The sequence below is a fragment of the Antechinus flavipes genome, chromosome 6 (genome assembly GCF_016432865.1).
Source record: "Antechinus flavipes isolate AdamAnt ecotype Samford, QLD, Australia chromosome 6, AdamAnt_v2, whole genome shotgun sequence".
NCBI lineage: Eukaryota > Metazoa > Chordata > Mammalia > Dasyuromorphia > Dasyuridae > Antechinus > Antechinus flavipes.
Window position 1 is genome coordinate 101,324,391 of NC_067403.1, and position 525,532 is coordinate 101,849,922.

The following is a 525,532-nucleotide window of genomic DNA, read 5'->3' on the forward strand; positions in this document are numbered from 1 at the left end:
TTGTAATTAAAAAGGGGGCTGGTGGTACATGTCAATTCATACTTCTCATCAATAGAAATTATTCCTTCCTCCAATTAACCTGTTAGTGACCATTTTGCACAGTTGAATTGGTCTCAAAGCTAGGAAAACCTGGGTTTGTCATGTCTCTCATACAAACTTGGCTACACGACAGTTTTAGTAATTTTAGAAGTCTAAGACTGTCAATTGCACAGGAGGGATTTGTAACAATTTATTCACCTGAAAATTCCTATATCAAATAAATATTTCTAATCTTTATCCCCAGTAAGATTTCATTACTTTTTGAAAGGAGAATTTTCATTATAACCATACTACTATGTAACACTTTTATTAAATTCAGCAAAAAGTGTTAAGTTTATTAATACCAACAACATGTTATTGTTCAGTCTTGTTTAGTTCTTTGTGACTGTGAATCTCTCTGGATCTATTCCTTTGCTAGAAAAAGATGAAATTACTAGAAAAAATATCTAGCCCTAATGCTAACATCACTTTAAAGTTGAGGAAACTTGAAGTAGATGGTAATTAAGTGACTTGCCCAGGGTCACACTGCTAGTTGTTGGAGATGGGAGTTGAACTTGGGTCTTGTGATTGCAGAACCCAATACTTCATCCACTGAGCCACTTAGCTACTTGAAATCACAACATAATCACAGCTTTTAGGATTCTCAAGACTTGAAATATAGAGTGCAAGTTCTCATTTAACTCATTTGCCAAAAAATCTAATTATCTGATAGCAAAAAGATTACTTATAAGTATGTATAAAAAGAGAATGTATTATCACTTCAGTAAAATTATAGATGAGGCATAGAAAGTGTTTATAGCTCTTTAGAAAAAACATATTGTGAATAGTATCAATAAAGACAAGACAAACAGTACCAGGCATCCTTCAGGTAGGTAAGAAAAAATTTAATAGTAACTTCACAAAAGTAAACAAATATACAAAAATCAAGTATTTATTTTTGAATGTTAAAAATAACATACATAATAACTTCAACACAGTGCTGCTGTCAAGACTGTATTTTTAAACTCAGACTTTTTTTTTTTTTTTTTTGCCAATCAGGCTGCCTTTGCTCAAAGATTAAACATCATCTATCTGGATGTCAGATATTTGCTATCTAATTCTTAGCCCTATTGCAGGTAGAGATTGTGCTGTGTGGCCATCATCTCAAAGAAAAAAACAACTTGACTTTGTGAAACCTGAATCCTCTTGTAATGAAAAGCAAGAGAGGAAACTATCAAATGATCTTTTTTTCCCACTGAGATGCTGATTGCAAGAAATGATTATATAGAAGTAAAAATGGGGATTGGAGACATTGTTTCTTCTTATTAATCGTCCTTCCAGCAACTGTGTATGAGAGATGAAAAGGAGAGGGATGCTGCTTTTAAGGTATATGTTGGGTCATTGTTACAAAAACAGGCAAATTTCCAAGTACTTCTGTGGATTCTATAAAAAATAACTGGAAGAAACTGTTGTATTTTTTGAACATCAAGGAATAAAATTTTCCATCTATCCTTTGAAATCAAACCTTTCAATGATCTCTAAAACAGCGCCTCAATTTATATCTATTAAGTTGGCTTGGGTGAAACTGTTGAGAAAAGATATATTTTTTGGTTACAATATAGATTAAGCGACAAACTGCATTCTCAAAAATGTTACGTATTCAAAAAGGGATCCTAACAAGATTATTTAATTTAGTTTATTTAGCTCATTAAAAACCCAACAAACACCAAAAACCGCCTTTTAGCATTTGTTGAGGAAAAAAAAATGTATAAGTACTTGAATGTAATGTGACAGGCAAGTTTTTTACAATATGGATCATTCTTTTTCAGCCATACCACAGGAGTTAATGCCATCTATTTCATGATAAATATTCTTCAAAAAATTTTAAGTCCACTCCTGGCCCAGGCTCCCTGTTAAGCTTTGAATGGTTTGACATGAAATGTGTATGTGTCTCTGTACACGCACAGATACACACACACACACACACACACTGAACAAAAACTAAGTTTAAACTAAAGGAACAAAGAAAATACACAAAGCACAAATATTTTAATTTTAAAATGGCATGTTTTCTTGGCTCCTTCATGCAATTAGCATGCCCATCTTAGTAGTGATGTTCTTATTCTATAGAGTCTTTGATTGAATCTTGTTACTCTGCTGGGCAGAATCCCAATGATTTCCCATATCAATAGGCAAAAGAAAATCCTGAGTCAGGTTTATTCATCATTATCTGTAGGAATAAGAGAAAAAAGAAATTAAGCATTGGAAATATGGGTATTCAGCTAAATGACTGATTGTTTAACTTTACACAACACTAGTTTGTCCAAATCCAGAATTCAGTTAAGATGTGACATGTAGTATCAAGACAATATTCTCTTCAAAACTATAAAGCAAGCACAAACCAAGTCAGTTTTGTGGTACACGATCTGCATCTTACATTACTTCTTTAACACTTTAAATTGACCTCTCTTTAACCTAATTTTAAATAACAACCTTGTCACCATATTTAAATTATTTTTTCAGTAATAAGATTTTTCTTATCTAACTTTCATAAATTTCTAAAATGAGAAACTAAAAAACATTATTTGCCCTGAAACATCATTTTGATGTTTTTCTTAAGTTAAAATGGTTTAATATTTTAAGAGCTCATTTTCTAAAATAATTCAGAAGAGGAGGAACATTTTAATGACTCTTTTATACATCAAATACAAAACATTTGTAAAAGAATTCTAATAGAAAAGAACATAACAAGCATGTCCAATCTGTATTCTCTAGCTATGCTTAAGCCTATGTCTGCTTATCTATACAAAGACAAGTGTGGATGGATTTGAGATCAGGCTTCTAACTTCTTAGTAATTCTCCATTTTAATCAGCCTGACACTCAACTGCTCTGCTATTTGTGAGAAAACCTTGCCATTATCCTTGATTACTCAGAAAGCTTGAATCACACTGTTGTTATTTAACGTTCTTGGAGCTTGGTTATATCCTAAAATGACCCCTTGCTGTGGCTAACAATATTAAAAATGCTGCAGCACCTTTCTCATTGCTGCAAATTTGACAGCATTAAGAGCTGACCTTTTAATCTTTTGATTTCTGCCTTCTTTGGTACCTCTATAATAGCTCATCATAGCTGCTCCCTATTGCCACTTTGTCCCCATACTGGCTCTTGGTCTCTGTCAAGATCCTGGCAAGGAAAAACTGTCTTAGTTGCAAATTTAAGTAACTTGATATTTTCCTAGAAAGTGTTAGGCAGTGGAGGAGAGATGGACCACTCAAGTGAGTGTGATATGTAGCTGTCATAATTTTAATTGTCTTAAAACTTTACTATGTATGTGGTACTATAAGTGCTTCCAAGACTACAAAAAAAAAGTCGACAGGACCTCTTTTCTTTAAAGAATTTACCGTTTGACCAAGGAGATAAAAGAGATATACAAAATAAATAAAAAAAATCTTCAGTATTTATATTTTAACAGATTAATGAGTTCAGGAATGTAGGTATTTCTTCTGTGGGGAGGGACTGAAGCACATTGATGTCTCCTCATCTTGTGTGGCAGAGGGACTAGATTTGCTGTTTTTCTAGTAGACAAGAGCTCCTGGTCAAGGATACTCCCTCTATGAAAGAAGATTGGTACCTTTTTTTCTTTTTTAACCATTAAAGATAATTGCTTTAGAGCACCAAGGGGTGAAATGACCTATCACCTAGCCAATGTCTGCCACAAGAAGCACTTGAAAATAAGGCTTCCTGGCTCTGAGGTCAGTTCTCTATTCATTACCCCAAATTGTTATTTTTGTCAATTTTCCCTCATCAGTCAAAGGATCTACCCAGGACTAGTTTTTGTTTTGTTTTTTTTCTTTAGGTCTTCTTGCATTTCATAGGTAAAACTGCCATTCATTCATTCAATAAATGTTTACTGAGCACCAATTCTAAGCAAAGCACTGTGCTAAATACAGAGGCAGAAATTAAACAGTCTGTGCACTCAAAGCTTATATCTTATTAAGGAAAACAACATGACTACAAAGAGGACAAAAAATATTCAAACTAATTTCTGAGAGAAGGACTCTAGCAGTTAAGGGTAGAAGAGGGCGGCACCAGACAGTGAGCTGAAAAGCAGCCATTGCTTTCTACACACAATCCACACACAAAAAGAATCACTGCTGTATCAAACCTATGAAGTGCTTATGCAGCTTCTGCCTGAAGAACTTTAGGGCAGGAGGGCTCCATTACACTTCTAGACTACTCTAATTATTTGGAAGGTTTTCTTGACATCAAACCTCATTTTGCTTCTCTGAATCTTCCAACCATTTACTTCTTGTTCTATATTCTGAGACCTAATCCCTTGTCCACATGGCATTCTTTCAACTACTTGAAAACAAGCTGTTCTTTTGAGTCTTCAGGCTAAACAATTTGGAGGCTACAGTTTAAGAAAGATGTTGACAAACTAGAAGATGTTCGAAGGAGAATTACCAGGATGATGGAAAGCCTTGTATTCATATCATATAAAGATTATTTGAAGAAACTGGTCACATTTACCCTTCCCTAGAAGAAGGGTAAAAACAAGGCCACAAAACAAAAATGGATATAAGAGCATGGGATGGTGTGTTTCATTTCAAAACTATTTTTTAAAAATTTTGCTAAATATTTCCCAATAACATGTAAAAAAATGTTAACTATCATTTTAAAAAATTTTGGCTTCCAAATTCTCTTCCTCCAGCCTCTTTTCCCCTTGAGAAGGCAAGCAATTTATTTTGATTATACATGTGAGATCATGCATAATATATTTCCTTATGAGCATATTGGGAAAAAAAGCAAAATAAAACAATAAAAATAAAGAAAAATTTAAAAAGATTCTTCAATCTGCATCCAGAATTTATCAGTTCTCTCTTCGTAGAAAGACAACATTTTTCATCATGGGTTCTTTGAAATTGTCTTGGATCACTTTATCAGAGTAGCTAAGCCTTTACATTTGACTATACTTATAACATTGCTGATACTGTGTACAGTGTTCTCCTGGTTCTGCTCACTTAACTTTGTAAAGATTCATTAAAGTCTTTCCAGGTTTTTCCGAAACCGTTCTGTATTTATCACAATTCTATTTCAGCTATTCCCCAAATTGATTTTCAATTCTTTGCATGGCATAATATTAAAAAAAGTTGCAGGAATGCTAACTTTCACAATGAATTGAAACAGTTGAGGGAAGCTAAGGAAAGCATAAAAGAATTTTTTTAAAGCTATGTTGGAAGAAAAGAGTAGAGGATTGGCCCTATGATTTCATTAATGTAGTGAGCTTTTAGAAGAGGAAACACTTTTTAACCAATGTAGAATGATATCTTTCTGTACTTCCTCCTCCCCCAAAGTTGGTTAGTGAGTTTTTATGCATGTACATTAGTTTCTTTAAACAAATCTCATTTTTCTTCTCTGGGATCAATTCCCTTTGTCTCTCCAGAATGTTGTTTCTGAGACTCTCCCATTCATTCTAGGATGATTTCCTCCATAGCATTTTAATCTTTGAGATCCTACCTATCAAAAGATAGGTATTGAATCTTGAATTTTTTGAAATTTGCTTTCTCAAAACCAATGGGATACATCAGATTACCTCTAAGAGAGCGAAACTGAGGCTAAGGTAATAGAGCACACCTGCATGGGGCTAGTTCTTGCAACAGGTGTTGCCTGCTCGCTGCCACTATGCATCTCTGACCTTCTGATTCTCATTCCGAGGCTCTCCGTCCTCTGGGAAAGACCCTCTCCCCACACTTACTAAGAACCCTGACCACAGACAGCCTTTATGGAGAAAGAAAAGAACAGACCTCAAACCCTGAGGATCCTAAAGGCAAATCATCTCCAGATGAAGCCCCAAAGGGTGATAAGGGTTGGTCTCCATCTCACAAGGCTTTCTTGGAAGAATTCAAAAAGGATCTTAAAAGAGAGTTGGAAGAAAAATGGGGAACTTAGCAAGAGAGTTTGGAAAAGGAAACAGAAATTAGCTGAAGAAAACTGTTTAAAAAACAAGAGATTTATTGAAATAGAAAAATCATATCATTCCTTACAAAATAAATTTAACAAAATGGAAAAAACATACAACTCCTAAAATAGATTTGAAAAAGAAATCAATTCATTGAAAAACAAAATCTGTGAAATGGAAAAAAAAATCCAATGAACAAAACACCTCATTTAAAAGTTCAATTGGCCAAATGCAAAAGAATATAAAACAGCTAAATGAAGAAAATAATTCACTAAAAATTAGAATTGAACAAATGGAAGTGAATGACTCAATGAGACTTCAAGAATCAAACAACCCCTCCCCCCCCCCAAAAAAAAAAAATAGAAGAAAATATAAAATACCGCATTGCAAAAACAAACAACATGGAAAACAGATCCAGGAGAAACAATCAAAGAATTATTGGACTTCTTGAAAACTACAATGAAAAAAAGAGTTTAGACATTATCTTCCAAGAAATCATCAAGGAAAACTGCCCTGATGACCAGAAATTCACTCATCACCTCCTGAGAGAGACCCCAAAATGAAAATTTCAAGAATCATCAGATCAAGGAGAAAATGTTGCAACTACTCAGAAAGAAATAATTCAAATATTGAGGAGTCACAATCAGAATTACCCAGGATCTAGTAGCTTTCAGGCCTGGAATCTGATATTCCAAAAAGTAAAGGAATGGATTGCAGCCAAGAATCAACAATCCAGCAAAATTAAGCATTACCTATCAGGGAAAAAAAAAGATGGACATACAATGAAACAAGTGAATTTCATTTATTTCTGATGAAAAAAACAGAGCTGAATAGAAAATCTGATCTCCAAATACAGAACTCAAGAGAAGCATAAAAAGGTAAAAAGGAAAGAAAAAAATTAACTTTCTTTTAAAAGTGAACACATTCCTATAATGGAAGATGATTTATTTAACTCTGGCGATATGTGTGTAGGTATAATCTGGTTTTATTGTGATGATATAAAAAAAGAAACTAGAGGAGGAAAGGGAATTCTACTGGAAGAAGAGGAAAATGAAGTTAAAATGGTGTAAATTGCATCTCATGAAGAGGCAAAAAAGACATTATTATTGAGGGAAAGAAGAGAGGGGGAATGAGCATTGTGTGAATTTTACTCTCATCAGATTTGGCTCAAAGAGAGAATATCAGACAATTTAGCTTCATAGAGAAGCTTGTCTCATCTTATAGGGAAGTAGGAAGGGAAAGGAAAAGGGCAGGCTAACAGAAGGGAGAACAGAAATAGGAGGAGAAAGGTACAAGAAAGGGGGAAAGGCTGCAAAAGGAGAGGGTTGTTTGAGGGAGACGGTAGGCAGAAGCAAAATATTGGGGAGGAGGGAAAGGAAAGAGAAAATTTGGGGAAAACAAGATGGCAGGAAATACAGAATTAGTAATTTTAACTGGAAATGTGAATGGGATGAACTCTCCCATTAGGAAAATGGAAAACAGAAGCAGATAGCAGACTGGATTCCTACAATATATTGTTTACAAGAAACACATTTAAAGCAATGATATATTCAGAATAAAATGCTGGAGCAGAATCTATTATGCTTCTGCTGAAATAAAAAAAAGGTGTAGCAATTCTGATCTCAGATCAAGCAAAAGCAAAAATAAATCTAATTAAAAGAGATAAGGAAATTACATCTTACTAAAGGGTACCTTAGATAATGAAGTAATACAGCAAAATAACTGTTTGGACATGTATACATATATTGTATTTAACTTATACTTTAACATATTTAACATGTATTAGTCAATCTGCCATCTGGGGGAAGGGGTGGGGGAAAAAGTTGGAACAAAAAGATTTGCAACTGTCATTGCTGAAAAATTATCTATGCATATATTTGTAAATAAAAAGCTATTTAAAAAAGAGATAATGAAGTAATAGCAATACTATATATATATATAATAGTACAGCATCCAAATTGCTAGAGAAGTTAAGAGAGCTGCTCTCTCAGAACTAGATAAATCAAACCACAAAATAAGAAAGAAATTAAGGAAGTAAATAGAATTCCATATTATCATTTTCAGTTATACACACTAAATTATAGGAAGAGTACTGATAAGATGAAGAACATATCCTGAACATATCCACCATAAGGTGGAGAATGTATCCTGAATAGTTGGCAGGCCTTGAGATTAAGTTATATAAGGATCATGAGAAAGAATCCAACAAGGTCAGAATAAAGATTCAGAATGCATCTTGATAACTGTCTTTAGATAGTAGAAAGCTGATAAAAGAAGGAATAAACTTGTTTTGCCCAGCCCCAGAAGGTAAAACTAGAAAAAAGACACAGAAGCTGCAAGTTTATGAGGAGAAAACTTCTTCGCAAATGGACAATTTCAAGTGAAATGGATTGGTAGGGAGTTCCTCCTTCCTGAGGTCTAGAAGCAAAAACTGGATAACTACTTTTCAGTTTTGTTGTGGCAAGTATTCACTTAAAAATGTTTGCCTGTACTTCAGATGAAGTTCTAGACAAAGTCAATAAAAATAATATTCTCTAGATGTGGCTGGTTTGTAGATAAAATTACACACTGAAAATAATAGGGTTTTCTCAGTAAGAATACTACAGTGATCTAGAAAAAAGCCAAACAAAACAAAACAGATGGATGAAAAAAGAACGTGTTGAGATTATCAAGGATCATGAAGTCTTGGCTGAGAAACTCAAGACTTTAGAAGCAGAAATTAAACAATATCTTTTGAGGTCTTTTGGAATGTGGAAGATTCTGTGATTATCTGAACCAAGCCCACATAATGTTTGAAAGGTTTTGACTTCAATGCAAAGATGGGCATGGAAGAGGAGAGAAAATAATATAATTCAAATTTAAGGAACAAAAGATGCCTGAAACTCAGTAGAACTATCTCAGTGGATTCATGATTTTGTCACGAATACATTCTTTGCAAGTCAGAAGGTATTAGACACAGAAAATCTGGAACAATAAATTAAGAATATAGTAAATTTCATTTTTAGTAGACAAGAAATATTTTGGTTACACACATGTGGGAGTCATTTAAGAAAAAAAAGATTTACAGTTAGACTGGCTAAAATTAAAGTAAAAATTAAAGAGCAAATTAAAAGAACAAATAAAGACAAGAAGATGACATTACATATATGATTACAATAGCATCAAATTGGCTATCTCTTAAAAAAACACAAAAAGCAAAATAATGTATCAAAGCAAAGAACTAATCTAATACAATTCTTTTCAGGTAGTCAAGAGACAGTTGTGGGAGATGAGGATATGAGACTGAAGGAGAATAGATGGAATAAGGTTTTATTTTCATTAATGAAAACTGCAGAATCTAAAGAGTGATAATGGGCATATGAACAGACCTTGAAAGTGAGCTCTTGTTTTATGGAATGTTCCTCCATGGAGGATTTATGGATATGCACAGACGAGAATCATTGTGGATAGGCTGGGGTCAGCCTTGCTATTTTAAAGATAGTAAAGTAAGTATAGTTATCACTTATAATTATCACCCCAACACTGATAAATAAATGTGACTGAAAAAAAATTAAAATATATCTTATAGTTGAAGTTATATATGTGTGTGTAAATATGCATATTTATATAAAATTTTACATATATGCATATATTTGTGTATGTGTCTTATTTGGTCTGTCTCCCTCATTCATTCAATTCAATAACATTAATCACTTACAAGGTATATTATCACATACAGATATAGATCATTGTTCTGAGCACTGGGTGAAATATGTACTTTACATATGAAACGTCAAGATCTTGAGTAAGATCCTAAAAAGATTAAGATCTACCTCTTCTCTGCCTAAAAACACTGGTCATCTTCCCACTATATTTTCAATGTAATGATTTGATAATTTGGAACTATAAGATTATAGATTTAAAGCTGGAAAGGATTTTGGAAGCTATAAACACTTGCATCTTACAGATAAGGAACTGAGGCCTAAGAAAGTTCCGATAATTTTTCAAGGTATACGTGGAGAGCAGTAATTGTAATCACTCTTTAGACAACTTCCCTAAGTTTTTCCACTGCCTTCCCCACTTCCACCTTGAGTTTTGCTCTTTGAGAAGACTGAGGTGACCCTAATAGTGGAAGATCACCATAACCTGAAGGACTCCAGCTGTGTTAATTTTATCCCTACTCACTCTATGTTTCAGACTTTTCTACCTCCTGAGTGCTCTACCTGCCCCCACCCCCACCCCACCTTGTTTTCCAGCTTCTCCTATTAGAATATAAGCTCCTTAAAAGTAAGGACCTTCTTGATTTCTTGTATTTATATCTTCTAGCATTTGATACAGTACTTGGAACATAGTAAGCCACAGTAAGTGTGCTTTGTCTCTTTCTATCTATTAAATAGCAGAGCCAAGATCTGAATATAGATCCTCCTAAATCTAGCACTTTTTCTTTTATACACCTTTGCCTCTGTAAAAAAATAAAAATAAAAATAAGGGCAGCTAGGTGGCACAGTAGTTAAGAGCTGAAGTCAGGAGGACCTGAGTTCAAATGTGATTTCAGACACTTAATACTTCTTGGCTGTGTGACCCTGGGCAAGTCATTTAACCCCAATTGCCCCAGCAAAACAACCAAATAAATAAATAATAATGGGAAAAACATATTCTTGTATTGCTATTTAAATATACTTTCCCCTTCACATCAACTTCTGAGTCACTTTATTTTCTTCACTTTGTAGTGAAGCTTAAGAATTAAGCAATAAAATCATATGGTAATTCATATTTCTAATATTAACTTCTTTAATTTGGACTGCTGCATTCAAATAAAAATGCAAAAATCCTGAAGACAAGAAAGCAGTACCTGCTTTTATTTCTTTTTAAGACCTAATCCCTAAACGGACTCTTAAAGATGTGAAAATATTTATGAATATGTGTCTGAGACAGAATCAAAGTAAACTGGTACTTAAAAATCACATTTATAATTAATAGGGAAGGCAGTGGTTTTTTTTTTTTTAATGGATTTAAGAACTTCATTTGAAGAGATTTGAATTCTTATGTAAATAGCTTATCATTAATATGGATGACAGCAAAAAGGCAGCATACAATGTCAAAAGCAAAATATAATTACAAAACTAGTAATAGAAAATCAGAGAAGTGGATTATAATGTGGATATAACAAAAGAACAGTCTAAAATTAGGGCAGTATAGAAAACGGCTATTTTGAAACTGGCATACCACTGTTCTGAGGGTTCTGAGCCATTAAAAAAAGTCTCCAACCTACTATTATTCAGGAGCTGATTAGTCAGTATTTGAATTATACATGCCATTTTTTTTCTTGCTCTGATTATTAGTTGTTCTCTATCACCAAATCTTTCACTATGGTTATTAATAAAAGGTGATAATATTCATTTTACCTCATTTGTTGCTTGTGAGTAATTCTTGTAGTGAGAAAGGAAAAATGTTTAAAATGTAATACTGGGAGAGAGTAGATGGATTATTTTTGTTATCCCATAGACAATTCTAATTTTTACCACAGGCTTTACTGGATAATAATGCTTCAATAAACATAAATATATTGTGCAGTAAGAGCAAATACATTTTGTTACCTAATTACACCAACACAACAGAGACTTGTCAACCATTAGATATTTATTAAGTGCTCATTGTTATGTTAGGCACTAGAGATAGAAAGACAAATGAAATGGTCCCTGTCTTTAAGAAAATTCTGCACTACTGGGACAAAACAACATACAGTAAATACAAGATCAATACAAAATGAAGTGTCTCCTCTGGATCTACTTTCTCACCAAACTCGCCCTTGCGGGTTGAATCCCCAAAGAGTCATTTACTCCAGGGTCAAGGGAATCTTTTCATCTGAACGTTTTAAATTATGAGCATACTTTGGAGATACAATAACTAGAATTGAAGAAATTCAAAAACTCCAACTAAATACTAAAATAGAAATCCTAAAAATAAAAAAGATGAACAAAATTGAAAACAAAACCCCACGAAATAAATTAGAAATGTTTAAATAAATGGAGCTTTTTCTTTTTCTTTTCTTTCTTTCTTTTTTTTTTTTTTAATAATTTTTTATTGATAGAACGCATGCCAGGGTAATTTTTTACAGCATTATCCCTTGCATTCATTTCTGTTCCGATTTTTCCCCTCCCTCCCTCCACCCCTTCCCCCAGATGGCAAGAGTCCTTTACATGTTGAATGGGTTGCAGTATATCCTAGATACAATATATGTGTGCAGAACTGAACAGTTTTCTTGTTGCACAGGGAGAACTGAATTCAGAAGGTATAAATAACCCGGGAGGAAAAACATAAATGCAAGCAGTTTATATTTAAATGGAGCTTTTTCAAAAAAAAAAAAAAAACATATCAAATCATGGATTGTAAAACCAAGGCACGGCATTTTATGCAATGAAGATAAACCATTCTTTCCAATAATATAAGGATGAAGAAATGCTATCCATTGACAACAAGACATACAAGAATAAACAAAAAAGAAACCAAGAACATGACACAAAATTACTGCTTTCTGCAGATATGAAATTAATTGAAACAATAATTCATTAAATTGTATAGTAAATATAAAAATTATAATACACCTAAATTTATTTACCTATTCAGTGTCATTTTAGCCAATCTGATTGTTATAAAGTTAAAAAAATAACAATACTTATCTGGAGAAACAAAAGGTCAAAAATCTCAAGAGCAATAATGGAAAAATGGGGAATGAAGAGAATCTGAGAGTAGCATATCTCAAACAATACTTCAAAACCATAATCATCAAAACAATTTGGTACTGCTTAAAAAAGAATAGTTGATCTATGTCCCATCTTCTTAAACTCTGGTTCACGACCCCAAAGGGGGTCTCATAACTGAATGTGGGGATAGTGAAAATGTGATTTATTATTGGTAAATGTTTGATTTGTGTACTTATTTTGTATTCTTATATACCCAGGGTCACATAAAATTTTCTTAGGTGAAAGGGATCATGAATAGAAAAAATTTAAGAAGCCCTGATCTATGATACAAATGAGGTATACAACAAAGCAAAGGAATCTAATAATTAAGTATTCATTAAATCTAAGGACACCCTAGCTATCAATGTAAGAACTCACTATTTGACAAAAACTATTCATTTGCAACATAGGGAAGATTCATATTTATGAGAGCCATTCCCCAAATGATAAATGGTCAAAAAATAAGAACAAAAAATTCTTAAGGAAAGAAACTCAAGCTAATCATAGCCACATCACCTACATAATCACTAATAGAGAATGCAAATTAAGCACCTCCAAGTCTCTACTTCACACTTAGCAGATAGGCTAAGTTGACAAAAAAAAGAAAATAACAAATATTGGAGGAATTGTGGGGAAATAGGTAAAATGATGTACTTTGGGTGGAGCTGTGAATTGTCCCAGGCATGATTTAAAGTTATTTAGAATTATGCTCAAAAAGTTATTAAACTTATAAATATCTTTTGATACTAATATAACTAATTAAAGAGGGAAAGATATTTTCTGTACAAACATCTACATATGTTCTCTTTGTAGTGGTAATGAACTGTTGCCCATCATTGGGGAAATGGCTAAACAAATCACTGCATATGAATATAAATGGAATACTGTGTTATAAAAAATGAAGATAAAGATGGTTTCAGGGAATCTGAAAAGACTTGCATAAACTGATGCAAAATGAAATGAGCAGAACAAGAATAAAAATTTGTACCAGCGCTGAAACAGCAAAGAAAAACAACTTCAAAAGACTTAAACTCTGATCAATGCAATGACCAACTATCTACATCTCCAAAAGACTAATGATGAAGCATAAAACCCACATCTTGACAGAGATAATAGATTAAGGTGCAAAACGAGACACATTTTTGGATATGACCACTGGGTGAATTCAATTCACTTTTGGATGCTTATCGGTTTACAAGTTATTTTTTTCACTGTAGAAGGAAGTTGAAAATATTATCCCTCCCCCCCAAAAAAAAAACCAAATCCTTGAAAATTTTTTATAAATACATAGAAGAAAACAGATGGAAGTTCAGAAAAACATACAGACTAGAAAAAATTTCAAAGTAACATATGAAATTTATTATGTATTTTAAAATAAAAGCAAGTAGTATATGAAACATTCAGTTTCATATGGAATCTTCTATTTTAGTTGTACTGTTTTCGTTCAGTTCAAGAAGTACAATAAATAGTTGGTGAAGTGAGATTAGAAGTCAAGAAACTAGAGCTAGATAAACAGAACTAAGAATCAACTGTAAAGAGATGATAATTAGGTTCACGAGAATGATAAGATTTAAATAAGATAGTGATGAACAGAGACACTAAACGAGAAAGTTGTGTCATAAATTTACAGAGGGGAGTATCCACAAGAAAAGGGTAAATGATGGTTGAAGGATGCAAATGATCTAATAAATCTACTAAGCAAAAAAGGTTTTAAAAGTAAAGTCCTAGTAACAGGCTGTTGTCTAAGAACAAGCTCAGTGAAATTTATAGACACTTCTCCAAGTTGTCCAAAGAGTGATATTTTTTTCAGCCACAGAAACTCATGAATATTATTTTCTAAAGTACAGAAAACTTGTGATGTGAATCAGTAAAAGAAATACTCACACTGAGGAATTCACAGATCCTGGGAAATATACATTTTACTAAAAGAGATAAAATGAATTTAAATAGTTTTCTAGTTGGCTAAAGATATTCAAATTTTGTATTTAGTTTTGGAATCTTAAGTACCTTTCCAATTAAATACATTAAAAGCAGACATTTGATACTTAAGAAAAAGTTTTGAAACAATTATTACCTTCCTGATAGGCTCCATCTGCCATGACTAGATGAAGGATCTTAGGATAGAGGTGCTTATGTTCATTTCCCAGAATATTCTGAACTATTGTTGAACATATTTCAATATTCTCATCTTCATCTTCATGTATTGCCTATATGAAATGACAATTCTAAAATTTTAACCAACACTTAAATATTACCTTTTAGTAATATGATTAATTTAATTAATGTTAGGAATATTTTCAGTAGTCATTAACATAATAATGTTTCAATTGTACATCTAAAGAATACATTTCAGAGGCAAATGTAAATTTTTTATTTTTAATAATTTAATTCCCCCAATTATATGTAAAAAATACTTAACATTTGTTGTTGTTCATATTACTTAGTTTTGAGCTCCAAATTCTAACCCTTCCTCCCATTCTTTCCCCTTCCTGAGATTAGAAATCTGTTATAAGTTATACCTCTGCAATCATGTAAAATATTTTCAGATTAGTCATTTCATGAAAGAATACTTGAATAAAACAAGGAAAAAAAAAAAAGAAAGAGAAAGAAAAAAAGAAAGTGAAAAACACAATGTTCCAGTCTATATTCTGACATCATCAGTTCTTTCTTTAAAGGCAGATAGCATTTTTCGTCATGAGTCCTTTGGGACTGTCAGAAAATGTAAATTTAATCACCATTCTACCAACCTTTATTTTATCGTAAACTTCAATGAATTTATCAAAGCCTATTTCCTGCTCCAGATCAAGTCTCAGTTCCTCTAAATGGTTAAAGACACTATCACATTCCCCACATTCACTGGCAATATCTCCATCACTGTAATCTAGCAAAGGGGAAAAAAAAGGCAATTACTTAATGACCAAAACAATAAAAGTCAGGCATAAAATGATTTGTATCCTAACAGTCAAATAAGTTTACTTCTTCCAGAAAAAATGGTACAAATAATGGTACAAGACTATTTTCACTACTAAAAAATTATAGTCATTAATAATTTAATACCATTAGCAATAATGTGACATAATCACTGGCAAGTGCACTGAATTTGGAATAAGTCGATCTGGATTCAAATCCCACCTTTGCTGTTCATTACCTTGGCAAATCTATCAAATGAGGGCTTTAACTTTCTGAGCTAACAAGTACTTTCTAGTGTTCTTTCTAGTTCTAAATCTACTTTAGGAAGAGTCTTTAAAAAACAAACAATCAGAATAAAATGCTAATATATATATAAAGATGTTAACTAAATCAATAAAAAAAGAAAACAATATCATGCCTTGTTCAATTTAGCAACTCTAAATATCTGCTATGAAATTTAATTATTGGCATCATTTTTAGACTAGGCAGAAAAAAATGAGCCCTTATGTGAAAAAGTAACATGGAAGAGAAGCCAAATATAAAAAAATTTCCCATTATTAAAATTTTAGGAAAGCAGTAAGGAAAATATGATATTGGGTTCAATATTTTTCTTTTACTCAAATCACATATTGAAGAAAGCTTGAAAACATTAGCAAAAGACAAAAATGCTATTTAAAAAGGCAAAACTAAAAACTTATTAATGCATATAGTCAGTTAACTGAACAGTTAACTAGAAAATAGACTAATACAGTCTTAAAGTAAATTGAGAAAGAAAAGTTTCTAAGAAAACATTCTCCAGAGAGGGAAATCAAGCAACAACTGGGAGCCAGCTTGATTAGTTACAGATAACTGTCCAAAAAAAGATATTCCTAAATTTTAGGAGAAAAAAAACTTTCCCAGTGCCCCAACAAATTTTTAGATTTAGAAATCTAAATCCAAATTTTGCTTTTCTCCCAAAATGAACTTAACTTTTCTTTCTTTCTGTTTTTGTGTGAGGCAATAGGGATTAAGCGATCTGACAAAGCTAGGAAGTGTTAAGTGTCTGAGGCCTAATTTGAACTCAGGTTCTCCTAATCACAGTGCCCTAACCAATGTACTATCTAGGTGCCCCAAAATATGCTTCTCTTAAAAATCATTTGTTTTAAGCTGATACTTCAAAAGAGACTAACAATCATATTGTTTTATTTCTTACCTGAATGCCACTCTTCATTAAGAGCACTTTCGCTGCTTATGTTATCATCCTCATCAGCAAGTTCTGTGCCATTTGTTATTTGTCCTTCGGTGATGGACTTTACGACGGTTTCTTCTTCTTCACTAGATTCTTCGTTAGGTGGTTCACCAGGTTCACTAAAGTCTTCATTAGGTTCTTGAAGTAAGCGTTCCATAGAGGCCTGAAGCTCCTGTAAATCTGGGTCTGCCTCCCCAAATATCCTGAAATTTAAAAACCAAAACATCAAAATGAACATTATGATCACATTTCTTTGAGTTCCACAATTTAAAGTCATATTCACTTGTAGGCAGAAAGCTTAGATGACGATACAAAATAATAGTGAATTTGATAAGGTTTACATAATATGTAGCATTCTATCAAATTTTTAAAAAGGATTTGAAATTTAAAACTGCAAAACATAATTCTATGTATTGTTATATTTCAAATTGATCCCTTTAAAATGAATTTTAGTTGCTTAATGAAATTACATTACAATAAATATCAGTTTAATAATTACCTAAGTTTTAAAATACTTACAATATTTTAGCAGATTAAATATAAAGGGAGCTTTGCCTTGTCATTTGACATCCTAAAGAACATGTCTAATTTGTAACATGGTAATATTTTAGGTGATTTTGCAAATTTAGTAAGGAATGATCACATGGACTATTGAGTGAATGAAAGTGAATTAAAAGCAATACTAAAGAGAATTTTTTTCATATGGAGACAGTAAATATTCAAAATACATCATTATTGTTACAAATTATTTTTCGAAAACAAAGATAACTTGAAGTTTTGTTATCAACTAATAAGTATAAAAGAATAAAAGTTGTTTGTTTGTTTTTTTAAATCTTGCCTATTGTTCACTCAATAGAATATTTTCCATAAAGGTTTTAAAAACTATAAACTTAACTAGTCTTTATTTAGATTTTGACATAAACCCTAAGAATTTTTTTATGATATTGCAATATCAATAATACTACCACTATTTTATAAAAGAGAAGAAACAACAAACAAAAGCATCCCTAAAACTTCCCACAGGTCAAAAGCAGAAAGCACTTCAAGGATTCAATGAAAAGGAGAGGTATTTTAAAAATAAGAGGAAAAGTTTTGAAAAGCAGTGAAGCAAATGAAATGAAATTAGAACCACAAAATCATAGATTCTGAAAGGATATCTGGGTCCTCTAGTTCAATTTGCACCTCCTCTAGCATCTCCTCCAGACAACATAGTGAAGTGGCCATCCATTTCTTGCTAATCTATTGCACTTAAGGATATTTTTAATTATTAGAATTTTTTTTCCCTTATGTCAAGCCTGAACATACTCTGTAGAATTTTACCCCATGGTTACTTAGTTTTGCTCTTCAGGGCAAACAATCTAATCTAGTTCCATCAGCATCGCCCCTCCCCTCTCCCCCCCCGCCCTCTTTTCTTTCTTTATTTAATATTTTCCCACAGTTACATTCAAAACTTTTTTTTTTACATTTGTTTTTAAGATTTATAAGTTCTAGGTTGTCTCCCTTATTCTCAACCACAATTAAGAAACCACATGTATGCAAAATTGTGCAGAACATTTCCATAAATGCCAACTTGTGAAAGAAAACACAGATCGCCCACCCTAATGAAAATACAAACCCTCAAGAAAAATTAAGTTAAAAATAAAGAGAGAACAGAGAAAGTAACAGAGAATGTTTCAATCTATATACAGACTCCATTAATTCCTTCTCTGGGCATGGATAGGATTTTTATCATTAAGTCCTTCAGAGTAGGTATGGATGACTGTAATATTGAGAATAACAGTCACAGCTCACCATCCCAAAAAATTGCTATTACTTTGTATACAGTATATTTCACTTTGTTCATGAAGAACTTTCCAGGTTTTTTTCCCTGGGAGCACCCTGCTTATCATTTTCCAGAGAACATTCAGTGAAATAGAGGGTTTTCAAGCGTTCGTGATGAAAAGACTCAAGGTGAATGGAAAATCTGATTTTCAAATACAAATACAAAAAAATAGAGTATAGCGGATAGTTGGCTGATGATAATGAAGGGTTGTTCTACGGGCTGTCCCCCAATTCATGTGAGTGTGATTAAGTTGGCAGCGAGAATTCAGAATAAGGTTTGAGAGACTGGTCGGAATATCATGCTTCGTTGGTTGGCTGTGTGAAGTAGTGGGATGATTAGGAGGATTAGGACTTTGGAGAAACTTAAGGAGGTAATCAGGAAAGTGGTATCATAAGGGACTTAAGAAGTTTATCTACTTACAGACCTACATGGGAGGATGATACTTGCAATTCATTAGAATTTTCTCATTATTATGGCAATTAAAAGGGGTAACATATAGACAAAAGGCAAGGGTGTGAGTTGAATATGAAGGATAATATCCTTTTTAAAAAAATAGTAAAATGAAAGGGGTGAGAGAAGAATGTATTGGGAGAAAGGGAAAGGGAGAAGTAGAATAGTGCAAATTATCTGCCATTTAAAAAAAGAGGTAAGAAAAAGCTTTTACACTGGAGGGGAAGAGGTGAAGGAGAAGGTGAGTGAATGAAACTTATTCTCATCAGAATTGGCTCAAATATGAAATAACATACATAGTCAAGAGAGGTACATACTCAAGAGAGGTATAGAAACCTACCTTACCTTATAGGAAAATAAGAGGGGAATGGGATCTGGAAAGCAGAGGAAAATGATAAAAGAGAGGGCATATTGGGAGAGGGAGTAGTCAGTAACCAAACACTTTTGAGGAGGGACAAGGTGAAAGGGGAGAGAGAATAAATGTGGGGAAAACATAATTGGCAATAGTAATTGTAAAAAAAATTTTCAAAACAAGTTTTTCTAATAGAACATTATTGTTCCCTGGAAGCATTTATTTTCAAGTGATTTTTAAGTGCAAGAAGGCCCAAGAGATACCAAAACAAAACAAAAGACAGCATCTGTCATCATGAAGCTTCTAATCTACTGGATCAAAAATGTAATTTCTTTTCTCTGTGAAAGTCCTTAATTATTTATGCTCTATGTTCCTCTAGCCCTTTTTTCTCCAGGCTAATCACCTCTTGTTGCTTCAATAACTTCTTATGGCAGGAACTTGAGGAAATTCCCTATCAATCACCTGCTTCCAGAAGGGTTCCACTAGAATGGCCATGGGTGCACACTGATGCAAATATTTTTCTGTAATTTGTTATCTCTATTTTCTTTGTTTTATGGATAAGAGAAAAACTGTTTGGTCCTTTGAGGCTTTCCTAAATTCCAGTCCTTTTAGTGTTAACAAAACATGGCATCCTAACTCATTATTGCATTACACGTGTAGTCTGACGACTCCTCTAGTCTTGGACACTTTTACTATTTGACTTCAGTCTGAGACTGCATAGTTTTCCTGCCTGTCATATGACAATAATGGTTTATACTTTGCTTATAGTCCACTAAAGACTAAAATAAAATAGTGAAAATATGAATCTGAAGTTGACTTCAGAACATTGATCAGAATAAATCTATAGACTGAAGTCCTTTTCCCCTCAGATCAATGAAGTTATTATTACATAATTTATGATATTCATTAACAGCTCTGTGCTTACATCTCTTCACAATCAGAAGCTGCTTCTTTAATGGGTTCATCTTCAGTATCCTCTATTTCAAGACTGTCTTGACACACATCTACCACAGTGGGAACATCAATCAGTGTTCTGAACAACTTAGAGAGATCTGGAAGGGAGCATGTTCTCAACATCTAAAAAATAAAAGAGATTTTTCCCCCTTTAATTAGCAAGAAAAAAAAGACTGTGTGTGTGTGTGTGTGTGTATATATATACACACACACAAAATATATAATACATATATATGCATATATATGAAAAAAAGCTTTATTTTTAGTGGTTCAACTTCAAATTCCAACAGTTTCATGAAAATAATGTACCTATATCCATATCTATCATCTATTACCATTTTCCCAAGAATCTGGAGACCATCCCAAATATTAAATGAATAGCAAAAAACTTTGGGTTTTTACTGGCTTATTATTTCACATGTTCTAAATAATTAGTCCCTTTTTCCCAGTTCCACCCTACTTCCCATGTTTTTTTTTTTTTTAAACCTAAAAAATTCAGGATGGGCCAGGGGCTACTTATATTAAGAGGTCCAGGGTCTAAGTATGATATATCTTTACAGTTAAACAATAAGCAAAATATAAGTGGAGAGTATCATGGAAACAAGAGACTTTTTACCAAGTATCTGCAAAAAAACAGAGAAGAAAGACAACCAGACACAAGGTTCACTAAATGTTATTTCTTCATTTACAGTTTGGCCTTTTCATTTGTCCAAAGAACTTCAACAATACAAAGCCCTTAGTCAAAAAAGTTTGTTCTTATGTAAGGTCCTAAAACTAAATTTAAAATTTTTATGTCTTTGCTAAATTGTTTTTTTTGCAATGTTGATCAATTTATTCTAGTTTTGTGGTCTAAACTTAAAATTTTTATGTCTTTGCTAAATTTTTTTTTTGCAATTTTGATCAATTTATTCTAGTTTTGTGGTTTGTAAATGATCCCTATATATATAAATTCCAGGAGAAAAAAATGCAAGCTTTTGAATATACCAAGATAAAGAACTGTGTACAGTAAGAAATAGAATCTCCAGCATAAAAAGGAAATAGACTGGGGAAAATGTTTTATTAAATATATCTAATAAAAAGCTTACATTCAGAATCTTTAAGGAATTCATACAATTGTTTAAGAAAATACTTCACTAGGGGGCAGCTAGCTGGCACAGTTGGATAGAGCACCAGCCCTGAAGTCAGGATGACCTGAGTTCAAATCTGATCTCAGACACTTTCTAGATGTGTGACCCGAAAGTCACTTAACCCCAATTGCCTCAGGAAAAAAAAAAAAAAACAAAACCCAAAAAACTCCAGTATAAAAAATGTGCTCCTATGGATATTAAGAGACAATTTTTAAAAGAAAAAGTATAAACTAATAATAACTACTTAAGAACATGCTCAAAATCTGTAATAAACAGAAAAATGCAAAGTAAAACAATTTTGCTTTACTTTCTTATTCTCATCATTGACAAAACAGCTAATAATGCTAAAATTTAATATTGGTGGAACTAGTGATTAGTATAAACTTTTTGGAGAGTGCTCAAGAAATGTACAATAAAATCATAAAAATCCTAACTTTTGGCACAGGTATTCTAATATTTCTGGGACAATATTCTAAATATATTAAGGAAAAGCATTATAGATACAAAAATCTTCATTGCTATTTTATCTGGAATAACAAAAATACTAGAAATAACTATTTCCCATTCTTTGAGGGATAGATGGAAAAATTGTGATATAATGCAGGATATTCGTATTCTGTATAAAACGGCAATTACAAAAACTACAAAAAAACATGTAATTTTTAAAACCAAAACTATGCAAACCAAGATGATTGAAGAGTAAAATCACACATACTCACTACAATCATATTTGAAAAAACAAGCCAATAATTGCAACATCCATAAAGATACAAATAAGTTGAAAGCAATACAGAACAAATAAACAATTATTTTAATATGTATTTATTACTCTAAAAGGTAGATAGTGTAAATTTTAAGATTTTATTTAAATATTCTCTCAATAAATTGTTTTTTAATTATTCATATTTTAAGTTTAATAAATATTTTGAGAAACTCCCTCCAAAAAAGTCCAGGTACTTTAAAGTTTCATTCTACTTATGTTTTGTCTATATTAAATCATCTTAACTTTAAAAATCTTTATTCTTCCTATTTTCATCTTTCTTTATTCTGTACATTTTCCTCTATAGGCATTTTAAATTTACATATCTAAAAATATAAAAGTTAAAACTGGAACTCTCAAAAAAGGCTTAATATATACTGAGAAAACTCTGCAGACTCCAAATTAAGAACATTCTTTTTAAAATCAATAACATCTACATACTAACAGATAATAGGTAAAATTTGAAGACCCTACCTTAGTTTATTATTGTGTGTAGATTGCCTTTTCCTCCAAATTGAAACACCTAAGGATTAAAAGATTCTTATGCAGAATTCCCTTATTCTGATGAAGAGTGGAAATATCTTCCCAGCAATTTGTATTGCTGACTGGACCCCTGCCCCACTAATCATTATCATTACTCTCATTATAACCAATAACTGACTTTTTTTTTAACATTGACAAGACTTTACCTCCATTATTTTATTTGAGCCTCACAACTCTGGGAGGTAAATATGACAAGTATCCTGATCCCTATTTTACAGATCAGATTGTGTTAAATACTAGTCTACTATTCTATTCACTACTGCATATGTAATCCCATTATTTCATAGCTTTCAGTCATCTAGATAATAAAGTCATGAATCTGGTTCTCCACAATTCTTTTCCAATTTATTTCAATACCCACACTTTTCTATACTGTCCAGCAAATCTAGAATATTCTTCATTTTAAACATGCTAGATTTTTTCAACTCTGTTCATATTGCCTTTTTCCAATGGAAAGGGCCTGACTCCGTCCCTATCTGCCTTAATACTATCCATTTTTGAAGGCACAACCAGGTCTACTCTGAATGGTTCCTTCAATCTACCTTTAAATCCCCTTATCTCCAAAGTAGTCATTCCTTTCTCCAAACTTCCAAAGCATTTTGTATAAATGCTTTCTATAAAGTAATTGATTTGAATAATAAAAGTATTGCTCTACCTATAACAGAGTTCCTCAAACTTTTAAAATAGGGGGCCAGTTCACTGTCCCTCAAGACAGTTGGAGGCCGGACTATAGTAAAAACAAAAACTTTGTTTTGTGGGCCTTTAAATAAAGAAACTTCATAGCCCTGGGTGAGGGGAATAATCGTCCTCAGCTGCTGCATCTGGCCCGCAGGCATAGTCTGAGGACCCCTGATCTATAGATTAGGGAGGGAGGCAGGGGAGTATGGTATGGCAACAGCAAGCTTATTAAAGTCCCAAAAGAAAGACTCAATACTAAATTCACTGAGAAAGTAGACAGATTACTTTTAAGACCAGCACATAATGATTACAAGTACAGGAGAGAATGCTATGTATTATATGAACTTTGAAAGAGGCAAGGTCATCTAGAGAGATAGAAGAATGGTCTGGAAGTGACAGAGGAAAGCAAAGAATATGTCAACTTTGCCAACTAGCCCTTTGAGTTAAAAATGGAAGAAGGAATACTTCCTAAGGAGAACATGGCAGGGAATGTGACATACTCAGGAGATTCCCATGGTAAGTTAAAGTGGGGACTTTACTGAGATTGTATTGGGATTGCAAAAGGAATAGTGAAAAGGTCTGTGAGAAGTATAAACTAGTATGGAGAGGGGCTAGAAAGAGGCAGGGCTGAGACTTTAGGAGAAAGTTAAGTAGGTTTTTCTACTGAATGTTTCTTGTCTTCTCAGTTAACTGTTAACATTTTGTACCTGTCAGTGAATATCTCCCATTATTAATGTAAATTTATGGTGAGTTATAAAATAGTTAGAGATGGCTAAAGGAAACGGTAACTAGGGTTGTTAAATAAATGATCTTTTATACCTAAAAGTCAGAGAAAATGGTCTGGCATGGAGGTAATTTATATTCTTCTAAAAAATAAAATGCAAGGATTGTCTTTTTATGCTGCTTAAAGACTTTTGCCTACTAAAGTTTTCTAGGTTTAAGCTTGTGTCCTAGTAATTAAGGGTGCTGAAAGTCTGGTTACTGAATAAATGAGGAAGTATTGTTTGACAATTTCTGTAAAAATGTACAAACACAAGTAATGTACTATATATGTATACTAAAATATAATCTACCTAATATAGGCAAGGAAAATCAAAATAATAATTCTTTAGTGACAATCAATCAACAGGCATTTATTAAGCATTATCTCTGTGCTGAGAATTATCAAGGATACATAGCTTTAAGTTTGGAAAATATTAAAAGAAAGCTGCTAGACATTATTATTAGTAGCAGTAGAATTTATATAGTGTTTGGAAGTTTGCAAAGTGCTACAGATAGTTTATCCTCATAACAACTGTATAAGGTAAGTATAATTATCAAAACTATTTAATTAGATGAATAAACTGGGGCAGGCAGAGATTAAGTGATTTGCCCAGAATCATACAGTAAATGCATCAATGTCTGAGGTCAGATTTGAATTTCTTACTGGCTCTAAATCACTTTGACACTTCAGATTAGTTTGTTGTGAATCCTTTGCATTATATTGCAATGTATATTATATATACATATAAGCTTACTCTTAAAAAGATAGAACATGGTAAGTGACAATGAATAAAAAGGAGACATAAGGGAAAGACCCTAATATGTGTGAGTCTTTAAAGAAATGTGAACTCAATAGAATGAATTCTAACAAAAGGAAGCCAATAGGAAAATGATCTTGTTTCAGATTCCCAATGATGGTTGTATATAATAAAAAGGTAATCCTTTTCAATATTTTGGGTGGAAGAGGGCATTCATGTATTTTATTTATGGGATTTTTTTAAAAAAAGGGTTTTCAAGGAAACTTCTATTAATAGAAATGCAACAATAATAATATCACAGTATTTTATAATTTAGCTAGCATACTTGCCTTTGGATTATTTGCATCAAACAGACCAGTAGAAAGTCCAATTAGCAATGAATTCTGGTTTTGACTTTTTGCAGGTGAATCAGAACGGGAGCGAAAAGACTGTTGGTGTGTAAGATGACTTGATGAAATAAAGAAAGCTTTTTTCAAGGTTTCAAAAGGAGCAACTTTGTGAAAAAATGGTTCAGGCTGTAGAGACTTCTTCAGAGTAGACTCAGGTTGCACAGAATCATCTATAGCAGGTTCTGTAGCATAAAAGAAAAAAGTCAGGTGATGTACTATCTTGAGATCTTTATGTTGGAAGGAATTTCTGAAGTAATCGAGTTCAGCACCTATCCATATCATCTATCTTACTATTAACCTCCCTTATGCTCAATAAAGAGATAAGTTCAGACAACTTTTAAAAATGATATTAAATATGAACATTAATATTAACATAATCATTCATTAAGTAAAAATCTAGCAAGAAAACAAATTTTTTTAAATTAGGTACTCTAAAAGCAACTTTACATTTGAAAACAATTATAAGAAAACTATTAAAAAGAGAGAGTTAAATTCAATCAAGTAAATAATAAACACTGATTATGTGCCAGGCGTTGTGCTAAGTGCTAGGGATAGAAAAAGAGGCAAAAGACAATTCCTGTCCTCAAGAAGTTACCATGACATACAAACAAAAATGTACAAAGCAAGCTATATAGAGAATAAATAAAAAATAATTAACAGAATGAAGGCACTGGAATTAAAAGAGAGGTTGGAAAAAGCTTCCTACAGATGAGATTTCTATGGGACTTAAAGAAAATCAGGGAGGAGTGGTAGAGAGCTCTATTTCCAGACATGGCAGATAGTTAGAGAAAATGCCCAGAGACTAGAGACGGAGTGTTTTGTTTGTGGAACAGTCAGGAGGCTGGTGTCAATGGACCAAAGGGGATGTACGGTTGTTATAAGGTAAAGAGTACTGGAAAGTAGGAGGGAGTTCTGAGTGTCAACCAGAGGATTCTGTGTTTGTTTCTGAGTAGGAAGGGCAACATGAATGGACCTAAGTTTTAGGAAAATCACTCTAGTGGCTGAAAGGAGGATGGATTGGAATGGGGAGACCCACCGTCTGCCACATCTAGGTGGGAGGTAATACCTGGAAGGTAAGGGCCCACACCAGAAGGGCGGGAGCATCAGGAGAGATTGCAAAGGGAAATCTATAGACCTTGGCAGCAGACTGGATATGGGAGTAAGGGAAGGAAAGAGGGAACAGCTGAGGATAACACCTAGGCTACAAGCCTCAGGGATGGGGAGAATGGTGTGAGTGATAGTAAGGGTGCAAGAAAAGAGCTGGGGAGGAAAGATGAGTCCATTTTAGAAATATGGAGTTTTAAGATGTATTCTGGACATCCAGCTTGAGATGTCTGAGAAGTAGCTGGAAATTCAAGATTGGAGGCCAGCAGAGTATTTGGGGGAATAAAAGTACATCTGAGAACCATCATTATAGAGATAGTAATTACATGCAGAGAAAGAGTGCTAAGATAGAAAGGCAGAAAATCATGAGTCTGTGGTATTCCAAAAATCTAGAGAGAAGAGAGTATCAAGGAGGAGAGAGTGATCAAGTATCAAAGGCTGCATAGAGGTCAAGTAGGAGGAGGATTGAGAAAAATGGTTATTGTAATTAAGAATCATTAGTAATCTTGAAAAGAGCCATTTCTGTAAAATGATTCATTAAGAAGACAGTGAGAGGAGAGATAATGGAGGCACCTATTGCACATAGCCTTTGGAGAAGTTTAGCTACAAAGGGAGGAGATATAGGACAATAATTACTGGGAATGGGAAGATCAAATGAAAGCTTTTTTTAGGATGAGATGACAAGGGCATGATTATAAGCGATAGGAAATGAGCCAATAGACAATGAAAATAAATGAAAGAGGATGACAGTGAGTAACGTTGGATTCTAAAATGCAAATGCAATTCTCAAATGTATATGCAGATCACAACTAAATCTGTGTAGGCAATGGTTTGAATCCATAAATATTTAATGAATTTATTTTTATCTGTATAGGGGAAGGAATCAATGTTTTCTTAAAATACTAACAAAATGGCACATATTGACTGTTTAATTTCCTTGCATATTTGCTGAATGTTATAAAATACCATGATGTTTCTTAGATACATTTTTGATAAACGAAACTTTTATATTGCTATTAAAATTCTCTCAATTTGAGGTCATATAATAAGGTACTTAAAATCTTGCAGTATAACCCAGTTTACTGATTTCTATTCTAGGGCTCTATACCTATCACATATGGGAAAAATTAAATACTTTATTTAGATTTCTTCTTTGAGCTTTATCTCATTATTAGAAAAGTGTCTGGTATACAACAGATATTTAACAATAAATATGTTTAATAATTCTCAACTCTGTCTCTCTTTTCTACTCTAATGTGTATCTACCTCGGTAGAACATAAGCTCCTTAAGGCCAAAGACTGATCATTTAAAAATTTTTGTCTCCCGAGAACTTTGCAGTACAATGTATCCCCTAGTAGTTATTTAACAGGTACTGGTTTCAGTGTGATTGATAATAGCAACACTAATCTTATACAATACCCAAAGTAAAATGTTTAGGTTCAACAATTCTTTAAAAAGTCCTTTTTAAAACAGAAGCTGACCTATCTGAACTTTATTAGGCGATTCCATTTCACTCAGATTTCTTTTTTCATAAGTTGCTTCAAGATCATTTTGTATCATTGTTTCATTCTTCAAGCTGTCAACACAGAAAATATTATGAAGCATAAGCATGAATTCATTACTTATATTGTAAAACATATAGTGATTCTACAAAGCAATATAGTTCCATAGCATGAAATGAATTTTGGTCTGTTTTAGTATTATGGAAACTACTGTCCTGGAAAATCTAATGTTTTTCCTTTAGGGGAACAGAATAATATACTAAAAAGGGTAGTAGTTGGGTCATGTATATTCAGAGATCCAGTGAGATGTGCTTTTTGGTTTCCACAAGAATAAACAATTATTGAGATCCAGACACCTAAAAAAAAAAAAAAAACCTACTACAAAATATTTATCACTATAGCAAAAAATGAGACAGTTCAAATAATATGGACCTCTGCTCTCACCATTATTAGGAGTAATGAATTCCAATGAAATAAAAAATGGATTCCAGTGAAACTATCATGTGTTAACTTTTCTGATGACCAGGCTATATCCCACAGAGTAGGGTGAGAGGAAAGCCCATGTCCTCTCTCACCTTTCTCTCCTACTATGCATCATTTATGTCCATATGTCCCATTATTCACAGAAAATTGTCCCACATATCTTGTAGGCTTCAAGGATATGGGTAAGTTAGAAAAAAGCTCAGTGACCAGCTTTTTGCCTTTAATTAGAGAGAGCTGTGGTATAGAGGAAGTAACAGAAATGATTTCAATGATCTGTTTAGTGGAAATACTAAAAAGTATGAAAGACTGTAAAGAAACAATATACTTAGGGAATCCATATGAACAGAGTCTATTAAATCATAAGTTACATTAAAGTTCTAAGTATTAGCATATAAGTATCTACAGCTCTAATGAAGGCCCTTTAAAATAAAAATGCAAAAACTACTAGGGGCCAGGGTAACATACTCTGTTTCCTTTGAGTCTCTAAGCCACACCTCATTAATAGAGCAAGGCAAGTCAACATTTTTGTCAGCTTTACTCGATCCTTCTAAGATTTCTGCTTCCAAATCATCAGGTTCTGTAAAGAATAAAAATGTTATGAGAAATGTGTACGAACAAGTCCCAGAATGAAACACCAGTAAGGAGAGAGAAAACATGAATTTTGTTGAAATCAATAAGTACTTTTGTCTAAATTAGTATGTCAATTTACTAGGGAGGGGAAAAAGACAATATAAATAAAAAGTGTCAGTCTTCCATAACACAATTAGTTGATTTTGGAAAAAAAAAAATTACTGTTGCAAATTATTATTGCATAAAACTGAAACATAATTTTTCACTTATGTTTCTTGCTTTTTATTCAACATAATTAATATAGAAATATATTTTACATGATTTATGATAGAAAAGCTAGATGACTCAGTGTTTTAAAAAGTGCTGAACCTGGAGTCAGGGAGACCTAAGTTCAAATCTGGCCTCAAACATTTACTACCTATATAGTAAGGCCCATTTGCCTTAGTTTCCTCATTTGTAAAATGAGCTGAAGAAGGAAATGGAAAACCATTCCAGTATCTTCTTTAAGAAAACCCTCAAAGGAATCTTGAAAAATTGGATCCAACTGAAAACAAATTTTAAAAATTGTATTTCTTGCTTTCTGAATGGGTGGATGAGAGACTGGAGGAAAAGAATATGGAACTAAAAAAACAAAATTCAAAATAGAAAAACAACAAAAAATATTTTCCAGAAGTAAAAACAACAACAAAAGAAATCATAACTGTATAAAGAAAAAAATATTTTAAAGAGATTAATAATGTATTTCTTCCTTTCATCATTTTATTACATTATCTTTTTCCCTTCAGGAAAAATAAGTCCTGGGAAAATGAAACTGGTTTTGAGAAAGTATACAAAACTTTCCATAGAAAGTTATTAATGTTGATATACATCTCTTTTATTGAACTGAATTTAGGTAATTTGGATTGCTACTAATTAGATTTTCAAAAAGGCTCAATAGTTCTAGTGCTTGCATCTACAAAGCATTTTAAGAAACAAAGGGGAAAATCTCATCCATTTTGGATTGTAGAGGAAATTGTGCAGTGATTTACACTAAGTTTAACATGTTTGTTTTTGCTACTTATTTTTCAAATATAGGCTAATTGTCTTCCTAGAACATGAAAGGATTAAAAGGAAGTCTCCAGGTTGTTGGGGAAGATGAACAGTTCCTAAAGGAAAGAAGCAGGGCTTAAGTAGAATATACTTTATTTACTGACTGATCAAATAACAAAAGCAAAATCTGCTTTATTTCTTGGACATTTAACCAAAACATAACAGAGAACCTCTTAAGACTTATCAAAACAAATGGCAAAGTTATGTTGATTCACCTGGGTACAAATGACACCTCTAAAAGACCTACAAAATACTGTCAAAGATTATAAAATCTTGGGTAAAAAATGGAAGACCACTAGAGCATAGGATTTATTTCTAACCATTAAAAACTAGATATAACAAAGAGAAAAATAAATTTCTAAGTGAACAGCTGACTAAACAAGTGGTAAATATACCACTGGTTACATGTATTGAACTGGGACTTGGATGTCTAGATCAATTTACTATGGAAGTATTCTGAAAGATTCTTGGCCATAGAGGCAGTATGGGAGACCAAAGATGGTAAAATTGCATTTGTCAGTTGTTTCAAAAATTTAATTAAAAAAAAAAAAAAGCTTTGAATTAAAAAGAATGGAGGAAGAAAAAGATTGTTTATATTCATTTCCCAATTTACATACTACAGAGATTAGGTACGAAGAAATAATAGCAATAAAAATCAAAATTAAAAAAAAAAAACTTGTAAATTCATAGGGAACAAAATCCAAGAAAGGAGCCAGTAATAAAATCTATATCCTCAAATGCTTAAATTTAGGTGACAAACAAGAAAAATTAGTGGGCCTAATGAAAAGAATCAAATTTGACCACAAATATATGATTGAAACTTGATGGGATGAAACATATGACTGAATAATGGTGTTAAATGGGTATACTTTATTCAAAACAAACAGGAACAGAAAAAGGGAAGAAGGTGGTACCTTTGTATATCAAGAAGATATATCGATGAGAGAAAGTCCAAAAACCAGAGGGGAACAATGATAAAAAGTATGTAAGAGATCAAAGGAGGAAGAAATAGAAATGATTTTGTCATAGTATATACAATCTGAACAAAAAGGGGAAATAGAAAAAGAGTTTGTGAAACATTTACATTGGACACAAAAGCACAACGTGGCAATGAAAGTAGATTTAGGAATTTAAATTATCCAAATATCTACTCGAGATCTCTCTCTGACAAAAGGAGAGCAGTTATTTAACTTCTTTATTTTTAGTAATAACTTTACATACTTCAAAAGGCATAAAAAAAGAGAAAATCTTTACGAGAAAATCTCTCTCTCTTATTATTAACAGAAAGGAACTTGTGAAGAAACAATGGGAATTTTGGAGGGAAGTGATAATTCTCCATCCTGAAGTGTGACAAAAAAAGACCAGAAGAAAGCTTGGCAAAGTCTGACATGCAACTGAGATTTGATGAAATCAGATTTTAAAAATTCAGAGGAAAGATAGGTAAGATCACGGAATAAAATGTTACATGCAAAGTCTACCCAAGAAAGATGTAAAACACTTCAAGAATAAAATTCCTAAGACAAAAAGAGAATCAATTCCAATAAAAGAAAAATGAACTTTTTAATGAAGAGATGAATGTGGATCCATGTGGAGTTTACTAATTTAGATTTTTAAAAAATATATACAGAGAAGTTAGAACCAAGGACAAGTAATAGGACAAATACAAAAGCATGGCATTCATTAGAAAAGAGTAAAGAATGCTAAAAGCTCAGAATAATGTGGAACTAGCAAGAGAAGCTGAGGGTAACAGTGTGTTTTTTATTTGTTTGAACTATATTGGGAGAAAAGATTAAAAAGAAAGATAAAATTTTTTTCAAGTAGTAAATGGGATAATTATAGGTGATAACAGAGAAAAGACAGAAATATTTGATTCTAATATCATTTTCTTTGCAAAGGAGAATGATCTTTGCACTATAACTGACAACAAAAAATGCCTACTAGGAAGTCGGCAGCTAAGAAAAATGAGATAGGAATTCATGTCACCTGATTCAAATGACTTATAAAAAAACTTGATATAATTTCTGAGTCACTGCCAGTATTATATGATCACAGAAACCAGAAAGGTACGATGTGATTGGAGAAGGGCATACATATGTCTTGGATTTCCAAAAAGGAATACATCTGCAAACTTCTGGCCAGAGAACTTGACTGGTATTATCAAGAACAGGTCATGTCATACTAATTTCACTTCCTCTTTGGACAGGATTACTAACCTGGTGGATGAGAGAAACTGGCTGTTATTATTGTTTTGGAAAAGACACATATTAAATACAATGGAATTAGCTGATGTCCCTGTGGCCTCTCCTAACTGGATGCCTCCTCCCAGAACTTCTATTTAAAGAGGAGGCTCAGGACAATCATGTTTCATTCCTCTCAAGAATGCAAGTAGTACTTCCTCCATTACATTCCCCTACTCCCACTTTGCAGTTTCCTTTTATGTATTGTCTCTCCTTTTTAGAATATAAGATTCTTAACATGGTTTTCCTTTTATTTGTGTTACTTATTTTACTGTGTCAAGTGCTTGACACAAAATTAATGCTCAATAAATGACAGCTGACTGATAAGGAGATAATAATAAAATCAGATTCAGAACTAGTTGGATGGCTGGATTCAAAGAACAGTTGTTAATGATTCAATATGGTGGCAAGAGATCTCCAGTACAGTATCCCAGAGATCTGTTCTTGATCCTGTGATGTTCCACATTTTTCTCAATGACTAAGATAAAGGAAGAGATGATATTCTCATAAAATTTTCAGATGACAAGGCTGTGAAGGGTAGTTAATAATTAAACAAATAATAAGTCAATATTCAGACAGATCTTGATAATCTAATTCTGATAAGATGAAATTCAGTAAGGTTAAATACTTAGTCATACATCTGTACTAAAAATAAAATCAATTCTGCAATTCAGGAGGCCCAGAGAAACAGAAACTGTTCTTATCTCAATATACGGTGACAGAGTAGCCAGAAATGTTAATACAATCTTGGGTTGCCTTAAGGAACACACTTCTAAAAACAGGAAAATGATAGACTTACTGTACTCTCTTCCCTTGTTAGACCTCATTTGGAGTACTGTGTCCAATTTTGGGTATCATGGTTTAAGAAGGAAAGGAAGCTAATAAGCTGAAAAGTGTCTAGAAAAGCAAAACTAGGATTATGAAAAATCTTGAGTTCATGTCATATACGGATTGAAGAAATTGGATGTGTTTAGTCAGGATGGTGATGGTGGGGGGAAGGGGAGAGAAATGATAAATATCTTCAAATATTTAAAGGACTATGACATGGTGGAGGGACCAGACTTGTTCCATTTGGCTCCTTATTAAGGTATAAATTATGGCTTGAAATCCAGAAAAATATCCTAAAATTAGAATGGTCCATAATTGGAATGTGCTACTAAAAGAGATGGCAGGTCTTCTCTCCTCCTATTGTCCCCTAAAAGTCTTCAAATTGAAAGATGACCATCTGTGGGACACATTAATACAGGAATTTCTTTAGTGTATGAATTAGATTAGGCAGCTAATAATGTTCCAACTCTCAAATTTTGGAATTCTGCGAAGTAAATAGATTCCAAAGAATTAACAGGTTTTCCTTAAAGAAACGAGTTACACTAATTTTTTACTTCTTTGTTGATTTAATTGCTATATTTGGACATTATATATCCTTTTAAAAATGATCAAACTTCACTACTTCCTTTACTCCCCACAGTTGGGATATTAAAACTTATAAAGTTGCTTAGAACTATTCTCTTTTAATCTCCAGCCCATCCAAGTGCTATTAGTAATTGCTTCTTGTCAATAAGGTATTTCCTTTCTTAAAACTGTGCCCAGGCATTAACTATCCCCCCATTTTTCTGAAGATTTTAAGTTCCAAAATTTTCCTTTCTTCCTACTTTTCCTCCCTTTCCCCCAAGACAGCAAGCAATCTATGTTATACATGTACAATCATTTTAAACATATTTCCATACGAGTCATGCTATGAAAGAAAAGTCAGAAAAGGAAAACCAACAAAAAAGAAAAAACAAAGGTGAAAATAGTATGCTTTGATCTATATTCAGTATGCACAGTTTTTCCTCTGGATGCAGATGGCATTTTTCCTCACAAGTCTACTGGAATTGTCTTGGACGACTGTATTGCTAAGAAGAGCTAAGTCTATCATAGTTGATCATCACATAATCTTGCATAGCACACAATCTTGATGTTTCTGTGTGCAATATTCTTGTTCTGCTCATTTTCCTCAGCATCAGTTCACATATTTTTGTGAAATTCAGCGACTTATCATTTCTTATAGAACAATAATATTCTATTACATTCACATACTATAGCTTATTCAGTCATTCCCCAACTGATGGGCATCCCTTCATATTCCATATTCCACAAAAAGAGCTATTATAAATATTTTTTGCACATATGAGTCCTTTCCTCTTTTTTATGATCTCTTTGAGATACAGACTCAATAATGGCACTGCTGGATTAAAGGATATGCAGTTTTGTAGTCCTTTGGCAGAATTTCAAATTGCTTCTCAGATTGGTTGGATCAGTTTACAACTCCATCAACAGTCATTGCACAGCAAGGAAATGTTAAGTGTTTAGTGCTGGATTTGAATTCATGTCCTCCTGACTCCAGGGCCAGTGCTCTATCTACTCTGCCATCTAGCTGGTCCCAGGCATTATGTTTGAAGCTACAGATATAAATGTCCTTGATACTTGCAATATTTATTTCTTTACTTTCTCTTTTACTTGTTTAAGGTAAAACAATAAATTACATATTTTATTTTGGAAAGTCCTACACTTCGAATGTCCTCCTTTGATATATTAAAGTATTATTTTTTGGGGGAGGCAATTGGAGTTAAGTGACTTGCCTAAGGTCACACAGCTAGGAAGTGTTAAATGTCTGAGGTCACATTTGAACTCACGTCCCCCTGACTTCAGGGCTGGTGCTCTATCTACTGCGCCACCTAGCTGCCCCTGATATATTAAATTCTTACCCATCCTGTAAAGCTAAACCCAAATGTCACCAAAAAAATCTTCTTTGACAAGCTGGTCAGAAATGATTTACCTCACAACGCATGTGATTTGGAATTCTCTCAAATATTTACTAAGTGTCTTTTTGTAATATAGTTATTTTTATATGCAGTCATGGGAATCTAACAAAAGTATAGAAATGCAAAATAATGAAGAAACTTAAAAATCTGAAATTATAGGTACTTCTGGAATGAAGTTTGAAAAGAAAAAAGATAGCCATAAAAAAGTAAAGAGAGAGCTTTAAAGAACTTTAGGTCAAAATAATAACATGCACATGCCAGGGACTGATCAATGTTCACAGAATAAACAAATGAATGATGGAGAACAAAGTAAACCACGTTGCTGGTTGGGTTGTTTCTAAACACCAGGAAAGATAGACTTCTTTTAATATGACCAAAGATATTATCAGCAAATGGAAAGTTTGCCCACTATGAATATAAAATTCCATTCTTGAATCAAAATAGCATTTATGTAAAAAAAAAAACCTGACCTATTTTATTATAGTAAAAGAAGCAAATTTCTATGGTTTAATCCATGAAGTCTTGTTTAAGGAATTAAAGTGCTATAGCTTGATGTATTCAATATTTCTTTATATATATTTATCCAGCAAGTATCTTTGCAGAGATGCACATTTCAGAAAAGTAAAAAATATCTAAATTTGAAAGACTTGTCTTTATTTTATAATCATCTTATTCAAACAAATCAAAAGCCAATAAAAGAAGATCATAAAATATTGTGGTTGGAAATTCTGCAAATGCTAGAATTCAGCAATTGAAGGTTATAGTTTCAACTGCATGTTGAAACATAAGTGTTGGTCATAAATGCAACCACAAGTTCATACAGATTGTAAAGGAAAAAATTCTAGTTCTATTCAAATCCAAAACACCATAGAACAGAACAAGTTATTTTGGGAACCAAAACTTAAAATTTCTTTACTTGTGTAGAATTTCAACTATTTTTTTCCTGAATATGGAACTTTTTCTTTAAATTAAATCTTAATTCAGTTAGGATTTTTAGCACCTAGAAGAGGGAGTAGTGATATAGAAGCTAGAACATCAGGAAGACCTAAGTTCAAGTCCCAGCTCTGATAGGCACTGATTGGGTGACCCTGGATAAAGGCTCTTAAACTCTAAGGGCACCAGATAACTTTCTAAGATTATATCTCACTCTAATCTGCATTGTAGAGGGAGTTTCCTTACTGGAAAGACCCTCTCCCCCTCTGACCTCTCGCTCCGAATGCTTGGTTCCTCCTAAAAATCCATTTAAGAAGGGAATCTAGACCAAACATGTTTCATCACTCTCTGGTGATATTCTGGATCTTTCTTAGGACAAGTCGAGTATCTTCCTCCTTCCTATACTCCTTTTATGAGCTATCTTCCCTTATTAGAATTTAAGCTCCTTGAGGGAAGGGACTGTTTTTATTTACATTTGTATTTCTAAGGCTTAGGAAAGTGCTTAACAAATGCTGGTTCATTAATTGACAGATACAGATCAAAAACAAAAAACAATAGGAACCATACCATCCAATTTTTCTTCCATCACAACTGGTTCTAATGCCACCTGTGAAAATTCATCTGCTTCCTTAAGTTTTGGCTCTTCAGAACCTTTATTATCATCTTTATCAATTACAGGTGAAGGATCTACATCAACAGGAACAAATTGTGCTTCTTTTTCATCCGTAACTAAGGTTTTGTAATTTTTTTCTTCAGAAGATTCTGTGAAAACAAATACCCGCCCCCGCAAAAAAAAGAAAAAAAATGATAAAAAGTTTTCCAAAAGCCTAGAATTTTATTTCTAATGATATGTGAAAAACAATTTGAAAAAGGTGCTGCTAATAATAAGCAATCCTGACTACACTTGAGGGTAATACTTCATAAATTCCAGGTTGCAGAATTCTTAGTGAAGTAGTTGTTTTGTAGAAATATCATCAACTGCACTTGAATTGCACAGAATAGTTAAGGCAGATGTTAGAATGTGGAGGAGAAAAGCATGCTTTTCCCCCTCATCTAAAATATTCTGAAAAACAATATCCAGTAATATCTTAGTTAGCTTCTTATAACAAATTATGGAATATATTCAGATTTGTGTTCAGAATTTGCCTGTCTGAGGTTTGAACATCATAAAAGAAATGCTTCACTAACATTAAGGAAAACTTTGTATACCTTCAGTTATAGGGTAGGCTAAAAGCAAGGGAAGAAAATCTAATTGATAGAGAACTCAAAATTTTAAAAAATGAATGTTAAAAATCTTTTAAAATATAATTGGGAAATAATGAAATACACACATACACGCGTGAGAAATTATTTTGCTATGCTTTCATTTCAAATAATGGATAATGTAGAGTTCTTTTTCTAAAAATTTACATGGGTTTTAGCTTTTCTAATATATTCTATATTTTTAGGATAAATAAATCAATTTTTCCTAATAAAATGAGTACATGGAAATTATTCAAGCATGGCAAAGAGGATCCTGGTTTTAACAAAGACTCTTTTGGGCGAACAGCCTGTTAGCAGGCTTAGAGAGGTAAAGTGAGTTGCCCATGGTCATGCACTGTGTTGAGCAAAATGTCAGAGGCAGAATCAGAATCCTGAATCCTGACTACAAACCAGAATTACTGTACTTTTACAAATGCATCATGAAAAACTCAATAAACAATGTTTCTTAGATATTATCTGTTATACTCCCACCAACTTAGTAATAAATTACGATCCAAATCACTAGCAGAGAACACTATCTTATTTAATTAAAACAAAACAAAACAAAAACCAACCATCTTGTTTTGCCAACAAATTCTACCCCATGACATGACTTTTCAGACTTGCTTTTGTTTTTCATTTCCTCTTATTGGATCACAGATATTCTCAAAGCAAATGTATTTAACCCCCTAGGTTAAGACGAAATCACAATCAGGTTACATTTATCACCTGAAGAGACAACTGTCTTATTAAAAGCCTTTTTAGATAAATGATACAATGTCTTATTCATATTTGTATTCTTACCAATATTAAAACATTTACTTAAAAATATTTAATTCCATTTTACCATTTTTAAGCATTATCTCATCCAAACATTGTGTCTGAAGTTGGAGTTCAGCTTCTCCAAGAATCTTAAGCACAGAATCTGTTGAGCTTTTCCCCCAGGTTCTTCTTGGAGACCCTTCAATATCTAATTTAATAACATGTCCCAGTGTAAGTTCTACAAGAACAAAAGAAGTAGGGGAATTGAGTGGGTATTACAACATGAGATTATAGCATACCATTTGCGTGGTTGACTATAAGCCAGCAACTTAATTTTAAAAAATCTACTCTTAGTGTTCATATAACATTGTGCATTTAGAGCTGTTTTTAAAAAGTGATTAGCAAAGTTGGGAGATGGAAAACAAAGAAAAATCTTCAACTAAAGAAAAAAAAGTTTTGTTTTCCTAGTACTTAGCACATCTAGCATAGAGTAGCTACTTAATAAATGTTTGATGATATGACTAAAGTATGCTCTCAATGACAGATATGTAATGTTGCATGCAAACTAAGCTAAGAAAAGTTAGAAACGTCAACTATTAGATTGGTCACAAAATGATGAATTTTTAAGCAAAAATTTAACAAAAACAAACAAACAAAAAAAACCAGAGACCATCTCAGAAATGAAGGAATGCCAGTCTGCTTTCATGGAAGTCTGATCATGGAGTCAGGAATTCTTGGATGCAAATCTCACAGATGATTGTAATCTGAAACAAGTCACTGAATTTTTCAGTGCAAATTTCTAAGGCTTTTAATTACTTCTCTTCTACCACTCCCTCATCTGAAAGCAATGTATGAAACTTTACCAAAAAAAAAAAAAAAAAAAAAAAAAAAAAAAAGAGGATGTTCATCATGAGCTGCTGCTTCTCTCCTCTTCCTCATTCTTATCGCTCAGGAATCTTCTGCCACTACTTCTTCCTTCACCTCTGTCTCACATGATTTAAGTAGCTTTACTCCTTACAAAGCTAACACTCCTACTGTTCAAGTGATAACTATCCCATCCTATCTCCTCCAACAGGTCATCACCTTTCTCAGTTGCAGAGCTGGGAACCATCTGCTTTGAGAGAAGGAATTTTCTGCCAGGACCTCCCTACACTTATGAACCTAGTCTCCACTTTTTGTCATATCAAAGTAGTAGATCCAAGGATACATTCTTGTATTGTACAACTGTATTTGTACATTATACAAAATTTGAATATTTGTTGCCAAATAGTTTTTCTTTCTGTATTGACATTAGTAAATATTTCTTAATTTCTACTTTGAAAATTTTCTGATTCCAGAAATATTTGCTTTTATATCTTTTTGTACTACTTTTTCTGGATTTCCTTAAAAATTCTAGTGGCTTGGGTTTCTGTGAGTAGGATAATCAAAAGAAAGACTACAATTTACATATTCAATTTTTAAAAGTTTAATTTTAGTAAATAATTAATTTAATTTCCCCTCCCCCTTAAGAATTTTCTCAAGGCATGTCCAGGAGGCAGCAGCTCCCCTGAGCTCTCCCCCAAATCCTTCCAAACATCTTTAAGTAATACTCCAAAATAAATTCTGGAATAGCAAAGTCCACAAAAGGATAGGGTAAAACAATTTTCCAGCCCAAGACAACTTAGAAGGTTTACAGGAAAGGTCTGTCATGCTGGAGCTCAGTTCTATCCAAGTCATGCCCCAGAAAAAGCAGTAGTGACCATGGGGGCAATGAGATCAGTGATGGCAGTGGCAGTTTCTGGATCCCTCAGCCCAGAAATAAAAAAAGGGTCAGACGACTGGTAAGAAGGAGATTACAGAGGTCTCTCTGCTAGCAACCGGGGAAAGACTGTTGCCTTATCTACAAGAAGAGAGTGCTTGCAGATGCTCACAGACCAGCAGAGTGGCTTGTTCTTAGATCATACCACTTCAGAAGAACCAAAATCTTATAAGTGCCCAGACTTAGCTATGAAACAGCTGTACAAAAACCTTGAAATTTGGGAAAGTGCTCCCTCCACTTTGGAAGCAAGAGTCCCAGTTTAACATAAGTTGGGAAATGAGCAAACAGCAGAAAACAATCCTGACTACAGAAGATACTTTGGTGACATGGAAGATCAAAATACATTCAGAAGAAGAAAACAAAGTCAAAATTTCTGCATCTAAAGTCTCAAAGGAGAAATATGAATTAGTCTCAGACCCTGGAAGATCTTGAAAAAGATTTTAAAAATCAAGAGAGGAAGAGGAAAAATTGGGAAGAAAAATGAATGATATAAGAAATCATGAAAAAAGCCAACAGTTTGGTAAAGAAGGTACAAGAAAATACTGAAGAAAACAACATGTTAGGTTAAGTAAGAGAATAGACCAAACTATAACAGAGGTAAAAAAAAAAATCACTGAAGAGAATGCTTGAAAGGCAGAATTGGCCAAATGGAAAAAGATATATAAAAATTCATTGAAGAGAAGACCTCCTTCAAAAGTAGAACTGACCAAACTGGGGGAAAAAACAAAGGTATAAAAGTTGACTAAAGAAAATAATTCCTTACAAATAAAAATCAGACAAGTGTAAGCTAATGACTTTATGAGACATCAAGAAACAATAAATGAAACAACAACAACAAAAAAGAAAAAATAGAAGACAATATGAAATATCTAAATGGAAAAACAACTGACTTGGAACAGATCCAGGAGAGAATTTAAGAATTACTAGAAGTAATTTTTGATCATGACCTGAAAGTCATGATCAAAAAAAAGAGCCTAGACATCATCTTTCAAGAAATTATCAAGGAAAACTTCCCTGATATTCTAGAACCAGAGAGTAAAATAAAAATTGAAAGAATCCACCAAATACAACTTAAAAGAAGTCCCAAAATCAAAACTCTCAGAAATACTGTAGCCAAATTCCAGAGCTCTCAGATCAAGGAGACAATAATATTTCAAGCAGCCAAAAAGAAACCATTAAAATACTGGGGAGCTACAGTCAGGATAACACAAAATCTAGCAGTTTCTACATTAAAGAACTGGAGGGCTTAGAATATGATATTCTGAAGGGAAAAAGAACTAGGATTATAACCAAGAAAAACTGAATACAAGCTGTCAGGTGAAATAAAAAATAGACATTCAATGAAATGGAAGACTTGCAAGTATTCTTGATAAAAAGACCAGAACTGAATAGAAAACCTGACTTTCAAATACAAGACTCTAGAGAAGCATAAACAGATATACAAAAAAGAAAAATCATTAAGGATTCAATAAAATTAAGCTGTTTACATTTCTACTTGGGAAAATGAAATGTACAGGAGTACAAGAGTTCTGTTTCTCATTATTAAGGCAATTAGAAAGTATGTGTGTGTGTGTGTGTGTGTGTGTGTGTGTGTGTATATGTATATATATATATATATATATAAAAAGAGAGAGAAAGAGAGAGAGAGAGAATGCAAGGGTGTGAGCTGAATATGTTGGGATAATTGTTTAAAAAAATTAAGACATGAAGAAAGAAGAATGCATTGGGAGAACAAGGAAGAGGCAGAATGGGGTAAATTAATGGACATAAGAAGTACAAAAGGGATTTTACAATGGAAAGGAAAATAGGGCAGGTGGAGGAGGATAGAGCATGAACCTGATTCACATTGAATTTGTGGGAATAATATACACACTCATTGAGATATAGAAATTGATCTTACCATACAGAAAAGCAGAAGGGAAAGGAAATGAGAAGAAGATGGATGCTGACAGAAGGGAGGGTGGATTGGGGGGAGGCTGAAATCAGAAAAAAAAAAAAAATTGAAAGTGCACAGGGTGAAAAGAGACAGCAGAATAAATAGGGGGAAAATAGGAGGAAAATACATAGTAATCATAAACTGAAAAAAAATTTCACAGGAAGTTTTTCTTACAAATACTTCACTTCTTAAATAAATAGAGAACCAAGTCAAATTTATAAAAATAAGAGCCATTCTTCAATTGATAAATGGTCAGAAATTCTGAAAAGGCAATTTTCAGACAAAGTAATTAAAGCTATCTAAAGTCATAGGAAAAAACACTCAATCACTATTGATTAGAAAATGCAAATTAAAACAATTTTGAGATGCCATCCCACTCTATCAGACTGGCTAATATGACAGAGTAGGAAAATGGGAGACGTTGGAGGGGCTATTGAAAAACTGAGACACCAATGTACTGTTGGTGAAGTGGAGAGCAATATGGAACAAAGGGATACAAAAACCATCTATACCCTTTGATTAAGCAATACCATTATTTGGTCTGTCTAAAGATATATATATATATGTATGGATGGAAAGAAGGAAGGAAAAAAGGGAAGGAGGGAGGGAAGGAGGAAGGAAAGAAGGAAAGAAAAATGATCTATATATACAAAAATATTTATAGCAGCTTTTTTAATCTGGAAAGACTTACATGAATTGATGTAAAGGGAGCAGAACTAAGAGAACAGTGTACACAATAACAGCAATGCTGTATGATGATAAACTGTGAATGATTTATTCTTGGCTTTATGATAAAGGCAATTCTGAAGGGAAAAATGTTCTCTCCAGAGAAAGAACTGAATGTAGGTTGAAGCACACGTTTTCTTTATTTTTCTTTTGTGTGTGTGTGTTTTGGGGGGAGGTCTATGTTTTCTTTTGCAATATGAATAACATGGAAATAGGGTTTTGTATCACTGTACATACATAACCTTTACCAAACTGTTGGTTCAAATTACTTGAATTCTTAATTTGAGGTGGGAGGGAAAAGAAGAAGGGAGAGACTGATACTCAAGAATTTTTAAAATGATTATTAAAAATTGTTTTTACATGCAATTGGGGAAAAATATTAAAAATAAAAAAAGATAATTTCATTTCCTTGATTTGGTTCTTTATGACACATTAATCAAGACTACCATTTGCTTTTTATTCCAATAAATGCATATTTCCTTTTGGATCATTTAACATAAATAATATAAAGTAACTGCTTTGCTTTGAAAATGAGAGAGATTTTCAACATTTTTGTAATTATTCTCACCTGTAGGAAAGGTCTCTTCCATGTTTAACTTGGCTAGAGGAATTTCCAGTTGACTTCCTGTCTCCCATTTCTTACGCTCTGATGATACAGATTTTTCTTCCTGATGATCCTTAATATCTTCATTCATAGTTATTTTACAAATTTCAGGGGTTTGTATCTTTTCTTCTTCCTCTTTGTGAGCCTTGAGATTTTGATTTAGTCTACGCAGTATCTCTCGTTTATTCTGCAATAGTAATAGTCTTATATTTTGAAATATTTATATAATCTAAAAGAAAGGGTCAAGAAAAAGCTAAAAAATTTTACTTACTGAAAGAGCATTATCAGTTGCTTTAATTTCTTCAGAAGTTTCGTGAATGTCAATTAAACTTCCAACCTTTAAAATCAGAAAGATTCAAGATGAGATATCAGAAAAAATTCTTTCTTAAAGAGTGTTAATTCTTTTTATTTGATTCCCTTCATCAGTATCACTCTATATTCCCTCATTTCAGCAAAATTTGAATTCTTTTAAATACATTTTTAAAAAATCTCAAAGTCAATCAAATAATAAGCTTAACATCAGCCCACATGCCAATTCTCACATTTGATCAAATATGTGTATTATTTAAATTTTTGGTAATGAGTATCTCTTTTAGGGAGGAAGAGGGAAAGAGTTATTTCAACTCCACAGAGAAAGGACAACAAAATGAAATGAACATAGTTCAAGTTTTTCTATTAAAACAAGTATCACTAAAGATTTAGTAGATGAAGTGACTAAATGTAAGTCAAAAATGAGTTTTGAATTTATTGATATTTTCTCTGTCCAATATTATCATATAGTTGTGAATTGGGGGTATTGTTTTCTATTTCAAAAACAAAAGCAAACATGGAAAGTGAGAACTGAGTTATTTGGAAGATAGCAAATAGGCAATCTTTCTTTTGATTAGCCTACTCAGAAATCTGAGCCTTTAGAGTTTATAAGGAAATGCAGAAAAAGTAGTTAGTTAGTGCAAAAAGATATGAAACAAAAGCTTCTAGAAGCAGAAAGTTTTCAAAGAAATATTTGCTAATGTCAATACAAAAAGAAAAATTATTTGGCAGCAAGTATTATTTCAAAATTTGTACCACTTGGGGAAATAAAAGAACTAAGATTAGTCAGTTTAACAGGATTAGAAGTAATTGAAACAAAGAACATTTTATCTAGTAAGAGTAGCCAGCAATTAGCAGTCTCGAAGAAGCAGAAATGACCAGCTAGATGAGAATATATATGTTTGAGGGACACTGATACATTGTTAGTGGAATTGTGAACACATCCAGCCATTCTGGAGAGCAATTTGGAACTATGCTCAAAAGGTTATCAAACTATGCATACCCCAAAGAGATACTAAAGAAGGGAAAGGGACCTGTATGTGCCAAAATGTCTGTAGTGGCTAAAAGCTGGAAAATGAATGGATGCCCATCAATTGGAGAATGGTTGAGTAAACTGTGGTATATGAACGTTATGGAATACTATTGTTCTGTAAGGAATGACCAGCAGAATGAATACAGAGAGGCTTGGAGAGACCTACATGGACTGATGCTAAGTGAAATGAGCAGAACCAGGAGATCATTATATACCTCAACAATGATACTGTATGATGGAAGTGGATCTCTTCAATAAAGAGATCTAATTCAGTTTCAATTGATCAAGGATGGACAGAAGCAGCTACACCCAAGAAAGAACACTGAGAAATGAATATAAACTGCTTGCATTTTTGTTTTTCTTCCTGGGTTATTTATACCTTCTAAATCCAATTCTCCCTGTGCAACAAAAGAACTGTTCGGTTCTGCACGCATATATTGTATCTAGGCTATACTGTAACCTATTTAACATGTATAGGACTGCTTGCCATCTAGGGGAGGGGATGGAGGGAGGGGAAAAATTGGAACAGAAGTGAGTGCAAGGGATAATGTTGTAAAAAATTACCCTGGCATGAGTTCTGTCAATAAAAAGTTATTTGGAAAAAAAAAAAAAAAAAGAGAATATATATGTCTGAGCACTATCTAAAGTTTGGAATAAACAGTGTGGTAGATGCAAAAGAAATTTATTATAGAAGAAAAAATTAAAGTATTGGAAGAGAATAAAGTTTCTAGAGAAGCAATTGCTTCTTATATGAAATTCTCACTAAATGACTAAAAACTTTACATTTGCATAGTCAACCATGTTATCGACAATATATCAACAGGCAACATAAAGAGAGAGAATATACAAATTACTGAAATACCTGAGAAAAACATTGATATGTCCTATCACTTATCAACTATCATAGACTGTTTAATCAATCAACAAACATGTATTATATATCAGGAAATGTGCTAAGCACTAGAGATAAATTTAAAAAATTAAATAATCCTTACTATCAAATCCACCAGAGAACAGACAATGAAATGAAATATAATTTAATTTACTCTTCACATTAAAGATTAGTAGGTAAAATGACTCAACGGTAAGTTGGAAATGAAGTTTTATTAAACAGTATTTTAATTTATTGATATTTTCTCTATCCTATATTATCATACAGTCATGAGTAGGAAGACTGCTTTCTGTTTCAAAAACAAAAGCAATCATGGAAAACGAGAATTTACAGTCTGACGAATAAAAGACCCAAATGACGCTGATGCTGGCAAGGGGGAAAGTAAATTTAATTTGGTAAAAATAGTTTCAGGAGAATAGGCTATAAATTATATCACATTGATTTTCAAGATTTAAACTCTTTTGATAGTACATACTTTTTTCTTTATTAAAATTAGGATTTTTTTTTTCAACTATCATCCTATACTGCTGTACTAGTATCAACATAAAGTTTTGGCTCAATACACATTTATTTGTCAGTCTCATTTTTGGCTTATAAGAAGTTAATGACAGAAGAATAAAATAACAGAGGATTAGAAGAATTCTATAATGACAAAGCAATACAAATGAAAGAATCATTGGAAAAAAAAAAAAAAGGTAAGCTCATTGTAACTGTAATAATCAACCTTGATCCCTGGGAACTGATAATGATACTTCTCTTCTTGGTTTATAATGTAGAGAATTAAAGGGGCTGAAAATTGCACATTATTAGATATGGTCACAGTATTGGCTGTTTTTGCTTAATTTTAACAATGGAAGGTTCAGTTCTGAGAGGTGATAAGTTTGGAAATATGCAGAAAGGGTATATCCAAAAATGACAGGAAAAACCATTTAAAACAAAAGATTTTAAATATTAAAAACAAACAATAATATCATACAAATGTAGACAGATGTAGAATGGGACAAAACCCAAAATTTCTAAGTTTAGCTTTTATCTTATTTCTAATTTATATGATTATATTCTTGTATTTACATTGAAATACTGATATGAACAATTAAAAAATCAGACCAATCAGAATATTAATAAAGCAGATTAAAAAGAAATGAGTTTAATTACATTGGAATTTCATTATGAAAGGGAAAAGGAATAAGCATTTATTAAGTACCTAATATATGCCAGTTACTGTACTAAATGTTTTGCAAATTTTATCACTCTCAATTCTCACACCACCACTGTGAGGTAGATGTTGTTATTACAGTTGAGGAAACTGAGGGATTACTATAAGGTCACAGGTTTTATTAGCTTGAGTCCATATTTGAACTCAAGTCTTCTTGACTGCACTGCCTATCTACCTATCATTACAGCATCATTAGCTATATAAAAGAATTTGGTATATAGATAGTTTATCTTAGATTCTAAAAATGATAATTACTGAAATCAATTAATCAAAAAGTTTTTATTAAGCATTGTTATGTTGGGAACTGGGGATATAGAAATGCAAATATGATTCCTGCTCCACCCTTCAGGTAGCTTAGGTTAACAACAGCATAACTAAAGGGTATAACAACTGATAAGTTTTATTAAATTCCTACTTGTGCCAGTCACTGAATCAGATGCTGGGAATACAAACAAAAATATGAAACAATCCCTTATTCTAAGGAGCTAATATTCTAAAACCAGAGACAATACAGACAGATGCAGGGCCCCCTCATCCAGTACCTGGACCACTGAGGTAACTTGAGGGACGGTATTCCTGCTTCAAGTTTCTTCCAGCTGCAGGACCTGCTCTGCTGCGACATCAGGGGTCTTCCTAAAGTGTAGGTCTGACTAGGTCAACCCTCCTGTGGTCTGACTAGGTCAACCCTCCTGTGGCTCTCTATCATCTCTAGGATCTATTTTAAAATCCTATTTGGCTTTTAAAGGATTTTGCAATGATTCCTCCCCTGGACATTTCTCCCCTTCACACACTCTATGAGCCAATGACACTGGCTTTCTTGCTTGTTCCTCAAACATGACAAGCTGTTTTCTGACAACATACCTTTTCTGGCTGTCTCCCTTACTTATCTCTCCCTTCTCACCTCTGTCTTCTGGCTCTCCTCAAGACTTAACTAAAGTCCCACCTTCTGTAAAAAAGATCTTTTCTGTATCTACATCCCCCTACTTCCAACTTGCCTCTTTTCGCGCCTTCCCTCTGTGATTACCTCCATTTTACATTATTTTTATGTTGTGTGTAGATAGTTGTTTGCATGTTCTCTTCTGTTAGAATATAAACTCATTTAAGGCAGGGACCATGTGTTTGTCTTTTTCTGTATTTTGAACACTTAGCATGGTGCCTGAAGCTTAGTGCGCATTTAATACAAAATGAGTAGATATATATAAACACAAGGTAGTAATTGAGGAAAAACACAGGCAATTGAGGAGGATAAAGAGAGGTATTATGAAGGAGCCAGTCCTATGGTTTTGAAGTGTGAGAATCTATGAGACAAAGGTGAGGAGCTAACCAGAGTTCAGATAAAATAGAGCACTCTTTCCCCTCTCTGCCCCCGTCCTCCAAAGCCCTAGGGTATTATCCCATGAAAGGGAGAAAAGAGAAAAAATTCACTAAAAATAAAGGACATTTATGAAAAGTCTCACTTAAAAGAGCTCAGGGGGGCTCTGGCGTACAAATTCTCAATCACAAAAAAACTTTAACATTCTTAAGAAGAAATAATTTGTTTTTCTTAAAGAACTTTCCATGTGTGGATGTATCTTCCCTTTCATGAGATATTTACATCATTTATATCAGAAATTGACAATTGGCTTACTTAAAAATTTGTTTCTGAAATATCATTTTCATCCAACCTATTTTTTTCCTTAGTTAAACATTTCAAAGAACTTACCACACCCACTTCTTTCAAAGCTGATGTAATAGAGATAACTGGCATATTATTCTTCACCTGTAACTGGGAAGAAGGGCTACTTGATTCATGCTGTTCCTGGGAATGACCAGGTGCTGCTCTCTCACTGGAAGGCACATTAATCATTTTTATGCCTTTAGCTTCTAACTGTAAAAAAACCCAACCAAACAAACAAACAAAAAAGGTTTATAGATGAAAATTCAAATGTGTAGATGAAAAAAAGCATATGAAAAAACACATTTGTCAACTTGGTAGACTAAATTTAGATTAAGGGTTCATGGATAACAACATACCTTGGATAATTTTTATCAAATTGTATAATACCTTATTTTTTATTACAAAAAAAAAGCAATGAAAAGATCATTGACTTCCAATTAATCTAATATTAATTTTTCTTTTATTTCAAATCAGTGTTTACAGACTATAAAAATCATTCTATCAATCATACTCTTTAAAATGAATTTATTTGCAGTTTCCAGCATATTTTCCAATAGACATCAAATAGCATTTAAAAATGGAAATATCAATTGTCACAGAGAAAGAAAAAGAATGACACTTTCAGGGGCTGGGCTACAAATTCAAGTTCCGTAACCAATTTGGTGCCTTTAGGTAGATACCCTACTTTTACCCTAAAATTCAAGTCTATAAACAGCACAACTAATAATAACAACAATTATACCTAACACACAGCATTTTATATGTCAAATGCTGTGCACAATTATTATCTCATTTTAGCCTCTGAGAGGCAGATGCTATTATTATCCCCATTTTTCAGATAAGGAAATTGAGGCAAACAAAGATTAAGTGATTTGCTGTGGACCAAAGAGCTGCGTGTCCAATGTGTGGGCATATCTTGCCTTTCATCACAGATATCTTATAAAATGATCTATCATTTTCAAGATTATGTAGTTTCTACTACAGATTTTCTTGTTTTCATTCAAATGCCCTTACAAAAAAATCATCAGAGATGAAACTATCAGAAGGACAAGATAGAAATAAAAGTAGAACAGATTTGTCAATATTTTTGTAACTGACCATCTTCATCACTGATAACAATGGAATCACCATATTTGACCAAAGAGTTCACAAGGGAGTAGCAATCCTAAATCCTAAAAAAATCCGTGTTAACAAAATTTTATCAGCACATTTCTAATGCTAGCCAGTTATAAAAATACATAACACATAATTCTTAATTCACTATCACCACATTTGCTCAAGATTCCAACTTTGAAAAAGTTTCCTTTGGACATTACAGGTTTTCTTACTAACTTCCAGTCAAGACAGCCACTTAAAAGGTAGGCTGATCATTTCCCATTTACCTACTCTAACAAAAATCTAAAATTTGTATAGGATTGCATAATGATCAAGAAATCTAATGAAAAATCAATTACTTCTTGTATTCCAGAACTACACAAAATGGCAGCTAAAGCCCATAGTCAATAGAAAAGGAGACTGCCAGCAAAGCCAGAACTAGCCTAGGCCAACAAGCAGCAGCTTTCCACAGCATGACTCAAGTCATTCAGTGACATGACATTAGCTATGGGACTCATACTGTATCAGCAACTGGCTACCCTCTGGTCCCTCTGGCTGGAGGGCTAAGTAACAACTGCTCCCAAAGCATCCTTCCATACATAGAGGTCTTTTGTGCATACACTCTAAAGGAGAGAAAGGGGATGGTTAAGATACTAGAAAAACATATGTCCTGATCTCATCAGCTCCTATTATTAGTTCTGCTTCTCTAGTCCTAATCTTTCCGCTGATCTAGACATTATTTCTAACTGCCTACTGGACATCCTGAATGGGATGTCCTGTTGATTTTAAAGTCAACATGTCCAAAACTGAATTCCTCATTACCTCTAAAACTTCCTTTTCCTTACTACTACCTTTCCCATTACTGTTGAAAGCATCACTATTCGACTGGTTCTCAACCTAGATATCTATCCTCAATACTCTGTTCTCTTACACATTTAGTCAGTCACCCAGCATTTACTTGATATCTACCATTTGCCGTATACTGTCTGAAATATTCTGGAGATACAAAGTAAGGCAGAAGAAAGTCCCTCCCAGCTCAAATTTAGTTGGGGAGATAATAAACAAACAACTATGTACAAATAAGTTAAATAAAAGTCAAACAGGACAAGACTAATAAAGAGAAGGCACAAGAATTAACAAATTGCAGAAAGCTTCCTTTATAAATGGTGAAATTTTAGCAGGGATTTGAAGGAAACAAGAAAACCAAGAGGAAGATAGAATGGAGAACATTCCATGCATAAGGAAAAGCCAAAGAACAATAAAGGAATCTACTACAAATTTGGATTAAGTATATGTTAAGTATAAGACAGTAAAAATAAGACATAAAAGTGGCAACTAATTCCTTTAATCCTATAAATGCATTTATATGTAAGTATAATTCTTAAGTTCTCTCAATTTAAAAAAAGAAAAAAAGATAGACCAGACCCAAAGTCTGAAAATTTCATTATAGAATTAGGGCAAAGAAGTATATGTGAAACTAGAACCACCAGAACTTTATCAACTACTAGTTCCTGAAGTTCATAAATTTATAAGATATCCACAAAATATGCAACTTGGAAAAAATGTTAATCAGCAATGCCACCAAAATTTGGCTTGTTTCATAATGCCAACTAGAAAACTAATATTATTGAGAGTTTAATTACTTCTGAAGCAAAATGCAATGGAAATTATATCTTAAGCACATTTAATTATTAAAAAACAATCTAGGGGCACTCCGGCCATGGAGTCAGATGGACCTGAGTTCAGATCAGACCTCAGACACTTAATATGTGCTAGACTGGCAAATCACTTAACCCCAAATGCCTCTCAAAAAAAAAAGGTTTAACAGGGACACTGATACATTGTTGGTGGAATTGTGAACACATCCAGCCATTCTAGAGAGCAGTTTGGAACTATGCTCAAAAAATTATCAAACTGTGCATACCCTTTGATCCAGCAGTGTTTCTACTGGGTTTACACCCCAAAGAGATACTAAAGAAGGGAAAGGGACCTGTATGTGCCAAAATGTTTGTGGCAGCCCTGTTTGTAGTGGCTAGAAGCTGGAAAATGAATGGATGCCCATCAATTGGAGAATGGCTGGGTAAATTGTAGTATATGAACATTATGGAATGTTATTGTTCTGTAAGGAATGACCAGCAGGATGAATACAGAGAGGACTGGCGAGACTTACATGAACTGATGCTAAGTGAAATGAGCAGAACCAGGAGATCATTATATACCTCAACAACAATACTGTATGAGGATATATTCTGATGGAAGTGGATTTCTTCGATAAAGAGAGCTAATTCAGTTTCAATTGATCAAGGATGGACAGAAGCAGCTACACCCAAAGAAAGAACACTGGGAAATGAATATAAACTGCTTGCATTTTTATTTTTCTTCCCGGGTTATTTATACCTTCTGAATCCAATTCTCCCTGTGCAACAAGAGAACTGTTCGGTTCTGCACACATATGTTGTATCTAGGATATACTGTAACCTATTTAACATGTAAAGAACTGCTTGCCATCTAGGGGAGGGAGTGGAGGGAGGGAGGGGAAAAATCGGAACAGAAGTGAGTGCAAGGGATAATGTTGTAAAAAATTACCCTGGCATGGGTTCTGTCAATAAAAAGTTGTTAAAAAAAAAAAAAAAAGTTTAAACTGAGATAAATATTAACAAATAGCATGCTCTCACCATATTAAATGGATCAAAAGGAATTTCACAAAAGATTTCATAAACCCTAAAGAAGGTGGAATTTTAAATGTTATTCAATTCACATTAAGTTTTTTAAAAATTTGAGTTGCTTTTTGTCTAAGTGAGAAATAGCATGGGAAAGCTGGATTCAGAGAGAGCAAGATTTGTGTTCAAGTCCCAGTGCTGAGATAGACTGATCACAAGCAATTAATCTATAGTAATCAAACAATAATCACAATTTACTAGATGTTGATTTGCCTTGGCACAAGAAATTTCCTCACCAAGAGCCAATGAAAAAATAGGTTTGATTAAAAAAAAAAGTTATCCAAAAAACAACACTTACCAAATATTTTTTTTTACTATGCCTATAAAAATCTGAAATATAGTAAGTCCATTTTATGGTAGAAAACTTATAAAAAATATATGAAACACTATTAAACTAGGTAAACACTGATAGTCAAATTGTATTAGGACAGAACTTGAGCTATATTCATTTTAAGAATGATAAACATATTTGAATATAAAGATCTAAAATATATTTTGCCCATTTGGATATTCCTCTAACATGGCATTTTCCAAAAAAGCTGAGGCTTTGTAAAACAATTTGAAGTCATTTACTAGATTATATTGACACAATAAATAGCTGAGAATTATTTTCTAATTCAAATTGGATACTCATAGAATTTTGGAAGTAAGAGAAACTAGCATTTACCTGATCAGATCCTATTAACTTTGTAGATGAAGAATCTGAATTTCACAAAATTAAATGGCTTGGCCAAATCACATACACAATGACAGAGACATGATTATAACTGATCTCTCACCATTTCTCTATTTTTTTCATTATGGGCACCAACTACATGGCCAGCACTGAAGTACTAAAATACTAGTGTTCTCAAATAATCTAGTTATCCACATTACAAAGAGAGTACACAGTGGTAGAGGAATAGTCTTCATTAGTTTCAAATTTGAAGCATACACATTCATGTTTTGATTAATCTAAAAAAGTGTGAAGACATCATCAATTAGCATGGATCATATGATAATGAAAGAGATTATTACATGTTCTTCCCAAGCTCGCTTTTCTCTCTCATATGCTTCCTTTCTCTTTCGCTCTAGTTGTTCTTTCAATACAGCAGCTCGAGCATTTACCTGAGCCTGAAAATGAATAGAAGTGATTAAGTGCCACAGAAAGAAAACCTAAAGCACACAACTAAAGATTTATGAAAATGGTTATACCTTTTGATCTAGGGATCCTATGGCTATGCATATATCTAAAGGAGGTCAAGCACTAAACTACATGAAAGTATTTATAGAAGTACTTTTTGTGGTAGCAAATGACAAAAATTAAGTAATGACCATTGAGAGGGGAAATGACAACAAACTGTAGTACCTGCAGATTATGGTATATTTCTCTGCTATAAGAAATAATGAGTAAGAAAAGTATGGAAAGACTTATATGAACTGATGCAAAGGGAAGTAAAAAGAAGGAAGAGACAAAATATTTATATGGTACCTATTATATGTCAAGCACTGTACTAAGTGCTTTTAAAAATATTATCTCACAACAACCCTGTGAAGTAGATGCTATTTACTGACTCCACATTACAGTTAAGGAAATTGAAGCAAATAAGAGGATAAGTGACAAGCCCAAGGTTACATGGCCAGTGTCTGAAAAGTCACATTTGAACTCGTCTTCCTGATTTAAGATCCTGTGATTTACCCACTATGCCATGAGATTTTAGAACTGTTTTCCTAACTAAGAAAACAACATACAGGGCTACAAGAGTGAAAATAGAAACAGGAACAACAAAATCTTCAAAGTTGAATGTTCCAAAATTATACTCATTAACATGAGCTACAAAAAGATATGTCAAAACACCTTTTATGCAGCATCTGGAATATCATGAATATTGGAACACTGCATGTGAAACATAAGATTTATTAATGTCTTAATTAGTTCTTTGGGACTCAACCCTTCCCCTTTTTCCTCATTCTTCCTCTCAGGTAGAAGGTTAATACAGAGAGATAGGTAGATGATGTCAAAACAAAAGATAGCAATAAAAATTAATGAAAGGCAGGCAGGCAAGCAGGGAGGGAAAGAAGGAGGGAGGAAGGAAAGAAGGGAGAAAGGGAGGTGTAATGTTCGGGCAAGCTTTCTGTCATAGTCTGACCCAGTCTTCTCCAGCAGTCTGCCAGTATGCCAGTCTCAACCAGTCTCCCCCTGAGTCTGACTTTGTCCCCAGGTTAATTACAATTACATCATTACAGTATACTGAGTATAAGCCAGTCTAGAGTGATTACATCATTATATCATTAGATATATGTGAACTAGAGAACTATTATCTCATCAATTCCTTGTTTCAAGTATACTTCTCCAGAGTTCTTGCTCTCTACATCTCTGGCTTTTTTTTGTTTTAGAACATAGGTGGTCATGTCCTCCCTGACTTCTCAGGAAGGTGAGAACACCAAACCAGCTATTGTTAGCAAGTTTCCTCTAGGCTGAAGGGTCTTACTTGAAACAGGTATACATAAATCCATCAGCATGCAAAGTATTACACAAACACACAATAATATGACACAGGCTAGTAGTGATATAACAAATAACATGAATCAACATAAAAAATTATACATGTCCATAAGTCTTAGAAGGAGGGTATAGAAATAATAATCACACATACATCCTCAGCAGCTGATAGTCCAAAACCACTCTATTGTACATTACGTTATGTGTCAGGGAATCTAATGATTCCTGAAGATTTTGAAGTCCTACAACAGTCTCATCATGTCTCAGGGAATGATTCCTGCAGGTTTTAAAGTCCTGCAACAGTCTTATCAATAATTTTTTGATGTTCACGAGTCAATTGCCATAACTGCCATACTCTTTCAGTGGTAGGCACAATCAGTGATAGAACCACCTGATGTTTCTTGGGTCTTCTTCGTTTCAAGTGTCTTTTCCATCTCTCTCCAAGGAACAAGGCAGATACGGCCCTTTGGCATCCATCTAATTCCTTTTCCATCTATAGAGATACAAGCAAACCCTCTCCCCAGGCAGTTAACTGTTATGGGCCAGAACTTGAAACAAGGTACTAAGTCAGTGGAATTGATAGAATAAATGGTTGTTTAGCATGGTGCTTAACAGTTCTCTAGTTCAGTATATGTGTTTAGTACTTACCATAGTTCTACAAGATTCACACCTTTGATAAGAGAGCATATAAACTCAGACAAACTTAGCAGAATCAGAAGTAGGGAAGACAGAGAAGTAGTGGCAGGCTCTCCTCCTTCCCTTCTCCACTGAAACCAAGATCCAGAAGGCCTCCAGAAAACTAGCCAAGCCCCAGGTGAAGGAGATAAGACTTTGAAGGAGACAATAAAGGATTTAGACTTTAACCCCTGTTAAAAAGTCCTGTGGTGATTACTGAACTGAAAGAAGGCTGCCTCCAGAGACCCCAAGAAAACCTCAACAGAGAACATTACATTTTAAAGAAAATACTACATTTTGATGCCAGAACATGGGACTGAGTACCTTCATCTGTGACCCAGAAATTAGGGTCAGTACAAAAATAGACAAGGAAATTTTGTTAAGGGCTTACAGTAGTATTTCAGCTAAATGGGACATATGTTTAGAAAAGAGATTTCTCTCCTGAAAGGAAAATGTGACGAAAGCTTAGTCAGACTGATAAAAAATCATAAGGCTTAATTAATTGTAATTTGGGAATAGATCATTGAACTTTTAGAAACAGTACAGTTACACATCTCCTTGGTTCTCTAAGGAAAAAGAATTGAATCCAGACGAGTAGAAATTAGGAGAGCAATTATGTCAATACTACAGTGATAATGGACCTGACTCAATTTCCAAAGAAACACTTTATACATATAATTTAATACAACTGGCTTTAAGAAATTATTTAAGTATTAGAATAAGAAAAAAGAAGAAAGAACAGGACGGGGAGGAGCCAGATAAACTGGGTGAAAAGGATGAAGAATCAGATAAGAATGGAGTTAAGTATAATTTTGAATGTGGCACTTCACAGCAGGAGCATTTCCCATCCCCTGACCTACTTCCCTCAATTAATCATTCATGGGTGGAGGGAAGAGAAGGGCCGTAATACAATCAGTATCACCTATGAAGCAAGCTGACAAGATTACAAAAGGCATTAATTAAAGCTAAAAATGAAGGATAGGATATATCTGATTTAATAAATGCATACCCTATGATTGAAGAGCTTGACTCTTTAGGTCAACAAAGGAGAAGATACTCCTTTCAATCTGGAAAAAATTAAGGATTTGAAAAAGGGTTGTATTTTTTATGGGGCAGCATCATCTTATGTTAAGATGTTACTAGAGAATTTGGCTTATGCTATTTTAACCCTGAGTAACTGGAAATCCATAGCAAGGACATGTTTAGAACCTGGACAAAACTTGTGGCTTTAGAAATATCATAAATTATGTAGAATTCAAGCCCAATGCAATAAGCAAACCGGGGTTAATATACAAGTCACTTTTCACCAATTAGCAAGTGAGGGTCAGTACACAGACAATTCAACACAAATTAATTACCTCAAAACAGTGTATGAGCAAATTGCTGCTGCTGCAATCAAAGCTTGGTGCTCCCTGTCAGGAAAAGATGGAGGGGAAGCCTTCACAAAAATACAGCAAGGTCCCAATGAACTTTTTGCTGATTTTGTGGGATGTTTGTAAACAGCTGTCACAAGAACCATTGGAGAAAATGCAATTACAAGAATAATAAGACAACTGGCTAAGGAAAATGCTAATGAGGCTTCTAGAAGAATTATATGGGGATCACACAAAGATGCTTCTTTAAAGGAGATCATAATACGCTGTGCCACAGTGGGCACAAATGATTATTATACCTAGACTATGATGAACATGGGAAAACAGGGTCCCTCTTGGCAAGGGACTTCTAGAGAGACTTGACGATGCTTTCAGTGCGGAAAAATTGGACATCTGAGAGCCCAATGTAGGTATAGAGATAGAAGACAGGGTGAGAGAAGACCTAAAACCCTATGTCCAAAATGCCATAAGGGCTTCCACTGGGCCTCAGAATGTAGATTGACGCAGGGAAATGACAGGTGGGGCCAGCTCCAAGATATACAAAAGAGAGGTGGGGCATGATGGCAGCCGAAGTTACATCCAGAGAATCTTTAGAAGTTGAACACTCTGATGTGATTAATCAGCAGAAAAGCACTCAGATGGCAAAAAGGGATTACAATTAGAGAGAATACAGGCTTTTTTAACTCAACAGAAGGGCAGTGTCTAGTGCAAGCAGCTCCAATATAATCTCCAGGCAATGTGGAGAAATTTAGAAAGTGGTAAATAGAAGGGACTAGATAGGTTAACTGCTTGGGAGAAAGGGTTTGCTTGTATTTCTACAATTGGAGAAGTAATCAGATGGATACCAACGAGCACCTGGAGAGAGACAGAAAAAGCCAAAAAAAACCCTCAAAACAAAGAAGACCTAAGAAACATCTGACACTGAAATACCATGGCAATAATGAGACTGTTAAAGAACTTTAAAACCAGCAGGAATCGCTGGATTCCCTGATTAGAAAAATTGTTGATAAAGATTGTTGCAAGACTTGAAACCAGCAGGAATCATTGGGATTCCCTAACATAAGATGAGACTATTGCAGGACTTCAAAACTTGCAGGAATTATTGGATTCCTGGCACATGAAGTAATGGACAATAGATTCCTTTTAGACTATTTCTAGGACTTATGGACATGTATAATTCTGTTGATTCATGTTATTTGTTATATCACTACTAGCCTGTGTTATGTAACTATGTTCTTATGTAATTTATGTAATTATGTGTAATACCTCCCATATTGATGGATTTATGTATACTTGTTTTAAGAGTGAGACCCTTCAGAAAACTGCTTGTTTGATTTGATTTCCCATTTCCTTTGGTGTTTTCATCTCCCTTCCTGAGAAGTCAGGGAGGGCGTGATCACCTCCTTTTATGGTGTTTTTATTCCTTTTTTGAGCAGTCAGGGAAGGCGTGATCACCTCCTTGAAAAGTCAGGGAGGTCATGACCACCTATATTCTAAAAACAAAAGAAAGCGGGAGATATTGTGGGCCAGAACTTGAAATAAGGTGCTAAGTAAGTGGAATTGATAGAGACAATGGTTATTTAGCATGGTGCTTAAACAGTTCTCTAGTTCAGTACATGTGTTTAGTACTTACTATAATTCTGCAAGATTCACACTTTTGATAAGAGACCACATAAGCTCAGACAAACTCAGCCAGAATCAGAAGTAGGGAAGACAGAGAAGTAGTGGCAGGCTCTCCTCCTTCCCTTCTCCACTGAAACCAAGATCCAGAAGGCCTCCAGAAAACTAGCCAAGCCCCAGGTGAAGGAGATAAGACTTTGAAGGAGACAATAAAGGATTTGGACTTTAACCCCTGTTAAAAAGTCCTGTGGTGATTACTGAACTGAAAGAAGGCTGCCTCCAGAGACCTCAAGAAAACTGAAAAAAGAGAACATTACATTTTAAAGAGAATATTACAGTTAACCTATCTGGTCCCTCCCGTTCACCACTTTCTGGATCTTTTCACATCACTTGCTACTTGCACTGGACACTGCCCTTCCGGTGGGTTATAAAACCTGTCTGTGGAGCCAGTGAATCTTTATCAAAAACTTAATAGTATAAAGAACTAAATTCAGAAGTTCTCTAGGGTTACCTGTTCTTCCCCCTTTCTTTTGTTTTTAGAGGAGCACCTTGATATCTGTTTCTCCTCTCTATTATAGCCTGTCCTTGAGGATTAAAAGATATGTCATTATGATACAATGCACAAAAGTGTGCAAAATGTTTAGAAGTATATGCAGGTCCATTACCTGTTTTTATTGCTTGTGGCACACCCATAATTGCAAAAGCTTATGTAAGGAATTCAGTGACCACTTCGGCTGACTCTTTTGCTTCAGGTATTGCAAAAATAAATGTTGAAAAGGTGTCTACTACAACGTGGATAAAAGACAGGCGATCAAAAGATTTATAATGGGTCACATCCATTTGCCAAATTTCATTGAGTCTCAAACCCTGGAGGGACCGTGGAAAGGAAGGCAAGCTGTACAGTAGAGTCCTAAAAAACTATAGTAAAAACAAAAACTTTGTTTTGTGAGCCTTTAAATAAACTTCATAACCCTGAGTGAGGGGGATAATTGTCCTCAGCTGCCGCATCTGGCCGTGAGCTGTAGTTTGAGGACCCCCTGCTGTATAGGCTTTTACTATGCTCCTAGCTTCCTCTCTGTTATCCCAAATTGCAAACGTAAAGTTCAAGCAGCCTGATGGTATTTATAATGAGATACTTGGGCTGCCTAAAATAAAGGAGTATTGGCCAAAATGGTTAGAAGGCTATCTGCTTTTTGAATTTGCATAAAAAATAGGACCTGGAAGTCACTATGAGAATGGACATGCAAGATATAAATCTAACCTGGATGCTTTCTCACTTGCTCTTGAAGTTCCTTAAAGAGCTGATATATATTAGAAGCTACAAATTTTATTTGGTTGTGGCAATTCTTTATACCACTACTAAACAGGCCGAATCAGATATTACCTCCTGGATAATAAGAGATAGAATGATTGCGTACAATTCATTTTGCTGAGTAGACTGAAAAGGAGTTCTGATTACTCTCTTTATAGTTAAGTCATGAGAGCATACAGCACAAATGTTATGTTTGGATGCATCTATAAAAGTAGTTGGATTTTTTAAGAGAAACCTTAGAAATCTTTTCTTCAAAAATCCATTACCAATTATGTAAAAGCCGGGTTATCTTTAATGGAGACCCCGTGTGTAAAATATGGACCCATGGCCAATAAAATCTGCCACTCTGGGATGGTTTCACAGCATACATGAATTTGTCCATTGGTATAAAAGGAGTATTATCTTGTCAGGTCTTACCCCAGGTAATTATACTGCTCGCTTAACAGCCTTTAATAAAATTCTAGCTACAAGCACTGGGTAAGGCCTAAGGCTTTGTTCTAGTCATGCTGGGAGGTTCACCCACTCTATCACACTGTCTCCTTAATGAAGGACTTCTGTGGGTGCTTCTTTTATACAAAAACTGATATTTCCAAGGGTTTTTGAGTGACTCTTTCAACCATATTAGATAAAGCCAGTTCAATTTCTCTCAAAGCCTCTTGAGCTTTTTTTGTAAGCTAGCATGGTGAGTTTAAACCATTGTCTCACCTTAAAATGTCATATAATTGTTGTAACTGATAGGTAGTTAAGCCTAACACTGGCCGCATCCATTGGATATCTCCTATCAATTTCTGAAAGTCATTTAAAGCTTTTAACTTCTCTGTTCTTAAAAAAAACTTTTATACTATAAGCACCTTAGGATAAACTTCATATCCTAAATATTGAAAAGGAATGTGCCTTTGAATTTTTTCTGGAGCTATATGCAATTTGTAGTTCCTTAGTGTTTTGTAGACATGCTTCTAACATTTGCTCCTCAGGTGCACACCCCAAGATAGCACCCATGTAACATAACAACATAACTTTTGGAAATGCTTTTCTTACTGGAGCAAGAGCAGCAGCCACATACATTTGACACATAGTAAGGCAATTTTTCATTTCCTATGGCAAAACCGTCCATTCATATCTTTTATAAGGCTCAGCTAAACTAACATTAAGTACTGAAAAGGCAAATCTTATCATATCTTCCTTACCCAGAGGGATAGAATAGAAACAAACCTTAATGTCTATAACCCAAAGAGGCCATTCTCTAGGCTGAAGTCCAGAATGAAGCGTTCTCATAGTTTCCATCTATTCATTTACTTTTCTTAAATCAGTCAACATCCTCCAATTTCCAGATTCCTTTTTTTTTTTTTTTTTACAACAAATACAGGGGAATTCCAAGGACTTAACTTATCGGCTGACTAGTCATGTCTGAATATGAACTGAAAAAGACTCAACTATAAAAGGAATAAAAGCTCCTGATTCCCCTTCAAATGTCCATCTCAAAGGGGTAGCACTAATTTCAGCTGCTAATTGATCCTCTTATGCCAGACATGGCTGCCTTAATCTTTGGTCAAAGACTGAGCTAACTGGCACTTCTAATGATTATACGATCTGCACCTGTGTTACCAATCTAATGGTATGCCATTTATATAGATAGTAGTATAAGTCAGTCAGCTATAACTGCTGCAGTCAAGAATATTCCTGGATTCTGTTGTTGGGAGTCAAAATCTGGGTAAATATCACCAGTTTGCCTATCAGGAGTCTGTTAACAATCTGCACCTGTGTTACCAATCCTTCTAATGGTATGCCATTTATATAGATAGTAGCGTAGGTCAGTCAGCTATAACTGCTGCAATCAAGAATATCAGGAGTCTGTTATCAGTAACCTGATGCTACTACTTCTCGTGAGTTGTAAGTCACACATTGTCTACCTGTAGTAATGACTAGGATGTTAGTTTACCCCCTAAAACCCCTAAAGAGTGCAAGCCTTTTTCAGATCTTTGATAATTTCCAGATTAAACAGAGTGTATTTTCTTTTTTCTTGACCTGAAGAGTCAAACTCTTCAATAACAGGGTACATTTCTATTTGTAAATCAGATATATCCTGTCCTTCACTTTTAGCTTTAATTAGTGCCCTTTGTAATTGTGTCATAGGGAGTGGACAAATCTGCTTCATGGGGGATGCTGATGATGTCACTGTCCTTCTCTCTTCCCCTTCCTTCCTCCACCCATGAAGGAAAATTGAGGGGGGAAGGTCATGAGATGGGGAATGCCCTAATGGCGCCTGCTCGAGTATAACTGAGATGAGAAAGTGAGAAGGAACACACCCCTTAAGTTCATCAGCACAGAATTAGTCCAATTCTCCATGTTTTTCAGCTGCTTTGTTAGAACTTGTGGGATTCTTTAAAGCCAATTGTATTATGTTGTACATAAGAAATGTTTCCTCAGGAATTGAATCAGGACCCATAGCTTCGTAATATTCAATTAGTTGCTCTCCCATTATTTCCCACATATCTGGCTCTAATTTTTCTTCCTTAGATAGCCAAGGAAACGTGCACTCTAATATATTTAAGAGTCCAGTGATCTGCTTCCAAGTTACTGACAAATCTTGCTTCTTTATTAACCTAACTATGCATTCTACATACTTCCCTTAGGGTGGGGGAGACACTTTTCTTAGTATTTGCCCCATTTCAGTTAAAAAAATAAAAATGACTAGTTTAGCCCGTACCGAAATTTTCCTGCTTGTCTATTTTTATACTCGCCCTATTTCTGGGTCACAGGGGACTTCTCCACTGAACTCATGATTGTCAGTCGATTGATGAGTATAGATCCTTACATCCATGTTCCAGCACCAAAATGTAATGTTCAGGCTAGCTTTCTGTCATAGTCTGATCCAGTCTCAGTCTGACCCAGTCTCCTCCAGCAGTCTGTCAGTCTCAACCAGTCTCCTCCTGAGTCTGACTTTGTCCCCAGTTTAACTACCCTATTACAATGGTATCATTGTAGAATACCGAGTATAAGCCAATCTAGAGTGAGTTTATCATTGTATCAAACTAGAATGACTATATCACTATACCAAACTAAAGTGATTATGTCATTATATCATACTAGATATATGTGAATTACAGAACCATTATGTCATCAATTCTACTGAGTTAACACCTTGTTTCATGCATACTTTTCCACAGTTCTGGCCCTCTACAAGGAGAGGAAAAAGGAAGGGAGGGAGAAAAGAAGGGAAAAAAGGAAGGAAGGGGAGGAAGAAGGGAAGGGGAAAGGGGAGAATTAGAGAAGGGAGGGAGGGAGAGTAAAGGGGGAGAAAGAACAGATAGGCAACTCTTGATTTGGTGGAAGGCATAGAATCAGAAAACTGTATTTCCCATCTCAATTCCTAAAATTCACTTGGTTTCTTTGGCAAGTGTTAATCACTTCAAGCTTAATTACCTTTAGTGTTTCTATTTTTTTGCGTCTAATTTCTATTTCTTCATCCTCTTCTTGCCCTTTGAATTCATCAGGATCATTCTATAAAATAAATTAGCATATGAACAAGAAAGCCAGAAAGGTTACATTGTTCTGAATTAGAACACGAATTCTGAGAAGTGCTATGTGTGATAGATGGCCAATAGTATAAAATTGGAAGGCATTTAAATGCTGTTTTTTTTTCTCTTAACTGACTCTTCTCCAAAATGATATTTCTTATGTTGGCCACCTTCTTATACATTTGATCAAAAAATCCCCAATAAAATGTGAAAGAAAGAAAAAAACCGTTTTAACTCCTTATTCAATAATCTAATCTAATTTTCTCTCAAAATTCCTGGGGGAGAAAAACAAACATGCATTTCAATCTTCATTTCTATTTACATAATTGATCATTTCTTAAATCCTTTGCAAAGGAATCTGTTCTACCTGTTTCATTCTGTTTTATGTCAGGTCTTATTTTTGACACAAAACAAAAGTTTTCCTTTCCCCTATTTACAATATCCTCTCAATTACTGAAAGAAAAGGAAAATAATAGTTTTCAACCTACTTTTTCACCACGAAGTTTGGCTTTAATTTGTTGACGTTCATTGAAGTTTTGAAGTCTTATTTGCCTTAATCTTGCCAAGTACTCCTATCAGAACAAAAAAATAATTTTCACTTAGGGAAAAAACAATATATGAGAATTATGATTTTTAAAAACTGAGCAAATGTATGAATTTGAACAACAGAAGAATAGAGAGAAAGCACAAGATTATTTGGAAAGGGTTAATGGGAGTGCAAAATTAGCAGTCAATTTAAAAACTCATTTCAGCAGACTTCCTCTGAAAGTAATTTTATTAGATATTGCCTGGGTGAAGAAAAAAAAAAAAAAACAGCTTCAGGAGTTCTTCCTTTTGTTGAAAGCAAATTAAAAAAATCATATGAGTGATAAAGTTCTTATAAAGAATAATTATGAGATATATCAGCCTGACTATATTAATATTCCCTAAAGACTTAAAAAGCCTCCAATATTTGTTAAACCATGCAGGAAAAGAAGTCAATAAACTCAAAGTGTGGCTAGATGATGGAGGTAGCGAACATGCAGGAAGCATACCTCTTCCTCCTTGTTTCTTGGTTTCCCTCCTCTTGAAGAACTGGGCCTCCCTCCAGACATAGCTGTCAGGTTTTGCAGGGTACCCTGTTTATCATTTAATGTACTAAGTTCAAAAATGAATGGGGCCATGTCACCCATCTTATATAGGAATAGCTAGTTGTTTATTACTTTTTTAATCTAAGTAAGGATCATTTCTAGTTCTAACAATGCCCCTTGACAAATATCTTTTACTTATATTGAAAAATTTTAATTGAAAACATGTAATGGCAATTAATCTCAAAGCATAAATCTTCAAAATATATTTCACACATATTCTTACTTGTCATTTTAATTGTATGTAAACAGTACAAAGGCATTCAAGTCTTATTCCCTGAAATACAAGTGAAATAGTTTTAGTGATGCATTCCCTTTTTTTCAATATTTACTTTCCAACATTACCTGCCTCTATCCTAGGCAGGAATACATTTCCCTTACCAAAATCAAGTTAGGCAAAATTGTCCAGTTACAGCAGATAAGGCTGACAGAATATTTATGAATGAGCAAGAATCAAAAACCCATTTTAAACAGAACCTTTCCTTTAATGGATGCCTAGCCTTGGTGAATTAAACAAATTATAATGCATAAGGATAAAGTAAGATGAATGAAAAAGCAGTTTTTTAACAGATACAGGTTGATCCCAACAACTGCCTTTTTCATGTTTCTTTGCTTCTGTTGTTCCATTTATCTTGTGCCCCAGAAAAAAACAATATACTATGATCATTTTATAGGAGTAACAGCAGAAATAGGAAAATATACTGGATGCCCTGAATGACTGTAATAGACAACTGGTGGACATAAATGAATAGCTGAGAAAAAGTTGGGAGACAATACTATGCAGTGTTTAAAATGGCATCAAAAAGTTAGGCTGAAGGTACTTAGCTTCAAAAGACTCTTTTTCTTATGGAATTGGGGAGGGGGCAGCAAATGGGATATTAAGAATATTGGGAGCAAGGTGGCTGCTTTTGAAAAGATAAATGCTTCTCAAAATGAACTGAAAAAGACAAAAGGAAATGCCAGAAACTCTTATTGATGGATCCAGGGAAAACAAAGTAACATCAACAAAAATTTTTTCCCCATTCCTAACAGCTATAGTATGAAAAATAAGAATTAGTATAGTTCAAGATTAAGATATGGGAATAGTTTCTTCTGTTAAGTCACAAAGGATAAACTAACAAATTATCTTCTTTAATAAAAGTATAAACAAAACCTGTTGTTTTACATTACTTCTAACATTAATTAGTATTTTTTAGTTTCAAGAGATGTGACTATATATTCCCAAACAGTAGATCTGAACACTCCAGCATCCTAAAAGTACATCTTTAAGATTATTGCTGCTATCATGCCATTCTCTTTGTTTTTTCAGTATTTTTTTTAGCAGATAATACAGTCAATTGAAATATTCTCTCTGGCTCCACTGAATTGGCATATTATTGCTTAATGACTTCAACTGCCATTACCACCTTGCCTTTAATCCCTTTCAGGAAAATAAATATAGCTCTTTGCTGCTAAAAGATTGTGACTCCTGACTTAAGAATACTTTAATTTTTAAACAACCATAGCATAATTCATACATTTTAATCAGTGTTTCCTCTTCTCAAAATTGTTATGCTAGGAGGCTAAAACATTATTGAATAAAAGTATAACTTTAAAGTAGTCATAAACACTTGCTGACCATAAAGTGGTTCTAAATACAATACCAGGAGTTCAAAAACCATTTGACTTAAAAACCTGTTCAACAATCCATACTGACATTTTTAGTACAAAAGTCACAGTATCTAAAAAAGCTGGAAGAGAGTTTTGGAGGCCATTGAGTCCAATCTCTCACTTTATCAATAGGCTCTCTGTAGCCCTTAAGTTATATGAGGCTGTCCACAGTTATACAGATAGTATTAAAGACAAGATTTAAACCCAGATCTTCTGATTTCAGAGTCAGTTACCTTTTATATAGTTTTATCTGCAGAAATTGGTCCATATAGAAACAAAACACTGATTTTTAAAAACAGCATGCTAAAGAGTAAGTCAATAAAAATGCATCTCAATTAACAGAAAAACAATGATAATGACAATAAAGTAAGTTCCAAGTCCTAAATAATGCACTTTATTTCGGGAGATGTTATTTAATCTATTTTTAGTAATTATGAATTCTGAAAGATGCTATGCCAGTGAAATTCAAGCTCTAGAGGATTCTATTCTTTTGGAAAAGCACAGCAACAGCAAAAGATTATTTCTAATTTTTGAGGACTTGCTAAATCTAGTTCAGTGCCATAAACTTGCCATTTTCTCTAAATAATATAAGATCACCCTATGCTTATTTTTAAAAAGCACTGGATTCACAAGAGAAACTTCCTTAAAGGCTTTCTTCTACTCATGTGTCTCCAATGAATTTGTCAAAATTATATGAGATGCTTGAAAGACGTTAATAGATAGCTGTTTAATAACTCTAAGAGAAGTACAAAGGGATGCATGTTTATCCAAGGAGTTCACAGTTGTCATGGAGAATAGTTAAAAGAGATTCAAAAAGGAAGAGGGATTTGCTATAGAAATCTTCCAGATGTTCTTGTTTGTAGATATTGTGGTTATTAAATCAGACTCAAGACCACTGCAGAGCCTCCTAAAATGAGGTGCATCATCACTCAAAAGAAAAATCAATGAATGAAGATGCTAAAGTTTGGACTACAATATCTGAGTGGACAACTATCTAGGGCTAATTTTAAAAAGCATGAATTTTGTGCAGACAATGTAACCAAAAAAGATGATCCTGAAGCTGAATGAGAGTGAGCTATATTGCCTTTGGAAAATACATAGTGCTTGTAATGATCCCAAGCTTCTCCAGGAAACCAAAGTCAACCTTCTTAATAATCTTTTGTATGGTTGACAGTATGTGGGATAAAAATATTCAAAGAATTAAAGTTGGAGGTCATTTAGACAATAATGACAGATGCTAAGTATGAGCAGGCTATAATACCTTATTAATAAAGATATAAAGGCTATAAAGAGATGTTGACAAAGAAAGGATAGGGAGAGGAAGATAAGGCAGTTACTTTATGAGGACAAGGGATAATGTGAGAGATTGTCTGCATATTCCAGATATATACAAAATATATGAAATCTAAAGATAGGTTTTCTTTTGGAAGGGATATAGGTAGAGATAAGTTTAATTTTGGATGTGCTAATTTTGAATATCAATGGGACATCTAAATGGAAATATTTACTAATATGTGTACATGCTGCACCCTCTAGAAAGCTTCATGATGAGGGATTTTTTCTTTTTTATCATCAATACCTAGTATTGGTACCTTATAGGGACTTAATTTTGTTTTTAAAAAGAAATTTATATTATGCTGAAAGAAACTTAAGACAACAAATCAATATCAGTATTGAACTTATATGCTCCAAATTGCAGAGCATCTGAAGTCATAAAGAAAATAAATAACTGAATTGTAGGAGAACATAAATATTAATACAAAAGTGGATCCTAGAATTTTTGCTAGTCGCTAAAGTCAAAAGACTCATTGAAATGAATGAAATTCACAACTTTCTCAGTCACTTCAGTTATATTATTTCAAATGACCTACTTAGCCAACATATAGCTATGTGGTTCTGCCAAACTATATCAGAATATATTGAAGAAATCTTTAGGACTTAATTAATACTTTTTAAATTGAACTGCTGAGAATTAACAAGTGGTTGGAAATACCTCAAGTTCTGGGAGGAACGCAGGGGTAGAGACAGGGAACTGGATGTCATTTACTTAGGATCAAGAAATCACAAGAGTGGATGTGATGATGAAAAATTCAATAACCCAAGAGAAAGGAAAAAAAGCCAAGGAAATAATTTTGAAGTCCATCCATACTTTTTAAGAGACAGGAATAACAAAAGTGAGTTGAGCCCACAAAAGAGAAAGAAAGATCACAGAGTAAGAGAACAGACTGAAATGTCACAGAATCCAAAGGGCTTCAGAGTTATCTAAAATTCTTTCTTTTTTTTCATATGTCTTCATAGTGTCTTTCAGAGCATCATATACATAGCTGGAGCTCAACAAGTATTGGCTAAATGAAAAAAATGAATAAAGAAGGTAAAAGGACAAACAAGAATCTAAAATAACCTTAATTTGATAAGTATTAAAAGTAATCTTTCTTATTTGGAAAACATATAGTGTTAACCTCCTATTACCAAAGCTATAAAGGTCCTACATGTTAGCAATTTATTGTGCTAAAGAAAGTGATTTTTTTTTTTGTTTGTAGCAGCCCTTTTTGTAGTGGCAAGGAGCTGGAAACTGAGTGGATGTCCATAAGTTAGGGAATGGCTGAATAAGTTATGATATATGAATGTAATGTAATATTATTGTTCTATAAGAAATGATGAACAGGCTGATTGCAGAAAAGCCTGGAAAGACTTAAATGAACTGATGATGCTGAGTGAAGTGAGCAGAACCAGGAGAACAGTGCACACAGTAAGAAGATTACATGATGATCAACTGTAATAAACTTGGCTCTTTTTAAAAAAAAAATTCAATGATTTAAGGCAATTGTGATAGTCTTGGGATAGAAAATAGCATCCACATCCAGAAAGTGAACTATGCAGACTGAATATGGAACAAAGCATAGTTTTTTCACCTTTTTTGTTGTTTGCTTTTTTTCTTGTGATTCCCCCCTTTTGATTGATTTTTCTTGCACAGCATGATGAATATGGAAGTATATTCAGAAGAACTGCACATGTTTAACCCATATCAAATTGTTTGCTGTATTGGGGAGGGGGAAGGTGAGGGAGGAAAGGAGAAAATTTTGGAATACAAGGTTGCAAAGGTGAATGCTGAAAATTAGCTTTTCATGTTTTTGAGAAAAATAAAATACTATTAAGAAAGTGTTTTGTTTTTTTTAAAGCATTATTTACTGAAAATGGAGTGGATATTCATCAATTAGGGAATAATTGAATAAGTTATGGTATATGAATGTAATGGAATATTACTGTCCTATAAAAAATGACAAGGCGGCTGATTTCAGAAAAGCCTGGGAAGACATATGAATTGATGCTAAATGAAATGTATAGAACCAAGGAAACTGTACACAGCAATAACAAGATTATGGGATGATCGGTTAGTGATGGACTTGGTGCTTCTCAACAATGAGGTGATTCAAGACAATTCCAATAGACTTGTAATAAAACCACCCACACCCAGAGAGAGAACTATGGAGACTGAATGTGGATCAAAGCATAATAATTTCACCACTTCTTAGCAGTGCTATTGTTTGTTTGCTTGTTTGTTTTTTGTTTATTTTGATTTGATTTTTCTTGTGCAGCATGACAAATATGAAATATGTTTAGAAGTACTGCACATGTTTGATCTATAGTGGATTGCTTGCTATCTGGGGAGGAAGGTGGGAGAGAAAAATATACATCACAAGATTTTGCTAAGGTGAATGTTGAAGACTATCTTTGCATATATTTGGAAAAATAAAAAGCTATTATTAAAAATAAATAAAACATTATTTTCTAATTTTTGGTCATTAATCAATAAAGTATTTGGAGGGGAAATATTGTACAGTAATTAAAACTATCCTAGGCATTAAAAAAGGTATGTGTATGTACTCACACTTGTAATACTCATATTTGTATTATATATATTCATATTGTAATACACACACAGACACACACAAACACATACAACATAAGAGAGAAATATATGCTGAAACATGACCTCTCTGAAATATCTTGCTTTTTACAATTAAACATAATATTTTCTGTTAACAAGTGCAAATGGCTTGGCAATTACCACATTCATCTTAGCTGACACACAAAGAAGTTAACTTGTCCAAAGCCATGCAGCAGCAGAGATACCAAGTTCTCTAACACACATTAGGGCTTTTCATTAACTTGATCTCTGTAGAATAAAAAAGAATGTGATTCTCAGAGTTTATATATCTTCTCATAATTATGAAATAAAATATTGAAAATGATGTAGTGACCACAACAATGTAAACAGAAAGAATTATTTGTCTTTCCTTCTGGAAGAATAAGGAAATGAGGTCATGACAATCAAGTGAGTTGGATTTAAATAAGGGAGGGATGTGCAAGATGACCTGTCTTCCAGAGCCATCTGGGTCCAGGGGTCAGGTATGGCTCAGGACGACTTAAAACAGAATGTTAAATAATTATAATGACCAAGTCTGGCCCCAGAGAACAGATATTTTGCCTCTTATTATTGCCAAAACAGAAGGGGAGGATCATGAATATAAAATACTGCATAAATTGTCAGACACATTTGATGTAGAGATTAGTTTTGTTGGACTTCCCCTCCTCCCTTTTTAATCTTTATTAGAAGGAAAACTTCTCTAGGTATGGGGGAGGGAAGAAGGAAAACTTCAGAAGTTAATGTGATTAAAAATAAAAGCATCAATAAAATCAAGGTAAAATTACATTTTAAAAAAATACGTAAACTTGATTTAGTTATGAAATTAAGCTAGAAAATTTTGAACAGTCACATCAATTAAACTTGGAAAGATACTGGTAGAAAACTGTCTAAACATAGATGTCAAAATTAAAATTAAGAGTTAGTTAAAAAGTAGTCAGGGTAGTTAGGTAGTACTGTAGATAAGAGTACCAGATGTGGAGTCAGAAAAACCATCTTCTTGAGTTCAAATCTGTTGATTTTACTAGTACATAGACATATACTAGCTATGTGGATCTGAGCAAATCACTTAACTTGTTTGCTCAGTGTCTTCATCTGTCAAAGGAATAGGAGAAGGAATGGAAAACCACTCCAAGTACTTTTACTAAGAAAACCCCAAACGAAATCATGATAGGTCAAACAACTGGAATAACTGAAAAACAACAAAAAGTGAGATCCTTCTTTATATGCTCTACCAATACTAAAACTGGTAGGAAAAGCAGAAAAAAGAAGGTACATTTCCTTCTTGAGCATTCATTTCCTCTTTCTCTAGTCCATTACTTTATTATGAGAAAAACTGAACTACTTTAACATTCCTGAACTTATAAGGAGAGGACTCATCCCTCACCTAGAAAGGCAACTCTAGAATACCTTCATAGTTAAAGTATTTTATAGATTTAAGATATAGCAGGAAGAGTATTATTCATATTACTTGGGAAAATTGGTGACATCAAGATGACTTAGATTTCCTTATTTTTGCATCATTTCTTAATCATACTACTTCCATTTGAGCTTAAGCATTTACATAAGACATTAAAACACTTATATACTTCAAAATTAAGTGAATACCATACCAGGTGTCCTTCAGCTCGAGCTTTATTTTGCATAGCTTCATGTTTCCGCTGCAGGAATTCCTCTACTTGTTTTGCTCTTTCTGAAGAAAGCTGTCCTCTTTGCCTAAGAAATTAAGACCAGGATGTTAACTATTGTGAACATTAAAAAAATTGCCTACAAAGTTAGAAATGATGTTCTAAATAATAACATAAAAAGAATAAGAGAAAAAGAAACTAGGAGACAATACCACTTTCCTTTATGATGTGGTTAACATATATATTAGCTTCAACCAGATAAATCATATTCAAGAAATTAGAAATTTTGCAAAAGAGAGCAAGGGAACTCATGTGGAGATGTCTCTTACTTTTAAAATGGAGTTAAATCTATAATATTTAAATTCCTTTAAATTATGGTTCTTTCAACATTTGTACGAGCTATTTTTCTTTTAAATGACATGCTTATTTTATAAGTTGATCATTTAGGGCCTTCCATATTTCATAACTATTTCACTGCAAAGAAGAAAAAATAATAGAATAAAAAGGGAAAAGAAAAAGAGAAAAACTGAATAAGTGATAAATTCTAAATCACCATTTAAAATTTACAAAATAAAAGTTTCATAAATGCCAAATACTTCTACAGCAGAAGCCCACCAATAATGGGTGAAATGAATCACAGAAATGAATCAAATGTATGGCAATTTTTTTCAAGAATCTTTCCAAATTGTTTTCTATATTATCCTCAAACAACAGTGAAAGAATTTAATTGTGTTAAATAGTTTGTTCAACTGCTACAAACCAAAATACAGGAGTTTGATTGTTGTAGAAAACTGAAAAAAAAGAGAACATTCCCTTCCATCACAGTAAGATTTCAGATGTTCCTGGAATATTATGTTTACAGAATGATTTAACTATACCAAGACAAATAAGCAATGACTCAGAAAAAAGCAGACATCTAAACAACAATATACATCACGACTGCAACTATGTACATAAGTACAGCACACCACCTGAAAGAGATCCTATAAGGAAAATATATAGGAAGATCATTGTTAAATTTTAAAACCTCCAGATCAAAAAGAAAATTTTACAAGAGCAACAGCAGCAACAATATTAACAACAAAACCCCAATTAAAATATGCTAGAGCTAAAATTAGAATCACACAAAACCTGTCAGTGGCTACAATAAAAGAATAATTTATCAACAATCAAAATAACTAGGGTTGTGTTATATCCAGCAAAATTAAGTATAACATTGAATGAGAAAAAAATGGACCTTCAACGAACTGTCAGATTTTCAGGACTTTGTTGCAAATAAACATGAATCTAATAGAAAACTGGACATATAAGAGCCAATATCAAAGACTAATTTCAAGGGACTCAATAAAGACAAGTTATTTATGTTTTATGTGTGGAAAAATAAAGCATATCTCTAAGAGTCTTATTAGTTATTGAGTAGAGATGATATGTGTGGTTTTTGTATATATACATATATACATATACATATACATACAAACAGAGAGAGTTATCTATATATGGGGGAGAGTGACAAAGAGAGAGCGATACACGCTTAACTGTAGTCTTCTTAGAGGAAGTGGAAGAAAGAAAAGAAAGGGAAAAATCTATATATATATAAAGTAAAAAGTATATAGCAGAGAACAAAATAAAACCTACAACAAAGCAAAGATGGATAGTTTTGAATACAATGTGTTTTATTACTATATGTACATTCTTGAAATGGAAATTTATTATCACATATTTTGACTCCTTTCCTAGTTCTGCTATACACCTGACAATGTGTTTTTCTTTATTTTTTCTGTTTTTATTTTTATATTTCAAGTTTTAAATTTAAAAAAATTTATTAATTACAGCAGCGATAGTTTGGAAAAACACACTGAAGTAAAAACAAATTTAAAAAGGAGAAATTGAAAGATTTGGTTACTACCTAAAGTTAATATGCACATATTTTAAAACTTTTATTAAAAAACTATAACAGACAGTTCCTATTTTATTTTTATATCATTTGTCTATTTGAATATTTGCTTATGACAAAATAATTTTAAAGCATAAAATGGCAAGTCTTAATTTTATGACTACAATGGGGTACTAAACCAAAAAAATCTGTTTGCTTAATGTATAAAACTGAGCTTCAAGAAGCTAAACCTGCTCCACCTCAAAAAACATGTCAGGATCCCAAGGCTCCTATCTCATATAGTAATTTAAAAATTCTATTTTGAAACTAAATACATTGCAGTTTATCACAATTATTTTAATAATTCTAATATTCTAATTCTAACAATTGTTCTTCACTTAATGTTTTGTTTTTGAGAAGCAACTGGGATTAACTGCCGCGATCACACAGCTAACAATACAGAGCACTGACCAGAAACTTGGCTAAAATGCTTTAAAATTTTGGAGGGGTAAGGATGGAAAGCAGCATGATTGTAGTAGAAAGAAGCTGAGTTTTGGGAAAAGGCATCTAGCTCCAAATCTAGGTTCTATTACTATCTACGTGTCTAGTGACTGAACACCTTTAGGCCTTCATTTTGTAAAATGAAGAGGGTGGACAAACTGATCATTGTTAAATGCATGTTTGATCTTCCCTGTATAGATCATTCTCAGATTTATAGATCCCGTTCTAGTTTTTCTTCTAAATTCCACTCCAACATAACCAACAAGCTATACGTAGGCATCATAAACTCAACACATCCAAAATGAAATTCATTCTATTTCTCCAAGAATTGGCTCCTCCAAACTTCCTTATTTCTGTCAAGGGCAGCAATTTCCTTCCAGTTATGCAGATTTCACAACCTAGAAGTTGATCTCAACTTTTCACTCCTCATATGCCATCAGTTGCTGTCTTGTTCATTCTACTTCCATAACATTTCACATATATCTGTTCCTTCTTTCTACTCATTCTAGTTCAGGCCTTCATTGCAATGGTCTGCTAATCTATCTTCCATTTACACTCTACACATTTTATACATATAATATTTTTAGTTTTTCTTATTAAATTTTCTTATTAAAATGCAAGTTTTTTGAAGCAAGGATGTTTTTGCCTTCCTTTGTAGCACCAGCATTTAGAATAGTGTCTGACATACTAAATACTTAATAAAATTCTATATACCTCCTGATTCCAGTCATACATTCCTAATTATTTCTTTCTCAACTGAATTTCCAGACATTTGATCATCTTGACTATCTTTTTTTGGATACAGTTCAGCTAAGCATCAGAACAAAAATAATATTTCTTATGTGGTCTGATTAGTGTGTGTCCTTTAGTTATAAAGGAAGTCATTAGTTATTTTAGTGGTTTCTTTGGAGTAAAAGGGATAAAAAATAAACCATATCAAGAGAATGACAATTTAAAGTGCAGGAAAAAACCTGCATGTTATTCAGGTCACCTCAAAATAAACAGTTGGTTAATACAACTTAAAGGGTGCAATAATATTGATATGCTAGATGGTGATCAGAGAAAGTCAATTTAGTTAAAGCTATAAATAAAAAAGAGAAAAAGAGGTATGGTTGGATAAGTCAAAAAATTTGTTTTCAGATGGGGAAATCTTAAGTAGGTTGAATGTAGGAAGGAGGGGTGTGTGGAAGGGATATGCCTAAATTAATTAACATCATCATCTGTACAACTTATCGTAGTAGAGAGGTTAAGTGATTTGCGTGGATCATTCTAGTAGATGGCAGAGGGAGTATTTGAATCTTTATCTTCTCAATTACAGCTCTATCAATTATGCCATCCTATTTAAAGAATTTTATTAATGAGCATTTCTATTAAAAGTATCAGGGAAAACAAAGGAACTCAAATTGGTGAAAATGAGTCAGCTTTTCTGGCAACTATAATTAGATTTAATAATACAATTAGATAAGAGAAAATATCATTGAATCACATAAGACAAAGATAAATACAACACTGTTCTCCTTAAGAGTTCTTTACTAAGGAAATTAGAAGTTATTTTTTAAAATATCTGAGGCTAATTAATTGAACAGTTATTTTCTTTGGCTTATAGAAGTAGAGCTGGAATGGGCCTTAATTACCATTTAATCTAATCTACCCCTTTTAGAGTTGAAGAAACAAGGGCAGAATGTAGCCAAGTGAATTGTCCAAGAATACATATTTATTAAGTATCAAAGTCAGGATGAGAACTCATGACTTCTAACTGCAAATCCAGTGCTGTTTCTATTGAGACAGGTATGGGGCCCAATGGATAGGTAGAGTACTAGACCTAGAAACAATAACCATCATCTCAGACATATACTATTATTATGAAGATGATAATGATAATGATGGCAACTACTATAACTACCACTAACACCATTTTAACAGTATTTTAAGGTTTGCAAAATACTTCGCAAATACTATCTCATCTGATCCTGACAATAATGTTGGAGGAAAGGCTCTATTATCCTCATTTTATAGTTGAGGAAACTGAGTTTAACAAAGTTAAACTTGCCCAGTCATACAGTGAATGTGTGATGCTGGATTTGAACTCAAGTCTTCCCAACTTTAAGTCTAGTATTCCATCATCTAGTTGCTTCACACAGAGAAGGAGAAAGCAGACAGGTGGGAAGAGAGGGCAGTGTCAAAAAATCCAGAAAAGAAGAATATCAAGGAGGAAAAAGAGAATAATCATTATCAAATGTGGAAAACACAATTAAGAATGACAATTTAGAATACATGAAAAATAATACATTCAAATCATGTCAAAATACAGAGTTAATTGAAAAAAAATCTACAAACAAATTGAAATGTAACAATTTAGTTTTTATAATAAGATAACAAATGAGATCATACTAATACCAATGGCATAAAAGAAATGGAGATACTGAATTTGACATTTAAAGAATACATATGCATGAACTGATGCAGAACAAAGCAAATAGAACCAGGAATACATTGTACACAAACAGCAAGATTGTGCGATGATCAATTATGAAAGACCTGGTTCTTGTCAACAGTTCAATGATCCAAGGCAATTCCAATAAATTATGGATAGAAAACACCATATGCATTCAGAAAGAGAACTAGGGAAACTGACTATAAATCAATACACATGCCCTGTTCATTTTCTTTTTCTTGTTCTTTTTTTCTCTCATGGCTTTTCCCTTTTGTTCTGATTTTTCTCTCCCAACAAGATTCATAAAGAAATGTTAATTTAAAAAAGTTAATGTACATATATAACCAGAAAAAAAGAAAAGAAAAAAAGAAAAAAGGAATATATATGGATTTTATTAACAATAAAAATAATTGATACGTAACACTAAGGTCTAAAAAGCACTTCGTAAAGATAACTGCATTCTATTTAATTAGTATAAGCACTATTATTTATATTCTATTGGCAGGAAAACTGAGGTAGAGAAAGATTAAGAGAGATTGTTACCCAGCTAATAAATGGTGGAGATGTCCGGTTTCTCTTAGTTCTAAGTCTAATTTTCTTTCTATTATACTATGCTGCTTTCAATGTGTTACTATAAACTGGGTCAAAAAATAAAAAGATTTTACATATTTTTATAAAAAGATTTGGCCCAGTCCATAGTTGAATAAGAATCCTCTCTACCAAATAATTAATAAATGACTATCCTGCCTTTGCTTAAAAACCTGAGATAAAATGTTACTTTGGTACAGACATATTGATTCAAAAAGTAATTATCAAAATGTGTAACGCTTTTAAGATGGTAATAAAATTAAGAGAAACAACCTAATATAATCAAACATCTGGCACTTGATGTTATTTCAGCCAGAAAATGTTCTGGAAGACCAGCAAATCTAAAGAAGCTCTTACTTCAAATTTTATACTCTAGACCTTAGAGGCATTTCAAAAATTACTGCATAGACTAAAACGAACACCAGTTCTAATAAAGTTACCAACATCCAATGAGTTGCCAGGAATTGTTAAGTCATAAAAAATATGTGTAGCATGTACTGTGCCTTAAAAAAGTTAATGGTTAAGTATTTTAAATATTGTTACCTAAACTATATGCCATACTAAGTTTAACACATTTTTAAAAATAATAAATTCATCATGTGTTAATTACAATAACACTTAAATAAAAAAAAACTTAGGGAGGAGAATGGTTGTTTAACACTTTATTTCTTCCCAATGATACATAAAAATAATTTTTAACATTCATTTATTAAAACATTCCAAATATTCTCACTCCCCCTCTCCCTGCATTGAAAAAGCAAGAAACCTGGCATGTCATATGAGTATTTCCATGTTAATCATAACATGGAAAAAAAATACAGAAAAACAAACCCCAAGAAAAATAAAAGTAAAAAAGAAAAAGTATGCTTTGATCTACATTCAAACTCATTGTTTGTTGATCATAAGTCCTTCAGAATTGTCTTGGATTCTTGTATTATAAGAAAAAATAAGTCATTTAAAAATAATCATTGCACAATATTGTTGTTATTATGTACACTGTTCTTTTGGTTCTGCTCACTTCACTTTCCATCAGTTCAATTAAGTCTTTCCAGGTTTTTCTGAGAGCATCCTGTTTATCATTTCTTATAGCACAATAATATTCCATCACAATCAATTTACCACAATGTGATGAACTCTTCCCCAAATGATGGACCTCTCCTCAATTTCTAATTTTTTGCCATCACTAAAAGAATTGCCATAAATATTTCTGTACTTATATGCCTTTTTCTTTTTGTGCTTCCTTTATGTGAAATAATTTATCCCATTTTACCTCTTCCTTCTTCCTCCCATTTTTTCACCCATTAACTTTTTTTTTTTTTTAAATATCATGTCATCATATTCAATTCAGACTCTTATACTCTAGGTATATTTCTTCTAATTGCCCAAATAATGATAAAGTTCTTAGAAGTTACAAACATAACTTCCCATGTGGGAATGTAAACAGCTCAATCTTATTGAATTCCTTATGATTTCTCTTTCTACCTTTTTACACTTCTCTTGAGTCTTGTATTTGAAAGTCAAATTTTCTATTCAGTTCTGGTCTTTTCATTAGGAATGCTTGAATTTCATTCAATGTCTCCTTTCCTTCCTCAAGATTTATACTCAGCTTTGCTGGCTGGAAGTTCTTGGTTATAATCTTAACTCCTCTATTCTTCAGAATATCATATTTAATAGCTTAATGTAGAAGCTACTAATTATCACCTTATCCTGATTGTGGCTCCACGATATTCAAATTGTTTCTTTTTTGGCTGCTTACAATATTTTCTCCTTGACTTGAGGACTCTGGAATTTGGCTGTATTATTCCTGGGAGTTTTCATGTGGGGATCTCTTTTAAGAGGTGATCACTGTTCTTTTCCCCATTTCTATTTTACCCATTGGTTCTAGAATATCTGAGCAATTTTCCTTAATTTCTTGAAAGATGATGAGTAGGCTCTTTTTTTAATAATAGCTTTCAGAAGGTCCAATAATTCTTAAATTATCTCTTCTTGATCTATTTTCCAATTCAGTTGTTTTTGTCAATGAGAAATTTCACATTTTCTACTATTTTATCTTTTTGATTTTGCTTTATTGTTATTTGATGTCTCATTGCATCATTAGCTTCCACTTGGCTAATTCTAATTTTTAAAGAATTATTTTCTTCGTTGAGCTTTAGTACCTTCTTTTCCATTTGGTCAATCCTACTTTTAAAGGTATTCTTTTCTTCAAGGAATTTTTGTACAACTTTTCCAACATGGCCATTTGTTTCTTAAGGCATTCTTCTCTTCACTGCACTTCTGTTGTCTCTTTTACCATTTGCCCTATTTTTCTCTTTTTTTAAGGTGTATTTGCTTCAGTATTTTTTTTGTGTGTGCCTTTACCTTTGTTGTCTTTACCAAGCTGTTGACTCTTTTTGCATAGTTTTCTTGTAGAACTGTCATTTCTTTCCCCCATTTTTTCTCTTGATTCTTCTGTTTTATTCTTAAAACTGCTTCTGAACTTTCCTAGGACTTGACTAATTCACATTCCACATTCTGTTGAATAAGCTTTAGTTGAGCTGGTGTTGCTTTTTTTCCTGGAACTGCAATCTAGGACTCTGACTTGGATCTGTGTAGGGGTAACACTATAATAGAATCCTGTATCCAATATCAGCAAAGGGATTCCCAAAACCTCTCACCAGTTGTCTTTATGGTCTGTTGGTTGAGAGCTCTGAAAGCAGCTCGTGCCCACAAATGATTCAGTTGCCCCCAAGGCTTGCTGCTGGTTTTCTGTAAGATGGACTGTAGTAGGTACTTGAACTGTGCTCCATCTGATATTGGTGAGAGAGAGCTTTCTCGTTGACTTAGATTCTAAGTCATCTTGAGTTAGAAAACTGTTTCACTCTTATCATTTTTTGGGTTCTGCCTCTTCAGAATATCTTTTGAGGAATCATTTAAAGTTGTTTGGAGAATTTTAAAAAGCTCAAGTGACTCCTTGCCCTTTCTCTGCCACCTTGGCTCTAGCCCTCAGTTTCACATTTCTTACAAATAAATAGCTAATGTATGTGCTGATTTTATTGAGATGTTTTATGTTTTCATTTTGTCCAATTCTTTGCTTGAATATATTAAAATACAGTATAGCTAGGCTCCACTGGACTGCCCTAACTGTACATAGTCTTCCTAGTACCTTGCACAGACTATCAGGCACCAAGCATTAATTTAAATATAACTCAATCATTTGGAACTGCTTAAATGTATTCTAATGAGCAGTCATGTAGGTTTCTGCTTCTCTAGTCCACTTGTAGGAATGTTCTTCTCAATCAATTTTAATTCAAAAGCACCTTTTTATTTTGAGCCCCCACAAAAGTCTCCAGAAGAAAAGATGATTATGTCTAAATTTTCTCATTAGTGACTCCTTCACTCAATCTCACAACTACTGTAAGGATGAAAAGTGAGTTTTTATAAACAGAGCTTTGTACTCTAAGGAGCAAAGGAGATCCAAGATCAATCTGCTATTGTTTCTGTTATTAAACTGATTCACAACAAAAAAAGGGGAAATGAAAGATTACCAGGCTTACAGAAAGCAAAAATTAGTAATGGCTGAAAAGAGAAAGAGATTCAAGTACTCTAAGGAGAAAAGGAAAAAACTAGGGGTTTCAATGTTGTTTTTTTAATCTAATTGAAGCAAAACCTAAACTAACCATGACGGTATCTTAGATGCACAATAACAGATTATTAAGATTTTGATAAAGACATATAGACATATCTTCACCTATTTCCCTGAATATAATCAGTTTGTTCTCAATTATAAGCCAAAAAATCAAGTCACTGAATTAAATAGTTATTAATTATAATTATTAAAATTTGTGGTTCCTTGACAGAACATAATTAAATGCCAAATGCATTTACAACTTAGAAAATTAAGGCAAATGTTAGTTTCCAAATGGCAAACAATTCTGATGGATGAAGAAATCTTCAAACAAGTACAATAATCAAACTATCTATGACAATAGACAAATGACACACAAGGATGGATTCACAGATTATCACAGTCCAACCTGTTTGAGTTGGCTTGTTTAGACCCGGCCTTCAATCTTTTCCTAACTGTGTCAGCATCAGAAGAATGGTGATGACCTGCAGGCCCATTAGGAAATCCTGGACGTATTCCAGGGGGAACACCTCTGTAGATAAACATGCACAGTGACTCTCATTACTTTTATCTGAAGCACAGCAGACTCAGCTTCATTAGAACACAGCCGTACCTTTCAGGAAGGCAATGGCGATTCATTTCTCCTCTCCACCTGGACTCTCTGTCTTCGGCTCTTTGCTGCTGCATTTGATCAAAAATAGCATGGTAATGATGTTCGTGTGGTCCTCGGGAAGGAAAAGGACCTGGTGCCAGGGCCCTTCTACCACCAATATAGGAAGCCTGGAAATTAAAGAAAGTGTTCTCATAGCCTTTTGTCTCTTTTTATTTTATATATATTATGTCCCAAAAGAATAAAACATTAAACAGCTGCCCTTTTCAAAATGAATTTATTAACTTAAAAGATAATACTATATAATTCTGTAGTTTTTCTTTTACATTATAAAGTACTCAAGGGCACAGCAGTTTCCTCAGTGACAATGACTGAATTTGTGTGCTAATAAAAACAGCTTAGCCAAATAAATAAACAATAATGTAATAAATATATGCATAGAACAACAGGTAAATTCTAATAAAATGTTCCCCAAAATTCAAGGGCATGGCACTTTTCCAATGACAATGGCATTTTTAGTTTATTTTATGAACTGATAAAAATGAAGAATAATGTAACAAATACATGCATAGTAATTAAAGGATAATTTAAAAAAAAAGCTTCCAAATGCAAGTCAAAACAATGAAAATAACATTCACTGGCAATTATCAATACTGGATACATATAAAAAGCAATGAAAACAAAGTTATTGTCTTCAAGAAACTTGCAACATACTTGGAAAGATTAGGAGGATTTTTTTTTGAATGTCTAATTAGCATGCAAGTGAACAACAATATGGCATAGAATGTAAAATAGGTAATGAGGAAATACTCAATACTAGTAAGATCATCATAACAGATTAGGTTAATAACTAAATGCAAAAAAAAAGTTAATCTTGAACTGAGTTTGAATGGTACAGAAAAAGAAAAGAGCACCTTTTAGGTAACAGAAACAAAATGAAATAAGGTATTGAAATGAAAAATAGCAAGGATGAAAGGTAAGGACACTGGACTGGCCATAGAATATCACAAAGCAGTGAGAAATGTAGTTGAATTTGATTTGAGTATCAGGTTAAGAGGCTTGGATTTAAATTTGGCATAATGTAAAGGACACTGGTCTGAGAGTCACAAGAGATCAGGGGGTCAAATTCCACATTTGAAAGTTTCTAGCTTTCTGCTCATAGATGGCATTTAATTTCTCTTCTACCAATTTTTCGTCTGTAAAATGAGAATAATATCTGGAATATCTATCTTATAAGTTTCATTATATATAATGTATATAAAGTACTTTATAAATCCAAAAACACCATATAAATGTCAATTTGTATAATTCCTGAGAAGCAATAGGAAGCCAAAAAAGACTTTAAACTGAAATCAACTTTTCCTGCTGTTCAAAATCCACCACTAATCAGACACTATGCTCTAGGCAAGGGATTACACTGGGAAGATCTAAAGTTGGTTGGGGAGAACAAAGAACTATTGAAGAGTGATGCAGAATTGGCAGGACTGGGGCACTGATCAGGAATATATAAGAAGTGTTTTGATTCTTAGTGTTTGGGAAAATTACAATGCTACTACCTAAAATATGGCCAATTAGGAAGGACTATCAACTAGGGGGAGAAGGAAGTAAGATATCAATTCCTGACACATTGTCTGAGGCATCAGAAAGCCATTCATTTAATTGGAGCAGATAACTAAATCTGTTTGGAGATCCTCGAGATAAAGGTTATATAAACTCTCAGGGTGCTGGAAATGTACATTTAGAAGTCAATATGAAGAAGTGAAACTTGAAGCTGGAAGAAGTTGATCAGTTCTTTATAATACTGAAGAATCCAAAGCATGAAAAGATAAAGCATGGGAAGATGAAAGATTTGTCAAAGAGGTATCATGCAAGCTAAGAGAACACTGTCACAAAATAAAGGAAAAAGAGAGCTTCACCAAGGAAGTGGTCTAAAAAGCATCAAAGAGAGCAGAGATCAAGAAAGAGGACAAATGAGAAAAGGAGATAGAATTTAGGTAGGAAGTCACAAATGGAATTCCAAGGAGAGGAAGCAGTGAAGGAGTTATGGGGGTAGCAGCCACATTGTGAAGCACCACCTTAAAACTTCAGCTATGTAATTTAAGCAAAGAGGAAAGTAGTTTCAAGATATGGTAAACTTTAATTAACTAATATCCTGCCAAATTTTAACACTTTTATGGCCATTTATATAATAGTACTTTCTGTCACAAAGCACTTTCCTCATAACAAACTTTTATGTAGAAGTATGTAGAACAAGTATTATTCCCAACTTACAGACAAACAGAATCTGAGAATTAAATTATTTGTCCAGTTGTGTCAAGTGAGGATTCAAATTTGGGGGCACATATTACTACTCTTTTCATTTTACCCTGCTTGTTTCACTAAATTTTTAAAAATAACTTTTATTACAAGCCTAATCATATACTCAACAAATGACTATACAAATAAGTGAAATATGAACTATTTTTAATAAAATATAGATAAATACTACCTATCTTTAAAAAAATAATTTATATAAACTTTCCAGGATCCTTTTTGACTTCTTATTTTGATGCAATTAAATTTTGATGCATTTTTATTATAAATCTATATAGTCAATGTATATGTCATTACTCTAATTCTGATTTGTTTACTAAAAAAACTGCCTTTCCATGTTTCTTTATGTTTTACTCTGTGGTGTTTTGTGGTTCCATAATATTTCAACAATATATCACAATTCACCCATTCTAATTGGTCATGAAAGTTCTTCCTAGTTTTTCACAGTACCAAACAAAAAATTTTAAAGCTTCTTGTATATATTTTTCCAATTATAGGTTTAATAACATTCTTTTTCACTTATTTTAACTATGATAGATATCAATGCAATCATTCTATATTCAATGAACAGAAAAAGAAATTGAGATGAAACAGAATCTCTATGTACAGCTTGCTTTAAACAAAGAAGCAAAAAAGTCCCCCAAAGTATATATATGTTTGACAAGGTCATTGTCCTGCTGATATCTTTTTTTCTGAAATTTGTGCTCTCTACTGTGTTATTTACAAATGTTTCATTAACTTTTTTTTTTTTTTTTTTGGGGTATCATTCTCCTTAGTCTCACTCCTCAACCTAAACAAAGACATTCATTCTCCAATAACAAACTAGTATCAAGTCAAGCAACAGGAGTTTTCACACTGGCTGTGTCCTAAAACTTGTTCAAAGCTTTGCTGTCAAGATTAGAGGGATTAAGAATTTTTATCTTCTGGATAAAAACTCCTTGTGACACTTATCAGAGTTCTTAAGTCTTTCAAAATTAACCATGCTAGAGGTATTGTATTGTTTTCCTAAAATTCTGTTTATTTCACTTTCCGTCTACTTGTACCTTTGTTGTGAATTCCTTTTCATACTTTGTAATACTTGTATTTTTTGATACTTTTAATCTGACACTGAAAACCCCCCAATTCTTATTTTTATTAATTCATTTTTTTTGCTTTCAAATTTATTTTCAGAATCTCTATTTTGGTGTTTAATTGGGGTTTAAAATATGTTGCTTTTATTTTTTTGCCTAGTTTCATGTTAAGTTCATCTATCTGTTCTTTTTCTCTTTTGTTAATTAAAGTGTTGAGAGAAACAAATTCTCCCACTGCATTGGCTACAGCATCAAGATTCTGTATGTTGTCTCACTGCTGTCATTTTTCCTCTTGCTATGATTTGTTCTTTCATGCACCAATTCTTTGGAATCAAGTTAGGATTAGGAGCTCTAACTTTTAATATGATTTTCAAGGAGTCATCATTAACATCAATTTTTACGTATAAAATAAAGTATATGCTTAATATTGTTCCTTTTCCTTATTGGGCTGTGAGATCTTACTACTGCCAATTAGCAATTGCCAGTCGTATTTAATTTTTATAAAATCTTATTTAGGTCCTTAATTTTCTTATTTCCTTTTTAAGTTTCTCTAACTGTAAAAGAGGTTCTTTGAGGCCAGGAAGCAAAAGGTGGGGGAGGAAGACAAAGGAAGGAGCGGGGGTGGGGTGGGTTTAAGTAATTGTAAAGCAAGTTAAAAGAGGAGGATGAAAGCAAAAAGTCAACAGGTATAGGAAAGAGATGGGGAGACAGGTGTGTGTGTGTATATATCTATATATGCATACATAAATACATTCTTACTTAACTATAATCTGCTTGGGGGAAGAGGGGAGATCAAAGGAAGGGAAAAAAAAGTAAAAAAAAGTTTACAGCAGAGAACAAAAGAACAATTTACAAGGAAGTAAAGAAAAGAGGGATAAGCATGAATATAATATAATCATGACTATTATATATCTTTTCTTAAACTGGTCATTTATTATTATATATTTTGGAATCTTCCCTGATGATCTGCTGGGCACATGACATTTTATTTTATATTCCTTTTATGTTTTTTGAAATAAAATAAATAAAAGTTAAAAACAAACAATTTATGGCAGATTGCTGATGTAATAATCTCCTTTAGTCCTGGAGTATGAGGGGGATGGTACCTCTGACCTCAATTCCTTCTTCAATTTTCCCCTGAGACCTAGAACCCCAAACCAAAACTCCACCCCTTTTCTTTGTGTCTGAAGCTATCAGCATCAGCCCCACTACTACTCTCACCAGGAATGTGCTGGTTTCTCCTCCTCAGGCCTCCTCTCAGCAACACAGCTGAGTCTGGCATTCCTCATCAGCAGAGGCCTGTGCTCCACACTGTCTGGGAAGTAAAAATTCCTGTGGCTATGGTTGAAGCTACCTCCCAACTCAGCTAATCCCAGGGCTTTCTCCTTGCCGTTTCAGCAGAACTAACCTGAGATATTTACAGACAAATCTCCATCCAACCATCTTTCTTCAGGACCCGTTTTGCCCCAATTCTTATTTGTTTTTTTTACCATTCTCCATTTGCTCTGGGGCACAATTTTGTCTCATTTGTGTAAGAAATCGGGAGCTTACAATTTTCTGACCTATTCTGATATCTTCCCAAAATCCTCTCCCTTTTCTGTTTTTTAAGATATTTTTCCCAGCATTTTTCTATGCCTCCTTTACCAAAGTGATGACTTTTTTCATGATTTTCTTGTTTTACTGTTATTTCTTTCCCCAATTTTTTCTCTACCTCTCTTACTTGATTCTTAAAATTGATCTCTTTCAGGAATTCTTTTTAGGCCTAAGATTAATTCACTTTTTCTTTTTTTTGAGGCTCTTCCAGGAATTCTTTTTAGGCCTAAAACCAATTCACATTTTTCTTTGAAGATTTGTATGTTGTGGTTTTGACTTTGTCATCTTGAGATCTTCCCTGTCACCAAAGTAACTTTCTATAAAGGTTCTTTTTTATAGAACCTTATAAAAGGTTCTATAAAATGAGCAAATATTTTTTGCTCATTTTCCAGCTCAGTTCTTAACTTTTACTTTTATATGTTAAAATTAGGCTCTGATCCCAAGGTGAAGGAGTCACTGTCCCAAGCATATTTTTTGTGCAGCTGTTTTCAGAGCTAGCTTGAGTAAGGAGAGAAGAGGAAGGGAAAGAAGTGTTAATTTTTCAGATCTCTCAAAGTGGTATGATCTAAGGAAAAGTGTGTTTAATATTCTCTCGGCCTGGGCTCTGGTTCATATGCAATCACAAACACTTTTCTGCCCTGCAACTGTGAAAAAGGACTTCACTCTACTGCACATGCAATTTCTTTATCTTTTAGTGAATTATATGATGACAAAGGCATGATATAACATGGAATATTATTTGTGAGAGCCTGTTTTTCCCCCTACTGATATCCTTATGGAGGATATCTTCATTGAATTTTATATAATTTTCATTACAATTTTAATTAAATAGCAAAGCAAATAGGTTAGCAATATTGCAGTTTACTCAGTTGTGGGGCCAAGATTTTTTTCTATGCCTTTGATATCTTTTTTTCCTTCAGATAACTCATAAAGTAATCCCTCAAGGCTCTATTAATCATGCTACATAAACTCAACTGAATCTTTACCCTAGTAAGGTAATACTTTTAGAACTTCTTTACCCAAGACCCCATTCCCCACATTACCTTCTCCAAATCTTTTCATCTTTCCTTAAACTTCTTACAGCTCCTTCTCCCTTATCCTCTCTCATATGTCACTGAAGAGAAATGAGACTATGTCATCTCTCCGGTCCATAAACATCAGTGGCTTTGATGCGGGGAAAGATTCCTTTCTAGATTCCCACCCTCTCCTAGTTAATAATGTAAATTGCCCTTTAACTCACAAATCCTGGTCCCTTTGAATTCCAATAGAAGATCTGACCTGTTCCCAGCCCCACCCGGATATGAGCCAACTTTGGGGCTGCACCCGAAAGCCCCTCGAGCTAAGTCTCCTATTATAAAAAGGCCACATTGGGAACCCCTCTTTGCAAAGATTCCAAACATGTCTTACCATGTGAGGACCCTCTGTCCACTGGACCCTCTGTCCAGTGCTCTCCTTATCTCTACCTTCGCCTATACTTTAACTTTGCTTATCTAATAATAAACCTCTTTTATTAATCTAGCTCTCAGGGCCAATAAATGCTTTTATTGGGAACTCGCGCCGCTACTAGACCCCCTTGCGCCGAATCTGTACCCCAAACCTGCCATTAGACCTTAACCCTAATTTCATTTAGGTACCCCAAAGCTAGACCTCAACAGCTTCCTATCATTTCCAAGATAAAATATAAACTGCTTTCTTTGGCTTTTAAAGCCTTCCATAGCCTAGCCCTCTCTTACCTTTCCAATGTCCCTTACGTTACTCTCTCCAGGTACTCTATAATCCCCTGGCCTCTTGATTGTTCCTTAAATATGAGAATCCATCTCCAAACTCTGGCCATTTTCACAGGCTGCCCTCATGCCTGAAACAATCTCACTCCTTTTCTCTACCTTCTGATTTCCCCAAATTCCAGAAAATAGTTTGACTTCCTAAAAAAAAATCCCCATTAACGATTTTTCCAATGAATGTGGTACATCTCTTATTTGCACATTATTGTTTGCATGTTGTCCTCCCATTAAACTGTGAAACTTCTTGAAAACAGTCTGCCTTTTGCTGCTTTCTGTATCCTCAGCATTTAGGATAATGTCTGGCACATAGTAAGAGCTTCATAAATTCATAAAATAGTTAACTGACTGAACATTTAGTTTCCTATTCATTTGATTACAAGGATTCAGGATACTGATGAATGTCTTGTATGAATCCTACTTGGCAGACATGAATATTTTTATTGCATTTTAATATTTTAATCACCAATGTTTTATTTAATCATTTTTTCATCCACATTCATTAATGTCATTGCTTTTGGTCCTTCTTCAGCATAAACATTTTCAGTTCTGTTGACCAGAATCATAGTTCTTTTTTAGAATATCACATGTTTGACTTTATATTGGCAGCACATAGCACATTACCCAGAACATAATAAATACTTATTGATCAATTAAAATGAATTAGCATACAGTTTCTCTATATAACCAAACAAAACAACATATGTAAAGCACTATATACTGTTATCTTTACATTTAGAAAAAGTCCAGGTAATACATATTACAGTCTATGAAGGTTTGGATGAATTCACTTAGCAATCTAGAAGATTGCTAAGAGAATAGTTTATTAATGATTTATCTCATGAAAATGGTCTGTTTTATAATTTTTGATATTTGATAGACCTTTTAATTACTATACTTTATTAAGTATAATAAACATTGTTTATTAAATACATCTATTATTTATTATAATCTATAATAAATAATAGGTGTATTTAATAAACAATGTTTAATAATTAATATTAATAATGATAGACATTTCTAGGTGAAGTATGTTATTATTCCAATAGATTTGCCAAATTTTTAAAAAAGATTTTCTTAGTTTTTAATTGGAAGAATAGAAGTTGGAGAAAGGGAAAGAGGAGGCATTATCAATCAATAGTGATGTTAAAAAAAAAAAGAGGTTAAAAAAAATTTTTTTAATGTACAGAATATAACAGAAGGAAGGAAATGTTAAGAAGTCAAGATACCTAACAAGCGGCTAAGAGATTTAACACCGTACTAAACAACTGAGTCATCATATAATCCAAGTTTAAAAAATTCATGAGTAATACAAGATATCAATTTGCTACAGATCTCCAGAGTGCAATTGCTAGAAACATCACCATTTTCACATAACTACCAATAAGAATCAAACAATATTATAAATAAATATATCTAGCCAAGACAAAAAAAAAAGAGGTCTTATGATAACTGCAGTAATATTTCACAGGATTAATTGTGAATCAATCATGAATACATTTTTATTTAATAAATGGTAGTAATCAAGAGACATATTTCAGGACTAAATTTTAACTGTAATTCAACAATTATCCAATTAAATATTAACATCTACTGCCTACCTTAACTTCACCACTTCCACCACAACTTATCCATCCTTGTTCCCTGGCCCTATTTATTCGGTCCATCTTAAGAAAAAAAGAAAGAGCAGTTTCAAATATTTTGTTTAAGAAACAAATGTCATATGTGAAGTAAAAATGTATTCCTGAAGAAATTAGAAAAACGTATTACAGAAAAGTAAAGGGAATTTTATCCTTACCCTTTCCTTATCTTGTTTTTTCATACGTTCTTGTTTCAAAAAACTACTCTGTAACAATTAAAAGATAATTTCTTTAGACCATCAGAAATATGGTACATTGGATATATCAGTAAATCAAGGAAAAGAAAAAGAAACCTAAGTCTACCTGTTCCTTTTGTGGGTTTTTTTTTCTTTTTCCTGATATTCTAACTTTCTCCTCCATGCTAACTCCTTAAAGGAAAATAAAGTATTATTGTAGTCACTATATTCATTCCTTCTTTATATTTTCATCAGGAAAGTTAAGTACTCCATTAATAGAAGCAAGCCCAAAGAGGTTTAAAAAAAAAAAGTTAAAAGATTTTTGGTGAAAAGAAATAAGGAGGAAAGGTTTGGAGGTTTAATTTTGTACTGCAAAGATTTTTAGTTATTTAAAAATCACTTGAGTGGCTTAAAAATAAGCAATAGTTGACATTATACCTCAAACATTTTCCTCCTTTCTTCTCCAGGATTCATTTTCTTCCTTGGAGTTTGTTGGGCCTAGATAAAAAGTGAAGCTAAAAATTAGATAAAGAGTATGAACCACACATCTTAGCAAACTCCAAATTATAAGGAAAATCAAAAGAAAATGCCAAAGCCAATTTTGATAAAACTGTTTCACAATATAACTTTCTTCAATTGAATTTAATATACTTTCTGTGGACAAGAAAAAGATTAGATGCCAAAAGTTTTGAAACTGCTATTTTCTAATAGTCAACAGATGGCACAATAATTAGAAGCAACTCAGCTGAACTCTTAACACTCCTCTTCAAAATAACTTTAAAATAATGCCTTAAAACAAATTTTGGAGCATCAGAGCCAACAAAAAGACAGGATGAGGCATTTTCTATCCTAAGAAAACTTATGAAATTGGCAAGAGAAATATATGACCCAAGGTGAAAGTCTTGGCAGAAACAGCACCTGCTTTGGGAGCTTTCAGTTCAGAGATGGTGAGAGATTCTGACAACTAGACAGGAAAAAAATTACAAGAGACCTCTTTCTGGCTCCGAGTATAACTAGTACTAACTGGCAATTTTATTGCACATACACAGTTCTGGGTTGTAGTCCCAGGCTGGAGAGGTTTGATCACAAGTGGGTATGAGCCCTAGTCACAATTGCAAGTGAAAAGGAACACTAGTCCTTGCGGCTGCAGGAGACCAGTTTCTCTTTTTGGATTAACAGCAGACTGCAGATCAGGACAGCAGTGACCACACCTCTTTCTACATTGCACCCACCGAGTAAGCACCCAAACTTTATGGACCCACAGAACTAGCTTTGAAAATAGCAGTATGAAAAAGGGTGAAACTTGAGATAATGCTTTTTCATCTTCGGTGAGCAGAAACCAACTTTGACATAAAATTTCAAATCAAGAAATAGACTGGAAAATATAAGCAAACAACAAAAAAAGAATTTGACCATTAAAAAAAACTAGTACACCAGGAAGACCAAGATAGAAATGCAGACAATGATGTGAAAACTGTTACAAAGCCTCAAAGAAAAAGGCTAATTGGATCCAAACCCAGTAAGAATTCCTGAAGGAAATGTAGGAAGGAAAATGTAAGAATAGGAAAAATTGGATATAGGAATAAGAGATTAAGCAAGAGTTTGGTAAGAATTTTATAGTCAAAGGGCTATAAAAGTATGTATACCCTTTGACGTATTACTAAGTCTATAACCCAAAAAAGATTTTTAAAAAATTTATTAAATATTATTTCCAATTATACATAAAGATGATTTTCAATATTCATTTTTGTAAGATGAGTTCATTTTTTTTTCTCCCTTCTCTTATTAGTTCTTCTCTCCCTCCCTTAGCAAGCAATTTGATATAGATTGTACATATACATTCATTTCTAACATTCCCACATGAGATGTTGGGAAAATAAAATCAGAACAAAGGGAAAAACCATGAGAGAAAAAAACAAAAGAAAAAAAAAGTGAAAATAGTATGCTTTGATCTGTATTGAGTTTCCATAGTCTCTCTTGATGCAACTGATACTTTCATCCTAAGTTTCTTGGAACTGTCTTGGATCACAGAATTGCCGAGAAGAGCTAAGTCTATCACAGCTGATCATCACACAATCTTGCTATTGGTGTATATTTTCCTGGTTCTGTTCACTTTACTATCAGTTCATGTAAATCTTTCCGAGCTTTTCTGCAATCAACTTGCTCACCATTTCTTATAGAACAATAATTTGTTCATATACATTCATATGCCATAACGTATTCAATCATTCTCCAAATGATGGGCATCCCCCTCAATTTCCAATTCCTTGCCACCACAAGCTACATGTACATGTGGGTCCTTTTCCCTTTGTTATGATCTCTGGGATACAGACCCAGTAGTGGTATTTGCAGGATCAAAGGGTATGTATAGTTTGATAGCCTTTTGGGCATAGTTCCAAACTGCTCTCCAGAATGGCTGGATCAATTTACAACTCTACCAACCATGTATTAATGTCTTGTTTTTCTACATCCCCTCCAACATTTATCATTATCTTTTCCTGTCATCTTAGCTAATCTGATAGGTGTAAGGTAGTACCTCAGAATTGTTTTAATTTGCAATTCTTTGCCCAAAAAGGTTAAAAAAAGAAAAGGACTTATATGCACAAAAATATTTATAGTAGCTTTTTTGTGGTGGCAAATCAAAGGGACGCTCATCAATTTGGAATAACTGAATAAGATGTGGCATCTGATTGTGATGGAATACTATTGTGCTGTAGGAAATAAGCATGGGGGAAGAGTGTTTCAGAAAGTGATACAAACTGAAGTGAGAAGAACTGAGGGATCACTGTGCACCACAACAGTAACGTAATAATGATCAAGTTTCAAAAAATTGGCTACTCTGAACAATACAATGATCCTAGACAATTCCAAATGGTAATAGTGGAACCTGAGAAAAGAGATGGACTGAGGCAGATAGGAATTAAGAATATGGGAAGATATACTTCAAAAAGACCTCTGATCTCACTAATGCGAGTATTCCTTCCAAATGTGAAGACCAAAAAAGCATTCATTCCTCATTGTGCATAGTTCTAGTCCATATTCTCCTGCAAATATCCCATGGAAAATATACACATTATGGAAGCCTTCTACCAGATCTATTGACATTACATAACACAAAATGTACTCTATATATGTCTGTTTTTTGCTTCTTGATATAATTAATGGCTCCTCTCCTTTTCCATATTCCTACTTCTTTGATATTTTTATTATTCTTATTTAAAATTGAAATAGAAATTTAAAAAAAATTGTCTTGCACATATCAGAATATAGGAAAAGATACAAACTATGTAACAATAAATTTCCATTTCTATAAAATATATAGAATAATAAAACATACTGTAATTGAAACTATCTACCTTTTCTTTGCCTCCTTCTAGGTTTTCTTTTGTTTTCTGATGTTCCCCTTTTTACTTTATTCTTTCCCCCCCTTTTCTCACCTCCCCCAAAGCTACAAATGTAGCACAGAAATTTTTAAAGTTTGTTTGTCTCTTCCTCATTCCACAGATACACACATATACATATACATATTTACAAACACACATATGCATATATGCATTATTTCATTTATTACCCTTGCTAATAACTTCCACTTTACTTCTACCTGCTAACTTGCCTTGCTATTAACCTTCCACCCCTCCCCATTCAAAAATCCTCCCTGTATCCTATCCTTGTACTCTCTCCCTCTATATCCCTTTCTCATTAACCTATACACCCTTTTATACTCCACCTTATCCTATTCTTTCCCCCTCCATTTCTTTATAGACTTTGGAGTGTCTTATACTTTTCTTGGTATATGTGCATGTATTGCTCTCTCTTTAACCCATTCTCAATGTGAATAAGATTTCAGAACTACCACTCCTCCTCCTCCTTTTAATTCCTGTGTCAATTCTTGCTTTCATGCCTTATTCATATAACAATTATTTTTTTTTTTTTACCTTTTCCTATGTGGATTTTCTTTTTCTTTTTAGTTATTTTTCCCTCTGAAGCAATTGGGATTAAGTGACTTGCCAGGGTCACACAGTTAGAAAATGTTAAGTGTCTGAAACTAGATTTGAATTCAAGTCTCCTCCCGACTTCAGGGCTGGTTCTCTATCCACTGTGCCACCTAGCCGTCCCATGGCTTTACTTTTTAGAATCACATCATACTCAGCTCTATTCCAATTTTCTTTTGGACTACCAATTAGTAATGATGATCTTAGTGCTATGGTTTACATTTCCATAAATAAAACAAACAGTTTGTATTGAGTCCCTTAAAATTGTCTTTGATGTTGGTTGTTATGTCAAATTTTCTACTGAGTTTGTTTGCAACAAAATCCTGAAAACATGGCAGTTTATTGAATGTCCATCTCCCCGCCCCCCCAATATTATACTTAATTTTGCTTGATATATTTTTTGGTCACAAACCTAGTTCTTTTAATTGTTGATATATAATATTCCAATATCTGAAGTCTTCTATCATAGCCTCTGGTAAGTCTTGCATAACTTAAACTAGCTCCAGCACATCTGAATTGATGCGTTTGCTTTTGTTGTTCTCATAAAATTTTCTCTTTGATCTGGGGATTATGAAATTCAACAATAATATTCCTCTATGTTTTTCTTGTAGGACCTATGAATTTTTTTTCTCTTTCAGCTTTCTCTTCTTGTTTTATCATTTCAGGACAATTTTCTTTGTTTATTTCTTGTATTATTTTATCAAAGTTCTTTTTTTGGTGATAAGTTTTTAGGTAGTCCAATTATTCTTATGTTTTCTTGTCTATTCTCCAGATCTGTTCCTCGTCTATTTTTTCATTCTCTCTCTCTCTCTATATATATATTTTTTTAATTATTTATTGATCTATTATAACTTCTCCTTGCTCAATTCTAATTTTCAAAGAGTCATTTTCTTCCTTAAGATTCTGGATCTCCTTTTTCTAGTTGGTTGACTTGCTTTTCATAATATTCTTTTTCTTGGATTATTATTTTTTAGTTTTTCTTCAATCTCTCTCATTCAATTTTTAAAGTCTTTTTTTGAAGTCTATGAATTCTTTTTAGACAGGTAACCATTTAATGTCACTCTGTTGGGTAGAAAAGGTTTTTTTTTTTTTTTTTTAATTTCACTCTTCTCCTCTGAAAATGAACCCCAGTCTTTCCTATTCCTATAGTAACCTTCTATAGTTGGGTTCTTTCTCCTTTGACTGGTTTTTTTCCTTTTTAGTAAGAGCTTGTTAGTATAATGACTTCTAATCCTGGGGTGGGGATGTGCCTCTGGAACTTCCTTCAATTCTCCCCTCTACCTTGAAGATTCTACTCTAAATGCCTACCATCAGCAGCTTCCCTATCTTACTGCTTCTGCACTCATAGGGAGTGCTATAAATAAAACTCTCCTCAAAGCAGTGCAGGTAGATCTAAAATTCCTTATTATCAGAGATTTCCTCAGTCTTCCTTTTCCCTCAGATCCCTGCCTCCCTACACTGTCTGAGAGGTAAAAATTCCTCAGGTTGGGGTGAGGCTACCTGTACACCTCATCAGCCCCAGGCTTCTCCACTTGCTGTTTCAGCAGATCTATTCAAAGATATTTATATTTCACACTAGCCAAACCTTCATCCTGGGATCTTTTTTCCAACCTTCTCCTAATTGTCCCAGGAGGATTTTGTTCTGCCCCAAGTCTTATTTGTTTTTTACTAGTCTATGTTCACCCTGAAGTGAAATTTTGTTTTGTTTGTGAGGAAAATCTAGAGAGCTTAGAATTTTCTCATCTACCACTCCAGCATCTTCCCAGAATCCTTTCTTTGATACCTTTTAGACTACAACTGTGTCTACCAGAGGATACTAGGGAGAATAAGAATCTTAAAGGTTTCCCAGTCCAATACCTTTCTTTTATAGATGGGGAGCTGGATACCAGATATTAGGGAACTTGCTCAAAATGATATGTCATATATGGGAGAGATGGATTTGAATCCAGGTCCTCTGTGTCTAAATTCAGCAATCATTCAAGGGCAAGCACTGGTTCACCATCTCCCACTGAAACCTCTTGAAACTTCAAATTGCAAACTATTAACAACCACATGAAATATCACAATTTTGAGACAAAAAAACTGAAGTGGTATAAATAGGAACCAATAATATTACTTAGGGGACATACTATGAGCAGTGGAATTCTGGGTATTTTTGATGAAATAAGCAATGGGTAAGACTGGGCAAGGACCTGGGAAACTTAACTCTTAATTCTATCACAGCAAGCAAAAACTTTACTAAGATTGTTTAATTTCCAAATTCCTACAAATTCTCGTACTACAATTGGGCTACAGTGAGCTGGTCAAACAGTGAGCTGGTTAAACACAGTTTGATTGATGCAGTTCTGGCCTCCAGGATACATTTATACTAATATTTATCTGACTCAGACACTGAGCACCATCTCCTTCTAGGCCTTTTGCTTGCTTTGACAGAGTAAAAATTAAGTTTCCAAGGTATCTGAGACAGCTAGGTGAACAGCAGATAAAACTCTGTGCTATAGTCAGAAAGATCCAAGTTCAAATTCACCATGAGACATTAACTGTGTGACCCTGGGTAGATCACTTCATCCTGTTTTCCTCAGTTTCCTCACCTGTAAAATTGCAAATCACTTCTATCTTTGCCAAGAAAACCCCAAATAGGGTCATGAAGAGTTAAGACATGACTAAATAACAACAACAAATTTCTAGGTCCCTGCCCTGCCTTCTTCATACATACCTAAGGAGGTTTCCCCACTGCTGTAGCACCCATGGAACCACCACCATCAGGGCTTTATCATCTACAAGTATCAAGCATTAAAAAGTATGCATATGTTAATAATTCTCTTAAATCCTCCAAAACCCTATCTAGAAATGGAAAATGGGGAAGGAACAAAGAAAACAATTCCCAATTCAGAATTTCACAATTTCAAGCTCTTTGGACTCAGCCAAAACTGTGGTAAGAATTAGAGGCTACAATTCCAATACACTTGTGATGGAGAGAGCCATCTGCATCTAGCAAGAGGACTGTGGGGAATGATTGTGAATCATAACAGTATTTTCACTTTTTTTGTTGTTGATGTTTGCTTGCTTTTTATTCCTTTCTCATTTTTTCCCTTTTTGATCTGATTTTTCTTGTGTAACACGATAATTGTAGAAATATGTATAGAAGAACTGCATGTTTAACATATATTGGATCATTTGCTGACTAGGGGAGGGAGTGGGAGAAGGGAGGGAGAAAAATTTGGAAGACAAGGTTTTGAGGGGTGAATGCTAAAAACCATCTGCATATGTGTTTTGAAAATAAAAAGTTATTATTTAAAAAAAAGAAAAGAAAAGAAAAGAATTAGGACCTCATGAATCCTTCCTATTCAGGGCTGGGGCAGAATGGAGTTTTGTCCTGGAATCGTAGGAAGGAGAGTGTTTGCAGGACAACACAAAGTTTGACTCCAGTACAGAGTCCCTGGAAACAAAGATTTCTAGGATACCAGTTCAGCTGTTTACTATAAAATTGAGGGGGGAAAAGTTTCAGGTACTCTACCAGCTAAGTCTAATAAGTCTCATAGACCAATACAACTGAAAAAGACAATGTCAGAAAGCTATTATCAAGCCACAACTTTTTGCTGCCCAACTCCAAGCTAAGATTTGAGAGATTAGCTGTGGCTGCTTTTAGTGCTCTATTTGCACCGTAGATCCTGCAATGAAGGACCAGAGTGACAATATTCTTGCTACTGAAGAGTCAAAAAAATCTCCAAAACTTTAAAGAGCAAAATGGGGGACCTCGACCAGTCATTTTTAGAGGAAAGGGTTGAAGAAATGAGTGAAAAGAAGAGAATATCTAATATAATAAGATAAAATTCAAAAAGAGCATAAACCCGCAATGATTCCAAGTAGAAAGCTAGAAAAAGTAAAAAAAAAAAAAAGGCTTGGCAACAAGAATAATTGAAAGGGGAAAAAGGGGGGAAAGAGGAAAATATCAAAATAAGGGAAGGCATTACCATTAATAGTTTGAAAGACTTCCTAGAAAGGGAAGCAACAAACTGGGAAAACATTTTCACAGTTAAAGGTTCTGATAAAGGCCTCATTTCCAAAATATATAGAGAACTGACTCAAATTTATAAGAAATCAAGCCATTCTCCAATTGATAAATGGTCAAAGGATATGAACAGACAATTTTCAGAGGATGAGATTGAAACTATTACCACTCATATGAAAGAGTGTTCCAAATCATTATTGATCAGAGAAATGCAAATTAAGACAACTCTGAGATACCACTACACACCTGTCAGATTGGCTAAGATGACAGGAAAAAATAATGATGAATGTTGGAGGGGATGCGGGAAAACTGGGACACTAATGCATTGTTGGTGGAGTTGTGAACGAATCCAACCATTCTGGAGAGCAATCTGGAATTATGCCCAAAAAATTATCAAAATGTGCATATCCTTTGATCCAGCAGTGTTTCTATTGGGCTTATATCCCAAAGAAATACTAAAGAAGGGAAAGGGACCTGTATGTGCCAAAATGTTTGTAGCAGCCCTGTTTGTAGTGGCTAGAAACTGGAAAATGAATGGATGCCCATCAATTGGAGAATGGCTGGGTAAATTGTGGTATATGAATGTTATGGAATATTATTGTTCTGTAAGAAATGACCAGCAGGATGAATACAGAGAGGCTTGGAGAGACCTACATGAACTGATGCTAAGTGAAATGAGCAGAACCAGGAGATCATTATACACTTCGACAACGATATTGTATGAGGACATATTTTGATGGAAGTGGATTTCTTTGACAAAGAGACCTGAGTTTCAATTGATAAATGACGGACAAAAGCAGCTACACCCAAAGAAAGAACACTGGGAAACGAATGTGAACTATCTGCATTTTTGTTTCTCTTCCCGGATTATTTATACCTTCTGAATCCAATTCTCCCTACGCAACAAGAGAACTGTTCGGTTCTGCAAACATATATTGTATCTAGGATATACTGCAACATATCCAACATATAAAGGACTGCTTGCCATCTAGGGGAGGGGGTGGAGGGAGGGAGGGGAAAAAAAAAATCGGAACAGAAATGAGTGTAAATATAATGTAATTATTAAATAAAAAAATTTAAAATTAAAAAAAAAAAAAAAAAAAAAAAAAAAAGAAAGACTTCCTAGAGAAGGTTGGACTTTAGCTTATATGACTAAGAAAGCCAGGGGGAAGTGGGAGGGGAGAACTTGACAAGAGTTTTTTATGTGGGGCAGAAGAAAGTAGCAAGTTCAGAATGACACCTATGATGGTAACTTGAGTCATCTTCTATCAAAACCAATTAACTTGGAAAACAAGACAAGGAAAGATAAATTTTTTAAAAAACTATTCACTCCCTGAAAAAAAAGTGATTTTAAAAAATTGCCACATATTTCATAAATAAAAAAAGAAAACCAGCAAGAACTAATAGAACCAAAGGGAAAATAAAATTCAGAAGACACCACCAGAAACACTAAATTTTATACTCCCAGAAAAATGACAGCCAAGCTCCAAAACTTTGAGAAAAAATAGTCCCCCAAAGAAAAAGATCAAGTACCAACGAACCAGAATACTAATCACCCAAGATTATGCAGCAAACAGATTTTAAAAAGAGAAAGCTTAGAATGATTTTTTTCCAAATAGTAAAAGACAACAAAAACTTATTCTGACAAAGCAGAACATAATTTTATCGTATGGTGTGGAATGGAAGGAGGAGAGAGATGGCCTTTTTTCTCCCTCAGTAAGAAGAAATGATTTATTATCTTTTTTTTTTACAACTGAAATATTTTACTAGCAAAGAAGGCCTAAATACTTAGAGTGATATTTAATGTTAATTGGTTTCACTAAAAGAATAATGATAAAGCCATGTGAATAATTCTTTATGATTAGAGCTGTAGCAAATTACTAAACAAATGTTATAAGAACCACTTAAAATAACAACAAAATTTTAGGAAAAAATTAAGAATACAAATGATATAATAAACATAGCAAGAAATATCTGAGTATTTTTTCTCTAAGTGTTATCTGGTTCATCACGCCCTCTCCCCAACCCCTCCCCCCAATTATTTATTAGTAATTTATTTTTCCCAGGTTATATGTAAAACAAATTTTAACATTTATTTTTAAAACTTTGATTTCCAGATTTTCTCCTTGTTGAGAAGGTATATGTGAAATGAAGAACATTTCCATGAAAGTCATTTTGTAAAAGAAAACATAGGACTCCTGTACTGATCAAGAAAAATAAAGTTTAAAAAGTATACCTCAGGACAGCTAGGTGGTGCAGTAGATAGACCATCAGCCTTGAAGTCAGGAAGACCTGAGTTCAATGGACCTCGGACACTTAACACTTTTTAGCTGTATGACCCTGGGCACGTGACTTAACCCCAATTGCCTCAACAAAACAAAAAATAAACCAACCAAACAAAAAAGTATATTTCAATCTGTATTCAGACATATCAATTCCTTCTCTGGAGATGTTTAGTTATTTTCATCATAAGTCATACAGAGCTGTCTTAGATCACTACACTGCTGAGAACTAAGTCATTCACAATTGATCATCTCACAATATTGCTGTTACTTTGTACTTAGTACATTTTACTTTGCATGAGTTCATGGATGTCTTTTCAAGTTTTTCCTGAGAGCATCCTGCTCATCATCATTTTTTACAGCATAATAGTATTTATCATAATCACATACCACAATGTGTTCAACCATTCCCCAACTGATGAGCATCCCCTCAATTTCCAGTTTTTTTGTCCTGAGAAAAAAGCAGATATAAATATTTTTGTACGTATGGATCCTTTTCCTTTTTTTATTTTTAATATATCTCTCTTTTGGGAGAATTCAAGTAGTGATACTGTTAAGTCAAAATTGCTAAATATGTGTGGTTTTATAGCCCTATGGGCATAGTTTCATATTGCTCTATAAAATGACTGAATCAGTTCACAATTTCACCATCAGTGCATTAATGCGTCATTTTTGCTACACTGCCTCCAACATTTGCCATTTTCCTTTTCTGTCCTATTAACCAATCTAATGGGTATAGTAGTACCTCAGAATTGTTTTAATTTTCATTTGTCTAATCAGTGATGAATTAAAAGTATTTTTTCATATGAATATTGATCTGAAAATTTCATATCTTTTGATGATGTATCAATTGGGGAATGAGTTTTATTTGTATAAATTTGACTTACTTCCCTCTATGTCTGAGAAATGAGTCTTTGCAAGAAACTGGAAACTGAGTGGATGCCCATCAGTTGGAGAATGGCTGAATAAGTTAAGGTCTATGAATGTTATGGAATATTATTGTTCTATAAGAAATGACTAGGCAAGATGATCTCAGAGAGGTCTGGAGAGACTTACAAGAACTAATGCTATTTGATAAAATCCAACATCCATTCCTATTAAAAACTCTTGAGAGTATAGGAATAAATGGACTTTTCCTTAAAATAATCAGTAGCATCTATTTAAAACCAGCAGTAAGCATCATATGTAACGGGGACAAACTGCAACCATTCCCAATAAGATCAGGAGTGAAACAAGGTTGCCCCCTATCACTGTTACTATTTAATATTGTATTGCAAATGCTAGCTTTGGCAATAAGAATTGAGAAAGAGATTAAAGGAATAAGAATAGGCGATGAGGAAACCAAATTATCACTCTTTGCTGATGATATGATGGTATACTTAGAGAACCCCAGAGACTCTACCAAAAAGTTATTAGAAACAATCCACACTTTCAGCAAAGTTGCAAATAAAACCCACATAAGTCATCAGCATTCTTATACATCACTAACAAAACCCAACAGTTAGAGTTACAAAAAGAAATTCCATTTAAAGTAACTACTGATTGTATAAAATATTTAGGAATCTATCTGCCAAGGGAAAATCAGAAACTTTATGAGCAAAACTACAAAACACTTTACACACAAATTAAGTCTGATCTAACCAACTGGAAAAATATTAAATGCTCTTAGATTGGGCGAACAAATATAATAAAGATGACAATACTTTCTAAATTAATCTATTTATTTAGCGCTATACCAATCAGACTCTCAAAAAACTACTTTGATGAACTAGAAAAAATAACAACTAAGTTCATATGGAAAAACAAAAGGTCAAGAATTTCAAGTGAATTAATGAAAAAAAAAATCAAATGAAGGTGGCCTAGCTGTACCAGATCTAAAATTATATTATAAAGCAGCAGTTACTAAAACCATCTGGTATTGGCTAAGAAATAGACTAGTTGATCAATGGAATAAGTTAGGTTCAAAGGACAAAACAGCCAATAACTTTAATAATATAGTGTTTGACAAACCCAAAGACCCCAGTTTCTGGGATAAGAATGCATTATTTGACAAAAATTGCTGGGAAAAATGGAAATTAGTATGGCAGAAACTAGGCACTGACCCACACTTTACACCATACACCAAGATAAGGTCAAAATGGGTTCATGACCGAGGCATAAAGAATGAGATTATAAATAAATTGGAAGAGCATAGGATAGTTTACCTCTCAGACCTGTGGAAGAGGGAGGAATTTATGACCAAAGAAGAACTAGAGATTACTATTGACCACAAAATAGAAAATTTTGATTATATCAAATTGAAAAGTTTTTGTACATACAAAACAAATGCAGACAAGATTAGAAGGGAAACAATAAAACTGGGAAAACATTTTTACAATCAAAGGTTCTGATAAAGGCCTCATTTCCAAAATATATAGAGAATTGACTCTAATTTATAAGAAATCAAACCATTCTCCAATTGATAAATGGTCAAAGGATATGAACAGATAATTCTCAGACAAATAAATTGAAACTATTTATATACATATGAAAATATGCTCCAAATCATTATTAATCAGAGAAATGCAAATTAAGACAACTCTGAGATACCACTACACACCTGTCAGATTGGCCAGAGTGACAGGGAAAGATAATGCGGAATGTTGGAGGGTATGTGGGAAAACAGGGACACTGATAACATTGTTGGTGGAATTGTGAACACATCCAGCCATTCTGGAGAGCAATTTGGAATTATGCTCAAAAAGTTATCAAACTGTGCATACCCTTTGATCCAGTAGTGTTTCTACTGGGCTTATAGCCCAAAGAGATACTAAAGAACAGAAAGGGACCTGTATGTGCCAAAATGTTTGTGGCAGCCCTGTTTGTAGTGGCTAGAAGCTGGAAAATGAATGGATGCCCATCAATTGGAGAATGGTTGGGTAAATTGTGGTATATGAATGTTATGGAATATTATTGTTCTGTAAGGAATGACCAGCAGGATGAATACAGAGAGGACTGGCAAGACTTACATGAACTGATACTAAGTGAAATGAGCAGAACCAGGAGATCATTATATACCTCAACAATGATACTGTTGTATTCTGATGTATTCTGAAGGAAGTGGATCTCTTCAATGAAGAGAGCTAATTCAGTTTCAAATGATCAAAGATGGACAGAAGCAGCTACACCCAAAGAAAGAACACTGGGAAATGAATATAAACTGCTTGCATTTTTGTTTTTCTTCCCAGGTTATTTATACCTTCTGAATTCAATTCTCCCTGTGCAACAAGAAAACTGTTCAGTTCTGCACACATATTTAGGACATACTGTAACCTATTCAACATGTAAAGGACTGCTTGCCATCTAGGGGAGGGGGTGGAGGGAAAAAATCGGAACAGAAGTGAATGCAAGGGATAATGCTGTAAAAAATTACCCTGGCATGGGTTCTATCAGTAAAAAGTTATTATAAAAAAAAAAAAAGAACTAATGCTAAGTGAAATGAGCAGAACCAGAAGATCACTATATACAGCAACAAGATTATACAATGATCAATTCTGATGGAAATGGCTCTTTCCAACGATGAGATGATTCAGATGAGTTCCAATAATCTTGTAATAAAGAGTGCCATCTACACCCGGAGAAAGGATTATGAGAACTGAGTATGGATCAAAACATAGCATTTTCACTCTTTTTGTTGTTGTTTGGTTGCATTTTATTTTCTTTCTCTTTTTTTCTGATCTGATTTGATTTTTCTTGTGCAGTAAAATAATTATATAAATATGTATGCATATATTGGATTCTACCATGTTTAACATATATTGGACTACTTACCATCTAGGGAAGGGGGGAAAAATTGGGACACAAGGTTTTGCAAGGGTTAATGTCAAAAAATTATACATACACATGTTTTGAAAAATAAAAAGATTTAACTTAAAAAACAAAGAAAAAAGAAATGAGGCTTTGTTATCAGAGAAAACTGCTTCAAAATTTTTTTGGCTAATTATATTTCCTCCTACTTATTCTATTCTCTCTCTCTTCTTACCCTGACCCTCCTCAAAAGCATTTTGTTTCTGATTATTGTCTTCCTCAATTTGCCCTTCTCACTATCACCCTTTCCCTTTGAGGAAACGGCCTTTTAAAAAAACAATATAACTTGTACTTGGTTCTTCTCAGGGGTTCAGTGATCCAAGGCAATCCTATACATTTGGGATAGAAGATGACATCTGCATCCAGGAAAAAAAAAACCTATAGAGCTTGAATGTAAATCAATACATGCTATGTTCACTTCTTTTTTCTTTTTTTGTTTTTCCTGTCCCATAGTTTTTCCTTTTTGTTCTGGTTTTTTTCTCCCAACATGATTCATAAAGCAATGTGCATTAAAATTTTTAAAAATATTCTTATTTTAAAAAATAAGGATAATAAAAAAATTTTTTTTCTTTTTTTTTTGCTGAGGCAATTGGGTTAAGTGACTTGCCCAGGGTCAAACAGCTGGGAAGTGTTAAGTATCTGAGACTAGATTTGAACTCAAGTCTTTCTGACTTCAGGGCTGGTGCTCTATCTATTGTGCCACCTACTTGCCCCCAAAGAAGTATTTTCAAAAAAAAATAGATGACTTTTAAGAATTCTTTTTTGTCTGTGCATAACCTTTGACCCAGCAGTGTTACTTCTGGGCTTATATCCCAAAGAAATATTAAAGGAGGGAAAGGGACCTGTATGTGCAAGAATGTTTGTGGCAGCCCTCTTTGTAGTGGCCAGAAATTGGAAACTGAGTGGATGCCCATCAATTGGAGAATGGCTGAATAAATTAGGGTATATGAATATTATGGAATATTGTTCTGTAAGAAATGACCAGCAGGAAGATTTCAGAAAGACGTGCATAGACTTACATGAACTGATGCTGAGAGAAATGAGCAGGACCAGGAGATCATTATATACTTCAACAACAATACTATATGATGATCAATTCTGATGGATGTGGCCCTCTTCAACAATGAGATGAACCAAATCAGTTCCAATAGAGCAGTAATAAACTGAACTCTGGGAGATGATTATGAACCACTACATAGAATTCCCAATCCCTCTATTTTTGTCTACCTGCATTTTTGATTTCCTTCACAGGCTAATTTGTACACTATTTCAAAGTCTGACTCTTTTTGTACAGCAAAATAACTGTTTGGACATATATACATGTCCAATATAATACACATATATTATATTTAACTTATGCTTTAACATATTTAACATGTATTGGTCAACCTGCCATCTGGGGGAAGGGGTAGGGGGGAAGGAAGGAAAAAGTTGGAACAAAAGGATTTGCAACCATCAATGCTGAAAAATTACCTATGCATATATCTTGTAAATAAAAAGCTATAATTAAAAATATATATATATATATATATATATACACACACACATTAAAAAAAAGAATTCTTTTTTGTGACAACCTGCTTTAGTGGATTTGCAAGTAAAATAAAACAAACTTTTAAAAAAGTTAATTTTGTTGGAGGGAATGTGGTAAAAGTGGGATACTAATGATTGTTGGTGAAGTTGTGAACTGATTCAACCTTCTACAGAAACAACACGACACTATGCCCAAAGGGCTATCAAACTATATATACCCTTAGAGCCAGTATCTCTACTGTCCCAAAGACTTCATTAAAAACAAAAAGAGAGAGAAAAGGACTCACTTATGCAAAAATATTTGTAATAGCCCTTTTTTGTGGTGGTAGCAGCAAGGAACTGGAAACTCAGTGGATACCCATCTACTGAATAAGTTATGATATAGGAATGTTATGAATTGTTCTATAAGAAATGATCAGCAGGATGATTTTAAAGAGGCTTGGCGAGTGCTAAGTGAAATGAGCAGAACCAGGAGATCATTGTATACAGCAATAGCAAGATTATCCTATGATCAATTCAGATGGATATGGCTCTTTTCAACAAAGAGATGATTTAGGCCAGTTTCATTGGTCTTGTGATGAAGAGAACCATGTAAACCCAGAGAGAAGACTGCGGGAACTGAATGTGGATCACAACATAGCATATTTGCTTTTTTTTGTTTGCTTGCATTTTGTTTTCTTTCTCATTTTTTTCCCTTTTTGATCTAACTTTTCTTGTACAACATGATAAATATGGAATTATGTATAGAAAAATTGTACATGTTAAATATATATTGACTACTTGCTGTCTAGGGAAGGAGATTTGGGAGGGAGGAAAAAAATTTTGGAATACAAGGTTTTGCAAGGGTGAATGCTGAAAATTATATGCATATGTTTTGAAAATAAAAAGCTTTAAGATGAAAAAAGAAATAAATTAATTCCTATACTAAATTTATTTTCAAAAATTGAGGTTAAAATCATTAAACTCATTTTATGAGAAAACATCATCCTAATATGTAAACAATGGAAGGATAAAACAAATAGAAACACATATAGATAAATATCACTGATAGCAATTTTTAAAGCAAAATCCTGGTTATGTTTTGTATAACTTCACATATACATTCTCAATGTCAGATAAGGGTGGATGTGGATGATGGGAAGGAGAGAATCTGGAACTCAAAAGTTTTAAAAACAAATGTAAAAAAAACTGCATAACTGGGAAAAACATTAAAAAAAATAAAATCTTGATTAAAAGACTATAGCAATATGTTCAAAAAGTTATTCTCTATACTCAAACTGGATTTATACCAAGGATATAAGGACAATTAAAAATTAGGAAAAAAATCACAAAAACCAAAAGTATCCATATCACATTATTTTATCAATAAAAGAAAAGTTTCTGACAAAATACCACATCAGTTTATGCAAAAACTCAACCAAATAACAAAGGAAAACAAGAGAAAAACAAAAAAACCCTATCAAATTGAAACCTATGAAGACAAAGTCACAGAATGACTATTTTTGCCTCAAACTACATACTTAAAAACAAATACTAGTATTATCTATGATGTGAAGACAATAGAATCTTTCTCTATAAAATACAGAGATAAATCAAAGGTTCCCTTTCTTCCCAACATTGATTTAATTCTAGGAACGCTACAATAGGACAATAATGCACAAACAGGCAAAAACAGAACAGACCATTCTTATTTGTTGAAAACATGAGGACTAACCTAGAAAGATCTAGATAATTCAGAAAAAAAAACCCAACCCTACTCAAGACAATTTTAGTAAAGTAAAAGGACATGAAATAAATTTATAAAAATAAAAAAAACATTTTTCTATAGTAATAAGAAATATTCAACAGGAAATCGAAAGGAAAAATCTCATTCAAAAGAATGGATTTTTTAAGTATCTGGGAAATATTCTATTAAGGTATGGTCAAAAACTGCTTAGATACAATTACAGAATGTTCTTTAAAGAATCACTCAAATGAATGTAAACTGTTTGCATTTTGTTTTTTCTTCCTGGGTTATTTTTACCTTCTGAATCCAATTCTTCCTGTGCAACAAGAGAACTGTTTGGTTCTGCAAACATATATTGTATCTAGGATATATTGCAACATATTTAACATGTAAAGGACTGCTTGCCATCTGGGGGAGGGGATGAAAGGAGGGAGGGAAAAAGTCGGAACAGAAGTGAGTGCAAGAGATAATGTTGTAAAAAATTACCCAGGCATGGGTTCTGTCAATAAAAAGTTATAATTATTAAAAAAAAAGAAAAAAGAAAAAAGAATTATTCATATAATTGACAGAAAATTTAGTGCTTATGGCAAAGTCATGACAACATAATAAAAATGTGATACTACCTAAAATCACTTATAGATTTAAGACTATAATGAATAATTAAGAAAAAAAAAAAAAAGAAGATACTTTATACAGTCTGACAATACTATAACAATTCATTTGTAGAAACAAAAGGTTTAGGATCTGATAAATAGGGAATGGCATTTCAAAGTCTCAGATTATACTGTAAAACACTCATCATAAAAAATATCTGATACTGATTAAAAATTTTAAATAAGTAAATAAATATTTATAGAGCATTTACTCTATGACAGGTACACTGTGTTGAGCAGTTTACAAATACAAGAAGAATCAAAAGCAGTCACTGTAATAACCCAATTTTGACAAATCATTTGGGGAATAGCTTCCTATGTGATAAGATTTATTAGGAAAATTGGAAAACAGTTTAGCAGGAATTGAATCTAAACCAACATCAACCATCATATCCCAATAAGCTTAGAATTGAAACCATTCAAGTAACAGAACCAAATAAAGTACCTTTCACAATTCAAGAATTGTTAACAAAATAAGGTTTATAAGCAATTATAAAAGAGGAAAAAGATTTCTTGATGACATGAAATTAAAACTTTTACATAAAACATATCTGATAAGAGTTTAATATCCAATATATATAGAAAATGTGAACATATATGTGAGCAGTATTCAAAGGTTCTAAAAATAGTTCTCAAAAGAAAAATTATAAACTATTATAACAATGTGAAACATGATCCTAAGAATAAGAGAAGTTCAAAACAAAACAATCCTAAGATTTAACTTTTTGCCCAGTAAACTAGAAAAGATGACAAAAAAATAGGAATAATAAATGTTGGGAAAACAGCAGAAATCAAGAGGTAGAGCTGCAAATTAGTCTAATGATTATAAAGTAAGCTGAATTATACCAAGAAAGTAAATGAAGTATCCACATTTTTTGACCCAAAGATTTCATTGGCAAGCATACATTTCAAGGAAGTAGATCTCATAAATACCAAAATATAGATAGAAGCACTGTTTCGTAAAAACAGAAAACTGGAAACTCAGTGGATACCCATCTACTGAATAAGTTATGATATAGGAATGTTATGAATTGTTCTATAAGAAATGATCAGCAGGATGATTTTAACGAGGCTTGGCGAGTGCTAAGTGAAATGAGCAGAACCAGGAGATCACTGTATACAGCAATAGCAAGATTATCCTATGATCAATTCAGATGGATATGGCTCTTTTCAACAAAGAGATGATTTAGGCCAGTTTCATTGGTCTTGTGATGAAGAGAACCATGTAAACCCAGAGAGAAGACTGCGGGAACTGAATGTGGATCACAACATAGCATATTTGCTTTTTTTTTGTTTGCTTGCATTTTGTTTTCTTTCTCATTTTTTCCCTTTTTCATCTAACTTTTCTTGTACAACATGATAAATATGGAATTATGTATAGAAAAATTGTACATGTTAAATATATATTGACTACTTGCTGTCTAGGGAAGGAGATTTGGGAGGGAGGAAAAAAATTTTGGAATACAAGGTTTTGCAAGGGTGAATGCTGAAAATTATATGCATATGTTTTGAAAATAAAAAGCTTTAAGATGAAAAAAGAAATAAATTAATTCCTATACTAAATTTATTTTCAAAAATTGAGGTTAAAATCATTAAACTCATTTTATGAGAAAACATCATCCTAATATGTAAACAATGGAAGGATAAAACAAATAGAAACACATATAGATAAATATCACTGATAGCAATTTTTAAAGCAAAATCCTGGTTATGTTTTGTATAACTTCACATATACATTCTCAATGTCAGATAAGGGTGGATGTGGATGATAGAAAGGAGAGAATCTGGAACTCAAAAGTTTTAAAAACAAATGTAAAAAAAACTGCATAACTGGGAAAAACATTAAAAAAAATAAAATCTTGATTAAAAGACTATAGCAATATGTTCAAAAAGTTATTCTCTATATTCAAACTGGATTTATACCAAGGATATAAGGACAATTAAAAATTAGGAAAAAAATCACAAAAACCAAAAGTATCCATATCACATTATTTTATCAATAAAAGAAAAGTTTCTGACAAAATACCACATCAGTTTATGCAAAAACTCAACCAAATAACAAAGGAAAACAAGAGAAAAACGAAAAAACCCTATCAAATTGAAACCTATGAAGACAAAGTCACAGAATGACTATTTTTGCCTCAAACTACATACTTAAAAACAAATACTAGTATTATCTATGATGTGAAGACAATAGAATTTTTCTCTATAAAATACAGAGATAAATCAAAGGTTCCCTTTCTTCCCAACATTGATTTAATTCTAGGAACGCTACAATAGGACAATAATGCACAAACAGGCAAAAACAGAACAGACCATTCTTATTTGTTGAAAACATGAGGACTAACCTAGAAAGATCTAGATAATTCAGAAAAAAAAACCCAACCCTACTCAAGACAATTTTAGTAAAGTAAAAGGACATGAAATAAATTTATAAAAATAAAAAAAACATTTTTCTATAGTAATAAGAAATATTCAACAGGAAATCGAAAGGAAAAATCCCATTCAAAAGAATGGATTTTTTAAGTATCTGGGAAATATTCTATTAAGGTATGGTCAAAAACTGCTTAGATACAATTACAGAATGTTCTTTAAAGAATCACTCAAATGAATGTAAACTGTTTGCATTTTGTTTTTTCTTCCTGGGTTATTTTTACCTTCTGAATGCAATTCTTCCTGTGCAACAAGAGAACTGTTTGGTTCTGCAAACATATATTGTATCTAGGATATATTGCAACATATTTAACATGTAAAGGACTGCTTGCCATCTGGGGGAGGGGGTGAAAGGAGGGAGGGAAAAAGTCGGAACAGAAGTGAGTGCAAGAGATAATGTTGTAAAAAATTACCCAGGCATGGGTTCTGTCAATAAAAAGTTATAATTATTAAAAAAAAAAAGAAAAAAGAATTATTCATATAATTGACAGAAAATTTAGTGCTTATGGCAAAGTCATGACAACATAATAAAAGTGTGATACTACCTAAAATCACTTATAGATTTAAGACTATAATGAATAATTAAGAAAAAAAAAAAAGAAGATACTTTATACAGTCTGACAATACTATAACAATTCATTTGTAGAAACAAAAGGTTTAGGATCTGATAAATAGGGAATGGCATTTCAAAGTCTCAGATTATACTGTAAAACACTCATCATAAAAAATATCTGATACTGATTAAAAATTTTAAATAAGTAAATAAATATTTATAGAGCATTTACTCTATGACAGGTACACTGTGTTGAGCAGTTTACAAATACAAGAAGAATCAAAAGCAGTCACTGTAATAACCCAATTTTGACAAATCATTTGGGGAATAGCTTCCTATGTGATAAGATTTATTAGGAAAATTGGAAAACAGTTTAGCAGGAATTGAATCTAAACCAACATCAACCATCATATCCCAATAAGCTTAGAATTGAAACCATTCAAGTAACAGAACCAAATAAAGTACCTTTCACAATTCAAGAATTGTTAACAAAATAAGGTTTATAAGCAATTATAAAAGAGGAAAAAGATTTCTTGATGACATAAAATTAAAACTTTTACATAAAACATATCTGATAAGAGTTTAATATCCAAGATATATAGAAAATGTGAACATATATGCGAGCAGTATTCAAAGGTTCTAAAAATAGTTCTCAAAAGAAAAATTATAAACTATTATAACAATGTGAAACATGATCCTAAGAATAAGAGAAGTTCAAAACAAAACAATCCTAAGATTTAACTTTTTGCCCAGTAAACTAGAAAAGATGACAAAAAAAATAGGAATAATAAATGTTGGGAAAACAGCAGAAATCAAGAGGTAGAGCTGCAAATTAGTCTAATGATTATAAAGTAAGCTGAATTATACCAAGAAAGTAAATGAAGTATCCACATTTTTTGACCCAAAGATTTCATTGGCAAGCATACATTTCAAGGAAGTAGATCTCATAAATACTAAAATATAGATAGAAGCACTGTTTCGTAAAAACAGAAAACTGGAAACAAAGTAGAATCCCACCAACTAGAAAACAATTGTGGCATATGAATACACTGCAATATTACTGCATTATAAAAAAGTGTATTTGTGAAAAATACAAAGGGGAATAGTATAAACTTACACAAAGTAAATGGAAACAAGAAAATAACATATATACTGACAATAATGTAAATGTAAAGAACATTATGACAACTAAAGAGTGGCTTCAGACAAAAGATATGAAAATGCAAGTACTTTCCTTACTTGCAAAGAAAGGGAACTCTGGGTAGGGAATACCACATTTAACATCAAATTTAATTGATGAGCTTGTTAGTTTTACTAGACTTTTTTTTAACTCTTTGAATCTTTGTTTCAAGGGTTGGCTGATTGAGAAAAGAAAAAAGGGACATGATAGAGAAAAATAAAAAAGAAATAAAAATTAAAAAACCTAAATGTGTTAACAATGCTGTTTATTATGATAGTTGTACCTGTTTGCATCTTGAAGGTGGCTTCTTATCATGGAATTTTTTAGGCATTTCAATTGCTTTCTTATACGTTAAAGGCACTCCATATTTAGCAGCAGGCTTTGTAATTTTCTGTGCAGGAATAGGAGATGCAACGATCTGTCCCTGAGCAGCTCTTTTGGCTACACAAAAAAAAGGACAAAGACACAAATTATATAAAAAAGAAATCTCTTTTTAAGGGACTCTTCATATCACAATTTTAATTAAAATTCTTTCAGGCTGTAACTCTTGGATTTTAATCACTTAATTTCTAACTTATAGACCCCTTTACTTAAAAACAAAACAAAACATACTTGCTTCCAGTTCATATAAATCAATCTAAAGTCATAAACACAAAAATTCAATAACTAATGACGAGTATATAAGCTACAACACAATTAATACTGAATAATAATTGTTGATGATGATGATGATGATGGCTGTTTTCTTCTAACAACAAAGCCATATACCTCACAAGAGAAATATATTCAGGTAACTAAATACCAAATTTCAATAGAAAGGACAATTTACAAACCACAATAATTAGCTATTAATGTAAAAACTATCAATTTGTTATGTTCTTAAATATTAACTGAATCATTAGTAATAACTATGACATAACTTTAAAAAGATGAATTAGTACAGAAGATTTGTGAGTAAGGAATAAAGATTCTCAATTAATCCCTACTTCAGCACTTAACTGAAGGAAAACCAAGTGAATGGATTGGCAATTTCACTAATTCAGGAATTCCCTCCCATAAGGCGGCTTCCGCGTATTCAAACCTGTCCATAAGGTATTACTATACATATGCTACCAGAAGTTTGGCAGAAGACAGTAACTCAGGGTGTTAGAAACCTTTTTTACTTTCTTCAAAACCACAGGAATGTTAGGGAAGTACTCTAGTAACTTGACATCCCCTAATTATGCCTCATGAGCATTCCATATTTTTTTTCCTTTTAAAATTTCTTGGAATCTCATTTTCCTACTCTTTAGGGCTCCTTGACAAAGGTATCACACCCCTTTTTACTGATTTCTGATACTCACGTTTAATTCTTGAAAGGAAAATGCACAAGTAAAATAAGTGTTGTAATATCTAAGTATTAAAAAGATAGGCCCCAGTTTTCATGGAGAGCCTGGCATCCATTAAAGAGCTCTGCCATTACTAAAAGCAATTCTGGTAACCTATTCCTTTTTTTTTTTTTGCTGAGGCAGTTGGGATTAAGTGACTTGGTAACCTATTCTTTTGCTCAACTTTGGACTCAGTTCACTTTTCATCTGTACAGTCAGTACAAGATATACATGTTGTAGAGCTCAGCAGAATGATTGGCCCATACTAGATTCTTGACCAATGTGAGCTAACTGCCTCTGAAGGGTATCCATTGAAATCTTGGCAGCACTCATTTTTCATCCACTTAGCTTTTCCTTGCAGATGAACAAACCAAGTATCATTGTGTGATGAGAGATTTCTTTTAGAAGACTCTACAGTGTTCTGATGCTACTTACTATCAACATAACAAATATTTGTAAACAGGAGCATCTGCAGCACCTATTCTTTCACCAAGAATCCCTCCTTAAGCTTGGAGCTGAATCTCCTCCATCACAGGTAAATACCTTTCGCAAACAAAACTTTCTGTTGTATGCCTCATATGTTGTCTGAACAAACTAATTTCTGTTACTACATCTTCCAAAGGATCTTGATGTAAGGATGAAAAACTACTTTGCTATAAAATAGTCTGTAAGACATGGTTTTATTGTGAGGATCTATCTATTGCTAGACTCTAGATGACAGAAATAACTCCGTATTTTACTACTGACTGACCTGTCTAAAAGACAAAAACAAGTCTAAAATAATTTAATTTAACTATAGTATAATTTGAATTAGTATCTCTGCATCCTCAACAATAACAAAAATATTTTGATTTCAACAATAAATAATTCATGTATTCCTGATCAGGTGACCACTGAATGGCATAAATGTTTAAATTCTGATCTGTTCTGCATTGTGGCAGTATATTAAGATTGAACTTCCAATGTATTTGTTGAAATTCCTTCAAATAGGCTAATTTCCTACTTCAGCAATTTACACATCTTCCATGACTTGTTCCTCTATTCCACATGAATTACATACTCTTGCTCTTGCTATCACTATAGTTGTTCCAAATCAATGTTTTAAAACTCCAAAATACCTTTATCTGATCATATTCTTTTATAATTCAATTTTTCTCTATGCATTACAACTCTTATCACTATTTTTATCCTCTGTTACCTTTAATTCCTCAACCTCTCAGTATTTTCTTATATCCTATTCTTAACATTTGACCATTTATCATTTGAGGAATGATTCAATTTAACAAATTTAAATCAGTTCCCTATAATATATTGGAAAGGGGATCTATAACAGTAACATTTGCTACAGAATCCACTAGTTCAAATTGTACTATAGTTTTAGATATTTTTTAAAAATGAAAAGAATCTGAAGACATGTTGTTTACCTGGTAGATGATGAGCTCCAAATTTGTGAAATGCTCTGGAACTAAATTCTTCAGCAATAAGCTTAGATGAAAATGAGAAAAAAGTATATAAAAACGTTATTCTTAAAAAAAAAAAAGAATTTCTTTCTAAAGCACAAGTGGGGGATTACATAGGCAGAATATCATGTACACTGTCATATAAGATCACTAAATCTTATATTCTGAATCATGTATTTTGTTGGGTTTCTATTCTAGATTAAGAGTAAAGGAGAAACATATAAAGGACTGCTTGCCATCTAGGGAAGGGTATGGAGGGAGGGGAAAAAAATCATAACAGAAACGAGTGCAAGGGATAATGTTGTAAAAAAAATTACCCTGGCATGGATTCTGTCAATATAAAGTAATTATTAAATAAAAATTAAAAAAAAAAAGAGTAAAGGAGAAAGGAAGAATGATTTAACCAGAAATGATTATGATACAAAAACATAAGATCATCAACAAAACATTTTACTTATAGACATACACACACAGAGCAATAAAAATTTTTCCTTGTAACGACAAAAACAATCTAATGCTGTGACCCCCATATGATAGCATATGCAATATTGACATCTATAGTCCACATGTCTTCTCTACCAATAGAAGGAAAAAGTGCCTTTTGGAATCAACATTGGCTATTGTAATTAATCTCAATTTTGATATATTGTTTAATTTATATTACTTCAATCACCATATATACTGCTTCTTGTATCTATTTTTAAATTTTTTTTCACTCTACAGATCTTCCTATTTTTTCCCTCTATTCTCAAATTCATTTCTTATTGCTGAATAATATTTTACTACATTCATATGCCACAAGCTGTTCAAATATTCTCAAATATTTGTTTCTAGTCTTTTGGTACCGTAGAAACAAGTACTGTGAATATCTCAGTGCATGTGGGAACTGCTTGACTTTCTTATTAGACTTATGGCTGAAAGGGTACAAGCAATTCAATCACTCCACTAAGATAGCTCCAAATTGTTAACCAGAATGAAGTACCAACTTATAACTTCAAAGCTATATTATTATACTCCTTTCTTAGTGCCCTGTGAATAATTATTATTTCCATTTTTGTAGTCAATTTTAAATTGTAGCAAGAGATAAACAGTTGTCTTAATTTATATTACCTTATTAGTGATAATTTTAAAATAATAATATTTTCATATAATTGTTCAACAACTATATTTCTTCTTTTAAAAACTTTTGATAATTTTGAGCCATTTGTCTATTACAGAATGGCTCTTATATATTTCCATCAATTCTCTATGTAACTTAAATATAAGATTTTTAGTGGAGATATCCAATGAAAAGATTTCCCAACTCTTCTTACCTGCTATAACCTTGATGGCTTATCTTTTTATTCTAACTCTGTTTAAAATTTTTAAATAAAAATGGAAATTGTCAATTTTGTCTTTTGTGATCTACTCAATTTCTTGTAAGTTGTGGTTTCTCCTTCTAGCCACATTGAATTGAAAAGCATCACCCTGTTCTCATTTTGTAAAAGAAGTGATTTTTAAAAAATATTCAGGCTAGCTGTACCAGATCTAAAATTATATTATAAAGCAGCAGTTACCAAACCATTTGGTATTGGCTAAGAAATAGACTAGTTGATCAATGGAATAGATTAGATTCAAAGGACAAAATAGCCAATAACTAATAATCTAGTCTTTGTCAAACCCAAAGACCCCAGTTTTGGGGATAAGAATTCACTATTTGACAAAAACTGCTGGGAAAATTGGAAATTAGTATGGCAGAAACTAGGCATTGACCCACATTTAACACCGTACACCAAGATAAGGTCAAAATGGGTTCATGACCGAGGCATAAAGAATGAGATTATAAATAAATTAGAGGAACACAGGATAGTTTACCTCTCAGACTTGTGGAAGAGGAAGGAATTTATGACCAAAGAAGAACTAGAGATCATTACTGATCACAAAATAGAAAATTTGGAGTACATCAAATTGAAAAGTTTTTGTACAAACAAAACTAATGCAGATAAGATTAGAAGGGAAGCAATAAACTGGGAAAATATTTTTACAGTCAAAAATTCTGATAAAGGCCTCATTTCCAAAATATATAGAGAATTGACTCTAATTTATAAGAAATCAAGCCAGTCTTCAATTGATAAATGGTCAAAGGATATGAAAAGACAATTCTCAGATGAAGAAATTGAAACTATTTATAGACATATGAAAAGATGTTCCAAGTCATTACTGAGCAGAAAAATGCAAATTAAGACAACTCTGAGATAACACTACACACCTGTCAGATTGGCTGGAATGACAGGGAAAGATAATGCGGAATGATGGAGGGGATGTGGGAAAACAGGGACACTGATACATTGTTGGTGGAATTGTGAACACATCCAGCCATTCTGGAGAGTAATTTGGAACTATGCTCAAAAAGCTATCAAACTGTGCATACCCTTTGATCCAGCAGTGTTATTACTGGGCTTATATCCCAAAGAAATCTTAAAGAAGGGAAAGGGACCTGTATGTGCACGAATGTTTGTGGCAGGTCTCTTTGCAGTGGTCAGAAACTGGAAACTGAGTGGATGCCCATCAATTGGAGAATGGCTGAATAAATTGTGGTATATGAATGTTATGGAATATTATTGTTCGTTAAGAAATGACCAGCAGGAGGAGTTCAGAAAGGCCTGGAGAGACTTACATGAATTGATGCTGACTGAAATGAGCAGGACCAGAAGATCATTATATACTTCAACAACAATACTATATAAAAAAATGATCAATTCCGATGGACCTAGCCATTTTCAGTAATGAGATGAACCAAATCAGTTCCAATAGAGCAGAGCAGTAATGAACTGAACCAGCTACACCTAATGAAAGAACTCTGGGAGATGACTATGAACCATTACATAGAATTCCCAATCCCTCTATTTTTGCCCGCCTGCATTTTTTATTTCCTTTACAGGCTAATAGTACACTATTTCAAACTCTAATTCTTTTTGTACAGCAAAATAACTGTTAGGACATATATGCTTTAACTTACTTCACATGTATTGGTCAACCTTACATCAGGGGGAGGGAATGGGGGGAAGGAGGGGAAAAATTGGAACAAAAGGTTTGGCAATTGTCAATGCTGTACAATTACCTATGCATATAACATAAATAAAAAGCTATAACAAAAAAATTAAAAATAAAAAAAAAAGAATTTAGATGCTAAAAGAAAAAAATATTCAGGCTACATACTAAATGGAACCCCTACAGCATCCTACTCTTATTCCTTATCAGGGTGTATAAGTGAGCACAAAAAGCACAAGTTTGGTAAGTTCAGGGTATTTACAGGAATAGAATACGTCTATTTTTTGAGGTCTAATTTAGTTAGAGTGGAAGAGGCTATCACCAGAGAGCTGGTCACCACTTGGTTATGAATTCTTAGGCCATGGCATTTCATGAAATAAAGAAAACTTCAAAATGATCCTCCATCCTCTGTCATGTAATCTACAGATGAGGGGGATCCAAAGGGTAGAGTGTGCTAAAAATAACATAATTTTTGAATCTCCTAAGAACATCATTTTAGCTGGTAATACACACCATTTGAGATCATTATCCTGTGACCAAGAAGTGGATAAATTATTGCAGGGACTAAACTGTTAATCTTGAAAAGTTATGGGGCAGCTGGATGGCGTAGTGGATAGAGCACCGGCCTTGAAGTCAGGAGGACCTGAGTTCAAATCCGGCCTCAGACACTTTACACTTCCTAGCTGTGTGACCCTGGGCAAGTCACTGAACCCCAATTGCCTCAGCAAAAAAAAAAAAAAAAAAAGAAAGAAAGAAAAGTTATTATAAATATAACCAAGAGATAAAAGGAAGTTGCAGCTAAATAGAAGGATGAAACAGCAAATAACAGAAATTGTTAGAGCTGGTAAACCCTAAGATCAGCAATAAATACAGCATGATATATTGGCCATTCTATACTGCAATTTTCACAATAAGCATTTTTAAAAATCTTTCACCAATTTATGCATAAAAACTAGTGGCAAAAGATAAAAGGATAGAGAAATTCTACAAAGACCTTGATAAAACCCTCCAAATTAAACCACCATATATTTTGCCTGTGGTAATACTTCAATGCAAATATAGTTATAGTGAAGGATGATAAAAAATATGTCAGAAAATATGCTTCAGGAATAAAAAAATGAGAGAGACCAAAGAGTTACAAACTACACAGAAAACTCATGTCTATATAAAATGAATATATTTCTTAAAAGCTGGAAAGCACTGGATGTGATTAGCACCAAATAATAAAAAAAACTGATTGTATTCTAACAGACATGAAACTACTTGTTACTGATGGAGGGATTCATTCTCCAAACTGCTATTTATTTAGAGTCACACCACTGATTTGTTAAAGCAAATATCTAAATTAATTACAGCCTATAACAGAATTCAGAAAATGATATACAATTAAAACTATAAGCAGATCTTTTTAAGCAATCTATCAACAGCAGAAATGGGAAACTGAAAGAAAAATGGAGTCACTCAGATTTTATTTCCTAAAATTTAACAAATACAAATCAAGTGACATACACACAAGAAAATCAAAAGAAAGATTTTTATAAGACTTTATACTGGCATGGCAATCATTTAAATTCTTACACCACAACTTAATAAATCTAAACCACTCTCTGTTTTATTATACTAAAATTCTTGTGGTGATGTTATTTGGCTTCAACTCATAAAATATCTAAGTTCTAAATTTGAAGGACACTCAAAAGCGGAATGGAGAAGTACAGAATGGGCCTAAGCAAGCAGCAGGATATAATAAATGGGGCAGAGGAAAGGCAACATTAAGAATATATTATAAAAATGTAAAATTGAAGGGAGGGAAAAAGATGGAACAGTAACACAATGAAAGATGTAACGGATGGAAACCATGCCATATTGAATGATATTCATGAGATGTTTCAAGATATTTAAAGGAAGACCATTTAGCATGCTGTGCAGATTCCCCATGGCAGATTTAAGGAAACACATACACAAGAGTCATAAAGAATGGGACTAAAAAAATTTATGAATTGCTATACTAATGCAATAGTTGTAACTTTTTGTTTCAATTTTAGAAAATATCAGTTTAATTCACTTCAGAGAATGTAAAGAAACATTGCATAGTTTGTAACCTATAAAGAACCAGCAATTTATTAAATGTTATATCTAATTTGATTAAATCAAAAACATACCTCAGGTGTAAGAAACTTTTCGATACGTTTGGCTATAAAACTTCTCTCCAATATGGAGTTAACCGATGGTCTCTCCTTAGGATTCCTTTTAAATAAATGAGAAAGTAAACTACGGAGATCATAGGAATAATGCAAGGAAACAGGAGGAAAAGATCCAGAGATGATCTTCAGTACCAGGTTTTTCATATTGCCAGCTTCAAACTGGAATTATAGGAAAAAAATGTAAATAAACAGGCCAAATAGGTTCATTTACTAACAATTATTTTCTGTTCCCCTATATTCAATTAAATTTAATTTTTTTTTAATTCTGAGTTTTAAACTTCCATCCTTCTAGTCCTTCTTCCACTCACTGAGAAAGCAAGCAATATCTCACCATACATGTGAAATCATGTAAAATCTACATTTGTATTAGCCGTATACTATAACTATTTTCCTATGTTCCCATAAACTTAAGACTATTAATAGAATTTCCTTTCAAATATTCAATTCCTCATGAGTTCTTTAATGAAAAACATACTTGCTTCACTGTTTCTGGATTTCATATAGAATATGATGCAATTTCTAATGAAAGCAAATGGTAATATTCAGCTGTGTTTTTTTTTTTAATTCAGTAAGTGACAGGATAAGACTAAATATTTAATCAATGTGAAAAACTTATGTTGACAAAATCTGATTTTATAACTCAGAAAAAGTGATAAAGTATTATCCAAAGGTAGCAAAATCATTAGCATGTTTTTTTCTAGTACAAAAGGTAATGTATGAATCTTGCCTTTCCAGCTAGAAGTAGGCAATTCTTACGTGGGCACCTGCAGCATATAGCCAGAAAGATTTTTGGCAAAGGCTGATTCTCTAAAATTCTCCAAATTTCTTTCCCCCAATAAAATTGAAATCAAGATGTTATTTTAGAGCCCTGATTTCATTTAAACTGATTGTTTTGTGTTAATATTACTAACATTAGGCTTAAATTGTAGCACTATAAATGTAGAAAAGACAGGAATGAACTGAGATCTCTATCAATGATAAAAAAAATATTCTAAAGACAAAATATAGTCTCCAGTTCATGGAGATCAAAGGAAAATTGGAAAATTAAGCTTCATTTTTCAAGATAATAAAAACCAAATTTGTCCTGCATTAAGAAAGCTCAATGAAATATAAATTGGGGCAGGAGTGATTATTTGGGTATACTTTAACAAAGGTACTTAGTAAAGGATTTATTTAGTCAGTGCAACTGAATTTTTAAATAATTTGATTTATACATTTTGAAGCTTTCAAGAATATCCTAGAAAAGTCTAAAAGCAGAGAAATATACTTTTTTTCCCCTATTATTCTCTAATGCAACTTGTTTCTTTTCTTTTTGTTTAGGTTAACTCCTACCAATAAAAGGAAACAGCAAAAACCAAAACAAAACCTTACAAAAACAAAAACTCCACTAAATTATAAAACTCAATCCTAATTAGAGATAACCAATTTACCAAGAAGAAATTTATGATACTACAACTGGTTTTCCATGTGTCCCATATTGGAAGTCTTCAGCTTAATGGGAGAGCATTGAAGGATTTGAATGGACTAAACAAATCTGCAAATGGCTGGTAGATTAGAAAGGAACAGGACATTTCCACTTACTCAATCCCTGCCAGATTAGAAAATGAATCAAGGGAAATAGGTATTGAATTTTCTTTTTTCTTTTAGCAGAGAATGACATAGCTAATGGGATGAAAAAGAAAAAAAAAAACCCCACCCATTCCAATTTTATCCAAAATGTGACTAAGAAAGGCAAAGGCCATCTGATTCTACCATACTTTGTTAATAATGGCTGCTCTTTATCACTTGGCTATAATTACCTTTTTATAAAAAGTCTCTGAAAAAGAAATATGAGTATACCTTTGCCCAGTGTCATTCACTGGTTACATAAAAGGTCAGTTTTAGATGAAAAAATGATGTGGAGAGAGGAATGGATTTGAGAGCACCATTCTATAGAAATAACAGTATGAATGGAAGATATAATCCTGAGATTAAAATTTGAACAAAGAAAAAAAAAAAGCTTAGAAGATATTTACACATAGCTGAGAGACTATAATTTTTACAATGATAATAGTAACATTTTCATCCTTCTAGTATCCCTGGGAATTAGGATTTTCTTACTTAGTCAGCAGTCACTCTTAACTTTAATAACTTTAAATTCAGTTCCAGAGTTAAATGAAAGGTAGCATGGCAGAGGAGACAAAGAGATTGCCTTAGAATTCAAGAATCCTAGGTTCCATTTAAGTCCCACCTCAGACACTACCTCTGCAACTCACTTAATTGCTCAGTGCTCTGGAACCTGCATTGGTAGAACAAGTTCCCTAGACCAATGAAGTCACATAGGCCCTATACTTCTCTCTATCTATTGGTAAAAAATTTGTTAAAAGAATAAAAATATAGTTTAAACTTAGAAAAAAGACTAGTTATCTCTTCCACATCATAGGGGTTATAGAAGCAAGGTACCCCCACAAACTGAAAAATCTGCACAAAATTTTTTGGCCCTTCATTTATACCAGAGAAGATATCTGAATTTTTTCTTTTTCTTTTATGAGATGCTTACAGTACCTTATTCTAAAATCTGGGTCGATATGTATTATGCATTTCTGACTCATCTGCTGGCCTTCATGTGTCACCACATGTGGCTTCTATAAACTTCCTTAAAGTTCCTATATAATTCCTTATGCTGATCTGCAATATAGCAAAACCATGATGGGGAAAGTTTCAATACAGAAGGGATAACTATATATCTAATACTAATGACTAATAAAAAATAAATTTATGCCAAAAATGTGATCAACAAAAAAATTTATCACCAGCGCTCTGCCAACATTTAAAAGATGCCAAAGGACAAAAGTCCTGAAAATTAAATTGAATTTGATATAAACTTAGAAGTATTAAAAAAAAAAAAAACCATACTTACTGCATGTTTAAGTGTACACATCTCATATAAGACACAACCTAAAGCCCAAATGTCACTAGAAAACAAAAAGCAAGAGACAGTATTTCTATTAGATTTTAAAAACTTCAAGTTTCCAATTTTGAGATAACAAATATATCCCTATCTTCCAACAAAAGCACAACTAAAGCAGGCATGGACCCATCTAGGATAAAAGGTAACGGATCTGGCACTGAAAGGCACTCACAGTCATTTATCCTAATTTTCTTATTTAATAGATGAGAAAACTGTTGCCCAGAGACATGAAATGAATTTGCTAAGGACATACGGCAGCAGTTACTGAGTGGCAAAGTCAAAATTTGAAATCTGGTCTTCTGAATCTCCAAAATCAGTACCCTTTCCAGCATACTATACTGCAAAAAAAAAAAAAAAAAAAGTGTACTGATGACCTCTAAGATGCTTTCCAGTTCTAGATCCAGTTCTCTGAAGTAAACCTAAAAATATGTAGGTGGTAAAATTTTATTTTTAAAAAATTATGGTTAAAAACAAAACAGCATTCCAGAAGAATAGGAAACTCCTTGAAGGGAGGGGACTATTTGCTTTTTGTCTCTATCTATAATATCTAGCACAGCCTTCTGTCACTTAAATTGAGTTCACTTCACCTTCCTGATGTCATGGTCCTCTTCAAGAATCAAAGACAAACAATAATAACATACATTTAATAATGTTTGTTGAATTGAATGCAAGAACCTTAAATTTCAAGTATTGTAGGTTTTATGAAGAAAAATGAAGAAAATCCAAAACTGCCACATAGATTTAAAATTTTTTAAAATGGTAATTTTATTTAAAATTCCAAATGCCATGTGAAATATTACAGCATAATGATATTAAGAACTTCTGAACCAAATATAAGGAGCAGTTTTATTCAGGGCCAGATTTAAATAGAATAGAATAAAATCTATCCTCGGATTATTATGTCTCAATGATTTTCTTTCCCATTGTAAGGAAAGCACATTATAAATTCCTAATCCAAATGGCAATTAATTTTAAAGCTACTTTATCAAACCATAAAATTGAAATTTAATAATATATTTTTAAATTTTAGCTATGATATAGTATTTATTTATAAAAGCATTTATCACAAATTAAGAAACAATTAGTATTCTAGATTTTTCCAAAACGTTAATTCACTCAAGATTCCTATCTTAAAAATGAAATTCAATGAAAAAAGTTTTGACTCATACTATGTCATAGTGGCAGAAATCACATTAAAATTCAGAGGTGTCTGCTGTGTATATCTTTGCTTAAAAGCAAAGAAAAAACTGCCATCTCTTAATTTAACAAACATTAGGCATCTACTGTATTCAAGTAATTGTGATACAAAGGAAATAAAAAGTAGCTCAGACAAAGAAATGACATTCTACTGAGCAACAGAAAAGGGCACACAATGAAATAAATGCAGAGAATATGTAAAAGCAATATAGAACAATTTCATAAGGAGAAGAGTACCAGTGCTTAGAAGAAAGGGGAGAAATTAGTAAAGTCTCCTGAGTCGTGTTATTTTAAGCAAGCTAGGAATTCTTACAAGACAGTAAAGAAGAAATAGATTCCACCTTTGGGGCTGGCCACCTGTGCAAAAGCAGGAGATGGACTGTGTATGGGGACAGCTAGTAGACTAGATTAGTATCCAGAATAATAAAGAACAACAATACGTAATAAAGCTGGAAAGAAACTATGTTTTGGAGGTAAGGCTGAGAATGTTGACTTTTTTTATTAAAGACTACAATATTGAGTCACAAAAGTTTTTTGGACAGGAGAATGACAGATATGTGTTTTAAAAATACCAAATTGACAGTTTTGTGCAGAATGCATCAGGAAAAAAGAAAACTGGAAAAGGGATACCAACTAAAAGGCTATTGACTCAAGAATTACAAATCAAATCCCTTCACAATGATTCCATTTTGATAATTTCTTTACAGCACTTGTTTTGACCAAATTAAAGAGCTAGAAGCCATATTCTCAGTTATAGAACTGAGGAATGAAATCAAACTGGGATTGTCTTGATTATCTCTCTCCTCACAAAAAAGTAAACAGCTGCCATATACATATATTATCACTCTTTTCCTTTTCCCAGGTCCTAAAATCTTTTGTTTTGGTGACCGTTTGAGAGTGAAAGGAGATTTTGCTCAAGTGGTTTGACATAGAAAGGATAAGAAGTGTTGAATGATAATTGACAATTAAAGAAAAACCTTCTCTGTACCTATAAGACAATTATGACACAAAATTTCCTGCCATAGCTCCATGTTGGCTCCTCAAATAGAAGTTCTTTGCTTTAGGGAAGTGATGGTTTCCTTGGTCAAGGAAAGAACAGAAGTACTTGTTTGTCCAGTTACGCAAACTAAAACCAGCGATGTTTTCATGAATCACTGATCAGACTATTTAAGTGGCTTTGTGTAAGAAGCCTTCTTTACAATGGTGCTCATGGTGTTGGAATTTTTCTCATTCCCACTTTCTATGCAATACCCTCAAGTAGATAAAATACCATGACAGAGTTACTCAGGTAGGCATTTTGCAGGATCTTGTATGCTAATGCAATAATAAATGGTATAAGATAGTTCAATTAAAATCCACATCACGTTTAGTTACCTTTTATTATTATAAGGTTTGTTTTCACAGATTTCAGGTGACAAATAGTATGGTGTTCCTATGCAAGTCCGAGCTAGTTCAAGGGTACTAGAATAAAAAGAGAACATTATCAGTGTGATAAGATATTTAAGACACTTAAAATGATTACATGAACTATTACCTTTCATTCATGTTTAAGTATCATCAAATTTCTGAAGAATAAAAATTAAAGGTGACCCAAAAGCCCATGGAGAGACACACACAGGAGCATGCCCAGGCTGAAGCCTATTATTATGAACCACAATCAAGTCCCAAAAAGGTAGCATCCAGGATATGAAGAATCAGGAGAAAGGCAGGCCTAGAAGTGTGGTGAAGAATTGGCCCTGACACTCTCATCATGATAGCAGCTTCCAAATCTGTGGAAGGTCTACGAATCAGCATTAACAGGAATCTTATAGAACAAGAAGGGGTAGAAAGTTTTCAATCTATCCACAATGGGATCACATATCCACTGAAGCACTCAATTAATTTCAAAGCAAATATATTACCTATTAAGAACTCTAGCAATTCCAAAGTCCCCCAGTTGTACCGTACCATCTTTGGTTAAAAAAATGTTCTAAAAGAGAAGGGAAAAAAGTACTATTAGATATCAATTTTAAAAATCTTTAGATAAATCTATAGTCTACAGAATTAAAGGGCTATTTAATCATTAAGATTAAACAACTTTTCTTTGTAAGACTTTTATTTTAAAAAAATGAACTTGGGGCAGCTAGATGGTATAGTGAATAGAGTGCTGGACCCCAGTTCAAATCCGACCTCAGACACTTAACATTTCCTGGATGCATGACCCTGGGCAAGTCACTTAATCCCGATTGCTTTAGCCAAAAAAAAAAAAAAAAAAAAAAAAAAAAAAAAAGGAACTCAATCTTATGACTCAAGTATAGAATTGTACTTGTCAGGGAAATATATCTCAAAGACTATTTTCAGTTTTCTAGTATATTTAACATAATGGTTTTACCCTGTTTCCCAGGCTGTATCAACCACAGAACTGGATTAATCTCCATTAACCTGATAAATATCCAGGTATAGAGCTAAACCAGAGAAAACCTTTCTTTTGACAAACATTTTTAATTTTCAGTAAGCAAAAACATTTACAAAGATATGCAAAGTAAATCATCTGCTTCATTAATTAAGCAGAGTTAAAAAGTGACCCTAAAGTTTCCAGATCTGATTTGTGTTCTTCTTCATTATGAAATGTTATTCTCATAATATATACATTTGAACGCTGAAGCCTTATTTTGAAAATAGTTCAAATGCAAATGAAAAGTGAAAAGGTAATACAATTTCTTCACACATTCTTATATTAGAATTACAACTCAACTCAAGAAATGGGAAATTCCATAACCTTCAAAAAAAGGGAAAAAACTCTAAAGCTGAGTTCAGTAACCAACTTACACTATACAGCAAAATACTACTGGTTCATTTTAATGAAGCAGAAAGCTATTTATTTGCTCTATTTTATTTAAACTTTTTTCCATTCATGACTTCTTTTTGCCCAAGAAATTTTAACATTGCCCCAGATATAAAGAAATACAAATCAAATAATTACTGATATAAATCTTAACTTCTTGACCTCCATATTCAGATAGGAGACTCCAAATGGGGTTACAAACCACATTTTAGGAAGCTGGGGGATATATGACCTAAATCATGTCCTGTTAGCAACATAAAGTACCATTTCCTAGAGAGGAAGAAACTTCTAACTGGAAGCAGTTGTTTTCTTAGAGCACAAATAAATTTCTTTCTTTTAGATGGATATTAACTTTATTTAATCTCCAATATGTAAGATTTGCTCCTGAGCTGAGAAATTCCTCAGCCTTATTTAGGTATAGATATTCTATGATTTTCTATAAAGAAAGGAAAATATTTCCCATTTTACTTTCACAACATTTTTGGTCTAAACAACACAATATGCCAATGAATTCACAGAAGAATGAAGTAAAATTATTTAAAACCTTTTTTCCCTAAGCCATATTGACAAACAGGGCTTATGAGCTTTTAATTCAAGTACGCCTTCATTCCTTTATATTTGCCCAGTAAAACTCATGAACAGCTAACAGTGAAGTAGCTAGAGGGCTGAATCTGGAGTCAGGAAAACTCATCTTGTGAATTCAAATCTGGCCTCAGTCACTAATCAGTTGTTGGACCCGAGGGAAATCACCTAACCCCATCAGGTTCAGTTTCTGCATCTGTAAAATGAATTGAGGAAAGAAATGGCACACTATCTTTGCCAAGGAAAACCCAAATGGGGTCATGAAAGGCTTGGACATGACTGAGACAACTGAACAAGTAAAACAGATCTGTCATATTTTTTGCCCATTCATGCATTCTAATAAGACTATATTCTGAGATCTTTTCAATCTTGATCAAGAACTAACCATTTCAACTGACCGCACTGACCTTTATTTTTAAATCCTTGCTGCTCTATCTTTTTCCCACTCATTCCTTAAACAAGTCTAACCTTGCATTATTTCCATCACTGGTAACTTCCACAATATCTGATGTATCAAACAACAAGCACACATCTATTAGCACTTCTTACTATGTGACACATATTAAGCGGGAAATTGAACTTCAAATAATGAAACTATTCCTATTAGCAGGAGATCCAAGTTCTAATAGGGACAGTACATATATAAGAACATACAACATAAATGTAAACAGAGTAATATAGAAAATGGTTAAAAACAAAGAATTTAAAGAGGAAGGTGGCCTTTTCTTCACTTCAACAAAGTTAACCTTTTTTACTTATGCCCCAATTCCATTCTATGCCTTGGTCTTCTCCAGCAGATCGATCCCATAATTACTTCATTATTTTCCCCCACCAATCTTCAATCTCTCCCTATTTAATGGTTCATTTCTTAATGTTCTACAAAAATGTCTAGCTCACTAAGAATTATATGAGCTGTAAGGGAGCAAAACCAAAGAAAATTTATACAACAATATATTAAAGTTGAACAACTCTGAAATACTTTAGAGCAGAATAGAAGGAATTATAAATAAGCAAAGTAACTTTTGACATCAATATGATGAATTTATTATATATTTAAAAATAAAAGCAAACTGTATATGGGTTTGTAGTTTTATGAACAACCTTTTTCTCCTGTTCTACTGTGCACATGAAAATGCTTGTTTTATCTGAAGTTTGTTAAGTTCAGAATTAAAAGAAATGCATCAGTTCTATAAAACATTAAAATTAACAAAGACCTCTTTGACTCTACCAACTTGGAAGTATATTCACATTAGGGACCTGCTATGGATAATTATTCCACCAAGATATAATAAAAAACAAGAGAGAATATTATCATCAAAAGTTTGCAAGGAAAGGGTAGCTAACTACCAAGTGATGTAAAGCAATCAAGGATGAGGACTGAGAGAGGCCATTGGATTTGGCAATTAAAAGACCATGGTAATTTTGGAAAGGACATTTTGTTTCAAGGGAGACTGGAAGACAGAATGTAAGAGATTGAGAAGTGAGTAAAAGGCAGGAAAGTAGAAGTTTTAATAAGCAGGTTTAAATAAAAGTTGATAGTTTAAGAAACTGGTGGAGTCAAACAGATCTGTCATATTTTTTGCCCATTCATGCATTCTAATAAGACTATATTCTGAGATCTTTTCAATCTTGATCAAGAACTAACCATTTCAACTGACCGCACTGACCTTTATTTTTAAATCCCTTGCTGCTCTATCTTTTTCCCACTCATTCCTTAAACAAGTCTAACCTTGCATTATTTCCATCACTGGTAACTTCCACAGTATCTGATGTATCAAACAACAAGCACACATCTATTAGCACTTCTTACTATGTGACACATATTAAGCGGGAAATTGAACTTCAAATAATGAAACTATTCCTATTAGCAGGAGATCCAAGTTCTAATAGGGACAGTACATATATAAGAACATACAACATAAATGTAAACAGAATAATATAGAAAATGGTTAAAAACAAAGAATTTAAAGAGGAAGGTGGCCTTTTCTTCACTTCAACAAAGTTAACCTTTTTTACTTATGCCCCAATTCCATTCTATGCCTTGGTCTTCTCCAGCAGATCGATCCCATAATTACTTCATTATTTTCCCCCACCAATCTTCAATCTCTCCCTATTTAATGGTTCATTTCTTAATGTTCTACAAAAATGTCTAGCTCACTAAGAATTATATGAGCTGTAAGGGAGCAAAACCAGAAGAAAATTTATACAACAATATATTAAAGTTGAACAACTCTGAAATACTTTAGAGCAGAATAGAAGGAATTATAAATAAGCAAAGTAACTTTTGACATCAATATGATGAATTTATTATATATTTAAAAATAAAAGCAAACTGTATATGGGTTTGTAGTTTTATGAACAACCTTTTTCTCCTGTTCTACTGTGCACATGAAAATGCTTGTTTTATCTGAAGTTTGTTAAGTTCAGAATTAAAAGAAATGCATCAGTTCTATAAAACATTAAAATTAACAAAGACCTCTTTGACTCTACCAACTTGGAAGTATATTCATATTAGGGACCTGCTATGGATAATTATTCCACCAAGATATAATAAAAAACAAGAGAGAATATTATCATCAAAAGTTTGCAAGGAAAGGGTAGCTAACTACCAAGTGATGTAAAGCAATCAAGGATGAGGACTGAGAGAGGCCATTGGATTTGGCAATTAAAAGACCATGGTAATTTTGGAAAGGACATTTTGTTTCAAGGGAGACTGGAAGACAGAATGTAAGAGATTGAGAAGTGAGTAAAAGGCAGGAAAGTAGAAGTTTTAATAAGCAGGTTTAAATAAAAGTTGATAGTTTAAGAAACTGGTGGAGTCAAAGGGATTTTTGTTTATTTTAATTTTTTATAGAATTGATACATTAGACTGGATTGGGGGAAAAATTCAGAAATATAAAATGGGAAAGTATTTTTAGACGGCAGTTTGTCTGAATGAGATCTTTTGAGTTTTAGTGAACTGACATCTCTCAATATGCTACTTCAGTATAATAATGGCAGCCAAACTAATTTGGTTTTAAGTTTCATTGAGAGACACAAGACTAAACAGATGATAATCTTGAAGTACTCCATCCTGGAATATTATGTAGAATTTAGTGCATCAGTTTTAAGATATTTCTTGGTTATAGAGCATCCAGACCTAAGCAACCAATTAAGTGAAGAACCTTTGAGTTTGAAGTAGGGACATGAAGGCTATCTTTAAGTTTGGAGGAGTGGAATACAAACGAGAAAATGGGTTGTTTTATTTGGCCCAGAAAAAAGAACTATGAGGCAAATGTAGTTTTATCATAAAGGATTTCCTTACAATTCAAGTTATCTCAAAATAGAACAGATTTCTTTGGCAGACAGCAGATTTCTCTTCCCTGAAGATCTTCAAGCAAAAATGGGTGGCTATTATATGAAACATGCTTTGGGGCATTCTTGTCCAAATGCAGATTAAATTAAATGATTTCTGATATCCCTTCCAACTCTGAGATTCTATTATATATCTAGAATGTTCATTTTCTAGTTATGGAATTTTAAAAACTTAAATGACTCCAGAAGATTAAAGCCATTAAAGCAAATCATATAAGATAATTCCAGAGGACTTATTTAGATCCTAATAATCTCCTGAGATATTATTGGATGTAGTTAACAAGGTAACATTTTGTTGGACAATACATATTTATTAGGAGTTTTTTCTTTTTTGTTATTGTTCAATTGAAGGAGGAAGAAACAAAACAGATAAATGCTTGTAAAGAAATTGTAAAAGAGAGGGAAAATATTAAAAAAAAAAGAAAAAGAAAAAGAAAGAAAACATTATAGAAGTATGGGCCCTGCTGTTAGGAAGCACACTAAGTGGCTCAAGCCTGTCCCTTTTATGCTAAGAAAGCATTTTACAGTATTCTAGGCTTAACCTTTGGACTAAGCTAAAAGAGAAATCCTTATTAGTCTTCCTTTGACTATCAATTCTGAAATAATGTTCCATTCTTCTCTTTCTGATCAGCTTAGGAAGAACTCCCTGGAAGTAATAGAGTGGTGTCCAAAGAAGATTGAACTTGAATGTCTTAGGATAATGATCAACCTATGAAAAGAAAGAGGAAAATCCTTGAAGGGAGTTGTCAAAAATAGTGATTCTCCCAAGAGTGGATTTCAAGTTACAAAGATTGTTCTATTCAATGAAGCAGTTAATTGAACTGTTCCCTAAATTCTAGGGTCTTGATTAATCCTGAATGTGAAATATTCCTTGTTCAAGAAGCCTATAATTTGAGACTTCAAAAAAGATTTGGATGAAGAAATATCTAAACCAACATCTACTATAAGAATACTTAACGATAAATTAATAAAAACAGTTTTTGGAAGGCTTATGTTTACAACACAGAAAACAGTAATAATATTTCCCCCCACTGTCGCACTGTTTAGACAAGAGAAGAGAATTTTTAAGGTGAATATTTCTAAATATCCAGAGACTTAACCTGTTTAGAACAAGAGAAGTAGGACCACTAGATAAAAGCTTGATGGCAACAAATTTTAGAATATTAAGAATTAAAGCTGTTGGAAAAAACCTTGTAATTAAGCCCATAAGAAATGGGTTTCCCCTCACTAAATGTACACAAGCAGATGCCAATGGACTACACATGAGTGATGCAACATGTAGGAAATTCACAAATAAGAAAGTAGACTAGACTAGATAGCTTCCGAAAGGGCTCCAAACATAGGTATTTCATGCTCCTATCTTTCAATTTAGCTTTACCACCTTGTTGGCATTTGTTTGAAAAGGCTTAATATCATTTACAGAGAATTTATATGCACAACTACAGAAACTTAGAACTCAAGAGAACTATGATTAGAAATTACCTTGTATAAACCTCTCATTTTACAAGACAATGGAGATATCAGAGAAATTGAGTCACTAAGTTACAGAGATGCTAAGTAGTAAAGCCAGGGCTGTGGAACCCAGTCCTTCTCATTCCAAATTGAGCACTCTTTCTATAGTATGGCATCATACTCCTATCTGTGCATTTTGTTATCTAGATCATATGTAAAAATGTTAAATAAAGTAGTACTTATATAAATTCCTAGGGAATCCTACTAAAGTTTTCACTCAGAGAAATATCAATTTTTCTACAGGTCTTTGTTTCCTAGGTAGAAAATATTTTTAAGTAGTTGCAATGTAGAAGAATAAGCCAAGCATAAAAGTACATAGCTCTTAAACTGATTATTTATTCATTGCCCTAGTGCTTTAGGTATGTTAAAAAGTTTTGCTTTCTTTCTGTTCTCTGTAGCTCACACAAGGATGTCATTTAAAGGATATTATAGTGGTTCCCCTCAGGGAAGATATTTTTATATTACTGGGGTCAAAAACAAAAGTCTCATTTTAAATATTTACCTAAATGCAATCAGATGAGAAAAATCAAAGAATCTGAATTTTTAGAATAATACAAATAATTCAATAATTGAACTCAATAATCAATTATTAAATATCTATGATATATGTCAGACACTGTGCTAAGCACTAGGGATTCAAAGATTAAAATGAAGCATTTCCTGCCCTCAAGAACTTCACATTTTATTAGAAAACATAGCATGAGTAATGAATTAAACCAGCTACACTGGGAGATGATTATGAACCATTACACAGAATTCCCAATCCCTCTATTTTTGTCCATCTGTATTTTTGATTTCCTTTACAGGCTAATAGAACACTATTTCAAAGTCTGATTCTTTTTGTACAGAAAATAACTGTTAGGACATGTATACTTATATTGTATTTAATTTGTACTTTAACATATTTAACATATATTAGTCAACCTGCCATTGGGGGAAGAGGATGGGGGGAAGGAGGGGAAAAATTGGAACAAAAGGTTTGGTAATCGTCAATGCTGTAAAATTACCCATGCATATAACTTGTAAATAAAAAGCTATAATAAAAAATAAAAATACATTTTTAAAAAAAAGGAAATTAAAAAAAAAAAACAGCATGTACACAGATAATAAAATGCTTTCCTTCCATATATGTGAATACATACATATACATGTGTATATATGTATACATACACACAAAATACACATCCATTACATAAACATCTATGCATATATATACAAATACAATGTTTTGATGGAGGAGAGAAACTAACAATTGGGGAATCAGGAAAGGGCTCTTCCATAAGATGGTAACTGAGCTAGGTTTTATAAATGAGCTAGGTGGAGATGGATATGAAGGGAAGACAGTCCAAATCTGGAAGACAGCTTGTATAAAGTTAGAGATATAGCGATTAGGCCACTTGGGCTAGAGCAAATTATGGAGAAGGGAAATACATGTAATAAACTTAGTAAAAGTAGGAGTCAAGATATTGAGGGACTTTAAAATCCAAAGAGAGAATGTATATTTTAGCTTTAGAGGCAACAGGAGGCAATGAAGCTACTTGGAAAAGAAACGACATGGTCAGATCATGTTTAAGGAACATTTTGGCAACTGTGTGGAGGGTGAATTGGCAAGGAAATTAGATTCAGAAAAACAATCAAATGACTGAGAGCCTAAATCATGATGGTTGTAGTGAAACTAAAGATCAAAGCATGAAAAGGAGAGATGTAATAGAGGCAGGATGAATAAGACTTGGAAATGGACTGAATATGAGGAATGAGTCAAAATGAAATTGAAGATGACTTCTAGGTCTCAAACTCAATGACTTGGAAAATGGAAAAATTTTCAATAGAATTCAATAGAAAAAGGAAAAGTCAAGAAAGTGGGTTTGTTCCAAGACTCTTTTTAACCTGGGATCTGTGGAAATATTTCTGGGGATCTATAAACTTGGAGGGGGGGGGGGAATCATCTATTTTCACTAGCTTCTAACTGAAATTTTGCATTTCCTTTAATTATGAATTTTTAAAACATTCTGAGAAGGGGGCCACAAGATTCACCAGAATGCCAAAAATCTATGACACACAAAAAAATTAAGAATTAATGATTTAATAGAATATAAGTAACTTCACCTGAAAACATATAAAAATCGTAACAAAAAAAATTTGTTACTCTTTTAGAGTAACAAATGTTAATATGCAAGTGAATGAAGGTTGGGTTCAGAATGATCAGCTCTGGTCTAGATCTAGTCCACATAAACCTCAATTTATGGCTGCCATGTGTGAAGAGAAAGCAAATATTCTAGAATAAACAAAGAGCTAGAGTGGTTACTCAATAATCCTTTTCACAAGTGCCATCAACTATGAGGAGGAAAACCACATAAAGTTTACTAAACACAAACCAAAATGAACTTCATGTAAATAAAAAGAGTAATGTAATGAAGAAAAGAAGATTTTTTTAAAAACAGAAAATATTTGTTAAAATATGAGTCTTTTGCCCTGCTAATTGAAGGAGGAAAATGTAAAAGAAAATTGACAAAGAGAGGTAGCCTCAAAAGTAAATTTAGACAGAAAACAGTAAAGATGAGGATGGCAAAAAGAAGAGGAGATGGAAATGCTGAAAAGGTTTTCTAATGAGTATCAACCAGAAATCATCATCTTGCCAATCCTACTGTTTTCTAGAGGTATGGTCAATGGTAATAAGCACTTGTTAACAGTTGCATGTGAATTACCTTTATCATCTGAAATTGTGATTAGCAATCCATCTTAAAAGCAGAAATTTCTTTATGGAAACAAGTTTCTATGGAAACTTTTCAAAGTCATAGTTTATTTTTCAAATGTTTATTTTCTTAGGGAATTCTACAGGCTTTACATATGTGCAAAGCCTGAGAATCTATGCTAGTCTACAGACATAGTCTCTAATACTCTGTAAATTAAAATTTAGCATAATTTTGTTTAAAAATTACTTTTCTCAGAGGCAGAATATATCAACATACCTGTGACTTTATATCTCGATGAAGAATTTTTCTATCATGCACATGTTTCAGCGCTAAACAAATCTGCACAAACCAGTCCATGATCTAAACCAAAAAATAATCAAATGGATTCACTTTGAAAAACTGTTCACATTTTACCATAAAGCATTAGCTTTGATTAAGTATTTTTTGGTTTCATTTCATCCAACATTTCTAGATTAGGATTACTTTTCAACTGTAAAAATGGATACCAATGAGTAACCAGACAACAGGCAATCAACAAGTGGCACACTGCTCTTGTAAAGTAACAATTTTTAAAAGTTGGCGTAGCCTCCTCTCCAAGCAAAATGAGTAACAATGATTTACAATTAGCACATTAATTGCTTATGTTTCTTTTAAGGACTCTGGATTTTCTTTTTAAATTGAAAATTCTATAGTCATGAGCCCTCAACTTTTCTTCAGCATCTAGTCAACAAGGTAAGATCCTCTGGAAGATCTAATCAATCTCTTCTATAAGGAGCTTACTCTGTCTACCTCTGGGACTGTCCTTTTCCTTAGCTATAAACCTACTGTCTCAAGAAAATTACCATCCACACACACAATTAGGTTAATAGTTTCATACAGGATATTATATAATTGTGATACCAGATTGTCCAAGAAATATTATCTTAAGTAGTGGTAATGGAAAATTTAGAATGTTCTTGACAATTCATCTACATAAAGTTACCTGATCTTCTGGAAACAACACACCTTTCTGGGCATTTATTCGTTTATATAGATCGCCTCCTTCACAATAATCCATTACTATATAGAGAGAGCCACTTTCTACAAAATATAAACAACAAATATTCCCTTGTTGAGATTTAAGGGGAAAAAAGAATACCAAGCAGACATATCTTTACTCAAAGAAATTTATGCAAAAATTAAATGCTAGATTTAATAAGACAACAGAATTGAGGTACAGTATGAAGCTCTGGAGATATAGCTGTATTCATACTGTCTATGGTATGTTCAAATACTTATCTTGACAAAAAAGATTCTATTATTGATAACTGAACAATGATAAATGATTAAATGTGCTTTGGAAGACTATCTCATTAAGTTTTATCATAAGTATATATATAAATTTCTATATATACACAGATATACTGAAAAATACTAAAGGACAACAGAATTTTGTTTAATTTTGTTTCAGGTTATCAGTTGACAGGTAAGAGACTAAAGGTATGGAAATGTTGCATATTGTCAAACATGGTTGATATATCAAATTTTATCTTATATATATTAATTTTAATATTTACATATATTTGTTTCTAAGAGATCATAAATAGGATTATAACTTTTCTCTAACATTTTGAAGAGTGTATAATGTAGGCAATTTAATCTTTTTTTGGTGACTTAATAGCATTACAAAGATTAGTTTTCATACTTTGCTGTGATGTAGTGATACCTTTGGATGCTACTGAGGTGAACAGGACTAGTTTCAATACAAAGTTGCCCCAGGCTTTAAGGGCTTAAGAAAAAAAATTTTCTGCCCTCCTACTTCCTGAAACTATTAATCCTAATTAATAGTCATTTAGTACTTCATTTTCTCACTCCCAATTCCTTCTAGCTTCCTGGGACTTGGCACAGAAGTTAACTAATCTCAAATCAATCATGCACAATGAAAGAGTAAATAAGCTCATCATTTTAAGTAAATAAACACTTATTTAACCTGTGTTAAAACATATCATGTCACCTATGGCTTTTGTGATAATATGCTGGTTGCTCTAAGATTCTTTTTGATTTGTGGTTACACAATCTGTTCCAGATAATTAAGATTACTGGATGAGAGATCAGAAAAAAAATCTGAATTTTAAAAAATTAATCTGTCATTTACTAAATGTGGCAAAGAAATATATACAATTTTTTTTTGTCCTCTGCTTAAACTGTGACATTCATTAAGCAGTATTTTATTTGAAGTAATAAAATTTCTGTTAAGACTTGGATTGGTCTACTGGATGAGCTACAGACCTGAGAGTCAGAACAGTTTAGGTTCAGTCCTGTGAATGCCTATCATGTAACCCCAGCAAAGGCAATGATGCTCTCACAACCCCTAGGTAGTTCTCAAAGAGTACTTTGGCAAAGTCCTTATTGGCAGCTTTCTATTAAAACTGTGATTTTTTGGAAAGAAGGGATTGTTGTCTGCATTTCTTTGTGGTATGAGACAGTGCCTAGCATGTAGCACTTAATACTTTTGGACTTTACTATAGAGCTGAAATCACAGTTAAAAGAAAATCTCCACTTATTACTGATATGAGGGAAAAAATAAATATTTAAAGAAAAATACAGAAAACAAAAGCAAGATCTTAAGCTAGAGTAGTAATTGATTGTATCACAAGATGATACAGGCCAGTTCCAATGATCATGTGGTAAAGAAAGCCATCTACACCCAGAGAGAGGACTATGGGAACTGAGTGTGGATCACAACATAGTACTTTCACTCTTTTTGTTATTGTTTGCTTGCACTTTATTTTCTTTCTCATTTTTTTCTTTTTGATCTGATTTTTTCTGATGCAGCAAGATGATTGTATAAACATGTATGCATATATTGGATTTAACATATTTGTATCATATTTAACATATACTGGATCATTTGCCATCTAGGAGAGAGAATAGGGGAAAAATTGGAACATAAGGTTTTGCAAGGTTCAATGTTGAAAAATTATCCATGCATATGTTTTGAAAATAAAAAGCTTTAATTAAAAAAAAAAACAATAATAATTGATTGTATCTCATTAAGAAAAAATTCCATTTCACAAAATATTAAGAGTTGGGGATAATTTCAAAAGCTAGGTAGTTTAAGGTCTGTATTCCAAAGAAATTAAAAAAAAAAAAAGAGTAAAAGTAGTCCTATAAAAGTACACAACACAAATATTTATATCGACTTTTTTATTGTAGTGGCAAAGAATCAGAAATTGAGGGGTTGCCCATCAACTGAGGAATGGCTGAATAAGTTGTGGTATATGATTGTAATGGAAGACTACTTTGTCATAGAAAATGATGAGTAGGATATGCTTTCAAAAAAACCTGGAAAGATTTACATGACCTAATGCAAAGTAAGCAAAATCAGGAGAACACTGTATATAGTAATAGAATGTTGTACAATAATCAATTATGAATGACATAGCTATTTTCAACAATAAAGAGATCCAAGACAATTCTGAAGGACCTATGATGAAAAATGCTCTTCACTTCTAAAGAATTGATGAAATTTGAATGCAGATCAAAGTATATTGTCATTTTACTTTATTTTTCTCGTTTTCTTTTTGGTCTGTATTTTCTTTCACAACATGACTAATATGGAAATATTTTACATGATTACAAATGTATAACTTTTATAAAACTGCCTTCTCAATGATGGAAGAAGGGAAATGGGGAGAAAAGAATATGGAATTCGAAATAATAAAAAACAATGATTTAAAATTGTTTTTAGAGACAATGACAATTGAAAGGGATATGGGAAAACTGGAACACTAATAGATTGTTGGCAAAGTTGTGAAATAATCCAACCATTCTGGAGAGCAATTTGGTACACAAAATATGGAACTATGCCTAAAGGGCTATAAAACTGTGCATACCCTTTGATCCAGCAGCCTCACTACTGGGTCTGTATTCCAAAGAGATAACAAAAAAAGGGGAAAAGACCCATTTGTGCAAAAATGTCTAAGCAGCTCTTTTTGTAGTGGCAAGGAACTGGAAATTGAGTGTTTGTCCATCAATTGGAGAATGGTTGAATAGATTAATGGTATAAGAAATGATGAGCAGGCTGATTTCAAAAAAGACCTATGTGAACTGATGCTGAGTGAAATGAGCAGAATATTATACACAGTAACAAGAAGATTATGTAATAATGGAATGTAATGGACTTGGCCCTTCTGGACAATATGGCGATTCAAAGCAATTCCAAGAGATTTGGAATGGAAAATATTAATCACATCCAAAGAGAGAGAGCTATCGGTGAATGAATGTAGAGTGAAGCATAGTATTTTCACCTTGTTTTTTTAATACTGATTTTTTTCCCTTCTGGTCTGATTTTTCTTGTACAACATGACAAATATGAAAATGGATTTAAAAGAATAGCACATATTTAACCTACATCCAATTACCTGTTGTCTTGGGGAAAAGTGGTGAGAGTAAGAGGGAGAATAATTTGGAACACAAAATGAATACTGAAGACTAACTTTACATTTGAAAAATATTTGACAATATACTTGAAAAAATAAAATACTATTGAGAAAAAAATTGTTTTTACATGTAATTGGAAAAAAATACTAAAATTTTTTTGATAATTTGTGTAATACAGCAATAAAAGTTGGATGAAGGAAAAAAGAAACTATGGCTTAATTCGAATATGAATGTATTCCACAGCATTGTAAGATATGCACAGCCACATGAAAAATGCTCTAAATTACTAATAAAAGAAATGCATATGAACAAATTGCTAATAAGAAAAAAGCAAATCAAAACAACCTTGAAATTTCATCTCACACCTAAAAAATGCCAACAATCATTATTGGAGGGATTGTGGAAAAGAGACACACTAATATATTATTGGTGGGGCTGTGAAATGATACAACCATTATGGAAGGGAATATGGAATTATACAAATAAAGTGACTAAAATGTCTATGTTCTTTGATTCCATTATTGGACTTATTCACCAAGAAAGTCATCAATAAGAAAAAAAAATTCCCATATAATTCAAAATGTTTATAGCAGCACTTTTTGTCATAGCTAAGAATTAGAAACTAAGTGGATGATCCTCAATTGACTAAATAAATTGTGGTACATGAATGTAATAGAATACTACTATGCTATAAGAAATGATGTGTGTAATGACTACAGAGAAGCTTGAAAGATTCTATATGAACAGATATATAATGAAGCAAGTAGAGCAAAGAAAATAATATATCCAATAAGTACAACAATTACCTTCTTTCCATTTATGGAGCTAGGAGGCACACAAATGTTACTTATATACTACACGTTTTCTAACTTTTCCAGTCTATCAAACAGTTGTGCTATCTTTTTTGCTTCTCTAAAAATATACTATTTGTCACAGAGGATGACTCTCTGAGAGGGGTAGTGGGATAGATACACTGGATAGTATGGTTATGTAAGAAACAGAAAATAAAAACTTTTTAAATCATCTTCTACAACATACTTGATACTGAACTTGAAGACCATTAATGATAGGCAACACACTAGCTCCAAAGGCAAGATTGCAAGAAAATTATTTCTGACAATCCACTCATTTGCTACTTTCATCAAGTTCTACCTATCTATACTCCTTGTTCTGACCAATTAATAACCAATGATTTGGGGAGATGCAAAGTTCCTCCTTTTTCAATAGATTTTATTTCAAAGTTCATTTTTTAAAAAAGATATTACTAATAATGACACTAGATTAATTCTCAATCTTGGTCACATCCACCCAACCTTCTACTCAGGTTTGGGTGGGAATAAATTCTTTGGATAAATTGCCCAGGGCTGGATAACTTACAAATAAAGGATATAACCTAAGTTCACTGGAATAGATCTAGGTCCATTAAGTATTCATGCTCCTTACCTACTATCTTATACATGTAAAGTTGATTTTTGAACCCAAATATGTGACATTTACAACTACTATATTTCATCTGATTTAATTCAGCCCAATGTTCAAGACCATTCAGATTTTTTCCCTCCCAAATTGATCATATGTGACTTTGATAAACATAAATTTATCCAGGTATTGGTATCTATAGCTTGTGACATTGACTTTTAATGAACCATGTTTTCATACAAACAGAAGGCTGTCCTCTAGCAAACAGCATTCATGTAGATATAAAGAATTTTAAACTCCAATTCAGACTTTACTGCCATTCTGCTGTGTAACTTTTAAAAGTATAATTCAATTTCTGCCATAATTACCACAATACAAATCTCCTCTTGTTTCATAAGAGATATTCTGATTATCCTATATATGACACAGGACAGCATTTCAAAAAGTCATTAAATAAAGTTCTGGGACAAGATGGTTGCCAAATGGAAGCAGGCAACTTGGTTCAGCTTAGCTCAGCTCTCATATACCTCTTCCAGCAAAAAACTAAAAATTGTATGAGATCCAACAATAATTAAGAAATCCAGTGATTCATAACATGACTTCATACACACAAAAAAAGCCTGCATCGGTATAAACAAATAAATTTTCTGTCATGGTCAAAACAGAACTAATGACATTAAAACGATAGGATTCTATATCCAAAAGCAACAAAAGCTTCCCTGAGAAAGCCCTAGGGTGGTCAGAAACCTACAGAATGGTCCTCAAAAACAAAATAGGAGTAATAGCACTCAGTATGGATGCAATAGTACTTAGACTGAGATAACCCAGTACTAGGGGCTTGAACTCTGTCCTAAGACACAAAAGGGCCCTTTAGGCCCTTAGAGTCAGAGCTCTGCACCTCAAAGATCCAAGGGAATCTACCACTGTAGATGTATATATATTAGAGGTGGAGGTAAGTGTAAGAACCCAAGTGACCAAGGACAAACCAGTGGGGCCTATCACACCTCCCAAAATATAGCAGGACCACAGCCTGGCCTTGGCACATAGCCCCAATCCAGAAAATAAGAGGTGAATAAATGAAAGAAGACATGAACAATATAAAAAAATAATCTTTCAAAGACCTTTAAAACCTAGGGGAGATTAACCACTTAACAAATGAAAGAGACTCAAAGGAAAAAAAAGTAATTTCCCATGAAGACCCAATTGGAAACAGAAAAGATAGAAGGGGTGGGGGCTAAAGTTAAGAAGCAGCATTAATACAAGTGTGAGGAGATACTCAGTTGCAAGCAAAACAAATTTCCTGATTAAGGATGGGAAGGAGAGGAGAATAACAGGGGTTGTAGTAGAGATAGAACGAAAGGCTAGGAATTGGAAACTGAAATGATGCCAATGAATTGGGAACATATGAATGAAAAGAATTATTATTAGGAAATGAGAAATAATGTGAGACATTCAGAGAACCCAGAGAAAACTGTACAGAGTTAAAATAAAGTTGAGACCAGGACAATTTATATATGTTGTTATTTGTCCTTCGTTCTTGAAAAGGACCATGACATCAGGAAGGTAATGCCATGATTTGCAAGTGAACTAGATTTAAATGAAAGAGGGTGTGCAGAGTCACCTGCCTTATTTTCTCCTCTGGAGCCATCTAGGTCCAGTGGCAAAATATAAATCAGGACAATAGAGATGGCCTCAGAAGCAATGGGAGACACCTTGATTTTTTTAAGTTAAGGTCTTTTCCAAGGTTTCAGTTTGATTGAAGCAACACCTATTCGGTGATAAGGCTAAGTAGGAAATGAGGCACAAAATGTCCTTTTTTACTAAGTCAAAAAAATTTTTTTAATCTGGGACAAAAAGATCTTCAGGTTTTCTGGCCAAAAAAGGAACAAATGCTATTTTATATTCACTTTATATAATGCCAACAACATTTTAAAAATAAACTTACAGAATTCTGATCAAAGCAATGATCGACCCTAATGTTGGAACAGATTATCTACCTCTTGACATAGAAGAGATAGACTAGTTACAGAAGAGATATACATTTTTGGACAGAGCCATTCTTTGGATTTGTTTTGCTTGATTAGGGGAGCTAGGTGGTGCAATGTGTAGAGTGCTGGGCCTGGGATCAGGAAGACTCCTCTTCCTGTTCATATCTGGCCTCAGACACTTACTGTGTTATCTTGGAAAAGTCACTTAATCTTGTCTGCCTCAGTTTTCCTCATCTGTAAAATGAGCTGGAGAAGGAAATGGCAAACCACTCCGGGAAATCTGCAAAGAAAACCCCAAATGGGGTCATGTAGAGTTGGGCATAATTTTTAAAAAAGATTGAATAACAGCTTTGCTTATGATTGGTATTGTTTGTTGGGTGGGGAACAGTTGTAGGTATCAACAGTAGTACAAAAAAAAAGCAAGAGAAAAGTAGAAAGAGAGGCATGGAAACCAATTTTTAAATGCAAAGAAATCAATAGAAAGAAATTCAGAAGGAATCATAAAAAAAGCAGTTATAATTTTGAAAGTTAACATATAAAATGGAAATTAGTGGTTTCATAAGCAATCTTCCTTTTCTGTTTTGTGTACGTAATAATTCATAGTCTGTCTTTGTGCGCAGATCAGAGAGTGAAATTTTTTTTTAATTGTGATTTTGAGTCTGATTATCCATACTGTGGAATCATTCTCTTCTTCTGAGTTTGTTAGTTGGGCATTCCTAATTCTTTAATATTCTTTTGACATCGATTGCTTTTTCTGCTTACTCATTTTTCCCGTACAATGTATAGTCTTTCTTCAAGTTTTAAAAAAATCTACTATTAATACAAGGTTAGCTAGAGTCTTTATTAAAGATAGGCAGAGAAGAAATTCCACAATCTCTGGCTAAATTTTTCTAATACTATCTCTACAACATTTTAAACCCTGTCAAGAAGATGCTCCATGTACTTAAATCCTGTCATTTCAGATATAAGAATACCAATGAATGTAGATAGGCTGGTCTATTTTCATAGGCTTAGAGCTTTCAGAGATGATCCTTAACAGGACTTTAAGGGGAATAATTTAAGTAAATATTTTATTTTCACCAGCATGATAGGTTCCTTCCACAAATTACCAACATAGAACTCAGTCAGTATGGAATTAAGTAGAGATAAGGATAATATCAAAGAAACAATTTGGCTACCAGGCTTCTTGTAATCTTGACATTATAATGGCATACTTTATTCCTATGGAGTAATGAAACTATAGTCACAACTAAATTATATAGAGATTATCATTTAGTTGATGAGTTTTTATAAACTCTTACAAATTTTAATCTGACCTTCAAATGATTCCCTATATAGGACAATATTTGGATGCTTCATATTTGCCAACACTTCAACTTCTTTCCTTGATTCTTTTCTTTCTTTATTGGACATCTGAAAAAGAAAATTAGATTTAAAAAATAAACTATTAAGAAAATGAAAAAGTAGTACCAAAAAGAGAACGAAAATTGGCTCACCCTTGAGATGTTAATTTCCTTGATAACATATTGTTTACAATCTTCCTTAGATTTAACAAGAATGGCTTTTCCAAAGGATCCTTCCCCAATCTTTTGAAGTTTACAGTATTTATCCATCGTTCTTTTTCTAAGGCATCCTTATACATGTGCTAAACAGAAAAAGAGATCATTAACTTAAATAAAAAATCTATTCAAATGTTATAAAATTTAAAAGAAACAGTAAATCTTTGCTTATACTCAAGTAACCTCCTCTCTGTTCCTCACATACAGCATGCCATTTTCTACCTCTAGACCTTATTTCATCAAGTCTTACCTCAAGCTTCACCTATATAAAAGGCCTTCTGATCTCAAATGCTACTGCTCTATCTCCTTAACTTGTATTTATTCTATACATATTCATGTATGTGTATGTGGTCTCGTCCAAATGACAATAATAATTTTAAAAATAATAATGGCAGCTATCACTTATATAGTGCTTTAAGATTTGCAAAGCATTTTATAAACATCTTATTTTAAGCTTGCACTAACTACAAGGTCAATACTATCATTATCATTCTTATTATATAATCCTCATTACAGATGAGAAAAATAAGGAAGACAGAAACTAAATTAAATTATTTACTTACATACAGCTAGCAAGTATGACCCACAAGCCAAAGATTCTTGGTGCTGAAGAAACGATAATGATTAAGTATTTTTTAAGTTTTTCTCTTTGAATACTAACTAGTTCATACGAGGCCCAATTTTCTTCTTGCTCTAGTAGGAATAGTTCAGAGAAACTTGAGAAATTAAACTGACGCAGAAAAAAATTAGCAGAATGAAGAGAGTAGCTTCCAAGAGGACCACAATAATTAAAGGAAACAACAGTGAGAGATTTTACAGCACTGATCAACATAGGGACCAACTATGACTTCAGAGGAGTAATAATGAGGAATGTTTCTTGGTAGAGATATGGTAGATGAGAGGTATGAAATAAAGCATACATTTGATGACACAGGCAAAGTGGTGACATATTTTGCTTCAATAAATTCAAATATTATGGCGATAGCTCATTTCCTGTTCCCACCTTTATTCTACCTTTTTGATTTTTGTTTTTGTATTACTGTCTCTTCCCATTGGTTTTTCCTCCTTTCAATAGCAATTGATGGAAAAGGATTCCTAGAATACTTTATTTAGCTTTCTTTATTTGTCCCCATCATAGCCTACTCTCTATTACACTTGTGAATAGGAATAGGTTTCACATTCCTTTCACTCCTCTCTACCTAAGTAAGCAGTCTTCCTGACAAGATTCAGATAATATGTCCTAGGCCTTTGGAAAGTTAATCCACAGTTTTAGAACTCCCACCCCAGGGCCAAACTATCCTTAGTGGCTAAGGATACTCAACTAATCCATTAAATCTAGCTAGTCCCACTGCACTGTGTTGGTATGAACAGTTTGGCATAATTGGGGTCTTCTGTCTTGGATAGATTTTGACTTAGGCTATATCCCCAAACGTGACATCTCTGATGAAGGACAATTTATTGATATTTCTGGTTTACTTTCAAGAACTTTGGTTTATTTTATAGTCTAACAAAAATATATTAATATTTTTAATTTTCTAGGAAAAAATATCTTCTGGAAAAGGCACTGTTAATCAAATGCCCTCTGGTAAGACAGGAAGATTATTATATTGCTGTTGGAGCTATATATTGGTCCAACAACTCTGGCAAAGAATTCAGAATTTATTACTGAAAAAGTGGGTATTTACTTTATCTCCTTTGACCAGAGACTCTGCTACTGAAGAATGGTCTAGAGAGGTCAAAAACAGAAACATTCCAAATATACCAAAATATTCATAATATTCCCAGTGATGAGAAAAAAAAAAAAAGCAAACATCTACTGGAAATAGAAATATTTAAACAAAGGAAGGCATATTATACTGTAATAGAATATTGTTGTACTATAAGAAATGTTAACTATGAGGAATTTAGGGAAACGTGGGAAGACTTGAATAAAATGCAGCATGTGAAATAAATAGAACCAAGAGAACAATATGCACAACTACAGTAAAATAGACAAAGAATAACTAAAATGAAGAAGCCAAGTGCTGAGTAATTGTAACAGTCAATTTTGGCCTTAGAGAAGAGTTAAGGAAGCATCTCTCTGCTTAGGGGGAGTGACAAAGTGGTAAGGGGGAGAGAGGAAATGCAGATATAAAATGCTGTATACTGTCAGAAAAGATGACTTTGTTCACTGGTAATTGCCTAAGTGTTTTGGTCATAACGGACAATTTATGGAGATGAGGATGGGGAGTTGGATATAGTTAGAAATGTTAAATTTAAAGCTAAAATTAAAACTTTTTGTAAAGATTGATGTTTAAGAGAAAATGCTAATAAGCTTATTTCATATTCTTTTAATGCTAAGAGCTAACACTTATATAGTACTTACTATATGCCAGGCACTGTGCTAAGTACTTTATAATTATCATTTCATTTGATCCTCACCACAGCTTTAAATAATATCTCCATTTCCAGATGAGAAAACTGAAGTAAATAAGAGATTCAGCGACTTGCCCAGAGTCACATAGCTAAATGTCTGAGTCTTAATTTGAATTCAGATTTTCCTGCCTCCAGGCCTTACTATCTAATGTACCATTTAGCTGCCCACATAGTGCAGCTATATATACTGCATTAATATTGCTATCAAGCATTTTACAAATAAGATGACAGCAACATTAAAGATTATTAATGGCATTTATTTAACCCTCAGTGAATTTACTATTAAGATTTCTTATTTTTCACTCACCACTGTGACCTACCCTTTTTCCTCCCTGAAGCACACACAAATTTTTTTGGAGAACATTCTTCAATCAGTTATTTCTTTATGTGTTAAAAGCAAAGTCTGCTCTCCTCTTCCCACAAGCTCACCATGAGCCCCTAAAAGTACTCATTTGTAATTCATGAGAGACTGGACCAACTCCGGAGCTCCACTAGTATCTGCACAATATTAAGAGCATGCAAGGAAGGGCTCCAGTAGGTTGGGGCTCTATTTGGATACACTCATGGACAAGAGTCAAAGAGAATGAACTGTGGAGTGTGTCTTCAGAGGAAACATGCTCGTCAATGAGTCTGATCAGAGGGAGAGATGAGAATTTCAGGACTGGTCAGTAGGACTGGTTCAGGAGGACACTAAGGGTCACCCTCTTCCCCCTCTAGTTTTCCAGACACCATCCTCCCCTGCTTTTCCTCTGCCTTTTTTGTTGGACCACCCTTTACATCAAACCCTTCACCACAGGTGTCCCTCAGGGCTCTCTCCTCAGCCTTCTTCCCGTCTTCTTCTACACTATTTTACTTGGTGATCCAATTGGCTTGGGTAGACTTAATTATGATCTTGACACAGATGATTCTTGAATCTATCTATCCTGCCCCAATACCCTGGCTGATCTCGAGTCAGATATCTCCAACTGGATGTTTGGGGGGGTGAGGGGGGGGCATCTTGAACTCCACCTTCCAGAACTGAGATCAATATTTTCCCCTCCCCACCTTCCCTGTTTCTGCAGAGGTCAACACTCTCTTTTAGGTTCCTTGATGTCATCCTCCATTACTCACTAGCATCTATTCCCCACATATAATCTGTTGCCAAGACCTTTGCAACATCTCTCAAACGTGTCTCCTCCTTTCCACTGACACTGCCCCCCCTACCTGGTGTGGACTCCTATTACCTCATGTCTGGACTACCGCTGCTGGGCCTGCCTCCAGCTTCTCCCCACTTCAATCCATCTGTCATTAAAATTACTTTTTTAAAGTTCAGGCCTGACCATGTCACCCCTCTATCCCTCACACAATAAATCCAGGATGCTGTAACTGCTTGGAAATGCCATTCTAAATTTTGAAAGGGAGGGTCAAGGATGGAGAGAGATTTGAGTCTTCTGCATGAAGATAGTAAAGGTCAAAAGTCTAAATATTGATTGTCAAGGGATAAAATATAGAGAATGAAGAAGAAAAAGGATCCTAGGATATTCACATTAAGGTTTTAAAAGAACATGAAGACCAAAACCTTGGGTTTGGCCTGCAAATCCCTTCATAACCTAACCTCTATCTTTTCTATCTTCTTATGCCTTACTTTCCACCATGTTTCGAGGACAAGATACTTATCTCTAAAACCTGGGCCTTTTCTGTCTTTCCCCCATTTCTGGAACATTCACCCTCTTCAGTTCCATCTACTGACTTCCCTGAAGTTCCAAGTAAAATCTTTTCCTATAAGTTTTTTCCAACCTTCTAAGTCCAAGGCTGTCCTTCTCTTAATTGCTTCCTATCTATCTTGTATTGTAATTGTCTGCATGTTGTCTCTTAAGCTTGTGGGTGCAGACTATCCTTTGCATCCTTAGTACTCAGCACAGTGTCTAGGATGTGGTTGTTGTTTTATACATATTTATTGATTGATTTGAACAAGTCAGTCATCTACACCTAGAATGTAGAATGCCTCTTAAGAATTACCTTCCTTCAAAGTTCAGCTCAAGTAATACCTCCTGCTCCAAGTTTTCTCTGATTACTGTTACTACTTTCTCACTCTTCAAATTACATTATATTTATTTGTATGCACGTGGCATTCCCTACCCCCAGTAGAATCTAATAAGTTTCTTGAGAGTAGTGACTGTTCCATTTTTGTCTTTGTATGCCCATCACAATTACTTTCATGTCAAATGGAATTTAGAACAATGCCAATGTGAGAGGTTAGGAGCAGAAAAGTTTAAGTTACTGGAAATCCATGCACATGGAAGACATCAAAATGGGTAAGTAAAAGAAAAGCAGCACTGCCAAAAGTCGGACTGTGTTGCTCTACTGGGAATAGGCTTAGATCCTTTGCACTCTCTTCTCAAGATCAGAACTGTAGCTTCAGACAAAAATTAAGCAAATAAACATAGAAGCAGAATTATTGTTCATTTGAGTTTGTTTTTTACATATAACCTTAAGAGATGGTACAGTAGAAACAACACTGGGTCCAAAGTCAGAAGACTTGTATTCAAATCTGACCCCAGATATTTGTTATATGTGAGACCCAAGGCAAGGCACATACCTTCTGTTTGCCTCATTTCCTCAATTGTAAAACAAGGATAATAACAGAATCTACCCTTCACAATTAATGTGAAAAGCATTTACAATACTGAGTGATTAATAAATCCTTCCTTCCTTCTAGTCTCTTACTATCGAAAAAAGAATATGCTCTTAGGAGTCAGAAGACCTGGATTCAAGTCACCATTTATTATGTTACTCTTGGGTAAATTCCTTAACCTTGATGACCCTAAGTTTTGTCATCTGTAAGATGCAAATAATAATTTCCTCTACTACTGTCTCTAGCAGCAACTTCTTTATCCCTCTTGCTGGTCTTCATGTCCTCTCAAACTCTTAATGTGAATATTCTAAGATCTTTCCTCATTCTCTATATTTTATCCCTTAACAAATCAAGATTTAGACCTTATCTTCCATGCAGAAGCCTCAAATCTCTCCATTCTTGACTCTCCCTTTTGAGTTCTAGAACATCTCCAAAATAACATCAATTTTTTTCTAAGTTGCATACAGAACATCTCTTACTTGCACCTCCCACTAATACCTCAAAATGAGTATTTCGAAAACCCAATCGTATTATCTTTCATATTAATCCTGCACTTCCTTCTAAAATCATAATTGATATTGCAATGAATAGAATCCATCTAGTTTCAAAATGTTTGAATCTAGACTTATTTTACAGGTGATTAAACTGAGACCCAGAAAGGGATCAAAATATAGAGAAAGATAAATCAGAACAGACATGCTCAACATCTCATACTTAAGTGGTAGAGTCGAGCACAGGTCTTTGACAACCAAGACGAGGCAATTTTTACTGTACCATATTGATTACTTATCTCCTATATTTAAAACACTGCATTATTTTTTCACTTTTTCTTATTACTCATCTCTGGTTACCAAGGCCTATCTATTATATTTCTGCAATACAGCTCACATCCATCCCTTCCTCTCGATCGCTATTGCTGACCTTAATACTGTTCCTCCTTACTTATTTGACTTTACAATTGTAGTAAGATCCTTATAAGTTTTTCTGCCTCTATTGTTTCTACAATCTACACCTACTGAAGTTATCTGCTATATATATAAGATGTAGTCATATTACCCAATAATTTTCAAGTTTTTAAGCTTCCTATTTCCTGTTGAGGAAAAGTTCAAATTCCTCTATCTAGAATTTGAGGCCTTAATTCCAATATACTAGTAATAAAAAGAGCCATCTACATCCAGGGAGAGAAATATGGAGACTGAACGTAGATAAAAGCATACTATTTTCACCTTTTTTTCCTTCTCTCATTTTTTCTCCCTTTCATCTTTCTTGCACAACACGACAAATGGGGAAATATATATAGAAAAATTACATATGTTTATCCTACATTGGATTACTTGCTATCTAGGGGAGAGGAATGAGAGGAAAAGAGGGAGAAAAAATTTGGAACAAGATTTTGCAGGAGTGAATGCTGAAAACTATCTTTGCATGTATTTTGAAAAATAAAAATCTATTATTTTTTAAAACAGAATTTAAGACCTTTCATCATCTAGTGCTACCCTACTTTTCCAGCCTTATTTCATATTATTTCCCTCTACATCCAGCTAAACTGTACTATTTTCTATCAAACACTCTTTTCTCTATGCCTTTGCTGGTGCCTTTATCAAGGCTTCATTGGATGGTCAAGACCTATTATGTCTTGTACCTCGAACAGCGCTGTTTTGAAAACTTTCTAATGTATTTCTCTATGAATTGTACCCCACCTACACATAAACTCCATAAAAGCAGAAACTATGCTATCTACATTGTCTTGCAGGATAGTGGAATTTAATCAATATTTATATGAGTGAAATCTGCAAAACTAGACATCACATACATGTGAGCTATTTTATTAATTTTTTTTAAGTGACTTTTTTATGTTATTCTTTCAAGCTATTCTTTAGTATATTTAATAGAAATTTGTGCCACATAAAAGTGAAGGTTTAGGGCAATTTTCTTATAATTACTCTCTGAGTTAAGTGTCAAAAGTAGTATGATCTGAGTCTTACAGGGAAGGGAACTGAATATAACTGGAACTCTGAGAAACGGTGACCTACCCTTGATCACATGCTCTAAGTCCAGAAGTCAGGTAAAAAAGCTGACTCAAGGCAACTTAATATCAATGCAAACCTTATGAAGCAGAAAATTTAAAAAAATAAATTGTCTTGTCATAAATAAGGAATCTTTAACTTTCCCCCTCACAAATCTAAGACTTACTTCCTATAAGGAAAATCTCAGTAGTGATGAGGAGGAAAAGAGTCAATCAATAAACCCTTGTTAAAGTTTTTGCTATATTAACATTTTTATGTTAATATTTAATGTCAATGTCATTGTATTAATGTTTATATATAATATTTATTACTATATGCCAACTAGGTGGTGAGACCTCAGGCACTTACTAGATGTGCGATCCTAAGTCACTTCACCTTGTTTGCCTGTTTCCTCATCTGTAAAATGAGCTGGAGAAGGAAATGGCAAACCAGTGTCTTTGCCAAGAAACCCAAATTGGGTCAAAAAGTAACTTAACAATAAGCCATGGAATCGAGTGCAGGGCACACAAAGGAAGGCAAAAGACAGTCCCCTGTTGTGGAGGAGCTAAAAAGCTACTGGGAGAAGACAACATGCAAATAACTATATACATACAATTTATATACAGGTTAAATTGGAAATGACTAACAGAAAAAAATTTCTAGTTAGTAAAGACTTCTTGTAGAAGTTGAGATTTTAGGTGAGTTTTGAAGGAAGCCAGGAGGCAGAAATGAGAAGGGGAGAGAATTCTAGACATCAGGGACAGGGAATGAAAATACCCAGTCAGGAGATGGAGTGTCTTGTTTTAGGAAAAGTAAAGAGGTCAGTGTCACTGGATCCTAAGAATGAGTAGGGGAGTGAGATACAAGAAGACTAAAAAAATGGGGGGAAGAAAAAGGAGCATACAAAGCACTTTGATCTCTCTGATCCTGAAAGTGATAGGGAATCACTGGAGTTTACTAATGGGGGGGATTATTTTGATGACTGAGTAGAAGATGGAGCGAAGTGAGAAGAGACTTGATGCAGACAAACCAATCCAAAGGCCACTGCAGTTATCTAGACAGAAGGTCATAGGTATTACATCATGTTTAGAATCAAAAGAGGGAAAAGGGTGCACACTAGTGTTATTTATTACAAAGGTAAAACCTACAAACCTTGGCAAGAGATAAGAATGAAGAGCTGAAAATGACACTTTAGTTGTGAGCATAGAAGATTATGATAAAAATGATACCTTAGACAGTAAGAGTGAAGTTAAGAAGAGAAGGGGAGTTGGAGGGAAAAATCATTCGTTCAGTTTTGATCATGTTGCGTTTAAAGCATGGGAAAGACTGCTTGATTTAGAAACTGATGGTAATCAGGAAAGACCTACAGCAGGTAGCAATTGAAATAAATGGGAGAAGGAAGCTACCACTGGTATTAATCAAAGCAATGTACCCTCTTTATACCTTGCATAAGAGCATAATCCCTCTTAGAGAAGCCAATATTTCCTAGAAATAGCCCATTCCCCCAAAAGAAAAGCTCTGTGAGTTAACTTCATAACGCTGATTAAACATTCACCTATGATATACAGTTTATATATAATATAAATTTAAATATGAACTGAAGCAATTTTTAAGCGGAAATGATTTATAGGCAACACTATAATTTAAAATAGTCCTTTATAGAAGCAGCTAGGTGACTCAGTGGATACAACACTGCACCTGGAATTAGGAAAACCTGAATTCAAATCCAGCCTTAGACACTTACCAGCTGTGTGACTCGGGGCATATCACTTAATCTGTTTGTCTAAATTCACTGGAGAAATGGCAAACTTCTCCAGCACCTTTGCCAAGAAAACACCCTAGATAGCCCTGAGGAGCTATAGTCACAGGGTCACAGTCAGACATAACAGAATAACATCATAGTACTTTATATCTCATTACCATCTTTTCATCTACTTTATTTTATCTCCCCTTTAGTCATCTCCATAACATTATTAAATCTTAAGAAGAATGCACAGGGAACTCATTTTGGATAAAATTCAAACTATCACACAAGCATTTATTATGAGACACTTACCAAGGCAATAAAGGAATTCTGCTTCTTGGGCCAGGTTTCACTAACATCAGATAATGTGAAGCAGGCCTATAAAGAGATACACGTGGCAAGAAAACAAAGAGAAAATTATCCTAAATCTGACCATAGGAAAACAAAGTTAATCTTTGTTTTAAAGCAATTTGATAAATGCCATTTTCCTTTTCCTAGTTATTTTATGGAATGCCTTCAAGGCAGGATCATTATCATTTTTGTCTTCCAATCCCCTATAGTACTTTGCATGTAAGTGCTTAACAAATGTTTACTGAGCAAATATATGGTCTAGTAAATATAAATTTTTTAGCTATGGATTAAATCAATATGCACATTATCCAGTACTATACATGTATGTCAATTTTTGAACTTGGTTTTTAAAAGCTTTCACAACTTGGCAGGGACCTGTCTTTCCCACCTCTTTACTCTCCTCTCCATACATACTCTGCAGTCCAGACAACCTGACCTTCTCTTGGTTTCTCATAAAGGACACACTCAATGCTGTCCTTCAGTGTCTGCACTGACTTCCTGAACTCTTACCTAGAATGAATTCCCTCCTCACTCTGCTTCAAGACACAGACCAAACATCACCTTCTAAATGAAGCTTTTCTTAATCTCCCTAACTGCTAGCTCCTGCCTAGTGTTGTATTTATTCATATTTATTCAGAATATACTTCTATGTACATGTCTCCATGGACAGAAAGTAAGCTACTTAGCATAGTGTCTGGAATATAGTAGGAGCTTACAGCTGAATATCATAAAGCCTCTCAGTTTAGGTGAAGAAACTTTCAATTCAGTTTCCATGTACCACATGCCCTACAAAGTCCTGAGAAATGAAAACAAAACAAACACAAATGCTTATGAAAATATGAGTCAGGAAGTCCCCCCCTCCTCCTCAGGTGATACCAATGCAATCTGGCATTTTCTCTGTAACTTACACATTGCAAACTGAACTTGGACTAAGAAAATTACTCAGGATAATTCAGCTAGGATATGTCTGGTGTGAGACTTGGACCTAGATTTTCCTGGCCCTAAAGCTGGCTGCCTATTTACTAACATCTCTAGCAACCTGCAAAATAAACATTAGCTACAAGCTTCCAAGGTTATAGGTACTTCAGTCCTTCAAGAAGCTGTAATTTCATCAGTCAGTTCCTTTCCCCACTGGTCCTGACCACACCCTTGGAAGGCAAGGAAAGATTGTTTGATGTGGAAACAGAGCCGTTTCCAATTCACAGCTACCAACTTCCAAAAAGTGAACTTGTATACAACATAGAAAGTTAATAGAGAGTTGAAATATATAATCAACATCAATTTGTATTTGTACATACTTATGTAAAGTTCACACAGAGTAATCTGGACCATAATCCCTAAGAATGGAGGCTAGAGGTAGATTAATAAAGACCTTCAACTGAAATAAATAGCTTAAAGGAAGTTTCAGTCAGTTCTCATCAAAGCAATTTACTTCAAATATCTAGTATCTTTTTTGTCATTTGCTTTTTGTTTTCCCATTAGGATGTGAGCTTCCAGAAGGGATCAACTTCTTTATATTGCATTTTCTTTGTATTCCTAGCACTTAGCCCAAGTCTGATTCAGAGTATTTTACAGTATATTTTATATAGCATTTAATAGATGCTTATTGAGGGACATACCAGAAGCCTTCCAGACTCAGCTCAAATGTAACTTGCTGTATGAGGCTTTTCCCAGGCCTGTTTCCCTCTGAAATTACCTGCCTTGTATATATATCTATGTACAGTATGTATTAATATGTACATGATTGTTTGCATGTTATTTCTCCCTCTCCTTGAGGAAAGGAACCATTGTTACTTTTCTTTCTATTCTTGGCCTGTCTTAAGCTTGGCACATAGTAACCATTTAATGTTTGTGGATGGAGAAGCCCACCACGGTGCTTCAAAACTCAACTCAAATCCCACCTTTTGCAGGAAGCCTTTCCTCTCTCCCCTTTCCATTGCTTACAATTACCTCTCTGAATTTATTATCTCTGAAATTACCACCCATTTAAACTGTACTAATTCTGTTTCCTGGAATCATTCAAATCCCAGGTGGAATCCCACCTTCTATAGGAACCCTTTCCTAATCCTTCTTAATTCTCAATGATTTCTCTGTTATTTCCAATTTTTAAATCCTGAATATAACACGCAAATAGCTATGTGCAAACAAGCTATCTCCCCTATTAAACTGTGCGCTTAGTAATTACTAAGCATTTATTAAGCGCCTATTCTGTGTCAAGCACTAATTGCAAAGGATAGTTCCTGCCCTCTTGGGGCTCCCATTCAAACCGGGAGACAACAGGTATACACAATCACGTATTGTCAATTAAGCAGTAAGTACACAGGACAGTTCCTGCTCTCAGGGACTCCCTTTCAAACAGGAGAGGAAGCAGGCAAACAATCCCGTCTATAGTCATCAAGCACTGATTAAGCTCCTGCTGTGTGCCAGGCACTGGGTGCAAGGGGCAGTCCCTGCTCTCACGCCGAGGAGACAACAAATAGTGCTGTATCCCTTGGAGCGCGGGCTCTGCGCCGGACCATACTGCCAAAGACGGACAGAGGCCCCCGGTTCCGACACGGCGCGGGCGTTGGCGCGGTCTCCAGGTCGGTTACTTCGAAGCCGGCTCCATCCCCGTGACTGCGCGGGGATGGGCGGCGGCCCCGGAACCGCAGCCGGCGCAAAGCGGACTCTTAACGGCCCCGCCAACACCTGCAGCCCCCAACCCCACGAACCAGCTTTCCGGCGGCCGCAGCGTCAGTCTCCGTCTGTCTCCGAGTCACGGCTTCTCCAGCTTCCCGGGGGCCAGGGTGAGCGCCGGGCCTGCCGCCTCGCTACCCCGGCCCCGCAAAGTCTGGGCGGCCGCCGCAAAACGCGTGGCCGGCCTGGGCCACCCCACCGGGACCCACCCACACTCACAGCTACTGGGCTCCCGAGCCGCGAGCTGGAGCAGAGGGAGGGGCGGGGGGTTGGAGGGAAAGAGGGAGGGCAAGCCCCTCGTCGACTTGATGACGCCACGCGTCGCTGGGGTCCCGCCCACTCCTACTTCCGCCGGAAAGCCCGGAAAGAAGGAAGCTAGTAGGGATGGGGCGGGGCTGGGGACTCCCCACGTGGGCAGGTGCGGAGGACACTCGAGGCCAGGGGGCCGAGGCTGGGGAAAGGATGGAGGAAACCCGGTCTGGATGAAGGGTATTTCAAGGCGTTTTCTTTCCAGCGAAGTTCTACTCGGTGAAAGCATCTGACTAAAGACCCAAGAGCCCTGGGACGAAGCCAGGCCCACGAGGGGTCGGGCTGGATGCGCGGGCAGGTGATAGGGGGCGGGGACGAGCCGGGGAGAAGGCGCCCAGGGAAGAGTGGAAGAGGAAGGGTTCTCGGGGGAGGAAAGCACGGAAGATTTCAGGAGGAGGAGGCCTCACAAAAGAGGTCTGGAAGAAGAGGCGACTAAATCTGGAATCACAAAGACCTGAGTTCGAGTTCTGCCTCAGGCCCTTTCTAGGTTCCCTCTGTGACCCTCAGTTTCTTAATTCATAAAGTGGGTATAAGGGTACCCCATAGGTAAGTAGCTGGTGAGATCGCACTTGTCAAATACTTTGAACTTAATAAATTCTAGCTCTTTATTTAGGTATAGAGGAAGACTTATACAGGAAAGGAAGGCAGCAGGTCCTAGAGAAGATCTAGAATTTAGCTCAGTCACAGAGCAGTTTTTAATCTGAGGTCAATGGAGACTTGGGTTAGGGCAAATATTTTTCATCTTTATTTTTACTAATCTTTATTTGAAATGGCCTTCCTATTATGAATGTAGGCAGCATACATTCCAAGACTAATACTAGTGCTATCCTTGTGTGATTATCCACAATTGTTTTTGTATCCCAAAATTTTTATTTTATTTTGTGTGTGTGTCCCAAAATTCTTAGGGCAATTTCAAGCATTAGCAGCTTCGGCTTTTGGATTTTGGGGACCATTTGCACGTCTTTCCTGTGGATACATAGTCGTTGGCATGTTTTCAAACCTCTCTTAGATCTTGAGGTTTTGGAGAACAAGAACTGTTTTTGCTTTTTTGTTCTTATCCTCAAAATAAGCGCTTAATAAATGCCTCTTGACTTGAGAAGGGCTTTCTTTATAGGATCCTGAAGATCATGAAGAACAGGCAAGAAGTGATAATGGCTTGAAATAAGTGATAGCCACCCAAGAGAAAGGGACAAAAGTTCTGTTGTTGAGGTAGAAGTATAAAACAATTGGCAATTGATTTCTATTCGAGGTAGAGAAGAATAGAGTCATGGATGACTCCAGGGTTGTGAACTTGATTGGTAGTGCTGAAGTATCTGCATTCTAGCACCTAGAAAGTCTGAATACATGGAACTCAGAAGCACTGTTTACCTCATTTAGCATTGTCTTCACTTGTTCGTTGTAGCCTCATGATGTTACAATGATCACAGCACTGGGCATATTAACCTTTAGAAGGGAAGCCCCATGAGGGCAAAGATTATCTTAATTTCTTTTTGGATTTGGGCACTTCTAGCCTTGGTAAGTTAAGGCAACCCATTCTCCTTTTCTCCTCTCCTCAAACCACTCCCCCCCCCCAAAAAAAAAAAAAAAAAAAAAAAGGGAAGGAAGGAAATGTATGTAAACAGCAGATTCACATTAAGGGGCAGTTCTAAAATAGGAAGAAACATTAAGATTCTTAAAGTTCTCTCTGGAAGCAAGGGAGGAGAAAATGCCCAATAGGAATGGATAGAGGGGGTGACCAACAACTTCTAAAGGTAAAGGAAATTGTGGATGAAAAGAAAGCCATTGTATTTGATAATTTGGAGCTTTTTGGTGACCTTTGAGGGAGCAGCTTTGATTAAGAAATGTGGTTGAAAGCTGGATTGCAAAGATTTAGGAGGCAGTGGGTAGTCCTCTCCCCCCACTTTTTGTTTCAGATTTGAAATTTGTTTCTTCTTTGTGTGTGTCCTTTTTTTAAAAAAAATTTTTTTTGAAGTATATTCATTCTCAAACTTAGAAAATTTACATGCAGTTAGGGAGAATTCAGTTTTTTAAGTTTCTAAAAATAATGACGAGATTAAAACTCTTAAGCAAAATTGAAATTAATATATGAAAACAGACCTCGAGTTAACAATACACAGTAGTATATGATTCAGTCCTTTCATGGGTCTGTGTATTGTTTCCTCAACTAGATTATAAGCTTGACAGGGACCTCTTTGTATTGCCAAGTGCATTAGTCCAGAGCTCAGTTTATCATAAATACTCAGAAAAGCTTTGAGTTGAATTAAATGAGACCTTATTAAATATGCTAGAAAACAGTTAAATATTTAGTATCTTTACCTACTTATATCTTTAGATATCACAAACTGTTTAAAATACTAATACAAGCAACGAAAAGTTATGGACCATTAGATTTCTTACCATAGTGAGCCTTGTATTTATGTATAAAATGAAAGGATAGGTTTAACAATTTAGAAATAACTGTAAAGAAACACATTCAAAGGAAACAAATAGTCAAATTATTACAAGTTTCTTGTTTGAAAAACAGATTTCTTATGATGACAAAATGATTGCAGAATTTTTTTTTTTTTTGCTTCGGATTGTTCATGGAAATATTTTTATTTCTTAACATTTGGGAAATTACAGAAACAAATCACAACAGATCTAGTTAACTGTTTATTTTCCCCTCCCAAATTTTCTGAAGGTTGATCTTAATAAGGTGCATTAAGTTATTTAAACTGAAATTGCTTTCAGAGACCCCTTGACACAAACAGCCAGATATGGTTTGGGAGAGGTTTTTACAGCTTCAGTCCAGAAAATATGGTAACATGTATATATAGTCTTCATAATAAGACCAGTTGACCTACTGACAAATATGAAGTTCTCCAGAATTTGCAACAAGTCCAAAATTCAGTTCAGCTCCAAGTGAATGACCTTATGACCACACCCACTCCCTGCTTGAACAAGGCCCTGGGAAACCTGGCCTTAGCAAGCCAGGAGCAGTATGTTACCATGTTCATGGAAGAACCTGAGAAGACCTATCAGCTATTGTGAGCCAGCCTGGCCTTCCAGTAACCTAGAGATTAGGAGCCAAGCACTTGCTTTGGATGCTGAGGCCTCTATTGTGCAGGGCTAATTATTAGACTTTCATGAAAATAGACTAGCACTAGTGGGACTGTGGTGATTGGTTTTGTAGCAGTGGCTTAAGATTAGTGGATGGTTAACAGTATTGTTATTGACTAGTCTATGGAGACAACCTAAATCCTAGAGCTGAGAAGGGAAATGGAGCAGAAAGAAAGAAGATCTTTAGTTCCAAGAGTAGCAGCTATTAAGAATCCTTTCTGCTGATGGAGGGGGAAGACTGATGCTTTCCACCACTGTAATCCTTCTTTCCTGACTATTTCTTCTACTTCTTTTCTAACAGCTATGGTACATGGGACTTGTAAAATACATATTTATATATAGAGATAGAAATATTTTTAGTTCTCCTTCACTTGGTATCAATTTATATAAGTCTAACCAGATTTCTCTGATTATATTTTTCATTATTTCTTATGGCATAGTACTATTCCATTACATTAATGTATTGTAATTTAGTCATTTCCCACTTAATGGGGATCCATTTTGTTTCTAACTCCTTGATCCAACAAAAAGAGCTGCTATAAATTTTTTTTTTATGTTTGGGTTCTGTTCCTCTTTCTTTGTTCTCTTTGGGATCTATATCTAGTGGTGGTATTACTGACTCCAAGCATATATAGAATTTAGGAATGATTGTTTCAAGCTGCTTTGAAGAATGGCTGGACTAATTCACAGCTCAATGAACAGTGCATTAGTATACTTGTCCTCCCACTCCCTTTCCCTCACCCCCTTCACACATCTGGGATGGGAACACTATCCTGACCATTTGAACTGTGCAAGAAACCCAAGGAGCTTGATTAGCTCTGGGGGTAAAGCTAAGCAGTTTCCTGGTAGCCTCCATATTGAGGTGTTGTCTAGATTTTCTTTGGACTTACAAAACCTATCCACTTGGGCCCTCTTGACTTTGTAAAAGTCCAAATACTTTTGGAGTCACCACACCTTGCCTTTAGAACCAAACTTGTTTCCATATGGAAATGAGTTATTTCTAAGCTAAGTGATGGAGTATCATTGCTAAATATGACTAAAAGCTACTGTTAAAGTTGGGAAAGGGGATCCCAGAAGTTGGGGGTCATAGACTGGTGGAGGGAGGAGTCTTAAAAGAATTTGCAGGCTTGAACCCATTTCCTTAGCCAAGAGGCAAAGATTATTGTAATTGTAAGACTACTACAAGTGGACTGAATTCTAAGAGAACTCAGCAGTGAAACAGAAGCAAGGAGACACATTCATCCAGCTTTCTATCATTGACATGCTAATTCTGTGGCCCATAGGTAGGACTGAAGAGTAGTCTCCAGAATTTGGTTATCACAGACCAACAGATTATCTGTGTGATTGCAGTGAATTGAGGAGTGGTCTCCAGAATTTGATTATCATTGACCAACAGATAATCCATCTGACAGCAATTAATTGAATATCAGATAGATTGCCAGAACAGAAGCCCCTCAAGGTCAGAGGATCCCAAAACCACTGCTGTATTTCCTTAGAAGCTATACCTTATCACTACAGCTTTTAATTTACATCATTTTGTTAACTGTTGTTTGATCATAAGTCTTTTTTGGATTGTCCTGAGTTTGGCATGCCCCTGATACTCTCCAATAATTGCCCTTCTTGCCCTCACTGCCAATCTAAGGATTATGAGGTAGAACTTTAAAGGAATTTGAATTTACATTTCTCTTACCAGTAGGGATTTTTGGAACATTTCTATATTAATGTTGATAACTTAAGTTTTATCTTTTGCAAACTCCCTCTTCACATACTTTAATCATTTATCCCTTGGAGAATGGTTCATATTCTTATATATTTAAATCAGTTCCTTTCTATATTTTGGATAGCAGATCTTTATCAAAAAAAGATGTTGCAAAAAAAAATTTAGTTAAATATTCCCTTATAATTTTAGATGGTTTAAGCTTGTTTGTGTAAAGACTTTTCACTTAATCAAAATTGACCATTTACTTTTAGGCTTTTCAATTTTTGTTTAGTCATGATTTTTTCCCATCTTTAGTGTGAAAGATACCACTTTCCTTGATGATTTGATTTATTTATTTGACCTTTTGCATTTAGGTCATGTATCCATTTGGAACTTAAAGTAGTATATGGTGTGATATACTTAAGTTTCTTCCATCTATAAAATGAGTTGAAGAAGAAAATAACAAATCACTCCAGTTATCTCTGCCAAGGAAACCCCAAATGAGGTCATGAAGAGTCAGACTGAACAACAATCCTTCAGTAGTTTGGAATCCATGGAATTTCTCTGATTATCACTCAGTTTTGTAAGTCGTGTGCAAAAAAAAAAGTTGCTAATATACCAATGTTTCTAGAAAGTTTTTTTTTAACAGAGCCAATATGAATATTGAATTCACCAAGAATTTTTTCAGAGATTGGAGAGAAGACTATTGACTAAAGTTCAAATTGTAGAGGAATGTAGAAATGTCTTGGGGGAAAGGGGAGAGTGCAGATGTGAGTCAATGGCATATATATGATTAAAAAACAAAACAAAACAGATTTGTCATTGACTGACAGTAATTGGCATCTACCAGAGTCATATGATGCAGTTATATTGAAGCACTGCTGCAAACTATAGATACATTTGGTTCTGAAACAATACTTTAAAAATGAGAATTTGTTCCAGTGTAATTGATAAATTAGGGAATAGTTTGAACATAACATGGAATGGTTTGCTTATGCTGTTTTGTTCAGGAAAAACAGAATGAAGAAAACTATTCTCATCTGCAAAAAAGACAAAAAACCCCAGTGAGCTCTATCTGTCCATATCTGATTTTATAACTTTCCACCTGATGTCAAATAACTTGCTTCTGCCACTTCACAATAGTTCGTAAGCTGCATCCTTTTCAACACTTCCAACCTTTTGACACTTCAGCTCTTCTTGAAGATAAAGTGCCTTATTTGACTTATCTTCTCATGTGGTGGGAATTGTGGATTTGTGGAAGGCTGGTTCTAACCCATTGGTTCAACCTTCTACACATATGACCTTCACCAATGTCTCTGAGCCCTCTCCCTGCAGTTGTGCCCCTGAGGTTGCCCTCAGGCTTGTAAGCCTTCTCTTGATTTTGCCAGCTCTGTTCCTGGAAACTGAGGTACAGGCTAACAGCCTCCTGAGACCACTGCTGTTTATTGTAGTATTCTTTCACCACTTAAGGTGTATAAAATTATGCTACCATCTTTACTGATGAGGTTTAGATTTGAGGAACCCAAACGAAATTAGGGATTCTAGTGGTCAGGGAGTTAAATGAGATCTAGTGGCAGATTCGGGGTTTAGGGTAGATTTTGGCACAAGAGTAGGGAGTTTTGGGGACCTTCTGGCTGCTCAGAGGCTCCTGTAAAGGAATTTACACACTGAAAATCTAGGTTGATAAAAGAAGTTTATTATGGGGATTGGAAGTAAGGTTAAAGTCTGCTTAGGGAAATAGGTGAGGGTAAAGAGAAGATGGCACTGGAAAGAGTATTCCAGTGGGCAGAAAGACCTGCCAAGGTCCATCTGCAAAGACTTTAGTTGATGGAAGCTCATTATATGGCTTGTTTTGGTGGGGGCTGGGAGAGCCCAAGTTGGCTCAGATCTGATGGGGGCTAGGATAAGCCCGGATCTCTTATTGGAATTCAAAGGGGTGCTTTTGACCAGGATTTGACCAGGCTCTGGCATCCTGGATTGATAATGCATCAGCCAGGAGGGGTTGGGAATCAGAAAAGAATCACAAATCAATAGGAAATATAGTTTCCTAAAGGGACCACAACCCCCTTCATTACTAGTTTTTTGTTTTTTTTTAATGTTATTAATGAGGTTTTTGAAGATTGTGACCCTAGCCATATTTTTCTCATAAGATCTGTGGTTTTTATTTTCAGATTCTGCATGGCTCCATGATTTTAGAAACTCATATGTTGTGTCATGACAGAACTTAACTCTACTGTTAGCCATTTCTTTAAGAGTTAAATCGAATGGTGAAAAAAAGCAAGTTTGGAATTATAGTTATAATTGTTTTTCTATAAAGTACTTTTCCCAGTGGAGTCAGGGAAAGTGTATTTTTGCTTTTGTTCTATGAGGTTCTTAATATATAGATAATATATTGCTATTGAAAGGAACAGAAAAGGTATGTAATAAATTCTTGCTGATTTATTTGTAAAGAATGCTTTTTTAACTGTAAAGGCCAGATATGTGTGATGCTGACTCTTCTCTTCTTTGTTTCTAGGAGTACATTTCAGCTATGGACAGCTTCTGGTCAATACAGGTGTTTCTGATATAAGAAATACCTCTTCCCTCCCTCCCTCCCAAGGGTTTATCTCACCTTCTATTTTCTCTTATGGGACCCTGTGTGGACCTTGTATTGTTCAGACACTTCAGGAACAATTTGAGTGTAACGTCATGCCTTTTGAACTGATTTTTGCCCCTCCAATATTTTAGTGATTACTGAATGCAGTCATGACTTTGGAATAAGAGGGAGTCTCTTATACATAAAATAAGTCTTGTGGAAAGAGTATGCAAATAGATCCATAAAAAATGGATGTTGTACAACCTTGGTACCAAGAATCATTGTGGCCATTCAGCAATACCCGTTATTTGCTACAATCACTTCATCCTTACCCTTTGATCCCGCAGTGCTACTACTGGGCTTATATCCCAAAGAAATACTAAAGAAGGGAAAGGGACCTGAATGTGCCAAAATGTTTGTGGCAGCCCTGTTTGTAGTGGCTAGAAACTGGAAATTGAGTGGATGCCCATCAATTGGAGAATGTTGGGTAAATTGTGGTATATGAATGTTATGGAATATTATTGTTCTGTAAGAAATGACCAGCAGGATGAATACAGAGAGGCTTGGAGAGACTTACATGAACTGATGCCAAGTGAAATGAGCAGAACCAGGAGATCATTATATACTTCAACAACAATACTGTATGAAAATGTATTCTGATGGAAGTGGAGTTCTTTGACAAAGAGACCTAATTCAGTTTCAATTGATCAATGATGGACAGAAGCCGCTACACCCAAAGAAAGAACACTGGGAAATGAATGTAAACTATTTACATTTTTGTTTTTCTTCTCGGGTTATTTATAACCTTCTGAATCCAATTCTCCCTGTACAACAAAAGAACAGTTCAGTTCTGCATACATACATTGTATCTAGGATATACTGCAACGTATTTAACATCTATAGGACTGCTTGCCATCTAGGGGAGGGGGTGGAGGGAGAGAGGGGAAAAATCGGAACAGAAGTGAGTGCAAGGGATAATGTTATAAAAAATTACCCTGGCATGGGTTCTGTCAATAAAAAGTTATTATAAAACAAATACATTTTTTAAAAATAATAATTTATAAGTGAATAATACTGAAATTGGGGAAAGTACCAATGACGAAGTAATCACAACAAAAACATTGCATGATTTATACAGTATACTCTTTATGAAGCAAATATGCTGTGGCCCAGAAGTATCAGAAATGGGGGGGGGGGCACTAAACTACATAAGAGTCCTCCAGCTGGCTATGGATTGAATTAAAAAATTAGAATTTCTTATTTTATTAATAAGTCAACACATTAAGATCAGATAGGTACTACATGTTAATTTCATACAGGCTGAACAGGGTTATTTATCAAATGCCTTATGCTTTTGACGTCTGCTCTTTGACAGATTATTTCTATGACAAAGCTAACAACATCTCATTGTAAAGATATAACTGAAGAGTTGGGGTGTCTTATTTCTTTAATGTTAGTAACTCACTCCTGATGTAGTTCTTCCACTTTTAGACTACTTGTGACTAGGGTTCAAGTTCCATTTACCTATTAACAATAATAATCTTTTACAAAGGTGTATTTACTATGAGAATAAAAATAACAAAAGTGCTTATATTTTCTTCTAGTACCATAGGGGACCACTCTTATACCACCTTTGTCTCTGAAGAAGGTGCTAATATTTGGTCACAGTTTCTGCATAGCATCAATCCTCCCAACTTTATGTCCAAATGTGTTATTGTTGTCAGATGATCCCTTGTCTCAGTTACTGGTAACTTGAATCATAAAAATCACTCTTTTTATGTCAGCGAGAGAAAAAGGCTCAGAGTCTTTCTTGTTGAAGCATCTTTGATCAGATGCCATTAGTGAAGAAATCAAAAACAGAGGTCTTAGGAATATTCCTCCCAATCTTATTTCCTTATCTGAAGTTAATCAAATAGACTGTTTCCATTACCCACATGGGACCAATTAAAAGATTTATATTCATGCTTGGAGTTCCCTCCAAGGTATATTTCTCATCAGAATTCTCCTGGAAGCATTCTCCTCAGTTGAGTAAACTACTATCATCTGCATAGGCTCATAGGGATGACTTGTCAGCTTGTCTATCCCCTTTAATTTAACAAATTAAAGATAGTAGAGAGGCATTAAGATGTTGATAAAAAGTTGATCTTGGAGTTAGACCTGATTTCAAGTCATGTTTTTGGTACATGGAGTTCCCTCCAAGGTATTTATATTCCTCCTCATCAGAATTCTCCTGGAAGCAGTCTCCCCAGTTGAGTAAACTACTATCAACTGCACAGGCTCATAGAGATGACTTGAGAGGCATTATGATGTTGATAAAAAATTGACCTTGGAGTTAGACCTGATTTCAAGTCTTGTTTCTGGTACATGATAGCTGGATGACATGACTTAATGAAGAGTCTTCCACAATTGCTCAGGCATCTTTAGATTAAGATGTAGAGAGGTCCACCTACATTCCTTTGGAAGTTCCCTATACCAATGAAGTCATAAAGGCAGTCCATATATATTCCTAGAGGTTTTGAAAACTACTAACCTTAAAAATAGAGATTATCCAAATTCACAGAACAGGAAGCTAGTCATTCATATAGAAAAGCTTTAAAGAACAGATAATTCCTGTTTACATAAATTATTCCAAAATATAAAAGATTTGGTAGAATGGATCCAGAACCAGATTTGAAGTCTATATGAGCTAAATTCAAGTCCTGATTGATACACAGCAACTGTGTGAATGGAAAAGTCATTCAACTTAGTTCCTCAAGCAACACCTCCTAAGTAAAAAGATAGGGTATAATGTTCTTCTCTAAAATATATTGTTCTTATCCAACATATAAAGGACTGCTTGCCATCTAGGGGAGGGGGTGGAGGGAGGGAGGGGAAAAAAATTGGAACAGAAACGAGTGCAAAGGATAATGTTGTAAAAAAAAAAAAAAATTACCCTGGCATGGATTCTGTCAATATAAAGTAATTATTAAATAAAAATTAAAAAAAAAATAAAATAAAATATATTGTTCTCTGGGAGCAGGTTTCTTGGAGGGCTTCTGGAGGCAGCGTTCTTTTCAGTTCAGTGTAATCTCCCCAAATACAGCCAGGAGTCCAAATCCTTTATTGCCTCCTTCAAAGTCTTATATCTTCTCCTGGGGCTCGGCTAGTTTTCTTAGAGGCCTATCTCTCTTCTTGGTTCCTAGAGCTCCTGCCGCTAGTCCTTTGCCTCTGCCAGCTTCAGCCTCCAGCCAGCACAAAGGTGGAAGATGGAATGAATCTATCTCAGCCTCAGAAAGCTTCTAGTGTTCTTGTCCTTCCTGGCCCTGAGATCTCCTCCTTTATGCCCCACACTGAGTATACACCAATCATTATATCACTAGGAAACCATTATTTGTTATAGGATTAAATCAATGCTAAACTAGATTTAACCATTGTCTCCTCAATTCCACTTAGTACCTTGTTTCAAGTTCTGGCCTATAACATCTCCTTGTAGGATCAAATCAATCATACTGAACCGTGATAATTAGATAATTATTGTCTCTATCAATTCCACTGTCTTAGTACCTTGTAATTCTCCTAACAATAGGGACTGATTTGCATTGATGAGGAACATTTTCTTCACATAGGTGAAGTCACAGATCTAGACTCCCTCATTCTTTTTTTTTTTTTAATAGTACTATATAAATATGTACACATATATTATATTTAACATATACTTTAACATGTTTAATATGTATGGGACTGCCTGCCATCTAGGGGGGGAGGTGGAGGGAAGGAGGGGAAAACTTGGAACAAGAGTTTTTGCAAGGGTCAATGTTGAAAAATTACCCATGCATATATTTTGTCAATAAAAAGCTATAATAATAATTTTTAAAAAGGGGGGGGGTGAGATAACCACCAGGGAAACTGAGGCAGAATAATTCAGGGAAGCTTAGGTGTACACACACACAATCTCTTGATTGAATCTTTAAGTTTAACTTTGTCTAAGATCAATGATTACTAGCTCTACTTTTTTTCCTAATAAATTCTATTCCTGTTCCTTGTTGTAATGTTTGTACATATATCTTCTTTTTTATCCCTGCTAACTCTTCTACTTTAATTAACTTGCCCTGCTACTACTAAACCTTCTCCCACCTGTGAATTCCTCTCTTGTCTTCTCACCCTCCCATAACTGTCAAAAGATAGCCTGTTATAGTAGGCCAGTGGGTCCATATCCATATTGGCTCACCATCTCTTGAGATGTAGAGGGCCAGTAAGTCTATGTCTGTCCATGCTGGCTTACCATCTCCCTAATAATTGTAAAGATATATTTGGTAAAAATCAGAACAATCTTGATAAAGAATGCCTTTAACAGGAATAAGATATTTTAACTTTACTATTTACCTCTTAACAATGAATTAAGGACATATTTGAGGTAAACACATTAGTATGATAATTTCTACTATTTACTACTCTGTTTCAACAAGTACTTTGATATTGATAAAGCATCACAACTATTTACAATTATTAGGGAGATGGTAAACCAGCATGGGCATGGACTTACCACTCTCTACATCCCAGGAAATGGTGAGCCAATATGGGCATGGACCCACTGGCCTTCTACAGCCTCTCTCTGCAAAGAACTCGGAATCTAATGGGAGAGACTAAAAGCAAACAAATAAATAGGAATTAAAAGAGGAAGAATGCTAGAAGAGAGAGAATTTGGGAAAGGCTTTCTGTAGTAGATTTGATTTAAGCTGGCTCTAAAGGAAGCCAGGGAAGCCATTACTCTTAGGAGGAGAGAGAGAGATCATTCTTGGCATAAGAGACAATTAGGAGACCTAGAGTTTATTGAGTAGAGGGGGTGACATGGTTGGGCATAAGCATCAGGAAAACTATTTTAGTAGCTAAATAGAGAATGGGTTGGAATTGGAAGAGAATTGAGAAAATGCTCAGAGGCTAGAGATGGAGTATTTTGTTCATGGAACAGAAAGGAAACTAGTGTCACTTGATATGGTAAGGTATAAGAAAACTGGAGAGGTAGGAGGGGGCCAGGTTATGAAGATCTTTGCTAAACAGCATTTTGTATTTGCTCTGGAGCCAACAGAGCGTTTTTATTTACTGAGTAGGAGTAATGACATGGTCAGACCTGAGCTTTAGGAAAATTACTTGGCAGAAGATTAGGGGATGGATTTGAGTGGGGAAGGACTTGAGGCAGTTATTTCACACCAGCAGGCTATTACAATAGTCCAAGTGTGAAGTTATAAGAGTCAGCACTAAATTGGTGGCAGTGTCCAAGAGAAGAAGCATATTCAAGAGATATTGCAAAGGTGAAAACAGCAGGTCTCGGCAACAGATTGGCTATGAGGAATGAGAAATAGGAGTTGAGGTTAACAACTAGATTGCAAGCCTGAGGGACTGGGAATAAGGTGTTGCCCTCTACAGAAAAAGGGAATATTGGAGGGGGAAAGATAATACGTTTGATTTTGTACCTGTTGAGTTTTCAGATGTCCAGTTTGAAATATCTGAAAGACACTTGGAGGTGTGAGAGTAGAGGTCAGTAAAGAGTTTGGATCATGATTGGTATACTTGGGATCATCAGAATAGAGATGGTTATTAAGTAAAGAAGTGTGGAGAGAGAAGAAGGCCCAGAATAGGATAGAACCCTGGAAGACACCAAATAGTGTGAAGGCATGATCTGGATGAGGTTCCAGCAAAGGAAACTGAGAAGGAACAGTCAGATTGCAGGAAGAGTACCAGGAGAAATTAGTTTCTTAAAAACTTAAAACAGAATATCAAGGAGGAAATAGTGACCAATAGTGTCACATTTCAGAGGTCAAAGGATAAGGATTAAAAAAAGCCATTGATTTGTCAAGAAAGAGATTATTAGTAATTTTGAAAAAAGAAGTTTTGGTGTAATATTAATATTGGAAACTGGAATGGAAAGGGTAAGAAGAAAGTGAGAGAAGAGAGGAGAAATGCGATGCAAATGCCTTTTTTTTAATGCCAGTCATAGAACAGAAGAGATGATGAATGGATCAGGTGAGTAAATTCTAGCTAGAAAGTATTTTCCCCTATCAGATCAGTAGAGGGAGCCCATTCATTAGGAAACATTCTCAATACCATTGCTCAATTTTTAGAGGAGGTAGAAATAATCTCACTATTATTAGATCACTATTCAAAACTAATTACACTAAAATTTTTCTTCTTTTTTTAAACTTGGAAAATAAGAAATTGCATTACAATATAATGGCTATAATCTATTCTAAAACAGCAAAATATGGAGCCTTAATTATCTTAAATTAAAAATAAAACAAACAACCCAAAAGAGGTTTTTAATAGGAAAATGAGACCTGCACAACAACTTCAAAGCTAATAAATGACATTACAAGTATTATCAAAATTTTTTATAGATGAGGAAATCTCTCAGAGAGATTAGGAGACTTGTCTATAGTCACCTAGCTAGTGAGTATCAAAGGTGAAATTTAAATGTAAATGTAAATTTAAATCTTAATGGTCCCAAGAGTAGTGTTCTTTCTATGGATTGCAATCATGAAACTGTTCATTATATCAGATTTTACAGTTTCTTCTAATGTGGACATATTATTTTTTTACTCTTTTAGTGAGGGAACTGGCCAAAGAAGGCTCAGTCCTTAGAGCATTTTCAAAGGTGCTTTTTCTGGTAGGTTATATCAAGTTTGTTTAGATACTTTCCATCTTGCTTCCAATTCAACCATGTGTAGGCATACCTTGGACATATTGCAAGTTCAGTTCCAGAACATCACAATAAAGCAAATTTTGCAAAAAAAGTGAGTCTCAGGAATTTTTAGTTTCCCAGCACATATAAAAGTTATGTTTACACTATACTGTGCTCTATTAATAGTGTACAATAGTATTATGTCTAAGAAACCAATGGACATACATCATTTAGAAAATAATTTATTGCTAAAAAATGTAATCTACCGGGGCAGCTACGTAGTAGATATAGTGGGAGGAGCATCAGCCCTGAAGTCAGGAGCTCCTGAGTTCAAATCTGATCTCAGACAGGTAACACTTCCTGGCTATATGACCCTAATTGCCTCAGCAAAAACAAAAAACAAAAAAACTGTAAACCATCATCTGAACCTTCAGAAACTCATGATCTTTTTGTTGGTGGAGAGTCTTGCCTCGATGTTAATACTGCTAACTAATCAGGGTAGGGACTGCTAAAGGTTGAGATGACTGTGGCAATTGCTTAAAATAAAGCAACAATGAAGTTTGCCACATTGACTGACTTTCTTTCATTTAAACACTTAGATGTAATTGTAAAGTTATTAAGTGGCCTAATTTCAATATTTCTGTGTCTCAGGGAGTAGGAAGGTCCAAGGAGAAGGAGAGAGACAGTAATGGCTGATTGATGGAGCAGTCAGAACACACACATTTATTTAACAAGTTCACTGTCTTATATGAGTATAGTTATAATAGCACTACTGTATTTTAGTATTACTATTATATTACTATAGTATTACAGTATTATAGTATTATTACTGTAATTCTTAATATCAAAAATCAAAGAGCATAGACTGCTGTAAAATATATAATGATGAAAAAGCCTGAATTTTATGACTATTACGAAAATGTGACACAGAGACATGACATGAGCACATGCTATTGGAAAAATGGTGCTAATAGATTTTTCAACACAGGGTTGCCACAGATCTTCAGACTGTAAAAATAACAAAAAATAACAAAACCAAAACCTCAACATTTGCAAATCACAATAAAATAAGGTATGCCTATGGAAGCTTAGGAGCCTACTTTTAGTCCATAGTAAATGATGAGCTGGTATTCTGTCTGTGCAGAATTGAATTCATATACAAAATATGTGACATATTCCTCTCTCGCTGGGGGTATATGTGTGTGTGAGAGAGAGAGAGAGAGAGAGAGAGAGAGAGAGAGAGAGAGAGAGAGAAAGTGTGTGTGTGTGTATGTGTGCGCACATGCGCGCTTTACAGTAATCAAAAGAAGAATTTCTGGGAACTGGTAGAGAGAGGGAGAGTAACCGGTCTATTTTCTACCCAGACACCATGTAACCAAATATATATGTTCCTTCTGGGTCTTTTTTATTTATTCTTTCCTGACGTTAGGTGAATACATATCTAGAGAGGGAAGTGACCAGGTTACAAATTTGCAAACTTCAGTAAGTTGGAAGATCCATCAGAGATTTCCCCAACCATTGGATACAGTAACAGAGTTCCACTAGACATGGTAGCAGCAGTAGTCGAAGGTGGTGGAGGCAGTCACCTAGTCTGGATATACTTTGTCTCATCATTGACTATATCTAGGTCAAGAAGGCTGCCAAATAAACTGGCATTTTTAGAGGCTGAATCATCCCTTACATGAGTTTCTATTTCCTTAGAGTTTTTTCCTCAAGGACAATGGTCAAATGGAAAAGAGTATTATTGGCTATAGACTCTACAAAGACATCAACCTGCAGTTTATCTATCTTTGTACTTCAAGTTTGAATGCAAAACTGCTATTTGTATGTATGAAGAGGGTTTGTGTCTTGCTTTGGAGGAACTTTTTTTTTTAACTATATACCGACATGTTGTAGGCAATTAATAAATGTTAGTCTACTGACTATACTCTCAAAAAATACCTTTTGTTTTCTAATAAAAGATTACTGATGTCATTTTGTTGATTCCTATTAAGAAACATTGTACCTAGAATTCTGAGAGAAGAAAGGTATTTTCTCCTCTGGGAACTTATCCCATCAATGTAGTACAAGTTGAGTTTAAAGTGCTGCATTTTCACATTTAAAAAATTTCTTGTAAACCACCCCATTCTCTTTTAAGATTTTTTTTCTCAAAATTAGGCCATTGTTCCTATACAGTAGTATAGTTCAAAAACTTGTGTATGAGAATTGCCAAATTTCTATCAGCCCAGATTATTCTTTATCTATTATATATGAATGGATATCTGGAAATTTCCAGTATAACTCTTTGTCCTCTAATCTAGGTACTCCTTTCTTTTTTGTTTTTTTTTCTTTTTTTCTTTCCATCTGTGTCTGGTCCATCTAGTCAAGACTGAGGTCTGTCAGTACCAACTCAATAATGGAAAGTAAATCATATTCTTCTTATGAGCTGTCCCAGGTAAATCATTAAAAAATATATTTGATCTGAAAACCTCCTCAAAATCATTCAAGTCCAAAGATATCACCCAGATATCATGTATCCAAGTACATTTGTTGCTCCTGGGTCTTTTTTATTTATTCTTTCCAGAAAAGGGAAGCAACCATATTATAAGTTTGCAAATTTCAAAAAGTTAGAAGGTCTATTAGAGATTCCCCCACCCATTGTATATATTGTAACAGAGTCTGATAGAGATTTACATTTCTAAATTCACTCCAAGATAATCTGTGAAGTTGCTCACTCTATCACAACATGAATATCTCAAAGTTAACAAGTTTTAAATATGCTTTACCTCCTCCTCTTCTTTGTACTCCTCCTCTTCTTCATTTTCTTCCTATTCCTTTTCCTTCTTTTCTTCCTCCTCCTCCTTTTTTTTTCTTCCTTTTCCTCCTTTTCTTCTTCCTCCTCTTCCTCCTCTTCTCTTCCTCTTCCTCCTCCTCCTCTTCTTCCTTCTTCTCCTTACTTCTCCTTATCTTCTTTCTCCTCTTCCTCCTCCTCGTCTTCCTTCTCTTCCTCCTCCTCCTCCTTTTCCTTTTTTTAAATTTTATATTATGTAGGATTAGAATTAGTATTAGATACAATGTGTTCCTTTCCATTGAATTAAAGGTAGAATTGACTGCTGGTGCATAGGACCATTATTTCATAAAGAATGATGTTTTTGCTGCACAGGACCAAAAATTCAAAGAGAAATGTATAACTTTGGATTTAGATATGGAATCTATAATCATTGAATATATCCTGGACATCAAAGCTCCCAAAATACAGAGGCATATTTATAGAGCTCATGGCCAAATCAATCCATATATGAGTTACCCTTTTCATAATCATATTGAAAAGAAACTGTGTTCCTCAGCCAGAAGAGGTTACTCAAAAGAAAAAATATCCAAAAAAAAAATTGAAAAAACAAAAATTTATGGTAGAGGAGTAAACATGATATTGGTATAGAAATAAAAGTGAAATTAAAACTTTACAAAGTAAATGTTCATAGCTTTTTCTTTCTTCACTCAAATATTGCTGGCTTTCTAGGCACCTGATAGCTTAAGTTTTGATGTTATTCTGTCATGTCCAACTTTGGTGACTTCAGCTGGAATTTTCTTGCCAAAGGTACTGGAGTGGTTCGCTATTTCCTTCTCCTGCTCATTTACCAGTAAGGAAATGAAGACAAAGAGGGTTAAGTGAATTGTCCAATGTCATGCAGCTATTAAGTTTCTGAGGTTACATTTTAACTCTGATATTCCTGACTCCAGGCCCTGAACTTTATCCACTATACTACCAGCTGTCCCAGCCTAAGCCTACTTCAAATCTGTTCATACCTCAATTCTAAGACTTCTCCTTTTTCTGCTTACTTTTTATCCAAAAGCATTTATTCTATTGCTAAAAGATCTAACCTGTTTTCTCACAGAAATTATAAATGATTCTTTAGTTCTTTATCTAGGAAAACCCAACCTAAGACATCCATAAGTGATTACTTTTTGGTATAGCAGAAAAAAGGAAAGAATGAATTTGAGAAGTGTGTATCTTTTAGCTCCCTACATCCTGTAATGGGCTGAGGCTTGAGTTGATGCACTGAGGTCCCAAGCACATGAGGCTAAATAGTAATTGGACCATACTCTATTAATATATAATCTTGGAGAAAGAATGGCCCCCACCCACTCTTTGTGCAAGTCCTGATGTGTTGTATAGGAAATGACGATTTTGGAGGGTGGAGGCAGGGGAATGGAAAAGGAAGGGGAAGGAGAGATTTTTGGGATTGCCATTGCCATGGTTGGCTCAGCTCACATCTCTCTCTGTTAGCTGATTTCCTGTTGCAGCTGCCCATATTGCTATCGCAATCTTTCTTGCCTATATTTGCTATCGCAATCTTTATTCACCTCCTCACTTGAATAAAGACTGAAGATTTTTCCCTTAACCTGAGTTCCTAACTCCGGCTGATTTTAAATACGCGATCATTACAATTGGCACAGGAGGGGGAGGAGATGGCTCAGTGGATAGAGCACCAGCTTTGAAGTCAAGAGGACCTGAGTTCAAACCCAGCCTCAGACACTTAACAATTCCTGGTTGTATGACCACGGGCAAGTCACTTAACCCCAACTGCCTCAGCAAAAAGAAGAGAAACAAACAGAAAAGAGAGAGAGAAGTCTGAGCTGAGCAAACCGTGGCAATAGCAATCCCAAAAGTCTCTCCTTCCCCTTCCTTTTCCACTCCCCTGCCTCCACCCACCAAAATCGTCATTTCCTATACAACACATCAGGACTTGCACAAAGAGTGGGCGGGGGCCATTTTTTCTCCAAGATTATATATTAATAGAGTATGGTCCAATTACTATTTAGCCTCATGTGCTTGGGACTTCAGTGCATCAACTCAAGCCTCAGCCCATTACAACATCCTGGGCTAGGGAAAGAGAGAAACTGGTCAAAAAGCAGTAAATGGCCCTATGGGTAGAAACAAGTAGAAAAGAAAACTGGGTGTTGGGTGAATGTGGGGAGGATTAACTTTTTAAGCCCGACTCTCTCAGCTTCTGATTAATAATCCAATCCTGCCTTTCAGTTCTTTACTAGCCTTCCCTGTCATTCCTCCCTTCTATTCTTTCCATGTTTGAACTTCTACCACTAACTAGACCACAGGATCTGCCAATTGCAAGTTACAAAAGTAAAGAGAAATAAGAGAAGGGTAAATCTCTTTCCTAGATATATCCCTGAACACATTTTTTTTTCCACCATAGAAATAATTATACCTGGTTAGGTTTTAAAAGCTTAATAGTTGAATATTAGAGTTGAGATAAATTCCAAGTTAAAAACCAAGACAAATTTTAGTCCGAGTTTTATTTAAACTTGTGTCTATGGAATAAATTTAATAGTTTTTATCTGATTTGTAAACAAATAAAAAAGTTGAATTAAAGCTGGGAATTACTTATATTAAGACATAAAGCAGATTTTAAGTTTCTTCTTGCTCAAATGTAGTTGTTCAATCTATTAGTGACATTGCATATAGGCTGTTTTTGTTGGTTGGGGGTTTGTTGTTGTTGTTGTTTTAGGCAATTGGGATTGTGACTTGCCCAGGGTCACACAGGTAGTAAGCATTAAGCAACTGAGGCTGGATTTGAACTCTGGTTCTCCTTACTCCAGGAGTAAGTGATCCAGTGATCTATACACTATACCATCTAGCTGCCCCCATAGGCCATTGCTGATAAGTCATTTCGGTCATATATGTTTGATTATTTGTATTTTCTTTTTCTTGGGATTTTCTTGGCACATACTTGGCACGTTTTCTTCTCCAGCTTATTTTACAGATGAGGAAATTGAGTCAAATAACTTGTTCAAGATTACACAGCTAATAAATATCTGAGGGCAGATTTGAATTTAGGAGCAGGAGTCTTTCAACTAAATAGGTGCCCTGTTTATAGACTTTTGTTGTTGTTGATTTAGATATTTTCAGTCATTTCCAATATTTTGTGACCCCTTCTGGAAGTTTTCTTGGCAAAGATACTGGAATGGTTGCTCATAAACTACATCTTTTAGAAATAAATTTGTTTGTCTTAATTCAATAGTATTTTATTTTTCCAATTACATGTAAAGATAGTTTTTAGCATTCATTTTTGTAAGATTTTGAATTCCAGTTTTTTTCTCCTTCCTTCCCTTACCAACCCCTTCCCTAATACAGCAAACAATCTGATATAGGTTGTACATGTACAATCATTTTTAATATATTTCCATGTATGTAAATAAATTTGCGGAGGAAGCTGCAATAAAAAAGGCTTGTCTGGGTGTCGCCCAAAGTTCTGTCCTGGAACCTCTTCTCTTTTAGTTCTTTATTATCCCATTTAATGATCTCATTAGCTCCCAAGACTTCAATTATTATTTCTGCATCAAGTAATTCCTAGTTCTTTATAACCATCTTTACTCTCCTTGGGCTATAGTCACCAACTACCTTTCAGATACCACAAAAGAGATGTTCTATAAGCATTGTCAAGATATTAGGAGACACCCTTTTTTTCTAGAGTTAAGACCCAGCAAGCAGGTTGTGTCCGGAATGTGGCATAACAACAATCTTTTGCACTCACCCTCTGGATGATCTTGAAAATCCCATAATTATTATATTGCTTTGACTAGCACCAGGTGTTCTCTGATCTTGGACAAGCTTGAACAAATTCTAGTCATGAATCAAACTTGTCACATTATTGTTTTATCCCTCATTGTGCAAACACTGGTTTAAGTAAGTACTGAAATCTCCCCATACTACCTAGAATCCCTTTACTGGAGGAGGGAGGGCAAGAGGAGTCTCAGGACATGTCCTTGCTTGTTAATTTCCCTCACTTTGAAATTTAACCTGTTTGATTACTTACTCTCCTGTCCCTAACCTGCTCTGTTCAGTTCTAGCCATCCACAGGTTTGAGGCTGGTCCAATCTGGTTGACATTTTAAACTATAAAATAGAACTCATTTTTTATTTATTGTTGTCATTCCATTATCATCAAATGTGCAAAAGTGAACTTATCATCTTTCCCTCCAAATCTTTCTTCCATTCTTTCCCTTATGATTAAGGGAATCATCATCCTTCCAGTTACCAAGGCTTGAAAATTTAGGTGTTATCTTTAACATCTCACTCATACTAACTTTACAAAGCCAATATATTTGGTCTAACTTTACTCTTATCTATTTCTTCTATTTTCCCCTGATACAGTCACAGTCTTAGTATGCTCATCACCTCATGTCAAGGCTGTTGTAATAGGCTTGTAACTGATTTGTCTGTCTTTAGTCTCTCTTCACTGAGTATACTATGTCAACCGTCCCTCTTCCCTCCACTAAATGAGTTCCAGTGCTCCCTATTATCTACAAGCCTTTCCCTCTCACATTGTTTTCCTTTTTGTTTTTTTTCCATATGTATTTTCTGTATACCTGGTTATATATACTTCAAGGGACTAGTTTTACTATACTTTAGGGACTAGTTTTGCCTTCATATCCCTAGGCTTGGCCCAGTCACTATGACACATAAGCAAATGCTAGTTGAGTGACTGACTTATTCATTATATTTTATATTTAAAGAGATAGGAATCCTTGATTTTCATTTTCTTCTTTTTCTAAAGTATATAGAAAAGTAAGTAGTGGGGCAGCTAGGTGGTGCAGTGATTAGAGTACCAGCCCTGAAGTCAGGAGGACCTGAGTTCAAATCTGACCTCAGACAACTTGACACTTCCTAGTTATGTGACCCTGGGCAAAGTCACTTAACCCAAATTGCCTCAGAGAAGAAGAAGAAGAAGAAGAAGAAGAAGAAGAAGAAGAAGAAGAAGAAGAAGAAAGTAAGTAGGTAGCAAGTGATTAGGTAGGAATATAGAAGGAACATTCAAAAACCCATCTCACAGGTGACTGGCATATAATAGATGCTTAATAAATGCTTGTTGACTGCTTGCCATTAGGAGTTTTCCAGACTGCCAAGGTGAAGTTAAAATTGAAGAATAGATCAATGAGTTCAGTGCACAGGGACTTGGTATATATTTTCCAAATTAGAAAGGAAGAGAATAGGAACACATTTTCAAGCATTGACTATGAAGGACCCATGCTAAGTTTACAAATATAATTTTATTTGACTTGAAAGGAATGTTTTGGTATTGGAAAAAGTCTTCTCTTCGTCAACCACAAGATAAAATGATGGGTCAAGTTGGTCCAAAAGAATTGGAACCAGAGAGATCATCAAATAAATAAAATACTATCCAATCTGATTTTCTTCTATATATCGCTTCTTTCATATCCTACCTGAGGTGATTATGGCAAGTAGTAGTGCCAATGAAAGTAATGGATAACCCAGTGTTTATGTAAAAAAACAAGTCATGAATTGAGATCTAAGTACAAGTAAAATTAAAAGTCCAATAAAATAAAATTTCACCTGGCTAGGTCAATTTTAAGTGGGGAGATAATATAAAAGAGTGTTAGGGAGCTGACTGATTCAACTTGCCTCCCTAGAGCTTCTTATTGTAGTTATATTTCTTACTTTCTCTCTATAATAATATGTTGGCATGGTGATAGGCTCATTATTCTAGCTTTTCCCTGATTCTATCATGCTATTATTCGTGGCCCAGAAAAGAATTGTTTAACCTTGGTATACTATTTCTGAAATAGTATAGACTCTTTTTGTGAATTTTTACAAACATATTCTTCAATTAAATTCAATAAGCCTTGTACTTACTATGTAAGTACTTAGAAGTACTTACCATCTGCTTTATACTTTCATACTTTAAATTTAAATCTAAATCTACAAATCTACAAATCAAGAAAATTCCAAATCCACTTGGGGCAGAGGTTTAAGAAATTGTAAGTGCTATGAAGTTTGTTGTAATATAGAATATTTCTGTTTTTGATTTTTGTATATATAAATAAAAGTATATATTGAATATACATTATTGTTCAGTTGTCTCAGACTCTTGATGATCCCATTTGGATTTTCTTGAAAAGCTACTAGTGTAGTTTGTCATTTTCATCTACAGTTTTTTACAGATGTGGAGATTGGGGCAAACAGGGTTAAATGACTTGCCTGGGGTCACACAGGCCTCAAGACTGAGAATAGATATGAACTGAGGTGTTCCTGATTCCAGAACTGGCTCTATATCTCTTGCAACACCTAGCTTATGTATATGTATATATGTTTGCATGTACATACATGTGTGTGTATGTATGTGTGTGTATGTATATATATATATATATATATATATATATATATATATATATATAATGTGTGTGCATATGTAGGTGTATACACACTCTTCAAAGTAGCACTTTTTGGTGATAGCAGACTGCTACTGAATCTATGATCTTATTATGAACTTATAAACTAGTATGAAAATGTAGTGAAATATACACAGGAAATAAATGTGAGGAAATCAAAGAAACAGGGGGAAGATTTTTTTTAATGACTTGATATGGAGTGAAATGAAGAGAAAAATATTCAAATAGAGGAGAGGGACTACAAGGCCGTAATGCTGCATACATTGTCAGATGAGATCTTCATAGTTCTCTTGGCTTAACTAAGCCAAGAGCGGCCCTCTGCCTGGTAATGTCTTCTCCTTACCCCTCCCTCATGAAACGTGGTATCTCCTAACCCCTCCCCCCAAGGACTGGCGGTTTCTCTCCTGACCCCACTTCTCTCTATAGCTAATTTTAGGGATGCTAATTCCCTTTTTAAACATGCCCCAACCTCATGGGGTGTTTCCTTTCTACTGGTAAATGGCAAGTTCCACTAGGAAACCTGCCCTTTCCATCATTAATTATTAAAGCCCCTTTCCATGCTCTCCCAACTCTATTTCATATTCACCATTCCCTACGTCTATTGTATCCCTTCATTTTGTCTGTAATCTGTCCCCCTAAATAAATCTACCTTTTGCCAAAGAGAACGGCCTTTGTGAATTCTTCACAGGACTGAAGCCCAACTTTTGGTGCTTTTCCTAAAGCATATCATATGGTGCCTGTCATCATTTGGTGCTACATCAGCCAGATCTGTTGGTATTACTTAATTCTTGTTACCCGACAGTAGCGGGTAATATTTGTACTACGCGTCCACGCCTGCAAAGCGCTGAGCACATCCAAAACCATTCTGTCAAGGATGTCAGAACCTAAGCCCGGAGTCCGCTCTCTAGCAACTCCACCGAGCACCTGCCGCTGGCGACGAGAGACGTGACGGACATTCCTTTCACGTCCTCGTCCTGCGCGATGACGTCACTACGCCGCCGACGCCCCGCCCGGCCTTTTCCGGCTCCTTCTCCTCTAGCTTCTCTGGGTCAGTCAGGGCTGGCGCGAGTCGGGGTCCTTATCCTGCTGTTGTCGCTTAGGTCCGCGGCCTGGCCTCGGGGGCTGGGGTGACTAGGCAGGGCCGGAGGGCGTGGCGTTGGGCCGGGCCTTGTCGGGTTGCGCAGGGCCGGTCCTCCCTTGCCCCTCCCCCCCCGGGAGGTCCAGCATGGGTCCCGCTGGCATCCGCTGACGGCTCCTGCGAGAGATTCATTTTATTGTGTGGGAAGTGGGTGAACCGAATACGAGAAGCAGCTGACTTCATGCCGCTCCCGTGCTTGGAGGAGGACCAAAAAAAAAAAAAGTCTCACCTGGCAAACATTCCGTGTCCTCTTTCTCAGTAGAAACCCTCAGGTATCTCCTCATCCGCAAGAGTGTTTGGGTTTTGCTTTTGCTTTTTTAAAAGTCCGTGGACGCCCCCCGAGTAGCTAGGTCTCCAGGGTGATCAGATGCAGGATACCGAGGCCGCTCCAATTCCAGCCACTGGTTTTGCTATGCCTCTGAGCTGTGAGGTGAGTTAAAACGTCTAGCAATAAAGAGCACCTGGTAGTTGTCACGTTCAGGCTTGGGGCCGGGTTGGTGGGGGGAGCCGCCTGGAATCGGAGGCGCTGTCTGACCAGCTGCCGCACGCTGGCTTCTCGGGTGACAGATGAGCCCACGTGATAGTTAACTCTGACGGATTCTATTTACACCCTTGCCTGTTCACTCTTGGAGACATCGTCGAATCCTCTTTTACATGGCATTGGAAGAAAGTCATATATTTAACGAAGTTTGTGCTCAGACTGGGTTGGTTTTTTAATCGTGTGTTAAGCATTCCCAGGTTTTCGAATGAATCCTTTTTGATGTTGGGCCCAAATAAAAATAGCTATCATTTATAGAGCACTTTATGATTTGTAGAGTGCTTAACACTTGTAATTTCATTCGATCTCTATTTGAATTGACTACTATTCATATATATATGTATGTATATTTTTATATTAGTATGTGTACACACATGTATACACATACATATAAGTTTGTGTATATAGGTGTGTATGTGTATGAGTGTGTGTGTATACATACATATATGACAATCCTGATATTTTGCAGTAAACATACATGTACAATACCTCCCCCCCCCTTTTTTTTTTCTTTAAAGTTGAGGGCATTAAAGATAATTATAGACTTTTTACTGGATAAAATGGAACAAAACATTCCAGTTCTTCATTACAAATTGCATATTTAAGGATTGATACAACTCTTTGTTTGAAAACAGATTTGAAAGTTTTTCAGCTTTTAAATATAGTGTAATCATTGTGATTTATATGATTGGCTTATTTGGTTGAGATCCTTTCAGAAATAGTTTTTCATCTCTGCAAATGATGTAGAATTGTTCTTCTAGGTCATTTTAATCCTCTAGTCCAGAGTGGGGATATTTTAACTGAAGTAAACTAACCTCTTTTTGCAAGTCACTAGAAAATAAATTGAGGTTCACAAGTAAGTACTATATAAAAAATGTTGTTGTGATTTGTGTTTTAAGATATCTGACATCTGGTTACAGGATTCCCTCTACTCCCTAAATTGAGAATAATTGAATGTCTGCCTTTTTGGCTAGTAGCCAATTCGATTTTGGGGGCAATTTTTGTGGGAAGAAGAGGGGAAGAGATTTGAAATGAACAGATTGTTTTTTTCCAGTGGATGGTGGAGGTTTATAATTTTCTAATCTATTTACTTTAGATCAGTGGAAGTCTGCATTGGAGTAATGAGTTGATATATGGCTTGGCAGAATATGGGTGGGCTTGAAATTGATTATAGAAACAAGAATTTAGGAGGTCATATAGGTAATCTAGTGCAATCCTCTCCCTTTAGATATAGAGATATAGAGAAATTGATGCCCAGAAAGATTATGAGTCTGAAAGAAGTTGCAGAGGTGCCTCGTTCTTTTTCCATTAGGCCTACTCATGACATTCAGTGACATGGATATTGCCAGTTCTGTTAGTGTACTCAGTGCTAAAAAGCCATTTGTTGCTGTTTTAGAGCAAACTACATGATTAGGATACCAAAGAAGTATTTCCAAAATGAATAATTTTTTGGTTAGACAAGCAGATACTGCCTTTGCTTATGTGCATTTTTTCATCATTTTTATTCTTGTGTTTCTCCTTCCCTCAGCCTTATATACTACCAAATCTGTTTTCTTCTTTTTTCCTTTTTTTTCTTTTTTAATTTATCCTGGCCTTTATTCATTATACCTATCTCAATAATTTATTAGTATTTGAAAATGTTGTTTGCTGTTAAATCAATGTATATGAAACTTCTCTAATCCAATGACATTATTAACACAGCAGTTACAGTGAACAATTTAAGTGTAATAAAATGATTCAAGGTCTTACTTTAGTGTATGTATGCTTGTATCTGTATATGTACATATAAGACTCTAATTCCAGGTTTCTTTTAACATGTAAACATATATACACATAAATAAGATTGACTTTATATTTCATTAAATTGGACAAGGTGAGGAAAGAGTCCCTCAAGACTGTCCTTCCTCAGATCTTCTCCCTACTATCTGTCAGGGCAAATGTACAAAGATTTTGAGCCATACTACTTTCTCTTAAGGGTTTATTTCTGATCCATAAATGGATATCAGAAAGATCTATTGGGTCCATCTCTGAACTTTCTTTGATTCATTCACATCTACAAAAAAATCTCCAAATTCATACCCTTTGACTAACATGGTAAAACTGTTGCTTTTTATAACCTTTATACTGTTTAACTTCATTTAAAAAATGAGATATGATCACCTGAACTTTCAGGAAATGATACTGATCTTTTCCAGGCAAGGAAATTTATAGTAATTTTTGACTTCATACTACTCATGTATTGACAATTTTAATCACCTTTCCTTAATATTTCCTGAATCATCTCTTTCTATGCTATTATAATGCAGCCTTATTTTCATGAATAGATTAGAAAACTATGGAGAGAGTATCAAAGAAGACACATGGATTGATCCTGGATGTAATAGAGAACCTTTTGAATATATTGACGTGAGCAGAGGGGAAAATTATTAGGTCCCAGCTTTAGGTAGATCACTTTGGCTGCTTAGAAGTTGGATTGGTGTGGGAATAAACTGAGTTAAGGAGAGCAACCAGCTGTACTGCAGTAATAGGCAATGCCCTGCACTAGGGTGGCAGCTATAAAAGTGGAAAGAAGACATGAGAGAGATTAGTGAAAGTAGAAATGACAGGACTTGGCAATAAATTTAGATATTCTTTGTGACTGTTAGTGATGTCAGAAATGAGAGTGACACAAGAAAATCAAGAAAAAATTCAACAGCTTGATAAAAGATACACAAAAAATACTGAAGAAAATGATACTTTAAAAAACATAATATGGTAAAACAGAAATGGTAAAAGAAGTATAAAAAGCTAATTAGAAGAATGCTTTGAAGAACAGACCTGTTTAAATGCAAAAAAAGGCACAGAAATTCACTGAAGAATAAAAACTCTTTTAAAGGTTGAATTGGAGAAATGGAAAAGGAGGTACAAAGCTCAATGAAGAAAGTAATTTCTTAAAAATTGAAATTGAGCAAATGGAAGCTAATGGCTTTATGAGAAACCAAGAAATAACAGAACAAAATCAAAAGAATGAAAAAATAGAAGGCAATGTGAAATATCTCATTGTAAAAACAATTGATCTGGAAAATAAAGCCAAGGAGGTATCATCTTCCAAGAAATTATCAAGAAAAACTGCCCTGATATTCTAGAACCAAAGGGTGAAATAGAAATTGAAAGGATCCACTGAAAAAGATCCCAAAATGAAAACTCTTAGGAATATTATAGCCAAATTCTAGACCTTCCAAGTCAAAGAGAGAACATTGCAAGCAGCCAGAAAGAAACAATTCAATGTTGTGGAAGCACAATAATAATAGCACAAGATTTTGTAGCTTCTACATTAAAGCATTGGAGGACTTAGAATATGATATACCAGAGGACAAAGGAGTTAGGATTATACTCAAGAATCACCTCAAAAATCTGAGTGTAATCTCAGGGGGGCAAATGAACATTCAATGAAACAGTAATTTCAAGCATTCTCAATGAAAAGACCAGAGCTGAATAGAAAATTTGTCTTCCAAATACAAGATTCAATAGAAGCATAAAAACGTAAACAAAAAAGAGAAATCACAAGAGATATGATTAGGTTAAACTGTTTACATCCTACATGGGGAAATGATACTCATAACTCCTAAGAACTTCCTCATTTATTGGGGCAATTTGAAGGCATATGTATGTAGACAGAAGATACAAGTGTGAAGGGAATGTGAAGGGATGATATTCAAAAAATAAAATTAAGGGGTGAAATCAGAATGCACTGGAAGAAAGGGAAAGGTAGAATGGGGTAAATTATCATATATAAGAGAAAAGGAAAAGTTGTTACTGTGGAAGGGAAGATGGAAGATGTGGGGTAGGAGTGAGTGAACCTTACTCTCTTCAGAATTGATTCAAAGAGGGGATAACATACATACTCAATTGGGTATAGAAATCTGTCTCACACTATAGGAGGTAGGAGGAGAAGGAAGGATGATAGTAAAGAGGATAAGTTTCGGGAGGCAGACAGAAGCAAAACTCTTTTGAGAAGAGAGAGAATAGAGTAAATGGGATGGGAAGGATAGGATTGAAGGAAATACATTTAGTAATTGTAGCTATGAAAAAAATTTTGAAGCAAGTTTCTCTAGTAAAAGCCTCATTTTTTTTTTTTTTTTTTTTTTTTTTTTTTGAGGTTAGGATCTTTTTTTCCCCCCCAATATATGCGTACATATTTATACAATTATTTTGCTGCACAAGAAAAATCAAATCAAACTGGGAAAAATGAGAAAATAAAATGCAAGCAAACAACAACAAAAAGCATAAAACTGCTTTGTTGTGAACTACACTCAATTTCCACAGTCCTCTCTCTGTGTGCAAATGGTTTTCTTCATCACAAGATCACTGGAAGTGTTCTGAATCTTTTCATTGTTGGTGGGTGCTGCATCCATCAGAATTGATAATCGTTGCCAGGTCACCTACTTAGCATCAGTTCATGTAAATCTCTCCAGCTTCTCTGAAATCATTCTGCTGACCATTTCTTAGAGAACAATAATATTCCATAACATTCATATACCATAACTTATTCAGCCATTTTCCAATTGATGGGCATCCACTCAGTTTCCAGTTTCTTGCCACTACAAAAAGGGCTGCCACAAACATTTTGCACAACATTTTGTGGGTCCCTTTCCCTCATAAAGGTCTCATTTCTCAAATACATGGAATACTATGTCAAATTTATAGAAAATAGGAGCCATTTCCTAACTTATAAATGATCAAGAGACACAGTTTTCAGATGAAGTAATCTGTTATGGGCTAGAACTTGAAACAAGATACTAAGTGGAATTGAGGAGACTCTTGGGCCAGAACTCTGAACTTGAAAGAAAGGATGCTTACAAGGTACTAAGTGGAATTGAGGAGACAATGGTTAAATCTACTTTAGCATTGATTTAATCCTACAGCAAATAAAGGTTTCCTAGTGATATAATGATTGGTGTATACTCAGTATGGAGCATATAAACTAGGAGCCTTAGCCAGGATGGACATTCGGAGAGAAGGCAAAGGACTGGTGGCAGGAGCTTAAGCTCTTGGAACCAAGGAGAGATAGGCCTCTTAAGAAAGCTAACTGGGCCCTAGAAAAGGAGACAAGACTTTGAAGGAGATGATAAAGGATTTGGACTTTAACACCTGGCTGCACTTGTGGTGATTACTGAACTGAAACGAAGGCTGCCTCTAGAGACCCCAAGAAAACCTCAACAGAGAACATTATATTTTAAAGAGAACATTACAGCAATCAAAGCTATTTATAGCCATATGAGAAGACTGTTGATTGGAAGAATACAAATTGAAACCAATTCTGAGGTACTACCTTATGACTGGCTAATAGGGCAGAAAAATAGAATGACAGTTGTTGAGGGAATGTGGGGAAAATGAGACATCAATGCACTATTGCTAGAGTTATAAATTGATTCAACAATTCTTTAGAGCAATTCAGAACTATGTCTACAGGGTTATAAAACTGTGCATACTTACCCTTTGACCTATCAGTGTTGCTACTAGGTCTATATCCAGAAAGATAAAAAATAAAAAGGAAAAGGACCTATTATGTATGAAAATATTTGTTGCAGCTCTTTTTTGGTAGCAGGGAATTGGAAACTGGGAGGATGCCCATCAATCGGGGAATAGCAGAACAAATTGTTCTGTGTAATTGTGATGGAATACTATTATGCTATAAGAAATGCTGAGTAGGATGTTCTCAGAAAAATCTGGAAAAACTTACGTGAGCTGATGCAAAGTGACATGTACCGTGTACAAGGTAACAACAGAATTGTAAGATCATATTCACAGCAATACAATGATGTAAGACAATTCTGAAGGACTTACGATGAAAAATACTATCTATCCCCAGACCAAGAACTGATGGTGTCTGAATGATTGAAACATATTCTTTAAAAAAATGCTTTAATTTTCTTGAGGATTTTTTTTTAAAAATTATCTTTCACATGACTAATATGGAAATATTATGAACCTTTTGGAATTTTGATTGGTTATCACATTGATTGCTGTTAAGCCTTTCCAAGTTATTTATAATAGTATTGTTATAAATATATTTTTACAAATTTTATAAATTAGAAAACTGTGTGTTAATTGTTCAGGGACCTATAGGTGCCTCATATCATTCTGGTATTTAATGCTTTCCTCACAGCTCCATAGAGGTCAAATAAAATGCAATCCAAATAAAAAATGAACAAATATTCATGTTTCTTTAATGCTTTTTATTATAATTTTGGTATCTTATAAGAAATTAGAAAATATAGATAATTATATGTTGGAGATGATTAACTTAGGTACTATTTGCAATTGGTGACATTTCTGCTTTTGATAAATTCTGTTTTCTCCATGAAATTTGTATTTCTGCAAATAAACATAACTATTTTTATTATTATTTGATTATGTTTTTAATAAATAGAATCAGAAAAGTGTTAGTCATTATTTTAGGATTTTACCAAAAGCATATTTTTTTTTGTACTTCTATTTTGTAATGTTTGTTTAGAAAATTTTAAGTAGCAGTAGATATTTACAGCTCTAGAATAATAGTTTCTTTCTACTCCTTTCCTTTAGTATGTCTTTGGTACAATGTTTCTCCTATCTTTACTCTTCCTCCTCCATTGAAAAAAGCAAGAAAGACAAAATCTCTGTTACAAACATATATGGTCTAGCAAAACAGATTCCTTCATTGGCTAAGTCCAAAAAAAAAGTCTCAATCTGTACTCTTGAGTCCCTCAGTTCTTTCAGGAAGTAACATGTTTTAGATTCAGTTCTTTAAAATTGTGCTTGGTCATTTAATGTCTCTTACAAAGCTATGGTCTCTCTGCCTGCTTGCATAAGACTGTCTTTTAGTCTATTATTCTTAGAACTTTTAAGACTTTTGAGTAGGACACTTGTTAGATGCAAATTTTTACAGTCATATAATTTTAGCTCTCGGAAGGGCAATAGAAATCATCTAGTCCAGTCCTCATTTTACAGACAAGGAAGATGAGATCCTTTGAGTTTCATTAATACCTAATACCTTTGAGATCACCTTAAAATGACAAAAACATTATATCCCAAGGATATGCCAATCCATATGGAACTCTTGCTTTACATTTATTTTCTAACTTATGCTTTATAAAATCCCTTTTTATAATCATACTTGTCTCCTAGAGTTTTGCTTCTTGGTAGAAAGTAAGGGGCTAGAAATGTATTAAAAAAATAGTAAATTATGAATATTAATTCTCTATATAATTAAAATGAGAGTATTGAAAATAAGAATGTTATTATTAGGCTTGAAAAATGTAATGTGACTTAATCTTTCATTAAATAGTAACCATTTATCTAACCCATGAATATAATAATAACCTAGAATATAAATACTGAATTAAAGAACAATGAAGGGATGTTATAGAATAAAAAAAAAAACCCAATAGTTCACCAGGAGATTTTTATCTTATAAAAACTGAATTTTTAATAGGTAAACAGAATAATAATAATAATAGAATGTAATTTTACCTTTAAGCTCTGAAATCTCATTTAGGTTTTGTCTTTTGGTATTGTTATATATTGCATAGTGTAGTATTAACTAATAAGAAAATATTAAAATAAAGTTCTTTCTAAAATTTTCTTTAGTTCATCAAATAACTAAATGGAGTCTGAGCAACTGTTCCATAGAGGTTACTATCGAAACAGCTACAACAGTATAACAAGTGCAAGTAGTGACGAGGAACTTTTAGATGGAGCAGGTGTTATTATGGACTTCCAGACCTCTGAAGATGACAATTTGTTAGATGGTGATGCCTCAGTTGGTAAGTTGAATTTGTAACTTCTATTTTGGATGATGTATATTGTTTGAAGTACTTATGTGGAAGATTTAATTAATGCTAGATTTTCCAAGAATAAATGTTTTATTATTTTGTAGTAATTCCCTATTTTCAAAACTGGTAATAATTTTAACTTTCATTTTAACTTAATTTCATTTTACTTGTTTTATGATATATTTGGAACTTGTGTAATTGGCAAATCTGAGAAAATAATAGTTGTTTCTAAACTTTTTTCAGTTCCTAAACTCTTACTTTCTGAAACTATGTGATTTATTATAGGAGAGAAGTGTCACTGATATGTTATGAGGTAAAGAGAAATTGATAATTTTGGATCAGCAAAGAGGTACCAAGAATTCCTGTAATTAGCAGCAAGAGTCTATCTAAAGCATCTCACCTTTTTCTGTTGACTAAGATGCTGGAGTGGCTATGGGAAGCATATCATAATGGCAGCTGCTCACAGCCTTCTATCATTATCTGTAAGACCCACTAGTTGGATATGATTAATCTTTTGTGCAACTCTTGCAATACCATTATGGCTTTGGAAACTATCAGTAGGAAAAAGAAGACCTTTAACCTTGTGTCTTTGCCTTAAGTAGAAGCTGGTAGTGTTGATAGAAAGAGTACATTATTGGCAGAGTAATACTCTAAGTCTATAAAGATCACAATAACAAAAGGAAAGTGTTTCCTTTTGTCTATGGACAATTTTTTTGAGTTGGGAAATGTTTTAAAAATATTTTGCATTTTTGAAATTTGTGATATTGAGAATAACAAAATCAAAAGTCATATTAAATACTTTGAACACAAACATTTTATACATGGGCTAAAGAAATATTGGAAAATTATTCTAAAATGTATGAAAACATTTCTCAAAGATCACAATAAAGATAACCAATCAGCATTTACAAAGTCTCAGCTTTGTGTCCTGAACTTTATGGAGTGCTGGGAACATAAGGACTAAAAAAGAAATTGTAACTTTACTTGGGGAAGCTCTACTTCTACTTACATTCTTCAGAGTGGTGAGGTTAGGCAATATGCATCTAGACAAATAAACAAAAACACCTTTGAGAGAGGAAGGCCTAGGGAACAGTACCTGAGTTATTCTTTGGCAGAACTTTGGAATTCATTGAGGCTGACATAAGGAAAAAGTGAATTTCAGACATAAGGAGTCTCTTGTGAAAAATTATAGAGGCAGGAAATGGAATGTACTTGCGAACAGTTAGCAGATTAGTTTGAATGAATTAGGGAATGTATGAAGGGTAATAATATAAAATAAGACTAGTAAAAATAAGTGGTATAACTAGATTTGTAAAGGCCAAACCAATGAGTTTATATTCTATTCCAGAGTTAAATTTTGGAATAGGATAATGATATGGTCATATCTCTATTTTAGGAATACGAAGTTGATATCATGGAGACAAGAGAGACTAGAAATAGGAAAATGGATTAGGAGGCTATTATAATATAGTTGGGAGAGGTTATAAAGTCCTCAACTAGCATAATAGTGGAATGAGTGGAAAGAAGGAAATGGATATAAGTGATGCTGTGCAAAAATGAGCAACTAGATTTGTAGCTATTCATATATAGTAGGTGGGAAAGAGGGAAGAAATATGACCTCAGAGTTCTAAATTCTTCTCAGTATGTTTGTTATCTATTTGACTATATCTCTCTATTTTATTTTTGATGCTATTTTGTGTACATTTCCTTTGATGCATTTTCATTTACTTCTCTTCATAGTAATTTCTGTATTGGGGATTTTCTTTGTTGACTCATCATTTTTGTAAGTTGAAATTTCTCATAGAAACTAATGGTAATTTTGTTCCTTTTTCAGTATTTCTCTATTTTTGAGGAGGATCTCAAAGGGTTTAATTCCTTTTAGATCTTTCTGCATCTTTCTGGAAATTGCCCCTTTTTTTTTGGACCATAACTCAAAAGACTCAACTTTTAATTTAAATCTTGGTATTAGCTAGACATAATGGTAAAATTCACTTAATTTCTTTGTGTCTTGATTTCTTTATCTTAATTAGAGCAGATAATCTTTAAAGACCCAATTAGTGTGGAAGGGGAGACCCAATTTTGTGCAGCTTCAGAGTGTAAGATTAGAATCGATTCTATACAACAACAATTTATTAAGTTTAGAGCATTATATTAATTTGAGGAAAGAGAAAGATACAAATGAAACAGTGTGGGATCACAGATTTAAGCTCTTGAACATTAGTTGCTTGAAGTGGACTTGCAGCTAGAGGTGATCTCTATATCTCACTATGTAGATAATCAGACAAGCCATTTAACTTCTCTTTACCATTCTCATCTGTAAGGCATAATACTTGCACTTCACAACTACTTTATATAGTATTATGAAGAAAGCATTTATAAACTATAAAATTCTATGTGAATTTGTTCATAGGCTTATCATTTTTTATCTGGAAAATACCTAAGACATTATACACTCCATTTTCCTCATTTTATGGGTTAGGGAATGGAATTTTTAAAAGTTAATTGATTTGCATGATTCACAGGTAGTAAGCTCAGGGAAGATTCTAACTGAGATCTGGCTCTGAATTCCCTTTTTTTTGATGAGACTTTATCTCTTCAGAGAATATGTTATTGTCATCAAGACTTTTTTATTGATGACATTTTGTTTTTAAACCATTGTACTTTGTTTTAAAAATAACTAAGTTGTTTGGTTCCAATAATCTCTTTTTTAAAAAAAAGTTGAAGATATATCTGATGCAGTGTCAGTCTTGAATTCTCAGAATATTATAGGACTAATTTAATAAACTAAAGTTTGTCCTTATGGCGAAAGCCAAATTAAGGAGATTTTCTTAAGATTCATGTTGGCTCAAACCTTTAAATACTATATTTTGAATTAAAGAGTATTTAAGTCTTAAGGTGATTTAGATTGCCAGCCCAGTTAAGCCAATCATTACAAAGGTCATAAACTATATTACAGGTGTTAAGATTTATTTTTTTTAGCAATTGTCATTAAAGAATCACCATATATTTCTTATCTTATTGATAATGAAGTCTGTATTGTCATATAATTACAGTAATACACTCAGAGAGGTTTATTTTACTCTTAGAAAAGTTAAAAAAATTTACTGGAGGTAGCTTGTATGTATACATTGGCAAATGGTATCCATAATCTCTTTTCATTTTAGGTCATGTTACATTTTATATGCAAATATAATACTCATAATTTTGCTGAATGATTTGAGGAGAATGCAGCATGGGAGTGTTGATGTCACCTTACCACCTTCCTTCCTTCTTATCGAGGAGCATAGGATAGTATAGAGAGTCCTTTAGATTTGGAGTCAGAAGATGTCAGTTAGACTCCTGGCCCTGCTACTTTTTGTTTTTGAGATATTGGACAAGTCTCTTTATTTGCCTTTTCTGGATTTGTTTCCTCATCTCTCTGAAAGTGTTAGACTACACATGGACTCTCCCAGCTATAGAATTTTATGATCCTGTAATGTAGTACAGAAAATATTGCATTAGGAAATTATACATTCTTGAATTTTCAGGGATAGGTTTGCTTTATGGATATATGAGTAGCTTTTATTGATACCTTTTGTCTTTCCTTCTGTCATTCATTTCCTATTATCCCCCAGTCTCCATCTTAGTCTCTTCAATATTAATTTCCCATATTTTGTTATCTTTGTCATCTTTGCCAGGGTTTTGGGTATGGGTCAATGTTCATTTCTTTTACCATTAATGATTTGCTGGTGAATGTTTTCATGTAAAAATATGTACATATTTTCATAGTTTTCACTTCTATTGAAAAACAGTTTTTTCATACCTTTGACCACGTATCTGTTTAAACCAAGTTCTTTATCCCTCAACTTTGGAAAAAGTAATATACTTATTTCAAATGCAGTTTATTTTCCTATTCATTATTTCAATAAACAAATATTAAATATCTACCATGTATAGACTACAGTATACCAGAAAGAATAATCTATATATTAAATAAATGGTAAAAGTATCAAAAAGGAGCTAACCTAAGCTATATGGAAATAAGTTGTGAATTCATAAAACATCACAGAAAGCATCCTGTAAAGAATGGTGTAAACGTATAGACAAACTCTAATAGGATTTCATCTTGCTTATAGTTCTTTTTATGAAGTGGATTGGGGATAGCAATGGAAAGGTGATAGAGGAAATTTTTTATTTTCTTTTTTTTTCCTGAGGACTTAATCTTACCCAAAAAGAAAAAAAATCATAATTGTTTTTAAATGACAAATAAAATACCTCTCAGAATGGACTCATCCAAAATGATTTCTAAAAATAAAATGATTGGGAGAATTTATGTAAAAGAATATCACCTCAGATATTTTACAGAGCTCAAACTTGGAATAAAATTAAAGGACTGTTAGTCTTGCCTCTAGGGGGCATTGTAATATCAATTGTAAAATTATGTATTGCTATTACTGGGAGATTTAAGATTATCAGGTCATAGGTTTAGAGCTAGAAGAGACATTAGAGCTTACATCTAGTCTAACTTCCTCATTGAATACATGAAGAAATAGAATCTGAGCCCAGGTTCTTTGACTGCAAAGCTGCTGCTTTTTCTATGATACCATGCTACTACCCTTTTATTTGTTTTATAAGAAACCTGAAATTTCCATAATTGATCATAATGGGAAAATATTTACATTGCATTTATATTAGTGGGTATATATCCCATGTTATAAACTTGATTCTTAATAATATTGGGAAATTGGCAAAATGTGAAAACTAATATTTGGAAAAACAGTTGAAATAGATTTGAGCCATTTTTATTGTAGCTACTGGCTTCAGGAGTCTGGGGGAAAAAATGGCAAGCGTGATGTTTAAAAGGTTTGAGAGACATGGCTTCTGGGTAATTAATCATTTTGGCAGATAACTGATAAAAAAGATAAAAAAGAGCAGTGACTCAACCTTTACATATCCTTAGAAAGTAAATATTCCTAGGAATGGCAATGAATATTATATGAGAGGTAAACTTATTCTAATGAGGGTCTGAGAGATGAGTGCTAATCTAAACAAAGGATCTATCCTTCTTCATAAAGGAAACTGTAGTATAGAATTGGAACACAATTTGCTGGAATATACTTCGGATTAAATTCTTTGTAAGATTTTTTAATTGGCTTTAATTTCTTCACTGAAAATTATTCATCTTTTGAAATGAAGAAATAAAACCATTTCTAGTCATATGAAAATAATTCAATCACTATTGATCAGAGTAATGCAAATTAAGTTAACTCTGAGATACCACTAGACACCTCTCAGATTGGCTATAAGACAGGAAAAGATAGAGATAAATATTGGAGGGATGTGGGAAAACTGGGGCACTGATTTGTTGTTGGTAGAGTTGTGAACTGATCCAACCATTCTGGAGAGCAATTTGGAACTATGTCCAAAGGGATACCATACTGTGCATACCCTTTGATCCAACAGTGTCTTTATAGGTCTGTATCCCAAAGATTTCATAAAAAAGGGAAAATGACCTACACGTGCAAAAATGTTTATAGCAAGGAGCTGGAAATTGAATGGATGCCCATTAGTTGGGGAATGGCTGAATAAATTATGGTATATGAATGTAATGAAATATTAATCTATAAAAAGTGATGAACAGGCTGATTTCAGAAAAGCCTGGACTTATATGAACTGATGCTGAGTGAAGTGTGCAGAAACAGGAGAACATTGTAAACAGTAACAACAAGATTGTGTAATGATCAAGGCAATTCGAGTTGATTAGAGATGGAAAATGTCATCCACATCTAAAGAGAGAGCGAACCATAAAGACTGAGTGTGGATTGAAGCACGGTATTTTCACCTTTTTTTTTTTTCTTTCTCAGTGTTTCCCCCCTTCCCCTTTTTTGATCTGATTTTTCTTGCACAATATGACAAATATGGAAATATTTTAAAAGAATAGCACATATTTAACCTATATCAGATTAGTTGTTGTCTTGGGGAGGAGGAAGGTAAGGAAAAAATTTTGGAACACAAAAGTCTTACAAAAATGAATGTTGAAAACTATCTTTACATGTTTTTGAAAAAATAAGATACAAAAAGATTTTCTAATTGGGTAGCAAAACAACTCTATTTAGATAAGACGGTTTAGGTGGGATAAATTTTTAGGAAAGGTCAGGTACCTCCGAAATAATTTGTTACTTAATAATCATTTCTCTCAAAAGAACCAGAGTTGTTAAAACCTTGATGGGTTAGTGGAGTAATAATATACTTTATAGCAAAAACTGATAATTCACTTTTATACCGTGCTTTAAAACTTACTAAACACCTTTCTCACCACAACTTAATGTTTACTAAAAAGAACAATAAAAAATATTTTATTTACAATATGATTTTCCAATGACATTTTCCTGTATTCTTCAAAAAAGGAATTTCTTGCAACAAACTGAGTAGAATAAATGAATAAAATTGATTGTATCTGAAAAAATCTGCTTTATTCAACAGCTATAAGGAAGGATAGAAGCATACTTTAGTGTCAAGTCCTCTCACATCACAGTTGATCACTGCACTGACCACTTCTTGAGTCAGTATTGTTTTCAGCTAAGAATTCAGCAAGTAGAATCAAAAAGGAGTAAAAAAGATCTGACCTCAAAAATTCTTTTTTTGCTTGTTTTCCTTTTTCCCTTGCTGAGGCAATTGGGGTCAAGTGACTTGCCTAGGATCACACAGCTATGAAGTGTTTAGTGTCAGAGTCTAGATTTGAACTCAGGTCCTTTTGACTTCAGGGCTGGTACTCTATCCACCACAAAAGGATTTGATAATCCTTTTATTCTTTCTTTGGAACAATTTCATTTAAAAAAATACCCAACAACTTATAAATGATATTATTAATCTTTTCATTATAATTATATTTATTTACCATTCTTATGTTTGGGATATTTGCAAGTTAAATAATGTTTAACTTTTTCTTTTGGTAGGGTTGCCACTGTTTTGTTAAATAAGTTTAGCTTCCATGGTTTTATTTTTTATTTTAAAAATATTTTTGTTGATATCTTTTGCTTTTACATTACCTAGATTTCCCCCACAAACTTCCCCTTTCCCCTTCCAGAGAATCATCTTTTATAACAAAAATTGTTTTAAAAAGAAAAAAGAGAAAGAAGAGAAAGTTAGAACTAATCAACATATTAAAATAATCTCACATTAACATTTAATGTTGTAGATCACCTTCCTCATCTCTCCCATCTCTTCAAAGGAGTCAGAGGAGTTGTCTTCTTAAAGGTCAAGCTTGTTCTTTCTAATTTTGCAAGATTTGCTTTTGATTGTTTTGTGGTTGGTTTTTCCATTTACCTTATGGCAATTGTATATTTTACTATATAGGCTCTGTTTATTTTGCATCAGTTCATATACATTTTTCATGTTTCCCCCATTTATCATATTTGTTGTTTCCTATATATAGCTCATTAAACTTTCATTATATTTGCCTACCATTGTATTTTTTCCTCAGTTGATGGACATCAGCTTTGCTTCCAGAGAAGTGCTAACACAAAGAAGTGTTGCTGTAAATATCTTGGTGATTATGGAGTTTTTTATTTTTGTTACTGACCTCTTGGGAAGTATTTGCCAGAATAAAATATCTAGGTCAAATTATTTAAATATTTTAGTCATTTATTTTGCATAATTCCACTTTGCTTTCCAGAATGGTTCTACCACTTCATAGCTCTTTCAACAGTGCATTAATGTGCCTGTTTTTCTATTGTCCTTCCAACATTGACTGTGTCCATTTTTTGTCATTTTTCCAATTTGTTGGGGGTGAAGTAAAACCCCCAGTATTGTTTTGATGTATTTATCCATTACTTGTAATTTAGCTTCTTTAGTGATTTATACTTATCCTTTCTATGCATATAACTCTTAAATCTATGTGTCTAGTCCTAATTCTTCTATCTCCAAGCCTGTACTACCATTTGCATTTTGGATATATTGAACTATATGTGCCATAAATATCACAAACCTAACAATCTCAAACTAAATTCATTCTGAAAATCCATTCCTTATCCAATTTTCCTTATTGATAATAAAGTAAACCACTGTCTTTCCATTTGTCCAAGTTTGCAAGTGTCAACTTTGATTCCCAGTTCAATTGATTGCCAAATTTTTCCATTGATATTTCCTCAATATATTAGTTATCTTCAAATTGGTCTCCTTGCCTCAAGTTTCTCCCCTTTCCATTCCATCACACAGCTTTGAGTGATTTTTTTTGTTGTTGTTGAAACCAAAGGCTTTAATTTACACACACACACACACACACACACACACACACACACACACAGACATACACAGATACACACACACACACATATACACACAGATGTACTATTATATATGTATAGTGCATATAACTACCCATACCCACACAAAGATTCCTTTGTTTTTTTTATTAGTTTTACTTTTTAAATATATAGTATTTTATTAGACTGAAGACAATTTTTAACATTCAATTTAAACATTTGAGTTTCAAATTCTCTTTGTTACCTCCTTCCTAAATGATAATAATTTGATAAAGGTTATATATTTACAATCATATAAAACATTTTCATATTATTCATGTTATAAAAGAAGGCATAGATTAAAGGTAAAAAACCATGAAAAAGAAAGTGAAAAACAGGATGTTTTTATCTGTATTCAGACTCTACCAGTATGTTTCTATTTGTATTCAGACATCTTTGAGTGTGCAGAAGCATTTTGAAGCATGAGTTCTTTGGATTTATCTTGGATCATTTAGGGCTGAGAATAGCTAAATCATTCATAGTTGACAATTGTATAATATTATTGTTGTTGTGCACAGTGTTTTTCTGGTTCTGCTCACTTCATTTTACATCAATTCATCTAAGTCCATGTTTTTCTGAGAGCATCCTGTTTGTTGTTTTTTATAGTACTGTAATATACCTTTACAATTATATACTACAACTTGTTCAGCATTCACCACTTGATTCACCACCATCCTCTCAATTTCTAATTCCTTGCCATTACAAAAAGATCTATTAGTATAAAAATATTCGTAGCAGCTTTTTTGGAGGGAGTGATTCTCTGGAAGCTCAATGTCTAACAATGTTTTTCTACTCAAGAAAATTCATTGGTTTCCTCTGTCAAATCAGACTTTTTGTTTGGCATTTAAAGCTCTTGTCTACCATAACTTTTTATTATTTTTTATGTGTAAGCACATTATCTCTTGCCTCTGTGCTTTGTATTTACAATTGCCCATGCCTAGAATTCACTCACTCTTTGCCAGTTTTCACCAGCACTAAATTCAAGTGCTTTCTTGTACAATAAGCATTCCTCATCCCTCTAGCTGCTAGTGCCTTCCACTCCAAAATTACTTTTATCTATTTTTATGAATACCTAAATGTGTACTTGTTGTCTCCTCTGATAAAATGGTAAACTTCTTGAGGTGTCAGGGACCATGTATTTGTGCTGTTAGAATTATATTTGATATATATTGATTACCTCTTGATATAAAATAAAAGCATGTTTAGTTGTGGTTACAGTGCCATATTTCTGTTTTAATGACTTTAGAGTAATTGGCTACATCATAAAAATTAATGTGTTTATTTGGAATCATACAAGTAAGGTGACTTAAATGTGTATTTGATCAACTACTAATTGGCTTATATTCCCAAGGAGGTCACTAATGAGAAAATCTTACACACACACACACACACACACACGCACACGCACATGCACACGCACAAGCACACAAGCACACACATTATGTGTGTGTGAGACAAAGAATTGGAAGCAAAGTTGATTTGGAAAGGACAAAACAAAGTATGGTGCATAAATATAATGGAATATTACTATGCTATAAGAAATTACAAATATTGTTAATACAGAGAAAAATGATTTACACAGTATGATGCAGAATGAAATAAGCAGAGCTATGAAAACAGTATACACAATGGCTACGACAATGTAAATGGAAAGAACAACCACAAAGTAATTTGTAAATTACAAAGAACAAGTAGGGACCCAAAGAAGAGAAATATGAAACTGCCCCCATCTAGATCCTTTGCAGAGATGAGGGGGTGGAGGGAAGATGTATAGATAATATTCATGTATTTTTCAGACTTTTTTGTTGTATTGATAGGTTTTGTGAATTTTTTTCTCTTCCAGTTAATATTTTATTTTCTGTTAAAATATTTAAAATGTATTTAGGGTCATATGAAATGGTTCTTTGGGAGGGGAAAGAAGAGGGATATTGGGAGAAATTCTGATTATGTCAGAAAACAAAAGATATCAGTATCCTGGGCAAATCATTTAACTTTTTAGCCTCAATTTTCTTATTTATAAAATGGGATAATAAATTTACCCCCATGAGATTGTTATATGGATGAAATAAAATAATATATAATCGGTTTTGCAAAACTTTTAATGCTATATAAATAATAACTATTATTAATAAATGTTTAAATTCATTCATAATGATCTTAAATAATTTAAATTATTTTAATTTTTTTTCTGAAGCTACTTTTCACTCAGTAATACATTGATTGAAACAAATTAAAATTTATAAGAATATTTGCATCACTTCATTTGTATTAGGCAACATTACATAAGGGGAAGAATATTTTAGTCAAGCCAGTTTTCCTTCATTGTGCACTAGTGAAGTTGTAATACTCTCCTTAGAAGATAAACCTTTTTTTTTTTTAACATATGTAACTTGACTTATTATAATATCTATATCTACAGTGGAAAGTAGAATTTTTCTTTTATTGAAAGTGTACATTTATTAGAAGTAATGTTAAAAATAAAAAGTTATGTTTTACTCATATAAATAAAACTATGAGTAAATTTCACTACTTTATCTTTCAGATATATTTTGTGTTTACTTAAATTGCTATATCCTAATGCTTTAAATGCTTTTTTTCTCCTCTTGATTCATAAAATTTAATCCATCTTTTAAAGTTCAACTTTGATACTTTGTTTTAACAATCATTTCTTGCTCCATCTCAGAAACAGTTTTCTTCCTTCAGACCTTTCAAAGTCCTTTATTTTTTTCTTTTCAAAACATTGTCGGGTGTTAAAGTTGTCTGCATTGGTGTTATATTCTTTTACTAGGTTCTAAGCTCTTTAAGGACAGAGACCTTGGAATTATCCAAACTTAATATTTCTCTAGTAGCTGTATTTTAGTTCCAATATTCTACCTATATTAGATACTTGATAAATATTTTTGAACTACATTAAATATTTGTTGTTGTTGAGTCATGTCTAGACTCTTTGGATCTTGTGAGACCATACTGTCCATAGGGTTTTCTTGGCAAAGATACTGGAATAGTTTGCCATTTCCTTCTCTAGTTCATTTTACAGATGTAGAAATTTTATCAGGCAGAGCTGAAGTTATGTTCTCATGTCATACAGATAAGTTTCTGAAGCTAGATTTGAACTCAGGTCTTTTTGACTTTAGTCCCAGGGTTCTATTTACTGATCCATCTAGTTGCTCTCATTTAAATACAGCTTTTCTTTGCCCTTTAAGAAAAAAATGTGCTTTTTTAGTTCCAAAGAGACTTTTAATATTCATAGTAAAAGTAATATATGAAGTGGTTAATTTAAGACTGATAACACTTTCTGTAAAGCTATTATGGATGAACATTATAAAAAATTTCTATTTTTGTTCACTCATAGGGACTGTTTTATTATATAAGTTCTTAGTAAAATAACTTAACATATCCTGTCTAAATGTTAAACAAATGTGGCAGGAAAGTCATGACAAAACTATAATAGGGCTTATTAGCTAATAGTCTAGAAATCTAATAATATCTCATAATGTTTGAAGAAGAAAAAAAGATGTTTTCTAGCTAACTGAACTTATAGAGGTAATAATAATAATTTTTTAAACTCAGTATTTTTAAGTTCAAACATTTTGTGCATAATATTTGAGAGTGAAAATCTTAAATTTGAATCCCTCATTACTTTGTGTATTACTATTTTTCTATTTTGTTTTGCTTCTTCTTTCTTAAAGATTGCTTCTTAACTTATTTCCTAAGAGTATGCATAAGATTCTTGAGTTTGTGGCTGAGACTCTCTTCCCCCACTACTTAAGGCATCATTTAATTCTACTTAATTAATGTCAGTTATATCTAGTCTGAGTCAAAGTCCTCATTTACACCACCACTTTTTAATCTGTTGTCCTCTTCTAACCCTGCAAATGGAAAGTACTTTCACTTAGAATCAACAAGTTTAGAAGATTCATTCTGGCTTTTTACAACTTTTGATTTTTATTTTTAAAAGAATCTAAGTGGAGATAAAACTGTTTCTTATGCATACTTGGTTAGTATATTCTGTATTAAGGACATTATTGATATGTAAAAAATTACTTTGTTAATTAGTACTCAAAAATATTTCTTTTAATTTTCCTATATGCCCGAACTGTGGATCAAGTAGCCACTTGTAAAACTTTCTAATAATTACAGTAAAACACATTTTAATTTGTAGGAGAGATTTGGAAGCATGAGAATCACGATGTAAAAAATACTCTCGTCATAACAGGACTGCACATAGTAGGCATAAATTAATATTTCTTCTTAGTAATGATAACACTCTATTGATATAAAGATCTGTGACTATAACTGTACTAGTTTTGAGGAAAACATTTACAGATGAGGATAATTTATAATACCAGACAAAAATAGCCTTATTAATATTGCTTCTTAGTAAAGAATAGATTCCACATGTAGTTGGAATGGAAAGAAGAACAGTCTTTATATTGGCTTCTTTATGTTTGGCTGGATCATTCATGATCATTCTTAATAGATCCTTTTGTTTAATGGAACTATAGTAATAACCAGTATAGTTTTTTGGAAAATGGGTATATATTTCTTAGTAAAGTTTCAGTGTTTGGTCTTAGATTTTAAAACATCACCAACAGTATTTTTTTTTTGGGGGGGTCATCATAAGGACAGTTTTGCTTTATTTCTTAAATCTACAAAACTGCCCAATAAATGTGCACTTGTACTCTAGAAACAATTGGAATCATAGAATTTAGGGTTTGGAGGGACAATGCTTTCTCTATATTTTATAAAGAAACTAAAACCTCAGGGGGCAGTTAGTAGCACAATAAATAGAGCACAAGCCCCGAAGTCAGGAGGGGACCTGAGTTCAAATCAGTTTTAGACACTTAACACTTCCCATCTGTGTGATACGGGGCAAATCACTTAATCCCAATTACCTCAGCAGAAAAAAAGAAAGAAAGAAAGAAACTAAAGCCCCCAAAGCTACATGACTTGCACCAGTCATTGAGAAACAGGGTTTGGGCTTAGGTCTTCAAGATATCAAATCTAGTTGCATTTTCCTACTATATTACTACATTTCCTCTAATTTCAATGTGTATGTTTGAGAGAAACAATTCAATGTGTGCTTCAAATATGTATACATATCTGTAAACATATAGTGAACATATGCTTTCTGAATTCCCTTTCTGAGTCTCAGTTTCTTTCTCTGCAAAATGTAGATAAACAGTACTTCACAGGATTGTTATGTTTGGTAAATCTTAAAGCATGATTCGAAATACTAACTTTTATTATTACATATTACAATATACAACACAACATATATACACATATGTAGTATATACATTTATACTACATATAAGTTAAATGTTCTGTAAAATATGAATTTTTATAAATGGAGAAGCAGCATGGTATAATGGAATCAGGAGTTCTAGATCTGAAGCTTAGTTTAGATACTAAATAGCTATGTGACATGTGAAGATTATTTTCACCTCTCTCTGAGCCTCAATTCCCAAATTTGTAAAAATGAGGACAATATTACTTTGTCTATGTGTTTTGTTTTTTGTTTTTTGCTAAGGAATATGTGTGTATGTATGCTTTATATGCATATATAATTTGTAATCTTACATAATATTTTCACCTGAAATTAAATTATTGGATTCTCTTCTTTATATTTTCATTTTCTCTTCACTATTATTAAATTTTAGTAGCTAGTCCATTGGAAAAAATGGCCAGAGAATGGAAATACTGTATTCAATTGCATGAACTTGGACCTTTCTTTATGGAAGGTTGCTGTACATTGAGCTTTTTATTAGTATGACTGTAATAAAATTACCATAGTTAGCAAAGGTGTTGGAACCTCTTGTATATTAGAGCCTGAAATTGGCAAGAATCCGAATTTTTTTTCATTCTTCAACTGAGGTCATATTGTTATAGGCAAAATGCATATCTATAATTAAGCAAATTGCACATACATTGCAACATGTCAAATCCACAGTATGTATCAAATGAAAATGGTTATTGTCCATTTCCAAAACCACTTTTTTAATGGATATTAAGAGTATAATTATTTTTTAATGTTAAGGAAAACCGCAAGAGTAAACACTGCATGCATTTTCTTCCTGTAGCTAGTTCTGAAGCTAAAGGTGGCTTTATTTTTTTCCCCCTAAACCAGTTTCGGCTGTTATTACTTGGAGCTTAGTCATCTTTTACGTAGCTGAGCTCCATTAAGAAGGCTGTACCGCCCCTAAACTCTGCTAGATTGTAGCCACTAGCAACCAGGCTGCAATAATTTCCCTTTGATGACATCATTGGCAGTGGAAGGGCCGGCGGTGGCTGTAGCCGCGGAGCTGCCGCCGTTCTAAGCCGGATCAAATATGGCCCCTTCGCAGCCCGCTGCCGCCGTGGAGCTGGGGCTCTCGGGCTTTTAAGCAAGCAAGTCCGCCTTCTTTCTATTTTTTTCTACTCCTCCTCTTTCTTTTTTCTGCCTTTTTTTTTTTTTTCCCCAATTTTAATTCTACTCATGGATATTTCTTCCGATCCTTATTTGCCTTACGATGGGGGAGGAGACAACATTCCCCTCCGAGAATTACATAAAAGAGGTAACACCGGGGTCGGGGGCCGCGCGTGCGGGCGACTGTGCGGGGCGGGCGGCCTGAACTAGCCTTCACGGCTCTCCTGCAGCCCCCGTTTCCATCCTCCTCCTCCTCTTTCTCTCCTCTCCCTTCCTTTCTTCCCTCGTTCCTTTCCCTCCCTCCTCCCTCTCTCCTCGTCCTTCTCTCTGTCTCTTCCCCCCTCACCCTCCCCTCGCCCTCTTCTTCCTCCTCCTGACCGAGGCTTTTGGTGCTCTTGTGGCTGTGTTGGTGGGAGGTGGGAAGGGCTCGGGATTCCAGTCTTTTCAGATCTTTGTGCAGTCTCTGATTTTTTTTTTCCCTGTGGCAATTTAATGTTGCTTCTGATCACATCTGGAAATTCCTCCATCTTCCTCCTATAGGACGCGTATTTATTACTTGTTTTACTGGTTTACCAAGACTGTATTGGTTAATATTGGGGAAAAAAACCTCATCATTGTCTTTGTGGTAGATGAGGAACATCCAATTACCATGAAGCTTTTAAATTGCCCTTTACATTTAATGTAAAATTTCGATTCTTTTAAATTACATGATAATAGAGAACATATCTTTGTTATTTTTCTTTATATTTTAAAAAATTTGGTACCAATTTTAAATTTTCTGAATTTTACCCCCTACGTTATAACGAGGTGAAGCTTAAAAAAAAAAAAAAAAAAAAAAAACTTGCCAGGAATTTCATTATAAAAACATTATGGAAATATTTTTGTTGTTAGCTCTGCACATTGGATAAATAAGTTTGGTTTATGTAAAAAGGAAAATCACATTGCATTTCTTGGCATAAGTTTTTTGGTCAGCAGTTCATCATCTGTTAATAATGGTGGATTTTATTGCCCTTATTTTCATTAAATTGATTAGTGCAAAAAGTCTTGCCACCTTTTAATGTTTTAGAAAGGTTTTGACATTCACTGACATTCTTTGCATCTTTTAGGAACAGGACATGGCTTTTAAATTGAAATTCACTTTGAGTTTATTTGGACTTTTACATGGAAAAATAATTAGGTCTTTTTGTGTGTGTGTGTGTGTGTGTGTGTGTGTGTGTGCTCTTGTATCTCTTTTATTTATTTTGATAGCAATTTATGTGAGAATTAACTCTTTATTGTCCTATAATGTTTTGGATGATTTCTCCATTTTAAAATAATGAGCTTATTTTCCATAAACATGACTTAATTTTAAAAAATTAATCTTAAATGACTTTTTTTGTTCACAAAAAACTCATGTTTCTCCACAGCAGTTTTACAAACAGCCCTTTCTTTAAACAGAAAAAAAGGTGAAAGCTAAAAAGAAGGTGAACTTGTTCACCAGTTGTAATGTTATTCACTGCATGATAATCAAGCAATAAAACAAGACAGCCTGTGTTTTTTCAGGGCTATTACAACATGCTTTCACTATGAATGATAAGGCGCAGGGATCAAGACATTTGAATCCCTTAATGTAAAACCTGTCAGCCCCTATGGTACTTTTTTTATAGTATCTTTTTTATGATCAGTTAATGTAAATAACACAATGATTCTATTGTGGAAATTAACATAATCTTTACTAGCAGTCCACTCTGAGGTACTTAATTTGTAATGTTTTCAACCAGTATTTAATAATCATGCTAATTTTAATATTAAGCCTGTTGAGTTCTTGAGATTATTTTATCAGTGCCTATGATGGGAGAGCTTAACTTGAAGTCCCTAACCAACCAAACAAAAAATTGATAGCTATTTCAATTTACTTGGGTTTTGTTTTAATGCTATATTTTTTACTTTATGCATTTGAAATATTCTGAGAAGGGTTTTTACAGACTTCGCCCAACTGAATTCATTATACAAAAATGATTGTCTCATTGGTCTGTAAGATCCCTAAAGATTAGGAGTAAGATGATCATGAATTTATTTACTAGTTTCAGCAATATTAGAGTGGCTGTAGAGGAGGATTTATTTCTGAAACTTGAAAAAGAATTTTTATGACAAAAAAGATAATATGAGGCAGGTTTAAGCCATTAAAGCTTTAAGTTCCAGTAAGATTTCTGTAATATTGTACTTTTACAAGGAGGTTACTATAAGTATTTTTTTTAAAGCCTCTAACTAGGTTATTTGAAAAAGATATAAATGGATGACACATATTGTATTATTTTATGGAAGTGAGGTTATTTGTAATGCCCTCTTTCTCTCTCTCTTTTTTTTTTTTTTTAAAGAATAGGTTTGAAAAGTATTTACCGTGATTACCCACATGATGTCTTATTTATGTTAACGGAGCCAGAATCTGGACAAAGGGATAATAGAGTCACAGTTTAATTTTTTCTATGCTTTCATGTGTGGATTTGAGAGAGAATATTGAAAGATTGATTTTATTTTTTCTTCCTTAAAACAAACTAACCAGAATAAAAATCCTTTACTTAAAAATTCTGTAACTCATGTTCCATTGATCATTCAGCTTTATTTTAACCTATTAAAGATATAACCATATAATGATTCAACATTAATTTTTTAAAAAATATATTTGAGTGACATCTAAATATATAATTGACAGCTTCCTTAGACACTTATCAGAAATGCAAATCCTTCCTTTCCAGGAGAACACTTTAGTAGTATATATAACATATATACAAATTATTACAAAATTGGGACAATAAAGTGGTATGATGAGTGTATGGATACAAAGTTCTGTTGTAATGCCGAGGTTGATTTAGGAGAAGAATCCTTCTCAGATGAAGAGACTAGTTTGATTGAGCCAAAGTGAAGAAACGGTAAAGGAAAATGCAGGTTTAATTGCTTAAGAGCCAAATGTTTTTACAAATGTATTGGAAATAAGGCTGCAGAAGCAGACAAGGATGTGATTGGAGAAATCTTAGACATTTTAGGTACTTGATAAGTTTTTGTTGACAAGATGTATAACCCTAAAATGGAGAAAAAGGCTTTGGAGCCTTCATTTTCTTAGATAAAGCTTCCCGAATTTCTTATCATTCAGAATCTGTGTGACAGATAGGAATACAGTTTATTGGTTCACTTGTTGATGGTTGAGTTTCTTCACCCCATTACATATACATTGCATTTCATCAGTTAGGATTCTTGATACCTGATTAGAATTCCAGGTAGATCTATGCTCATAACTCCAAAGGGAGATCTTGTAGCTCATTTAGTATACTGCCATGGGACTATTGTGGAAACAATTTTAATAAACTAACTTCATCTAATAGAAAATTAAATTCCTAGTGATTTTTCATTCCATAATATACCTGGCACATAATCTATTAAAGTTAATCATTTTAATTATGTACAATCAGAAGAAATAATATTTATTTACTATCAGGAATTTTATTTTTGTACTTAAATAAGAATAAGACGACATAGCTACAGTATGTGAGGCCAATCTTAATTCCTTGTGCTCTGCTGTCTAAAATTAACTGGTATTCGAATGTAGTTAATTTTATGCTAAATCATGATATGCCACAAATTCAGAAGACTTGAGTATTCATGACCTTCCAACTTGTTAGGGGCCCCCTGCCATATCTTTCCTTGTAGGTCTTGTTTTTTGGGGAGTTGTCTTTTTTTCATAGGCATAGGGTTTTTTTTTTTTAATTTAAATTATGTTACTTTTCCAACTATTGAGATTTCTTTGTTTCTTTCATATCATGAATTCTTAAGCTTAGTTATGTCTCGGACATTATGCCTTTTGCTATAATTTTAATGTTGAAAAAAATGTTGATATATTAAATGACTTTATTTTATATAAAATTATACCTTATATAATTAATAATTATTCATGGAGAATTGGTAGTTTATTTTACTGAGTAGATTTTTATTTCCTAAATTCTGGAGTTGTATTTATCAACCAACATTATCTTTCTAACCTTTGATGGCTATCTCTTAATATAAGGCCAAATGGGCATACTAGATGAACCTGAGGTTTACACCCTTGCCTTTCATTTGCTAATTTAACGTGCCTGTCAAGAAGTGCTTCTTATTTTACTTGCAGAATGTTTGAACACTGATTTTTTTTTCCTAAATATTTTTAAAATGTGTGTGATAAAATGTAGTTTTATATGTTATTATATAGAAGCTAAACTTTAATGACACAGGTTATTTCATTCTTGTAAGGCAATAAGAGTGGTCTTTATTCTGTTTGATATGAACCAATAAATTGGTTATTTTTTACAAAAAGGTATAATCATGATGAAGGTGTGGTGACTGATATTTTTTATGAGCAAATTTGGAGTATAATAGTAGTGCCCCCCCTGCCTTTTCACTTTATTTAGCATTAAAAAAAATTAACAAGTATTTATTTTTTTCTTTAAGAAAAATTTTTCATCTTAATTATGTTATATTTCTAATCATATATAAAGATAGTTTTCAACATTCACTTTTGTAAGATTTAGAATTCCAATTTTTTTTTCTTTTCTTCCTCCCCTATCTACCTCCTCCCCAAAGTATGAGGCAATCTGATACAGATTATTCATGTACATTCATTTTTAACCTATTTCCATATAAGTCATGTTGGGAAAGAAAAATCAGAACAAAAGGGGAAAACCAGGAGAAAGGAAAAAAAAAAAAACAGTAAAAAAAGGTGAAAATAGTATGCTTCTAGCCACACTCAGTCTCCATAGTTTCTTCTTTGTCTGTGGATGACAATTTCCATCCAAAGTTTATTTGGAATTGCCTTGTATCACTGTATTAATGAGCATTTATTTTCTCTTTCTCTTCCCCCTCTTTACCTCCCCTCTCCCCCTTTATCTGTATCCCTTAAGTTTTGATACGTTTTTAAATTGTTGTCACTTTCTTTAATGAAATTTGTTATTTTTCCCCTGTAATTCGTTCTTTACTCACCTTTTTTTTAGAATTATTCTTAGTTTCTAATTACTTTTCAATTTTTCTTCAAGGGCCCTTTGTTGAATAATATTTTTATTATATTGTGATTAATCAGTGATGGATATTTAGTATTTTATGCTTTTCTATATTTTCGGTGAGGTCTTTTGATCCCAATACCTGGTCAGTTTTTAGAGGACATAATCTGTGAATGAAGTAAAATTAAAATTGTTTTTGTTTCCATTCATTAGTTGCTAGAGAACCATCATATCTACTTTTTCTAAAGTTCTGTTCAGATCCTTAAATTCTTTTGCTTAGATTTGTCTGAGTCTAAAAGGGATTCATTGAAGTCCCTACTATTATACTATCCTTCATTTTAATTAACTTTTCCTTTAAGAATTTGTACATTGTACATTTTGGTGTATAATGTATTAAAACTGATGCTGATTTATTGTCTCTAGTGATTTTAAGCAGAATGAAATTTCCTTGCTTATCTCTATTTTGTCTTGTTCTCTGAAATGTCCTTGTTATTTTGGAGTTCAGCTGAAGCATAAAGTATTTTGTTATATTTTTCTATGTGAATCTTTATTTTTCAAATGTTTTTTGTAAATAATATATTGTTAGATTCTATTTGCTAATCCATATTGCTATCCTTGCATTATAGGTGACTTCATTGAATTGTTCATGTTTATGATTGTCAATTGTATATTTTCCTCTATCCTGACATCTTTTACTTTTTTCTTCTCTTTGCTCCTGTCTCCCTTTTCACAAATTAGAAAATGGTAAAAGAAATTTTATATGACACTTTGGATGTATAAATGAAACATCCTATTTCTATTGTTATATCTCTTTTCTTTCTCTTACCTTACTCCTGATCCCAGGTTTTTACTTTCTCTCTTAACTTTTTTAATCCTCACAGTTAATTTCTCTGTCAAGATCTTTATGTATGTGGGAGAAGGGCCAGGATAGAATCCTAAAAGAGATCTATGATTAGAGGACATCATCTGGAGGAGGATCCAACAAAGGAGATGGAAGAACATTTCAGAAAAGGCCAAAGAATATATAAACTAAGACAGGGATTCTTAAACTTTTTTTATTTGTGACCCCTTTTTGCCGGAAAAATTTTTATATGACCCTGGATATATAGGTATATAAAAATAGCTATACAAGTCAAACACTTAACTGATAATAAATCCCTGTATGGGTTGAAAACCAAGTTTAAGAAGCAGGGAAACAGTTTTAATGGAATGGTAAATTCAAAAGTCAGATGATTAGGGATTAAGAAGGGAATGAGAGGAGAGAACGTAGAAATCACTTTTTGTAGATGATCTTTTCAGGGAGTTTAGCTATAAGGAGCACAAGAATTAGGGAATAATTGGAATGGAAAGATGAGGTGAGGGATTTTTTCAGGTCATAGTCATGTTTATAGGTAGTAGGACTGCTAAACATTTCCTAAAATTACTAGTATTAACTTCATGAAAGCCATTAGAAACTGTTGTAAAATTGTCTATATCTCATGTTTAAAAAATAGAGAGTAAAGAAAAAAATACACTGGTTTAGCTGTAAAATTTTAAGAATTAACTTGTAGTAATAAAATATTGAAGACAAAACTAGAAAAGAAATAGTGTGCACATTTTAGTCTATTATGTATATATGTGTCTGTCTCTCTGTACCACATGTTACCAAGATTTACAACCAAAACGTAGAAAATTGAAGTAGATATATAATATTATGAGCCAAACCTCAGAAAATAAGTAGTTAAAAATTATGGGCAGAAAGTTTTCAAAAGAATTGTAGACTGTGTGTGACCAAACGTAGACATACTTCAAATCACTAATATTAAGAAATTCAAATTATTTTACCTATGAGACTTCATATCAGGTCCAGAAGATTGATAATAAGAACTTAGTGTTAGAGACTATAGTATGACAGGCATAGTGATTTAGTTTTGATATGGTGCACACATTACAGATTTTAGGAAATAAGTAATATAAATGACTAAATTGTCAAATACAGCCCATGAGAAATCTTGGAATACTGAGTAGCTTAGTTCAAATCTATAATATTCTACTTACCTACTTGTACATGGTGTTTTATTTTCACTGTGAATGAAAAGTTCAATACAAAGAGTAACAGCCTATTTCAAAAGTTCATTCAGATTTATTTGTGTATTTGACTGACTCAGTTTGTTTTCCTTAATATTATCATTGACATATACTTTGATATTAATTTCATTTCCTTTTTATATACTTCTCCTGCTGTCTTTTTATAATTTCATCAGCCTTAAATTAAAAATACTCATCGAGTGAGTCAAAAGAAATTTTCTCCTTAATACAGAAAGAACTAATAAAAGCATAGAATCCTGAAGTTGAAAAGGACCTTAAAATTCATATAAGAAAATGGGACTATCGATATAGAATCAGTGTCAAAATCAAGGTGATCTCAGTCTAAGCTCTGCTTTTGATTCATTGTCCTAGAAGGCAACTCTTAAGAATATAAAACTTCATTGGCAGAGAGTTTCCCCATCAAAAGGTTTTTATACTGATGAAATCACAATCAAAAACAAATTATATAACCCACCTCCCTAATGCATCTTTCTCCTCTAAAATGTTTTTTTCAAGTAAATATGCAGGCTGTTGGAATCAACATCAGGTGATAAGAAAATCACTGCCTTATGAGAGACAATTTTATTTAAGAAAACATTATTCTGTTATCATTTCTTTTTATTGAAATCACATGGAAAAAATATGGTTATGATAACCTTTCAAACATTTGAATACTATAATATTTTACTTTCTCTACTCAGTTTTCTCTTATTTTCAACCTTTTTTTTTTTTTTTTTTTTTTTTTTGGGAAGATAGTCTTCAATTGAAAGAGTTCAAGTCCTTTTTACCTTGAGGTCATCCTTTTCAGTATACACTGACAAAAGCCAATACTTTCTAAAATGTGGTAATCAGAACTGAATACAATAATTGAGATGGGTATGACTGGACACACTACCTTAAGTGAGGTAGTATTCCATTCAACTTTTGGACAGCTACTTTAGGAGATGGTGCTCTTTTTTAACTTTTGGACTGCTCTGAATATTAGCAGTTTAATAGAAAATGTATTTTATGTGAAAGATATTTAGTCATTTGTAATTTGAATTTGGAACTGAAGGAAAAAGATTGAGTTTTATGTAGCTTTTTTTTTTTTTTCCTTTAAGATTATAGCAACATTCAGAGTATATGGGAACAGAAAGGAAGCTTTTTTTTTTTTTTTTTTTTTTTTTTTTTTTTTTTTTGTGAGCTCTTTAGTGAGAATAGGAAAATAGACAGGCACAGAAATCTCTGACCATGTGGTTATAGTATTTTTAAAACTACCATGTCCTGAGAGGAGGAGTTTATTTTTAAAAGTTAAGTATTAAGATTAAATTTTCTTGCATGTTTGATAACTTGTTTTTAATCTATGCTAGAATGGACTCGAAGTTAGGAGTTTAAGTGAAAAATCGGGAATTTAGAAGTCTGGGTTTTTAATTTGTTTTTTTGAGGTAAAATGACAACTTCTGGGCCTCAGTTTCCTGTCTATAAAGTAAGGGTATAAGATCAGATTATCTCTAGGGGCCAGTTTTTATCTAACATAGGACTTTTTACGGAGATATTTTCAAAGTACTTTTCATAGAATTAATGTGAGATGAGGCATATTTTAGGATCATGAAAGGAAAGGTTAATTTTAAGTTTAGACCTGCAATTTGATTTATGTAGACAGGTCCCAGTGATGAAACTCCTTCCCAAATCAACAGTTCTAAAATATTGGTTTTAGAGAATTGACACTCATGATACTGAGAAATTAAGTGATCTGTCATAATCACACAGTATATATTAAGGGCAAGGGAGAGACCTAAACCCAAGTTTTCCTAATTGAATCAATCTTTTGTCATGCTGCTTTTCATTTATTAAATATGGAATGTCACATTGCCAGAAAACAAAATATTTGATCTTATTATGCATTTGCATTTTTTATTTTAAAAATTTACATTATATTGAAAACCAGTTTCCTACTGTAGCTTTGACTGTGTACTTGGTTTGAAAGAAGCAAATAGTCTTTGTTTACTTGCTTTCTATACATCTTCTGGACTTAATTATTTAAGATTATGTGTTATCATAACTAGGTGTTTCACTACCTGCTTTTAAAAAAAACAAAAACAAAAAAACTACAGGTAGCAGACTTGCTAGTTACTTTTCTACTTACTATCACTATTGCCAGCACTACCAGCATTGATGATTTTTTTCCCCTGAGAATTTAATTGCTGAATCATGCTATTGTACTTTATTATTGTTGCTTTAATAATGCTCCTATTTTATAAATGTTTTTTCTGTCCATCATACTTTAAACAAACTTTAAACAAAGCACTTTTTCTTTTAAGAAATTCTTTCAGTGTTACTTATACAGTTATAGATATCTTTCCCAACTGAATATATGTCAAATGAGTTAGTATGGAGTAATGAAAAAATATTATTTTTCTAATAAGAATTTGTTAGAAAAAATTTATCAGACATATATGTGGCAGAAATGGGCAGTAAAAAAGAGAGACCATTCTAGACATGTTTCCTATTGGTACCTGGTTTCTGTTTAATTTGCTTTTGCTGAGGTAAAAGGAAAATAAAATAGCCTTTCAGAGAAAGTTCAGTGTCTTTTCTTGCTTTGTTCTTTTCTGGCATTGATTCTCCCTCATCCTTTCTCTTTTAGCTCAATACTTAGTTTAAATGCACAACTAACCTTTATTTCAGTGTGATCTAAGTACAGTGTGTACTGTTTTGCAAATTACAAGACATATATTTACATTACCAAACAGGCTCTTGAGGAAAATAGTTCTGGCTCCTAGGAATCAAGGACCTGTTCTGCCAGTTACTGTGCTGGACAAAAGTGAAGGTAGTTCTCTCAAATGTCTGAGTGTAACTCAGAATGGTAAGTGATCATTATATAATAATAATAATATAATAATAATAAAAGGCTGGAGATATTTCTAGGAACAATGAAGGCGGCTTATGTGTTCTCAAGAAGCGAGGGTCTGTCCAGTGGAGAAAGCAATGGAAAGGAAGTATAATGGAAAGCTTTGGGTACAGGCTTAACAGTTTAAATAATCCCTAATGCAAATACCCCTCCCACTACCGACCCTCATCCTTATTGGCTGAGGGTCTTACATTCTAAATGCAGAAACTACCCAGGAAATTGAACTTTGGCCAATAAGTACAAAGTTGTCCATATTTAATTGCGGTAGGAAGAAAATGATATCTTGGAAGAATAGTAGGAAGAGGAAGTAGGTATGCCTTTGGGTCAATGACCAAGGACTACTTTCAGGCCTATCCAACTCTGGGGTGGATGAAGCCTTCTCAATTTTCATAACTGTCTTGTAGAGATCTTGAATTGGGTTGTGGTCCCTTTAAGAAACTATTTCCTATTGATTTGTGATTCCTTTCAGATTCCCAGCCCCTCCTGGCTGAGGCATATCAGTCCAGGAAGCCAGAGCCTTTGATTCACAAATTCTGGTCAAAAGCATCCCTTTGAATTCCAATAGGAGATCCTGGCTTGTCCCAGCCCCCATCAGATCTGAGCCAACTTGGGCTCTCCGAAGCCCCCACTAGTTCTGATCTGCTTGGGTTGCCCAACCCCCATCAAGACAACCAATACAGTGAGCTTCCATCAACTAGGGCCTTTGCAGATGGACCTCGGTGGCTTACTCAGCTATCAGGACTTTCTGCCCACTGAGAACTGCATTCTCAGTGCAAAACTCCATTTTCCATAGATCTGCCCACTGGAATAATATTCTTTTCCAGTGCCATCCTCTCTTTATCCTCACCTATTTCCCTAACCAGACTTTATGCTTCCAATCCCCATAATAAACCTCTTTTATCAATCTAGGTTTTGGGGTCTGTAAATTCCTTTACAGAGAACCTCTGCGCCACCAGAAGGGAGTCCCCAAAACTCCCTACCGTTGCACTGAATCCCAAAGTATTGCAGGGGAGTCAGACCTCTCCATTTGGTTCCCTGAACCCCGAACCTGTCACTAGACCTTATCATTTAACTCCCTGACCACAAAAAACCCTAATTTAATTTTGGTTCCCTAAATCCAAACCTCATCAATCTCGATCTGTCTCGTTCAGTTGCAACAGCGCCTTCTAGGTGGAAAGATGCAACATATACTTAGATAATTTAACACAAAATATATACAAATTAAATATGAAGTGATGGAATGAATACACTAAATCTGGGGGAATTAGGAGATACTGAAAGGAAGTAGTACTTAAACTGAATTTTAAAAGGAGATAAGGTCCCAAAGAGTTATTCCAGGAATGAGGGATATCCTGTGCAAAATTGTGGAGTGGAAATGAACTTTTTGATATGATAGGCCAATTTAGTTAAAGCATAGTATATATGAATGTAATGTGTGATAAGTCTGGTAAATTAGGCTTACAGCCTGATTGTTAAATATTTTAAATACCAAACCAGACATAATTGTATTTATTTTAGAGGGACTAAAAATCATCATGGATTAGAAAGCGAAATGGTCAGATACAATAGGTTCTTGTAATTCTCAATAATTGTGGTTTATATATTTATTTTGAACACTGAATTTTTGGAACCATTGCTTGTGGTGGTGTGTTAGACAGGTCGGGTGCAAGCTCCCCTTCCAAATCCAGTTAGCGAGAAAGCATTTATTTAATCCCTGCAGGGAGAGGACCAAGCACAGCTGGGAGCTATCCCAACTTCACCATGTGCTCCTGGAACCTGACCTGGTTCTGGCTTGTTCAGGGTTTAAAAGCAAAAGACTTGAGCCTTCTCATTGGATAGACTAAAAGGACATAACCAATGCTGGCTGCCTCTCACAAGTCACATCACTTCCTGTATCTCAGGTTCAAAGTTCATTCCTCCAGAGAGTAAATGACCTCCCCCAAGGTCCAAAGTTCTGGGAACAGGGATCATGTGACAATACTGAGAAATACTTCATCTAATCAGTCCCATTCATGGAAACACAGAGATAGATCCCTGTGAACCTCTAATTACCACCTTTACTTTAGCAACTTGCAGAGCAGCCTCACCTACCAATTGGTGAATTTCATCTTCCCTTTTCTGGATGTATGTCATGTTGTTGATTCATTAACATTGAACTCATGGGCACAGCACACAACTCATGACTGAACGAAACTTATCTAATACATTTTTTTTCCATAATCATAACCTTATTGTACTTAGAACTAGACAGCACTTTAGCATTATGTTTGGGGTCCATTTTTAAACAGCAAAATTAGCAATAAAAAGCATAAAAATGTGAAAAACATGGTACTAAAAAGACCATGAAAAGGATACATGTTGACATTATAAAAGCTGAAACAAGAAGGGCAGAGTATTGCCTTTTTTGATTAAAGCTGGGGATGTATACATACTGAGCAGCCCATATCTTTTGGTGCACTGAAAGTATTGAAGCTGAGTTTCACATGAAGTCTCTACTGACTCCAGTTGCTAACTACTTGATATCTGACTACTATGTATTTTCTTTATATTTATTATTCATATGTTTATGTATGAACCTGTTGTCTCCTCTTTTAGAATGTAAATTTCTTCAGAGTAGGGATTCTTTCATTATTTGTATTTGTATTCCCAGCATCTAGCACAATGTTACATAGTATTTAATAAATGTTTGAGTTAGTTGAGTGACTGGTTGGTGATGACTTTACTTTTTCTTTGGGTTATGAGAGGCTTTTTTTTCTCCTCTGAAGATGAACCCTGGTCATCTCTATTTCTGTAATGTCTTTGGCAGGGTTATTTCTCTTTGCCTGCTTCTTTTTTTTTTTTTTTTTTTTTAAATTTATAGCAACTTGTTATTATAATCAGCTTTAGTTTTGGGGAGTCGGGATGTTGTTTTTGGGCTCAGGTCTTTCTTACTATTTTTTTTTTTTGAGCTTTGTACTGGGCACAAGTTCTACACTCTTTTTCATCTTATAAGACTTAGCTTTAGTCCCCCTGACATAATATACTGGAAATGATTTTGCTCTTCGAGGACCCTGCAGTGGTCTACAGATTCCCACAGTCTCCAGACTCCAGACCTCAACACTGCCCCAGAGGTAAAAATTCCTATGTGTGGCTCAGAATGGTAAAGGGTCACCATTTAATAAAAAGCTGGAGCGATCTCTAGGAGCAGAGCAAAAGGTTATTTTATGTTCTTGGGAGCTGGTGTCCCTCTCACCGAGCAAGCCAAAGGGAGGAGGCACCTTTTAGGACAGGTTTGATACTTTAAATAGTCCCTAATGCAAACACCCCTCCCACTACTGACCATCATCCTCTTTGGCTGAGGGTCTTACATTCTAAACTCGGGAACTACCCAAGAAATTGAACTTGACTAATAAGTACATAGTTGACCGTATTTGAGCCAAATGGGAAGAAAATGATGTCATGGGAATATCGCAGGGAGGGGACTTTATGCCTTTGAGTCAATGCTCAAAGACCTTCAGGCCTACTCCAACTCTGAAATAGATGAAGCTTTATTCCATTTTCACAACTGTCTTGAGACATCTCACCTAATCTCCTTCACTGAGTAAAGATATCTCCCAATCCTACTATCCCCAGCTGCTGCAGAGTTAGCCTTGAGGTATTTATACTTTACTCTGGGCAAACTTCAGCTCTGGGATCTTTCTTCAGATTGGTTTGTCTCAGGAGAATAATCACTGCTCTGCTTCAACTCTGGTTAGTTTGTTTTTTGCTTCTCTACATTCATCCTGAGCCACTATTTTGTCTCCACTGTGGAGGAAATCTAAGAGCTTGCAATTTAGAACCTACTCTGCTAAGTCTCTTCCTCCTTCTCTCCTACTTTAGCTTCCCATTGTGTTAAAACAAATATGAAATGTTCTATTTATCATTTAAAAAGGTTTTTCTTAAACTAGCCCCTTCCTCATCTTTTTGGTGATCTTACACTTTATTTCCAAACATGTATTCTTTAATCCCATGACACTGACCTACATGCAGTCTCCCTTTTCTCTTTTTTCTACTATTTCTCTGTCAAATAAAATATATTTCTGAACAGCACCTTGTATGGATATATTCTTTCCTCCTTTGACCAGGTTAGCCAAGTAAGGTTCAAGTGTTAGCAGTTCTCCCTATCACTTTCTTTCTACTTCTTTGTTTAGACTTTTATTTGTAGCCCGCAGTTATGTAAGATAATTTCCCTTAACTTTCCTTTCCCAAACTTCCATTTTACATTATATTGCTCTTCTAACTTTCCAATTTTTATAAAGAATATCTAGAAGTAGCAGAATCATTCCCATTTTTTTCTATCTAATTAAACTCCCTCTATGACTGCTGAGATGGGATATTTCAGAGGGGCTACCTACCATTGTCCCACATTAGAATGTAAGTAGTTGATCCTTGATTAGCCTTTGCATTTTTTGTTTGTGTTTGCCTTTTTACCTTTCTCTTAATACCTGCTTTTCATATTTTAAGTTCTGTTATTTTCATTAGAAATGCTTGTGAGTCTTAGATAGGTTATTCTTTGTTGTAAGCCTATACATATTCTTTGCTTTCTTGAATACTGTATTCTAAACTCTCTGTTCCTTTATAGTGGTGGCTACTAGAGTGCATATGTTCCTGACTTCTTGGTAATTAGATTCTCTTCTTTCTCACTGCTTGTAGTATTTTTATTTTTTTCCCAGTCTTTTGACTTTGTTTTAGTATTTTTTTAAGTGTCTCATTGAGTTATTGGTATATAATGGTTAATATCTTTTTAACATTTAGGGAGTTTTATTGCTTAGACAAGATTTTGTACTTCTTTTGCTAAGCTATTAATTATTGTCTTTACATTTTTTCTCATATAGTTCTTATTTCTTTTCCCACCCTTTCCCTTCCAGCATTCTTATTTAATTGATAAAAACATTTGTAAATATAAAATAGAAAAGTACTTGCTTCATCTTTCCCAGGAATTTTAGTTGAAATTGTCTCCAAGTTGCATTTTTCTTTGAGGTTTTTGTCTTAAGCATCTTTATTGTCACAATACTTTCTCTGTGTGTGTGTGTTTTTCTCATTCTTCCAGCCTATTTCCTGACTTCAGACTTGATGTCTGATGACCTCACCAGAGGCCCCAGAAGATTTGGGCTGGTCCTGCTGCTGCTTTCTTGGAGTATTGACTGTTGTGTTACTTCATGATCTCAGGGACAGCTCAAGTTAAGGATCTGCAGTTCATTATGCTCAAAGTGGTCTGATCCAGGAAAAAGGCTGATAGTTCCTCTAGTCTGAGTTCCATAAGTTCTGGACCTAGATTGAAGTTGAACAACAGTAGGTTGTTGATGGATTTAGCCACTTGTCAGATAATTGGCAAACTGTCTTGAATTAAAGTAATGGAATTGAAGACTTCCCTTTATAGTCTGGGATTCCTGCCTTAGTTATTCTTACATGTTTCATATCAGCCTAGAACCTGGAACTGAGATTCCACTCAACTTTTGGGGTTTGAGCTACACTGCTACTGCTTAATTTCTTTTTTATGTAAACGGACCTGGTACCTATGATATTTCCTTAAGCCCTGTATTCAGGTTCCGTCCTCAAACTTTACTGGATCTGTGACCTAGAATAGAGTAGTGAGCTATGAAGCTGTTAGTTGACACATAGTCACAGATCCTGCAAGAAGTTGTATCCTAGTGAATGGGACTGATTGGATGAAGTATTTCTCAGTGTTGAGTCACATATTCCCAGAATGAGACCTTGGGGAGGGCATTTACTCTCTGGAGGAATGAACTTTGAACCTGAGATATAGGAAGTGATGTGACTTGTGGGAGGCAGCCAGCATTGGTTATGTCCTTTTAGTATATCCAGTGAGAAGGCTCAAGTCTTTTGCTTTTAAACCCTGGACAAGCCAGAACCAGGTCAGGTTCCAGGAGCAGATGGTGGAGTTGGGATGGCTCCCAAGTGTGTGTGTCTGGGCCTCTCCTTACAGGGATTAAATAAATGTTTTCTCTTTGTACCTGATGTCTCTGATTAATTAATTGGATGGGGAAGGGGGTCTTATACCCGACCAGTCCCACACAGTTTATGAGGGCTCGTCCTGGATCTGGCTTCCCAGAGAGACCGCTGGTGGGCCCCTGATTCAAGGTAGGTGCCAGTTTTGGTTCTCCAGCCGAGTTTGAGATCAGACTCTCAGCCTCCCTCTCTGTGAAGTATAGGCCTAGGAGAGGCTCAGATACAAACAGAAGGCACAGGATTTCAAAGATGAAACCGCTGAATGTGAGATAAAGCCAGGTAACTTATGCATGAGTAATCCTAGAGGCACTGCATGCGTAATCCTAAAGGCACTCTCTCTTAATGTGCCTTTGAACTATCCTTGTGGTCCCTGGGATCATCAAGCCTTGGGTGATCCAGATTAAGGGGTGAGGACCAGATTAGGGGTTCTGTGGCAACTCCTGACCTTGGTCTGCCAAATTACCTGGGGGAGTGTGGGGAGGTGTCAGCTGTGCATTTGCTGGAGACCAGGGGTGAGATTGGATGCTCTGAGAGAGAGCAGTCCCAACTCAAATCTTCGGAGCAAAAAGGAAAAAAAAAAAAGGGCACTGGATATTTTTTTGGTTGGATATGGGAAAGTGGAGAAGAGCTGATATCTTCCATGTGATTTTTGTCTATGTGTCTTTGTGCAGAATGTCTTGTCATGTTTGCTCTGTGAGCTGGAATTTGTTAAGGAAAAAAAAAAGATTTTCCTTTAGGCTTCAACTCTGGCCAAAGTTGGAACTTTAGGAAAGTCCATTGGGAATAATGGTTAGGGAATTTGGCTATTGGTCATTTCAAAATTCTAAAGTAATTCAGTTAAGCTGGGGAGGATCGTGAAGAGAGAGTGAAGATGGTAATTTCTTTTCCTTCCCATGTGTCCTGATTGCAGCAGAGCCACGTGGGGCCAGGGAGAAAGAAACTGCTATTTAGTGAAATTCATTATTTTAAATATGATGGCAAAAGCAGTTTTATATTATTGGGAATTTAAAGCTGTATTTGATTGGATTTTAAGTCAAACTATAGGTTATTAAAACCATATGCTGGTAACTTACCTTAGAGGAGATCGTGTTTGTATCTCCCTACTTAAATGATACATTGCTTTCTAGAAGTATTGGGTAATTTGTAAACTCTGCTCTGTTAGGTATATGTATTAAGTTTTATGAAATTTGTTTTTTAAAGTTTAAAAAAAAGTGATTTAAAGACAAGGGACAAGAAAGATTGATTTGCAAAAGCAATTAATACTTTAAATGGAGCATCTAGTATTGGTTTGGAAGTGTTTAAAGCATGTCGGAGAAGGTTTGAGCAAGTAAGCATTGGGAGGAGAGAGGAAAAGAGGGTGTGAAAGAAGGAAGAAGAGAGGAAATTAGCTTTCCAGAAATGGGGAACAAAGAGGCACAAATCCCTAGTGAATTTGCCATTTGCCATGGGAACGTAGATACCCCATGAGGTTGAGACCTGTCTTTAGCTGGCAGATTGGATTCTGGGGGAAACGGCACCCTAAAAAGGTTAGCTGTGAGAATTTGGGGATGGGAAGCATGGTGGGAAGAGGGAAGGGCCACGATGTGGAAAAGAAACAATCTAATCCCTCTCCCCACATTAAGCTAGTGGGTTTTTTTTTTTTTTTAAACAACTGCAGCTCCTTGCTGGTTCAAACATTAATTGCTTCTACTGTTTAAAGGAACAAGGAACAGCCTACATTTACATGATGTTAATAAAAATGTTTTATTTTCTTTTTAAGTCTATAGCTGCTCTAATAAGTTTGTTGGAACTGTAAGTTTTCTGAAAACAGCTAATTTCTACTAAGATATCCCATCTAACGCAAATTATTTAATGTTTATTTACATGCATAATAATCTCCTTGTTTAAGGAATATGATAAAAAGAAAAACCTAGAGCAGAATTTTAATCTGATCTGATAATTTGATAGGGTTATTTCCAAAAATTTAATTCTTTTTTAGAATGAAGAGAGTATTAATGTTAAATCTGAAAGTTTCTTTTATGTGGAAATAGGATGGACAATAAGGATAAGCTGTATAAACTGTGAACTTTCTAGGATGAATCTTTTACTCTGGTCCTTGAGAACTAGATTCATCTGAAGCTTTGATTAATGATAATTGCTGTAGAAGATAAAGTTTTTTGAGACTGCAGTTGATATTTATTTGGAGTTTTGAATTCAGGTATTGGATAGATCATCAAACTCCACCATTTGAAAGGAATATGCCACAACCTACTCAGAAGAAGCTGTTACAGGTGGAAGGTGAAATTTGGGGATGAATTGAAAGGACTATCTTGGTCTCAACTGAGATAGGATCCTTCTGACTCGATTTCCCAGTGGTCTTCTTTTGAATGAGAACCCACTTGATTATTCCTGAGTCTGGTTTAAAGTGGCATGGTTAAAAAAAAATTAGGAAATTACCTGAAATCAAACTGCCTTAAATAAATCATGTCCCTGATTTTTTTCCTCTTACAGCAAATGTCTCTATTCAGAGCAAGTGGTCTGTGAGATATACAAGTATGTAGATATTTTAATTTGCAGTCCAGCCCTGGAGGACTTGCTGCTAGTATATCTTTTAACCCTTTTACTTCCTGGGGCTAGAGTTTCTTTATATAAAGGCTTACTTCTCCCAAGTACTTGGGGCCACTCCCACTTTGCCTTTTGTTCTTTGAGAGAAAGCTGGGAAGAATCTCATCATGCTCTGATTAGGCTAAGTTTTTTTTTTTTTTTTTTAAAGTTAAACTAATCTGCCTTTTACACTGTATGTTGATGGAAGGCGGGGCTAGATCTTTGGGGTCTCTGGAACCCCAATCCTAGACCCCTGACTTATTTATCAAAGATCTATATCTTCAAGTATCTTTTTCATATTTTGCATGATCATGGGGGGCTATATGGAAAGAGAACTTTTGACGCCCAAACAATTTTCCATTAAATATGCAGAGAAAATGATTACTGCCAGCTATCCATGGATCCAGAGAGATTTCTGTTATTTCTTAAATGAAGGGGAATTCACTCCAGGTGAAGGGAAGCAGGCTTATAGATCACCTACCCACGTTGCTGATCATTTGCCCCTGACCATGGCAACTTTAATTCCCTGACTCCTGTGTTCCCTCATATAGCCCCCAAGCAAGAAAATTCTGAAAAGGGCCTGCACATGTGCCCCTTACAGAGACTTCAAACTGCTTTGTTTTGTTAACAACTATAAAAAACCTTAGGTATAAACTTGCCCTTGTAAGGCTCTAGCGTTTTTGTGGGAGAGATCAGGAAGGGCATATGTTCTATCTTACTCCTTTGAGGAAACAAAAGCAAGAATTTGGGAAAAGCATTCCTTGGTATCTATCCTAGGAAAGCTGTTAGGATGAGAAGCATTTTTGATAGCCTCATTTCCCCCTCCTCACCCCCACCTTCCCCCTCCCCCACCCTTCCCCTTTCCCACCCTCCCCACACCTCTTCTGGGTGGGTTTCCTGATTACTGTCCTTAGTAACCTCTTTATTAACTCTACTGTAAGTACTATTAACTATATTACTCTATAAACTCTGTTTATTGTCTCTCTTTTACTCATATTTAGTCCTTGCATTTTAATATATGTGTGAGAGTTGCTTCTTCTAGACTCTGAGCCATGAAATTCCAACTACTTGGTCATCCTGAAAATCACTGATACCTGATTCTGATATTCAGGACCAGATGCTGCTGCTGGTTCGAGAGCCCCCGTCTACAACTTATTCCTCTTTTCTTTTCAGTACAGAGCCACTGGGTAGTTGTTTCAGATCAGTAATCATCACACTAGTAGCCAGAGGTTAAAGTCCAAATCCTTTATTGTCTCCTTCACTTGGGGCTCCTCTAGTTTTTCTGGAGGCCTATCTCTCTCTCTCTCCTTGGGTTCTGAAAGCTTCAACTCCTGCCTGCCTTTTCTGGCTTCTGAATCTTCCCCCACTCCAAGCATTTGTGTTTCAGCCTCCGGCCACAACAAAGGTGGACAATGTAATGAATCGGTCTCTACCTCCAGGAGCTTTTGTCTCTTTTGATCCTGAGACCTTCTAGCTTTTATCCTCTACACTGAGGATATGACAGTCAATCATTATATCACTAGGAAACCATTATTTCTTGTAGGATTAAATCAATGCTAAACTAGATTTAACCATTGTTTCCTCAATTCCACTTAGTATCTTGTTTCAAGTTCTGGTCCATAACATCTCCTTATAGGATCAGATCAATCATACTAAACCAGGCTAAATTAGATAACTATTGTCTCTATCAATTCCACTGTCTTAGTACCTTGTAAGAATCCTTTGTTTCAAGTTCAGAGTTCTGGCCCATAACACTTTGTACCTGATGATGTCTCCGATTAGTTAATTGGATTGGGAAGGTGGGGGGGGGGGGATTCTTAGACCTGACCTGGCCCACTCACCAGTATCGATCTGGGACCTACTCTTGTTATGCCACAGTTCTCTTTAACTGTCCTGACTCAGTTTCCCTGTCTCAGTTACCTTAACTGTTCTGTCTCTGACCCAGTAAAACTAAGGATTATTCGCTCTCGGGTTATAAATTAGCAAAATAAAAGAGTAGATCTCCTGACTCTTTTAGGGATTTACAATATTCCTTTAGAATATTCCAAGATTAACCCATGATATCTTTACTTCTTTGTCTCTGGATTTTTTAGAGTTTTATGGCTTCCCCTCCCTGATAAAAAACTTTCCCTCCCTTTCTCTTCTTTGTCTCCAAAAAGGTATTTAAGAAGTTGGGGTTCCTCCATTCATGGCTGGAGAATGGCGTCTGGCAGCTGTATGCTGGACGCTGGATTCTTTGGGTCCTCCAGCCCTGGGACCAATATGGATTCCTTGGTCCCAGTATACTTATCTCTGTCTGACTGGATAATCTGAGACGAGAGTCCTGTCCAGTCAATCTTACTCTCCCATTAATAAAATATTAAAACCTCTCTAATCTCTCTCCTGCCTCAGTTTCTCTGGCATTACACTCTTATCCTTGGCCCAGTTCCTGCAGTAGAATGCTCTTTGCTGTAATACTCCTGGCCAGATCCTCTGCATAATATCCACAGACTTCTCCATTTACTTACATTGAACTGGGCTAGACAATAGTATTTTTTCTTGAATCTGGTTTAGTACATTTTCTTATTTTATTTTTTTCCCAATTACATATAGAAACAGTTTTAACATTCTTTTTCAAATTGAGTTCCAAATTTTCTTCCTCTTTCTCTATAACCTCATTGTGGTGTACAAAAGTATAATATGATGGTTCTCTGGGAGCAAGTTTCTTGGGGAGTTTCTCTGGAGCCAGCCTTAGTTTCAGTTCCGTGTAATAATCACCTCACATGCAGCCAGCTGATAAAATCCAAATGTTTACTTTTTTCCTTCCAAGTCTTGTCTCTTTCCTTGGGCCCGATTACTTTCTTAAAGGCCTATTTCCCTCCTTGGTTCTAAGAGCTCTTGCAGTTTATCTTTTAGCTCTTCCAGCTTCTGCCCCTAGCTCAACTCTGACTTGTGGCTTCTCAATCTCCAACTGACGCTCCCTTCTCAATCTTTTCAACTGAATTGTCCTGACTGAGCTCAACTGTTTTAGAGGTGTAAACTCAAAGGTTGACTCCTCCTCTGAGAGTGGGATTATGGGAGTTGTGAATTTGGATATCTCATACTGAACCCTGAAATCTCCCAAATGTATGAACTAAAGTGTGAACTCTTGAAGGTGTTAACTTAAGCATTGTTTCTATCAGTACTAGTGACTTAACACCTTGTAAGGATTTGCTCTAATGTGTGAACCAATAAGCATTGTATCAATTCCATTGAGTTAACACTAGGATTCTAACACCTCATTAAGAAGGCAAGCAATTTAATGTAGGTTATATATGTATAGACACCTCCTCCCCCAAAAAACAAGAAAAAGAAAAATAAAGAATGTAAAGAAGTGTCTTTGATCTACATTCAGGCGGCTACTATTTCTTTCTCTGGAGATGGCCAGCACTTTTCATAAACCCTACAGAATTATCTTGGATCATTTTATTGCTGAGAATAGCTAAGTTATTCATAGTAGATCATCATAACAGTATTGCTGTTATTGTGTACAATGTTCTCCTGATTCTGCTCATTTCACTTTGCACCAGTTCATATTAAGTCTTTCCATATTTTTCCAAGTGTTTCCTGCTGATTTCTTGAAGTACAATATTATTCCATTACAATCATATACAATAACTTATTCAGTCATTTCCCAATTGATGGACATCCCCTCAATTTCCAATTGTTTGCTACCACTAAAAAAGCTTCTATAAATATTATATATATATACATATATATATATAGATAGATAGATAGATATAGATCCTTTTCTTTTTTATGTTTTCTTTTTTAATTTTAATTTTTTTTTATTTAAAATATTTGATCTCTTTGGAATCAACAACACCTAGTAGTGGTGTTGCTTGATTAAAAGGGCATGCAAGATTTTATAGCTCTTTGGGCATAGTTCCAAATTGCTTTCCATAATGGTGGAATCATTATACTCTAACTTTCTCAGTCCCCTCTAACATTTGTCATTTTCCTTTCCTAGCACTCTGACAGGCATGAGGTATAGTAGCTTAGAATTGTTTTATTTTTAATTTCTCTCATCAGTAGTGATTTAGAGCATTTTTTTTCCCATACCCATAGATCATTTTGATTACTTTGTCTGAAAATAGCGTTTTTCATAGCCTTTGACCACTTTTCAATTGAAGAATGGTTCTTATTTTTATACATTTGATTCAGTTTTCTTTATGTTTGAGGGATTAAATCTTTCTCAGAGAAATTCACTGTAAAAATTTTCTTCACAATAATGATTTGCCAACCATTTATTTCCCTTCATCTATTTTCCCCTATTTTCTCTCCTTTTACCCTCCCCATTCTCAAAAGTGTTTTGCTTCTGACTTTTATCTCACTTAAACTGCTTTCCTTCTATTAGCTGTCTCCTCCCTTCTCTTATGTCCTGTCTCCTCCCTTCTCTTATGTCCTTCCCTTGTGACTTTCATTTATGGTAAGATAAAATGAATACACCCAACTGAATATGTAAGATTATTTCCTCTCTGAGCCAATTTCCATGAAATTAAGTTCGATGTGCTCCCTTCCTTATTTCCCCTATTTTCTCCTTTACTGTAAAATTTATCAGATAATTTTTTGTCAGATAATTTATCCCATTCCACCTCTCCCTTTTCCCTTTTCCCTTTGCATTCTTTCTTATCCATTAAATTGATGTTTTAGAATATCTATGCCATAATATTTAATTCACATTCTGCTTTTTATGTATATATCTTCTACCTTCCCTAATGATGAGAAAGTTTTTAAGAATTATAAGTATCATTTTCCCATATAGGAAAATACTTTAACCATATCAAATCCCTTATGATTTCTCTTTCCTAGTTACCTTTTTATTTTATATTTGAAAGTCAGATTTTCTATTGTGTTCCTGTCTTTTCATCATGAAAGCTTAAAAAAAAAACCGTGTATTTCATTGAATATTCATTTTTTTCCCTGTGATGGATTATATTTAGTCCTGCTGGGTAAGTGATTCTTGGTTGTAATCTTTGCATTTTTTTGCCCTCTCGAATATCATATTCTAAGCCCTCCAATTCTTTACTATAGAAGCAGTTAAATCTCAGGTTACCCTAACTGTGGCTCTATATTTGAATGATTTTTTTTTTTTTTTTTTTGGCTGCTTGAAGTATTTTCTCCTTAATTTGACAGGTCTGAAATTTGGCTACAATATTCCTAGAAGTTTTCATTTGGGGATAGATCAGTGGATTCTTTCAATTTCTGTTTTATTCTCTGAATCTAGAATATCAGAGCAGTTTTCCTTAATAATTTCTTAAAAGATGATATTTAAGTTCTCTTTTTGATAATGACTTTCATGTAGAACAATAATTATTAAATTATCCTTTGTGGATTTATTTTTCAGGTCACTTGTTTTTCCAGTGAGGTAGTTCATGTTTTCTACTATTTTTGCATTCTTTTGACTTAGTTTTAATGTTTCTTGATATCTCATAAAATCATTAGGTTCTATTTACCCAATTCTGACTTTGGGCTGTTTTCTTTAGAACAATTCATATTTTTCTTTGAGGCTTCAGAGCTAGGAATTTTGACTTTGTTGTCTTCTGAGTGCATGTTTCAATTTTCCTTGTCACTATAATAATTTTCTATGGTCAGAATTTTTTTTTGTTGTTTGCTATTTTTGTCTTTTCACTCTATCGTATAATGGGGATCTGTTTCCCAAGTGCAGGAGTTTTCCCAAGCTTCAAGTTTTTTGTGCAGCTGTTTTTAGAGGCAATTCTGGGGATCTCTAAACTTTTGCCTTTTCGAAGGTGGTGTGATTTAGGGAGAGGTGTGTTTACCATTCTTCTATACTGTGAACAAAACACAAGCAACCCTTTCTCATATTGGGACTGTGACCACTGTCACTACTCCACTGGAGCCACAATGTAAGACCAAAGACTGAGATCCAGAGCCAAGTATAGGCAATTTCCAACAGAGTCCTGCCTCTGCTACCTGCTTAGCAAAGGGAGTCCTGTACCCCTGACTGTTGACCAGTTAATTAAATTAGATTAATTTAAATAAAATAAAATTAATTAATTAAAAAAAGGTTAAATAAATGCTTTCTCTCTGTCCCTGATGATGTCTCTGATTAGTTAATTGGGAAGGTGGTCTTGCACCCGAACTTTTCCCACATAGACCTTTTCTTGCTGTCCTTCTAAGTTGCCTTGACTTGAATAATAGTTTTACTCCATCTTTTCGTGCGCTTTGCTACTTTAGAATTTGTTTAGAGTCCTTATTTTAAAGTATTTGGGAGAGAGGGGTTGTTGATTGTCCTTCCTTCTGGAAGAAGACTTTACTGTCAGGGAGGCAAATGCCATGACATGCAAGTAAATTGGATTTCAGTAGGGAGGGTTGGGCAAAGTCACTAACCTTACTTTCTCCTATGGAACCACTGAATGAAATGAAAACTATGAAAGCTGTCTCACAAGATGAAGACTGTGTTCTAAAGATTGAGTGAAGGTTGGCTGTGCCCCAGGGCTGGGTTTCTTTTTCCAGAGATCATATGGTTTACAAGGAGTGGGACCACACAGCCCTTATCTTTGTGAGACTAAGTTGGGGCCATCTTGGCACTGAATTTCCTAAAGATGTGTTTTGGGGTAGAAGTTTTTCTCCTGGCTAATCAGGACAAAGATCCAACTTCTAGGGAATATTACCCCAGGCATTTACATAATTCTTGTCTGTTAACTGGGCCTCACTCTCCTTGTCTGACTGCTTATTGGAAGGGAGATGACTTTCTCTGAAGATCTTAATAAAATTCCTTTCTGCTTTTACCTTGAGAAATCTCCTTAATTTATTTGAGTCAGTAGCCTTTGTCCCACACACCATTTAACTCCAGTCACCAAAAATACACTTGATGATTAGAGATGGCCCTGGATGTGGTGGGAGACCTGACCTTTTTAAGCCAAGGAGTTCAATAGTTCTCTGTTTGACTGATTCTGTGGCCCATTTAGTGATTTGAGGGTAGGTAAGAAATAAGATAGTGATCTTTTTAAACCTAGTCCAAAAGAAAGAAAGAAATCCTATCTGGGAGAGGAAAATCCCTCAGGGTTTCTCTGGCTAAAATCCGAAAAATTGATTTATATTCACTCTGAGGCCATCTGGGTTGAGACAAAGACCTAGTGGACTTGGCTTGGGGCCTTTTGTTGGTTAATCAGTGGAGCCTTGGGTGAGTCCATGCCTTCACTCATTTTGGTCCCACCCTCTGGTCTAGTGCATTTTCTTGCTCTGTTTGAAGGAATTTTGATAAGGGAACTCATTGTACTTTACCATGATGATCTTGCCTGTGAGTGATAAGTTTACCAAAGGTAACGTAGATGAAACTGGTAACATGAACCAATCTGATTTCCTCTACTTTGAAAATGAAGTGGACTAGAAATATACCTAAAAAATTTATTAGAAGCGGGAAATTGTGCTAATAGGTTGGTTTTTCTGATATTAGTTGTGTGTAGCATTAAAAATTTGGGGAACAGTGGCTTTTACCTATTAATCTCTTATCTCTTTTCCTACCTCTCATATTCTTTCATTTGATCACATAGCACGTTGTGCATCTCTTAGGGACTTTTTATTCTAATCTTTATTAGATTTATTTGTGTATTCTCAGTGCAAGATAAGGCCAGCATGAATTTAAGAAAGGAGGGGTTAAGTATGAGAGAATAAGTGAATCAATAAATCATTAAATATTTATTAAATACCTATGATGAGCCAGCCAGTTTAAGAGCTAGAGATATAAAAGTAGGCCAAAGAGAGTGGCACTTTTATCAACAATAAAGACATTAAAAGAACACTTAAGTTGGTCTTGGACATATTTATGTTACTAGGAAATTCTGATGATCACAGAAGCACTCGGTTATGTATGTTTAACACACAAAGGATCTGTAATCAATATGGATACTTCTGTTGATTCAGACTTTAGTGCTTCTATGATTCAGTATGATAGTCTTCATGAACGAAATGTTGTTTTAGCCAGCCTAATAATGAACTTTTATCAACAAAAAAGACATTAAGAAAACACTTAAGTTGGTCTTGGACATATTTATGTTACTAGGAAATTCTGATCACAGAAGAACTCTGTTATGTATGTTTAACACACAAAGGATCTGTAATCAATATAGATACTTCTATTGATTCAGACTTTAATGCTTCTATGATTCAGTATGATAGTCTTCATGAACGAAATGTTGTTTTAGCCAGCCTAATAATGAACTTTTTTGCATTTTGCAAAGCTGGTTCTCAAGATAGTAGACATATTAAATCTACTCTTGGAACCTCTCCTTCCTGATAGAATCTGTCAAGGAGTGGTTCCATTGACATAATCACTACAACTTTGGAGTCCCCTCTACACAATGATTAGGCATTGGAATAAGACTTTAGTAGAAAGCTCCTCTAGTTGGTATAAAAAGGAACGCTTATAAAAATCTAAAATGAATTTTGAATTTTATTGGGAAGAAAAGTTTCTAGAGGCTACAAGAAATCTAACACTGGTTTATGTCCTAAAAGCTGATAACTTATCTCCCCAAACTGTTGTCTATGATTTCATTTAATTATTTACAGGCAGACAGGCCTGAAGGAAAATAGAAAGTCAAAGACATAGGGACAGCCTTTTAATTGGTCCCTGCTGTATAATCCACATAGCTTCCCAATTGATATTTTTAAAGAACAGCTTTGATTCTATATCCCTGATTCAAGATTTGAAATCCTTCACAATCTAGCTCCAGCCTACTTTTCTTAATTGTCGGCACTTTTCCCCCATTAGACATTCTATGTTTCAAGCAAACTGGACACTTTGTTTCTCAGACTATTTCACAATTTTTGAACATCCCTTCTACTTAGGAAATCCCTAACTTCTTTCAAGGCTGTGCTTAAATATTACCTACTTCTCTTAAAAGAATCTCTTCTCCCTTTCCTTCTAATATTTCTTGTGTCCTGAAAAGATTCTTTATATCTATTATGTATTTACTAGCTATGTTTATGGATTCTTTCCAAGAAAATGTTAGCTTCTTAGGGGCAAGTGATTGTTTTGTTTTTGTGTTTTCAGCGTCTTTTAGTGAGTCTGGCACGTGGTAGAGAACAAAAGAAGGAATTAGGCTTGGTACTTAAGCCTGTCCTTGAAGAAATGAACATGTTATCTAGCCATTGGAGAAAAAAGGCATAGCTTGTTCATTGTGTAGAGTGGAAGTTGGATGTTTGGGAAATAGAGTATCTAGTAGTCTAGTTAGACTGGGATTCAGTGTGTTCAGGGGAGTATTATGAAATAAAGGTGGGTTGGAGTTGGATTATAGAAGAATTTTAAGTGCTTGAAAAGCATTTAAGGCATAGGAAACCATCAAAATAAGGTTTTGATAATTTGTTTTAAATCTTTGTATAGAGTAGATTTGTAACACACCTGAAACAAGTGAACAACAACACTAATGAAATTGAGGGGAAAGACACTAAAGGCAGGAAAAAACATTTGGAAGATTATTAAAATTCAATTTTATTCAGTAGTCTTGAAGTATATTTGTACATGTAGATGGGAAGGAAGAAATTGTAGCTACCAGAAGGATGAGAAGTATGAAAGTAATATTGACAGATTTTTATCCATTCTTAAAAAAAAAGTTCTGTTTACAAATAACAAAATTAAGTATCAAAAAGCCTGATATAAATTAAACATACCTCAAAATAGTGTAAAGGGGGATTGTATTAAGATCTCCCCCTTTGGATCTCCATATTTATTTGTCTCTTTCTCCCCTCTCCCATTACCCCTCTCCCCTTCTTTATTAACATAATATTCTTCCAAGTCTATTGTATTGATGAAATCTAGGTATTTTGTCTTCTGAAGAGAGAAAGTTTCTCTCCAGCAACAGTAAGATAGGATTTCTTTTTTTTTTTCTTTTAACGTAATCACTTTTCTATGATTGATAGAATAGTGATGGTAAATGGAATTATATTACTTTAATAAACATTTTTAGAAATAACATGTCATCAAGACAAAACTGAATTGACATAATTTTGCTGAAAAGGTGCTAAAGCAATTTCTTTTCTCCTTTATTATCTTAAGATGGAAATTACTTATTAGACAGTATGTACAGTTCCCTAGCTCCCTAAAGAAAGAGAAGGAAAATAAGTAGCATAAGAGATTTTTTTATTTTGTTAAGTTGATTTTCATAACCTTTCTGTATTTCAATGACTCAGTAAAATAAATCCTAAGCTAATCATAAATTATTAATTTTTAATGTAATTAAGAGATAAGCCTTGTACAGTAGATAATCTAGAACCCTAGATTGGGAGTCAGGAATATCTTCAGTTTATATGTGGCTCCTGGGCAAATCTTTTCTTCTCAGAGTAGAGAATAAAATTTAGCTATTAGCTAAATAATTAGTGATGCATAAATACTTTAGTAGATTTATGAATTCTTTACGTGGTTTTATGGCAGTACTAACATGCAGACCCTAATTCATCCATCTCTTCTTATTTTCTGTGATTCTTATCTATATATATGATCTTTCTTGTTCTCTTATAGTGCATCAACTCCATGAGTAGATGCTGATTTCATTTTATATTTGCTACATATTATTCCCCCTCTTGTTTTTCTCCTTATCTGACCAAATTTTGTTTTCATTTTTTTGTTTGTTTATTTGTTTTCATTTTGTAACCATATTTCTTTGATGATACCCCTTTTATTTGTCTTGTATCTAGGTCATCATCACAAATGTATTGAAAGCTACTCATTTCTAATTATCTGTTGATATAGCATAATACAATTATTATTAAATTGTTTTTAAAAATTAATAACTTAATTATTAGTTTTTTTTTTTTTTTTTTTTTTTTTTTGTTTTTGTTTTTGTTTTTACTGAGGCAAAGTGTCTGAGACCAGATTTAAATTCAGGTGCTCCTGACTTCAGGGCTAGTGCTCTATTGCTCTATCCCCTGTGCCACCTAGCTGCCTGGTATTTTCAATAAAAGCTTATTTTGTCAGTAGAAGATGCTATCTATAGATAGCAAAATAGATGGTCAGATGATAGACTATAATACTGAGAGTACATCTGATTTGCTTCCTTCAATTTGAGTCATAGGAAAATGAATCTTAATATCTTGGCAAACATTACTGGTAAGACTATCCTGCAATCTCTTGCTATTTTTATATCAAGTTTTGGGAAGAAGCATTTTCAGTTGCTGTGCATTATTTCATCACTTATAAATTTTCAAATTTAATCATTTTAACATTTCATTTATCATTTAATCTTAAAATAAGTTCTTATTCTAACAGTAGAACTAGGATGTTAATAGGAGTGTAGACTAGATTATAATCTTTGAAGAATTATATAGTACTTTTATTGACCTTGAATATTTTCTGTTAAAATGAGGCTTATCTTTTTAACAATAATAAGTTGCCTTGGGATGCCACAGAATTAAAGTTGAATATCACACAAAGAACAATAGAGCCATGTATAGTAAGCATGAATAAGCTATAAAATATTCTCAACAAAGAATTGTGCAAATGATCGTATTAGAAGGATAGATGATCATTAAAGAAGGTAGCTCAAACAAATTCATGGAAAACCTATGTTTCACTGGAATTTGTTCTATGTCAAGAAATGTAGGAAATTCTCCAAATATTCCCCATATATTTTGGTGGTTACCCTGTCAAAGATTTAAGGGAGATTATAGACAAGAATCATACTTGGAAAGAGTGCATTGATGTTCCTTCATTTATGATAGAGGTGCATGTGAGTATGTTTGGGTAGATCTTTAATATAATCTCTTACATTTCTGGAGATGTTGGAAATTACACTTAGGCTCCCAACTGAAAGATTATCTGGTATAAGCCTACTTAGAGAACTACTTGCAAAATATCTGGGAGTTTTGGTGGAAATCAAGGTTATTATGTTTGAGCAATGTAATATGACAAAGAAAAACCTTGTCTGCATTGAGAAGTTATTTTCCAAGAACAAGGAGGTCCTGCTTATTTATTTAAATTTAGGTGGTTTTTTTTTTTTTTTACTAAGTGAAAGAGGAAATTCTTTGCCTCACTTGCTGTCTACCCTTAATTACTGATTGGATGAAGCTTAAGTCAAACTGAGACTTGTTAAGGACCTTAGCTTAAAAAGGCCAAGGTCTCCCACTACATCCAGGCCCATCTCCAGTTCTCCTGATCTCTATCTGGCCATTGGGCCTAGATGCTTCTGTCCAGGAAAGTGAGTTAGGTGACCTTGCCCAACCCTCCCTTACTTAAATCCAATTCACTTGCATGTCATGGTATCACCTCCCTGATGTCATGGTCCTCTTCGAGAAAGGACAATCAACAATCCAAGTCAGAATATCTAAGGAGTAGTGTTCAATTCTGGAACCACATTTTAAGAATAAAGAGACACCAGAGAAAGTCCATAAAAGAGGGATGAGGATCTTGAAGGGCCTCATCTTGGGATATGGAGGTAGGTTGAAGAAAGTAAATATATTTAGTCTAAGGAATAGGCAACATGATAGCAAGAATAAATGTCCTAGCATTTTAAGCTGTCCAGCAGTGAAATTGGCTATTGAGTTTAGAGTGTCATGGCTCTTAAAAGATCTTCAAGGAAGTGTGGATGATCAATGACCAATCTCTCCTGTAGAAGTTGTTCTACTTAGGACTGAGGCCTTTCTGAACTTCTGTGATTCTATAAAGATTAATGTAGGAGATTACAATGGGAAAAAGTAAATACTTATTCTAACTCTCAAAGGCCACGGTTACACCAGAAAGATAACATATAGATTGTATTTGTATATTTTTTTTAGTAAATAACTTTAGGGAATAGTTATTCATTTGCTGTAACTGCTATTTAACATATTTGCTTATCGCCTGTTTGAACTCAAGGCATCAACAGAATTAGAGAAAGAAACCAAGAGCATTGGGGAAGATGTGCTATAGGTGGATTTATGAGTCAAATGGGATGGGCAGGTGTTTTTTTGGAGGAAGAGGCTGCTAATATTAAGCTAGGAATAGTAAGTAACTAAGTTCAAATTTCACATCTAATACTTTGTGGTCTTAAAGAAATTACTTAACTTTCCTGGTTTTCTGTTTCCTTACTATAGCATGAGGAAATTGGATTAGTTGGCGTGTTAGTTTTCTTCTAACTCTAGAGCTATAGACCTTTTTTTTTTTTTTAACGCATGATTTTGATTTCTTGGGCTAAATCTTTTACAGTTTGAGAGTTTTTTAAATTCTATATAGTTTGGAGGTTATGAAATTTGGTGTGAGTCATTTTTATTTGGGCATTTGTGGGCAGCAATTTTGTCTGTAATGATCCTTTGAGGTCCATTAATGTTTATTTGTTGAGAGGCTATCATAGAATTTGCATTTATACTTGTATTTTATTTATAGTTATATTATAATTATAGTTCTTTTACTGGAAATCTCCCCCAGTTCCTCTTAAGTCTATTGGCTTCCCTCTGTTACTTGCTTCCTATATATTTTATATGTAACTTGCTTTATATGTATATTTATTTGCATGTTTATTCCCTCATTTGATTTTAAGCTCCTCCAGGGCAGGGACTCTCTTCTGCTTTTTTAATTTAAAAAGAAATTTTTTTGGTATCTCCAGAACTTAGACCAGAACCTGGCATATAGTAGGGATTTAATAATATTTGATGATTAATTTTTTGTATTTGTTTATGATGAAGTATGGTGTTTAGGTACTAAAGTTTTGCAACTTGCTTCATTATGTTGAACACTTTCTACCATTTACTTGCAAAATCAACAGTGATTAAGTTTGAGGTCTTCAAGAATGATATTTCTATTATTAGATAATTTGAGAAGATTTGGATCTTTAGAAAAAAATTCACAAAATATTCAAATGATATAAACATTTTCTAAAACAACAGAGTGCTATCTAATTGTGTGTGTGTGTGTGTGAGTGTGTGAGCATGTGTGTGCACAGATATTACTACTTCTAGTAAAATCAGAAAGTAATGTAGTGGAAAATAGATTTAGAATATCATCTTATACCATGTCACATTAAATTCCATTTGGCTATATGGTTTAAACATATAAAACCAATATGGCTTAAGTATGTAAAACCAAAAAATAATTAGAGGAGTATGGAAGGAGATATTTTTGTCTTTTACAGTTAGGGGTAGGGTTTGTAACCAAATAAAGAATAAAGGGTATTGTAGCAAATTTTTTCTTTGCCTACAGTGCAGATATAAATTTAAAACTGTTGAACAGACAAAATTGATGTTAAGAGTAAGAAGAGAAACTTGATGAAAGGGAAAGGAAAATCTTTGTGTTAAAAATCTTTTCTAAAAATCTGATCAAGATATAGTGGGAATTTGACACATATAGTGCCAAAAGCTATTCCTCATTGTATAAGTGGTCAAAAATACCAGCTGCTTGTTTTAAAAGAGGAATTACAATCTATCCACAACTCTATGAAAAATGCTTCAAATAACTAATAATAATCAGAATGTAAAATAAAATAATCCCTGGGCTTTTTCTTGACACTCATCAATGGCAAAAATGATTAAAACACACACACACACACACACACACACACACACACACACACACACACACAAAACCAAACAAACGGCAGGAATAGCTGTGGAAAGATGATCTACTAATACTTATTGGGGAATCTGTGAATTATTTCAGTTTTTCTGGAAAAGTTTGAAATTGTTATTGAGAAAATGATTAAATCCTTCTTTTACCTCATGATCCCAATATTGGACTTAAGGAGATAAAAGGTAAGCAGGTGCTTTAAATAGTAAAATTTTCATCATAACTTTGTATGTGATAGCTTAAGCTTGGAAACAAATTGGGTACTCACTGATTGGGGAATAGCTGAATAAAATGTAATTTATTAATAGAATGGAATATTATTGTACTCTAGACTATAGTAAACAATAACTGATGAACTCAGAGAACAGACCAATTAAATATAGGAATTAGGAAGTTAGATCAAGAGCACAGCATGCACAGTAATCAAAGAAATAATAAAATTGGCACTAAAAGTTAATCACAAATCAGATTAAATGCAATAACCAATCCAGAGGACCGATGGTGATATTCCCTCCTATCAGAAGAAGAGGAGAGATTTTAAAATACTAGTACAAAATGTTAAATGCATCATCAGATCCTACAACTGTTAATTTGTTTTGTTTTGGATTTTTCTTTGTTACAAGGTAGAATTATGTGGTGTTTGGGTTTCCTTAGAAAGTGAAAGTGATGTAAAACCAAGAGAATCAGTACAACAGTTTAAAAAATAAATAGTAATGATACTCTGTAATGATATATGATGCATATGAATCTGATATGAAAGGTGTTCTGATATGAATCTGGTATGAAAGAGTGCAGAAATTCAGTTGTATATCTATTACACATATATTTTGTCTCAATAGTGGAAAAAAGCCAAAAAATCATTTAGATGAATTGCAGTTTGACATTCCATGTATATAAAAGTCATATGATAATTTTATTATTAATAATTAATTTGTACTAGCCTGAGCTAGTTTTTCTTTTAAATTAAAATCGATTTATTTATTTATTTTGGTGAGGCAGTGTGGAGTTAAGTGACTTGCCCAAATGTTAAGTATCTGAGGTTGAATTTGAACTCTGGTACCTCTGACTTTGGGGCCAGGACTCTATTCACTGTGCCATCTAGTTGACTCTCATAGCTAGTTTTTCTTTCTTTCTTTCTTTCTTTCTTTCTTTCTTTTTTTGTCATTTATTTTATTTTATTTTATTTTTTTAAATAACTTTTTATTGACAGAACCCATGCCAGGGTAATTTTTTACAACATTATCCCTTGCATTTACTTCTGTTCCGATTTTTCCCCTCCCCAGATGGCAAGCAGTCCTATACATGTTAAATATGCCACAGTATATCCTAGATACAGAAGGTAGAAATAACCCAGGAAGAAAAACAAAAAAGCAAACTGTTTACATTCATTTCCCAGTATTCTTTCTTTGAGTGTAGCTGCTTCTGTCCATCATTGATCAGTGGAAACTGAGTTAGATCTCTTTGTCAAAGAAATCCACTTCCATCAGAATACATCCTCATACAATATCGTTGAAGTACATAGTGATCTCCTTGGTTCTGCTCATTTCACTCAGCATCAGTTCATGTAAATCTCTCCAAGCTTCTCTGTATTCATCCTGCTGGTCATTTCTTACAGAACAATAATATTCCATAACATTCATATACCACAATTTACTCCCATTCTCCAATTGATGAGCATCCATTCAGTTTCCAGTTTCTAGCCACTACAAACAGGGCTGCCACAAACATTTTGACACATACAGGTCCCTTCTCCTTCTTTATTATCTCTTTGGGGTATAAGTCCAGTAGTAGCACTGCTAGATTAAAGGGTATACACAGTTTGATAACTTTTAGTGCATAATTCCAGATTGCTCTTCAGAATGATTGGATTCGTTCACACACAACTCCACCAACAATGCATCAGTGTCCCAGTTTTCCCGCATCCCCTCCAACATTCATCATTATTTTTTCCTGTCATCTTAGCCAGTCTGACAGGTGTGTAGTGATATCTCAGAGTTGTCTTAATTTGCATTTCTCTGATCAATAGTGATTTGGAACACTCTTTCATGTGAGTAGTAATAGTTTCAATTTCATCATCTGAAAATTGTCTGTTCATATCCTTTGACCATTTATCAATTGGAGAATGGCTTGATTTCTTATAAATTAGAGTCAATTCTCTATATATTTTGGAAATGAGGCCTGTATCAGAACCTTTAACTGTGAAGATGTTTTCCCAGTTTGTTGCTTCCCTTCTAATCTTGTTTGCATTAGTTTTGTTTGTACAAAGGCTTTTTAATTTGATGTAATCAAAATTTTCTATTTTGTGATCAGTAATGGTCTCTAGTTCATCTTTGGTCACAGATTTCTTCCTCCTTCACAAGTCTGAGAGATAAACTATCCTATGTTCCTCTAATTTATTTATAATCTCGTTCTTTATGCCTAAATCACAGACCCATTTTGATCTTATCTTGGTATATGGTGTTAAGTGTGGGTCCATGCTTAATTTCTGCCATACTAATTTCCATTTATCCCAGCAGTTTTTGTCAAATAATGAATTCTTATCCCAAAAGTTAGGATCTTTGGGTTTGTCAAAGACTAGATTGCTATAGTTGACTATTCTGTCTTGTGACCCTAACCTATTCCACTGATCAACTAGTCTATTTCTTAGCCAATACCAAATCGTTTTGGTGACTGCTGCTTTATAATATAGTTTTAGATTAGATACAGCTAAGCCACCTTCATTTGATTTTTTTTTCATTAATTCCCTTGAGATTCTCGATCTTTTATTCTTCCATGTGAATTTTGTTGTTATTTTTTTCTAGATCATTAAAATATTTTTTTGGAAGTCTGATTGGTATAGCACTAAATAAATAGATTAGTTTAGGGAATATTGCCATCTTTATTATATTCAGAGCTAGTTTTTCTAATCCTATTTAAAAGCATAAAAGTGAGAAAGATATGTATTATAAATGCTCAGAAGAGGGCAAAATTACATATTCATACATATACTGCCATACCACTTTCCTGCTGCATAGCATAGATAAAAGAATCTGCAGTGTAGAAAAGAAGGGAGTTTTGTCACTAGTTGGCCAGCAAGAAGGAGCTCATTTAGCTAGCTGGATTTAGTATTTTACCAAACATTTTTTGCATATTCCTGTCTCCATAATTTTGTTCATGCTGTTTCTATTTTGATAGAAACATTTTCCCTCTCTTCTCCCTTCAAAAAAATATTCTTTGTCCTATAAGGCTCAGTACAAACCCTCCTTTTTTCTTAGTTTTCCTTGATGTCCACATACAGTGCCCTAAGCTCTTGTCCTCCTTTGACAGGCAATTTATTATTTGTATTCCTTTTGGAACACTTACTATTTATTGCTTTGTGATATTGGATACCCTTAAAATTAATTTTTCTCACCTTCCCAACTGGATTACAAGTGCCTTTAGAACTTGAATTTTCTCATACATCTTTAAATCCTTTACACTTCTTGTTAATAAATCCTAAATTACTTAGTACTTCGAAGGGAAAAATTTCTGTGTGGTTTTCAAATGTAAAACATACACAAAAACATTTTTACATAAGGAAGATTATGCTGTCAACTCTTAATATAGAAGATGATTGTTTTCCTTGTGGGTTTTAATCTATTTGGTCTGAACAGTGTTTTTAAGTACCAAAAGGAAAAAAAGTTGAAATGATAAAAACTAACCTGAGAGGCAGTGTGCTTTAGATGAGAGGAAACTGGTGGTTCATCTCTGTGACACTCATTAATTCTGGACAAGTCCCTTAGCTACTCTGTGCTCCAGGTAACTAAGTTGCAAAGGAGTTGACTCCATTAGTTAGGAAGTTCTCTTGAGTGAATGAAATAATAAATATGGTCCAACCCCACCCTCTCAAAAAATAAACAAATCCTCAAAATTTTTTAACATTTGTTTATGAATAAGCTTATAAGCAGATTTCATGAGTAGTCATTATCATCTTTAACAAAACAATTATTTTTCATTCTTTTTTTCTCCCTAGGAACACATTATACAATGACAAATGGGGGCAGCATTAACAGTTCAACACACTTATTGGATCTTCTGGATGAACCTATTCCGGGTGTTGGTACCTATGATGACTTCCACACCATTGATTGGGTTAGAGAAAAATGTAAAGATAGAGAAAGGCACAGGCGGGTATGTAATGTTAATTATAATAATGTAAAGTTTTTATTAAAATATGCTTAATTTGAATGACCTTGGACAGCTATATTTCAAGAGGTTGTAACTTTCCCTTTTCTTTTCAAATTTTGCTTATATCCTTCTGTTATGACATCATTTTAGCATTTTTCCAACAAAATGAAATTTATATCTCCTTTCTAATATAATTTTGCATAGAACAAAATTCTATAAGCTACTAATAATGCTATAAAGATTAAAATCAATTTAGGAATAAAGGAAAACAGTATTTTTGAGAATATAATATGGCTATTATTTGTCATGTTTTTATAGATTTGTGACTTCATCTCTATAGATGACTCTGCCATGAGTTTGCAGGTCAAAATTCTCTATTCCTTGTCATTCTCTGATTCTGTAGGCTGTGGGGCAGAGTGGAGTTTTCTATCTACTTGTTACTTCTTATTTTTTATTACTTCATATAATGATATCTATGTTGCTCATTTGGGCTTTTTGGTAATTTGCCCTAGCTTACTTGTGCCTGCTAGATCTCTATCCATTGCCCTTTAGATTAATTGTAAGCCACTTGTCTTATATGTGTAAAATAGTTTGATTTGGAATTGGAGTGTTTTTACAGAGCTGATTTGCCATGTTAGTATCTATTTTTCTTTGAAACATCAGGAAATGGGCATTCTCAAAAAAAGTTTCCACCTAACAGAGTTCTAAATCAAATGCAAGAAGAAAAAAGCATATAAATGTTATTGGTTATTTTGAAGGCCTTAGGTAACACTATAGTATCGATAAATTGCATGCTCACAGATTCAGCCTGAAGTAAACGGTTACAAGGGAATGGGGTTGTGGAAAGGAAGACTACCCTTTGCAACTTTAGGGGGAAAATAATTTCTGATTTCAAAAGCTAATCAAATATAGATTAGATAATGAATTGTTTGCGTCACTACGATAGGTGCTGCATAAAGACAGAAATTTAGTCCATAAGTAATATAATATCTAATTAATATAGTCAGTGTTAATGGAACAGTGATCAAAATGACCAATTTTGAATTCGCAATTGTATTTGGTGTAATGATTAGCCAAAATGAAAATAAATTAATAATAGCACTTATGTAGTGCTGTAAGATTAACAGAGTGCTTTACAAGCATCTCATTTTATCCTCATGATTCTGGGAGGTAAGTATTGTTATCACCATTTTACAGAAGAGGAAACTGAGGCAGGTAGATTAAGTGATTTGCCCAGAGTTACACAGTCTGTCTTTGAATTTAGGTCTTCCTGACTCCAGGTCTAGTACCTTATAAAGAGTACCCTTTAGGTGCTTCTTATTAGCAGTAGAAAGAGCAATAATTCCATTCAACTTTCACAGTCCTCTGTCGTCTTATTGCATTTAGCTTAAAATAAAATTAGAAAAGAATTAAAGCAGCCTGGTGAAGCTTTTACCACAGTAAAAATCATTTGAAGCTAAATTTTACTGATAAATGTCTGGCTTTGCAGTAGCTTAATTTTCAAGTCACCTACTTCTAGTACAACAAAAGAAGACTGAATTAATTTCTGGGTATGGCAGCACAAATAACCAGTCATGTTGATAGTCCTTTATGAAGAAAAAAATGTGCTGCTTCTTGTTAAAGTAGCATGGAACAGCCTGAAATTTCAGCATGTAGTTCATTATGATGTAAACTTCCTTCACCCTACTCCCAAAGGAGTTGCCTTTCTCCCAATCATGGAAAACTCATCATTCTGTTGAAATATAAAGAGAAGGGTTGCTTGATTCTTTTCAAGTGTTGTAACTGTCCGCAAGTTCCTACTGTATAGCTTAACAGTTCAGTTTTAATTTTTATTAGATAGTCGGAGTTGGATGATTTTATGCTTTTATGACTGGCTACATGCAACTTTAAACTATATTATTTGTTATATTTGTGGTACTTCCAGGACTAGTTAATGTAGTACTCACTTCTTAAATTAGTAAAGCCATACATAAGTACACATATATATACAAGACAGTCTCTGATTGTTTTCAGCTCTAAAAATTTTACTCTAATTAGCTGCAGAAATAAGAAGTAATGTGTAATTTATCATTATGTGATATATATAATTTGTGCTTTTAACAAATTAATAGCCAATGAAAACCATAGAACAGAGCTTCATGTACTTCTGTTTTAAAAGTAGGTGCCAGTTTTGTGCAGGGTACTTTGGTAGGAAGTAGGGGTAACTGAGACCAACTAAGAAGTTCTTGCCATTTAAGAATTTGTATTGTTCTGAAACATAGATGTCTTTCTTAGTCTTCATACTTGAAGATAATGTAATTGGTGAATATTTTGCATATGCACAATATGCTTGGAAACGTGTGTATGACCAGTTTTCATGTGTGTTTATTCTACAAGCTAGTTTTGTTTGACACTCTACAAGCTAGATTTCTATTTTTTGTATTTGCTTTGTTCAGAGAGAGCTATTCCATTCTTATGGTTGAAAAATGAATTATCTGTTATTGATTTTTATTTTTGCTCACAGTTTAAAAAATGAAGTGTAAACATTTTTTAATTTCAGATCAACAGCAAAAAGAAAGAATCAGCATGGGAAATGACAAAAAGTTTGTATGATGCTTGGTCAGGATGGCTAGTAGTAACACTAACAGGATTGGCATCAGGTAAAAATATTTTTAAAAGGTCTTTTCTCCACTTTGGAAATAGAAGTTATTCTTTCCTGACATTTTCATGAACTAGTACATTTTAAAAATATGTTCTCTCCTTTATAGCCTCTTATTTTCACTGCAACTATAAGGAATCAGTTGCTGATCATTTAAGTAAAAACTGCCATAATATTCATATTCTGAAAAAGACATTTAATAGATGTGTTAAAATTATATAAGAATATTCAATGATACTAATCAAAAGTTAACATTTAAATCACTGGACTATTTTCCTTAGAATTTTTATTTTAAAAATCATGATGTCACTATTCTTTAGTGTACAAAAGTCAGTTGTCAGCTAAGTTAAGACTTCAGAATAATCATGACTATATTTCCTTAAAATTCAAGCTTATATATTTATGCTTTAATCTTTAATGGATTTATTATTTCCTTGATGTGTGGAAGATTGTTTTAGTAGTACAGATTACAGTCCATATATTCCATTTTTGAGAGACTTAGAAATACTATGCAGGGAGTTCACTCAACATATTGGGGACTTATTTTGTTTCTTGATATTACATATTTTCCAATGCCCTTAGTCCTCTCTCATTCACAATGATAGTATCTGAGTGACAGAAAAAGCATTAGAATGTGTTAAGAACAAAATAATTTTTGGGTAGGCTAAGACATTGGCTAAGTTGTTATTATTCTAAATGTGAAATCCCTGTCTAGTGACCAGAGAGACAACATTTCAGACAGAACTGAATCATGTCAATATTGACAATCTCACTAGAAACCAGAGGATATAAGGAAATTACATCTAAATGGAAGGATATTCACATGTTTTCTCCTGAAGGCCAAATAAAGGAATTGGCACAGTTGATGCTATTTTGTGTCTAAAGGCAACAAGAAGCGTTATTTCCTTAAAGTCTTAGTATATTTGGCTATTTTGCATTGATCATGATGAACAGAAGGAAATCAGTCACTATTAAGATAATTGTAGCTTATGTGCCAGTATCTTTTGTAAGGAATTTTGTAAGGAATGAGTTCCTACAAAAGTGAAAAGTTTTAGAAATATATGTCAAAAAGAGAACAGAGGCTTATAGCTAATAGACTACTAAGAAGTCTGATATTATAATATGATGAGCATTTTCTTTACCAAGAATGAGAAAGCAATATGGCATACAATTGCAACAACTTGAATCTATTAAATACATTATTAATATAGAAACTCAGAATTAGAGAAAGAAGATTTCTAGATGGATTGTTAGCATTAACTGCTGTGAAGCAGTTGCCACAGCAAGGCAGCCAAACATGTTATTAACAAAGACTAGACATAATCTTTTACGCATTTGAAAGTTATATGGAAGATTGAAAATTCATATCTCATAATGCTAAAAAGTTAGTGGTATTGTGCATTCAAAGCCAAAGAGTAAGTTTTTTTTTCTTTGTTTTTGGAAAGTAAAACTTTCTCTCTCTGTCTGTCTCTGTCTCTGTCTCTCTCTCATTCTAAAGAGTGGATGATGTGAAAAGGTATTTATATCTGTAAAAAGGAGTAGATAATTTCAGTCAAGAAATAGAATTTATCATGAAGTTATAAATATATGACAATAGTATCTCTGTGTTAGAAATTTGAGTAGGAGGTTCCTATGCAATTGAGAATTGAAAGATGATTGATTGAATTTTGGAACTCATAAGATGCTCCCTTTTCCCTAGCAAAATTCTGTCACATAAAGTTAAAATCATAGTTGTCAGAGCAATTTTTTAAAAAAGTACATGTGGAAATTGGAATATACTCCTTTTAAAGCTTTCAGATCTATTTAGTAACTGAGCATAAAGATGCTTATATATGAAAGACAACTAAACATTTCAAATGTAAACTATTAAGTGTTCATTCTTTTAATCCAATCAGAAATAAGTAATGAACAAAACTGGATATAATCCTCTACAAAAAGGTGTTGATGAAATGATACTCTTTTGACTAATAGGGGCCTTGGCAGGATTAATAGATATTGCTGCTGACTGGATGACTGATCTAAAAGAGGGAATTTGCCTCAGTGCATTGTGGTACAATCATGAACAGTGTTGTTGGGGATCAAATGAAACAACCTTTGAAGAGAGAGACAAATGTCCACAATGGAAAACATGGGCAGAATTAATCATCGGTCAAGCAGAAGTAAGTCTTATTCTGTTTCAGTAAGAAATAACAGTTGAAGAAAGCACACTTCATAATATTTGCAAGATAATTTGTGAAGTTGCAATTCTAATTACTTCTTGTATAGCTTCATTAAAATTTGTAAAGCAGTTTAAGGAGAGACTGAATCAACTAGAATGCTAGAATAAACTTCCTCTAAGAGATACTCTGGAGATAAGTTTTTTTTTTTTAAATTTTGAAGGGAGAGTGAAGGGTCAATCATTACTATGATTAAAAGATTATACTTTTAATATATATATTACACTATGTGTGTGTGTGTGTATATATATATATGTCTATTATATAATGATATAATAATATAGACATATGTCTTATATAATGAAGAACAAAAGTAAGTTAAAACACTATGTATATAAACATAGATATGTGTGTATGTGTGTATGTATACATACACATATATATATGTATCTTTATGTATTTAAAACAGACTTTTGTTATGCACATGTGTTGAAACTAAAAACAATAGTATGTCCATCAACACTATTATTGCTGTAGAACAGTAGGTCCTCACTTGGCCTAACAATACTATAATCTATATACAATGAACTATATAGCAGTATAATAAGTAGTTACTCTTTTTCTACTGTTTCTATTGAAGTGTGTGTGTGCACATGCATGTGCATGTATGTGTGTGTTTGCGTATTTGGGTTAGGCAAAGTGAGCACCTTTCTTTGTAGTGGTAGAACTGAAGAAGAAAGAAAACCTAAGAAAAATTGATTCAGGTGTTTTGGCATATGGATACATACTCCTTTTGAAAACTGTTGTCATACAAAACTTCATATAGAATTTCCAGTATGGTAAAGTATAATTGGGTCGTTTTCCAAACCAGATATATGTTTCTTGTGCTGCAAGCATTTGTTATTGTGTTAGTAGGTATAATGTATTTTAGAATTCACTAAATACAGAATGGTGTTTTTTTGTTTGTTTCTTTATTTTTAGGGTCCAGGCTCTTACATAATGAACTACATAATGTATATTTTCTGGGCTCTGAGTTTTGCTTTCTTAGCTGTTTCGCTGGTGAAGGTATTTGCTCCATATGCCTGTGGCTCTGGAATTCCAGAGGTAAGATATGAAAAATTTAACAGCATTAAAAATGTAGTAATAAAAATTAATAAAATATAGTAGTAAAAAATGTCTTTACTATTTAGAGAAAGATATCTTCTTTTTTGTTAGAAAGTAAAAAGGATGATTTACTAAATATAAAATAAGCTTATATATAGTATTTTTAAAAATTAAGAGTACTGTTAGATAGTATTGAAGGAATTTTTAAAGTAGTCCTTCACTATTTACTGTTTAGACTTCTGGTAGTGTTTGGTGTTGAATTGTGATGGCTAAGAATTTTTTTTTTAAAATATCAGTTTAACAGTGATAGAGATAATTTCGTCATAATCCACAATTATTTGAAGCAGTGAGCAATTTTTCTTTTCACGCAAGAAATTTGATTTTGTGCAGTAAATGTAAAGTAACATGGATTTCATCTTTTAATTTAATTTTTGGATCAGAGTTATCTTGTCCATACATGTTTGCATCTACTTTTTTATACATTTTCACATTAAAACTAGAATTTAATAAAAGTGTATCAATAGCAAACACTACTATGCTACTTTTCATCAGTATTGTTATAAGGGTATTATATTTCTGCATGTATTTGCAACTAAACTTTCTATAAATGTTTTAATTTCCTAAAGGGATGAGAAATCCCAGACTTGATAACTCTGGACAAAATTTCAGAATAATTTATTGGTATGAGAGATATTTGAATTGGCATTTTTCTAGTGTTACACAATGTAATATACAATGTCATTTTACTATAGATATTTCTATTCATTCTTTGTAAAATTATTTCACAATGATTGCCATCTTGGTAAGAAATTACAATATGGTATAATTTATATAATATAATAATAAAAAGGTACTAGAATATCAAATAATAGTCTGAAAAACATTTAATGTAGTTTGTTATAAGCAAAGCAAAAGGTTATTCAAATAAAATTAAATTTGTTTTTTTTTCCCTTATAGATTAAAACCATTTTGAGTGGCTTTATCATTAGAGGATACTTAGGAAAATGGACTTTAATGATTAAAACCATTACTTTAGTGCTGGCAGTGGCATCAGGTTTGAGTTTAGGAAAAGAAGGTCCTCTGGTTCATGTTGCCTGTTGCTGTGGAAATATTTTTTCCTACCTCTTTCCAAAGTACAGCACAAATGAAGCTAAAAAAAGGGAGGTAAGTTCTTTATTTATTTGATAGAAAAATCTTTTTCTTTTATTCCAAGGTCAGATTTCAGTTAAAGATTTTTCTGAGGAACAAAGATCAAAGATTACTTTTTACAGTAAATAGTCCATTATGACAGGTTTGTAGATTATGTGGAGGGGCATAAATTGTAAGAAAAATAAGAAGCTAAAAAAGAGCCAGATTGTGAAGACCTTTCAGTGCCCAATAAAAGTCTTATGTTTTATATTGGAGATAGGGAATTTGATCCTTGATAGGGGTAATGATAACGTCAAGTCTTATGCTTTAGGAAACTCAACTTGACAATCTGTGTGGAGGAGGAACGAATTAGAAGACCATTGATTTAGTACATAGGCAGTATGTGATGAGATGAGGGTCTGACCTAGGATGGTGGCTGTATGAGTGAAGAAAAGGAAATGTATAGGAGAAGTGTTGTAGAGAGAGAATCAGAGTTGGTGACTGCTGAGATATTTGTGTTAAATGTGCACGCGAAGGTGAATAAAGACACTGACGTTATGAATTTGGGTCACTGGAAGGATGACCCTTGACAATAATACAAGAAGACAGGATAGAGGGAGAAAGATAATGAGTTCTGGTTTGGTCATGCTGAGATTAAAATGTTCTGATAAGCAGTTGGTGATGTAGGACTATAAATGGGATGGATATATAGGTTTGGGAATCATATGCATAGAGATAATAATTGAGCTTTTGGGAACTGATGAGATCCCCAAATGAGACAGTATAGAGAAAAAAGAGAAGAGGGAATTTAGGAATTTGTATATAGTGTGTGTGACATGGATGAGATTGAGCAAAGGAGCCTGAGAAGGAGCAATCAGAAAGTAGGAGGTAGGGACCAAGAGTGTCACAAAAGCCTTGTAAGAGGAGAAAATCAGTAGTGTCAGATGATGCCAAGAGGTCACCAAGAATGGAGAGGAAATGGAGAGTAAAAAGTGAGATTACTGATAACTTTGGAGAGTGTAGTTTCAGTGGAATGTTGATTATTTCAAATTTGTCTTGTATCTTGTTTGTAAATAATTGTCTGTGTTACTATCCCTAATACATTGCAAGCTGCTGGAGGAAAAGGAAATTCCCTTCTCCCTCCTTTTTTGTGTTTCTGGAACTTTGCACAGTGCCCGGTACTTAATAAATGTGTCTGGTGCTTAATAAATGACTGTTGACTTGCATGGTGAGATCAGAAAACAGACTCTACAGCAGGGTTGGAGAACTTCCAGTCCTAGAAATCATTTGCATGATAACTTCAGGCAATGATGGGCTGAAAGCTAGGTAGAACAACCTACTCGAGTTATATAAGTTAATAATTTTGTATGGCCCATGAATGATGTTATAAATATCCATATGGCCCTTGGTAGGAAAAAAAATTCCCCACCTCTATTTTAGAGGGGTGATAACTCCTGAGGCTTTTCTCACATTTTAGCTCCAAAATGGTCTGTTCCAGAGATGATCTAGTAGACCCAAATCTGGATCTCTGACATCTTTGGAAGAGCTCCTCGGACTAAGAAATCCCTTTGCAGTTTAACCTTAAAGCCTGAGAATGTTTGCTACAGAGATTCGTCTTGGTTTTTATGGTGTGCTTATAAGGATCCATGTTGACTACTAGAACCACACACCCTTGACAAAAATCAATAATCTATTTTCATCTGTTGTCACTAATTACTATAAGGAATCTAGAATTCTTTTGTAAAGTACTGGAACATCTAGAAATAATTTTTTCTTTTTTTTTTTTTTTTCAATCGGCAGTTCATTATTTTGATTAGAATACTATTCAAACTATATCAGTTCTTTTCCTGGAGACAGATATTAGGCTTTATTATTAGTCCTTTAAGATTATCTTGGATCATTGTATTGTTGCACATAGCTAAGTTATTTCACAGTTCTTCACCAAATGATGTTGCTGTTTCTGTACAGTGTTCTTCTGGTTGTTCACTTCACTACGTCATGCATATTATTATACATTACGTTCATGTAAATTTAAGTTTTTCCGAAATCATCCTGCTTTTCTTTTAGCATAATAATTTATTGCAATCATATATCAGTTTGTTTAGCCATTCTCCCCAATTGATGGACATCCTTTTGATTTCTAATTCTTTTTAAAAATATTATTTAAAGCTAAATACAAAAGAAAAAATGTATATAGCATAATATGAGAGAATTCAAAATATGAAACAATAAATTTCCATTTCAAAAAAGCCTAGATTATAAATATTATAAGTTGTGTCCAAACTGCCCATTTTTTCTTTGCTTGCTTGTAGGTTTTCTTTTTCTTCTCTGCTGTGCCCTTTTTACTTTAATTCCCTCTTCTCCCCTTCTTCTTTATCCCATTTCTGTTACTTTATACACTCTTTGGTATTCTTCCCCAGCATATTCCTTCACTCTTATTTGTAGCCATTCATGACATTCATGAAGATTCTTCTTAAAGTTTCTTAGTCAGAAATAGAAAAAAGTTAGAACCCAACAAGAATTGAATAAACCATTACTCTCTTTTGGTACTTAAGAAGAGATGGGATGGTATTCACTTCATAAAGAAATCTTAATGTGTTTCAGAATAAATACAGACTTCTGTATGTTTGAATTTATAACAGTACAGTTTTTTTGTTTTTTTGTTTTTTTTTTTTAGGTGCTATCAGCTGCCTCAGCAGCAGGAGTATCTGTAGCTTTTGGTGCCCCAATTGGTGGAGTTCTTTTTAGTCTGGAGGAGGTAGGTAAAATTGTAATGGTAGATTATCAAAAATTATGATTATAAGTACATTTTTTGATAGATTTTAAATAAATTTTCTTTAGCTTTTGGGTCCTGAAAAACAAAATGTTGGTAAAAAAAAATGTATATTTTTACTCTTCATAATTAACATTTAAAGAAAAGTTTCATGTTACTGCTTTTGAATTATTTAAATTGTACCTTATGATGTATTATTTTGGTTTTGAAAATTTTAGCTTTCTTTGTGTTAAAAACTGTGTAACTTTGAATTTTTCTTGTGATTTTAAAAAATGTTATCACTAATTTTTTTTAAAAAAAGTTTTGTTAGTAAAACCATTTTAGTCAATTCAGAGTAGTGTTACCTTTCTGTTTTCCAGACAGGTTTAACCTCTGGGTATAAAAAGTAGTTTCTAACTCACTTTTGCTATAGTGGCTTGTCCTAAAAATATTATGCTCTATGAAATGTTGATATTTTCCAAGCATAAGGATTCCATGAGAAAATTCAAAGGCTAGTAATATATATTTTCTTTTGAAAGAATAAGCTTGAGTTTATAGCTGTTAAAATTCTTAATTATGTTTATTGTATTTTATCCTAGGAATATTCTTTCCCCAGTCTCCTGGGTCAATATTTAAACTCTCCCTTCTTGATATGTTTCAAGTCCAAAAAGATTTCTTTACTAAATTGGTTTGGGAAAAACTGATTTTAGAAGATAGAATTAACTTTAAAATTCCTCTTAAAATATTTTTTTATTTCTTACATACGTAATATATTATATTTTGATACTTTCTTAGCTGTGTGAGCCTGGGCAAGTCACTTAACCCCAATTGCCTTAGCAAAAAAAAAATATATATATATATATATATATATATTTTTTTTTTTTCTTCTTTTGTAGTTCAAAGAATAAGAGTGAATGTATTTTTACTCTAGAATATTTTAAACAACTTCTCAGGAAAATAATTCTAGACAAATATTTTAAATAAAAATTACTAAGTATTTAGAGTCATTTTAAATGTGTTTTATTGTTCTATCTTGTAGATCAGAGAGCAGTAATTTTAAAGGCATTGTATCAATATTAACCTTAGTGGAATAGATGTCTATGCAGTATAAGCTTTATTAGCCAAATGTAGAAAAAAGTTACCAACTATTTCATAATAAAAGAAACATTTGATTAAATGAATAACTAGAAAATTTTCATTTGTTTCTTTGCAGGTCAGTTATTATTTTCCCCTGAAAACTTTATGGAGATCTTTTTTTGCTGCTTTAGTGGCTGCTTTTGTTTTGAGATCCATCAATCCTTTTGGAAATAGCCGCCTGGTCCTTTTTTATGTGGAATATCACACTCCATGGTACCTTTTTGAACTATTTCCTTTCATTCTCTTAGGGGTTTTTGGAGGCCTCTGGGGAGCATTTTTCATTCGGGCAAATATTGCCTGGTGCCGTCGGCGTAAATCTACAAAATTTGGGAAATATCCTGTTTTAGAAGTCATCATAGTTGCAGCTATTACAGCTGTGATAGCTTTTCCAAACCCATATACAAGACTCAATACTAGTGAACTGATTAAAGAGCTTTTTACAGACTGTGGACCTCTGGAATCCTCTTCCCTTTGTGACTACAGAAATGATATGAATGTCAGTAAAATTGTGGATGATATTCCTGACCGTCCAGCAGGCATTGGAGTATATTCAGCCATATGGCAACTGTGCTTAGCACTCATATTTAAAATTATAATGACTGTCTTCACCTTTGGTATCAAGGTAAGCATTAACATTATTTATTATTTAATGAAGTTTGCTACATTGAAGTATTTTCCAGGATGTAAATTAAAATAACAGATTTGTTTTCAGAAAGTATAAACATTAACACTTTGAATACTTTATTTTTGTAAGTTTGCATCTGGGATTTGTGTTATTAATGTGATTTGACAACTCACTTATACTATAGACACTTCTGAGACATTAAAGCTTCTCAAAGTTCTTTAGTTTTACTTTGAATCATTATACAACTTGTACATCAGCTGCCTGATGTATGACTTGGGATGTTATTATCATGCTTAATGCAATGTTTATGGAAGTAAATATCAAATATATTTTCTGTCTAAAAAAGTAGTCCTCAAATACAACTGTTTGAAATCTGTATAGATAACAAATTTAAAGCTTCAGATTTTTGGTCTTGAGGGTTCATTTTTTGTTTTTTGAGAAGTTTGTGACAAGTCACATATTTTGCTTTGAAATTTCACTATTTGGAGGTGGCTAGTTGATACAGTGCATAGAACACTAGAAGTCAGGAGGATCTGAGTTCAAATGTGACCTCAGTCACCACTTCCTAACTGTGTGATCCTGGGCAAGTCACTTAACCCTAATTGCCCTTAGCAAAAAAAAAAGAAAAGAAGAAAAGAAATTTCACTATTTGTTCATTGAGGAAATCTGATCATCATTGCCATTGAAGTTATAATTTGTCTTCTTTGTTTCACATCTTAACCATCTTCTGTTGAACCTTAGGAACAGATTTAGCTTCCACTTCTTCCATTTGGCTTTATCTGAAAATTAATGAAAAGATCCTGTTTTGAGATTTTATAGTCCTATCCTTATACTTAGCATAGGAATAAAGGAGAGAAGAGAAAAAATGATGTTGAGTCTTCTTCCTTTGTAGATAACAAATGACCTATAAATCCCAACCTAGTGAAACTGAAGAAGTTGTCATTAGGGGACCTGTTGAAGTCTTACTGTGAAGGAATAGTGAAAGATGGACACAAAAATAGGATTATGAAATCACCATGCATGTAATTTTTTCAATTATAAAATATTAAATTGTAAGCGTATTCTTAAGTAAAATTTGTTCTGGTTGGCATTATTAGTGGATTCCAGTGGTTTTCTTGTGTTAAGGAAGAGATTCACTGAAAGTTTGTGACTTGAAAGATTTTAGCTAAAGATTTAAAGCTTGGCTTTATTTTCTATCCATTATTTAAGAAGGATATTTGGCATTTGATCACTATTTAGATATTCATTTAATAACTGGTATGTAAATTAATCCTGTAAGATCATCTTGTTCTTTGTTTTGTGGTTTCCTTATTCATAGCAAGAACAGTTTAAAGTCATTACTTTTTGATAGCTTTGAATTTTAAATAATTCTTTTCCCTATTGTCTGCTACTGTTGTGTTTTTCTTCATTCAATTTAGCTAATGTTAAACACTATTTTAAGTATTTAAAAAAATTAATGTTTGAGTAACTAGAATAGAGTAATAGTAACACATAAGTTTTTGTTCTTTGTCATTAAGCATATTTATTATGTATTAAATTTGCATTCATATTGTACAAATCTGTGCTTAAAAAACTGTTGTATAATTTATCTAGCTTTTACCCTAATGAATTAAAAATTGTTCTCTCCAAAATTATTGATAATATCTTATTTAAGTGACTGCCTTCTTTTTAGACCTCTCTACAACATATGACAGTGACCATCTTCTCCTAAATACTCTCATTCTCAGTTTTTGTGACACTGTTCTCTATTGGTTCTGCTCACAGGATTATAAATCTATTGCTCAAAGAAATATCAGAGGCTGGCATCCTCATTTTATATAAGAGTAAATTGCCAAGGTCACATAGGTAATAAGCGTGTGACCTTGGACAGTTCTCTTCTTCCTTGGGATTAGAGAATTAGATATAAACTTAGTGGCTGTAATTAATATTGTCATTCATTCACTGTCATGAAATTTGTCAGATATAAACTTTTAACATTAAAAATTCATGTATGATATGAACAGATTTTATCACGTAAGTCATAAAAGTGAATATCTATAAATTTATTCCATTTAATTAAAATAAAAATGTTTAATTCCATTTTTGTTATAGAATTTGTGAAGTATGAAAAAGGAAGCAGTTATTTTCTTGATAATCTTATTACACTTTAATCAATTCATGAAATGATTAAAATTACCATTGCTGCATCATTGTTACCAGCTACTTAACAGTGCCTATTTCTTCACTATTTAGATTGATCACAGAATACTAACCATTTTAGTCAGTTATGCTGATGGTGTTGATGGTGATTTTAAGTAGAAATATTGTTAATGGAATTTTAAACTGAATAAAAAAGACTTTGTAGACTGTTATCACAGAATTTTTTGAAGTATTATTCAATTTTCCTGGTGAATAGGAAAAAAGAGTAGCTCAATTTCTAGAATAGTGTTTGGTCTTTTTAGCGATTCCTTTCATGTTTGTCCCCAAATGTTTGAAATTACTTTTTTGAGGATCTTTCAGTTAGACTATTTAAGAAACATTTATTAAATTCTTATTGATTGCAATGCACTATAATAGGTGATGAATGAGAAATGAATATAAGCCATGGTTTCTGCTGCCAAGGACCATAAAATCTAGTTGGGGAGATAGAACTTATACAGAAATAAGTAACATAAAATAAAATATAAGTAGAAAAGCAAGGCAAAATGATAATAAGTCAATGAAGAAAGAATATTTTAATTAAGTTCTTTTTTCTCTGTGGATTATGTGGGCCACTTTGTCTTCTAGTGATGCATTATTGGGAAGCTGGATTTTGAAATTTTCCTTGGATATGTCTCTTAAAGAAGGATAAGAACTGTTATAATTTTTTTTTAGCTATATAAATATTAGAAATAAATTATCCTGACAAATTTTTACAACTTGTCATCATTGGTGCAGATTTCTGTGTTAACCAGCAGCCCCATCTCTTTTTTGATCAGTTTTAACTTCCAGGAAGTTTTCTTTAAGACAAGCATAAATCTTCTTGGTAATTGATTGTAGTTCTAGACCAAGCAGATGATAAAACTTAATATTGAAGACAGTATTGTTTCCTCAAAGTCTGCTCTTTTCCAGGCTAAATAGTCTCAGTTCCTACAATAAATCTTCATGAAAAGTTCTTAATATTGATATAATTGGAATTGGAAGAGACTTCAGAGGCCATTTTATGCATGAGAAAACTGAGAGCTAGCTGACTTATTTAAGGTCACAGAGGTGGGATTTGAACCTAAAACTTCTGACTCTAAAGCCGGTGGTCTTTCTTTTGTACCATATTTAAGATAACGAGGCTCACGTGTTCCTATTCTACTTGATAGCTTCTGGACATTCTCTTGCTTATCAGTGTTCTTAAAATATACACCTCTGTTCCCCAATAGATAAGTGGTTAAAGTCTGGGGCAGTTTTAAAAATGAAGAAATGCAAAGTATAAACAACTACATCAGAATTAAAGAAATGCAGATTAAAACCTTTTAGGAAAAATGACAGAAAATAGAAATAATTCATGTTGGAAGGATTGTGTGAATATGGGTACACTAAAACATTTTGGTGGAGCTGTGAATTGGTACAAGCATTCTAGAAAGCTATTTGGAATTATGCAAAAAAAGTAATCAACATTTTCACACTCTTTGACTCAAAGATCCTACTTCTAGATATATATCCCCATTGACAAAAAACCAAAATTCCATATATATCAAAATATTTATAGCAGCACTTTTTGTAGTATCAAAGAATAGAAATAAATGAGGTACCCAACAGTTGAGGACAAATTAGGGTACTTGAATGTAATGGAATGTCACTATGCCATAAGAAAAGATGAATTTGATGAAAACAGAAGAACAAGGAAAGGCATGAATAGATGCAAAGTGAAGTAAGCAGAGCTAGAAAGATTAATAAACACTGAAAACAATGTAATTGGTTTATGTTTTTTTTTTTCCTGAGGCAATTGGGGTTAAGTGACATGCCTAGGGTCACATAGGTAGGAAGCCTGAGGCCAAATTTGACCTCAGGTCCTCCTCACTTTAGGGCTGGTGTTGTATCCACTGCTCCACCTAGCAATGTAATTGTAAAGAAAAATGATCACAGAATAAATGAAATTGAAGTATGTGAAATTATAAAGAAAGATGAGAAGATGTCTACCTTTGCTCCTTGGCAGAAGTAGAGATGCACAGGTGTGGAACACTGTGTGTAATGTCAAGTTTTTTTGTATGTGTTTTCATTGGTTTTACTGGAAAATTCCCCCTGCCCCAATTAGAGGGAAGAATACAGGAAGAAATATAAGCAATAGAAAATAAAAAAAAATAATAAAAATCTAATTTAAAAATGTAGTATTTAGAACCAAACATCATCTGATCAAAGCCTCAGTCACAGTAGGAATGTTTTATCTTCTCCCCCAACACAGTGCTTTTCCCACTACATAGCCATAGTATCATCATAATCAAAACTAACATTGCTTTATGCTTTAAACAGTGCTTTGAGTACATTATTTCACTTGATTCTCAAAATAACCTTGTGAAGTAGACAGTGTAGCTATTCTCCTTCCTTCCTATTTTCCATCTAAAAGAAACTTGAGACAGAGAGAGGTAAAATATCTTGCCCAAGGTCACATAGGTGTTAAGTGACAGAGGGGTATTCAGATGTGATCTTATGATACCAAGTTGGAGGTTTTCTTCATTAATATAGCCAGGTCTGATGTTTTCTACATTATAGCTCAGCCTTGTCAAACCATACTTGGTGTAAATTAATAGCTATTCCAACAATTCATAATTCTTTAGATTTGATTTGATTTTTAGGTGATGTGGGTAGATTTGTTTCTTCCATAGCCATATAATAGGAGAGATCTATTATTCTGTATCAGGAAAAGTAGAGTTTTGAATCAACACTGAAGTATTTCACTAAATGAAATTAAAAAGAAACTTTTGAGATGATGAACTGAATAAAGGATAACATGTGTTGTAGTCCTGTGTAATAGGAGAAGGGATATACTATGTTTTTTCTAATCCATAAAATGTTGGATTAGGTGTTCTTTAAGACCCTTTCATCTTTAAATCCCATCATAGGATGTAGTGCTATTTGATATAGTGTAGTGAATAGAGTGTCAGAATAGAAGTAGAATTTCAGAAAGAATGGGTTTAAGAGCTGCTTCTGACACATAACTGGCTGCATAGCTGTGGGCAGATCACCTCCTCTCTCAGGGACTTGAACTTAATTGACAAGGCAGACAACATCCTGTTTGGCCATGAAAGAAGGAAGTTCCTCAACCAGGAGCTCCCCATATATATCTGTTCAAAACAGAAAAAACAAACATAAGATGATAACCCCGCAGAATTTTGTTATATGTGTTTGTGAGGGAAACCAGTCATGTTGGTAGACACAGGCTCATAGAAAGTGGTTTCAGGACTGTCACTGGAATAATGAATCAAAGGATTGTAACTAAAGCAAAGCTGGAGAAGATTATCAACTCGCTAAAGGAAGGGATGTTTTCACATTGTTTTTGTAATTCCCAGTGCAACCTAGGGTCTTGCACATAGAAGTGCTTAGTCTTTGCTTGTTTGACTTTTTAATTGATATTTTTGATTTTGAATGATATGAATTGATATTTTAAATTTGTATACTTAAGACATAAATTTTTAAATGTGAACTTCACCAGTAGTTCTCTTGCTATAATTTATAGGTTCCATCTGGTTTGTTCATTCCCAGTATGGCAATTGGAGCCATAGCAGGAAGGATTGTGGGAATTGCTGTGGAGCAGCTAGCTTATTATCATCATGACTGGTTTGTTTTTAAAGAGTGGTGTGGAGTCGGAGCTGATTGTATTACCCCAGGCCTTTATGCCATGGTTGGCGCTGCTGCATGCTTAGGTAACTATGTTTGAAAGAAAACCAAATATATTGCCTTTTATCTTAAAGGTATTAATTGAAATGAAGTAATGGTACTACTAATTGGCACTAGACAGATAGCACCATTTATGTTTACCTGCAGTTACATTACATTTTATTTTTAAAATTTACTTGTTCACAGAAGTGTCAGTATCCAAAAACCTGTTTCATAGGTGTGCGATGGAATATCTTATGCATTCCTATATGTCCTTTGATAACATTTAATTTTAATACAAGAGTCTGTTTTTGCATTGTGTTCAAGAGGATTGTGTTAGCACAAGTTTCACCAATGACAGACAGACAGACACACACATACACACATATACACACATACACTAAGATCAGTATTTATAATGGGGCCATAAATGTTTCTCTTTTGGGGGGTTCTTTTACTATGAAAGTAAAACTTTCTTTAGAAGTGAATTAACAGTATATGTAAAATATCATGTAGCTTTGTATAATCATTTATAAGCATAAGCAAAGAATCAGTCCCTTTCATTCAGTAGGAATTTATTTGCTATATAATTGTCATTGATAGGAGTTGTGAGTTATATATCCAAGTGTCAGCAATTAATATTAATATAGAAACAAAACAGTAGGTACTAAAATGTGTGATTAAGACACAGTATTTAATGCTTAACATGTTAGTATTCAAAACTTTGTTTTTATAGTGATGTAGAGACATCCCTAGAAGATATACATATCAAATTGTAGGTAACATGAATGGATGGGTAGCTCACAGGCTGAATTGAGAGTCAGCATCCCAAAAAGATTTAGAGAGGCTAGAACAGCCGGTCTAATCAACTAAGATAAAAATTAATGAAGATAAATGTAAAATTTGGGTTCAGATTTGGATTCCAGACATCACTTTATAAGCACAATTTGGGGAGATGTGACTACATAGCAGTTTATCTAGCTAAAGACCTAAGAGTTTTCCTTTAGTCTAACATGAGTGAATACTATGTAATGTTGACCCCAGAATTTAATGCTGCATTAATTAAGAAACACATGATGTTCAGAACAAGGAAATTGATAGCCTTATTGTATACTTCTCTGGTCATACTACATTTGGAGTATGTGTATCAGATTTTAGGCAAAGTAGAATATGAGAGCAACTAGAAGAGTGACTGTCTTTAAGGATAGGTTAAAATATCTGGAGATGATTAGCTTAGAGAATAGAAGATTGAAGAAGTATATGAGTTATAAGTATTTGAACTGTCATGAGAAAGAGTGATGAAACTGCTTTTTTTTCCTGATGGCCAGAACTTGAAATAAAGGTTGAAGTTGTAGAAAGGCATATTAAATTTGTTAATTCCTTAATAATTGTCTATAAGAACTATTACTTCAGAAGGTATGAGTTCTTCCTTGCTACACATTTGTAGTCTTAAAGCAGGGGCTGAGTGACCACTTGTGATAAGAAGGTAGAAGGAATTTTTATGGATTTTATTAGAATGCCTTGAGAGTCCTTTATAATTCTCTAATGATTCTCTGTGTTCCTGTATTGTAACAATTCAGGGCAGAGGGAAATGAATGAGAGATTCCATAGTCAGGGAAGGTTTTTTGAAAAAGGTGATATTTTTGAGATAGCATAAAGTATGAGTGAGGGTTGGTTAAGAAAAGAAGATAATTCCAAGTGAAAAAAATAATTGGAGCAAAGTTACAGGAATGGAAAGGACGATTGTAAGGAAATCAGCTTCACAAGAATGGATAGTATGCATTGGGGATATTGGGAAGTTAGGATGGGTTTGATTGTGGAGAACTTTGAAGTTGGAGAGAGGAGTTTAGACTTGATATAGTAGGCATTAGAGAGCTACTTTAGGCTTTTGAGCAGGGAAATGAGAGAGACATGAATGTTTGTTGTTGTTTTTTCTGATTGGTTGTTGGTTAGGGAGGATGAAGGAAAAGTTGAGGCAAAGATAAGGCCAAGCTTTCTAGCCTGGGAATGATGGGGTTATTTATAGATATTGGAAAGTTTGAGTTAGGAATTGACTTGTACAGAAACATCGAAGGTAGTTGATGGTTTAGTGGAAAGAATGCCATAGATTTGGAATGAGGCAAATTGGGTAACTTTGCATATGGGTCCTTGGGAAAAGGTGGTTTACCTCTCAACCATTTTCCTTCTGTAATGAGGAGTTTGGATTGGATGATTTCAAGGTCTAATTTTAGGGCCTAAATTCTATGATGTTTTGACGAGTTTAAATTAAATTTACTGATATTAATAGTGGGTTAAGTCTTACATGACCAATAGGTAATTAGATGTAACATTAGAATTCCAAATAGAGCAGAAGACTAAAGACTATAGATTTGGCAACAGTATAGTAGAATAAATAGTTGAAGTCATTGGAATGGATAAATTCTGTAAGACAAATAAAAGGCAGGAAAATTCTCTTTTAGATCAACCCTTCATAATAGGTTTGATTAGGATGTCACTGGCAATGGAAGAGTTGTGGTGGTTTCCCAATCCTGACAAAAACAAAAGTAGGTTTTCGTAAGAGCACAAATGTGATATGGTTCATATCATATTGGAATCTTTGAATCTTCAAAGATGAAATCACTTCAAGTGGGGCATGAAATAATTTTGATAATACCTGTTATGATTCTATAATAATATGCTTTTAATTCCTTGTCTTCCTGTTTTACTGAAGTATAATTTTATGCTACTTATTTTTAGTGACTTGGTCCTATTATAAATAGGTGATTTGAGTCTTAACTGCCTACTTTTAAGAAAAAAAAAAGTTAAAAAAATAAGAAAAAATAATAAGCATACTAATGGATCTTATTCTTATCTGATTATTATTGATCTTAACAGGTGGTGTGACAAGAATGACTGTGTCTCTGGTGGTTATTGTTTTTGAGCTTACTGGTGGCCTGGAATATATTGTGCCCCTTATGGCTGCAGTAATGACCAGTAAATGGGTAGGTGACGCCTTTGGTAGAGAAGGCATTTATGAAGCACACATCCGGTTGAATGGGTATCCTTTCTTGGATGCAAAAGAAGAATTCACGCACACAACATTAGCTGCTGATGTTATGAGACCTCGAAGGAGTGATCCACCCCTAGCAGTCTTGACACAAGATAATATGACTGTGGATGACATAGAAAATATGATCAACGAGACCAGCTATAATGGTTTTCCTGTCATCATGTCAAAAGAATCTCAGAGACTAGTGGGATTTGCCCTCAGAAGAGACTTGACTATTGCAATAGGTAAGAGTTTTCACTGTTTTTCGATTATTTTCTTGTTCATATTTAAGGGAAAAATAGATTGTGTGTGTTGAATCAATGGCATATCAATAAACTTTTTATTCTTAGGGAAAAGTTTATACTCATAGGTTTTATTTCTGCCAAATATAGTTTCTCATTTTCTTCAGTATTAGTTGTCATTAGAATAGAAAGCAAACTTCCTTTAATAAAAGGAAATATAGTAAAACTGAGTAAGATGATATTATTTAGAGTACTCTTTAAGTTAAAATCAGTTGCTCTTCAGATAGCTAGGTGATCCTTTACTCTTTAATAACGTTGTTAGATAACCTAAACTTAAATGTTCTTTGATCTCTTCCATTGAATTTCAAATTTAATGGGCTTTACCATCAGTTTTGTGATTTAGGTTTAATATATTGACTTAGATACATAGGCCAAAAAGAGGAATATATGATTGTTTTGGTCAGATGCTGGTTTGAAATCATTATACTCTATTTGTGCTAAATTCTTAAAAAAAACTTGTCATAGAGTGAGTGGTTACATAATAAAGGGGAAAAAAATTATCTTCCCATGAGATTGGTGGCACTGCTGTCCTCTTAAGGTACTAGCTATTTGCCAAAGAGTTCCCTCAAACTTAATCCATATTTGTCTTTTGTTTTTTAAAGGTCAGGGCTGCTACCAATAATCTTTGTTGCTAAGGAATTGGAAACTATAATATTCTAAGGGTTTTGGCTTCTTCCCTAAAAAGATCCTCTTTACAGATCAATCTTCCTTCTATTTTTTTCTCTGTTGCCATTAGTTCAGGATCTGTTTTAATGGCCTAACATCAGAAAGGATGAAAAAGGTAGAGACTAGACATAAGATCCTTTGGTTTGCAAAAATTGTTAGAGATAGACTCTCTCTATCTCTATCTCTACTATCTCTACTAGTTTCAGGTTTTCCTGAAACCAGCTTTTGTGACTTAGAGCAATGGAAGATTCAGGTTGCAGCCCTGGTTTATTTATCCTCAGATAATCTTAGAGAAGATAAGTCTACTATTCCATAGTATGTTTAAGAAATGGAACTTACTGATTGGATCTAATAATGGGCTATGTACTTATACTTAGAGAGAGGTTGTTCTTTCTATGCATAATGAAAATTTACTTTGGTTTTTGGGATAAAGATGGTCTGTATCTTCTAATTTTATTTATAAAATTAATATAATTTCTAAATAACAGTAGAAGCTATTGATTGGGTAGAGGGGATAAACTCTAGATGTCTCTAAGGTCAAAGAACATGAGCAGCTGTTTTTTAGAAAATGAAATACAGGTAGTCAACAATCACATTAAAATGTTCTAAGTTATCAGTGATAAGAGAAAATAAAAAAAAAAGCTCTCAGGTTTGGGCTCAGCCCTAACAAATTGTCAAAGATAATAAAAGTTTTTGTCCTTCATTCTTCAAGATAACCATGACATCAAGGAGGTGATACTGTGACATGCAAGTAAATGAGATTTAAGTGAGAGGACTGTGCAAAGTTACCAGCTTCACTTTTTCCTCTGGAGCCATCCGGCCAGATATAGATAGATCAGGACAATTGGAGATGGCTCTGGATGTAGTAAACTGATTTTTTTAAAGCTAAATTCTTTGATACTTTCAGTTTGACTGTGGCAACAGCTCATTCAGTGCTTAAAGCTAAGTAAGAAAGGTGGGGTGTAGAGGGCTAGAACTCTGAAAAGGTATACTTAAAATTCAATGTAGTTGATGAGATAATAGTTCTCTAGCTATTGATGTATTCACTCTAGTCAGGTACATATATTTAAGGTAATATGGTGAGGTGATGGTTCTACAGACAATTTGGTGCATGCTCAAGTGTGGTTGGACATGCTCTGTGTGAAGTAGTGATATGATTGTACTGGAGTATTTAAAGGCGTCACAGAAGATCCTTGCTTTCTGGGTCACAGTGATTTCATCCACAGGGAAGACTTCAGGCTTCAGACTCCAGAGGCCAGACTCCATCTTTGACCATCCATGTGTCTGCTCTCCTGCCTCCTTCACTTCACTTCCCCACCATGCCCAAAGCCTCGCTCGGGCTGATCCTGAGGCCCACCAGAGAGCTAGCCCGGACATTACGAGGGGGGGGGGAGGGGGAGGTTAAGACAACTGATATTACATGATTGTGGAAAAACTAGTAAGCTTTTGGTGGAGCTATAAAATGATCTAGCCATTCTAGAAAATGATTTTAACCTATAGTAAAAAAAAAAAAAAAAAAAAAAAAAAAAAAAAAAAAAAAGCTAAATTCTTAATACCCCTTTGAACCATAGAGTATGAATTGCTGGGCATTCACCTCAAATGTCAAAGACTTAGGAAAAAGAAATTTTTATATATATATACACACATATATACATATATATATATATATATATATATATGTGCCAAAATATTGAAAGCAGCACTTTTATGATAAGAAACTGGAAATGAAGTAATTGCCTACCTGGGGTTTCTGAAAAAAGGGTGTTTAATAAATGTAAATGGACTTGTAAGAATCAGGAATTGAGAGAAAAATACCAATTATTGTAGAGCAAAGCAAATGGAATAAAGAGAACAGTATACATAATGACCATAGTTAATTTAAAGGAAAACGTCATAAAAAGACTTCAGAATTCAAATCAGTTCGTTAACTAGTTTTGACTACTATTTGACTACAGATAGCTGGTGATGAGGTAGAAAAGTTGTAGACTATAGATATGGAAAGACTTATATGGTAAGACATCATTACGTGTTTGTTTTCTTTAGATTACCTTTTTCATTATGAGAGGCATCTATGGAGGAAAGGAGAACTGGGAGATAGATGTTTTTTAAAAATTAAAAAAAGGCGGGGGAACTAAGATTCTTTTAAGAGTTAGTATGATATAATAAATGAGAGGGCCAGTTTACTTAAAAGATGTTGAAGTTTTCCCTTTGAATAACTCTGTGATCCTTGACAAATCACTTAACTTCTCAATACCCTGGCAGTTCTCTTAATTTGGGGTTCATGAACTTGTATCTTTAAAAAAATTTTTTTTATAACATAATTACTGTATTGGTAAACATTATATTATTTCTCATCTACTTTTTATGAAGAATATGACTGTCACAATGACTGTCACTTTCTCCCTTTGTGTATAACCCCCCCAAAATATCTGCTTCATGTTTGTATTTTTCCCTGAAATCATAGCTAAATGTGATGAATAAGATATTACAAAGAGAATTTGTCTTAAAGCCAGGAAAACCTGGTTACCTCTTGACACATACTGGCTTTGTTGTTAAGCAACTCTTAAAACTCTACTGCAGAGATGATACCAGCCTACCCTGAGAGGGAATCTTCACTTAGGAGTTCCCTATACCATTAAGAACACATTTCCTTTTGAGGTATTTATCTTGCATGTCAAACTTTAAAAATTCACCAAAAATACTTCTCTCCTCCATCTTTTATTATTTTCCTTTTTTTTCCTGGTTATACGTGTACATCAGTTTTTAAAAATACATCTTTCTTTATGAATCTTACTAGGAGAGAAAAATAAGAACTAAAGGGAAAAACCATGAGAGGAAAAAAAGAAGAAAAAAGGAAAAAAAATGAACATAGCACGTGTTGATTTACATTCACTTTCCACCAAAATACTTTGCTTTGGAGCATGAAACTTGATTTAAAAAATTAGTAAGCAGGTAGGCTTTCCAACAATCAAAATTTAGCCAGCTTCTGAACTTAGTTTCTCTTTTAGTCAGGAAAACTTAAAAAAAAAAATGTTAAAAGGAGGGCAGCTAGGTGGTGCATTGGATAGGGTACTGGCCCTGGTGTCAGGAGAACCTGAATTCATATTTAGCTTCAGACAATAACAAGCTATGTGATCCTACCAAAGTCATTTGATTTCAATTGTCTTTAAAAAAAAAGAATACAAAAAATTGTGAACATTCTATTTATTCCTGAATGTGCAGGTTGCTTATAGAATGATAAGCCCATTCTCCATTTGTATTTTTGGTTTTCTCTGTCTTTTCAGAAAGTGCCAGAAAAAAGCAAGAAGGCATTGTTGGCAGCTCCCGGGTTTGTTTTGCCCAGCACACTCCATCTCTTCCAGCAGAAAGTCCTCGGCCACTGAAACTGCGAAGCATTCTTGATATGAGCCCATTCACCGTAACTGACCACACCCCCATGGAGATCGTGGTGGATATTTTCCGAAAGTTGGGTCTGAGGCAGTGCCTTGTGACACACAATGGGTAAGTCCGGTACCAAGAAAGTCAAGACATTGGCTAGAACAGGAGCCATGGGTCTTGGATCTCTGGCCTTTTGGAGTGGCCACTTTGCAGGGATGAGGCTGCTCAGAGGATTTCAGATGGGAGTGCTGTGGCTTATTTTTCCTAGAATTTCAGTAGTGAGCAGTCAGATTCCTGCTTACCTGGGTTTATGCTTGTTATCTTCAGCTTAGTCATAACAATGACAGTTCCAAAGGATACCCTAGTATTTGCAAAGATGCTATGTAATTTTCCTACAAGAAAATTTATTGGACACAGATTATAATACCTGTTAAGAGATATTGGGACTTAAAATTGCCCATTAAAAATACTGAGGGAAAATCTATTTTCTTTTGTTGTTCGTCAGTTTTGACATGGTTATCTCAATATTACTGGTATTCTTATTTCAGCTGACTTTGTTTAACCTGAAGGTGGAGGTTGACAATGAAATTCATGGGTTAGCCAAATGTTTCATTTTAATCAGTATTTTCTATTGCCTTCCCTGTCTTCTTTTGTCTCCTACTATTTTGGGAAATCTTTTATAAGAGCTACTAATGAGCAACAAATTTTCACTATCTCATTTCTCTAAGAGTTAGTTATTTACCAAAGTAGTCATCAAAACAACTAGTTTGAAATGAAATATCACCAGGGCTGTGCAGATTAGAGTCGTAGCAATTAATAATGGACAGTATATTTTGCTCTCCACACTCTCTGCCTCCCAATGTCACTACTTCCTTATTATTTCTTGAATCAGGGCATCTCTTTTGTCCTCATCTCCTTTTTCTCTGTTCATTGTCCATTCTCGTTGCATTTCTTGAGTGCCTTTCCCTTTTTAGCCTTTTTTCTTCTAGAAATATGTTATCGACAGCATGGGAATCCTATCCTAGTTTTTATGGTTTAATATCTATGAAAGGGCCTCTGAAATATTACTATGGGCCAATGAATTGCAAAGCTTAGATTCACGTTCTTAATAGGGCATAATTTCACAAGCATTCAAATGAGATTGATTGACAAATAAGTGGAAGAATTGTAGCTCTGAGTAGATAATGCTGCAAGTCTATAGAATATCCAGAATGCAAGTAGCTAGTGGGATATGGAGATACACAAACTAAACTCTGAACCCTAGGAACACATTTATATGTCTTGGGCAAGGTTTAGAAATTAGACCCTCCTGTTTGTTATAGTTACTAGGACATCGCTTTATTATAATCTGTGTGATTTAAAAGGGGGAAAAATATATACCATGTTAAACAAATTTTAGGACATTAAAATATATTCATATATAAAAATATAACTTTAAATATCCCTCATTGCCTACTCTTTTACAATCTATACTGCTCCTCACGTATGCTAACTAATGTCCTTTCTCTGCTCTCTAATGGTAGTGCTCTTTGGAACTATACTGGGGTCCTTGGAATTGGGGAATAGTGTTTTTGAAGATGATGCATAGAAAATTAATTCATAGATAAAGATAAAAAAAATTTGGGATTCCTATGCTATGATTAGAAAAGAAAATGTTATGTGAATTAAAAGAACAGTTGCCAAAGTATTCTACTCAAAATTCCATTTGGCAACAGAAAATTGGATTTTTAGTCAAAAAGGAAGATCAAATAGACCTTTGGACAAAGATCCAAATTGAGCAGCAGAATGAATATTTTCTTTTGTATGTTTTTGCACCAACAAAACCAGGGTTGCATAGAGCGATGCAGAATTAAACTTTAAATTTTATCTCATTTCTGCCCATTGTGGTCATAGCCAGAATAAAGCAATGAAAACATCACTTAGTAAAAATGAAAGACTATCAGGTAAAGCCTAGAATTTAGGACTTTTGAGTATTGCATATGCTGATTGGAAAAGAGGTGTGCAACAAAACATTTTTATAACGTTTTAGCACCTTTTCCTGTATTGTTAAAATTTTCTTGAAGAACAAATACACTAACTGGGAAAAGTTTTTTTTTTTTTTTTTTTAATTTAGAAATAGATTCAGTATAGAAGTTAGTATTGGTGATTATATTGTGATGAGTATTCCTACATATTTTTGCTTGACATGACTTCTCTCTTCACTTTTATATAATAAATACTAAATTGTATTGACTATACTTAAGGACTACTTCATTTAATTTTAATGTTTGTTTGCTAATTTCTCTTTTAGGAAAATTGGATTATATTTTTGTATAAAATGAGATGGTGTAAAAAAACAAACTGTGAGGCCTTTAAACTAAATAACAACCCTGTAAGAAACTTTTTTCCTCTATGTGTGTGTGTGTGTGTGTGTGTGTGTGTGTGTGTGTGTATGTATACGCACACATCAGATATGTATTTGGCTTTCATTACACTTTGCCTGTTTTTGCCTTTTGAGAAAATGCCCTGATCCTCACATGTCTGTATGAGCAATCAGCTGGGTGGCGTTCATTTTATCTATTACAGGATTATACCTAAGCCTGGAAGGGACCTCAGATGCTAACTTATCCAATATTTTAAGTTTATAGATATTTCCTGGTTCATTCTGATCTCTATTTTTTTTTGGGGGGGGAGTTAATAAGCAAGTATGTTTTATAATCAATTTGATAGAAATGGAAAAGTTAAATAAATATATGAATCACAGTCACAAAGCCTAGGCAGAAAATCAGTGCTTTTCCATAGTGCGGTTTTGAGTATCTTATGAGTGTTTTCATAGTTCATAACCACATTTTTAGATTTGGAAAATTATAACGGTGACTGAGTGAAACATGGAACTCCACAGTTAGTTACATCATGGAGAGAAATGAAACTTCCAAAATTGAGACAACACTTAAAAATGTTTTTCTGCCTAGGACCCCATTTGGTGCTTGCCTATAGTACCAAAGATACTTCAGAAAATTAAAGAAAGTCACATTTAACATCTTCAGAGAATACACTAATAAACATTGTTTATTGATGGTTATTTTTAATAGCAGCTACTAAGTCATTTTCTTTTGATACTTATATTTTTAATTTTAAAAAGACATATTTTTTGTTCTTAAATGGAAATATATTTAGCATTTCACTTTTTCCTTGTCATTTTATTAATTTAATAAATCAAAACTTCTTTGAGAGGTAGAGTTTTTTGTATTTTATTTTTATATATTTTAATATTTATATTATTTTTTATATTTATTGTATATATTTTAAATTTCATTTTATATCTCTGATCTGGAACTATCTTCACAAAGCAAATGGGGAAGATATAGCTCACTCTCATTTTATGGGCTGATTTTTCTAGGAGTGCTACAGTAGTACATATTACTCCAAAAGTTGAATAACCAATTTTTTAGAACGGAAATAATTTTAGAACGGAAATAATCAGACAAGAGACATGAAATTTGAGTGAGACAAGTATTTGATTTTCAGAATAAGCAACTAAGCACATAATCAAGATTTAAATATGTATAGTTAATATATTAAATACACACACACACACACACACATATACACTGTTTAAACCCACTGAACTACTCCAAACACAACGTTTTATTTTTATTTGTTGGTACAAGCAGTCAGATGATTTGTAACACCAATTTATATCAAACTAATTTTGCTACTTTTATTTAATGTTTTAATTTTAATTCTGTTGTTAGAATAGAACAATATTTAGAAATGCATTTGTAGTTTCACACCATAAAAATTCTAGGATCTTACCAAAGATTTTAAAATGGCATAAACCAAATACATGAAAGTTAGGATGTTGTCTATAAAAACATTGAGTGCCCACTGATTAAGTTAAATTCTAGTTGATATTAAAATTCTAGTATCCCAAACTTTATAGTCACAGCCTCTTATTTTTCCTTTTGTTACTGAAGTTGTGCTGAATTATTGCTGTCCATTTCTAACTTAGGGATGATAATTTTTTTTTCCTTTTTGAAGGAAAAGAAACATTAATATGTGGATTTTATTTTTAGAGGGCCCCTGAAATGTATATAAACTTAGGCTAATTGTTCAGCTTTCTTTGCATTCATCTTAAATGTTTACCTCTATTTCTTTGAAGGGGTTTTGTTGTTTTAATGTTTTAAAAACAATGTTTTGTAAATGAGATAGAAATCTAATGGCACTGATTTTAATTTTTGAAAATTTTTCTAACTTCTATTAAGAGCATTCTTACAGTTCATGTTTTCATTTTTCTTTCTCTAATCCATTATCATTATGATTGGAACCTTTTTTTTTCTTTCATTTAATTTCCTGCACAGTTATTAGCATAACATGATCTGTTTCAGGATTGTCTTGGGGATCATCACAAAGAAGAACATATTAGAGCATCTCGAGCAACTAAAGCAGCACGTCGAACCCTTGGTGATTAGATATATCAGATCTCCTAATTAGATACCCTAGAAGTCAGGAAGCATGAAACTTGTGAACTGTTCAGTGCTCTTTTTACCCTGTTATCTGCTGAACAACCAAAATCATACCATGAAATCAATTTATTTGTTTCAGACAGATTATAACTGTAAAATAAACTTGGAAATGTATGCAATTCCATGCATAGAAATTAAGCCACAGCTGCTTCTCTCATCAAAATTGTCTGTTATGATGTGTGCAGTGCAAGAAGTTGGAGGTGTAAAAGTAGTATTGGAGATTCCTAAAAAAGGACATCTGGCAGGTCAGCTTGGTTTAATTAGTGGGTGCACCAGGTTTAGAAGAAGCCTGGCTAGTAGTGGTTCTCCCCAGCCAATAATGTTTTTGTATTAAAAACAGTCTATTGAATTACTTTTTACTGATCTTAGCAATGTAAGGATTGCTGATCATGGCAAAAGATAAATCCCTGGAGGTCTTTTGTCAGCTATTGGACCAGAGCATAATTTGTGTGTATTTGTTATTAGTTTATTCTGCCATGCACCATAACCTTCCAAGTCATGTCTTTTTAAAAGGAATGAATTATTTTTCTTTTGGTGATTCAATGTATGTCCTGCCATTTCATTATTGAATTGTGCCTAGATCCATGTACATGTTTCCAGTATACCACGAACCACTCCTGAGGTCAAATGCACTTTTGTTTTTACTGGCTTCATGTTCTGGCTGTTGTGTTAACTAAGAACAATTTTGTTATTTTACCCTAATTATTCCTTAAAATTTGTCTTTTCCCTGCATCAGTCATACTCGTATTAAGTCTGTCCACCCAATTTGCTGCTTTAGCGCACAACTTATTGTGTATTCCTATTGTATGCTAATATTTCACAAGTGTTTCATGCATCCTTTTAAAAAACAACACAATACTAACCAAAATAATTCGGGCAGCCGCTCATTCATTCTGCTTTTGCTTCTTCTGTGATAGATAATACCTTTTAGGGTTGCTTTATGCTTTGATTTTTCACTTACCTTTTAATACAAGCTAACCACAAAGATTTTCATAAAAGCACTGTAATTGAATTCTTTGACCAAAGTCAAGAAAGGCAAATATCAGTGAGCACGGGAGACCACTGGGGGTGTCAGATATGCTTGGGGACAAAGGGAAGTTCTGAAGCTTGGAAACCAAGTTCTACATGTAGAGGCTCTCTTAAGCATTTTGATCTCAAATGTATGTGCTTTCATGAAGACAGCATCTTAATAACTGGACAGTCCTTAATAATTTGGGGGGTGGGTAAGTGGGAATTGATTGACCTTTTAAAAGGTGGGAAATAATTTGGCTTTCAAATATTTTACTATTTTCTTGATGATGTTATGAAAATAACTCTTTCTCCCAGATGGGGTAGATGCCATTTTCTGTTCATGCTTATGGTTTTTTGTTGTTTCTTGTTTTACCCCTCCTCTTTTGTTCCTTTTTTGTTGGCATACATTGAACAAAATTTCGAAGCCCAATAAACGAATGCCCCAATGGGAACACGGATCTGTGTGTGTCTCAGTGGGAAGGAGACCACGCTATCAGCGACCATCTCAGCTGGGTGGGCTTCGGCTCTTTTCTGACTACATGATGGTTGCTTGTCATTTTATAATTACTTTTATCAAATAAATTCTGTGTTTGAAACACAGAAATCAGGCCGCTTGCTTTGCTCTCTACTCCTGTCAACAAAAAGGATCTGGCTACAGACTTAGCCTTGCTCCTTTGCCTCCGCTGTGTTCTAAGAGCCCTCTTCTCTTTGTCCCTTTCAGGCGCCTCCTTGGTATCATAACAAAAAAAGATATCCTCCGTCATATGGCCCAGATGGCAAACCAAGACCCCGCTTCAATAATGTTCAACTGAACCCCATAGCTGAGGAGAGAGAGCAGACGGAAGAGGAAGTGCACTTGTTGAATAGCACAACGCTTTAACCTGAGGGAATCTTTTTTTCTTTTCTTCAAAACAAGGCAGCATGTGTGAAGTGGGGCTTTGGCGGTGGCGCATGCAAACCGTCCGCTAGAAGCAGGAGTTGGTTTGAGGAGGGAGAGGAGAGAATAGAGAGGTTTTCCACTGTCCAATAGGGAGCAACAGCCTGTCAGCTCCTCCGGCTCTGCACTGGATGCGTCCGGCTCTGTCCGATCCGCCATGATAGTGCAGCGGGAGCTTCCGCCGAGAGGACCGAAGTTCTCCAACACCCAGCCTGGAACGGGGATTGAAGACGTGCTGCCAGTCCTTATTTCTGGAGGGATCACTCTGCATTGAGCCATCTTTGAGACTGTATTGTCTTATCCCTGTACCCCTCCCCCTTTTTTAACCATTGAAATTGTTGTGTTTAACTCATGAAGTGTATAGTTGTTCTGCGCCACCTTTCTACATTCCAGAAGAAGTTGATTTTTCTCTCTCTCCTGAGCTGTAACAAAGCCTCTTTAAATTGGTGTGCCCTTTTGAAGCAGTCCTTTCTCATATTGAGATGTACTGTGATTTTACTGAGGTTTCATCACAAGAAGGGAGTGTTTCTTGTGCCATTAAATATGTAGTTTGTACATCCTCAAATGCTTGGACAGTACAGACACTGACAAAAGCTGATAAAACAGGTATAACCTTGAATGAAGCATGTATGAAATTTTGTATGCTGTGGTTTAAAATAATTTAACAAAAGTAAACTTGACTTTCAAGGTTAAACTAGGATTTATTATTATTTTTTGCCTCAGACTTCATGGATAATGTGACCTAGTCTTATGCAAACTTTTTGTATTATTGATAATACTATGATATACTATGATACCAATGCTGTGCAGCATAAGGAAAGACGTCCTGCTGCTCAGATAGTAAAGAGAAGGAATTATTCTGTATAGCTGTATCTGGTATTAAGTGCATGCTAAAACACTGGACTTTTTTTTCTTGAAATTAGATCAGTCATTTTTTCTTTTCCTCAGAAACAGTGGAAAATGTTCCATTGCTGATACTGAAGAAAAAATGTAATTCATAACTTGCACTAAATGTATATTTTTTTCTTAAAATTTTACCATTCTTATTTATATTTTTATGGATTAAAATTTATTAAATACTGATCAGTTAATATCTCACTTAAATAATTTTACCTTTTTAATGTGATTTTTATAGACTAATTCAGATTCCTTTACAAATATGGAGGAATGAACAAAAGTTTACATTGGGAATGAGGGTTTGAAAAGAGGTTGTGGTTATTTTGCTTTATGATCTAATAATATATGCATATAATGGCTTTTTCTGTCCTAACTTTCACTGCCATCAATTGGAAATCTTTTCTGGTCTGTTCATTCTGAAAAGTGACACTTGAACTGGAAAGCTGCAAATATTGCAAAACATTTTATATATACATATAAATAAGAGCAAACCATTGTCTGATATTTTATTTTGTGGTCATCTAAATTTGTAGTCGCAAAAATTTCAACTGAAATAGAATCTTTAGGAATGGGTAAAACTTACTTGAAGCATTGGATGGTATTTAAAATTTTCCATATCAATCATATTCTTTGGTAGGATGGGCAAAAATAACAGGATAAATGGCTTTTTTGGGGGGAGAGGGAGAATCCCAAATATATCTGCCTTAAAATCATGGGATAAAATGATAGTATAAGGAAAGATAGCACAAAGAAAAGTAACTCACCCCATGGGATTTATACTGTGTATTTTCACTGGGGGAATGACAAATCCGTCATAGAGAAATGTTTTCTAAGCCTAGAAAGGTAATTAGTTCATTTCACAGACTAGGAATGGTTCATCAATTCATTTTCTTTAATTAATAGCAATGTACCTACAAGGCAGTGAAACCATGGCAGGCAGAAATTTTGGAAGTTTAACCTTTCAAATACTCATTTTTGAAACACTGCTAGCTTGCTTTCTTGATGCAAATGATTATTTTACCCTAGTTGCTTAAAACCATCGGCATGCCTGATGTTCAAAGAAATAACACCTTTCAGGCTCTTTTGGACATCTGTAGTCAGCCAAACTATTTCTGAATTAGTTTTGCACATTTCTAACTTTTCAAAAGTCAATATACAATTATCACCCTGGACTCTGGGGACTCTCAGCCTGTGTATACTCACCATGGCTATTCTGGATAGCTGCCTGTCTTTAGTTGAAAGTTTTAAAGGAAACACCAAATTCCCAGCATGTGACTAATCATGAACCTAAACTTGAAATACATTTCATTTTTCCAAGTTATTTTCTGGTTTCTACCCATATCTTCATTGCCACCCTTCTCATAATCTGACAATTCAGGATGAAGATTCTGTACATTAATTCTGTTCCTTTGCATGAAATAAAACAAGTTGGCCACCCTGGTGTGTCTTCCTGCTGAAATACAGAAGAAACGCCACGTTTCTGTTGTGATCATTTGTTAGAATTAAGTTTGGTTTGTCACTAATGCTTTCTCTTTTGAGATATTAAAGAGTGGGATGTGGATCTCCAGTTTAACTGAAATGACTATGCAATGTCCGTCTGTGCCGGTGCCGTTCAAATTAAATGACCAGTGTCATCATTGCAGCCATTTTATTCAGTTTTCTCATTTGAGCATTCCTCACTTTGTGGCAAGAGAAGGGGACAGAGCATTTTTAATTTTTGCTTTTGACAACCTGTTTCATTATTCATGAAGATTACTTTTAAAAAGTGTTTTTTAATAGTTGTATTTTTATTGGTAATATTTTATTTTTTCCAAATATATGCAAAGATAATTTTCAACATATAGCTTTGTAAAACCTTGTGTTCCAAATTTTTCTCCCTTCCTCCCAATCTGATATAGGTTAAACATGTTCAATTCTTATTTTTAAAATTCCGTATTTGTCATGCTGCACAAGAAAACTGAGACAAAAGGGGAAAAAGAAAAACCCAAGCAAACAAAAATTTTGATCCACATTCAGGAAGACTTCTTAATTTGTTCATCCAATGTTGCCTAGATATGTATTTAACATTCATCTTAAAATTTTTATTTATACTAGTGTAGAAGAGCTGCATTCATCACGCAGTAAAGGAATTAAATTAGAAAACCTATTAAAATCAATTTTTTTAGTTTTTAACTGTATTAAGTAAAATGCTTCCCACTTATGCAGTAAAGACTTAACACATCCTAATTAATTTACTGCTGCTTCACATAGAGGCCCCAAACAACTTTTTTCAGAATAGAAAATTGTTTTCTAATTTTCAGGCAAGGAGCAACAGTGGATATAAAACTAAAGCAATAACATTTGCCTGCCATTGTTTGTTTACAGAGCCATCAGTTTCTGCTTATAAACAGAAAGATTTGGCCAAATTAACTTTCACTTCTGTAGTTATTTCAGTCAGTTATGAGGAGAGTTATTGATTTGTTACCTGGTAAACAAGTGATAAACACTCAGAGGAGTGTTATTATCAGCATGGTAAAGTATAAATGGTTGGATCAAACAATATTGAAGAATGTATGGTTTATCAAGTATTTTTGAAAACCTTGAAGTGAGCTAAATTTCAGGGGGGGAAAAGTGGTTTCTATTGATAAATAGAATTTTTAAAATATTCTTATTCAAATAAGGCATGAATGAACCAGTTAATGTGAAATTTTCATTCTGGATGCTTATGTGTTAAAGTGAGCACAATAGGTACACACTGAAGCTACTAGAAATCAATAGCTTTTAAGATGATTCCCATCATTGTGAAGTTTCCTGATTTCCTAGGCTCTTAACTATTTAAATAACTAAATACTTAAAGTACCAGATTTATGCTTTGTGAGGAACAAATTTTTGATTGACCGACAGGTCATTTCATAGAAAACCTAGCATGTGTAATATTTGGAAAATACAAAGTATAACTACATGGTCCTGGATTATCTAGTTGTCGAATGAGAAATGTAATAGGTGATTTAATTTTAAGGATGTATCCCAAATACCTAGGTTGACAGTCACCTGACAACTCTCATACTAGGGGAACACTGTTGGGTAACAAAAAGATAATGCTCTTGCATTTAACTGGTGGTTAAGAGCCTGAGATTGTAATCCTAGCTGTGCACACTTAGGTAGACCTCAGTGTGACTTCCTATAAAAAGAGATAGTTGGATAAAATGATCTCCAAAGTCTCTTGTACTTTTGTACTTTTTAGATTTGTTCATTCTATCATTTAGAGTTTTAATCGGCTGCTTTTAATTGGCCGTGCCTTTTAAAGTATATATTATAAATGAATCTGGTCTCAACATTTGTTTCAAAAGTATAAAAGTTCAATGAGTCTAGGAAAAAAAGGTACCTAAAGCCATAAATAAAATTAGAATCATGGGATATGTATATAGAAGGCTGGCCAGGTGAATTCTGTTAACTATAGCAATTTACAAAACTACAGAATTGTAGTGATTGTAATCTGCATTGGTCAGGTATCACACATTTGATACAAACCATAAATCTTCCAAGCATTACTTAGTACTGAAGTAGACCTTATAACCATTATTTTCATTTCAGACAGAAATGTCTTGGGAGTTGTGACTTGCCCATGGTAACGTAGTCAATAGCAGAAATGGGTTGGGAGCTTAAAATTCAAGCCAAATGAATGTCTGGGGCACTGAGAATTTTACATGGGGGATGAGGAGCGGGGAACCATAGCCAATCTCTAAAGAAAATCTCCCCAACAATAAAGAGAGAGACTCAGAAATCCACTGGCTGTTTCAGGAGGGCAATGGATTTCTTTCAGGAAGTAAACCTTCAAGCAGTCTGATTTTTTCGGGGGGGGGGGGGGGGGGGGGGGGGGGGAGAGGGAGAGAAAGTTCTTGTTCAGAAATTTTCCTTCTTTGAAGGGCGAGTCCCTTAGCAAATCATCTTTTGAAAGCTTTTTAATTGGTTGTTCTTCTATTCTTGAAGGAATCCTTTTACTATTTATATATATTAAAAAAAAAAAAACACTTGTTGAATTTTTATAAGCTTTATTTAATCACAGCTTTCAAATTTTCTTTCAAAAAAACAAAAAACAACCCCCCCAACTCCCTTTAATAGTTTAGTGCTCCAAACATCAAACATTTAACATTTAAAAATAAACATTCTTTGTACCATCTTTTTGTCATGTTGCAAAAGTTAGTCTACATTTAACATTTTTAAAGCAAACACTTTTATATCATTTATATATTCATGTTGCAAGTTGATCTATATTTTCTTTGCTTCTGTTGGCCAAATGAGCTTCAATGATCTCTGCAAACAAATTCCTCTTCAACAGCTTATAGGCAAGAGGTAGAAGCTGACCAATAACTTTGTGAAAATACTGAAAATTAAAATATAAAAAATAAAAACATATTCAAAGAGAAAACAGACCTGTTAATAGGAGTTGAAAATGCTCCCTGCACAACTAAGCTTCCTTCCTCTTAAGGCATTTTAGGTATTCTAAAACAGATTGGTTACTTATTACAACCCCACTGGCATTTGATTAAGTGTAACATACAAAGAAAAGTTAAGCAACTTCATTCACTAGTGTAAGTGAAAATGGTAAAGGGAAAACTCATTTTGTACATAAAGCAAGATTTTTACATCAGAATATTGAGTGAAGAAAATTTGGCCAAAGGCGTCAAACTTGCTGCCTGAAAAATTCTGAGTGTAGCATTCCCAGTTAAAATACCACAAATGAATTTTTGTGTCGTACGTTAACATGGCCTACGAAAATTCTAGATAGTTTGGCGCCACTGATTTAAACAAAATCAAAGCCATGATAATACAAATTGTTTTCCCATAGATTTTCAAAATAACAAGATTGAAAATCATGTTGGTTGTTAGAAAAACACGAAAAGACTTTCATGAAATAAGGCAAAGTAAATGCTGCAATAATGTTTGTAGAATAACTGAATGACTATGCTATTCTGAAAAATATGATAATTTAAATCAACTACAAAAGATTTCTAAGGGAAGAGTTTGTCCACCTTTAGAGAAAATTGGTATTATGGAAGTATGTATTGTATGGTGGGGTATGTATGTATCAAATGCTGATCTCTAGTTTGAGAAGGAGGAAGACAACTTCAAATTCAAAATGTAACCAAAAACATTTTATTAAAAAAGACAAAAAATATGAAGTTTTAAGTGTATTCATGAATATACTGAATTCTAATGCATAAAGCATTGCGATTACAACGGAAAATTAAGTTCTAAAATATAAAAATTCCTATTTTTAAAAATTTTGTATTTTTTAATTTAAAATGTTTCTTTTAGGCTTGCTCTTAATGCTTTATGAAAAGGAAAGATTTGTAAACACTCATACTAGGCAAGATAACAAGATTGAATGGCTCTCTTTTATTCTATCATCCTGATACAACACTGATGCAGCAAAATTCTCCCCGGCTCTGCTTTGGCTCTTTGAATTCAAAGACTTGGGATAACACTACTCAAGGAACTTTTAAGAGGCTCTTGGTGTTTCATTTCTCCCTTACAGTATAACTTAGAAACACAGAAGAGCAGCATTTCCTTAATCACAACTCAGTGTAAAGGATGTTTTTTTTTTTCCTTAATTCCTTACCTTTTTGTATTTCAAACATGATTTTAATAAGGTAACATATGCCAGGGGGATAGGATAGACTGCAGGGTCAGGAAGACTGGACTACAAATAATCACCTTTCTTTGATAAATTAAGGCTGAAATGGACTTCATAAAAAGTCCCTGAATCCCAGAACACTTGAGTGACTTGCCCTACCTGGTCACAAAAGTAGTATTTGAACACAGATCCTTGTTGGCTTCAAATCTAGTTTTAAACATTACATAATACTTCATTCATTATGTGACTCTGGGCAAGTGTCAAATTTATTTCCCTTCTAGAAATTCCCTAATACTTAACTATTGGGCCACAGAGTTTGCAGCAGGCCGCAGTGGAGAGCATTTCCCCATGATGAAGAATCACATCATAAGGACTTAAAATGCTCAGTGAGATGAATGGCAAGTACAACCTAATGTGCTAATGAAAAGCATTTAAAAGTTACAAACTTAAGTGTCCTAAGTCTTTGGGAAGCAATTTTATGAAAAATTATCAATATTTAACACCATGAGTTACCCAAATCTATAATGCATTTGCTAGCATACAAATGAATTTCAAATAAAAATAGAAAAAGAACTACCCGAATTGCCATCCTACCCTAAAGTACATATACACAAATTTCATATGGGAAGAAACAAGACACAGTATTGATATAGTACTCACCTGGGAGCCATAGCAAAAAAGGTCAATTCCTAGCTCAAGTCCCATTCCATAGTCACATTCATCATTAGCAAATTGAACAAAAGTCACCATTTCCTGAATGGGGGCAAATGCTTTCAATCTCTGCTCATCGCTTGAAGCCTCAACGATCATTTTGCAAATTATTTTAAGATTAGCTGAAATGAGACCATAATTAAGAATTGAAATCTTCAATCTGATTTAATAGATAGGTTACAAATTTTTATAAGAAACATCTCAGTAGCAAAAAGACCTGTAGAACATTTAGTATTTTATTTGTAATGATATAACCTAGCATGTCGTCTTTTTAGTCTTCCTGTTCAAACACTGCTTTCACTTAGGATTCTAATATAAGTACAAAACAAAAAGGATACCTCCTTTACCTTCTAAAGTACATTTCACTGGCTTTGATTTCAGTAGCAAAGCTTTTCACAGAGCTACTTCATGATATAGCAGGAGAGAAAAATTATAAGGTTAAACCTTATGTTTAAGATATAGCAATTCTTAACATGGCCTAAGGCCATGTTAAGGCAGTTAAGCCATGTTTTGTTTAATTGTGCCTGACTTTTCACGATCCAATTTGGGACTTTCTTGGCAATGATACTGAAGTGACCTGCCATATTCTTGAGGCCAACAGAGTTGAGTGACTTGCCCAAGGTCACACAGCCAGTAGTGTGTCTTGAGGCTAGACTGGAACTCTGGAAAATATCAAGCAACTTTCATGGTATAGTGAAAAGATATGGATTGAAGCCACTGGTTCTAACTTGTGTTCACACACAAGTCCTTTCATCTTCCTCAGATATAAAATGGGGCATAATGACAAATGGGAAAAATGGCAAATGGGGAACTACTTCACATGATTACCTATTCTATATAATTGTAATTTTAGTGTCCATTTTCATGTGTAAAATGCAGAGACATTTAAATGATTCAAACTTTTTCTAAAATCAAAGCCTCTTAATAAGGCTCTTGCCCAAGCATTCTCTTCACTTTCCACATTTTTGGAAGACCTGGACAGACAGATCCATTTTCTTCCAGGTGAAGGCCAAATATTTCATTTCTACTTTACTGTATATGCTCTGTAATTATTACTTAGCCAGTTTCTAGAAGATAGGGGCCTTGAAAAGACACAGTACAGTTAATTACTAAACCACTAATAGAACAGGGAAGAAATAACGGAAAGTTTTCTAACTAAAGACTTGGACAATATTGGTATTTTTTTTTTTTTTGGCAGCCCTTATGATTTAAAGGAACCTCTCTTCAGTTTACTACCAAATGAGAAAAAAACTTCCAACACACACACACCCATCCCAAATGACATTTAATAAACTTCCAAATGAATTTAGAAATAACATTCCCTTTAAAGAACATCCAAATTTTAAAAACGTAATTGTTATAGTATCAGCCACTCTGATTTTACAAATGAAACCGAGACCACCAGTTAAGTCACTTAGGTCATATATGTAAAGAACAGAGTTAGATTTTGAAGGGACCTACTGTCAACTACTATCTCCTAATTAGGAATTTTTGAGAGGTTCTAGACAGAATGTAGTTCCTGAAATCATTTTTACACCCTCTTTTCCTTTCTTTATCCTTATGGGATAGAGACACAGCAGTAGCAACAGGCTTGGAGGTCCACTGGGGTAAAATCTGACTGTTGGTGAAGGCCTCATACAGAGTGTGACAGGATAAAGGAGCACTGAGGTAATAACATATCTACTATGATGTTACAATTTACAAACCATACCACCTCATAAGGAGAAGAGTTTGGCTCAGAGATCCTGTGATCTTATTCAAAATAAGTAGTGAAAAACCTAAAACTCTACCTCTAAGACTAGTATAGACTTTCCCCACATCAACATGTCACATAATTTCCATTTTAGTACTATTTTGGAGCACACTACTCTGTCTTTGTTGAAGATTTAAACCTAGGGCTACTAAAAGGTACCTGCTGGAAAGAATAAGGATTCTAGTTCTGATAGGAGGAGAAATCTGGAAGAAACCCAAAAGAATAGGGGAGCAGAGTGGGGAAAAATGATGAGATATGTTAAACCACAAAGACTGGATCTTTTTAAAACAACTGACCATGTTTCACATCTGTCAAAACTATTCTGTCTTTCTCTATGAAACCATTGTTTTATACAAACAGTGGAAAAACCAGGGAGGACCAAGAAAAAAGCAACAAAATTATCCAACTATTTACTTGGACCCGAGTTCAAATCCAGATCCAGGCATTTTCTAGTTGTGTAATGTAATCCAGGATAAGTCACTTAACTTGTCTGCCTCAATTTCTTCAACCGTAAAAAGAATAGTATCAATCTCCCAAAAGACCAAATGAGATACCTATAAAGCACTTATCACAGTGTATGCCTAGCACATAGAAGATGCTTAATATATGTTTGTCTCCTTTTTTCCCCAGATTATTTCACTTGGGATTTCCCTAGGTGAAAGGAATGCTCCACACTAACAATCTCACAAATCCTTCCTGTATCAATATTTCTTGACAAATTACCAAACTTTACCAATTAAGACATTTAGACAACATATGACACACATTTATATTACCATCTGTTTCAGGGAGGTCTCTGTATCCAACATCATTTTTATCTATAGGGACAACCAGGCCTGCACTGTGAAAAGTCTTTGTCACTACCTAAAACAAAGAGAAAAAAAGGTTCAAATTAATCCTGATAGAAAGAACTCAAATATTTCTGACCATGTATGACCATGGCTCCTTGGGAAAAAGGACTATATGCAAAAATTTTCTTCCAAACAAACCTAGTTAAATGTTGAATGTGTGAATAAAATAGCAAAGCAACTAGTTTATTAATCAACATGCTGATCATTCATAAATCTATACCATGTTTGTCCCTGAGAGCCAAAAGATTTGTTGTTGGAGGGGAAGAGAGTACATCTCTAGAACTTCTAGAATGTCAAAGTATTTTTCTTTCAAGTGATACAGACTTAGATCTGAAAGAAGAAATTTTAGAAAGGAAGGGAAGAAAGGAATGAAGGAAAGGACCAAATAAACTTTATTTGGAAAATCTGAGCTCTCAAAATGCCAAAATGAGGAGACTTAAAGAAACAATATTGCAATTATTAAAGATTTAAACATTTAAAAATATACCATTCCTCACCCAGAATATCCTTATTTGATAAGCTACAGCTTAAGAATGAAGTTTAGCTCTTCTTCATCCTCTTCTCCCTATTTGTAACTCCTCAGGGCACTATCCTATTTCTTAAATCATCTGCTTTAACTACTTTAAATTTCACTTAACAGAAATCCAAGAAAAAACAATTAAGATCTTTTACTTTCTTTAAAGATCCACTAAATTTTCAGTCTTGTCTCAAGTTCTTTTTTGAGGCAAATGTATTTCTGTATAATTAATACCTTGTGAATTGTATAAGGTGAAAGGCTATTACCAAAGTAATATTTTATTGGATTTGGGGAAGGGGAAGAATGGAAAGAAAAGAAAGAAGACTTTTAAATTATAGCCCAGCGATAGAATACGTTCTTCCTTCTTGTACCATTTCCCCTCCAACTCTCTTGCCTTACTCTGTTATTTCACTGTCTCATGACTTTTACAGAGATTCCTCAACCCTTCTCATATTATCCTGTCTCCTCGAGTCATCATCAAATTTCCAAACCTAAACTTTTCCAAAGTTGCTATCCCTTTCTTGACATTTCTCCAAACTTCTCTGAGTCTATTACAAGTTTGATCAAACATACTTTAAGACTATAATCTTTCAAAGTGCCATGCATATTGTTGTATTTATAATTATATATTATCATAATTAGTAATAATTAGCTTCTTTCTAAGGGGGGATGGTCTTTTTTTCAAATAATTATATGTACTTTTAGAGTATAAATTGCTATTATGCAAATTAAAAGCTAGGTATAAATGAGTACCAATCATATATTTTCTAATGATAAAAATATACTGCTGTTTCCTTAAGTGTCCCTAAATTCCAGCATAATACTTATTTTTTTCTGAACTTAATACTTTTGTCTACACTTACTAGACAATGCACCCCAAATACTTACAAGCCTAATGCTTGTAATTCACTGAACAAACTATCAACCAAAGGGGGAAAAAAACCAAACAAAAAAAGACAACTTACCCGCATGGCCAATGCTCGTGTTCCTACCCCAAATTTGAATCAGATAGCAGGCCAATAATAGCATTATAGCTGTGATTTAGATAAAAGTTTTAAAAAACTTATATAAGACTTTATGGGATTTAATCTCCTCTTATCCCTTCCCTGGGCCACTAAAAAGTTATAGAAGGAAAATATTCCTTACTGAAGAGGAAGCAGATAAACTATGTTACCTAACACTTCTCTTAGGTCAACTCAAAAGTGTATCTAAAAGAGAATGGAATAAGAATCTGTTATCTTCCCAGAAGCATAAATAGTGGCTAGAGAGTAGTGGGTGAGCCAAAGCAGAAAAGTTCATTAATGGCAACATAAGCAGAAGAGAACATGGCAAAATTGATGCCTTCTTATCAAGGTATTTTTGCCATATTATTAACTTCACTAATAATTGGAAATGATTTGTTTATTCTTTGTTATTCTGAAAGATGTTATTCTGGTTTTCTGCTAGTAAATAAAATAGTACTGTTAGACAAGACTTCGAGAGTTCACCTAATCTAATCTATTCATTAACAGATGAAAAATCTAAATTCACAACTCAAAAGTCACATAGTAAATGGGACAGTTGAAATACTAGGTCTTTTTCCCCTGTACCAAAATGTCTATTTTCAGTTAAGAGAAAATTCACCAATTTAGGTGATGTGCTTATTATTTTCATTCTAGCGGTTAGTAAATACAACAAACAGCTTTCTCAATTGAAATGAATGACTACAGTGGATTTCCTAAGTGTCAGTTGGATGGCAATTAACAAATCTAACAATTTTTCCTACTTATGCCTATTACCTCAAGTACCATCTTCAGTCACATTGTCTCTCTCCTTCCATTATTATGATGAGAAGTTATGATAAATCATTGGGTTTTTACCATGATGTTCCACAAATTCAAATCCCATCATTATTAATTCTGAAACAATTTTGACTGTAAGAAATCTTATTAAAAAGAGTATGTTAGAAAAAAAAAAGTCTGAAGATAAAACAGAGAGCTGATACATAACTTTTTTCATCAGAGTAGGAGTAGCCACATACTACTGCTACCAGAACACCACCCTTGTAGATGAAATGTTAAGGGATAGAATGAAGTAGATTTAGGATAGTTTCAATGGATTAAGAAGGTACAATTATATACAATTTAAAAATAAACTATTTTATCTTGCCTGGCCTCTACAAATGAGTTATCTAGTCACTGTGGTAAGAGAATAATAAACAAGATATTTCATATTCCTAAATAGCATAAATAACCCCATCTCTGATAATCTTAATTTTCTCCAAAATAGCAAAGTCTTTCTGGTTGCCTGAAGCTAATATTTCTGTTAAAAATCAGAATGAGTTTACTAATGAAACAACATTGAGCAATATATATTACTTAGAAAAGAGATGCTTATATAGTGTGCATCAGAAAAGACATTCAAAGGAAATAAGCTGTCACTAATCCTGAGGAAAAAGGAGGTGAATTATTTTTAAGAGTAACACAGGAGAAAGAATAGTTTCAGCATCATTCTTCAAAACAAAACTAATGGCTTGTGCAAATGGTAAAGAACTTCCTTACTTAAAGTCAGTGTTAGAACACTCAATCGCACAAAACTCCACCCCATCCCAAACTTCGTGGTTCTTCTCAAATAAAGAAGAATCCATGAGAAGCATCTCCCTTCTGAGGTAAGGCTTTAAGATAACAAATTTAACAACCTCACAAAGCTACTCAGTCTTGTGTTCCCTTCTGGTCAATGACATGAACAGGCAGCCCCCAAACATAACAGTATCCAGTTTTCTTTAGGATAGAGATAGGAAAGGAGAGTGGGAAGAAAGCAACACAAGTTTCTACCCAAGGATCAGTTGAACAGATTTAATTCATACTTTTTTATCTCTCTGTTTCATGCTCATGCTTTTTTGTTCCAAGGAAAAACCCTGCTTTCTGGCTGCTTCTGTTAGTTTTTCATCTATGTTCTTCAAAAGATCAGTTTTCTTTTTATCTGTTTCCTCCTTAATTTTTTTCACCAAAAATAATCTGAAAACAGAAAGGGAAGATTTCATTAATATTCCAAGTCATAAGGAAATTTAAAATATTTACAAGAAATATTTATGCTTATAAAGTTCACTCTGAAAGATAGTTCAGTGACAGTTTAGAAGGAGGAATAAATAATATGTTTATACTCTATATTAGAGAACAAATAGAGTAATTATAAATTTTTAATTCATTGAGCACCTACTAATTACAAGACAACAAAGATACAAATTGGAGACTAAGATGGAGAGAAACAACATGTAATTAAAAAATATATATCTCATAAAGGAGGTGGAACTTAAAGTATGTCTTGGAGGAAGGGAGAGATTCTAAGATGAAGAGATGCGTCTATACATGAGAGATACCTTGTGAAAAAGTGGGGAAGACTGAACGTGTGAAGAGAAAAGCTAACCAGCAGGTTTAACTAGAAATAAGGGTGAAAGTTAAATAAGGATGAGTTTTGTAATTTTGGCTAAAAATTTGATTTTTTAATGCTAGATATGATAAGCTACTGAAGAGTGAATAGGAAATATGGAATGGAGAACGAGGAGACTGATGAGAATAACACAGATCAGTTTGAGGAATACCGATTTGGCAACCTGCATATTAAGAGGATTTGAGAGAGCAGAGACTGTAGGCTGAGAGATCCACAGGAAGGTATGGTGATAATCCAGGTGGAGAAGTGATGAGGGACAGAAGATTGTGATGATAGAAATGATTTAACAGTTTTGAATGTGGAGGATGAGAAAGACAGAGGAGACAAGATTCCAAGTTTGAACCTTTTGTTCAGTCATGTATGAACTGACCAATATTACCTTGATAAAAAGATCTTCATGCTTAAAGAAAAATCAAATTATCCCAGTTTCTGAGGCTAAATGTCTAACCCTTTTATCTCCATAATTTTAATAGCTCCTTTAAAAAAAAAAAAAAGCTTTTTAAAAAAGGGCAGCTTGGTGGTACAGTAGAATGAGTGCCACAGTGGAATGAAAGCAAGAAGACTCTAGTTCAAATGTAGCCCCAAACACTTACCGTATGGCCCTGGGCAAATCACTTAACCCTGTCTGCCTCAGTTTTCCTCAATTGCAAAATGAGCTGGAGAAGGAATTCTGAGCCCAGGCCCAGAGTGCTATCCATTACACCACCTAGCTGCTCCTAGAAACATTTACAAATTGATAAAACAGTCAAGGGGTATTTAGAGGGAGTTCTCAAGGGAAGAAATACAAGCTATCAATAACAACAGTATGAAAAAAAATTCCATACTACTAATAATTAAGAGAAATGCAAAAAGAAGCAACTGAGTTTCCACTGTATAGCCCTCATTTTAGAAAAGTTGACAAAAACATGATAAATGTTGGGAGGGGTTTTGTGAAAAAAAAGGCACACTGAAATGCAACACTGGAGCTGTGACCTGATCCAACCAATCCGATTTTATGTCCAATCAGTTACTAAACTATGTATACCTTTTGACCCAGAGATACAACTACTGGGCCTAAATCCCAAAGAACAAATAAAGAAGAAGTTCCATATTGTACAAATCTATCTTTAGGAACTCTTTAAAAAAAAAAAAAAGTTTGTGGTAGGGGAAAAAAATGGAAATTAAAGGGAGCCTATCAATTGGGGAAAGATTGAACAAATTATGGTATGTGAAGGTAATCTAAGATTACTGTGCCTTAAGAAATTGAGGGACAGTTTTAGAGAAACCTGAAAGACTTGCAGGAACTGATGCAGAGTAAAATGAACAGTCAAGAAAATAATTTATACTATGGCAGCATTGTAACAATGAACAATTTTTAAAGACTTAAGAATTCTTATCAAAGCAAAGGACAACCATGATTCCACAGTACTGATGATGAGGCAAAATACCTCCTCAGAGGCAACAGACTAAATATGCCAAATGATACATATTTTTCAAAACAACCAATGTGAGAATTTTTTTTTTTTTTACTATGAATAGCTGTTAAAAGGTTTTCTTTTTTTTTTTCTTTTTTTCCTCTCAATTGCAAGGTGGAGAGAAAATAAATGCTAGTTACTTGGAAAAAAGTAATTAAATAAAGCTAAGATAATAATAAAATATCAGATAGCACATGTACAAAATTTTTCTTTTCCTCTCTGTAACTAAATTATCTTTAGGTAAATTGTAACATCACTGAGAAATAGTTTGATTACAATACTGTTATCACTAAACATGATAAAATCATAAAACCATCTGAATAACATTCAAAAGAAATTGAAACTTAAATAAAAAATATTTTATTCTAGTCTGACAAATAGTCTAGATTTGTCTTTGGATATCTAATAATGTCCATAAATCATATCAAAATTGAAAATTCAGTATTTCTGTTCTAATACAGAGGTGAGGGCAACAAGGGCAATAGGACAACAGGTCACAATGAAAACCCCAGTTTTCCTTCAACCAAATATTTTATTGATAATGAAAGAACAAATTGATTTTTTAAATTTTCTATCTTTTCCCCCAGTACTCCAAGGTAAGTAGATGAAATTACTGTCAATCACAGAACACAGAGGAAAAAAAAAGTACTAAATCTTACTTGACTGCAGCAAATACATTGTCTCCATTTTGAACAATTGTACAATTTATCTTTGCCTCATTTACACCAACATATACAGGAAGTTCATCAGGTGAGTCTCTGTTAAATACAAAAAACATTTGAGATGCCCATAATATTTCTTGCAATGATCAGAAAAACAGGAAAATGTGTCATTCACTGAATCATAAAATTTTGTTGTTCAGAAGACCTTGGGTTAGTCATGTACCTGCTGACAGAGTAGAGACACAAGTTGCTTTCTGAGCAGAAGGGAGAAGACCAAGTTTCTTACCTGTAATATCCCATGTGAAACTGAGTTTTGTCATCTCCAGTAATAATAGTCTGGAACTCAGGAGGATCATAGTAAAACCTCCAGTGAAGGTTAAAATTTAGGTCTGTTGATTTGTTTTCCACTTTGTGTTTTCCAGAAAGGATATCAAAAGGACCAACAAGTTGGAGTCCAAGGTTCGTTAATAGTGCATCTGTAAATGAAATTAAATGCAGAGGGAAAATTTCTGGTAGGAAGGCAGAGTTGACAATATTTTCTGTCTAACTGTGTACTTCTAAGTAATAATCTTACAAAAAAATGTCAAAGTTTTCAATATGAAACTGGTCTTTCTGGGGCATGTGAAGATTGTCAATTCAATTCAGATATTTATCAAGGAACTATTTTGTTTAAGTCACTGTGCTACCCTTCTAAGATAAATTGTTAACTATCTCTTCAATTTTTTCCCCCGTTTTTAAAGCTTATTTTCAAAACATATGCACAGATAATTTGACAACATTGACCCTGGCATAGCCTTGTGTTTTAGATTTTCTCCTCCTTCCCCCCACTCCCTCCCCTAGATGGCAGGCAATCCAATATTAAAAATGTTAAAATGTATGTTATATACAATATGTATAAAACATATTTACACAATTCTCTTGTTGCACAAGGAAAATCAGATCAAAGAAAGTAAGTAAGAAAACAAAATGCAAGCGAACAACAACAAAAAGAGAATGTTATGTTGTGGTCACCACTCAACTCCCAGACTTCTCTCTGGGTGTAGATGGCTCTCTTCGTCACAAGACCATTGGAACTGGTCTGAATCACCTCATTATTGAAAAGAGCCACATTCCTCAGAATTGATCATTGTATAACATTGATGTTGTTGTGTACAATGATCTCCTGGTCCTCATTTCATTTTGCATCAGTTCATGTAAGTCTCTCGATGCCTCTCTGAAATCATCCTGCTGGTCGCTTCTTATAGAACAATAATATTCCATAAATTCATATACCATAATTTATTCAGCCATTCTCCAATTGATGGGCATCCATTCAGTTTCCAGTTTCTAGCCACTACAAAAAGGGCTGGCACAAACATTTTTTGCACATGTGGGTCCCTTTCCCTCCTTTAAGATCTCTTTGGGACATAAACCCAGTAGAAACACTGCTGGATCAAAGGGTAAGTACAGTTTGATAACTTTTTCAGCATAGTTCCAATTTGTTCTCCAGAATGGTTGGATCCGTTCGCAGTTCCACCAACAATGTATCAGTGTCCCAGTTTTCCCACATCCCCTCTAACATTCATCCTTGTCTTTTCCTGTCATCTTAGCCAATCTGACAGGTGTGTAGTGGTATCTTAGAGTTGTCCTAATTTGCATTTCTCTGATCAACAGTGATTTAGAGCACCTCATATGATTAGAAATGGTTTTGCTTTCTTCATCTGAAAATTGTCTGTTCACATCCTTTGACCATTTATCAATTGGAGAATGGCTTGAATTCTTATAAATTTCAGTCAGATCTCTATATATTTTAGAAAAGAACCTCTTCAATTTCTTTTCCACCATTCAAATTTTTGATAACCCAACTTTCACTCTCATCAATACCACTGCTCTTAAAAGTTACCAATCACTTCTAATTGCAGCCTTTCCCCCATTGTTTATTCCTCTTGATCTTATCGCCGAAACATTTTCTTCCCTTGTAGACTCCCCTGGAGTATGCCATTCTTCCCCTTAGTGGTATCTCCTCCATTAAGAAGGATTTCTGAAGCTTCTTACCAGCTGGTTTTTCAGGATCAAGTTCTTCACAGAACTTCCAAAAGTGATAGAAATCTTCAGGCATTGAGAGCTTATAGAGATTTTCCACTTCTTGTCGAATATCATCTGAGACATCTGCCCGGGTAGTTCCTTTCTTCTTACTATATTTTGACTTCTTACTCTGCAAATTGGCATAAAAAAGATATAAATTCTCAGACAATAATTAGAACTTCCCCTAAATACCAAAGACTCCCATCCCTTTTCTGGGTATGGCAAAACTAGTTTTTTTTTTTTTTTTGGTAAACACAATTGGTAAACAATTGGAGGAGATACCACTAAGGGGAAGAATGGCATACTCCAGGGGAGTCTACAAGGGAAGAAAATGTTTCGGCAATAAGGGAAGTAGACAAAGGAGATAAGATCAAGAGGAATAAACAATAGGGGAAAAGGCTGCAATTAGAAGTGATTGGTAACTTTTAAGAGCAGTGGTATTGATGAGAGTGAAAGTTGGGTTATCAAAAATTTGAATGGTGGAAAAGAAATTGAAGAGGTTCTTTTCTAAAATATATACCAATTTTTTTTTTGGTAAACAAAATTTAGAGTAAAATTTCGAACTTTTGGAGGCATGGGAATGAGCAGGGAAGTGACTTATTTGCTAGTGGAGAATAAAAAGAAAGGAGAGACAATATCTGAAAGGTTTACGCTTTATTAAGATCAATAGAAAACAATAACAGAAAACACAGAAAAGAGAAAGGCAATAAAAAAAGCAAAGAGAATAAAGGAGGGACCCTCTGATTATTTAGTTGTGTATTACAAAGGGGTTTATGTGAATAGATTTCATATTTAATCATGGCTCAAAGGTGCTGCTAAGAGAGATGACATGAATCAAGGAGGCAGCAGAAGCTTTTCTTCTGAATCCTTCCTGGAACTATTTCTGAGGTAGTCATTCACAACTACCTTCTAACTATTGTCCTATGACTACAGAAAAAAAAATGTATACAAATATTAGCACATATGCATTACTGGAGGGTGGGAGGAAGAGATGGTAGAAGTAGATAAAGGCAAAGAGAACATAAAATAGGATTTCTTAACTTGGTGTCTGTGAACCTAAAAATAATATTGTAATAATTGAAATTCAATATTTTCCTTTATGACTTATCTATTTAATTCTATACATTTAAAAATATAGTTCTGAGGAGAGTCTAAATTTCCTCAGACTGCTAAAGGAGTCTTGACACAATAACATCTTTCATCAAAGAACCTTACCTGATTTACCTGATTTATGTCAGTAATAGTTTTCTTTTACAGAGAGACAAAACATATCTGCCCTGTCACATCTTTTGCATCAACAAAAGTAAAGCAACTATTATAAAAGGGGAAGTGATTAATTGGGAGGGAAAAAACCTTTGCATCAAAATTTTCAGATAAGACCTGAAATCCAATATTATATAATATAGACAATTAACAAAAATATAACAACAAGAACTTAACCCCAATAGACAGTCAAAGATTAAGATCACACCATTCTCCAAAGAATTACAATAATTAGCTAACATTTAAATAATATCCAAATCCCTGATAAGATAAATGCAAATTAAAAAACCCAGAGGTTTCAACTTCACAACCAGCAAACTGGCAAAGACATTTAAAAATTGTCAGCAGGTATATTAATGTATTGTTGATGGAGCTGTAAATCCAATCATTTTGGAAAGCAATTTGAAAATATGTGAATATAATAACTAAAAGATCCATTTATATCAAAATATTTTAGGAGTACTCTGTGCAAAGAGAATTGTAAACAAAGCAGATGGCCATTGATGGGAATGGTAAAACAAACTGCAGCATAACAGGATTCCTGGTGCTCCTTACTACATTGCCAGGCACATACCAAGTGCTTTAAAATTACATTTTTGTAATTGTATATGTATTTGATTGTATATGTATAATCTATATCAGATTGCTTGTTGTATTGGGGAAGGGGAAAGTAAGAGGGAGAGAAAATAATTGGAACTCAATTTTACAAAAATCAATGTTGAAATCTATATCTATGTATATATAAAATGCATTATCTAATCTAATTAATATAAAGAAACAATAACATAAAAAATGGAGAATCCTGGAAAGACATGAATGAATGCAAATTAAGCAGATTTCCCAATTAGAAGGTAAACTATTTTGAGGGTAGGGGCTTTCGGGGTAATCCGAATGCTTAGAACAATACACAGAAAATATTTGTTAAGACAAATGACTGTTAACTAAACAGGAAAACAACATATACCCTGACTACAACAAAGTAAATGCATAGAACAAGACAAATGAAAATTAACATTGGATGAGGAGAGTTTTACATGCCTATGGAACAGGCAAGTTCAAGTTGTCCAAAAGGTATTAGAGACATGACAGAAGTCAAAAGAAAGATTAGGGTTAGAGAATTGAGAATCATTTGCAAGAAATAACCAAATTTACAGAAGCTAATAAAATCACCAAGTGAAAACAACCTAGAGGATAGAGAGAAGAGGGTCAGGACAAAGAACACTCACAGTTAAGGGGGATGGCTTGGATGAAGATTCAGCAAAGGAGACTGAGGAGGAGTCAGACAGGTAAGAGAAGCAGGAAAGAGCAATATCACGAAAACCTAGAGAAGTATTAAGAAAAAGAGAATGATCCATAGCACCAAAGATTGCACAGACAGGTTGAGAAAAGAATGAGGACTGAGAAAAGGCCACATTAGGAAGTTTCTCCTATCAAGTGTAAATTTGCCTCACTACAACTTCAACCCACTGTTCCTAAAACTCTATTTTCTGGAGCCAATCTCTCTTCCAAGGAAGATTTGATACAACTTTCTGAAGGGTGGTCTCCAGAGGACTCCTAATCTCTAGGGAGTTTTCAATCAAAGGTGCATGAACTCTTGTCAAAAATGTTCAGGTTTAAGTTGAAATAAATGGTCTCTGAGATCAAGATCCTTTCCAAACCTCTAGGATTTGAGAATCTAAATTCTAAGATGTCATAGTTGGAAGCCTTCAAACTCCTGGAGGGCAAGTACAGTTTTTTGTCCTATCACAATGCATTGCAGAAGAGGTATTATAGTCAAGCACTTATGAAGCACTTAAGATGTGCTAAGCATTGTGCTAGGTCCTGAAGACACACCAAAAAAGGGCTCTAGCATAAAAAAAGCATATTTTCTATCAGGAGAAACAACAGGCATATTTATAAAAATAAGTACAAAACAACTATAATACAGAGACTAGTAGCTGGGGGCGAGTGGCATATCAGGAAAACACTCATGTAAACGTGAGGCTTGAACTGAACTTTGAAGGAGACTAGGGATGTGGAGGTGAGAAACCTATTCTTCAGAATAGTGTTCCCTTGTAGAAAAAGGACAGCAAGAAGAGGTGACACTGCATCTAAGAAACAGCAAGCAGACTTGTTTCACTGACATCATAAGTACTGGGGAGTATTATGTAAAAAGCTGGAAAGATGAGCTTAAACTAAATTGTGAAGGGCTTTAATACCAAACTGTATTTTATCCTGGGGGCAATGAGTATATGTCACAGGTGTTTTTGAACAGAGGAGTAACATGGCCAGATCAGTGCTTTTGGAAAACTTTTGATAGCCATGTGAAGTATCACTAGAGACACCTGAAAACAAACTAATAAATGTTTATTTATTGAATGAATTTCTATCCCTCCCTCAGTTGTTCTAGAAAACTCAATGGGGATTCAGATAAAAATAACAGATTCATATATTTAGGGCTGGAAGGGCCTTCAGAAGCATCTAATCCACTCTTCTCATTTTACTAAGGAGTAAATTGAGGTTCACAAAAGTTAAGTAATTTAAATGAGAATATAACACTTACTATGTGACTGATACTTTGCAGTTATTATCTCACGTGATCCTGGCAACATCCCTGTGAAGTTGGCGCTATTATCCCCAGTTTACAGATCAGAAAACTGAAGAAAGGAGATTAAAATTTTAAAAAGAAACTTGTCCAAAGGCACACTGTTTGTAAAAAGTGCCTGAAACAAGATTGGGATTTCTTAGGCCTTCCTTCAAGTTTCCATCTCTTTGCACCACCTAGTGGTCAATTTATGGCTAGAAGGCCACTGAAAACAAATTCCTCATTTTAGAGATGTGCAAAAAGTGGTAGCCGAGTAGAAGTGACTCATTCAAGGTCACACGGCTAGGAAGTGACTGAGGTTCGAAATAAATAACGACGATAACAACTAACATGTATACAGCTCTCACTAGGGTTTGGTGCTTTATAATGATCTCATTCACTCTTTACATCCTGAGAAACTGAGGAGCTATTATTCCCATTTTACATAAGAGAACGTTGAGTCAAAGGTTAAGTGATATACCCAGGGTGACAAGGCTAGGGTCTAAAGTGGGATTTGACTAAGAGAAGCAACCAATATTTCTATGGGGCTTAATGCTTTATAATTGTGATCTCATTTGATGCTCACAACAACCCTAAGTGTAGAAGCTATTATTGGTCACTATTTTACAATAGAGGAAACCCGTGCAAACTACGATAAAATGACTAGCCCGGCGTCACACATCCGTGAAGTATCTGAAGCTGCATTTGAACGCGGCACTTCTCGACTCTTAGCTGCGCTCTGTGACCCGTAGCGGGCAGTCATCGAATTCCAGAGCCCGAAGGGGCCTCAGGGAGCTTTCGCAAACAAGGAATCCTCTTGAGATCAAGGGACGGAGATTGCCCCATGACACTGGTACCAGGGCAGGAGATAAGCCCCCAAGCCCGTCCCCCCACTACCCCAGCCAGGGGTCGGGCAACTCAGCGGGCCTCGCTCGGGATGGGGAGGTGAAAGAGGGGTGTCGGGGAGAGCTACGGGGTTCCAGCGCGCGATCCGGCCCCGCGGTCTCACGCAGGGAATCAGTCCTTAAAAGCCGCCGTCGGAGCCCCCGAGCTCCTCTCGGGCTCCACTTTTCCCTGCGCCTACCTGCGACCCGGCCCCATCTCGGGACTTGCGCTTCCTGCGGCCTCTCATCCTGCCACTTGCCCAGGGAAGCGGCGGCCTCACAGGCGCCTTGCAACCGCCTCCTACTCCGAGTGCCAAGCCAACTGCTTCCGAGGTCAAGAGCCTTACCGTCCAACCAATCGGAAGCCGGCCTTATCGACTCTTTTTCTACAAAACCCCTTCCAATTGCCAATATAAGGAGAAGGCCCCGCCCACTCAACGGTTTCCATGGTGTTAACGGAAGCTCCTGCACCTATCAGGTCACTAAGAGAGCAACGTAAGCCACGCCCCCAAATGTGCTTTAGTCCCGCTTACTCACGTGAATTTAGAGCCCGGGAAAAAAGGCCCCGCCCACTCCAGAGTTCTATAGAAGGTAAACGGACTTAGGGCCTGTGGCCTGGAGTCAGTAAGTCAATTAAAAAACATGTGTATAGCTTCCCCAAAATACATACATAAACATATATACATATACAAACACATACAAATATACACACACAAAATGTATATGTATAAGTCTATATATAAAATTTATATATATACATAAAACAAATACTTGTGACAAATATGCTTTTGACAAACAGATTCTTACATTAACTGCCCATCCATCACTTCTCTAACTGGAGAAATCAGATTACTTTATCAAGAGTTCTTAAAACTTTCAAAGTTGTTTTGTTTTATATTGATATTGTTATTATATAAATCTTTTTGTTCACTTGACTTCATTAGTTTAGTGATGAAACCACTTTCCTCATTTTTTATGGAATGATAATAGTCCATTCTATTCACAAACCATAATTTGTTCAGCCATCAACCCAATTAATAACTAAGAAAAATAGTACAAATTTACTTGTATACATACATACATATCATGTTAAAGTTCACAAAGAACTTAACAAATATTTGATTTTATCCTCTGAGCTACCTTGGAAAGTACCAAAAAATCCTCCTACCTATGAAGCCATCACTTTCCTAATTTTTATGGAACCATAATATTCATTCTATTCACATACTATAATTTGTTCAGCCATCATCCCAATTAATTTAAGAAAAAATAACCTAGATAGATATACATATGTATATATACATATATTAAGATTCATAAGGAACTTTACAAATATCTCATTTTACGCTCTGAGTTATTCTGGAAGGTACATGTTATTAATTTCATTTTACAGATAAAGAAACTGAAGTAAAGATAAGAGGCCTTGTCCAAAGTCACAGCTAATAATTGTCTTGAGTCTAGATTTGAACTAAAATCTTCATGACAACTCACCCAAAATTCTAGCTGTTTTGTCTCCTAGCTGCCCCATCATTTTTACCATCAAAGTTAAATAAAAAAATGAAGTTTCTAATTATTATTTGTAGACAAAGTCATGGAAGAGAGATGAGATACAAATATAATCACAGCATTTCTAAATACCGGAAGGTGTCTTAATTTTGTCATTTAGCAAAATAGTCCGGGTGGTTATTATTCTTTTTGTTGTTCTAGATTTGTAATTCATTAAAAGATGAGAAATGCTCAGTGTGGAAACTCCCTGTCCTGATGCAGATGGGCAAACCATCTGTAATTTATAATCTTAGAGAGTTGTCTGGAGCTACTCCAGAATTGCAGTTCCTTTACTTGGCCATTATCATGCAATTAGCATATGTGGGAGGTGGGATGTGACTCTAGGTCTGGCCTCTACTTGTGTATCCATCTTGTCTTTAGTGCAATATTATTTTGAATGACAAATAATTATAACTAACTATAAAGTGCCTTAAGCTTTGTAAGATGTTTTACGTACATTATCTCATTTGGTTGTCACAACAATCATTCCAGTCATTATTATTCTCATTTTGTTGATAAAGAAACTAGGGCACAGGCATAATTTGTGTAGCATTTGTTTCTCCAGATCATTTTACATGTGAGGAAACTGAGGCAAATAAGATTAAGTGACTTGTTTCAGCTGCTTTATAGTTGAATAGGAAGAAAGAAGAGTCTCTAGATTTGGCAGCATGGTACTCTGGTTTCTGACAAGGAATATGAAAGACTATCTATTACAATCCAGAATTCCTGGGTAGGCCAGGCTGAAGTCAGAAAGACTCATCTTGATTTCACATCTGATCTCAGACACTCCCTAGCTGTGTGCCTTAAGCCTCAAGGAATTTCCCCCCAAAGTGCTGAGAAAGCAGTCTAATCTGTCCCATTCTGGGATAATTGCCTTCCTGAGGGGCTAAACTTGGTCCAATCACCTATATAGGTGCAGAGCAAAGGGACTCTTGAAGGAGGAATGGATGAAGTGCACCAGTTTTTTGGGTCCAGAAATAGATATTTAAATTTTACAATAGAAACAAACATTTCTAAGCATCTAAGGTAGAAGTGGAAAGATTAAGTATAATTCTGAATGACAAAATGGACGATGTCCACAACAGGTTCCCCTGGATGTTTCTAAAGGCGGTTCAAGCTAGATACTTTGCACCATTATATACTCATCAGGCATCTAACATAGGTTTATAGATTTAAAGTTGAAGGTCTTTGGATCCTATTACCTCAATTAATAAATGATGAGTTGGTGGGTCTATTGAAATTAGGTGACTTGGTTACATAGTACTGATGAGGTGTGAGAATACAGCAGTTTCTGAGAAACCCAAAGGCTACCCTCCCTGGGGAGCTGCCTGAGAAAGCCTAAGAATACTTGGCCTGGGGAGTACCACAAAAGGTGTTGGCTGTTAGGGACAATCAGTTGGTCAATAAGTTGTGGAACTCGGTGGTGGGAACTACCCTACTCCCTCCCCTACCTGTCCTCAATTGTACCTCTAAGCCATAATATAAGCAAATCTTTGTTTCCCTTTCCAATAATCTCCATTCTGACTCTGCTAAATTCCCTTGGAATTAGGCCACTGGTAGCAGGGTAATAAATCTTTGCCTCCTTAACTGAGACAAACTGAATGGGTGAATTCTTTCCCCCAAACGGGCACACGGACCAAGGGATCCTAACACTGTTGGAGTGCCTTCTGCATCAACAGTACCATTTACGTGGCAGAGCTAGGACATGAACTTAAGACTTTGCAGTAGAAAAGCTTCTGGATTTGTCATCAGAGGATCCATGTTTATATCTAAGCTCTACCAATTTACTATCTACTTGATCTTGGGCACTCAGGCTTTTTTTGAAAAGATAAATTTGCTTTTATATCATATACATTTCTAAATATATTTCTTCCCTACCAGTGAACCTTCCCTTACAACAAATTTTAGAATAAAATACACAAAAAAGTTCAGCAAAACCAATACACTGGCCATATCTGAGAGCATATGCAGTATTACACATCTGTAATCCCTCACCAATTCAACAAAATGAAGGTATATTATCTCACCATTTCTCTAGGTCTAGGGAAACTCAGCTTGCTCATTTTAATTAGTTTCTCAGTTCATTGCATCCCTCTGTTTATATTGTTGTAATCATTATTTATTCCTGATGTCTATTAGCACCATTGCACCAATAGTTAGTATCACCTCCTTCTCTAAACTACTATCACCTGGGTCATTGTGCAACATGAGCCACCTGGTCCGCAGAGGCACCAGGGCCCTCTTTGTCTTTGAGGCCTGCACCCCAATTTTCCATATTCTAGGGGAGTCGCTGATCTTACTAAATCTCTGTGAGATTGTCATGTTCTTTTACGTATCCCGACTTACATAATTGCCAGTTGCCATGGCATTCTGTACAAACTGAAACTCTCTTGTTCTGCTATGATTTTGTTAGTAAAACCGGGTCTGCCACAGAATCGATTTATTAGGAGCAGGGTGCTAATGGTAGGTTTACTGAATCCTTTCCTTTCCTGGTAGGGCCCTGAGCTGCTGAGGTGACTAAGATTCACAGCAGGGAGTCATTCTTGATTATGACAAATGAATTGCTTGACTCCCACTTAAGCACAAATAGAAGTGGGTGTTTAAAAGGAAGGATGTCAGTTAAAGCTTCGATTGGAGCAAGAACTAGTCCTACTTGCTTTAGTGGAGTGCCTCGTTTTTCATAATAATTACAGAATAAATAGAAACTTGATTTGATGGGTATCATTAGAAAAGCAACTTTAGTCCCTGGAAAAAGAAGAAGAAAAAGTACCTTCTTTGTCATGGTTTAGATTTGGGGAAGGTGGGAAGCTGGCAGATAAGGTCATTGCATAGGTTGGTTTTGCTTCATAATGCTTTCTATGTGACAAAAGAGGGATTATGGAAGTGGAGTTAGGTGGGTTGGAGAGGAGGCTGTGATACTTAAAAAGTCAATAAAACTTATTTATAAAAGTTTTATAGTCAAATGCAGCATTATGAGGTCAGTAGAACTTGCTTGCCTTCAGCACCCCCAGGTCTTATTTTGCAACTCTCTCCATCACTTTCTCCCCAAAAGGCCTGGATTCTCTCCCAGGTCATTTTCCCACTACACTGTAGAGGTTAATCTAGACTTGCCATTTTGAGATGTTACCTAAGAACAGGAAGCTAAGGGGTCCTGTGGATATAAACATGACAATTAATTCAATTAGTAAGTGACAGAGCCAGAATTTTAATTCAAATCTTCTGACTCCAAATTCAACACTCCTACTAATCTTGTCCCTCAAAACCCTACCATGTACTCTTCTAAAATTACATGCAATGTCCTTTGGAAGAATAGGGTCAGAATTAAAATACAATAGTTATAAGGCACATATATATACATATACATATACATATATATATATATATACATACACACACACACATATATATGTATAAATATATACATATATATCCCTTACAACTATTGTTTATATAAATATTATATACATGTATTATATATGTATATATGCAATACATATATTGTATATATATATACACACACACATATAAACACTATATATATTCCATATATATCCCTTACAACTATTGTTTATATAAATATTATATACATATATTATATATATGTATATATGCAATACATATATTGTATGTATGTATATATATATATATATATATATACACACACACACACATATAAACACTATATATATTCCATGTTTCCCCGATGATAAGACCTATCCCGAAAATAAGCCCTCCCCTTACTGTGTAAGATTCCTCTAAAATAAGCCCTCCCCCGAAAATAAGCCCCATTGAGATTGCCACTGTAGTGAAGGTGATCCTCTGCGCTACATGCTACATTACGGTACCCTCTGTATGCACTGTCCCCGCCCCCCCTCCCCCAGTGAAATGCACACCGTGCTCCGAGTGCATCCAATCAGAGCTGCAGCAGTGAGCGTGTCATCCTGTTCTTCCCCAGTGATTTGTTGCTGGTGCCATTGAGAGCAGTGCTGTGGAGGAGAGCTGAGGCAGGACAACATAAAAACTTGGTATGTAAGCGGGAGTGAGGAGGCATGATGGAGGATAAAAGAAGAACTCAGCCAACACTCACTGCGCTAAAGAAATGAAGAACTTCCTTGCAAAGAGAAGAATAGATCAAGTAATGATTCCTGCAGGAATGACTGCCTATCTCCAGACCCTTCATATTGCAATAAACAAGCCAGTCAAGGACCATTTGCACGTGGAAGTCAATGACTACACTGAAAATAGAATGGAAAGAAATCAGTGTGGAAACTTTGTGAAGCCCTGTCTGCAAGAAGTCGTGACTTGGGTGAAGAAGTCATGGGATAAAATGACTGACAGCTGTGTCGCCAAGGCACTACGAGTGGTTACCTGGACAAGACATGTTCATTTAAAGAGAGCTATGTTGCTGGACATGACAGATTGGGTCCACTTCTTCTGAAGGAAATAAAGGCGCAAGACATCCAGGACGGAATTCAGGGTATGGACACTTATGATGATGTTGTTGAAGATGACATGATCATTATTGAATAAAGGTACTTTTTTTTTGTTCACATTTATCTGTTTATTAAAATTGCTGTCAATGTTCATTAAAATAAGCCCTCCCCTGAAAATAAGCCCTCTGGTGTTTTTCTGTCCAAAAAAATAAGTCTTATTATCGGGGAAACACGGTAGCATGTATGTTTGGCACAGAGTAACTCAGTGTACCTGATACTTTAGGATCTGTTATTCTTTCTTTTTTTATAATGTTCTCATGTAGCTCCCCCCTTTTTCTAGTAAATTTATTTATTTTTAATACATATTGCTTTATGAATCTTGTTGGGAGAGAAAAATCAGAGCCAAAAGGAAAAATCCTAGGAGAGATCAACAACAACAACAACAAAAAGGGGTGAGCATAGCATGTGTTGATTTACATTCAGTTTCCTTAGTTCTTTTTCAGGATGCAGAGGGCATTTTCTGTCCAAAGTTTACTGGGATTGATTTGGATCATTGAACCACTGAGAAGAACCAAGCCTTTCTTTCTTCTTTTTTTTTCTTTCTTTCTTTCTTTTTTTTATTATAACTTTTTATTGACACAGCCCATGCCTGGGTAATTTTTTTTTTTTACAATATTATTCCTTGCACTCCTGTTCTGACTTTTCCCCTCCCTCCCTTCCTTCACCCCCTCCCCCACATGGCAAGCAGTCCTATCCAAGTTAAATATGTCACAGTGTATCCTAAATACAATATATGTGCAGAACCGAACAGTTTTCTTGTTGCACAGGAAGAATTGGATTCAGAAGGTAAAAATAACCTGGGAAGAAAAACAAAAATGCAGATAGTTCACATTGGTTTCCCAGTGTTCTTTCTGGGTGTAGCTGCTTCTGTCCATCCTTGATCAATTGAAACTGAGTTGGATCTCTTTGTCGAAGAGATCCACTTCCATCAGAATACATCCTCATACAGTATCATTGTTGAAGTGTATAATGATCTCCTGGTTCTGCTCATTTCACTTAGCATCAGTTCATGTAAGTCTCGCCAGTCCTCTCTGTATTCATTCTGCTGGTCATTCCTTACAGAACAATAATATTCCATAACGTTCATATACCACAATTTACTCAACCATTCTCCAATTGATGGGCATCCATTCATTTTCCAGCTTCTAGCCACTACAAACAGGGCTGCCACAAATATTTTGGCACATATAGGTCCCTTTCCCTTCTTTAGTGTCTCTTTGGGATATAAGCCCAGTAGAAACACTGCTGGATCAAAGGATATGCACAGTTTGATAACTTTTTGAGCATAATTCCAGATTGCTCTTCAGAATGGTTGGATGTATTCACAATTCCACCAACAATGTATCAGTGTCCCTGTTTTCCCACGTCCCTTCCAATATTCCTCATTATCTTTCCCTGTCATTCTAACCAATCTGACAGGTGTGTAGTGGTATCTCAAAGTTGTCTTAATTTGCATTTCTCTGGTTAATAATGACTTGGAGCATATTTTCATATGGCTAGAAATAGAGAACCAAGCCTTTCATAGTTGATCATTGCACATTCTTGCTGTTATTATGTACAATGTATTCCTGATTCTGCTTGTTTCGCTCAGCATCAGTTCATGTAAATCTTTCTAGGCTTTTCTAAAACCAGCTTATTCATCAATTTTAATAGAACAATAATATTCCATTACCTTCATATACCACAACTTGTTCGGTTATTCCCTAAATGATGAGCATCCACTCCTTTTCCAATTCTTTGCTACCACAAAAAGAGCTGCTATAAACATTTTTGCATAAGTGGGTCCTTTTCCCTCTTTTATGATTTCCTTGGTTTAAAGACTCAGTAATGGCCCTATTTGAGAGTTCTTTGGGCATAGTTCCAAATTGCTTTGCAGAATAGTTGGATCATTTCACAATTCTACCAACAGTGCATTAGTGAATAGTTTTCCCACATCCCCTCCAACATTTATCATTATCTTTTCTTGTCATCTCATAGTTCCCATTTTGTCAGTGTGTCCAGTATTCCTCATCACTATAAGGACTCATGCTCTCTGAAGATACCTCCTCTTTTACATCTATCTTTGTAATACTCTGCTCTTAATGTAGGATTGTAAAGGGCTGAAACTCTGAGTAGATGCACTTGGACAACCAGCACTTAAGGCTAACTATCGAGTGGACAATACTCTATTAGCATATGCTTGGAAAATGACCCGCCCCACTATTCTGTGCTGGCTGGATCTGTTGGTGTATACAGAGAATTGGAGGAGGGATTAGAGGGTGGAGTAAGACAAGTCAGAGTGACTTCTGGCCCGGAGACGAAGGGGAGAGATCGTGGAGAATCCTGTGTCCATTCCTCTCACTTCGACCAAGAATAAAGACCAAGGACTTTTGCTTATCCTGACTCTGGCTGATTCTAAAGCATCCAGGGTGTTAACTTGGTCTTCACATAGGATTACCTCTCATATATTCCGTATCATTTAGACTTTTCAGGATTCAAAAAACTATCCAGAAACTTCTATCTTTTCTATCTCCTAGCTATTTTTTTTTTTTTTTTGCTTAAGATCAGGGGAAAAATCTCCATAAAAGCAACGATGTAATTTGAACCCACTTGAAGCTGGATGGGAGACAGGGCAACCTTCCTCTCCTTCACTAGATTCTCAGTTTAAAATAGTTCATATATTTCATAGCCAAAAAATGAGAGAGATCTAGAGACAAGTAAGCCCTTTTGTATGTATATTAAGTCCTGGCTCAGTAGCCAATTAGGGAACTGTCATTTCCTATTGCAAAGCCTTGAGTTACCAGTTCTCAATCAGGAGCCAGTTAAAGGGCTTTTCATCATTACAAAGAGTAAGCCTCCGTACATGGTCAAAAGTGGCTTCCCCTAGACTTTTCACAAGATTGAATGGAAGTAGGTAGAGTTAGTATACAACTCCCTCAGCACCACCTCTAGGTATACTTCTCCTGTACTAGACTTTCATGTTCTCTTCACTCCCCCTCCTAAACTCGAGTTTATTCTCACATTTACATTTCTTCTTAGAGCTGCTCATCACAAATATGTTTAATTTCTATATTTAGTTCCTGTTTCAAAAGACAGATTTGCAAGGCAGAGGCTAGTCTTTCTCTGAGTTAATCTAAAATACAGAGAAAATGCAGTAATAATGGGCAGCTTGGGCTGTAAAGATAAATGCATGTATTCAGCAGCAGGTAAGCTAGGGCACTTATGCCAAAGGTGATATAAGGAGAAGTATACTTTGTACTCTAGGGCTTTACAGACTTCTTTAAGAGGCATTTAAGAGGCATGACAAATCTTGTCATATTTGATTTGTAACTACCCTCCTTTTTTTTTTCTCCAGAACTCCTCACAGTAAGTGATCTGGGTATTGAGGCAGGCTTATACTCAGTCTTCTTGAGTATAAAAAAAACTACTTTACTACAGGCAGATGTTCTAAGTGATGAGATCCGACCATGTTACTCCAGTGTGCAAAACCTTCCCTGGTGCCCTTTACTCTTTCACCTGGCATTTAAAGTTCTTTGCAATTTGTTCCCTACCTAGAGTGTTTTTTTTTTAAACTACAGAATTATTTCACATTACTTCCCTTTGTCTTCTCTTCTGGCTAAACTGAACTATTAACTTTTCTTGATCTTGTCCTGCAGTCTCTTCTTAGAGACAGTTAAGTGGAATCAGGAAGGTCCAACACTCAAACATTTGTTCAAACATCATATCAAGAACAATCAGTACAAAACATTTTACCAAAATTGTGTGGGTGCATTCAAATTTGGACTCAGCTGTGTGATACTAGGCAAGTCAATTAAGCTCTTGTCTTCCTTAATTTGCTCAAATGTAATATAGGAATAAGAATAATTGTATCTCATTCCCAGGGTTGCTATGAGCATCAATGAGAAAATATTTGTAAAGCACTTAGCACATTGTCCTGCATGTTTAATGACTCAGTTTCTCTGAATTATTATGCTATATCCTGAATAAAATTATTATGGCCACCACTACCCCTCCCTTACCCCATTAAGCTCTGGTCACTCTTACATTCCAAAGAGTCATAAAACTCCAGATGGCTTATCTTAAATGCTTGAGTATTACTCACTATTTCCTGTTCTCAGACTCCTGTCTTGCTCTCAACCTCCTTCTTGACCCCCAATTTGTCACAACTATTTATGATCCTTTCCTGAAATTCTAGTTCGACTCACCTAGTATTCTGCCCCCACCCCTTGCCTTTGTTTCCCTGATAACTGGAGTCCTATAAAAATCTCTGACATCCAGCTCCCTTGCTGGATGCTTTGAGAAAAGAGTCCCATTCAGCAAGCTGGAGGGCGAACATCTTTTGGACATGAGTCCTGTTGGATTGCTAGCCCAAATTTTCCACTATTAAAATATTATAAACTAATCTCTGCCTTGTCTCAGTTTCTCCAGCATTACACATGTAGTAGGTGCTTAATAAATGCTTATGAAGGCCAGATCCACATTCCTGTAATCAGCTTTCTCTTTCCTTCTTTTTGTTTAAGGCCCAGTTCAGATGCTATTTCCTTTATGAAGCCTTTCTCCAATTCCACCTCCTTCCCTTGTTGGAAAATAATATCTTCCTTTTCAAATTACCCAGAGCAGTTTGATTGAATTTCTTCTTTGTCCTTATTACATAGTAATTTGTATCATATGTATTTATGTATATGTTGCATCTCAAAGTGAGGGAGTAATTTTTTTTTTTTTTAAATGTTTATATCCTTTGTGCTTGGCAAAATGTCCTTCGGATACATTGTAAGCTTTTCAAACATCTTGAGCCTTCCATTCAACTGTTTCCTCACCTCCAAATTTACCAACAGTCTCTTAATTGCCAATGATGGTCTTTCTCAGTCTTCATCTTTCTTGACCTTTCCACTAACTTCACTATTGCTGATCACCTTCTTCACTTGGATAAATGGTCCTCCTCATATTTTTATGACAATTCTCTCTGTTCCTTCTCAGAGATTCTTTTGCTGGTATATCTTCCATAATAGGTATACTCCAAGGCTCTTTCCCAAGTCTTCCTCTCTTATTTATGGGCTATCCTTTTTTTAAATTCTTAAGCTCTCATGGATTCAATTATTTCTTTGAAGATGATGATCAAATCCTTATTTCCAGCCTTAGTCCCTCTCCTGATTTCTAGTGCCTCCAGTCATGAGCTCTTAGAGATTTTAAAATAAATGCCCAAGGGCATTTTAAATGCAACCTGTCCAAGCAAAATTCATTATCTTTACCCCAAAATTCACCCCTTTTCTGAACTTCTCTATTGTTTTCACTATCTTTTGGTCACCCATGTTCCTTCATGTCATCCATGTTTACTCACTCTCACTCACCCCACATTTCCATCTCCAAAATACTTTTCACATGTTGTCTTTCCATTCACAGAACCACAATTTTAATTTAGATTCTTATCACTTCTTGATTAAGCTTTGGCAATAACCTCCTTCTGGGTTTTTTCTTCATGAATGGGATCAGGTGAATATTTCTCAAAAATTTTCTTTTCTTTTTTCTCAAAAAAAAATCTATGAGATGGAGTGGGTCAGACCTTAGGCCTAAGCTTAGGAAGTCAAATGTCCTACAGGAAGTAGACAGCATTGCTTACCATTAGTCTATGGTTACTTACTTTTCAGTGCATCCAATGAACCCAAAGCTTTTGCTTTTGCTTCCGGTTTCCAGCCTGGGGCCACACACCAACCTGAGCTGGTCAGTTGAAGGGCTTGGGCATCTCCTTGCAAGGAGCAAATAAATGCTTTCTGTTTGTATCGGAAGATGCCTCTGAGTAGTCATTTTGGGTAAGGGGTTTAGTACCCATCCCCCACATCCACAAAACTACCAAAATAATATTGGCTCATGCCCTCATGGGTTGGATAACCCCTGCTGTTAGGAACTGTTACTATTCCAGTGCTATTTAATCATTTCTATCTATCATCTTTTACAAAGGGACATTTCATTTGAAGCTAATACAAGAACAAAGTATAAACATTTCCCTCCACTACCCAAAGGCACATTGTCATCTCTATTACCTTAGTCTAAGGAGATTCAGCTTAGCTCAGTTCCTATATAGCAGTGGTTCATATCTAAATGAGGTATGACTGCTAGAGTCTCAATTTGTTGGGTACCCATTTCAATGTGGCTCTGCCCATTTCAAATTTAATAGACATTTTTGTACTGGATTCTGGTGTATTCACAGACTGCCTTTGATGGCCTCTCCCCCTATAGAGAAGTTGGAGAGTCTGCTTCTGGGTGAGTTATAATGGCATTGCTTTGGAGAGATTGTAAGCCATGCTGTAAGTAGCTCTGATCAGCTAACCATATGATGAATAGGATACCTTTTTCTACTGATTATATGGGCAGAACCATAAACTTACTTAAAAAAAAAAAGCCTGAATCAACTTCAACCCAAGATTTGAAAAACTCATCTTTCTTCAGCTATGCTCTAGCATTTTTCTTCCTTTGTGATGGTATCCAGTAAGAGTCAAGGCAGAAGTCTTGGGGCTTTTTTTTCATCAAGGTTGTGGTCCTTGGTCTTGGCCCTCTACATTTGTCCTTTTTCCCTTCCAGCTGAAGGGATTAGACCCTTTGATCTTATTCTTTTCTAAAGATCAGGAAGTGTCCCTTTATGTATGTTTTACATCTCTTGTCGAATATCACAACTTTTTTTCATATTTTATCCCCTCCCTTCCCTGCATATTGTAAGCATTTCAAATATTCTTATGCTATCCCTCAACTTTTTTAGAATGGGGCCTGCCATTCTAAAGTCCAGGTTATACAGCAACTACAGTGTTGATGCCCTGAGGAGCAGAGTGACCTTTTTGTACCCAACAAATTGAGACTCTAGCAGTCATACCTCATTTAGATATGAACCACTGCTATATAGGAACTGAGCTAAGCTGAATCTCCTTAGACTAAGGTAATAGAGATGACAATGTGCCTTTGGGTAGTGGAGGGAAATGTTTATACTTTGTTCTTGTATTAGCTTCAAATGAAATGTCCCTTTGTAAAAGATGATAGATAGAAATAATTAAATAGCACTGGAATAGTAACAGTTCCTAACAGCAGGGGTTATCCAACCCATGAGGGCATGAGCCAATAGCAGTAGAGATGAGACACCCACAAACTCTGCAGATAATCCCCCTGAGCTCTTATGGGAAGAAGTACTAGTTTAGCTCTGGGAGAATGAGCCAGACCGCACTGTTGATACTTCCTCATTAGAACATAAACTTCCTTAGCTTTTGTCTTTGTATCCCCAGTTTTTAGCACAGCCTGACATGTAGTAGGTACTTGTTAAATGCTTGTTGATTGAATGCTGGAGACTGTGCAGTTTAACAATCATAGCACTGGAGACATTTTGCCAGGATTCTACAGCCTCAAATCTGTCTAGTCACCTAAATCCATTCTATTCTCAATATGGGACCTTTATATTGAGAAATCTGGTTTCTTCTGTGTCCAATCTTGTTTGGCCTCCAAGTATGGATTTTGCCCCAAACATGTGAATGACATAATCTCTAGCTTCTACTCTCAATGCAACCTGAACTCCAAAATTAATTTTTTTCTACATCCCTCTCTTTTGGACCCTCCTATTTATCTAATTACTTCCTTCCCTAGTCCTTACAGCCAGACATTGTGTATATTGTTTTCTTTTGTTTTGTATGAATTCATACAAATCTTTTCAGGTTTCCCTGAATTTTCCTTATTCATCATTTCTTATTGCACAATGAAGTTCCATTACATTCCTATACCATTTGTCAATCATTTTTTAAATAACAAGCATACCAACTTTGTTTCCAGTTATTTACTATCATAAAACATAAAAAAGTGCTGCAATGAATATTTTGGTCTATGTAGGGTTTTGTTTCTGCTTTTGCTTTCTTGGGCCAACCTCCTAGACAAGGCAATGGGCCCAGAGAACCTAAGTGATGGCCAAAGTTACAGATCTGATTATAGAGTGTCACATTTATTGAATTGAAATGGAAATGTTTGTTAAAAGCTCAGACCAGAATTTAGGCCTCCCCACTTTCATCCTGGACTTCTTTTATTATATCCTACTATGCTTTTCAGTGAAAAGTTAGGCATTAGATAGACTGTTGGATCTGGAGTCAGAAAGATCTGAATTAGAATCCCATTTCGACACTTACTAGCTGAGTAACCCTGGGCAAATCACTTAATCTCTGTTTGCCTCAATTACCTCATCTGAAAAATGGGGATAACTTATCTTCCAGGTTCTTATGAGAATTAACACAAGCAAAATGCTTTGCAAGCCTTAAAGTGCATGTATAAATGCTAGCTATTTTTTTTTTACAATGCTTTGTCAATTTGGTTTCAAATCACTTTATATGAATTCAATTGTTATCTTTATGAGGGTAACTCTTAAATTTTTACCTCAAGCTTTGATCACTCCTTTTGGCTCCAGTCCATATTGTCATCTCTCTACTTGAATGGCCTATGACTACCATTCAAATTCAGTGCCTCTGAAACTGAACTCATTCTCTTTTTTCCTTCTTTTAAAATGACTTCCTTTTCCAAATGTTTTTTTTTTTTTCTGTTACCAGTTCTCTTCTTTTCTCTTAGGATTCAATTTGTCTTTTAGATTTTCCTTTTCTTTTTCATTCCTATGACTGCCATCTTGTTCCATGGCCTCATCATCATATACTTGTATTGTTGCCATTACTTCCCAAATGTTCACTTAGCCTAAATTCTCTTTTCTTACCAATTCATCCCATATTTAGCTATAAGATTCCTCAAATACCACTTGAAAAATAAAAACAGGTTACTCCCCTACTTGAAAGCCCATGATGGTTTATTGTTGGGTCTCGAATCAAATATGAACTCATCTATCTGACTTTTAAGTAGCTCTATAACTTTTGCATGCTATATAGCCAGCCACTGTTTCTTGGTTTCCTCCAAAACATTTTTTTCCTCCATCTAGTCAGTCATTGGTTATTGTTCTCATAGTCCCACTGCACATTCAACCTTCATGCTTTGTTGTGCCATTCATTTCCTTCACCTGGATACTATAGCTTAATCCAAATCCTCCTTTAGGTAAGCTCCTTTAAGATAAAAATTGTGTCTGTCTGGTATGTCTTTATATTCTCTGGTGACTACCATAGTATCTTGCACAGAACAGACAATAAATAAATCATGGATGAATGAATCTCATCCTTCAGGGTTCATATCAAATCTCATGTCATTCATAAAACCGTCCCCAGTTACTCTTAATCTATGTTCATTTCTTTTCTCTCTCAATTTAGAGTGAGGCCTACAGAATTTAGCCCTTATTTATTTTCCAGTTTTTTTCTCTGCATTCAGTTTGTCTTCCTGTCTTTCTTATAAGCTTCTTAGTGGCAGGGGCTTTGTCTTATGCTTCCAATTTATTGTCCACAAATGTCTTACATTGTGAAAAGTCAGCAGAGACAAGGAAAATGCCTGGAGCATAGGTTATATTCTTACCTTTGTCCTTATCCACTCATCTGCATCAGACCACAATAGAAGTCTGGAAAGTAGAATAGGCTGAATTGTTACTGATCATCAAAAGCCAAAGAAAAATCTTTGGTTAAGGGAAATGGACCTGAAAAAGGAAAGGTGCTGAAGAGGAGATAAGTTTGTTCAGCTTTCTACTTAGAAATGACCAACCTCAGAGTTGAGATTCTGAAGGAATTAAACCCTCAACCTAAACCTAGGTTATTGACCTAGCTGAAATGTAGCATGCTAGCAGGAAGAAAGTGATAATGTTAGAGTATGGAGGTGTTGGACCCCCAAAGTATATTAGGTTTATAGGCTGGTGTCATGAGGTATCTTGAAGGAATTTGTACATTTACACTTTCTCCAAATCAAGAGGCAAAGAATGAACCTTGTGGTGATGTGACAGTCCATACTCATCTCTTTTCCCTCCAAATTTATTGTGTGCCCTTGGAAGTATAGCCCTTTCTCCAATAGTTTTCTGTGTTCAAATCATCTCACTGGATAGATCATTCTGGAAAGGGCTTCGTCTGATACTTCTTTCGTTTTTCCTAAAAGTTCCTATATACTTACACTATGAGAGATATTTAATAAAACACTTGATTGATAGGACACAGTAAATTCTTTATAATCGTATAATAAATGTACTCTAGTACAATTGTCTTCTTTAGTCTTGTCTTATATTAACAGCCACACTGTCAATAATGGAAGTACATGATCCTCTATAATAGGGATTCTTGATCTATGTTGTTTATACCGTGAGAAATAATTGTCTCATCAACTCTCCTAATGTCTCCACACCTTTAAATGGTATGTGGCAAGTGTTGAATTGTTATTCGTGGAAAGAAGGAGATAGAAATGACATGGCTAACTTATTGACTAAGACTGGAACAACCAGCGAAGATTAGGATGGAAGACAGAAAGCTTTTACTTGTTAAAAACAGATCTATTGCTAATCAGAAGGGATAAGAATGGAAGTACGAAGAGCACAGTGACAATCTAATGGGTCTAAGTAACATTAGAAAAATGTATCTAAATGAACATGTGATAGGACAGAATACAGAAATTAAAATACAAGTCTTTCCAGATGGATCTCTATTAATTCATCCAGTTAAGTGCATGCTTTTTTTTTTTTTTTTTAATTCTGCTGCTGATGGGAAGGATATTAAATAAAGAACAGCTCTTCTGCTAAATGTACAGATATTTCTTTTTTTCTTTGTGTATTTTATACACACAAATGTTTCAAGAAGAAAATAAAGAATGGTAGTTTTCACTCAAAATCATTTTCCTTCTTTCCCTTTTATCTTATGATTTTATACAGCAGCTACTGCTACCCACATGATTTTTTAAAAAACAGAATGTGCTTTGTTTTTTCAGAGAGAAGAAAAGATTAAATTAAAATAGCATCCATTTCACTTAATAGGAGTAAAAGAGATAGCATTCACTCCCTTCACTTTTACCTCATTGCTTTTGCCTTTCTCTTTCCTTCCTTCCTTCCTTCCTTCCTTCCTTCCTTCCTTCCTTCCTCCTTCCTTCCTTCTTCCTTCCTTCCTTTTTCTTTCTTTCTTTCTTTCTTCCTTCCTTCCTTTCTTTTTCTTTCTTTCTTTCTTCTTTCCTTCCTTCCTTCCTTTCTTTTTTCTTTCTTCTTCCTTCCTTCCTTCCTTCCTTCCTTCCTTCCTTTATTTTTCTTTCTTTCTTTTCTTTCTTTCTTTCTTTCTTCTTTCTTTCTTTTTCTTTCTTCCTTCCTTCCTTCCTTCCTTCCTTCCTTCCTTCCTTCCTTCTTTCCTTCCTTCCTTCCTTCCTTCCTTCTTCCTTCCTTCCTTCCTTCCTTCCTTCTTTCCTTCCTTCCTTCCTTCCTTCTTTCCTTCCTTCCTTCTTCCTTCCTTCCTTCCTTCCTTCCTTCCTTCCTTCCTTCCTTCTTTCCTTCCTTCTTCCTTCCTTCTTTCCTTCCTTCCTTTTTCTTTCTTCCTTCTTCCTTCTTCCTTTTTCTTTCTTTCTTTCTTTCTTTCTTTCTTTCTTTCTTTCTCATCTTTACCTCTCCTAGGCTGGAGATACAAAGCTGATAGTATCACCAATGCTATGAAAAGTCTCAAAAGATGATCTGGGATTGTAGAAGATGCCAGATACTTTTTACCTTGGATCAAAAATTCTTATACCCGTACCTAAAACTTGAAAGGAAAGAAAATCCTATACCACCTTTTAATCAATTTATAAATTCTCTTCTTTTTGTCCCTCTCCCAAAAATACAACACTATTTTTCACAGGCTTTTCTTTTAAGTACTGAGGAATTGCCAGAGCAAGGGAGATATGAGAACAGGTCTAAATTTTACATCACTTTCAATTAATTTTTATACTGAAAACTGTGACTCAGATTGAATCACTATTCTTTAGTAAGTGAGGATGAGAATCTCAAAAATTAATGAATACTGCTGAGGTTGAGAAGATCTAGAATTTTATGCTTCAATAATCTTATTAGTTTTACTCTAAATATGCTAGGAGTAAAAGGAAGAAATTATGCATATAAATATGGCAGATTTCTGAGGTAGCATACTTAGAAAAGTTGATAGAATAGAATTCATATTTGATATTTTTCATTATTTATCCATTCAACAAATGTTTTCAAGTACTTATTATATTTTATGCATTGTGTTAAGAATAATAGAAAATGAAAAAAAGAAAAGGATGCCTGTTGTGGTAAGGCAATGGTCTTAGGTGGAGAAGTGATGAAGACAGGAGAGCCACCACGAGGCTGGTCAAGGATGGAGTCTTTTCATTTCAAATCTTCTCAGCCCTTAAATACTTTAGTACGATTACATCACTACAGCACACTGAGCATGTGCCAATTGTAGAACCATTACATCACTATATATCATACTAAGTACTAAGTATATGTGAACTAGAAATCCATTATCTCATCAATCACACTGAGTAAATACCCTGTTGTAAGTGTCCTTGATTTAAGTATACCTTTCCCAGAGTTCCCCACTATCTGCGGTCCTCTACATCTCCTGCTTTTTTTTGTTTTAGAACATAGATGGTCATGCCCTCCCTGACTTCTCAGGAAGGGAGGTGGGCACCAAAGGAAAATGAATAGTCAAACCAGATATTATTAGCAGGTTTCCTCTGGGCTGAAGGGCCTTAATTGAAACAGGTATACATAAATCCATCAGCATGGGAGGTATTACACAAGTAAGTAGTAATATAACACAGGCTAGTAGTGATGTAACAAACAACATGAATCAACATGAGTAATTATACATGTCCATAAGTTCTAGAAGGAGGGTATAGAAATAACAATCACACATACACTTCCTTCAGCAGCTGAGAGATAGTCCCAAACCAATCTACTGTCCATTACTTCATGTGTCAGGGAATCCAATGAGTCCTGCAGATTTTGAAGTCCTGCAACAGTCTCATCATGTCTCAGGGAATCCAATGATTCCTGAGGGTTTTGAAGTCTTGCAACAGTCTTATCAACAATTTTTGATGTCCATGAGTCAATTGCCGTAACTGCCATGCTCTTTCAGTGGTGGGAACAATCAGCATTGGAACCACCCGATGTTTCTTGGGTCTTCTCCTTCATTTCAAGGGTCTTCTCCATCTCTCTCCGCTGGACAAGGTGAATAGGGCTTGTTGGTACCCATCTGATTCCTTCTCCATCTGTAGAGAAATAAGCCAACCCTCTCCCCCAAGCAGTTAACCTATCTGGTCCCTTCCATTCACCACTTTCTGGATCTCTCCACATCACCTGGCGATTATCTAAAGACAGTGGGGCTGCTTGCACTGGACACTGCCCTTCCGGTGGGTTATAAAACCTGTCAGCCGGAGCCAGTGCATCTTTGTAAAAAATCAAGAAGTTAATAGTATAAAGAACTAAATTTAGAAGTACTCTAGGGTTACCTGTGGCTCTCCCTTTCTTTTGTTTTTGGAGGAGCATCTTGATGTCTCTGTTTCTCCTCTCTACTATTGCCTGTCCTTGAGGGTTAAAAGGTATGCCAGTGGTAGACTTTCATATACTTCTATATAGAAGTATATGAAAGTCCATTATCTATTTTTATTGCTTGTGGCATACCCATAATTGCAAAAACTTGTATAAGGAATTCAGTGACCACTCAGGCTGTCTCTTTTGCTGCTGGTATTGCGAAAGTAAATCCTGAAAAGATGTCTACCACAACATTGATAAAAGACAGATGACCAAAAGATTTATAATGGGTCACATCCATTAGCCAAATTTCATTGGGTCTCAAACCATGAGGGTTGTTCCCTGGAGGGAGTATAGGAGCATGGAAAGGAAGGCAAGCTGTACAGGCTTTTACTAAGCTCCTGGCTTCCTCTTTTGTTATCCCAAATTGCAAATGTAAAGCTCGATGAAGCCTGATGATATTTAGAATGAGATTCTTGGGCTGCCTGAAATAAAGGATTATTGGCTAACATGCTTAGAAAGCTATCTGCTTTTGAATTTCTATCAAAAATAGGACTGAGAAGTCCACTATGAGAGTGGATATGCAAGATATAAATCTTACCTGGCTGCTTTCTCACTTGCTCTTGAAGTTCCTTAAAGAGCTGATATATATTAGAGGCTGCAAATTTTATTTGGGCTGCGGCAATTCTTTGTACCACACCTACTGAATAGGCTGAATCAGATATTTACATCTCCTGGATAACAAGTAAGAGCTAGAATGATTGCATACAATTTATTCTGCTGAGTGGACTGAAAAGGAGTTCTGACTACTCCCTTTATAGTTAAGTCAATAAAGTATACAGCACAAATATTATGTTTGGATGCATCTATAAAGCTAGTTTGTCCTTTAAGAGGAATCTTAGAAACCTTTTCTTCAAAAATCCATCGCCAATTATTTAATAGCGGGGTTATCTTTAATGAAGACCCATGTGTAAAATTTGGAGCTATGGCCAATAAAATTTGCCACTTTGGGATGGTTTCACAGCATACATTAATTTGTGCATTGTTATAAAAGGTGTATATCTTGTCAGGTCTTATCCCAGATAATTGTACTATTTGCTTAATGGCCTTTAATAAAATTTTAGCCACAAGCACTGGGTAAGGAGTAAATCTTTGTTCTGGTTGTGCTGGGAGGTTCACACTGTCTCCTTGATGAAGGACTGCTGTGAATGCCTCTTTTGTAGCAAAAACTGATATTTCCAAGGGTTTTTGAGTGACTCTTTCAACCATATTGAATAAAACCAGTTTAGCTTCTCTCAAAGCCTCTTAAGCTTCTTTTGTAAGCTGGTTATGGTGAGTTTAAATCACTATCTCCCCTTAAAATGTCATATAATGGTTGCAACTGATAGGTAGTCAAGCCTAACACTGGACACATCCATTGGACATCTTCTATCAATTTCTGAAAGTCATTTAAAGTGTTTAATTTTTCTGTTCTTAAAGTTTTTGTACTGTAAGCACAAATATACTTCATATCCTAAATATTGAAAAGGATGGTGTCTTTGAATTTTTTCTGGAGCTATATGCAATTTATAGTTCCTTAGTGTTTCTATGGTCTTTTGTAGACATGCTTCTAACATTTGCTCCTCAGGTGCACATCCCAATATATCATCCATGTAATGTAATAACATTACTTTTGGAAATGCTTTTCTTACTGGAGTAAGAGCAGCAGCCACATACTTTTGACATATAGTAGGGCTATTTATCATTCCCTGTGGCAAAACTGTCCGTATCTTTTATAAGGTTCAGCTAATGCTGGACACTGAAAAGGCAAATATTGTCATATCCTCCTTATCCAGAGGGATAGAATAGAAACAATCCTTAATGTCTATAACCCAAAGAGCCATTCTCTAATCAATTGAGTAGGAGATGGAAGTCCAGGCTGAAGAGTTCCCATAGTTTCCATCTGTTCATTTACTTTTCTTAAATCAGTGAACATCCTCCATTTTTCCATATTTCTTTCTTACAACAAATACTAGGTAATTCCAAGGACTTAGAGAAGGTTGTAGGTGTCCTTGGTCAAAATGCTCCTGTACTATATCTAATAACACCTGAATTTTATCATGGCCACTGTTCTATCCACACAGGTGTATCAGTTTTCCATTGAATGGGAACAGGTGAGATGTTGGCAGGCCTTCAACAGCAGCCCTGCCTAAAAAAACCGAAGTACTCATTTGTAATCCTATTGTAAGACGTCTCTTCCCCACAGATTGATGGGGATTTTTTTCAACTATAAAAGGAGTTAAAAACTCCTGTTTCACCTTCAAATGTCCATTTCATAGGAGTAGCACTAATTTCAGCTGCTATTGATTCTCTTACGCCAGACATATAGGTGTCTGCCTTAATCTTTGGCCAGTGACTGGTTCAGTTGGCACCTCTAATGACTATATATCTGCATCTGTGTCTACCAATCCTTCTAATAGTATGCCATTTATATAGATAGTGAGCATAGGATGGTCAGCTGTAACAGCTGCAGTCTAAAATATTCCTGGATTCTGTTGTTTGGAGTCAGAATCTAGGCAACTATCACCAGATTGCTTATCATGAGTATGTAACAGTAAACCTGATGCTACTACTTCTCCTGGGTGATAAGTCACATACTGTCTACCTGTATTAGTGATTGGGATATTAGCTACACATTCCCCAGTTTCCCAAGTCAGTGTATGGATAAACACTATTTTGTAAATACTTTTCAGGAGGTGAAATGATCAAGCCTAATATACCTGGAGGCAAGGGATCCATAAGCTGGAGAGGTACAGATTTTACCTCTCCAGGGCATATTTCAATAGTCCCAGCTGCATACAACTCTATTCTCCCCATTTGTAATCCCTTTCTCCCATCAGGTTGCTTCCTGGCTGATTGATTATATAATCCCCTTCTCCCATTTGATTGCTTCTTGGCTGATTGGTCATGTCTGAGTACTGAACTTCTAAAGACTCTCTGGATGTAACATCAGCTGCCATCATGCTCCAAGTATTTTTTACCTGGGGCCCTGGAGTCAAGCCCCACTTCCTGTTTCCCTGAGTCAATCTACATTCTGATGCCTAATGGAAGCTTCTGTTGCATTTTGGACATAGGATTTTGGGTCTTGTTCTCCCACCCTGTCTTCTATGCCAACATTGAGCTTTCAAATGCCCTACATTACCACATTGAAAGTATTGATGAGTATTAAGGGGCAGATCAATTCTCCAAGAGCCTCCACAGCTGTGGATTATAACATCTCAAGGAGTTGCAGGTCAGTCTTTGCTGACACAGGTGTTTGGGATTGGGAATGAGATAAATTGGAGGAGAGGGAAGAGGAGAGAGGTCAGATAATTCAATGGCCTCCCAATCTCCTTGAATCATCCTCTCATAAGAGGACATCCATTCTGAGTTGGATCTCTAGCAGACACTGTCAGGTGGCTCCCGTGTATTCCAACAGACAAGTCTCTCTGGAAGTCCCTTGCCAAAAGGGACCCTGTCTTCCCATGTTCGGATCTTGGGAAGTTTGCATCATTACCTGGATATAAAAGGTATTTGTGCCCATTGTGGCACAGTGTTTTATGATCTCCTCTAAAGGAGCATCCTTGGGTAGTCCTAGTATAATTCTTCTACAATCCTTATTAGCATTTTCTTTAGCAAGTTGTCTTATAACTGCATTTTCACCAATAGTTCATATGATAGCTGTCTGCAGACGTCTCATGAGATCAGCAAAGGGTTCATTTGAACCTTGCTCTATTTTCATGAAGGCTTCCCCTCTATCTTGTTTTCTTGGGAGGGTGCTCCATGCTTTGATAGCAGCAGCAGCAATTTGCTCATATGCTGCTACAGGTTAGTAAATCTGTGCCAAAGTGCCTGCATAAGGACCTACACCTGTTAGTTGGTCAGAGGTGACTGGTATATTAACTCTGGGTTGCCTATTTCATTGGACTTATATCCTACAGAGTTCGCTATATTCAGAAAGCCACAATACGTTTTGTCCAGGTTCTAAACATGTCCTTGCTATGCATTTCCAGTCACTAGGGGTTAAAATTTCATAAGTCAAATTCTGTAATAACATCTTAACATAAAATGATGTAGAGCCATAAAGAGTGCAAGCCTTTTTCAGATCTTTGATAATTTCCAGATTAAAAGAAGTTTTTTTTCTTTTTTTCTTGACCTGAAGAGTCAAATTCTTCAATCACAGGGTACATTTCTATTTTTAAATCAGATATATCCTGTCCTTCCTCTTTAGCTTTAATTAGTGCCCTTTTTAATTGTGTCATGGGGATGGACAAAGCTGCTGCATGTGTGGTGCTGATGGTGTCACTACCCTTCCCCCCCTCCCTCCACCCACAAAGGTGAAATTGAGAAGGGAGGGTCAGGAGATGGGGAATGCCCGAAGGGATCCTGCTCAGGTGTAGCCAGAAGTGAAATTGAGCTGTGAAAGTGAGAGGCACCACATCCCTTAATTTCATCAGTGCTGTACTTAATTCCTTGTCCAATTCTCCATGATTTTCAACTGCTTTATCAGTACCATCCCCCTCCTGCTCTTTCTCCTCATACTTCCTAGTCTGGCTGTCCACATTAAAATTTTTTCTTTCTTTCTTTCTTTCTTTCTTTCTTTCTTTCTTTCTTTCTTTCTTTCTTTCTTTCTTTCTTTCTTTCTTTCTTTCTTTCTTTCTTTCTTTTTTTTTTTTTTTTAAGAATTTGTGGGATTCTTTGAAGCCAATTATATTATATTGTACATAAGGAATGTTTCTTTAGGAATTGAATCAGGACCCTTAGCTTTGTAGGAAATTCAAGGAGGCAACCTACCCCTTCTTGGACATGGAAGGTCCACAGGTGTTATACAGTTTACGTGCTTTTGAATCAATTGTGTTGACTTTTTCCTCACTAAAAAACCAAAAACAGTTACTTGTCAAATATAATAGCTCTTAGAAAAGGGGAGGAGGTATATATAGAATACTATGGTGATAGTAACAGAAAATAGGTATAAAATAAAATTTTTAAAAATCAAGGAAAAATATGGGTGAGAATTCAGTTTTCAGCTCTGGCCTTCCATCCCCAGTGTTTTAATCTTCTAGATCCCTTAAATTCCCACAGGTATATGGAGACTTGGGAGAAAAGTTTGCTCTCTCAGAGACTGGACAAATAAATGTACTCTTCCTGGATCAATTTACCTATCCTTAATTCAAATAGGAGCCTAGGTAATCACTTCTCTGCTTTTATTCTCACCATTATTCCAATAAACATGGAACTTGAGCCTGGGATATGGCAGCATTGTAGAAGTGAGAGTTGAACCAGTGTATAAATATGGAAAGGTAGAGAAAGGGGAAAGAGGAGAAGGGAAGAGAAGATGAGAAATAAAAAGATTTGTAATCCTGAAAATAGAATGAACTCAGATACTGACATTCTAATGCTATGGCCTTAAATCTCATATTTGGGAAAATAGCTAATTAAAACAATTTAGTAAATAAATCTTAGGTGTACACTATAGTCATGATGCATCATTTGTTGAAATATGTAGGAAAATGGGTAGGGTTTTTGTGGTGTGAAATATCCTCTTTGGATCACTGCCACCATTTATCACCTTCACTTCTACACATATGCTATTGAATGAAGGTAGAGAAAATCACTCAACCATTCTGCCTATGTCCACTGAAACTTTATATTGTATAACCTCAACTGGACCCTCACTGCTGCTAGGCAATACTCCTTTATTACCTATCCTTACTCTCCCCCTCTCTACATTGGCTCTTCCAAAGCTTTTCATCCCTTTTCAAACTTCACAGGACTCCTCCATTTTCTTTTTCCTTGTATTTTACAGAAAAACTGAAGCCATTTGCCTTAAAGTTCTTCACTTCTCTTCTTCCTCAACTCCTATCCCTTCTGCCTTCTGCCCCTCTCTCCTCCCTTACTTCTGCCTCCCCTTAAGATGTGGCTCTTCTTAGTAGAGGCTGCAAGGGACAAGATGATCTCCTTATCATTTCCACATTTTATTTTCAATTTTTCCCTGTTCATGATTCATTTCCTATTGCTGATAAATATGCTCATGTCTCCCCCATTCTGAAAAAAGCTCTCGCTTGATTCTTACATTCCTGGTAACTATCCTTTTATATTTCTTGTGTTCTTTGTAGTTGAACTCCTCTAAAAGGACATCTACAATATAATACAGTACAACACAATACAATATAATATTTCCATTTTTTTTCTTATTCTCTTTTTAACTCTTTATAATCTGGCTTCCAATTCTTATCATTCGCCAAACCGCTCTCTCCAAAGTTACCAATGATTTTAGTTACCAAATCCAATGACCTTTTCTCAGTCTTCATTCTCAACCTTTCTGCTGTCTTTGTCACTGATGATCACTTTTTCCTCTTTAATGTTCTTTATGTTTTTGGGACACCATTCTCTTCTGTTCTTTCCCTGTCTCCTTTGCTGGATCCCCCTCAGGAATATATTCTGGATTCTCTTCTCTTTTCCCTTTATAATATACAATTTACTTTGCTTGGTAATCTTATCAGCTCCCAAGAATTTAATTACCATCTCTATGCTGGTAATAATGAAATTTACCTTTCCTGTCCCAGTCTCTCTGAAGACCTCCAATCTTGTATATTAAACTTAATATATACCAAACTGAACTCATCATCTTTCTCTTAAACTCCCTTTTTCCTTTTCCCAGTTATTGTAGAAGGCAACATAATTCTCCCAGTTCTTCAGGCTCTTAGGAGCCATTCTGAATTCCTCATTCTCTCTCTCTCTTTCCATGCCATCCAAGCTGTTTCCAGGGCCTATCAATATGATCTTTATGCCATCGCTTGCATTCTTCTCCTTTTCTCCTCTAGTGCAAACTCTCATCATCTCACACTTGGATTAATGTAATAGCCTGCAAGAACGTCTGTGAGACTCAAGTCTCCCCCCTCTAATCTATCTTCCTTTCAGTCACTAAAGTGATTTTCCTCAAGTCCAGGTCTGATCATGTCAGCCCTTCCTCCCCTTACTCAGTAAACTTCAGTGGTTCCCTATTGCTGCCAGGAGCAAATACAAAATGCTCTGTTTGGCATTCAAAGTCCTATATAACCTAGCCCCCTCCTACCTTTCTAGTCTTCTTATACTTTACTCCCCAATAATTACTCTTTGAACCAGTGATACTGGCCTTCTGACTGTTCCATGAACGAGATACTCCATTTCTTGGCTCTAGTTATTCTCTCTTGCTTTCCCACATTGCTGGAACACTTTCCCTCCTTCCCTCTAACTACTCAGCTCTCTGACTTCCTTTAAGTCCCAACTAAAATCCCATCTTTTATAGGAAGCCCACCCCAATCTTTCTTAATTCTAGTGCCTTTTCTGTGTTAATTATTTCCTATTTATTCTATATCTAGCTTGTATTGCATATATTGGATGCTATCTTCCCATTAGATCATTAAGTTCCTTGAGGGCAGGCACTGCCTTTTTTTTTGGTATCCCCAAAACTCAGCACAGTTCCTGGCAAAGAGTGTGTACCAAATAAATGTTTATTGATTGATCTTACAAATAAAAACTACCAACCACTTATCCTGAAGCTAGAAAAAACCATCAACACAGTACAAAGTAATCTATTTCTTTCGTATCTTTCTACCTACCATTCTGAGTTCCTCTGTTTTTTTTTTTTTTTTTTTTTTTTTTTTTGATACTCTCTTTTGACCCTTTCTAGCCAAGCTTTCTGCAGGGGTCCTTAAATTACTACCCGTGGGCCAGATGCAGCAGCTGAGGATGATTATCCCCCTCACCCAGGGCTATGAAGTTTCTTTATTTAAAGCCCCACAAAACAAAGTTTTTGTTTTTACTATAGTCCGGCCCTCCAACTGTCTGAGGGACAGTGAACTGGCCTCCTATTTAAAAAGTTTGAGGACCCCTGCAAAGTATCCCATGTTTAATTTCTCATCTTTCTTTCCTTGTTTCTAACTCATTAAAACTTTCCCCATTTCCGCATTTTGTCCATCTTATTTTGTTTTTAAGAAGGAATGTGGAGGACAAGTGGCAGCTCTTGGGAAGAGTGAAAGTTCCTTATTCACATTACTATGTAAATATCTGATAGCCTATTTAAATATCTAGAAATATTTAAAAATCAAGGTTATGCTTGCTAACTCAAATCAAAGAATTTTGGGGTGATAAAGTAGAAAGTTTCATGAATAATGAGGGAGAATTTTCCTATTCTGAGAATGGGAATGACTTCTTGGATCCTATAACATAACATACATGTAAACAACTACACAGTTTATAATCAGAAAGGTTCAGTGGAAGGGTCTGCAGTCAAAAAATCTAAGTTGATTTATATATTTCAGACACTTAACTAACTTGAGTAAATCACTGTTATTCTAAGACTGAGTTTCTTTATCTGTGACTTGTAAGAAGTGCTGCGTTTATAAGCCTAAGACCTGGCAAAGTGGAAGGTCAGACTTTCTCTACTTTCTCATCATCTACTTTTTCAGCCACAAGAGGGAGCTAATTAAATTCTTCATAGAATACTTGAGAAAATGAGGAAACAGTTGAAGAAGAATTTTGGCTGTTGAATGGTTGGGCAGATGGACACCTATTTATATACCATGGACTCCAGAATTCCATTTGTCTCTAATTAAGCAAAAAAAAAAAAAAAAAAAAAAAAGAATCCTTTGTTCCAAAAGTCTATTTTGTATTTAAATAGTACCATTAAAAGTGTTGAATTGTTGTTAATGCTTTTGGTTTTAAATTTAATTATAAATCATGTATTTAATTGGTGTGATAATGAATAATCACTTAATTTAGTGACAAGAAGATGAAATAATTACTAGAAAGTTTTCTCCAAATGAGCCTATTCTCTAAATACTCTTAGTGAGGATCTGCCTCATGAAGAAATACAAGCTGATCTTTTTGATTGTGCTAGACTTCTGAACAATAAAATCAGTAAGACGATTCAAATCTTAACTGTCATGTCTTAAAAATATACAGCATATTATTATTAATTGTCTATTAATGATTTTAAACCATATCTATATACATTTTTGTAGGAGCTGATCCATTCAGCTTTGAAACTCCTTCCTGATCTAGGCAATCCTTAAATGTGAGTGATTGCAAATTCATCTAATTCACTCTAGCCATTCCCAGACTTCACATCCCATCCATTATGATTGTTATTATGTTTTTAACATCCATTATATTGTTAACATTCATAGATCTATTGAGAGTCTATAAAACCCAGAGGCTTCTGACTCCTACACAAAGGAACTTTTTATCTTTGTCCACTAGAATTGATAGTGATTAAAAAAAAAAAAAAAAAAAGGTTCTTTCAATTCAGAGAAAATCTTCAAAGACTAAATTATTTTGATTCAACAAGTATAATTTTTGTTCTGATAATATAAGATGCAACTGGGTAACTGGAGCTTACTCTCTGCAGTACTGCAGAGGAAATAAAAGAAACAGGGCCTTGAATTTTTATACTGTGGAAAGAGTACTGAATTCAGAGTCATATAATTAAGCTTTTGGTTCTGTTATTTACCATTTTTCTTAATAGCTAGAATTTAGATAGCTTTTTAAGGTTTGTAAAGTGCTTTATAAATATCATGTTATTTTACCTTCACAACAGCCTTAGGAGAAGGTGTTATTATGTCCATTTTATACTTGAGGAAACTGAAGCAGAAAGCTTAATAACTTGACTAAGGTCATCCAGCTTGCAAATGACTGAGGAAGATTTGAACTCAAATCTTCCTAACTCCATCTCCAGTGCTCTAGGAACTATATCACCTAGCAATTGTGGATAAATCACTTTTATATGGACCTCAGTTTCCTCCTTGGTAAAATAAAGAGATTAGACTAGATGATCAATAAGATTTTTTCTTATTTTAATCCAATGAACCCAAGGAAATGGCATATGACAAATGAGAGTTGAAATAGGCAGAAAAGGAGAAAGAGAAGCAGAGGAGAGATGGAAAGAGACGCCTTTAATTCCTAGGAAGCGTCACACTCTAGGACTGGGATTTCCATGATTTCATATACCTTATTAAAGATGGTTTTCATGATCTCATCTAGACCATGGGGTTTTCTATGGTTATCTGATTGCTGTGTTAGAAACCAGTATTCCCAATGTTACTGCTGCCAATGATGCTACCCTAACACTTTGCTTGATGAGCTGACATACATAACAGAGAAGAGCAGACTCATACTTTCTTAATTGGAGGAAGGAGATGAGATATCATAATTAGGGAAATAGATCACGAAAATGTTATTTCACTTGAATGGCCTCTCATTTACACTGTGTATATCTTGTATGTCCTTAGTTGTTTGCATATTGCTTCTTCATTAGGTTGTGAGCTTTCTATCTTTTGCCTTTCTTTGTATTTCTAGCCCTTTGCACAGTGCTTTGTATAGTAGGCATTTGATAAATAAATAAATGTTTATTAATTGATGGTGTTGTCACGTTAGGATCTGGTAGGCTGATTGGGAACAGGGAAGAGTTAGAGGAATATGGCTATATGTGTCTATGAGCACTGGTTTTGGACAGGTATGATATCTAAACAGAACTTAGGAACCTAAATATGGCAGTGGGCAATACTTACATGGTTGCTAATCCTAGAACCTCTCTCATTATAAATTGTTACCTTTCTTATGTTGTAGTGATGTCCCTAACTCTGACACCAAATGATTATGAGATTTTTTTTCCTCCTTCTTCCTAAAATGTTGACAGGTTCTTCCTCCATTTCTTTAGGGACAAATGTTGCAGGGGAGGTTGCTAGTAAACATTATTGCAATAAATGGCTTTCTGCTATGCCACCAGATCATTCTCTCTGCCCTGACACACTGTTTTGGAATTCTATGCACTTTTTTTTTGAGATTCAGTGAGGAAAGCTTTGTAAAAATGCTAAAGAAAGGGCAGGAGATGAAGGCAACACATCTTTTAGTGTTTAAAAAGAGAAGCTATTGAGATACTCTAAGATGGATGCCCTTCCAAAAAAAAGCCTACATTTGGCTGAGATAGCTTAAGAATACCAAGTATTCTTGGTGTTCAAGTATGTGCTGTGAATGGAATAATAAAAACACCCCCTCCTGACTTTCTGTAGGACTGTTATCAGTGCTTTCTTTTTCTCTTAGAGAAAGGCTAATAGAGCAGAATAAAGGAAAATAATATTAAGCTTCAATAAAAATGATTTAGGTTAAATATGAGAAAGAATGGTATTCATGTTTCTAGCTTTACAATTTATTAACAATTTAACAAAGAATATAAAGACATTTAAATGTTCCAATAATGTATCTGATGAAAAAATCACTGTCAGAGCCATCTCTGACCATCAATGGCAACTGCTGACTCCTCTCCAGAAAATGAAACCATAGATCAATTCAGTTTTCCAAGGATGGTCAAGTTTCTTGAGAATTCTCTTCAAGAATACCTCTTTACAGCTTATTTTCTCACAGGATAAGAGGTAAAACTAATTTTTTTCATTGTGTTTCTTCAATCTTTCCTAAAGATGTCATGAAACTCAGTCTCTCAGGAAAAACCACACCTCACAAAGTCTCTTTACAGTTATGGTAGTTAACTCTTTCTAACAAACAAACACATTTTTCCTACGAATTGTTGTTATTCAGTTATATCCAACTTTTTGACACTTTTTGGTATTTTCTTGGCAAAAGTAGTGGAGTGACTTGTCATTTTCTTCTCCAGGTCATTTTACAGATGAGGAAACTCATCTGTAAACTTAGCAAAAAGAATAAAGTGAATTGCTCAGGTTAACACAGCTAGTGGGTGTCTAAGACCACATTTTGAAAAAAAAAATATTCTTTTTCTCACTTATACGAAAAAACAAAATTTGACATTTATTTACAAATTTTTTGAATTCTAAATGCTCATCTTTCCTCCTTTCCCTTCTCATTCACTGAGAAGACAAGCAATTTGATATATATATTATACATGTGCAGTCAAAAAAATTTCTGTGTAAAAAATGACTCAATATTTTATTTTTTTTCCAGTTACCTGCAAAACCATTCTTTAACATTCATTTTCCTTTTCTGTCATCTTACCCAATCTGATAGGTGTGGGGTGGTATCTCAGAGTTATTTTAATATATATTTCTCTAATTAATAATAATTTAAAGCAATTTTCCAAATGACTATAGATAGCTTTGATCACTTTGTATGAAAATTGCCTGTTATATTCTTTGACCATTTATCAGTTGAGGAATGGCTCCTTTTTTTTTTTTTTTTTTTTTATAAATTTGACTACTTTATATGTTTGAGAAATGAGGTTTTTATGGGAGAAAGTTGCCATAAAATTTTTTTCATAGTTATGATGACTTTGTATTTCTCACTATCCCATTTCCCCTCTGTTTATCCTACTCTCTCCCTTTTTCCATTTTCAAGTGTTTTGCTTCTTTTATCTCCCTCAATCTGCCTCCCTTCTATCAGCAACTCTCTCCCTTATGTTCCCCTCCACTTTACAAGCTATTTTATACCTCCTTCATGTCAGATAATTTATCCCATGCTATTCCTTCCTTTCTCCTAATCTTTCTCATTTTTAATTTTTTTAGATAATTATCCCCTTATATTTATTCCATATTCATGCCTTTTATCTATGTTCACTCCTTGTAACTGCCCTAATAGTGAGGTTACAAATATTATCTTCTCATGTAGGAATATAAACAATTTAACCTTATTGAATCCCTTATAATTTCTCTTTCTGATTTATCTTTTTATGTTTCTTTTGAGTCTTGTATTTGAAAGTCAAGTTTTCTATTCTATTCTGGTCTTTTTTATCAGGACCTCTTGAAAATCTTCCATTTTATTGAATATCCATTTTTTCCTCTGAAGGATTATACTCAGTTTTGTTGAGTAGATTATTTTTGATTGTAATCCTAGCTCTTTTGCCCTCCAGAATATCATATTTCAATCTCCCTGATTCTTTAAAGTAGAAACTGACAAACATGTTATCCTTACTATGGCTCCACAATATTTGAATTGTTTCTTTTTGACTGCTTGCAATATTTACTCCTTGACCTGGGAGCTCTGGGATTTGTCTATAATATTCCTGGGAGTTTTCATTTTGGAATCTCTTCCAGGAGGTTGGTAGATTCTTTTAATTTTTATTTTACCCTCTCACCCATTAAAGTTTTCCTTGATAGTTTCTTGAAAGTTGATATCAAGGATCTTTTTTATTTTTTCCCATCATGACTTTTCTTAAATTCTTAAATTGCCTCTCCAGATTGTATTTCCCCTGTGAGATATTTCACATTTTCTTCTATTTTTTTATTTTTTTGATTTTGTTTTATTGTTTTTTGATGTCTCATAAAGTCATTAGCTTCTACTTGCCCAATTCTAATTTTTAAAGAATTATTTTCTTTAGTGAGCATATATACCTCCTTTTCTATTTGTCCAATTCTACTTTTTTTTTTTTTTTTTTTTTTTGCTGAGGCAATTGGGATTGAGTGACTAGGGTCATGCAGCTAGGAAGTGTTAAATGTCTGAGGTCTGAGGTCCTCCTGACTTCAGGGCCATTAATTTTTTTTTTTTTTCTGAGGCAATTGGGGTTAAATGACTTGACCAGGATCACACAGCTAGGAAGTGTTAATTGTTTGAGGTCAGATTTGAACTCAGGTCCTCCTGACTTCAGGGCTGATGCTCTATCCATTGCACCAACTAGTTGCTCCAAAATCTAATTTTTTTTTATTAAAGCATTTTAATTTTCAAAAGATATGCATAGATAATTTTTTAACATTAACCCTTAAAAAGCTTGTGTTCCAATTCCCCCCTTCTCTTTACCCCCTCCCCTAAATAGCAAGTAATCCAATATATGTTAAACATGATAGAAATATATGTTAAATCCAATATATGCATACATATTTATACAGTTGTCTTGCTGCATAAGAAAAATCAAATCAAAAAGGAAAAAATGAGAAAATAAAATGCAAGCCAATAACATCAAAAAAGTGTGAAAATGCTGTTGTGGTCCACACTTCGTCCCCACAGTCCTTTCTCTGGATGCAAATGACTCTCTTCATCATAAGATCATTGGAACTGGCCTCAATCATCTCATTGTTGAGAAGAGCCCCGTCCATCAGAATTGATCCTCATACAGTTTCGTCGTTGATGTATATAATGATCTCCAGGTTCTGCTCATTTCACTCAGCATCAGTTCATGTGAGTCTCTCCAGGCCTCTCTGAAATCATCCTGCTGGTCATTTCTTACAGAACAATAATATTGCATAACTTATTCAGCCATTCTCCAACTGATGGGCATTCACTCAAGTTTCTTGTCACTCCAAAAAGGGCTGCCACAAACATGAAATCTAATGTTACACAAATCTTCAGATTTGTTGTTCAGTTGTGTCCAACCCTTCGGGACTGCATTTAGGGTTTTCTTGGTAGAGATATTGGAATGATTGGCCATTTCTTTCTCATTTTACATAAGATGAAACTGAAGCAAATAAGGTTAAGTGACATGTTCAGGGTCACACAGTAAGTGTCCGAGTCTAGATTTGAACTAAGGAAGATAATCTACCTGACTCCTGAGATTGAACTCTATCCACTGTGCTATCTATCTGCCCTTCCTTCTTTAGACTAAATGGTCTCAAATCACATCTTTCATTTTTTTTTTTTCTTTTTTTGCTGCCCTTCTTCAGACTGAATGGTCTCAAATCATAACTTTCATTTTCTTTTTCTTTTTCTTTTTTTTTTTTTTGGTGAGGCAATTGGGATTAGGTGACTTGTCTAGGGTCACATAATAAGGGTTGTGGCTGAGACTGGATTTGAATTTAGTTCCTCCTGACTCCAGGGCCTGTGTTCTATCTACTGCATGATCTAGCTGCCTCCCACTTTTCATTTAATAACCCCATAATTGTTATTGTGATTCTCTTGAATTGTCCCTCAGTCTTCTCATTATTTTCCTGAAGTTGCAGAGCCTGGAGTTAGGCATAGTATTTGAATGAGGTTCTGAGAATCATGGAACATTGTAGTATTAGTTTACAATTTTTACTTTTGGAGATGTCATAGTTTCAGGGTCAGATTTATCTTTTTACATTAGAGACAATGACTTTTAATTCTAAGATTGTGTGATAGCCTTTCATACTTAATCATGATTAGAAAAAAATCTATCCAAATATGCAGCAGATAATTCAGTTAATTATATGGAGATTTACATGTTTCCAGAGTTTACTTTGCTATATGCACATTAAAATTCTGAAAATGTAAAATTTTGTCTTGTTAATACTGAATGCAAATTCAAGCAAGGTTTCCAAAAAAAAAAGCCCAGAGGGAATAGCAATGTAGTTTCCTTCTCAATATTTCTGCAAAATATTCATAGTGATTGGCAGGCAGCTGGTATGATGCAAAAGAGGTGAGTCTGGGAAATAAGAGTTCTAATCTGGGTGCTGTAATTAACTCACTTCCAGTAAGTCTTCACCTTTCTAATGCTCAATGTTCTCATTTGTAAAATGGGACAGATAGTTGTCAAGATAATAATAACTCTAGGACAAAATGATCCCAAGACACATACCTCATTTTGTGCAACAAAATGGAATATTAAATTCCAGGAAGGCTAAATAATTTTCTTCTTCTCCCCCTCCCCCCCTCTCTTTTTCCCCTCTTATTTCTTTAGGATGCACAGGGATCTCTCATTCATTTCTATTTCACCATGGCTCACTGAAGAGAAAGTTTAATTGTAGTTGACAGTCATAGTCCTCCAGAGAGACTTAGAAAAACCGAGGCAATTTCTTTAGTAGCTAACTTTATTCTAGAGAAAGATTGAAGCACTAGAGAGATTAGAATCCAACTTAGGAGCTGCAGTTTCTCAGAAAAAAAATTCATAAAAATTCAGATCTAATAACTTTTATTATGTATCTTTATTAGCATCACAGATTTTTGAAGGGATTGTCAATACTAAAGTCTCTAGCTGCTGTTATGTGTCTGCAATATTAAAGAGGCTTTCACTATGAAACCACTAAAAAGAAAAAAATGAAACTCTTTCTGCCTTATTATTTATTCTTTTTCCTTAGGCTGGGGGTGTATCTTGGAATTGGGGATAACTACATAGAGAGAACAATACTATTATTCTCCTATTCTAAAAAAGTCTGCTTAGAGGGAAAATGAATATATTTAGATCCTGAGCTTAGTACTTTCTAGAGAGAAAAATGGGTTTGAAGAAATGTGAGATTAGGTTGAAAACTTTATCTAAGGCTGATATAATGCAGGTTTCCCATCTGAAGCCCTACTGCAGCTCGGCAGAATGTTTAAATTCCCTATTCAGGACCTTTCTGTTCCAAGTTATGGTCTGACAGCTCAAGGGATAGGAACTTAGGTAAGGGGGAGAGAAAGGAGGAGAGAAAAGGAGAGACAAAGAACAAGATTTAGAAATAATGATAAGTAACTTTAAAAAAAGGTTATAGGCTTTGATAGTAAAATATTGGTGGAAGTGATGTTTAAAAAGTTCAAGGGACATAATTTCTGGGTAATTTAATCATTTTATCAATAATACCAGCATGCTTATTAATAAAAGGATTGCCTTTTATTACGTCTCTCTCTTAGACCAGAGATAATCATGGCTGTAAGCTCACACCTTAGATTTGTCCCTAAGAAGAAGGATGGTCCTGAGGGGAACAATCAACTCTGATTGGTTAACAATTAATGAGAGAATGAATATTACAATGAACCTATTCTAATGAACTTTGATTATGTCATTTACTTTTAAATTACCCCCAGCCTTGGGCAATCTATTCAAAGAATTCATCTCTACTCAAGTGAGAGCAAAAGGGAATTTCACTTTAGATTAGAAATCTGATTTAATTGGAGTAACAATACCAAGAATAAAGAGAATGTTCATCCTATCTTCCACCAGCCCTATCCTTGAGAGATTGGACAAGGAAATAGGAGAGCAGGAAAAATATACTAGACATGGATTGATGATTAGGTGTAGTGGGAAATTGTATTTGGAATCAGAAAGTTGTTTTATTTCTCAACCACAGGCATATCATTAAAACTCCAAGTCTTGTCATTTTGTCATCTGTAAAATGGTAATAATAATAGTAGTGGTATTGACTTTGCAAAATAAACCTAAAGGATCTTGTAAACATAAACTATTATTTTAATTTAATATTAATTTTCACTAGACCTATGATTTCCTTTGTATAGGAAGCATCTGGAAAAGAACTTAAACAATGAAGATCAGATATTGACTCCTGAGGCACTGGTATTAATCAATCAACTGATAAACATTTATTTCATTAAAAAATATATTTTTTATGTATACATATATTGTATTTAACATATACTTTAACATATTTAACATGTATGGAACTACCTGCCATCTAGGGAGGGAGTGGAGGGAAGGAAGGGAAAAGTTGAAACAGAAGTTTTTGCAAGGATCAATGCTGAAAAATTACCCATGCATATGTTTTGTATATAAAAAGCTATAATAAAAAAAATATTTTTTAAATTTATGGGAAAGAACCAAGTATTTCTATAATGTAGTATAAAAAAAGATGATGAAATGGCAAATTTATTTTGTAGAATTACTATTCCTTTTAAATATATAATAAAATTATCATGAAAATTTTCCCTCTTCCCTCCCCCATCTTAAAGATGGATACCGTTTGATAGAAATATATATATATATATATATATATATATATATATATATATATATATATATATATATCCTACATACTTCTACCAGTTTTTTCTCTGGATGCAGACAGTGTCTTTGTTCATATGTCCTTTATAATTAATTTGGATATTTATAAAAGTCAAAATTACTATATACAATGTCCTCTTGATTCTGCTCATTTTGTTCCTCATTATTTTATGCAAATCTTTACATATTTTTCTAGATCATTGGGCTTATTATTTTGTACAGCACAGTAGTATTCCATCATAATCATATATCACAGCTTGTTCAGTCATTATTCAATTGATCTAGACATAAGGAAAGATATTACAAGAAAATTAGAAGAACATGGAACATATTATTTATCAATAAATACTAATTAAGTGCCTGCTCTGTGCCAGGCACTGTGCTAAGCTTTGGGTATACAATGGAAAGCAAAACAGTTTCTGCCGTGAAAGAACTTAGAATCTAATGGAGGAGACAACATGCAAACAGATATATATGAGACATGTAAGATACAGAATAAATAGAAAAGAATTAATAGAGGGAAGGCACTGGACTGGCTCCTGCTCTGGCTCAGGTTTGGCTTGTTTGGGCCCTTGTTTGCCCCATCTCCTGTAGTGGCTCAGGCAGAGGGAGCCTGGATGATGGTCGAGTCATGTTACAGCCCTGGGCTTTACAGGAACCCTTGATTATTTCCATGGGTCTCTTTTCAATCTTCTGCAGTTCTGGATTGGTTGAGGATCTCATAGATAGATCTTACCTTATTGACTCAAAGCTCCACTTCTTAATTTTACAAACAAGGAAACTGAAGGATAAATAAATGAAATAATTTTTCAAGGTTATACAACTAATTAGGGGGCATATTTAGAATATGATTCATCTTCTTTATCCTCAAATCTTTCCATTACATCCTTGCTGCTTCCTTTGAATTGTCAAAAAGTACAACTATTATGTGCTTTCCTTTTTTCTCCCTCTTTCTAGGATGCTGGACCTGGAGTCAAGAAATCTCATTTTCCTGAGCTCAGATCTGGCCTTAGATCTAAATGTCTGTGTAAGCCTGGGCAAGTCACTTCACCCAATTTGCCTCAGTTTCCTCATTTGTAAAATAAGCTGGAGAAGGAAATGTGAAACTGCTGCTAGAATTTTTGCTAAGAAAACCCCAAATGGGGTCATGGAGGATAAGACATGACTGAAAAATGACTAAACCGCAGCGGCAAAGATGATTGGCTCATTGGATAGAAGGCTAGACGTGGAGTCAGGAAGAACTGATGTTAAATTTGGTCTCTAATCCTTCTTAGCTGTGTGACCCTTGTAAGTCACTTAACTTTTTTTTCCTCAGTTAACTGAAAAAAAAAAAAAAATAGCAGTTACCTCCCAGAGTTCTTATGAGGATCAAATGACCTGATATTTGTAAAGTGCTTGGCACACAGTAGGTGCCTAATAAATACTTGTTTCCTTCCTATGAACTTAAAAACATGTAGTATCTCTACTATATTCAGATCTACAGAATCTATTTGGATCTAGCATTTATTTATTATTATAGTGCCAAGATCCCCAATTTTGTATTTACTTTCCACCTCTTCTTCCCTCTTCCCATGTCATTCTCCTTCCTTCCACCAATTCACCAGAATAAGGCACATGAAGTTATAGTACGCAAAGACATATGTACTTAAACTAGAATATAAGGTAAATGGCAAGGGATTAAAATAAGCAGCAGGTTCTCCATCACCTGTTTCCATCAAACTGCTTCCTCTTCATGCCTCCTGTCACAGGAGGATACAAAACTACTCCTCTCTACTCCCAGGACAATATTGCAAACCAGCTAACAGAAAGGCTGTAATGGCTTGGCTGCTGGATGAAACAGAAGCAATATATGATAAAACCTGAGGTTCCATGGCTGAAAGACATTGTATTTTATCCCTGAATTGGGGTTCACTGAAGTCCCAGAAGTGTGGCTTCTCTGAACAGACAGCCCAAACAGATGAGATGAGGAGCTAGCAGTTATTGATTACTTCGTGCCACAGGAGTTGTGAAACCTCAGGAGTCCAAAAGGATTGATGACAATACTGTTGTCTCAAAGCCATGAAGGAGGGATCTGTGTCCCTTTAGTTGTGGTAACAAGCCAGTTATGGGGCAGTTTCCTGGATCTTTAGCCATTATTCCCCTTCTCTTCTTTCTCATTTCCCTCGGTTTTTTCATCTGTAAGGGAAAGGAAAATAAATTCTGATGCAGTGTTAATTCTCATCAACATCTCTCAATCTTTTCAGTGGTGTAATCTCTATTCCCCAAGTTTACACAATTAGCTAGCAAGCTTTAGAGCAGAGATTCAAAATCCAGTCTCCCCTGACCCAAAGTACTCCTTATCTAATGATCATCTTGTTCTTTTACAGGTGAAGAAACTGAAGTCCTAAGAGAGAAAGTCACAGCAATGACATGGAATGAGGATATATAAATTCAGTAATCATATATAGTTATCCCTTCCACATTGCAGGAGTTAGGGACACAGTGTCCCCATAATCTGGAAAATCTGTGTAAAAATTTTTGGCCCTCCCTTTGTATAAAGAAGTCTGAATTTCTTTTTCTTTTAGAAGTGTTTATAGGACCTTACTATAAAATAATAATGCCTTTGTGTGTTATCTGTGACATCTGTAAAACTCTCCCCAAATTCCCATTCAATTTTTTATGCCATCCTGTAATATAGTCAAACTACGATGGGGTAAATTGTGATGTGGAAGGGATCTATCTATGTGTGTATGTATGTATGTCTCTAAGCTGCATGACAGTCTCTCAGATGTTTGAATAAAACTAATGTATTCCCCTGAATCTTCTCTGGACTAAACATCTAACCTTAAACTGCTACTGATGTTCTTTCTGGAGTAGCTGAGTGGGATGGTACTCTAAAATCCTGTCTAAATGACTTCAGGTGGGCTGACAGTTGGGCGGTAAATGCTAGGGTTGATTTTTAGTCTCAGATTGTCTATATCGGTGTGGTGTGGGTATGAAATAGGGAGTGGTGGAGAGCAGCTTGTTCCTTTCCTGATCCCAGGAGGACACATTGTTCGCTGCGCCTGTGAGCAAATGTAAGAACTGAACTGATGGGGTCTTAAAACTGCCTTTTCCTCTTGTTTTCCCACAGAGACGTTTCCTTCTAAGTGGAATTTAAAGGGAAAAAAAGAGAAATGATAGAGATTAAAACCATTCAAAGATTATAAATCTCTTGTGGCTGACCACAAGGAGTGAACTTTGATTATTCTCAGGTGTGGTATAGTTGTGGGGCCAAAAGAAAGAACTAATTGACTAGTGTGGTACAAGGGGAAAAAAATCACCAGAGGACCTGTCAAGGTTCAGATTCTGCCTTGATCACCATGGGGAGGATGCAACTTCCCTTAGCCTTAGTTTCTTTATCTGCCAATTCAACTGGTTAGGCAAGATGGCTTCTTTCCAGTTTTAGACAGAGGACTCTAAGAACTATAGGAAGCTTCCCCCAATCCCTCTTAAATCCAATGCCTTCCTTCAGTTATTTTCCTATTATCCTGATACAGTTTACTTTTTATATTTTTTTTTGCATATTATCTCCCTCATTAGATTGTAAGCTCCTTGAGGGCAGGGATTTTGCCTCTTTTTGAGTGTCCCCAGTCCTTAGCACAGTACCTGGCACATAACAGACATTTAATATTATTGATTGGAAGCTTCCTTTATAGCTTTACTTTTCAGTCCACTCAACCATTTGCCTTCACATTCCAGGCCTAAGCCATTCAAAACATCTAAAGTCCCTTCTCATTTTAGATATTATCCAATTATCAATATTGAAAATGGAGAAAATTCTATAACTTTTTTTTTTTTTTTGTAACTCCATTCTGCAGGATCAGAGGAAGAACTTGAAAGGACAGAAGAGGTTATATAGTTCAACCACATTTTACAAGGGAGAATGGATCCCCCAAATGTTAACTGATTATCCCAAAGTCACTCAAAAAGTGAATGACGGAGTGGGTTAAACCTAAAATGTCAAATACACCATCAAATTCCTCATTGACCATAGGACTATAGAAATAGCCTCAGAAAGGTTGTGTTCCAATGTGATAGTACCAATCATGTCTTCTAACCTCATATGGTCCAATTAAGTTCTTACTATGACCCTAAATTATCCCAACTAAAATTTCAATCTGAGTTTGTGCTCAGTAGCAAGGAAACAAATATGTGTTTCTGGAGATGGAGGTAAATTCTTGGAGACTTTGGTGTGGTAGGAAGAATGCTTACCTTGGTGTGGTAGGAAGAATGTTTACCTTGAAATCAGTAGGGGCTTGACTTCCCATACTTCTAGCATTTGTTAGCTGAAATGTCAATGAATCAAATACTACTTTTACTACTTATTATGTGTGGGACATTAGTCACGTCATCTAACTTTTCTGGGCCTCAAATTCATTCTCGGAAAAATAAGAAATGAGGAAGTTGGATTAGGGAGGTCTATTAAGTTTCTTTTAGCTTTTGATCTGTGATGTTTGAGGCTTAGAGTGGATATATTAATACCTGTATGATACCTGAACTTCACAGTGGGATTGTAAGGATTAAATGAGAAAATGTTTTGTAAATCAAAACTATAAAATAAATAAAAACCATAAATATAGAGGACCATGTGTTCAGAAGAGATGAAGACTAATATGAAAGGGAAGGGCAATTATTTTGACTGTTTAAAGATTTGGATGCTACTAGTTTTCTGTCCTGTTGTTTATTGAATAAAATAAAGCTAGTCTACTTTATATTTTTCTTTGTCAGTATGAGTGGTTGCATAGGAACTAAGGAGCCTTTTTCCTTTTCTGTAGAGACCTAGATACGAATTGAATTTTTATACACCTAATGGTAATACTGGACAGGCATAAAAAACAAAAGCCAATTTTTTATATTCTCTGGGGATGTCTTGTGTCAGTGGGGAGAAGTAATGAATTAAATAAAGAGATTTGTGTGAGAAGGTGCCAAGATTGATCCTAATCTGAATAAACTCAGAACTTTGGTTCTGGTCCATATCAAATATATATCAAATCAGAGTTATTTTAATTGTGTGCCAAATCTCAGCTTTATCTTTTCTTTTAATATAATATTGATTTTCATCTTCACTCTGAGAGATGCTCTTACTCTCCATAGATAGCTGATTCTGAAATAATACCTACATCCACAACAGATTAATCTTAATCTGTTAAGATTATCATCAATTTCATTGTTTTTATGAGGTTATTCAGTGCTCACCATATCAAGCATCTTCAGGCTTTCTTCTTGAAGAAAGTATTCGTGATATATAGACATGAAACTTCTGCATAGCTCAAGGCCAGGGGTTCTTAAATTGAACTCTATGGATTCCCAAGTGGTCTGTTTGCTAGATTTGGGGGTGCCCATTAATTTGGCTTGGAAATTTATGCCTTTATTTTCACCCACCTCTATTTGAAATTTAGCATTTCCTTCAATTATAAGTTGTCAGAAGAAAAAAAACTAACCCCAAAGCAAAATATAAACTGAGAATGGATCCCTAAACTTTACCAGATTGCAAAGGGCCCCATTACATAGAAAAGACCCCTGCTCTAAGCCTTTGTTCTTTTTTATTTCTTAATCTTGAGACATATTTTCTAATATATTCTTCACAGATTTTCCCCTTTATTTATTTTTTAATCAATGTTACTGAGTACCAAAGTATAGACTGACTTAAGTAGAAAGTCTTAGAGTTCTTTGTAGAATTTCTTTGTTTCCTCAATGATTGCAATGGATATTGGCACATAAAATTGCCATTATCTTCACCTGGTGCTTTTTTTGTTTTGGGCCCATCATGTGTGCATAAATGTCTGGCTTAACTGTTGATGATTCCATGTCTTTAGACAATAGACACAGTGTGTGGCTGGGATGATACTTAAAATCATTTCAGCACTGTCCAACCTGGAAGAATATGAGCTCTGAGAATCCATTTACCTCTACTACCCACCCCCTCCCCAGGCTTCAACATTGGAACGAAGGCTGGAATGAAGAACATATTATCATTACCCGCACCAGCACCAGCATCATGTTATTGTTCACCTGTTTTAGTTAGATCTAACTCTTTGTGATCCCTTTCACAGTTTTCTTGGCAAAGATATGAGAGTGGTTTTCCATTTCCTTTTCTAGCTCATTTGACAGTTGGAGAAACTGAGGTAAACAGGATGAAATGACTTGTCCAGAGTCACACAGCTTGAGGCTGTATTTGAATTCAAGAAGATGAGTCTACTTAACTCTGAGACCACCTTTTTCTTCACTATACCTCAACTTGGAGGACTTGCTGTATATGAAGCAAATTGACTCAGATTTCAGCTGTACCAGCTTTCTATGATCACTCCAAGGAGGAAACATGCTTTTACCTCACAGACAAAATATAGATAATATAAGAAACTCAGATACTTTTAGATGTGGAGTTTTCCACTAACCTATAAAATCCTTGTTCTCTCAGATAAGCTTAACCCTTTTAAGGATTTTTTTGACCTTGTACTATTTAATATAGGGATTCTTAAACCTTTTTTTTTTTTTTTTTTTGTCTTATCAATCTCCTGACCAGTCAGGTAGAACCTTGAGGTCTTCCCAAAATAATGTTTTTAATGTAAAAGCCTAAGGTAGTTTGGGCTGATCAATTAAGACCTTTAAAACACAATGGACTGGTCCAGAGAAAGAAAAAAAAAATCCTGAGTATGTCCAGGACACTAGTTTTTGAAAAAAAAAAACAACAACAAAAAATCAGTTCCTCATAATATATCTTCCAAAGAATAAGTTACTAAAAATTATATTCCTATGAACAGAGTTCCCACTTGGAAGAAAAGGACTGGAGGCTCTCATTGTGTGGCTTTAAGGTAGGCAAAACAGACATCTCTAGTTTCTTCTCCCCTTACTCCTTCTCCAAGAGAGATTTTCATTTTTGCCAGGAGGGTGTGTGGGACAGCAACTTTTACCCAAATTAAGATCAAAGACTTTCAAGGTAAAAGCCTCCCCATTGTTATGCTTTCCTGTCTTGCCTCCTATCTTGTCAAGGCTCCACTTGTGTTTTCCTATCTTAACAAGCTTGTCCTTCCCTAGAATTACCAGGAGAGACCTTACCTTTTTTTTTCCTGGTCTGGTAGAGCCTGAGTTACAGTCCCCATCTCATTAGTACCAGGTTTACTACTGTTTCCCTGCTTGTGTCTTTGAAGTATTTTCCTAAAGATAACAGCTGCAAGATGTTAGATAAGGCAGTCTGCTAATTGCATGTTTGGCTTCTGTATCCTGTTTGCAAACTCATTTAGTTAAAACACTATATAAGCTCTGTGCCTCAGTTTCTCTGGACAGTGTGCTTTGGAATATATTCATCTGGCTTATTAAACGCTCCACTTAAAATTAAACCAGTCTCTACTTGCCTCAGTTTTTCTGGTACTACACAACAGAAATGCTAAAAGAAATAGATGTATTTAGCAACAGACAGATGACTAAACCAAATGCTTACACCTATTTATTTAGGATCTAATGACCATATATTTTCAGATAGGAAATCGCAAGATCTTATTTGAATTGTGTTCATAGCTTCTACTGTCCACTTCTCCTGATTCTAGAAATTTGTTATAAGAAGAAAAAAATAAGGACATGATGATAACCAAAAACTGGTCCTTCAGGCCCTAGCCTGAGAGCACATACATGATAGATAAAGCATCCTTAGCTAAAGTTTGACTTTAGGTAACTGTATGCAGAAACAGTTCTACCTTATAGCCAGATTCAGGAATAATCAGATAGGTTCTTAGGAACACCACTGGGAAACTGAGTTAGAAGGATTCCACCTCAAGTAGAGACCAAAGGTGTCCTCCCAACTCTTGCTCAGATACTAACCTCCACCTGTAACAATTCAGGATCACATTCCTCTGAGTAGCTTGTGGCTTGTTCCTTTCAGATGGTGGATTACTGGTTTGATGATCCACTAGACAATCATACCTGAATTCAAAACTCCAAATAATATCAGCTATAGTTTCAAAAGATTTTATGTCAAATAGCAAGTTTCATGAATCAAGGCTTCATAAGAGATCTTCTCGGCCCCATTCAAAGGGAAGCAGGAGGTTAGCGTCAGGGGCTATCACTCTGCTCTCCTCAAAGAGAGGGGGATTCCAAGTTAGAAGTGTCTCTATCTGCTCCTTTAAAGATTGTTCTTCTAGGTCATATGATCTAATTTCATCTAACTTCTACAAGAATTAGGATGATTTAGTTTCCACAGAGTTATGAAAAATTGAATTGGAGAAAAGAAACTTAAATGAGAACACTGAAAGCTAAGAAATGGAAGGCTGAGACCTACAAACACATCAAATAACGTCATTAAGAACGGAGGTTTTTAGATCTGAACAGGCGTTCTCTGGACTTCCCCCCCTTCCCTTCCACGAGTTATCTGCCAAAAGAATGAAAGTAAGCTCCTTGGAGACAGGAACTGACTATGTAATAAAGGCTGGAGATTCACATTCAGTAATTTCTATAACACCCAAATGATGGAGATTGGGGAGGATTTGTTTGGGTTTTGGTTGACTCATTTTGAATCTAAATAGCAGTCATTTCTGCTTTGGCCAGAAACCCTTAGGATCTTCTTCTCCCAGATTCATTTATTAATTTATTAATTTATTTAGTTTTTTTTTTTTTTTTTTTGGCTAGGTGAAAAAGGAGATTTGTTGCCTCAATTGTTTCCTAGTCTGAATCACTGAATGAGGAAGGTCTCAGTCAAATTGAGACCTATTGAAGACCTCAGCTTAAAAAGGACAAGGTCTCTCACTACATCCAGAGCCATCTCCAGTTGTCTTGATCTATATCAGGCCACTGGACCCAGATGGCTCTGGAGGCGAAACTGAGGCAGGTGATCTGAACCAGCCCTCCCTCACTTCAATCAAATTCACTTATATGTCATGGTATCACCTCCCTGATGTCATCATCCTCTTTGAACATGAAGGACAAACAGCAATAACAACAACCTAGGTACCCATTCTTGCAGGAATGTTAAATAAATCTTTCCTGTATTCACCAGTGAGTCAGTGGTAAGATTTTTTTTCCCCTTATACTTCTGATTGCTTTATCATTTCTGGAGGGGAAGGGGACCCCAAGCTCTGAGACTTGTTACCTTTCCCACCCAATAAAGGTTCCATAATGAACACACATAGCAAATAGCAAAAAAGCTCATTTATCCAAATCATAGCAAAATAGAAACTAGAAGATAAATATAAGAGAATATATGCTAGACAATACAGAATTAGGAGGTCTTTTATTGGGAGCAATATAATTCAGTTCAAACAAGAGAGTTCTAGATTTCGAAACTCCTAAAGTCCTAGAGTAGCAAATTGGGGAAGGGGATATGATGAAGACTGCCTGTTCCTCTCATGTCTTCCTGAAGTCTTTTCTTTCAGCAGCTTGAAATAGTATTGATTTCTTTCATCTTCTCTCTTGAAGCTGGAAGTCAACTTAATGCTCAAAGAAGACTTGAAGTTTGACCAGTCCCAGAGGGTCCTGAAGGGACTCAAAAGGGACGCTTGAATTGACTGGTGAGAGAGTTCTCTTTCCACTCACCAATTGTGCCTCACGCCGGGCAGGAAATTAATTTCCACCAATAAAGAGAGATTCCCATACTAAAGAGCTTTGGGACAGAGATTATAAATACACAAAATAACATATTGAGATGTGAAGGAAAAAAAATTTCCTGAATTACAAAATATTTGAAAAAAAATTGATGATTCCCAGGTTAAGAATCCTTAACTGAAGATGATGTTTTAAACAGGATTTATAGCTACTTTTATTTTTCAATTAATTCTTAATTCTCAAGCATTCACATTTGCTTTTTAAGTCTTACCTTAGAGAGCAATGTTATTTATTTTTAAATATTTCTACATCAGTGAAGACCCTTTAGTGTCTCTGTTAATAACAATCAAACAACTAGCCAGTGAGAAACCATTAATGTTCTATACCCAGTACTCACTGACACACAGCCAGTTGAAAAATGAAACAAAAAAGAGTTCACCTGGGGTCAAGTCTCAGAGCTAAATTGGGTAAGTCCACAAATCCATACACCCTTGACAATAAGTCTTCCTTCTCTGTAGAGAAAAGCTGAGCAGAAAGATTGAGAGTTGAAAACAAAATCTAGAATTTTCATCCAAAAGAAGTAAATGCGTCCTGCTAGGGTTAAGTACAGGACTTTCAAAGGAAGTTCTAGTAGCATCACCTGGTGGTCAAAAGACTATTGTAGATTTAGAGCTACAAGGGCCTTTGGAGATCATCTAGTTCAATACCTTCATTGGTCAGATGAGTAAATGCAGACCTAGAGAGATTAAGAAATTTGTTTTTCATCTTTGATAACCTGTTCTGAATCCTCATTCTTCTTGACTTCTCTGCAGACATTATGGGCTCCCCCATCTGCCTGGATAGTTTCCCTTTGGTTTTTCATAAAACTTCTTTCTTGGTTCTTCTCATGCTTGTCTGACCAATCTTTGGAGATCCCTTTTTTTTTTTTAGCTAGATCATTATATCCTGTTTGCCCCCTGTAATGCTGGGTACACTCCAAGGCTCTGTCCTTGTCCCATTTCTCTTTTTTCTCCACATTTTCTTTTTTGAACTTGCCAATAACCAAGAATCATCATTTCTGATTGTGATTTTCAGAGCTCAGCACCTGCATTTTCATTCTCTCCATCTATTTTTGACTCTGTTTCTCTGTCTTTATCTACCCATCTGTCCATCTGTCTTGTTTCCACAGTTCTGTATCATGAACTGTCTATTGGACATCTCAAATTGAAGTTCCCATAAGTATCTCAAATTCAACATATCCAAGCAGAATTCATTATCTTTTTTCTTCCAAACTGCACTATATGTCTTGAGAATAGCAACAGGCTCTCAAATTTGCAACTTCAGAATTAGACCTGGCCCCCTTTAGTTGCTAAATCTCATCAGTTCTATCTCCACAGTATCTTTTGCATTCACATCTTATTCACATGGTACTACCTCATAAGCTCTTGCTATGGACTATTGAAATAGATCAATTTCTAATTGGTCCCCCTGCCTTAAGGACTTCTCCCCTCCAAGTAATCTACTCCATGGCTGCCAAAGTGATTTTCCCTAAAGTACAGTTCTGAATATTACTCCCTTTATTCAATAAACCACAGTGATTTCCTATGGCCTCCAGGATCAAATACAAATTTCTCTAGTATTTTTAAAAGCCCTTTCCAACATTGCCCCAACATGCCTTTCCATTTTTTATTATATATTACTTTCCTTTTTGCATTCTGTAGTCCAGTCAAGCTGCCCTTTTTGTTGTTCTTCATAAATGATGCTTTCTTTACATCTCTACTTTTGAACTAGTTATTCCCATTCTAGGAATGCTCTCCTTTCTTACCACTGCTACTTAGAATCTTTTACTTTCTTTAAGACAGAGTTCAAGTACCATCTTCTGAAGGAAAGGTTTCCTGAGCCCACCATCTCCTAGGTCTTCCCTCTGAAAATTACCTTGTATTTATTTTATATATTCTATATTTGTTTATATATCTGAAATATTCAAGCCCAGAACAATTTCATGAAGGTTAGCTGTGGGATTCTGAGGGAGGCAAATGTGACTCCTGATTGACTGAGAGGCTTCTCAGTCTTAGATACAAAAATACATGGAGAGATTTGGAGAGACTGGTGGGGGAAAACAGAGGGAATTCAAAAGAAAAGGGAGGGAAGGAAGAAAAGGCATGAACTTTTGAATGGCTGACGAGCCCTTGGAACTTCATACCCTTCAGAAAAATCTGAGTCTCAACATGTCATTTGATTCCTACCATTTGCAACCATAGAAACTTTTAAGAACTTTCTTGGTGTTATTATTGTTTCCTTAGTTGAGCACTAAGGAAAAAATTCTTGTTCCCAGTCAAAGAATTCATCTCCTCTTGCATGTTATTTCTTCTGTTGTATTCTGTGTAGTGTCCCTGATTTCTGTTTACTATTATTTGGATAAATTTGCTTAATCAATATCCAAGATAGATTTGTATGAAACTAGCTTTTGGTAGGAGGGAGCTAAGCTGGCCAAGAATATCCTCCTTTGAGAGATTCTATGTTAAGTAGAGTTTAGTCTAACCACTAAAAGCATCATAACCCCTACAGTAGTAGTATCTGCAATGTGGTACATAGCTGTAGTTCTAGCCCAATATATATCTTGAATATAGTGGAGTAAAGAAAAGATTTACCTAATCATGGCTGTTCTGGATCCTGCTACCCTTTCCCCACTAGGTTACGGATGGCTCAGATAAGACTTTTCTCCTGCTTTCAAAGAGTTGGAAATTGCTATCTCTTCAGAGATGAGATGGGCCAGATCCTAGATCAGATATCTAAAAAAAATTATGTCACACAGTTGTTGAATTGATTCAGTTGTGTTTGATTCTTTGTGCCCCTATTTGGGATTTTCCGGCAAAGATGCTGGAGTGGTTTGCCATTTCCTCCTCCAGCTCATTTTTATGGATGAAGAAACTGAGGCAAACAGGAATAAGTTTCTTGCCCAAGAGCACACAACTAAAAAATATCTGGGCTGGATTTTAACTCAGGAAGATGAATCTTCCTCATTTCAGGTCCAGTCATTGCACCATCTCTGATTATCAATATACAGGTGAACTCCACAGAGAGAATATAAACTCCTTGAGAGCAGGAGTTGTTTTATTTCCATCTCTACAGTGATTAGTGTACAGTGGTGTCTAAATAAATTATTGTTGATTCATTGATCAAATATAACAACATACAACATTTTTTGAGTTTCAGTTTCCTTATTTGTGATATGTTAATACAATTCTTGTAGAAGTTACCTCACTAGTTAGGAGGAAAATGTTTTATAAATCTTAAAGTACTGTATGTATATATAATATATTACTCTATATCTATATTATTATGAAATTATAATTAATATTTATAATAATACTACATATACACACACACTGTCACAATATGGTGGATAGAAGACAGATCTTGGTATCAAGATGACCTGCATTAAAATCCTCAATTAAAAATTTAAAATAAAATAAAATTTAAAAAATCCTACCTTTGAATGTATTTGCTATGTGACCAAGGAGAAATCACTAAACCTTCAAGAATGCTAGAGAACTTGCTAGGGCTATAAATTACAGAATAGTTACTGATTTGCTTTGGAAAAGGAAATTTCCTAATTGGGAGTTCTGTGTCTTATCAAAATGACAGGTCTGTACTTAAAACTAAAACTGTTTATATAATTCTGAATTTTAAAAAGATTGAATTATAGAAATTGATTAATAAAAAGATTAAATCATATTCCATAGTTTTACCCATTAATATTTTGTTGTACTCTAATCTTTGAAAATTTGTAATTCATATGTATGGAAAGATTCTCTATTAGTTAAAATATTTGTCTGAAAGTGATATGCTGTTTCCCTGTCTGTCAATAAAAGAGAACATATTATATTTTTAAACAGATTCAGGAACTCTAGTTAGTGGATGTGTTGTCCAATAGAAACACTGCTGTGTCCTTTTCATGAAGTTAGGATTCCTTTGTAAATAATGTTTATATGTATAATGACTACTTTAGCCTTCCCACTACCCAAAGGTCAGGTACCGAAGCCTTGTTACATAGGAGTGGATGCTCTTAAAATATTTTTAAAATAGCTTCTTCTTTTAACTACATCAAAATTATTCCCAATCCCACAATTTTGTTTGTACCATGAATTTGCTCAGCAAACCCTGTTATTATAAGCAAATTTCAGCTCAGGTCTAACAGTCATGTGTTCTGATTTAATCAAATTCAGATCTGTGAGTTTTGAAGAAGTCTGCTTAGTGTGACTAGATTTGCCTTGCCCACATAATTCATAGTGGGGTGGACTGGATTTTTAAAATTATAGCTATTATAACATGCCATTTTAGTTATTGTTGTAAGCCATAGCATGAATAGGGCTAAGAATAGGAAGTGGAGGACTTTAGTTCAGACCCTAAAAAAGAAAGTTTTACAAGGTGTTCATTTTAAGGCTTTTCTGCAAGTCCTTTCTCCTTATTATGACCCATCACATGCAGTATGGCTGAGGTGGTGGGTATTAATTTAACTTAGAAAATAACAACTTTTGAATAACTTATTATCTTAGAGCAGCAATTCTTAACCTAGGGGTTGTGAATTTGTTGTTAAAAAATATTTTGATGACTGTATTTCATTATAATTGACTCCCTTTGTAATCCTACATATTATATTTTATGAAATGGCATCCATAGGTTTCACTAGACTGCCAAAGGAATCCATAAAACAAAAAAGTTTTAAAACTTCTGCCTTAGAGAAAGACAGAAGCCTGTGTTTAACTCTATATGGTAATAGGCCTAGAATAGTGCAGCTGAGACCTTTATGCTCAATGAACTGTACTACTTCTAATGGTAGAAAGAATATTAGGGTTTTTAGTTGGAGGTCCTAGTTTCTAATCCCAATTCTCTTCATTATTTATTATGAGTAAAGCATTTACCTTCATGGACTTCAGTTTTCTTATTTCTATGTAAAGGTGGGGTTGTACTTTTCAATCAATCAACACAGTAAATATTAAGGAACTTTTCTATAATTTCATCACACTGGGCAAGACCTTATTTTCTAAAGGGCCGTAAAATCCTAGGTGATAGGTGGAAAGGCAGATGACTCCGTATAGGAATCATTTTGTGATTGGTGGAGAAGACCGAGTCATACCCTTTGGATTACATATAAAAACAAGTCAATAGAGCAGGAAGCAGTTGAATGGTGGAGGTCTCCAAATTTTGAAGCTTACAAGCCTTTGAGATGGAATTGCTTTTCATGTGGGGAAAGAGATTTTCTCTTTTTCTTTCTCCCACCTTTCAGTTGACAGTATTGGACAGATTGGACCATTAGAAGGCAGTGCATCTAGTTGAAGCAGAGTATAGCACATGGAGAACATGAAGACAAGAAGATGCTGTAACTTTTCCTCTCACTTCTTATATGGAAAATGACAAGTCTTCATGATCATTCCCCAAAGAAGCTGGAACGATGGGTAGGTTTTTTGTCGCTCTTTTGGTCTTAGAGCAATTGGCCAATTGTCTATTGTGTTTTTTTATTTCCTGATTTTAGACAACAATCTGTGCAGAGGTGAAATTGTAAAAGCTAATGGCATTCTTGGGAAGGGTTGATTGATAATGAGGAACTTACTAGTGAGAGCTTGAGAGTACTAAAAACCCTAACCCCTCAAGGTTGCTCTTCAAGGAGAATAGTTGTCCATCACCATTAAGAGCTGGAGAAGTAGACCCAGAGAGGATGCTGCACATATATTGAGAAGATTGGACTTGATGACCTCAGAGTTCCCATTAAGATCTCTGAGATCTCCAGATCTTTGGGTCTTATATTTCTTATATGTAGACTGAAAGAATTGGATTAGATACCCTTTAAATTCCTTTTTAGCTCTAAATCTATGATCCAAAGATAGTGACTATGTAGGTCTATAGTCTTGGCTAAGAGATAATGGTCTCAAGATTACTAAGTTCCTTTAGACACTCCCCTTCATGGTCATAGTCACCAACCAGAGGGAAGTTTTATATGTTTTACTTGTTCTATGCATCTTCAGCACCCAGCCCAGTATCTTTTAGATGAAATTGGATTTGTTATAATGTGTAGTAGACTGTTTACATGGATCTTTCCAGCCATGTTTACATTAGTTCAGTAGTGGTGCTACATGTATATGGAAAGACAATTATATTCTTTTACTCTTCAGAAAATGTTCAAATGCAACAAATGTTTATAAAGCACTTTCTGTGTATAAAGAGCTACATGTGGCATTGGGTATATGAAGATGAAAAATGTAAGTTGCTTCCTTCAAGTAGCTAAATTTTATAAGAGAAGCTATATTATGTAAAGAGGTAAATATATAATGTAGGGAATGATAAGAACAAAGAAAAATCTGGCCAAAATGTTCTAGGAACATTTAAAAGAGAATCATAGAGTTTAGGATACCAGCTTGTCTCTCACAATTGCTATAAAGTATTTATCCATCCTCCTTCTGAACACTTAAATTAGTAGGAAACCATGGTTTTCTGATGTATCTCATTCCATTTTAGAATAACCCTAATTATTAGGAAGGCAGCTAGGTGGCACAGTGGACAGAGCTTTGGGCCTGGAGTCAGGATCTTCTTGAGTTCAAATCTGGCCTCAGTCACTTACATACTGTGTGACTTGGGAAAGTCACTTAACTCTGTGCCTCAGTTTCTTCAACTCTAAAATGAACTGGAGAAGAAATTGACAAACCATTCTAGTGTCTTTGCCAAGAAAACCCTAAATGGGGTCACAAAGAATCAGATATGACTGAAATGACTGAACAACAAAATTAATAGGAAGTTTTTCCTAACATTGAGTCAAAAATCTATGCTGCAACTTCTACCTACCCCCCAAACCAGAATAATCTCTATTTTACATGATGACATTTCAGATACTTGAGTATAGTTACCACATCTTTCCTCTCAAGTTCTCTAACCAATCCTTGGATGGTATGATCTTCAGTTCCCTTAGAGAAGCAGCATGGTAGAGTGGAAAGGTTACTGGCGTTAAAAACCTTGGGTTTGAAGTATGGTTTTAATATTTACTACCTATGTCAATGATCTTCAAAATGGGAGCCATAGAAGGGCTGTAAGGGTCATATGATCAACAAGAGGCTTGAAAGGTTGGTGATATCCCATCCTCTCTGTGACAGCTGATTGGGGGGGATTATTTCTAATTCACTTGCCATTAGCAAAAATTCTGCACCTCCCTTCCCTTGGAATACCTACCCCCTTATTCCCAAATCACCTTGTAACTATAGCAAGCCCTCCTAAAGGGCATCCTCAGAATGAGTGAAAGGCCCACATGGCCTATTTTTATTTTGGGTAGAAGAGAATGAGTCATACAAGACAAGTAGTCACAGATGGATTGTGATTTGTATTATAGACCTTTTTATATTATTTTCTCCCCCAGATCTACCCATCCTTTGATCTTCAATATTTTTATAGAAGGCACCATCATTGCAGGATTCAAACTTTAATGTCATCCTCAACTCCCCTCTCTTACTCACCCTACATTTCTAATCAGTTGCCAAGTTTTGTTATTTTTGCTTCTACGGCATTTTTTGCATTTATCTTCTCTCTATTCCCATGGCCATTATCCTTGTTCAGGTTCCCATCAACTCTCATCTGAACTGTCTTCATTGCCTCCTAATTGGTCTACTTGCCTCAGGTATTTGCCTTCTTCACTCAATGTTACACACAGTTTCCAAAGTGATTTTCTTAAGGTGCAGGTCAGATCATGGCCCTTTACTCAATAATCATTAGTGATTTTCTATTGACTTTAGATTAAAATGTTTTATTTTTATTTTATTCTTATTGATAAGCAGCTAGTTGACAATGGATGGAGTGCTGAATTTGATGTCAGAAAGATCTGGGTAAGAGTTCCCTAAATCCTAGGCTTAATACTCTGAGCTTATTTCTTCAGGGCCCCAGGCAACTCTCTTAGACTTTTATAGTTTGCAATTTATTGCAGAACAGGTTTTTATTTGAATTGGTAAAGGAAATTTCCTCACCCAGGAATTCTTGATAACTGGTGAAATTGTAGGTCCAATTAAAAAAAAAAGTTAAAATTTTATTAGTTTGATTAGGGCCATTATTCTAGGTTGTCAAAGTTGTTTTTAGGTCCTATATGTTACTGAAATCCCTATAAGCATCATGCAATCTATAGATGTGATGAACATGGCATTTATGTCTTCATTTAAATTGTTAATAAAACTCTTGAGCACCACAGTGCCATGGAAAAATTACTTAGTGCTCCATTAGAGACCTCCTTCCAAGGTAGTATGAATTCATTATTGATTATTCTGTGAATCTAGTAATTGGCCAATTCTAAACCCATCTGATTAAATTATCATTGGCCTACTTTTTGCATCTTTTTCATAAGGTTAGCATGAAGGACTTGGTTAAATGATTTGCTGAATTTCATTTTATGTTTACAGTATTATTCTTCTCTACTAGGTTAGTTATCAAAAATAATAATGAAATTAAACCTATATAATCTATTATTGAGGAATCCATGCTGGTTCTTAGGAATCAGAATTAAAATGAGTTTTTTTTCCCCTCTCAAGTACAGATCCAATCATGTCACCACCTTCTATTCAATAAACTGCAGTTGTTTCCTATTGCTGACAAATACAAAATGTCTTGTTTGGCATTCAAAACCCTTTATAGGTCAACCCTCTCCTACTTTTCCAGTCTTCCTTACTCCCCAATATGCATTTTTTGATTTAGTGACATTGACTTCTGGCTGTTTCATGAACAAGAACTCCATCTCTCTTGGCTATGAATATTCTCTCTGGCTGTCCTCCATGCTTGGAACATTTTCCCTCCTCCACTCTGACTACTGACTCCTAGCTTCCTTTAAGTCCCAATTAAAATCTCACCTTTTATAGGAAGCCTTTCCCAGACCTTCTTAGTTCTAGAATTATCACAGTTCCTAGCACAGAGAAAGTGCTTAATAAATGTTTATTGAATTGAATTGAATTAATGCTTCTCTTATTCCTCATAATCATTCAGAGATGACTGATTTAGCAATTATGTTTTCCAGTTCTTTCAGAATCTGTCCTTGTCAGTGACTTACAAAGTGAATGATGAGAAAATGCTTTTTTCTGAGGTGATAAGGTAAAGTACCATGGAGTCATTGTTATCTGATGTGCAACATAGAAGAAGATTCTCAACAATTGCTTGGAGGACAACATCTGGGAATGCTCTGTAGTTGAGTTCGAAGAACAGCTACTTTTTTGGGTTAGAACAAAAATGATTTGAAAAAGAATAATGTGAAATAAGTCTGGAAAAGCAGATTATAGCCTTATTCTACAAGGTATATTCCAGGAGGAAATATATAGCCATTAGAGAATTTTAAGCCAGGAAATGATATAGCCAGACCTATATGCTTAAGAAAGACTTCACAAAAACCTCTTCTCAGCTGTGTAAAGGATGACTGAAGAGGTAAAAGGTTGAAGGCAAAGAGGGCAATTAGGAGATTATTGCAGTAGTCTATAAGGGAAAGGGGGAGTGAATAAGCATTTATATGGCATTTATTATGTACGTGGGGAAAATAGAGTGTTCAGGGAGAGTTAGGGTCTCTGGTATGAGGGCTTGCCAAGCCCTTTTCAAGGCTGCTCTTCTATTTTTGGTGTCCACCTTTCACCCAACTCTCGCTTGTGTTTCCTGGAAGTTGTAGCATGCACAGAGACCAACCCTGGTTAAACCATCTCAGCAGATGGGCTAAACCCATTGGTGAGTTAGGGATATGTCTACCTCAAGCACGGGAAGACTTTCCGGGTATAATAGGTGGATGAAAACAATTTGTGCCAATGAATGTAGCTGAAGCAGGTGATGCATCCCTAGCCATCACCAATCATCTGGATTTTTGTTCTGCCATCGAACTTTGATGACTAGAGGAGAGAGTGAAGTTTTTGACTTTGTGTAGTTCTGGCTCACTTGATTTAAGTGAGTTTATATGCAAGTCAAGAAATTACTCTTATGATGTCCCTGGTCCTCTTCAAGAACACGAAGGACAAACAGTAGCTATGTACTAAGCACTGTTCAATGCACTTTTTTACAAATATTATTTAATTTAATTCATATAATAGCACTGGTTGGTAGATAATATTATCATCTCTATTTTTCTTTCTTCCTTTCTTCACTTCCATTTTTGTTTCTTCCTTCTTTCCTTCTTTCCTTCTTTCCTTCCTTCCTTCCTTCCTTCCTTCCTTCCTTCCTTCCTTCCTTCCTTCCTTCCTTCCTTCCTTCCTTCCTTCCTTCTTTCCTTCCTTCTTTTCGTTCTTTCCTGAGGCTTGCCCAGGGTTACAAACTGGGAAGTGTTAAGTGTCTGAGGTCACATTTGAACTCGGGTCCTCCTGACTTCAGGGCTGGTGCTCTATCCACTGAATCACCTAGCTGCCCCCTATCACCTCTATTTTTTTAAGGTAATAGAAATGACTTACTATGATCACATAGCTAGTAAGTGTATGAGGCTAGTAAGAATCTAGTCAGGTCTTCCTGATTCCAGACCCAATGCTGTATCTACTACATTATCAATTACTTCAAGGAATGATGGAGAACTGAAGTATGTTGGTGACAATATGAGCAAACAAAAAGAAATGGATGAATGAGAAGCTATGGAGGAAAAATGGGCAGACTGTGGAAACTGATTGGATTTGGGAAATAAGAGAGATAATCTAGATTGATGTTAAAATTATGAACCTGGGTAGTTGGGAAGATAATGGTGAACTCAATACAAATATATTGTTTTGTTTTGTTTTGTTTTTTAACCAAGGAGGGTCAGGTAAGGGGGTTGAGGGATAAGTTTGGTTTTGGATATTGCAAGTCAGTCACAGCTCATGCAGGAAGAGACTGTCAGCAGGCAGTTCATGATACAGGATTAATATTTGCTTCAGGTAGGGTGCATACTCATTCACAGTTCAATGATAAGATATGAAGAGGTTAAATAAAAAGGTAGATAATTAAAAAAGAAAATAACCCTGTATTGAATCTACCATTTCCCATCTGGCTGCTACACTTATTTGCACTTCATCATGCCTCCTAAGAACCTCATCTTTCTTTAAGATTACATCAGTCCTGAAATTCACATCTCATCTATAACTCCCTACTCAATCTCTTCCCTTTCTTGTATTGGAGAGAGCAAAGAATAAAGAGCAAAGGAATCCTCCATCTAAATAGGGTACCCAATTCAGCTCTCTTTTCACTTCCAACTGGATGCATTCTTCTGAATGTCTGTACAGCATTCGCTAGCTTCACACCATCTCCCCTTATTGAGTTCTTTTTATGTGTTTTTTTTCATTAGATTTTTAAAATTTCAATTTTTATAATTTTTTAAAATTAAAATTTAAAATTTTATTTATTTTAGATTGTGAACTTATGGAATAAAGCATCATCTTTTGCCTTCCTTTCTAAGTCCAGCATGATGTCTGGATTATAATAAGCACTTAATAGATGTTTATTGTCTGACTGGATATAAATACTCAACAAATATATCTATTGACAGGTTCTCCCCAATAGAGAACTGCATTCTGGTCAATTACAATAGCCTGCATGGGAATAAAAAGCCCAAAGGATCTGAAAAGCTACCTCTCATTCCCAATCCTGATTTATTTTGTGTAGCAGGGATTGCATCTATGAGTATGTACTCTCTGAAGAGTTTTATTTTTTTTTATTTTAAATAATAGTAGCTTTTTATTTTCAAAATGCATGCAGGTAGTTTTCAACATTCACTCTTGCAAAACTTTGTATTTCAAATTTTTCTACTTCCCGCCTCCCACTTTCCTCCCCTAGACAATAAGTAATCCAATATAAGTTAAACATGTGCAATTCTTCTATACATATTTCCACATTTATCATGTAGCACAAGAAAAATCAGATCAAAAGGAAAAAAAATGAGAAAAAACAAAAAGCAAGCAAACAACAAAAAAAATAGTGAAAATACTATGTTGTGATTCACATGCAGTCCTGATAGTTCTCTCTCTGGTTGCAGATGGCTCTCTCCATTACATTTTTTTCCCTTTTTTTTTTTTTTTTTTTTGGAATTTTTGGAATTTTTTTACCATTGGAATTGGCCTGAATCTCTCATTGTTGAAAAGAGCCACATTCATTAGAATTGATCATTGCATAATCTTGTTGCTATATACAGTATTCTTATTTTGCTCACTTCACTTAGCATCAGTTCATGTAAATCTCTGAAGAGTTGTAGTGTCCATGTGACTTAGCCCTGAAAATCTTTTGAAATGATGAATTAGTCTTCTCTGCTCACTGAGTAGGAAGATGCAATGATCCAATGTCCTTTAAAGGCAGTGACTTGTCCTTTTGCCCTATACTCTCGTCTTTACTGTAGACCAGTAAATCTTTACTATTTGTGCTTTTCTCTGGAGGTGGGAGGTCAGGACCTGTCCCCAATATCATATCAAGTTCTCCCTCTCTCAACAGGAGGTGAGCTTAAGACTGCGTCTCAAGCTGCTGCTTCTGCTTTGAATTTCTTTGCTTGAAAGAATCAGAAAATGAGTAGATGGCCATCAATTGGGGAATAGCTGAATAAGTAATAAAATATTGTTGTTCTACAAAAAATGATGAACAAGATGCTTTTAGAAAGACCTGGAAGGATTTACATGAATTGATGCCAAGGGAAACAAGTAGAACCAGTAATACAGAGTACATAGTAACTTCAAGTTTGTATAATGATCAACTATGAAAGATTTGGTTCTTCTCAGTGGTTCAGTGATCCAAGGTAATTCCAATAAACTTTGGGTGGAAAATGCCATCTGTACTATGAAGACGGAATGTAAATCAACACATGCTATATATTTTTTCTTCTTCTGTTTTTTTTCTCTCTCTTAGTTTTCCCCTTTTGTTCTGATTTTTCTCTCTGAAAATGAAATGTGTATTAAAGAATACAGAAATATGTATTAAAGAAATGTTTATTAAAATTAATGTACATGTATAACCAGAAGAAAAAGAATACAATAAAAAAGGGGAAAAAAGAATTTCTTTGCATGATTATTGGATGACCCAAAAGCCATCCTGAGGTGGACCTACTTGGAGTCGCTGCTTTGATGCCTCAAGTTCTTGGAATCCTCAATCAGTACCATCTGTATTATATTTGGTGCAATGATCAATGACAAAAGAATCAGCTTAAACCCTAGTTTGGGTTGCTGAAAAATATGGATTTTGGCTGCAGCTGGAAGTATTACCTCTGAGTGTTCTTCTGCCTCTTCCTTTTTTTTAACTAAGCAAGTAGGAGAAAGGGGTTGGTAGCAATTGCATCTCATCTGAGTCCTGGAAGAAGTGGAAGAATAGGAAGTAGATGTGGCTTGATCTTGACTTGGTTCTTCTTTCCACATAGTATCAAATGGAGAGCAGACTCTTTTCTTTCAGCTTCCTCCTCCCAGAGACCTCCAAAGCCAAGTCCAAAGAAATACCATCAAATAGATAAAGTTTAGTTTAGAATCTATTCTTTCCTTCTGCAGCTGGATGTCTCTCAAACAAATCTCATTTTATCTTGTTAGATAGTCAGTGCAAATAATATTATTCCCTTTCTACAAATCGAGGAAATAAAGGGTTAAAAAGGGTTAAAATAAGGGAAAATGACTTTCCCAAAGTTTCCCATTGAGCTAAGAGTCAAACCCAAGTTCTTTTTTTCTTTTTGTTTTTTAAAACTATTTTCAAAGCATATACAAAGTTTTCAATATTCATCCTTGCAAAACCTTGTGTTCTGAATTTTTTTCTCCCTTCCTTCCTCCTCCCCCCTTCCCTAGATAGCAAGTAATCCAATATATGTTAAACATGTGCAATTCTTTTATACATATTTCCCCAATTATCATGCTGCATAGGAAAAATTAGATCTGAAAGGAAAAACTGAGAAAGAAAACAAAATGCAAGCAAATAACAACAAAAAAGTGAAAATACTATGTTGTGATCAACATTCAGTTGCCAAATTCTCTCTGGGTGCAGATGACTCTCTCTATCAGAAGACCATTGGAACTGACCTAAAGCACTCAGTTGTTGAAAAGAGTCATTGTATAATCTTGTTGTTGCTATGTACAACATTCTCAGTTCTATTCACTTCACTTAACATTAGTTCATGTGTCTCCAGGCCTTTCTGAAATCATTCTGCTGATTGTTTCTTATAGTTTCATACACACATACACACACACACACACACACACACACACACACACACACGTTCTTTGCCCTGTATGACATTTATTCCAAATAGTTAATAAAAGTAGGTAGATTTGAAGGTAACACAGTTTAGTGGAAAACACATTGACTTGAGTATTGGAAAAGTGGAAATACATCTCTAATCTCTGCCATTAATTAGTTGTCTGACCTTGTACAAATAATTTCTGTACCTTAGTTTCTTCAGCTGTAAAATGAAGGATTTGGATTAGGTGACTTCTAAAGTCCTAGCCAGCATTCCTAGTCCATAAATCTGACTGTTTTGTCTCTGCTATAACCTTCTAAGGTTTATGAATACCATCACTTGTAATATGAGTTTTGTCTTGAACCCTTTGATAACTCATAAGTTCATAGTACTGGTGATATCTTTAAGTCCAACTAAAATCTCATTCTACAGTAAAGCTTCCTCTTAATTCTGGTGCCTTTCTTCTTAATTATTTCCCATTTATCCATTACATTTATTATTTCTCCTGTTAGGATGGAAACTCTTTGAGGGTAGGGATATTCTTTTTTCTTTTTTGGGTATTTCTACTTTTTAGCACAGTTTCTGGCACATAGTAACCACTTATTTATTTATTGATTGATTTGTACTCTAAGTAAATTCTTATTTTAATGACATTTTAAAAAATACAAAGGTTTATTAAATAAATCCAGAAACCAATAAACATTATATATTATATAATTATAAATATAATAATTATATATTAAACCACAGTAACATTTCACTAAGGTTTATATACAAATCACAATGATTTAAAATAAATTCTTAAAAAGCATGCTATAACATGACATAACAACAACAACAAAAGCAAGTATTTATATAGTGCTTTAAGGTTTATATTTTAGAGATACCATCTCATTTTATCCTCAAACAATCCTGGGTACATGAGATCATTACTCCCATTTTACAGAGGTGGAAACTGAGGCAAAAATGATTAAATGATGTGCTCAGAATCACACAGTTAGCAATTGTTTGACACCAGATGATGAACTCAGGTCTTATTGTGTTCAGGTCCAGTGCTCTACGTACTATGGTACGATCCAACAGCTTGAAGCAAAAATCCTGCCTTTTTGTACCCTGCACCCTATTCAGCCCAGAAATGAATGGAATCCATCCAAAGAGTGCAAAAGGGCAACAAATAGTGAAGGGTACGACTTTATTAGGCAGCAGCAAATGAGTAGAGAGGGGAAATGAGAAGTCATGAAAAAGAGGCATTGCCTCTTTAACAACTGCTTTAACATATGGTAACACATCTCCTTAATGATGAGAAAAACAAAATTCATTTTAGCAATTGTGCTCCTGGGAACTGTGAGGAACAATGCACACAGATTTAGGAGTAATTTGTTTCAAAACTGGTAAATACGTTTTCAGCCTTGGTCCAATTCTTCTATTTACAGTTAGAATCAAGAAACCCTGAGTTCAAAAGTGGCTTCAAATGCTTATTTATCTGGGTGTGACTCCAGCCAGTCTCCTCTTTCAGCCTCAATTTCCTCATTGGTAGAATGTTGATAATCATAACACCTAATTTCTTAGGTTATTGGGAAGTTAAAATGATATATTTGTAAAGTTCTTTGCAAACCTCTCTCTTTTTCTCTCTTTGTCTCTTTTGAGTCTGTCTCTATTTGTATGTGTGTGTGTATATATATGCACATATTTACATATATACATACACACATATATATTTATATATGTTTTGGGCAGCTGGGTATCACAGTCAGTTGAGGCTGGACCTGCAATTAAAAGACTCATCTTTTTGAATTCAAAACCAACTTCAGACATTTAATCGCTATGTGATTCTGGGCAAACCATATAACTCTGTTTGCCTTAGTTTCCTCCTCTGTAAAATGAGCTGGAGAAAAAAAATGGAAATCACTCCATATTTTTGCTAAGAAAACCCAAAATGGAATCATGAAGAGTCAGACAGGGTTGAAAACAAATGGCTGACATGTAGTTTATATAAAGCCTTTGGCATTTTATTACTATCTCATGCGTGAATAAGGAAAATAATTGTAAAATGTCAAGAATACACTGTCTTTATAGCAAATACAACAAACTGATCTCAGTGTCCTTTGGCTCACAAGCCAATAGACAAGAAAGAATCTACAAATCAGTCAGGAATGACTAAAATCTCATTTTCCCCCAATGTATTCCTATACTAAAATTCTTTCTCCCTATCCCATTACTCTTACCCTTCCTCCATTCTCAAAAGTTTATTATACCTAAGGTGGAAGCAGTCTTAAATAATTATGACATGGACAGGCCCCTCTGGAGAGTGATGTAGTTTCTGGTTTGGCTTCTTGTGCTGACTGAAACTGCTTGCATGGGAGCCACTATACCCATCTGTCACTATAGGAATATTGGATTTTTCCTTTAGAGGAGAAAATAAATTTATACTGATTTTTCATCGCATATACCACTTTGTGCCATAATGGGCAAATTCTTCATAATACAAATATACCCCATCACACACACAGTGTCTCTGCACCCTGGTTGCTGCTCTGCTAACTATCTCCTTGTTATTATTTGAAAAACAAGAAAACTCTCTTGTGCTTTATGATTCTTTGGTACTTTTTTGTGCTTTGAGATAAGGAGGCTCCATTGCCCTCTGAGTCACTCTCACCTCCAAGGTCTCCCTGCCAGCAGCAGGTTGAGTCTAAAACTTTTAGTCCATTGATTAGCAGATTAATGAGCACTTAGATCATTTTGTTTCAATGTTTGCTTTGACTCTTTCCTCTTATATCTCATATTACCCCTTTTCTTGTTTAATAAGAGAGGTATAGTGGATAGAGAGCTGCTTGGGGTCAACTCCTGTCTCTGATAAGCTAGCTTTGTGAAATTGGAAAATCATTTAACCCTTCAGTTCTCCAGGATTCTTTCTAAGACTCTAAATTGCAGAGCAGATGCCCATCTGCATTGGTGAAGCTGGCTCCTCACCAGATTGGTATAAGAGCATCCCATACCAATTAAATTGATTGTAGGTTCAGATGTACCCAAACTGAACAGTTCTTGAGAAATTTGTTGTTTGGACATGTTGGGCTAAGGGGATGGCTTTGGGAACTCTGGGAATTCTGCACAATTTCTCCACATTAAAATGAAAGGAAATCAGATTTTCATAATAAGTATTCTTTATTAACTTATGGATGTTTTTCATGAAAACTGATTTTCCCCCCATATAATGATGCATAGGTATATGCTTTTAGTTGAAACTTCCAAGACAAAATAGCAGTACGGACACTAGAACTGAACACTTAACTTGACATCAGGCAATGATAATAATTTGTTTGTACTGGAAACCCAAGGAAGAAAGGTTATTATTCTTTAAAAAAGTATTTTCTCTTTCCTGATATTTTATTTAAAATTTTCACATCATTAAGGAGATTGGTCTGTAATTTTTTTTTTCTGTTTTGACTGAACCAGAAACGGTTTAGGTATCAGTGTCATAGTTGTGTCATAGAAGGAATTTGACAGTACTCCTTCTTTACCTATTTTTCCAAACAATTTATATAGTATTGGAATCAATTATTTTTTAAATGTTTGGTAGAATTCACTTGTGAATCCATCTGGCCCTGGAGATCTTTTCTTAGGGAGAAAAAATTTATTTTCAGTTCCAAATTCTCTCCCTCACTCTAGTCCCTCTCCCCTATCCATCCAGAAGGCAAGAAATACAATCAAAGATTATGTTTTTCATTATGAATTCAAATCTTTGTAACCTTAGGGCTTTGTATAGGACTGCTCAGTTCCTCTAGACTTTTGCCTAATAGGGTAGTAGAGCAGTTGGAGCATGAGGGAAAGGCCAGGGGAATGTATTGTTTTTGGCCACTCAGTTTTTGCATTCCATGTTTGTACATGTTCCTAGAGGTGCTATAAATACATTTCTTGAATCATCAAAATTACCCCTTCCCCCATTTTTTTTAAGGTTAGGAATTCATTATTTGGGATCTGGGTAAATCATGATAACATTTAAATATGTTAGCTCTTCTAAAGAGAAGAATTCTTTATATCCAATACAATCCTAGGAAATACATATCATTTGAGATGTTCAGTGAGAATAAGTAGATTTATGTTAACACTTATTCCTCATAATTCATTACATGAATCAGCATGTGAAATAAAATATTCCTTACAGCCGGTCTCACATAGCTTGATGGTTGCAGAGCTAATTAAAACCTATTAGAAGATTGGAAATGGAACAGAAGTTGCCATTTGAGTTGTCATCATAAATATGTTCTGATGGCCTGTTCCCTGCTTTCTATTCTGAGATTCTATTTCTGTTAAAGGAACCTTGTCTTTCCATGACCTCCATGCTAAATACTATTCTCTTGACTGAAATAATGCTCTTCCCCAGAGATCCCCCAAAGCAGCCCTGGAATCATAGAGTAACAGATTTACAACTAGACGAGACATTGAGTCAAACCCATTCAATTTACAGTAGAGACACTGAGAGGTTGTCACTTAAAATCACATAGGTATAAATGACTAAAGCAGGAATTCAACTCAGGTCCACTGATCCAAAATTCAAAACATTTTCCATTGTGTCCCTCAGGAAATCTTTTCTCTTCTGTGATCCATTTCAAGTGAGCTGAAGACCTGGAATTGAAATTGAAGTGTCTTGAGCCAAACTGGGAAGTTATGTCATCCTAAGTAATTATCTCCACTTAAGGTATCACATTATCCATATTGACCCTTTTATTAAGAGCAGTCTTCAATACTATTGATTTGGTGTAAGGACATTGCAAAGGCAGATTCTGTTACATCCTCATTCTGGGCTGAGCCCTTGTCTCTGGTCTAGGAGAAATAGGACTGCTAGAACATGACTTGTTCAGTGATGATGAACAGCAATGTGCATTCCCCCCTTCAGGGACTGGGCAACTCCTATGAAACCTCAGTTTGGACTAGAAGACCTTTACCATATAAGAAGCAGAAAATTCTTGGGGTGATAAGATCAATTCTTTGAAGATTAAGCTTGATGTATAAGAGTATGAAGTTTCAATTGGGATTGGAAGACCTTTACCATATAGAAAGCTCTTAGAGTGAAAAGATCAATTCTTTGAAGATTAAACTTGATGTTAAGAGTAATCTTTTCTAAACAATCAGAAATTTTTACCAATGAGCAGAATTAATGGGTAGGCCATTGTTGAGAAGATAAATGATCTTAATCATCTTAGACTTTGTCAGAACTATTTCTTTCCCAAGGAGCAATCTAGCCCGACTCCTTTTGATCCTTGAATGATGAGTCATATTTGGATTCCAAATTATGTAGTACATGTTAAGAGTCTGTGGACTGAAACATACTGGTCTATATTTTGTGTAATTGCAAGCATTGATTTTTTAAAAATCCAATATATGCATATGTATTTAAACAATTATCATGCTGCACAAGAAAAATCAAATCAAAAAAAAGGAAAAAAATGAGAAAGAAAGTAAAATGCAAGCAAACAACAACAAAAAGAGTAAAAATGCTATGTTGTGGTTCACATTCAGTTCCCACTGTCTCTCTCTGGGTGTAGATGACTCTCTTCATCACAAGACCATTGGAACTGGCCTGAATCACCTCATTATTGAAAAGAGCCATGTTCATCAGAATTGATCATTGTATAATCTTGTTTTGCCTTGTACAATGATCTCCTGGTTCTGCTCATTTCACTCAACATCAGTTCATGTAAGTCTCTCCAGGCCTCTCTGAAATCATCTTATTGATTGTTTCTTATAGAACAATAATATTCCATATCATTCATATACCATAATTTATCCAGCCATTCTCCAACTGGTGAGCATCCACTCAGTCTCCATTTTCTTGCCACTAGAAAGAGGGCTGCCACAAACATTTTTGCACATGTGGGTCCCTTTTCCTCCTTTAAGATCTTTCTGGGATATAACCCCAGTAGAAACATTCCTGGGTCAAAGAATATGCACAGTTTGATAACTCTTTGGGCATAGTTCTAAATAAATAGTTATTTTTGTAGATAAAAACCAACACACTAATAAAAATTCTTGTAATTGAATGGGTCTGTGTTTTCATTGATTGTATTGGAGCAGACTAATAAATCTACTACTATATTTTCCCATAATTCCTCCATACTCGATCTACTAACAGGCTAGAAGACTTTCTTTACTGCAGGCCTTTGAGCTTTACATGGAAAGAGTTGATACTTGGAGTTATCCATATGTTATCTCTCACCTTTGCTGCATCTTCTTTTCTGATTGTGCATTACTTGGAGGATATATCTTATGTCACTTTTTGTGTACAATTTATCACTGACAATATGCTGCAGCTTTTAGGCATCTATCATGTTTCTCTATACTGTCTTTTTGGGTCATTCCAATTTTGATTATTTGGAAATTTTGGCATTTTGTGAGTCTTATCACTGTTATAAAAGTATGGTCCTCTTCTCCCTGTCACTACTCAATTTGACAATGAAGGCTCTCTATTACCTTAGAATCAAATATGAAATTTGGCTGAATTTTTAAGCTCTTCATAACCCAGACCTTTCTTCTCTTTTCAGTTTTCCCATGCTTCATATACTTTTCTGAGAGGTTCCTTGATATTTCTTACACAAGATATTTCAACTCCCAACATGAGTGATGCATTTTTGTGGCTTTCTCTCATGATTTCAATGGTTTCCCTGTTCACCTGTTTTCCTTCAAGTCTTAGCTAAAGATTTTCTTGGTCCCCATTAAAGCCAATTTCTTTTATAGATTGGTTCCAATTTACCCTGTGTACATTTTGCTTATACATCTTAACTGTGAGATCTTCCCCATTAGAATGTGAGTTCCTCAAGGGGAGGTCTTTTTTTTCTTTGTATCCCCAGAGATAAACACTGCGCCTGTGCTTGCCATGTAAGCACATAATAAATGCTTGTTGACAGATTACAGTTATCCCTGGCACATGGTAGGGGGTTAGGACATGGTGCCTCATAATCTGGAAAATCTGCATAAAATTTTTTAGTCCTCCCTTTGTACCAGAGAAAAACTATGAATTATTAAGATATTACACAATGAAATCCATGTATTTTATGCATTTCCCAGTTTCTAAACTTTTTTGTGTTATTTACTAGCCTTTGTGTATTGTCTGTGATTTCTGTAAAACTATCAAAAAAAATTCCCATTTAATTTCTTATGCTGATCCATGATATATCAAAACTGCAATGGGAAAGTTGCGATGTAGAAAGGATCATTGTGTTTGTTTTCTGGAAGTATTGCTTCTCTGTTGCAACCAAACTACTTAAGAGAGTGATTCAGCAACTATAAAGAAATACCCTGTATTTATCATTGTTGAAGCAGTTAATTGAGAGCTATTAGTTTTATATTAGGCTTTCATGGTAACAATTCCATTCTATGAAATAGGCATTGAAATTAGACATTCATTTATTCTCTGGAATCTTCTTCAGTTATTTTGAGATCACCTCAATTCCTATATAACTTAAGGAAAAGAGCCCAGTTTAAATTCAAATTCATTACCTACTATATAAAAAATATTATGCTAAGTAATGGAAGACATAAATAATTTAGGTGAGCATTTCCTCTCCCTCATCCATTCCATAGTGGAGTCTACAACCTGCCTTAGAACACATAATGAACTTTTTAAAAAAAATCCATTGGCAAAATTCATTCTTTGACTTTAAGAAACAGAATTAACTTAATCTCTTTCAACTAAATTTTCAAATGAATTATTTTAAATTTTGTTGGGCCTATTGGAATTTAAAAAAAAAAGCCAAACATTTAATTCCCAGCACAAGTTCCAAAGTACATATAGTTGGAAGACATTTCTGTAGAAACTAGCCAAGAGTGCCTTGCCTATTAGGTTCCCATTTAAGCTTTTGGGTCTAAATGCAGTGCATTCCACTGGGAAAATATTCTCACAAACTCATCTCAGGAGACTAACTTCTTTCCAGTATAATCTGAAGCAGAGCTGGGCCAACAGACCTGTCTTAAAATACTTATGAATCTCTCTCTGGATTAGTTTCTTTCTTTCTTTCTTTCTTTCTTTCTTTTTTTTTTTTAATAACTTTTTATTGATAGAACCCACACCAGGATAATTTTCTACAGCATTTATTCCTTGCATTCACTTCTGTTCCAATTTTTCCCCTCCCTCCCTCCATCCCCTCCCCCAGATGGCAAGCAGTCCTTTACATGTTGAATAGGTTACAGTATATCCTAGATACAATATATGTGTGCAGAACCGAACAGTTCTCTTGTCGCACAGGGAGAATTGGATTCAGAAGGTAGAAATAACCCGGGAAGAAAAACAAAAATGCAAATAGTTTACATTCATTTCCCAGTGTTCTTTCTTTGGGTGTAGCTGCTTCTGTCCATCTTTGATCTATTGAAACTGAGTTAGCTCTCTTTATCGAAGAAATCCACTTCCATCAGAATATATCCTCATACAGTATTGTTGTTGAAGTATATAATGATCTCCTGGTTCTGCTCATTTCACTCAGCATCAGTTCATGTAAGTCTCGCCAGTCCTCTCTGTATTCATCCCGCTGGTCATTCCTTACAGAACAATAATATTCCATAACGTTCATATACCACAATTTACCCAACCATTCTCCAATTGATGGGCATGCATTCATTTTCCAGCTTCTGGCCATTACAAACAGGGCCGCCACAAACATTTTGGCACATACAGGTCCCTTTCCCTTCTTTAGTATCTCTTTGGGGTATAAGCTCTGGGTTAGTTTCTTTACTCCTGGACTGTTGTGATATAATAAATGCCTGGACTATTACAATAGCCTGCTAATAGATCTGCTTCCTTCAAGTCTCTCCCCACTTCAATCCTCCATTAAATCACCAAAGTGATTTTCCTAAATTGCAGGTCTAGTGATGTCAATCCCCCTATTCAATAAATTGCAGTGGCTCCCTATCACTTCTAGGATCAAATTCAAAATCATCTGTTTGGTATTTGAAACCCTTCATAACCTAGTCCTTACCTTCTCAGGCCTTATTCCCACTATGTACTCTTTGATCTAGTGATACTGTACAACATGGTGTCCTTGTTGTTCCACAAACTAGACATTCCATTTTGTTCCTGATTTTGTCTAGCTTTTCCCAAAGCTTGAAATGCTCTCTTTCCTCATCTCTGCCTTTTAACTAAGGCTTCCTTCAAAATCCAATTAAAATCCCATCTTTTATAAGTAACCTTTCCCAACTTCTCTCAATTTGAGTATCTTCCTCTGTTAATAGTTTCCTATTTGTCCTGTATGTAGCTTGTTTGTATATATTTATTAGTTTGTTCCTTTCCCCCTGCCCTGTTCTGCCCCATCACATCGAAAGTAGGGACTCTTTTGTGTCTTTTTGTACCTCCAGTGCTTAGCACAGAGCCAGACACATAATATTTAATAAATGTTTATTACTGAAGGGGTTATCTATCAGTTGGGGAATGACTGAACAAGTTGTGGTATATGGTTATAAAAGAATATTATTGTGCTATAAGAAAAGACAAGCTGGTTGATTTCAGAAAAGCCTGGGAAGACATATGTGAACTGATGCTAAGTGAAGCGAGCAGAGCCAGGAGAACATTGTACATAGTAATCGCAATATTGTATGAGAAAGAATGATGGCTATTGGGTATTACTTGTACTTGGCTATTCGCGGCAATACTATGACCCAAGATCATCCCAAAGAACTCATAATGAGAAATGCCATCCGTTTTCAAAGAAAAAACTGATGTTGTCTGAATATAGACCGAAACACACTATTTCTCCCTCCTTCCTTCCTTCCTTCCTTCCTTCCTTCCTTCCTTCCTTCCTTCCTTCCTTCCTTCTTTCCTGCCTTCCTTCCTTCCTTCCTCTTTCCTTCCCTCTCTCCCTCTCTTCTTTCCTCCTTCCCTCCCTCCTTCCTTCCTTCCTTCCTTCTTTCCTTCCTTCCTTCTTTCCTTCCTTCCTCCCTCCCTCCCTTCCTTTCTTCTTTCCTCCCTCCCTCCTTCTTTCCTTCCTTCCTTCTTCCTTCCTTCCTCCCTCCCTTCCTTCCTTTCTTCTTTCTTCCCTCCTCCCTCTTTCCCTTCCTCCATCCTTCCCTTCCTTCCTTCCTTCTTTCCTTCCTTCCTCCCTCCCTTTCTTCCTTTCTTCTTTCCTCCTCCCTCCCTCCTTCTTTCCCTTCCTTCCTTCTTCCTTCCTTCCTCCCTCCCTTCCTTCCTTTCTTCTTTCCTCCCTCCCTCCCTCCCTCCCTCTTTCCCTTCCTTCCTTCCTTCCTTCCTCCCTTCCTTCCTTCCTTCCTTCCTTCCTTCCTTCCTTCCTTCCTTCCTTCCTTCTTTCCTTCCTTCCTTCCTTCCTCCCTTCCTTCCTTCCTTCCTTCCTTCCTTCCTTCCTTCCTTCCTTCCTTCTTTCCTTCCTTCCTTCCTTCCTTCCCTTTCTTCATTCCTTCCTTCCTATGTGTCTTCCTGCCTTCTTGCACAAAATGACTAATACAGAAATGTTTTACATGATTTCACATGTATAACCTCTATCAAACTACTTATTATTTCAGGAAAAGGGAAAGGAAGGAGGAATAGAATTTAGAATTCAAAATAAAGAAAAAAAAATCAGATGTCAAAAATTCTTTTTACCTGTAATTAAGGGAAAATAAAATGTTATTAAAAATAAATATTTATTGACTGACTTCTCAGTCAGGATATAACTTGGGACGATTATGAATTCTAAGATCTAGGGCTAGATACAAATAAGTTGGATTTAGTGGCAGAGATACAAGACCAAATTCATAGGACAATTGCAATATGTAGCATTTACATTACTTGATATTAGACTTCTGCTACCTTCTCGATTATTTGAATTGAAAACAAGGACCATCAAAGAGGAATTTGAGGTAAGGAAACATTTTTCATGCCATTTCATTCAAAATAATTACTGTGAACAAAGAACCAAAGTAGTTAATAAGTAAGTGTCAGTTCTTCAAACCTGCAAAACAGGGTACTCCAGATGGGGGATAAAGCTTAATCAAAGGCAGGGAGATTAAAATGAAGATAGATTAAAATGGAACAGAAAGTAGTCCTGTCAGTCTGCAATAGAGGAGGAATGATAGGGAATAGCAGTATTTCTTTACTTTTTTTTAAATTGGACACATGAATTAAATAATAAATGGAATTCCCAGTAAGGAAACACCTTCCATCAGTGTAGTTCAGCACTTCATCTGTCACTTAAAGTGGGAAGGGAAGAAGGCTCCTGATGCCATATTCTCCTTTTGCCCCCGATTGCCCAGAGACACCATCCTTACCCTCCTTACTTTCTGTTAGACCCTCACTGCTCTCACTAGATAAGGTATGGCCAAAGAAGGACAACCTAGGAAAGAGTAATGAGGGTAGAGATGTTCTTTCTGGACCAAGAAGAGGCAGAGTGAGAGTATGGCCTCTGGGGTTGGAAATATCAACAGGATATTTCCCTTCCAGGAAAAAGGAAGCTGGAAGAGAGATAAAGACAATTTCAACTGTTTTTTTTTCCCCCAGCTTTCTCAGTGATGGACCTACCCTGAAGCTCCTTTTTTGCTGGTCAGCATCATAGGATTTTTTTCTGTGTATAACTGAAGTTTCCTGAAGTGATTTTCCAATTCAAGAGATCAGCACTTATGTGCTTGCACAGAAGCCAGTAGTGCTTGCACATAGTAGGTATTTAATGTTCATTGAATTGAATGGAATAACAAAATTTCTTAAAAATTTTTTTTAAATTATAATTTTTATTTACAAAACATATGCATGGGTAATTCTTCAATAATGACCTCTGCAAAACCTTCTGTTCCAACTTTTCCCTTCCTTCCCCCCACCTCCTGCCCTAGATGGCAGATAGTCAGTCCAATACATGAATAACACAACATTGCAAGGAATTATTCTCTTTACCACTACTTTTTCTTTTTAGTCCTCCCCTAACTCCCATATAGTATTCCTTGAGGACAGAGATCTCTGTCATCTAGCAGAAATGCATTGCACATAGTAGGGACCCAATAAATATTAGTTGAAAGATGATAGAATGAACTTTAACCAATGGTTCTCCTGTTTTTCAGATTTATTTCCCTAGCACTTATATCATGCTTTATGATTTACAACGTGATTTACAGGTGTTATCTCTTTTGATCTTTACAACAACCTATGAGGTAGGTGCTATTATTATCCTCATTTTTATAGATAAGGAAACTAAGGATAATAGAGATTGAATGAATGCCCTCAGGGTTTCACAGAATATGTATCTGAGAGTTTTCTTGAATTCAAGTCCATAATACCACTCAGTTTCCTCTAGTCCATGAGAAACAACAATAGCAGCAAATTCTAGTTCTGGGAAATCTCTGTGGTTCTTTGCAAAATGAAATTTAGCATCATAGATCTAGAGTTGCAAGTGCTCTCAAAGACCAAATAAGAGTTCAAACTATAAGAGTAATGTTGTAAATTTGAGCACTATTTATAATTAAATTATCAAGAGTTAGAGGCATTTTATTGTACTTGTCATTTCCCCCCAGATGCAACATCAGGAACCTTTGCAAAAAAAAAAAAAAATACACATTAAAAAGTCAGATCTTTGCAATAATGTGAAAAACTCTTCTGAAGTTGCCCCTCTTTTTGAATGAATGTAATTTCTTAGCTGTTTAATAAGATAGTGCCATACTGCATTTAAACTTTTTTTAGTGGGAAAAATTCATAAAAACTTGACATAATGGTTATTATTATTATTCCTCTAACATTATTGATTATCAGTTTATTATAGCTTTAAGAAAAATAAAAAAGGACCAAAAAAAGATCCTGTTCATGGATTTGGGATCAAAGGATGACAAATCAGGAAAGACCTTTAAAACCACAAAGTCCAATGATCCATTTTATAGATGAGAAAACTGAAGCCCAGAAAGTTGCCCAAGATCAACCAGCAAGTTAAGGCAGAGCAGGGCTTAGAACCCAGGCCCTCTAGTTCTAGGTTCAGTGTATTTACTACCATATTTTTATATAGCTTCAGAGATTATTTGTCTTTATCAATCACTCTTGAGAAAGTGATAAAAGAGATAAAAAACAAAACAACTAATTGCTTCTTATCCCCCAGACACCACCCCCCCCCCCCACTAGCAGAGAGATTTTGATGAATTAGATTTTATTTGGGGTGGTCTTTGGAAGAGGGAGATGAGAAATTTTGCCACAAAATAAAGTCAGTACGTTTCTACTCTGACAAAACCCAGTGTGGGAAAGACAACCAATCAGCTTAAAATTTTTGATCAAAATTTCAATGTTCTTAACCAATAGACTCTTTCTTTACCAAACTGTCTTCTGCTTTCATTCTAGTCAGGTTTTGATTTTCTGACTCAGTCAAACAAAACTTCTGGGATAATTCCTTTATATGCTTTGTTTACTTGAATTTAGTTCCATTTCGTTCACTTCACTTCACTTCAGTTGAGTTCAATCCAATCCAATTCAATCCAACAAGCATTTTGTAAAATGTCTATTATGTGCCACACACTGGAGATACAAAGACAAAAGAAATAGTATTTAAGGACCTTACATTCTAATAGAAGAAAAAAAAGGTGTAGATAAATAAATACTGTCTATCTCTATATATCATATACAAAGTAATGTTTCTGGGGTGGGAGTTGGAATACTAACAATATGGGACATCTGGAAAGCCCTCTTACAGAGAATAGTGCACCTTGAATGTGGGGTTTTAAGATAGGCTGTTGTATACAAAGTGGTCCAATTTGGCAGACCGGAGAGGAAGTTACATGGGATCAGTCTAGAAAGTTCAATGACAAGCAGAGTTTATATTTTATCTAAGAAATGATAGGGAACCCCTGAAGCTTCCTGAGTAGGGGAGCAGCACGATCAGATTATTCTTTGTAATGTAAAAATGGATCTTCAGACTCACTATTTAATTATGTGGCCTTGGCCCTAAATAAAAGAGCCATTTACTCATTTGCTGATACAAGGCAGCCAAAAAATGCTTTGTAAGTTTGAACAAATTGTCACATTCCTGGAAACATCAATCGATTGAAGGCAAGGAGAACTAGGAAGTGTGCATGTGGGGATAGGTTGCAAAAGAATAACCATTATTATTATTGTTGTTATTATTATATAAGAGCTTTCCAAATATTATAACTACAAGGTAGGAAAATGAAATGATGACTCCAAAGGTTATACCACCAACAACATTGGGAATAGAACCTATATATTGTTATTTTTGGGAAAAACAATGAAAGGGAAATAAAATATACATGTAAAGAACAGGAATAATAAATAGCATCATACCAAACTTTTTTTCAAGGATTATGTCCTTGTGTTATTTTGGCAAAAATACCAAAGCACTTAATGAAGGGAAAAATATAGACAGATGAGCCCCTTGACTCTATTTACATCAATTTTATTTCACTATTGTTGTCTCTCCATCTTTGTCTCTCCCTGTCTCTCCCTTTTCCCCTCTCTCTTCCTCCCTCTCTCTTCCCCATCTTTCTTTGTCTGTCTGTCTCTTCCTCCCTCCCCCCTTCTCTCTCTGTGTCTCTCTTTCTCTGTCTCAGTCTCTCTCCTTATCTCTCTTTTTTGATTGGTTGTATTCTCGCTCATTTACATTTTTTTCTAATAATACTTTTGCTACTGCAAATGAAGCACATGACTATGAAGGAGTTTCAAGAATGAACAGGAAGAAAAGATGCCATTAGGGAAGTGAATGCACAGAAAGAAAATATGCTGGTCAACAGTGGCATGGACAAGAGTTGCACTATATCCCTCTTGAGTGTTCCACTAGTATCTGTAGGATTTTAAGAGAACTTCAGGAGGGCCCTCAGTGGGTCAGATGAATCTCCTTTGACAAACATATGAGAGAATATGGATAAGCATCATACAGGACTGGTATCAATGGCATATAATTTTTGGAGAAAACGTCAAAATCAATGTTATTGACTTCTTTTTGGATCTTAGAGAAGCAAAAATGGAACCGTTTAGTAATCTTAATGTTTTAGAATAGCAATGATAGATATTTGTCAAGAAATTGTGGGTGTTTGGGACAGATTTCAATTATTTAATTTTACAGATAAGAAAACTGACGCCAGGAGATTAAAAAATTTGACTAAGATCCCAGAGACAAAACCAAAAAGTAGCAACTGTGTCTCAAAGTATACAGTGGTATCTATAAACTTCCTCCTCTTTTTCAAGGGCTTTTCCAAAATGCTTAGTAAAAGTCTCAACTCTGCCAATGTTGTATGAGTGTGCCTCTATTTCTAGAATTCTTCTATGCCTGATTATTGATGCCTTTTGTGATCTTGACCAATTTGATGAGTATGTATTAAATCTTAGTATTTTAATTTGCATTTCTTTTATTGGTTATTTGGAGTATTTTTTTTTTCTACAGTGCTATTGCTGGTTAGGATTTCATTTGAAAATTACAAAGCATCATTTCTAAGAAAAGGTGTATTACTTGAAACATACATTCTCTTTTTAAAAATGAATAACCTAAAAAATTTAACACTGTACATTAACTCAACTAAGCTCATTTAGGAATGACTTGCATTTAAATGAATTACTTTTGAAATTTAAATTATCATAATAATTTTTTAGTCATGCTCTCTAGGTCTCCATCAAAATTCTTTATTCATTAATTTTCATTCAATCATCTTTTTATATGGTCATAGTTAATACATACTCAAGTCTCCTGATTCTGCTTTTCCTACTCTTGTCTTATTTTACAAAGGTTTTTTTTCAGATTTTTTTTGTAATCCTTATACTTGTCAGTTTTGATTTCATTGTAGTGTTCAATTACATTAATGTAGCATGATTTATTTAAGCTCACCTTCTATTAATGGGCATTTAGATTGTTTCTTTCTAGGTTGGTCTTTTTTTTTTTTTGCAATTGCATCTAATGCTACTATGATCATTTTTAATAGGTAGCTTTCTTATTTTTTTTCACAATAATTTCAGGATATTGTCATCAAAACAGAATTACTAGATCAAAAAAAATGTTCATTTTTATAGCTAGTTTTCTGCCAGACTACTCTCCTATTCTATGTTTGCAATGTAGAAAAATTCTACTTTTTTAATCTCATCAGCAATTTTGGTCAATTTATGCCTTATACTTGCTTTAATTTGAATATCTGATTGTCAGTGAAGTTGGCTAGTTTACCAATTGATCATTAACGATTTATATTTCCTATTTTGAAAAAGACCTAATTCTTTGATAATTTGACGTTCTATTTTCTATATTGACCACAAATACTAGAGTGGGATAATTTCTTATTTCCTTTTAGAGCATTTATTATTTTTGATTGGCCTAGTATTTTTTTCTGGTTAGTTATCATCTTAGTATATGATATTGATATTTTTTTAAATAAAGATTTTTTCCCATTGATAATCTTTTTCTTTTTCTATCTTATGTTGTGGATATTTCTTTAACACAATAGGGAATTAAGAACCTCCTTCCCTTCCTTACCTAACCTCTTAAAAAGGGAAACAGAATCATGAGATAGCACAAAGAAACGATGAGATTGCTATGTAAAAATACAAACCTCAAGGTTTCTTTATCCCTTCATATATCCCTGGGAGAGTAGGTGGGCTGTGGTGGGCCTGAATTTTCATTGTTATTCTGGCCAAATGTGGAAAGCCATGCTTTGTGCTCTGAATGCAAACTGCCACAATGATGACTGTAAGACGTTTGGATGGATATTTGGGGACTTTATTAAAAGCTAACTGCCAGGGGAAGCTAGTTGGTGCAGTGGACAGAGCAACAGTCAGGAGGACCTGAGTTCAAATTCGGCCTCAGACACATAACACTTCCCAGCTGTGTGACCCTGGGCAAGTCACTTAACCCCAATTGCCTCAACAACAACAAAAAAAATCAACAACAAAAACTAACTGCCATTGTTGCTATGGTTTGTGGGAGGATCCTGAGATCCATAAAAGTACCATGCATCCACCCAAGCAGTACCATAGTAAAGATGAGATCAGAACAGGGAAGATTGGCAACTATTGAAAATCCCATAGGTTGGTAATAGAATAATGATAGGAATAATTTAAAAAGCTAACATTTGTATAGTGCTCTAAAGTTTAGAAAGCACTTTATATAAATTATCTTTTTACAGATGAGGAAACTGAGGCAGACAGAAGTTATAACAACATTAAAGCTGAGAGATACTGATGAGCTTCTTGGGTGGTAGTTTTAAGCATGTACCTCATAGTGGACAATCAGATAATACACTCGTTAATTAATATACTGATAATTTGGATTGTATTATTACAGAGAACAAATGGAGTGGCTCCAGGATCACATGAAGTTGTCACCTAATAAATCATGAAATTGAAGTTCTTCCCTTTTTCACATCCCCCTCCTGTATGAAGCCTTCTGGACTCCTGCTAAGTGAAAGTGATTGTCCCTTTCCATCAATTTCTCTTAGAACTTGGCTTTGAACCCTCCATGTTGTATCATGTTACTTGTGTATTATTCCCATCAGATAGTAAACTCCTTGAGAACAAGACCTGTTTCTTGACTATCTTTGTATTCCTAATGCATAACACAGTGACTTGGGAAGTAATTACTTAATTATTGTCTATTTAATTGAATCATCAAGTTCAATTGTGAAGTTTTTTCGTAATTGCTGAGATTCATCCTTAAGAATTTGTGGTGATTGACATAATTCTGATGGAAAATGTGAAAAGTTTGATTTGGCAATCTATACACAAAGTTTAAGTTGAAGTATTTTTAAAGTGACAGAGATATTACGTTTGCTTTTTGACAATAATAATGATAATATGGCAGTAGTCAGAATTTATATAGCTATTTAAAGTTTATGAAGTGCTTCACAAATATCTCATTTTATCCCAACAACAACTCTGGAAGTATAAATGAGGAAAGTGAGGCAGAGAGAGGTTAAATGATATATGCAGGCTTACATAACTATTAAGTGAAACAGAATTTAAACTTAGGCTTTCCTAGCTCCACGTATGACACCTATAAAGCACTTAGATTAAAAAAATTTTAAGTGTTTAAAAAGCATCACTTATTAAGAAGGAGCCATAATTTTACATTCACAATGGAAATGCAATGGATAGGGGGAGGTGTGTACCTGGAATTCTACATGGTATATCCTGTGGAACAGTCTCTTATTACTCATGATAAATAATTTTTTCCTTAAGGAGATGAATTACTGGTACTGTGCAGGAGTATGAATGGCCTTGCTCAATGGATATTAACTTTTGTTAAGTAGATAAATGTTTGTAGCCATGCTGAAAAGCTGCCTTCCATATTCTTTGGCCCCCATGGGCAAGAGTTTTCAGGTTGCTCATTCAGAAATTCCCTGGAGCACTGGATAGGGATTGGGGGTCAAGAAAAAGACTCTCAGGGATCACCCAATAGTATATCTAAAGTTCCTCAAATGTCAATCAATAAATTGCATCCTTTCAGCAAAGGCCTTTTTCTTTTAGGGACCTAATGGACATTAGCAATAACTTACACCTTTTGTTTTCTCCCAGAGGATTATTGGGGGCCACATGTAAGCTCCCCAGGTCTTATTGAATCTTCATATATCCTCTGGGGCTTGGCCCAGCTCTCTGCAAAGAATAGAAACTCAATATCCAGTCATTGAAATAAATTGCTTGGAATACTACCCTAATAATGCTTCTTTAACACTATTATTTGGGGGAAAATAGGAAAGGTTTCTCTCTCTTTTTTTTTTTAATCCAGGGTCACACAGTTAGTAAGTGTCAAGTGGATGAAGCCATATTTGAACTCAGGTTCACCCAGTTCTAGAGTTGGTGCTCATCTGCTGCATCACCTACCTATCCCCTAGATTATAGGTTCTCAACTAGGGGTTGGTGATTTTATTTACAAAAATATTGTGAACATTTATTTCAACATAATTAGTTTCCTTTGTTGTGCTATGGATTTTTCCCTTTGTTCAAACTTTAGTTTGCAACTTTTATCCAATTCTTTTTTTTTTGCTACGTATTTTTAAAAATACATTTAGAAACATTCTGAGGAGAGATTCATAGGCTTCAATTGACTGCCAAAGACAAAAATAGGTTAAGATTCTCTGTTCTATCTGAATATCTTATTGTGGGAAATAATATCATGGAAAATTCAAATTATGAAGGTATCAGGAAAGATAAGTTTTATTTGTTTCTGCTTTCCCACCCTGATTTTATCTGCCACTTTAAGCAACTGGAATGTCTTTACAGAATAATAGAATTTAGATCTGAGAGATTATTTAATGCAGAGTATCAAAAATTTCATTTTATCCAAATCTCATTAAGTTATATTCTTTCTTCCCCCAGGATTATTTTCATTATTTGAAGGGAAAAGTCACACTTTTCAGAATTGAGTTAATTTGTGATCTCACAGAATAGAAACCGTTCCACACTCCATTCATTACTAAATTCTATGTTTATTGAAAACATACAAATTGCCAGCAGTAGACAGAAGGATCTCGGGATACATGTGTTTATCAGCTTCAGATTGCCCAACTCTCAGCTGTCTATTCTGGTCTCTGAGAATCAAAGCAGCATGGATGATTATTTCAGGAAACCAGACTGCCCAGAATTTCAAGTTAGGTCTGAAATGGCAGCAATGGTTAGGGTTAGCCCTGTTTTTTGCTCAAGCAGGAAAAGTAAACAAGAGACTTAAAAAAAATTAATTGCTATATATTGGTGGTAAGAGTCACCCTCATTTCCCAATATATTCTTCCTCTCCCCCATCCAAAGAGTCATTTCTAAAACAAAGTTAAAAAAAGAGAAGGAAATAAAAGTAATGTAGCATAATAAACCAATTGGTTTAATATTATATGCAGTGTTCTATGCCCGTAATTCTCCACTTCAATAAAGAAAAGAAGGAAGGATGCTTTCATGTCTCTTCTTTGTGGGTCAAACTTCATTGTTATAATTACACAGAATTAAATTTTTTACTTTTTCATTGTTGTTTTTTCCACTTATACTGAAGTGGTCACTGTGTGTACTATCTGATGCCATTTATTTCACTTTGCCATTCATATGTATCTTCCTGTGCTTTTCTGTATTATTCATATTTTTTTGTTTCTTTCAGAATAGTATTATTCCATTATATTCATGTTTCACGATTTATTTACTACACCCTTTTTCAAATGCCCCCATTTTAGGTTAAGCAGATTCCTGTCTCCTTTTAACACCAACAATCATGAATAAGCTAATAAGAATGCTTTTGAAGGGGTTAGCAGTATTCCTTTGGTTTTAAGGACTATACCTATAGACTTCTTAGTCAATTATAGCTGTTCTTATCGACATTTGGCAGAAGGGCTTAGTCTGGCTAGGTAGTATCAGTAATATTTCTTAATTACACAGAGTCTCCAAAAACATAATGAATGACCATATTGACACTTGAATTCTTAAGATAGTTGCTAGTTCATAAAGCAATGAACAAACATTTATTAAATGCCTACTATGTACTAGCACTGTGTTATATACTTGGGGGATAGAAAGAAGAAGCAAAAAGCAATATGGGGGAAAGGAGGCAGGAACATTTTAAATAATACATGTTTAAAAATATTTATATTGAATCTTGACATGTAGTTAGAAATTCAAATGCAGCAACCCATACTAACTCATGTTGCATGTCCCAAATTTCTATTCTGACTCAGAAAAGTTATTTTCCTAGACCTCATTGGCCAGGAGGGAGCAATGAGTTGCTTCAGATAATTTGAAAATCAGACTATCTATTTAGGATTCTACAAAAATCAATTGTATTTTGCTATCATAAAATTGTAAAGCTGGGAGGAATTTTAAAGACTATTGAATCTAAGCTCCCTGTTGTCCTGTTAAGGAAGCTAGAGCTCAGAGTGGTAGAAGGATTTGTCCAAAGTCCCACAGCAATACAGTGACAGAGCCAAGGGAAGAACCAGGTTTCTTTTTTTTCAGTTCAGGGAACTGTGCACTACTGCTCACTGCTTCTCGAGCATCACCAATTTGGGATTAAGTAGGAGCAGCAAAGAGAAAATGTGATCAATGAGGCAGGGATAATATGCAATGTCAAAAATTAGGAAAGGAAAAGAAAGGATGGAAATCAATTAGAAAAATGTGATCAGCATTGTACACAGCAACAAGACTATATGATGATCACTTCTAATGGATGTGGTTCTCTTCAACAATGAAATGATTCATACCAGTTCCAATTGTTCAGTGATGAAGAGAGCCATCTATACCCAGAGAGAGGACTGTGGGAACTGAGTGTGGACCACAACATAGCATTCTCACTCTCTCTGTTGTTGTTTGCTTGCATTTTATTTTGCTTTACTTTTTCTCTTGTCAGCAAGATAATTGTGTACATATCTATACATATATTGGATTTAACATATATTTCTATCATGTTTAACATATATTGGATACTTGTCATCTAGGGGAGAATGTGGGGGGAGGAGAAATTGGAACACAAGGTTTTGCAAAGGCTAATGTTAAAGAATTGTGCATGTATATGTTTTGAAAAATAAAAAAAACTTTAATAAAAAAAGAAAAATGTGATCAGTTGTTTAAATGCAGATTCTAGTTATGGTTTCTGGAAAACATTTCCTTTGAACATACCTCAATAAAAGTTAGGAAAAATATTGAAGAGTTCCGCAAGCTAAGATAGTGGAGAAAGCAGTGAATTGCCATAACACTACCATATTCACTTCCAAACAATCACAAAAAAGCATCCCCAAAGACAACCTGCAATAACAGACCCAGCCAAAAAAAGGGGTGAAAGTCTTTTAGCCCAAGAAACCTGTAAAATTGTCAGAAAAAGTTTATTTCATTTGGGTAAAAGGAGAGTACAGTCCAGGACAGAAAGCCAGCAAGCCCCATCTTATCAAACATACCAGACACACTAGTATGAGGACCCTGGCTCAGAACCAGGTAGGCTGCCAGATCCTTCAACCTCCAGCAATGTTACCTCCCACTACACTCTTTTAGTGCAGCACCAGATATAAGCATCCCCTGTGGATTGCAGAGCAATATCAGTGCCCCATCAGGCTCCTCCAGGGCCTGCAGCTCTGAGCACAAGAAGCCTGAGATCATAGCCCTCCACCCCAGGGGCAGAGTTCAAATTTAAAAGAAAGGAAATTTAAAAGAAAGGAAAAAGGGCTCCCCCAAAATGAACCACGACAACAACAACAAAAAGAGTCTGACTATGAAAAGTTATCATGGGGACAGAGGAAATCAAGACAAACTTAGCAGAGGAGAACAATGTTAAAACACCTATTGGCAAAGCCCCAAAGAAAACAGAAAATAGTCTCAATCCAAGAGAACTCATGCAAGAGCTCACAAAAGAAGGTTAAAAATCATATACGAGAGATAGAAGAAAAATTAGGAAAAGATATATGAGTGATGCAAGATAATTATGAAAAAAGAATCAACAGTTTAGAAAAAACAACAACAACTGATTAAAAAGTAAAATTGGCCAAATGGAAAAGGAAATACAAAAATTAACTCAGGTAAACAATTTCTTAAGTTAGAATTAGAAAAATAGAAGAAAAAGTAAAAGGGTCTTTTGGAAATACAACTAACCAAAAAAGAGATCCAGAAGAGACAATGTCAGAATCACTGGATTACCTGAAAGCCATAATCAAAAGGAAGACCTGGAAAGCATCTTTCAAGAAATTATCAAGGAAAACTGCTCTGATATCCTAGAACCAGATTTCAAAATAAAATTCACTGATCACTTCAGAAGAAAGCTCCCAAAATAAAAACTCCAAGGAACATTATAGGGCAAATTTCAGAACTATCAGGTCAAGGAAAGAATACCACAAGTAGATTTAGCTGAAGTAAAAAAAAAATCAGAGGTAACAATCCTGATCTCAGGCAAAGCAAAAGCAAAAACACACCTAATTAAATGAGCTTAGGAAGGAAACTACATCTTGCTAAAAGGTATCATAGACAATGAAGCAATATCAATGCTAAACATATTCATCAAGTGGTATAGCATCTTAATTCTAAAAGGAGAAGTTAAGTGGCTTATAGGAAAAAATAAAAAGCAAAACTATACTAGTAAGAACCTCAGCTGTCTCCTCTCAGAACTTGATAAATATAACCAAAAAATAGACAAAAAAGAAACTAAGGAGGTAAATAGAATTTAGAAAAGTTAGAAATGATTGCCGTTGGAAATAACTAAATGGGAATACAAAGGAATATGCTCCTTTTTTTTTTTTTTTTCTTTTTGCTAAGGGAATTAGGGTTAAATGACTTGTGTAGGGTGACACAGCTAGGGAGTATTATGTGTCTGAGATCAGATTTGAACTCAGGTCATCCTGACTTCAAGGCTAGGTTCTATCCACTGTACCACCTAACTGCCCCTGCCTTTTTAAAAAAATTTTTAATCTCTTTGGTATACAGACCTAGTGGCAGTATTACTAGATGAAAAAGTATGCTTGATTTTATAGCTCTTTGGACATAGTTCCAAATTTCCCTCCAGAATGGCTGAATCAAGTGATTTTTTAGATGATATTTTAAAGTTCTCTAAGTATACCATCATATCTTTTGCAAGTAGTGATGGATTTTTTTTTTCCTCATTACCTATTCTGATTCCTTTGATATCTTTTTCTTCTCTTAAAGCTTACATTTCAAGTACTGTATTGAATAATAGTGGTGATAATGAGCATTCCTATTTACCCCTGATCTTATTGGGAAGACTTCTAGTTTACCGTCATTACAGATTAATGGTTTTAGATAAATATTGATTATCTCTTTAAGGAACTTTCTCTATGATCTCTAGTGTTTTTAAAATAGGAATGGGTGCTGCATTTTGGCAAAAACTGCTTCAGTGTCTATTGGGATAATCATATGATTTTTCTTGGTTTTCTTATTAATATGGCCAGTCATGTTGTTGGTTTTCCTAATATTTGGAATGGAGGTAAAGGTCACTGGGGGAAAGTGTGGTATAAAGAAATGACAGAAGAGAAGAGATTATAAGAACCTACAGATGCATAAACTCCTGTTTCTACAAAATTAATTATACAATCAAAGTCTAATGCAACATTCTTTTCAATTATTTTCTTATTCATGGTAAAGCCATTTTTAACAATGCATTAATTAGATGTTTAAAAAAGTATGGTGGTTAAGGTGCTAAAAAATACTGCTATTATATATACGAAGAGACAACAATGTCTGGAGTACTGGATTTGGAGCCAAAAAAACTGTTCAAATTCTGAACAACTGCAGATACAATTTTTTTTTTTTTGCATCTTTGCCTGCTTGTTAATTTCCAGGTTCACCCGAAGATTCCAACCTTCTCTGTGCTAGGTAATTGAAGTCAGAGCATTCACTGAAAAGACTGCTAAGATCTAGCAGTAAAACAAAGTGAGCTCCCACACTCTCCCTAAATCCTGAAAGAAGAAATGTTAGGAAATGATTTTGCAGTAGGCAAACAAAGGTTTCATTTTTAGAATTCATCTGATCTACAGGCATTTCAGAACTTTAGGTTTGACAGACTATAATTGGTATCTCAGAGAAATTCTAAGGAAATGTGGAAAAAAGGAATGGTTCATGCTCTCAGGTGTGGTGTTAATAGGCTTTTTATCTGCTTCTTAGTTTTTGTCATTCCATTCTTTTGCTTTGTCCTTCATTTAAATGGAGGGCAAAGGAAACTGCTAAGTGCTACTTTAGAATAAGGTGAAATAAACAATAGGTGAAAGGCAAGGGATAGTGACCATAAAGTAACGTTTCCTACTAAAAGTGGTTCACAGAATTTTGAAAATTTTGCTGTACTGAGAATCTAATGGAAAGCATAGTGAGTAGGTTCTATTAGCAAATCTTTTATTTTCTACTTTATTGGACACTTAAATTAGTCTTGTGAAACTTGTCATTATTTGCAGATTCACTCATGATTTTAAATGAACATTATCATATGTCTAAGAAACATGTATAAAGCACACACACAAACACATACATATATATGTATGCATCAAATATGTATATGGCTGTATATATATATATATATGTATATATATATATATATATATATGCATACAATGTATAGCTTGGTGGTACAATGAGTAGAGCATTGTGCTTAGAATTAGGAAGACTTATCTTCATGAATTCAAATCTGGCCTCAGATACTTACTAGCTATGTCACCCTGGGCAAGTCACTTTACCTGTTTACCTCACTTTCCTCATCTATAAAATGAACCTGAGAAGGAAATGGGAAACTACTAATTTTGCCAAGAAAATCTTGGCACATAACTGAACAATATACTCATAATATTCAGAGTTTTATGCTTGAGATATTATATCTCTTTTTTATTTCTTTCTTATCTGCATACATAATTATGTTCCCATTAATTTTATCAGTACTTCATCATCCCACCTTGACCACTGCAATAGCTTGCTGGATGACATCCTTGTGTCAAATATCTTCCCACTCTAGTACATCTTTACTCCTCAAATAGATCTTTTTGAAGTGCAGGTTTGACCACATCATCTTCCTGTTCAGTCAACTCTAGAGGCTCCCTATTGCCTCTAGGATCAAATCTAAAATCCTTTGTTTGGCTTTGAAAGCTTCTGCAAGACTTTCCTGATCCCCCTTAATGCTAGTGTTTTCCTGCTGTTGAGTATCTCCAGTTTATTTTGTATATATCTCATTTGTACATAGTTGTTTGAATATTGTCTCCCCAGTAAACTGTGAGGTCCTTGAGAGAAAGGCCTGCATTTTTGCCTTTCTTTGTATCTTTAGCTCTCAGCATGTGCTTTGAGAATACCAGCTACTTGAGAAAAATTTACTAACTTGATCTTTAATCTTGATCTGTATTGGTAGACGGAATACCCACATTGCTGAGATCAGAAATTTATTTAACTACTGAAACATTTTCTTCTTCATGGTTCATACTGGCATAAAGGTGGCCCAGGGCTCTTGCAGGGTATACCACCACAAGCTCTAGTAAATATCATCAAGCAGGAAAGACTTCATGTATGGGTCTCATGATAGATTGATTCTATTTATCAGGACCAGTCTAGCTAAATTTGGAGAATCTTCTCATGGACAACATCTGATAATTTTTTTCATCTCTGAAACCCTTCTCAACACCCAGTTCCATGCAGAATGTTTTAGATAACCCTTGTTCTACAAAGGTAACTTGAGTAATCTTTATCAAAAGACCAGCCAGGAAACATCAATCAAATAGCAAAACATTGAGTTAGGAAAGCATAGCTATGTAAATAACAGAGAAAATCAAGCAATTAGAATCATTTGCAGTTTCCAGTGTACCATCTCTGAAAGATTTCCATAATAGTGGGAGAAGGGAGCACTCTCCAGAAAAATCACCCTCTAAAGTGAGGATGTTATGCTTGGGACATGCCTCCTGATTCTTCCTCCTTTTCTTGTCAGCTACTCTTCTTTGTCCTGATACTCTATTCCATTCCAGAGCCAGATACCTTCTGCTAAAGTTCCATTCTCTCCTATTGTTCCTCGTCTCTGAAGCTATTGCTTGTTGCTTTTCCAATGACTTGTTGTTTGTTGTTATCTGTTGCTGAGGCTGCTATCTCTCTGAGGTGCTTCAGCTGCAGTCAGCTATAGCTATCAATTTCTACTACAACTTCTCTTTCCTTTTGTCAGTGAATAAAGGTTTCCTCCTCTCTTATCGGTTGATCTTGATTCAGATCAACTGGGGTGTGTGTGTGTGTGTGTGTGTGTGTGTGTGTGTGTGTGTGTGAATACACTGTCAATTGTCAATACAACTCTTTTTCTTAAAAAATAAAGTCCCATTGTGTTTGATTGATGAACAAAATGGTCAATCAACAACAGAAAATACTTTCTATTTTTCTATCAAGATCTACTTCTTTCCCTATGTCACCCAACAGGAAGTACCTCATTCCTCACTCTTAAGCTCAGCTACATTAAAGGATCCTCTTTAGTTTCTTCCAGCTAGCAATTGAAACATATAAATTATGTTAATGCTCTTATAAGCCCTAATAAGGAATTAAACAACATTGGAAGAGGATGGTCAATGTGACAATTATCTTATATCCCCATTACTAGGGCAAAAGTTCTCTCTCCCCAGTCATAGCAAATCATAAAACATAGAAAGATTGTGAGCTCTATATATGGCAATATAAAGATTAGGACAGTCAACTTGTGTTTTCTTTAGTTTCAGCTTCCTTGGAGTATGGAATTCTTGATAGTTTCAGACACATTTGTGCCAACAGGTCTCTGGGGGCAAAGTGAGAAGGCTGTCAGATTCTAAATTTGTTTTTAATCCCATAGAGATTCTGGGAATCCTAGCCAAGATGAGTGTTAAGTATTTGATACATCTCCAAGATATAAACACAGGTCCAGAGTTTACAATTATAATACAAAGTAGATTGGAAATGTGCAATGAATCACTGGTACTCTGAGAGGAAAGGAGGGAGACTTTTTCTAGTTATGGGAAAAGTTAAAAAGGGCTTTTGGAAGAAATGGACTTCAGGTTAGACTTTGAAGGATGAGTATGAATTGAACAAATTGAACTATGTCTGTGGAGAGTATTTTACACTAAGGATTTTTAAATGCTATATTTTCTGAGTGTAGAGAAGGGCAGTATCATGAATGAAAATTGATCTTTCTAGACATGTAATTATCATCTTTCATAGTGATCATATTGAAAACATAATAGTGTCATCTTTGAAGTGTAAAGGATTCTGTAGTAGTTACCAGAAGGAGGAAGGAACACAAGGTGGGGATATGTAGTATGGTTAGGCATTGAAGGTATTGTCCCATATGCAAAGTGGTAGGGGAATTCTAGGCTCAATAATTATGGAAATACTTTTGGTTCCTCACATAGATAAATGTTTGTTTGTTTGTTTGTTTTTGGCATCAGAGGTGTCAAAGGCCAGAATCCTTGTTATTGGTTGGGCCTTTGATATCATAATAGGCACTTGATAATAAATGCTTGAGGTAGCTGAGTAGTGTTGTGGATAAAGTGCTGGATACGGGATCAGAAAGTCTTGAATTCAAATTCAGCCTCAGACACTTATGACACGTGTAACTTAACTGTTGGACAATTCACTTACCCGCTATCTGCCTTGGTTTTCTCAATTGTAAAAGGAAAATTAAAAATAGCATCTACTTCTCAGGATTTTGAGTATAAAATGAAATGTTTGTAAAATACTCTGTAAACCTTAAAGTGATAAACTAGTTGTTAAATGCCCAGAATATAGCTTTGCCATATCTCCTTCTGTGAAAATTCTTCTCTTCTTTCAAGGTTCAGCACAGGTACTATCTCTTTCATGAAGATTTCTCTGATTCTTCCTCTGCCTCATTCACTCCCTTTCCTAGTAGACTTTAATTTGAAGAGAAATAGTTGCCTTCTCAAATTTTAGTTGATGTTGTTCAATCATTTTCCAGTCATGTTTGACTCATCATTACCCTGTTTTCTTGGCAAAGATACTGGCATGGTTTACCATTTTCTTTTCCAGAACAATTTTATAGATGAGGAACTTGAGGCAAGTAGGCAAATGACTTGCCCAGAGTCACACAGCTAATAAGTGTCTAAGGTCAAGGAAGTTGAGACTTCTTGACCCCAGGCCAGGTACTCCATCCATTGTGCCACCTTGCTGGTAGAATATTTCAAATCTCTCCTTTGCCTCTATCATATAGCAAGTGAAATTGGTCAGGAGAATTGTTGATGAATTGCAGGAATTCCCTAAACATTTCTTACGTTCTTACTACATTCCAGGTCTTGAGGATGCAAAGAGAAAAATGAAAGAGAACCTGCCCCTGAGGAGTTTATGATTTGGCCAGCAGAGATAATATAAATATATAAGTATATACAAAATATGCCTAACACCTTGATAAAGTAACAGGGCATGGATTGTTGTTTGTAATTAGTTAGGGTGGAAATCTTCCTCATGTAATGTGAGCATGTTCATTGCTCCAGGGAGCTTCTATAGAATTAATCATCAATTCTGATAACTGACTGACCAAAAAGCAGATATCCTTTCAGTGTTCTTTCTATAAAAGTTGAGATGAAGGATCAAAGACACTGTTCTTGAACCCAATCTCCTGTGTAAAGAGGCTAGATTTTGAATTGTCTAGGTAATTTGATAACAGAATCTAGAATTTTAGCCAGAGAAGGCAGATTTCCTGAGAAGTACCAGCTTTTAACTGTTTATATTCTTACATGGGAAGATGATATGTGTAATTCTTTTAAAAAAATAATATCTTATTTCTTCTAATTATATGTAAAGACAATTTTAAATATTCTTTTTTTTTTTTTTACAAAATTTTGAGTTCCAAATTTTTCCCTCTCCCTTCTTCCCTTTTCCTCTCCCCAAAATGGTAGATAATATGACATAGGTTATGTATGTACAATCATGTAAAACATATTTCCATATTAGTCATATCATTAAAGGAGAAACAGATCAAAAGGAAAAAAAATCATGAAAAAACAAAGCCCATCAGTGCTTTTATGATATTCCATCATGAATTCTTTTAGTTGTCTTGAATCATGGTATTGTGGAGAAGAACTAAATTATTCATAGTTGATCATCACACAATGTTGCTGTTACTGCAAACAATGTTCTCCTAGTTTTGCCCATTTCACTTTGCATCAGCTCATGTAAATCTTTCCAGATTTTTCTGAAATTTCACTACTCATTTTTTCTTATTGCATAGTAGAGACTTGTTGTTCTTTTTCATTATTAAGACAGAAGGAGTATACAAAGAAAAAAAGATAGATATGAGTCGAATATGATGGGATGGTTATCTAATGAGAAAGATAAATATACTTAGAGAAAGCGAAAAGGAAAGGGAAAATGTAGGTAAATTATCTCACATAAAAGAGTCACAAAAGATCTTTTACAGTGAAAAACAAGAAGAGGTGTGTGTGTGTGTGTGTGTGTGTGTGTGTGTGTGTGTGTGTGTTTAAATCATACTGTTATCAGAATTGATTGAAAAAGGGAATAATAAACACACTGGGTTGAATATAGACACCTATACTTGTCTAAGAAAATAGGAGAAGAAAAGGAGAAGAAAAGGGGAAAGGGCTGATAGAAGAGAGAGTAAATTGGAGGAGACAGTAGTCAGAAGCAAAACATTTTTGAGGATAAACGGGGAAATAGGATGGAAGAAAGAAATATAGTTACTAATCATAAATGTGAGAGTTTTTTATGGAAAATTTTTCTGATAAAGGCCTCATTTCTTTAATATATAGAGAATTGAGTTAAATTTATAAAAAATAAGAGACATTGCTCAAATGATAAATGATGAAAGAATATGAACAGGAAGTTTTTCAGATAAAATAATTAAAGCTATCTATAATGCTATGGAAAAAATGTCCTAAATAACTATTGATTAGAGAGATCAAAACAACTCTATATCACCCCACATTGATCAAATTGTCTAACATGGAGTCTGAATGTAGATAAAAACATTAAAAAACCCCCAAACTTCATCTTTCTTTCTTTCTTTCTTTCTTTTTTCTTTCTTCCTTCCTTCCTTCCTTCCTTCCTTCCTTCCTTCCTTCCTTCCTTCCTTCCTTCCTTCCTTCCTTCTTCTTCCTTCCTTCCTTCCTTCCTTCCTTCCTTCCTTCCTTCCTTCCTTCCTTCCTTCCTTCCTTTCTTCTTTCCTCCCTCCCTCCCTCTCTCTTTCTCTTTCTTTCTTTCTTCCTTCCTTCCTTCCTTCCTTCCTTCCTTCCTTCCTCCCTCCCTCCCTTCCTCCCTCCCTCTCTCCCTCTCTTTCTTTCTTTCTTCCTTCTTCCTTCCTTCCTTCCTTCCTCCCTCCCTCCCTTTCTTTCTTTCTTTCTTTCTTTCTTCCTTTCTGCCTTCCTTCCTTCCTTCCTCCCTCTCTTTCTTTCTTCCTTCCTTCCTTCCTTCCTTCCTTCCTTCCTTCCTTCCTTCTTTCTTTCTTTCTTTCTTTCTTTCTTTCTTTCTTTCTTTCTTTCTTTCTTTCTTTCTTTCTTTCTTTCTGTTTTCTTTTCCAATATGGAAATATGTTTTGCATGACTGCATGTGTATAATTGCATCCAACTGCTTTCTTTCTCAATGAGGGGATAAGGATGAGGAAGGAAGGGAAGGGGAAAATTTGGAGCTCAAAATTTAAAAAAATGTTAAAAATTGTTTTTTATATGTAATTGGGGAAAAATAAAACACAAAATAAATAATTTTTAAAAAATGCTAGCCTTTCAAATTGCCTTGTAGGTAATTCTAATTCCAGGAATACCTAAGTTTAGGCAATCGTTCTGTAAGAAGGTATGTATATTGAAGAAACAAGATGATGGCCAAAATAGTTTCTGTGCAGCATCTTACCAAGTGAACAAAGCTAATGAGTTACTTAGATTTTATAGGTCCAAAGTAAAGACAATTGCTTGTTTAATAGCTGCCAGAATATATTTATCTTTTGGGGAGAGTAAGCAATAAAGTAGCACTATGAATCTGGAAAGAACTGTATGCTACCCTATGGGAAAAGGGCATTTCATCATAATATCAGAGGGTTTATTATTCTAATAGTAGCCCAGAGGTACATGTCTTTTGACAGTGATACATAGCACTACTAGATCTATATCTCAAAAAAATCAAAAGAGAAGAAAAGGGCCCATGTGTAGTACCTTTTTTTTTTTTTTTTTGTAATGGAAAAGACCTGACAAAGGGTCTTCCCCAATGAACAAGTATGGGAAATGGCTAAACAAGTTATGATATATGAATATAATGAAATATTGTTGTGTCATAAAAGCACAACAGTTTTAAAGAAACCTGAGAAAACTTGTAGGAACTGAAACAAAGTGAAATAAGTAGAACTGGGAAATCAAATTACACAATAACAACAAAAATATTGTAAAGAAAAAAGACTTTGAAATATATGAGAATTCTGATCAATCAGTACTACAGCATAGCATGATTTCAAAAGAACAAGGATGATGAATCTGCCCACTGGCTGATAGAGAAGTGATGGGTTTAAGATGTAGAAGGAGATAGATACCCATTTATGTGGCCAATATAGGAATTTGTTTCATTTGATTATGTATATTTCTTACAAGGGTTTTCTTTTCTTGTATCTTTATGTTGCTAGAGGGGATAGAGAAAGAAAATAAATGTTTATTAATTAAAAATAAAGGAGAAAATAATAGGAATTATTTTGGATGCCAAAAGTAGAAATTTATTAATGACTTGGTATACTCTGAGGACTAGAGTTTGGCTGGCTTTTAAATGAGCAGTTACATTGCACATTTATTAGAAACTTTGTATGTATCCTTAGGCACTAGTGTGTATAGGATACATTTTCTCTAAAAACAAACACAATTTTAATATCTGAAAGCAACATTGGAAATTCTTGAAACAAAACAAAGCAATTCCCCTCCAAAGAATGCGTGAAGCCTCTCCCTCAAACCCTCATGAAAAAAATTAGGCAAGAATTACTTGCAAAAAATGGTCTGTGTCTTGCAAATTCATCAAATTGATATTGGATCCCCCTTATCACTCTCTTATAATACTACACCTTGTCTTATATTGGTGTAGTCATTTGTGTTTCTTATCAGAGGTAGGTAGGTAGATTGAGTGCAGAGCTTGGAGTTAAGACCTGAGTTCTAATCCTGTTTTATAAACTAATTAGATGTATTAATCTGGGTGTATATGTCACCAAACTGCCTGCTTCAGTTTCCTCAACTGTAAAATGGAAAAACTATTAGCACTCATCTCCCAGGATTGTTGTGTGAATCAAATAAGATAATATTTGTAAAGCACACAGTGTCCAGTACATAATAGGAACTTAATAAAAGCTTATTTCTTTCCTTCTGTGGATTTTAATTTCTTGAAGACAAAAAGTTTGTCATTTTTCATGGAATCAGTAAGGGATCTCATTTAGTATATTTTACAGATAATAAAACTTTTGTTTAGAGAAATTGCATGACCTAACCAATTTTTCTATAGGTAGTAAGGGCCTGAGATTTTATGACTCCAAAAACCATTCTGCAAACTTAGAAAGAATTACATAAATATTGCCAATAAGAAAAATGGGGTCATAATCTGTTCTTTTTTATCAGAAAATTTTGAAAACCTTGAAGTTTAGATTTTAATATTTTTAGCACACTTTACATAGTACTTTACATACAGCAGGTGGTTAATAAAAACATTCCTTTTAAAATAAATATGATTACTTTTCATTTTATTTATTCTTTGGAAATATCTTTGTTTGAGGCTTAGAATAAAACAAATTATTATTATGGAGTGCTTCTACAACAAACCCGAAGGTATTACTATATCACAACATAGTCCAATCACTGAGGTTTGATTGATGACTCTGGGTCAACAATACAAATTTTAAGTTCAGCATACTTTTTATAATGGCAAAGTAATGTATGTTATATTTTAAAAGGACCTCAGTTAAAAATCTTTGAAATTATTAAAAATTAATTTATTAAGATTAAGAGTCAAGTTATTAAGAAAAAACTTTTAAGCAATGAAAGGTTCTATTAAGAAAAAAAAACTTTTAAGCAATGAAAGGTTTAACTTTAATTATATAAATACCTAATAATCAAATAGACCAGTAACTTCATAAAGATACTCTCTCCAATATAGATCACAACTCCCTTAGTATATTCAATCTGAGTCTATTTATCTATGTGTTCTCACCACAGGGAGTCCACCTTGTTGTAAGGGGGTTTTCCCCAACTTCTCCTGACATTGTGAGAATATCAGTGGAAAGCATGAACCACTTAGTGGCTACCCTTTATTCCCTTACTTGTAAAACCATCTTCTTTTTCAACCATACAATTCTTTCATGATATTCTTTGGTTCATCGTCTTAGTTTCTTAATTTGTTTTATGTTGCAGTTTGCTTACTCATTGAGAGATTTCATTTTTAATTCTTCCCAGACTGTAATGTTCTATGTAGTATTCATCAATTAAATATTTGTGTTAAAAAATATATGTCATTGTTCTTGGGAGAAATCTGGGGTCATTAAAGAAGCTTTGTAATTTTTGAAAAGCAACTAGCCCCTTCTCTGATCAGCCAATTCTGGAACCAACTCATCTATTTTGTGCTTTGTGGAAGATACATATACATGGTACAGCTAGGTGGTGCAGTGGATAGAGCACCATCCCTGAAGTCAGGAGGAGCTGGGTTCAAATCTGATCTCAGGCACTTAACACTTCCTAGCTGTATGACCCTGGGCAAGTCACTTAACCCCAATTGCCTCAGCAAAAAAATAAAAGAAAGAAATATTGAAGATACATACAAATGCAAACATATATATTATTTATGTACACATACATTATACATATATATGTATACACATGTATATATATTGATTGACAAGATATAGACATTCTTAACTACTTTTTTCCTCCCAATATGAATGGTTAAATCAATCTCTTTTCATTGGTTATGAATCACTTCCAGGAGGCTCTGCAATATTCTAAGGATTGATGGTATTAACCTGGTATCATCTGAAAACAGGTGGTACGATGGAAACCTTATCATGTAGAATGAATTCCTCTTTGACTTGTACTCCAGTGTGGAGCTCCTTCCTTATGGTACCTTTGGAGAGCACGTTTTCTTGTTTATGTTTTGCTGGATATTAATGATCAGAGGGAGCCTTGAACAAAGTTATCTCTGTTGCAATACCTTTTGAAGAATCTTGAAAAATATCAACGTGTGAATGGAGCACATTTTAGGGGAAGACAGACTTTAAGGCATCCTTTTGCTCCATTAGAGAAAACACTTTAAAAAACCCACAACAACCAGTAAGCACAATCCTGTATTCTTTACATCTTTCAGTCAGTTGTGTGATGGTAAAGGTGTGATATAGTGTAGATATTATTTGTAAATGTCTTCTTGTTGATTACTAATTTTTTCATTGATTACTATTGAAACAAGAACTATTTTATGTTGGATTTAAAATCAGCTCTAATAAAATCAAAGTTTTAATAAATAAATCTCGCAGTTGCAAGGAAAGTGTTTCTAGATAAATAGTAACACCAGGGAGAGAGCTCTGAGTAATAGACAGATGATTATTCAAGAGTAATCTGTTAGTTATTCCTAGCTTAGCAACTACATGTAAAAATATGACAGATCAGGATAGAATTTTTTATTTCATGAAAGTAAACTGAAAGATCCTATTGTAGTATAAACAAGACAAAACAAAACATATAATCACAAAGATCTTTAGGTGGGAGACTGTAACAACTGGAAATGTTTCTAAACAAATAATGTTAGAATCTTGTTATATTTTTGGCACAAACAGCATTTGAGTCATGCTTATTCCTTTTACCATCTTTCTTCTGATATGTATACAATAGAATTGAATTTATAGCTTTGAGACCACAGTTTCTAGCTTAACTATAGTTTGAGACCTTAATTTCTTTGGTTCTATACTAAAATCTTCCTAGACAACATCATCAATGAGTAAGTTGTAATAAATAATTATAATATTAAATCCCCAGGACCATACATTTAATGAATTTACATGTGAATTCTACCAAACATTTAAAGAACAATTAGCCCCAATGCTATGTAAACTATTTGAAAAAATAGGGAATGAAGGAATCCTACCAAATTCCTTTTATGACACAGACATGGTACTGATACCTGAACCAGGTAGGTTGGAAACAGAGAAAGAAAATTATAGACTAATCTCCCTAATGAATATTGATGCGAAAATCTTAAATAAGATATTAGCAAAAAGACTACAGAAAATCATCCCCAGGATAATACACCATGATCAAGTAGGATTCATACCAGGAATGCAGGGCTGGTTCGATATTAGGAAAATTATCAGTATAATTGGCCATATTAATAACCAAATTTTAAAAAACCATATGACCATTTCAATAGATGCAGAAAAAGCATTTCATAAAATCCAACATCCATTCCTATTAAAAACACTTGAGAGTATAGGAATAAATGGACTTTTCCTTAAAATAATTAGTAGCATCTATTTAAAACCATCAGTAAGCACCATATGTAATGGGGACAAACTGCAACCATTCCCAATAAGATCAGGAGTGAAACAAGGTTGCCCACTATCACTGTTACTATTCAATATTGTATTAGAAACACTAGCTTTGGCAATAAGAGTTGAGAAAGAGATTAAAGGAATTGGAGTTGGCAATGAGGAAACCAAATTATCACTTTTTGCTGATGATATGATGGTATATTTAGAGAACCCCAGAGATTCTACTAAAAAGTTATTAGAAATAATCTACATCTTTAGCAAAGTTTCAGGATACAAAATAAACCCACATAAGTCATCAGCATTCTTATATATCACTAACAAAATCCAATAGAGTTACAAAGAGAAATTCCATTTAAAGTAAATACTGATAGTATAAAATATTTAGAAATCTATCTGCCAAGGGAAAATCAGAAACTTTATGAGCAAAACTACAAAACACTTTCCACACAAATTAAGTTTGATGTAACCAACTGGAAAAATATTAAATGCTCTTGGATAGGGTGAGCAAATATAATAAAGATGACAATACTACCTAAACTAATCTATTTATTTAGTGCTTATCAATCAGACCCCCAAAAAACTATTTTAATGACCTAGAAAAAATAACAACAAAGTTCATATGGAAAAACAAAAGGTCAAGAATTTCAAGGGAATTAATGAAAAAAAAATCAAATGAAGGTGGCGTAGTTGTACCAGATCTAATTTTTTTTTATAAAGCAGCATTACCAAAACCATTTGGTATTGGCTAAGAAATATACTATTGATCAATGGAATAGATTAGGTTCAAAGGATAAAACAGCCAATAACTTTAATAATGTAGTCTTTGACAAACCCAAAGACCCCAGTTTTTGGGATAAGAACTCACTATTTGACAAAAATTGCTGGGAAAATTGGAAATTAGTATGCCAGAAAACTAGGCATTGAGCACACTTAACACTGTATACCAAGATAAGGTCAAAATGGGTTCAAGACCTAGACATAAAGAATGAGATAATAAAGAAATTGGAAGAGCTTAGGATAGTTTCCCTCTCAGACCTGTGGAAGAGGGAGGAATTTATGACCAAAAAAGAACTAGAGATCATTATTGACCACAAAATAGAAAATTTTGATTATATCAAATTGAAACATTTTTGTACAAACAAAACTAATGCAGACAAGATTAGAAGGGAAGCAATAAACTGGGAAAACATCTTCATAGTTAAAGGTTCTGATAAAGGCCTCATTTTCAAAATATATATAGAATTGACTCTAATTTATAAGAAATCAAACCATTCTCCAATTGATAAATGGTCAAAGGATATGAACAGACAATTCTCAGATGAAGAAATTGAAACTATTTCTAGCCATATGAAAAGATGCTCCAAGTCATTATTAATCAGAGAAATGCAAATTAAGACAACTCTGAGATACCACTACACACCTGTCAGATTGGCTAGAATGACAGGGAAAGATAATATGGAATATTGGAGGGGATGTGGGAAAACAGGGACACTAATACATTGTTGGTGGAATTGTGAATACATCCAGCTATTCTGAGCAGTTTGGAACTATGCTCAAAAAGTTATCAAACTGTGCATATCCTTTGATCCAGCAATGTTTCTACTGGGCTTATGTGGTGTTCTCTTCTGTATAATATGATTATTCTTTGGGTGCAGGTTTCTTGGGGATCTTCTGGAGGTAGCCTTAGTTTCAGTTCAGATCAATAATCACCTCAAATGCATCCAGGAGTTAAAATCCAATCTTTTATTGTCTCTTCCAAAATAGCCTAGTTAGTTTTCCTTGGTTCTGAGAGCTCTTGTTGCTACTTTTTGCCTCAGCTAGCTTCAGCCTCCAGCTCCCTCTGAATCCTTGCTGTACTCTTCTTCCACTGACTGACTCCACTTACTCAGCTCCTTTTATATGATCAATTAAAGGTGTGAACCCAAAGGTTGACTCCTCCTCTGAGAGTGTGGGATTGTGGGTTTCTGACCTGTAAATCTCCCGAACTTGTGAACTCTAATGTGTGAGCTCTAATGTGTAAACTCTCTTAAAGGTGTGAGCTCTAACATGTGAACCAATTACCTAAGCATTGTTTCTATGAATTCCAATGAGTTAACACCTTGTTTCAAGTTCTGGCTCATAACAGGCTTATATCCCAAAGAAATTTTAAAGAAGGGAAAGGGACCAGTATGTACCTGAATGTTCGTGGTAGCCTTCTTTGTAGTGGCCAGACACTGGAAACTGAGTGGATGCTCATCAATTGGAGAATGGCTGAATAAATTGTGGTATATTAATATTATGGAATATTATTGTTTGGTAAGAAATGACCAGCAGGATGATTTCAGAAAGATCTGAAGAGACTTACATGACTTACATGAAGTGAAATGAGCAGGACCAGGAGATCATTATATACTTCAACAACAGTACTATATGATAATCAATTCTGATCGATGTGGCCATCTCCAGCAATGAGTTGAACCAAATCAGTTCCAATAGAGCAGTAATGAATTGCACCAGTTACATCTAGCGAAAGAACTCTGAGAGATAACTATGAACCATTACATAGAATTCCCAATCTCTCTATTTTTGTCCACTCTGCATTTTTTATTTCCTTCTCAGGCTAATAGGACACTATTTCAAAGTCCGATTCTTTTTGTATTAGCAAAATAAGTGTTAGGACATGTATACTTATATTGTATTTAATTTATATTTTAACATATTTAACATGTATTGGTCAACCTGCCATCGGGGAGATGGAGTAGGGGGAAGGAGAGGAAAAATTGGAACAAAAGGTTTGGCAATTGTCAATGCTATAAAATTACCCATGCATATAATTTGTAAATAAAAAGCTATAAAAAATAAAATATACATAAAAATAACTTTAATATTACTATTATAATAAAACATTTATTATAATAAAATTTTATGATAGATGGTGATAAATAATGTTTATAGAGTGTTTGCGATGTGCACTATGTTAAATGTTTTATAATTTTTACCTCATTTGAGCCTCACAATAATCTGGGAGGTAGGTGCTATTATTATCTCCATATTACACACAAGGAAATTCAGACAAATAGAAGATCTTTTTTATATAAATGAGAAAAATGAGCATGTGTCTGTTGATGGTTTTCAGTTACATTTAGGGAAATTAGTAGTCCTTTTTTTTCCTTTTTCCTTCTCTATCTTTTTCAGATTCTTCATGAATCGATTCTTCATCATTCAGCTTGGATTTTTTTTGAATCCTGAATGACTCAGAATGAATATAAATAACAATCATTTCTGCTTTGGTCACAAGCCCTGAGGGTCTTCCCTCCCAGATTTATTTATTTAGGTTTATTTTTTTAAACTAGATGAAAGAGAAAATTTTTTACCTTAATCGCTAGCTAGCTTTAATCATTGAATGACTGTGATTTCCATCAAAGTGAGACATGGTGAGTGAATCAAATATTTGCTGACTAAGATGATTTTTAGCTTTTTGGTCATCTTGTCATGTCAAGGGATGTATATGGAATTATATTACACAGTATTTACGTCCTTTCTCGTATCCATATCTAAGATTTCATCAGCAACAACTTTTTTTTAAGAAGGATAAAATAATTTTAATTGTAAACCATTTCTTACTCTTATTTTTATTCTTCTAGTTTTGTACTAATTTTAATCTTTGATCTAACACAGTTTCTTAAACTATGAGTCACAACCCTACATGAGGTCTTATAACTAAATGTGGGAGTCGTGATTTATTGTCAATAAATGTTTAATTTGTATACCTATTTTATATACCTATATACCTAGGGTCATATAAAAAATTTCTCAGGTGAAAACGTGTTATAAGTGAAAAAAATTTAAGAAGTCCTGATCTAACAAGTCAGTTATATGACTTTATGTAGACAGCTAGTACATGGATAATCTCTATATCAATAATGAAAAAATTTCTATTTGTTGCATGATCGATTTAATTTCAATGTTATTTGGTGCCTACCATAGCCAGTGTTTTCTTATTCTTTCCCCCAAAGAAATAATTCATGATTTTTGACAGCCAGATGGCATTGCAGATTAGATCCTGTTTAGGAGTCAGCAAGATCTGACTCTAAATCTTACTTCAGACACTTACTAGCTTGTGACCCTTGGCAACTCATGTAATTTCTGTGTGTTTTATTTTCCTCTTCTGTAAAATGGAGATAATATTAACATCTATTTCAGCATGAGGTGAAGATCAGATGAGAAAATTATGTAAAGTGTTTTGATTTTGAAAACTGAAATATTATATAAAAAGCAGCTATTATTATTGCTAATAATGAGACAAGATATTTCTCTATAACCTACAAATCTTTGATTTCTTTCATTTCTTTTTCCTGATCTATATTTTTAAACATATTTAGGGAGCATTTTTACAATGATTTAATGTTTACATAATACTTGTAGTTATCATTATTATCCTTATTTTATGGATGAGAAAAGTGAGGCAAGCAGAAGCAAAGGAACTTAAAAAAATAATAATAGCTTCTTATTTTTCAAAATACATGTAAAGATAGTTTTCAATATTCACCCTTGCAAAACCTTGTGTTCCAATTATTTTCTCCCTCCTTTCCTCCCCCCCTTCCTAGATAGCAAGTAATACAATATGTTAAACATGTGTAATTCTTCTATATATATTTCCACATGCATGTGTACAAGAAAAATCAGATCAAAAAGAAAAAGAATGGAAAAGAAAACAAATGCAAGTAAACAATCACAAAAAGGTGAAAATGCTATACTGTAATCCACATTCATTCCTCTCAGTACTTTCTGGATGCAGATTGCTCTCTCCATCACAAGTCAATTGGAATTGACCTGAATCACCCTATTGCTTAAAAAGAGCCACGTCCATCAGAATTGATCATTGCGTTATTTTCTTGTTGCTCTGTACAATGTTCTACTCACTCACTTTACTTAGCATCAGTTCATGTAATCTTCAGGCTTTTCTGAAAATCATCTTCCTGATTGTTTTCTTATAGAACAATAATATTCTATAACATTCATATATTATAACCTATTTAGCCATTTTCTAACTAATAGGCATCCACTCAGTTTCCAGTTACTTGACACTACAAAAAGGGTTGCTACAAACATTTTTGTGCAACATGTATAATCCTTTTAAACACATTTCTATATTTTGTACAAGACTGCTTGTCATCTAGGGGAGGGGGTGGAGGGAGGGAAGGAAAAAGTTGGAACATAAGTGAGTGCAAGGGATAATGTAAAAAATTACCCAGGCATATGTTCTGTCAATAAAAAGTTATTTTAAAAAACATATTTCCATGTTTATCATGCTGCACAAAAAAATCAGATCAAAAGGGAAAAAAAAATAAGAAAGAAAAAAACAAGCAAACAAACCACCACCACCTCAAAAAAGGTGAAAATACTATATTTTGATCCATATTCAGTCCCCATAGTCCTCTCTCTGGGTGCAGATGGCTCTCTCCATCACAAGTTTATTAAAAATAGCCTGAATCAACTCATTGTTGAAAAGTCATGTCCATCAGAATTGATCATCGTATAGTTTTGTTGTTGTCGTGTACCATGATCTCCTGGTTCTGCTCATTTCACTTCACTTCAGTTCATATAGTCTCTCCAGGTCTTTCTGAAATCATCCTGCTGATCACTTCTTATAGAACAAAATATTCTATAATATTTGTAGTGTGCTTTCTAGAGCCCCCAAATTGGGGTGCCAAAATATACTATCTGAACTAGCTCTCTGCAGGATCTCGGGACCAGCTTTAGTCTTAGTAAAGGAATGAAGAAGGCAGGAGACCCATGAGGATGGTCAAAGATGGAGTCCTTATTTCAACTCCTTTCAGCCCTTAAATACCTTGGTATGACATGATTACAGGACACTAAATATGTTTCAACTAGAGAACCATTATATCATCACATCACACTGAGTAAGTGCTAACTATAAATACCCTGCTATTGATATGTAAATTCCTCTTACTGTAAGTATCCCTTGCTTCAAGTAGAACAAGGTGGTCATGCCCTCCTTGACTTCTCAGAAAGGTGAGAGCACCATTGGGACGTAGGTAGTCAAATCAGACATTGTCAGCAGGTTCTCTCTGGGCTGAAGGATCTTATACCTTACCCAGAGTCCCCTCAGTGTCTGTGACTCTCTACAAACATTCATATACAATAACTTATTCAGCCATTCCTCAACTGATGGGCATCCACTCAGTTTCCAGCTCCTTGCCACTGCAAAAAGAGCTGCCATAAACATTTTTATTCAGGTTGGTACTTTCCCCTCTTTTATAATCTCTTTAGGATAGAGACCTAGTATAGACACTGTTGGATCAAAGGGTATGGATAGTTTGATAGCCTTTTGGACATAGTTCCAAATTGCTCTCCAGAATGATTGGATCACTTCACAACTCCACTATAATGTCTGGACTAGCTCCCTGAAGGGCCTCAGTATTAGTCAGAGTCAGGATAAATTAAAGTCCTTGGTCTTTAGGGCAAGAAGTGAAGGAGGCAGGCAAGCTGCCACACAGCTTGCCAAAGATGTATCCTGGATACTGGAGTCCGGAATCACCAGCTTCTCTTCTCCTCGTCCTGTGGCCAAGTGACTGCCTTCTTTCCCTCTGCCCTCCAATCCTTGACTACAATTATTTCACTAACAAACATTCAGCAAGCACCAATGGTGAGAAGAGCCATCATCTAAATATATGCTAATAGAACTGTTATCTCACATCTAATAGGTAGTCTTAAGTGCTCTCTTATCTGATCCAGAGTTTCAGCCCTTTAAACTCCACCAACAATGTATTACTGTCCCAGTTTTCCCACATTCCCTCCAATAGTTATCATTATCTTTTCCTATCATCTTAGTCAATGGGAGAGATGTGTTGTGATACCACAGAGTTGTCTTCATTTGCATTTCTGTAATCAATGGTGATTTAGGACATTTTTTCATATGACAAGAGATGGCTTTAATTTCTTCATCTGAAAATTGTCTGAACATATCCTTTGACCATTTATCAATTGGGGAATGGCTTGTATTCTTATAAATTTGAGTCAATTCTCTATATATTTTAGAAATGAAGCTTTTATCAGAGCTTTTGATGCAAATTTTCCCCCCAATTTTCTGCTTCCCTTCTAATCTCAGCGGTATTGGTTTTGCTTGTAGAAAACCTTTTAAATTTAATGTAAAAAAATTATAGCAAAGGTATAATGTCTGAGGGCAGATTTGAATTTGGCTTACTCTGAGTCAACTATAAACAATGTGAAGGAATAAGAATATCTAGATTAAAGGAAGGTGGGTGACGTAGTACAGAACTTCTTAAGCTTTTTCTACTCACAACTGCTTTTTGTCCAAGAAATTTTTACATGATCCCCATCTCAAGTGTGAGCCAAAGTGTTTCTAGCAGTATTCATGCATGTGTAGTGCAAAGTGTGCATATTGTGTATACAGAACCCAAGGCTACAATGAAGTAACATGATACAACTCTGGCAAACACTACCATAGACACTTTGGATTCATTAAGTGTTTGATTTTGAATTAATTTTTGATTGTTGCATTCAGAAACTCTATTCAGTTGCCAAATTTTTGGGACCCCTATATTCAGTTATACGACTCCATATGGGGGTTTAAGAAGCTTTGGCACACTGGAGAGAGTGCCAAGTCTGAAGCAAGGAAGACTAATCTTAATGAGTGCAAATACGAACTCAGATAGTAGCTGTGTTACTCACTCTGTCTTAGTCTCCTCATCTGTAAAGTGAGCTGGAGAAGTAAATGGGAAACTACTTCATTATCTCTGACAAGAAAATCTCAAATGAGATCTTGAGAGTAGGATGTGACTGAAAAATGATCGAATAACTTTTTCACTCTAACTCCATTGGCTACGATTGTGATTGAGGTTTTAATAAAAGGGTAAACTGAGGCAGCTCTCTGAAGAAGATAGTTTTTATTTGCAGGGACATAATGCTTGTCAATAAATTGGCCCATGGCTTGCCTCAATTAATGACAAACTCTGAGCAAAAGTCTATTTCCTCTTATATAGGGTTTTGGAAAATACAGAACAAAGAACAGAGCTAAGAAGTCATCATGGAATTAAGGGCAATGTGTCTGATTACAAGGCTGAGATGCCAGGAACAAAATGATTTGTTTGTAAGTTATTAGGCTAGCAGTGACTCCTTTTCTTTTCTCTTGACTAAGAATTGCTCTTTGATTCCAGGTGTGAGATAGTGGCTCAGACTTTTGAACCACTTTGAAGGATAGCTTGTTGGTGTAAAGATATCAAACCCAGTTCCCTTTCTGATCACACACATTTTCCAAGGTTAGCAAAATTCCCTGGGGCAAGAAAACTGGATTTTCAAACTTAACTCATTACAGGGTAACTGAACTCTGAACTAAGTTCAAAGACAAAGAACCATGACTTAAGCAGTTCCAGGACAATTAAATTGTTAATTTAATTAAACTGAGGTTAAAGCCAATTAATTGTAAACAGTATCATTTTTTTTTTTTTTACAATCCTCACCTATATTTATCTTTACATTAAGGTCACCAAGTACCAAATACTCCTTTAATTTGGAGGGTCTTATCAAATTCTTTGTAGAATTTCTCTATTCACTATTGGCAAGAGATTTTGGTGCATAAACTGATTATTTTCATGATTTAAAAATATTAATACAAGCACTACAATTCATGATTATCACATGTCTCACCAAATGGTTTCTTGTTGCCTTTGGATGCTGTATAAAAATAGCTTCATTTTATTTTTAAAAATTATTTTATTTGATTTTTTTTTTGGGAAGTGGAGCAGTGAGGTGGTGTAATGGATGGGTATGGGGGTTGGAGTCAAAAACCACCTGAGTCCAAATCTGGCCTATGATACTTGCTACATGATCCTGGCCAAGTTCCTTAATCAATTTCTCTCAGTTTTTTCATGTGTGAAATGGGAAAAATAATACCCTTATCTCTCAGGGTTGTGGTGAGGGTCAAATGAGGTAATATTTGTTAAGTGTTCTGTACAAGGACTAGGTCATAGTAAGCACTCTATTAATATTAGATCATTAATGCTATTTTCATCTCCAAGGAGAACTTGATAACCAGCCTTCCATTTCATTTTAATGCTCTTCTACCTTGAATTTTTATTTATAAAAAGAACATCAAAATAGATAAAATTTAACCCTTGTATTGCTTGATATATCAATATCATTGAATGGGATCTCACATTTAAAGTACCAACAGCTAAATTAATGTTTATAGACAATCTAAAAATGGTGCTTCCTAGAGACCATTCTTCCTTTTCTAGCAGGCTACCAATGTCAATTTGGAAGCAGAAAGGGACTGTATGACATGGAGGACCATTTTGTATTTCTCTTTGGTTCATGTTCCATCATAATCAAAAGATCAGTTGCTAAGACTGTAGCCTACTGATCATAATAAGCCTCTCTGGGCTTAGCTGGGTTGGCCCACAGAAAGCAGACTCTTTTCATTGCTGTGATTATACCTGAAATCTTTCTACCACAGTAGAACAATCCAGAGCTCCTGATCTGATGATAAAACATCAGATGGAAAAATACTCATCCAGAACATCTCCCTACATGATGTGGTCATATAAATGTGACACAGAACTGATTATATCTTCTAAAACTATCACACAAATCTAATTAGCTCATTTGCATCCAATAAAGAAATGTTAATAATAACTATAAAGAATGTGTAATGATTGACATTCAAGTGAATATAGAACAAATATGTTCTCTCAACTTTGACATTGAATTACATATTAAATAATGAAACATTGGACCACGGCATTAGTCATTCAGTTAAATTTAATGACTGTTTACTGAGCATTTAGTATGTGTAAGCCACCTTAAATAACCAGGGGACCCAAAGACCAAAAAAATCCTTAAGAGTTCTGATTCTCAAGGAATTTGCCTTTTATTTGGATTGGGTAATGGGGGTGGTAGAGGAAGAAGAGAGTAATAAAGTAGATAACAACAGGAATACAAATAGAAGTACAAATCTGGAGGTATTGCTAATATATTTTGAAAGACACCTTTTACTTACCTATTAGAAAAATGTAGGGGAAAAAATCTTGAAAAATATTTTAATTTCTATCTCTGGTTTTAATTTAGGAAAGACATTTCAAAGCAAAGAAAATACAATTGCCTAACTTTATTATTGTAAATATCAAAAGTTTGATTGTTTATTGCTTGTGAAATTGTAAATATGAATGACCAAAAGAGTAGCTCTTTCTAGTTTAACATCAGAAATAGATGATGTGTCTTTTTCTGGTTTCCAGCTGTTAAAAACTGAACTTTTGGTTCTAACTTTTGGGCTTTAGACTTTCCTTCTCTACAATGTTTTACTATTTTATAAGATACTATTTAATCTGGCTCATACTTAACAAAGGCAGTTGTCATGGAAACCTCAATTGAGTAATTATAACCCACTTTGTAAGGTAATATTCTGGGGGAGTGTGTAATCAGGGGTCATTTTGGAGAATTTCAGTTAGTCTCTGGAAAAGGAATATGGAATGAGTTGAAAGTAGCTAGGAACTCTAATGGACTTGGTGATGAGACATAACTGCCTATCTCTTGTCTATAAAAGGCAATTGGTTCCATCCAAATTGCTCTTCTGCTTAACGGCACTCAGAGGTTCTAAATGGAAATCTAAGCAAGGGTCTGCTTTGTAAGACCTTTCTTTTTCATTCTCCCTGTGATAAATAGCTCATCTCTAAAGTTCCAGAGAATTATGAAATTCCACACAATTTTACTATGTCTCCCAAAGATCTAATTCTGTGGTTATTACTTATAGTCAAGTCTCATTTTTAGGTTCCACTAGATATAGAAAAGTATTATCCCTGATAGAAATCCTGAGATCCAATTCAATCTAATAGACATTTATTTTACACTTATGATATGCTAGGCTTTATGCTAAGAACTGGGGATACCTTTAGTAAAAGATAGTTCCTGTTTGCTAGGAAGTTTATAATCTAAAGGATTAAACAACCCACGATAGCTTGGGGTATCCTAAGAGTTACCCAGAGATGTCTTGTGCTGTGGAATTGAAACCATCCTCCAGTGGTATTAATCAAGACTTGAATTAGTAGCATGGTGGTGAGTTTAGAAGTTATGATGCCCATGGGAGGGCATCTAATTCCTCAGAAAGCAGCAGATATAAAGTGGAGGGAGCAAAGTAACAGAGATGTCAATTAGTTGCTCTTGTAACTAAATGGCAAAATGAAAAAAGAAAAAATTCACAGCTGACCTTTTCATAACTAAATTTTAAATTGTAAAGTACTTTATCTTATATACCTTATTTCATTTACTCTTCATATCAGTCTTAGAAGATAGGTACTATTATTATTTCCATTTTATAGATCAGTAAACTGAGCCTGCGATAGGCAATTTGCTTGGAACCGCACAGCAGACGCAGGACTTAAGTTCTAATGTTTTACAATTATCAATGTAATGATCTACAACAAACCCTAACATTTTAATGTGCAAACTTTAATACACATTAGACATTCCCTACACCAAAGATATAGCAAATCTGAACAATAAAAATGATTCCAAACCCATGTTATATTAAGTAGGGCCCAGGAATATTTCCTGCAGAGATCTAGAACCAGTTTGGGTCTATTTTCTATTGCTCATAAGCCACCATTTTGCCTCCAAGTCTTAGATAGCCAGAGTTACACATATGCAACATCACCTTATACCCAACTTTTAAAACTATAAGTTGCAAGCCCATATGGGGTCTTCTAACTTAGAATGGGATTTATGAATCTATAATTTATTATCAATAAGTGTCTGATTTGTATATCTATTTTATATACCTATAGAGCTGGGGTTATAAAAAAAATTTCTCAGCAAAAAGGGGTCATGAGTGGGAAAATTTAAGAAGGCCTGATTTAATGCAAAAAGTTATTACTCAAAAGAGAAATATAAGGTGAACAACAAGAAAGTTAACATAAGCAGTAAACACTTTTACTTTATTTTAAATTGTATTTTACTTTTTTTAGGTTATACATGTCCATTTATTTTTTACATATCTATATGAGTCAGGTTAGGAGAGAAAAATCAAAACAAAAGGGAAAAACTTTGGGAAAGAAAAGAAAAAAAGAAGAAAAGAAAATGTGAAAATAGTGTGTGTTAATACACATTCAGTCTCCATAGGTTTCTCTCTGGATACGCCTGATGTTTTCCATGCAAAGTTTATTGGGATTGTCTGGGATCACTGAATTGCCATGAAGAACCAAATCTATCACAGTTGATCATCACATAATTTTGTTGTTGCTGTGTACAATATTCACTTTATCTGCTTCAGTTCCAGTAAATCTTTCCAGGTTTTTCTAAAATCAGCCTGTTCATCATTTTTCATAGAATAATAATATGCCATTATTTTCACATATGATAATTTATGCAGCCATTCCCCAATTAATAGACATCAACGTTAATTTTCCAGTTCTTTGCCACCACAAAAAGAGAGCAGCAAACACTTTTACCACTCATTTCCCTTCATATCCCTTCTCAATTATTATAAATGAAGTCCTAAATTCAGTTTCTCTCTATCCTGTGCAATTGAATCAAGTAGAAGAAAATTAAAAAGAATGTTAATGTTCTATGTTTACCCCATGCAATGCAATATATGGCAACTGCGTATCTCAGTGGATAAAGGACTTGATCTAGAGTCAAGAAGACCTGAATTCAAATGTGACCCCAAATATTTACTAGTTGTATAAACCTGGGTAAGTCACTTAACCCTGCTTGCTTTCATTGCTTCATCTATAAAATGAGCTGGAGAAGAAAATGGCAACTCAATCTTTGCCTAGAAAACCTTAAATGAGGTCATGAAGTTGAATACAATTGAAACAACAGAGTACAACCGTTGATCCTCCTTAAAAGGAGTTCAAAATGGTTTTCCTAATGCTCTTCAAAAATATACTTGGTCATTTATAGATCAAGGTGAAGGTGGCTCCACAGAGAACTAGAGATTCCATCAAGTCTAAGACACCTAAGAGAAGTAGTCATTGTGTCTTCTTAGGAGACTCCTGCTTATTAAACTCATCTGAGTCCCAAGTCATCCATCTAGGAAGAGTTTTAATTTTATTAACTAAAGCTATGCTGCTCCTATATGACACTTACCTCTTAGCCTAACCCAATTCCCATACTACCATATTTAGCAGTTGAATCAAGTAAAGATTGGAAGTGGACACTTTGATATATATAGGATGCCTTCATTTTTCACAATGAACAAATTTCAATGCTACTACTTCACTGGCTCAGGTGCGAAGCCTCCAAATGGCTACCACGAGCTAGCTCAACAAAGTGTGAAAGTCTAGTGTTGTCAGGAGCTGAGGATGGCACCTCAAAGGGTTGTAGATGTGATATCCAACAGTTGGTATAGGCAGGGGCATGTCTCATTACCTCTCATGGACTGGGGATCCAAAGCTACATCACTTCTTCTACTGTTTTAGTTCATACCCTCTTGACTTTTTCCAAATCTTTAAAAACATAATCTCCTGAGTTTTCCCATAGAATTCTGGGGGATGTAGTTCCAAAAGGAACATACCATTCCTGATCAGAGAAACAATTGCATTTGCTTTTAATTAGAATTGAACTCTTACATTCATTTTCACTTCATCCCTTAATCGATAAGTATTTTAGCCATTTTGGGGAAGAATAAATTTTGTTATAGCCTTTGTGGGGGAATCAGTTTGCAAGGTAAAAATTCTTTAGACCAGTGCATCATCTTCCCATGATTTATTTGGTTTGTAAACCTAGATGTTCATATATTTTTTTAAAGCAAGGTAAACCTGAAAATAATTCATCCATCTTTAGTGTTGTACAGGATAAATTATAGAGAAGAAACATTGGAGTTAGAGAGTCCACTTTGGAAAATAAAAGCATGAGATGTTGAACGGAGTTGTTACACAGTAGTGCCTAGGAAAATGGGGAGAAAGAATAGCATGCAATGAGCCATTTTGTTAAGATTTAATAACAATTTGGATTTGGGTCCTGAAAGAGAAAAAGGAGTCAAAGAAATCTCTATGTTAGTAAGTCTTGATAGGGAGGGGACTTGGGCAGGTATATGTGGCCAGTTGATATGTGAAAGCAACAATCCTTTCTCTAAGGTTGGTGGGATGAAATAAGTGCCTGCATAGCCTTCAAGTGAGCACTGTCCATTTGTTTTTGACTGACATTTGACTACCTTCATCTTGTTTTCTTTTATAAAATTCTGCTGAAAAATTTGTGCCACTGAGTCATAGGTTTCAGATGACTAGAACGGATCTTTGTAATCATCTAATCTCCTTCCTACATTTTACACACAAGAAAATGAAGCCCAGATTGATAATTGAATTAAGCAACTAGGGTCAGCACTGGTACTTGAACAAAAGGGTCTGTCCCAGGTATCTCTGCTCTTTAAGAGAGGATTCAATTATCCTTTTGTGGCCTTTTGAAATCATAATGCCTAGTAGAGAAAATTTGAGAGGAACGGTTCCCTGTTTGAATACAAACAAATGGCATTGTTTTATCCATTGAAGCTGTTGACAACTTGTTCCCCACAGCTCCTTTATGTCTGAATATGACTGTTGGAATTGGCAGTTGTATATGTCTGGTCACAGTTTTTAAAAGCCCTATAATCTTTCTCTTAGTAAAGAGGAGGTTGTCATAGCTTTTAAAAGAAAGCACATTTCAAAGTAGATAATTTTCCTTCAAAAGCCAATCCTTTTTCCCCTTGGGAGATTGGATCACTTAAAAAAAAACAACACTGCAGCTGTCCCCAATTCTCTCTTCCCTTCTGCACCCGAGTGTTCATGCTGCATTTCATATACTGAGAAATGTGGAGGGAGATGGCAAGGAGAAAAAAAAAAGAACATTTGGCAATTGGAAATTTTAAAAAGGCAATTGGGCTTACTAAAAGAGGAGCAGAACCAAGGTGGTAGAGTAAAGGCAGGAACTTGTTTGATGTCTCCCCAAATCTCCTGCAAACAATGTCAAAATAATGCCTCAAAATGAATTCTGAAGTGGCAGAACAACAAAAGGAGATGAGGTGAAGCAATTTTCTGTCTTGTGACAATTTAGAAGGTCAGTGAGAAAGGTCTATCTCAATGGGATGAGAGAGAGTGCAGCTCAATGCAAGCAAGATCCCAGCAAGCCAGCACAGACCTTACTGAATTGGCAGCAGTGGCTTCTGGAACTCTCAGTCCACAAATGGTAAAGGTCAGAAAGATATTAAATGGGACTCCTTGCTGATACTGGGAACAAGACCCTATTGCATTCATAACTGGTTCTGAGAGTTGCAGGGCAAAAAGGAAGATTCAGGAGTTAGGATCTTGATCATAGTTCTAGAGTAATAAAGAGTGCTTGTAGTTACTCAGAGCACAGCACAGTCCAGGAGGCAAGTGACAACACCTTTTCTTAGATGATAACACCTTGGAGGAACTAAAAATTTAGAGACCTTTATAATAACTTTGAAAACAATATGAAAAATCTGATGCTTAAGACAATACTCCTTCTACTCCAAGAACTGAATCCAACTTTAATATAAAGATAAAACCAAAAAATAGACTGGAAGAGTGAGCCAAAAACAGATATAGAAACTTACCAAGGTGGCAGGAAAGAGCAAAACACAAACTCAGAAAAGGACAAGGTCAAAATAGCTACCTCCAAAGCCTCAAAGAAAAATATGAATTGGTCTTAGGCCTAAAATGAATTCCTGGAAGAGCTAAAAAAAAGATTTAAAAACTCAAGTAAAAGAGATACAGGAAAACTTCACAAAAGAAATGACAGTAGTATAAGAAAATCATGAAACAAGTCAACAGCTTGGTAAAGAAAGCACAAAAATACTGGAGAAAATAACACTTCTAAAAATAGAATAGGCAAAATATTTAAGGAGGTACAAGAATCCACTAAAAAGTTCTTTAAAAGGTAGAATTGGTCAAAAAAAAAAAAAAGAGAGATGTGCAAAATTTCACTGAGAACTCCTTAAAAAAAGAATTGGGTAAGTAGAAGTTAATGACTCCAAGAAACAGTCAAAAGAATTTTTAAAAAAATTAGGAAAAATATGAAATATCTCACTAAAAAACACCTAAGCTGGAAAATAAATCAAGGAGAAATAATTTAAGAATTACTCCACTACCTAAAAACCATGAAGAAACAGAGCATAAATATTATATTTCAAAATATTATCAAGAGCAATTGTTCTGATATTCTAGAATCAGAGGGTAAAGTATAAATGGAAAAAAATCTACCAATCATCTCTAAAGAGAGTCCCATATGAAAATTCCCAGAAATATTAAAGTCAAATTCCAGAGTTCCTGAATCAGGGAGAAAATATTGCAAAAACAAGTAAGAAATAAATGTTGTGAAGCCTCAGTCAGAATAACATAAGATTGTTCAGCTTCCACATTGAAGAATTGGAGTACTTAAAATATTATATTTTGGAGGGTAAATGAACTAGAAGTACAACCATGAATCACCTACCCAGCAAAACTCCCTTCAGGAGAAAAAAAAAAGATCATTCAATAAAACAAAAGATTTTCAAGTATTCCAGATGAAAACTCTACAGATGAATAGAGAATTTGACTTTTAAATACAAGATTCATAATAGCAAAAAAAAAAAAAAAAAGTAAATAGGAAAGGAAAATCATAGGGGATTCAATAGGCTAAACTGTTTACATTCCTATATAGGAAGATGATGCCCTATATCTTATTTACAATAACAATACTGAAGCAGATAAATCAATAGATAGACACATAGAGAGAGATATATACACAGACATACACACACAAAGACACACACACAGACACATACACATACAGACACAAAGAGAGAGAGAAAGAAACTGAGTGAAGGTAAGGGGCTGGAGCAGAATCTATTAAACATCAGCTGAAGTTAAAAAAAAAAAAAACCACCAGGATAGCAATAGTGATTTCAGACAAAGCAAAACCAAAAATAAATGTAATCAAAAGAGATAAGCAGAGAAGCTACATTTTGCTAAAAAGTAGCATCAATAATGAAGTAATATCAGCATTCAACATATGTGCATCACATGTTATAGCATCCAAATTCTTAGAAAAAAAAATTAAATGGCTTAATAGCAAGAAATAGACAGTAAAACTATACTAGTAGGGCACCTAAATTTTCTTCCCTCAGAACTAGATAAATCTAAACAAAAAATAAAAAGAAAGAAGTTAAGAAGATGAATAGAATTTTAGAAAAAACTAGATATGATTTAATTAGATATTAATTATACATATTAGATAGATTTTGGAGAAAATTGAATGGAAAAAGAAAAGAATATATCTTTTTCTAATATGTCACAGTACTACATAAAAATTGACAGTTTGTTAGGGCTTTACATCTCACAACCAAATTCAGAAAAGCAGAAACATTAAATACATGCTTTTCAGATCACAATCAATAAAAATTACATTCAATAAAGGGCTGTGGAAATGTAGATTAAAAATTAATTGGAAACTAAGCAATAGAGAAAGAATAGATCAAAAACCAAACCATAGAAATTATCAATAGTTTTATTAAAGAAAATACTAAGAATGAAGTAATAAACAAAAATTTATGCAATTTAATCAAAGCAGTAATAGCTGAAAATTTATATATCGAAATGCTTACATAATTAAAATAGAGAAAGAGCAGATTAATGAATTGAGTATGCAACTAAAAAAACTAGAATAAGAACAAACTTACAAATTCTCAATTAGTTACCAAATTGGAAATCCTGAAAATCAAGAGAGATTAACAAGATTGAAAATAAGAAAATCATTGAATTAATAATTAAAACTTGGAGCTGATTTTATGAGAACTCCTTTCCCCAACAAAACACATAAACCATTGGTTAATTTGATTTTTTAAAAAGAAGAAAAATAAATTACAGTAGCAAAAATGAAAAGGATAAATTTACCACTAATAAAGAGGAAATTAAATCAATTATTAAGAACTATTTTGCCCAATTACATGCCAATAAACATAAAAACCTAAGTAAAATGAATATTTGTGAAAACATAAATTGTTTAGATTATCAGAAAAGGAAATAGAATACTTAAATCATCCTATCTTAGAAAAAGAAATCAAACAAGGTATAATGAGCTCCCTAAGAAAAAATTGTGGATGGATTCACAAGTGAATTCTAGCATACAGTTAAAAATTACAATCCTTCCTCCTTTCCTCCCTCCCTCCCTCCCTCCCTCCCTTTCTTCCTTCCTTCCTTCCTTCCTTCCTTCCTTCCTTCCTTCCTTCCTTCCTTCCTTCTTCCTTTCTTCTTTCTTTCTTTTCTTCCTTCCTTCCTTCTTTCCTTTCTTCCTTCCTTCCTTCCTTCCTTCCTTCCTTCCTTCCTTCCTTCCTTCCTTCCTTCCTTCCTAATGGAACTAGGTGAAGATTTCTCAAAAAGTTTATGAGATGGAGTGGGTCAGACCTTAGACCTAAATTTCAGGAAATCATATGATCCCTAATCTCAGTCTCTAGGGCAGAAAAGGTTAGGCCCTAGGTCTAAGGAAGTTGCATAAGCAATGGTTACTTCCTTTTTAGTGCATCCAATGAATCCAAGTCTTTTGCTGTATCATTGACTCCCCGTTTCCAGTCTGGGATTACACACCAAACTGAGCTGATCAGCTGGTATTCTGGGACCTCTCCTTGCAAGGACTGAATAAATGCTTTCTGTTTGTATTTGAAGATGTCTCTGAGTAATCAATTTAGGTAAGGGTGTCTAGCACTCCATCCCATACCCTTCCTCCTTCCCTCGCTCTTTCTTTTTCCTTCCTTCCTTCCTTCCTCAGGCTACAGTTGGCTGACCCTACTTTTTCCAAATAATAAACATTTTCATCTATTTAGCTTTTATTGAGTGTATTGTTAGCCTTGTTTCTTTTGAATAATCCTATCTCTGGTAAAGGAGGCCCTGCAATGTTTTCTAGCTTAATGTTATCAGCACAATATCATCTACAAAGAGGAGCATCTGGACATTTTACTATCAATAGAGAATTCTTCCATTTGGACCTTGTCTAAGTTGGATTTTGATAATTAGATCACACTGGAGAGAACTATCCCACTAGTTATATGAATTAAAGAATCTTATATGATCTTAATGTAAATTTAAAAGATTCTTTGTGGAAAGAGAGTTTCCTGTCATTTTACAGTGTAAGTGAATTTTTTTTTTTTTTTAAGGAACATCTGCCCCATGTAAAAGGTGAAGAGATATATTCCCTTTAAGATTTTTTTTAGCTGTTTCCGCTATCCAGAAGGTTTCTGTAGCCTAGCTTTGAAACCTTTAGTCAAAGCTTGGGTTTTTTTCCCCCCTTAATACATTAAACTTGGATTGTAATGTTGACTTCCATCTGCTCTGTTGCTAAAACTCCTTTAATCTTTATCTCTTCCAATCCAACCTGGTATCTTTCTTCCCATCCAAACTGATGTTGATGAGATTAGGGTTCCTGGTGGTCAGGGAGTTAGATGATGACATTAATGGCAGGTTCAGGGTTCAGGGAACCAAATGAAGAGGTTTGGCTCTCCTTAAATCCCCTTAGGATTTGGCACATGGCAGAGAGTTGTGAGAACTCCCTTCTGGGGGTCCTTTGTGCAGGAATTTTCAAACCCGAAAAGCTGGATTGCAAAAAGAAGTTTATTATTGGCATTGGGAAGTCAGCCTTTGCTGTGCATGAATAGAAAGACTGAATTCCTTAGTGGCAAGGTCCCGACAGAGAGATGTAAAGTCTTGTTAGGAAATAGGTGAGAAAGATAAAGAGTGTAATGCTGAAAGAGAGTATCATTTCAGCGGGCAGAGGTTTGCTGCTATGCCGGGAAGAGAGAGAGTTTCCTTGGCATATTAAGTCCTCTGCAAGGACTGAGCTTAAAAAGGGATCTTTTTATACTAGAAGCCTTGGCTGCAAGTTGGGGTTTGCTCTTGCTGAGGGCTGGTCAGCTTGAGCTGGAATTTGAATAGAATTGAATGAGTGTTGATCTTTATTTAATTCAATAGGGTTGGAATTCTCTAGACCAACTCAACTAGCCCCACCTAGATAAACCTTTATTTTGATTCCCTGGGGTGGTTCAAGGAGAATTTCTCCTTCAAGGAGCTTCTCGACTACTCTACCTCATGGCTCATTCCCAAAGTCAGAAAGAGAGAAAGAGACAGAGTTTTGGGGCTCCCCTCCTCAGTGTCTCCTAAAGAGAAATGAAGACTCTACAATTTGAATTCTGGCTTTTAATCCATTCTGCTAACCGCTTCCTCTTTATGGGGGAGTTTACCCCGTTCACGTTTATAGTTAGAATGACCAATTCTGTATTACTTGCCATCTTGTTAACCCCGGTTTATGCTTTTCTCCCTTCTTTCCCCTTTCCCCCCCTTCCCAGTATTAAGCTTGTGAGCACCACTTGCTTCTCACAGCCCTCCCTTTTTAGTATCCCTCCCCCCGCCTTAGAGTTCCTCCCCCTATCTTACCCCTTTCCCTCCCAGTTCCCGTATTCCCTTCCGCTTAGCTTATTCCTTTCCTTTTCACTTTTCCCTTCTCACTTTTCAATGAGGTGGGAGAAGTTTCACCATAGATTGAATATGTCTTAAGATTTTTCACTTAAAGCCAATTCTGAAGGCAGTAAGATACCCACTATATTCATCCCCCTCCATTCTTTCTCTCAGATATAATAGGTTTCCTATGCCTCTTCATGAGATGTACTACCCCCACTTTACCCTTTTTCTGATACAATGTCCTTTCCACATCAATTTCTATAACAAGGTATACATGTATTCTTTATACATCTATATAGTCAAAATATAGTTCCCAAGATTAATCTTTACCTTTTTAGATTTCTCTTGAGTTCTATATTTGTAGATCAAACTTTTTGTTAAGTTCTGGTTTTTTCATCAGAAATAGATGAAATTCGCTTACTTCGTTGAATGTCCATCTTCTTCCCTGGAAAAAGATGCTCATTCTCGCTGGGTAAGTTATTTTTGGTTGCATACCAAGTTCCTTAGCCTTTCGGAATGTCATATTCCAGGCCCTTCGATCTTTTAATGTGGATGCTGCCAGATCCTGGGTGATCCTTATTGTGGCTCCTTGATACTTGAATTGGGTTTTTCTAGCCGCTTGCAATATTTTTTCCTTCATCTGAGGGTTCTGGCATTTGGCCACTATATTCCTTGGTGTTTTGATTTTAGGATCCCTTTCAGTGGGTGATCGATGAATCCTTTCAATGTTTATTTTTTCCTCTGTTCCTATGACTTCTGGGCAGTTCTCTTTGATAATTTCCTGGAAAATAGTGTCCAGGCTCTTTTTTTCATCATGTTTTTCTGGAAGTCCAATGATTCTCAGATTGTCTCTCCTGGATCTGTTTTCCAGGTCTGTTGTCTTCCCCAGAAGGTATTTCACATTTTTCTCCATTGTTTGATTTTTTTGGATTTGCTTGACTGATTCTTCTTGTCTCCTCGAGTCATTCAATTCCACTTGTTCAAGTCTGATTTTCAGTGAAGTATTTTCTTCACTCACTTTTTTAAAATCTTTTTCTAATTGTCCAATTGAGTTCTTTTGTTCTGTGGAATTTTTTTCCATTTCGCCAATTTTGTTTTCCAGTTCACCAATCCTATTTTTCAAGGATTTTACTTCTTTATCCACTCTCTCTTTAACTTTCTCCAGGCTCTTTTGCCAAGCCTCCCTCTCCTTTTCCCAAGCTTCCCTCTCCTTTTGCCAAGCCTCCCTCTCCTTTTCCCAAGCTTCCCTCTCCTTTTGCCAAGCCTCCCTCTCCTTTTCCCAGCTTCCCTCTCCTTTTCCCAAGCCTCCCTCTCCTTTTCCCATTTTTCTTCTAGCTCCCTTGTGAGAGCCTTTTTAATCACTTCTATGAGGTTCATCTGTGCTGAGGAACAGATGATCTCCTCCTTTGGGGATTCACCTGGGGACTGCCTGTTTTTAGTCTCCTCAGGATTTAGAGTCTGCTCTCTATCTGTGTAGAAGCTGTCAAGGGTTAAAGTCCTCTTCAGCTTCTTGCTCATTCTGTCTAATAATCAGAGACAAACTACCAAAGAAAAACAGAAAAAACTGGAGTCTTTCTTTGGGGGGGGGCTGGGTATGTTATCGAGCTTCCTCTACAGACTGCAGGGGGCAGCAGTGCGGCACTAGCAGGACTGTGCTGCGTCTGCGCTCTGAGATCCCAGAGCGTGCTTAGTCACTGTGGGGGAAGGGGGAGCGGCCAAGTCCCGAGAGACTCCAGCTGTTTGAGGTTGTATTCTTCAGCCCCGGTGTTTTTAGCTTCTCTGCTGGGCTGCTGACTTGCTGCCGGAGCAAAGAATCCAAACCTGTAGCGAAGCTCTCCCCGCAGAGACGGCTGCGATCACTCCCCACCCCCTCTCCAGTCTGCTCCCGTGCTCTCACTGCCGCTGCCCTCAGCCTGCGCCCGATCTAAAACCGCCCCAGCCCTCCAGTAAAGACAGACCTTTCTTGGCGGATCTCAAGGATGGCTTCTCTTGGTAACTATATGTGGGTTTTTTTCAGTCAAGCATTGATTCAGAGGCTTGTAATGAAGTGGATAGTGAGAGAAAGCGTGGAGCTTATGCAGCTGTGAGCCTCCTCTCCGCCATCTTAACCGGAAGTCCGACTCTACAATTTGACAAGGAGTCTCATCAAACTCAAAAGTAAGGCACCTCCTTGAGTGAGATAGAAAGGTGAAGTGTTCTCAAGAAGTCTATGACAAGGGGCAGCGAGGTGGTGCAATGGTTAGGGCACCAGCCCTGGAGTCAGGAGGACCTGAGTTCAAATCTGGTCTCAGATACTTAACACTTCCTAGCTGTGTGACCCTGGGCAAGTCACTTAAGTCCAGTTGCCTCAAACAAAAAAACAACAACAAAAACCAGTTCTATGAGACTAGGCCTAAGTCATGTGATCCCTCTTCCCAGAGGTCTGCAGGGCCGGAAGGTGCTTATGCCCAGATTGCAGGAAGTCACATGATCTCTAGGCCTAGAGGACTCTAAAGGCCTCTAAAACCCTAAATCAGTGACAAGAAGTGACCCACAGGAAGCAGACAACATTGGTGACCCTTAGTCATTGATGGTTACTTCCTCTTAGTCTATCCAGTGAAAAGCCTTGGGTCTTTTGCTATTTAACCTTAGCTACTACTTCCTGCTGAGAGGTGGAGGAGCACATATTGGGCCCTGACACGCTTCCCAGGTGTGCTTGGGCCTCTCCCTGCAGGGACTAAATAAATGCTTTCTCTTTGTACCTGAAGATGGCTCTGATGAGTTAATTTGGGGAAGGGGGTCTAGCACCCCTCCCTCACATCCTTACCCAGCTCGAAAAAATAAACTTGAAATAAGACTGCCCTATGTGCTCTGATTAGTCAGGACCAGGAGCTTTCTTTTAATATGCATTCCTATCCTGCCTGATTCCTCACCTCCCATGTCTGCTTCTGCTAGGTCTCAAGCAGCCTTTACCTAAGAGTTTCTGTCCCAGTCAAAAATGTTCTATTTAATTCAGGTCATTGGGTCGAAAAGGGTCTACTTTATAAGCAGTGTCTTTTGGAACTTTCAGTAGGTCCCAGGCAATGGTAGTGATGAGGTATCTGTAGCTCTTAGGGAGAAGTTGTAATTTCTTAAAAATCCTAAGCTTCTTGGGAGTGCCGCAAACAGTGTTGGCTGTCAGAGAACAATTGGTTGGCTGGTAAGCCATAGAATTCAGTGAGGGGGGTTGCTTTACCTCAATTCAAGATTCTTTAAGAAGTCATAGAATGCAGTAATGGGTGCAATCCTCCCCTTCCCCCCATTCTCAATTATAAAATTAGCACATCAGTGACTTGAACCTCATCTTTGTTTTTCTTTCCCATAAAATTATCTTCTTGCTTCTGACTCTTTGCTAAATTCCTTTGGAACTTAGCCTGTTGTTAAGTAGCAAAATAAATCTTTGCTTAACTTAGAGATGAATTGAATTTGTGAATGCTTTCACCATATTTGCCACACTGACCAGGGCACCCTAACATTGTTGGGGTATCTTCCACCTCAACAGTAGGACACTTGCCATAATATGTAGATGAGGTTTAAAGGCACTGTAGAAACCAGTCTTCATTTTAACAAATTGTTATGTTAACTTCCTCTTTATACTAGCACATGAATTAAACTTTAGGACAAAAATGATGCTAATATGGTGAAATGATTTTTCTTTATTCTTAACAACTTGGATCCTATGAGGAATTGTAAAGATGACAAATGAAATAAAAGCTTTTTTTTTTTTTTTTTGTATAAAGTATGTCGATCTCTTTAAGATATCATGTTCTGCCTCAGTTTCCCTGAATTGTTCTGCCTCAGTGTCCCTGGTGGCAACCCCCTCTTCCTGACCATTGAGATGGAGATAATTAGGACTAGGAGCCCTGGCTACTCTAGCATTCCAAAAGAGTCATAAACTGCAGATGGTTAATCTCAAGATGGGTGGGTATCTCTTATTTCAGACTCAGTGGCTCCTAGCCTCCCAACTAATCAGAATTTACCATCCTTCCTTACCTCCAAACTGTCAGAATTGAATTTATGGTCCATTCCTGGAAGTTCCCACTTACCAGAGCTCTAATCCTACCCTGCCTTTATTTCCCTGATCGCTGGAGCCCTATAAGAATCCCTGGAATCCCTTGCTCTCTGCTGGGTGCTTTGAGACAAGAGTCCCATCCAGCCAGCATGGATCCTGTTTTGCTCCCAATCAATCTCTCCCTCAGATAAAATATCAAAAACTCTCTAATCTCTATCTTGCCTCAGTTTCTCCAGCATTACAATCAGATTTTTATTTGATAAGCATTTCTAATGTAATGCTGGAGAAACTGAGGTAAGGCAGAGATTAGTTTTTAATCTTTTTAATGTGGAGAGTTTAGGCTAGCTGACTCAATTGAACTCATGTTCAAAAATCATTCAGTATCGAGGAACTGAAGATGGGAGTTTTTATAGAGTTTTAGCTAAACGGAATATATAAGTTGACTATACAATCTTATAAGGGAAACAAAGGCAGAAAAGGAGGGGGCGAGGACACTGGGTGAGCAGACAAGCCATAATTCCAGGAAAGGATGATAACTTAATTCCAGGAAAGGATGATAACTTAATTCTGATAGGATAAAGATCAAGATAAGAAGGTTAAGAGCAGGAGCCAGAGGGGTAAGGGACAATACTCAAAAGGAAGGGGAATTATCCCAGCAAGGACTGAGATAAAGCACCTGAGTTTTATGATTCAATGGTATTTCAATGCTTCTTTTCTGACTCAATTCTCCTAGTCCTAATGGCAAGGAAAAAGGGGGTATAATAATTTAATTCAGGACATAGCAATTTAGGGCATGACAATTCAGGGCATAAAACTAAAATCTAAAGTAATGTCCTAGGGTATTGAAAGGATTTCTCAGTATTTTACATACAGGAAATCTTTGTCTTCTAACTAGAAACTCATAAAATTCTTAGTTTCTCAGGTTTTTCTAGAAGAATCTAGTTTCTGCCCATTTTCTGTCTTTCTAGCTATTGAGGGAATAATACAGTGTGTACCCTCTGGAGTCATAAGTAAAAGAAAACCATAAATACACACACACACACACATACATTCCTGGGGACTGGGTGACACAAATACTTCTCTCTTTACCTATTTATAATATTTATCATTTAAAAAGTGCTTTAAGGTTTGCAAGATTTTATACATCATCTCATTTGCATAAACATACAAAGACGGCTAGCCTAAGACAAAATTGCAAAATAGGAAGTTTCAAAGTTTAATCTTCCTTTCCCCAAAGGTCTTTCTCCTCTTTTAAGAAAATTAAAACTGTGTTTGTAACAAAAACCCTCTTCTCTCTCAATCTTCCAATTTGCATTTAATGAGAATGTAAATCCAACCTCTTAAGGATCTTTATCTCTATTATAATGATGGCTTTACAAGCTATGCCCGTGATGATTTATCCACTAGACATAGCATAAAAGATCAAGCAAAGATGTATGAGAAAGCTACATGTATGAAAAGATGTATGACCCAGAGAAAGCTATGGGTTATTCAGAATATGATTTTGGTGCCCACATTTGAACTTAGGTCTCTCTGACTGCAGGGCTGGTGCTCTAGACTTTCTATAGTCTAGCTACCCCAAGGGCAGTTCTTTAAAAACAGAAAGTTGTTAACAATAATAAGCACTCTACTGACTTCCCTAAACCAAACTGAAAGATTGTGAAAAGTGAGGGAAAGTCAGCCAATAGCCCTTGGCCAGTCCAAACAAATAAAACCCAGATAAAAATCTGAAAATGCTAAAATAAAAAAAAAATCCTAAAGTTACAATTTGGTTTAACCTTGAACAATATAAGAATAGGACGGAAGGAAGCAAAGTTGAGCTTTCCTTTAATGACTCACCATTTCCTCCTTCTGCATGCAGCCACATTTCAGGCTAAGTTGTCTATCTTTTAAGAAAAACCAAAAATTCAGGACTAAGATCAGAATTGGAACTACCCCTCCTTCCATCCCAAGATATGACTATATTTTCACTTAAGCAACCTGACAGGTCTGGGTGTTGAGGTTCAGAAGGGATCCCAAAAGATTGGGGATCACAGAACAGTGTCGGGAGGTGTCTCAAAAGAATTTGTAGCTTGAACCCATCTCCATGAAGTTTATTGTAATTGTAATACCAATTGAAATGGGCTAAGTTCCAAAAGAATTTATCAAAGAACCAGGAGCAAGAAGATACATTTATAAGAAAAAGAGAGTGATCAGGCTTAAAGTCACTGATATGCTAATTTTATGACTTAGAGGTAAAATTGAATAGTCTTTGAGGTGGGGTTGAAGAGTGGTTTGATATGCACCTGATTATTATCTCAGAAACTTTGTTATCACTGATCAACAGATTGTTATCTGACACCCAGCAACGTTTTTGGAACCACTTCCAACGCCAGGTAGCCTTAGGGTCAAGGACAGGTAGCTTAAGATTGTTGCCACAGCTCCCCTAGAAGCTGCACCCTATCAATGAGACTTAGTTTAAAAATGGAGCAATAGGCATAGAATCTAGGTGTCTGGATAGGAGGAGGAGGACAATGAGTGAATACAGGGAAGGAAAGATGAATGAATGCTACAGAAAGATACCCAAAGAGACTAGTTTCTTAGAGATGTAAGGAAACTGGGTCTGGGATTCTGCTCTGACCAAGATGAGCATCAGAGGCAACTAGGTGGTTCAGTGTTGTGAGAAATGGATGGGCATTTATTTAGTTTCCATAGTTATGAAAATTAAACTGAAAAAATGAAACACATTAGAAAATTGAATTGATTGAAAATTGATTATTAAAGAATAATAAGCAGTGGAGGTTTAGATTTGTATGGGAGGCCCTGGACTTTGCTCTTCTCTCCTGTGGCAATCTTCCTCCATAAAAATGAAGAATGTAAGGTTCTTGTATTGAGGTTCAGAAGGGACCCCAAATAATTTTGGTGTCATGAGGTATCTCAAAAGAATTTGCAGAGCTTGAACCCATCTCCAAGTCAAGGGACAAAGGCTATAATAATTATAATTGAAGTGGGCTAAGTTCCAAAAAAATTTAGCTTTGAACCTGGAAATAGGAGAAACCTTTATCCAGTTCTTCATGTCTTTGATATGCTAATTTTATGGCCTAGAGGTAGAATTGAAGAATGGTCTCAGGAATTTGGTTATTATTGGCCAAGAGATTATGTATCTGAAAGTCAGCAAAGTTTGCAGGACTTATTCTAAGGCCAAAAGATTTTAGAATCATTGACCAACAAATTATTAGAATAATAGCATTCTAAAGTCAGAAGATTTCAGGATATATATTCCCTAAAGTCTAAGGGAAGAAATATTATTATAGTCCTAAACCAGAGGACTTTTACAATCATTGATGGATTGTTAGAACAATAGCACTCTAAGGTCGGGGGACATCTTTACTGCTGTTTCCCCTAGAAGCTATACTCCCATCATTTGGAGACAAGGACTGGCTATCTGATAAGAAAAGGATTTTTCCTCTTGAACAAGCAAGGATTGGAGAGTGGAGACATGATCAACTGCACAAGCTCTAAGAACTGTTTTGGTCGCATTTTGCTTAAAATAGGATATATTACATACATAAGGGAGAGTAGTAACCTGGAAAAGATCCTGATTGGTCAAGATCCAGAAGGAAGAAGCAGGGCTAACTAAACTCCATAACAAGGCTTGACCTGACTTCTGTAGGTGTGTTTCCATTCTACAGAATAGGGGTATACCCCTTTTTGCAAGACTGTAAAATAAATCTTTCCTGCATTTATCAGTGAGTCAGTGCAGCTCTTGGTAAGATATTTTGTTTTTACAGTGTTTTGGACTTGGAGTCTGTAAGAACCAAGACTGAATTTTGCCTCAGCTTTGTTATTCTGGGCAAATCACTTAATCTTTTGCAGTCCCACTTTCTTCATCTGTAAAATAAGTATAATAATAGCCACTATCTTGGATAGGATTGTTATAAGGATCAAATGAGATTGTTGTTTGTTATTCATCCTTTATTCTCAAAGAAGATCAATGACACAAGGAGGGTGATGTCTTGACTTGCAAGTTAATTGGATTTAAGTGAAACAGAACTCTGAAAAGTCATCTGATGTACTCTCTCCTCCAGAGTCATTGGAGATCACTGGCAAGACATAGGTGAGGATGATTGGCAGTGGCCCTGGATGCAATTGGGATACCTATCAAGTGAGATAATGTACATAAGGCATTTTGTAAAACTTAAGGAGCTGTGTGATGGTTACTGTTGTTTTTATTATATTAAAAGATATATATATATATATATATATATATATATATATATATATATATATATATATATATACACACACACACACATACATATATTTTAAGACCATTGACCTCAAAATGTGATGCTAATTCTCTTCTTAGAGAGACAGTCAGAAAGGACAAGAACCTCTTTTCAAACTTAACCACCTAGAAATGACCCCAAATCCTTTATAGGTGGTAGTAAAGAGGAAGCATTTGACCTAGCATTTTGCCCCAGAAGGTATATTCCCTAACTTCTATTACAATTATGTTTCTGTGTTCAGAAGGGAAACTCAGCTTCTCTAAGATTTCAAGCCTGAAAGGCTTAGTAAATCTGTCAACAAGTGAGTGCTGATAAGTGACAATCACAAGATCTTAGATTTAGGATTGGAGGTAGCTTAGGAGGCCAACTAGTCCAACCCTGTCATTTTACAGATGAATAAAGTAAAATAATGTCCTATAGACATTAAATAATGTGCTCAAGGTGGGACAAATAGTAAGTGGCAGAGCTGAGATTTGAACACAACTCCAGAACATTTTCCACTATACTCAGGCTGATTATTATGGAGCTCCATGTATTATCATAATAGCTAATATTTATGTAGTGTTTAAGATAAGATTTTCTAAAATGTTATCTCATATGAACCAAATCAGTTCTAATGGAGCAGTCATGAACTGAACCAGCTACAGCCAGCGAAAGAACTCTGGGAGATGACTAAGAATCATTACATCGAATTCCCAATCCCTATATTTTTGTCTGCCTGCATTTTTGGTTTCCTTCACAGGCTATCTGTACAATATTTTGGAGTCCAATTCTTTTTGTACAGCATAATAATGGTTTGGTCATGTATACTTATTCTGTATTTAATTTATATCTTTAATATATTTAACATGTATTGGTCATCCTGCCATCTAGGGGAGGGGGGTAGAGGGAAGGAGGGGAAAAAGTGAAACAAAAGGTTTGGCAATTGTCAATGCTCTAAAATTACCCATGCATATAACTTGTAAATAAAAAGCTATTAAGATGAAAAAAAAAGAACAAAAAATCTTATCTCATTATATCCTCCCAACAATCCTGAGAGGAGATGCTATTATCACCCTCATTTTACAGATGGGGAAACTGAAGCAGATAGTTAAAGTGGTTTGTCTAGGGTTAGCTACGAAGAATTTGAGGAAGGATTTGAACATTAGTTTTCCTGATGCTAGTTCCAACAGTTTACCCACTGTACCACCTAGTTATTTCTGGATCTAAATAGTCAGTTGAAGTTATAAAATATCAGTCCCTTTGCTTTTTTTCTTTTTTCAAATTGTGTGTATTTCACAAAGGCACATCTTCCCCATTAAATACCTTGCTAATGGTTAATACCAGTTGCATTAATTTAAGCTTCATTTTTTGAATGGGAGCTTATCTGCTACCAACTGGCTACCTCATTTAACATCTTGCATTTCTCAATCAATAAACAAAAATCATACCAAGCCAAGAAAATGATTTTTTCCCTTTGGCCCCAGGGCCCCATTTCACTTACAAACCAAGTTTATGACAGTATTTATTGTAACATATATATATAGTATTTTTATAGCTCTGAAACCCAAATCAATGAAGGAAAGCAGTAACTTGGGATGATGATAATGACGATGATGATGATGATAAAAATAATTTCCACTTGGGATGATGATGGCGACGATGATGATGATGATGATGATAAAAATAATTTCCACTTGGCTTGGAATTTGTCACATTTCTCTCTTTTGAAACAGATTTACCTGCCTAATTAAATATGATTCTAATTAATATTATGCTTTATTTGCCTTTCTGAATATACTGATGGGTGGAGGAGAGGAAAGCCAAGAAGCATTATGAGAAACAAATTTGGGATGAACAATGCTTAGATTTAGCAAAAGATTGAGTGTTCTCTGGGAATAAACATTTGTAGAATGCCCCCTTTAGGCCAGGCACTGTCCTAAATGCTTTATCAATATCTCAGTTAATCCTCAGAGATGACTGAAAATGGAGCAGATTTGGACATCTGTTTTCTTAAGGGCTTTTGTTTTTCATTCACCCATTAAATGCTCTATAGCCAAAGAAAGACGAGACTCTTTGAAGGCTGAAACTGTCTTTTGCCTATTTTTGTATCCCTAATGCTTGGTAGAATTCCTATAATATAGTAGGTACCTGTAGTTGTTATTCATTCATTTTAGTTTTTTCTGACTATTCATGACCCTAGTTGAAGTTTTCTTGGCAAAGATATTGGAGCACTTTACAATTTCCTTCTTCATATCACTTTATAGATGAAGAAACTGAGGCAAACTAGGTTAAGTGACTTGCCCAGGGTCATACAGCTGATAAGTGTCTGAGGCCTGATTTGAACGCAGATCTTCCTGACTCTAGTCTCCATACTTTCAGATTCCAGACTTCCTGACTTTATCTACTGTGCCCCCTAGATGCCTTATTAGATGCTTAATAACTATTTACAGACTGATTAAAATGACTTTTTTCCTTGTCTCTTTGCAAATTATAAGATGACCCAGCCTTCAAGACCCAGCTCCAACTCAATTTTTCTCCCTAATACAGGCCTCCTCCTTTTCTCTCCTCTCCCCAAATAAACTCCTTTAGGTGGAAATAATTATTTCTTCCTTCAGAGACAGACTTTGTTCTTTCTCATGCAACTATCATGTTCCTAATATATTAGTGAGTTCTTTCATGATGTGCTTATATGTCCTATTTATCATCTTAATATACTTAAGCTTCTGTAGGGCAGTCTAGCAGGGAAGACCTCAGAAGTCAGTCTGAGATTCTATCCCCAAATGTGACTCCATGCATCTAAAAGATCCCTTATTTCCAGACTTCACTTATAAATTACTGAGTAACAAGGAGGGCAAAATTATGACAATGGCTGAGTGATTTTAAATCAAGCTGATTTAAAAATTGAAATGTTTTTTGATTATTTTTTGGTTTGTTTTCTACCTCATCTTCATTTCCTAATATAACTCTACCCTCCCATTTTCAGGAAGCTATCCCTCATAATAGAGAGGGAAAAAAATAAAGAGAAAAAAAGATATCTCAGTAAACTAACCAACATATCAACTGAGTTTCAGTATTCAACACATTTTCCAAAGAGAGAGAAGAGAGAGAGAGAGACAGAAAGAGAGAGAGAGACAGACAGAGGGAGACAGGGAGAGAGACAGAGACAGAAAGACAGGGAGACCGGGAGAGAGACAGAGACAGAGACAGAAAGAGAGAGACAGAGAGAGAGAGAGAGAGAGAGAGACAGAGAGACAGAGAGAGACAGAGAGAGAGAGAGAAGAGAGAGACAGAGAGAGAGAAGAGAGAGAGAGAGACAGAGAGAGACACAGAGAGAGACAGAGAGAGACAGAGAGAGAGACAGAGAGAGAGAGAGAGAGAGAGAGAGGAGAGAGAGAGAGAGGAGAGAGAGAGAGAGAGAGAGAGAAGAGAGAGAGAGAGAGAGAGAAGAGAGAGAGACAGAGAGAGAGAGAGAGAGAGAGAGAGAGAGAGAGAGAGAGAGAGAGAGAGAGAGACTCTTTCAGGTATTTACATAGTTTTTGGTTCCCAATATTTTTGCTGTTCCTTCCCCACTTACATTTTTGAAGTCATCAACTCTATTGTTTTCTTGGTTCTGCTTATTTCACTTTGTATTAGATCATATATCTCTTCTGGGATTTTCTATATTTTTCATATTTATTGTTTCTTATAACACAGTAGTATTTCATCATGTTGTCTGTAATATAGATACAGACACATGCTTTCTATGTGCTTGGATCACCAAACATGGAGCATGGAGGTAACTAAGTAAGAGATGCCAGAAACCTGCTTTCTATTATTCCCTTGTCACAGGAATGAGAATAGGCCCTTTCCCACTGGCTACATCTTTAATATGACCAAACCAAGGCAGTCTCTCCTTTTTTCTACTTGCATCCCAAAAAGGACAAAGGTCAGTGTTCTTGAACAGTACAGGAAATATAAAGTTGTTAAGGAAAAAAAAAAACCACTTTCTTCTATTCCCTTTTTAGGTCCTTTGGCCTTGAGATATGAACCTCAGGTTTTATTCTGGCCAATTGCGCCTGTCCTTTTCAGTTCTAGATACTGACAGTATAATTCTTGGACCTGCAATCAAGCCACAGTGACCTTGGATACAGGATTCCAGGGCAGTCTAGCAGGGAAGACCTGAGAAATCAGTCTGAGATTCTATCCCCAAATGTGACTTTGGGACTGTGTTACATATGAACTGAGCCAAACTGTGACTTGGAAAAATGAGGGATTATGTCTCTCTATCTCTTTCTGTCTCTGTCTCTGTCTCTCTCCCTGTCTTCCTGTCTCCCTGTCTCTCTGTCTCTCTCTGTCTCTTTCTCTGTCTCTGTCTATGTCTCTCTCTCTCTTTCTATCTCTCTCTCTCTCTCTCTCCTCTCTCTTTGGAAAATGTGTTGAATACTGAAACTCAGTTGATATGGTTGCTTTATTTATTTATTCTTATCACACCTTTGAAGTAAATATCCCTTTGTAAAAAACTAATCTGACTTGGTAATTAAATGGAATTGGGGGCTAGGTTTCCCTAAAATTGGAGAAATAGGATAGTGGGAACTGGGATGAATGACAAAGAAATTAGACAGTGTCTGCTGATTCAGTTCCTCTAACAATACCAAAAAACCCTAAGGGAAGGGTGAAACGTAATTCACCTGGCTTTCAGATCTTGGAAATTGGGGTAGTCATTGTTACACACATACACACACACACACACACACATGTTCACACATGTATTTATGCATAGGTACAGGTATATCCTTTCTGTGCTTACAAATGCATGTGTGTGTATTTATATATTTCTACCTACATACACACATGTACACAATTTCTTTTTTTTAAATATTTTATTTTATTTTATAATAACTTTATATTGACAGAATCCATGCCAGGGTAATTTTTTTTTTTACAACATTATCCCTTGCACTCACTTCTGTTCCGATTTTTCCCCTCCCTCCCTCCACCCCCTCCCCTAGATGGCAAGCAGTCCTATAAATGTTAAATATGTTGCAGTATATCCTAGATACAATATATGTGTGCAGAACCAAGCAGTTCTCTTGTTGCACAGGGAGAATTAGATTCAGAAGGTAAAAAACAACTCGGAAAGAAAAACAAAAATGCAAATAGTTCACATTCGTTTCCCAGTGTTCTTTCTTTGGGTGTAGCTGCTTCTGTCCATCATTTATCAATTGAAATTGAGTCTTTGTCAAAGAAATCCACTTCCATCAGAATACATCCTCATACAATATCGTTGTCGAAGTTGTACACAATTTCTTTGACTGTTTCAAATTAATGGGCATCTATTTGTTTCCAGTACTTAAAATAGGATGATACAAATATTTTGATGTACAAATGACTTTTCTTTCTATCTTTTCCTCAGCACATAAATAAGGCTCAATTTATTTTTTCCCCTCTTTTCTTAGCCATCTGTCCTCTGGTCTCAGTTAACCCTCAGTATATAAACTGTAATTTTATTTTCTATGAGAACATAACTTTGCTTTAGGCATTGAAATATACCATACTAGCTTGGCTTCCATGTAAGTTTAAGTTGGAAAATAAACACCATACCTAATACTCTAATTCAAATCTCAAGGATGCAGATGTAACTGAATAATGACAGAAAGATGTCCTTGATAACATCCTGCATTTGCTTGCTTTATACCCTATAATATTGAGCTTATAAAGTGTTACTTAATATACTTAAGCTTCTGTGTAAATCACAATAATTATCTAGCGCCAAGACCTTTCCACTGGATTGTTAAGCAGTTGCAACCCAAATTAGTTTCAGGTTTCCATTAATCTTTTCACCTATAACCTACACAGGATGGCTGATTTACAGAAAAAATGCTAGGTTGCAAGTGTTTACATAAAAAAAAGTCATAAAGACAGTGATTCTCTATTTAGATATAGATCAAGCAACTATTTTACCATATTACATGAATAAATCTCTAATGAAACTACAATCCTGGGATTTTGCCTCTTGTCTTACTTTTACCTGCCTCGTTTATCTTTAGTTGTATTCCTATGTATGGAAGGTTGTTTCTTTCCATCAACTGAAATCTTACCCAGCCTTCAAGACCCAGCTTCAACTCAATTTTTCTCCCTAATCCAGGCCTCCTCATTTCCTCTCCTCTCCCCAAATAAACTCCTTTAGGTGGAAATAATTATTCCTTCCTTCAGAGACAGACTTTGTTCTTTCTCATGCAATTATCATGTTCCTAATATATCAGTGAGTTCTTTCACGATGTGCTTATATGTCCTATTTATCATTGTTATTTCCACTGGGGCCCAGCGCAGTGCTTTGTACATAATATATTTGATAAATGTTGAATGAATACATTTTCCTGATGGAAGCTAGGTTGAGAGAATGTTAGAGGTCTTCCTTTTACCCACAGGCATCTTTCCACTCTTAGCTCTAGCTGGAGTACATGAATATTGAGCTTAAAAACTTGAATTCTTCTCAGAGCCTTAGATGTTTTCAAACTTCACACAGATTTCTTAAAAGAACATTTGTTTTAGGGTTGTGGTTATTTTTAAAAATTATGTATATATTTTATTTTTAACAATTTTTAAAGCTTTTTTTTTGTTTTGAGTTCCAAATTCGATTCCTCTCTCTTCTGCCCCCTTCCAGAGACAGTAATCAGATAAAGGTTATATATGTGCAATCATGTAAAACAGTTCCATATTAGTCATTGTGTACAAGACCCAAATAAAAGAAAAATAACAAAAATGAAAAATAGCAGATTTCAGTGAATATTCAAACAATACCAGTTCTCTCTCTGGAGGCAGATAGTATGCTTCATCATTAGTCCTTTGGGATTGTCTTAGATCATTGCATTATAGAGAACTGCTAAGTCATTCACAATTCTTCATTGTATAATATTATTGTTACTGTGTATAATATTCTGGTTCTGTTCACTTCACTGTGTATCAGTTCATGTAAATCTACCCAGATTTTTCTGAACTCATCCTGATATGTCATTTCTTAAAGCAAAATAATATTCCATTACTATCATATATTGCAATTTATTTAACTGTTCCTCCATTGATGGGTATCCCTTTAATTTCTGATTCTTTGCTGGTTTGTGGTTATTAAAAAAACATTTTTATCACTAATCTTTTAAATTTTAAAATGCTCTTTTGAGCAAGTTACATTTCTAAGTTGATGATAAGCTAAATTATAAGTAGCATTTGATGTTTCATTTTTCCCCCATCAAAAGTAGCATAGGGTTAAAAAACCCAAACATCCCAGCAATATAAAGGGAATAATAGAGAGATGACACCATTTTACTTTTAATCTTTCATAGAATCTTTTAGAATTTTGATGATTTTCACATATAATATTTTAGATTCAAGAATAGAACTATTATTCCTAATTTGAAAGACACAGGTTGTTAAATAATTTATTGAGGGTATTGAAATTTATGCTGACTAGTTCAGGTGCCCCCATTGTTTCTAGTCTGGCTTGTCTTCCAGGGCAGCATTAATTGGTCTTTTGGGAGGGGCATCACCCAGTCTGCAGCATGTGCTTTGATCACATCTCATACCTGTTGGTCAGCATATAGCCATATGCGCTTTCATGACATCCCCTTTATCTCTAGTCTTGTTTCTTATGATGCTACAATGGGGGAGGAGCTGAGATACAATGGCTCATCCTGTTTTGGAAACATATCTATCAGGATTGTCTTGCTCTTATGCTCTTATGACAAAAATTATAAAAGTACTTAATGGTTTGAATTTCATTGCTTGGATGCATGTAATGTGCTTTTGACTTGGATGCTACAATAAACTCCTTTTAATTTTCTCTACCTGAGTTCACTTCATTAATGAAAGCAAAGACCAGAACAAAGGGGCAACATATTGAATTAGTGTCTAAACTAAATAAAGTATAATTCTGATAAATCTCTAGTTTGGAATGTGTAGATGGCAGCCCTCTGGAACAGCCTTCATTCAGAAAGCTAAACTCCATGCAAAGTATTCCCCAATAGGTTAGATGATTTCACTTAGAACTTTGGTGATCACCCATCTCTGCTCCTTTGTTGCTTTATTTGGCTTGCTGTATTGTACTGGTGCCTGGTATGAGCTAGCGGATATCAGTCCTTCTTCTTTTGAATATACAGAGATCTTATTAGGAAAGTAACTGTTGAGAGGAGACCAGGGGAACATGGAGAAGTCAATTTATAACTCATTAAATGATTGTTTAACAGAGAAACTAGAAGACAGGTGACAAACAAGTTGCCTAGAGGCAGCAAATAACTCCTTAGTGTGACCAGAACCAGGCTAAAATATAATTGGGAAATACTTAAATAAGTAAAAATACAATAGACATAAATAATGCTAATATGTACTTTTCTAAGTCAGTATAAAGCACATATGGTTTAGCACCCTGTTTTGATATGTGACACCACTGTGTGATACTATTGTGGTAGGGGGTACTTCATGAAAAGTTTGAACATATTTGTTGCTCTAATATCTACCCTGACTTCCAAGATCTGAAGGCCAGGTGAGTTATATTTCATCCTTTCCTCAGGGTTTTCTGGTGCTGTTACAGGAATTGAAGTAGCAGGCACTATCTAATGCCTGTCATTCATAATATCTATGAATTTTAAAAAAAATATTGTTTCAATGGAATTTATTTGCATTGTAATTCTGTGTATTTTATTTTATATATTTAAATAAATAAGCTTAAATATCATATACCTATTCTGAGAAGGGGTTTAGATTCTTCAGTTGATTGTCAAAATGTTTTAGACCCCCTACTCTAGTAGAAGGCAAGTTTCCTGTAGTCTACAAAATTTTTACTACTTGTAAAAATTGTTTTTTACTTCTTGAAGTAATAAACTTTTTAAAATGTACTTGTCTTTTTTTCTCTATATTTCCAACCATTCTACACCCTTCTTTTTTTCAACTTCCAGTTTCCACCCTTCTTAAACTCCTTAGAGCCCTAAAAATATGATTGTGGGTGGCAGAATGAGCCAAGTAATTCAATTATTTTACTTCCTATAGCATAATTTAGTTTGAGTTCAATTTAATTTGATAAACATTTTTTTTAAACCACCAATGTCCTAGGCACTGAATAAGAGGCTGGGAATACAATATATAAGTTAAAGAGTCCCTTTCCTCAAAGAGCTTATATCCATTCCATTGAACCAGTGGATCAGAAAGACTCTAATTTCCCTTCAAGAGAACAATAAGATCTAGCACACATTTATAAGATGATTATTTTATGCAGAACTGTGTTCTTATAACTGCTAAGTTTGTAGTTTGGATGTGTACATAGTATAAATAATTTCTAATATGAATGACAACTCTCTGGACTAACCCTGATTCACAAAGTTAAATTCCATATAAAGTAACTGCACCAGTGGTTCTCAAAGTATTGTCTAGACGTCTCTCTCAGAGAATCCCGGGGAATCTCTGAAATCCTTTTAGAGGGTTTACAAATTCAAAAATAATTTTTATTTCCAATGTGGTAAATGTCTATAAATATAATCCAGATAAACAAAAACACTTTGGAGAGATCCTCAATAATTTTTAATAGGATAAAGATACTGAAAACAAAGGTTTGAGAACCACTGAACTGCACAATACATTATATGATGGGAGAATTTGCAGAAGGAAAAGTTGTGTCAGAGATAAAGAGAAGTAAAAGTGACCCCTTTCAAACTCAGACACAGGTACAGAAAGGCAGTCACTCAAGAGAGGAAGCTGCTTGAGGAAACAGTTTGAATGAATGAGCTCACTGGCAGGAGAGAAGAGAGATGACTTGGAAGAATCATAAGCGTTGGCAGCTCATCTGAGATACAAGCCCTGTAGGGATGCTATAGCTAAGGTGAGCCATATGAAGAAAGAAAGGACTTTCAGGCCTTGAAGTGCCAGAAGTTGTGAATTGTCTTTGCCATATAACTATCCTGCATGTATGCATCTTGCCATAATACTCACATGGAGGCTGTGTGAATTTGTGGGGTAGTATGCCATAGACTTGTGGGGGAAGTGATATTTTGGGGCTACTGTTTTTACTATGCCAACTTAGTAAATGCCTTTACTTAAAGCTAATTGTATCTAATAGTTAATTAGAAACATTTAAATGGGGGTGGATAAGTTATAACTTTAGCACTAGCTACCTCTAGTACAAGAGTACCCTGATAATAACAGTCATCTTCTGGGGATGTAATATATGAAAATGAGGGAAGTTAGGGGAATAGTGCAGGGGGATGCTAAAATAACATATCATTAATTGCCAAAATAATGTTATAGAATATATAGATAAATAAAGAAAATTCATCCATGGGGTGCTAGCAAAATATGGATACTATAAATCTTATAACATGGTCATTGTGGGTCCAAAAACATCGTGACACATATGTTTTCCTCTTCTGAGATTGGCAGCCAATAGATTCATTTTTGCTAAAGTGAGAGGGACTGAAAATAGTGATAGTGTATACAAAAAAGCAAATATGATCATTCAAAGAAAGCCTAGTACCAATAAATCACTTACCCAATGCAGAAATGTTTGCTTTCTCAAGACATTGCTTGAGGAAGCAGTTTGAATGAATGGGACAACTGGCAGTAGAGAAGAGAGATGACTTGGAAGAAGCACTGGCAGCTCATCTGAGGCACAAGCCTCAGATGTATTGTAGAGAAAGCAGGTCAGTGAAAAAGTGGAAGAGAATCTCAGAAGGAGATGGGGTCAGGGAAGAAAGAGAGAGCAAATGGGAGAAGTAACACAGTCTTCCCCTTGACATCCCTTTCCCAAACACTTTTACAGTCTTAACAAGCCAAGTCAAGTCAATAAGCATTTATTAAGCTCTTACTATGATCTAGGCATTTTGCTTAGCTTTTAACATGTAAATCACTCCTTTTAAAAAATCTGTTCTGTTAAGACAGAAGAAATTATTCTAGGTCTCTTTCTTTACAGGAAGAATGATTTCTAAGGTCCATTCTATCTTTAAAAGCTGAAGAGATCAATGTCTTCTTGCTTCCCACAACTCTCATTCTGTGTTTTTAAAATTATAGTGAAATATATATTTTAGAACACTTACATTAAAATATAGCTGGTCCCTGGGGTTTCTTTGCCATTTCAAGTGGCAGAAACAGAATGAAGAATAAGGAGAAAAAAAAAGGCTGAAAAGAAAAAGAAAGAAAAAAATCTCTTTGGCATTCCTCACAGACACAGTCTGGCTTCAGTGGAATTGCTAGCTATTCAACTATATACAAATAAAACCAGTGTATGAAGAAGAAGAGCAGGACTCACAGCAGGGATGCAACACTATTTGTTCTATGTGTAGAGAATGACTTTAAAATATAGACTGCATTCTTTGGTCTTTTTACAAATGAAACCACTACAAATGACATTTTATTCTTTGGGAGACTTTTAATCCTGTTTTTAAGAATTAAGAAAATTCAGTGTCCTGGAGAAATAGGAAATAGTCCTGACTGTGAGACCCAGAGAATGATCCCAGGATGCTCAGGGTTCCAACTTGGGAAGAGCTACTTACTGAGATGTAGTTTTAAGAAATTTTGGAGGGAGGAATTTATGACCAAAGAAGAACTAGAGATCACTATTGACCACAAAATAGAAAATTTTGATTATATCAAATTGAAAAGTTTTTGTACAAACAAAACAAATGCAGACAAGATTAGAAGGGAAACAATAAACTGGGAAAACATTTTTACAGTAAAAGGTTCTGATAAAGGCCTCATTTCCAAAATATATAGAGAATTGACTCTGATTTATAAGAAATCAAACCATTCTCCAATTGATAAATGGTCAAAGGATATGAACAGACAATTCTCAGATGAAGAAATTGAAACTATTTATAGACATATGAAAATATGCTCCAAATCATTATTAATCAGAGAAATGCAAATTAAGACAACTCTGAGATAACACTACACACCTTTCAGATTGGCTAGAATGACAGGGAAAGATAATGTGGAATGTTGGAGGGGATGTGGGAAAACAGGGACACTGATACATTGTTGGTGGAATTGTGAACACATCCAGCCATTCTGGAGAGCAACTTGGAACTATGCTCAAAAAGTTATCAAACTGTGCATATCCTTTGATCCAGTAGCGTTTCTACTGGGCTTATACCCCAAAGAGATACTAAAGAAAGGAAAAGGGACCTGTATGCACCAAAATGTTTGTGGCAGCCCTGTTTGTAGTGGCTAGAAGCTGGAAAATGAATGGATGCCCATCAATTGGAGAATGGTTGAGTAAACTGTGATATATGAATGTTATGAAATATTATTGCTCTGTAAGAAATGATCAGCAGGATGAATACGGAGAGGACTGGCAAGACTTACATGAACTGATGCTAAGTGAAATGAGCAGAACCAGGAGATCATTATATACCTCAACAATGATACTGTTTGAGGATGTATTCTGATGGAAGTGGATCTCTTCGATAAAGAGCTAATTCAGTTTCAACTGATCAAGGATGGACAGAAGCAGCTACACCCAAAGAAAGAACACTGGGAAATGAATATAAAGTACTTGCATTTTTGTTTTTCTTCCCAGGTTATTTATACCTTCTGAATCCAATTCTCCCTGTGCAACAAGACAACTGTTTGGTTCTGCACACATATATTGTAGCCAGGATATACTGTAACCTATTCAACATGTAAAGGATTGCTTGCCATCTGGGGGAGGGGATAGAGGGAGGGAGGGGAAAAATCGGAACAGAAGTGAATGCAAGGGATAATGTTGTAAAAAAATTACCCTGGCATGGGTTCTGTCAATAAAAAGTTATTAAAAAAAAGAAATTTTGTGGAAATCTCTCTGCTTTAATTTCCCATTGGCCAGACAAGGAAAGCAACTACTGAGCTTAATGAGTGGGGAATTTGATGTTTTTACATTTAACAGTAGTGTTCATGGAAGGAGGTGGGGGTATAAAGGGGAGTTGACCCAAAATTCATTCATATTCACAAAAAGATACACAAATATTCTGTAGGATTAGTTTAAGTTAAAGTTGTTCAGGAAACTAGATGAAGAGGAAGAGCTGAGTTTGAAATCTGCCTTAGATACTTATAGAGTCTATGCAAGTTACTTAACCCTCTTGCCTTCAATTTCCTTATCTGTAAAATGATCTGAAGAAGGAAATGGCAAACTACTTCAGTATCTTTGCCAAGAAAACCCCAAATGGGATTTGAAGAATTGGACAGGACGATAAAATTTATATAGTGTTTGAAGATTTTACAACGAGTTTTACAACTATTATTTTATGTGATTTTTACAACTATACTGGGAGGTAGGTGCTCTTATTATCTCCATTTTTTTTTCAATAAAGAAGCCCCTCTCCATTTCATCAGTATTCCTAAAATGCGGTACCCAGAGGAGATTTTCAGGAAAAAGTTGGATGATTTCTTAACAAGTATATTAGAGAGGGGAATTCTTGCTTAGTATTGGTTGGACCAAATAGCCTCTGAAGTTCTGATGAATTTTCAACAATGAGATGGTTCAAGGCAATTCCAATAGACTTGGGATGGAAAGTGCCATCCACATTCACAGAAAGAACTATAAAGACTGAATATGGATCAAAGTATAGTCTTTTCACCTTTTTGTTGTTGTTCATTTGCTTGTTTTTTTTTCCTTTTGATTTGGTTTTTTTGGTGTGTATGCAGCATGTCAAATATAGAAATATGTTTAGAAGAATTACATATGCTTAACCTATATCAGACTGCTTGCTATTTTGGGGAGAGGAAAGAGGGAAAGGAGAGGGAGAAAAATTTGGAGCACAAAATTTTGCAAAGGTGAATATTGAAAACTATCTTTGCATGTATTTGGAAAAATAAAGTATTATTAAGAATAAAAAAAGAGAAAGTGATGGAGAAAATGTTAATAATGCAGATTAAACTTAAAAATATATCTTGTATACATTTCTTCCCCCTTCCCTCTCTAGAAAGCTGATTGTTAAAGATTTGCCAAAATTCCCTTGACTTGAACCCAAGTTTTCTGACTACAAGCCTTCATGCCCACACGTTCATTTTACAGAGACAACTAACTTTGATTATTCATGTAACCTATTTTTTCATTTGCAGATTTATATTCCGATTAATGTGTTGTTCAAGCCAGCAATAAATTAATGCCTCCGTTGAAGAGACAGTGCATCCATTGTTGGATGTTGGAAGGGGAGACAACCCAGGAGTAACTTGTCACAAGGGAAATCAGTTTGGGATTTAAAATTTTCATTGGAAAAATTATTAGAGTGAGCAATCAGTTTGTGGATTGGCTAGTGCTATTGCTGATTTCTCTAGCACTGGCTCCCTGGGTCCCAAGAGGTGTTTTTATGCATGGATTGAAAGGACAGGTCTCTACTCCTAGGGCTTTGTCTCCCCAGCAACCAGAATCTTCCATCTCTGCAGTCTGATGAGGAAGGTACTAAGTACTAGTCAGACGGCCAGCCCACTTTCCCCGGGAGCATAAAGTGTATCTTAGTCACCATTTAGTTTCAAAATGATATTTTGCTTCATTCCTAGAGTTTTTCTTTTAACATTCACAGGATAAAGAGGCTAGTAAAAATTTAAAATATCAGAGGCTATTTGAAATAGAACTGGTGAAGTTAGGACCTGGTTCAAAGTATCCCTGATACTTACTAGAAACATATTTCTTGGGGTTCTGAGCTTCAGTTTGGTCATTTGTAAAATGGAGGAATAATGCTTGAACGTCTTCCTGACCAGGTTGTTGGAGTGAGGTGCTTTGCCAATCAATTGACAAGTATTTACTCAGAGGACTATATTAGATTCTGTGGATAAAAAGAAAGGAAAAAATAAAACAAAATATGTTTTCTAAGCTTTGGGAACTCCCATCCTAATGGGGAAGATACTATATAGGAACTATAAATGCTGTAAATGATGGTAATTTTGGAAAGAGGGCATTAACAGTTGGTGAGATGGGTGGAATCTAGAAAGGTTTCCTGTAAAGGTAGAATTTGAGTTGAACTTTGAAGAAGGTCAGAGAATGCACCTGTGAGGAGGATGAACATTTTAGACATAGGAGAGATAGCCAGTAAAAATGTTCAGAGTTAAAAGTTGGGGTGTCCTGGATGAGGGAGGAACACCAAGAAGATGACTTTCCCATGGAGTACTTGGAAAGGAGTAAAGAGTAAGAAGACTGGGAAGGTAGAAAGGAACCAGGTTGTAAAAGGCTTTAAAAGTCAAAGAAAGGATGCTGTATTTGATCCCAGAAATAATAAGAATTCATGGTTTACTTAAGTAAGGAGATATGGTTTATTTAAGGAAATCTCTTTGTCAATTGAGAAGAAGATAGATTGGAGTACAGAGAGAATTGATGTGAAGAAACAAAGTAGAAGGACATTTGGCAAAACTTAATGTACTATAAAAATGAATGAGAGCATTTGAAGTTAGAGGATCTGGTTTCAAATCCTATTTCTGGTATTTTCTATGAGAACTTGGGTTAGTGAATTGAGCAGAATCAAGAGAACAATGTACACAGGGACACAATATTGTTTTAGGAACAACTTTGAGAGAATAAATCATTTTGACTATTATAAATATCCAAATTAACTACAAAGGATTTATGAAAGAAAATGCTATTTGTATCCAGAGAAAGAAATGATAAATAGGAGTATGTATATAAAAGTATAGAATAGTATTATATATATACATACATATATATTTGGGGATAATAATAGCCATTTCTAGGGTGGGGTATGATCATAGAGGGAAAGGAAGGAAAAATAATTAAAAAAAGAATTATACATGACAACTCTATTATATATTTAAAAGGAATAGCAAGTTAATAATAATAGATCTGTAGTTTTACGTACAATCATCTTTTTTGTCTATTATGTATTAAATTATGGAAATGCTTGTTTTATTTTATTCATTTTTTTGCAGAGTTAATTGGGGTCAAATAACTTGCTCAGGGTCACACAGCTAGGAAGTGTTAAGTGTATGAGGTTAGATTTGAACTCAGGTCCTCCTGATTTCAGGATTGGTGCTCTACCCACTGTTCCACCTAGCTGGCCCTATTTTTTTAAGTTTATGAATTACATTAAAAAAAATTCCCTGGACCTCAGTTTTTTCTGTGAAATTTAAGGGTTAGACTAGATGGTTTCCAAGCTCTCTTGCTTTAGTTCTACAATATGACCTTTTAGTATGCTCCTTTTAGTGTGAATGAATGAGATACAACATGACATAGAGATAACAGATTGGCTTTGGAGTCCAGAAGCCCTGGGCTCAAATCCTGTTTCTGACACGCAAGAGTCGTACAAGCATGGTCAATTCATTTTATTAACCAGTACTTTTGGCCAGGGTTTCTTAAACTTTTTCTACCCATAACCCCTTTTTGCCTGAGAAATTTTTCCATGACTTCAGGCATATAGATATATAAAATAGAGAGGCAAATCAAATATTTATTGATAATTAATCATTATTTTGCAACTCCCACATTCAGTTACAAGACCCCATATTTGATTATAAACCACAGTTTAAGATGTTGAGCCTTAGGCAATTCTCTAAGAGTAACAGATGAATTAGCTCTGTACTGGTGTCTTGATGAACTCATGAATCTAGACCCTACCTTAAATTAGATACAGTATTCTTCTGTTTTGTTCTTAATAGTCTCCTCCCCATTCCCTGTTCTCTTCCTTAAATTTTGTAATATTCCTTGTGAATTAGGGTTTATATGCCTTTAAGTCCAAGTCTGTGTTAGATTTGAATTATTCTTTTCTGCTCCCTCCCTTCTGTAGGTCAGTTATAAATTCCAACTTTTTCCTCCTTTTAGGCTACTTTTCCATCTTTCTATCCAGTTTAGTGACTCATTTCTCATTACACTGCTAAAGGCCACAGAAAGACATTTCGTGTCTTTAATGGATCCTTTAAGGACACCATGTTCTCATTAAAAAACAAAAACAAAAAATAAAAAAAAACCCTTCCCTCCTGCAGCTACTACAAGCTATGAAATCCCTGGGTCTAATTTTGCTGAAAGTTGGAATAACTTTTCTGGGTGCCCACCCTGCTCAGCTGCTGGCTAGAAGCATTCAGTGATTATTGCCAAGGATTTCAGAACACAGTTCTTGAGTTACTCAAACAGAATCTCCACCCATTCAGCCTTCACTAGTAAACATTGATGTCTTAATCCTAAAATCTTGCTCAAATATAAACTCAGATAGATTTTTCTTGGATTCAAAGCATACCTTTTGGTTTAGCTTCTGTCTGAGCTCAGATTTTCTTAGACTGCCAATCTGTTGTCAGGAGCGATACAAGATGATGATTTAATTAAAAAAAATCTTCTGAGCTTTGGACACTTATTTGCCTTAATTATATTGTATGAGGTAGGATGGGACAGGGAGGTTGCTTTTTTAAATAAGGCAGAGTAAAGGAATCCCACAAAAAAAATTGGTGCCCAGATTTGGATCTAGAGAAATTATAGGTGGGATGATTACAACACTGAATGATTATGGCTTTGAAATACTCATTGAAAGAACTCAGAAAACTTTCATTTACCAATTTTAGTGAAGGATCCACATTTTCTGACTTTGACTTTGAAGAAAATTTGTCTTTTTTATAGATCCTTTTGAGAAGTAAATGTTAAGCAGTGCTTTGTTACAAATATCTAGACTTTTTATTTTCTGTCCTTGACATTTTATGACATTGGTTATAATTTTGGTCTAGATCCAAACTTCATGGCCTTGACTTAGCTTCTAACTCCTTTTTTAGTTCCTGCTTCCTGAATCTCTACCCAGCCTTTGACCATAAACCTTGTTATGCCTTTCTTGTTCCTTTCTGCCTATCTGGCTTCCCCTATTTGTCTTCCTCTGATCTACAGTATTTTTATATATCTCAACTCCTGACTCCTTGCTTGTTTGCAGACCCCTTTCCCTCTATTCTGACTCTGACCTCATAGAAATTTCCCAGGAATGGGATTACTTTGTACCTCCCTAACCCCTTGGCTTTATATTTGTCCTTGCTTTGGTTCTCCAGGTCCCAATTGCTTGAAGTAGCTGTCTGATCCATTACCAGTCAAAGGGGTTGCATAATTATTCCATATCCAGTTTTCTACAGCCTAGTTAATATTAAATGTTCTCTTGAATTCTCCTCTCTTGATAAGGCAAGATTTGAATAGGGATTTAACATTAAAAAAGAAATCTCAAAAGCAGTAGAGCATAAATGTAGAAGCATTTTTCCTGTCAGGAAAGGAAAAATTACACCTCCCTCCCTAGGAGATGGAGTTTTAGTCCAATGGTCATTAAAATTGGAGTGCTTCTCTGCATGGATTATTATCTTTATGTTTCTGATCCAACTAGCTGCTATATAGCATAAAAATGTAGGATATTGTTCAATAAATATGAAATTCCTTAGAAAAAGAGTAACCTTTCATGGAAGCTATTCTGTTGAAAAATTTTTCATTATTCAGGGTTGCTAGATTGGCTATTTTCTCAGTGTTCATCAAATCATGAGCAAACAGCCTATTTTATTCTTTAATTCCCCAATGCTTTCAACCTAAAGCAATCTGGAAAATCTCTATATAAATCTTGTGGAGTGGGAACTCAGATCTCAGAAATCTATCAATCAATCAATCAACAAAGAATTTATTGTGTAGCTATTGGAGATTTATGTTGAAAGTAGCAGCTATTATGAAACCTTATCTTTTTCCTACTATAGATCTAGATACTGTTACATTTAGGACAGATAGAAAACTAATATTTCCCCTTTATCATCGATAGAACTTATGTCATTCCTAGATAATGGAGGTGGTTAATACTGGTCCCATCAACTCAATAAGTTGCCTTCTAAAATTGTTGCATTTACATGTTACCACTCCTCAAAGGAGATCGGTATGTTCTACAAAAATGGAATAATCAGTAATCATTTACAAAGCAACTACAATGGGAATTGGACCATGGTAGATGCTCTGGGAAAATAAAATTTAAAAAGGAATCCCCACCATTTAGCTTTTTAATCTGGAAGGAGAGACGAGTGAATTGCATAAAGAACTACAATTCATCAGAGTACATGACAGCTGCTGTATGTAAACAACTGCTCCTATCCGAGTTCAGAAAGCGAGTTTGATTCTAGCGATGGTGATTTGGGCACGTTTCCCAAAAGAAATAGGATTTGAGCTGATGTTTGAATGGTGAGCAGACTTTAAAAGCCAGAGAGCTATTTAAATACTCTAGGTAAGGGATGATGAGAGTCTGAAGTAGGGTGATGATCTTATAAATGGAAAGAAAGAAAGAAAGGATGGGAGAGGGAACTGCATGAGCAAGGATGCTAAGTGAGGCATGTGTTTCTCAGGTACTCTCTCTAATCTTTTGGCAGGAACGAGCGGTTAGTAGTGGTTCCCCTGTTTGAAGAATGACAAAACAGAAGAAGTTATGTCTTTCAAAGTGAAATGGCCAATCTTAGTCATTGTTTGCTGATCCAGATTGCCAAATACTGCACTCTCCTCTTCCACAAATATCTTTCTCCTGTTCAGTTAAATGTCATTGAATTTGGCACCTCACAGTTGTTTAGCTATTCAAGGACTTTGTGTCAGTCTCAACTCAATTCATTTGTCCTTATTTCCAACTCCAGGAATTCACTCTGCAATCACTATTTGTGCCAATGCAATTAGGAAAGTGTGGGGCTTTGCTTCTGTTTAAAAGCCCCGATTCCTCTTCTCCTGATGACTAGGCAAACTTTTGCTTTTCCTGAGGACAGATCTTGATGTACCTTAATTATATCAAGCCTTTGCTTTGGCATGAACAGAAATGCAGAATGATTTTAAATTATGGGGAAACCTTTGTTGAACATCCACATTTATTCCTGTCACTTACTATGTTCTGATATGGTTGAATGGTCTGGGGACCAAGATGTTTTAGTGATTATGATGGCCAGATATGAGTAAAATGATTGAGGACTAACTATATCCCTTTGTCATTCCATTTTGATCCTAAACACATTCAGACACTTTCCCTAGTTAATCTCAGTTTCACACCCGAGGCTGCTTGAAAAAAATTAATTTTATTTTCTTTTCAACTCCAAATTCTCTCTCTTCCACCTACTGAGAAGGCAAAAAAGGTGACTATTGTTTCTTATGGCTCCCCTTTGGGGGACATCCCTAATGCAGAACTCATACTTATATTTAGGTCCCCAGAGGAATGACTATTATATAAGTTTTTAGGGGCTAATTCAATGGGGTTAATACTTAACTCTATAATCCTAAGCCACTAATGGTAAGATTCCAATTAATATCAACCAATGGGTTTCATTATCTCTTAATAAAGGCAGTTACTCAAATATCATAGGACAGGGGTCAGCAAACTCTAGCCCATGGGTTCAAACTGGTCTTCCTGTTTTTATATGGCCCACAAGCTAAGAATAGATTTAATTTTCTGACTTATGCAACAAAAAACCCCAGTAATTATGAAAATATTTCCCCTCCCAATCTGGGGTTCATTTGCCCACAAATACAGAGTTCATGAGAAGAAGAGTCATAAATTTAGAGTACAATGAATAGTCACATTTTAAAATAAATCTGTTCAAGATTAGGACAATGCCATTATTAGAATACTCTTCCTGTGGATAGCAAGATCCTAATTCTAGAACAAGAAAGAACCTTAGAGAGCCAGGTTGCTCATTTTACAGATGCAGGAGCTGAGATCCCAAGAGAGAGAAAGTGATCTGCCCAGGACACCACAGGTTCTGGTAATTTGAATTCAGATTCTGTCACAAGTTCAGTATTCTTTCCATGGCACCACCTAGTCCTTTGTCCAACAAAGGGTTGTTTTTAAACATTCAGTTAGCTTTTAAATTCATCTACTGGTAGGCCCTATTAAAACTCAAGACTGAGCTAGAATTTAAAATTTTTAGTTTTAAAACTACATGAAGACATTATATAAGTATACATAAAATATAATGTGTGTGTGTGTGTGTGTGCGTGTGTGTGTGTGTGTGTGTGAGAGAGAGAGAGAGACAAAGACAGAGAGAGACAGAGAGAGAGAGACAGAGAGAGACAGAGACAGAGACAGAGAGAGACAGAGAGACAGAGAGAGAGAGAGACAGAGAGAGATAGAGAGACAGAGAGAGAGAGAGAGAGAGAGAGATAGAGATAGAGAGAGAGAGAGAGAGAGAGTGATTAGATTATAACATTCATTTTTTGTGTGACAGTGAATCATGGAATACAACAATCTCTGAAGAAGTGTGGTAGAGGATTTTTCAAAGAGCAATAAAGAGGTGCCATGATATGTGTGAACAGATTGAAATACTTCACAAATAAGGAATCATGTCTGTGTAAAAGATGTCATTGAAGAGATGGCTGTGTCCCCCTCCCCTTTCCCCAAAATGAATTTGTCATGCATCAATAGTCAAAGATAACTGACAGACAACCCTCCATGCTTCATCACAATCCTTGAAATGTCAAGAGAATGTAAGGAAGGACTGTGGTGATTGGATCGATTCCATTTCTTTAATTTATGGGGCAACAGGGTTGAGAATCATTTAGTGTAGATAGGTTGCCTTGGCAATCACTGGAGGGATACTCATATACAATAGATCATAGATCCATTGGAAAATTGGAACATTATTATTTTTAATTAAAAAACAAATAAATCTATTGTCACCCTATTTTAATTCTTTAAAAAAATCTGTGATTTCATAGTTCAAGGACTTATTCCACTGATACAATGATAACCACTCTCTTATTCTTTAGTAGCCAGTTTCATAAATTCCTGTAGTTAAAAATATTCTACTGGGGGAGGAGCATTCTGTTGATGAATCTCTCTGAACATAGACAAGCTTGTTCTCAGAGGACAGATCACATTTTTGTTGCTGGACTCCCTGTGTTGAAACTTTTCAATAGGCATTTGGTGTAGCAGATCGCGACAGGAACTCCTAATTTCAAATATGGTTTCAGCATTGACGAATTGTGTGATCCTGGGCAAGTCACTTCACTTAGCTTCTGTTTGCCTCATTTTCTCATTTGTAGAATGGAAATAACAGTAGCATTTACCCCCAGGGTTGTTGAAAGGATCAAATGACATAATATTTTTAAAGCACTTATTATGGTGCTCAATAAATGGTTGTTTCCTTTTTTCCTTTTCTATGTTGATAGAATCTGTTGGAGCTTATACTTTGTTGTCAGAGTCTTTTGAGAATACAGGATTATGTTGGTGCCATGACAGTTTCAGAAGAATTAAGTCACCTTACATTTTCATAAATGGTTGTATAGTTTAAAAAATAATGCTAACCCCAAACCAAAAAACCATACATTTGTAACTATTTAGACTTAATTTTTTTTTCTATCTGCAATATGTTCACAAAAGGTCACAAATAAATAAATCAAGATGGGGAAGATCCTCAGGGTTTCTGGCCAAAGCAACAACAATTGGAGTTGACAGTGACTCTGAGTCAATCAGAACCCAAACATTGACCATTTGGGACTTGGTCTGGGATTTATTTTTGGTCAGTCAGTGAGAATTGGTTTAAGGTGCAATCTTCAAGAAAGACTGAAGCATACTTCATTTTCTTTATTTTTTATATTTTGGTGTGAGTTTTCTTCCTCAAAGTGACTAATATGGAAATAAGTTTTACACATTAGCACATGTATAAGCTATACTTTACCATCTCAGGAAGATAGGAGAAGAGCGAAGAATAAAGTTTGGAATTCAAAATTTAAAAGAAAAAAAGTTAAAATTTGTTTTTACATGTATTTGGGGGAAAAATAAAATGTTACTTAAAAAGATTTTTGATAGTGAAAGTAATCAAGAGACTCATGTTTGAATCCCTAAAAAAATTATTAGGGACTCAAAAGCATCAGTATTAGTTACTGCTGCTTATGTGGAACTGGAAAACAATCAAGGCAATACAACCTTTTTTTTTTTTTTTTTTTTTTAAAGCAAATTTCCCAGCCATGGGAAGGTAGAGATTTTCACATCCGAGCTTGTGGTCAGTTGATTGATACTCAGAATTTCCTCATAATCGTCCTATTTCTGGAGGCCCAGGCATTATAGAGTAGATGGCTTAGTTTCATTGTATTTTGTGCTATTTTTGTTATTGTATGCTCAGTGTCTTGTATGTACAGTGACTTAGTTCCATAGATTTGATATCAAGTGAAACCCTTCTATATCATTTTCTACTAGCTTGACTTTACAAATCACTTACCCACTTTGGACCCAAATATCTTCCTCTATAAAATGATAAAGATTGTCCAGATAACTTCTAAGGTCCTTTCCAACGACACTCTTTGATTTTAGGATCCATTTGTTGATATGGTTAACTCGATGCTCATGAAATACATTTATTAAACCAATACCCATCAGTCCATTAATACCCAGTAATAGGTCCAGGCTGTGTGTGTGCATTCAGGAGAAAGTCACCTGGTTTGGCTTCTCCCATTGGCCAAAACAAATATTTGATGTCAGAAGCATAGAAACATTAGAATATAAGCAATAAGCACACTGAGAATGCTAGTTTATCTGCCCAATACTTACCTAAGACAAGAAGTCTTACAGCATCAGCTGGAGCAGGGATGCTGAGATATTGTCATAAAGCTCTGCAATAGCATTAGGTGGACTGAAGTAGAAACACACATTAGAAAATATCACACGTACTCCCAGCATCCCGTTTCTCCAAATCTGATGGAAGCTCTTTTCGTACTGAAATGAAACCTGAACTTCCATTGAAGTTTTAAGTAGCTTAGTCATGTTTTTCCCTTCACTAAAAATTGTTCCTGTTATTGGTTTTCTGTAGGGCCTCCAGAAAGACATATGTGTATACTGTGTATGTAACCATAGTTTCTTCAAGCAGCTGCTTGGAGGACAGAATTGGGCAGTGGGGAAATAAGCAAATTGCTGTCATTCCCCTACAAAGTCACCATAACAGTTCTATGTTGGAAGGCAGGAATTGGGGGAATAGTGAGGACAGTTTCAAAAATGGCACAAGTATTAAGACCATTATTCACTGTCTCTCACAAATGGCATGGAATTCTATGATTTGGGGCTAGGAACTAACAAGCTTGGGAAAAACCCATATATTTTTGGCTTTCTTGTGTCTTGTCTCATAGAGATTCAGTGATCAGAGGAGAAATTCCAAGGTATCTCGGAATCCTCTGAATGCCTTTCAATCAGTCGTCTAGTGAAATTCTAGAGAATGTACAGTGGCCTTGTGATCAAGCATGGAGTGAGTGGGTGTCCTCAATATCATCATCATCATCATTCATTCTCTGTCCTCTCAATAGGGATGTATTGTCTTAATGTACATGAAATACCAGACATGAAGTTGATTGAAAGAAAAGACTTGGACTTGATGGGGTATCTGTATATCTGGGCATCTGTAAATGGATTATTTGGAAGGGGGACCTCAGCTTTAGTTGCTGTAGTTAGAAGCAGTTCATGGCAGCTGTAGAGAGGCAGATTTCAGCTTTTTAAGTGTATTGCACTACTGGGGGAAGTGTGTGCCAAAAAGTTGGAGTGGCTGCTGGAGATGGAAGCTTACTGTTCAGGACAAGAATACTCAGTGTGCTCCCGACTCAGTAGTTGAATTGATTTAAACTCTGAAAGGTTAGTCTCTCTCCTTAGATGGGGGGAGAGGGAGAGCAGAACCATTGCAGCATAGTTGCTCCCCATTATGAGCTGGACCTGTAGCCGCAGCCACCGAGAGACGCTTGATCATAGCATGAGAAAAGCATCAGCCCAGGGACTGAGAAGAGGATGTTATGACATCAATCTACCCACTGTGTGACCAGGGCTGATCAGAACACAGTCAGAGTAGATAGATAGTGCCCTATTTATTGGGCTGCTAAAATAGAACCAGTGATTTCTGCTTTCCCATCCTATTTTCTTCCATTTTCTTATAAGTAAGAGATGAGCCTGTTTTAGGTTTTTGGGGGCCTATTTCACTATTTGTTTCTCCGAAATAGAATGGTTATTCAATGCATTATTGACTTGTGTATCTTTGTGGTAAATGTAATCAAGAAAGAGTTAATTGATGGTGATATACACAGGAAGATATGTATATGTGTATGTTTGTATAGTTATAATCATTTATTAAATTAATGAGCCATTGTTCAAGAAGAACAAAAAAAGATTTTTTAAAAAATTCATGTTTTTGCAATTTCCAAAAGAGGAGAAAAACCTGAATCCTGATCAAGCATATGAGTCCTCAGTCATGGTATGGGAATGTTTGTAAGTCAAATGGAGTAGCTTTTCTAAGATAGTTGTTTTTGGAGTTCTGATATTCACATTATTCTTCTTATGTGGGTAGAAAAAGAAAACTGTTTCCCTGAGGAGCAGAACTAAATGTGATGACCGCCTATTTAAAATCAGCCAGAGTCAGGAATTCAGGTTAAGGGAAAAATCTTCAGTCTTTATTCTCAGTAGAGGTGAAGAAGGATTGCGATAGCAATATGGGCAGACAGGAAGCCAGCTAGCAGAGGGAGATTGGAGGTGAAGAGCGGTCTAGCAATGCTAGCAACTGTGACAAGATGCCAGCCATTAGTCTGTCTTTCCACTTCCCTTTCCACTCCCCTGCCTCCACCCACCAAAAACATCATTTCCTATACAACACATCAGGACTTGCACAAAGAGTGGGCTGGGGCCATTCTTTCTCCAACCCATATATATTAATAGAGTATGGTCCAATTACTATTTAGCCTCACGTGCTTGGGACCCCAGTGCACCAACTCAAGCCTCAGCCCATTACATCTCCTGCTTTCTTTTGTTTTAGAACACAGGTGGTCATGCCATCCCCGACTCCTCAGGGAGGTCAGAGCCCCCAAGGGGAGCTGATCACACCCTCCCTGACTTCTCAGAAAAGGAGGTGAAAGCACTGAAAAGGAGGTGATCATGCCTCCCTGACATCTCAGGAAGGGAGATGAAAAGCACCAAAGGGAAGTGGAGGTTGCTAGCGGGTCTCTGGGCTGAAGGGTCTTATTATGCACAAACCCATCAGCATGGAAGGTATTACACAAGCACATAGCAATAACACAGGGGCTATTAGTGATGATCCTCCCCGCAGTCAGTGCAGGCTCGATGTGGTGTAAAAACCATGAATTATACACACAAGTAACGGTATAACAAACAATATAAATTAACATGGTGTTGTAAAAGATTGCCAGAAGTCCTAGAAGGAGAGTATGTAAACAGCAGTCACACATATGCCTTCTTCAGCAGCCAAGAGATAATCCAAAACCAATTGATTGTCCATTGCTTCATATGTCAGGAAATCCAATAATCCCCCCAAGTTTTTGAAGTCCTGCAAAAGTCTTTTTATGTGTTAGGGAATACAGTGATTCCAGCAGATTTTGAAGTCCTATAACAGTCTTATCATTTCTCAGAAAATCCAATGATTCCTGAGGGCTTTCAAATCTTATGTCTCAAAGAATCCAATGATTCCTGAAGGTTTTCAAGTCCTACAACAATCTTATCATGTCTCAGAGATGGACTTTTGAAGGCAAAACAGGAGTTTTTACTCCTTTTATAGTTGAAATCTGTGGGGAAGAGACGTTTTACAGCAATTAGGGTTAAAAATGAGTACTTCGGTTTTTTAAGCAGGGCTGTTTTTGAAGACCTGCCAACACTTTCACTTGTTCCTATCCAATGGAAAACTGATACACCAGTGTAGATAGAACAGTGGCCCTTAGGTAGCGATAAAATTCAGGCCTTATTAGATATAGTACAGGAACAGCTTGAACAAGGGAACTTACAGTCCTTGGAATTCCCCAGTGTTCGTTGTAAAAAAAAAATCTGGAAAATGGAGGATGCTCACTGATTTAAGAAAAGTGAATGAACAGATGGAAACTATGGGAACTCTTCCTACTCAACTGCCTAGAGAATGGCCTCTTTGGGTCATAGATATTAAGGGTTGTTTCTATTCTATCCCTCTGGATAAGGAGGACATAAAAAGATTTGCCTTTTCAGTGCCCAGTGTTAACTTAGCTGAGCCTTACAAAAGATATGAATGGACAGTTTTGCCACAGGGAATGAAAAACAGCCCCACTATGTGTCAAATGTATGTTGCTGCTGCTCTTGCTCCAGTAAGAAAAGCATTTCCAAAAGTTATGCTATTACATTATATGGATGATATATTGGGATGTGCACCTGAAGAACAAATGTTAGAAGCATGTCTACAAAAGACCATAGAAATACTAAGATACTACAAATTATACATAGCTGAAGAGAAAATTCAAAGACATGCTCCTTTTCAATATTTAGGATATGAAGTATACCCTAAGGGGCTTACAGTACAAAAACTGTCCTTAAGAACAGAGAAACTAAACACCTTAAATGATTTTCAGAAATTGATAGGAGATATCCAGTGGATGTGACCAGTGTTAGGCTTGACTACCTATCAGTTACAACCATTATATGATATTTTAAGGGGAGACAGTGCTTTAAATTCACCACACCAGCTTACAAAAAAAGCTCAAGAGGCTTTGAGAGAAGTTGAACTGGCTTTATCCAATGTGGTTGAAAGAGTCATTCAAAAACCCTTGGAAATATCAGTTTTTGCCACACAAGAGGCACCCACAGCAGTCCTTCATCAAGGAGACAGTGTGATAGAGTGGGTGAACCTCCCGGCACAACCAGAACAAAGCTTTACTCCTTATCCAGTGCTTGTGGCTAGAATTTTATTAAAGGCCATTAAGTGAGCAGTACAATTATCTGGGACAAGACCTGACAAGATATACACCTTTTACACCAATGCATAAATTAATGTATGCTGTGAGACCATCCCAGAGTGGCAAATTTTATTAGCCATGGCTCCAAATTTTACACATGGGTCTCCATTAAAGATAATCAGACTTTTATAACTAAAGGTACTAACTAGAGAGAAAGTCATGACTGAAAGGAATAGCTGGAAAAGGAGGGTGGTGTATATACTATCCAAGAGGAAATAAATAACGCTGCTTGCCAGCCAAGCATCAGTGCCCCAATAATACTCCACCCTGAACAAAAGGGCTAGATGAGAACAAACTTCCTAGTAATAGAGTTCTAGGAGTAAAATGGGATGTTCTAGAATGCAGTAGGATCCCTAACCATGAAGTTTTTAAGTGGAGGATGGTGGTCTATGTTGGTCATATAGAAGGGATTCTTGTTTGGGTCTATTTGTACTAAATAACCACTGAGGTCCCTCCCTATGCTGAGATGCTGTGATTCTGTATTATAGAAAATATTAGGAAATATGATTAAAAATCATTTTGACAAATTTTTTTTACTGATTGTTCTATATAAGGTAATGAGTTAATGCTCAGAGTACCTATATAAAGTAATGTGTTAATGCTCAGATTTCAAAGATAAATATAAGACTCTCTGAACTTAAGGAAACTTGGAATCTATTTGGGAAAATAGATCATGTATACCTGAAAATGACCAATATAATAGACTAAGCATTCAAATTATTTTTCCCCCTTATAGTAAGAAAGTTCATTATAGTTCTATATGTGGTAGAGCAAAGTAGACAAATAGAGAAACATTGGTCTCTGGATTTGGAGTCAGGAAAGACTGACTACAAAAGCTACCTCCAATGGTCACATATCTTGGTAGCCTCTCTGAGCCTCAGTTACTCATATACCAAGTGAAGATAATACCACACATCACACAGCATTTTTGTGAAGGTTAAATGAGATAATGCATATAAAATGCTTTGCAAATCTTGACACCCCATACTTGTGTTAGCTATTATTGTTAGAAAAGGCAAGCATTTCTGGAAAGGAAAATTGTAAACACTGTCAAGATAATACTTTCTGGGGAGTTTTTGTTTGAATCAAGGGGTTTTGAATAGTAGAATGTAGTTGAACATACAAATGAAGAAATGAGTCAGTGAGGTGAATCATGGTCATAGTTTTTTAACCACTTAAAGGTTAACACAATATCTTCTTTATACCAACCCTATAAAGTAATCAGTGCAAGTGGTATCTCTATTTTACAGAAAAAAAGAAACTGAGGCTCAAAAAAGGCTAGGCTAGACCTAGGCTAAGTCACCAAGTTGCTTAATGTCAAAGCTGCAATTTGAACCCAAGTTTACTTAATTCTAGTTCTGGAATGTTTTACACCATAACACAGCAATCCATTATTCTCTCTCACCCAAAGTATGGGAAACATGAAGCACTTTATATGATCAAATATGACTATATTTGTGGCAAACCATGTTATAGACAACTTAAGTGACCCTCTAATGTATTTATTTTTCCATCATAAAATTATCAATTACTTATATAGAAAAAGAGGGTTAGGAAGAAAGGAAGAAAAAAAGCACATGAAACAAAAGAAAGAAAATGTGCTGGGAAAGAAAGAAAGAAGGTAGGAAAGAAAAAATATAGTGTAAAAGAAAGAAGGGAAGAATGAAAAAAAAATAAAGAGAAGGAAGAAAAAATGCTATGAAATAATAATGAAATTTGTTCTCCTCAAAAGTCACTTTCAAGGTATGGAAAACGGAGTGAGTAGTATATATAATCTAATGGATGAGGGTCATAAGACATTTCAGGAGTAATGGAGGATAACATTCCATCACAGCAAAGAGGTTTTATAAGATCAAAATCTGTCTGTCACCAGTATGGGATTACCAGGAATATGTTAAATAGTCAAAACAGGATCATAGAATTTAGCGATAAAAGGGATTTTAGAGATGATTTAGTTTAATAATCTTATTTTACAGATGAGAAAAACTGTCCTAGAAAGGGGCTCAGGGCTATGTGGGTACTAAATATAAAAGACTGAATTAGAACCCAAGTGATTTGACTGCAAGTTCATTGCTCTTTCTACTACATACTAGATACTTAGCTGGACAGGAATAAAACGAGCCACTAGAATAAAGCTAACTAGTTTGAACATTTGCTAGTGTGTAGATAATAAATGGAGCTTTGTTTTATTTTCAAATATCCAAAGTTGACAACTGGATTAAATACTAGGCTGATGGAATCTGTACTTTTCTAATGCATTTAGAGCAGATGTATCTGAGCTATAAAAATGTAAATAACACAATTTTTGATTCATATAGTCTTTCTTCCAAAAAGCCGAAAGCTTCTCCACATATCTTGGTTTCCCCTTTGGGCTCAGAAGAATGTTTTTAGCAATGGAGTTTCTTGGAGTTTTCCCTCCCCCTAAATCTCTCTGTCTTGCTTTTCATACTGATATAAAATAAAAAGCAAAAAGCTACCTCCTGGCAACCAGATTTATGTAGAAGTTGTTGCGTCCACTCACTTTAGAATTTCAAGGGGCTGATTCTGCTCTTAAATATTTAGAGAAATATGGGAATGGAAGAGCAGGCAATAGGTCACCTAGCCAATTACTTTGCTGTGAGGTAGAACAGAACAGAAACCATGCTGGGAAAACAGACATTTGTTATTTTTAAAGACCTCTTTTAAAAATACATTTTATTATTTAAAAACTTTCACAGACAGAAGCTTCTCATTTTTATAAGACTAATCTGATGGGTCTCAAACTTTTTTCCCTCTTATGGTACAGTATGAGGTAAGGAATCATAGCTCACTGAACAGCTAAGCTGACAACAAGGGGAAGATTCGGGAGGCACTCAGCCTCCAAACCCATTTTCTGAGCTGTGGAATTACTCCCCTTCTCCTTTCCTTTCCTCATTCCCCCACTATCTTCTTTCTGAGCTTCCCTGAGATTTTTTTTAACAGAGGAGGAAGTCTTCCTGATTTTAGATCAGGAAAGCCAGCAATGTTCCTTAGGTAAGGACAGAGCCTGGGGACTGTGACTAGGAGATGTGAAAGCCTTTGGATGTAGGGAAGAATTTCACAGATACTTGTCACCTTGAAAAGCACTGGTCAAGCTAATGTGATGTTGAGAGACATAATTTCTGGGTAATTAATAAATTTCTTAATTGTTGCTAGTAAATAATTAACAAAAGAATGATTGTTTGTCCTTCTTTTAAAACCAGAGACAAATCAGGCAATCCTCTCAAAGATTATATGTGTCCTTGGAACAGTAAGTGTTCCTAATAGGTGACAACTCTGATTGAGAGAATGAGAGAATCAATATTCTAATGAGGGCTAGGGGACTTATGTCATTCATACACTTCTCTACCCAGACAATCTCCAATCTTGGGAACTTTAGACAAAGGGATCTACCTGCCTACCCCTCAATTCTGCTGAGTAGAACATAATGTGCTAGACTAGGTTCTCTTTGTAAGGTTTTCTCATTGGTTGGGGTAATAATTCCACCTTGGCTAGATGGTTTTGGTGGGGTAAATTTTTGAGTAAACTCAGTAATCTCCTAAGAGACTGGACTTTGAATGAAGAAATTAAAAAGGGAAAATCTTAATCTCAATGAATAATTGGTTATTAATATTGGAGAGAAATAATTATTTGTCTCACTAATTGTAAAGCATGAGAGCTGAAAGGGATCTTTACAACCATCTTTCCAGGGTCTCTTAACTTGTTTTGTATAATGGACTTCTCTGGCAGGCTGATGAAACCTGAGGACCCTTCTTTGTCCTTCTCAAATGGACCAAATATAATGCATATCATTACAAAGGAAACAAATTGTGTCAAAATATAATTCACAATATAGTTTTTCTCAATAGTATTTTATTTTTTCAAATACATGTAAAAATAGTTTTCAAGGGGCAGGTAGGTAGCACAGTGGATAGAGCACTAGACCTGAAGTCAGGAAGACCTGAGTTCAAATATGATCTCAGACATTTAACACTCCTTGCTGTGTGACCCTGGGCAAGTCACTTAACCCCAAATGCCTCAACAGAAAAAAAAGTCTTTAACATTTGTTTTTGTAAGACTACGTTCCACATTTTTAATCCTCCTTCCTTCCCCTCCCTCCCCAAGACAGCAAGCAAACAATCTGATATAGGTTAAACATGTGCAGTCCTTTTGAACATATTTCCCTATTTGTCATGTGCAAGATCAGACCAAAAGGGAAAAAACACAAGAAAAAACTCCACCACTAAACAAACAAAAAGGTAAAAATATTATGTTTTGTTCCACATTCAGTCTCCATATGAATGCAAATGGAATTTGCCATCCCAAGTCTATTGGGATTGCCTTGAGTCATCACATTAACAATATAATTTTTAAACATTTCACATATTTCATGTTAAGAACCCCTGATTTAGTCTAAACCCCTCCTTTTTCAGATGGGCAAACTGAAGTTTGGAGAGTGGAAACATTTGTCCAAAGTTATAAAACCAGAATTAGTACCCATGTAAACTGATGTCTAGGTCAATGTTTTTGTCCTATTGTGCTTTTCTGTAAATCTCAATTAGTTGTTAAACATATCTTTGGATGCCTCTCACTAGATTTCTCCCTTCTTTCCATCTAGGATCAGGGGTCCTCAAACTACGCCCCGCGGGCCAGAAGCAGCAGCTGAGGACGATTATCCCCCTCACCCTGGGCTATGAAGCGTCTTTATTTAAAGGCCCACAAAACAAAGTTTTTGTTTTTAGTATGGTCCTGCCCTCCAATAGGGCAGTCTGAGGGACAGTGAACTGGCCCCCTATTTAAAAAGTTTGAGGACCCCTGATAGGTTATCTCCCTCTCCCCATTCCCAACACTTTCTTTTGTTACTATTTTGTTCTTAATGGACAATTGGGTTCAAAATCTTGGAATCTTCCATGAATTCTTAGTGCGATATCCAACAAATGTTATGACATCCTGATTCTACCCTCATCACCTTTTACCTAAACTTGTTTCGTTCTCCTAATTGCTCTCCCTCCTCCAAGTCCCTCTCCTTAGATCTCTGATAACTTCATCATCCAGCCATGTCAAAGTGCCGTTGCTTAAGCTTGCATCTAATGAGCTTATCATCCTTCCCCTATAAATTCCACAAGTTTTACGATCTTATACAAATTCCTCTATTCATCACGTAGAGCTTTATCTTTAATTAATCTCTCCAGGCTCATTACACATTATTCCCCTCCACACACTTTATAGTGTAGCCAAACTACATTCTTGCTGTTCCTCACATGATGTTCCATCTCTTGTTTCTGCCTTTATGCCTCCTCACTTTTCCCTCTCCAAATTTCTAGTTTCTCCTAAAGATTAGCTCAAACATCATCTCTTTCATTAGACCTTTCCTGACTCTCTCAGCTGCTAGTCCCTCCCCCTACCATACTAGATTGTATTTATTTCATATATGTTTTGTGTAACCCTGGAGTCCTGAGCTTCTTGCCCATATAATGCTACTTTGGAAACAGGAAACTCAAGACAAAATTACCCCAGAATTCACCACTTGCTGATGTCTCTTTGACCTTGGATATGGATGTTTTTGGGAATAGAAAGTTGGAATAAGAGTTAGATTGTCCATCTTTTACCTATGGGAGCAAGAGCTGTTGGTGAGATTGAGTTTTATCTGATTTGGGGAACTGAGCCCCTTTTTCTTTTCCCCTTCTCTACCTCCATGCAGAGATTTGTTGAGATGAGGCGATAGAAACATGGCACTCAGAACTGATGATTCTTACTTACCAGTGGCCCTATTTTGCTTCTTGTTCAGTTAGAGGAGGAAGAAACAGAAGGGAAGATTGCTCCCTCAGGTCTCAACCCAACTACATGTCTTTGCTATTTATCTTTTGATTGGGTCATTTCCTGCCCCCATCTATTGGCATATATGTCATAGGTCTGATTATTAACAATGAAAATCTAGCAGCTATGAAATTTGTGTCTAGTTTAATTAATGATGACATATGGTAAATCAAATCAAACAACTCACCCACTTGCTCAGGACAAGCTTATTTATTTTGTGCCAATAAAAATGCTGATGTATTCATTTTATTGCCTGTGTGATTCCTGGAAGCAGAATAGACTCATTAAGAAAAAAAAATCTGTGGGCTCTTAAATTTTTTTTTTATCTTTAGTTTCAAAGTTTTGGAATGTTTCCAAAAACCTTGTACAGGAAAGGTCCCTTGAAAGTAATATTGAAATATGGCAATAAAATCTTAGCTCCCTCTCTGGCTCATCAAGTCTAGACAACAAACCCCTCAAGTTGCAGAAGAGAGAAGAATTTCTTTTTTTCTTCTCCTGGATTGACCAAGAACAGGAAACATCACTACAATTAGCCCCAGAGAATCATTCATGTGGCACTGAGGCAGCACTCTATGAGTTTGGCTGCACAATAAAAAGCTTTTCCTAATAATCCATTCAGTTAAAGTGAAGATTCCAGGTACATGTGGGGAGAAATTTTTACTTTCCTGATTAGTTGCGCTGAACTAGGTAATTTGAGAATTTCCTAAATAACCCATTCTTTCTCTGTCCTCTACCTCCAGTGTGTCACTCCCAGCTTCCCTTTTAAGCACACAGTTCACAAGTCAAAGAATGAATACATTCATTTAAAGGTCAGAGAACACAAATGCTATTCTAATCAAAGCCTGTATGAAATGACATTACTCAGCAGGGAGCAAATGCCTCAAAAAGCCAGAAAAGACTTAAATGTTGAGAGTATTGCCCTTAGTAGGGCTCCAGGACACTTCTATGGATGCTCATGTCTCTTGCATCATTACCCAATTCATTTTTCCTATTGTTCTCTTCAGTTTGTGTTGCTGATTATTCCTCCTTACTGTTATTATTTCCTTCTTTCCACCATCTTATGTACCTTTTAACTCTTACATGAATTGATTGTACCAGATATTGTCTTTGTGCTTCTTTGTTGGTGTTTTCTCCAGCAAATCATTTCATCTACAATTTTCCTTAGGTCCATGGTGAATGACAATTTCTTTCTAGAAAACTGCTTCTCTGTCTTATTCCTTGTAAAGGATGTCCACTTTGCCATGGCAAAATGGATTGAAGAAGGTTAAATTTTTTTTGTTCTATTTCTGTGACTTTGGACTTCACAAATATAGGCTTAACAATCAGGAATAAACTCACTCTTCTTAGTCCTATCATATCTGTTTTACTAATATTGTATTTACTCAGTAAAGATTTTACATTTATTCTTTCCACATCCCAACTTTCCCCATGCAGTTTTGATATATTGCAGGGAGGCATAAGAAATTAAATGGAAATTTGGGGAGTGTTTTGTGGAAGCTGCAGATGACATAAAAAAAATTTAGAAAATTTAGAAATACATAAAATATATGCATAGCATTATATAATATCAACATATCCTTTCTTTTAATGCCATATATATATATATTATGTGTATGCACACATACACACACATTTTTTTTCTTTGTTATTAAGGAAAGGCCAAAAAATTTGATGTGGATTTTTCAGATTGAGAGGATGCTGAATCCTTAACACCTCCCCTCCCCCCAAATGATATGGAAGGTATAACTATATAGCATAATATTTTCTTTCTCTCAGTATTGTAGGCCTTCTTCTGATAGCAGTGCCTCCCATAAAGGGTAGAGGCTTGAAAGATTATTCTAGGGTCTTGGTGAATGACTCCTAGTCCCTGTGATATAATATGAAACCCTAAAACTTTTGGTTTTGAAGTCTGCCTCAGAAAACTCCCAATCTTTCTGATTCTGATCACTTCTTAGATGGATAGTTTCTGATCTCAGGAAACTCCATAGATTAAACTCCTGAGACAATAGTGAATAAGACTATTTCTCAGTTCATTGCTGACTGATGATCTGGTTAGTGATAATCAGATTTCAGAGACCACCCTCAATTTATCTGGAGATTACTCTCTAACCTTACCCTCAGGCTATAGAATTAACATATCTATGATTGAAAACTATATAAGTGTATCTCCTTGTTTCAGTTTCTTTACTGAATTCCCTTACAATTCAATCTGCTCAGTAATGGCTTCACATTACTTTCTTTCTTTTTTTAAAAGCTTTTTATTTTCAAAACATATGCATGGATAATTTTTCAACATTGACCCTAGCATAGCCCTGTGTTTCAGATTTTCTCCTCCTTCCCCCTATCCTCTCCCCTAGATGGCAAGCAATACAATATATGGTATACATGTTAAAATATATGTTAAATCCTATATATGTAAACATATTTATACAATTCTCTTGTTGCATAAGAAAAATCAGATCAAAAAGGAAAGAAAATGAGAAAGAAAACAAAATGCACGTGAACAACAACAAAAAGCGAGAATGTTATGTTGTGATTCCCAGTTCTTCTCTGGGTGTAGATGGCTCTCTTCATCACAAGATCACTGGAACTGGCCTGAATCATCTCATTGTTGGAAAGAGCCACTTCCATCAGAATTGATCATCGTATAGTCTTGTTGTTGATGTTACAATTATCTTCTTGTTCTGCTCATTTCACTCAGCATCAGTTCATCTAAGTCTCTCTAAGCTTCTCTGACATCATCCTGCTGATCATTTCTTACAGAACAATAATATTCATAACATTCATATACCACAATTTATTCAGCCATTCTCCAATTGATGGGCATCCACTCAGTTTCCAGATTCTACCCACTGCAAACAGGGCTGCCACGAACATTTTGGCACATACAGGTCCCTTTCCCTTCTTTAGTATCTCTTTGGGGCATAAGCCCAGTAGAAACACTGCTGGATCAAAGGGTATGCACAGTTTGATAACTTTTTGAGCATAGTTCCAAATTGCTCTCCAGAATGGCTGGATCTGTTTACAATTCCACCAACAATGTATTGGTGTCCCAGTCACATTACTTTCAATAAACTTTGCCCCTTGACTAGTGTAGTGCTGGAGAAACTGAGCAAGAAAGAGATGAGAGAACAATTTAATAGTTTATTAAATTGAGAGATTTACTGGGACCAAATGGATCCATGGTTGATCCTAGGGCTGAACGAGACTATCATCTCAAAGAATCCAGCCCTGAGTATCAGGACAGCAAGATTTTTATAGGATAACAAGAACAATGACATAATGGGGGAGGTACCTGGATGGGGATAACCTAATGGGGGGAGGCACCTAGGATGACACAATGGAGGGAGGTACTGGAGAGGTTACTGATGTTCTAATGATGTCCAGAATGGAGAGACCTTTATTCTGTCAAACATTAAGAATGAATGATTATAGCCTAAAGATATAAAATCTTTTTCTCATCAAACATTTAAGAGGGAATGATTATAGCCTGAGGTTTTGGGGCAGAGCAACTGAGGTAGACCTTTATCTCATTAAACATTTAGAGGGAAAGGTTATAACCTGAGGCAGAGTAACTAAATAGGACAATTGGGAAACTGGGTCACGACATTAAAAGGGAACTGTGTCACAACACTAGGAGATAGGTTCAAGCCTGCAAATTCTTTTGAGATACTGGTTTGGGACTTTTGGGGTCCCCCTTCCCAACCTCAACACTTGCAATTTCCCTCAAAGAGAACTGATCAAACTTTTTTTTTAACTATCCAGGGCTGTATCTTGAGTCAAAACCTTGCAGATACCAAGCTTTCCTTCAGCATTCCTACACCCCAGAGAGGAAAATATTTTCAGTCCTTGTTATGCTTATATGATAAAAATCAGTGCACAGAGAAAAAAATAGTCCCTCCTGTTTTATTTTGTTGGAGCTAGTTGGGAAGAACGAGTTTAGTTACTCAGTGAAACCTTTCATTCCTTCTTCCAACTGCCTGCTAGTTAGGAAACTTTGGAAAGAAGGGCCTTGACTGCATTCAGAAAAATGGGAACTTTCTCAACCACCTACTATATAAATTCACAGGTCCACTCCTCACAGAGAGAGATTAGTGTTCTATTCTTCCCTCACCCCCAATTTGTGACATTGCTTAAAATAGATCATCTTCTTGCTCACTAAAATTGTGGTACTTCATGTAAATTTTTTTTACTTTCTTGCTCTCTTCCCCCCATTCTCAGGGTTAAGAGGGAGCATTTATCTTACTCTTGTCAATGGAATGCCAATTTGTATAAATTGGCCTCCCAATCAATTCTCTTACAGCTTATAAGTAGCAGTGATGCTGTATTTCTAATGTAGCATGTGTCTGAATTTCAAGCACTCTCTTTTGTGTTAAAGTTGAATTTTAAAGAACAGGAAAAAAAGAGGGAAAAGAAAGGTTAATTGAATATAAGCTGAATATAAATTCAATAAGACTCTTAGTTTTACCATCTGTGACTTTGGGTAAATTAAATTTAGATGCTTTTAAAAAAAGACCACAGTTTAATCTTAAAAAGAGGCCCCACAATACTTCCTTCCTCTTTTAAAATCATATGGCAGCCCCAAATTCTCCATTTTCAGCCTAGAGCTTTTTTTTTTAACAGTGGAAATTTTAAACTAGAAATGAGCCCACAATTATTGCCATGGCAAAACAAAGTTACTAAAGATCAATATGGAGGTATCGTTGGCCAAGCCTTAGAACTAAAATATTGAAGGACAGAGATCTACCCTAGAGTTGGCTGGCTTTTGCAGGTTTTAGTCATTTGCTCTCTCAGGCAGAAGCAACTTTCTACAAAATGATGCATTATCTATATATACATCTGAATCAGTGAGAGCACAATGCACAGGAGTGTACTATCAGAGACAATGAGAGGGGGTAGGTGTACAGAAAGGATGATGAAAGAACTCTGGGACTCTCTGTTGGTTATCTCTATAACTAATCTCTGTGGACACATTGAGCTTCCAGCAATGCTGGAATGCTCTTTTTATTCTTGTGATCCCAAGTATATATTTATTCATTGAAATGATATAGGTACAGGACTCATATAAAAACAGAGGCCAAAATTACACCCCAAGGACAATCAAATATTTACTGGCTGGAGAGAAGGAGAAAAAGGAGATGAAGAGAAAGATTGTACATTTTCTACAATCCCTGGAAAGTTGCCTGCAGGCCTAGCATTATGGGGATTCTTTCATATTGTATTGTGGAGGTGGTCCAAGATAGATTATTATATATAATCTAGTGAATAGTAATCTAAAATAGATGTCTTAATTGTCTCCTACTTGGGAGTTTTCCCTCTATATTAGATTCCAATACCAAGTTATTTAGGCTTCTTCCTTTAGCCATCTGGGACATCTTACAAAAAAATCTTGTATACTGGTTCCATTTAGTAAATTTACCCTCGAGACAGAGGCATTCAGGCATCTCTTTCCCTATCATCTTCCTTCCCTTTCTTTGTCCTTTCTTTCCTCCCTTTGTCTTTCCTTCCTTCCCCTTTCCCTCTATACTGTTGTTTTTCCTTTTCTTTCTTCTCCTCTCCTCTTTTCCTCTCCTCTCCTCTCCTTTCCTTTCCTTTCTTCTCCTCTCTTCTCTTCTCTTCTCTCTTCTCTTCTCTTCTCTTCTCTTCTCTTCTCTTCTCTTCTCTTCTCTTCTCTTCTCTTCTCTTCTCCTCTCCTCTCTTCTAGTCTCCTCTCATCTCTTTTCCTTTCTTTTCCTTTCCTTTTCCTTCTCCCCCCCCCAGACATGTATTCAGTGTCTATTTACAAAACCCTACACTTGATATAGTGGAGGTAGAGTAGATACAAAGAATGAAATATGATTCCCTTGTCCTTAAATGCCATCACATCTTGGGTAAGAAGACTGGGATGGATATTGGTTCTACCTCTTAATAGTAAGAGACAAATACATAGATGAGCTAATCTCAAGGTACTCTCAGTAGGCAGATTGGTGTCTGGGCTTTGAGCCATCTGGACCTTCTCAGTCTTGAGCCTTTCTTCCAGAAAAGAGAGGGCAGAACAAGTTTCATAAAGACCTTGAAAATACTGGGCATCAAGAAGGAGAACGGACTAGAAAAATTAGACACAAGGAAGCACAAAGGATGTTCCTGAAGGATCGAGATGCACAAGAATTGTCAAGGGAAAATTTGATCAGTGGCTTTATTCTTCATCTTCCTAGTCTTAACTTGCCACATCAATTTTGGAGTTGGGAATATCTTAGAAGATGAAACACTTAAAAGCTATTTACTTTTGAAAGGAAACAAAACAAAGAGCTTCCTATATAAGAATAGGCTAGAGACAATCTGTTATCCAGAAAGACTAGGACAGAACAGTGCTCTTTGTCTGGGAAGATGTAATCTTTGCATATGTACCTGAATCTAGTCTGATTTCACAATGAACAAAAACCTAGGCAAAAAGTGTATTGGAAAAACACCCATGAGAGTAGTTTCCTAGAGAAGGTAAATTAAATTTTGAGAAAAGTCTTATAGAGCTAAAAAAGATGAAAAGGATAAATACCATTTTTTTTAATGTTTTGAAATGAATCAATAAGATAAGAGAGTAAGCTCAGGAAGATCAGAACATTTGAAAAGGCAGATAAGTAATATCTTTATTTATCTTTATTCAGGAATAGCCTTTTATATGAGGGGCATGAATGGGGGTGATTTGAAAAGAGATAATAAGGAGGCTTGATTTGAAATAGCAACCATTTGAGTCACTCCTTTGGTTTAGTAAAAAAACAGGTGCATTAGCTCCAAAAGTTGATGTTGGAGTGAGCAAGCCTTTATTCAAGTTTTACATATATTGACTGTATGACCTGGTCAAATCATTTAATCTTTCAGTGCCATCAGGCAACTCTCTTAAGATTATAAATTGCAGAAAAGGTGCTTGCTATTTTGGTAGAAGGAGTTATTTATGTGAACTCCCTAATTTCAGGCAATTTGTATGGTTCATAGAAAGCTTTGCACAGAATCAGGAAAATCTGGGTTCAGAATCTGTCTGTGATACACGAACACATACTGGCTGTGTAATGCTGGGAAGGTCACAAAAATCCCTCATTACATGGATAAAATTCCCTATGTCTCCAAGGCACAGAAGAGTTGCTCATCTTCAATGACAGAAGGATATGTTTCACTAAGAGTTCCTGGTATAAATAGAAGCATAAGTCAGGACCAATCATCATATTCATGTACATACTCAAGTTTCTGGTCACAGGTCATTCTATCTTTAATTTTCTCAGGGTTCAAGAAGTAAGCCTATTGTGAGGAAATATATTACCTTTACTCACCATTCCACTGTAATGCTGGAGAAACTGAAGCAAGATAGAGATTAGAAGTTTTTAATATTTTATTTGAATTTCTGAGAGGGAGAAATTTTCTGGGGCCAGAGAAGAATCCATTTGTCTCCCGGGACTGAATTGGACTTTCTTCTCTAAGAATTCAGCGTCAAATGTGAGATTCCAAGGATTTTTATATGGCTCTAACAATCAGGGGAGACAAAGGCAAAGGGTGGAGTCCAAACATTAGTGAGCAGGAATTTCCAGAAACGGACCATAAATCCAGTTCTGACAGGTTGGCGGGTGAGGACCATAATTTCTGCTACATTGGGAGTGAAGGGGGCAGTCAAATTAGAGATGAAACAGGAGATATGCTTACATATCTCTAAATAACTTATCTACAATTTATGGTTTTATGGAATGCTAATGGTCAGGGCTCCCAGACCTAATTATTAATCCAAATGGTTAGACTCCATCCAGGGGGATTGAGGCAGAACAATGCAAGGGAAACTGAGGCAGTACAGTAAAAGGAAACTGTGGCACAATACCATCTCTTAAATCTCCACCAATGGGTTTCTATTTATACAACCAATCACTTACAATAATGACATTTTTGGATCTTAAATTTAGCTATTAGCTTAATAATAAGGCAAAAAAAATAACAGTAATATCACAAGTATTCACATATGGAAAGTAATACATAAATAATAAATACTTCACAATTCACACATAAACTGGAGCTATATTCTCAGACCTGTGGATAGATATTATCTGTGAGGGAAAGTGGACACACACTTTGAGAAGGAAATATGTAAGACACTTGTGCTCAGAATAACTGACAGTTGTAGAGCTGTTAACTTTGGTACCCATTTTCTGCTCAAGAACCCAATTTCTGCTCAATTCCACAAAAATTCCATAAAAGTTTCTGTGTTGAATTAAATATTTTTATAGCTAAGTTTAGTTGATGCACACTGTACTTGACTAATACCTCAATGGGCACAGTATCTCAACCTGATTCATTGATCCTCTTAATATTTTCTTTTATTTCCCTGCTTTCAAACTGTTCATCTGCTCAATAAGACTTTTCAATACGACCTTTAATATCTATCATTTCTAACTTCAACTTTAGTGGATGCAGTTTTGAAATATGTCCTTTCCATTTTCTTTCTCTTCTTTTTTTTTTTTTTTTTGGATTTAGTCAATGAAGCCTCTTTGTGAACAACTCCACCTTAGCTTATAATTAGAAATTAAATTCTTTTCTGTCTATAATCAAACAAATTACACCCCCCAATCATACACCTGTTCTAGTGTCCATGTTTATTCCGTGTATAATGTATCACATTCAAAAGTGCCCTACGAATGTCTCTTCTGTCTCTGACTCCTCAGATAGCCTTCAATAACAATCTCTAAGAATAACTAGTAAGTTTTATTTTATACTTAGTCTAAAGCTATTGCCTGTAACTTTCACCATTTGTTTTTGTCAAATACCAAGAAAGAAAATCTAAATAAAAAAATAAAGCAAACACTATCTCAAATATGCTAACGTATACCAAGAAAAACAAATCATCTTAGTGAATTTTTATAGTAAGTAGCTATGGTTTTTATTTGTGTTTATTTGTGAGTATATATACTGGGACACTGGAGCATGAATCACATGAATTGTGGACTTTGTGGGGGGGAAATGAAAACCTCGGAGATATAATCCTGAGGGGATGGGGAAAAAAAAAACGTTAAATGGCAAAAGGCTTCTTGAAAAAAAGGAGAAAGAGTACTCTAAATAATTAATCCACATAGCTTCTTGGAACTAGAGAATTATATTATGTGGGCTTTATTGTACATGGAACTGGAATGATTCAGCAGGATACTATTTGTTAAATACTTTGCAAATAAAAATTTTCATGTTTTTCAAGAATTGTAATGGTTATTTTCACATTATACTTAATTCCAATCACATAGTTTAAAGCCTTTGGTTTGTCTCCTTCCCGGGAAAGGATCTTATTTGGCTTAGTTTTTTGAACACTTTGATGAGTTTAATGCCAACAGTGACTAGTGGTATGTTTCTGGGGAGGTTACTCCTCCTGCTTTAATTTCCCAACTCTAGGAAGGTATTGCCATGAAATGGAAAGAACCCTGACGTAGAGTCAGAGAACCTGGGTTCCAAATCTGCCTCAGGCACTTACTAGTTGTATAACTTCGGATAAGTCATTTTATTTCTCTGTTCCTTAGTTTCCTTAGCAGTTGGACTAAATGACTCATAAGGTCTCTTCCAGCTCTAAAAATATAATCTTATGATCTATAAAGTATGATTCCTGCCCCTCTCGGCACACAAATGTTATTCATGGAATTGAGTTGCTTCGAGTCATAATAGAAGGAAGAACTGAAGGGAATTCAAAAAGTTAGAGAATAAGCTCTGGGTTGTTTTCCTCTTAATGTATATGATGTAGTGTAAACTGTGAGACTCATTTCTTCTACCTCACTCACATTGGCAAGTTGAATCCCCAGGGCACAGCTACAACTTCTCACCTGAATAAGACTAACCCTGAGGAATGTGAAGTTTTTTTTCTTAGTATTATAGCACACAAGTCCCCATCTTGTGTATTTCCCTCAATGACCAGTAACATTTCCTCAATATAAATTAACCAATTCATGCCAATTAGCTATAAGAAATATGTATTAACTGAGAAGGTATGGTAAGAACTGAAGTAAATTCTTATCTTCTCAAGGTTCTAAATATTCCAGTCCTTGGGGAAAATGAACTCACACCTAAAATGACTGCTACAAAAATCCCTGTTCCCAGTTAATTTCTGAGTGAGCCATAGCTGATGGACAGGTCACTTCTTTCCTTGTAGTATCTGGAGATTGATTTACTGCTGGGCTGAGTGAAGCAGGTTGCTTTTCAGAACTGTTTCTTCACTAGATTTGCCAGTTGCTACTATTATCCCTGGTTGCTGAGGAGATTTTTGATGGCTCTTTCAATCTTTAAAAGTTCATAAAATTGTGACCTTGTCTAATTCATCTATAGTAGGACTTCTTAAACTTTTCCCACTCGTGACTCCTTTTTGTCCAGAAAAATTTTATATGAACCCTGGGAACATAGGTATGTAAAATAGATACACAAATCAAACATTTGCTGATAGTAAATCATAATTTTGTGACCCCTATTTTCAGTTAGAACACTTCATATGGAGTCATGAGCCACAGTTTAAGAAGCTGGGACAGATATCTATTCACTTAAGATTAGAAAATAATAAAAATGATAGAGATAGTTCTGAAGCCTTATTCTCTGATTGGTGAAATCCCACTGATTTCATAAAGTGCCCAGGCCATCCATGGTCACTTGTCTTCTGGTTGCACTCCTGACTCTCTGGACTTTTCAACCTCCTCCATCGTAGTCTTGGCCCTGATTTGGATATTTTTCCTCCTAATAAACCTCCACTCTCAGCTCCTCCCATTAGAATGTGAACTTGAAGTTAGGCTTTAGGCTTATATATAAATATAAATATACTCTTGATGTTTGGCACATAGCGAATGCTTAATAAATGCTTTATCCATTTATTGTCTCTCTATATCTGAGATAGACAAAAAATAGATGCTATGTATTCATGTACACATGGTAGTCAGATAGGGAGATCCATTTTGTTCTTTCTCTTTCTCTGTCCCATCTCTTCCTTCCTTTGAGTCTTACAGCATTTATTTTTTCTCCTAATACCAACAAAGAAAAACAGAGTTGATCTATTTGAGACTTTTGTATATACATTCAATTATAGTCCAGTAGTCAATTAAAAGGCTGCTCATTACCAAATAGGAGGCTAGCAAAAATAGTCAGAGAATGCCTATATATGCTCTGAATTGAGGAAGAAATGATCTTTTTATTATACTATTATATATAAATATACATACACACCAATATTATATTGGAAGTAGCTCACCAAGCCTCCACATGGAGGGGCTGCAGACAGATAGCATACATTCTTTAAGGATGGGACCCTCATTGTCTAATTGCCATATTACAAAATAAACATTTGTATTTTCCTTCAATGGATTTTATGTCTTCCTTGGAACTCTCAAATATCAAATTCAGACAAAAGAAGTTTAAAATGATTATTCTTTCACCTTAGTTATATTTTGTTGCTATACTGGCAGTTATAACATTTTTTCTCCATGATTCCTTATTTATGTACATGAAACTTAATTCTCACAAACAAAGGCAATTTACATCATTAAAGAGTTAATTTACTTAATAAAAGTTGAATGTGCATTTTAATGGAATAAGTGTGATTGTATATCATGTTAAGTGAATCATCTATAAAGTTTTTATGGAATAATAGAAATGTAAAGCCTATAGTATAAGAAGGTACAGGAAAGAAGAAACAAATATTTAATAATAATAATAATAATAGCTAATATTTATATAGTGCTTACTACATGCTAGGAACTGTGCTAAGTATTTTACAATTATCTTATTTGATCCTTGCACCAATCCTGTGGTAATATTATTATCACCCCCCCCCCTTTTTTTTTTTTTTTTTTTTACAGTTGAGGAAATTAAGCCCAGGGTTACACAACTAGTAAGTGTCTGGTCTTCCTGACTCCTGACAGTTTTATAAATTACTGTGGCACACACACATATAACTGCATGGCCAATCTTCTGGCAATGAACTAAGTTGTCTGGTTTCTTTTCTGGTATCTTATCCTGCCCAGTGATCCCAGAATCTTCCTAAGACAATTCAAATGGTAGTGATTCATTTTCCTGGCATGGAGCTGGTATACTATCCAGGTGTCAAAGCATACAACAGTGAGATCAGAAATGGCTCTGAAGACCTTCAGTTTGGTAGTCAGTCCAATCCCTCTTCTCTTTCACATATTCCTTTGGAGCCTCCTAAACAATGAGGTAGGTCTGACAATGAATGTGTTGATCTCATCAGTGTGGAAACCCTGAAAAATATACAGCCAAAGTAAGTGAACTTATCCACAGCATTCAAAACTTCATCATCTGCTTTACAAAGTAGTCAGAAAAGCAATACAAGGATACTTACTTTCTCTTCATAATTCTAGAATAAATTGAATGATATGGGAGACACTAGTACAGGACCGCTCAGCATGATGCGCCCTTATCAGAGAAGGTATTGTGCTCTATGAGTAGAACAGAATTGAATTAGCTCTGAAGAAACATGAGATGCATAAATTAGAAAAGCCATCCCAAATGATCACAGGATTATTTGTATCCCACCTGTGGCACAGCATTCCTAGCTCATATTGGTCTGGTTAGCCACAGTCGGATGTACTGTAACTTGACTCTAACATAGTGATGTCATTTTGGTCCTTTTTGAGAACAAAGGACATTAACCAACGAACCAACCAAAGAAGTAACTTAGTTATTGGACAATAACACAACACACGCACAGGATTTGCTTGAACTTGAACTTTTTATAGATTGGAAAAATCTGCCTAACCTAGGGATCTTTCCACAGCTTCTCTTTTATATCAGATGTGAAATCAAAATAGGTCTTTTGCAGAAGTATTGGAAGTAGATATAGTACTGAACTTAGAGACAGGAAGACCTAGAATGAACCATTATCTGAGATTCTTCCTATCTGTATGATGCTAGGCAAGTCACTTGAACTTTTTGTGCCTCAGTTTCCTCATCTGCAAAATAAAGAGGTTGGATTGATGATTCTTGCAGCTTTAAATCTGTGATCTCATGATTTAACTAACTAAAAATATAAAATACATCAGGGAGGTTCACTAAGTTCTCTGCTCACATGGTTGTAGCTATAACTGTTATGTGGTTTGCTGAACATACCATTTATGCAAGTATTCCAGGAATTTATTCTTATTTTAAACATAGCTCCTAGACTTTTTGAAAGCTAAGGTTTACATGAGCACAACCTCTATTTATTGGTCTAGGACAAAAGAGCAACTTACTATCAACAAAGTTGATTTTAAAAAAGACAATTATAGTGTTTGTAAAAGTTTTCCTTAGTTACCTAGTTACAAGGGATAGGTACACTTATTCAGAATGTCTCATCCACAATCATTGTAACTAAACTAGTTCCCATTTATGACTTAGTGGCATGGAACTAAAGAATATAAGAGAGCCCACTTATGACTCTTGAAGATAAAAGAAACTTTCAAGACAAATGGATTAACAGAGACTATTAAGTTCTTATTTTTCAAGTTGAAGTATAAAATGACTCCCCAAATTAATATAAAGCCTTAATGATTTTTCAGATATTTGTGATCTTGTGGCCTTGATGGCTTTCAATGTCCCTTTTAGTTCTAAAGCCATCATCTTATATTTTCCCTGTCAGATTTTCATATGATAAACTTTTGACAGAGTCCCAAATTAAATTTGAATCCCAAATGAGACTTAATAAACCAAATTTTAGAACCAAGACATAACATTTCATCGAGGAATTCTGAAGAGTTTTCCTAAGAATTTTTCTTTTCCTTATTTCCTAAGTCTCATTGATTACTTTTTCTTTCCTTAGTGGAAATATAGTGATCATTTTCTTTTTTTTTCCTTTGCTGTTCCGTTATGTTAGTGTGATACTCAGACACTTTGCAATCTCTCAACTATGAATACTAAAGTCTATCCATGCCTCAAGATCATTCCAAGTTGATTCAAAGAGCTCTTGTCTTCTAAAACTCCAGAAGCAACCATTGTCATTACAATTCATTTGTCAACTAATCACATTGTTGTTCACCCTTCATTTTGAAGAGGACCAATAGCATCATGATGTCAGAGTAAAATAGTGGATGATGGCTGATGGCTTGATTTAATTGTAAATTGAATTGAAGTAAGAGAGAGTTGCACAGAATCGTCAGACTCATTCTGCCTTCCTGAGTCATCAAATTTCAGTGACAAGACAAAAGTCAAGATAATTGGCAATAAGCTTGAAATTCTCCACTGCCTAATTCCATTGCCTTCATGGCTGTTGGAACGAATTGTTCTCATTCACCTGTCCATTGGGGGAAAGTCTTTACGTGCTTGAGGTTGATATCTTCCTAACCCTTAACCTGGTTTATCTGTTAATCTGTTAATACAGTATTATCAGAGTCTGGCCCCTATGCATGCTACAACTTCTTGGGAACACAGGTGAGAGTTGAGTGGCGGTAGACTCCAAAGATAGCTGAGCAGTTCTGTAAAGGGCTTGGCAAGCCATCACACTAGAAGTACCTCCCTGAACAACCCATATATCCCATTACTCACATACTACCTTATGAAAGTCCTTCTTATTATTGTCTTGAAGGATTATTCAAATCATGCCTTACTATTTCATCTTATACTTGTTTATGCCTGTTTCCCCAATTGAACTATAAACCCTTCAAACATACTAAGCATAGAATTATGCAACTTGAAGGGAATTTAAAGATCATTGAGTTCCACTTTCTTATTTTATAGTTGATGGCTTCTACTTCTTTGGGTTCCCCACAGTGTCTGGCACAGTGGTTTGCCCATAGTAAGTGCTTAATAAATATTTATTGATTTGATTTATAAACTACAAAATGACTCTTCTAGTGGAACAAAAATTGAACAATGGATGAGATACCATTAGGGAAAAGGCTAACTTGGTTTGGAGTTGTTTTTATGTTCAACAGAGATGCAGATATGAATGCAGAATACCTAGAAGAGTGAACTATAGTACAACTGAGGTTTCAAATCTTGTTGTATATAAAGGAAAGCCTTTGACAACTTTAAAGAGCTATGTGAGTATAGCACTGAAATATATTTTATACTCTGGCTCTGGAACTCCTTGTAATTTTCCTCAAGTTAAATATGGGGATATTTGGGATAATGAATAATATGAATTATATCATAAGATTCTGCCAGTTTAATATTCTATTCAGAAAGTGTGCAAGACATAGATACATTAGGTAAACATTTAACTAAAACATGAAAAGTAAAACAAATAGCAATAGGAAAATATTAATGTAATAAAGCCATTTTTAGCTTCTTGCTCATACATAAAACATATTCCCTTTTTTTTTCTTTTTTTTTTTTTTAGTTCTTATTGCTCCTCCTTCCAGATAGGGTATGTATGGAGTGAAGGTTACAGTTACTTCTAAACTCATATGCCAATAAAAATGACTTAGAATTCAGTATCTTAGGACAGCCTAGATTTGGAGACACTGTGAGAATATTTCTCTATGCATTTCTCTTCCATAGCCCAATTACAACCACACAAATGCTCCTTATTTCCATGTTCTCTACCTGTGACGGCTTTACTTTTTAAACTTCTCTCCTCTCAAAAGATTCCCCAGTTATTAAAATTGTCTCCTAGTGATGTCACCCTCTGTGGCTTGACAAACTCCTATAAGTAGACTGACCAGAGGCAATTTCTTCATATTTCTTAGTTTGATCCTGGATATTATATGAATTAAGTCATAGGGATTTTTCTTCTTGCCCATGCTTATACAGAAAGGGGTTGTTATTAATTTTTAGGAAGAAGGATCTATACTTTTATTGACTTTGGGAAGCAGAGTTGAGGTAAACTCTTTCTACTAATATAGGTTTGTCTGCAACTTTGAGTTTTAAAGAGTTGTTACAAGGAATGAGAAGTTTAAGTGACCTGCTTGGGGTCCTATTGTTATTGTGGCTATAGTTCATAGATCTATTGACATTTATTACTTTTTTTTCTTTGAATGAGAATTAATTTTAATTCTCTTTCACATAGAAGGGAAACATGAAGGACAAATGAAATACTAAGTGACTCCCTAATTATTTGACCCAGGTGTTTTCCCTTCTAGCCATGCCTTTGTCTGATTGGAAAAGATCTCAGTGTAGATGCCTCAACCTGCAATGCCTTGGGAAAGCTTTTGTGCATCCTTCTGTGAGTTAATAAGGCTAGGGTCACCTTGAAATAAGCATTAAGCTATTCAGCAGGGGGCTTCCTAGCCACTTTGGACAGCTCCAGCCTCTTTAGGATCAAGGACAATAGATTGATGAGGAGTAAATGTAGCTTTTGTCAGTTAAATATTGATCTCTGTTGACAATGGAATGCTCTGAGAATGATCACCCAAGCAATCTGAGATTCAATTTCATGATTGAATAGTTAGTAGTTGAGTCAGTTTATTAACAAAAGGCTTTGATTTGTCTGAGATTTGAAATGAGGAGCTGTGTAGAAAGACTGTATATTTGTTTACTTGCTTGTTTTCTAAATTTTGTAACCATTAATACCATGTCCTACCAAATAAGCATATTAAATTTATCTATGTAAAACATTAAAATTCCAAAGTCTGAAATCTTTGTGACTGGTTTTTAAAATGTAACATTGACTTAAACAAAATAATGAAAAAATTTCAATTTGTTTCACTGTCCCTTTCTAATGTATTTTCTTCTTTATATATTTTCTAATTTTGTTAGCATTATTTTATTATTTTTATATAGCAGTAGTCCTTGAATATAGTGTTCTAGTTTTGCTTTCTTTTACCTTTGCATGTATCTTTTAATTACTCAAATTTATAATCTCATTTATATGCTGCATCATCAAAAGAGTCTCCTACACTGCATACCTCCATTTCCTAATCATTCAGTTATTCTTCAATCTTTTGTCACCTAACTTCCACCTCCACAACTCTAAGAAATTGTTATTTAAATGCTATCACAAGGCGGCATGATGCAATGGAAAGAACATTGCATTTGTAGTCAGAGGAACTAGAATATTTGCTACCTGTGTATCACTTAATCTCCCTGAGTCATAGTTTACTTATCTGTATAATGAGGGGGATCAGACTATATGTCCTCTTCTTAAATGCTTAAACTAATGGCCTTCTCTCATTTTTTATTCTTTTTGATCTCTATGTAGCATTCAATACTGTTGACCTCCCCCTCCTTCATCTTTCTTCCTTTGATTTCCAATTACTACTCTCTATAGATTCTACTAGGAAAACCATTTTATAGCTTCTTCTCATGTACTAGATAATATTAAAATCTATGCAAATTCAAAGAATTATAGTGTAGCGGATAGTACATTGAATTCAGAAATAAAAGGACTGGGTTTTTGACAAACCAAGGAATATATGCTCATTGAAAAACCTTTTTTGGTTGTCAATTTGTTTCAAGATTACAGACTAAACTGAAAGTCATATTATACACATACACACACACACACCACACACACACCCACCCACACACACTCACACACTCTCTGTCTATCAAGTTCCTTTTCTAGTGTACAAAACTTAATCAAAAGGAATCAGTTCCTTAGAAACTGTCCTGGAATAGATAAAGGTGAGATATTAAAAAGTCCAATTGAGACAGATATTTAATTTTGGTTTATTGGCTTACAAAAGAGGAAACTCAAACTTAGTGGTCAGGTTTTATTAATTTAACAAAAGGCAAAATCATAAACCAAAAGAATGGATTTTTAAATTTCAGAACTTGAAGCATAACTCTGCTAGATGATGTAGATATTTTAAGAGACAAGAAACACTTTTCTAGCATCCCTAAAATTATACCACTTATAAAGCTATCTAGTCTTCCTATGAGTACAATTACCCAGTTGATTTTATTTAAATTGAAGTTCAATTCTCAGGATTTTTCTGAGTTCATGAAGCCAATGTATCATAGTGTATGGAACTTTTTCTCTATTAACTGACTGAAAGTCAGAAGATTTAGGTTATTATACAGACTCTGCCTTTAACTAGCTTTTTTTTTTTAACGTCACTTCAAATTCTTTGAGTTCAATTTCTTCATTTGTAAAATGAGGAAATTGCACTAAATGACTTTTAAAGTTTCTTTCTAGTTCAAAAAATTTATGATATGGAATTTCCTCAAGATGATAAAATGAACAGGGGCAGGATAGTCAAATTGTCTCATAAAACTACTCCTAAAAAATTAGAAAAGAGTACCACACAAACTATTAATGGAGAAACCCAAGGAGAAGAGATAGTGAATTTTTTCCAGTCTTAATTCACACAGAAACAGATAGAAGATGGGATTTGGAGTTGGGCCCCAGTTATAAAGCCTGGTCAAGGAGCACAGAAAAGACTCCTTGCTCACAGCTTAGTAGCAGGCCAAAGAAGCCCATAGTCCATAGTTGTGTTCTTTTGTCCCTCATCTCAAAACACCAGAATCTACTGAACTTGGATTAGGAGGGTAATAATTAAACTCTATTTGGCATAATGTGCTGATCAGAGGTATTCCTGAGTTCCTTAAAATACACAATGAATAATATCTGGAAGTAGAGATGATGACTTTGGGATTTGAATTCCAAGTTAAGAACCAGTGGTCTACTAGAATTTTTAGAAGAAATGAAGCAATAACTTTTTTTTTTAAGTGAGAGGAAAGAAATGGGAACGTAGAAAGATTAGTACAAGTATTCAAAGTAATATACATCATGAAAATTAAATTGAATGAAACAGAAATTAATGACTTCCTGAGATAACAACAACAATAAACTAGAGCAAAATATGAACTCTAAAAAATAGAAGAAAATGTAAGGTATCTCATATAAACAATTGACCTGGAAGAACAAAAGTCCAAGAATATCAAGGAAATCAATTTAAAAATGAAAGAAGCAGCTTAAGAGTATCGGATTTTGAACTATATTGCAAAGCAGAAATCATCAAAGTACTTAACCCTGTTGCCTCAGTTGCTCATCTATAAAATGAGTTGGAAAAGAAAATGGCAAACTGCTCCAGTATCTTTGCCAAGAAAACTCCAAAATAGGGTCACAAAGAGTTAAACGTGATTAAAATAACTAAACAACTAAACAGCAACAAAAATCATCAAAACAATCTGGCACTTATTGAGAAGCAGAGTAATAGATCAGTGAAATTGATTAATTATACAATATATAGTAGTATGTGACTCTACTAATCAATGTCTGATAAACCCACATAACCACTTTTAGGGACAAAAAATCATTATATGACAAAAATTTGTGGGGCAACTAGAAAACGATGTGGCAAAAACTAGGCAGAGACCATCGCATCATATACCATGCAAAATGGGTACATGATCTAGACAAAAAGGTGATATCATAAGCAAATTAGGGAAGCATGGAAAATTTGCTCCTCAGATCCATGGATAAGGGAAGAATTTATAATTAACATGAAATGAGCATAAGAAGTGAAATTGGATTAATAAGAAGAGAAAGTGGATTAATAAAATTAAAAAGGTTTTGTACAAATGAAACCAAATATTAGAAAGAAAGGAAGAAACTGAAAAAGAATATTTATAGCAAATTTCTCTGATAAAGGCCTCATTTCTCAAACATATAGAGAACTGAATCAAATTTATAAAAATAAAAATCATTTTCCAATTGATAAATGGTTAAAGGTTATATAAACAGGCAGTTTGAGAAAATGAAATCAAAGCTACCTATCAAAACTGCTCTAAAACATTGGTGATTAGAGAAATGATGAACCAGACTGCAAAGGGATATGAAGTGGAAGCATTAATACACTGCTAGTAGAGTTTAAAAACTGCCCATACCTTTTGACCCTTTGAAAGAGTCTATACATTAAAGGGACTAAAGAAAGGAAACATACTCATCTGTATAAAAATATTCAAAGAAGTTCTTTTTGGTTTGGTAAAAACTGGAAATTAGGAGAGTGCTCATCAACTGGGGAATAGATGAACAAATTATGATTTATCAATGTAATGGAATATTATTGTGCTCTTAAGAAATGACAAAAGGGATGGTATCAGAGAAACCTAGAAAGACTTGAACTATTGATGAGTAGAGTGATCAGAGCAGAACCGAGAGAACGATCTGAATAATACATTATAAAGACAAACTACTTGGAAAGACTTAAAAATGCAGATGAATGAATTATTAACCATGATCCCAGAAGACCAATATTAATGAATGCTATCTATCTCTTGATGGAAATGTTATGGGCTGAAAATGAAGAATAAGATATATGTTTTTAGATATGGGCAACATAGGAATTTATTTTGGGTAACCATTACAAGAACTGGTTTATTTTTCCTTTTCTTTTTCCTCAAAGGGAAGAAAAAGGGGGAGAAATGCTTCTTCATTGGAAAAAAAAATCAAATAGAAAAATTTTTAAAGTGAGTAAAAGAAGAGGGATTGAATTAAGTAGTGTAGAAGGACTTTGGATGAGAAAGGGTGAAGAGATACAGAATGGTAGCTTAAAGGGATGGTAGTGTTAAGTGAAGGATTTTTAAAGACATGAGAGACCTGGCTATGTTTAATTGTAGTAGTGAAGTCAACATTAGCTAAGGAGATAAGGAAACTTAGAAATTAAAGGGATGGCCTACCTCCTAAAAAAGTATCAAGGGATTTATGCAAGGGCATAAATAGAGGGCATACTTGATAAGACGTGTGACCACCTGTTGTCAAAGTTGTTGTTTGTCCGTCCTTCATTTTTGAAGAAGACCATGACATCCATGGACCATCAGGGATATGATGCTATGACATATGAGTGAATTGGATTTAAGTGAGGGGAGGTTGACTTTGCACAACCAGCCTCATTTTCTCCTCCAGAACCATCTGAATCTAGTGGCCAGATACAGAGCAGGATGAATTGAGATGACCCTCACTTGTCAAAAACTTGAATAAAGGAGAAGAGAATGAGGGTAATGTCAATAAATTTTGAGGTGTGTGGTAAAGAAGAGAAAGTTACAAATGATTAGCCTCTGTTTTCTATAAAGGAGGAAAGAAGGTCTTCATTCTTGACTCTTCCTTCTTCACTTCCAAAATCCACTTGTTTTTCAAGTCTAGATATTCTACCACTACAACATACTTTCATATTTATCATTTAAATCCTTCTGTTCAATCTTGAGCTACCAAGATTTTCATCAACTTAATTCAGGTTCTTATCAACTCTAACCTATTAAAACAACCTTCTAATTGACTTCCTAATGATCTAGACAGATCATTTTTCTTTACACTCACACACTTTTATCCATAAACTTATAGCACTCTAATGTAATAACTATGTTGATGATAAAGATCAAGAATGGTTTTTAAGACATTCTTTGAATATATTTAGCTATAAATACAATAGCACAGTTCTTCCCACCAGAGTATATTTAGTAATACATGATAAGGATGGTGACAAATGCAGCTGCAGTGACCAATTTGGAGAAACTCTATTGCCTGAATAGAATAGAAAATTAGTTCCTAGGGAAAACAATTTCCCAAATAGAGTTCTTCAGAGAAACATTTTTTAATTTATTGGATTTCTGACACAGTATATGTGCTCTATTCCTCAATTCCTTCTGTGGCAAAATATTTCCCTCTCTTAACTACAACCCCAAATGGCATTGAAAGGTATGAAGTCATTCTTCCTCCTAAATTCTTCAAGGTAATTAAACTCACTCAAAGTCTCCTATATTCACTTTTTTGTGATTTAAAAAAATGACCCTCTGTCCTAGCAGGAAAAGTCTTCCAGTAGGGGAGATTGGAATCATTGAGAGCAACAGGGAAAAACCTTATGGAAAACATAAGACTCCATGGTCCTTTCCCATTCTTCTTGCTGTGTGCTTTTTGCAAATTAGCAATAACTGTGGTGACTCACTCACTGCTAACATATAGCATAACCCCACAATACACAGAAAACAATGGAGGGATACAGTGAGTCAGTCTCTCTGAAGATTCACAGCGGCCTGCCTTCCCTGTACTTGTACATGTTCCAGAGTTTGAAAAGAGGAAATAGCAAGAATCAGAAAGGGAATGGATCATGAAATTCTAAGTTCCTCCAAGCTCCCAAAGGACTTTAACCGTGCACTGTGTGAGAAGACTATTGTTAAAATCACAAAACAGTGAGTATAGGGGATATTGAAGTAAGTCTGACTACTTTGGAAAATTTTGAAGGAGAAATTCAAGAAACCATTCTTCCTTTTTGAAGCCAAGAAGAGAATCCTTCTATCTTTCCTTCTTTCTTTTTCCTTCTCCTTTTTATCTCTCTCTTCCTCTTTCCCTCTCTTTCTTTTCATTGTTTCTCTTTTCTTCCTCTCTCCCCCTATTTCTCCTTCCTCCTCTTTCTTCTCTTCTGCTTCTTTTTTCTCTATTTTCTATTTGCTTTTCTCTCTCTCTTCTCCCTTCTACTTTCTCTCTCCATTTTTTCTCTCTGTTTCTCTTTTCCTGTCTCTCCCCTACTTTCTTTTCTCTCTCCTCTCTCTTTCCCTGTTTTCTTTCTCTGTTTTATTCACATATGCTTGCTCTCATTTTTCTCTTTCATCTCTCCATTGTCTTTTTGTTTTCTCTCTCTTTATGGGCTATGTCTTTTTATTTGTCATATCTCTTTACCCCATCTCTTATCTTTGTTCTCTAACATTTATAATGGATGTCTAAGGCCTGGGACATGACACATTCTCAACTAAGGGAGCTCTTCTTTGGATCCCATGTACCAAGTAATCAAGTTCACTTTTTGGATAGCCTGCTCTCCAATGAAAGAAATTAGGCTACCTTTTTTTCTCAATTTTGGGGGCTTTGTATTTATTCATCCCTCATTTTTGAAGAGGACCAAGGACTTCATGGGGTGATATCTTGACTTGTGCATGAATTAGATTTAAATGAGGCAGAATTGCACAAAGTCATTAGCCTTATTCTCTCTTCCAGAATCCAATTAAGTCCAATAGCAAGACAAAGTTCAGGATGTTTGGCCATGGCCCTGGATACAGTGCATGACTCAAGTACCTTTAACATCTGGCCAAGCTGTACACACTCCATAGTGTCTGCTTCAGCTGCTGTCATGGCTATTAGGACAAATTGCTCTTATTCTCCCTTTCCATAAGGAATGTCTTCACATGTTTGGGTAGACAAATCTCTAAGTCACTGATGGGTTTGAGGCCTGTTAGTTATTTTCAACCTGGTTTAGCCCATCTGCTTTTACTTGTTTCACCTCGCATAATGCAACTTCTTGAAACCATAAGCTAGAGTTGAGTGCTAGGTGAATACCAAAACTGCTGGATGAGTAGCCCTCAAAAAAAGCCTTCTTACCAGGCTACTGGCCCTCCTGAATACCCCATATGCCCCTTGGCTTTGTATATTCTCGTACTGGTACCCATTTCTTCTCTTCCTCTATTTCTCTCTATCTCTCTTTGCATCTGTCTTTTCCCCTCCCCTTATCCCTTTGTCTTCCTTCCCCTCTCCCTGTCTCCCACTCTGTCTCTGTATCTCTTCCTCTTCTTTTCTCTCCTCTACTTTCTTCTCCTTTCCCCTTCTCTCTCCTTCTCTTCTCTCCTTTCATCTCTTTTTCTTTCTCTTTTTCTCTCTCCTCTTCTCTCTCTTTGTCTTAGTTTATCCCTCTGTCTGCTTGTTGGTCCTTATCTCTGTCTTCCTCTATTTCTGTCTCTTTCTTTCCACCCTCCATCTCTCTCACAGATTAATATATCATAGAGTAGTGAATTTGCATTTCCTCTACTTCTCAGCAGTATCTTTAAGGGAACAATGCATGAAAGAATTATGCTTCTTCTTGTTTGACCCCAGTGTGGCGGAAGTCATGGAGCAAAATATATTGTGTTGGTGCAGAATAGATGGGAGAATGTGGTGCTGATGGCAATGACATATCTGTTAGAACAATAAAAATAACAGTGTCCTGACAGCAATGCTTCTGGACAAAATGCAGATTATAAGTCATTGCTGCGGTGAGTTAATGTGATGATAATCTAAAATACCAACTAACTATGAGTAGTACATTTTAAAGAGACCATCCACAACCCCATGAAGAGATATGTTTTCCTTCTGCTGGTCTCCTTTAATTCCCCCTCCTAATATTTCTGAGGGGTTTTTTTCCTGCCTTCTCTTTGGTGGGAGAGAGTGGTGCTGCATACTAATGAAATGAGTTCTTGGTGCAGCTCCAACAGCTATTTGCAGCTACCTTGAGTTCTGAATGTTCCCAGTCCAAGGAGTTAGTCATTTGTGAGTTGTACTGAACTGGAGGAGAGGGTGGGGATTCAATGAAGATGGGTGAAAGAAGAAGAGAGAGCCAGAAAGTTAATTTGTTGGTAGAGAGAACCAATCTGAGAACTCATGTTGTTTAGGAGCAAAATGTCAAACCTTCCATCTCCCTTAAGCCCATTCCCAATTTGGTCAGCTAATCATCATGCTGGGAATAAGATATAATTTCTCTTATGAAGTTCTCCCTCTCCCCCCCCCCCCCCAGAAAAAAAAAGGAAATGAAGACTATAATAGAATTGTAAGACTGTAAGTTAGGAAGTGGAAATGAGAAGCTGTTAATGATGATGACAGGCTTTGGCCTTGAGTTGTTACTAAAATATAATTGTGTCATCTCCTGAGAACATCATGTTCCATAGATTAGCACCATGGAGGTATTGGTATTTCAGCTGGCCAAGTTCCCAAGTTTGAAGTGTTTACTTCAGGCTCTTTGTCCTGGCACCTAGTTCCAGACAGTGCCAACAAAAGAGACTGTACAGTACTGGGCTATTTGTCTCCAGAACTAGTAGAATATTGTACCAACTTCAGGGCTCAGATGTGGAACATTAAATGGAAATTTGATCTATATCTGCTAAGGCATCTTTGCATAGAGCTAGCTTTAGAAGAAGGATGACTTGGCAAGAGCTATTTTCCTATTACCTGAGCACACAGTATGGAAGCCAGTAAACCTAACAAAAGAAAAACAAATCAGAAATCCATCTCCATTCTGAGTCTATGCAATTTAGGACTGGAGGGGCTCCCATGGGATCAGGTAATTCTATAGCTTGAAGTGACCTTTTCTGACTAGATTTTTTCCCCCCTCTTCTTTAAAGATTGTGATTTTTCTTAGCAGAGATGAGTCATTGTTTTTTAATGTTTTCCACAGCTGGATTCAGTGAAATGCCATTTGTTTCACGTGCCCTCAACTGGAAAAAAAACCAAAATAATTAGCCCAGTTGTCCCTATTATGTGGGAGCTGAGGGAGCTGAGAGTTTTTATGAGAAGTATCTGTGCTCTTCAGGAGGGATTAGGGTGTGTTTGGGGAGGAGAATTGCTTTTTTCTTCATATTTGGGCTCGGTGGCTCTACTGGGATTATATTGCCCATGTAGTGCAAGCAGAGGCAGATAAGGGAAGAGAAAAATCAAGGAGGGCATTCTATATTTATTCTGCCTATGCTGGAAGAGTATTTGATGGAGATGTTATTGTAGGGCTTCTTTTCTGTACAGATTAGACTTGATGGGCACTGAGACCCATCTCAGGCTTCAAGTTTTGTGATTCTGTAATAACATTCTGTGACAAGGAGCAGTGAATAGAGCACCAGACCTGAATTAGGATGACTTGAGTTCAAGTTCAGTCTCAGAGACTTACTAATTATATGACCCTGGGCAGTTCATTTAACCCCTATTTATTTCAGTTCCTTATCTGTAAAATGGAGAAGAAAATGACAAACCACTGAAGAATCTTTGCCAAGAAAACAAACACTATTGCACAACAACAATAGTAGCAGTTTTGTTGTACAATGTGGGTGACTGGAATGATTTATAAATCTACTCCAAATTGAGACCTGGTCCAGTTGATACAGGGTGAAGAATGCTGAATTTGGAACCTCAAGACCTAAAATCAATCAATTAGCAAGTATTTGCTATGTACTTTTTATGTGCCAAGCACTATACTAGACTTGCTATAAAAAGAATGAAGCAATCCCTACTTGTGTTGAGGTTACATTCTTTTAAAAATTCTTTTCTTTTAATTAACACATTTTTATTTTAACTCCTTTCTATCTCCACCCCCACTGAGAAAGAAAAAAACAAATATAATAACTTTTAAACAAATATGAATAGACAAGAAATAGTCACATTGTCCCAGTTCAAAAATATGTATCTCTGTCTCTATCTTGAATTGTTTTCTCTTGTCAAGTGGAAGACCATACCATTATTCATAATCAGTACTCAGAAATCATTGTTGACTACTGAATGTGCTTAAATTCTAATAAGGACAAGAAGGACATTAAAATATATATAGCATAAATATAAAGTTAATAAATACAAAAATACACAAAATAGTTAAATATAAAGTAATTTAGGAGGAAAGGCACTAACAATTGGGGGAATCAGGGAAAGTTCCATGCAAGAAGATGGTGTCTAAATGCATGTTTAAAGATAAAGAAGGACTCTATAAAGCAGAGGTCAGAGGGAGTACATTCAAGAATTGTATAATGGCCACTGAAAAGGCTTAGAGATAGGAGATCAATTATGAGTGAATAAGGAACAATTTGCCTGGATTGCAGAGTGTAAGAGGAAGAATGATATCCAATGAGACTGGAAAGATAGATTGTAGTCAGGATGATAAGATTTTCCTGCTATCATAGCACTCTTTGAAGACTATGGACAAGTTGGGATCTGTGCTGGTGGAGGGAATAACAACACTAATAAAAATTTATATCATTGAGGTATTAAAATAAGTTGACAATTTTTAGTTTGTAGCTGAACATGAGTGTATAAAAAAGATTCGGTTTGATTTGGGGAGTAGATAGAGTCTAAGACAGCCTATTTTTAGATTAATAAGAAGTAAAGGAAATCACTCATGTACTTAGAGAAGTACTATAAAATAAAGTGACCCAAGCCCCATGCCAGAATTTTGCTTTGGTTTGCTTTGTTTTGTAAGACTGGTTTTGTAATTTAATTGGCAGAGGAAGTACCTAGTTGGAAACTTCCTCTATTTAATCCTGTTCTGCAACTTTTAGTCCTTAAAGGATTACCAGCAAAACAAATTGAGGTGTTAAAGGAAGGTTTCATAGAGAATGTAGCATTTGAACAATGTGCATGAAGGTCTTCCTTCCTCAGGTACTAATAATAAGAAGGAGGCAACAGCAGGATCCTCTATCATCCCAAAGGCCAGGAGGTCCAGGCTATAGGGTCTGTTCTAGCACCAACTATTTATGTGATCTTGGGAGTCTCTTTCTTCATTTTTAAAATGATGAATTTGCACTAAGTGATCTTTATCAGTTATTGATATTGTCATGACTTCCAACAAGAAGCTCAAGCCAATTTCCCTAGCATCAGGCCACTAGACAGAATTTCAAGGGATTGTTTCTGAAGTTCTTTCCAATTTGAGATCTATGATTCTCTGTACTTACCATTTCTTTGAGGTCATGTTCATTAATTTTTCTGCTTTTAAAAAGCAAGGGAAAGAATAAAGTGGAGATAGTGAAGAGAAGATCAACAGAAAAGTAGAAAGCATCCACATGCTTTCTATCTACCAAACTCCACCACATCTCATTTTACCCTGTAAAGACTTTACACAAGACTTCCCCACTCAGCAGAAGCTCTGTCCAAAAACTTGGTATAAAACTGCAATCTGCCCAACTTGCTCTATGGAGGTTCTCTGGCCCTGAGATGCTTTCATGAAATGCTTTTATAAAATGAAAATCATCCTTTTTATTCCTTCCCTGACCTCACAAGATTGTTCCTAGAATAATGAAACAATATCTGGCTGGTAACTCATTCCTGTAATCCCTGCTATTAAGGGAGGCTGGCTAATGGATCCCTTGAATTCAGTTCTGGGGTACAGAAGAGCTAAATATGATTAGATGTCTGCACTACTTATGTAGTGAGCATTCAGGAGAGAAGGGCCACCAGTTTGGCCCAAGTCAGAAAAATGAAGCCAGTAAAAGCTTCCCTATCTAGCAGTATTGGGATTAGAGCCTATGAGTGGGTTGATGTGCTTCTAACCTAAATGAGTTAAGGAGACTTATACTCTAAAAAAGAAAGAAACAAAGGAAGGAAGGAAGGAAGGAAGGAAGGAAGGAAGGAAGGAAGGAAGGAAGGAAGGAAAGAAGGAAGGAAGAACAAAAGAAAGAAAGAAAAGGAAGAAAGAACAAAACAAAAAACAAAAAGTAAAACAAAGAAAGGAAAGAAGAAAGGAAGGAAGGAAGAAGGAAGAAAAGAAATGAAATATTGGAGTAAAATCATAGGATCATAGACTTAGATCTAGAAAAGATTTTAGATGTCATTAAACCCAACCCTCTTATTTTAGAAATAAATAATCTTTTATTCAGTTTGTGAATAAAAGATAGTGAAATGTCCAAGGTGATGTAAGTAGCCTAAGTAAGTAAGACTCTGTTTCCAAGTCTAGCACTTTTCTATATCAATTTTATCAAATAAATAAATTTAATAAACATTTATGAAATGCCTATTATGTGCAAGGTGCTATGCTACACCCTAGGGATACTAAAAAAAATTAGCAAAAGACAATCCCTGCCCTCAAAAAGATACAGGTTAATAGGGCAAGGAGACAAGACGAAAACAAATACATTCAAGATAAAGCTATTTATACAGGAAAAATAGGAAATAATTAACAGAGAGAAGACACTGGAAAGAAGAGGGATTGAGAAGACTTTCTCTAGGAGGTGGGATTTTATTGGCAGTTACATGAGCCAGGCCAGTCAGTAATAAGTGGAGGAGGATGAGCATTCCAGCCATAAAGGACAGCCAGAAAATCCGGAGGTGAGAAACAAGAGTTATTGTTCATGGAACAGCCAAAAAGCCAGTGATACTAGATCAAATAATACATTTTGGAGAGTAAGGCGTAAGAAGATTGTCTACCAAGTTTATAGGATCACAGGCTTAAAATAATATAATAGAAACCTTTTGTTTTTGCATCAAAGCAATTTCTGGCTATACTATGTCTTCCATCCCCAATTCCATCAAACTGAACTTTTCAGTATAATAGAGAAGACCATTTAAACACATATATCTGATATAGTGACTACATGGTACAATGTATATAGTGTTCTATCTTAGCAGCCATTTTCTATAGAATACTGCACTGGTGTTTTAATTAGTTCAGCTTCCTTTTAATGACTTTCTCCCCACTTATATTGCAAATTATCTATCTATTTATCTATCTATCCATCTATCTCTTTTGGATTCTTCTTATTTCATTCTGTATAAGTTCATATATATATATATATATATGTGTGTGTGTGTGTGTGTGTGTGTGTGTGTGTGTGTGTGTATATTTTAAACCTGACTTAAGATTTCAGAGTCCTCTGATTGACATCTTCTCTGTAATTTATAGTCTTGGAGAGTTATTTGCCTGGGGGACTTCCCCAGGGGCACATAGTCAGCATGTGTCATGGGTAGGACTTGGGGTCTTCCTGATTCCATTCAAATTGTCTCTCATGTCATCATCTGAGTAATAAGAACTTGTATAAAGACTAAGTCACAAAGCAAGAAATAGACACCAGTTCTCTTAGAAGAATGAACAAAATCAATACCATTTATTTAATTTTTCCCTAGTTGCTTTATACAGCTCACACACACTATCCCCCTTCTCTCAAATCCCAAATCCTATGCATACTTGGTTCAACTTCAAAGTACTCTGAAAACATTGGATTTATTTTAAAATTTAGCTTCCTTTGGGCCTGAAGTACTTAACAGGAGATTGTTGAACTCATGAAAGACTTCTGGATGTTTGCATTGGCCCTGCTGGACATTCATTCAACAGAAAAGGAAGCCTGCTTCCTTTGCCAGTAGTTCAGTTTGAAAGGCTTGGTGCCCAAATCTTAGAGCAGCTGCTACTTCAAGGGGTGGGGGTGGAGGGCAGGTCTTACATTCCTGGGCCTCCTGTTGTTGTTTCTCTGTGTATTTAGATGCAGTAGGACTAGTCAATATTCCCAAACCATCATTGTGTGAGAAAAGTTAATTTTTTCTACAAAATGAAGTGAAAAGTACCATTTGGAGCTGAGGAGAAATCCATTTCTGAGAAATCCAAATCATCTTCCATCAACTTTTTTTCCCCCAAGGAGTATTATTTCCTGAGGCAATATTCAAAGTAGAATTTTTTTTTTTCTCAAAATGCTTAACATGGTGATTCAATTCAATTCTAGAAACAGTAAGACTTCATGGAGTTCTTGCCACAAACAGGGCTCTATACTAACTAAGCCTTGTTAAGTACTGAAGTTGCAAGGTTGTTCTAGTGCCTCCTACAATTGTCTATTGTTTAAAAAAATTTACACACCATGTTCACTGGTCTCTGACAAAGAGAAATTAAATGAATTAAAGTCACCAATGCTATTTGAATGCAATTTTTTTTTTTTTTAGATTTGCACTCAAATCTAAAATTCTGGGACTGTTTACTAGAAATCTGTAAATTTTAAAATTTGTAAGGGATTTGGGTATAAAAGGATGATTGGAGTGGGGAAAGAGTGAAAATTGGTGGGTGGATTAATATTCTGTGAATATACTTAAGGATTTTTAAATGAAATAGGTACAGGTAAACCCTTCTCACCCATTCACCCAGTGTACCCACCAAAGTCACATAGACTAAGTCTTAATGTGAGCTCATAAAAAACTCCAATTGTCAACCTTCTAGGTTGTTTAATCGTCTGGGTTTCTGAGCCAGGGACCAGAGTAAGCCTGAGCTCATGTAGCCTGAAGAGTTTAGGGAGTGAGACAGGAAGTACCCAGGAAGTACCCATAACTCAGAAAATAAGCTTCCCCATTGCAAAATGAGTATTAGGTTGAGCACTGACCCCATCCATTACATTACATTACAGAGTTAAAACTAGGATAAGGTGCTCAGAGTCTTGTCCAAATGTGCTAAAATATAAAAGGCCCTGACAATGCTGTACTTCTCCACAAAGTAAAAACAACTGAACTTAGCCCTGAGTTTGCAGGAATAATTCTTGAAAATGGCAAGCTACCTGTTTTTTTTTTTCTCCTCTCATAACTCAAATGAGCTTTTGCCTAGAGTTCTCATTCCTAGCAACAACTTTTCTAGAAATAACTTTTTGTTACCCCAGATCTTCTCCTTCCATTCAGTCTTATGTTCTTTGCCCCACTTTACCAATGGAGTTAAGGGAACCTTTCTTATGGTATGTCCTGGTTACTATGGCTCTGCTCCTGAATTTCCAGAAAGTCTCTTCACCTTTCCCAAATTTCTTTCTCTCTTCTTTATTCTCATATTTGGTTTTCCCACCACAAGAAATTAAACTTACACTTTTATACTAGGACAATATGATTAAAATTTTAAATGCATTTTCCCTTTCTTTCTTCTCTTTCCCTCCCTTCATTCATTATATTGTCTGAATATATTTGACAGATTGGTTGAACAATGATGAGTATTTTGACCAAAACAACTCATGAAGGTGTGAAGGCCATCTAAAGACCAGAAGAGCTGAGACTCATGCATGACAATGGAGGGAGTTCACACCCAAGCTTCTTGAGAACTAAGAGTTTTGATAATTCAAATAAACAACATTATTGCTTAATGCTCCACAAACAGGTGACTGAAAGAAGCTGCACTGAATTCCTGAGACTGAGGTAAGATGATCAAGGAGGTGGCTTTTGAACCAGAAACGCTCAGTGTTAGAAGCAGTGAAATACTATAAAGTGAAAAACTAAGCTTTTCATGGTTCCTTGATGAGTGGGTTTATTTTTTCTTTTTGCATCTACTAAAAATCTGTATCCATTATTCATTTATTAAATGCCTATTATATATAATGCATTATGTTAGCTTGAGTATACGATTAGCGTCCTCACTGTAAAATAACAGAGAGAAGCTAGAGATCTATAAGGATTTAAATCCATGACACAAAGACAAAGCCCTAAACATTTGGTCTCTCAAACAGCTTTTATTATTCTAAAGCGCTTAGGTTCTGCTAAGGAACTCATATTTGCCTGTATCACAGTGGACAGCTGGCTGTGGCCTATAAAGCTTTCATGGTAACCTGGTCTTGTTTAGAGATGTCGTTTTATTAAGGACAAGGTCAAAGATTAAATCTTCACACTGGAAAGTTAATTCTATAAGAAGAAAATATGGCAGCATCTTATTTGCTGGAATATACTTGTCACCCATCTACTAACAAATGTGCCATGAGCCTTAAAAGATTAGTCTAGAGAATATATCTGGCCCTTTGCCCTTCCTAAAGAAAAATAACAAAAAAAAAAAAAAAAACAGAAAAAATTACAAATCATGGATCATCACAATTAAAAAAAAAAGGCTGAAAGAACAATGTCAGGGTGAGTGTGCTAGATTCAGAGTCTGGAGACTTGTGTGTAAATCCTTGCTCTTCCATTTAGTTCTTATATGAGGGGGCCTCTAACCATCATTACAGTTTCATTTTTCAGTTGTGTCTGATTCTTTGTGAGGCTTTGTGGTCTTCTTGGCAGAGATAACTGGAGTGGTTTGACATTTTATTCTCCAGCTCATTTTATAGATGAGGAAACTGAGGCAAACAGAGTTAAGTGACTTGCTCAGGGTCACATAGTTGTGTCTGAGACTCGATTTCAACTCAGGAAGATGAGTTTTCCTGACTTCAAGCCTCGTACACTATTCACTGCATCATCTAGCTGCCCCAAATCGTCCAAAGCCTCTTTCAGCTTTTAGTAGATAAACTTGTGATCTTCCCCAACCCTTTATTTTCTAGTTAAAGAAACTAAGGTCCAGAGAGATGATGCATAAGGTTATATAAGTTAGTAACAGGGCTAGAATTCCCAGGGCATGGTTATTACTGCTAGAACTTAGCTGCCCCTTTGGTTAATGATGGGTCACTATCTGATCTTTTTTTTTTTTTCTTTTAAGGACAACGCAATGTGGGTATCATTATTTTGTTAAAACTTACTTTAAGATTCTTCTTTTAAAAATTTTTTTTTCTCTCCCCTGGGAGGGCTTTAGAAAAATATAACATGTATTTCTGATTATTGCCTGTTGGATATTTCTATCTGATCAGAGTGCGAAATTTACTTGAGTTGAATTTATTTTGCTTATTGAAATAGAAATTTCATGTGTTTCCTGTAACATGCTGCCTTCTAAGGATACTGAGTGTCCTGACACGCAAGTGTGAACCAGGGCTGCTAGCACCAACTCCTTCCTCCTCCAGCCACACAAAATACAAACTATGGTGTGTATATAGAACACCTGCAAGACAAAGCTGCCTTTAGAAAATGTATTTTTAGTGTTGAGGGTGGGAAGGAAAAGGGATGAATATGGCACATGGAACTATTTGCCTCCTGCCGAGGCTTAAAATACCATGAACAAATGGCTACCATCAGTTGCTTTGCTTCTCCTTTGATGCTGGTGCCCTAATTCAGCACAACTGTTTTGCAAAAACTGCAACCGCCTCCAAGAGGAGGTTCACGGTTCTCCTTCCTAAATGTGCAATGTTTTGGTTCAAATGTAATAAGGGTATCTAAGGTGGTCCAGCAGATAGTGTGCAAGACCTAGAGTCAAGAATATCAAATCCTGCTTCAGACATTAAGTTGTTATGTCAATTTATGTTTCAGTCTCTCCCTCTGTGAAATGGGGATAATAATCATGTTTCCCTGCACTTCCTTCTCAAGGGTTATTGTAGGGATAAAATAAGAAATTTGTAAAGTGCTTTTGCAAACTTGCTATTTCTTCTGACAACTTTTTCTGTCAGCAATCACATCATATTCCCCACCTTTGAAACTTGGGGGGTATTAATGGTAGCTAGATGGTACAGTGGCTAGCACACTACACTGGTCCTGGAGTCAGGTGGACCTGAGATTGAGTCTGATCTCAGATATTTATTAGCTGTGGGTGAGAAAGTAACTTTGCCCTTATTGCCTCAAAAAAAGAAAAAAGGAAACTTTAGGGCTATCTTTGACTCTTCTCTGTTATCTTGTATTTAATCAATTCACAAGTCCTGTTCATAGGCTCCTAGCATCATAGATTGAGAGCTGGAAGGAATTTTTGAGGGCATCTAGATGAGGAAGGGGAGGCCCAGAAACATGAAATGATTTTCCTATGATTCTACAGTGAGCTTGGGGATGATCCTGTCTTAGCCGTGGAAGAAATGTTGAAAAGTTGGTTTCCACAGCATATTGCAAGCTTTGAGGTAGTGTGGGATAGTGGGTACCACTGACCAAGAGGTTTTTGGAATGTGAGAGGTTAAGGAAGGTTAAGATTCCACAGAACAATTAAGTGATCAATAGAAACCTTGAGCAACAAGAAACTGGGGAGCTAGGAAGGCACAGGTGGATTCAGCTGATCAGAAAGTCTTGTGGTTTTAAGAACACCATAAACTTAATAGCAGATTCCACCCAAACTAGTTGGGGTCAATGACCTAACATGACCAATCATTACTGTGCCTGCTTGATAGGCTAATTGAATATTAAATGAATTGAATAAATTAAAATTTTAAAATTTGAGTAATAGGCTAATTGAATATTAAATAACACACTCCATAGGAGTTTTCCCACCATTTTTGAACATGGGCTATATGATGATGGAGGGGGAACATGTTTAAATATATTTAGGGGAAATTACATAGCACATATATCAGAAAGATTGTAACCCAGAAGGAATGGACCAATCTGGTCTCTGAAGGGAGGGATCCGCCAAACTAGCAAGCATAAAGCTCTTCCCACTTCTGTGCTCAGGGCTCCCTCTTCCCAAACAAGAGCAGAACCTGCTTCTGGCCATAAAGATTAAAATGATTCGTTAAGATTCTTCTTTAATAAATTTTCCTCAATGTCTGATTTTCCAAAAGGAAGTTTTAGCAATTTACAAGGGGAAAGATACCATTAAGGTTGGCTAAGTTCCTGACGAACTAGCCATTATGACACTTAGTAAGTGGGCTAAGCCTAAAAGGAGTCGGCAGAGAAGAAGGGTAACAGTAGGTTTTTTAATAGGAGAAAAATAACTTTGGGGATTGACATCTATACCTTGGCCTTCTGATTGGATACAGTAACTGTGGGGTCATGATAATTTTGTCAATGTAAGGAATTTGACAAAGACTTCAACAAGGGCCTACTGCAGTAAAGGCCTACTTAGGATAACCAAAAACTCTTTTAAGTACTGTTAATACCCCTCCCTGCTTGCTTTAGGGATATCTTGGTCTCCCAATTGTATATAGTCACTCAGTTTCACTCCAGTTAATGCTCCTCTCTATGGCCCAAGAAGCTACCTAAGATGAAGGACCTCATCAGTACCATTTGTCTCCCAGGGTTGCTGTGAGAATCAAATGAAATATTTGTAAAGTGCTTGGCACATAGTAGGAACTTAACAAGTGCTTTTTTTCCTTAATAAAATTTTATTGACTTTGTTGTTGATAATTCACTTTTGTCCCACTTCGGATTTCTTCTAACTCCTTAGTCTGTGTTTCTGTTATGCACTTATCATACATTGCAGTTATTGCTGCTGTAGTTATTGTTTTATAGTTTTTATGCATGCATGGATATAATAAGCCTATTGAAATATAAGCACCAGGAGTGACCACTTATATAAGTTTCACATTTCATTCCATTTGGTAGTTTCATCTCATTAATTTTGCTTCCATAGTCATTCTCTTAATTCCTGCTGAGCAGCTGAAATCTGCATCTCTGTGAAAAGAGAGAAAGCCTAAAGAGCTGGAGGAATTTTTTATATATGTTTAACAGATGAAATTTTCTTTTTCTCTTTTGCAACTTGGGAAATTGAAGAGAGTGTAAGTGGATTCTAATTTAAGAGAGTAGGATTTGTCTTGGGTTTGGAGCTGGTAACAATTTGCCACTGTGATACAAGGGGTTTGACTTCGACCATACTTTTCACTATTTTAATTAAATTAAATATCTTAATTAATTGAAATAAAATTCAAATAATTAAATTAAATATTGAAATTAAATTAATAAAATTTGCTATTTGTTCAGCCTTGACTATTGAGGTTATCAATGAAGAAAGCAACATGCTTAATCAAAAAAAGAATAAGTCTGACTTATGGAAGTCTGAGTTCTTGAGTAGCACTCCTACTCTTGACTTTGGTAGGCAGCCTAGACAAGAGAATCCCATATTGAATCAGCAAGGGAGCAAATTGCTGGGTGATTGACAGCTACCTGATCCACTGAGTTGTATTTGGACAATCTATTATACTTGAATCTATTTCAAGATCCTTGCTGTGGTCAAATCCAGACCTTCCTACTGATCTATCTTTTGGAATGCTCAACATGAGGAGATGCAATGATGGAGTCAGTAAATAAAGAAATCTTGCCTATCTTATTCCTAAGGAACTCTCTGGAGGCATATGATAGAAGAAAAAATTATAGAAGCTACTGAGTGGGTGATGATCAAAAAGGATAAAGGCTTGAGAAGTCCTATGAATAGGAAGGGTTTTACTTCCATCCCACTGATTTTGAGAGAGAGGGAGAGATTGCTGGTCTCCTTATCTTGCCTTTCCTACTTTTCTTCTTGTCTGCATGGGGTTCTTCTTTAGGAAAATTAGCAATAGTTTTGGTCCAGACTTAGCCCTAGTATAAAGAACCTCAAAAGGGATGAAGGAGGAAGCAGAGAAGAAAACTTGCTACTCTAATTCCATTTTGTAGCCCCCTCAACTCTAAGCAAAGTGTTTTTGCTTGGGAGAGGAGAGCATGAACCAGTGGAAAGAGTACTGAGTTTAAAGGCAGAGATTTTTGGTTCAAATCTCAGCTCTGCCATTTATTATTTGTATGATCTTGGTAAGACAACTAACTTCTCTTGGCTTAAATTTCATCATCTATAAAATTAGAGAGTTGTATTTGATGACTCTGAGGTCACTTTTAATTTTAAATTTGGAGACATAGGGGTATAGACACTCAACAAACATTTATAAAGTACCTACTATGTGCCAGGGAGGGAAAAACACTCCTGTCTATAGTACTTACTACTTATGTGACTTTGGGCCAATCACTTAACTTCATTATCGATAAAGTTAGAGGCTTGGATTAGATGATTTAAGAGGTCTCTTTAGGCTCTTATAAAAACTATAGGAAATGCAAATGCACATATATATTATCTCTGCATCCCTCAGCTTCTAATGTAATGCTTGGCACGAAGTAGGTGCTTAATAAATAGGGAAAGGAGCAAGAGAACAAAAATTTATTAAACATTTTCTATGAGACAGGCCTTTTACAAATTTATATCATTTGATCCTCACAACAACCTCGTAAAGTAGGTGCTATCCTTAGTTTACAATTAGGGAAACTGAGGCAGACAGAAGTTAAATGACTTGCTGGGCTAGTAAGTGTCTGAGGCTGAATTTGAATTCAGGTCTTCCCAACTCCAGACCCATCATTCTATCCATTGGTTGTTGATTGATTAATAATCCACATTGTACACACAATTTGTATAAAGATATATTTATATATAACATATTATTATTATATTATTATATAGCAAATTAGTAGACTGTTCTTAATAACTGACATTGACTCTAGTTCTAGAATTTACAAAATATGTCACATATATTATTTCATTTAATCCTCATAAAAAATTTGGAGAAGTAATTAGTGTAAATAATATCATGCTCATTTTACAGATGATGAACTGTAGTTGAAGAAAGTTTAATGACATAACAATGATCCCATGACAGTTGGAAAAGAGATTTTGGAGGGTTGGAACCAGAGTTCAGGTCTTCTGATTGATAATTAAAATCTGGTTGCAATGATTTTAGCTATTATGCAGTGGACTCTTGTGGATACTTCTGGTTTCTTCCCAAGAGTTTATTTGACAATATGACACATTTCATTATAAAGAGATATTAACATAGTGCTCCAAAGTCATAAATTGTGCTTGCACATTTCTTTATTCCTAGGACTAATTATCAAATATTCCCTTTGATATATTGAATCCCCCTTTTTGAATCTATCCTTGGAAAGGGATTAAATGAAAAATAGACATAAAATACTTGAAAATGTGCAGTTATTATTGCATAGAGAGAAAGGGACTAAATCTGTGACTTTATGGTAGAGGGAATTCCTGTGTGAAGACACCTTCCACCAATGTAGGTCTACATGTTCTCTGCAACTTACAGTTTTGGTGGTATTGCCTAGAGAGTTTTGAGAAGTTTAGTGACTAGTTCAGAGTCCCAGCTAGTGTGCGTCAGAGGTAGGACTTGAATCCAGGTCTCTTTAGGCTTGAGACCAGTTTCTATCATAGCAGGCTATCTCTCATTGGGTGTGTACCTATGTCTATATGTATGCATGTGCATATACATGCATATAAGCAAGATAGATAAACTTTAAAGGATTAAAACATTTGAGAAAAGTTGGTGAGAATATTCTAAGCAGGATGAATAAAGACATAGGAAAAGCCATAAAGATAAAGTCTGAGGTGACCTGTTGATGTTGAAACTCATTGGAGACTCATAAGAAATAAGAATAGATAGAAGACAAAGACTTAAAAGTCAGGCAGAGAATTTTGAATTTGATTTAGCTGAAATTATGTTTATTTTTAGAAACTGAATAGAAGATAGTATAATTTAAGGGAAAGAATACTGGCTCTAGAGTCTAATATTCAGGTTAAATCTCACTTTTGATGGTTATTATTTGATGGTTATTATTTGATGGATATTATTATTTCTTAGTATATTATCATGGATTAATCACTTACTTTGACTCATTCTCACTTATTTCTATAACTGAACTAGATGACTCTGAGTTCTATGATCCTACAATACTCAAGTTCCAGAAACATGAAAAAGGACTCAGTCAATTCTGCATACCATCTTATGTCTTATGATTTTATCTAATTATTTTTGCTAACTAGATCCTAAGATCAGTTGTTTTTTGTTCGTTTGTTAGTTTTGCAGGAAGGACTGGATGTACTTTGAGTGCCCATTAAATTTTCCTCCCCTGGGCAGAAGTCATGGTCGCTCGTGTCTAGTTATTACTCTGTGCTTAAACAAAATAATTTTATGATGATCTGGTGATGATTGCTTCTGTCTCACAGGGGATAATTTGAAAAATTGTTTTGTAAATCATAAAGCACTGTACAAATATAAATTGCTTGTTTTGGTTCATGTCATTATCACTGTTTTTTTGAGCATTTGTATTAAGAAACATTTTTTTCCCTAAAAATAAATAATATTTTCTCTCATCTTAGTGAGATGAGAAGAGATAGAAAGGAGTGAAGACAGGTCAACAGAAAAAGACAATGGTATTAATAAATAGAGTAGATCCCAGACTTTCCAAACCTGTTTCTCAGATTAGTATCTAAGTATAACAGCAACATGATTACATTTTCTATTGATCTGTGACAAAACAAGAAGTTTGAAAACTACACAATATTGGGAGTTGTTATCAAATATTTATGTATAAGATAGATTTGATGCACTTCAACACAGATCTAACATATGTATGAAAGACCAAAGACAATTTTCCAATGTTATTGGTTGTCCTTTATTTTCAAAGAAGAACAGTTATATCACAAGAGCATAATTTGTGTGTATATGAGATTTAGGAGAGACAGATTTGTGCAAACTCTCACTTTCTCTTTCAGTCTTTGAAACCAAGTGGCAAGACAAAATTTAAGATGGTTGGTGATGGCCCAAGATGTAACCTTGGTGTCTTACCTGTCTAACCTTTCAGCACTCCTCAGCACCTCCATAGCGCCTCCACCAATCATCTTCATGTCTTTGTGTCCATCAGAAGAGATTGCTCCCATCCACCATTCTCCAATAAATAAGTAGTTGAAGGATAGGAACAGTTCTCAAAAGATTTGCAAAGCATTAACAACTATTTGGGGGGAAAATGCTCTAAATCACAAATAATATACCAATCAAAACAACATTAAGCATTTACTTCATCCCCTGCAAATCGGCATAAATGACAAAAGCTGGGAATAGTCAGTGTTATGAGAAGTTATGAGAAGTAAGGCACATAATGCACTTATGGTAGAGTTTAAATCAGAACCATCATTTTGGAATGTAATTTTGAATTGTGCAAAGTGATTATATTGTCCATGCACATTGACCCAGAAATTCTATTATTAGGGATTAATAAGAAAAAGAAGGCCATTAAAATGAAAAAAAAATCTCCACATATATAAAAAATATTTATAGCAGTACTTTTTATAGTAGCAGAGAATTGAAAACAAAATGGATACCCATTCACGAGGAATATTTAAACAAATTGTGGTATGTAAATATAATGGAACATCACTGTGCTGCAAGAAATGAGAAATGATGAAGGAAGTATGGGAAGATTTACATGCACTGATGCAGAATGAAGTAATCAAGGGAAAGGAAACATAATACATGACTATGACTAGGTAAAAAGAAAGAACAACCATAAGATAATCAAACATGAATGATATAAAATTATGAAGAACAAGCATGTCCCCAGTGAAGAGAGAGAAGATGTCCCCCACCTCTGCACCTTTGTGGAGATGGGAGGCCCAACCATGGCTGTAGAACATTGTTCATGTTTTTAAACTTTTTGGGTGTATTTACCAATTTTGTTGATTTTTTTCACTTTTTCTTTTTTCTCTCTTTAAAATATTATTTGTTTTTGGGATGACTTTCTAGGTAGAAGAGGGAGAGATACTGGGGAAATTTTGGTGATGTAAGAAAATCAAGAAAAATTATTTAAACTAACAAATATCTATTCAGCAGCTAGGTCATTGTTATTTTATAAACCACAGCTCAGGCAACTAGACCTATAATCAGCAAATCATTCATTTATTCATTTGTTTGTTCCCAGGTCAATGGTTCATCAAGAGAGAGAATTCCTGGTGTAGAAACTGCTTGCCATAAGACATATTGGCTTCTCCCTTGGCCTAGTTTTGTCTTCTACTATAAGAGCTCATTCAGCATCCTGAAGTACAGAAATACCTCATTATAGATCTGATAAATAATAACAACAAATAGGGCAATACCCTGTTATAAATTTAGCTTGTTTTAAGCCTGTGGTCAATAATGTGGCTTTTAAGGTTTACTTAGTTCTCTCCTTTTTTAGTTTTGGGGAGTTTATTTTAGATGAAAAGTTCTAAGTTTAGTTATATCTGCAATGAGCCCCCATTTAGGAAAACTATTGACACATAATTAGAGACTCCGCCTAACCTTATATTTATATCTATCTCTAATTAACTCTGGGGCAACTAGGGAGCTGGACCTGGACCTGGAGTCAAGAGACCTGATTTTAAATCTGCCTTCAGACATTCGCCAACTGTGTGAGTCTGGGCAAGTCAACTTAATCCTGTTTGCCTCAGTTTCATCATCTGTGAAATGAGCTGAAGAAGGAATTGGCAAACTACTTTGTTATCTTTTCCAAGAAAACTCTAAATGAGGACATGAAGAGACAGATATGACTAAAATGACTAACGTTAACCTTTGACATGCTTGCATTTAGTGCGAAATTCAGTTTACTGGAAACATTTATATAAGGAAACAATAGATTATAATGTAGTGACTGTAATAGCTATCAGTCTGGAAGGTAAATTGGGAAAAGAGGTAACCTTTTCTTGGTTTAGACTCCCCTAGAGCCATAAAATCTCCTAAAATCCCCTTTTTTCCACAATAAAATTATACTTAGAGAAGGAAAGAGTTCTGTTAGGATCTGAGGACCTGGGTTCCAAATTCAAATTTGTCTCTTGCTATTTGTATAAGTCATGTGAATTCCCTGGCCTCTGTTTCCTCATTTATAAAATGAGAACATTGGATTAGGTGCCCTTTAAGATCTCCTTCAATTCTAGGTCTGTGATCCTGTAAAGTGGTCACTCAATGCTATTTGTTGAACTGCACCGAATCTATTTAGTAAATGGACACTTCTGGCAAGGCTCCCAAGGCCTTGTAGTTGTGGCCCTATGTGGAATGTGGCCCCAGATGGAAAATCCTTCTCTCTCTTAACAGAAATTCAATAATGACTAATTGTAAGGATAGGTGGCTTGATGCTGAAAACCACCTTGGTTTTATAATTCCATGGTTTAGCACTAGAGTTTGACTCTGAAATCCTTATATAGACTCATTACCATTTACAATACAACCACAGAATTTATTTCATAAGTATTTCTAAATTAAGATTGGGAAAGATAAAAACCTCAGAACATATATCTGTGTGTGTGTATGTGTGTGTATTATATATATAAATATATATCATATATATAGAAAAAATACATATCCAAGAGTTTTTACTCAATAATGCATGAAGACATGCCTGACTGTGAGTTGATTTATTAAATATCGACCATGATTTTCCAGGGACCTGATGGCAAAGTCAAAGAAAGTCGAATTTCATATTTTTTTGCAAATGCTGGGGTGACCAGCAGCATAGGCAGATTTTGGACTAGCTCCCATAGCCTACTGAATCTTTAATAAATCAACTCAAAATGTTTAATAAATCAACTCAAAACAAAACCAGGGATGTTCCATGAATTATTGAGCAACTAACTATTCTTGGATGTTTATTCTGGAGCTTTATCTTTCCTGATGACAATATGGTTATGATCTGATCTTTGTGGAGCACCCCCTTTGAGGCTGAGATCTGGTACATGTTCTTAAGGCTGAAGGGAAGTAAAGCTATTAGGGAATAATGAGAATCAATCAGTCAGTGAAATAATTCAATGTTCTATACAGCCTCTTTCTTTTCCTTTTTGCATTGAGTTTCATGGAATTCTGTTTCTTTCAATATATTGACTGCAGGTATCGATTGTGTTTTCTTGTCCAATAGGGAGCCATGGAAAAAGAGAAGGCAGAAAGCAATATCAATAAATATAATGTAGGTCAATCTACTTTGGGAAGAAGAAGAATAATTTTAATAAAATTATTAACTTTGAAAAACTATGCCAGGTTGCTCCAAGAAAGGCAGCTTCTATTTTTCTGATGGGTTAGTTTTGAGGTGACAGAATGTATTTGAATAGGCATTCCATAGTCTTGTTTGGTCTTTTTCTTTAGAATAGAAGCTCCTTGAAAGCAGGGAATGATGCTATACAAGACCAGAGTTAATCTGTGAACTTTATCCTATTCTTTCTGCAGACTGAGGTTGTGTAGAGGAGATTGTGACCCTTCTTCTAGTATGTGGAAGAATGTTTCTATGTTTGTTCTTGCTTTGCTTTTGAAGTAATTATTAATGCTAATCTAACTTTTAAATAGTTAAATGGAACTAGGTTGCTAGAGACCTCGTGAAATTAAGGGAATACAATCAGTGGGGGCTTGAACCAAACCAATAGTAGAGATGAGAGACCCATCCCCCAGTCTCCTTAAAGGTGCCAGAGAACTCTGAGGGAAAGAGTGAAATGTAGCATAGCTGACCTTCAGACAGGGAGGATCAGAGTAATAACTGTTACACAAGTATTATTACCATTTTATAGATCAGAAAGTGGAGGCTCTGAGAATTTAAATAATTTCCCTATCATTCAACTAGAGATCTACTGATTATTTCACACTGACCCTCAATAGTTAAATAATAGCCAGTAAGGCTGCCTGTCAGTCAATCCTCTATTTTCTAGGCATATTTTTTAGGGTTTTCTGATTGAAAACATCTATTGAATATCTATTTTTTGGAAGACCCTCTGCTGGATATCATAAGAAAGATGAAGTTTGTTAAAAATAATTCTCATAACAAAATTATCAATTTCAATAAATAAAGTAAAGTAAAATAAAGTAAAATAAAGAATAATTAATAACTATTTACACTTCATATAGTTATTATACAATTTAACATTGTTTACATTTTAAAAATTTGAATATATCTGTGATCTCAGCAATGATTAACTCTGCTAGTACACATGCTGTCCCTCTTTAGACTTTCTTTTCTTAGATTATTCTTGTTCATGTGTTTCTGTGCTTCTTCTATACTGGTGAAATCTACAATCCATCCAGTATGGTCTGAGACACACTGATACAAAATCACAGTTATTAATAGGACTCTTGATTCATGAATAGTACAACTCTAGAAACTGATTCATGTATAGTCTAAGATTACATTTTGCAGGGTTTTAAAAAATGGTAATATCAATATATTTTAGCATCCTTTTTATTTTTACTTCTTTCTTTCTTTTTTTTAAATTGTCAACATTTACTTTTATAAGATTTTGATTTTAACTTCCCCTCTCCATCCCTCCTCTGGGATGGATGGATGGATAGATAGATATATAGCAGACTGTGTTTCTCTATTTTTAAAGTTTAAATATGTTTTTAAAATGTTTAAAAATACCCCTTTTTCTTTTCTTCTTTTTCTCTGGGAATCACTATTCCTAGCTCTACTTTCCTCTCTTCCCCCAAAAGATAAAGAAAACATAATCTTTATAACAAATAAGCATAATCCAAAAAGACAAACCCATATAGTTTTAATGTCTTAAAAATATGTGTGTATTACATATATAAGTGTATATAAAATCCAAAATATATATCTATCTATTCATCCATCTATCCATGTATGTATTCTTCCTTCCTTCCTTCCTCTTTCCTTCTTCTTTCTCTCTTTATTTCTTCCATCTAAAATTCTAACATATTTCATCATAAATATTCTGAAATCAGGGTATCCATCACTTTCAAATGAAAATTGTTTTTCAGACTTTCAAAGTTCTTCATATTTAAGTTCTTTTTTCATATTCTATTCATATTCTATATCTTTCATATTCAATACTTCTTTCTTCTGATTTTGTTCATTTTTGTCTGTATCAGTTTATACAATTCTTCCTATACTTAATTTGTTTATCTATTCCCCAATTATTTCTACTTCCCTTTGGTTTCCATTTCTTTCCAACAACAAAATGAACTACTATAGATTTTATATTTGTACATAAGGCTCCATTCTTCCAGGCATTGCAGTACATGAGTATAATACCTGCTCCTGGGGAAACTGAAGTTGGTGGAGAATTTAGAGCCTCAGTTATCTAAAGCCAATTGGCTGTCCATTCTAAGTCCAATACTAATGGGATAAACAGAAGAGACACGAAATTGCCTAAATGGGGGCAAACCAATCCAGTTCAGAAATAATAAAGGTTAAATCTTCCATGCCTATCAGTAGTGGCTTTGATCAGTGCACAGTCCCTACATTTTCAGCTTGAATGACATAAGGAGATCTAGTCTCAGAAAATAAAATAATAAACCTTCATTCTGCTTAATCTTTTTATTGAATTAGACAATGTTAACTACCTCCTTCCCACTTGGAAACTCTTTCATTCCTAGGTTTTCTTTAAAAATAATGCCACAAAACTCCTATAAATTTTATTTTATTCTAGATCTTCAAAATTGATTTGCTAAAGGAAAATCACAATCTTTAAATCTTGTGGTACAGATGGTACAAATTCAAGTATTTAAACCTTTGAAAACTATTATTCAACACAACTAAATGATTATACCTATTTTTATACCTAAAACAGCTCTAAAAATGTCTCTTGCAACATATCATTCTCACTACTGCTTGCTTATGAAACATATCTTAATAATATATCATAAATATAAGTGAAAGTAACTCCATGAATTCTTTTTTAATTACTAACAATATTCAGGTTACAAAATAATAAATATTATAATTTTTAGAATTTTCAATACTTTCTTGCAATGCTCTTTGCATATAGTAGGTATTTAATAAATGCTGATTGAATTTAATTGGAAAATTAACAGATTTTAAGATTAACAGAACTTAACAGATGATCTTCAGGAATTTCTCTCCCTATTATCACCTAACCAGGGATCCTCAAACTTTTTAAATAGGGGGCCAGTTCACTGTCCCTCAGACTGTTGGAGGACCGGACTCTAGTAAAAACAAAAACTTTGTTTTGTAGGCCTTTAAATACAGAAACTTCATAGCCCTGGGTGAGGGGGATAAACGTCCTCAGCTGCTGCATCTGGCCTGCGGGCTGTGGTTTGAGGACCCCTGACTCCTAAACCAACATTTCCACTCCAAGTGAAGATATTTTTTTCTGCCTTTTACCCTAGATCCAAAAATTCCTAAGGCCTGTATTACTTATTTCAGTTCTTCCACTTACTGGATGTATGACTGAGCAAGTCATTTATCTTTTCAGAACCCCATTTTCTTAAACTGCAAAATAGGTGTAACTTTAATTCTGCAAGTTGTTATGGAGATCAAATGAGATCATGTATGTGAATATGGTTTTGAAACTCTTATGCTGCTACATAAGGATAAAGTATTATTCAATGAATTTAGATAGTGGCAAAATGGCAACTTTTGACACTGTGAACCACAGATCCTTTCAATGACTAACTAAATGAATGAAATCAGAACTTTTGGTTCTTTGACACAAAGGCAGGTCTGTCTCCATTCTTCTCCTTAGGGTATAGAGTCATCAAAGAAAGAACATTCATGCAAGAATTATCTGAAGCTTCAATATAGTGAGGTGTGGAGACTGCCTAATAAACTGGCAGAGAAAATGAGCCATGCATGAATCTGTCCATGCATATCAATGCATCACATGCATGCAGACACACATCATCTTTGTGTATATTTGCACAAGAATGCAATAAGGACATATGCTTTACTCTTTAATAGCTTATCATATATTCAAGCTCTGGGAAAATAAGGAAATTTCTTACAATGGAAGGAAAAGGAAGCAAGTTGTCACTAATTAATGGGTGTGTACATATTCTTTGCATAAACCTAAGAGGAATTCTATAGTCAAGCTAACAACTAAAGGACCTGTTTTTACTTGAGTTTTATTTGTCACTGAGCACTTATATAACTAGTTTTACAATCCACAGTGTACAGCTGGCCTACAGAATAGTCAGATCTGTAACCAGGAAGTGTGGCATCCTGAGCAGATTGGAGCTTATTGTGGAGGACAATGTACCCCAGTTGAATTAGGTCACACTGGACAGCAGCTGGAAGGGGAGAGTAGCATATGAAGTCTGTATAGTCCCACTGAGCAAACCCCATGAGAAAGTGGGAGAGGAGAGTTGAGGATGAGGTTAAGTCAAGTCAACAAGCAATAATGGAGAACTTTTAGGGTTTGTAAAAACATTTCACAGTTGTCTAATTTTATCCTCTCAGTAATTGGGAGGTAGGTATCCAAGGAAACTGAGGTAGCTTGGGGTTAATTGACTTGCCCAAGCTCACAAAGGTAGTATGTATTTAAGACAAGATCACTCATACTATCACCAGACTATTGTAAGCCCCTACAGGCTCTTGCTTGGACTACTTCATTAGCTTTTTGAAGCTTAAAAGTCTCTACTCCAACCTATAATCTACTCAGCTGCTAAAGTGATTTTTCTAAAGTTTAGAACTGACCATCTCCCTTTCCTGCTCAACAAACTCCAATGACTCCCTTAACCTAAATATAAAAATCTTTCGTGGCCATTTAAAGCTCTTTCTATTACTTTCCTATCTTTCCAGTCTTATACTTTATTCCCTTCAACAGATTTTAGAGTGGAACAATGTTGTCTTACATTTTTGGAAACACTATCTTCCATGTCTTATCGACTGACATACTGACTTTCTTACATACCTAGAATGCTCTGCCCCCTCATCTCAACCTCGTTTCTGACTTTTCCTTCAAACTTCAGCTCCGATTGTATCTTTCCTAGTCCCTCCAGTTGCTAATTCCGTTCCTCTTGTATTGCCTTCCTTTTATTCTACTTATATTCTATCTGTACCTAGTGATTTACATATTTTCTCCCCCACTAGAATGTAATTCTTAGGAGGAAGAGGTGGTTTTTGCCCTTCTTTGTATTCCCAGCTCTGTATTTCCCAGCGCAGTATCTGGCATGTAGTGAACACTTAATCAATGATTGCTGACTGGCTGATTGATACTAGTGTGTTTCTGGGGCATAGTGTGACCTTCGGTCTTCCAAGTTTCCAGGCTTCCAGGACAGCTCTTTCTTCATTATGTCTTCCTGTCTCTCATGAAGAGAGCTTTGATTATATGATTAGAGACACTAAAACAGACATAGAGATGTGAAAAGAAAGTATTGAGACTGAGCCCATAAACCACACCTTGAAAACCAACCTTATGATTTTATAATCACACCCTCGTGTATCCACATGATCCTAGGGGCACTAGTTAGTTTGTGTGCATGTGCATGTGTGCCTGTGTGTACATGTCTATGTGTGTGATGGGGAAGGGCAGGAGTGGTCATAGCCAATGGAATTTAGTTCATAAACACTAATTTAGTTCCTCAGATTAATGCTTATATTTGGGATGATATTACATAGAGAAAGTTGGCTTTTAGAAGGGACAACAGATCATCAAATAATGTATTGGAGGAGACAAGCTGTTCCATTGTTAAATTAGATGGAAGATGTGAAGCCTGAAGAAAAAGGAGTATATAGTTATCTTTTCCACATTCTGATTTTCTCCATTTCCATATATCATGGGTTGGCATAAGAAATTAAATCTGAACTTTTTGGGAGTTTTGCAGAAGCTACAGACAATGCCTGAAGGCTAGCAGATGACACAGGAAATAGAAATGCATAAAATATATGTATAATATTGTAAAATATCAGTATCTTTTAATACCATATAATTCAGACTTCTCTGGTACAATTTTTTTGCCATCAGAACAAGGGAGTGCCAAGGCACTAACACTCCCCTCCCCCAATGTGGAAGGGATAATTTTAGAATGGCATAGTAGAGTGAGTGCTGGATTTGGAGTCAGAAAAAAGGCTTAGGTCTGAATTCTGACAGCCACTTCCTAGTGGTATGAATGTGGAATAGTCATTTCACTTTCCTCATAAATAAAATGATGGAGGTAAAGACTTCCTTCAAACTCTGACATTTTATGAATTTGCAACTTCAGGGGACATCAAGGTTAACTAAATCACCCAGACAAGTCTAGGATAAAATGACTAGAAACAATTAGAGAGAAAATAGAGCAGAAAAAAAAAAAAACAGTGGAAGAAGTCAGTGGTTAAGAAATTTCACTGGAAAGTAACCATGAGCTTCTCCAGGGATCTGAAAATGGGGATGAGGGTGATCAAAATGGTGTGTGTAAAATGTTATTTGCTGAGCAAAAGCTGCTAGTAGGTTGGAAAGAAGCAGCCAGAGACATGTGTCAAGTTAAGCCAGGAAAGAAAATCAATGTGTTATTAGGGCTTGATGGTAGTAAAGTGATCTATTATAGCCTGAAAAGTCAAATATTATGTAGCAGAAATGACTCCATCTCTCATAAATCTAGGTCTGGAAGAGACTTTTGAGGCCAACTAATTCAACTTCATCATGTTGCATTTGAGGAAACTGAGGCATAAAGAGGTGACATTAAGCTTAAGTGCCTAAGGTCACACAGATATTATTAAGAGAGCTGGAGCACGAACCCATGTCCTTAGATTCAAGATCCAATATTTTTCCCATACTTTATCTCTCAGTTCATAAATTTTTGATTTTTTTTTAATCTTTGGGTTCTTAGTGTCTTAGATCAGAGGTATCAAAAATAGAAGCTGATCACCTCTCCTCATCCAAGTTCAGCTGGAATCACATTAAAAGGTAATTTGGAAATATTTAAGAAAATAAATAAAAATACAGCAGAACATAGATGTTAGCATGTGGTTTTCTAAGATATATATGGCCTGCAAGGATGTTTATGTATGATCTCTATTTCTATTTGAGTTTGACATCATTATCTTAAACCTTGAAAAGAGCTGAAAATGTTTATTTCTTGAGTTAACTCCTATTTTGCAGGGATTTGAAGGTCATGAAGATCAGAGGTAACACCTAGTCCACCCATCGTGTGGGTCATATAACCTGGATGTCCTATACTGTGCCTCTTCTGATTGCAGAGCAGTTTTTTGGAATAGCATTATTTTTGCCTGGTAGATTGAGTTAGATCATTTCAGAGCCTTAGTTTTTTTAATCTATAAAATGAAGGGGTAAATGGCCTCTGAGGTTCTATCCAGAAATAAATGTGTTATATTATAATCCTACAGTGAACATGAGATAAGCAGCATCAGTCCTACTTTTCAGATTTCATGCATATGACCATACCAACTTACTTGCCTGAGTAGGTGGCCTCAGGAATAAGCTTGCCTGCCACAAAATTTGGATTTTTTTTTAAAATTATAATTGTAAAATAGTTTGAAAGCATTTTTTCCTGTGTTTTGACTCATCAAACTGTAATGTAGTAAATAATTAGTAGGGGTTCAGTGTCTTTATCAATCCAACTCCACTCCATCAGCTATAAACTGTGGCCAACATAATATTTTGCTGACATGGTCTGGTGCCATTTAAATATACACACTCAAGTTAGAGCAGACAGCATTAAGGCAAGCTATCTGTCTGAATAAAACACCATTATGTTATCAAAATGAAAAATGGCTATATCAGCAAAGAGAATATGAGTACTGGGGACTGGGTGAGTAAGAGAATATCAATCCCTCACTTGATTCTAGAGTTGAGCATAACTCTTCAACTCCCTTGGGTGCTCATTGTAAAACTGAAGATGCTTAATGGTACCAGAGAAAAAAACAGACAAATTATTGTATCAGGGGAACTCAGAAATTATAAGAGGAAAGCTTGGCAACTTAATTTAAGGGTGTGAAAGTGAATTTACATGATCTTTAATACTAAGCATTTTCTGTAGGAGGAGAAGAGCTCTCTCAAATATTATATTTTACTATAATTTCAACCTTCCAAATTTCAAAAAAAAAGAGGTGGTAGGAATAATTTAAAATGCTATAATAATATTAATAATAACAATAACAATAATATAATGTCTTTATTTCAGCAAAGTTCACCCTGAAATCCTCTAGCTCATTAATATATTTAAGTACTCATTGGAGTTCAAACATTTGGGATCTTTTTTGGGGTTCTCACTTCCTCGAGAAGTCAGGGAGGTCATGACAACCTTAGGTTCTAAAACAAAAGAAAGCAGGAGATGTTGGAATCTTTACAAACTGTTAAGTCATTAGAATTGATAGAGACAATAATTATCTAATTTAGCGTGGTTCAGTATGATTGATCTGATCCTACAAGAAGATGTTATGGGCCAGAAGAAACAAGATACTAAGAGGAACTGAGAAACAATACTTGTGTTTACAACTTTACTCATTGGAGTTTACACGTTTGGGAAATTTCAGGGTTTAGTATGAGATATCCGAATTCACACCTCCCTTGAAGCTCTCAGGGCCAGAGAGCACTCTGGGAGAAACCCATAGATCAGTACCCTCCAAAAAACAAGGTGCTAATAGTTTCATAAAACAAAGCAAAATGGTCGTAATTTAAATGTGAAGTAGATAAAAATGTAACACAGGGTAAAAAAGGTCAGGATAGTTTCATCTCCCCACGGGAAATGAAATGCCCCCACTGATACTTGGTGAAAGCTAAGGCCTGGTACTTTTAACCCCAAAAATGATATCTCATGGTATCTAAAAGCCATAAGCAATCATTTATTTATTTTGATGATTCCTAAAATGTGTGTTGATTGTCAAGTGACTGGGAACCCATCAAATAGATTACCAGTTTTTTTTTTTTTTAAAGTTGTATCATTCTGCAAAGGAATGATGGAATGGGAATGAAATGAATATTGGACCTATAGGAGATTAAATTTCAAATTCCAACTCTGACTATTACTCCTTAGAGGAGAGTAGGCAATATATTTTCTTAATCTGGAAAATGGGATACTTTGCTTATACTGTCTATGTTTATAACTTGTAGGAGCTAAATATTTTGTTAATCTCTCAGAATTATATAAATATAAGCTATTTATTGTTCATCATATTCTATGTTTACTTAACTTTTTTTTTTTTTTTTTTAGAAATGAACTTCTACTTGTTCCTTTATTTGGCTGGGAGTGAAGAAGTTGGAATTTGATTTTTTGGTGTTTAGCTTTCCAGCTAAACAGAATGCCAGTTTGACAGTTAGCCATTATTTGCTTGGTTTGGCTGGTGTCTAATCACAGAAGTTGGTTGCTTTTCATTGATGAAAATTCATAGATTGCCTTTAAATTTTTTTTAAAGTTTTAATTTTGACTATTCTAGTCTAACAGGATCCTCTCCAGAGTACTATTTCTCTCCCCTCATCTCTGTCCATCCCATCCCCCACCAGCTCCCATATCTTATTTTATGCTTCGTTATGGTTAGTAAAAGAGGGCTGAAAACATAAATTATGTTATGAGAGAGTGTTCATTTTACTGTGGAGATGGTTGAGGATATGGTAGGAAATCAAGACACAAAAGGCATCAATAACAAAAAATAGCTCTCATTGCTGAATTTAGCTGTCAGAGAATATCACATTTCCATTTGAGAAAATCACATAGTATGTTAAAAAATGACAGCATATAACATTTTTATAGGACTTCATGGTTTGAAAAATGCTTCACAAATATTATCTCATTTGATTCATACAACAGTTTTGGGAGGTAAGTACTATTATTATGACCACTTTACAGATGAGGAAACTGAGACTTAGGTTAAGGGATCTCTAGGATCACATAGCTATTAAATTTCTGAGGTGGAATTTGAACACAGGTCTCACTGACTCCAGGCCCAGTGCTCTATCCAGTGTGCTACCCAGCTCATAAAATATGTACTTATGAAAATAAAAATTGTGTTTTGATTTAATTGTTACAGGATTAAAAGAAACCAATTTTTTATCCTAACAAATCATTGCTTCCCTGATCATATCCTGCCCTCTCTGATCTCCATATATTCTTTCTTTTTAAAAAAAAATTTTTTTTTCTACTTATTCTCCCACATGAAAGTATTCTTCACCTCCTTAAAGTTACTTAAAGTATTTTGAATGAATTTGTCCTTTGCTAATCATTTTCTACCTTGCATCACTTATTTGCGTATATTACATTCTACCTTGTATGTTATATTCACATTCTATCTTGCACCATATTTACTCATGTATGCTACATTTACATTTTATCTCGCATCATACTTACTTGTATATGTTACTTGTATCACACTTACTTGTGCATATTATATTATAGCCCTTAAAAGTAGTAACTGTATCAATTCATCTTTGAATTCCCCAGGGATTAGCACAGTGTTGTTCCCCTAGCAGATCCTTTAAAAATGAGTTGAAACAGGTTATTAGTCATGTTGACATTAAAGGCTGGGTGATTGGTACACAGTATTGCCAAATGACTCAAATTCATGCTGTAGTTGTCTGGTTGCAGGTAGGCAGATATTTGAAAGTGAGGAAATTATATTGGAATGAAAAAATGTTGGTAATCGTGAAGATTCCAAGCTGAAATCATTGTTGGATGGGCTAGGAAGAGAATATTCAATCCTCAAATATTTGGAATAAATTGAAGTTAAATATTAAACTGAGTCCCTTATGAATGACAAATCTAAGTTATTTGTGGATTGCTTTTTTTTTCCCTCAAGGCAATTGGGATAAAGTGACTCACTCAGGATCACACAGCTAGTAAGTGCTAAGTATCTGAGGTCAGATTTGAACTCCAGCCCTCCTGATTCTAAGATCATTGTGCCATTTAGCTACCCCTCCTGGATTACTTTTTACTCTTTATTGATACCAGTTCTGTTCATCACTTCTTCATCCCTGTTGCTTAGAAACATTTTACTAACTTTGGTCAATGCTTCATTGTGATCTGATTTTAAACAGTTGCTTATATCTCTGTCTCATAAAATGGAACTCCTTTTCAAGCAACTGTTTCCCATGATATTTATAGTTTTAAAATATTTTTATTAGCAGAGGTCAGAATGCTGTCTAGGTCTAAGGTTTGGGGGTTGGTAAAGGAAGAATATGTGACAGAGAAAAATCAGAATCAGATCATATCTCTTCTCTCTCTCTCTCTCTCTCTCTCTCTCTCTCTCTCTCTCTCTCTCTCTTTCTGTCTGTCTCTGTCTCTGTCTTTCTCTCTTACTATTTCTATAACTCTCTCTTCCCTCTCTTTAACTTCTTTCTTTTCCTCTTTTTTCCCCTCTTGTTTTCTCTCCCATTTTCTCTTTCTTCTCCTTCTCCCTCTTTCTCTATCCTTTCCCCCTCTCCCTGTCTCTTCCACTTTTCCCTTTCCTCCTCCTCCTCTCTCTTTCTCTCCATGTTTCTCTCTCCTCTCTTATTTTCTTTCCCTTCTCCTTTCATTCCACTCCCTCATCTTTCTCACACTTGAAGCATTCCTGATTCTTGGCTTTTCCAGCTTCAGGGTTGGGTAGCCCTGACCTTAGGAGCAAGAATTGTAGGGATATACCTACAATTATGAATGAAAGGATTCTGGGCAATGCCCCAAACCAGACAAGTTCTTCCACTAACCAGCACCCTATACACAGAATAGAAACTGATACTTTTTTGTTTTGAAGATATTACAGTCTTCAAGAGTCACTTTTTAATAATGAAAATATCCTTAAGATCTGAAGATCATAAAAACATAGAATATTGGCTATTTAAAGAGACTTTATAGGTCAGCTGGTCTACTCTCCTCATTTTATATCTGAGGAATAGAAGTTTAAGGATTACAGGGTCAAATGACTTTGCCAACATCACATTGGCTTCAAATCTTATGATTTCAAAGTCTAGAACTCTTCCCACTGTACCCACCATGCTGAGGTGTTTTACAAATATTAGCAGAGAACAAAAAACTGAAGATAATTGATAACTAGATAAATTAAATGATTTGAAAAGGGGCAAATGGGAAAGATGGGAGCTTCAAGAGCAGAGCTGAAGTTTTGAGGACAGCTCAAAGATAATATGAGCCCACTTTGGAATAACACCAACTATGTTTACTTCATCACTTTAGATAGGTTTAGAGGAGGCTAGAGAATACACACTGAAATGGAGATGGAGGCAAAATAATAACATCAATTTATCCAGTCCCCCTTATTTGCCATCTTCTTCCCAAAGTGCCTTCAGAGGTCTCAAAGACCTTACTTTGAAGAGCAGAACGCAGTTATATTATTCCATAATATTGCAGGCAAGAATTTATTTAATGAAAATTCCCAAATCTCCTGAGATTTGGTCAACTAGTGTGATTTTTATTAGCATATACAGAAAGTTATTCTCAGCTTCAATTTCATTAAGAGTTTCTTCCTAACTAGGGATGAGTTGTTCAGGTGACTCACACAGAACCTGAGCTATTAGTCCAGGCAAGTATTGACTACTATCTTCAAATGATGTAACCAACTCATGCCTCCTGAACAAAACAAGTGGATTTATGATTATATTAAGATTGGAAACTGTTGACCTATCTGATTGTGTGATGAAGCACAAATCCCAGTGATAGAATTAGTTAAAAAAATTATTATATTTAGTGTAGCTTTTTGGCAAAGGATGTGTTTATTTCTCAGCTCCTGTAATATTTTGAATTCATATTTTTTTTATTGATTTTCAGCTATTCCATGTAGTCTGGGATAAAGTTATTTTTTAGTGTCTTGTATTAATAACAACCACAATCATTATCATGGACATACATATCAAATAGAGATTTGTATATATGTATTTATGCATACACATAGAACATGTGTATATTTGTATAAGTATGAGATAACAAATAAAAGGCCAGCCTCAAAACCAGGAAGGCCTAGATTTTAAGTTCTAATTGTAACCCAAGTTAAAGGTATGATCCTAGGCAAGTTACCTCTCAGTATCTTAAGCAATTCTTTAAGATTGTGAGTGAGAAGTAAATTGCTGACCGATACTGGTGGAAGAAGTTTCCATAATGTGAATTACCCATCTATACTTAACAAAATCACATGATCAACTCTGATGGACTTGGCTCTTCAGTAATGAAATGATTTAGGCCAATTTCAATGGACTTATCATGGAGACAACTATGTACAGCCAGAGGGAGAACTGTGGGGACTGAAAGTGGATGACAACATAGTGATCCACACCATTTTTGTTGTTGTTTGCTTGCTTTTTTTTCTTTTTCATTTCTCTCCCCCCCCACTTTTGAGGTAATTTTTCTTGTGCAGCATGATAAATGTAGAAATATGTTTAGAAAAATTGCACATGTTTAATCTGTATTTGATTACTTGCTGTCTAGAAGAGGAGGGTGAAGGGAAGGAAGAAAAATTTATAACACAGGGTTTTGCAAGGATGAATGTTGAAAACTATCTTTGTATGTATTTTGAAAATTAAAAAAACCTATTATTTAAAAAATAAAATGAGCTATTTGTCATTAAAAAAAAAGCACACCAAAGCACAGAATCAGGGAATGGGGGAGTTAATATGTGTATATGTTTTATATACACATATATGTAAATATGCTATGCATGCATATATATATATATATATATCTATATATATCTATATCTATATCTATATATAAAGACTTCACGTATTGCCTACTTCAAGAGGTCTTTCCTGATTCACCAGTTTTTATTGCCTTAACCCTAATATTTAATTGTAATGTTTCTAGATTAGATTAAATGTCAAGTTGTAAGGGGCCTTTGAGCTCATATTATGCAGCCATTTCCATTTTAAGATATGGAACTGAGACCTTTAGAAATTAAGTGACTCAGGGAAGCTGGGTGGCCTTGAATAGTACACTAGCACTAGAGTCAGGAGGACCTGAGTTCAAACCTAGCTTCAGGCACTTACTAGTTTTGTGCCCTGAAAAATCACATAACTCTGATTGCCTTAAAAAAATAAACAGCAACAACTACAAAACAAAATTAAGTTATTTGCTCAAGGTCACATAGTAGTAAATGGTAGTTCTGGGATTCAAATTCAAGTCCTCTGGCTCCAAATATAGAACTCTTTATATATCTTGAATTAAGCTTTGAAGGGAATTAGAGCTTCCAAGAACAGGAGGGGAGGATAGAGAGCATTTCTAACAAACTGAGGAATATCAAAGATGGGGAACAAAAAGGATTTCCAGATGGCTGGAGCATACAAAGAGGACATGATGATTAGGAGAAAATAGCCTGTAGCCACCATGAAAGGCTTTAAATGTTTTCTTGGAGGGATAGCAAGGAATTAATCATGCTACTTGAATAGGGAGGTGACATGGTCAGTGCTTTGCAAAATGTTTTTGGATTGTTATCTGTTGTTATTGTATCTTGTATTGGTATATATTATATCTTCTCTGATTTAGTAGATGATGTTGAAGAATTACTACAGCTGAAAAATTCACCAACCTGAGGCCAATCTAATGGTGAGCCTCTTCAGATTTAATGAAGACAGTTGTTGAATAGCAAACATACATTTCACCACTGGGCCCATAATGGAACCATTTTCAGCATAATATGACACAAGAACAACTTGTGTTCTTCTTTTATAACTTTGGAAACCCAAGATGACATGAATGCTACAATAAGGCATTAGAGAAGATGGAAGAATATACAAAGTTTATATATGATGGGGACTCTCATGAAACTTATAGTGTAGTAATGGTAATAGCAGCAGCAGCAGCAGCAGCAGCAGCAGCAGCAGTAGAGTGCCTGGCACTAAGTAAATATTAGCTATTTAAATTATATTATTAAATATGTATTCTTTTAGAACTTCCTATGAACATAAAAAGATGCTGTATTTAATATTATCATTATTCATGGTAATAATATTTAATTTTAAAATTTAATATTTAATTTTCAAAAAAGATTTAATTTTGAATTTTACAGATTTACATTTATTTTGACTTGAAATATGATTAGAAGAGAATGGATTGTGACTCATCTAGCCACTTGCTTAAAAGATTGAGGCTCTCCAGATCTGTTCTTATTTGACATGCATAAGCTTGGTATCTCGGATATTTTAGCTTAGACCCAGTTCAGGGTCAAGCTCCATAGCTAGTCAGCTGGATTAGGATACGTGTGGCATGCATTTGAGTATTTGAAGGCTTTCATGATGTCTGGAAAGTACACAGAAGTTTTAATTCTCTATGCCTAGTGTATCCCGTGTATTAACATGAAGTTATCAAAAGTTGGGCATATGCAATATTTATCTTACCCCAGACCTTCAACATGCATCATGACTTCCTAAAAGAAAGAGCAAGGTCCCAAAGGTACAGATAAATGGAAATAGGATTCATGGGTAAACACTTTCATGAGCTTGAGAAGGACAGGTTTAAACAAACAGGAGACAGTCTAATTTATCAGGATGCTTTTATCAAATGAGTGTAAATGGAACCTCACAGGAGACAGTCCCAGCAATTCCTTAGGCAGTGGAAGCTGAATCTATTCTAACCACACTGTAATGATCATAAGTCATTCATGATAGAAATCAATGACTTCACTTTTTATGACAGCCTTTGTTCATTGTTCCCAGGAACTACTTTCTGGTTTTCCTCAAGAGGGTATTTAGAATTTTAAGCTTTCTCTCTCTGCTTGTTTATTATGTACCGTTCATCTGCAAAAGAACAGCCAGAGCCAAGTTTCTTCCAACTTGGCAGTCTGGGAAGACTTTCCTTTCACAGTCCCCAGAGAATACATTTCAGATCTCCGGCGACTTCAAGTTCTCTCCAACTAAGGATTGTGCTTTGAGTGGCCAAGAACTTTATTCTGATCAGTCCTAGTTTCTATGACTACAGAACTCCTCCTGAACCAGCCATGGCTAAAAGGGGCTGATTTTCTCAATTTCTTAATTCAGTGAGACAGAAAGTTGAAAAGTTTGCTCTCTTGTGAGTTGTGGTCTCTTGTGGCAGTTGAAAAAAGAAGAACAGCCCTACAGATCAGCCAAATTGTCATTTTCTCTTAGTTTGCTGAGTACGTCTTGACATAGCTTTTTCTCCCCTGTGTAACTGATAATTTGTAGCTTCAGACCTATAAGAAGATACTTTGGTGACATCTCAATCTTAAATCAAGTCCAAGAAGCAGCTGTATCCGACGGAGGACAAAATGCTGCTTCATGGGCATAAACTCTGGAGACTGCTGGGCTTGTTTCTGTCTTCATCTTGAGGATGTGAAATGTTCATTTCCATATTCCATCAAGCTCTTTTGAGAGGTCTTGCTGTGAGAAAATAAGTGTCTTGACAGAACATATCTGATAGCTCCTGTAACACGGAAAGAAAAATATGAGCAAAGTGTTTTTATCTTATTGATATTAGGCCAAAATAAATCTTTGAGTGTTTCTTACCTGCCCTATCACTGTCTGCATTTATGGCTCTCTTGAGTAGCCCTCAAATTGAGGCCAAAATATGAAAAGCTCTTACCATGGAAAATCTGACAAAATGGAGAAGACTTTTAAAAAATTAAGAATTTAAAATTATATTGAAATGACACATGGGGAAAGGAAGATATTTGTTTAGAGGCTGTCACCTGCAAAATAAATCAAATCTTTCAAATGAGATCTATGAAGTTGTTCCAAGTCTGAAGGAGAATTAGAATGATAGCTATGCTCCAGAATTATTGTCTAAGTCTTCTGACTAAGAACTAAAAATAGGTCAGGATGAATGAGACTTTACCTCAGTTGAGGACATTCTATAGGGATTCTTTATCCTTATCATAGTTTTCCAGCCTGCTGTGCCCAAGCCTTTTGGCTTTCTGTCATTCTTCTAAAACTACCAGTCCAGCTAATTGCTTGGCCTAAGTTCCATACACCTAGGGTCCAGTTCTGTGGTATCTTTTTGTGGGTCCATTCCTCCTTGTTCCAACCCCACCTCTAGCTTCCTTTTGGGGATTGGGACATCTAGGACCTTTGACTGTACAGCAAGATTTTGGGCCAGACTCTCTAGCTTAAAGGCTTCCTTCACTTTTGGAGCAATTATATTTGGGGTGGTCCATCTTTTGGCCAGTTCCCCCTGAATAATATCCTCTTCAAATGAATTTTTTCTGGATGCAAAAATTTCCAAGACATGAATCTGTCTCTTTTCTGATCTCTGACCTATCATTTGAGCTCATGCTTCATCTTCACAGAAGACTTGGATTTTTTGGATCTAGTAAATATTCCTGTTTGTAAAAGATTGGGGGCATTACATGTAATCGATTTGCAGAATGATAAAGATTTCTTTGAGAATTGAGAGATCTGCCTCCTTCCTGTGTTGGAAATACTTCTGTCTCTGTTCATCATGGTTGTTGTATTGTGGTTCATTTATTTGTGTCATGGTGAGATGTATAATTACCTCATTAAAAACTGGAACAACTATCATGGGGGAGGCAATAGGGAACTCCATGGATCCAAATATAAGCAATATGGTAAACATATGGAGGAATATATAATGATAATCTGACCTGGCTTTAGAGCAAATCAAAGATTTCCCTTCATGGTCTCCCACCTTCATGTCTCCTACATAATTTAAATTTGAAGCATAAAGAAAAATGGTTTTATACACACACACACACACACACAAACATATATGTGTATATATATATATATGCTTGTGTGTGTGCGCATGTGTGGGTACACACACATACACAGACTCCAATAATAAAATATTTATATAATCCTCTAAAATTTGAGAATCAGTATGACAGTGGCTTGTGGGTTAGACTTAAGGCAAGGGGGATCTGGATCCAAACTCTATCTTTGATATGTATTGATGATGTGACCCAGGACAAACCAAGTAATTTCTCAGTGCAGAGAAGGAGCCAATTTGAATTAGTAAAGGAAGTTTCTTCATCTGGGAGTTCTTTACACCAAGAAAATTATAGGTCTGATTTTAAAGTTGTCAGAGCACATTATTTCTGTTGAGCCTCCTAAGAACTCTGTGAAATAGGTAGTTCAGGTATTATTATTTCCATTTTACACATGGGAAAACTGAGCTGTAAGGAAGTTAAAATGATTTGCTATAGTCACACACCTAATAGATATCAGAGAAACATCAATTCAAACATTAGCCATAAGGTTACAATGCTTCCCAGAGGAAAAATACTTAGAAAAATTCATTTTCATGCAGAATGGGGCAGTCATAGTATTACATATTTAAATCTGGAAGAGACTTCAGGAATCAGCCAGTCCCATCCTTCCTCTATGGATAAAGAAACCAAAATCCATCATTTTGATTTAAGTGAGTTAGTTAAGGTTGCATAACTAATAAATAACAGAATTAGGATTGGAACCCAGGTCCTTGGACTTTAAGTTGGGTATTCTTTTCATTGGTCTTCCCAGTGATCTCATCCCTTGAAAGGATTTTTGAATTCCCTTTAGAGTCAGTGGCATTTCTTTCCTTCCTTCCTTCTTCCTTCCCTCCTTCCCTCCCTCCCTCCCTTTTTTCCTTCCCTCCCTTCCTCCCTCCCTCCTCCCTCCCTCCCTCCTTTCTTCCTTCCTTCCTTCCTTCCTTCCTTCCTTCCTTCCTTCCTTCCTTCCTTCCTTCCTTCCTCCCTCCCTTTCTTCCCTCCCTTCTTTCCTTCCTCCCTCCCTCCCTCCCTCTCTTCCTTCCTTCCTTCCTTCCTTCCTTCCTTCCTTCCTTCCTTCCTTCCTTCCTTCCTTCCTTCCTTCCTTCCTTCCTTCCTTCCTTCCTTCCTTCCTCCCTCCCTCCTCTCTCTTCCTTCCTTCCTTCCTTCCTTCCTTCCTTCCTCCCTCCCTCTCTTCCTTCCTTCTTCCTTCCTTTCTCTCTGAACGATTATCATTCCACAGATGTACATGGTTATTGGCAAAGAAGGAAAATTGAACTCAATGAATAGGATTTTTTCTAAGCAAAGGGAAGAGCAGGTTACATTGCAATCACTTGTGTAATTAATAAAATTGAATTCCAGGAGAGTTAGTGTGAACAATGAAATTTAAATTTTTACCATATTCCCCTGAAAGAAAAATAACATTGTTGCCTTCTATGGGCATCAAGATCCAATGGCTCATGCTAATAGGATTATAGAATCATAGATTTAGAGCTGGAAGAGAACTTGAAGGACATCAAGTCCAACCTCTCATTTTATAGATGAGGAAACAGAGACCCAGAAAGGTTAAATGTTTATTTATCTTGGTTCCTCATAGACAGGCTAAAGAAAACTCAGAAAACAGCAGAGTGAGACAGGGACTAATTTATAAAAGTAAGCTCAAAAGCTTGTAGATCTTTTTTTTTTTTAAATAGTAATTGTATATCCCTTCAGGTCTACAAATAAGATAATAATGATTCATGCACAGACTGATTAGGGTTATTGTTGATTAAGGAAACGGGAACCAGATTCAGCATCAGAAGGATGGAGAGCTCTGATTGCCAAGAATTACAGCATTGGATTTGGAAGAGACCTCAGAGGCCATTTTTGTCTAATTCATTCTTTAATATGAATCTTCTTTAAATTAAGCTGTTGCATTTTTTAAAATAAATTTTTATTGTTGTATCTTGCTTTTACATTACCTACATTTTTCTATGTACTTTTTTCCTTCTTCCTGGACAGTCTGTAATGAGTAGAAGAAAGGAAAGAAATAAATCAGTGAAACTAACCAAAATATACGAATCTGACATTGTAGGTAAAGTCCTTCCACCATAGTGTTTCATCTCTGCAAAGAAGCCAGAGCAAGATGCTTCCTCATAGGTGTTCTTTGGGTTTTTATTATCACCATTCATTTTTATATTCAAATATACATTTATACACTATGTAAGGTTGTAGGTTATTTCTATTTATCTTATTGCATTCATTATTATTATTATATCATTATCATTAAGCTTTTATGATTCTGTTTACTTTACATTGCATTATCAGTTCATGAGTCTTCCCATGCTTCTTTATATTCACCATGTTCAGCATTTCTTATATTTCATCACATCCAGGTATCACAAATGGTTTAGATATTCTCCAATCAATGGGCCTTCACTTTATTTTCAGTTCTTTACTGCCACAAAAAGTTGTATTATAAATATTATGGTTGATGATACTGGTCCTTTTTTTCATTGTTATTGTGCTTTTTGGCATATAAGCCTACCAGTGGAACCTCAGTGTTAAAGAGCATGGACATTTCAGTCACTTTCATAATAATTTCAAATTGCTTTCCAGAATAGCCCAGCTTCTTATTGAAAGTAACTATTAAACTCAACAGCTCAAGAGGGTATTTTAAGATGGCTCAGGAGGAAACTTAATCATTTGCATTTTGTTTCTGAATCCATCTCCATCTTCCCCACTAAGAGTATTAATCAAATGTACATGCTCAGGAAGGTAGATCAGCGGGAGGGCTAAGGTAAAGCACTATTCAGGGTAGCAATTAGTGTGATGTATGAACAAAGGGCCATAGTTTCATGATGTCAGATAGTACTAATGCAACATTTATGTATGATGATATGGTTTGCTACCAACAACTTGGGATCCTAAGATTACAGGATTCAATTGAGAAGGGAATTTTAGATGTCATCAAGTCCAAATCCATATTTTTGTAGATAAATCAAGTGAAGCCCTTTCAGAAAGGTTGACTTTCCCATGTCATAATGCAAGTAAATACCAGAGATAAGATTTGAATTCAGGTTTTCTGTCTCTACTAACAGTGCCTTTCTCCAATACCAGTCCTTTTCTTGTCTTCATTTGTGGAGATGACCACAACCATACAATACTCCTTTCTCTTTGCCTGCCCAGGTCATTGTTTGTTATGGTGTGTTTACTGATGGTGGGCAGAGATATCCAGAGTGGAAGGAAAAAGTCAAGAGAATTCTGTAAAAGAGGGAAGGAAGAAGGAGAGAATATATATATATATAAAATATATATATAGGCATTTATAGAGAGCCTATTCTGTGCTAGGTATTATGCTAAATGCTTTATAAATATTATTTCATTTTATCCTTCCAACAACTCTGAGAGGTGAGTGCTATCATTATCTTACACCTGAAGAAACTGAGTCAGATGACAAGCAACTTGCCTAGTAGATACAGATTTCTGAGACCAGATTTGATCTCAAGGCTTTCTGACTCCAGGCTGAATACAATATTCCAGATGTAGTCTGATGAGGGCAAAATATGGTGAACTAACCAATATTCCCCGTTATACTCCTAACCCATATTGAGTTTGTGATTCCAGGATTGTGGACATTCTTTTCAATGCTGTGGATCACAAGTCATCTATCCTTGCCCATTAAATTGTTTGTTCTTCATTTCAAAAAGGACCAATGCCATCATGGGATGATGTCTTGACAGATTTGTGAATTGGATTAAGTGAGGCAAAGTTGCACAAAATTACACTGCCATCAGACTCACTTCCTTATCCAGAGTCATTGAAGTTCAATGGTTAGACAAAAGTCAGGAAGACTGGTGACAGTTTGGAATACAGTGGCACCCTGGCATCTTAGATGTCTGACATTATTTGCACTTGATGGTATCTTTGCTGTAAGGGGTTGTAGTCTGACCACATGCATTTTGTACCCCTCCAATGCCGATTAGATCATTCCAAGTTTCAGTTCTTTAAACTCTATTGAGTTTTATTACTTATATAACAGCCATACAACACCATCAGAAGGAAAGTAGTATAAAAAGTTAAACGTTTGAATTAGGCTAGAGAAGCTTAGGGTCACTAAAAGAGTTCAATTATTGCCCAAAGGCATTTTAGCTCACCTTTCTCCTCTTGTTTAAATATGAGCCCAGCTGATTGTCTATATGCAGCTTTCTAACCTACAGAACAACTCAATAGAACTTCCAAATACTTTTTCACACCAATAGTTCAAAAATGGCATTTCAATTATTCCCCACCTCATTCGTGCCCTGAAAAGGATAACAAAGAAGATTGCAGGGCAACATTAATGAAAGGAAGAGGATAAGAAGATTAATTAGATGACATTTCATAAGAGACCTTGGACTGGCTTTCCATAGTAGCAATACCTACTTTGTCAGGAGATAACCTCGTAGGAAGAGTTTTCATCTTCGCATCGTTTTCATTTCTTGATTGTTTGTTTTATTGTAGCTCTGTAGATGACTTAAGATGAGAGTTCATAAGATTTTTGCATATTAAAGACCCTTTAGGAAATCTGACAAAGTCTATGGGCTTTATATCAGAGTAATGTTTATAAATGTATAACATAAAATACTTTATAAAAAAACACAATCATATTGAAATTAAAGTGAAATTTTTATTTTTCATACAATTTTGTGGATCTCCTGAAATTTATCTATGGATCTTTTAGGAGTTGTTTGATTTTTTTTTTTAACCTTTGTTCTTGAAAATGATTATAACACCAGGGAGGTAATGTCAGGGCAGGCAAGTAAGTTGGATTTCAGTGAGGCAGCCTCATTTTCTTCTCCAGAACCATCTGGATCCTATGGATCAGGATGAATAGAAATGGTACTGTATGAAGTAGAAGACACTGGCCTTTTTAAACTAAGTCTTTAACATGTTTCAGTTTGACTGAATTAAAACCCATTGAGTGATTAAGGCTATTTAAGAAAAAAAATTGACTTCAGGCTAGGATTGATTATTGATTTAGAAGGAGATGAGTTTAACAGGGACCATTTTCCCCCAAATTTGAAACAATTCTCATAGGATCATGAGCCTTAAGCAGACTGAAGCCAGCTCTATAGTGTGAATTATAGTTCAGAATCTTATCCAGTCTAGGGAGAGAATTGTAGCTTACAGGAGCTGACTTCTATATTCCTGCTTTTCACTATTTTTATTTTTATTTTCCACAGGAAAAAGATCTCTGAAGCAAGACCAAGGCATTCTGGCCAAAATAATTCACTGAAGCAATGACTATTTGTAGTTCATTTGTTGGGGCTGCAGATATTGTGTTCAGAGAAGGGTCCATTTTTATTTCACTTGATCTTCTGGCCAAATTTGGATACTTGCAGAGACAACAGTGTAATGCTACTAAAGTCATTTCAACATCATAAATTCTTTCCTTTGGATTTTTGGTCTGTTTTGTAAATGCTCAAAATATCATTATATTGAAAATCCAAAAGTGAACAAAGGCTGTTTCAATTCATGGATGAAAGTGGCCAAAAAAGAGAGAGAAACTGTATAAGAATTTTATTCCATTATTTAAAGGTGACATTTATGTGGGAAAATAACAATAAAATCAACAACTTGGAGATAAGGCAGATGGGAGCTGTAAAATTCCAAAACTCAAAGTGGTTGTGTCTGCATATGGTTGTCAAAAAGAAAGGAAGGAAACAAGCATCTATTAACCACATATTTTGTGCCAGGCACTGTGCTAAGAGCTTTACAATAATATCTCCTTTGATCTTCATAATAGTACACACACCAGAACATAAACTTTCCCAGATTGCACCAATCTGGGAAAACTTCAAACTTCAGAGATGATGTATCTATTATATGAAGACCGACCTAATTGAATTCAGAAACTCCTAACTAACTTCTAACTAAAACTAAGGCTGAAGAGTGCTTAGTTTTCCAGCCAGGGAAGCACTCCAAGATACTTTGGCTCTGTTGGTAGAAGGAGTCAATGAAGCAAATCACAGATGCTTAAAGAATGGAAGAATAAAGGCATTTTTAGTGAAATGGAAAATGCCTTTAGACAAGATTGGAGAACCTCAATTCAGAAGAAACCTGCTAAGACCCTACTTGTGGCAAAGCAATGTTGTGCTCTAAGACTGAGAAGTGGGTTCCAAGACAATGCAACAGAGCTTGGGGTGAACTTTCAGTTAAGTAGAAAATCAAGGCATGAGTATATATAAATAATATGAATATAAGAATTAGCATAGCTCTGGGGACAAAGATATAGATCAGAAACACTAATGAAATGGCACTTAAAATATAACTTGATTGTAATGGGTTGTTTTAATGTGCCACATTTAAAAACAAAGAAGCATTTTAAGATGTTTTAGTATCTCTGTCTAACTAGAATCTTGGCCTGGGTTTTAATAGAAGAAATGGGGATTTTTTCAGAGGTTCCCATCTGGTTTCATTGAAGGAAGAGAATATATTTTCTTTGAAATGTTCAGATTTTTAAAACTTAGTTTTTATACTAGAGAACATTAACTTGGACGCTTACTGTTGGATCACTACAATCCAACAAATTCAATAAACATTTATTAAGTTCTGTCTATGTGCAAGACATTTTATGTATTAAGCAAAAGGAAGACAAAAACAAAACCCCCAAATTTTCCCCAAATCCCATTGCTGCTTATGTTTCCCAATGTTAAAAACAGAAAAGAATGGTCCCATATATTTGCCAAAATATTCCAATACTTGTGTCAGTAAAGAATTGGAAATAAAGTAGATGTTCATCAAAAAAGGGATAACTAAACAAATAGTGGTATATAAAAATAATGGAATATTCCTGTGCTTATAAGAAATGGTGAATATGAGCAATTCAGAAAAATATGGAAAGAGTTAACTCTGAGCCCCACATATTGTTCATACCCTCTGCCATTTCTGAACTTGCTATTTTTAAATGAATCCTGGTGATATAACTGAATAATGGAGTTGTCTCACCACAGAAGCCGATACATAGGTTCAAATACCGAATATAGTATTTATTATAGAATCAATAAGTATATGGGGAGTATGTAAGAACAAGGGAACTTCTTTCACTCCTACCTTAATCATCTCTTATATTCAGGTATAATAAAACTATTTATTTTTGGTTCTCTGTAAGCTGTAGTTATTTCTACTGACTGATTGGCTTTGGATTTATCTCTCCACTCCTACTCTCACTCCAGATAATTTTTTCTTTTTAAGTTTGTGAAACTGATTTGAAGTAGACAAAATTCTCTTGGAAGAAGGTAAGATTTATAGAACTAAATTCCAAATAGTAAATAATGAGATGTGCTTCTTATTTAGGAAATGAATTAGGTCTAATGGAAGTGGGGTGATTTCTATTCCATCCTTAAACTAGGCTCGTAGAATTAAAGTTGGAAGGGACCTAAGAAATCAAGTCCAATCCCTTCATTTTACAAATGGGGAAACTGAAGCTCAGAGAGTTGAAATGACCATCTTCAGGCAGAGTTGACATTCAGACCCAGTTCTTTTGACTTGAAATTTCATGCCCTTTCAACTACATTATTGTATCCAATAACTATGTGTGTATAATCACTTAAAAAATCTATCAAGTAATTGTGAACCCATCACTATCCCAGGCTACAAAAGCTTCCTCTAAACATATAATCAGGTGCTTGGAGTCCTGGGAAATTCATAATATGATTTTGTTAACTTTCCCTATAGCTGTAGTACTTGTGAGCAGGCAAGAGAGAAAAAGCAACCATTTCCAAAAGAGGCAAGGTTTACAATTCCAGGAGGACTGTTCCTAAGATACTGAGACAAAACTCTGGAGAGATACTGGACCTGGAATTAATGGTGTGCCAAGTGGACTTGGGAGTTGGGTGAATTCAGTAGAAAATACCTTTTCTTCATCCTGGTCATCCTATCACTGGGAAAGGCTTCTGACCTCTAATTCATATCTAACCCGTAACAGAATAGGGTGGGGGGACCCAGAGACTGATCCTTAGTTAATGGAAAACCTGACCTTATAGCTGTTGGTCTAGGAATTTCTTACTAATTAAAAAGATTCATGCATATGTGTAGTTTACTTAATAACACACATTTCTGTAGGGTTTATTATTGACTTACTAACACACACAAGCACTATTTTAGTTACACATCAAAAATTCACTAATCTAAGGAATATTGCTGAATTTTAGCTTTAGTGTCTCTCACCTTCCTTCCTGTGTATCTCTTCTACCTTTCTCTTGACCTTCGGTGCTTCTCACTTCAACCTCCCTCTAGAACATCTCATCTAGTCTTCCTCACTAAGCAGTGCTGTTGTCTCCAAAATTATATCCCATTCCAGGAGAAACTCAGCTGTGTGTGGTACCCTGACCTTTCACTACAGTGGGGAATGATCCCCAAAGAGACAGGATGACCTCTTTTCTTAGAGGTGGTTATTGGCACAATTGATAGATCGCTGACCCGGTAGTTAAAAAGAGCTAAATTCAAATCCACTTTTACATACTATATGAACCTGAGCAAATCACTTCTCCTTTGTCTGCCTCAATTTCCTAAACTTTAAAACGGGGATCATAATAACACCTGGAATTAGTAGGATCAAAGGAGATGATATTTGTAAAGTGTTTAACACAATGTTTGACACATAGTAGGCAATTAATAAATGCTTATTCCCTCTCTTCTTCCTTCTTGATCCAAAATATGAGAGCATAAATGATGCTACTCCTATAGTTCTCACCTTTCCTTTCTAACAATGGATTTAAAACAACATCAAAGTTGATACCCATCCTTTGCTGGGCTCTGGATATTGAATACTCTCTTGTTTTCTAATGTAGTTAGAGCTGGAAAGGTAATATGCGAGTCTCAGTTGCACAGACCTAGATATAGTAGCCCACATTTTGGTGACTACAACTTGACATTACCTAACACTTTCTTTTCTTTCTGAAAAGGACCAGAGACACCACTTGAAAGCTTTGGGAGATAAAAGAATGCAATTTCCTGCCTCCTTGGGAATAAACAGCATAGCAGTTCTAATGGTCTTGTGATGGAGAGAGCCATCTGCACCCAGAGAGACGACTGTGGGAACTGAATGTGGACCACAACATAGTATTTTCACTCTTTTTGTTGTTTGCTTGCATTTTTTCTCATTTTTTCCTTTTTGATCTGATTTTTCTTGTGTAGCATGATAATTGTGGAATTATATGTTTGACTTATGTTGGATTATTTGCCATCTAGGAGAAGGGGTGGGGGAAGGGAGGGAGAAAAAAATCTGGAACAAAGATTTTGCAAGGGTGAGTGTTGAAAACTATCTATTTTTAGGTTTTGAAAATAAAAAGCTTTATAAAAAAATTAAAAGAGAGAATAAAGAGCATGGAGGAGAAGGTGTCATCACTCTGCCCTATACTCTATATCTTTTAGATTCCAAAGACATCCTGGGTAATGAGTCTGATACCAAACTGGACTAAGTCTTAATGATTATACAGCAGTAGCAATTCCTATACAGTGGGTCAGAATCAACTGATGACTTATTAGGAATGCTTTGTCTAGAGCAAGGACTTCTCAATCTGAGGGCAATAAACTTAGCTTTTAAAAATATTCTGATGAGTTTTGATAAAAGTGTTTCAGTATGGTTGGGGTCCTCTGTGATGCCATATATTTCATTTTAGGCATTTAAAAATATTTTGAGAAGGGGTCTGTGACAAACACACAAAAAGGTTAAGGATCCATGTTTTAAAAAGATTCAGGTTTTTTAGGAAGTAGGTTAAACAAGATGACTTGTAGGGTTTTTCCCCACTCTAAGATTTTATGATTCCATATTGATACACTTTTACATAGATCAAAAACTAATGATTTAGAGTCAGTTAATCAGTATTTATTAATCTTCTGTATGTTAGTACTATATGCCATTGTGCTAAATGCTGGGATTTAAAACAAAAAAGGCAAAAGACAGTCCCTGGTTTCAAGTCTAATGAGGGAGACAATATGCATACAAAAAAGAATTTATATAGGATAATTTGGGGATAATCAAAAGAAGAAATATACTAGCATATTGGGGAAAAGGATAGGCATCTTGCAGAGGATAGGATTTGAGCTAAGACTTGAAAGAATCTTTTTAACCTAGGATGGCCTTTTACAAGCTGTGTCATTCTGTATATGTTCTCTGAGCCTCATTTTCCCCATCTTTCAAATGGGGGTTAGTAAATAACACCTACTTCACTGGGCTGTTGTGGTGGTCAATATATAATGGCCAACATGAAATAATGTACTGCAAATCTGAAAGTGTTGTATAAATGTCAAGTACTGATAATAATGGGGGCAGCAGTAGGGAAGGTTCTCCTCTTCATATCCCATGATTTATCAGGATTCCAGCAGTAATGGAAGTCAATTGGCCCACCCATTTAGAGATCTTATTGTCAGCATCTCCACCAAAGGTTGAATGAAAAGCAGTTATCTCCTTCAAAAAGCTTTGGAATCCTTACCTTAGTGATTTCAACTTTTTGTTTTGTTTTTATAGCAACTGAGAATAGTTCTCAGTTTCTTACAATATTCCTCCTAAACCCTACTTGTATTATCAATTTGGGAGAAAGGAGGATTTTTCTAGAGTTAATGTCTAAGCTTAAGAATTAATTTCTGTTCTTCAAACCCCTCCCTACTTTAAAACTCATCCCCCTATAAAAATGAAAAAGGAAATTAAAACAAAGCCTAAGATCTATTGTGTTTTTTCTGATTCTTACTTGCTTTGTGACTGTTGGCATTTACTCAATACCAGTGAGCTCCCTCCATTTATATAACAGTAAAATGGTATATAACAAGCAAAACCAATATGGTGAATACTTTGACCTCAGAATGAAGACATAATCCAAAGAAAATTAACTTCCTACAAATTTTGCGCACCTTAAGGAAACATTTTCCCTTGAGATTTCAATATCATATTTCAACTCAGAGGGATAAGGGACAATTCCAGTGTACTCACTCATTTTCCCCAGGATCCTGAAGTTTAACCAAGTACATAACCTCCAATATTATTTAACCCAGTTGTGCTAAGTAGCTTCTTTTGAATCAGAGAAGGAATTATCAAAATCTAGGCTAAGGGGAACAATAGTGTATAGGTAAGGCTTACAGGAGATAAAGTGTTAGACCTGAAGGTGTAGACTCTGAATTCCACCTCACACACTTATAGCAGTACAAAAGTTGCTTTTCTTCTCTGGGTCTCTGTAAAATAAGGATAGCTATTGGATTTGATGGGCTTTGAGGTCTCTAACTCCAGATCTATGAGCTTATGACCATTCGCATGACCAATGCATGGCAGAGAAATGGAGATTTCACTTAACTCACTTTTAATTACCAGAGTATTTAAAACTTTCGTGACTCTTGAGAAGTCATTTTATTATCATCATCAAAGACATTTGAAAAAACTCTGGAATTTTTTCTAATATGAATCTAAAGTAGCTTACTTGATAAGCTTTAGATTAAAAGTTTGATTCTTTAAATGAGTGAACTCCAGGTGTGTTGCATGGGGGTAGATTGTACTTGTAATAGACCCCTGAGGCAAAGCAGACAAACTACTCTAGATAATATTAACTCTGGGTATTCCTGGTACTTCTGCCTGGTTACTTCTGCTGACTTTTTTCTGCACTTTCTCTGTCTCAGTATCTGGCCTGAAACTTTCAACTTCTTGGCTTTTTGTCATCTGTCCTCCTGGGGCATCAGAGGTAGGATATCAGCCAAAACCACCTTTTAGGGAGCCCATTACTTCCTAAAACATTCAATTCCTTTTTTTGTGGATGAATTCTGAGAATATCCACAACAAACTGGGAAGAATAGTAATAAATCAATCAATAAGTATTTATGTATGTTAATGTTAATACTATCAATAGTTTAATACATAGCATTTATTTAGTGGTTTAAGGTTTGCAAAGTGTTTTTTAAATGGTGATAAT

The 525,532-nt window shown here is 34.8% G+C and overlaps 3 protein-coding genes and 1 long non-coding RNA gene across 14 annotated transcripts; 2 read left to right on the forward strand and 2 right to left on the reverse strand.

Annotated features, from left to right (window-relative positions):
* Window positions 1–902: 902 nt before the first annotated feature.
* On the reverse strand, window positions 903–156,490 carry NEK1 (NIMA related kinase 1). Of its 8 annotated transcripts, XM_051966373.1 has the most exons (36): window positions 156,246–156,490; window positions 153,496–153,561; window positions 144,342–144,490; window positions 144,162–144,258; window positions 135,999–136,096; window positions 135,293–135,376; window positions 125,953–126,020; window positions 125,426–125,512; window positions 122,804–122,858; window positions 119,863–120,063; window positions 114,638–114,698; window positions 112,130–112,287; window positions 90,075–90,134; window positions 89,764–89,828; window positions 89,619–89,664; window positions 89,422–89,487; window positions 81,070–81,236; window positions 80,866–80,988; window positions 71,442–71,544; window positions 64,161–64,244; window positions 63,615–63,698; window positions 63,032–63,109; window positions 53,164–53,259; window positions 48,377–48,541; window positions 43,496–43,561; window positions 43,189–43,411; window positions 38,246–38,398; window positions 36,724–36,918; window positions 28,989–29,100; window positions 28,020–28,114; window positions 25,374–25,615; window positions 20,388–20,539; window positions 16,803–17,041; window positions 15,448–15,581; window positions 14,775–14,907; window positions 903–2,248 (listed from the first exon to the last, which is right to left on the reverse strand). In XM_051966373.1, exons 3-36 carry the CDS (start codon window positions 144,456–144,458, stop codon window positions 2,235–2,237), a joined length of 3,921 nt encoding a protein of 1,306 aa, XP_051822333.1. In that variant the 5' UTR covers window positions 144,459–144,490; window positions 153,496–153,561; window positions 156,246–156,490; the 3' UTR covers window positions 903–2,234. The 8 variants fall into 8 exon arrangements, with proteins under 8 accessions (XP_051822333.1, XP_051822326.1, XP_051822325.1 ...); XM_051966366.1 differs by lacking the exon at window positions 89,764–89,828 and having other exon boundaries at window positions 48,434–48,541; window positions 89,619–89,666; XM_051966365.1 differs by lacking the exon at window positions 89,764–89,828 and having other exon boundaries at window positions 89,619–89,666.
* Window positions 156,491–156,598: 108 nt separating this feature from the next.
* Window positions 156,599–164,932, forward strand: LOC127540251 (uncharacterized). The gene is made up of 3 exons (XR_007948112.1): window positions 156,599–157,065; window positions 161,692–161,900; window positions 163,833–164,932. It is a non-coding gene; the product is annotated as an uncharacterized LOC127540251 (long non-coding RNA).
* A 14,943-nt stretch (window positions 164,933–179,875) lies between these two features.
* Window positions 179,876–274,638, forward strand: CLCN3 (chloride voltage-gated channel 3). 4 transcript variants are annotated; one of them, XM_051965957.1, is made up of 14 exons: window positions 179,876–181,303; window positions 189,020–189,195; window positions 240,927–241,084; window positions 243,621–243,720; window positions 245,691–245,878; window positions 246,857–246,979; window positions 247,937–248,143; window positions 250,785–250,865; window positions 252,073–252,618; window positions 258,305–258,491; window positions 261,319–261,717; window positions 265,725–265,941; window positions 270,186–270,261; window positions 272,056–274,638. In XM_051965957.1, exons 2-14 carry the CDS (start codon window positions 189,036–189,038, stop codon window positions 272,212–272,214), a joined length of 2,601 nt encoding a protein of 866 aa, XP_051821917.1. In that variant the 5' UTR covers window positions 179,876–181,303; window positions 189,020–189,035; the 3' UTR covers window positions 272,215–274,638. The 4 variants fall into 4 exon arrangements, with proteins under 4 accessions (XP_051821917.1, XP_051821920.1, XP_051821918.1 ...); XM_051965960.1 differs by lacking the exon at window positions 270,186–270,261; XM_051965958.1 differs by lacking the exons at window positions 179,876–181,303; window positions 189,020–189,195 and adding an exon at window positions 203,435–204,043.
* A 2,549-nt stretch (window positions 274,639–277,187) lies between these two features.
* Window positions 277,188–295,271, reverse strand: LOC127540950 (histone PARylation factor 1). Its single transcript, XM_051965962.1, has 8 exons — window positions 295,137–295,271; window positions 290,197–290,356; window positions 288,449–288,638; window positions 288,160–288,258; window positions 285,463–285,613; window positions 282,026–282,113; window positions 279,446–279,618; window positions 277,188–277,531 (listed from the first exon to the last, which is right to left on the reverse strand). The coding sequence occupies exons 1-8, from the start codon at window positions 295,182–295,184 to the stop codon at window positions 277,400–277,402; spliced, it is 1,041 nt and encodes a 346-aa protein (XP_051821922.1). The 5' UTR covers window positions 295,185–295,271; the 3' UTR covers window positions 277,188–277,399.
* Between the last annotated feature and the right edge of the window lie 230,261 nt (window positions 295,272–525,532).

Bases quoted from the DNA above. Each gene is read 5' to 3' on its own strand.
- NEK1 (XM_051966373.1), bottom strand. From the start codon at position 144,458: ATGGATAAATACTGTAAACTTCAAAAGATTGGGGAAGGATCCTTTGGA. The intron at 122,859-125,425 runs GTAACTAAACGT...TTTGTTTTCTAG, and splicing joins AAACCTTATAATAATAAAAG to TGACATTTGGGCTTTAGGTT. The intron at 89,829-90,074 runs GTATAATGTCAA...TTTTCCTTTAAG, and splicing joins AAAGGAGGAAAATGTTTGAG to GAGTTAGCATGGAGGAGAAA.
- LOC127540950 (XM_051965962.1), bottom strand. From the start codon at position 295,184: ATGAGAGGCCGCAGGAAGCGCAAGTCCCGAGATGGGGCCGGGTCGCAG. The intron at 288,639-290,196 runs GTAAGAAGCTTC...TTTCATTTACAG, and splicing joins TGATCCTGAAAAACCAGCTG to ATGCACTATTAACGAACCTT. The intron at 285,614-288,159 runs GTAAGATTTAGT...TTCTGTTTTCAG, and splicing joins AATGTATTTGCTGCAGTCAA to ATTATTTTTGGTGAAAAAAA.
- CLCN3 (XM_051965957.1), top strand. From the start codon at position 189,036: ATGGAGTCTGAGCAACTGTTCCATAGAGGTTACTATCGAAACAGCTAC. The intron at 241,085-243,620 runs GTATGTAATGTT...TTTTAATTTCAG, and splicing joins ATAGAGAAAGGCACAGGCGG to ATCAACAGCAAAAAGAAAGA. The intron at 258,492-261,318 runs GTAACTATGTTT...TGATCTTAACAG, and splicing joins TGGCGCTGCTGCATGCTTAG to GTGGTGTGACAAGAATGACT.